General features: G+C 44.1%; 15 protein-coding genes and 2 long non-coding RNA genes across 46 annotated transcripts; 8 read left to right on the plus strand and 9 right to left on the minus strand.

Annotated features, from left to right (window-relative positions):
• The first annotated feature begins 15,387 nt into the window (after positions 1-15,387).
• On the plus strand, positions 15,388-48,372 carry LOC129868927 (leucine-rich repeat transmembrane protein FLRT1-like). Of its 2 annotated transcripts, none has more exons than XM_055943272.1 (3): positions 15,388-16,072; positions 36,204-37,024; positions 42,474-48,372. In XM_055943272.1, the coding sequence occupies exon 3, from the start codon at positions 42,721-42,723 to the stop codon at positions 44,800-44,802; it is 2,082 nt and encodes a 693-aa protein (XP_055799247.1). In that variant the 5' UTR covers positions 15,388-16,072; positions 36,204-37,024; positions 42,474-42,720; the 3' UTR covers positions 44,803-48,372. The 2 variants fall into 2 exon arrangements, with proteins under 2 accessions (XP_055799247.1, XP_055799248.1); XM_055943273.1 differs by lacking the exon at positions 15,388-16,072 and adding an exon at positions 32,458-33,975.
• Positions 48,373-62,162: 13,790 nt separating this feature from the next.
• LOC129868928 (stress-induced-phosphoprotein 1-like) lies at positions 62,163-78,917 on the plus strand. Its single transcript, XM_055943274.1, has 14 exons — positions 62,163-62,436; positions 63,422-63,631; positions 63,730-63,871; positions 63,990-64,131; positions 64,368-64,533; positions 64,866-64,992; positions 65,599-65,701; positions 65,993-66,113; positions 66,222-66,318; positions 71,154-71,278; positions 71,436-71,472; positions 73,431-73,534; positions 77,823-77,998; positions 78,148-78,917. Exons 1-14 carry the CDS (start codon positions 62,428-62,430, stop codon positions 78,218-78,220), a joined length of 1,632 nt encoding a protein of 543 aa, XP_055799249.1. The 5' UTR covers positions 62,163-62,427; the 3' UTR covers positions 78,221-78,917.
• A 3,373-nt stretch (positions 78,918-82,290) lies between these two features.
• On the plus strand, positions 82,291-99,786 carry LOC129868929 (fermitin family homolog 3-like). Its single transcript, XM_055943275.1, has 14 exons — positions 82,291-82,414; positions 82,689-82,922; positions 88,390-88,506; positions 88,640-88,802; positions 88,932-89,034; positions 89,153-89,260; positions 89,363-89,497; positions 89,816-89,865; positions 90,242-90,366; positions 90,592-90,698; positions 90,946-91,161; positions 91,263-91,387; positions 92,729-92,870; positions 99,416-99,786. Exons 1-14 carry the CDS (start codon positions 82,291-82,293, stop codon positions 99,593-99,595), a joined length of 1,929 nt encoding a protein of 642 aa, XP_055799250.1. The 3' UTR covers positions 99,596-99,786.
• A 4,216-nt stretch (positions 99,787-104,002) lies between these two features.
• On the plus strand, positions 104,003-112,950 carry LOC129868930 (histone acetyltransferase KAT5-like). Of its 3 annotated transcripts, none has more exons than XM_055943276.1 (15): positions 104,003-104,041; positions 104,149-104,215; positions 104,608-104,676; positions 104,844-105,106; positions 107,710-107,778; positions 108,160-108,342; positions 108,454-108,534; positions 109,262-109,327; positions 109,584-109,832; positions 109,977-110,066; positions 110,164-110,304; positions 110,455-110,548; positions 111,361-111,520; positions 111,620-111,701; positions 111,806-112,950. In XM_055943276.1, exons 1-15 carry the CDS (start codon positions 104,018-104,020, stop codon positions 111,938-111,940), a joined length of 1,773 nt encoding a protein of 590 aa, XP_055799251.1. In that variant the 5' UTR covers positions 104,003-104,017; the 3' UTR covers positions 111,941-112,950. The 3 variants fall into 3 exon arrangements, with proteins under 3 accessions (XP_055799251.1, XP_055799253.1, XP_055799252.1); XM_055943278.1 differs by having other exon boundaries at positions 104,844-104,980; XM_055943277.1 differs by lacking the exon at positions 109,262-109,327.
• A 4,129-nt stretch (positions 112,951-117,079) lies between these two features.
• LOC129867811 (insulinoma-associated protein 1a-like) lies at positions 117,080-119,019 on the minus strand. Its single transcript, XM_055941310.1, has one exon. The coding sequence runs from the start codon at positions 118,946-118,948 to the stop codon at positions 117,503-117,505; it is 1,446 nt and encodes a 481-aa protein (XP_055797285.1). The 5' UTR covers positions 118,949-119,019; the 3' UTR covers positions 117,080-117,502.
• A 20,243-nt stretch (positions 119,020-139,262) lies between these two features.
• On the plus strand, positions 139,263-181,490 carry LOC129868931 (signal-induced proliferation-associated protein 1-like). 8 transcript variants are annotated; one of them, XM_055943287.1, is made up of 16 exons: positions 139,263-139,638; positions 158,240-159,644; positions 159,761-159,885; positions 160,048-160,236; positions 160,513-160,687; positions 162,529-162,632; positions 163,298-163,455; positions 164,611-165,208; positions 165,323-165,597; positions 167,247-167,630; positions 169,969-170,095; positions 170,226-170,358; positions 171,684-171,782; positions 171,991-172,063; positions 173,181-173,259; positions 178,923-181,490. In XM_055943287.1, the coding sequence occupies exons 2-16, from the start codon at positions 158,504-158,506 to the stop codon at positions 178,932-178,934; spliced, it is 3,672 nt and encodes a 1,223-aa protein (XP_055799262.1). In that variant the 5' UTR covers positions 139,263-139,638; positions 158,240-158,503; the 3' UTR covers positions 178,935-181,490. The 8 variants fall into 8 exon arrangements, with proteins under 8 accessions (XP_055799262.1, XP_055799261.1, XP_055799254.1 ...); XM_055943286.1 differs by lacking the exon at positions 178,923-181,490 and adding an exon at positions 173,478-177,182; XM_055943279.1 differs by having other exon boundaries at positions 139,264-139,638; positions 177,315-181,490.
• Positions 181,491-182,662: 1,172 nt separating this feature from the next.
• LOC129868933 (sodium/potassium/calcium exchanger 3-like) lies at positions 182,663-210,329 on the plus strand. The gene is made up of 17 exons (XM_055943288.1): positions 182,663-183,349; positions 192,771-192,887; positions 202,070-202,146; positions 202,423-202,497; positions 202,712-202,796; positions 203,104-203,207; positions 203,438-203,512; positions 203,663-203,688; positions 203,842-203,895; positions 204,006-204,148; positions 204,360-204,526; positions 204,601-204,838; positions 205,012-205,178; positions 205,695-205,809; positions 205,913-206,025; positions 206,362-206,427; positions 206,915-210,329. Exons 1-17 carry the CDS (start codon positions 183,241-183,243, stop codon positions 207,023-207,025), a joined length of 1,842 nt encoding a protein of 613 aa, XP_055799263.1. The 5' UTR covers positions 182,663-183,240; the 3' UTR covers positions 207,026-210,329.
• LOC129868934 (uncharacterized) lies at positions 206,612-210,845 on the minus strand. Its single transcript, XR_008761837.1, has 2 exons — positions 210,553-210,845; positions 206,612-207,116 (listed from the first exon to the last, which is right to left on the minus strand). It is a non-coding gene; the product is annotated as an uncharacterized LOC129868934 (long non-coding RNA).
• Positions 210,846-222,433: 11,588 nt separating this feature from the next.
• On the plus strand, positions 222,434-227,889 carry LOC129868935 (muscarinic acetylcholine receptor M3-like). The gene has a single exon (XM_055943289.1). The coding sequence runs from the start codon at positions 222,537-222,539 to the stop codon at positions 224,055-224,057; it is 1,521 nt and encodes a 506-aa protein (XP_055799264.1). The 5' UTR covers positions 222,434-222,536; the 3' UTR covers positions 224,058-227,889.
• A 1,571-nt stretch (positions 227,890-229,460) lies between these two features.
• On the minus strand, positions 229,461-239,822 carry LOC129868936 (zinc finger protein ubi-d4-like). Of its 3 annotated transcripts, XM_055943290.1 has the most exons (12): positions 239,767-239,822; positions 237,969-238,129; positions 234,608-234,715; positions 234,289-234,467; positions 234,087-234,179; positions 233,867-233,951; positions 233,566-233,607; positions 231,346-231,483; positions 230,661-230,792; positions 230,329-230,441; positions 230,126-230,207; positions 229,461-229,678 (listed from the first exon to the last, which is right to left on the minus strand). In XM_055943290.1, exons 1-12 carry the CDS (start codon positions 239,796-239,798, stop codon positions 229,596-229,598), a joined length of 1,248 nt encoding a protein of 415 aa, XP_055799265.1. In that variant the 5' UTR covers positions 239,799-239,822; the 3' UTR covers positions 229,461-229,595. The 3 variants fall into 3 exon arrangements, with proteins under 3 accessions (XP_055799265.1, XP_055799266.1, XP_055799267.1); XM_055943291.1 differs by lacking the exon at positions 233,566-233,607; XM_055943292.1 differs by lacking the exons at positions 229,461-229,678; positions 230,126-230,207 and having other exon boundaries at positions 230,395-230,480.
• Positions 239,823-241,504: 1,682 nt separating this feature from the next.
• On the minus strand, positions 241,505-252,447 carry LOC129868937 (cdc42 effector protein 2-like). 2 transcript variants are annotated; one of them, XM_055943294.1, is made up of 3 exons: positions 251,605-252,447; positions 246,777-246,899; positions 241,505-246,638 (listed from the first exon to the last, which is right to left on the minus strand). In XM_055943294.1, exon 3 carries the CDS (start codon positions 246,546-246,548, stop codon positions 245,778-245,780), a length of 771 nt encoding a protein of 256 aa, XP_055799269.1. In that variant the 5' UTR covers positions 246,549-246,638; positions 246,777-246,899; positions 251,605-252,447; the 3' UTR covers positions 241,505-245,777. The 2 variants fall into 2 exon arrangements, with proteins under 2 accessions (XP_055799269.1, XP_055799268.1); XM_055943293.1 differs by having other exon boundaries at positions 241,505-246,899.
• A 6,587-nt stretch (positions 252,448-259,034) lies between these two features.
• On the minus strand, positions 259,035-352,642 carry LOC129868939 (spectrin beta chain, non-erythrocytic 1-like). 5 transcript variants are annotated; one of them, XM_055943296.1, is made up of 39 exons: positions 352,104-352,642; positions 317,979-318,166; positions 284,364-284,515; positions 283,941-284,114; positions 279,274-279,365; positions 278,787-278,867; positions 277,536-277,651; positions 276,729-276,841; positions 276,467-276,654; positions 276,180-276,297; positions 275,661-275,819; positions 274,969-275,271; positions 274,100-274,253; positions 273,504-273,898; positions 273,122-273,385; positions 272,650-272,861; positions 272,189-272,326; positions 271,634-271,853; positions 270,922-271,458; positions 270,540-270,833; positions 270,240-270,386; positions 269,870-270,133; positions 269,511-269,741; positions 269,325-269,414; positions 268,947-269,237; positions 268,691-268,821; positions 268,326-268,530; positions 267,670-268,044; positions 267,107-267,351; positions 266,859-266,997; positions 265,903-265,987; positions 265,572-265,768; positions 265,326-265,438; positions 265,151-265,226; positions 264,680-264,769; positions 263,664-263,839; positions 263,188-263,361; positions 263,049-263,091; positions 259,035-262,957 (listed from the first exon to the last, which is right to left on the minus strand). In XM_055943296.1, the coding sequence occupies exons 2-39, from the start codon at positions 318,133-318,135 to the stop codon at positions 262,739-262,741; spliced, it is 7,158 nt and encodes a 2,385-aa protein (XP_055799271.1). In that variant the 5' UTR covers positions 318,136-318,166; positions 352,104-352,642; the 3' UTR covers positions 259,035-262,738. The 5 variants fall into 5 exon arrangements, with proteins under 5 accessions (XP_055799271.1, XP_055799270.1, XP_055799274.1 ...); XM_055943295.1 differs by having other exon boundaries at positions 263,188-263,382; XM_055943299.1 differs by lacking the exon at positions 264,680-264,769 and having other exon boundaries at positions 263,188-263,382.
• On the plus strand, positions 351,460-371,190 carry LOC129867868 (mucin-2-like). Its single transcript, XM_055941346.1, has 2 exons — positions 351,460-351,517; positions 363,761-371,190. Exons 1-2 carry the CDS (start codon positions 351,460-351,462, stop codon positions 369,988-369,990), a joined length of 6,288 nt encoding a protein of 2,095 aa, XP_055797321.1. The 3' UTR covers positions 369,991-371,190.
• Positions 371,191-376,803: 5,613 nt separating this feature from the next.
• Positions 376,804-410,100, minus strand: LOC129868940 (latent-transforming growth factor beta-binding protein 3-like). Of its 12 annotated transcripts, XM_055943302.1 has the most exons (30): positions 409,924-410,099; positions 409,316-409,618; positions 395,219-395,500; positions 394,792-394,955; positions 394,561-394,666; positions 392,569-392,658; positions 392,225-392,341; positions 391,611-391,772; positions 391,358-391,489; positions 390,833-390,846; positions 390,085-390,154; positions 389,852-389,938; positions 389,577-389,705; positions 388,089-388,220; positions 387,855-387,983; positions 387,604-387,723; positions 386,992-387,114; positions 386,334-386,456; positions 385,659-385,778; positions 383,864-383,992; positions 383,528-383,698; positions 382,900-382,986; positions 382,633-382,761; positions 382,370-382,507; positions 382,106-382,246; positions 381,460-381,588; positions 380,323-380,484; positions 379,697-379,792; positions 379,430-379,561; positions 376,804-377,876 (listed from the first exon to the last, which is right to left on the minus strand). In XM_055943302.1, the coding sequence occupies exons 2-30, from the start codon at positions 409,554-409,556 to the stop codon at positions 377,701-377,703; spliced, it is 3,831 nt and encodes a 1,276-aa protein (XP_055799277.1). In that variant the 5' UTR covers positions 409,557-409,618; positions 409,924-410,099; the 3' UTR covers positions 376,804-377,700. The 12 variants fall into 12 exon arrangements, with proteins under 12 accessions (XP_055799277.1, XP_055799280.1, XP_055799284.1 ...); XM_055943305.1 differs by having other exon boundaries at positions 389,577-389,702; positions 409,316-410,100; XM_055943309.1 differs by having other exon boundaries at positions 379,430-379,558; positions 379,703-379,792; positions 409,316-410,099.
• Positions 410,101-412,151: 2,051 nt separating this feature from the next.
• On the minus strand, positions 412,152-416,797 carry LOC129868942 (zinc finger protein 628-like). Its single transcript, XM_055943313.1, has 2 exons — positions 415,601-416,797; positions 412,152-415,440 (listed from the first exon to the last, which is right to left on the minus strand). Exons 1-2 carry the CDS (start codon positions 416,313-416,315, stop codon positions 414,467-414,469), a joined length of 1,689 nt encoding a protein of 562 aa, XP_055799288.1. The 5' UTR covers positions 416,316-416,797; the 3' UTR covers positions 412,152-414,466.
• Positions 416,798-424,528: 7,731 nt separating this feature from the next.
• On the minus strand, positions 424,529-439,384 carry LOC129868943 (uncharacterized). The gene is made up of 2 exons (XR_008761838.1): positions 435,324-439,384; positions 424,529-426,306 (listed from the first exon to the last, which is right to left on the minus strand). It is a non-coding gene; the product is annotated as an uncharacterized LOC129868943 (long non-coding RNA).
• Positions 439,385-441,353: 1,969 nt separating this feature from the next.
• LOC129868945 (LRRN4 C-terminal-like protein) lies at positions 441,354-452,513 on the minus strand. Of its 2 annotated transcripts, XM_055943319.1 has the most exons (4): positions 451,699-452,513; positions 443,010-447,671; positions 442,365-442,574; positions 441,354-441,772 (listed from the first exon to the last, which is right to left on the minus strand). In XM_055943319.1, exon 2 carries the CDS (start codon positions 447,664-447,666, stop codon positions 446,920-446,922), a length of 747 nt encoding a protein of 248 aa, XP_055799294.1. In that variant the 5' UTR covers positions 447,667-447,671; positions 451,699-452,513; the 3' UTR covers positions 441,354-441,772; positions 442,365-442,574; positions 443,010-446,919. The 2 variants fall into 2 exon arrangements, 1 of the variants encoding a protein (XP_055799294.1); XR_008761839.1 differs by lacking the exon at positions 443,010-447,671 and having other exon boundaries at positions 451,699-451,849.
• Positions 452,514-476,268: the final 23,755 nt, after the last annotated feature.

A 476,268-nucleotide genomic window follows, 5' to 3' on the forward strand; every position in this document is an offset into this window, starting at 1 on the left:
TAGTAAAAAATTAAGAAAAACCCTTGAATGAATAGGTGTGTCCAAACTTTTGACTGGTACTGTATATATATATACACTACCATTCAAAGGTTTGGGGTGTCCTTGTTTTTGAAAGAAAAGCTTTTTTTTTGTCCATTAAAATAACATCAACAATATAGAAATTGTTAATGTTGTAAATGACTATTGTAGCTGGAAATGGCAGCCATTTTCAGCAATGAGAGAGAGAGAGAGAGAGAGAGAGAGAGAGAGAGAGAGAGAGAGAGAGAGAGAGAGAGAGAGAGAGAGAGAGAGAGAGAGAGAGAGAGAGAGAGAGAGAGAGAGAGAGAGAGAGAGAGAGAGAGAGAGAGAGAGAGAACGAACCTTGGGGATATGTTTGTGTTAGGCCATGAGGGCATTCACTGATGTTAATTACACAGACGGTAGAGAGAACAGACTCCAGGTCCCCTTGATGATGAATGCTGTTTGTTTCTCTCTCCGTCTCTCCCTGCTCCACTGGGGTGAGCCTTCCGGTGGTACACAGGTTGGTGCAGGGACCCCTATCACCATGAACACCCAAAAAGTAATCAACACAAGACCAGGCTCCTCCTGCCTTTTACTGCCTTTCAACTCTAAACTACAATGTCTCCCTGCTGCACATACAGTATCCCTCCTGCTACCCTCCCACCGCCCCTCTCCCACCCTAGGAGCAGCCCCATGCTGCAACCCAGCAGTGGTACAACACTCTCCAGGGGCCACCAGGCCTGCTAACAGACTGACAACCCTCCCTCTCCCCATGCTCAGCCCAGGCTCAATCCATGCTGACACCAGAACAGAGAACACCTACTCTACATGTCACGTCCATGTCTGACACAGGATATCTTGGGACCAGTTCTCTCGACCCAGATTAAGCTCACTCTTCGACTAAAAAGTATCCTTCCTGAATGGAGAATCTACCTTATCCTTCTTCCTTAAAGTAAAGGATGGTTATCCCCAGTCTAGCGATACACCATGCATCGCCCACTCAAAAGTCTATTAGACACAAACACTCTGGGAGCCCATGGAAAACACACAACATGAGTACATAACACTCTCGCTTTCCCCCTGGGGACAGAGGCTCTCTGTAGATATGAAGTCCAAACACTAAAAGGCTGGACTGACGACACCACTTAATGCCCAGACAGAGTGCCTCTCTCTCATGCTGTTCGCTCTGGCCTCCGTGGTGGATGGGGGTCCTCTGACTGTCAATATTGAGTGTATGAAGTACTAACTCCCACAGCAAGACTACCATTAACCACAATGCTAATGGCCACAAAGTCATTGATTGTTTCGGAATCACATTGATAGAGCACGACATGTTAATAACTCATCTTTAACTCCATTATTGCTTTCTGTAAAAATACGCAGAGGAAGGTATTTTTAAAGCAGAAAATAATGCCTTGAATATGGCCAAAGCGTTGTTCAGAGTGAAAGGTGTTGCATGTGTTTTAAGTGGAGAGCTGAATAATGACCAGACATTGCGCTCATCCCACGCCCATTATTGATCTGTCTGTAGCTAAACGTGGCGTTTGACGTCATCGAACACAGTGTCTGAAATGTCATTGCATGCCATCCAGCTTGTCACACTGGAGATGTTGTTAACGGGTGATAATGAAACCTAAGAGGAGTGGTGTGAAGTAACTAAGTAAAAATACTTTTAAGTACTGCTTAAGTTGTTTTTTGGTGCCATCTCTACTTTACTAATCATATTTTTGACAACTTTTACTTTTACTCCACTACGTTCCTAAAGAAGATATCTACTTTTTACTCCATACATTTTGAATGCTTAGCAGGTCAGGAAAATTGTTAAATTCACACACTTATCAAGATAGCGCGTGGTCATCGCTACTGTCTCTGATCTGGTGACTCACTAAACACACATACTTTGTTTGTAAATCATGAGTGTTGGAGTATGCCCCTGGCCTCCATAAATAAAAACAGATTTTTTTTAAATCGTCCTGTCTGATTCGCTTAATATAAGGAATTTGAAATGATTCAGAGCATTTACAATTACAATTACTTTGGATACTTAAGTACCATACATTCAAAACCAAATACTGTTTTACTTTTACTCAAGTAGTATTTTACTGAGTAATTTTCTATTGTTTCTTTACTTTTACTCAAGTATGACAATTGTGTACTTTTCCCACCACTGCACAGCAGTCAGCACACAAACACCACGTACTTTCCAGGGACATGAATGAATGAACAGATTTATGGGTCATGTTGAAGTAGATCATTTGGGTTATTTTCCTTTCCACTAAAGCTCGGTGGCCAGCTGTAGGTGTGCGTCCTACGCCACTGATTCCAATTGGTTTCAATAGAAGAGTAAAGTCCCTTAAAATGTCCTGTGGGTTGAAATCTTTCAATAGAACTGAAACATTCAAAGGAAAAGGCCTAAAACATCTGAAACAGATTGTTAGACCTCTTAAAGTATAGTAGTGTGCAGTGTCTAGGGTTGATACTATAATATACACTGAGTGTGAAAAACATTAAGAACACCTTCCTAATATTGAGTTGCAACCCCCCTTTGTCCTCAGAACAGCCTCAATTCGTCGTGGCATGGACTCTACAATGTGTCGAAAGCATTCCACAGGGATGCTGGCCCATGTTGACTTCTGGCACCAGAAAAACCCAGGAGCGTTGCAGTTCTTGACACAAACCTGTGCGCCTGGCACCTACTACCATACCCTGTTCAAAGGTACTTCAATATTTTGTCATGCCCATTCACCCTCTGAATGGCACCCGTACACAAGCCATGTCTCAATTGTCTCAAGGCTTAAAAATCCTTCTTTAACCTGTCACCTCCCCTTCACCTACACTGATTGAAGTGGATTTAACAGGTGACATCAATAAGGGATCATAGCTTTTACCTGGATTCACCGGGTCAGTCTATGTCATGGAAAGAGCAGGTGTTCATAACGTTTTGTACACTCAGTGTATGCTCTCTCCATCTCCCTCTCTCTCCCTCTCCCTCTCCCTCTCTCTCCCTGGGGTGGGGGAGCTATAAATTAAAGTGGGGGAATTACTGCTAACTGTTGGAATAAATTAAATAGCTTTTTCATCTGTAAACACAGTCTGACTGTGTAATTACTGCACACTCCCACTGAGAGACGGAGGAGAGAGAGAGAGGGATGAGGGAATAAATAGGATAGGAGGGAAAGAGAGGGCAGTGGGGGAAGAACACGAAGGGGGAACTGACTCGGGCCTTGTGAGTGGGCATTGGATAGTAGATTTATTCACTAACTTTGTTTATCTTGTTGTTGAGTATAAATGAGAGCTGAGTAATGTTGTTGATTTATTTGCGCATATATCTGAGGCTTCTGTGCAGATGTGTACTCTGCTTTATATGAGTTATGTCAGATGTGAGGTCATAATAAAAGGCACAGATTCATAATGTCAATATTGCACCCATTAACAACAGCTGTGTCCTCACTGTTTATGGAAAAGAGGGCTACTGCCTTGTGTTGGTTTAGCCAGACATTCATGGGATCCAAACAGAGGAAACTGAGCCCCATGTAAAGTAACTATAAGCATCAGCTGTCAGAGCAGCTCACAGATCATTGCACCTGTACATAGCCCATCTGTAAATAGCCCATCCAACTACCTCATCCCCATATTGTATTTTTTTATTTTTTTGCTCCTTTGCACCCCAGTATCCCTACTTGCACATTCATCTTCTGCACATCTATTACTCCAGTGTTTAATTGCTAAATTGTAATTACTTTGCTACTACGGCCTATTTGTTGTCTTACCTCCCTTATTTTACCTCATTTGCACACACTGTATATAGATGTTTTTCTATTGTGTTATCGACTGTACGTTTGTTTATTCCATGTGTAACTCTGTGTTATTGTTTGTGTAGCACTGCTTTGCTTTATCTTGGCCAGGTCGCAGTTCTAAATTATAACTTGTTCTCAACTGGCCTACCTGGTTAAATAAAGGTGAAATAAATGTTTTTTTTTAAAGTGTAACATTTATGATGTGTTTCTTTTTACTGTGATTGGCCAGGCACATTTTTTGGGGGGGTGCAATTGATGGCTTGCAGCCTTTGCTGGCCTGCAGGTAGAATCATAGTTTGATATAATCAGGCAGGAACCAAAGGGCTTGAGCATGCTCAATCAGTAATGAAAGAGAGGATTATTGAGAGCTATGTCATAGGGAAACCATTTTAGGGTCTCTGAAGAACCAACCATGAATGGGATGGTTCTTTAAGGAATCATAAGAAAATCCCAAACTAGAAATGTTTCGGCCGTCCAGGACCGGATTTGAATAGCCCTGCTGTTTAAGCCTTACACGCTGACCACACCACTCGTGTTGCATTGCAAAATAAATGTACACATTCACATTATTCAATCGTTGCAGCCATACTGCGAGCGTCTGTCTGCGTGGCCAGGCGCTAAAATAGCAATTGGTTTTATTTGTGGCGCTCAACGCCGCTGCAAGTCCGGCCTCTCCCATCTCATCATTGGTTTTTAGGAGCATATACCCACGTGGGTGATTGAAAGATGAACTCAGGTCCACACTCCGGTCAGTTGTAGTAATGCTGTAAAGTTGGTTGCCAACCGCCATATAAAGTCCAAAGAAGAAAAAGAAGCCTGAAGGAAGGAGGAGAATTCGGTTTACTGTTTTATCTCTGGATTAATTGTCGGAGTAGAGGACCTTGTGCATTTCAGGTGAAATAACAACCCAGGACAAATTAGCTAGCCAGCTAAATTGCTATAAATGTTTCATGCTTTTTGACCGGAACCCAAATTAATATAATTGGTTCAACCTGTGTGTTTCAACCTGGTGTGGGTGAACAAACAACTTACGTGTGTAGTTTGGTCAGCATGTTACTTGCATGTTTCCCAGGGTGCCTTTCGAGTCTATTTTAGTGTTACCAGTACCACCCATGACCGTGTTTGCTAGTGACAGAGAGATGGTTGTTGCGTTCATTCATTTTTAGTCCAGCAGCCTTCAGAAGTGAGATCCTAAGTGAACACGTTGTCATTAAAATTAAGACAATTAATAATGTGCAGTTTGCGAACGATTCACAACTCTTTTTATTCACCTGAGACTCATGTTTTTGTTTTCAAGTGACTCATTAATTTAAGTCATTTTCGTTTGACATGCTGGTCGCAATGAATAAATGTCACGTTCGTCATAATGATAATGACAGCAAGGCGCAGCGTGAGTAGAGTTCCACATAATTTTAATAAACTGAAAATCACCTAACAAAACAACAATCAACCAAACGAACGTGTCGCTACTGATGTGCACTAAGGCAACTATACATAGACAAGATCCCACAACACAAACAAGGAAAATGGCTACCTAAATATGATCCCCAATCAGAGACAACGATAAACAGCTGTCTCTGATTGGGAACCATATTAGGCCAACATAGACATACAAAAACCCTAGACATACAAAAACCCTAGACATACAAAAACCCTAGACATACAAAAACTAGCATACCCACCCTAGTCACACCCTGACTTGACCAAAATATATAGAAAAACAGAGATATCTAAGGTCAGGGCGTGACAATACAGTAGGATTAACACTCACTCCTCTGGCTCAGCAGCTCCAGACTAACATATATAAGGAAGGAAAAATGGATCATGCAGGCAGCATAGAGAATAAAAAATATATGATCATATACATTAATTGATCGCATGGTGCAAGAATTAATGCAATTCATTGATTATTTAATGTTATCGATGGACAAAGCTTTGTGGAACAAAAACCTATAGGCTGACTCTGTTTAACAAGCTCGAACTCCATAACGAATCATTCGTTTTGCGGGGCTGCTGCAGTTCGCAAACGATATTGTGCTAATCTCCCTCACCGCAGTCAAGCAATTGCATTCTGACAAAAATTGTTCACAATCTAGTCCGGCTGCGGCCGCAAATAGACCTTGTTTCAAAGGTATCAAGAACTAATCTTATTTGTATGCCTAGCAATCACAAAAGTGTATTGTTTGATGCACACTTTTATAAATAATTTGTTATTTTGACTGAACGAGTTGGAAAGATCCAAGTCAGTAAAAATAGTTGAACTTCCCATCACTAAAGACAGCACTATACATATTTAATAAAGCCTTCATTTAAGGGCCTAGTTTTACCTTAATACAGTGGCATGGAACTCAGTTTAACAGGCCACACCAGGCCTGCAAGTCACATTATGCTGGCTTGCAAAGTGATGTCTAATTACTATCCAGCCAGAGTGAGGATATTCAACACTGGGGTTCTTTTACACCACAGTGTTAATTTAACTACTGAATCAATGCTAGAAATGTTTCACTGAAAAATCAACACTAGTTAACACTGGCCAATTTGCTGTGTGCTATGAAAGGGACACATTTGCAGGCTTCCACAAATTTCAAGAACCTTTTAGAAGTCTGAAGAACCGTAGATGCCACGTCAAGAACCCCACACTTAACTCAAAAGTTATTTATCGGGCAAGAGTTCTCCAAGGAACCTTAAGAGTTGAGAAAGAGTCATTTTAAGAACCTTCATTTTTTTCAGTGTACGTGAACAAAAACACAGTGGTATAAACATGGCAAGGATGAGGAAAAATCACCACTGCAGTAAGAACAAGAAGAAAGACAATAAAACTGGACGAGAGCGACAAATACAATTGGTCATGTAAAAAAAAGTTTATAAAATGTAAGAGAGAGATTATCAAGGGGGAAACAGCGAGCAAGAGACCTGTGGGGTGTAGAGGATGGAGGGAGAGAAAGGAAGAGAGAGCAGACATGGTAGAGTTGATTGAGGGGCTGTGCAGTGTGGCACTCAGTAAGTCAGTGCGAGAGCAGCGGTGGCCTTGGGGATCATGGGCTTCTCTGTGTCCCACACATCCTACACCTCCGATTCACATACGCACACACACACACACACACACACACACACACACACACACACACACACACACACACACACACACACACACACACACACACACACACACACACACACACATATAAACCCATACACACAGGCTCATTAGCAGGTGCAAATAGGCCAAGCACTAAAGTAGCCAACAAGGCCCGGAGCCTGCAACCAGTTGTGAGACCTTATTTATAAACCTGGCACACACACATACAGTGGGGAGAAGAAGTATTTGATACACTGCCGATTTTGCAGGTTTTCCTACTTACTAAGCATATAGAGGTCTGTCATTTTTATCATAGGTACACTTCAACTATGAGAGACGGAATCTAAAACAAAAATCCAGAAAATCACATTGTATGATTTTTATGTACTTCATTTGTATTTTATTGCATGACATAAGTATTTGATACATCAAAAAAGCAGAACTTAATATTTGTTACAGAAACCTTTGTTCGCAATTACAGAGATCATACGTTTCCTGTAGTTCTTGACCAGGTTTGCACACACTGCAGCAGGGATTTTGGCCCACTCCTCCATACAGACCTTCTCCAGATCCTTCAGGTTTCGGGGCTGTCGCTGGGCAATACGGACTTTCAGCTCCCTCCAAAGATTTTCTATTGGGTTCAGGTCTGGAGACTGGCTAGGCCACTCCAGGACCTTGAGATGCTTCTTACGGAGCCACTCCTTAGTTGCCCTGGCTGTGTGTTTTGGGTCGTTGTCATGCTGGAAGACCCAGCCACGACCCATCTTCAATGCTCAAGATCTTGCGATACATGGCCCCATCCATCCTCCCCTCAATACGGTGCAGTCGTCCTTCCCCTTTTCAGAAAAGCATCCCCAAAGAATGATGTTTCCACCTCCATGCTTCACGGTTGGGATGGTGTTCTTGGGGTTGTACTCATCCTTCTTCTTCCTCCAAACACAGCAAGTGGAGTTTAGACCAAAAAGCTCTATTTTTGTCTCATCAGACCACATGACCTTCTCCCATTCCTCCTCTGGATCATCCAGATGGTCATTGGCAAACTTCAGACTGGCCTGGACATGCGCTGGCTTGAGCAGGGGGACCTTGCGTGCGCTGCAGGATTTTAATCCATGACGGCGTAGTGTGTTACTAATGGTTTTCTTTGAGACTGGTCCCAGCTCTCTTCAGGTCATTGACCAGGTCCTGCCGTGTAGTTCTGGGCTGATCCCTCACCTTCCTCATGATCATTGATGCCCCACGAGGTGAGATCTTGCATGGAGCCCCAGACCGAGGGTGATTGACCGTCATCTTCAACTTCTTCCATTTTCTAATAATTGGGCCAACAGTTGTTGCCTTCTCACCAAGCTGCTTGCCTATTGTCCTGTAGCCCATCCCAGCCTTGTGCAGGTCTACAAATTTATCCCTGATGTCCCTACACAGCTCTCTGGTCTTGGCCATTGTGGAGAGGTTGGAGTCTGTTTGATTGAGTGTGTGGACAGGTGTCTTTTATTCAGGTAACGAGTTCAAACAGGTGCAGTTAATACAGGTAATGAGTGGAGAACAGGAGGGCTTCTTAAAGAAAAACTAACAGGTCTGTGAGAGCCGGAATTCTTACTGGTTGGTAGGTGATCAAATACTTATGTCAGGCAATAAAATGCAAATGAATTACTTAAAAATCATACAATGTGATTTTCTGGATTTTTGTTTTAGAACCGTCTCTCACAGTTGAAGTGTACCTATGATAAAAATTACTGACCTCTACATGCTTTGTAAGCAGGAAAACCTGCAAAATTGGCAGTGTATCAAATACTTGTTCTCCCCACTGTATATATATATATATATACATCAGGCATATATATATAAATATAGTTGTGAAGTTGTGATAAAACATCAGGGAAAGTCAGCAAGACATGTTGGCACCAACAGCCAAACTATTCAGACAATAGCAATGTAGAAAATATGTATAATATATATATATATATATATGCCTGATGTATATATATATATATATATATATATATATATACATCAGGCATATGTATGTATGTATGTATATATATATATATATATATATATATATATATATATATATATATATATATATATATATATATACACATCAGGCATATGTATGTATGTATATATATATATATATATATATATATATATATATATATATATATATGCCTGATGTATATGTATATATATATATATATATATATATATATATACACACATCAGGCATATATATATATATATATTATACATATTTTCTACATTGCTATTGTCTGAATAGTTTGGCTGTTGGTGCCAACATGTCTTGCTGACTTTCCCTGATGTTTTATCACAACTTCACTCTGTCTCTCTCACAGACTAGCTCTCTTTCCTCCCACTCTACCTTTCATTCCCATCCCCTGTCTCTCGCTTCATCAGGCATACTGTATCCCTTGGAAATGCTCTCCTCTCTCTCTGTCCCTCAATAATTAACACCAAGGTTCTATGCTTGTCTGCTCTCAGCAAAACCCAGGAGGACATGAGAAAGAGAGCGAGGGATGTAGGGATGCTGTACTTTTCACTCCGTCTCCAGGTACATGACCAGTAACCATCAAGGCATTACTGAAACGCGTGATGTTGATAAAGTACATGTTCCATCAATAGAAACGTCAGTTCAAATGCTGATCTTTTCCCCTCTGAACAGAGAATCCTCATACAGTCTCCGTCAGTGAGTTTGCTTGCTTAGATATATGGGCAGAATGGAATGTGCATGGGCTTTTAGTAAGACGTCTAACTAGAAAGCCCGTACTATCTGTAAATGTGACTTAATTACGAAACCTCGGAGGCACAACAAGAGTCTGAGTCACAAATGGAAACAGAAATCTATACAATTGGCCACAGTAACGTCAGGAACTGAAACAGAGCTCGCTTTGAAACATATGGTCACAGTTACTGACAATGACCATCGCAAACATAGACACAAATAAGGTCAACGTACTGTATTCAAAAAGCCTGCAGTGCCAAATCGCCTAGGCACTGCCTCCCAGATATCACTCCTGAAAAAGAGCAGCATGCTCTTGGATGCCTCTTCAAGTAGTTGACTCACTATCTTACTGGCACACTGCAGAGCACCACCACCATGCCAGTGTTCACTATTCCCACCACTGGGTTCCAAAGACAAACTCCCCGCAGCAAAATAAATAGAAATGCATCTGCCATTGCAACAGTATCTCTGCAGTAGCCAAACATGCCAGGATGTAAGGCAAGTCCAATAAACGTAGCTTTCCTTCACCAATTTACCAAATGAGAGTTTCGACATGACGAAGTGGAGAACATACTTTGTCTAGAGGAATTTCTCAATATTTTTTTGGACATGGTTTGTTGCTCTATTGGCAAAACTAAGTTGACAGGCTAAGATAAATATAAGTGAGAAGGTCAATGAGAGGCAGAAGCGAGGGAGGTGGTGGAGGAGGAGGAGAGTGATGGGTTTTGATGAGTAGGAATTAGCAGCGCAGATTTATTACTGGTATAAACGTGTACGCGACCAATAACATTTTATTTTATTGATTAGCACACAGCATGGCACTTAACAGCCCCCCCCCCCCCCACAATGCACACACACACAACACCCCAAAGAGTACTGAGTCAACACTCCGCTATTAATTAATACTTACACAGCGTTGCGTTACACCCATAAATTACACAAAAGAAGTCGCTGCTGCACAGATGCATCACACATGCTCTGTCTCGCTCTCTTTCAAACCTACAAATACTGTAAACCCACACACATAAAACCCACAGGTGCAAATAGAGCGGTTGTTGAAAGCTTGTCTACTCCCAAGATATGTGTTCATTCATTGCTAATGCACATTTATATAGCCAGGCACCTGGGTTTACCATATCAGACACACCATCATCCTTGCACCTCAGGCAAAGCCATGTGTAGAACCTACCAGTACGCATGCTAAAGGAACAGAATAAAATGAAGAGGGGAGAGAGCAGAGCGAGCCACACAGTAACTGTGACATAAATAAAAGTACAGATACACTATATCTGTACACCCTTCAAATTAGTGGATTCAGGTATTTCAGCCACACCCGTTGCTGACCAGGTGCATAAAATCGAGCACACCGCCATGCAATCTCCATAGACAAACATTGGCAGTAGAATGGCCTTATTAAAGAGCTTACTGGCTTTCAACGTGACACCGTCATAGGATGCCACCTTTCCAACAAGTCAGTTGTGCATATTTCTACCCTGCTAGAGCTGCCCCGTTCAAGTGTAAGTGCTGCTATTGTGAAGTGGAAACATCTAGGAGCAACAATGGTTGCAACACTCACTACCGAGTTCCGAATTTCCTTTGGAAGAAATGCCAGCACAAGAACTGTTCGTTGGGAGCTTCATGAAATGGGTTTCCGTGGCTGAGCAGCCACACACAAGCTTAAGATCACCATGCGCAATGCCAAGTGTCGGCTGGAGTGGTGTAAAGCTTGCCACCATCTGGCAGTCCGACGGACGAATCTGGGTTTTGGAGGATGCCAGGAGAACACTACCTGCCCCAATGTATAGTGCCAACTGTAAAGTTTGGTGGAGAAGGAATAGAAGGATTGTTTTTTTCATGGTTTGAGCTCGGCCCCTTAGTTCCAGTGAATGTAAATCTTAACTCTACAGCAATGACATTCTGGACAATTCTGTGCTTCCAACGTTGTTGCAACAGTTTGGGGAAGGCCCTTTCCTGTTTCAGCATGACAATACCCCTGTGTACAAAGCGAGGTCCATACACTAAAGCTCTTGTGGCTGAATGGAAGCAATCCTGTAGCAATGTTCCAGTATCTAGTGGAAAGCCTCCCCCAGAAGAGTGGAGGCTGTTATAGCAGCAAAAGAGGGACCAAGTCCATATTAATACCCATCATTTTGGAATGAGATGTTTGACGAGCAGGTGTCCACATACTTTTGGTCATGTAGTGTAGCACATGCATCATTGACCACACTAGCTTTAATATACACTATTCATGCAGAGTTTGATACTCACTATCATCAGCCCTACTGGCTTTACAGCATGTCCTTTAGAAATGTCATTCAGATGTCCTAACTGTGGTCATTAAAGGTCCCTTGACAGGGAGGAAGGGTGTTACAGTAATCAAGACCCCCTGGTTTACTTCCCAATCTAGCCATCCACATAATTGCTGTACCTTTGCCAGCCAATCAGCGACTAGTTCAACAGCTGTGTATCTGGTGCTCTGATTGGATTCCCAGCCTCTGTAACCCTCCACCCCCCGGTGAACACTTCCTTTAACAAAACCCCAGATGAGATGTAGAGTGGGGTACATGAAAGAGATGGAAATAAAAATGGACTGACATCATCCTTTATCTAGCGTCGTCCTTTTGATGTCATTTTTTTGCATAGCCACCGTGGCCACTATGGACCCTTTGTATGGAAATACACAACATTATGTAACCTAGACACCAGAGAGAAGATAGTGAGATTATATACACAGATTCGTACAAACAAATAACATCCATGGACAATAATACTATCATGATAATTTGTATTTTACTTTGAAGTTATGCTCTAGTATAGTTCAAAAGCCCGTGTGCAGACAAACACGACCCAGTGTATAATAGGCTGAGGTAGACGTTGACCTATTGGAGCTTTGCAGAGATTCAAACCTACATGAGTCCAAAGACTAGGCTTGGGTTTGATGTGTTCTGAATCCTTATTAAAATGATTGGCGGACTACAAGTGTGTTGGTGTGTACGTGCAAGTGAGTTTTCTGTCTGTCTGTGTGTGTGTGTGTGTGTGTGTGTGTCTGTGTGACAGGAATCAAAATAGAGGGGGGGGGGGGGGGGGGGGGATAGAGACAGGGAGGGAGTATCCAAGCACATACACAGTCAGACACACAGATGAAAAAAATTGGGGATGGGGTAGCTATGGAAACGGCGAGGCCTAAAGGATAGCCACTGAAACCAAGTTAATTATGGAGAGGATGGAGATGTATCTGTCTCTGGTGGCACCTCTCTTTCCCCCTTCACTCTGTCACAGCAATACTGACAAGTGGTAAAAAATGGTTTAAATGAATGAAAGGAGCGATGAAGACAGAGACAGAGGGCAAAAGTACAGACTGAGTAAGAGGGAGAGAGGAAGATGATGAAATAAGATGCTGCTATTACCCTGGACATGGAAGGCCATCTCACAGCATGAACTGAGGGTCTGAATGTACTCAACAGTGTGCAGATTTAGCATTTACATGTACTGTTTCAGAAATGAATAAGAAAAGCATAGCTAAACCATGAAACTGTCTTTATTTAAACTTAACTTTACGTAAGACAATTATATTGGGGCTTGTTGTTTGAGCCCTTGTGTCAATTTCTCTCTCCCTCTCTCTGTGTGTGTGTGTGTCTGTCTCTCTCGTTCTTTCTCTCCCTTTTCTACATGCCCATTGAGACTATTACCAAAATGTTCCTGTGATATAATATTTATAAGTCCTAGCCTCCGTTCTTCCATCCATCTTTTCCTCCTCCCTCTGCAGCTGCTGCTACCGCTCTCAGCTTAATTGCTTGCATTGTCAAGTCCACTCTTTAAGTTCTGACATAACAGGAGGGAGAAAAAAATGGTGCCACAGCGAATCTTTTCTTTTCCTCTCTCTTTTCCTCCCCTATGCATTCCCACTGCAGAGAGAAACAAGCAAACAGTGAGAGAAAGAAAGAGGGAGAAGAGACAAATGCATTTATATAATCACTCAGGCAAACAGGCTGATGTATCTGAATGTCTCCCCATTGGACTACATACTAGGCAGGCCTATGACATAGCTAACAGTAAGTGCTTGCAGCATATATACTGTTAATCATTCAAATGCTATGGGAAAATATGGCATGGGTTACATTTGACTTGTAACGTAGATGGACATCAAGTGAAGCATTGTAAATTACGTGTACCCCTCTGGGTTACAACAGCCAACACAAACATATTTTCAAAGCTTTGTAATGGAGGAAAACTTATACAGTGTCCCATTGTGACTCTACTATGCCATAAAGGGTTAAAACCATGTTAAAACCAAGATCCTCATACTTCGTTTCAATTGTATGTAACAACCAGAGCCTTCAATCCTACTAACTGTAATTATATGCATATTAAATCGCTTAAACTGTGTGTGTGTAATATTGAGTGTAATGTGTTAATCTTGTCATGTGTGTTTATCTCTTCTCATTCTGAATATTTCATCTGTAAATTGAATTCTTGCATTTCAATGTTGCATAATAATGGTCAGCGCTGTAATTATTCATGAATATATCTGATGACGTTCTATTACAGGAAATTAGTCATAGACTCCAGCAGTAACAGTATGCAATATGCTCTAAGGATATTTTAGGAACGCTATGTATCTTTTTTCCAGACAAATTGCATCAAAACTGCCCCGTCTCAAGTTGAAAGCAGGAACATGCAGTCACACTGTCTGGGCTGGATGGTCGTCAATAGATACCACAACAACAAAGTCACAATTATGTTGAACCTAGGTACAGATTTTTACACCAGATAATGTGATTTAACTAAATATGTTTGGTATCATTACTGGGAGTACTGACAGGTTCTGTTTGGTGTAGCACAGAGAATTGTCGACCAACCTTATCTTGGTGATACTGTCTTTATCCTAGATTTGTGGAAACAGAAGTCTCATAAAATGTCTGTGTCCAGTTATTCAATCGGATTACCTTTGATTTACAATAGGAAAAAAGTAGTTCAATGGGATTCTGATAGAGGTGACACAAATTCTATAGGATTGCAAGAATCCTATAGGGTCTAATGGGATAGGGAATAGGATTCTGATAGCAGTGCGAATAAAAACATGGCCCACATCTACCGCTGGTAATGTATCAGGTATTGAAGCGTTCACTCAACTGCAAAGAAATTCAATAAAATTGCTGTGTGAGCATGCTGCCACCTGTGGGGTTCACAACATACACTTTACTCGAAAGCTCAGCCCACCTGGTGAGCCAAACAGAGTCTTCGGTGTTCTGAGGTCCAACCCAATCAGGGGACTGCAAAATATGTCCAACCTCTCTATTAACCTCGAAAACACCATTTTCAAGCTCTGACACCGCCATGGTGGTGAATCTATCATCCACATTCATCATCCACAAGGGACCTGTTCTGTTCCAATGCTCTCAAACTGCACCTTTCCTTTCTTCCTTCCTCTCTAGACATGTGAAAGCTAGTTTACAATGTGAAGTTTGTGCTTTATTATCAAAGAAAAATAAGCCATTGTTGTGGTTAGACATAACAAGATATTATGGTGTGCATGTTTTTAGCTTTTATTTTTTATTTTTTTTGTAATTTCCTTCTGAAAATAGCAGATGCAAACTTTACTCAAGTACAAACGCGTGTGGGCCAGAGGTTAGTGCTAGCCTTGCGCTTTATTCATCTGCGTCTATGGAAAAAAAATTAGAGACATGGATATGATTCACAACATTTTGCATGTCTTTTCGAGTGTGTGTGCGATAGAGCGAGGTCACATCTGTTTTCAGGCACAGAACATGGGCTTTGTCAAAAGCACTCTTCACTCTCCCTCGAAGGCATGCTGAGAAGTCACCTCTCTCTTTCGAGTCCCCTTCTCCTCGCGACAGCAGAGCCGCTTTTGCTTTCCTTCAGCACCACTTCCCCTCCTATTCTCTCTCTCTGTCCTCTACATCCCCGAAACGCTTACCAGCAAGCGTCAGCGCAGAGAGATGACGAGCAATTTGGGGAAATAAATCACGTTTCAGTGCAATTTATTCCTTCGAAAAATAGAGGATGATGAGAACATAACATAGGCAGTCAAGAAGGAAAAGGAGGAATCACAAATTATTATAACCTAACGCACAAGTTCGTCAGCGGTCCAGCTGTCGGCATATTTAATTTATTTCGGGTTAATTGCACATTTACTGTAGACTAGCTATGTCGCAGCGTGAGGATATTGAAAAAGGCAGAGGGGGGTAGGCTGCTGAGAGAGAGGGAGATAGCCTTGGCAGCACATTATTATAATGATGCTGAGTGAGTGACTGATCCACGCATTCAAATTGCGCTGGCGACTTTAATTTGGAACTACAATTCAGCAAGGGCGATATTGTATTTTCGTCTGCTTCTGGAAGGCACAGGGAGGAACCTGCAAATTGCCAGAACAATGCTCCAAGTGGCGCCTTTTATCAGGCTCGGAAGAAAGAAAGCGGAGCAAAGGACAGCATAGAGGTAAGGTGAATGTTGATCGTTTTGCCAGGGGAGGATTGTCAGTAGCCTAGCTTGGTACTTAATTGTGGATTAGTTTGGGTGAGGCTTGCGTGCAGATGGTCTAACAAGTCAAAACTACAGTGTTGTCTAAAGTACGCCTACTAAATGCACAAAACTTGTCTGGAAGGTAAACATCCACAAAAAAATAATGTGGAAGGTAAAAAAAATCGATACGGTTGTAAATGTGGTTAGCTTCTCGGTTTTGCATTTCCCCAAAATCAAGCGATTCTTTCATATGAATAGCATACTAAAGGAACATAGCCTACCAGAGGACCAATTGATGGATGCACTTTCAATAGCACATTTAGGCACACTTGAATTGCCTATAGAACGTTGGAATTAGGCTACATTTCGTGCATTTAGCCTATTCAGGTGCTAATGGGAGAGCTAACAGGTTGGGAGAGTGGTTACTTCCCGTGTAAGTTACCTGTGCGTGACACATTCTGCTTGTGTGTTTGTGTTTGCGTGCGTGAGCCAGTGTGCGTGTCGCTATAAATGCAGAACATTAGCAGATAAGACAGTCAACCAGGGTGCTATAGCCTATGGATAAAATGTATTTGGTTGTGGCACTAATTTTCAGTGATACTGCTGTATTGTCTTTTTCTGGCATTCTCCCCTTTATGACAGGTGTGATATCAGGCCCTTTGGGTGGGCAATACTAGGGTGCCAGTAAAGGTTGAAAGGCTCAATGAAGTGGGTCTGCCCACAAAGTACCTTTACAATATCCCACTTATACATGTTCTGGCCAGCAAAACCCCAAATATACCTATAAACAATTACCTGACTAAACCAACTAACTAAAATATCAATGTATAAATTATGACAAATACCAATAAGCTCTTGGCGACTAGGCCTATCCGATGGATTCCCTAGGCTCACTTGCGGTTTAAAGATTACCGTCTCTATATATTTCAGCCTCACACAATATCTCATCTGCTCAGTCAGTCCCACCCCTTAATCAGACATTTGTGCTATTTCCTCGACTTGGCACAACACATTGGGGAGATTGACTGACACTGACTCCACCGGTTTAGCTTTAGAAAACAGGGATACAGCCCAACGAGGAACTCATTCTTTGTGAGATTGCTTTTCCTTGACATTTTTACGTCGCATGTGGCGCGAGCTTAGGCGCTTCTTAGGTTTTCCATCACAACAGAGCAGCTCTAAATGCCTGTAGATGTATTAGAGTTGCAGTGTAATGATTTATCTATCCTTTTAGAGGCTGAGTTCCCCCCTGAGCCCCCTCTCTCTGCTGGACCCATCAGCCTAACCCTCTCCATTTCCCTCTTTCTAATTTGCTCTACCTCCTTTCGTCTTTCCTCTCTCTCTTTACCTCTGTCTTTTTCTCTGTCGATGGGCACATGCATCATTTATGGCTGTTGGAGGATGGTCTTAAAGTCAGAGAAAAATTCCCCAGGTATTGACAATGACTTAAGACAGAAGTATAGCGCCTCATCCATTGAGGGGCAGAACAGCAGGCACCATTATGAGTGATCAATCACACTCTTTTCTTCCTTCCTTACCTAAATGGAGTATACAAGGATCTGGTTGGAGGCACGCAGGAACGAATGAATCATTTGGGAGTGGGTCTTGATTTCTTCATGCAAATACATACCTTGCTTAACTCTCTGGCTCTGAATATGCACTGAGCAAAAATATAAACGCAACTGTGTTGGTCCCATGTATCGTGAGCTGAGATAAAAGATCCAAGACATACGCACAAAAAGCTTATTTCTCTCAAATGTTCACCTTGTGCCACTCTAAAATGTGCAGTTTTGTCACACAACACAATGCCACAGATGTCTCAAGTTTTGAGGGGGTGTGCAATAAGCATGCTGACTGCAGGAATGTCATTCAGAGCGGTTGCCAGAGAATTGAATATTCATTTCTTTACTATAAGCCAACATCGTTGGAGAGAATTTGGCAGTACGTCCAACCAGCCTCACAACTGCAGACCACATGTAACCACGCCAGCCCAGGACCTCCACGTCCGTTTTTTTCACTTGCGGGATGATCTGAGACCAGCTGATGAAACTGTGGGTTTGCACAACCAAAGAATTTCTGCACTAACTGTCAGAAACCGTCCCAGGAAAGCTCATCTGCGTGCTCATCATCCTCACCATGGTCTTGACCTGACTGCAGTTAGGCGTCCATCCGACTTCAGTGGGCAAATGCTCACCTTCGATGACTACTGGCACGCTGGAGAAGTGTGCTCTTCACGGATGAATCCCAGTTTCAACTGTACCTGGGAGATGGCAAACAGCACGTGGGCTAGCGGTTTGCTGATGTCAGCGTTGTGAACAGCGTGCACCATGGTGGCGGTGGGGTTATGATATGGGCAGGTATAAGCTACGGACCACGAACACAATTTAATTTCATCAATGGCCTATTTTGAATGCACATAGATATTGTGACAAGATCCTGAGGCCCATTGTCATGCCATTCATCCGCCACCATCTCCTCATGTTTCAGCATGATAATATACGGCCCCATGCCGCAAGGATCTGTATATAATTTCTGGAATCTGAAAATGTCCCACTTCTTCCATGGCCTGCATACTCACTAGACATGTCACCCATTGAGCATGTTTGGGATGCTCTGGATCGATGTGTACGACAGCGTGTTCCAGTTCCCGCCGATATCCAGCAACTTCTCACAGCCATTGAAGAGGAGTGGGACAACATTCCAAAGGGCACAAACAACAGCCTGACCAACTCAATGTAAAGGAGATGTGTCGCGCTGCATGAGGGAAATGGTGGTCACACCAGATACTGACTGGTTTTCTGATCCACGCCCCTACCTTATTTTAAAAGGTATCTGTGACCAACAGATGCATATCTGTATTCTCAGTCATATAAAATCCATAGATTAGGGTCTAGTGAATGTATTTCAATTGACTGATTTCCTTATGAACTGTAATTTTGATATTGTTGCATGTTGTGTTTTATATTTTTTGTTCAGTGTAAATTCATCCCATTTTTAACTGGGATGTTTTCCTGGTGTCATTTGAGGAAAAACCTTTTTTTAAGAATCCTGGGCTTTTCTATTTATACAGAGAACGAAGCCAAATGTATTCTTGGGCAGTTTATCCTTATTACTCAGTGAAGTCCTTTGAATATGGCATGGGCACATTAACGGAGAGAGGTTGAACATGTACTTCCTCTGCAAACACAGTGATGAAAATGTGTGCATAATGATAGTATATTGTTATTATCTTTACTGAGGGCCTCTGCAAACATGAACGTACAGTATAATCAGCATATGCATTTACCAGCCACCCTAATTACATTACTACTCAATGTTCAGTATTGTTGTCATTAGCATATGCATTTACCAGTCCTATGATATGCTAATTACATTACTACTCAATGTTCAGTATTGTTGTCATTAGCATATGCATTTACCAGTCCTATGATATGCTAATTACATTACTACTCAATGTTCAGTATTGCTGTCATTAGCATATGCATTTACCAGTACTATGATATGCTAATTACTACTCAGTGTAGTGGTTAGAGCGATAGGCCAGTTACCGGAAGGTTGCTGGATCGAATCCCCGAGCTGAAAAGGTCCAAATCTGTCGTTCTGCCCCTGAGCAAAGCAGTTAACCCACTGTTCCCCGGGCGCTGAAGACGTGAAGGTCGATTAAAGCAACCCTCCGCACCTCTCCGATTCAGAGGGGTTGGGTTAAAGGCATTCAGTTGACTAGGTATCCCCCTTTCCCTTTCCTTTTCACTATGGTTAGCATTAGCAATAGGCAGTTGCAACTTTCTGTCAAACAATTCTTTGCCCCCCCCCCCCCCCCCCCCCCTCCAACCGAAGCATCAGGTTGGCGTTTCCACTCACTACCAAGTATTGTATGGTGAGGAGATGAAGCACAGTGGTTGGCAGCGGGAGAAGATGGTGAAAGATGGATTTTGGCCGACATTCTGCACATTTTTTCATTGATGAAAGATTTGATCTCAATACAGTTTTCTGTTTCCAAAACTAGAATCTGTAACAAACAGGGTGGCCTGCAAAGGCATTAGCCTTTGGCAAAGTTTTTTATAAGTGCATTGTTTAAGAGTGCAAGGGTGAATTTAGTTATTGCACACGTGCACTTCACAGAGTAGGTGTTCCCTAACGGAAATATTCAAATAAATGCTAGAATGCACCAATAGGATCTCACTAGTTTGTGCTTGGCTCTGCCCACTATGATTAATTTACTCCCATTGGAAAGGACAGGCTCTGGTGTATCTGCCTTTGAGCAGCCATGTTGCCTATGTCATCAGGAAGGGAAAAATAAGAGGCAAGAGAGAACGAGAGCCTTAGGGTTTGTGTCCTCACATTGACACCCCTCCCTCGATCCCTCTCTTCTCCTCCATCCTCCTCTCTCACTCAGTGACAGCTGGCAGCCAGTAGGGCACAGTGGACATGCCAGCACAAGTGCAGACATTTGCCAACTCACAGAGACATACATATAGAACATGACTAATTCACACTCAGCTCTCTCTCTTTCACTCACTCTCCCTTTTTCTCACACACACATACCGTACACACTCAATGGAGCATACATATACATATTACGTAAAGCCCACAGTCAATACGCTGCACCATATTGAGAAACTGGATTATAGGAACAGGATTCAGTGTACTCTAATTGCTGCTAATAATGCAGTCAGGGTATTAAGACCACACTAGCTGAGCTGAGCGTCCCCTTCCTCCTAAAGCCCTGACAGAGTGTACATTGCTCTCCTGGTCTAGTCCTTTAGAGCATTGACCCCATTTAATTCAACAATTTACACAAGGAACACGTGCTCCGATCACTTTAGCACGCTACCGACCATTCTGCACATCATGTAGTGTCTCGGGTCCTTGAAGTCCAACAGCACAGTTCTTTTTAGGTTATTCCACAGCCATCCTGGTTAATTGGTACAGGAAAGTCCGACTTTTGAAGAATGCACAATAACTTTTGATTAAGTGTCGGATTAAAAAAAGAACCTGCTGTTGGTTGTTTATTTTTAATTGGTGTGTCACACTTACAGTCACAATTCTTCAAACCTCTCCGCTGGTTTTAAGAAGACTTTAGTGAAATAGTGTTGCCAATGAAAATGAGTGGGGTTTTGTTTTCGGTGGATAACAATTACCAAACCATCATTGCTGCTGCGGAGGTGAGAATATATTTCCATAATTAGCCTAAATGCATATCAGTGGTGCATGTTGGCCTGAAATGGTAATTCAGCACTTAAGGCATTTTGACTCTGAAACCCTCAAGTGTTTTGAGACTTGCATACAAATAAGAAGAAATACTTTATAATAGCATACTATTTTAGATGCTCCTGAGTGAAAACAAAAAGTGAGAAGGCATTTCTTGATATAACACAGCAACAAACAGAACCAGTCAAAAGTTTGGACACACCTACTATTTCAAGGGTTTTTCTTTATTTTTACTATTTTCTACATTGTAGAATAATAGTGAAGACATCAGAACTATGAAATAACACATATGGAATCATGTAGTAATAAAAAAAAGTGTTAAACAAATCAAAAGATATTTAGATTTTAGATTCTTCAAAGTAGCCACCCTTTGCCTTGATGACCGCTTTGTACACTCTTGGAATTCTCTCAACCAGCATCATCTGGAATGCTTTTCCAACAGTCTTGAAGGAGTTCCCACATATGCTGAGCACTTGTTGGCTGCTTTTCCTTCACTCTGCGCTTCAACTCATCCAAAACCATCTCATTTGGGTTGAGGTCGGGTGATTGTGGAGGTCAGGTCATCTGATGCAGCACTCCATCACTCTCCTTCTTGGGCAAATAGCCCTTAAACAGCCTGGAGGTGTGTTTTGGGTCATTGTCCTGTTTAAAAACAAATGATAGTCCCACAAAGCGCAAACCAGATGGGATGTATCGCTGCAAAATGCTGTGGTAGCCATGCTGGTTAAGTGTGCCTTGAATTCTAAATAAATCACTAACAGTGTCACCAGCAAAGCACCCCCACACCATAACAACTCCTCCTCCATGCTTTACAGTGGGAACTGCACATGCAGAGATCATCCGTTCACCTACTCTGTGTCTCACAAAGACACAGCGGTTGGAACCAAACATTTTGGACTCATCAGACCAAAGGACAGATTTCCACCTGTCTAATGTCCATTGCTCATGTTTCTTCCCGAAGAAAGTCTCTTCTTTCTTATTGGTGTCCTTTAGTAGTGGTTTCTTTGCAACAATTCGACCATGAAGGCCTGATTCACGCAATCTCCTCTGAACAGTTGATGTTGAGATGTGTCTGTTACTTGAACTCTGTGAAGCATTTATTTGGGCTGCAATTTCTTAGGCTGGTAACTCTAATGAACTTATCCTCTGCAGCAGAGGTAACTCTGGGTCTTCCTTTCCTGTGGCGGTCCTCATGAGAGCCAGTTTCATAATAGCGCTTGATGGTTTTTGCGACTGCAGTTCTTTAAATTTTCCGGATTAACTGACCTTGATGTCTTAAAGTAATGATGGTCTGGCGTTTCTCTTTGATTAGTTGAGCTGTTCTTGCCATAATATGGACTTGGTCTTTTACCAAATAGGTCCTTGTCACAACACAACTGATTGGCTCAAACGCATTAAGAAGGAAAGAAATTCCACAAATTAACTTTTAACAAGGCACACCTGTTAATTGAAATGCATTCCAGGTGACTACCTCATGAAGCTGGTTGAGAGAATGCCAAGAGTGTACAAAGCTGTCTTCAATGCAACGGGTGGCTACTTTGAAGAATATCAAATATATCAAATATATTTTATTTGTTTAACACTTTTTTGGTTACTACATGATTCTAAATGTGTTATATCACAGTTTTGATGTCTTCACTATTATTCTACGGTGTAGAAAATAGTACACATCAAGAAAAACCATTGAATGAGTAGGTGTGTCCACACTTTCGACTGGTACTGTAATACATTCAGAATCAGACCTTTACTAAAAAACTCACACAAAAACCAAGAAGAAAAGCACAATGAGATGTTTTATTAAAGATTAGAAATTACACTGAGCAAAAATATAAACAAAACATCCAACAATTTCTAATATGTTACTGAGTTACAGTTCATATAAGGAAATCAGTCAATTTAAATACTGTACATTCATTAGGTCCTAATCTATGGATTGGGGTGGGGGCGTGGACTGGGGCGTGGATCAGAAAACCGGTCAGTATCTGGCGTGACCAGAGCATCCCAAACATGATCATCGGTGACATGTCTGGTGAGTATGCAGGCTATGGAAGAACTGGGACATTTTCAGCTTCCAGCAATTGTCTACAGATCCTTACAACATGGGGCCGTGCATTATCATGCTGAAACATGAGGTGATGACGGCGAATGAATTGCGCGATGATGGGCCTCAGGATCTCGTCATGGTATCTTTGTGCATTCAAATTGCCATCGATTAAAATGCAATTGTGTTAGTTGTCCGTAGCTTATGCCTGCCCATACCTTTACCCCACCGCCAACATGGGGCACTCTGTTCACAACATTGACATAAGCAAACTGCTAGCCCACATGACCATATCTGCCCAGTACAGATGAAACCGGGATTCATCCGTGAAAAGCACACTTCTCCAGCATTCCAGTGACCGTAGTAGGTGAGAATTTGCCCACTGAAGTTGGTTACGACACCAAACCGCAGTCAGGTCAAGACTGTGGTGAGGACGATGAGCACGCAGATGAGCTTCCCTGAGATGGTTTCTGACAGTTTGTGCAGAAATTCTTTGGTTGTGCACACCCACAGTTTCATAAGCTGTCCGGATGGCTGGTCTCAGATGATCCAGCAGGTGAAGAAGTCAGATGTGGAGGGCCTGGGCTGGCGTGGTTACACTTGGTTGTGAGGCCGGTTGGACGCACTGCCAAATTCTGGAAAACAACTTTGGAGGCGGCTTATGGTAGAGAAATTAACATGACATTTTTTGGCAACAGCTCTGGTGGACAGTCAGCATGCCAATGTTGTTGTATGACAAAACTGCACATTTTAGAGTGGCCTTTTACTGTCTCCAGCACAATCTGCCCCTGTGTAATGATCATGCTGTTTAATCAGCTTCTTGATATGCCACACCTGTCAGGTGGATGGATTATCTTGGCAAAGGAGAAATGCTCACTAACAGGGATGTAAACAAATTTGTGCTCAAACATTTTAAGAAATAAGCTTTTTATATGTATGGAAAATGTCTGGGATCTTTTATTTCAGATCATAAAATATGGTTAAGTTTCTTTGATCAAACCTGCAGACAACTCTGTAAAGGTATCGTCAAGGAAAGGTCTCCACAGACTCTTTCTGGTTCTAATATTGATATTTCATCAACACTTCATGGCAAAGTTTTCATATCAAAATTCTGACAGACTGTTGATTTCAAATTCACAGAGATATGTTCGGGCCCTCTTCCCCAAATGGGACATGACATTTGGGTTGGTTTGATGTTTGTGAGGGGGCTGGAGGTTTAAAAAAAAAAAAACGTTGATCTGATCACTCTGGGCTTTCTGGAGGGCTGGGTTACAGACCTCTCCACCAGATTATGAAAGTACAGATGCCAGCCTTTGCAAACACATGAGATTATGGCTACGCAAATACAGAGCGGGCACAGACAAGATTATAGTACAAGATTAGGACCATGCATGGTCTCACACACACTTTCACTCACACATATAAACACCCCTACACATCTTTACAGTTGTGCCCGGAAACACATCTACGTGAGATTCCACATATAAAACGCACACGTAAACACATGCATTCAATAGCTATGTGTAATCCGGGATTATTACGGGCAGTGCTTGTCCAACACTTCATATTAAAGCCACACACAATGCAGTAGCAGATTAGAGGGAGGCAGAAATAGAAAGAAAATGAAGTAGACGGACAGGATCAAGCTGAAGATGAAAACACAGGGACGAGAGAGTAGATACAGTAATGAATAGAGAGGGAGGAAGACTTGTTGTGAGAGAGAGAGAGAGAGAGAGAGAGAGAGAGAGAGAGAGAGAGAGAGAGAGAGAGAGAGAAGAGAGAGCCACCATTTATTTATATATAAATATATATATATTTTGTATATATATACATATATATTTGATTTTTATTTTTCGATATGTATACTTTGACAATGTAAGTAATAACGAACCTACCATGTCAATAAAGTCAATTGAATTGAATTGAATTGAATTGAATTGAGAGAGAGAGAGAGCAGGATTTGTCAGGGCTTTGTGGAAGTGTGAGACAGTTTGCATGCCTTCCAGTCATCCTATCAGATGGATTTCTTTGTGACCGCTATTTTAATCATCAACATGAATTAATGACAGGCGAGCAGGCATGTTTGCTCTAATTTGGCTTGGTTGGTTTTCTGATGTTGTGAGTTGCATCATGGACTTCTCCCGTGAGGCTTCCAGTTCCTCTACTCCTTGAGGGAACTACAGCTTTTTGGGTTAAACATATAGATCAAATGCTGTGTGTTTACAACTCCGACAGGTCAAAACGTAAAGGATGTGTTCATAAAACTAATTTACTAAGTATTTTTGTTTTCTTTCGAAGGAAATGGTAGATGAATAATTTATTCCTCTGTACCTGGTTATAAAGTGTCTGGGAAAGAAGCATTAATCCAATCACAAAGTAGATTTTTCTGTATTCTCTTAAATCAGGTGAGCAATGTAGCACAATGGTTTCTTGGATTCCGTCAGTTCAGAGCCGCCGGAAAATGTGTGGTGAGACAGAATTTGCCCCAGTACCTTTTCAATCTGGTGTGGCGCACCACTTTCAAAGCAGCAGCACCAAACTCGTTTACCAGACATATTCATTAGTTCATGTCATACAAAAACAGAGAAAAAACGTGTTGCAACGGAAAAGAAAGCAGCCGTTTCTTATTGGGCAAGTTGACAGAGTATCTCCCCCAAACTAGCTGTTATTGGCAGAGAGGTTTCCCACTGGGCACATATGTCAGTTCAAGGTCTAGTTTTGATTTACATTTGGTTGAGTTGTCAACTAACGTGAATTCAAGGTGAAATCAACAAAACATTTCACCATGTCTTTGGATTTAAGTTAAAAGTTGGGTGAAAAAATTATGACATTCCCTTACATTGATGACTTTTTTCAAATGCTATCAGTTTTCCACATTGATTCACACGTCACATGACGTGGAAACAACATTGATTAAACCAGTTTTTGCCCAGTAGGTTGTAACTCTCTTTCTTATTGGTCTATTAACTGTGATGTCACCGGGCAGGCCAAAACTCCATACCACCAAAACAGGCTGAAATGTCAGGCAGTCTTTTCAAACAGCTCTTACACTAAAAGGGCATTATCATCATTTTCATAATTTCACACTATTGTTCTAACCTCATAGTGTGTAAATACTGTATATATAAAACACAGAAAAATCCAGTTTTTGAGTGCACTGGGCCTTTAAAGACATTCTTTGCATATTGCTCAGCTCTGCTATAGTAGTTCACAAAACTACAGAGTATATGTTCTCCATTGAAGTTGTCTTTGGCTTTTTTATATATCTATATCAGATTCAGAATGAATATTAACAAGGTTTGAGGTAGTTTGAAAGGGCTTGATCCACGTTAGGCCAGAAGTGTTTCCAATTCACATGACCCAACAAGAAAAACCTCAGCCCCATAGTCACAACACAGATAAAAAGGGAAGCTATCGATACTAATAATATTTTGTCATAGCATACGAATAGGACCCAGAGTTTTACCTTACCAGGTCACGAGATCAGGAAAAACTCCAGGCCACAAAAAAGACACTTCCAAATTTTGCCACAACACTTTTGAAACTGTGGTGCCACCTCTGTACCGGTTACCCTATATAGCTGGTTATTTCTCTACCATTTTCCAGAGAGACCCGTTCTGAGCCACAGTTTGAGGATTTGACAGGAGACTGAGTGTAGACTAAAGAGATATTCAGAGGTAACTGAGCCCACAGCCAGTCCCAGCTGTTTTATAGCGCCCCTGAGACGTCTGTGTGTGGATTACCTCAAATGATGCCCTTCATCTGAACTCTAAAGAAATTAAACCCATACTTGTGTTTTACTAGCCATATGGGGACATTTTCTCCATCAACCGACCAATCAATCAATCCTTCAATTCAACCCCTCGATCAATCATGTCTTAGTGGATGATGTGCGTTAAGCGGCAGACGAGCCGTCACGGGGATCTTAACGTAATGAGATAAGGCAGAGGACCACACCTAATTGGATTACATTAGCAGACCGCATTCACAACAACAGAGGAAGGCTTGAATTAAATAAGTCCCATTTAAACACACATACGGTTTGTTGTAAAGATGAGACTGGATCAGGTGCAGGTGGATGGCCTTCCAGAAAGCTGCACTGGGAGGTGTGTGTGTGTGTGTGTGTGTGTGTGTGTGTGTGTGTGTGTGTGTGTGTGTGTGTGTGTGTGTGTGTGTGTGTGTGTGTGTGTGTGTGTGTGTGTGTGTGTGTGTGTGTGTGTGTGTGTGTGTGTGTGTGTGTGTGTGTGTGTGTGTGTGTGTGGCGAGTACAAACAGGCCCATGTGCACACAGACCTGTCTCTCCAGCAGCTTGGACAGGTTCATCCCTCTCTCCCTCCCTCCATCCCTAGTTGCCTCCTGCCACTGAGAAGTCCTCTCTGTGCTTCAGGCTCTGTCATCTCCTTTGTGAAATGAACTACGATCATCAGTTGTGCTGGGGTTCAAATAGAGTTTTGTTGAGTCTCCTGGCTGTTTTTTTGTTCTTCTCTCTGTCCTTGTATAGCCAGAGTGCAATTTTAACAAGGCTTCTGAATGAAACGTCTAACCGCTAATTGTTTCTACCTCAGTCTGTTGCGTTTCTACGGTAGTCTGGCTGCTGCCTTTTCTGTTGCTCTCAGGCCGTGAATAGAGTTAATACTCAAACACAAAGGTTCCAGTGTGTAGTCCGGTTCAGGTGACGCATTGGTAAAAACCAAACGTGGATCAAAAGAATATCTATGAGAGTGTATTATACAGGCCTGTCACTGTGCCACTCATCTTGCTGGGGAGGGGAGGGGGCGTTGTCTGAGGAACAGACGTCTTTTCACAGTTCTACTGAAATAGTACAGAAGCATTGTGAGAGTGCCACCTTGAATTCTTGATATGCAATTTTGCAAAGTGTCTGACAACTAGAAGGCTTCAGTGGAGGACACTCATAGGGAACCATATGGGTGTGGATTTGTTCCAGCATACACGCCGTCTGGAAAGAAAGGAGAGAAAAAAGGGAATTTTCGAGAAATACTGGCTTGGCAAACATAGGAAGTTGTCTCAACACGGAAGTGAAGTTATTGCCCTATGTGGCGGTGTTATTAAGGGAGTGGGTTTATGACGAGCAGCTTTTGAAGGGCTAACGGGAGACAATGGAAGCTGCACTCACTTTCAATTGTAAAATAGGCAATATAGCTAATGGAATATTGCCTTGTGGTCAGTTTGGGAAAGGACCCACAAGATGAAGGTTGACACAGAGAGAGAGTGTGTGTGCATCTGTATGGGTGTTGAGGTAGAGCGGGGGATTGGTGGAGTGGACCGCAGAAAGAAAAGCAATTGAGAGAGAAATAGGAAAAGCCAAGGGAACAAGAGAAGAGACCGAGGGAGAGTGACAAATTCAAAATCAAGTGGGAATGTGGAGACTGCGATGTAGAAGAAACAGCATTAGAGATGTTCAGCCAAAGAGAGAGAGGATCAAGACCTCGAGAATTAAATGGGAACTCTGCCAATGTCCCCCTCTTCTCTCTTTACTGCCGTCTCCTTCCATTTGTCTCTCTCTCTGCTGTCTCTTTCTATCCCTCATTCTCTTTCTCCATTAGCATGTGTATGTAGAGTATGGTGGCTCAAGTGGCCCAAAGCCTATGGGATGTGTCAACATGCGAACCCATTAAATCATTAGAGTCTATTTATTATTAACTCAGAAGCACACATAACTGGGGCTGCAACCTTTTAATATTCATGCAGTCTGACTGAACAGAAGTGATACTAACAGGGGGAACTGGGATGAGAGAGAGAGACACACACACACACACACTTGCAGAGCATCCTCCATCGACTCAGCATTCGGAGGTTGGTGGGGTTGATGTGGCTGGTTAGCTCAGACTGGGTGGTTGTTTGTGCCTTTGTTGTCAGAGCTAGCTGCCTGCAGGCTTTCAGAGGTTGGAGGCTAGCACAGTTCATTGGGCTGAGTGGTTAGGACAGGGTGACCCATCATTCAAACTGCGGAGACTTTTTAAATGGAAGTCACAGACCGAGTGCTGCTCACTCAGCTCTCCTCCCTCTCTACCTTGCTGCACCATCAATCAAAGCCGCCATGTCATTTTTCACACCCTCCCAAATGTGGAATTGACCAAAAACAGAGTCTATATTGATCAAACAACCCGGGAACAGAGGTGGCGACTATGGTTTAGTGGATGACACCCTGTTGCCCTCCTGGGGGGTTTAAAGATGTCATTTAAAGGTGTCATCCAAATATGAGTCACAGATGAGATTAGCCTGTGTTCTCTGATCGCCCTCTGTCCCTCTCCCTCTCCCCCTCACCACGTTTTCTCTGTGCATCTACCTTGTCCCCCCTTCCTCCACTTGTGTGTGACTGTGGGACTCCTGCATTATATAATGGAGGGAGAGAGGAGGCATATAGGCAGAGATAGGGGGGAGCAGAGAGGAGGTAGAGGGGGGGGGGGCAGAGAGGAGGGGGAGAGAGGGGGGAGCAGAGAGGAGGGAGAGAGAGGTGGAGCAGAGAGGAGGGAGAGAGAGGGGGAGCAGAGAGGAGGGAGAAAGGTGGAGCAGAGAGGAGGTAGAGAGAGGTGCAGCAGAGAGGAGGGAGAGAGAGAGAGCAGAGAGGAGGGAGAGAGAGGTGGAGCAGAGAGGAGGCAGAGAGGAGGGGGAGAGAGGGGGGAGCAGAGAGGAGGGAGAGAGAGGTGGAGCAGAGAGGAGGGAGAGAGAGGGGGAGCAGAGAGGAGGGAGAGAGGTGGAGCAGAGAGGAGGTAGAGAGAGGTGCAGCAGAGAGGAGGGAGAGAGAGAGAGCAGAGAGGAGGGAGAGAGAGGTGGAGCAGAGAGGAGGTAGAGAGAGGCGGAGCAGAGAGGAGGTAGAGAGAGGGGGAGCAGAGAGGAGAGAGAGAGAGAGAGCAGAGAGAAGGGAGAGAGAGGTGGAGCAGAGAGGAGGTAGAGAGAGGGGGAGCAGAGAGGAGGGGAGAGAGGGGGGAGCAGAGAGGAGGGAGAGAGGTGGAGCAGAGAGGAGGGAGAGAGAGGTGGAGCAGAGAGGAGGGAGAGAGAGGTGGAGCAGAGAGGAGGGAGAGAGGGGGAGCAGAGAGGAGGGAGAGAGAGAGAGCAGTGAGGAGGTAGAGAGAGGGGGAGCAGAGAGGAGGTAGAGAGGGGGGGGAGCAGAGAGGAGGGGGAGAGAGGGGGGAGCAGAGAGGAGGGAGAGAGAGGTGGAGCAGAGAGGAGGGAGAGAGAGGGGGAGCAGAGAGGAGGGAGAGAGGTGGAGCAGAGAGGAGGTAGAGAGAGGTGCAGCAGAGAGGAGGGAGAGAGAGAGAGCAGAGAGGAGGGAGAGAGAGGTGGAGCAGAGAGGAGGTAGAGAGAGGGGGAGCAGAGAGGAGGGAGAGAGGTGGAGCAGAGAGGAGGTAGAGAGAGGGGGAGCAGAGAGGAGAGAGAGAGAGAGAGCAGTGAGGAGGTAGAGAGAGGGGGAGCAGAGAGGAGAGAGAGAGAGAGAGAGAGCAGAGAAGAGGTAGAGAGAGGTGCAGCAGAGAGGAGGGAGAGAGAGGTGGAGCAGAGAGGAGGTAGAGAGAGGGGGAGCAGAGAGGAGGTAGAGAGGTGGAGCAGAGAGGAGGTAGAGAGAGGTGCAGCAGAGAGGAGGTAGAGAGAGGTGCAGCAGAGAGGAGGTAGAGAGAGGTGCAGCAGAGAGGAGGGAGAGAGAGGTGGAGCAGAGAGGAGGTAGAGCGAGGTGCAGCAGAGAGGAGGTAGAGAGAGGTGCAGCAGAGAGGAGGGAGAGAGAGGTGGAGCAGAGAGGAGGTAGAGAGAGGGGCAGCAGAGAGGAGGGAGAGAGAGGTGGAGCAGAGAGGAGGTATAGAGAGGTGCAGCAGAGAGGAGGGAGAGAGAGGGGGAGCAGAGAGGAGGGAGAGAGAGGAGGTAGAGAGAGGAGGTAGAGAGAGAGAGAGAGAGCAGTGAGGTGTCCAGCACTTAAATTGCCTGTTTATTTCCAGTCATTGCATCAATTACACTGATACAGAGAGCAGGAGAGAGAAAGGGCAGAGAGAGTGTGTGTGTGTGTGAGTGTGTCATGGACATGTTTGTATCTGAGTGTGTTATCCAGAAAGAACACAAGGAGATTGAGGATAGAGAAGAGGGATGTGGTCCATATTTGTTTTGTTACGGGGGAGACATGAAGAGGATATTATACCATGTGCAAGAGGGGGTATAGAGGGATGATGTGGTTAGGTGGTCAGTGCACTGATGCACACAGTGTGTGTGTGTGTGTGTGTGTGGAAGGGGTGCCAGTATGTGGATCGGCAGCAGAATCTTTCCTCTCGGGGGAGAAAGGGGCGTGTCTGTGCCTGTGACAGGCTCCAGTGATTAGTGGAGCTCAGCAGACAGAATTGATCAAACTCAGCTGAGGGCACAAACAATTTCTGCCTGCAACTCTGCCATCTGTCTCCCACTACACATCATAAGATAGGGACAAATGGGGATTGTGCACTTTCCAGCCATATGCATTCTTACAGCTTTACATGTATGACTGGTAATGTCCTTTTTCTCATGTACTTAGCAACATATCTGTTTATGTAAGAACATGTTGATGATAATTGTTGTTGCTATAGTGTTATTACAGTGGTACTACACAGGTAGAAAAACAACTGCATGTAAAGTGAATGGTGAATCTTTTAAGTCATATTCTGTGACAGGAAGAGCTGAACCCGTCATCTAGGGATTGTTAATGAATACTCTTGAATTAGTTTGCTGAGTGCAGGACCGAGTTTGGGAAGCCCTGAACTAGTGAATAGCCAATCCTGTAAAATGGAGGTAAAATGCTAATTTGATTAGAATAAGAGTAGCTGCTGCTTCTGCAAAAGCTAATGGATCCAAATGAGCAAATAAAAACAAGTAGCCGTGGCAACTTGATCACATGCTTGGAGCGAAGCTATCACACACTGATCCTTATAAGAGGGGGGTGGTCTCTTCAACCACAAATCTTACTGGTACGCTCACCCCTGTGTGCACCCTATATTAGCGTGTGGCACATGGACAGTGTGTGTGTGTGTGTGTGTGTGTGTGTGTGTGTGTGTGTGTGTGTGTGTGTGTGTGTGTGTGTGTGTGTGTGTGTGTGTGTGTGTGTGTGTGTGTGTGTGTGTGTGTGTGTGTGTGTGACCTGTCCTCGTCCCCCAGGGACGGCTCACACAGCCCTTTTATGACCAGTGAAATAATGAAGCATCTGATCATGAATCTGAGAATGTTATTCCTTAGAGCTCCATCACAAGGATGAACGTTTAAAAATCTCTCCCTCCATCACCCCCTCCGATTCTCTACCCTCCTATCTATGTCACCGTTCTCATTTCCTACCTTCCTCTCTCATATTCTTTAAAACATGGCCTGTCTGTCCTCCTTGATCCTACACACCCACATCATTCTCTGTCCCTCTTTTTTACCCCCCCCCCCCATTATATTGTCTCTCTTCTCTTGACATTAGTCTCACTTGCTACTCTATTTGGCTCAGTTCGCACCAATATTTGTATTTCCGATGAAGAACGCGTTCCTGCCGCTATCTCATCACTTAATATTTCCCCCTCCTTTTTTGTTTTTTCACATTTCCCCTGCAACCACTTTCTTCTTCACCCTCTCTCCTCCGCCTGAATAAGGCAAGTCCAATCTCATCTAGTTAAGCATTTAGAGAGACGGCTGATCGCAGAATAGAGAACTGTCTGAAGGGCTCAAAATGGCACCGGCACAAAAGGGTAGATGAAACAGAAAGGCCAGACTGCAGACAGAGCAGAGGGATGGAAGGAGAGATTTATGGAGAGAAATCCACAAATGAGGAGAAAGGGAGTCACAGAGAATGATTTTGAATGAGATTAGAGGGAGGCAGAGCTGGGGAGAGACAGAGAGAATGAGAGAGAATGAGAGAGACCGAGAGAATGAGGGACAGCGAGAATGAGAGAGACAGCGAGAATGAGAGAGACAGAGAGAATGAGAGAGACAGAGAGAATGAGAGAGACAGAGAGAATGAGAGAGACAGAGAGAATGAGAGAGACAGAGAGAATGAGAGAGACAGAGAGAGTATGAGAGAGAATGAGAGACCGAGAGAATGAGAGACCGAGAGAATGAGAGAATGAGAGAGAGAGAGAGAGAGAGAGAATGAGAGAGACCGAGAGAATGAGAGAGACCGAGAGATTGAGAGAATGAGAGAGACAGAGCGAATGAGAGAGACAGAGAGAATGAGAGAGACAGAGAGAATGAGAGAGACAGAGAGAATGAGAGAGACAGAGAGAATGAGAGAGACAGAGAGAATGAGAGAGACAGAGAGAGTATGAGAGAGAATGAGAGACCGAGAGAATGAGAGACCGAGAGAATGAGAGAAAGAGAGAGAGAGAGAGAATGAGAGAGACCGAGAGAATGAGAGAGACCGAGAGATTGAGAGAATGAGAGAGACCGAGAGAATGAGAGAGGGTAAATTGAGCATCACATGCTGCATATGGGTCTCTTAATTAACTGTGCTAAAAGCTTTCTTATTAGGACTGATGCTCTACAGTGGAGGGAGGAAGAGAAAACACTCTCTTTCAGCTGCCCGCCGAGCCCAGCCTCAGAGACACAGAGACAGGGAATAAGGAGGAGTTTACTGTAAATGTTGTCCTAGGTGTGAAAGAAGAAAAGTTTGGGGCCATCTGATAATGTGAGTTAATCTCACATACTTTCTCTCTTCACTCTGTATTTATAATTGTTGTTATTCCCCCACTCCGCTGCGCTCTCTCTCTCTTCCCTCTCTCTCTCTCTCTCTCTCGCCACTGCCAGTGAATAGATGTTATGTGCAGCACAGTGTTAAAAGTCCAGTCACATCGCACCGTGTCTGTGCGAGAGAGTATGTGTGTGTCCAATCATTTCAGGTTACTGCGTCTCCGCCGTCTCCAGTGACTGATTCACGTTAAATCAGAGTGACTAACAAACGGACACACACTGTATTGTATTCTACGTTTATGTACTCGACACATCTTTGACAAAACAGTATTTTCCTTTCTCTAATACCTTTGGGAACAATAAAAGACAAAATGGAAAGAGTGGAAGAGGAAGGCCGGCAGAAGGGAAAAGGGCTGTGATGCTTCAATGCAATTTTAATAATAGAATAAGCTAATAAACACAGAGCAATACAACCGGCTCATCTTCACATTTGACTGCTGACTGGGGACTGTTGGCAGTCTCTTGGTGGCTGTTCTGCATCCAGTACCCACACATCATACCCATAATTCATATGCTGACAGATGGCCTAATTCAGCCGATCACAACATTATCACATTCATGCATTCACAAATCACATGAAGCTGCAGAAGACCCACGTGGGACAAAAGATGCAAGCGTACACCGTATCTGATCACACATTCCGAGCACACACACACACACACAATCACACACACACACACGCTCAACAAATACAAAAGCAATAATCCTCAAAATCACATTCATAATACCCTTACACACACACACACACACACACACACACACACACACACACACACACACACACACACACACACACACACACACACACACACACACACACACACACACACACACACACACACACACACACACACACACACACACACGGCCATACGTGTTGGGGAGGGTTTGTGTTTGAGCATGCTTGGGTTCTCCTTAGGATTGACCAGTGTCCCTTCCCCGTCACTCGTTGAGTTCAGCCTAATTGAACCGTTGCTCAAGGCTGACAGTAATTCCTGCTTCCAACCTATTCTCCAATGAGTTCATGACCCCTCCCCTCCTCTCCTCTCTTCCCTGTCATCTCCCTCTCCCTCTCTCTTCCCACCTCCATCTCCCCATCCCTCACTAAATGATAAATTGAGAGGCAGAGATGAGGTGATGGTGTGTACAGAATAGTTAAAGAGCTAGGAGGGAGGAACACACTGAGCCGCACGCACGCGCACACGCGCACACACACACACACACACACACAGCTATAACCCTACATAAATGTAGTATTATTCACACAGAGATTTCACACACCCATATGTGAATGTTATTCACACTTCAGCAAGGTCTCTCTCATACTTCCCACTGCTTAGGAAGGGTGTTATCACAGCTGTTTTTCTCACACATCACGACAGTCCAATGTGAGACACGGGGTCTACATTTTGCATACATTTGAATGTTAATCCTCCAACGTGCTCATCGTTCCTCACCCAGCATGACCCATAGGTGCGCAGGCTAAATGCTGTTGAACGTATAAAAAGGTGTATGATGTGCATTTACGTTCTACTAAATCCCTGAAGCATAAAGGACATACCTATGTGATGAGATTCTGATTGTTGTTGTATCCCGGCTGTTTCTGCTCTCACATCAATCCTCCAGAGCTCTGTATGTGGTATTATTAGAGGGTGTTATAACGGACACCTGGAGAGTTTACACTGTCAATCACGGTTGGGGTCAATTCCAATTCGAAACACTCAACTCTGGAAGTGAACTTAAAACTTAAATCGTTTTAAATGAATCCTTTTCAGTTTATTGAGAAACCACTGACAATATATGTCTTTTTTCCCCCAATTATTCAATTGGAATTGTAGTTTACTTCTGAATTGACTGACAATTCAAATTGACCCCAACCCTGCTTTAAATACAACTGATAGATACTGTACATATTGATTCATGAATGGATGGATAGATGGTCAAATTATTCCATAGTATTTATTCAGATTGATGCGGCAGCTCGTTCTGCTTTTCATCATTCATTAATCACAGCGACACATCATGTTGTCACGATAAACATTATAACCTGTGACCCTTTCATCAAGTTCAAGTGTTATTTATCATGACTGTACGCCATTGTTACTGTATTTATATGATATGGTTGTGCCACGCCCTCACACATGGCTCTTTCTCTTTCCTTCACAGAGAGTAACTGTGAAAGGCTGAGGCTACAGCGGAGCACCAAGCGACAGGTGTGACTGGAGAGGGATTTCATCCCCTCTGATCAACACAGAGAGGAATCTGTCTCTACTGACGTCAGAACAAAAGATTTTCAAAAGTTTCAAGAACGCTACCCTCAAAGAAGCAAGGCTGGAGTCGGCATGAAGATACCGAGTCTTTGAATGGGACTGAGTATCATGTCTTATGATTGGCCTCAGTTCATTCTTTTCAAACACCAAAGCCTAATAATGGTTGACACGGTTTAATGCTCGCAATGTTGTTTGTTCAAGAACACTTTTCTGTCTCCTAGAAGACTAATATATTTGGTGGGATTCAGTTTTGGTAAAGGAACTGAGGCATAGAATAGAATATAATAGAATAGAATAGAATAGAATAGCAGGATCTTAGGCTAAACCTACTTTTATTCTTTTTAGATCAGTGGAAATATTCAGTCTCCTAAATATATTCCATCCCATTCTGCCCAGCTCTGAGAGGGAAACGGATAAGATGATGTGGACTCCGCTCCGATTGGGATATGGCTTTGAGATCAGACATTCCGGGATTCGAAGCGAGGGCTCTACTGAGATAGAGTGCACTCTGTTACTCCCACAGCCAGCAGCATTTTCTCTGAAGGATTTTTTTCTTGGGAAAATCCAAGCCCACACCAAGGCCTAAGGCAAGTGTACCGTAGGGCTGCCTGGGAGCAGTCTGAATCCTGGAGGTGTGCTGTATCTATTTATCCACTGCACCAGGACCCACAGGCTCCAGGGGAGACAGACTCACAGCTCCAGCTTGGACAAGACAAGGTGAGAGAGCTGTGTTCACATCATCTCCACTAACAATTAGCCACGGATTTAATTAGCACTTTCTCCCTACCACAAATCTGCGTAATTTACAACACAAAGGGCCTTTTTTATTCAAGGTAACACATTTAGATAGCACATCAGCCTGTAATAGGCTAACAGATTGATGAATTGTGTTGTGGTTTCCTGATTGGTGCAATAATAATTAGTGTACGGGACTGGAAGAAATGCTGAAGGTTATTATCCAGCATTTGTTTATTGGGAGGGTTTGTCAGAGAGAGGGTTTGTCAGAGAGAGGGTTTGTCAGAGAGAGGGTTTGTCAGAGAGAGGGTTTGTCAGAGAGAGGATTTCCATGCTTTTTCTCTTTAAGGTATTCATCAGCTGAAGGAGAAACGGACAGTAAGACAGGATTAAAGAAGCACCGCCGTAGACCAGAGAGAGAGACAGAACGAGAGGGAGAGAGAAAAAGAGAGAGAGAGAGGTACGGGAAGAGAGGAGCGAGTAGTGCACTGGTCACACACCAAAGGATGCATAGAAATATGCAGAGAGAGGAAGAGGGACAGATGAAATGGAAGAATCAAAGGAAGACGAGGAGTAGGCGATAAAAAGAGCGACTTACTCATAAAACAGAGAGAATGAAGGATTAAGACATGTTTTGATATAAATACGTAGAAGTGTAGGGAGAGGAAGAGGGAACGGTGGAAATAGCAAGCGTAGGGGAGAGAGGGAAGAGAGGTTGTGAAACAGGGAAGCATGCTGAAACAGAGGGAGAGAGAGCGAGAGAGAGAGTGAGAACCAGGGAGAAATTGTGACTCAATCAGCCACCTCATTGCTCACGCAGGGCACGTGCAGGAGAGGAGTGTGACAAGGAAGGCAGAGGGAGAAAGAGAGGGAGGAAAGGAAAGAGAGAGAGACGGTGTCTTCACTTAGACATGTTACACAAACCTCTCTCTTTATATTGCACATTAGAACATTGGCTTGAATCCTCCCCACACATGCATAAACAACGGCAAATATGTGCATGCAGATGTAGACATACAGTGGAGGCTTGCAGGAGGACTTATAGGAGGACAGGCTCATTGTAATGACTGGAATGGAAATAATGGAATGGAGTAAAACATGTGGTTTCCATGTGTTTGATGTGTTTGATACCGTTCCATTGAGTCCATTCCATCCATTACAATGAGCCCGTCCTGCTATAGTTCCTCCCGCCAGCCTATGACATACACACAGGTCATCTCCTGTGTAATTTGTATGTCTATTTTATCTCTAAATTGGGCAGTGTACTGTATGCCAACAGAGATGGGGAGGGAGGATGAGCAGGAGGGGGGGAGGGGGGGGTGGCTTATAGCCTCAACAGATGATACAAGCTGGTTCTGCCTGGCCTCTGCACGTCCATTTCAACCGCTCCAAACCACCATGCTCAAACTGAGAAGCAGGGTCAGAGTGACGGCAGCATAAAACTATTTCATGTACAGTAATCCATCTAAAAGATATATTCTGCCCCCATCCGACCATTACCCAGTGTTAGCTAACCCCCCCCCGTCCCCATCCTGAAACCTAAATCGTGGATTTGATTTATTAATGGGTATTCTCTGCTTTTAATTTCTACTTTGGTTAAACGTGTTGACAACTCAACTAATAAAAAATGTACTCCCGGAATAGAAGTATGCGAGACGGAAAGAGAGATATAGAGTCAGAGAGAGAGATATAGAGTCAGAGAGATATAGAGTCAGAGAGAGAGATATAGAGTCAGAGAGAGAGATATAGAGTCAGAGAGAGAGATATAGAGTCAGAGAGATATAGAGTCAGAGAGAGAGATATAGAGTCAGAGAGAGAGATATAGAGTCAGAGAGAGAGAGAGAATTTGAGAGTTTTAAATCTAGTCTTTCCTGTAATTGCCAAATAACATAAGTGGATAAAAAAAAGTTAATGCAGAGACATTGAGTTTTCTAAAAACCCTTGTTTGTGCAGTATTGCCTTATAAGCTAGTTGAATCTATAGCAGGTCGTGTGTGTATCCACTACAGTACTTCTAGTCTGGCTGGGAAATGCAATAACAGAGAGAGTGAAGTGCTAACATGGCAAAACGTCCATGATGATGTAGTACCTCTTTCAGATCTAACAGCCAACCTGGACATATCACAGTCAGGAATTCACTGAAATCGTCAACACCAGAAAATCATATGCACCATTTCATATTCATATATTCCTATTTTATATAATCTGATGTATTTGCTATTCGTCTCTGCTCATGTGTCAGTGGCCCTCCACTCCATGCGGCAGCATTTTGCTGCAGGGGGGGCCACGACTCCTCTGTTAATGCTTACAGGATTTACTTTTAATCTGGGGTTCCTGGGGAAGAGACACGGAGCCAAATGAATTCATAGAGCGGCAGCAGCGACAGTAGTAACAGCAGCAGCAGCGTGGGTAGGGAAATGGACTAGCCACAAGATGGATGCTGTCTCAGATCCCAGGTGTAACATGCATAGTAGTGTAGTGCTCACATCAAGGCACTTAACCTCAATGACTCATGGGTAACATTCTAACCTAACATTCACGGCTGTTACTGAAACGTTCACAGAAATCATGTAGTACTGTCACTGGGAGATTTGACTTAAAGTTGAATGTGCGTATCTCATGTTAGGATTTGGCCCTAAGTTGACAGTATTCAGATGAAATGTAAGATATGGTAACAGTACGGTCTGCACGGTACTTTCATTTTAAGCCTCTGCTCTGAATTTATAAATAGAGTGGATTAGATACCTTCATGTCATTATTTATAAATTGATGTGTGCATCTTCCAAGCCATTAATAATGATATATTTTAAATGTATTTAATACAATCATGTGTTTTTGTAGAGCCACGTTCGTTTGTAGACTACAGGACCTTTTGAAGGCAGCTGATTCAGATTTACTAGCAGTAACATCAGTTCAGAGCTAATGACACTGAAGAGGCCTAGGGTCTGTTCCAGACAAGCAATGAAGCTCACCGATTGGACTCTGCTGACTCAAGCACAATCAATGGGGTTCTAATAGTTTCTCTCTCACAGAAAATACTATATACACTGTAAATTACTGCCAAAGACAAGGCCTTGCAGAATGGTTCATTCATCCTATATTGAGATACATACAAACAATAATCTACGGGCATTACATGTTGGAGAGTTGATAGTACAAGGATGACTGAATCGGGCCAAATTGTAGCATAGCAAAAGTATATGGGGAATGTTTTTTTCTTCTCAGCCTCCTCTATTTTGACCATCCTTTGATTGATTTATTTCCTTCATCACCTTGGCCATCTCTTGTTTGCATCACGCCTTCCTCTGCACCAATCCCTAAATTTGAAATTAGATTCAAGGACATGGACATGTAAGATAAGCTTCGTGCCAGTATTATCTCCACTCTGCCATCAACCGAGGGGATTTCCCGATACACTGCCATCGTCTTTGGTTATCATTCCCAGATTTTCCTTATTATGAATATGTGGATGTCAGTGCTGCTAGATATGGTTTCTGTGGGGGATATCATGGTGAAGATAGCAACAGTCAATGCGCTTATTCTAGAACTGCTCTCTCTCTCTCTCTCTCCTATGTCTCTCTTTCTCTCCCTGTCTCCCTCCTCTCTCCCTCCTCTATGTGTCTGTTTCTCTCTCTCTCCTATCTCTCCTTTTTCTGTCTGTCTCTCTCTCCTTCCTCTGTCTCTCTCTCCTTCCTCTGTCTCTCTCTCTATCCCTCCTCTCTGTCTCTCTCGTTCTCTCTTTCCCTCCTCTCTGTCTCTCTCCCTCCTCTCTCTCTCTCTCTCTCTCTCCCTCCTCTGTCTCTCTCGTTCTCTCTCTCCCTCCTCTCTGTCTCTCTTGTTCTCTCTCCCTCCTCTCTGTCTCTCTCGTTCTCTCTGTCTCTCTCGTTCTCTCTGTCTCTCTTGTTCTCTCCCTCCTCTCTGTCTCTCTTTTTCTCTCTCTCCCTCCTCTCTGTCTCTCTCTCTCCCTCCTCTGTCTCTCCCGTTCTCTCTCACCCTCCTCTCTGTCTCTCTCTCCCTCTGTCTCTCTCGATCTCTCTATGTAAATTGATCCGGCTGTCCTCTCCATCTTGCTCCAGTTCCAGTATTGGAAAGTGTGGGGCTGTTTTGTGTACTGTACCCTGCCTTAGGCGACTGCCTGTCTGGCCAGCCCATTTCCACACAAACACCCTCCCCATTCCCTTCACGCAGCCCCACATTGCCTGACGTCTCCCGAATACAGATGACTGTAACTTTGACTGCAGCAACGTGTGGGGACACATGCAGTACGTGTCTTGTACAGCTTGGCTCATGCTCACACACGTCTATAGACATCTGTGACTGTACACTGCCACACAGCTTGTACCCCTACAATTATACACAGACACACACACAGTCTCTCACAACCTTAATGCATCTGTACCCTAGCTGTAAATTAGGTAATTGTCTGTGGATTGGACCAGCCCTGAAAGCATAAGCCAAATGAGTAACCATGGAATGAACAAACTAATGTAGGAAGTGCTTAAGATAGTTTATCTATGTGCCATTCTTTCTGACGCTTGCTTAATCCACCCAATCACAACTCAATATGTTCCCCTAATCCCTCCCACTCTCTCTGCCACATCAATCAATCTTGCCTTTAAAGGGACTGACCCAAATACACTCTGTTTGACAGGCTTATTTGCACAGCTGCTCAGACTCAAAAATATACACAGTGACTCGCTCTACACTGCCACAAACACATACTGTACACTCATGCTTATATACACACACACACACACACACACACACACACACACACACACACACACACACACACACACACACACACACACACACACACACATGGAATAGTTCATGTAAAAACTGTGAGATGTTCTGTTTACACAGACTGCTTGGACAGTGCGCTCTGGGAGAATTCAAACAAATACACTATTGTGTATGTTATAGGGCCAGGAGATGTCCCTGAACATGTGGTCAGACCAGCAATAACAGGCCCTAGTTATTGGATTTAACCAGGCCCGGTTCTTTCAGTAGACAGATCACAAAACTGTATAGATTGTGCTGTAATTTCCCTTTACTGTCTGACTCAATTTCTCAAAATGATTTGATATATTTGATATATTTCATTGTGTCTTTTACTGAAATTGATTTCAAGAAAAATACTCTCCTCCAACTCCTGCTGGAAGCAGATTACAATACTGCCACTTCACCATGACAAGGGGATTGAAGTCGAGATATTAAAAGGGATTAGTATACTGCAGCAGTTCAATTTCCATGTGACCATGAATCATTTGTTGGATATGGTTTAGGCAGAATTAAATAAGGGTACATTGTCAAGCTTGTTATATCCTGGCAATTTGAAGTGATTTTGGAATTTCAATGAAACCTTCTTAGTAATCTGGTCACTTGAGCGGATTGTTAACTAAAACCTGTCTCCTTTTCATTCTTTCTAGGGCTGAAGGAGCCGGCCTGATTTGAGATCATCGTTAGGATTCAAGGAGCTAAGACGTTGACACCGAGAGGAAGGGAAGTTGAGACCGAGAGGAAGGGAAGTTGAGACCGAGAGGAAGGGAAGTTGAGACCAAGAGGAAGGGAAGTTGAGACCGAGAGGAAGGGAAGTTGAGACCGAGAGGAAGGGAAGTTGAGACCGAGAGGAAGGGAAGTTGAGACCGAGAGGAAGGGAAGTTGATTATCAGCACCATGGCGCCGGAGGGAGTGGCCGAGCTGCGTGATTGGCTGTTCCTGCTGATGCTCTGCCTGACTCTGTTGGGCGAGGTGCTGGAGGTTGCTGCAGCCACAGGGTACGATGAGGAGGAAGACTTGGTGTGCCCCTCAGTGTGCCGATGTGACGAGGACTTCATCTACTGCAACGACCGGGGCCTCAGCTCTATCCCCCCTCTGCCCCCCTCTGCCACTGTGCTCTACCTTCAGAACAACCACATAGACAACGCCGGGCTTCCCACCTCCCTGGAGCGGCACCTAACCGTCCGAGTGGTCTACCTGTACGATAACGAGCTGGATGACTTCCCCATGCACCTGCCCCCTTCCCTCCGGGAGCTGCACCTGCAGGACAACAACATCCGTACGCTTCCCCGCGCCACCCTGGCCCGCATGCCACTGCTGGAGAAATTGCACCTGGACGACAACTCTGTCTCCACCGTCAGCATCGAAGACAAGGCCTTCGTTGACAACCCGCGGCTGCGTCTGCTCTTTCTGTCTCGCAACCACCTGTCCAGCATCCCCTCTGGGCTCCCGGCCTCTCTGGAGGAGCTGAGGCTGGACGACAACCGCATCTCCACCATCCCCACCCACGCCTTCCGCGGCCTCTCCTCCCTGCGACGTCTCGTCCTGGACGGAAACCTCCTGGCCAATCAGCGCATCGCAGACGACACCTTCTCCCGCCTCTCCAACCTGACGGAGCTTTCCCTGGTGCGTAACTCCCTCCTGACCCCGCCACTCAACCTGCCCAGCACCCACTTGCAACGTCTCTCCCTGCAGGACAATGCTCTGATCCACATGCCCCGTGGCTCCTTGGACGGCATGAGGAGGCTCCAGAGACTAGACCTGTCTGGCAACAACCTGACCACCCTGCCTCGGGGCCTGTTCAAAGACCTGGACAGCCTGGGACAACTGCTGGTGCGGGGGAATCCCTGGCACTGTGGCTGTAACCTGCGCTGGCTACATGACTGGCTGCACGCTAGGGGTAACTCCATCACGGTGAGGGGCCTTACCTGCCAGGCACCAGAAAAGGTTAGAGACATGACCCTCAAGGACCTGACCAGCCAGATGGAGGAGTGTGAAGTCACAGGGGTAGTGCCTGCCGGGGCCGGGGCTGGAGCCACAGGCAGTGGGACCAGAGACAGAGTGGGTGGAGTAGGAGGAGTTGTCGCTAGCTCCACCACCCTTTCCCCTCCACAGGGCTCTCTTTTCACCCTGCGCTCCAAGCGGCCCGGCCTGGGGCTACCAGACTCTGGTCTAGACTACACCCTGGGTAGCAGTGGAGTGGGTAAGAGCCTGGCTCTGAATGTCAAGCCCCTGGCCCACGACAGCATTCGTGTCACCTGGAGTGTGGCCCAGCCCACCTCCTCCTTCAGACTCAGCTGGCTGCGGCTGGGCACCAGCGCTGCCATGGGCTCCATCACAGAGACCCTGGTGAGAGGAGACCGCAGAGAGTACCTGCTCACCTCCCTGCACCCCCACTCCAGCTACATCATCTGCATGGTGCCCCTGGCGGCCAGCTCCGGGGGTAAAGGAGCCATGGCAGGCGGAGACACTGACTCAGATGAAGCTCCAGTGTGCGCTAAAGCTGAGACGTCAGATCCCAGTCAGCCAGATGTTGGCCAGGAGGATAACCAGGACCCTGAACACATGGCTACTCTGCCTCTGGCTGGGATCATTGGTGGAGCTACTGTCATTGTTTCTCTGGCCCTCATATTCGCCATCTTCTGCTGGTACGGGCATCGGGCCGGACGCCTGTCTTCTCGTGATCAATACAGCCGTGGCAGCTCCAGAAAGAGCAAGCACTACGATGACTACATTGAGTCAGGCACAAAGAAGGACACCACCATCCTGGAGATCCGAGGCCCAGGGTTCCAGATGACGCCCATGGTTACCCACCAGCCGCCCAAGCCCCTCCGGGAGGATTACATCATCCACACTATATTCCCCTCCAATGGCACCGGCCTCTACAAAGGTGCCCACCAAGTGTCCAATGCAGGGTATGGCACCAACCGTGGCTATAGAGAAAGAGGGATCCCAGATATAGACTACTGTTACACGTGATAGACCTGGCCCGTTCCACACTGTTCTAGATGTACTGTATGGATACTGTATTTTGTCCGCATGGGTTCTTCTGAAGAACCACTCTGTGCCTTCCTCTTCTAGTCTCCCATTCCAGCTAAGCCAGCTGTTCACTGCACTGACACTATTTGAATAATTGGCTGGGATGCCTGCAGGAAACAGCTAGCTGGTACACAGCAGCAGGAGCCAACCAACGGCCCATTACAGGTGTTGATACAGACTGCTTCTTCACACCCTTAGTAATGATCAGTGGATGTTTTCCATCACTGCTCCCTCTCTCAGTGAGACAAGTGAGAAGAATGTGCAGTCTGTGTTGAAACGGCAGGATATTTTCACTTACAGTACAGTTCCATTCCAGGGCTTATGTTTGGCAAGCCACATGAGACACCAAGATATAAGGTTAACAAGTCCTGAAAAGAGTCAGAGAGACAAACTTCTTAGATACGCATCACTTGCCCACTGGCCATATTTTGCCCTCTTGTCTCATCTGTTTAAATGCCTCAACTATCCTGATGTGCCCAGTTTGTCCTATCAGTTACCTGAAGACAAGGCTCTGTAAAGCTGTGAATAGTTCTCTTTCAAACAGCCCACATAACCGCTTGTCTTAAAGCAGACTAGTTGTGGCCTGATCCAGTGGTTCCACAGGGTGAGGGTCTTGTCAGGGGTGAGGGTCTTGTCAGGGGTGAGGGTCCTTGATGATATCCTTGATGACTTTCCCAAGGTTCTATAACGGAACAATGCATTGAATTCAATGCAGCCCAGGCTTGTAGACACTTTACTTAGATAGACATCCACTGGACTGTGTTTGGAGAAGTCATTGTTCCCTGCTTGTTTATTTGATCAGTCCCTCACTGCTACCCTTATTTATTGGTTTTGTTTTTTGTGATTTTTTTTGGGGGGGGGGGGGGGTGGTGACTCACACTGGACCATGACTTTTGTGATGGGGAAGTTACTCCTTCTTTCTTTTTTTGAGCAAGAAGAAGATACAAAACACCTCCTGAGGTCCAACTGATGGTTAACATTTTCTTGACTGCACCAGCTTGAATGTTTATGTACACCTCTTTTTAATTAAAATATCTGAAGCAAAAGAGACATTGTCCGATTACAATACAGAAGTTGGTTAATAATAGAGCCCCCCCCCCATTCTCAAATCACTCCTTTGCAACATACGAGTCCAACCTCCATTCTCCCTCTTGTGCCTGTGTACTTATCCAGTTACCTTAGAAGGTGGTGGTAATCGGGTGAGAAGGGGAGCCTCCCTCACTAGATGGCATTCTGTGTTGTTCCCCAGTGGGCTTATTCCCAACGGGGCAGAGGACTTCTGTGGAGCATCCTGTGGACAGACACAGCAGTCATGTAAATGTGAATCGGGAAAATGAGTGTGTAAACAGCGAGATATATCAGGTAGATGATCAAAACCGTAACACTGTGGACCTGCACTGTGGGAGGGGGCGAGGGAGGTGGAGGATCTGAGGTGGGGGTGAGACGACAGTGGGGTGAGTTCTATTTTATTTTGTGTAGGCACTAGTGATAGTCCTCAACTCAGTCCACTTCTCCTTCCAAGTAGCACTACAAATGTAAATGAATCAGCACTTACAGTAACGTAACAGGGAGGGAGAGGGGCAGAGAAATAGACCTTGAGAGACACAGAGGAAAAGCGAGAGACACATTCAAATGCAGAAGACGGCACAGAAATGATGGCTCTGGAACGACGGAGTTCATCCGTGCATAAACCTATTTGTCATACCCTGCTACTCCACATTGCTGTAATATTTTCCATTGCTTGTTTATCACTTTACTGTTTCCAAGGTGGAAACAAATCGTGTTTCCTTGGCTGTTCTGTCTGATAGAATTTCATAGTAGGCTGACTGTCAGACAATATGTCTGAGGAGTGTTCATTTTATTTTAAATACAAAATGTGAAACTGGAACAACCAACACTGTTGGTGGCAGGTTCATATTTTGGAAAATGTTGATAGAAATTATAGCAATTTAATGTTATTAATTTTATGCTGTTAACATGACAATCACTCATTTCCACTTTAAGATACCATCCACACCCATCTCTACAGGAAAAACAAAAATACTGAGCCTACAATTTTTTGTGATAGTGTCCATGTTAAGTGTACACCTGCTTAGAAATCCATTCTTGCAGAGGAGTCACAATTAAAGTTGAATCGATCACATTACAGCAACAATGTCGCCATTTCACCTCATGAGTACAAAGAACTATTTAAATATTGTTTTCCTGATCTGAAAGTAACCACACATTGGGGTATTAGTGAGGGGAAGAATCATATCACAGGTAACCAGCTTACATACAGAAACCAGGCCTGCATGTTTCACTGTTAATTCCCAGTCGCCTCTATTACTCCACCACTCTCCTATAAAACACATTGCATTTCTTTGGTGTGCAAATATTGTTCCTAGTTGAGCTTGCATGCCTAGATGTGTGTGTTTGGGCAAAATTGAGAGAGAGAAAGTACCATTTCCATTTTAGCTGACACTTTTATACATTTTCATATTGGTCCCCTGTGGGAATCAAACCCTCAACCATGGTGTTGCAAGCACCATGCTCTACCAACTGAGCTACACAGAGCCTTAGTAGGTATGCAGATTGTGTGCATCGCCGTAAGAGCAGGCAGCACTTGCGGTCATTTTGTTTAGTTATTTTGACCATCTGCATATTTGACTGCTCCTGCTGACTGGACCAGCAGTTGGTTTGTGTGTGTGTGTACTGTGTGTGTGTGTGTACTGTATGTGTGTGTGTGTGTGTGTGTGTGTGTGTGTGTGTGTGTGTGTGTGTGTGTGTGTGTGTGTGTGTGTGTGTGTGTGTGTGTGTGTGTGTGTGTGTGTGTGTGTGTGTGTGTGTGTGTGTGTGTGTGTGTCAGATCGTGTGTCTCCTGACGAATCAGAGTAGCAGTAGTTCCACCTGCAGCCCATTAACACAGACGTCTCCTCCCCTTGCTCTAGCTTCACAGAAAGACCTTGTTTGCCGAGTCGGTGTTTCTGTCAAAAGAATATACTTCTTCTGTCTGTGCTCAGACCGATGAGAACCGCACAATAACATAGAGCGCAAACGGGGTCAGCTTGGGAGTCGTCACCCAGCACACTTTTTTTTAAGCTTTCCGGGTGAAATGGTGCTCTCATCATTTATCATCATTATCATCCTTTATTGCACATTTAAATCCACATTCAGCGCGCCCTCTTCATGCCCCTTCCCTTCGTGGAGTGCCCATCACCCAACCCACACAGGAGGTGGATGCCTTTGGTATGCTGAGTGGATCCAGGTTTCAGGCGCCAACTAACACATGGGTCTGTGGTTTGATGGTTTAAGAATCAGAGCAAGGAATTATTTGACTGTTATCAGTAGTGTGTGTTCTGTTCTTTCTTTCTTTTGGTCTGCCCTTCCATATTTTTCCTGTGTACTTTTTGTAGGTTGCTGCTGTTGAAACATCCTCCTTTGTTGGACTCTGTGTTATACTGAGGAACAATTAACTATTTTGTATAAAGATGTCTCTTTTCTATGTGAATAAAGGAGATGTGCAAAGCCTTGTGGAGTCCAGAGCCCGGTTTGTGTGTGTGTGTGTGTGTGTACCTGTTCCTCATTAAAGTTGTCTACCTAGCACAGTTGTTCTCAACAGAAGCCAAGCTCTGTTAGCTGTGGTATAGATGTTTTGATTTCCACTGCTTCTGCCCCCTCATATCCCACAGGCAAATACACACACACACACACACACACACACACAGCTGATAGACCCACAACGATTACCATTACTCATGGTCCTCTGTTCTTGATTTCCTCTGTTCAAACACACGCAGCTCCTAGAACAGACGTTAACCTGTTCTCACTGGCCTGTTTATGAGCGTCTTTAAACTACGTCTAAATGCTACTGGACTCCCTAATACTGAAGGGACATTAACACAGCAATTCTGCTGACTATAAGAACGTGAAAAACAAGGGAATTAGTCTGCTGGGACAATAAGCTGCTAAGAACAGTAGGCACCTTCCAAGGAACTAATTTAGCTCAGAAATAAATGTCTCTTTCCTCGGTTCTGTGTTTAACTGTCCGAAGGAGGAAGTAACCATTTTGTATTTTATCATCTCAGGCAGAGATGTACACTAGCATATACTGTATGCATTCCTGTAGATTTAGTCCATTTTGATGAACACACTTGACTGGAAAGGAAGGAAACAGACTTGTAGGCCCGGGGAAACAGTCATTTGTCCACCATCCCCCCCTCCTCTAGAGGACAGACTAAGTGCTCCAGGCCTCTTGTCTTTCATAGGATTACCAGGATACCATATTAAATAGAAACATGTCACAAGGTTGGGGTGAGACGGGCGAGCACAATGTCACTGTATTTCGATCTTTATTGGGAGTGACACAAACAGCCCTCCCCTTTACCTCACCCCCCCATCCCCCCTGTATTGATTAGCTGAGAGTAGAGGTGAGGTCAGCAGGCATGAGTCTGAGTTTCTTTCCCTCGTGTCTCTCACACTCCATTTGTCTCTGTCTCTTTCTATACCCCACCACCCTAATCCACTGCCTCTGCTTCATCCGTCCACCCATCCGTGATTCCCCTCTTTCCCTCTCTCGCTCTGCATGGAACTTCTCTGTCTGTGTTCGTCCTTCATTTGACATACATAAATCAATCAGTCAATCCAATGTCATTCTGCTCAAAGCCCAACGGACTCGACTTCGAGCCCTAGCCCTGGAAAAGTAACGGAGCCCGCCAACTAATTACATTACAAATCATATTACGATAGTCATTGTGGATTGAATTAAGATATATCATTCTGTTTGATTCTTACATACAATGCAGCCAATTAGGTGTAAAGAAGTTCAGGTACAAGTTCTTAACCGCATCAAATGCGATTGTCATAATAAGCATGCAATCAGCTGTGTGTTTGTCTCTATTGTGGGTTAAGGCCACCCGGCACAAGCAGGCAGTCTGCATGGGGACTGACTCATTGGGAAGCAACTGCTGTTGCCTGCTCTGACTGCACACTGATTTAGACAGCTTATTGCTACTGCCTAAGCACACACACCCAAACACACCTTGTTGTACCTAGTTCATGTGTCTTGGGCCCATGTGGATGCTCAACACCACACTGATTTAGTGCCAGCCCCTCTCTCCCCACTCCAGGAACCCCATTTATTACACAAGCCAGTGCCTTAATCCTCGTGCTTTCCTTCACGGGACAGGGCTGTCGGTTGATCGATACAGCCGGAATAAATCAATCGATGCCTCCGCCACACAAACTGACTCCCCCCCCCCCCCCCCCCCCCCACCCCTATCCACAACCTTCCCTGTTATTCTTCCTCTCCCCATCTCCTCAGCTCTCAGGCTGACCTCCCCTCTACCCCTTTGTCATTAGTCTTTAGAGTCCCTCCTCCTACCCTGAAAGTGCCACTCTTTCAAAATCCTCTATTCACCCTCCGTCCTCCTCTCTGTGATTCATGTGTTTGCTTCATGTCATTAGATAGTACCACATCAAATGCCACGTCATTTCACAATTGCTGTTGTGTTTTTCTAACACATACTGTGTCTCTGTCTAAAACGAGGTATACATATCACATATCTTTCCTCCCATACTTACCCCTTCTTAGGGTTTTGCCCTCTTCTCTTCTGGCTCTGCCTCTCTCATTTTTCTCTCATTGCTGTCACCTCTTCTGCAGGCAATCTAGCTGTGCAGTGAGCTGTGAAAGACTCTCCCTCACTCTCCATCACTCACAAACACACGCACATCAATATGCGCACGTGCGAACACATACAGGAATATGTATATATATATATATATACACACTTTTATGCTGACACTCTCACACGCGTACAGTATGCTCTACAAATCCATCGACTATCGCATACAAATAGTGTGATTCAAAGGTGACTGAATAAGGTTTATGGGAAAACATTTTTAAACTAAATGTTACCTCCCTGTAAGTGCAGTTCTGTAGGTTGATTCAGTAGTATTCGGGGCATCGAAGTGATGGGACATATGACATTTTAATGCAGTGAGTCATGGACAAGTCAAGCTTCTTTTTTTTCTTTTTTTTTTTCAATATTCATCTCATGCAGAGCCAAACCCAATACCCTGTCTGTATTCTTCATCTCTGCAGTTCTGTAATTGCCATTGTCATTTATTTTTTCTGACAAGCTATTCAGTGGGTTTTTGAAAGTGCTTGGAATGACACAATACATTTAGGATGGGATCATTTAGACTACTGACGTATAGCAGCAGGAAACAGCCTCGTTCATGGTTTATGTCCCCCTCGCCCCAACTTCGCACAGACACATCTCCTTTGGCCCTCATTAATTAATTCAGCAAGGCAGTGTGTATGCTAAGCTCTTGCTGCCATCTGCTGACCATACAGGGGTAACTGCAACTCAGCAGCAAGGCATCGCAAAGGATCAAATACCCTTGATCAACCTGGTCTCAGACTAGACAAAACATAGTAAATGGAAATCTGATCCACCTTAAATTAGTATGATGTGTTACGTTTGCTATGGTTACATAAGACAGGTTACTTAGGTTGGTTGGGGTGAATAGGTGGGTGTATAACACAAACGTCTAGCAACCCAAAGGTTGCGTGTTGGAATCTCATCATGCACAATTTTAGCATTATAGCTAATTAGAAACTTTGCAACTACTTACTACTTTTTAGATACTTTGCACAATAGCTAGCCTTTCTCCTAACCCTTTAACCTAACCACTAACCCCTGGCCTAACTAATGTTAGCCAGCTATCCACCTAGCTAACATTAACAAAAAAAAATTTGGAAATCATAACACATCAGACGTTTAGCAAATTCATAAAATATTGTATTGATTGCAATTTTTAAAATATAAGAACATATCATACAAAATGGATGGACATCCACAAATCAATAAATACCATACTAATTAAAGTGTCACGTCTGGTCCTGAGTCCAGGTTGCAGCCCAGCAACAGGTGCTGTGCAGGTACACAACAAGTGCAGGTACACTTAAACTGTGAGAGACGGAATCTAAAACAAAAATCAAGAAAATCACATTGTATGATTTTTAAGTAATTCATTTGCATTTTATTGCATGCCATAAGTATTTGATACATCAGAAAAGCAGAACTTAATATTTGTTACAGAAACCTTTGTTTGCAATTACAGAGATCATATGTTTCCTGTAGTTCTTGACCAGGTTTGCACACACTGCAGCAGGGATTTTGGCCAACTCCTCCATACAGACCTTCTCCAGATCCTTCAGGTTTCGGGGCTGTCGCTGGGCAATACGGACTTTCAGCTCCCTCCAAAGATTTTCTATTGGGTTCAGGTCTGGAGACTGGCTAGGCCACTCCAGGACCTTGAGATGCTTCTTACGGAGCCACTCCTTAGTTGCCCTGGCTGTGTGTTTCGGGTCGTTGTCATGCTGGAAGACCCAGCCACGACCCATCTTCAATGCTCAAGATCTCGCGATACATGGCCCCATCCATCCTCCCCTCAATACGGTGCAGTCGTCCTGTCCCTTTTGCAGAAAAGCTCCCCAAAGAATGATGTTTCCACCTCCATGCTTCACCGTTGGGATGGTGTTCTTGGGGTTCTACTCATCCTTCTTCCTCCAAACACAGCGAGTGGAGTTTAGACCAAAAAGCTATATTTTTTGTCTCATCAGACCACATGACCTTCTCCCATTCCTCCTCTGGATCATCCAGATGGTCATTGGCAAGCTTCAGACGGGCCTGGATATGCCCTGGCTTGAGCAGTGGGACCTTGCGTGCGCTGCAGGATTTTAATCCATGACGGCATAGTGTATTACTAATGGTTTTCTCTGAGACTGTGGTCCCAGCTCTCGTCAGGTCCTGCCGTGTAGTTCTGGGCTGATCCCTCACCTTCCTCATGATCATTGATGCCCCACGAGGTGAGATCTTGCATGGAGCCCAAGACCGAGGGTGATTGACCGTCATCTTCAACTTTTTCCATTTTCTAATAATTGCGCCAACAGTTGTTGCCTTCTCACCAAGCTGCTTTCCTATTGTCCTGTAGCCCATCCCAGCCTTGTGCAGGTCTACAATTTTATCCCTGATGTCCCTACACAGCTCTCTGGTCTTGGCCATTGTGGAGAGGTTGGAGTCTGTTTGATTGAGTGTGTGGACAGGTGTCTTTTATACAGGTAACGAGTTCAAACAGATGCAGTTAATACAGGTAATGAGTGGAGAACAGGAGGGCTTCTTAAAGAAAAACTAACAGGTCTGTGAGCCGGAATTCTTACTGGTTGGTAGGTGATCAAATACTTATGTCATGCAATAAAATGCAAATTAATGACTTCAAAATCATACAATGTGATTTTCTGGATTTTTGTTTTAGATTCCGTCTCTCACAGTTGAAGTGTACCTATGATAAAAAATTACAGACCTCTACATGCTTTGTAAGTAGGAAAACCTGCAAAATCGGCAGTGTATCAAATACTTGTTCTCCCCACTGTAAATTACGGCATGATATTATTTGTATGTGACAAATAAAATTAGATTTTGATATGTATTATGATCAGATGATAACCTCCCAAAACATACACATTCAAAACATTTAGTGAAATAAGACATATCAACATGACTTTAAAATGTGCTCATCAACATGTTGTCCCGAAACTCCTGGAGATGAGTCTGATTCAAGCAGAATAGGTTGCTTGTAAGGAGCCACACTGCCGATAGTATTGATTGGCGCGGGTGAAATTAAAGGCCTGTGCTGCCAGTAAGCAGTATGAGAAACGCTGCAGCTCAATCAGGCAGCTCTGGTGCTGCAGTGGTCTCCTATAAGGGTGGGTAATCATGATGTGAATATGGAAGAGGTATCAGGATATGACCATTACAGGGTTGAGTTTAGTGACGGGAAGATCAACTTAATAACCCTTACAAGCTGGCCAGACCCCTCGCGTGCGTGTGCAATCGTGCCCATGTTGATTTTGTCCACCCACACCAGAAGCGATCAGAACACGCAGGTAGAAATATCAAAACCAACTATATGAATTAGGGGACAGGTCAAAAATCATTAAACATTTATTGCAAATTAGCTAGCTTGCTGTTGCTAGCTAATTTGTCCTGGGATATAAACATTGGGTTGTTATTGGACTGGATTGTGGACCTTAGTTAATCTTTCAATCACCCATGTGGGTATATGCTCCTAAAAAACAATGAGGAGATGGGAGAGGCGGGACTTGTAGCGCATCAAGCCTAGCAACCAAGTTCTATTTTAGCGCCTGGCTACGCAGACGCTCGTTTATGCGCGAGAAGTGTGGGTGCAATGATTGAATAACATTTATGTGTACAATTAATTTGCAAAGCAGTGTGGTCAACATGTTACATTAAATGTTGATGTAGGCTACTTGTTTACCTATTATGTCTATGTGACACCAAAATACAAAATCCTTTGTATTGGATTTGTAGTTGAAGTTGATTATACTGTGAGTTCCATGTCACTGTGGATTTCATTTCTAGTGTAAATAGGATATACTGTACACCCATCAGAAATATTGAAGACAGTATGATAATATTAATAGATTTGTAATAATGCTATTCTAAGTATACATTCAGATTAATTAATGAAATTAAACAACTTTAATGTTTTATAACATTAGAATATTTAAAGCAATATTCTAAAATAGTTTCAGTACTACAATATTTTCTCATGTTCATTGCTATTAATGAATGTATTTGGTTACATCAATAGGAAAGGAATCAAATATTAATTTGTCACATCCGCCAAATACAACAAGTGTAGACCTTACCGTGACATGCTTATTTACAAGCCCTTAGCCAACAATGCAGAGTTTGTCAAAAAGTAAAAAAATATTTGTTACTTAAAAAAAAACAATAAAATAATAATGAGGCTATATACAGGGGATAGCAGTACCGAGTCAATGTGCGTGGGTACAGGTTAGTCGTGGTAATATGTACATGTAGGTAGGTAGGAGTAAAACTACTATGCATACATAATAAACAGCTAGCAGCAGCAGCGTAAAAAAGGGGTTCAATGCAAATAGGGTAGCCATTTGATTAACTGTTTAGCTTGGGGGTAGAAGCTGTTAAGGAGCCTTTTGGACAACGACCTGGCGCTCCGGTACCGCTTGCCGTGTGGTAGCAGAAAGAATAGTCTATGACTTGGGTGGCTGAAGAATTTGAACATTTTTAGGGCCGTACTCTGACACCGCCTGGTATAGTGGTTGTGGATGGCAGGAAGCTTACGCACAAGGCAAGCTATGCGTCCTCCGAAGCACAACCCAACCAAGCCGCACTGCTTCTTTAACACAGCGCGCCTCCAACCCGGAAGCCAGCCGCACCAATGTGTCGGAGGAAACACCGTGCACCTGGCCTCCCTTGGTTAGCGCGCACTGCGCCCAGCCCGCCACAGGAGTCGCTGGAGCGCGATGAGACAAGGAAATCCCTACCGGCCAAACCCTCCCTAACCCGGACGACGCTGGCCCAATTGTGCGTCGCCCCACGGACCTCCCAGTCGCGGCCGGCTGCGACAGAGCCTGGGGGCGAACCCAGAGACTCTGGTGGCGCAGTTAGCACTGCGATGCAGTGCCCTAGACCACTGCGCCACCCGGGAGGCCCTGTAGAACTTATTTGAGGATCTGAGAACCCATGCCAAATCAGTCTCGAGGGGGAATAGGCGTTGCCGTGCACTCTTTAAATCAAATAAAATTATATTTGTCACATGCGCCGAATACAACACCGTAAAATGCTTACTTACAAGCCCTTAACCAACAATGCAGTTAAGATTTTTTTAAAATAAATAAAATAAAAAATAAAAGAGCAACAATAATTAGGCTATATACAGGGGGTACCGGTACCGAGTGAATGTGCGGGGGTACAGGTTAGTCGAGGTAATATGTACATGTAGGTAGGGGTAAAGTGACTATGCATAGATTATAAACAGCGAGTAGCAGGAGCATAAAAAGGGGGGTCAATGCAAATAGTCCTGGTAGCCATTTGATTAGCTGTTCAGCAGTCTTATGGCTTGGGGGTAGAAGCTGTTAAGAAGTCTTCTGGACTTAGACTTGGCGCTCTGGTACCGCTTGCCATGCGGTAGCAAAGATAACAGTCTATGACTAGGGTGGTTGGAGACTTTTGATCACGTTGAGGGAGAGGTTGTTGTCCTGGCACCACACTGCCAGGTCTCGGCCCTCCTCCCTATAAGCCCGTCTCATCGTTGTCGGTGATCAGATCGACCACCGTTGTGTCGTCAGAGAACATAATGATGGTGTTGGTGTTCCTTTTGTCCAGGTGGGAAAGGGCAGTTTTGAGAGCAATAGAGATTGCGTCATCTGTGGATCTGTTGGGAGGGTGTGCAAATTGAAGTGGGTCTATGATTTATGTGATGATGGTGTTGATATGAGCCATGACCAGCCTTTCAAAGCTCTTTGTGGCAACAGATGTGAGAGCTACGGGTCGGTAGTCCTTTAGGCAGGTTACCACGACTGTCTTGGTGTGTTTGGAACATCATAGTTTGTTTGTGATGTGGACACCAAGGATCTTGAAGCTCTCGATACGTTCCACTACAGCCCCGTCGATGTGAATGTGGGTGTCTTTGCCCCTCCTTTTCCTGTAATCCACGATCGTTGAGGGAGAGGTTGTTGTCCTGGCACCACACTGCCAGGTCTCTGACCTCCTCCCTATAGGCTGTCTCATCGTTGTCTGTGATCAGGCTTACCAACGTTGTGTCGTCTGCAAACATAATGATGGTGTTGGAGTCATGCTTGGCCACGCAGTCGTGGGTGAACAGGGAATACTAGAGGGGACTAAGCATGCACAGGGTGAAGCGCCCCCGTGTTGAGGATCAGCGTGGCAGATGTGTTGTTGCCTACCCTCACCACCTGGGGACGGCCCGTCAAGAAGTCCAGGATCCAGTTGCAGAGGGAGGTGTTCAGTCCCAGGGTCCTTAACTTAGTGATGAGCTTTGAGGGCACTATTGTGTTGAACTCTGAGCATTCTCACATAGTTGTTCCTTTTGTCCAGGTGGGAAAGGGCAGTGTGGAGTGCAATAGAGATTGCTTCATTGCGAATTGTAATGGGTCTAGGGTTTCTGGGATGATGGTGTTGATGTGAGCCATGACCAGCCTATCAAAGCACTTCATGGCTACAGATGTGTGCTACGGGGCGATAGAAATTTAGCCAGGTTACCTTGTTGTTGGGCACTGGGGCTATGGTGGTCTGCTTGAAACATTAAAAATGTTGAAAATGTCAGTGAAGACACTTCAAATCACATTTTATTGGTCACATACACGTGTTTAGCAGATGTTATTGTGGGTTTAGCGAAATGGTTGTGTTTTCTAGCTCCGACCGTGCAGTAATATCAAACAATTTCACAACATATACCCAATGCACACAAATCTAAGTAAAGTAATAGAATTAAGTATATATAATTATATGGACGAGCAATGTCAGAGCGGCATAGACAGATACAGTAGAATAGAATACATTATATACATATGAGATGAGTAACGCAAAATGTAAACATTATTAAAGTGGCCAGTGATTTCAAGTCTATGTATATAGGCAGCAGCCTCTAATGTGCTAGGGATGGCTATTTAACAATGATGGCCTTGAGATAGAAGCTGTTTTTTAGTCTCTCGGTCCCAGCTTTGATGCACCTGTACTGACCCCGCCTTCTGGATGATAGCGGGGTGAATGGGCAGTGGCTTGAGTGGTTGCTGTCCTTGATCTTTTTGGACTTCCTGTGACATCGGGTGCTGTAGGTGTCCTGAAGGGCAAGTAGTTTGCCCCCGGTGATGCGTTGTGCAGTCCGCACCACCCTCTGGAGAGCCCTGTGGATGCGGGCAGTGCAGTTGTGATACAGCTCGACAGGATGCTCTCAATTGTGCATCTATAAAAGTTTGTGAGGGTTTTAGTTGCCAAGCCACATTTATTCAGCCTCCTGAGGTTGCTGTTGCGCCTTCTTCACCACACACCTGTGTGCGTGGACCATTTCAGTTTGTCAGTGATGTGGACTCCAAGAAACTTTAAGTTGTCCACCTTCTCCACTGCAGTCCCGTCGATGTGGATAGGGGAGTGCTCCAGCAGCTGTTTCCTGAAGTCTATGATCATCTCCTTTGTTTTGTTCATGTTGAGTGAGAGGTTATTTTCCTGGCACCACACTCCCAGAGCCCTCACCTCCTCCCTGTAGGCCGTCTTGTCATTGTTGGTAATCAAGCCTACTACCGTTGTGTCGTCTGCAAACTTGATGATTGATTTGGAGGCCTGAGTGGCCACGTAATCATGGGTGAACAGGGAGTACAGGAGGGGGCTGAGCATGCACCCTTGTGGGGCCCCAGTGTTGAGGATCAGAGAAGTGGAGGTGTTGTTTCCTACCTTCACCACCTGGGTCCAGGACCCAGTTGCACAGGGCAGGGTTCAGACCCAGGGCCTCGAGCTTAATGATGAGTTGAGGGTACTATGGTGTTGAATGCTGAGCTGTAGTCAATGAACAGCATTCTTACATAAGTATTCCTCTTGTCCAGATGGGATAGGGCAGGGTGCAGTGTGATGGCGATTGTATCGTCTGTGGATCTGTTGGGGCAGTAAGCAAATTGAAGTGGGTCTAGGGAGACAGGTAAGGTAGAGGTGATATGATCATTGACTAGTCTCTCAAAGCACATCATGATGACAGAAATGAGTGCTATGGGGCGATAGTCATTTAGTTCAGTTACCTTTGCTTTCTTGGGTATAGGAACAATGGTGGCCATCTTTAAGCATGTGGGGACAGCAGACTGGGATAGGGAGAGATTGAATATGTCCGTAAACACACCAGACATCTGGTCTGTGCATGCTTTGAGGATGCGGCTAGGGATGCCGTCTGGGCCGGCAGCCTTGCGAGGGTTAACACGCTTAAATGTCTTACTCACGTCAGCCATGGAGAAGGAGAACCCACAGTTCTTGGTGGCGGGCCGTGTCGGGGCACCGTGTTATCCACAAAGCGGGCAAAGAAAGCGTTTAGCTTGTCTGGAAGCAAGATGTCGGTGTCCGGGACGTGGCTGGTTTTTCTTTTGTAGTCCATGATTGTCTGTAGACCCTGCCACATATGCCTGAACCGTGTCTGAGCTGTTGAATTGTGACTCCACTTTGTCTCTATACTGACGTCTTGCCTGTTTGGGGGGAATAACTACACTGTTTGTATTCTGCCATGGTTAAATGCGGTGGTTCGTGCTTTCAGTTTGCGCAAATGCTGCTATCTATCCACGGTTTCTGGTTAGGGTAGGTTTTAATAGTCATAGTGGGTACAACATCTCCTATACACTTCCTGATAAACTCAGTCCCCGTATCAGTATATTTGTCAGTATTATTAATCAGAGGCTACCCGGAACATATCCCAGTCCGCGTTATCAAAATAATCTTGAAGTGTGGATTCCGATTGGTCAGACCAGTGTTGAATAGTACCTAGCACGGGTACTTCCTGTTTGACTTTCTGCCTATAGGAAGGGAGGAGCAAAATGGAGTCATGGTCAGATTTCCAGAAAGGAGGGTGGGGGAGGGCTTTTTTGGCATCCCAGAAGTTGGAGTAGCAGTGGTCGAGTGTTTTAGCATTGAGTACTACAGTCAATGTGTTGATAGAACTTCAGCAGCCTTTTTCTCAAATTTGCTTTGTTAAAATCCCCAGCTACAATAAATGGAGCCTCAGGATATGTGGTTTCCAGTTTGCATAAAGTCCAGTGAATTTCTTTGAAACCGTTGTGCTATCGGCTTGAGGAGGGATATACACGGCTGTGACTATAACCGAAGAGAATTCTCTTGGGAGATAATATGGTCAGCATTTGATTGTGTGGTATTCTAGGTCGGGTGAACAAAAGGACTTGAGTTCCTGTATGTTATCGCAATAACACAATGAGTCGTTAACCATGAAACATACACCCCCACCCTTCTTCTCTATTTATTCCTGTTTGCGCAATGAACTGAAAACCCAACTGGCTGGTATGACTCAGACAGTATATCCCAAAAGAGACATGTTTCCATGAAACAGAGACTGAACATTGGTGAGTATTATACTTGGAAGCGGTGGGTAGTGTGCACGCCTCCTAAGTCGGACTAGAAATCCACTCCGAGTACCTCTCCTTCACCGGCGGTGTTTTGAGTAGGCTTCTGGAATCAGTTCAATTACCCTGGGGGTTGCGAACAAAGGATCCGATTCGGGAAAGTCGTATTCCTGGTCGTAATGTTGGTCGTGCTGGTGAGTTACCGCCACTCTGATATCAAATAGTTCTTCCCGGCTGTACATAATAAACACACAAAAATCCTGGGCTAATAATGTAAGAAATACATAAAAAACTAAATACTGCAAAGTTTCCTAAGAGCTATATGCACAACAGCCCTCTCTGTCAGCGCCATTTTCAGTCAACATGTCTCATGTTGACTGTTTCCTTGCCAGTTGGTCAGCGCAAGCTCTAGGTACTCATCCTGGATATCCATCTGGCCCTACAGCCTTGTGAATGTTGACCTGTTTAAAGGTCTTATTCACATCGGTTACAGAGAGTGTGATAATACAGTCGTCCAGATCAGGTGGTGCTCTCATGCATGGTTCAGTGTTGCTTGCCGCGAAGCGAACATAGAAGGCATTTAGCTCATCTGATAGGCTTGTGTTACTGGGCAGCTTGCGACTGGGTTTCCTTTAGTAATCCGTAATAGTTTGCAAGCCCTGCCACATCCAAAGAGCGTCAGAGCCGATGTAGTAGGATTCAATCTTAGTCCTGTATTGACGCTTTGCCTGTTTGATGGTTCGTCAGAGGGCATAGCAGGATTTCTTATAAGCGTCCAGATTAGAGTCCCATTCCTTGAAAGTGTCAGCTCTAGCCTTTAAATCAGTGCAGATGTTGCCTGTAATCCATGGCTTCTGGTTGGAATATGTACTTATGGTCACTGTGGGGACGATGTCATTGATGCACTTATTGAGGAAGCAGGTGACCTTAATAGAAAGTCACCCAGTAAAATATTACTTGAGTAAAAGTATTTGGTTCTAAATATACTTATTATCAAATGTAAAAGTATAAATCACTTATAATTCCTTATATTAAGCAAACCAGATGGCACCATTTTATTGTTTTTAAAATTTACGGATAGCTAGGGGCACACCCAAACATGCAGACATATTTGACAAATTAGGCATTTGTGTTTATTGAGCCCAGCAGATCAGAGGCAGTAGGGATGACCATGTGTTCTCTTGATAAGTGCATGAATTTTACAATTTTCCTGTCCTGCAAAACATTCAAAATGTAACGAGTACTTTGGGTGTCAGGGAAAATGTATGGAGTAAAAAGTACATTATTTTCAAGGAATGTAGTGAAGTAAAATTAAAAGTTGTCAAAAAAATAAATAGTAAAGTACAGATATTCCCAATAAACGACATAAGCAGTACTTGAAATTTACTTTACACCACTGCATATTCCAGTCTGTGCTAGCAAAACAGTCCTGTAGTCTGACCACTTCCGTATTGAGCGAGACACTGGTACTTCCTGCTTTAGTTGTTTTTCCTTGTAAGCAGGAGTCAGGATAGAATTCCGGTCAGATTTTCCAAATGGAGGGCGAGGGGGAGCTTTGTATGCGTCTCTGTGTGTGAAGTAAAGGTGGTCTAGAGTTTTAATTCCTCTGGCTGCACTTGTGACATGCTCGTCTAATTTAGATAAAACGAATTGAAGTTTTCCTGCATCGCATTTATATTCCATTCTTTATTATATACTCAGGGCTTTCTAAGAGGAGATTTGGCTCTAAATTATTTTGTCCATTTGTTACTTTTGTCATATCAGGACAACTGACAACATACCACACTCAACTGATGATTGATAAGAACCACAAGTGTTTAGCAATACGTCTAGATAATTCCATCTAGAAATAATTAGGATATTGACCCGTTTAGGGAACATTAAAAAACAGAAAGCAAAAATGTGCCCTATTTCACCTCCCTCCTATCCGGCACAACTAGTGAAGAGGTTCCAGATCCCTAAATAAAAGATCAATAGAAAACATTTAGTTCACAGTCGTTAATGTTATTTTTCTATTGTTATTATTTATTTGTTAACTTTAGTTTATTTAGTAAATACTTTAACACTTATGCACAATTGGCCCAGCGGGTTTGGCCGGGGTAGGCTGTCATTGTAAATAAAAATTAGTTCTTAACGGACAAGCCTGGTTAAAGAAAATAAAAAACCTACAGAGCCTTCTAGAACTAGGTAACTTGACGCTTGTTTTACTCGTCGTACTCAACGCGAACTAGCCTCTGGTTTGCTGAGATTTCCTCGATTCACTAAACTGAACCAATCATACATCGTAACGCAATATTTCAGAAATATATGGGAAGGCACTGGCGTTACGATGCATACCAGAGTGATCATAGTATTAGTGTATGAGCACAGTTTGGTTCTCAATCTAATCTATAAAAACACTTTTTATATTGATACATGTTCTAATACATAGCCACATACCATATAAATAAGACAAACCAATTAGAGGAAACTGAGACTGTTGGGTAGATTTAGACAAGTAAAAATTTTCTTGCAAAGAATCTGGCAACCTAGATTCATATTCTGCAGGGGGTGGAGCTCATCCTGTCGTCTCACAGTAGTTTCTGGAACCTCATGGTTACAATATGGAGAAAGTGAGTATCAATTGAGTAGCAATTGTCATCAATGTTATGGTCAAACTATTTTCTCTGCGAGATTTACAGTATTGTGGCACCGTTTATAACGGTATTGGTGGTCAATAAGGGGTGTTTGAGTTATTTTAAGATTGACAGAAAGCAGTAGCTAGATATTTTACTATGCGGACTCAAGTGCTATTGTTAGCTAACCGGTAATGTTACTATAATATTAGCTGGCTAACAATTGAGTTCAATTGTATCTATAATCGAATCTAATTTAGACGGCAAATATTTTTGTCCAGAGCGAGTGTCATTTACAGTGAGTATAACCAGCCGATTTGATAGTTAGCTAGCTAACTAACGTTACTGATAGCTATGTATGTACCTAGCTAATATAACGTTAACTAGCTAACATAGGCCTGTTCTGTCGATCCGGTGCAGCCACGATGACTTTATGCTCTGAAATTGCTAACATTACTGCTAGCTAGGTAGCTCGCTAATTCAAGTTTACTAACGTTAACATGACTATCAAGCTAGCTAGGGTACTGGTTAGCAAGCAAGAGGACATGGCTGACAAGTTAGCTAGCTAGCTAACAGTTCGCGTTGGGCAGGACTACAAGACAGTCAGAAATCAAATTTACTAGCTAGGTATCATATAGCAGCAGTTCACCTCAGTAAATCATCTTTCAAATGTGCGTTAACCTACATGGTTTAGCTGAAACATGACTAATATGCATCATGGTAAAGGATAGGTTTCTGCGTTCATCCTCATGGCATATAAGTGTCAGGAACAGGTGACTGGCTTGGGACGGGTTAAACCTTACAGCTAGTTCTTACAGACCTTGTCTGCTTTAGGAATCAGATTGATGTTTACAGATCTCAAATAGGCCAAATCAAGATTGCGTTTTTTCACTAAACTGACAAGGTAAGAAGTACTATACCGGGCAATATGTTTACAGTTTTGCTAAAGTGAATTCATCAAAGTCCCTTTTTCCACTCACAGGTGTCACAGTTGAAAGATCAGGGCAACAAGGCACTGAGTGCAGGGAAAATCGACGAGGCCATACGCTGCTACACCGAAGCATTGGCCCTCGACCCCTCAAACCATGTCCTCTTCAGCAATCGCTCGGCTGCCCACGCCAAGAATGGTAACTACGAGAGGGCTCTGGAGGACGCCTGTCAGACCATCAAGATTAAACCTGACTGGGGAAAGGTGAGACGACATCACAGATGTCCAGAGGGTGTCGTAGATTTGTACTAGCTGTTGTCAAAAGTGATATGCCTCCATTGCCATGACCTTTGTTTGCACAGGGGTACTCAAGGAAAGCAGCAGCCCAGGAGTTCCTTGGAAGGTTTGAGGATGCCAAAGCGACTTACCAAGAGGGATTCAGACAAGAACCCACTAATCAGCAGCTCAAGGAGGGACTGCAGAACATAGAAGCCCGGCTAGCAGGTAAAAACATTTGAACGGCACACTCCCTCACATGATTATAAAGAAAACAATGGGATCTTGTTTGCGCACCATTCTTTATTTGGCCTGTGGTGAATTTCACCTCATCTTGCTTCACCAGAAAAAAAGATGATGAACCCCTTTGCCATGCCCAACATGTTTGCGAAGCTGGAGAGTGACTCTCGAACCCATGCCCTGATGAAAGATCCAGAGTACAGAGCGCTACTGGAGCAGCTCAGGGATAAACCGTCTGAGCTTGGCTCGTGAGTGTTTCCATGGATACCACTGGTCTTGTTGCACTACATCTGTACATTTAGAAATATACTGCATACTTTGATGCAGTCCCCTTCCTAATGCAAAATTTATTCCGCACAAAGATCATCATGCCAGACTGTCTGACTCTAGTAATATGCCCCAGAACACTAAATTAATTTGTGGCTCCTATTACTTTTCTGTGATCTGAATCAAATACTCTTTGCCTCTGTCCCTCTTCCTGTAGGAAGCTCCAGGACCCGAGAGTAATGACCACCCTGTCAGTCCTGCTGGGGTTAGACTTGGCAGGCATGGATGAAGACGACGAGCCCACTCCACCCCCTCCTCCCAAACGCAAAGAGACTCAGCCACCTACTCCCAAGGAGGAAGACTTACCCGAGAACAAGAGACAGGTAAATAGATGGACCAGGGGTATTCAACTCCTACCCTACATGTTCCGGAGCCTGCTGCTTTTCTGGTCTACCAGATAATTAATTCCACACACACCTGGTGTCCCAGGTCTAAAGCAGTCCCTGATTAGAGGGTAACAATTTATTATAAAAAAACAACCTAGTGGAACTGGCTTCGCGGTCCAGAGTTGAGTTTGAGGGCTATAGACCTTCAGTCTGGGGGAAATAGTAATGCATGCATGCATCTCCTCTCTGCACCCAGACTGATTTGCAATATTTATTGCCCTCTCAGCACTTTGTCTTTTACAGCTTAAATGTCCATTCTGCTTTCACAGGCTCTGAAGGAGAAGGACCTGGGGAACGAGGCATACAAGAAGAAAGACTTTGCCACTGCACTGAAACATTATGAAGAAGCCCTCATGCACGACCCAACCAACATGACATATATTTCAAACCAAGCAGGTATAGAATCATCACTACACACAGACAGAGACCATAGTGTGTGAGTGAATTCTAGAATCTTCTACAACTCGCTCTAGCTGCCGCCTTAGGTTAAAATATGGTTTTAGGAGAGGCGTTAATATTTCATGACTTAAACTGTAGTTTTACCATTTTAACTATCCACAGTGATGCATTTCTCTGAAGTCTGTATAGTTTTTTTTTTAAAGTAATTTTATCCATGATAACTAATTGGCTATGGAATTATTTGGCTTAATCAGAATCATGTGACTAACTGAGTGAACATTTCTACCCCTTAATAAAAATGTATATTTCCATACGGTCAAGGGCAGATAAAGCAGCATAACATTTAATAATTTTATGTGGGTCCTCAGCAAGTGATTTTGCAGAATAGTTTTGTCCGGTTTATACGAATTATTGTCAAAAGGCTATACAGTCTACTCAATAACACCAAGTGAGAGCTTTTCCTACCACGGAAATCTCATGGCACCATCATGCAGTCAATGTAATGTAGTATGACTTTGATTTCATGATCTTTAAAATCGGATTGATAATGAGCTAGTTGCATTGGTTTCTAAAGTGTCTCCTCTCTTTCTGTGTCCATCTCAGCTGTGTTCTTTGAGAAGGCAGAGTATGAGAAGTGTAGGGAGCTGTGTGACAAGGCCATCGAGGTGGGCAGAGAGAACCGGGAGGACTACAGACAGATTGCCAAGTGAGTTCCTTCTCAATTCACTGCAAATAATTATACATGCGAGTCACCCTCTAGGGTATAATCTGCTAGGTGTCTGCTGGGGACAAACAATCATGGGATGGGGGAAGATGAGGTCTCCTGAATAAGCAGCCAATTAAGTCGTATTCACCATTGCCAGGTCACATTTGAGTAACTTTGGGCTCTGCTACAAACCAGGGAAATGTACATGTCAGCATGAGTCATCCAGCTTTCTAATTTTAAGTGCATACACTCCATGCTTAATGTCTCTTTATCCCTATCCTCCTCTCTCAGGGCCTTGGCTAGGATTGGCAACTCGTACTTCAAGCAGGAGAAATACAAAGAAGCAGTCCAATTTTACAACAAGAGTCTGACAGAGCATCGCACCCCTGATGTCCTTAAGAAGTGCCAACAGGTACAGAAAGTGTTGCCCGTATTGAATGAGGGCTGACGGGATACATTGTTCTGGGGTAATGACCAATCCGACCAATCGTTGCTCACTATCCCGTCGTTGTGTCTGCAGGCGGAGAAGGTATTGAAGGAGCAGGAGAAGCTGGCCTACATCAACCCAGAGCAGGCCTTGGAAGAGAAGAACAAGGGCAACGAGTCCTTCCAGAAAGGTGTGCGTTTTGAGCTACAGTTGTTGAAAGTGTGTCATTCCTATTGGTGCGCTTAGTGGTACGGTTTCTCTAGTTGTCTGCGTGCCATTTTAGATTATCAACGAGCAGTTGTACAGCGCTGCGAACTCTCACGCATTGGCCGTGACACACGTTTGATCGTTCTCACGCCACCTCTTATGCATGCATTGGAAAGTACTACTTTTTTATTTGTCTCATTAGTCCATTGTGTATAGTGCGTTTAACTTTTCAACTGTGCTCTAAATCGTTGCGTCTGCTCCTGCAATTTAACATCACGAGCGGAACCTCATTGTCCTGTCTTGCCACAGCATTGTGAACCGCGGCACATTGAAGAATATGATTGGTCTAGTTATGTAAGGGATCAATGGGATTGGATGCATGTTTTAAAGAAACGCCCCTCGAGATTAGAGTGGAGTTTAATGGAGAAAATGATAACGTTCTCTGCTGAGTTTATAAAACTGTAAACAGAGCGACACGGGTAGCGCTGTTTTATGTACAATGTTGTCAACAAAATGAGGTTGCTGTAACTCCCGTCCCTATTGCAGAATGCAGCCTTTTAATAGCATGTACTAAAGCCCATTTAATACACATTTACATTAGTCCCCTCGTTTCGAGATTGGCTTTTAGACTGTGACAATGAAAAGGCAGCAGACAGACCTACAGTATGTTTTAGCAGGGAAGTTTGGCAGGGTGATCTGATTTGGAACAATGAAAATAATTTTGTCAAACATTGTGAACCCAAAAGTGTAAGTTTGATTATAGAGGGAGAGGGATAAATGGACAAATAATTTGGTTAGATGTAGGGGAAGATTGGTAATCTTGTCTTCAGGAGATTTTTATCTATACTGAACAAAAACATGAACGCAACAATTTCAGTTAAAGTTCACAAGGAAATCAGTCAATTGAAATAAATCCATTAGGCCCTAATCTATGGATTTCATATGACTGGGCAGGGGCGCAGCCATGGGAGCCAGGCCCAGCCAATCAGAATGACTTCATCCCCACAAAAGGGCTTTTTTTTACAAACGAATACTCCTCCGTTTCATCAGCTGTCTGGGTGGCTAAAATCTAGGGTAATTACTGTTGTCAGCAAGAACACTTATTCCCCACACTTGTCTTATTATTCCACTACCCAATTTTGCCAGTGTATCAGCTCATACACGCATCATATTTTGTCTATGTAGAGTACGATGAGGACAAGGATCTTTAACTTAAAGGCATCAGCCACCTGAATATTGATATTCATATTTTCTCGAATCAAATCAAAGTTGTCACGTGTGCCGAATACAACAGGTGTAGACCTTACAGTGAAATGCTTACTTACAGGCTCTAACCAATAGTGCAAAATAGGTATTAGGTGAACAATGGGTAAGAAGTAAAAAGACAGTGAAAAACAACAGTAGCGAGGCTACATACAGACACCGGTTAGTCGGGCTGATTGAGGTAGTATGGTGGGTGGCGGGACAATGCAGATAGCTCCGTTAGCCAATTTTCGGAGAGCACTGGTTGGTCGGGCCAATTGAGGTAGTATGTACATGAATGTATAGTTAGTGACTATGCATATGATAAACAGAGTAGCAGCAGCGTAAAAGTGTTGGAGGGGGGGGGCACACAATGCAAATAGTCTGGGTAGCCATTTGATTACCCGTTCAGGAGTCTTATGGCTTGGGGGTAAAAACTGTTGAGAAGCCTTTTTGTCCTAGACTTGGCACTCCGGTACCGCTTGCCATGCGGTAGTAGAGAACAGTCTATGACTGGGGTGGCTGGGGTCTTTGACAATTTTTAGGGCCTTCCTCTGACACCGCCTGGTGTAGAGGTCCTGGATGGCAGGCAGCTTAGCCCCAGTGATGTACTGGGCCCTACGCACTACCCTCTGTAGAGCCTTGCGGTCAGAGGCCGAGCAATTGCCATAACAAGCAGTGATGCAACCAATCAGGATGCTCTCAATGTTGCAGCTGTAGAACCTTTTGCGGATCTCAGGACCCATGCCAAATCTTTTGAGTCTTCTGGGGGGGGAATATGCTTTGTCGCACCCTCTTCACAACTGTTTTGGTGTGTTTGGGCCATTCTAGTTTGCTGGTGATATGGACACTAAGGAACTTGAAGCTCTCAACCAAGGTTGGGTTGAGTGATTGAGAAAGGTTGGTCTGATTGAGAAATGTATTCAAACACCCATCACTTCAGAAACAGATCAGGGGTGGCCAAACCTCCTGGAGAGCTAGCAGGATTTTCTTGAAGCCTTAATTTAAGAGTTCAGCCAAATTACTAAATGTTGAAGGCAGTCTATGGACAAGGAGACTGCAATCTATGATTTGGTTACCAACTGCCATCAACCATTAATGATTTTCCTGTGCAGAGCCTCAGTGTAGTGGTATTACATTCCCCAGCAAGAAAACCAAATGTCTCAAACAGAAGAGGGGACTAAATCACAGACCAAAATGAAATAGATTTTAAGTGTAAAGAAAGTTGACTAGCAACAACTGGGAGTGGAAAGACATCCACCATGAGCACCCACTAAATCTGCCCAAGAAGAGGAAAACAAAAGAAAAATCCACACCAAACTTAGACAGGGGAAATGGGAGCAACAGAAGACATCAGATGAAGGATTTGTTTTTCTAGAAATCAAATGGGGAGAGCCAACTAAAGGTGTTAATCCTCCACATCTCTCAAGACTGGAGCACTGGCCAGCCACTCTTAAATATCCTCTGGGCCAGCGCAGGTGAAACACCTTCCCACTAATGAGATGACAAACCAGCACAGGTGTAACACATACTGACTAACGAGGTAACACCAATTGTTGAGCTCCGAGTGCTAATGTCCAACCAAAGCCTGTAAAAGTGGTAACACTGCCGGGACGTGTCACATACAACTTTCCACCTGAGAACGGGGATTAATTCCTGCTTCCAACCTTCCCACTTTTTCTAGCATTTGCCGGTCTACCCCATCTCATTACTATCTGAATAAAGTGTCAAACCACCCCAAAAAATGTTTTTTGAAATGTATCCACCAAAAATCTAAAAGTAACAAGGTTGTCAAATGTCTTTTGTTCATTTATTGTTCAAAGTATCCTGAATACACCTGACCTGTGGTTAAAAATATAAACTCAGCAAAAAAGGAAGCATCCTCTCACTGTCAACTGCGTTTATTTTCAGCAAACTTAACATGTGTAAATATTTGTATGAACATAACAAGATTCAACAACTGAGACATAAACTGAACAAGTTGCACAGGCATGTGACTAACAGAAATGGAATAATGTGTCCCTGAACAAAGGAGGGGTCAAAATCAAAAGTAACAGTCAGTATCTGGTGTGGCCACCAGCTGCATTAACTACTGTAGTACATCTCCTCCTCATAGACTGCACTAGATTTGTCAGTTCTTGCTGTGAGATGTTACCCCACTCTTCCACCAAGGCACCTGCAGATTACTGGATATTTCTGGGGGGAATGGCCCTAGCCCTCACCCTCTGATCCAACAGGTCCCAGGCGTGCTCAATGGGATTGAGATCCGGGCTCTTCGCTGGCCATGGCAGAACACTGACATTCCTGTCTTGCAGGAAATAACGCACAGAACGAGCAGTGTGGCTGGTGGCATTGTCATGCTGGAGAGTCATGTCAGGATGAGCCTGCAGGAAGGGTACCACATGAGGGAGGAGGATGTCTTCCCTGTTACGCACAGCGTTGAGATTGCCTGCAATGACAACAAGCTCAGTCCGATGATGCTGTGACACACCGCCACAGACCATGACGGACCCTCCACCTCCAAATCGATCCCGCTCCAGAGTACAGGCCTCGGTGTAACGCGAATCCGACCATCACCCCTGGTGAGACAAAACCGCGACTCATCAGTGAAGAGCACTTTTTGCCAGTCCTGTCTGGTCCAGCGGTGGGTTTGTGCCCATAGGCGACATTGTTGCCGGTGATGTCTGGTGAGGACCTGCCTTACAACAGGCCTACAGGCCCTCAGTCCAGCCTCTCTCAGCTTATTGCGGACAGTCTGAGCACTGATGGAGGGATGCGTTCCTGGTGTAACTCGGGCAGTTGCTGTTGCCATCCTGTACCTGTCCCGCAGGTGTGATGTTTGGATGTACCGATCCTGTGCAGGTGTTACACGTGGTCTACCACTGCGAGGACAATCAGCTGTCCGTCCTGTCTTCCTGTAGCGCTGTCTTATGCTTCTCACAGTACGGACATGGCAATTTATTGGCCTGGCCACATCTGCAGTCCTCATGCCTCCCTGTAGCATGCCTAAGGCACATTCATGCAGGGACCCTGGGCATCTTTCTTTTGGTGTTTTTCCAGAGTCAGTAGAAAGGCCTCTTCTCTTTAGCGTCCTAAGTTTTCATAACTAGGACCTTAATTGCCTACTGTCTGTAAGCTGTTTGTGTCGTAACAACCGTTCCACAAGTGCATGTTCATTAATTGTTTATGGTTCATTGAACAAGCATGGGAAACAGGGTTTAAACCCTTTACAATGAAGATCTGTGAAGTTATTTGGAATTTTACGAATTCTTTGAAAGACAGGGTCCTGAAAAGGGGACTTTTTTTTTTGTTGCTGAGTTTATATATATATATTAAATTCCACCCTGGTCATGGGCCTAAGCCATGTCAAAATACATAGCATTGCAGGAAATTAACTTTAACACAGTAAAATATTCTGGTCTAGGGGTTGTGCCAGGGGACAATGAAATTCACATAGCAAATCTCACTCCAAACTTTCTTCAAATGTTGGCAGCCCTGAGTTGTGTGTGTATTCCAAAGATACCCTGGTAGTGTGAGGATATCTGACATGCTGTGTTTATCCTCTCTGTTCTACAGGAGACTATCCTTCAGCCATGAGACATTACTCAGAGGCCATCAAAAGGAACCCCAATGACGCCAAGCTCTTCAGCAACAGAGCTGCCTGCTACACGAAGCTGCTGGAGTTCCAACTTGCCCTGAAGGTACAGCACACTTCACTACAGTTGTGCCATGCATGTATGAGCTTCATCTTCGCCATTACTAATTTATAAACACCAGCTTGATTTTCTTGTATATTATATCCACTGTAGTACTTCATCAGTCAAAAAGGACTGACTGATATTTTCTTCTATCTTTTAGGATTGCGAGGACTGTATCAAACTTGACCCTGCCTTCAGTATGTATTGAGCTTTGAAACGGCTTTATATTTGTGTTAAAGATGCGTTATTAAGGTTTTTCCTACTTTCAAGCCAGTAGTTTTGAAAGTAGCACTCAAGACCCAAAAAGGGTCTCTGAAAATTGTGAATTTTGTGTAACACGTCGTGGCTCTCTAGCCCTGCCAGTGTGTGCACAATGAGATGTTTTGGGCCCACCCCACAACCTCATTGGACAATACTCGGCCGACTTTAACCTTGCAACCTCATTGGGCATGATTCCATCAGGTTAGGTTTACGTAGGGTACTAGCCAGCGAACGAGCGAGGTGACTGGGAGTTGTCAATGTGATAATGTAATTTTGTAGGCTACATTGGAAAAGGTATAGGCTACTTCTATGTTTGCATCAAATACCCTACTCTCTGCAAGTCTGGTAGCCTGTATATTATAGAAGCCTTAGGCTACATGATGGACAGCTGGGGCAATCGATAGCTGCAGTGTGTTTTGGACTACCATTGGATAGCCGTTTGGTTTTGATAAACTCACAAAGGACAAATGCAATTATTGATTTGGGTTATTGACATTACAGGAAGGTAGGCCACAATGTTATAATCTATAAAGGGGGGAAACACTTCTATAGCCAATACATCTAAATGGATGGAAGTAAGCAAATTTCTTTGTACCCAAATTCATCAAGACACGTCAGTGATACCATTTAGGAAGCAAGATTGTGACCACAATGCTTCTGATCGGGTTGAAATGATCTTTTAATGTATTTGCGGCTGAAATGCCAACTCATGGGCCTCCCGGGTGGCGCAGTGGTCTAGGGCACTGCATCGCAGTGCTAACTGCGCCACCAGAGTCTCTGGGTTCGCGCCCAGGCTCTGTCGCAGCCGGCCGCGACCGGGAGGTCCGTGGGGCGACGCACAATTGGCATAGCGTCGTCCGGGGTAGGGAGGGTTTGGCCGGTAGGGATATCCTTGTCTCATCGCGCTCCAGCGACTCCTGTGGCGGGCCGGGCGCAGTGCGCGCCAACCAAGGGGGCCAGGTACACGGTGTTTCCTCCGACACGTTGGTGCGGCTGGCTTCCGGGTTGGAGGCGCGCTGTGTTAAGAAGCAGTACGGCTGGTTGGGTTGTGCTTCGGAGGACGCATGGCTTTCGACCTTCGTCTCTCCCGAGCCCATACGGGAGTTGTAGCGATGAGACAAGGTAGTAATTACTAGCGATTGGATACCACGAAAATTGGGGAGAAAATGGGAAGAAAAAAAGAAAAAAAGAAAGAAAAAAGAAAAAATAAGAAATGCCAACTAATCTGTAGCCTACATATTTGCTGGTCCAAAAAGCATATTCTTTTGATGGGGCTACTTTGTTTCCGGATCAATGCATTGAAAGATAAGTGACATTAACTGTCAAGGTCTATTATGTCCAACTGTTAATTTGTGGTGCTTTCAACTTTGGATGCATTCATATAGTTATATAGATTTTTTTTCTCGCTTTCATTTAAAATAGCATGCAAGCAACTCCGTTTTGCAGAGTGCGCAGCAGTAAATTAAGGAACGGACTTAGCTAACGTGCACGAAATCCCGTAAGAATTGAATGTACAATTTTGGGGATTCATAGGCTAGGAGATGACTACAGATGGTTTATAATGCATGTATGGAACATACAGCGTCAAGTCCAAAATGGGGGGGTTTGAAATGTACATAAGTTGATTTCAAACTTCGATAATACCTCTTTTGAAGGAGTATTTTACTCAAACTCTTGTCAGTCCACCATTCTTTTAGTTTGCACATACAGGTCCCATAGCTTTTCTAATAGCAGGCCTGTTTACTTTTTTGCTCTTACTTGATTTTGGGCATCAGGAGACTGAAAGCAATAGGCTGTGTCTTGAGTACTTGAATGCTGACGTGCAGTTGTTTTGAACTGTATCGATCGTGGGCCCTTTAAAAGCATAGACCTCATTTAACGTCTCTCTCCACAGTAAAGGGATACACACGGAAGGCAGCAGCTTTGGAGGCCATGAAAGATTTCACTAAAGCGATGGTTGCCTACGAGAAGGCTCTGGAGCTTGACTCTACCTCCAAGGTACAGTATGGCAGATTTATATTGGTACACTAGCAGGATCTCCTTTACTCTATTTTAACAAACATAACGCAATGGTAAATCTAAGCGCTGGCAGTAGCGTTACAGGTCTGGGGATGTGTCAGAAATATTTTAGTAGTTTTCACAGCCGTTATTATGAGCACAATAGCTGTTGGTGGTGCGAAAGAGCTGGGTTTTGATGAATAAACAAGTTGTAGGTGTGACGAGGGCTTGGCCACTCACTGGCAAATCAAGGTGTTCCATGGCTTAATACTGCATGTGCTTGTCTCAAGTTCTGTAGGTCATTGACGGGCTTTGTGTTGTCATCAATTTAAATTCGACTGGTGGGAACGGAATTTTCTCGTCCTAGTCCACTGTGGACTGATATGACAGTTTATTAAATAGCATAGGCTACAGTAACAAGTGATTTAAAGTAAAAAAAACATCCAGTGTTTGGATCACTACTGGCTGTAAGCGAACGAGTAATGCGCATTTGGAGCAATACTAGTGGCTGTATCCAAGGCTCAGCCAATCGTTCACATAACAACAGAATGCAGAGCAGCACTCGACTGAAGAAAGAAGAGACAACTAGTTACAGCATAAGTGCGCGCTAACTCACTTTTGTACATCACGCTGGTCCGTACAATTGACCTTTATTTTAGCGCCCAAAAAAACGTAATGCTTTCAGATCAACTGTAATATCAATACCATTGTAAAGCACAATTTCTCCCCTTTCCAACAAAATCAATGACGAGACCTTCATGATGCCCATCGCTTTTTCAAAATGGCGTGTGGGGAAGCGAAACTAATGCGTGATAGTGAGAAGGAGAGATGTCCTGTGGGGAAACAGCTTTTTTTCACTAGATCTGTCCAACTTATCACCTTATCGACTCTAAAATGTAAATAAAACACTATAAAGAGTTTATATAATGTGTCGTTCCATACTTATTTTAAGGTTTGTGTCGAATTTGAATCGAGTTTTTAGGGCGGTGCTAAAGTGATCTTCAGAAGTGAACGGCGGCTTTTGAGAGTCATGATAGCTTGCAGTGATGATGCAAAAAATGACTAGGTATCCCCCTTACCCTGTTCCTTTTATGTTTTTAAACGGTGAGAGAAGTGCTACACCTGGTGGAGAGAGGCTGTAAGCAGAATTTGTTGCTTTATGCGTGCTGTATCTTATGCCATGACACGTCACGATGTAACGTACAGCGTCGGAGGGGGCAGTTTTTTTCAACTTTTCTCCAATACTATAGAGCCATTACCATGTCGATCAACCCTTGAATAGAAACCTAGTTCACACCCCAGATTTTTGAAGTCAACACAGTCGCTACAGTCCCATTAGTTGTCTTTGTAGCCTCGTTTGAATGTTGCGGTTGCACACATTTGTACGGAATGGGGTTAGCGTACGTTACGTCATGAGCTGTAACTGAAAAACAACTGGCATTTGAAAAGTGGTGGTGAGGTGAGGGAGAAAGTATGGTGGAACAAGTATTAGCATTGTTAAGTATCTTGCTAGCTGGATTGATTTATCTGTTAGCTGGTCAGAGTAATGTTGAGCAACATTAGCCAATTTAACGGATCAAATAATTGAGTTTATGGTGTGAAATTAGCTTGCTAATAAAGTCAGATGGCTCAGATGAGCTAACGTTAGTAACCTAATTTTAACTAATGTTTTCCCTCAACAGTAACGGGATGATATGACAACAGCCAGTGAAAGTGCAGGGCGCCAAATTCAAAACAACAAATCTCATAATTAAAATTCCTCAGACATGCATGTGTCTTATACCATTTTAAAGGTAATCTTGTTAATCCCACCAAAGTGTCCGATTTCAAATATGCTTTTCAGCGAAAGCACTACAAACGATTATGTTAGGTCACACCAAACCACAATAAGCACAGCCATTTTTCCAGCGAAAGATAGCAGTCACAAAAAGCACAAATAGAGAAAATGAATCACTAACCATTGATGATCTTCATCAGATGACACTCATAGGACTTCATGTTACACAATACATGTATGTTTTGTTTGATAAATCTGAGTTTACATTGGCGCGTTACATTCTCTAGTTCCAAAAACATCTAGTAATAGTGCATAGCCACATCGTTTCAACAGAAATACTCATCATAAATGTAGATGATAATACAAGTTATACACATGGAATTATAGATATACCTCTCCTTAATGCAACCGCTGTGTCAGATTTCAAAAAAACTTTACGGAAAAAGCAAACCATGCAATAATCTGAGACGGAGCTCAGAACAATAGTCAAATTAGCCGCCATGTTGGAGTCAACAGAAACCAGAAATTACGTGATAAATATTCCCTTACCTTTGATGATCTTCATCAGAATGCACTCCCAGGAATCCCAGGCCAACAATAAATGCTTGATTTGTTCGATAATGTCCGTTATATATGTCCAATTAGCTACTTTGTTTAGCGCGTTTGGTAAACAATTCCAAAGTCACAAAGCGCGTTCACTAAAACGTGACGAAACGTCCAAAAGTTCCATGTAACATGTCAAACGATATATTGAATCAATCTTTAGAATATTGTTAAAATAAATCTTGAATAACGTTCCAACCGGAGAATTACATTGACTTCAGATGAGCGATGGAACGGAGCTGCCTCTCGTGTGAGCGCGCATGGTCAAAGAATGTTCACCTCATGGCAGTGGTGACTCATTCCTGTCTCATTCGGCCCCCCTTCACAGTAGGGTCATCAGACTAAGTTCTACAGACTGTTGACATCTAGTGGAAGCCATAGGAAGTGGATACTCATTCATATCTCGCTGTGATTTCAATGGGATCTTGGTTGAAACTCGACCAGCCTCAGAATTTCCACTTCCTGTTTGGATTTTTTTCTCAGGTTTTTGCTTGCCATAGGAGTTCTGTTATACTCACAGACATTATTCAAACAGTTTTAGAAACTTCAGAGTGTTTTCTATCCATTACTAATAATACTATGCATATATTAGTAGCTGGGACCATTTACTTTGGGCACCTTTCATCCAAGCTACTCAATACTGCCCCTGCAGCCATAAGAAGTTAAACAAGTGGATTCAGGGATCAAGTGTAGCTGGAGCTGGGCCTGGCTTAAGCTGGATGCCACTATAGAGGTGGAAGGAACACCACACACTTTCCCTCTTTCTCACTTCTTCAATACAGTGGATAAAAAGGGGTATGCCAGGTGTAGTCTCTGCCTGAAAGAGATCAATTATGCCAGCAAAGGGTATCATGCTCTGCTGGCACATTGTAGAACAGATGTCCACAGGCAGAAAGTGTATCATGTGCAGTGTAGCCCAAAGACATTGTTTTTGTTGTGTTGAACTTGACAGTAACACGTGTGAGTGAGGGGGGGATTATAATTTTAAAAACTCTGTGACCTTTATTTTTGCACACATGTAGCCTTGTGCACTTGATCGACGTCTATTATAGTGGCCACTATAATAGAGCAAAAATGGAATGCCTGTTTGTTTCATTCTATTTCTACTTCAAGATGTTTTTTCCCCAGGTGCAATATTTAGATGTGTGTGGTCACAAGCGTTCTATTATAAAGGGTGTCTTGGCTAACTGCAATATTAGTGTGTTGTTCTTTCTCAAGACTTTAGTGTCATTTGCAGTAAAGTCTAGAGAACAAATAACATCGGGTTGCTTTCTTTACATTTTTTAGCTGCGAGTTAGGTTCACATTAACCACTTTTTATTTTACACACAGACTGATCATGTAGACCATATTCTTTGTTTTTTAATTAGTTAAAACAAGCATTTCCCCCTAGCAGGTTTTTTTTTTTTTACATGTGCAACAAAATAAAGTGTCACCTTTTTGGGGCCTTCAGCAGGTTACATCCCTGTCTATTGTTCCATGTGCATATGGGTACTGTGCGTCGCGGCTGGATAGGCTGCGCTTCTGTTGTCAAAATCCATGCGTTACCTCAAAGACCAGGTTTCGGTTGGTCTTAAAAAAACTGAAATTGGTACTTTAGTGCATGATTTTAAGGACACAACCTAGATATTTCCACCTCAGCGCAAGCGAGCTCATTATAAAACAAGTAAAAACAAATCCTGACACTAGGGTTTGAAATTAGGAGCGCCGGCTTTAACTGGTCGAAAATTGCAAACTAACGTGCGTTTTGACAATTGCGCCGACTTAACGTCAAAAGTAGAGCCCTAGAAATATCTATTAAATATGAATCCATGGCTTTTAGTTCTTCTACCTTTTTTTGTTGTTGTTGGTGTCACTGACAAAGCTGAGGCTAACCGTTGAACTATCTGTCTCTCCCTTCCGGGTGCAGGAGGCCACAGAGGGCATTCAGCGCTGCCTGATGAGCCAGCACGTGAGGAATGACGACAGTCCAGAGGATGTGAAGAGGAGGGCCATGGCTGACCCGGAAGTGCAGCAGATCATGAGTGACCCAGCCATGCGCATGATCCTGGAGCAGATGCAGAAGGATCCACAGGCACTCAGCGAGTAAGCGGGCCAGCTTTGTGCATCATCACACGCACATGTACACACTCACTACACAGTATACAGCACATGCACCACAATCACACACTAATTGGCGAAATTAGTTTGAAAATAATTTAATTGGTTTTCCCTCCCTTATTTCTCCCCCTCAGTCACCTTAAGAATCCAGGCATTGCTCAGAAGATCCAGAAACTGATAGATGTGGGACTTATAGCCATCCGGTGATGAGTAAGGAGAGAACAGGCCCAGACCCATGAAGAACAGCAAGACCACAGTGGATCAAGATTCCATTCCCTCCAGTTATAACAACACTCCCCTCTCCCTTCCACCCTCAAAATTATACTGTACGCCATCTTAACAAAACTTCAACCAACAAAGGATTTAATTTTTACTTTGTCCATCTTACGGCCTTAATGAAATTGTACTTAATCTATTCCTCATCAGAGAACTCTCTGAAATAAAATAATTGAATTAGGAAAAGGTATCAAAGCCCTGTTAAAGTAGCTGAAGACAAGGCTAGAGCTTTGTTTGGTACGATGATACTGCAGCTAATAACAAAAGTACTTCAGCTAATAACAAAACAAGTAATGCTCTATTTTGTGGTCTCTGTTGGGTGTTCGAACAATGTCAAAGTGCAATATGACTGCTTCGTTTTTCACTTCCTTTGCGTATTTAAAACTGCTGGTTCCTGCTTGGATCAGATAGCCAGTCAATATCTATGTAGGGCGCCTGACTATGATGACCCCCCCCCATCTTTCATAACTTGAGGTCAATGTAATTTTGCTACCGGTGTACAGAGACGGGCTTACAATCTCACATTACTGTGCTTTCCAGATCTTTAGAATTAAATGTTGTTCGGTCTTGTAAGTACTGATCTTGGGATCAGGTGTTCAAACTGGATTAAAGGTGATTGAACGTTGAATCTCTTCTCCCTTCATTAAACCCCTTTGACTGACAATACAGAGCTGGGGAAAGTAGCCTCTGTAGTTGGTGTTTTGTATAAAAGCTCTTCTACTTCACATGGTGCACAAAATGGCGGGAGGGTTGTGTTTAAAATATATGTACTGTTCCCTTCCAAGCGTTTTTTTCTTTCATTTCTGCATCTCACCATAGCCATTGGTCTGCTGGAGTTCATGACACTGGATGCCACTAAATTGAACGAGAGTAGAAATATGGGAGATTTGATCATATTTTAGTCCTATGATTACACAACCAGCCCATTCTCAGAAGTGGCACTCTCACACATGATGTTAGTCACACACAAAGCCCAATAAGTACAATGTACAAGTGAAATTAATCCTGTTATGCAAAATGTTTCTCAAAGGCAAAGTCAGCAAAAAAAGAAACTTCCCTTTTTCAGGACCCTGTCTTTCAAAGAATTCGTAAAATTCCAAATAACTTCACAGATCTTCATTGTAAAGGGTTTAAACACTGTTTCCCATGCTTGTTCAATGAACCATAAACAATTAATGAACATGCACCTGTGGAACGGTTGTTAAGACACTAACAGCTTACAGACAGACGGTAGTCAATTAACGTCAGTTATGAAAACTTAGGACTCTAAAGAGGCCTTTCTACTGACTGAAAAACACCAAAAGAAAGATGCCCAGGGTCCCTGCTCATCTGCTTGAATGTGCCTTAGGCATGCTGCAAGGAGGCATGAGGACTGCAGATGTGACCAGGGCAATAATTTGACATATCTGTACTGTGAGACGCCTAAGACAGCACTTCAGGGAGACAGGACGGACAGCTGATCGTCATCGCAGTGGCAGACCACGTGTAACAACACCTGCACAGGATCGGTACATCCGAACATCACACCTGCGGGACAGGTACAGGATGGCAACAATAACTGCCCAAGTTACACCAGGAACACACAATCCCTCCATCAGTGCTCAGACTGTCCGCAATAGGCTGAGAGAGGCTGGACTAAGGGCTTGTATGCCTGTTGTAAGGCAGGTCCTAACCAGACATCACCGGCAACAACGTTGCCTATGGGCACAAACCCACCGTTGCTGGACCAGACAGGACTGGCAAAAAGTGCTCTACTGGTGTGTCGCGGTTTTGTCTCACCAGGGGGTGATGGTCAGATTTGTGTTTATCATCGACGGAATGATACACCGAGGCCTGTACTCTGGAGCACGGTCGATTTGGAGGTGGAGGGTCAGTCATGGTCTGGGGCGGTGTGTCAGCATCATCGGACTGAGCTTGTCATTGCAGGCAATCTCAACTATGTGCGTTACATGACCCTCCAGCATGACCATGCCAACAGCCATACTGCTCGTTCTGTGCGTGATTTCCTGCAAGACAGGAATGTCAGTGTTCTGCCATGGCCAGCGAAGAACCCGGATCTCAATCCCATTGAGCACGTCTGGGACATTGGATCGGAGGGTGAGGGCTAGGGCCATTCCCCCCAGAAATGTCCGGGAACTTGCAGGTGCCTTGGTGGAAGAGTGGGGTAGCATCTCACAGCAAGAACTGACAAATCTGGCGCAGTCCATGAGGAGGAGATGCACTTCAGTACTTAATGCAGATGGTGGCCACACCAGAAACTATTACTTTTGATTTTGACCCCTCACAGGCACATTATTCCATTTCTGTTAGTCACATGTCTATGAAACTTGTTCAGTTTATGTCTCAGTTGTTGAAATCTTGTTATGTTCATACAAATATTTACACATGTTAAGTTTGCTGAAAATAAACGCAGTTGACAGTGAGAGGACGTTTCTTTTTATGCTGAGTTTATTTCTATATTGATCTGTGTCTGTTGTTATGCATCCTTCTGCTTCTATTTTCTTCCTTTCCAAACTGGGAAAACCCTTCAAGCATGTTCCACTTTTGCTAATCAGCATGGTTTTGCATACTGCTTGGTTAAAGAAAAGTTAATGTACTTTCTAAATGTACGAAAAGTATTTCCCTACCTTGCATCTCATGATTAACCTGTAATTGACCACTAGGTCTTCCTCACAAGCCCTCAGGAGTGTCTAAACTCCACCGACCCATTAACAGACTACGTTAGTGATGCACTAGAGCTTTGGTATCATTTTTGCCAGTAGTTTTGTAAGTAGTGCTCGAGTCAAAAACGTGTCCCTGAACATTGTGTACTACGCCATCCATTTTGTATGATATGTTACGTCCTGCATAGAATATGTTACAAATTCCAATTCGTACAATATTTTAAATGTATAAGCGCTTAAGATCCTGGATTGCATGTTTAACTATCCATTATTTTTTTTAAATCAATTTTTATTGTAGAATAATTTTTTTTAGATGGCAACTAATCAAGTTGTTCTTATAACTATCCCAATACCAATATGTGTTTACACATATGGAAAATTATTCTTGCATGTTTGTCAATACAATAGTTGCTCAGCAACAGTATCTGATAACTCCCCCTTTAAAACAAGCACCTACAGCCCTGATGTTATATGAAAGAGGAACAGTCCTCCATCTCTTGACATTTACACAGGATAAGACCGCAGACACTAAGACCGAGAGGGAGATAGACAGGAGGAAGTGACTGAGATATTTCACAAGCTGCAAAGACCACCAAACAGTGATAGAGACTGAGGGCACCTGGTGTTTGACTCTAAAGAACATTTTGTTTGCGACTACAACTAGGTAAGGGAACAGCAATGTCCTCCCAGGGCAGAGACTATAGAGACACTGATAGAGATACTCTATGAAAATGGAGACAGACAGGGTGATGTTGAGGCACAGAACTAGAATTGCCCAAACTGAATAGTGGCTTACTGGGGTAACGTTTTATTATTCCTATGATAATCTAACAGTCCAATTGGTCTTGTCCTAAAAGGAGGGGCAGATATAAAAGCTTGGATAAAGGGTATTGGGGTTATTGAACAGATGACTATGAAAGGGCTCATTAATTTACAGGAAGTAATATGATCTTGGTCTTATTATAATGTGTTGGTGGAGTACAATATTACAATATATTTTAATGTGGGGAATGGCCAAGACTAGGGTCGGCCTAATATTTGACCTGTAGTTTGAGTCAGGGCATTACCATGTTCCCCAGATTTGTCTGTTTATAAATAACCGTACACTATCAGAGTTCAGCATTTTACTTTCCCCCAAAAGTATGAATTTTTGCTTTAATTGAAAAATGTGTTAATGTGTGTTACTATCTTAAATGTGGCCTAACCCGATGGTTGTATTACCACTTTGCAGTACAGCGTCTTCAAACGAGAGTTTATTGTTAAAGCCATGATGCAGCATCACTTATCACAATTAATACCAATAATGAAAGATGAGTGATATATTTTCCCTCTGTAAGTATGGCTGCTTGGGATCTGTCTGTGACAGTGGAGGAGCTTGGCCCAGAGGCCACACCCTTCAAAGTTAGCGTGACCTCAGACCTGCACATTGGTGGTGTCGTACTCAGAATTGTGGAGAAGACACGTGAGTTCCCTACCAACGTACACTTCAACGTCCATCTTGGGACTATATTTAAGATACAGTATATTTTTTGATTGTATATGAGTATCTATTTTGTAACTTCTCAGGGTTGTTGATATCTTAATCGTGGGGTGTAGTAAGTTATTATAGACACGTCTCCACAATATCTGTAAATCAGAACATGAATATTGATTTCAAAACAAGATTCAAAGTATCTACGAGACACACCATAGATGTGTTAATATAAATCACCGACAGACTCCTCTGTCCACCCCAGAGATAAAGAAGGACTGGTCAGACCATGCCCTGTGGTGGGAGCAGAAGCAGCAGTGGCTGCTCCAACTATCCTGGACCCTTGAGAAGTATGAGATCCATGCCGATGCTCGCCTGAGGCTCACCCCCCAGCACAAGCCCCTGAGACTGGGCCTACCCAACGGGACCACTCTGAGGCTTCAGGCCTGCTTCTCTCATCCAGTCTTCCAAACTGTTATTGGGGTCTGTCGTCTGCTGAGTAAGTACATGTATGAGAAGTTCCTACCTAAATAAAAGTAAGAAGTTATTGTTGCAGATATTATTGTAATTGGAACACATAAAAGCGGAGCATTATCTACAGTAACAAACATAACACAACATCAGGTACAATAACTAAATTCCCCTGTTACACTTGGGCGCATCAATTAAGATTACATGGGTGCTATCCTATGGAACCGCTGGTGGAAATTAAGGACAGAAACAACACAATAGAATAGGGGCTACATTAAGTTCTCAGCAGAGAGGTTACGCTCAAAGTAGTCGAGGAATGGCTGCCAGACCTTATAAAACTAACTTTTGAGTGGAGCCACGGGTGAAATATTTTAGCTTTGAGATGGCCCATAACATTCCATAACCCAGTGAGCTTGTGATGGCTGGGTATCGGACTTCCAATTAAAAACAATAAGGCATAAAAATGGTGGTAAAATCAATGATGTATATAAACCCTGGATTGCTGATGCTATGTATTGGCCAATTAGTTACATATAAAACAATAAAACATTCTGGTAAATGTTTTTATACACTGAACACAAATATAAAGGCAACGTGTAACAATTTAAAAGACTTTACTGAGTTACAGTTCATATAAGGAAATCAGTCCATTAAAATAAATTCAATAGGCACTAATCTACTGTGTGGATTTCACATTTCTGGGAATACAGATATGCATCAAATAGTCACAGATACCTTTAAAAAAAATGGCTTCAATGGCTTTGTGAAGTTGCTGGATATTGGTGGGAACAGGAACACGCTGTCATATACATCTATCCAGAGCATCCCATACATGATCAATGGATAACATGTCTGAGAAAGCAGGCCATGAAAAAACTGGGCCGTTTTCATCTTCCAGGAATTGTGCACAGATTCTCATGACATGGGGCTGTGCATTATCATGCTGAAACGTGAGGTGATGGCGGCAGATGAATGACACGACAATGGGCCTCGGGATCTCGTCAAGGTATCTCTGTGCATTCAAATTGCCATTGATAAAATGTAATTGTGTTTGTCTGTAGCTTATGCCTGCCCATATCATAACCCCACCTCCACCATGGGGCACTCTGTTTACAATGTTGACATCAGCAAACCGCACGCCCACATGACACCATCTGTCCGGTACAGTTGAAACCGGGATTCTTACTTGAAGAGCACACTTCTCCACCATGCCAGTGGCCATCGTAGGTGAGCATTTGTTCACTGAAGTTGGTTACATTGCCGAACTTCGGTCAGGTCAAGACCCTGGGTAGGATGACGAGCACGCAGATGAGCATCCCTGAGATGGTTTATGACAGTTTGTGCAGAAATTCTTTGGTTGTGCAAACCCACAGTTTCATCAGCTGTCCGGGTGATTGGTCTCAGACCATCCCACACGTGAAGAAGTCGCATGTGGAGGTGCTGGGCTGGCGTGGTTACACGTGGTCTGCGGTTGTGAGGCCGGTTGGACGTACTGCCAAATTTGCTGTTTAATCAGCTTCTTGATATGCCACTCCTGTCAGATGAATGGCTTGTCTTGGCAAAGGAAAAATACTCATTAACCGGAATGTAAACAAATTTGTTCACAAAATCCAAGCAAAATAGGGTTTTTGAGCATATGGAACATTTCTGATATCTTTTATTTCAGCACATTAAACATGGGACCAACACTTTACATGTTGCGTTTATATTTTTAGCTCACATAATATAATTTGTAAGTTTTTTCATGTATTGTGCCTAGATGGAGGCGCGGTGGCTTCAAACCAGCGCTGTCAGCGCTGTCTGTCAGATATCTAGTGCATATATAAAACATTGGGTAAAATAGACACAATAAAAATGAACATTCTTCCACATGTTTTTTTATTTTATTTAACCAGGTAGGCCAGTTGAGAACAAGTTCTCATTTACAACTGCGACCTGGCCAAGATGAAGCAAAGCAGTGCAATTAAAAACAACAACACAGAGTTTCACATAAACAAACGTACAGTCAATAACACAATGGAAAAATCTATGTACAGTGTGTGCAAATGTAGAAGAGTAGGGAGGTAAGGCAACAAATAGACCATAGAGGCTAAATAATTACAATTTAGTATTAACACTGGAGTGATAGATGTGCAGATGATGATGTGCAAGTAGAGATTCTGGGGTGCAAAAGAGCAAGAGGATAAATAGCAATATGGGGATGAGGTAGTTGGATGGGCTATTTACAGATTGGCTGTGTACAGGTGCAGTGATCGGTAAGCTGCTCTGACAGCTGATGCTTAAAGTTAGAGAGGGAGATATAAGACTCCAGCTTCAGTGATTTTTGCAATTTGTTCCAGTCATTGGCAGCAGAAAACTGTAAGGAAAGGCAGCCAAAGTAAGTGTTGGCTTTGGGGATGACCAGTGAAATATACCTGCTGGAGCGCGTGCTACAGGCTGGTGTTGCTATGGTGACCAGTGAGGTGCGGGGCTTTACCTAGCAAAGACTTATAGATGACCTGGAGCCAGTGGGTTTGTCGACGAATATGTAGTGAGGGCCAGCCAACGAGACCATACAGGTCGCAGTGGTGGGTAGTATATGGTGCTTTGGTGACAAAACGGATGTCACTGTTATAGACTACATCCAGTGTTGGAGGCTATTTTGTAAATGACATCACTGAAGTCAAGGATCGGTAGGATAGTCAGTTTTACGAGGGTATGTTTGGCAGCATGAGTGAAGGAGGCTTTGCTGTGAAATAGGAAGCTCGTTCTAGATTTAATTTTGGATTGGAGATACTTAATGTGAGTCTGGAAGGAGAGTTTACAGTCTTACCAGATACCTAGGTATTTGTAGTTGTCCACATATTCTAAGTCAGAACCGTCCAGAGTAGTGTTGCTAGTGCGGGCAGCAATCGGTTGAAGAGCATGTATTTAGTTTTACTAGCATTTAAAAGCAGTTGGAGGCCACGGAAGGAGTGTTGTATGGCATTGAAGCTTTGTTAACAGTGTCCAAAGAAGGGCCAGATGTATACAGAATGGTGTCGTCTGCGTAGAGTTGGATCAGAGAATCACCAACAGCAAGAGCGACATCATTGATATATACAGAGAAAAGAGTCAGCCTGAGAATTGAACCCTGTGGCACCCCATAGAGACTGCAAGAGGTCCAGACAACAGACCCTCCGATTTGACACACTGAACTCTATCTGAGATGTAGTTGGTGAACCAGGCGAGGCAGTCATTTGAAAAGCCAAGGCTATTGAGTCTGTGATTGAGTCTGTGATAGAATACGGTGATTGACAGAGTCGAAAGCCTTGGCCAGGTCGCTGAAAACGGCTGCACAGTACTGTCTTTTATCGATGGCGGTTACGATATCATTTAGGACCTTGAGCGTGGCTGAGGTGCACCAATGACCAGCTCGGAAACCAGATTGCATAGTGGAGAATGTACGGTGGGATTCGAAATGGTCGGTGATCTGTTTGTTAACTTGGCTTTCGAAGATTTTAGAAAGGCAGGGCAGGATGAATATAGGTCTATAACAGTTTGGGTCTAGAGTGTCTCCCCTTTGAAGAGGGGGATGACCGCGGCAGCTTTCCAATCTTTGGGGATCTCAGACGTTACGAGAGGTTGAACAGGCTAGTAATAACGGTTGCAACAATTTTGGTGGATCATTTTAGAACGAGAGAGTCCAGATTGTCTAGCCCAGCTATAACATACCTCCTCAGTGTAATCCCTCTCTCCTTTTCGGGAGAATGGTTCAAGAAGTTCATTACTTTTTTCAGGAAGTTTCTCTGGAGAGAGAAACAAACCCCGTTGAGTCAGCCAATCAAAATGATAAATGGACAGAAATAGAGGTGGCCTGGGCCTTCCTGATATTCAGAAAAACGATTTGGTATTTAATGCAAGGTACCCTCTTAAATGGGCTTATAACAACGATCCCACTCCTTGGGAGGTCATAAAACAAGAGGTCTTTGACATTAACATATGTTCGTTGTCTCTTCGGGCCCTGTGGTACAATCCAAAATACTGGGAAGGGATAAAGAATCCCATTTTAAAATGTTCCTGTGAGATTGCTTCCAATTTGCACACAACTTTGAGCTTTGTTGGAAGCATTCATCCCAAGCCCCTCTTTGGTAAAATGGGGGTGTATTGAATAATGGAAAACCTTGTGGTAAATAGAGAATGGGAAGCTAAATGTATTTCCATGGTCTCTGATTTGTTTGATGACAACAATATGGGATCATTTGAACAAATCAGAAATGAATAAAATTTTCCCAATAAAGACTTCCTACTCTACTTACAAATAAGGTCACATTTTTCTAAACATGTGGGAAAGAAGATCTCCAAAGTATACTGAATTAGAAAACTGAAATGTTTAAGTACAGTAGACACTTAGCCAGTCAACTTTATAAACTCCTTACTAACTCCAGATCTTGTGTATGCCACGTGTAGAATTGTGCTGGGGCAAGGATTTAGGTGTCCACCTTTCTTCTGAAACATGGGAACGTATCTTGGAAAAAATGATGTTTTGAAAATTGTATCCATTTCAAATGTCTGTATAGAGAGTATATCTGACCACTAGGAAATTGAAACTCAGCAACCTTCTGTGTCTGACAAATGTTGGCACTGTAGTGGGGGCAATGGACAATTTACACACATGGTCTGGAAATGCCCTAAATTAATTCGATATTGGTCCTAAGAATTGAAATAAGTTTTAGTCATTACCGGTATACAGTGCATTTGGAAAGTATTCAGATCCCTTGACTCTTTCCACATTTTGTTACGTTTACAGTTTTATCCCCTTGATGATTACAAAGCGGAAAAAGGTTTTCAGAAATTTTTGCCAATATATTAAAAATAAAAAACAGAAATACCTCATTTACATAAGTATTCAGACCCTTTACTCAGTACTTTGTTGAAGCACCTTTGGCAGCGATTACAGCCTTGAGTCTTATACGGTATGACGCTACAAGCTTGGCACAACGGTATTTGGGGAGTTACTCCCATTCTTCTCTGCAGACTATGGAATAAGGCTGAAACGTAACAAAATGTGGAAAAAGTCAAGGGGTCTGAATATTTTCCAAAATGCACTGTATCTGGAAACAATCTGGCATGTATACTCCTGCTAAAGTGTAGACAATGAAATACTTTAAACTGTAGTAACACATGTCTAATGCAGATAGAGGATGAGTGTATCCTGTCAATTGCAGAATGCCAGGTGATATCAGAAATCTCACCTCCAATGAATGCTTTACATGGTCAAGAGTGGGGCATATCATATTCTGAATAATGTCTTACACCATAGAAAGACTGTATGTCCCTTTACATACGGATCCAGGTTCAAACATTCATCAAGCCAGCTGGTGATTGGGAGAGATGGGAAAGAGGGGAAATCTTTTTTGTAAAGTTGCGATTCTGCAGGTACCTGAAGAAGTGCGTCTGGGCTATACCGTGCTCTCTAACTAGAGGTTCATTGTTGCAGGTGTTAATCAGTATCCCCTCACACTGCTTCTTCTCAGACATGCGTCACCCAGAGGAGCTGTCGTTGTTACGGCCAGTGGAGGAGAAGAAAAAGAAGAAAGACACAGAGGAGGAAGTAGTAGTATATGATCTAACAAGCCTTCGGATCTCATCAGGTAGGTCCAGTGGAATTGGTGGTACACTTCAAATTTCAAAATGGATAGGCAACATTAAGTACAATAGCTTTCACTGTACAGTACATACCAAATATCATGTAACATATCCTAACTGCATGTGTAATAACGACAGGTCCAGCTCACACCCTGTCCAATGGCATGCCTGTGCACTTTGCTGACTCACCCCAGACTGAGGCTGTGTATAAGATGTTGTCTGTCAGCCTACCTGCTCCTGAGACTATCACCAAGACGCCCCGTCCCACCAGCCTTGTGGACAAGGCCCAAGTTCACAGCAGGTGAGTGTCTGTGTGTTCACAACACACATAGATATGTTTAGGTATGCGTATGTTACTCTGTGTATTGTTAGTGAAAAATAACGGAGTGTAATTCAATTAATTATACATGTGTTTTATTGTGGACTTTAGATGGCTGGATTCGTCTCGTTCTCTGCTCCAACAGGGAGTGCAGGAGCATGACAGACTGCTGCTACGCTTCAAATACTACTGCTTCCATGACCTGCATCCCAAGGTAGGCCTGCAACATGTTCTCTGAGGGGCTATCGATTATTTCCTTCTTCTACCTCATGGTGGCCATGAATTGTGCTATGTGTAATCGGTCACTTTATCTACCTTGTCTCCGTCTCCAGTATGATGCAGTCCGTCTGACCCAGATGTATGAGCAGGCTCGCTGGGCCATCTTGTTAGAGGATGTTGGCTGCACAGAGGAAGAGATGATGCTCTTTGCTGCCCTTCAGGTAAACAAACAAGAACTGTCCCCAAAGGTTATTCTCTGTCTATGACACATTGCTTCCCTTCTCTTTCACACTGTTATACGTTTGTGTGTGCGCTATCCTCAGCACCACATTGGTAAGGTGTCTCTGTCAGAGCCCCGGCTGATGAAATCATGTCCTGCCATGGATGACCTTGACTCCGCCCTTCAGTGTTTGGAGGTGAAGATGGATGCAGAGGAGTGCAGTGCTGAAGACATGCTGGTTAGTCCCTCTGATTATCCACCATACTGTAGCAGTCTGTAATGTGCAGATGGATGCAGAGGAGTGCAGTGCTGAAGACATGCTGGTTAGTCCCTCTGATTATCCACCATACTGTAGCAGTCTGTAATGTGCAGATGGATGCAGAGGAGTGCAGTGCTGAAGACATGCTGGTTAGTCCCTCTGATTATCCACCATTCTGTAGCAGTCTGTAATGGTGATCAGGGCTGATTAGTAAGGAAGCAAAAAAAGTGACATGGAAAAAGTTGAATTGCAACCGCACATGACACAAAATAGACACAGGGTTTTATCTCTTCACAGGAAACAATGACGGTAGCACCAGAGCTGCATGACTACTTGAACATCTTCAGGTAAGATGGGTTGACAACATACATCACTGCTGGCTGGCTGAACGCCCTCTGACTCACATCCATCTTTCTGCCGGTGACCACCTTTTCCTGCCATGGATTTTAGATTGGATATCGATCACACAAGATATATGAGACTCTGATAGTCTGGATGAGTGTTTGTAGACACACACACACACACACACACACACACACACACACACACACACACACACACACACCACACACCACACACCACACACCACACACACACACACACACTAACCGCAGCTACGGTTTTATTGACATGCTCACTCACACAGACATACAACTGCGTACCCTTTCCAATGTTGCTGAAAAGTCTTAGCATTCTAGTTTGTTTCATCTCACTCTCTCCTAGACCAAAGAGACTGACACTAAAGGGCTATAAGCAGTTCTGGTTCACGTTCAACAACACATCCATCTCCTACTACAAGAGTAAAGAGGAGAGCCTCAAGGAGCCCATTCAGCAGATGAATCTCAAAGGTCAAATGTACTGACATTCACTGTGGTGAAAATGCCCACCCACATGCACATACTCTACATTCAGCATTTTCACATAGAACCACAACCACACAAGTTGACACGAAGATGTGTAGTACATAGAGCATCAGAAAGGACATTCTAGATATAATGACGTTTCTTCACTGGTGACTTTAACAAGCCAAATGAGTCCAAACTGGTCCCATAAGGAAGTGCTATGCTCCCCAGGCTGTGAGGTGGTCCCAGACGTTAGTGTGGCTGGTCAGAAGTTCTGCATCAGACTGCTGATTCCTGGGGCTCAGGGCATGAATGAGGTCTACCTACGCTGTGAGAATGTAAGGAACTCAACTCTCAGCTCACTCTGTTCGAAGCACTTTTCCTATAAGTAAAAAGCTATTTGAATTTGACCACTGGTTTGTGTACATGTATATAACATGTCGCAAAGAATAGACCCAACTGCTATAAGAACAGTTTCCTCTTCAGTGTCACCCTGACCCTACATATAAATGTACTATATCCCACTTTGCTATGCTATGGTTTCTTTCCATCTTTCCATATGTCCATTCCTCCCCCTTCCACTAGGAGCTGCAGTACAGCAGGTGGATGGCAGCTTGCCGTTTAGCCTCCAAGGGGAAGAGTCTAGCAGACAGCTCCTTCTCTAATGAGGTGCAGAATATCCAGTCCTTCCTGGACATGCAGCGAACCACCCCCGGGGTCAAAGCTGCTCAGACTGATGACATCATCAACACACACGGCCTTGTATCCCCACGCTACCACAAAAAGTACAAGTCCAAACAGGTAAGAGTCATGTGATCTGGGCGGAACTCGAATGTATGGCAAGAGAAGCAAACAATAAGATTCAGTCTCCAGTGATTCTAACCATTCCTCTGTTCTGTCAGCTAACTCCCCGCATCCTGGAAGCCTATCAGAATGTGGCCCAGCTCCCTCTAACAGATGCTCTCCTCAGGTTTCTTCAGATCTGGCAGGCTCTACCTGAGTTCGGGGTGTGTTATTTTGTGGTGAGGTGAGTACATGTCTTTTTGTCAAATAGTCAAATCAAATTGTATTTGTCACATGCGCAGAATACAACAGACCTTACAGTGAAATGCTTACTTACAAGCCTTTAACCAACAATGCTTAAAGAAGTTAAGAAGGCCTCCCGGGTGGCGCAGTGGTCTAGGGCACTGCATCGCAGTGCTAACTGCGCCACCAGAGTCTCTGGGTTCGCGCCCAGGCTCTGTCGCAGCCGGCCGCGACCGGGAGGTCCGTGGGGCGACGCACAATTGGCCTAGCGTCGTCCGGGTTAGGGAGGGTTTGGCCGGTAGGGGTATCCTTGTCTCATCGCGCTCCAGCGACTCCTGTGGCGGGCCGGGCGCAGTGCGCGCTAACCAAGGGGGCCAGGTACACGGTGTTTCCTCCGACACATTGGTGCGGCTGGCTTCCGGGTTGGAGGCGTGCTGTGTTAAGAAGCAGTGTGGCTTGGTTAGGTTGTGCTTCGGAGGACGCATGGCTTTCGACCTTCGTCTCTCCCGAGCCTGTACGGGAGTTGTAGCGATAAGATAGTAATTACTAACGATTGGATACCATGAAAATTGGGGAGAAAATGGGATAAAAAAATAAAATAAAAAAATAAAAAGTTAAGAAAAAAATAAGTGTTTTGTAAAAAATAGATAAGTAGAAAATAGAAAATAAAAGTAACAAATAATTAAACAGCAGCAGTAAAATAACAAGCGAGGCTATATACAGGGGGTACCAGTACAGAGTCAATGTGCAGGGGCACCGGTTAGTCGAGGTAATTGAGGTAATATGTACAGGTAGGTAGAGATAAAGTGACCATGCATAGATAATAAACAGAGAGTAGCAGCAGTGTAAAAGAGGGGCCTTGGTAGCCCTTTGATTAGCTGTTCAGGAGTCTTATGGCTTGGGGGTAGACGCGGTTAAGAAGCCTTTTGGACCTAGACTTGGCGCCCCGGTACCGCTTGCTGTGTGGTAGCAAAGAGAACAGTCCATGACTAGGGTGGCTGGAGTCTTTGACAATTTCTAGGGCTTGATATGACACTGCCTGATATAGAGGTCCTGGATGGCAGGAGGCTTGGTTCCAGTGATGTACTGGGCCGTACGCACTACTCTCTGTAGTGCCTTGCGGTCGGAGGCCGAGCAGTTGCCATACCAGGCAGTGATGCAGCCAGTCAGGATGCTCTCGATGGTGCAGCTGTAGAACCTTTTGAGGATCTGAGGACCCATGCCAAATCTTTTCAGTCTCCTGAGGGGGAATAGTTTACAGATATCTGCCCTGTCAACATAGCACTAAATCTGATCTCACTTGAAATTACCCAAATTCGACACATTTCCTGTATAAACACAGGTTTAAGGGATGCCGTAAAGATGAGGTCCTCGGCGTCACCAACAACCGTCTCATCCGCATTGACCTCGGCACCGGAGATGTGGTGAAGACGTGGAGATACAACATCATGAAGCAGTGGAATGTCAACTGGGATATCCAGCAGGTACACGTCTCATTTTTTTACCTAATTATGTTTCTTCATGTATCTGTTACTTGGTCTATATTATATCAAATATGTAATAATAATAATATTTCATTTGTAAAGTGAATTTTCCAGGCTCAATGCGCATAAGGTATAAAACAAAACACACAAAAATGAATGTGCAGGTAGAACATTCCAGAGCTGAGAGGCCACGTGAAGGCCCTGTCACCCATGCTGCACAGATTTGTGGACTGGTGTGACCAGGGCCTGGTTTCCCTATAGCGATGGAATTTAGGCTTACGAGTATTTTAACAATGCAGCTTTCCTCTAACGGCCAAAGATGTAACACGTGTTACCCAAAACACCATGCAGAGAGGACGGTCAGTCGCTACGTGCATCATTAAGGCATGTGTCGATACTGATAGGATCGAAAGAAAAGCAGTGCTGCTCTCAGATCCGCTTTCTCCATTTAAATCTTACCTTAATATTATTCCACAATACTGACGACGGATCAGCTCCTAGAGAGATATTATCACCTATGGCTGCAAATATTGAGGCGGCTTATTCTAATGCTTACCTTATAATAATGCCCTTAATCAAGATTTGGCACATCATTGCCTACGTTAGGCTACATATCATGAAATATATTGAGGCAAAAAGGGTAGTCCTTATCAAAGAGGTGGGGCTTTAGGAGAGACTGAAAGATAGTGATGGACTCATGGAGTGAGGGAGTTCCAGACCCTAGGACAAACCCTGGAGAAGGCCCTGTCGCCGAAGTTCTGGAGCTTCGACCTGGGAATGACAAGGTGGCCTGTTGTGGTGGAACCGAGTGTGTGTGTGGGTTGGTAGGGGAGATGAAGGTCTGAGAGGATCTTGTAATCAATGCGTTGGGAGACAGGGAACCAGTGAAGTTGACGGGAGAACAGGGGTGATGTGCTGCCAGGACTGTGGGTGAGGAGTCGGGCTGCAGGGTTTTGAAGCATTTGAAGCTTATGGAGGGAGCTTGAGTTGATGCCGGAGAGTAGCGAATTGTAGTAGTCAAGACGGGAGGAGATGAATGCATGTATGAGGGTTTCAGGGGCAGGACGGGAGAGGGAGGACCTGACTTTGGCAATGTTGTGGAGGTGGAAGAATGAGGATTTGACAGTCTCTTATGTGGAGGTCAAAGGAGAGGGTGGATGACGCCAAGGTTGCGTGCGTGGAGGGAGGGAGAGACAATGGTGTCATCAATGATGAGGGTGAGGTTGCCAGCTTTGGTGAAAGTGGATTTGGTGCCTGTGAGGAGTTCCATTTTATCACTGTTGAGCTTGAGGAAGTTTTGTTGCATCTATGTTTTTATTGAAGAGCGGCAGGATTCAATGTGGGTTAGAGGTGGGTTGACAAGGACTCCAGAGTGGCACAGTGATCTAAGGCACTGCATCGCAGTGTTGCGGCGTCACTACAGCCTTGGGTTTGATCCCAGGGAGTGTCACAACCGGCCGTGACCAGGAGTCCCATAGGGTGGCGCACAATTGGACCAGCATCGTTCGGGTTAGGGGAGGGTTTGGCCGAGGGGGCTTTACTTGGCTCATTGCGCTCTAGCGACTCCTTGTGGCGAGCCGGGTGCCGGCAGGCTGACTTCGGTCGTCAGTTGAACAGTGTTTCAACTGGGTTAATCAAGTTAACCCGGGTGGCGCATCTATCTAGTTGCCCTTTTCTTGTGGCAACAGGTCACAAATCTTGCTGCTGTGATGGCACACTGTGGAATTTCACCCAGTAGATATGGGAGTTTATCAAAACTTTGTTTTCGAATTCTTTGTGGATCTGTGTGATCTGAGGGAAATATGTGTCTCTAATATGGTCATACATTGGGCAGGAGGTTAGGAAGTGCAGCTCGGTTTCCACCTCATTTTGTGGGCAGTGTGCACATAGCCTGTCTTCTCTTGAGAGCCATGTCTGCCTACGGCGGCCTTTCTCAATAGCAAGGCTATGCTCACTGAGTCTGTACATAGTCAAAGCTTTCCTTAAGTTTGGGTCAGTCACAGTGGTCAGGTATTCTGCCACTGTGTACTCTCTGTTTAGGGCCAAATAGCATTCTAGTTTGCTCTGTTTTTTTGTTAATTCTTTCCAATGTGTCAAGTAATTATGTTTTTGTTTTCTCATGATTTGGTTGGGTCTAATTGTGCTGTTGTCCTGGGGCTCTGTGGGGTGTGTTTGTGTTTGTGAACAGAGCCCTAGAACCAGCTTGCTTAGGGGACTCTTCTCCAGGTTCATCTCTCTGTAGGTGATGGCTTTGTTATGGAAGGTTTGGGAATCGCTTCCTTTTAGGTGGTTGTAGAATTTAACGGCTCTTTTCTGGATTTTGATAATTAGTGGGTATCGGCCTAATTCTGCTCTGCATGCATTATTTGGTGTTCTACGTTGTACACGGAGGATATTTTTGCAGAATTCTGCATGCAGAGTCTCAATTTGGTGTTTGCCCCATTTTGTGAAATCTTGGTTGGTGAGCGGACCCCAGACCTCACAACCATAAAGGGCAATGGGCTCTATGACTGATTCAAGTATTTTTAGCCAGATCCTAATTGGTATGTTGAAATTTATGTTCCTTTTGATGGCATAGAATGCCCTTCTTGCCTTGTCTCTCAGATCGTTCACAGCTTTGTGGAAGTTACCTGTGGTGCTGATGTTTAGGCCGAGGTATGTATAGTTTTTTGTGTGCTCTAGGGCAACGGTGTCTAGATGGAATTTGTGGTCCTGGCGACTGGACCTTTTTTGGAACACCATTATTTTGGTCTTACTGAGATTTACTGTCAGGGCCCAGGTCTGACAGAATCTGTGCAGAAGATCTAGGTGCTGCTGTAGGCCCTCCTTGGTTGGTGACAGAAGCACCAGATCATCAGCAAACAGTAGACATTTGACTTCGGATTCTAGTAGGGTGACACCGGGTGCTGCAGACTGTTCTAGTGCCCGCGCCAATTCGTTGATATATGTGTTGAAGAGGGTGGGGCTTAAGCTGCATCCCTGTCTCACCCCACGACCCTGTGTGAAGAAATGTGTGTGTTTTTTGCCAATTTTAACCACACACTTGTTGTTTGTGTACATGGATTTTATAATGTCGTATGTTTTACCCCCAACACCACTTTCCATCAATTTGTATAGCAGACCCTCATGCCAAATTGAGTCGAAGGCTTTTTTGAAATCAACAAAGCATGAGAAGACTTTGCCTTTGTTTTGGTTTGTTTGGTTGTCAATTAGGGTGTGTAGGGTGAATACATGGTCTGTTGTACGGTAATTTGGTAAAAAGCCAATTTGACATTTGCTCAGTACATTGTGTTCATTGAGGAAATGTACGAGTCTGCTGTTAATGATAATGCAGAGTATTTTACCAAGGTTACTGTTGACGCATATTCCACGGTAGTTATTGGGGTCAAATTTGTCTCCACTTTTGGGGATTGGGGTGATCAGTCCTTGGTTCCAAATATTGGGGAAGATGCCAGAGCTAAGGACGATGTTAAAGAGTTTTAGTATAGCCAATTGGAATTTGTTGTCTGTATATTTGATCATTTCATTAAGGATACCATCAACACCACAGGCCTTTTTGGGTTGGAGGGTTTTTATTTTGTCCTGTAACTCATTCAAGGTAATTGGAGAATCCAGTGGGTTCTGGTTGTTTTTAATAGTTGATTCTAGTATTTGTATTTGATCATGTATATGTTTTTGCTCTTTATTCTTTGTTATAGAGCCAAAAAGATTGGAGAAGTGGTTTACCCATACATCTCCATTTTGGATAGATAATTCTTCGTGTTGTTGTTTGTTTAGTGTTTTCCAATTTTCCCAGAATTGGTTAGAGTCTATGGATTCTTCAATTACATTGAGCTGATTTCTGACATGCTGTTCCTTCTTTTTCCGTAGTGTATTTCTGTATTGTTTTAGTGATTCACCATAGTGAAGGCGTAGACTCAGGTTTTCCGGGTCTCTATGTTTTTGGTTGGACAGGTTTCTCAATTTATTTCTTAGATTTTTGCATTCTTCATCAAACCATTTGTCATTTTTGTTCATTTTCTTCGGTTTTCTATTTGAGATTTTTAGATTTGATAGGGAAGCTGAGAGGTCAAATATACTGTTAAGATTTTCTACTGCCAAGTTTACACCTTCACTATTGCAGTGGAACGTTTTACCCAGGAAGATGTCTAAAAGGGATTGGACTTGCTGTTGCCTAATTGTTTTTTGGTAGGTTTCCAAACTGCATTCCTTCCATCTATAGCATTTCTTAATGTTACTCAGTTCCTTTGGCTTTGATGCCTCATGATTGAGTATTGCTCTGTTCAAGTAGACTGTAATTTTGCTGTGATCTGATAGGGGTGTCAGTGGGCTGACTGTGAACGCTCTGAGAGACTCTGGGTTGAGGTCAGTGATAAAGTAGTCTACGGTGCTACTGCCAAGAGATGAGTTCCAAACTGTTTCTGGAAGCAACGTCAGCACAAGAACTGTTCGTTGGAAACTTCATGAAATGGTGTTCCATGGCTGAGCAGCCGCACACAAGCCTAAGATCACCATGCGCAATGCCAAGCATCGGCTGGAGTGGTGTGAAGCTCGCCGCCATTGGTCTCTAGAGCAGTGGAAACACGTTCTCTGGAGTGATGAATCACGCTTCACCATCTGGCAGTCCGACGGACAAATCTGGGTTTGGCGGCTGCCAGGAGAACGCTACCTGTCCAAATGAATAGTGCCAACTGTAAAGTTTAGTGGAGGAGGAATAATGGTCTGGGGCTGTTTTTCATGATTCGGGCTAGGCCCCTTAGTTCTAGTGAAGAGACACAATAACACTACAGCATATAATGACATTCTAGATGATTCTGTGCTTCCAACTGTGTGGCAACAGTTTCACGAAGGCCCTTTCCTGTTTCAGCATGACAATACTCCCCTGCAGAAAGCGAGGTCCATACAGAAATGGTTTGTCGAGATCAATGTGGAAGAAATTCACTGGCCTTTACAGAGCCATGACCTCAACCCATCGAACACCTTTGGGTTGAATTGGAACGCCAACTGCGAGCCAGGCCTAATCGGCCAACATCAGTGCCCGATCTCACTAATGCTCCCCACAGCAATGTTCCAACATCTAGTGTAAGGCCTTCCCAGAAGAGTGAAGGCTGTAATAGCAGCAAATGGGGGACCAACTCCATATTTTAATGCCCATGATTTTGGAATGAGATTTTCGATGAGCAGGTGTCCACATACTTTTCGTAATGTAGAGTATTTTTGTGTGTCATCTGCATAAATATTAAAGTTTCATCCAAATCTTCGGATTAGTATACCAAGTGCTAGCATGTATATAGAGAACAAGAGTGGCCCCCAGAACAGAGCCCTGTGGAACCCCTTGAGTGACTGTGACAGGGTTGGATTTATAATTACCAAGAGTCACAAATTCTTGTCTGTCAGTCTCTGTGCCAGAGAATCCAAGCAAGTTCTTAAGTCTGCTGATGAGAATCTCATGATTCGGTGTGTCAAATGCTGCTGTCATGCCCAGAAGTAAAAGGATGCTAGTGTCTCCATCATCAGCTGCCATCAACAAGCTATTTGTTACTTTTACCAGGGCTGTCTTTGTTCTCTGCCATGCACAGAAGCCGGGCTGGAAGGGTTCATGCAGATTGTTGGTTGAAAGGTAGTTATGTAGCTGTATTGAGACCACACGTTCAAGGACCTTTGATTGAAATGGCAAGTTGGAAATTGGTATGTAATTGCTTAGGGTGTTGGGGTCCAGTCCAGGTTTTTTCAATGTTAGTATAATGGAGGCAGTTTTCTGACAAGAATGAGGCTGGATTTTATGATTGCTGTTAGAATAGGGACCAAGGGGCAGATAGTTTAACTCATATTTTGGACAATTTCAGAGACAGATGTTGGGGTTGTCAATTAGAATTTGTTTAAACTGCAGCTGTGAGGCTCAGTATGAAGAAGAGGGGCAGGTACTAATCAAGGTGTAGTTTGTACAGTTAGATGTCCTTGATTTTGTATTGGGGAAATTAAAGAAAACTGTTGCATTGCTCAATGGAGGGGGTAAAGGATCTGGGGTTTTAACTAATTTCTTTACAACAAAAAATCTGGGGTTCCACTCACCATTTGCAATGAGATTGGTATGTTATGACTTGTGTTCAGTGTCTCTGTGTATGCAGTCTGATGATATGCCAGGGCCTGGTCCAACTAATTATGACTTAAATGTTTATCTGAAGACCATTAAAGGGATACTTCAGGATTTTGGCAATGAAGCCCTTTATCTACTTCCCAGAGTCACTCGTGGATACCATTTTTATGCTTCTGCGTGCAGTTTGAAGGAAGTTGCTAACTAGCGTAAGCGCAATTGCAAACTAGCGTTAGAACAATGACTGGATATCTATGTTAACTGCTTGCATGGTAGTAGATACCATATACTCCTAGTAATTTTGCTAACACTAGTTAGCATTGGCTCGGAAAACTACCTCTAACTTCCTTCATACTGGATGCAGAGATAAAATTTTTATCCATGAGTTTATATGACTCTGGTGATGTAGAGAAAGGGCTTCATTGCCAAAATCCTCTATTCTTTATTCCAGGTGGCCATCGAGTTCAATGGCAATGTGAACATTGCCTTCAGCTGTGTGACTGCTACCTGCAAGATTGTGCACGAGTACATTGGGGGCTACATCTTTATGGCCACACGCACCAGAGAACAGACAGAGGTGTTGAACCAGGAGCTCTTTTACAAGCTGACTGGTGGCCATGAAGCCCTCTAAATATCCATGAGATGAACACCTGGATCTCTCTTTATGGTTTCATGATACTGTCATAGACAGCTAGCTGGTCTGACTAGCATGGTCTAGCTGGTTATGTTTGTTGTCCAGCATAGTCTAGCTGGTCTGACCAGCATGGTCTAGCTGGTTATGTTTGTTGTCCAGCATAGTCTAGCTGGTCTGACCAGCATGGTCTAGCTGGTTATGCTTGTTGTCCAGCATGGTCTAGCTGGTCTGACCAGCTTGGTCTAGCTGGTCATGCTTGTTGTCCAGCATAGTCTAGCTGGTCTGACCAGCATGGTCTAGCTGGTTATGCTTGTTGTCCAGCATGGTCTAGCTGGTCTGGTCAGCATGGTCTAGCTGGTTATGCTTGTTGTCCAGCATGGTCTAGCTGGTCTGGCCAGCATGGTCTAGCTGGTTATGCTTGTTGTCCAGCATGGTCTAGCTGGTCTGACCAGCATGGTCTAGCTGGTCTGACTAGCATGGTCTAGCTGGTTATGCTTGTTGTCCAGCATAGTCTAGCTGGTCTGACCAGCATGGTCTAGCTGGTCTGACTAGCATGGTCTAGCTGGTTATGCTTGTTGTCCAGCATAGTCTAGCTGGTCTGACCAGCATGGTCTAGCTGGTTATGCTTGTTATCCAGCATGGTCTAGCTGGTCTGACCAGCATGGTCTAGCTTGTTATCCTGGTTTACCAGCATAGTCTAGCTGATTACCCATATGGAAAATAATCATGAAAATCAAATAAGAATATTGTATGGCAGAAGAAGAGTATTTGTACCAATATCTAATAAGTTATCTAGGATCTGGTAAGATTTTGTATGTTTTTTCCTTTTCCTTACAGTGATGTACTTGTATATGTGTTATATGCCTTATATGACATACACTATTGAATACATGATTGTGGTGAATTTCCAACATAGATATGGTATGATATATTTGAGTAAAATATATTAATTATGACTCATCTATGAATATTATAAGGTGTATGCTCTACAAAATAAATGCTTTCCTTATGGGTTTCACATTGTTTTCTTTACAAGTCAACATATAAGAAAGACTGAAAATTACTATAAGAAAAATAAAATATTTGTATATACATTTTCCAGTATGAGTTTCCATAGTTAAAGCTGGGCAACACCTCCTATCCAGGGTTTTAACCAAGCCCAGCTTAGCTTTGATATTTGTCACTGACTACTACCAATGCGCTATTGTGAGAATGATAGTTGAGAGATCACCACTATCTAAATAGATTCACTGCTGCTATCAAAGTCATTCTTTCCCTTCCTCCTCCTCCTGCTTTCCCCCGTCCCCTTCCTCCTCCCCCTGCTTTCCCGTGTCCCCCTTCCTCCCCCTGCTCCTCTTCTTCTCCCCCTCCTGCTTTCCTCCTTCCTCCACCTGCTCCTCCCCCTCCTACTTTCCCCCATCCCACTTCCTCCTCCACCTGCTCCTCCTCCTCTTCTCCCCCTCCTTCCTCCTCCTCTTCTCCCCATCCTGCTTTCCCCCGTCCCCTTCCTCCACCTGCTCCTCTTCCTCTTCTCCCCCTCCTTCCTCCTCGTCCTCTTCTCCCCATCCTGCTTTCCCCCATCCCCTTCCTCCACCTGCTCCTCCTCCTCTCCTCCCCCTCCTTCCCACTCCTGCTCCTCCTCTTCTCCCCCTCCTTCTCCTTTCCCGCCTTTCTTCCTCCTGCTCCTCCTCGCGGCGGACTCGCCATCTTTCTTGAATTAGTGTGTCGTTGCGTGCGCTAGTGACGTCAGACAGTGGCATGCAAGTACTTTGAATGTCCCATATGTGAGACCTTAGAAGGTTAAATTAAAATGTCTCTTGTATGTTTTTTATAGAATACACTTCAAATGTATGTTATATCTAAATGTTACCCACCCATTTACTGTAATTCAGATATTTCAAAAATCTCCTATGAATATTGTAAGTATATTTGCTGCCATATGTATTTCTTACAAGTTCCAGGTAGAACATATAAAATATTGTTAAATTCTTCTATATCTTTTCCATATGGTTATGCTGGTATGTCATTTATTGTCTTAGGTAATTCCTCTTTTAGATGTCTTCAGCTGTGTGACTGCTACCTGCAAGATTGTGCACGTGTACATTGGGAGCTACATCTTTATGGCCACACACACACCAGAGAGCAGACAGAGGTGTTGAACCAGGAGCTCTTTTACAAGCTGACTGGTGGTCATGAAGCCCTCTAAATATCCATGAGATGAACATCTGGATCTCTCTTCATGGTTTCATGATACTGTCATAGACAGCTAGCTGGTGTGTCAATCTAAGTAACATAGACAGCTAGCTGGTGCGTCAATCTAAGTAACATAATAAAAAAATCCCCATCAAAATCCTTCAGTTTAAGCTACAGATATCAGTTTTGCGTGGGCTGCGTCTCAATCCACCGCGGCCTCCTATGTCAGCCTTCCGCATCTGCGGTGGAAGGTGGCCGTGTGTCACGGGACTCGTCTGAAGGTAAGCCATACAGACAAATGGAGGTAGTTTTGTGTCCCAAAAAATGTGGGTTAAATATGTGTTAAAAAAATATATATACAGTATATATACTTCCTGAGCATTCACAGATGTAGGAAAGACACTTCAAAAACGTATTCCTTATTATAATTTTTTTTACTGTCTATTTTGCCATTTATGTATGTGTTATTCACCATTTATGTATGTGTTTCTATGGGCTATAGTAGCACAGACCAAATTCAATATTTCATCAAATAATTTAGTCATATTATTTTTGGAAACGTACATTTTTGGATACCCCCCCCGCCCCCTCTAGAGCTCTGACTTTTAAAGGTTAAACAATGTGATGCTGGTTTTGCTGGTGGACAGTTTATGCTGGTACACTGCAGAATCACCAGCATACCAGCATCAAAGTGTCTAAAACACAATGAAGGCTGGTCACCAGCAAAACCAGCACATGTTAGTTACCCAGCCTGGCCTCATAGACTAGACGTAACAAAGTAAATGAAAATCCCGAAAATTCAAACGAGTATGATATGTTACGTTTGGTATTGTTACATAAGACAGAAGGTTACTTATGTGAAAGTCTACCAACCCAAAGGTTGCGTGTTTGAATCTCATCCCGGACAACTTTAGCATTTTAGCTAATTAGCAAAAATACTAGCATCACCAGCTTATCCAGCTAGTCGACCAGCCTAACCAGTCTACCACCCAAAGGTTGTGTGTTCAAATATCATCACAGACAACTTTAACATTTGAGCTAATTAGCAACTTTGCAACCATTGTTCCCCCTAAACTGCGTGTATGTCATGACTGCCATGCAAATAAATATCAGCCCGCGCAGAGAATCACAAGAACTTCACTCAGCTTTCTAGAGTTTCCCACTATCAACGTTTCCCTTTACTGTGGCAATTGTGATCGCATCAATATTAGCCACCTTCAATGCAACATACCGAAACTAAACGAACTATGCAATGCCTTAGTATGCACAACTAACTATGCAAGAGATTTTGTTGTAAGCAGAGCTCATTGGAACAGGATTCTATTGCATTGACAGGCACAACTCATGCCTATAGTCTACACGGACTAATGCGCTATAACCAATCAGAGCTGCAGTAGGCTTATATGCAAATAGCCCATTGCCATATATGGATTTGTGCCATTCACTGGACTGTCTTACAGCATGAGCTGTCGCGATTATTACGTGCTTGTTTTGAGATCAACGCGAAATTTGCATGTAGCCACATGCGCACATTTGTTAATATTCTTTGCTAGTTAGTGAATTATTAGCTCAGATACGAACTTCTACAGGTGCACCATTGAGAGCATCCTGTCGGGCTGTATCACTGCCTGGTTTGGCAATTCCACCGTCCACAACCGCAGAGGGTGGTACGGTCTGCCCAACTCATCATCGGGGGCACACTGACTGCCAGGACGTCTACAGCACCTGCTATCACAGGAAGGCCAAGAAGGTCAATCAAGGTCCTCAGCCACCCAAGCCACGGCCTTTTCATCCCGCTTCCATCCAGCAATGTCAGAGTCTGTAATATATATTATTCCGGACTCTGACATCTGACATTGCTCGTTCTGATATTTCTTAATTTTTACTTTTTGAATTATGTGCGTATTGCTAAGAATTATTACTGCACTGTTAGAGATAGAAACGCAAGCATTTCGCTGCACCTGTGATAACATTTGAAAATCTGTGTATGTGACCAATACACTTTGATTTGACTATGCATACTACTCGTTTTAGTTTAAGACTGGGGACATGGTTCTTGTGATTATGTACATGTAGCCAGTACTTTTAGTAGTCTTCCGATGATAGTGAAGTAAACGCCTAGCATCAATGCTGCGTAAACAATTGACTCCCTCGAACATACCCAGAACCATTGAGCAGGCCATTTTCCCATAACTACTTGCGCGCTTCTACATTGTACGTTCGCAGATGACCAAAATGGCGGATTCGTCGGTGGGTACTCGATAGTCCCAAGTCATTATACAACTACAACGTTTATATCCAGATGTGTACGCTCAACTTTCGTGAATATATATTTTCAATATCTTATCTTTCGACAGGTCGGTGTTGTCGAGGGCTGTAGGCTCCCTGTTCTTAGAAAAAATCAGGAAAACGAAGATGAGTGGCGTGAGTATCGTCCTCTTGGCTACCACTAGGGTAGCTGGCGCAAACGTTAATAGCTGCTTAATAAAACAACTGTCATGACTGAATGTTTGAAAACACAAGCGGCTAGTCACGGTAGTGGCACATAGTAAACAAAGGCACTGGTGACGTTTAATGGAGATTTCAATTGTTTACTAATTGTCTATCAGTTACGAAAGCATTAACGTTAGCTAGATACATATTTTGATTCTGTAACTATGCTGAAGTTAGCTCCCTTTAACGTAACGATGTTGTGTTTTGTAGACAAAAACTTTGCTAGCTAGCTTCGTAGCCAATGTATAAATTCAGATAGCGAAGAGACCCACAGATTGGATAGGTTTCTAGATCTGTCATGTCGTGTGATGTTTTTCTTGCAGCCTTGGCTGAAATTCTCAGTGTGAAAGAGATCCCAGGGAGAAAACTCTACTATGTCCACTATATTGACTGTGAGTATCCTATACTTCATCATGTAAATGTGAGTGTAAAACTCCAACATTGCCATCAGTGATATTGACAGAAGACGCAGATATGCGTAAATGTCAAGTTGGCAAACATTTGACTAGAGATCAACTCAGGTGTGTGTATATGTGTTTGTGCCTCTGCTTGTTTAAAGTCAACAAGCGTCTGGATGAGTGGGTTACGCCGGACAGGCTTGACGTGAAGAAGCTCCAGTTCCCTAAGAAGGAAGCTAAAACGCCCACTAAGAACGGGCTTCCGGGGTCGCGGCCCAGCTCCCCGGAGAGCGAAGTGGTAAGAGCGGCCGGAGCTGGCCCCCAACATACCCCCAGCAGGCCCCCACAGCCGCAAGCCCAGCAGAAGTCTATACCCACCAAAACTTCTCTACCAGACTTTCAAGTGTTGCAACAACAAGCTCAGGTTTGGTAGTAGTGTCTTAAGCCCAATCCTGGCAATTGTACCCTGTTGCTTGCCATCTACATTATAACCAATGTTCCTTTCCTGCAGTTGTGGTTAATACTTAATGCTGAGATGTTGGAAAGCTATTTTTGTTAAACAACTATTCTACTATACAACCCAATTGTTATCACCACCATTTGGTCTGCAGTTTTTTGGAGCTATGATATTTTAGTTAAATTAGACCAATGAACATGATGAAATGATAGACCTGGCAATTTGTGCTTCATGAATCATTTCAAAGATCTGTGAAATGCTACTTCCAGTAGCTTAATTCAAGATTTGTATGAAATAACGTTTCTCTGGTCTTGCCTTCTGTTGGCTGATATACAAATGCATTTACATATGTTTTAGCCTAAGGCCAGACAAAATGTTTGGAATCATTGAAAAGTGAAAGACTAAAGTTACATACATGGGATGCTTTAGTGAATTTCAGAATGTCTGGAATAGAAAAGGCAGAAATAAAACAATTCAATAATTTGTAAGTCGCTCTGGATAAGAGCGTCTGCTAAATGACTTAAATGTAAATGTAAATGTAATAAGCTTTCGCAGCCAGTCATCCAAAACATAGTCCTATGCAGTCGTTAAATTCCTATAGAAGGCTGAGGATGTGTGTTCAACAGGCAGACAAGTTTCAAACCATTTAAATGCATTCAAATCATTTTTGTGAAGAACTTTAGTGTTATTGTGGCATGCGGTGGTTACATTCAGATGCGAGTCCCCTTCCCCCTTCCCATATGTTTTAGCCTAAGGCCAGACTGTTTAACGGATTTCCCCCCAGAAAAGTGAGGCGAGCAAGCAAAAAAAACTAAACAAAAAAATAGTTAAGGTGATAAGGAATAACAGTACTTTACCACATTGTGGTAGTCTTAACAAATTCAAGAATAACTAACCATTACATTTTTAATTAAATTAAAATGTTGATGCATAATAATGAGTTCATTATTCATCAATGCATCTCTATAGCCTATAGGTGTTATCAAAATATTCATACAAATATGATTAGGCCTTGTAGAAAGAGGGTCAATAAAGTTAGGTCTGCCAAATGAATGTAGCATTGGAAATATATACAGAAATCCAGCCATAGTGTATAACCTATCATCATTAAAAAAAAAAGTTGTTTATAACATGCACAATTGGAAGCATCAATCTATATAGATCAAGCGTGACTAAATTCGAGCCCAGTAACTTTGCTCACCGCATCCTCCTTCGATTGTCTCGTCTGGCTGCCACGAAAAGCCCCCACCTGCTGATCTGTGTGCGTGCCACTGGCGATGTACTTTACTGGACATGTTAGCTGTTCTCGGCGGCGCATCATCACTTCAAACGCATTCCGTCGTGGTGTTATCGCTTGGCCTACTACTACTGGTAGTACCGGTAAAATGTAAGTTATGAATCGCAAATCACCATACAGCTGACACACTTCGATTTCATCAATCATTTTGACACTCAATTTGGTTGTCCAAAATACTATCAGCTTGCACTGCGTCTTTGCTGATGAATACCCTGATCTCTAGCCAGTCAATTGGTTAAATTATATTGTTTCATCTATTAATCGCTTCCGATAGATCTGAAAAATGATGCAATAACCATTGATTTAATTGACTGTTTGTTTATAATGAGGGATGTCCCACGTTTAACCTGGACACATAAATAGTAGGACTTTGCGATGACTTCTGTCATGAGAGAGAAATTAAACATCTGCACGTCGCCTGCCGGTGCCAGCGTGTGTCTTTCACTATCCAATCTGAGGCTCGAACATGATCTCAGGCTGTTTGGTCTCTTGGGCATCAACTTGGGAAAGCCTCAAGGGAGAACGGACAGTGCATTATAAACAATGAGCCGCATACAGTTGAAGTCGGAAGTTTACATACACTTAGGTTGGAGTCATTAAAACTCGTTTTTTCAACCACTCCACAAATTTCTTGTTAACAAACTATAGTTTTGGCAAGTCGGTTAGGACATCTACTTTGTGCATGACACAAGTAATTTTTCCAACAATTGATTACAGACAGATTATTTCACTTATAATTCACTGTATCACAATTCCAGTGGGTCAGAAGTTTACATACACTAAGTTAACTGTGCCTTTAAACTGCTTGGAAAATTCCAGAAAATGATGTCATGGCTTTAGAAGCTTCTGATAGGCTAATTTACATAATTTTAGTCAATTGGAGGTGTACCTGTGGATGTATTTCAAGGCCCACCTTCAAACTCAGTGCCTCTTTGCTTATTATTTTTTTTATTTTGGGGGGGGTGTGGAGAAAAGTGAGGCGGGGCATCCATTAAACAGTAATTCAACTTTGTCCGGCCTAAGTTTATTATAAAACATAAACAGGTTTCTATTGTCTTGACCTTTTATTAGGTCATTCTATTTTTAAATAATGTCCAGTCTCTGCAAACTGTATGTTTTTGTTTTGATCTACTCAAGTGTATGCTATCTTGACTGGGTTATTGATTAGGCATTTATTACAATGTTCAATGAATAACGTAAGTTGAAGTGATAATACAGCGCATTGTTTGAGTGTGACTGTCAGTTAATCCCCCTTCTTTCTGTTCAAATTCAGAGGAAGAGTCTAGACCTCAACCTTCAAACTGCCACAGCTCCTTCCAGAGGCAAAACTCTCCCCACGCCGGTACAGCATCAATTTACCCATTCTACACAGCCATGATTAAGACCTGTTTGGTCCACAGAGTCAGAATGGGTTCATAGCTACATTTGAATAGTAACGACAACAAACACATTTATGTAAGAACTCCTACAGTTGTATAATTCTAAAATGAAGGAGAAACATCTTAAAGTAGGTGATTTCTAGTGATATTGATAACTGTGTGGGGGGGTTTGTCCCGGACCTAGTATATAACTGTCTGGTCATGTAAAATATAGCTAGAACACCTGTTATGCCTGTGGTGGGGTTGGGATTTGAAATCCCATCAACATAATCTTTAAATATTCATTATTTTCAGTTGCTCCAAAGCTTTTTCTCATGTCTGCCCATGTTTCATCTCTCATACAGAAGAGGAAAGCAGAGTCTGTGTCCCTGGCAACACAAGTGTCCCCGGCAACCCCCGTGCCATCCTTGCCAGGTTCGGTTGAAGCCTCCCAGGCGTCTGTTTACCCTGCTGTAAGGGACACCAACACCTTCAACCTCAAATCCAATGCTCGCGATGACCATGAGCAGCTTACCTCTCTCACCACGGTAAACCAACATTTGATAACTTTGTGTTTCGGTAATGATCAATCGCTAGTCTCCCACTATTACTCTGTTGGTGTTTGATTTCTTAATTCCCCCCTTTTCAAATGATCCCAGAATGGTACTGCCCGTCGCCCCATGCCCAATCAGCCAGGCAGGAAGAGGAAGCAGCCCCCCAACTGCGGGGGAACCGATGAGGTATGGAACACTTTAGGGCTTATGGGCATGGCTTCTTTAACCAAGTCATTATTTGCCCTCATTTCAACTGTAGACCACCGTATCTTCTCCCATCATTCACATTTGTAGAGTAACACACTTTAGCAACATACTGGCATCAACAAGTCATTCTTCTGTTTTTAGAAATTGCGTCAGCATCCTTTTAGCTTGAACACGTCTAAAGGAAAACAGATTTTAATACAGGACAAACTTGTTATGGATGTCACTAATACCCAGTTAGCGATAGGGCCCTTACTATACTAGATTAGCGTTGACTAACAGGATCGTACTTTCCTAGTCCTATACGTTTACCTTTCATGGTTATATGCTTTCTGTTAGACAGTGATCTGAGCAAGTCAATTCAATGTTGGTATCAGCACAAGCACATTTTCAACCATGTTACTTGCAGCATTGTAGCTAGTGATAGTGTGAGAAGGCGAAACTGCATTTTACATAATTGTGTGTGAATTCTGGAATTATTAACCTTTGTGAATTATTGCCTTCCCCTTTCTGTTTTAATGTTAAGATATCCCTCCCAAATTAACAAAGAAATAAAGAACAGGTCAATATAATATATGCAGAAATCTCCCTGGTGACCTTTAACTCCTGAATCTTCCCACATTGATAAAATTAGTATAAACAATAATAATTTTCCTTCCCTCTTAAATCAGTGTCCAAAAGCCCTCGTCCGCTTGTGTTTTTCTGCTAGATAATAAAGGTTTTCCAGTATAACAACAGCCCTCGGTGTGCCAATGTCTATCTGCAGCCAGGAGAGGTCCGTCTCATTTCCTTTTCATTGCCTGTTTGCCTGTCTCTCTTTGTTTATGGAATTATTTTAAAGGTTATGGCCTTCAATCAGACCTTTGGTATTTCATGTGAAAGCTTTGTAAGGAATGCTCCCTATTTTTAATCAGTTATTTCATCTTTATTAGTTGCCTTTTATTTTGACAAGATTCTAAGCGATGTATCAGATAATGGAATAATATCATTCTCTTCCTTTCTGCTGCTCCCTTCCTACCATCTTGCATCAGGACTCGCAGGACAGCTCTGATGGCATCCCCTCCACCCCTCGCATGACTGGCAGTCTGGTGTCAGACCGTAGCCATGACGACATTGTCACGCGTATGAAGAACATTGACTGCATTGAACTGGGCCGCCACAGGCTGAAGCCCTGGTACTTCTCGCCCTACCCACAGGAACTGACCACATTGCCTATTCTCTACCTCTGTGAGTTCTGCTTGAAGTACCTCAAGAGCCTCAAGTGTCTGCAGAGGCATCTGGTGAGACACTAGATTGGAATATCTCAATGAAATGTATGTAACACCAATACAAGAGCCAGAGGGGAGAGGGTTGCTGTGCAGTCGTAGTATTGCTTTTGAGCTGCAGAACATGTCATCACGTATTATTCTCCTCCTCTCATCCAGACCAAGTGTAATCTTCGGCATCCCCCTGGCAATGAGATCTACCGCAAGGGCACCATCTCCTTTTTTGAAATAGATGGCAGAAAAAACAAAGTGAGTAATGTCCATGATCCTCCATGCTGCCTGGTCACACCTCGTCACTGTAATGAGTTTCTCGCTTAACAACTCTTGTTTCTTTCATGTTTGCCAGACATACTCTCAGAACCTGTGTTTACTGGCCAAGTGTTTCCTGGACCACAAGACGCTGTACTATGACACAGACCCCTTCCTCTTCTACGTCATGACAGAGTACGACTCCAAGGGCTTCCACATAGTGGGCTACTTCTCCAAGGTACAGGAAATGCTTCTTATCACCTGGTGCTTGCAGTTAAACCCGTTGCTCATGAAGATAAGCAATAATACTGTGTAATACTTGACATTACAACCAACCCTTTAGACATGTTGAAAATGCAGCAGACTTACTCTCTTTTTCGGTGCGCAGGAGAAAGAGTCGACGGAAGATTACAACGTGGCCTGTATCCTCACCTTACCTCCCTACCAGCGGAGAGGCTACGGCAAATTGCTCATTGAGTTCAGTAAGTGAACCAGTAAAAAGTTATTGACTTTAAAACGTGGATTGTAATTTAGGATTTAGAGCGTTCAAACCCACTGGCTCCAGGTCATCTTTAAGTCTTTTCTAGGTAAAGCCCCGCCTTATCTCAGCTCACTGGTCACCATAGTAACACCCACCCGTAGCACGCGCTCCAGCAGGTATATTGCACTGGTCATCCCCAAAGCCGAAACTTCCTTTGGCCGCCTTTCCTTCCAGTTCTCTGCTGCCAATGACTGGAACGAATTGCAAAAATCTCTGAAGCTGGAGACTTATATCTCCCTCTCTAACTTTAAGCATCCGCTGTCAGAGCAGCTTACCGATCACTGTACCTGTACACAGCCAATCTGTAATGGCACACCCAACTACCACATCCCCATATTATTACACCCTCTTGCTCTTTTGCACCCCAGTATCTCTACTTATACATCATCATCTGCATATCTATCAGTCAACTATTAATGCTAAATTTTAATAATTTTTGCCTCTAGGGCCTATTTATTGCCTACCTCCCTACTCGTCTACATTTGCACACACTGTACATAGATTTTTCTATTTTTCTTTTGTGTTATTGACTGTGCGTTTGTTTGTGTAACTCTGTTGTTTTTGTCGCACTGCTTTGCTTCATCTTGGCCAGGTCGCAGTTGTAAATGAGAACTTGTTCTCAACTGGCCTACCTGGTTAAATAAAGGTGAAATAAATAAAAAAGAAATCTGTACAAACAGTCTATACTGTGTGTGTGTTAAAATATGGCCATTCATTATGCCATAACTGAAGGTGTTGTCTTTTGGTCATCAGGTTATGAGCTGTCTAAGGTAGAGGGGAAGACGGGCACACCAGAGAAGCCTCTGTCTGACCTGGGGCTGCTCTCCTACCGCTCCTACTGGTCCCAGACCATCCTGGAGATACTCATGGACCTCAAGCCAGACAATGGGGAGCGGCCGCAGATCACCATTAAGTACGCCTCTGTCCTGTTGTTCTCCCGGCTTGTTCTCTTTTATAGCTCAAGCTGCTGTTATTTCTGTAACCTAATATCATGCGTCTTGTGTATTTCCAGTGACATCAGCGAGATCACCAGCGTGAAGAAAGAGGATGTCATATCTACACTTCAGTACCTTAACCTAATTAACTACTATAAGGTGAGGGATACTAGTGCAGGGAACAGCACTTCACTTTTTTTTTTAAATGAAAGGGCAATCTTGATCAGCATATTTGAACCTCTTCTCTCCCGGCTGCTTCTCAGGGCCAGTATATCCTGACTCTTTCGGAGGACATAGTGGAGGGGCATGAGAGGGCAATGCAGAAGCGTCACCTGCGCATCGACTCCAAATGCCTTCACTTCACCCCCAAGGACTGGAGCAAGAGGGGCAAGTGGTAGGACCCTATCTGGTTCTCCTGGTCTCTTTCTCTCTTACCGCATACTTTCCTGAAGCACTCCGTGTGAAGAGCACCACACAGGTCTCCTCAGAGAGGATCAAAGATTTACAAATGAACAAGAACTGTGTTTATATTCAGCCTCATTTTTCTGAATCATGTCCATCCTCCTATTGCCCTCACCAGATTCTCTCTGTCACTAGCAACAGTAGATCCATTTGCTTAGTCTCAGTAGTAAGAATGGTCATCTATTAATGTTGGATAGATGACTCCTACCATCTGTTTCTTTGCCTTCCTGGTATTTGTCTTACTCAGCTTTCAACACTCTTGGACTAGTCAGTAATTAGTTAGTTATTTTCACTTACAGAAGCACATAATACTATTATTGTGTTGGATGTGATCTTGAATAATGACTGCACATATCCACAGTCTCATTGATCCAACGCACTATGAGAATTACAGATCTAACCCCTAACTGCTTGTGACCAGTAGTAATTGTATATACTGTGATATATTGTTTTATAAAGGATTTTTTTAAAGGTGTGATGCATTTCTGTATGTTAAATGAGATGTGCGGGGATGCTCAGTACAGAAAATAAGCCATGTTGAACTCTTACAAGAATGTATATTTGGATACCTCTACAGTTGTCTGTCCTTTAAAAAAAAAAAAGGAATGTAAACTAACACGTTTGGCACAATAGCGCACCATTTAAGTTAATGAGACTATTTACTGTACTTTTGTGTCTGTTCATTTGTAACAAGTGATTCATACTTTGTTATTGTGTTCAATGGTTAGACAGCTGTTCTATTTCCCTTCATATTTAAGTGTAAATTCTACATAGTCGTCTTCTCTTTGTAAGTGGTTTAGAGTTAAGGAATGGGTGATTCAAATTGTTGTATTAGATGTTTGGCTCTATATTGAAAAAGACTATAAATCTGACCAACAGATGAGATTTGATATAAGAGCCTTACAGAGAGATGGCTTCACACATCTAATAAACCAGGACACTTTTACTGTGTTTCATGGCTTTAATGAGTTATCAAAGGATAAAATCTGGCTGAGTTGTCATCACTTACATGGAGAAATATGGTTTCCTTTAAGTTTCACCCATGTTATTTCTCTATTTGTGGTCATTCCCCTGAATGTCCTCATTTGACTGAAAAGGAGGTCAAAACAACATGGTTTAGGAACTGAATCAGAAGATCTATTCCTGGGCTGTTTAGACATTCTTAGGCAGCAGACACATACATTTATATGGAAGTAAAATGTATCTAGTGTGCTCTGCTGTCTTTGTGCACAAAGAAAAGAACGCTTAGTCTCTTACCTCTTTCCATACTTATTGTCACTGTAGGTCAATTTGAGGAACTCAATTTCATAGAACTCTCGTCTGTGGTTTACTGGAGCTCTATAGGCAGGTAATGTGAAGGGGAGACTTTATTGACTGCATCTCGTCCTCATATAAGCTCAGCAAAAAAAGAAGCGTCCTCTCACTGTCAACTGCGTTTATTTTCAGCAAACTTCACGTGTAAATATTTGTATAAACATAAGATTCAACAACTGAGACATAAACAGAACAAGTTCCACAGACATGTGACTAACAGAAATGGAATAAAGTGTTCCTGAACAAAGGAGTGGTCAAAAGTAATAGTATCGGGTGTGGCCACCAGCTGCATTAAGTACTGCAGTGCATCTCATGGACTGCACCAGATTTGCCAGTTCTTGCTGTGAGATGTTACCCCACTCTTCCACCAAGGCACCTGCAAGTTCCCGGACATTTCTGGGGGGGAATGGCCCTAGCCCTCACCCTCCGATCCATTAGGTCCCAGACGTGCTCAATGGGATTGAGATCCGGGTTCTTCGCTGGCCATGGCAGAACACTGACATTCCTGTCTTGCAGGAAATCACGCACAGAACGAGCAGTCTGGCTGGTGGCATTGTCATGCTGGAGGGTCATGTAAAGCACAGAGTTGAGATTGCCTGCAATGACAACAAGCTCAGTCCGATGATGCTGTGACACACGGCCCCAGACCATGACGGACCCTCCAAATCGATCCCGCTCCACAGTACAGGTCTCAGTGTAATGCTCATTCCTTCGACGATAAACGCGAATCTGACCATCACCCCTGGTGAGACAAAACCGCAACTCGTCAGTGAAGAGCACTTCTTGCCAGTCCTGTCTGGTCCAGCGACGGTGGGTTTGTGCCCATAGGCGACGTTGTTGCCGGTAATGTCTGGTGAGGACCTGCCTTACAACAGGCCTACAAGCCCTCAGTCCAGCCTCTCTCAGCCTATTGCGGACAGTCTGAGCCCTGATGGAGGGATTGTGCGTTCCTGGTGTAACTCGGGCAGTTGTTGTTGCCATCCTGTACCTGTCCCGCAGGTGTGATGTTCGGATGTACCGATCCTGTGCAGGTGTTACACGTGGTCTGCCACTGCGAGGACGATCAGCTGTCCGTACTTTCTCCCTGTAGTGCTGTCTTAGGCGTCTCACTGTATGGACATTGCAGTTTATTTCCCTGGCCACATCTGCAGTCCTCATGCCTCCTTGCAGCATGCCTAAGGCACATTCACGCAGGGACCCTGGGCATCTTTCTTTTGGTGTTTTTCAGAGTCAGTAGAAAGGCCTCTTTAGTGTCCTACGTTTTCTTAACTGTGAGCTTAATTGCCTACCGTCTGTAAGCTGTTAGTGTCTTAACGACCGTTCCACAGGTGCATGTTCATTAATTGTTTATGGTTCATTGAACAAGCATGGGAAACAGTGTTTAAACACTTTACAATTCTTTATTCTGACATTTCCCATTCTTAAAATAAAGTGGTGATCCTAACTGACCTACAACAGGGAATTTTTACTAGGATTAAATGTCAGGAATTGTGAAAAACTGAGTTTAAATGTATTTGGCTGAGGTGTATGTAAACTTTCAACTTCAACTCTAGGTTATTTACTATAGGTTATTTACATCCATTGAAGTGCTATGATGAGAAATCAAACAGGGGTGGTCGGTCTGAGTAATGAGTTAAGGCTGGAAGACACTCAGCATCCTACCGGATGGTACGCAAGACCCGGAACGCTCAGATGGTCTAAACCCCTTTGAAGATTTTGAGGAAGACTGTGAATGCCTGGCCTCCACTGGAGCTCCCTACTCAGACTCAATGAGTGGCAGCAGTAAGTCAACAAGGCTCATGATAATGATGAAAAAGTCGGAGGGAGAGAGAGAAAGATAGGCAGAGTTCAGAGGAGAAAAATAGAAAATAGGTGAAACAGTGGGACACTCTTGTTGTTGTAAAACATTGGTGAGGGTTTTGCGACTGCCCCCAATGCAAACAGCTACCAACCAGGTCATATCAGGGGTTTTTGAAGTAGAGTCGACCCCAGACAAGCATTTTCAAGCTTTCAGCACACATTCCATTAAATAGATTACCATGGAAGCAGGAACTGGCTTGTTGTGAGCCTACATAACAGATCATGAGTGATTATGATCGTACAGTAGACATGCAAACACAACAGCGTGAGAGGTTTTATGACAGTGTGAATTGTAAATACTGGATTCTGAAGTCATTCTTCCATGTAAAAGTAAAATGTTGTAGGTGAGTATGTAAGCTAAGTGAGTGCTCACAGGGTTATGGGGAGTCTTGACCTTTCCAGTCACTGCCTGTATGTTAGTGATGGTTGACGTTCCATCTTGCACTCCACGCTACACACACACACACCACAGAGAAGAGTACCAGAGTATCATGGAAACATGATCAAACCTGTAATCTCTTATTGTAACAACCTCTAATGCTACTGATGCCATGACCACCAAAAGGGTCATAGTGGGGAACCTTGAGCACTTTCTGATGGCGGCACAATTATATATTGTATTGCTAGACTTAGAGGAACTTCATTTTTCCCAGGGGAACATTACTTCATGCCATTACTACTTTATCTTCACAACAATTACCAGTTTCATTACAAACACTTGTAATTAAGGCATCTGTCAAATATTCATGAATACAAACAAGAAACTAAGCATTTACCTGATTGTCTGGAAAAAAATGAAACCTTCAGCATGGAGGTATGGTACAGAAAGCCACTGGAATACATCAGTGCTTCATCAGGATTTATTTATTCTCAACACTTCTTTGACCATTCTTTCTATTCCATGCATTCAATTCTACTCCACTATGCTCAAGGAGTAGTCTTTGCCTTTGGCAAATGACAGGAGTGGCAAGGAGTAGAATGTTAGCAAAAAAAGACTGGTGTCCAGGCTACTCAAGGAGAGGGGGAGTTCCCTTTTCTGGGGTGTAAAGCAAGCGGCAGCAATTTGTTTTTGTACCACAAGGGCGCGTGATGATACCAGTGTAGCTTACAACAATTGTTTTCAGTTGATATGAGAGGATCTCTTGCGGCCAAAATGGATGAAGGACTCTTCCCTGGCTTTTTATAAGAAGCCATTTCAATTCCAACCATTTACATTTATTTTGGAATAGCGTTAAAAAAGTAGGGCCTACTTATGTGCCAGATTTCCAACATATTTTGAAATGGTAATATGGCTACATTTTCAAATGGATAATAGGCTAATCACTACGGTTTATGAAAACGTGCGTATTTTCGTAAATATAGGCAAAATACTTATTCCTGACTTTTTTTTTTTTACCATAAGAATGCCCCTTCTGTCTGTAGAACGCTGCAACCGGGTTTCAGAACATTTCGTATTATTCTGTTCGTAAATACGAGACACTCCATTTAGTATGATACAGTATCATATACATTTTAGTGTCCAGGATTACGTGTACTATGTTGTTTCTAGTCTATAAGACTAGGCTGAACTAAAGACTAACAGTTATCATATTGCACCTTGCCCCGCTTCCCCTGAACTTGAACCTAATGACCACTGTCAAGGTCGATGCATAAAGTTGGAAATTGATTTGTCGGTTGGGCACATTCTATATCAAATGGGGACATGGCATTGACCATGTTTTTCAATTGTCTATCTATCATATCACAAGTAGACCTGATCCCTCAACTCTACATAAAGGGCATATTTGGGGATTTGGTGTTGGCATGTATGGAAAGTAGATGTTGCAGAAATGGATGTAGCCTAACAAAAAGTAAACACAATAAGATATTTTATATAATAAATACACAATTGCAGAGTAGATGTATACTTTATTATTTTAGGAAGAAGTCGGCATGATAGTATTGTGTTTCAAGGAAAAGTATGACAATTTGGTCAGAGGTCATTTGAGGCAATGCGTAATTGTTTTTTATGTCATTGCTCACATCAACCCAGTCAAAAGCAACATGATTAATACAAATCTGGGCAGATAAATAAATAAACAAATACATTATTAAATGAACAAATCAATAAATATCAAATAAATAATCGATTATAGATAAATATACATTTGTAAAAAATAAAATAAAAAAAGAGAATACATTTACACAAAACTGTACTATTCAGGAGGAACATTTGTCATTTCACATCAAAGAGGTTTGTCCGTTTGCGAGGTGAAACAAATGTTTACAATAACTCTGTCCAAACGGAATGAAGTCATTAATGCCGAAGCAAAAGCCCGAGGTCATTAAATAGTTTGGGACAAAACTATCACCTGTCTGCGCTCCGTTGGGTGATACTTGTTGATGTGTCTGGTGAGGCCAGGAGAGGAGAAGAAATTATCCCTACAAAATCGACACGGAAACACCTCTCCTGTCACCTTTGTGATGCGCTCGGTCCCTGCGTATTTGGCGGAGGGCTGGGGTGATTCCCGGCCGGACTCGAGCGGGCAGCTGTGTTGTTGGTCTGTGACTATGGCCAAAGGAGAGGAAGGAGTCTGATTCTGGGGATGACTAGCTGCTTTCCTGTTGTGCAAGGCCAGGTGTTTCCTCAGGTACGCTTGTTTTCTAAATTTCTTTGAGCACTGTGGGCAGCTGAACATAATTTCTTCATCAGAGCCCGAGTCTGAGGGTGGCGTGGAGGGTGGGAGCGTATATCTGACTGTTGGCGTATGAGGTCGACTCTCCTCTCTTTGTGACGAGACTCTCTCCACTTGGAAACCCTTTGGCTTGTGCCAACGTCGGTGGGAGGCCAGGTTAGCGGGACAACTAAAAACTTTGTCACAGTCGTCGCAGCGATATTCGACTCGGACGATGCGAGAGCACTTGTGGAAAGCCAAAGTTAGAGGGTCCGCGTACCGCTCCTTGCAAAGCTGACAGATGAACTCTCCAAGCGGACTACTGGTGTTGGAGCGCTGCTTCACCTCATCCTCTGCCTCCTCCGTAATGCGCAACCCGAGGACGGGAGATGTGGTTACCTCATGTCGGACGCTGGACCTCTTCTCTTGGTTTGGGGAGCTTGAGGACTTGCGCTTTTTAGAATTAGTATGGGGAGATCTGGCGTTGGAGGAGGCAGGCTGCTTCACTGCTGCATATTTAGCATTCCCGCACATGGTGTCCAGTCTGGTGGTCATCTCCGGAAGAGACGGCGACACTGGGGAGCCATCAATGGCGAAGCTTCCCAAATTTGCCTCTGGAAAGGTATCTGCTGGAGCAGGAGAAAGAGAGCTGAGCATTTGATGAGCGTCGTCCGCTGGTGGGTACTGATATCCCTCGCTGTCAGGTCGGGTCGGGCTCAGCGAGGGCGCGCAGTGAGACTCTGACATTCCACCGAAAATAACCCGGCTCGGAACTCTGATAAAGTTGTGGCACACCGAGGGCTGTGCATGAACCGGGGCATTCTCGACTAGCGGTGAACAGTTGGCGACCAGCGCCAAGTCCTCCTCGCGCATCCTGTATGAAACAGGACCAGCCTTTTTAGAACGTTTTATAAGGAAACCCTTTGGCATGGTGACTGTCAGAAAGCACACACGACGCGTTATCTTCAACCTCAATACGTTTTCACTGTTAAAGTCGAGGCCAGGGATTGTAAAGAGGCGTGCGTAATCGTAATGCGTCCTGTTCTCTCTGCGGTACTTGTCCACACTGGCCCTCTGTCGTTTGTCTCGGTCTTTATAAAGGCCCAAAGCTGTCATTGTGCGTCAGTTAGGACGCAGATGGCAGTAGTCCAGCCGTCAATAGAAAGGCCCGGCAACATGATCCACCGGGAGTCTCTGAGGAGCACAGCGGCAGATGTCAGCCTCCCCCATTGCCTAGGCCCCTGTCTTCCCCCGCCCCACTCCCACCCCGACCACTTGCCCCGTCCTTGACGGTTCCTAGCCATTATGTAGATTACACAGAGCCATACCACACTTATCCAGCCTTTATCTTCCCATGTCCTCTGAGACTCTATTCAACACACACGTGCCACAGCCGTCCGTCCATTCATCGAAACGCACGAATCAAAAGGAGGGGAAAAGTGCCTGCGGGGAGTCAGGTTTGTGTCAGTTTGGGGGCAAAGAAGCAGAGCAGACGAGGCACAGCACCAGTGAATCTAAGCAGATCAGTGTTCAATGCTCTGCTCAAATGCACCTTAGCCTACATTTAGGCGTCCAGGGGCATTCAACTATTTGAACATGTTAATTTCATTTTAAAAAAAAGTGTGATTCAACATTATGAGAAGAAAAAGCACACACAAAATAACTCCATATGATTTGTTCAGTCCCTGGTGTGAAGGGGATCCTAATTATTTTAATAGGCGTCATCAACTCTGCTTCATCGTTGGGGCAAACCAGAACCCAGAACCAATATCCTCACTATCAAACGTCTCGACTCAACAATGGAAACAGTCTGTCGTGTCACTGTCAGCGAAATTAACAATTTCCATCACATGCCCACAATCTGGCGCAAAAGCACATCACATATACAGACCCACCCAACCCCCACCTTTCTAAAACTAAATATTATTAGTGATACATTTGGAATAGCAGCAGGGCTATCTGCATCAGGGTTATATTGTAAAGGCCAACAAAACGGTTGAAATCAATCAACGGTAACGGTCACAGACCAAACATCTTCCTGTAAACTATGGAGAGAGGTAATGTTGGCTCTTAAACAATGCACATCATTTTAAGAAGTCAGTTGCATTGATTAAAGACCATGGTGCTTGCCTACGGAGCTGTGAGGGGAACGGCACCTCAGTACCTTCAGGCTCTGATCAGGCCCTACACCCAAACAAGGGCACTGCGTTCATCCACCTCTGGCCTGCTCGCCTCCCTACCACTGAGGAAGTACAGTTCCCGCTCAGCCCAGTCAAAACTGTTCGCTGCTCTGGCACCCCAATGGTGGAACAAACTCCCTCACGACGCCAGGACAGCGGAGTCAATCACCACCTTCCGGAGACACCTGAAACCCCACCTCTTCAAGGAATACCTAGGATAGGATAAAGCAATCCTTCTGCCCCCCCCCCCCCCTTAAAAGATTTAGATGCACTATTGTAAAGTGGTTGTTCCACTGGATGTCATTAGGTGAATGCACCAATTTGTAAGTCGCTCTGGATAAGAGCGTCTGCTAAATGACTTAAATGTAAATGTAAATGATTAATGTTTTGTAGCTTCTTTTGGGCTTAACACCAACTCTCTTTTGTGTATGCATATTGTCGCAATTCTATAAGTTCCTGAAATAAAAGGCAATAGGATATGTTATTGCAACATCCCCATTTCCTGTTTTGATAGAGATATTAGGCCTGTCAACTCAGGCAAAATAATACATTTTTACCTGTTTTCTTATAGGTCTACTTTTCTTTAGCCTACAACTTGTCACCACTGATTTAAAATAGACATCAGATAATATTGTTATGAAAAATAAGCATGTCCCATGCAGAAACAGACATTGTCTTGTCCTCCGCAGCAAACTAATTTGGAATATGCTCAAGGCGCACACCCACAAACGCACGCACGCACGCACGAACACACACATCCCCCAGCCGTTGTGCGGTGTCGCCCAACCGGTCTGTTGTCTCCGGGGAGCGTTGATTGTTATTGGATTTTTTTTCGTCCTTTGGGGATAGGAGACAAAAAAAAGTTAGAGCGCGAGAAGGATTGCGGTATGGAGGGGCGAGGGGCGTGTATTTGTATATGTGTTGGGGGTCGAAGGGGGACATTCCCAATTCTTTTACTTTCCGCCTTTGTTGGAATTGGAAGTTTGAAGCGTGTGCCTTTGGAGGCACAAGCCACGCGCCCGCCCTGACCTCTGTGACACCCTATTTGCATAAAGCTGGAGAATTGATTTCGGTCCTATTCTTTGACGTGACCTGCCTGACTTACCCCATTACTGGCGGCTCAGACGCACAGTTCAGCAGCGGCATAATTAAACGGAATCACAAATGTGGCGCTTTTAAACTAACGGAATACCTATCTCCACTGAGGCATATGAAGAATAACACGTCTTAAAAAGGCGCCATGGCCACGCACAATATAGCCTATAGACTCGAAAACCTGTTCAAACGAATCCCGTTAATTTAAATTAAATACTTCTGATACAACTAGACAATGTTTTGAACATGTAGCCTAATCAAAAAGAGCAATGCGCTGCATGCCCCCTCAGGTTGTGTTTATGAGCCATATCTTGAGCTACATTAGACATGTGAATTCAGCCCCAGTAGGTAAGGGTTATTAGAATAATATAGAAACTTGTTTGAACATTCAGGCTAATAAGAACACAATCACAACCAGGGAATTAAACGTCTCAGACATGAGTCACAAATAGATGAGAGCAGCACCTTTTGAGAAACAGAAGTTATGAAGATAATGACTAACCACCCCTGGAATGTTAATCGTGGTCAGAACTTGCTCCATATTAGGCTACCGACTAGACCTGTAATAATAATATCGTCATAGCAGGTTGACGTTTATTGTCATGAATCTTGCCATGGGGGCAGATCTGAGCGACTTGATGGGCCAGCTGCAAGTCAAAATAGGCTATTCCGTCAAAATTCATGAAAATAAAATGTACTTTTTAGTCTTACTTTAAGGTTAGGTTTAGGCATTACGGTTAGCAGTGTGGTTAAGGTTAGGGTTAGGTTAAAAAAATCAGATTGTATGCCTTTGTGGCTGTGCCAGCTAGTGACCACAATTCAGAGCTACCTACATGAGTCGTCCCAATAAATGCCAACTAGCATCATGCTCACGCACATCACTGATGATTCGACATAACAATCTTAGCAATTGCATGGAAACGAATTTCGAAGAATATCCTATCCATTGCCTGGGCTGCAGTAGCCTACAAAAGAGGCACGTCACCGTATAGGACTACCCTCCCTTTGTTCAGTGCGCAGCCTGGGGAATTCGGAATTCGGAATGTGTAATCTTGTTGCTACAGGGAAGGATGCAGGAACGCCAGCGATTGGCCCGTATCGCTCGTTCCTCGGCCATGTGCAGTTCGTGCTGTCTTATTTACATACAGCTGTACAGTATTTGCTGAGGACATGAATACACAGCCTCCCAGTCCCCAATAACAATAGAATAAACAAACATGCAGCTACAGCACCATGGTTCTCCAATCCCTTTTCAACCATTCACAGTCAGATTAAATTGGGTAAAGGCGGGGTGTATAGGGTGAGTATTGGTAAAGTGGGACACTTTCTGAAAATTCGTTTTCCGGAACACCTTAAGCAGAAGCATCTCATTGTCTTAACCCCCAACATGATACAATTCTAAATAGCTTAAGAACTCTACTACTCTATACATCAAAATTATAATATTAAACACAGAGGACTCTTCAAACATAAACCGTCCTGAGCCCAAATGTTTTAAATCAATACTGGTAAATTGCGACACCTTGATTGGCAAAGTGAGACAAATCTTTCTCGTAAAGAATAATAAATTAAAGAGTATATGAGTAATTTCAAAATGTTATTCATACAAATGAAATGTATTAAAACATTATTTATGTCACGATCGTGTGGCGGATTAACGGACCAAAATGCAGCAGTTGGAAAATATGCCATCTTCTTTTATATTAACACCAAGATGAACACGACACAAAAACACTTTAACAAAACAACAAAATAACAAAACGACCGTGAAGCTACAAACGTTGTGCACAAACATACAGGCTACTAACGTTCTTACATAGACAATTACCCACAATCAATGAGAGCCTATGGCTACCCTAAATAAGGCTCCCAATCAGAGACAACCGAAATCAGCTGTCTCTAATTGGGAACTCATTCAGGTAACCATAGACTCTCCTAGATAACTAACCAACATAGACAACTCTAGACATATACACTCAACACAAAACCATCTACTACACCCCATAACCCCTTTACCAAATAAACACCCAAAACATAAACATTCCCCATGTCACACCCTGACCTAACTAAAATAATAAAGAAAACAAAGAATAATAAGGCCAGGGCGTGACATAACCCCCCCCTTGAGGCGCGAACTCCGGGCGCACCATACACAGTCTAGGGGAGGGTCTGGGTGGGCTCCCCTCCACGGTGGCGGCTCCGGCTCTGGTCGTAGTCCCCACGTCACCACAGTACCTAACCACCTCCTAGGCCTCCTCCAAACGACCCCCCTCCACATTAACCCCATTGTATTAAGGGGCAGTTCCGGACTAAGGGACAGCTCCGGACTAAGGTCCAGTACCAGGGTAAGGGGCAGTACCAGGATCAGGGGCAGTACCAGGGTAAGGGGCAGTACCAGGGTAAGGGGCAGCACCAGGGTAAGGGGCAGCACCAGGGTAAGGGGCAGCTCCGGACTGAGGGACTGCAGCTCCGGACTGAGGGATGGCCCATGGCTGGCTGACGGATCTGGCTGCTCATGGCTAGCTGACGGATCTGGCTGTTCATGGCTAGCTGACGGATCTGGCTGCTCATGGCTAGCTGACGGATCTGGCTGCTCATGGCTAGCTGACGGATCTGGCTGCTCATGGCTAGCTGACGGATCTGGCTGCTCATGGCTAGCTGACGGATCTGGCTGCTCATGGCTAGCTGACGGATCTGGCTGCTCATGGCTGGCTGACGGATCTGGCTGCTCATGGCTGGCTGACGGATCTGGCTGCTCATGGCTGGCTGACGGATCTGGCTGCTCATGGCTGGCTGACGGATCTGGCTGCTCATGGCTGGCTGACTGATCTGGCTGCTTCTGTCTGGTTGGCGGCTCTGGCAGATCCTGTCTGGTTGGCGGCTCTGGCAGATCCTGTCTGGTTGGCGGCTCTGGCAGATCCTGTCTGGTTGGCGGCTCTGGCAGATCCTGTCTGGTTGGCGGCTCTGGCAGATCCTGTCTGGTTGGCGGCTCTGGCAGATCCTGTCTGACGGACGGCTCTAGCGGCTCCTGTCTGACTGGCGGCTCTAGCGGCTCCTGTCTGGCGGACGGCTCAGTGGGCTCATGGCAGACGGGCGGCTTTGCAGGCTCATGGCAGACGGGCGGCTTTGCAGGCTCATTGCAGACGGATGGCTCAGATGGCGCTGGAGAGACGGATGGCTCAGATGGCGCTGGAGAGACGGATGGCTCAGATGGCGCTGGGGAGACGAGCAGTTCAGTCATCGCTGTGCAGACGGCAGACTCCTGCCGGCTGAGGCGCACTGTAGGCCTGGTGCGTGGTGCCGGGACTGGTGGCACCGGGCTGGGGACACGCATCTCAGGGCTAGTGCGGGGAGCAGGAACAGGGCATACTGGACCCTGGGGACGCACATTAGGCCTAGTGCGTGGGGCCGGAACTGGTGGTACCGGACTGGGGACACGCATCTCAGGGCTAATGCGGGGAGCAGCAACAGGATGCACAGGACTCTGGAGACGCACAAAAGGCTTAGTGCGTGGTGCCGGAATTGGTGATACCGGGCTGGAGACACGCACCATAGGACGAGTGCGTGGAGGAGGAACAGGGCTCTGGAGACACACTGGAAGCCTGTTACGTGGTGTAGGCACTGGTGGCACTGAACTGGGGCGGGGAGGTGGCGCCGGAAATACCGGACCGTGCAGGCGTATTGGCTCCCTTGAGCATTGAGCCTGACCAACCTTACCTGGTTGAATGCTCCCCGTTGCCCGACCAGTGCGGGGAGGTGGAATAACCCGCACCGGGCTATGTAGGCGAACCGGGGACACCATGCGTAAGGCTGGTGCCATGTAAACCGGCCCGAGGAGACGCACTGGTGGCCAGATATGTAGGGCCGGCTTCATGACATCCGGCTCAATACTCAATCTAGCCCTGCCAGTGCGGGGAGGTGGAATAACCCGCACCGGGCTATGCACACGTACAGGAGACACCGTGCGCTCTACTGCGTAACACGGTGTCTGCCCGTACTCTCGCTCTCCACGGTAATTACAGGGAGTAGGCGCAGGTTTCCTACCTGACTTCGCCACTCTCCCTTTAAGCCCCCCCCAAAGAAATTTTTTGGGTTTTCCCACAGGCTTCCTACCGCTTCGTCGTGCTGCCTCCATTCGCCGGTATCCCTCCTCGCACTGCGCCAGAGAATCCCAGGCGGGCTCCGGCACTCTCCCTGGGTTGATCGCCCACCTGTCGATCTCCTCCCACGTAGTGTAACCCAGATCCTTTGTAGGTTCCTTTTCCTGTCTCCGAGCTAGCTCCTCATATCGCCGCCTCTCTGCTTTCGCTGCCTCCAGCTCAGCTTTGGGGCGGTTATATTCTCCTGGTACCTCCCGGTCTAAAATTTCCTCCCATGTCCATGAATCCTTGTATTTCTCCTGTTGCCGCTGGTCATGCCGCTTGGTCCTATGGTGGGTAATTCTGTCACGATCGTGTGGCGGATTAACGGACCAAAATGCAGCAGTTGGAAAATATGCCATCTTCTTTTATTTTAACACGAAGATGAACACGACACAAAAACACTTTAACAAAACAACAAAATAACAAAACGACCGTGAAGCTACAAACGTTGTGCACAAACATACAGGCTACTAACGTTCTTACATAGACAATTACCCACAATCAATGAGAGCCTATGGCTACCCTAAATAAGGCTCCCAATCAGAGACAACCGAAATCAGCTGTCTCTAATTGGGAACTCATTCAGGTAACCATAGACTCTCCTAGATAACTAACCAACATAGACAACTCTAGACATATACACTCAACACAAAACCATCTACTACACCCCATAACCCCTTTACCAAATAAACACCCAAAACCAACAAAACATAAACATTCCCCATGTCACACCCTGACCTAACTAAAATAATAAAGAAAACAAAGAATAATAAGGCCAGGGCGTGACAATTTATGTATTTTTGTGGAACATTAAGAAGGATAATTTATCATTCTTATCATTCATATTCTTATTATTCTTATCATTATCATCATCATACTTGATTATAATTATATGATGCAGCCTATATGTAATTGTATAGCCTATTCATACAATAAAATGAACTTCATCTAGGCCTATCAGCTCAACATTCTCAACATCACACTCTAATGGACATTTTGTAGAACGAAACGAGAAAGACCTTACCTATCAAACATTTCAAAGACTGTTTTATTGTTACTATAGTCAAATACGGCAAAATAAAAAATGTTAGCCATCATATACCTTTATAGTTATGAATATAGCTTGCTAGGATGTTTAATGTTTTTTTTAGCAAGCTAGCTGATTTGCAGATTTGAGGAAAATGAAATTGAACATTTGATCCTATTTAGAAAATAGATTTCTGTTTAGAAAACATGTATTTCATAATCCCCGGAAATATTTTTTCTGCATTAAAATGTCCTAGAGGGGTGTCCCATTTTGACAGTAGGCGATTGGCATACTGGCACACTGTCACAATATCACTATTCTAAAAAGTGAGAGTAGTAAGAAAACCATTTACAGTCATTTTGATTTACAATTACATCCCATTACAACATATGTTGTAATGAGACACTGAAAATAATTTCTTAGTGTTTTATAACCTTAACATTATTTACCACAGAACCCTATGTCAATTTACTTACCATTATGCCTCGAGACACGTGTCATTACACGGGAAGCCACGCCCACAACGATGATGCCATACCGATTTTTTTATCATCACATACTTCCTCACTAACACACAGGCGTTATGTTATAGTACACATTTAAAGATATCAATTACAAAGCTTAAGTGTCCCACTTTGCCAGGAGTTCCACTAACCAAGGCTCACCCTACTCTAAAGCCTCAAATTGCATGATTTAGGAGGAGTAGGTCACATCTATAACACCCAGGCCTTCTCCACCCTGTTGTTTAAATTTTTAATTTTTTAATTTAACTAGGCAAGTCAGTTAAGAACTAATTCTTATTTACAATGACGGCCTACCAAAAGGCAAAAGGCCTCCTGCGGGGATGGGGGCTGGGAGTAAAAATACAAATACATTTAATTTAAAAAATAGGGCAGAACACACATCACGACAAGAGAGACAACACAACACTACATAAAGAGAGACCTAAGATGACAACATAGCATGGCAGCAACACATGAAAACACAGCATGGTAGCAACACAACATGACAACAACATGGTAGCAACACAACATGGCAGCAGCACAACATGGTAGCAGCACAAAACAGGGTACAAACATTGTTGGGCACAGACAACAGCACAACGGGCAAGAAGGTAGAGACAACAATACATCACACAAAGCAGCCACAACTGCCAGTAAAAGTGTCCATGATTGAGTCTTTGATTGAAGAGATTGAGATAAAACTGTCCAGTTTGAGTGTTTGTTGCAGCTCGTTCCAGTCTCTAGCTGCAGCGAACTGAAAAGACGAGTGACCCAGGGATGTGTGTGCTTTGGGGACCTGACTGGCAGAACGGGTGTTGTATGTGGAGGATGAGGGCTGCAGTATATATCTCAGATAGGGGGGAGTGAGGCCTAAGAGGGTTTTATAAATAATCAACAACCAGTGGGTCTTGCGACGGGTTTACAGAGGAGTATAGAGTGCAGTGATGTGTCCTACAAGGAGCATTGGTGGCAAATCTGATGGCCGAATGGTAAAGAACCTCTAGCCGCTCGAGAGCACCCTTACCTGCCGATATATAAATTATGTCTCCGTAGTCTAGCATGGGTAGGATGGTCATCTGAATCAGGGTTAGTTTGGCAGCTGGGGTGAAAGAGGAGCGATTACGATAGAGGAAACCAAGTCTAGATTTAACCTTAGCCTGCAGCTTTGATATGTGCTGAGAGAAGAACAGTGTACCATCTAGCCATAGTCCCAAGTACTTGTATGAGGTGACTACCTCAAGCTCTAAACCCTCAGAGGTTGTAATCACACCAGTTGGGAGAGGGGCATTCTTCTTACCAAACCACATGACCTTTGTTTAGGAGGTGTTCAGAATCATGTTAAGGGCAGAGAAAGCTGGTTGGACACTAAGAAAGCTTTGTTGTAGAGCATTGTTCTGAAATTTTGACTTTGACATGTCTTTGACATGTTTTTGTGTACATTTATTACAAAATACATGTAGGCCTAATCGACTTTCATGTCATTTTCATGTCTTAAAATCATATAGCTAGCTAATAGGCCTTCAGCTCACCTCGCCCAACTTTCAGGGCCTTATTCTAAAATTGATTAAATTCATATTTTTCCTCATCAATCTACACACAATACCCCATAATGACAAAGTGAAAACAAGTTTCTAGAAATGTATGCACATTTTAAAAATTTAAACAGAAATACCTTATTTACATATTTTTCAGACCCTTTGCTATGAGACTCGAAATTGAGCTCTGGTGCATCCTGTTTCCATCCTTGAGAGGTTTCTACAACTTGATTGGAGTCCACCTGTGGTAAATTCAATTGATTGGACATGATTTGGAAAGGCACACACCTGTCTATATAAGGTCCCACAGTTCACAGTGCATGTCAGAGCAAAAACGAAGCCATGAGGTTGAAGGAATTATCCGTAGAGCTCCGAGACAGGATAGTGTCAAGGCACAGATCTGGGGAAGGGTACCAAAACATTTATGCAGCATTGAAGGTCCCCAAGAACACAGTGGCCTCCATCATTCTTAAATGGAAGAAGTTTGGAACCATCAAGACTCTTCCTAGAGCTGGCCCCCTGGCCAAACTGAGCAATTGGGGGAGAAGGGCCTTGGTTCGGGGAGGTGACCAATAACCCAATGATCACTCTGACAGAGCTCCAGAGTTCCTCTGTGGAGATGGGAGAACCTTCCAGAAAGACAACTATCTCTGCAGCACACCGCCAAACAGGCCTTTATGGTAGTGGCCAGACGGAAGCAACTCTTCAGTAAAAGGCACATGTTTGCCAAAAAGCACCTAAAGACTCTCAGAACATGAGAAACAAGATTCTCTGGTCTGATGAGACCAGAGAAGATCCTTGATTAAAACCTAATCCAGAGCGCTCAGGACCTCAGACTAGGACCAAGGTTCACCTTCTAACAGGACAGCCTTAAGCACACAGCCAAGACAACACAGATGTGGCTTCGGGACAGGTCTCTGAATGTCCTTGAGTGGCCCAGCCAGAGCCCGTACTTGAACCCGATTGAACATCTCTGGAGAGACCTGAAAATAGCTGTGCAGCAACGCTCCCCATCCAACCTGACAGAGCTTGAGAGGATCTGTAGAGAAGAATGAAGAATAAATATAGGTGTGCCAAGCATGTAGCGTCATACCCAAGAAGCCTCGAGGCTGTAATCGCTGCCAAAGGTGCTCCAACAAAGTACTGAGTAAAGGGTCTGAATACTTATGTAAATGTGATATTTCAGTTTTACAGTTTTTTATAAATGTACAAAAATGTCTAAAAAACAGTTTTTGCTTCATCATTATGGGATATTGTGTGTAGATTGATGAGGGGGGGAAACTATTTAATCTATTTTATAATAAGGCTGTAACGTAAAAAAAAAAAATGGAAAAAGTCAAGGGGTCTGATTTCTTTCCAAAAGGCACTGTATAATATATGCCTGCCTTTTAAACTAAGCAAATATGGGACATTATAACATCCCATAAAACGAGATCACCTCAGAATGATGTAAAACAAACAACAAAAACAAATCTTACACATTATATTTTTTTGTTTAATAGAAAATCAAATGAAAGTTTATTGACACCTGCCCAGAATACAAGTGTAAAATAGTACAGTGAAACGCATACTGGCAAGCTCTCTCTTTCCCAGCAATCTGTTGAATATCAAGGTAAGAGGAAATTGTATAAAGTTTTTCAAAAACATGTGAAATAAGAAAAACATGAGAATGTAATTTCTATACTGTACATGCAAGGTCAGTACCATAGTTTCAATGTGCAGGGATACTGAAGTATTGACGTAAATAGGCTATGTACATGTAAGCAGGGGTAAAAAAAGTGACTGTTAGCAGTAAGATAAAGTATAATAATAATAACAATAATAATAAATAGTAGCAGCTGATATGGTGAGTGTTTGCATGATGGTGTGTGTATGTGTGTGTGTGTTTGGACGTCAGTATGTGAGTGTGTGTGTGGACGTCAGTATGTGAGTTTGAGTGTGTGTGTGCAAGAGTGTCAGTGTAGGTATGTGTGAATGGGTGGGTGGATACCTGTGAGTATGCAGTCAGTGCAGATAGAGTCAGTGCAGATAGTTTGGGGGTGAGGGTGGGCAGCAATTGATTAGCTATTTAGCGGTCTTCTTTCTTGGGGATAGAAACTGTCTTGGAGCCTGTTAGTCCAAGACCTGATGCTCCGGTCCCGCTTGCAGAAAGAACAGTCCATGGCTGAGGTGGCTAGAGTCTTTGTACATCTTTCTGGCCTTTCTAGAACACCTTCCTTCCACGGAACCTTCTGAGAATATAGCTAATGATGGCTAATAGGCCTAGAGAATTCAGAAAGGTCTCAAAATGGAACTTCACAAATTGACTTTCGCGATTCATTTAAACCAATATATAAATAGCCGCGGAAAGTAGGGGTGCTGAGGGTGGAGCAGCACCTCCTGAAAAATATGAATGACAAAAATATGAATAATAACATAAAAAAAAAAAAAACTCCCACAAAATTACTGGGCCTTTGCTAATCTTGTATTAGCAGACCGATATAGACATCTGTAGGGCGGGCAATTTTAATTTTTCCCACCTCACATTATTTTTTAAGCTATACAGTTTTTGTGTACAATTAGGGTACATTGTTTACAAACAATGGAGTAAAACAATCTTATATTTTTGGTTGTAATGGGGTAAGACAGTTGAACTAAGCTAATGAGGCATTTATACTATTATACACTGCTCAAAAAAATAAAGGGAACACTAAAATAACACATCCTAGATTTGAATGATTGAAATATTCTTGTTAAATACTTTTTTCTTTACATAGTTGAATGTGCTGACAACAAAATCACACAAAATTATCAATGGAAATCAAATTTATCAACCCATGGAGGTCTGGATTTGGAGTCACACTCAAAATTAAAGTGGAAACCACACTACAGGCTGATCCAACTTTGATGTAATGTCCTTAAAACAAGTCAAAATAAGGCTCAGTAGTGTGTGTGGCCTCCACGTGCCTGTATGACCTCCCTACAACGCCTGGGCATGCTCCTGATGAGGTGGCGGATGGTCTCCTGAGGGATCTCCTCCCAGACCTGGACTAAAGCATCCGCCAACTACTGGACAGTCTGTGGTGCAACGTGGCGTTGGTGGATGGAGCGAGACATGATGTCCCAGATGTGCTCAATTGGATTCAGGTCTGGGGAACGGGCGGGCCAGTCCATAGCATCAATGCCTTCCTCTTGCAGGAACTGCTGACACACTCCAGCCACATGAGGTCTAGCATTGTCTTGCATTAGGAGGAACCCAGGGCCAACCGCACCAGCATATGGTCTCACAAGGGGTCTGAGGATCTCATCTCGGTACCTAATGGCAGTCAGGCTACCTCTGGCGAGCACATGGAGGGCTGTGCGGACCCCCAGAAAATGCCACCCCACACCATGACTGACAAACCGGTCATGCTGGAGGATGTTGCAGGCAGCAGAACGTTCTCCACGGCGACTCCAGACTCTGTCACGTCTGTCACATGTGCTCAGTGTGAACCTGCTTACATCTGTGAAGAGCACAGGGCGCCAGTGGCGAATTTGCCAATCTTGGTGTTCTCTGGCAAATGCCAAACGTCCTGCATGGTGTTGGGCTGTAAGCACAACCCACACCTGTGGACGTCGGACCTTCATACCACCCTCATGGAGTCTGTTTCTGACCGTTTGAGCAGACACATGCACATTTGTGGCCTGCTGGAGGTCATTTTGCAGGGCTCTGGCAGTGCTCCTCCTGCTCCTCCTTGCACAAAGGCGGAGGTAGCGGTCCTGCTGCTGGGTTGTTGCCCTCCTACGGCCTCCTCCACGTCTCCTGATGTACTGGCCTGTCTCCTGGTAGCGCCTCCATAATCTGGACACTACGCTGACAGACACAGCAAACCTTCTTGCCACAGCTCGCATTCATGTGCCATCCTGGATGAGCTGCACTACCTGAGCCACTTGTGTGGGTTGTAGACTCCGTCTCATGCTACCACTAGAGTGAAAGCACCGCCAGCATTCAAAAGTGACCAAAACATCAGCCAGGAAGCATAGGAACTGAGAAGTGGTCTGTGGTCACCACCTGCATTACCACTCCTTTATTGGGGGTGTCTTGCTAATTGCCTATAATTTCCACCTGTTGTCTATTCCATTTGCACAACAGCATGTGAAATTTATTGTCAATCATTGTTGCTTCCTAAGTGGACAGTTTGATTTCACAGAAGTGTGATTGACTTGGAGTTACATTGTTTTGTTTAAGTGTTCCCTTTATTTTCTTGAGCAGTGTATAATCAATGGCTATATATCATTAATTTAAAAGTCCAAAATGCATGTACCAACCATAGACTAGCTTTAACTGTGTGTCACGCCCTGACCTTAGAGATCCTTTTTATGTCTCTATTTTGGTTTGGTCAGGGCGTGAGTTGGGGTGGGCATTCTATGTTTTTGTGTTCTATGTTTTCTTTTCTGTGTGTTTGGCCGGGTGGGGTTCTCAATCAGAGGCAGCTGTCTATCGTTGTCTCTGATTGGGAATCATACTTAGGTAGCCTTTTCCCACCTGTGTTTTGTGGGTAGTTGTTTTCTGTTTTGTGTTGCTGCACCTTACAGGACTTCTTCGTTCTTTCTCTTTGTTATTTTGTTTAGTGTTCTGTTTTAATAAATATAACATGAACACTTACCACGCTGCGCATTGGTCCGACTACTCTTCATCCGACGACGAAAATCGTTACACGGTGCTACTGTAACAGATATAACTTTACGTCGTCCCCTCGCCCCGACACGGGCGCGAACCAGGGAACCTCTGCACACATCAACAACGGTCGCCCACGAAGCACGGTCGTTACCCATCGCTCCACAAAGGCCGCGGCCCTTGCAGAGCAAGGGGCAACCCTACTTAAAGTCTCAGAGCAAGTGACGTAACTGATTGAAATGCTACTAGCGCGTACCCGCTAACTAGCTAGCCAGTTCACATCCGTTACACTCACCCCCCTTTCAACCTCCTCCTTTTTCCCAGCAACCAGTGATCCGGGTCAACAGCATCAATGTAACAGATATAACTTTACGTCGTCCCCTCGCCCCGACACGGGCGCGAACCAGGGAACCTCTGCACACATCAACAACGGTCGCCCACGAAGCACGGTCGTTACCCATCACTCCACAAAGGCCGCGGCCCTTGCAGAGCAAGGGGCAACCCTACTTAAAGTCTCAGAGCAAGTGACGTAACTGATTGAAATGCTACTAGCGCGTACCCGCTAACTAGCTAGCCATTTCACATCCGTTACACTACTATTAGGCTACTTACTGTCAGTGTTTTTCATAGCCTATATTTTATAGGAAATAATTCACTAAAATTTTGGTAGTGTAGGCTATTACTTTCCATGGTCACATTTAAAATTATAAGGGATCTATTTTAACAAAACGTATGCAATGGTCAATCTTAGTGCTGGCTGTAGAGCTATATGTTGGGGGATGTGTCAGAAATATTTTTGCTATTTTCACAAACGGAATTATGGGTGCAGTAGCTGGCGGTGGCGCGAAAGGCCTGGGTATTGAGGAGTATACAAGTTTTAGGTGTGTCGAGGCTTGACCCCTCACTGGCCAATCAGAACATGGTCCATGCATGGCTAAATACAGTGGGAAGAACAATGTGGTCAACTCCAAATCAAATGTTAGTCCATTATGGAATAGTTTGTTAAATAGCCTACAGAAAGAACAAGATGTGTGTAGGCATATCCTATCTTTGCTAAATATCTTGGAACATGTTTGCAGTCCACATTGTAAGAAGCCTAATTGCATGGCTTCAATATAGAAATATATTGTTACACAAAGCATTCACACTGATATAGGGACTAGGCTACTTTAAATTGCATTATGTCTGTCATGCCTGAGCCATGGACAAGCCAGAAGTTGTCAATAAGCAAGATTAAATTAATTAAAAAGAGAATTAATAATTTGAATACAATTGTAATTAAAACTAAACAAAAACGTGTTTTAAATAGGCTATGTCTAAATACAGTTACAGGCACCATACTTGCTGCCCGTGGGCATATAATATTAATGTAGACTATGGATGCTTTTACGTACATCCAAAATAACAACGGGAGCACACTGTTTTGTTGCTCCCAAACTCTTTAAATCAAGCTTTGGTGATTAATATTTATTTCAAAGCAGTCTCATGAGCCAAACCCTTTATTGATAGGCTGCTATTTGGCGAATGGATTGGGCAAGACAAAAAACTGCCTTCATTAATCCTTAAGAGTCTATTGACGCATCCGTGCTTCAATCCAAATCACATAATAAAAAAAATCCCCATAAAAGCCGTCAGTTTATACTAGAGATATCAGGTGTTTTGTATGGGCTGCGTCTCAATCCACCTCATCCGTTTATGTCGGCCTTCCGCATCTGCAATGGGAGTCATCTGAAGGTAACCCATACAAACAAATGGAAGTATGGAGGTAGTTTCAGGCTAACAAAAATAATGGGTTAAATATGTGTCCAAAAAAACAAAAATGTTTCCTGAGCTTTCTTATATCTCCTAAATATATGATAGACACATCAAAACCTTATTCCTTACGATACGTTGTTTGACTGTCTTTATTTAGCATTTACAAATGTGTTGTAATTCGATGCGTTTATATGGGCTATAGAAGTAAAGGCCAAATTCAATACCTTTTTTTATACCTAAAGGGGTCCTACAATTCAAAATCAAATAGCTAAGAGTTTTAGAGGTTCATTCAGAAGAGGGTAGGCTATGCAATATTTCTAAATCGGATGGGGTCAGAGGCATGATGTCAAAAATCCCATCTCTAGTTCCATGGCACTGTGCACGAACCTAGGAGTACATCTCTCTATCTATCTCTCCATTCACACGTCTATACAAAATACATGGCTCCTGTCAATTGTATTGTTGCTTGTGTGCGAGGCACATTCTCAAAAAATCTGCCGTTGATATGGCATTATAGAAGGAGTGAATAGTTTGGTGGAGCACGTCTTTGGTAATCGGACGAGGGGCGCTCTTTGAAAACGGGAATGTGTAGGCTACTTGAACAAGCAAAATGAAATATGCAGGTATATGAATTGGGAATCATGAAAAAGCACGAGGGCAAAAACCTCCACAATATTTCACGCCACTGTCAGTAGACCATAAAAAACCTTTATTCATAGGCTATTTGGGTAATCCATGGCCAGGATGAAAATACGCACAATGCAAAGCTGCTAAGCTAGCCTTGATTAAGGGGGAGGTAGGCTTGTTTTTTTAATCAAATCAAATGAAATGGGGGGAAACCATTCCAAAAGGCACAACTCTCATTCCATGGGCACACAGCTGGATAGGCTGCGCTTCCGCTCTCAATATCCATGTCATTATCAACTGCGTTACAGTTAAGACCTGCTTTTGGTGGTTCCTAAAACTTCCCTTTAGCGCAGCATGAAATTATCACTTTTGTGCTTGTTTATATGGACATACCTCAAATATTGCCACCCTTCCCCCTCAGCGGAAGCGAGCTGATATTAGACAGGTAAATTGCTGAACCTGGCGTAAGGGATGGAAAATAGCAGTGCGCCAGTTTATACATGGCGAAATTGCCAGCCGAAAATAGAGCCCACAGTGTTGTTATTACTGTGTAATTATTCTTATAAGTGCTGTATAACAAGTATTGGTTTTACTCACCGAGATTTGGACATGAAGCTAGGCTTAGGGTTAAGGGTTAGGGTTGAATCGGGATGTGGACATGAAGCTAGAGTTAGGATTAGGGTTATTGCTAGGGTTAGGTTTGAACCGGGATGAGGACATGAAGCTAGGGTAAGATTTGAGGTAATGGTTGAGGGGTAGGGTTGAGCCTTTTTTTTTTTTTTAAATAAGAAAAACAGCTAAATTGGATGTTGTAAGTCCACAACAATGCTTAGACCCCATCAGGAGGCCACTTTTGAGGTCTGAGAATATTTTATTTTATGTTTTATGTTTGTGTGTAGTTACCGTTTAATTCAAGTGGCACCTAGCAAGAGGCTGTTGTTTAGCGGTGTTTTTGTAGCGCACATGCTTGATGGTAGAGTTTGCAAAACAAATACCCACTGGATTGATTCAAATACTTATTACATCATTCTGCCAGGTAAGCATAGGCTACTTTGTAGTTAACGCTTAATTGACAAGGTTTTGGGGAAAGACTTTCCACGTTTCATTAGCATCATCGCTAATGCCTACACAAAGTGGTAGACGCTCGCACAAGGGGAATTCTCATTGTCTCTTCAGCAAGTTGCAGGAAATACGAATCACCAATTCATTCTGTTAATCTTTTATGATAAACGTGTACAAACTAATTAATTTTCAATACATTTAGTTGATTCCATACTAAGTTCAGTACATTTTCAATATTCTTGAATTCCGTTTTGATGTCTGGATTCCGTGATTCTGTCCGTGTTCTCCGTATCGCGGATTTTATAGGGCTATACAGATGCAAAGTCTGGGACCTGGTCACAATTGCACACAAGGTTGTCTACGATGCAGTTTACCACTAGATGTCGCTGTATTACTGACTATTGCTGTGAGCTAGTATTGACAATTCACCAGAACACATAACGTGATATATGACAGCGCTAAGGACGTGGAAACCTTGTGTTAACATGTATTCACATGAAATGGGTAACAACAACCTATGCCGTTTACTTCAGTTCCAGAGCTGACTTTGTTTGGGCCTATAAGATCATTTGTATTCAGCATTCGGTGGAGTGTAATTATGTTAGGCCTCTATCAATGCTAAAGCAACCCATCTACCTGTTATTGTTCACAAAACACACTGACCAGGGTGGCGTTGTTGTTGCGTTGTTTGTTGGCAACCTTGTACTTTACATCGTTTTTGGAACAGATTCCTGTTGGAACGTTCCACAAATTATACCCACACCACTGGCCAGGCAGCTAGACTTGGTAAAGCTGATAGATGCAGTAGGTTCTATCTAGCCCCATGGTCTTAGGTTGGATAGTGTGACAGCAGTTGGAATTCCATTCAATCATTTTTTATAATAGAGATATAAAGTGAAGCATTCAGCTTCTCAGCCAGTTCATGGTTCTCTTACAAAATAGGAAGGAGAAGTAGTGCTTAGAATAAATGAACTGTGGCTAGGCTGGTCTTTGACATTGAAAACCACTCATACCAAGGAATAATAGGAACTAGAAAAAAATCTTTGTCTGATCCACAATCACTACTTACAAACTATTTTCTGTTTAACTGATTGGACTTATGTATGGTAACAGTTATTTAAAATATATATTTAATCTACATTATGTAAAATATAGGAATTACTGAGGAAAACGTTTGCATTGCCATGTGTAAAAATGGTAGTATGAACATATCTCAAATGCAAAATAATAATGAATGATGAACATTTTTAACATCAGGTGTCATTTGATGTATCCGCAATGTCATTCTAGTCTTAGGCTATACTCCATGACCTAAACTGCTATCACATGAATCTATTGTCTTGTGTATCCAAAACTATTATCATTGTTTCCTTGTTTTAATCGATTTTAGACTCACTACCCCCAACACATCCTCCTAGCCCCCACCCCCACGCCCAGCTCTGCTGTGGGCTTGACCATAGCTGGTGACCTTTCAGGCCATATGGTCAGGCGGGGAGGTGACTTCATATAGTAATTAGTGGATGGAGTTGGGCCCCAGCTCCAGTGCCACATTAGCTAAAGGGTTGTTTAAAGCTGAACTGGTAAGGCAAGTAGTCAAAACAGGCAGTCTCAGGCGCCTGAGTGTAAAGAAGCACATAACTGAGTATAGAAATCATGTACCAATGCCTACAATATACAACTATTTGTTGTGCTATTACGCACATATGGGATATGCCTATAATGTAATGAATCATGCAGCATACACTTCCATGGTGTTGTACTGTGCTTTCAACATAAGGATGCATTTGAGCGTGATGAGAGGTGGAGAACCTGGGATTAGGTGCCCAGTCTTGTTCTAGATTGAGATCCAAAATACTGTAGTTTGTGACTCTCTGTACCCCCTATTAAGAAAATCCATCTGAAAACCATCTGAAAAAATATATAAATATTACTGTGCTGGCACAACAAAGACAAATTGAAAGGACCACAATCCTTAATGATAATGCTTTAATTTGCCACAGTAAAAGGCTCACAAAGAGCAGCAAAATTCCCCTCTTTCTCATAAACATCTCCAGTGTTTAGTCTGACTGACACCTGTGCTTTTGTAGGGTGTCATAATCACACCACACCATGGCTGGACTTAGGGAGCCAAGGTAATGTCTATGGAAGTGCAGAACGGTTCATAATAATGCCTGGAACGGAGCAAATGGAATGGCATCAAACACATTGGAAACCATTTTGGAATGTTAGGGGGATAGAGAACCTACTGGGCAGCGAGGGGAGGGGAGGGGAGGGGAGGGGGAGGTGAACAGTGATAATGGCCCACTTTTTAAAATTTTATTTAACCTTTATTTAACTAGGCAAGTCAGTTAAAAACGAATTCTTATTTACAATGCCGGCCAATCCCGGACAATGCTGGGACAATTGTGCGCCTCCCTACGGGACTCCCAATCACGGCCGGATCTGATACAGCCTGGATTCAAACCAGGGACTGTAGTGACACCTCTTGCACTGAGATGCAGTGCCTTAGACCGCTGCACCACCCGGGAGCCCTCTGAATGGTTAGAGTCTAGTAAACAATGTACCCTCCTTGTTGGGGAACCATTTAATTGTTTAGTGTGGCCCCCACCTATTGGTCCATGTTTGGGGGGGACACTACACATGCTCCTTTGCCCCCCAACCTTTCCTCCAACCAAACACGTAGAATGGCACGTTGTGGCTGACAGGCTAGATGCACTCATTGGTCGCTTAATCTAGTCACCCTAATCATTCAACCATTAGTCTTGAATACGGATTAGAGAGAGGGAGAGAAAGAGAGCACATCCTGCCTAGTTTGCTGTCTATTGCTGCCTCAGCCTCTCTTTGACAGAGCGAGAAAGAGAGAGAGAGAGGAGGGGGAGGAGAGAGATTGGGGATGTGCCGTGTGTGAGGGGAGGAGAAGGAGGGGTTTGGCTTCAGTGTGATGTGAATGAAATAGAATCAGAGTGAGGGAGGGAGACAGAACAAATCAACCTGCCTCTTTAGACTGAACAACGGAATGGAAGAGCTAAGCTCCTAGGCACACTGACCAGAGAGGAGTTTTATTTTGGGAGAGGGGAAGAAGGGAGCAGACGAGGGAAATCGAAGAGGGAGGAGGAGGAGAAAAAGCCTCAGCGTGGGGATAGATAGATAGCAGAAAAATGCTGTCATGGGGAGAGGGGGGAGGGAGGCTACAGAAAGGAACAGGATGATACCAGGCAGGTTGGAGCGGAGCTGAGATGTGGAGGTAAGCACTGTCTTTCTTTACTCAGAGCCTTCAGAATGCACACATTCCTAATTCCCTATATCCTATGTCTGGTGATGATGAATGTGATTGATTTGGTCAGGACACCCTCTATGTGAGCACGCATATGCTCTTGTTTCCTGTCGATTTCACCAGAGATTCAGATCATTCTGCCGTACAGAAGTGAGAGAGCAAAGGATGTGTCAACACAATGAACGGACGCTTTGTCAGGGGTAGAAAATGATGTCTGAGCGGCATTCTGCTATCTTCACGCTCGTCCCCACCCCCCACCCCCACCCCACCCCTCCGGTGTTCTGGGCTCGTTTAAAAACGGTGTTATGACATTGACATGAAGTCACTGCAGACCTTGCTGTAGGGCGCTCGGGGCTGCAGGACCCAGAGATGTGGGCCAGGTGGAGGAATGGAGGGAGGGAGGAAGAGACAGAGAGCACGCCAAAGACAGGGAGAATGAAAGAGGTGAATAGACAGGAACTATAGTGACACAGAAACAAAAAGGTAAGAGAAATAGGATAGACATATATGTGTACTTTTTTTTTTTTTACAGACTAATGTCTGCAGCCCCTGCCTGTTTTTGTGTGGGGGATGATAAAGAGGACTGAGAGGATACTGCATGTAATGTGCACAGACAATGATGGAATGGAAAATCAGAGCCGGGATCAGGGTGTTGTTTTCAAGGTGGCAAAGAAAAGGAGGGATGCGGGATATCCTTTTTTTTCTTTCATTTTGGCAGTGAGGGGGGTTGTGCTTTTTGGGGGTTGGGGATGCAAGGGATTGAGAGGGCTGGTGTAGAAGAGAAAGGGGGAACAAGGAGGGAGATGAAGAGGAGAGGGACGAGGGACAGCTTACATAAGCTAGTGCACTAAAAGGACTTGCCATTTCATTTCTTTTGCGCCAGATGAATCCTCCTATGTGGTGTTGTCATTAATGGACAATGGTATTCCTTATGATGATGAATGCACCGGGACTTGACATGGTGAAGTCCTTGTTCTCTTTCCTGAAGAGTGTGGTAGGCCGTGTGCTTGTCTAAATTTGATGGTCGTGGTCTTTGTGCGTTCCTGGCCAGATTGGCAGAGGGTGTGACGTTATCGGTCCTAGACTGTTAACCTAGATGGTTGGCCAGATGTGCCCATGGATATGTGTGTGTGTGTATGTATGTATGAAAGTCAATCTTCTGAAATCAAGCTCTATGAGAATGAATATACTGTATATGTGATAGGGGGTAACTGAAGCCAGATGATAACATCAGATTTGTTGGTGCCACCATGACACACAACCACTATCATTGCACACATAGCACATGGGTACAAGAGTCTGGTGACGCTTTGAGGTCACACTGCCAATGATGGGGACAGATGCCGGTTTTATCGAGGGAAACGGACCCTACCACAGTGCTTAAATTCTCATTAAATGCTTCTAAAATATTCAAAATAATTGATCATGTAAAAATAATAACAAAGTAATTACAAAATAGGATTACAAAAGGGCATTCAACTTGGGATCAAATGTATTGTTATTTTGAGTGTTCTTTGAGAAGGTTAGGCCAGATAAAATGTCCACTCTTAACAGACATTCAACTATTTAATGCAGCAATCCCAACCCGACAGTTATTTACTTGTCAGTCAAATGTAGGTTCATGGATATACCTGCCAGTATTTTAGTGTTAAATAGACTCCCATGTACTCAAACTACGAGAAAAAAAGGTATATTGTCTATTATTTGACAACATATCAGGAAAAAGCTTTGCCCTCAGACTTTTATAGTTTGTGGACAGTAGGGAGATAGTTATATTATTGTAGGTATAGAACAATCAGATGTGTATCTGTGACAGAAATATGTCTGTTCTAGTTAAAGTCGTGAAGCACTCAGGCGCTCTCAAAAAGAACACTTTTTCTTAGAACATGTTAAAAATGTGGCGCTTTAAATATGCTGTTTTGACCCAAATGATGGGAACCTGCCGTTGGCGTCAGAGCATGTACGTGTCTATATTTATTCATCTAGCTAGGACTAGTATTGTCACAGTAGGGAGCTATAAAAACCTGTGGGTGTCTGGGACTCTTTTTAAATATGAGAGGCTCTCTGTAAGTCAGCAGGGACCTGTGGCACAAATTCTTCAGCTGAGTGGGAGGAAAGGAGAGGCTGAACAGCTAGTCTCTGTGATCGATCAGGCCCACTTGAATTTCCTGCACAATCAAACTGCTACATCACTGTCCATTCCTACACCAGCCCCTGACCACAGAGGACAGATCTATTAAACAAAATTGTGTTCCATAGTAAGAGGCATCTGATGAATCAAGGGTGTGCGTACAGAACCACTTGACCTCTTAAATGTATAGATGAAATGTAAAGGAACTGTTACATGTTTGTCCTTTGCCAGTTTAATAAGTGGAGATCCTTAAAACATTGAAGGCCAAAATGACTTATATGATGTTGATGGAAATAATAGTGAGAGCAGCGGTAGTACACATTTGCGCCGCAGGATGCTAGCAGAGCCCCGGGGCTGACAGACCCTGCTTGTCTCAGAGGTACTAAAGCTGTGTGTCACCCAGGATTTCAACTCCAGATCACACCGCTGCACTCTTTGCATACCAAATTGTATTTCAATGCCAAAAGCAACTCCTCTCCATTGGACCGCTGCAGCGTATAGCCTCTCAACAGTCAACCAACCGTCTTCACACAGCACAACATAGACAGGCGCCTGTCTGACAACAACCCGAGGCTTGTAAAAATGCTATTCAATCTACGTTGAGCCTACTGTGCTCCACGAGAGATGAAAGTCACCATGGTGCTCCCGCCGTGCCGTGACAAACTGACCTATTTCTACTCTCATCTTTTATGCAAGGACAAATGACAAATCCGAGCGAGAATGACTAAGACTATAGTAAATAGATTTCAGTGGTGTCTTAGGAGAAATAATCAATATGTCCAATCAACATGGATCAATGTTACCGGGCAGATTATACTCTCCTCTAAAACATGAGTCAGCACCACACCATCTCCCTCATTTGGAGCCATTTTGGGTGACTAGGCCCAGTCTCTCTATCTCTCCTTGTGAGCAGTATGTCTGTGTGACTGAGGTAGGCTGGTGGCCCAGCAGTGCCACCCCCTCTGAGCAGAGCATAGGATGGTAGGATGGTGGATGGCAGTGTAAGCCACTGGGTGGATCCACTAATCGGCTTGTGCTCTCTTTTGTCACCTGTCCTCTGTGGCCATGCTCTTAATGGGAGCTCAGCCCTCTCTGGAGTGGAGTCACCCTCAGATTTATGTCCCTGGGCTCTAGCCGGCCTATAGCTCTGCTCTGCTGCACAGGACCTGACTGCACAATGAGCAGAACAGGAGAGGAGAGAAAAAGGAGAAAGAGAAAGTGATGGGAGGGAGGGAATGAAGGAAAGGAGAGAGAGGCAGAGAGGAGGATTGGAAAGAGAGATGGTGAGAAGTAAATCAGGTACTGTGTTTGTGCAACTGGAAGGAACATGTTTCAACCTGTATTGGCTTGTTGTAAAACTTCTCTAAATTAACATGTTTCAACCCATATTGGTTTGTTGTTTAACTTCTCTATATTAAGTCGTAATGCAGGTCGAAACGTGTTCTTTCCAGTCCCACAAATGTTTGTGTTTTATTTATAATTAGGATTGTGATAAAGATTATTTTAAGATGGCATAAGTTGAATGAAAGCATGGCTTCTGTAAATTTGAATAAATTCACACTAGTGGTGGTTGGTCATGTCACATGTTGATCCCTTGATACAGATTTGCATACTGTAAATAACCCAATAGTCAGAAATAGTGTAGGCAGTGTGTGTGGAGTTTACTGTCGTCAGTATTATTAATCAACCAGTTATATCATACATACACTAAAAAACACACACAAACGCCTACTGTCCTCTTTGTTCCGATTCCCATTATAGGAGAAGTGCACTCAGTGACATTCAGTGGTGCTGAAAGAGATCTAACTCAATACACTCCCACAACATCACTACTTCCCCATCCTGAGCAAAGATAGATCAAAAAGGTAGAAAACAACCCTGCACGGAGAATCTGTCAGGGGAAAACACCACAGGAACATTACCACAATATCACATCAATGGGTACATACATACAATATAGTGAAAATCATTACTGCTCTAGCCATGTGGAAAAAGCACTTCATAGTTTTTCTGTACGTCATGCTACAGTCAAGTAGAGGGAAATAGTCATTGTGAAACTGGCTGTGTTTGCATGTTAATGGCATTGGCAGTAAAGAGAGAGAGAGAGAGCGAGAGAGAGAAAGAAACAGAGTTACCAATGAGAAGGGTTAGCTGTGGCACTGGCAGATCTGTTTCACGCCTGTCTGTCCTGCCCTTGTGTGTGCCCCTGAGGCTCGGCTCAGACAGCCACCGCACAGGAAACACACAGACAGGATGTGACCTCACAGACTGAGGTGGGGGGGCCTCATAGCTAGGTCAGAAACACTGAGCATAGTGCACTAGCAAGCTCCGATACTCTCCTTTAGTAATTATCATTACTTATCATCACTTAGTTTCTACACTGATACTCTCCTTTAGTCATTATCATTACTTATCATCACTTAGTTACTACACTGATACTCTCCTTTAGTCCTTATCATTACTTATCATCACTTAGTTACTACACTGATCCTCTCCTTTAGTCATTATCATTACTTATCATCACTTAGTTACTCCACTGATACTCTCCTTTAGTTAGTCATTATCATTACTTATCATCACTTAGTTAATACACTGATACTCTCCTTTAGTCCTTATCATCACTTAGTTACTACACTGATACTCTCCTTTAGTCATTATCATTACTTATCATCACTTAGTTACTACACTGATACTCTCCTTTAGTCCTTATCATTACTTATCATCACTTAGTTACTACACTGATACTCTCCTTTAGTTAGTCATTATCATTACTTATCACCACTTAGTTACTACACTGATCCTCTCCTTTAGTTAGTCATTATCATTACTTATCATCACTTAGTTACTACACTGATACTCTCCTTTAGTTAGTCATTATCATTACTTATCATCACTTAGTTACTACACTGATCCTCTCCTTTAGTCATTATCATTACTTATCATCACTTAGTTACTACACTGATCCTCTCCTTTAGTCATTATCATTACTTATCATCACTTAGTTACTACACTGATACTCTCCTTTAGTTAGTCATTATCATTACTTATCATCACTTAGTTAATACACTGATACTCTCCTTTAGTCCTTATCATTACTTATCATCACTTAGTTACTACACCGATACTCTCCTTTAGTTAGTCATTATCATTACTTATCACCACTTAGTTACTACACTGATCCTCTCCTTTAGTTAGTCATTATCATTACTTTTCATCACTTAGTTACTACACTGATACTCTCCTTTAGTTAGTCATTATCATTACTTATCATCACTTAGTTACTACACTGATCCTCTCCTTTAGTAATTATCATTACTTATCATCACTTAGTTACTACACTGATCCTCTCCTTTAGTCATTATCATTACTTATCATCACTTAGTTACTACACTGATACTCTCCTTTGGTTAGTCATTATCATTACTTATCATCACTTAGTTACTACACTGATATTCTCCTTTAGTTAATCATTATCATTACTTATCATCACTTAGTTACTACACTGATCCTCTCCTTTAGTCATTATCATTACTTATCATCACTTAGTTACTACATTGATACTCATCTTTAGTCATTATCGTTACTTAGCATCACTTAGTTTCTACACTGATCCTCTCCTTTAGTCATTATCATTACTTATCATCACTTATTTACTACACTGATACTCTCCTTTAGTTAGTCATTATCATTACTTAACATCACTTAGTTACTACACTGATCCTCTCCTTTAGTCATTATCATTACATATCATCACTTAGTTACTGCATTGATACTCATCTTTAGTCATTATCATTACTTATCATCACTTAGTTACTACACTGATCCTCTCCTTTAGTTAGTCATTATCATTACTTATCATCACTTAGTTAATACACTGATACTCATCTCCAGTTCCACTCCCAATATTATTCCAAATCCAACCAGACAGTAGCTTCTGTGTCTGTTTACTTTATTATCATACCTTACAAAAGCTCTTGCCATTGATTTCAACTAAATCAATGTGCTTGGGTTACAGTCTCTTTCTCGCTCTCCACTCCCTTTAAGAGGCATTAATGGTTTGGTGACACTCTGATGGTTGAACTATGAAGCATGACACACACAAACAGATGTAGCCTGCACATGGAAAATAGCAAAATTAGCTTGTGTCATCAGGCTCAGTTAGCATATTGGCATGTAGTTCCAGGGCAATGTAAAGAGTACATAGGGGAGACAGAGCCATACGTTGATGTTGAGGCTAGAGAGAGCAGCAGGATGGCTTGTCTGATGCCAGGTATCTACCTATGAGGTGGAAGACAGGCAACCGTAACCACTGTCCTTTCAGTCAGTCACCAGGGTAGCTGTTTAGGCCCCTTGCTTTTCTCAATCTTTACCAATGACATGCCACTGGCATTGAGTGTGTCTATGTATGCAGATGACTCAACACTATACACGTCAGCTACTACAGCGACTGAAATGACTGCAACACTCAACAAAGAGCTGCAGTCAGTTTCGGAAAGGGTGGCAGGGAATAAGTTAGTCCTAAATATTTCCAAAACTAAAAGCATTTGGGACAAATCATTCACTAAACCCTAAACCTCAACTACATCTCGTAATGAATAATGTGGAAAGTGAGCAAGTTGAGGTGACTAAACTGCTCTGAGTAACCCTGGTTTGTTAACTGTCGTGGTCAAACATGTTGATACAACAGTAGCTAAGATGGGGAGAAGTCTGTCCATAATAAAGCCCTGCTCTGCCTGCCTTTTTAACAACACTATCAACAAGGCAGGTCCTACAGGCCCTAGTTTTGTCGCATCTAGACTCCTGTTCAGTAGTGTGGCCAGGTGCCACAAAGAGGGACTTGGGAAAATTACAGTTGGCTCAGAACAGGGCAGCACGGCTGGCCCTTAAATGTACACGGAGAGCTCACATTAATGACATGCATGTCAATATCTCATGGCTCAAAGTGGATGAAAGATTGACTTCATCACTACTTGTTTTTGTAAGAATTGTTGACATGCTGAATGCACCCAGCTGTCTGTTTAAACTACTGGCACACAGCTCGGACACTCATGTATACCCCACAAGACGTACCACCAGAGGTCTCTTCACAGTCCCCAAGTCCAGAACAGACTATGGGAGGCTCACAGTACTGCATAGAACCATGACTACATAGAACTCTATTCCACATCAGGTAACTGATGCAAGCAGTAGAATCAGATTTAAAAAGCAGGTACAAATACACCTTATGGAACAACGGGGACTGTGAAGAGACACACACAAAGGTACAGACACATGCATACGCACACATTGTGATATTGTTGTATGGCGGTATTGTTGTATGGTGAACCTGTGTTGTGGATATGTGGTGGTGTAGAGATGTTACATGATGTACTGTTTTATCTTTAGCTCATTCAGTACAAACATAGTTCACTGTTTTATATGTAATGTGGGTGCTTTGGTGTGTTTGGACCCCAGGAAGAGTAGCTTCTGCCTTGGATCCCTAATGTATACAAATATAATGTCATGCAGAACATTGGTTACAAGAGGACAGACCCTGATGCAGCTGGTGTTGTTTTAGGGACAAAACACAAGTTAAATTATAACCAATCAACATTAGGTCTCATAGGGGTGGTTAGAGTAGAGATTCATAATTAAAGAATTTGGGGTCATACGCAGAGCTTAGCTGGGTAGGTGTGTGTGTGTGTGTGGGGGTGGGTGTGTGTGTGTGAGAGAGAGAGAGAGAGAGAGAGAGAGAGAGAGAGTGTAGGCGGTGCAGCCGTTTCAGGAGGACCAGGCTTAATTTCGAAGCACAATAGCGGGGATAGTGAGGAAGTGAGGGAGGCCAGTGTCTCTTCCTCTCTGAGAGGACAGGGTAGGGGTGACAGTTCAGACTGCTAGAAATGCTATTGGTGGACAGTCTCTCGGCCTCAGAGCCAGCTGCACAGATAGGAGAGGAAGAACAGTGTGCAGTTCAGCTTCACATAATAGCAGCAGTGATGAAGTGAGGGTCAGTTCCCCTCTCAATTTTGTCACACACATACACCCCCACACACACGCCTGCACACACAAGTGCACACCCCCCCACACACGCACAGAGATAGAAAGTCACAGGCAGAATCACACAGTGCAGTTGTAGAGGGACAGCTGTTCTTCCTGCCACTGTGGCGTTTACGCTCTTTCATAGAGTCAGCAAAGGCACACAAAGAACGACACAGACACATTCACTCTGACCAACTCTTGCACGCATGCCATGCACTCCCATATACCCACACAATAAAGTCCTTTGAGCATGCGAATTACCAATACCATAGTGAAAATGTTCCAATGCTTTATCACAGTGATGATTGATGCACGTACTAATGTAAGATGGCATAGAGCGAGAGAGACAAAGATGTATCATCCCCAAGGGCGTAGGAGCCGGGGGGGACAGGGGGGACATGTCTCCCCCACCCCCCACTGTTAGAAGCAGGTAAAACACGCTAGAGAGTCACCACATTTATTGAGTGATTTTTATTTTTAAATGGCCTCCGCTGCTGGAACGTGAGTTTCCCCGCCCCCACTGACTGCTTCATTCTCACTCTTGGTTGTTACAAGCAGTGTGGCAGTGTGTGGTTTCCTTTTCCTTCATCTTGTTCAATTGATGCCATGCACCTGCAAATAAGATTGCTCAGATGTGCGAGTGCCTTTTTGTAAGTGTGTGAGTGATAGAAATAGCACTGTGCAGCACCACCATCATTATTCACTGCACCGGGTAAAGTAACTTATGAAATCTACTTTGAAACAAAAGTATATACCTCACACACATGGTCATGGGCTTAAGAAACGTGTACCATGTTGTAAGGCCTGGGTGTCGGAGTGTGAAGTCAAAGCGCAGGAAACAGCAGGTGCAAATACAAATGTTCTTTAATGAACACGGACAAACTAGGCCACCCTACTAACACACTGGGTGTACTTCTTAACCAACCCCAGACACGGGGGAAACGAACACAGTCCAGTAAACACGTAGCACAAAACCAACACCACTACTTACAAACAAACAATCCCGCACAAAGAACATGTCACCTGTACCATGTCAGATATAGAGTTGAAATGTATTACATTTTGTGTTTGCATCCCAATATTAAACGTTATATACAACAAAATTGTTTGACATAGATACACCAGATTTTCAGTTTTTTACATTTTTTATGATGAGGCAACTAGGTCATTTTACTGCAGGAAAGGGCTACGATTTGTCTGTATCCTTTTCTCAAAAGTGACTACAAATTAGCATTTAACTTCTCTAGGGTAGGGTGCAGTATTCGGAATTTTGGATGAAAAGCATGCCCAAATTAAACTGCCTGCTTCTCGGGCCCAGAACATATGATATGCATATAACTGGTAGATTTGGATAGAAAACACTCTAAAGTTTCCAAAACTGTTAAAATAGTGTCTGTGAGTATAACAGAACTGATTTGGCAGGCGAAAACCTGAGAAAAATCCATTCGGGAAGTAGTTTTTTGGGGGGTTTTGTAGTTTTCTATTCAATGCCATTACAGTATCCATTGACTTAGGACTCAAATTGCAGTTCCTATGCCTTCCACTAGATGCCAACAGTCTTTAGAAATTGTTTCAGGCTTGTATTCTGAAGAATGAGGAAGTAAGAGCAGTCTGAATGAGTGGACCCTAAAGTGTCACAGAGCTTTTTCATGCGCGTGACCGAGAGAGTGCCTTTCTTGTTTACCTTTTATATTGACGACGTTATTGTCCGGTTGAAATATGATCGATTATTTAGGCTAAAAACAACCCGAGGATTGAATATAAACATCGTTTGACATGTTTCTATGAACTTTACGGATACAATTTAGATTTTTTGTCTGCCTGTTTTGACTGCGTTTGAGCCTGTGGATTACTGAAGAAAATGCGCGAACAAAACAGAGGTGTTTGGATATAAAGAGACTTTATCGAACAAAAGGAACATTTATTGAGTAAATTAATGTCTGCTGAGTGCAACCATATGAAGATCATCAAATGTAAGGGATTCATTTTATCTCTATTTATGACTTGTGTAACTCTTCTACTTGGCTGGTTACTGTTTGTAATGATTTGTCTCTTGGGCTATGTTCTCAAATAATCGTAAGGTATGCTTTCGCCGTAAAGCATTTTAAAAATCTGACACCGTGGTTGGATTCACAAGAAGTTAATCTTTAAACCTATGTAAAATATGTTTTGTTTTCTGAATTTTTATAATGAGTATTTCTGTATTTGAATTTGGCGCCCAGCAGTTTCACTGGCTGTTGAAGAGGTGGGACACTAAAACCTTTTTATTTAATTTTTTATTTATATCCTGGAGCCTGCCCCTTTTTAAGCCATGTGTGTGAGGTGTGAACTTATGTTTAGCTAAATGTGTCCCCATGTCAGAGTCGCTCCTACGCCCCTGATCATAACTCTTTTGTTGGTAGTTTCAGTAAAAGAGGAAGTCAGGGTTAGATGCACAGACAATGTTATAGAAAGAGCCATTTCTGAACCAACTTCCTCTTTCTGCCTTTCACTGAAATAGGAGGTAACATCAGATTTAAACATGCTTAGTTCATGACATATTGTACATTTAAATGTTTCAATAAGCATGGTAAAACACAGATGCAATATGTTTTATCAATGATCAGAATAACAGTAAAACTGGCAAATACTTTTGTTTCCACACACACACACACACACACACACACACACACACACACACACACACACACACACACACACACACACACACACACACACACACACACACACACACACACACACACACACACACCACACACGCACACACACACACACACACACAAACGCTTCTTTGGTATCAGAGATTTCCAAAGAGGAAGGGACTCATAAGAACTGAGACTGTTTTACAGTATCGAATCCAAAACTTCAGACTTCAACTGTGAGATGACTAAATTGGAGCTTTCTCACACACTTATTTATAGAAGTCACACAGACACACACGATATGGCAGTACACAATTCCATGTACAGTTCTTTGTGATAACAAAGCTATGGATATGGCTGATGTTTTGGACGGCCCAGGTCCAAGTCCCATGGTCAGAGAGTGGGCTTGGGGGGCTGCCTCATGAATTATTCAACACCGTCTAACTCTAGCCCCCTCTTTTCCCCCTCATTAATAATTGATAGCACGACAGACATATGTTCCATTTCTGAAGGACAGATTTGCGGGAGGACAGCCTCCTCTCAAAATGAACCTGTTTTCAGTTGTCTTCAGCAGATGCTAACATCAGCACAGCCTAAAGGTGGGCTTGACCTCCACAGACCAACAGCAGAAACAGATGCCCAGTACACTTTGTCACAAGGTCCCCCGCTGGAGGACACACAGGCAGAGAGCAGCCAAACACACTCTGCAAGGTGACATTAAAGGCTTAGCAAAATGACATTGGAAATGAGAGGTGACAATCATTTTTTTTTGTGTGTCCAGTGTGACCAATACTTTAAACCCACGAGGGCAGGAAGGTAGAAGGTTGGGAAGTGATAAGAAGCATGTATGGAAGGCAGGGAGGGTCGTGTATTTGCACTCCCACTGACTGCTGTGACTCAGCCTGGAGACGTCCCAGAAGCAGTCAGGGAGACTACCTGTTGTCCTCATTACCATCACGCTATCATCTGTCAATTGCCACTCCTCAGATCAACATCTGACCTCTGGGACGCGATCATGTGATCCTGTACAGGGTGGTCCTAAGAACCTTTCCACTTCCCTCCTTCCCCTCTGCCACCTTGACAGCTAACCTCTACTCTAAGTCAATCTATTGAGTAGAGGAACGATGGGTTTTTGGAGACCAACAACTCAGACAGACATCTGCTAACTCTATGAAATAAATAAAAACCGAGATAGAATGTGGGACAAAAGGAGTGTGCCAGAACCAATCACTTAGCAGTCTCTGGACCTGGCCCAGACCCTACTCAGCGGGCAGAAGCAGAGGGGAAGGATGAAGGGTGATTGGAGGAAGTGTGAGGGAGTAGCAGCATTGGGATTACTTTATTTCCTGAAACCAATTTTGTGTGCAATAACACACCCACTGGCTGTTTTTAGTCTTTGAAACCCGTTTTGTGTTTCCAATGACATGGTAGTTATGCAGTGTGAATCCAAATGTATCAGGCAGAGCTGGGATCAATAACAGGCCCTGGGATTGGCTGCTGGGCACAGTGAGAACACGGTTAATTAGCTCAATTTTCCTAAATCAATCATCCCTAATAGTCGATTTAGGCACTAACGTATCGTAATCACCAATCACTGTGATTTGGAGGTCAGAGGTTGCAGAGCTGGTGGCAGTACTGTGATTTAGAGGTCAGAGGTTGCGTAGCTGGTGGCAGTACTGTGATTTGGAGGACAGAGGTTGCAGAGCTGATGTCAGTACTGTGTTTTGGAGGACAGAGTTGCAGAGCTGGTGGCAGTACTGTGTTTTGGAGGACAGAGGTTGCAGAGCTGGTGGCAGTACTGTGTTTTGGAGGACAGAGGTTGCAGAGCTGGTGGCAGTACTGTGTTTTGGAGGACAGAGGTTGCGTAGCAGTCAGTACCGTGATTTGGAGGACAGAGGTTGTGTAGCAGTCAGTACTGTGATTTGGAGGACAGAGATTGCAGAGCTGGTGGTAGTACTGTGTTTTGGAGGACAGAGGTTGCGTAGCAGTCAGTACCGTGATTTGGAGGACAGAGGTTGCGGAGCAGTCAGTACCGTGATTTGGAGGACAGAGGTTGCGGAGCAATCAGTACTGTGATTTGGAGGACAGAGATTGCAGAGCTGGTGGTAGTACTGTGTTTTGGAGGACAGAGGTTGCGTAGCAGTCAGTACCGTGATTTGGAGGACAGAGGTTGCGGAGCAGTCAGTACCGTGATTTGGAGGACAGAGGTTGCGTAGCAGTCAGTACCGTGATTTGGAGGACAGAGATTGCAGAGCTGGTGGTAGTACTGTGTTTTGGAGGACAGAGGTTGCGTAGCTGGTGGTAGTACTGTGTTTTGGAGGACAGAGGTTGCGTAGCAGTCAGTACCGTGATTTGGAGGACAGAGATTGCAGAGCTGGTGGTAGTACTGTGTTTTGGAGGACAGAGGTTGCGTAGCTGGTGGTAGTACTGTGATTCAGCATAGAATACTAGTATGCAATGAGGAAAATTGTATAACACACAATGTTGCTCTGAGGTCTAGTGACACGTATTCTTGGAATCCTTGTTATCGTATCGCACTTCTCTGCAGTTCTAATGAGGGTTTTTGAAATCATTCCAGAAGTACAGAAATACATACTCTTGATGGCCTTTGGTTTGAGTTATCATAGTAATCTGTCCTGCTCCCAATTTCAAGAGATCATTTTAATCCCACATGTGCGTGGAGAACCATGAGCCAAAAACAGAAACAGATCAGGGGAGCCAGATATTTTCAACGGCAGATTGCGTCGTCAGTAACGTCATATAGCTGTTTAATAACACAGGAACCAGTTTCTATCTTCGATAGTAACATACAATAGAATCTATGAGCCCATCAAGGATCTGTAAACCTAGACGCCTACTGAAACCTTCCATAAGGAACCAGTTTCTATCTTCAACAGAGATAGTAACATACAATAGAATCTATGAGCCCATCAAGGATCTGTAAACCTAGACGCCTACTGAAACCTTCCATAAGGAACCAGTTTCTATCTTCAACAGAGATAGTAACATACAATAGAATCTATGAGCCCATCAAGGATCTGTAAACCTAGACGCCTACTGAAACCTTCCATAAAGAAACAGTTTAGCACCTGATAGGTCTGATATGGCCATGGGGCGGATACCAATCCTGGTCATTGATCACATTGAATGACTGCCTATGGTGAGCTTTTCCCCCAGAGCTGGGCCTGAAGGAAATACATTTCAAGCATGTACCCTACTGTAGGCTACACCAAATACAATATATCATTTAATTTATTCATAAATGCTTTTGTTGTTGCTGTTTTTCCCCCTCAAAACGATTTTCTGATGAGAAAGAGCTTAAAAACGCATCAGATGTAATCTTCATGTGAGATGTAGGTCAGGAGTTGAACAGAGACTTATGGTTAGTAGGCTGAAGGCTGCCTGGTCTCTCTCTGATACAACAGTCCAGTTAGCCATGATGGGAGGGGGAGATATGATGATGACACCCTTCCTCTGAGGGTTAATAAGGTCAGGATGCATGTGACATCACTTCCTGCTGTACAGGACGCAGTCTCGAAAGGGAGGAGGGGTCAGAGATGGTGCAAAAAGAAAAGTGTCCAGGAAACATGGCGGCCCTATGATTCCCTTTTCATAGTAACATCCGGACAGCACACACCCTGGAGCCTTGTCCTGGGTCTAACATGTACCCCAAACAGGATGGGAACCCCACTGCGCTGAACACTCATGCCTCCGAAGCACCTAGGTCAGAGCAGAGCTTGTGAAAGACACTAGAAAACATGAGCCCAACACAGACCTGTGTTCAAATAAATTATTTCAAATACCATTTTAAATACCTGGGTTAAATGAATGGGAGTGTATTTGAGTCTGCTAAAGTACCAAGGGGCTGACAGCACAGTCCTGATAGAATGACTGGTTCAACACAGGTCACACAGAGAGCCAAGATACTCGGGATAGAGGCTGAGATCTGAGATCATTAGCAGCCACTCACAGCTAGCAGTGTTTTATCAGCATGGTTAGACACTGCATCAAACACCAGTGTCCTAGCTTAATGATGTAGTGAGGCAGTGCATGCCTGGTTTGGCTTCCGAGGTACTGAGACTGCTCTGCTCTCTGGTTTCATGAGAGGATGTGTGGACTGTGAAGTGGGCCCGCTGAACTGTCACGATGAACGTTCCCAATCTTCAGAAAGTCCTGGAGAGCCCTTTAATCCCCTGGCTGCATGTTTTGGGTAATCCCTCTTTGCTTAATCTTTTGATAGAAGAGGAAAAATACTGTAATTTGTCGGTTATTGTGATTTACTGTAATATGAACTTTATACGTACAATATAGTGAAGTATGCGTATTGATCTCTTAAAGGGACATTTCACAATTTTTCAACTTCAAATTCATCATCTCCAGCACCACCCCAACATCAACATTTGTGAAATGTGCACGTTTCTAGGTTTTGTAATAAAAGATATAGAGGATCATAAGTGTTGTTGGGGTGGTGCTGGAAATTATGAATATGAAGTAGATTTTTTTTAAATGTCCCTTTAGGCGTTTCAAATGAAAAACATTAACCAAAAACATTAACCAATTTTCTATAAAGTCGCAAAACTTAGGTAAAGGTACAGTGCTCTACCTTTTGTTTGAACGAAAGCCCAAATGCAGATCTAACAATAATATAGGAAGTGACAGATGTGACCGCAGAACTATGTTAGTTCACATGGCCTTTAGGGTGGGGGGACCATTCTCGCTATAACTTTGTTTTTATAACTAATACAATCAACAGAGTCACTCGTTACCCTGTTAGACACAGAAACCACCAGACATGTTGGATAGTAGTCTGTGGAGGATGGAGAAGTGAACCTCTGCAGCTATGCACAGAAGTGACATGAGGAGGAAGTTGTGGTCACCGTAGACCCCTATTGCGTAGTTGAACCAGAAGTCTCACTGGGCAGTTAGAGAACAGCACATATAGTACTGGACTAGTTAAAGCTTCCCTTTATCAGTCTGACTCCTTACTTTAGTATACCGTATGTCCCGCCTAGGGCCCCCAAAAGGCTAGGGTAGGCCCTGATCTTTGTCGACCCACAGAACATGGGAGTAGAAGGATTTGACTGCAGGGCAGGTTCCTCTGCAGGCATTTATATGGTTTTGACTAAACCACTGCATTTCCAGCTTTACTGTAAGCTGGCAATCAATTTATAATGCATGAGACTGAAAACAGAGACTGGATTGATCAAATATTTAGCATGTGTTATTGTGTTGTTAAAAGAGATGAATTAAATGAATGGCCACTTGTTGTGGATGGATGCAGCGTTTGATATTGTTGATTGCGTGCTTACAATCAATCTGTCATTGGTTCACTAAAAGCACCAGGGAACTATCGAGTGGCTCCAGGGGGAACGCATGGCTATACAGTGGATGTACAGCCACTCCATACATGCTCAGTGTGTATTCAAAGAACACACAAATGCTGTAGTCCTTTTTCTAATTTCAGACAAAATACAGTATTTCAAAGAATTCTATCCTAAACTATTTTGCATACCCAGCTATCACCTTCAGAGTACACATTGTTTCATCTTGATTCCCACAAGTCCGGACACTATGCTGAGAAATTCAGAGACCTTGGATGGAAAGTAAGTGGCTGGGCTTGGTACCAGCAGAGAGATGGAAGCTGCTGCCTGTCATCGAACACGTCTCTTAACCTGATTTGCTTCAGTAAAAAAAAAATTTCAAAGAACTGAAGAAATTGATATTATCCAGAAAATATATCAGAGTGAGTTGCTGTGGTTAAGGACATCCAGTACATAGCTTGAGAAATGTCAGAAAGCATGTCCAAACATGTTGTCATGTTTACATGCCACCATGGTCTAAAATATTGTATCTTTGCAACCAGGCACAAGGAGATTGTTCCGTTATGGGGACAGAAGGTAAATTGCAATTCTCCAATATTCAGTCAATATCTGGAGTAACTGTTTACATTCAATTGTGCAGAGGCAGAGAGAGCAAGAGAGAGAGAGAGAGAGAGAGATTACTCCCTCACTCACCAGTCACCTCAACATCTCTGCAGCATTCTGTGCTAACGCGCACCGGGAAACATGCGTGTGAGCTGCGTCGCTGCACCTGCTCTCGAGGCTGCAAATCATCTCGAGACAGGAGATGCATGAGAAATAGCGAGACAGGAAGCTGCCTTTAGAATGAAGAAGAATCTAATATTTGTATTAAAGACCAACTGGTTTCCGATATCGTATGATTGACGTCAATTTTACCAGAGAGAAGGGAACAAAGAAAAGGGATGCCAGGAACCGAGGCAATTCATTTGAAAACAACCTATTTTCGCCTGTGAGTTAACCTGAAACAAATTGTCTGTAATGAGAAAGAATTAGGATGTTTAGAATAAGTGTAGATCATGAAATGCCACCTATGAATAGTGGCCCTCATTTAAGCAATAGACTGGCCTGTCACTTATTGACGGAAGTCTTACTCTATCATTTCCTGTAGGGTACCTTGGTTAATTTCGAGACAGAAAGAATGTAGATATTTACGTACTGGTTATCCTACAATTGTTTTGTTATGTTATTCAATAAAAAAGCCTCCCTCTATGGGACTAAATGGCCCCTGAATATTAGTATGTTAAAATCCACTTTATACGTTTAATTTTGGCATTTTTATTTAATTGACTCTTACAAGCTAAAGTCTAGATGTCATATTTTAATTAAATAAATCAAATATCGGAACAAAATGACATTGGACATCTCACTATTAATATCCTCACTAAATTGAGGTTTTGATGTACAGACCCTCTTTTTATTTTTGCCCTTCTAGGTCCAAATCATCCTAAAGTATCTCAACATTGATTGTGTAACTCAAAGGAGTTGCTTATAGTTGATTTGGACATGATTTTGAAAATGCTAATATAGGTACCATTGCCTTGCATTGACTTGCATTGATTGAGAGAGAGAGAGAGAGAGAGAGAGTTGGTGGGATATGACAATTTATGAGCAAATGTGACCATAAAATAAAATAAACAAGCAAGGCTGTGTTACAGTTGGGATGTCAGATAATGTGTGGGGTTGTGTGGATTTACAAGTCCGGTGGCGTTGAATGTTTCTGCTTTCTCTGGGGATTGTATATGATAGGAGAGGATGAACTTTAATGTCTCAGAGGGGAATATTGTCTTAGACACACAGCAGGCTACTGTATTCAAAATAGACAGTGTATGAGACAGATAGAGGGAGTCTTATTCTGTTGGCAGGCTGGCTAGCATTGTTATGTTTATTACTATTTTATTCTTAACTTGTTTTAGGACAGGAAGGCCACCTCCCCCTTCCTGCAGTGTTCTATTGTGACTGTCCGTAGAGGGGATGTGCTGGGCCACATACGACTGCTTGGCAGCTATTTTTGCAAAGGGAAAAAAATCATAATGCAAGTATTGAGAGGTAAAACAATACAGAACAAAACAATACACGTCAGAGCTGCTTGTTTGCCTATTTCGATTTCTATGCGTCATTGTTGAAAAGAAATGCATTCGAATATCAGGATAATGTTTTGACAAAGTGGCTTAAAAAACACTGGTGTATAGTTTGATTTGCAACCACTGAACAAAACCTCAGTGATTGAATGAAATCTGAGGTGTCAGGAAGGATAATAGCAGTATGGGTGGGAGATGGGTGTCTGAGGTTAATGACCGTCGTTTTGTCTCTGTGCACAGGTGACCAGTGCCTCCCTGTCACCCAAAGAGAATGGATGACAGGGGATAAAGAGCTGGGCTCTTCTCATGGTTAACTCTCCTCTCCTCTGTACATTCTACCAGCAGGACCAAACCAAAACTGGACCCAACCAAAACTGGACCAAACCAAAACTGGGGCACACCAGAATCGTAGTCATCTGCAGAGCTGGAGAACATCCTAAAATAACTTGGAATGGGTGTACGCTTTCCAGACTTAAAACTTATAATTGTATCTGACTGTGGGACATAACTGTCATCTAATAGTCCTCTGCATTTTGTTATTTACTCATCCGGTTTGGGAAAGTGAGGAGAGATAGTTGGAGGATTGGAGTCAGAGTCTGAGGCACCATGCAGTCTGACGACCTCTTCCTCCGCAAGTTCTGCCGGCAAAGGTCGCGACCCCCTCTGGCAACGGTCAACTTTGACTCTAAGCGGGACGGTGGGGTACGGGCGAGGGTGCTGGCAGGGGAGTGGCCCCCGAGGAGGGACGGGGAGGGGGCAGATGGGGAGAGCCTTACTACCCCGAACCGTGTGAGTCTGAACCTGAGGTCAGTGGGCCGAGGACACATCATGCAGAGAAGCAACAGTGACGTGACGCTGGGTGACCTGGACTCTTCTGGTAAGGTGGGAGGGAAGGCCACACGGGTGGTGGGGGAGAAGGCAGGTGCCGGGGCTCAGGGGGACTCAGGGGTGGTACTGCACAGGGAGTATGGCAGCCTCTCCTCACTGGAGAGACAGACAGGTCTGTCAGGAACACAGGAGCTCAGTGCAGATGACCAGGGAGCTCTGAGCCCCAACGCCCTCCGCTTCAAAGACCCCTTCCTGCTGCTGGGTCTGCATGCAACACCCCCAGAACCAGACGGCTTCTTCAGGGCTCTTTCCGCCCCCACAGGAGAAACCCCAAAACCAGCCAAGCCCCCCAAGCCTGAGGGGCTGAGCAAGAAGGCCAAGCCTTCACCCCCACAGATCCCCCAACCAGGTCCTTATGACAACCTGGGAGGCGGAGCCTGGGTCAGGAACTTTGCTCACTATGATGTTCAGAGCATTCTGTTTGACCTCTTGGAAGCAGCCAGCAATCGAGACAGCATCGGCCGCAAAAAGAACATCACCTCAGGGGCGTCGGCCGCCTCAACGATGCGCCCCCTCACCCAGGCCACACCCTCCTCCCCCTCGCAGGGTGGGGGTAGTGGTGGTGGGGCTGTGGAGGACCCTGACCAGTGTCTGCTGGACGAGGGAGATGGGAACGACAACGAGCTGCTGCTCAGCTGCCCCCACTTCCGTAACGAGATGGGGGGTGAGGAGCGGGCGGGCCTGGGGCATACGCAGGGAAGAGGGTGCCTGTGGCTGAGCCTGAGGAACCCCAACGATGCAGTGTCAGTACTGGAGGAACCCAGAGAGAGCCACGTCCAACAGCAGGGCAAGAGCAACTACTTCATAGAACATGCAGACCTGGGAGCCCACTACTACCGCAAATACTTCTACATGAAAGGTGAGTGCTGCATCGGTGTGTGTGAAAGATCATGTTTGCTTTACCTCAATAAAGGATTGAGGCTGTTTGTGTTCGTCAACAACGGTGTTAAAGGGATATTTCTTTCCACTCCTCAGATCATCAGAACTTCTTTGGTATAGATGACCGACTGGGTCCAGTGGCCATCAGCTTCCGTAGAGAGGAGAAGGAGGGGTCCAGTGGAGCTCAGTATAACTACAGAATCATCTTCAGAACCACTGAGGTCAGTCTACACTACACATTCAAGGTCAATGAGTATACAGTATTGACAGACTTCTAGATCCTTTTCTGAATACATACCGCCATTCACACATACCCATACTTACTATTATCGCACACATTTGTCCATCTACTCACACCCCTCGGGACTGTCCCTGCCTCCCAGCTGAAGACTCTGCGAGGCTCCATCCTGGAGGAGTCCGTGCCGTCAGCGGCCCGCCACACCACCCCGCGCGGCCTGTCTCCTAAGAGGCTCCTGGAGTTCATCATCCCTGAGCTCAACCTCCACTGCCTGCGTCTGGCCTCCACCTCGCCCAAGGTCCGAGACACCCTGCTCAAGCTGGACGAACAGGGGGTGAGTAGGACCCACCCTGGGTTGACCCCTCTCAGTGTCCTGCGCAGGTCCAATAAGATTTCAGATCCATCAGGATACTCTTTTAGATGGTTCACGTTAACCTCTTATGGAGCAGTCTACAGAGAAATGTGTCTGATCTGTCCATTCTGATACTATCACTTGAACTTGAACAGGCATTCAGAGAGGTACAGTGCATCTATTCTAAAAGTTTTTGGCTGCCATGGTTACTAGCAAAAACACAATAGTTGATGAAAATCTCTCTCTCTCTCTTTCCAGCTGAACTTCCAGAGGAAGGTGGGGGTGATGTACTGCCGTGCAGGCCAGAGCTCTGAGGAGGACATGTACAACAACGAGAGCTCCGGGCCGGCTTTCGAGGAGTTCCTGGACCTGCTGGGGGAGCGAGTGAAGCTGAAAGGCTGGGAGAAGTACCGCGCTCAGCTGGACACCAAGAGTGAGCAGTGCACATATATACTATCTACACGTTATCTACAGGCAGGATATATACTGAACAAAAATATAAATGCAACATGTAAAGTGTTGGTCCCAATATCCCCCAAATTGTTCATACGCACAAAAAACGTATTTCTCTCAAATGTTGTGTACAAATTTTTTTACATCCCTGTTAGTGAGCATTTCTCCTTTGCCAAGATAATCCATCCACCTGACGGTGTGGCATATCAAGAAGCTGATTAAACAGCATGATCATTACCCAGGTGCACCTTGTGTTGGGACAATATAAGGCAACTCTAAAATGTGCAGTTTTGTCACACAACACAATGTCACAGATGTCTCAAGTTTTGAGGGAGTGTGCAATTGGCATGCTGACTGCAGGAATGTCCACCAGAGTTGTTGCCAGAGAATGTCATGTTAATTTCTCTACCATAAGCCGCCTTCAACGTAGTTTTATAGAATTTGGCAGTATGTCCAACCGGCCTCACAACCGCAGACCACGTGTAACCACACCAGCCCCAGGACTTCCACATCTGTCTTTTTCACCTGCGGGATGGTCTGAGACCAGCCACCTGGACACCCGATGAAACTGTGGGTTTGCACAAGCAAATAATTTCTGCACAAACTACCAGAAACTGTCTCAGGGAAGCTCATCTGCGTGCTTGTCGTTCTCCCCAGGGTCTTGACCTGGCTGCAGTTCGGCTTCTTAACCGACTTCAGTGAGCAAATGCTCACCTTCGATGGCCACTGGCACTCTGGAGAAGTGTGCTATTTACAGATGAATCCTGGTTTCAACTGTTCCGGGCAGATGGCAGACAGCGTAGCGTGTATGGCGTTGTGTGGGCAAACGGTTTGCTGATGTCAACGTTGTGAACAGAGTGCCCCATGGTGGCGGTGGGGTTATGGTATGGGCAGGCATAAGCGACGGACAACGAACACAATTGCATTTCATCGATAGCAATTTGAATGCACAGCGATACCGTGACGAGATCCAGAGGCCCATTGTCGTGTCATTCATCCTCCGTCATCACCTCATGTTTCAGCATGATATTGCACAACCCCCCCATGTCACAAGGACCTGTACACAATTCCTAGAAGTTGAAAATGTCCCAGTTCTTCCAAATCAAATCAAATGTTATTCCATGACCTGCATACTCACCAGGCATGTCACCCATTGATCGTGTTTGGAATGCTCTGGATCGACGTGTACGACAGCGTTTTCCAGTTCCCACCAATATCCAGCAATTTCGCTCAGCCATTGAAGAGGAGTGGGACAACATTCCACAGGCCATAATCAACATCCTGATCAACTCTCTGCGAAGGAGATGTGTCACGCAAATGGTGGACACACTAGATACTGACTGGTTTTCTGATTCATGTCCCTACCTTTTTTTAAGGTGTCTGTGACCAACAGTTGCATATCTGTATTCCCAGTCGTGAATTCCATAGATTAGGGCCTCATTTATTTATTTAAATTGACTGATTTCCTTATGTGAACTGTAACTCAGTAAAATCGTTGAAATTGTTGCATGTTGCATTACATTCTTTGTTCATTGTATATATTGAGTCACAGGGCATCAGGGGTTAGTAAGCACATAAGATTAACACTATCTAACACTGTGTAATTGTAGCAGTATTGGGAGAAGCTGTATAGTCACTGTGTGTGTCCTCTATCTTAATACTGTCTATCACTGTGTAATCTCAGCACCTAAAGTCAGACTGATAGTGTAAACACAGACTAAAAAAACGATCTGGAGACTGTCTCTCACTCTGTTAGCTACGAGGCTGATAGCGGCGTGTGTAAACCTTTCTGTGCGCGTGCGCGCGTGTGTGTGCATACAGCGGACTCCACGGGGATCCAGTCCCTCTACACGCGCTACCAGGACTATGAGGTGATGTTCCATGTGTCCACCATGCTGCCCTACACGGCCAACAACACACAACAGGTAACAAACAACACACAACACATACACACTACACACTGCTTTACAGGACACTAAGGAAACCCAGTCAGACAACTTGAAGCCCTTGTAATGATAATGTGATAACATGGTTGTAATGTGATAACATGGTTGTAATGTGATACCATGGTTGTTTAGAAAGTCCTTTTTCATCGTAAATGATCAGAAACGGAGTTTCTTAGGCATAGTTAGGTATTTTTTGGGCAAATATTGAAGAGAATAAGCAGCATCCCTCGTGAAAATGTATGAAAAATAATCTTCTTGATTCTGTGTTTATGTTAACATTATTCTTTGGTTTTAAAACCTACACATTTCCCCATATTCAAATGAAGGCCTCCCCGGTTGAGGAATGTCGCACAACAAGCACGGCAGGCAAATGACTTGTTCCTCTGCGTCTCTATGTCCAACTCACACTCTAAAAGCATGCTGTGTCTGCCCATACACTATAGATAGTGAGCTACTGCCACTCTGTCTGTTTGGCTGTCAGTCAGGCTGGGGAGACGCTCACATCTGTCAGCTCTTCTGGTGGAGTAGCTAACTGCACATGATCATTAGTGGATCAAATAACCAAAATGTATTAACAGCTCTCTTGACTACCTCTAACCCCCCCCCCCCCCCCCCCCCCTCTCTCTCTCTCTCTGGTACTGTAGTTGCTGAGGAAGAGGCACATTGGGAATGACATAGTGACCATAGTGTTCCAGGAGCCAGGGGCTTTGCCCTTTACTCCTAAGGCCATTCGCTCCCATTTCCAACATGTCTTCATCATCATCCAGGTGGAAAAGTCCTGCTCTGACCACACCTACTACAGGTGAGATAAGAGCCTTCTCTCCTGCTGTACCGCTGTCCCTGGCTGCTCCACAACTGTCTCTGTTTGTCTCCTGCTGTACCGCTGTCCCTGGCTGCTCCACAACTGTCTCTGTTTGTCTCGAGCTGTACCGCTGTCCCTGGCTGCTCCACAACTGTCTCTGTTTGTCTCGAGCTGTACCGCTGTCCCTGGCTGCTCCACAACTGTCTCTGTTTGTCTCGAGCTGTACCGCTGTCCCTGGCTGCTCCACAACTGTCTCTGTTTGTCTCGAGCTGTACCGCTGTCCCTGGCTGCTCCACAACTGTCTCTGTTCGTCTCGAGCTGTACCGCTGTCCCTGGCTGCTCCACAACTGTCTCTGTTTGTCTCGAGCTGTACCGCTGTCCCTGGCTGCTCCACAACTGTCTCTGTTTGTCTCGAGCTGTACCGCTGTCCCTGGCTGCTCCACAACTGTCTCTGTTTGTCTCGAGCTGTACCGCTGTCCCTGGCTGCTCCACAACTGTCTCTGTTTGTCTCGAGCTGTACCGCTGTCCCTGGCTGCTCCACAACTGTCTCTGTTTGTCTCGAGCTGTACCGCTGTCCCTGGCTGCTCCACAACTGTCTCTGTTTGTCTCGAGCTGTACCGCTGTCCCTGGCTGCTCCACAACTGTCTCTGTTCGTCTCGAGCTGTACCGCTGTCCCTGGCTGCTCCACAACTGTCTCTGTTTGTCTCGAGCTGTACCGCTGTCCCTGGCTGCTCCACAACTGTCTCTGTTTGTCTCGAGCTGTACCGCTGTCCCTGGCTGCTCCACAACTGTCTCTGTTTGTCTCGAGCTGTACCGCTGTCCCTGGCTGCTCCACAACTATCTCTGTTTGTCTCCTGCTGTACCGCTGTCCCTGGCTGCTCCACAACTGTCTCTGTTTGTCTCGAGCTGTACCGCTGTCCCTGGCTGCTCCACAACTGTCTCTGTTTGTCTCGAGCTGTACCACTATCCCTGGCTGCTCCACAACTGTCTCTGTATGTTTATCTGCTTTCAGCATTATCAATCAGAAATGACAGGTGTAACAACATGTTTACTGTTGTCACATTGTATTTACAAGGGTATCAAAACTAGGACTGTGCTGCACGACTATGATTATGGGGTTGGATGTGTGATTTTTTTACCCTCTCTCTCCCCCAGGGTGGCGGTAACACGCTCCAAAGACATCCCGTTATTCGGGCCTCTGTTCCCTAAGGGTGCTCGATTCCCCCGTTCCCCTGCCTTCAGAGACTTCCTGCTGGCCAAGGCGGTGAACGCTGAGAACGCTGCCGAGAAGGCGGAGAAGTTCCGCTCCATGGCCACGCGTACACGACAGGAGTACCTGAAGGACCTGGCAGAGAACTACGTGACCACCACGCCAATCGACTCCTCCACCAAGTTCCCCCTGCTGTCCCTGGGGGGCAAACGCAAAGACAAACTGAAGGGGGCCAAGGGGGCAGAGCTGCACAGTGCTGGGGCGCTAGTCTGGGCTGTGAGGGCCACCAGTGGGAATGAGGAGGAGACAGGAGGACAAAAGCTGCCCTGTCTACTGGGGGTTTCAGCTGAATCAGTGGTGCTGATCGAGAGATACACACGGAGGGTGGTGTTCAACTGCTGCTGCCGCGACGTGATTGGCTGGAAGGCGTTGACAGACAGCAGGGCCTGCCTGGATATCTTCTATGAGAGGGGGGAGGCAGTGTCAATCAGTGTGATGGACAGCCAGGCAGAGGAGATACGGGAGATGGTGCAGAGACTAGAGGTGAGTGGGAAGGCTTTCAAACACCACTGCTCAATATTGTGTTATCGCATCATGGTTTCTCTTCCGATGTTACATAACTGTATTCAACTCACTGTGTCCTGTTGTTGTCTTCAGCTGGTGACGCGGGGCTGCGAGGCGCGGGAGGTGACCCCGCTGCGTGATGGGGTGGGCCAGCCAGGTTTCCTGATGAGCGAGGAGGGCTTTGTGACGGACCTGCAGCGGTTTGGCTATGCGGAGAGTGGGGGTCTGCAGCTGGGGGCGCGGGTGGTGAGGCTGTGTGGTCACGCCCTGGTGCACCTGGGGCCGGAGGAGAGGGCCAGACTGCTCCGCACTGCCCACAAGATCCACATCACCGTCATCCCTCCAGACGAGAACGGCAAGCCCCGCAGGTCAGAGAGGGGGGTGAGGGGGAGTGAGAGATGGATGGGGATAGAGGACAGTGGGGAGGGGAGGGGAGGGTAACATGGCAAGGATTAGGGGAGAGGCAGATATGGAGAGAGGGATGGGGGTCAGGGTTGTAAAGAGTTTTAGTAGTGTGGTAGGTGAAGAGTAATGTTGATGAGGGGATGAGGGGTTAAAGGAGGAGGAGGAGGGAGGGCTGAGGGGAACAGATTCATTCAGGAGGCCAGGGAGGCACCATGCCAGGGTTACAGCTGTTGTTTATGGCGTGCTGTAGTCAGTATCCCACCAACTGGCTAACCACCAATCAATGGCTCTAATGGCCTCTAATGATAGTGGGCCAGGTAGTGGCCGTTAGCTGAACCCTCTACATCCTTTTAATGTCAGCCAGATCGCCAGTGTTCCAGTGTTACTGCAGCCTGGTGAAGGAGGAACTGCTCAGATAGAGGAAAGGGAACACTTAACAGGATATTAGCTTCACAACTTTGCTCACCACATACCTGTCAAACTGGCTAGTGGAAATATCTAGAGAGATAGTGGATGCTGCTTTGACAGTCCTGTTCTACATCAGCCCCAAAAAGTGTGGCGGCTGTTACAATGTTGTCACATCTTGTGATAGGGAATGACACTTCTTGGATTTCAAAGAGATTCCATGTTTCTTCATAAGTTTAAAAAAAAAATTATCCTCCTCATCCGTCTGGCTCGGAGGTACTGCTCTAGAATACTCCCACTAAGCACGACCGACGCAGACGTGTTTTTACATTTGTTTTACTTTTTTTGGTGTGGTCCGGACCGGCATTGATTTCAACATCCACAGACTACAGTATAGCACAGTAGAGTATAGTACAATATAACTTAACTGTACTCTACTGAATTAAACTCTACTCTGCTATACTCTACTGAGTTAAACTCTACTGTCCTGTACCATACCGTGCCGTACTCTACTCTACTGTACTCTACTTTGCTCTACAGCAGTGCTTCCCAAACTGTGGGAAACACTGTCATTCAGCAGACGCTCTTATCTTTTGACTTACAGTTAGAGTTACAGTTACAGTTTGACTTACAGTTAGTGCATTCTACTAAGGTATATAAATAACAACATATCACAGTCATAACAAGAAAAAAACATTTCTGTAACCGTTACTGAGAATGATATTTTAGTTGAAGTGGTCTGTTGGTTTATTATATGCAGTAGGTTGGACTACTTTAAACATCATCTTTGCCAGATTTAAAGTTTTTGAAAAAGCTAACATAAGTGCATGTGACAGAAAAAAAAGTATATTCTTGTGATATAACGCTTACTTCCTTTAGAATGTATGTGCAGTTGAAATTTGGCCAATCATATTTTCAACATTTGTAAATTACGCGTTTTCTACGTTCATCCAGAACAGAAAATGAACCTGATTTCAACGTCTGGGAAAAGTTGTATTTTCAACGTCCGGAAAATATGTATTTTCACCTTTCATTCAGCACCTAAAATGAACCTAACTTCAACGTCTGGCAAAGACGTCTTTTCAATGTAATTTTGCTTACTGGATTGTATCATTCCTGAACAAACTGAATGCTTAAAAAGAGAAGTATGACTGTTTCCTCAGTAATAACATGTTGTCGGTGTATATTCTGTCTCTGATGGCTCCAGGAGTTTCTCAGAGTTGTACCAGAAAGCCATCCAGGATGCAGAGCGTAAGCCTGGGGAGGGCCAGTCTGGAGAGGCCTGGGTACTGGACGAGAGGGAGGAGGAGGAGGAGATGGAGGAAGAGGAGCGTGAACAGGGAGAGGGAAAGGAGGCGGAGACTATGGAGGGACCAGCTGAGGGAGGAGAGGCTGAGGACAGGCCGTCAGAGATGGGACAGGGTGAGGAGGACAAGGGGGGCCAGGGCTCCCTTTTCTCCACACCCAGCCTGCCTATTTTACGGGCCACCTCCCTGCATGACCACCCACCCAACCAGACCATGGAGGGGATCAGCCACTCCCAGCTAACACGCAGCTACTCCTTAGAGTACTCCCGGGACATATGTGGCGGGTACGTGACCTCCACCCTCAGTCTCATCATGGTCCTATTTTGGCTAGGCTACTTTGAAACAAGGTAAGACATGCTTCATAAAATGACATAAAACGTCCAGGTTTAAAACAATTACGTTTATGGTTAAATAGTTTCAAAATGCTGACCCCTCCGCTCAGGTTATCTCTGCTTTACTCAGAGGATTTTCTGACATCCGGGTGCTCGACATTAACGCGTGTCCTCTCATAAAAAAAATTGTTGGACTGAGTGTTCAAAACATTAGGAACACCAATCTTCCCATGACACAGACTGACCAGGTGAATCCAGGTGAAAGCAATGATCCCTTATTGATGTCAACTGTTAAATCCACTTCAATCAGTGTAGATGAAGGGGAGGAGACAGGTTGAAGAAAGATTTTTAAGCCTTGAGACAATTGAGACATGGATTGTGTATGTGTGCCATTCAGAGGGTGAATGGGCAAGACAAAAGATTTAAGTGCCTTTGAACGGGGTATGGTAGTAGGTGCCAGGCGCACCAGTTTGAGTGTGTCAAGAACTGCAACACTGCAACACAGCCAACTTGACAACTGTGGGAAGCATTGGAGTCAACATGGGCCAGCAGCATCCCTGTGGAACGCTTTCTACACCTTGTAGTCCATTCCCCGAAAATTTGAGGCTGTTCTGAGAGCAAAAGGGCGTGCAACTAAATATTAGGAAGGTGTTCCTAATGTTTATATACTCAGTGTAGATATAAGTTGTCCGAATGAACTAGTAAAAAAAATACATAAAAATCACAATATCAAACAATTACTTCGATCAGAGAGACCAATAATATTCAAATCTATTTTTCATGTACATAAATAACAAAGCCTACAGGTCAAAGTGTAGGTGATATGCATATTGGCTACAGCCTCATGTCCTAATTCCATAAATATGGGCTAAACACCAGTCATGTTTGACAAATATAATGAAGGATAATTAACATGAACCTTTAAGGGCTTGATTCTGTACTTGAGGCATGGTTTGTTCAGATCAAACGGTCCGGAGAGTAAAGGACAGTGCCTGTTGCGCACCGCACATCACCCACCTTGAATCTGAGCGGAGGGGTCAGCATTTTGAAACTATTTAACCATAAACGTAATTGTTTTAAACCTGGACGTTTTATGTCATTTTATGAAGCATGTCTTACCATGTTTCAAAGTAGCCTAGCCAAAATAGGACCATAGAAACTTTGAGGGAATTGTTTTATAAACACTTAATATGACATTGAAACCATCATTTTTGTCATGTTCTATTGGTTTTCAAATCCACATTATTTTATTGTCAGGCAGCCAAAGGCATTATCCTAGTCGTATTAGTAACTCATGTTAGTTGATGCATCTTTAGATCGCCCCTCTTACTTTCTAACAGATATTTTCATCTCTGTCATATAGAACCACTTGTGCATGTGGTGTGCTGTTGAGAAAGGTGTTTTACATTTTGGAACATTCGCACGTAGCCTACAGCCATGTGTGCATTGTTGAGCTTATAATATGAAGAAATAAAATAGAAACTTTATCGAAATGTTAAGATTAATGGTCTGGTCTGTTGCATCAGCCTCTTTGCTTTTTAAAATGTTTTATAAATATTTATACACATTTTTTGGGGCTGTATAAATTCGGGGTCTCTCGCCCCAGAACTGTCCCAGAGTTTTGAACTTTCAACATATTGTTTGTCGTCTCAGGGACAATGGGACGACATAAATTTAGAGCCGTGGAGGGAATTTATTTTATGAAGACATAAAAAGTATTTGGTTGTAAATGTAATGTTTCAATATTTTATAGGCTACCAAGGGTGGTCAACCATCCTCCAGGAGAGTGTTGTATTTTGAAACAGACTTGAATATGCAAAGAGTGTAGCCTTCATTTTTGTCTGATTCTCTATTGTAAAAAAATATAGGAATGCATTTTATTTTGTAAAGGGGTTCCTTGCATCATACAATTATGTAAAAATGGTGTTAAAGACCTTTTTTGGGGGGGCGGGGGGGGGGGGGGACAAATGACTTCAGCTTTTGGACAAGTAAAAAATCTGTTCTACTTGTCACAAGGATAAGTTGCAAAAAAAGTTACTGTCAAGCCCTGCATCCTAGTCATCCTGCGTTAAGACATAAGGGTTTTACGAGGTATTATTTTGTGCGTGTGTATTTGTGGTTTCACAGTAAGCAGAAGCAGACTGCTAAACTCAAATCTTAGCCCAAATTTGAGCTATCCTGAAGATGACTAGATGAACTAGTTTGCCCTCCAGATTGGATTGGAAAGTCATTAGTATAAACATCGGATTTATAATGTATGTCTCAATCTCCCCGTGTCTCTCTGTGACAGGCATGTGTATGACAACGTCGGTGTGAAGATGGAACGTCACATCTATGACAACCCAGAGGAGCTGAGAGATGCCACGCCTGACCTCATCCTGGCTGTTAGATCCAAGGTGCCCCTGGATGAGGAACAGGTACAGAGACACACATGGACAAAAATCTGGCGAGTGATCTGATGAAGGTTCCCTATTCGATAAACCTCTAACCCTCGTCTCTCTGTCTCTCTCTTTCACTCTCTCTCCATCTCTCTCTCTCTCTCTCTAGTTTGTAGGGGCTGAGTTGGGTGAGGAGAGGACGTTAGCGAGTGACCCCTTCCTATCCTCCACCCGGTTGTCGTGTCTGGACAGAACAGAGAGAAACTCCCGAGCTCTGAGCCTACACAACTCCATCACCAAGAGTGGGTATTCCGTCACACCGCTCACTCTATCCTCCATAACAATCCCATTTCTCTCAAATGTCCTCGCACACTTCTATACCATCAACACATCCTCAAATATCAACTTCTCCTAGATAGACTTCCTCTTTCTAGATGAGGTTGGGGATGTGTTATGAATCCCACTTCCTATGTATTTCTCCTGTATAAAACGGCATGCATGGACGATAGCGAAGAGGGATCTCCTCAATGATCTTGATGAATCAAATCAAATCAAGTTTATTTTATATAGCCCTTCGTACATCAGCTAATATCTCGAAGTGCTGTACAGAAACCCAGCCTAAAACCCCAAACAGCAAGCAATGCAGGTGTAGAAGCACGATAACACTCATAATCGATAACACTCATAATCGATAACAAACAGACCGTTGTTCCTCTGCCACAGCAGCCAACAGCTTGAGAGGGAGAGCAGTCAAACAAAAGAAAGAAGCTGTAAAGAGTGAGAGATGAGTAGCTGTGATAAGAGGAGGAGTGTGAAGGCACGGCTAGGAGGCTGATCGAACGGACAGGCAGCTGTCTGAAACAAAAGTCCTCTGTGCAGACCCTGTACCCTGTACCAGCTGATAAGGCCAGGCGGAATGGTGCTGAAATTGAACAATTACAACTGTTAAAAAATGCTCTCCGCTTTAATTGAGCCTCAAATCCGTTTTTTAGCCTCCAGACCCTTTCTCCCCTAAACCCCTCTCCTCATTATCCTCCTTTAGCCCTGCCTTCCATCCCCTTTGTCCCTCTTCTTTCATCTTGGCTGCCCCCTATCCCCCTAACCCAATATGCCCCCCGCCCCTTTACCACCCCCTACCAGCTCTAGTCTAAAGGAGGGACAGATGGAGGGTGGGAGGGGTGGGCTTTAGGCTGCCTCAAATCAGGGATCCCTTTTGGACCATCTGCTCTCTCTCTCTCTCTGCCGTGAGGCTATGCAACTCATATTTCTATAAGAGCACACACACTCATCCTCTCAGCAAATACTTAGTTTTTTCCGGAGGAGATTGTCTCTGTTTCCCTCCGCACACTCCAGAAGCCAGTCACACACAGAGATGGAGAGAACCCACTTCTCCCTCTAGCGCTGCAGCTAGTCGGCCAGTGCCACCGAGGCGGCAAAGCATCATGATACCACCCCCTGGTGGTGGCTCTTTGTCATTGTTAAACCAGAGAATTTGCCTGCTCATAAATCCCACAATTCTATTGTGTTGTCATACTGTATTGTCCTACATACACTCATGGTCTGCTGCTCCCCTCAGAGATATGCTTTTGTGAAGAAAGCACATTGAAACTCTTGTTTTCTCTTTCAGTCCTGTCCGAGAACACAGATTCCTCAGAGGAGGAGTGGCAGTCTATAGCTGATCTAGCCACCGCCTGTCGCAGCATCCTAGAGGCCTTGTCGCAGGAAGGTAAGAAAACATCTGCATGGGATTACAACAGATTATTTTTTACTTTTTTACTAAATACATCTACTTCTGTTATATTTGACACATTATCACTGGAAATGGCAAACGTGTCAGTGTTGAAAATAAAACACTGTACATATTCTATTCAGTCTATATGACTGTGTGGTTGAGCTCAGTGACTAACACGGTTGAGTGATGTGTCATGTTTCAGATCGTAAAGCAGGAGATGGGACCCAAGGAGCAGACTCCCTGACAGATGGCAAGCTAAAGGACATGAAGGACAGGTGGGTTTGAGTCTCCAGCTATACACACACACACACACACACACACACGCACGCACGCACGCACGCACACACACACACTGAGAGTGGGTCACTGTAGACCTCTGCATATTTCTCTCTGTATGTGAACTCCAAATGGTGTCTGACTCATTGTGTGGTTCTGTGGCTGTGGGAGTTTCTGATTCAGAGATGGACTGTTGAACAGTTCTCATAGTTCAGTCTCTGTTGCTCATCATGATACTGGCTCATTGGCATGTTGCCTGTCCTTATCTCTCTCCTCATCGTCTTTCACGCTTTTTTCTCTTTCTTGAAGAACTGACTAACACTCGTTCTCTGTTCTGTCATGTATTTCCTTTCTGATTTAGTCAGTGCATCAGCCTCCCTCCTTGATTCAGTGTGGTGGCGTTTCTCTGGCAGCCCATTCCCTCCTTATTGTCTCTCCCATTCTGACTCCATGTCTCTCTTGCTCACATACATACATGTATTTACTCACTGTCTTCTCATACACACACCAAACCAAAATAAAGGGTCCCTACTGGTAACAGATACAGACACTACCTAAATACAGGTAACTGCCAAAATCAAAATAATGGAAACACCTGAGTAAATGAGGGATACAAAGTATTTTGAAAGCAGGTGCTTCCACACAGGTGTGGTTTTAGAGTTAATTAAGCAATAAACATCCCATCATGCTTAGGGTCATGTATACAAATGAACAGTTGCCCATTATTTTGGCTACCATGGCAAGAAGAGATCTCAGTGACATTAAAAGAGGGGACTCACAGGGGCATGTGGGGTTTAAAGTGTGTGTGTGTGTGTGTCTCAGTCACCAGATCTCAACCACTAATGGGAGATTCTGGAGTAGATCTTGAGACTGCGTTATCCACCGCCATCAACAAAACACCAAATTAGGGGAATTTCTTGTGGAAGAATGGTGTCACATCCTCCAATAGATTTCCAGACACTTTAGAATATATTCCAAGGCGCATTGAAGCTCTTCTGGCAGCTCAGGGTAGCCCAACGCCCTATTAAGACACTTTATGTTGGTGTTTCCTGTATTTTGGCAGTTACCTATCTGTGCATTATGCTGAGTGTGTGTCTCTCTCCCATGTCCCTGTAGTGACTCCCCGGGCCACCTGGAGGAGAAGGTTTCCCAGCTGGAGGACATGCTGAAGAGGCTGCAGGACGACCTGCAAAAGGTACTCCCCATTCAGATGGCCAACCACAGCCCCTCCCCAGACCTCCCTCACAGCATCCTGCCCACACAGTGACCCCCACCCAGACACCCCCCCCCCCCCCCCTCCCTCCCCCAACCCCCTGACTCCTACTGCAAACACACAAACACACAGAGGGAAGGTAGAGGTAGGGCGGGCAGCAGGCGGGACAAGCAAAAGAAACCTGTCTTGTCATTGGGCAGGGTGAACAGAGGAGATGAGAAGATTGGCTCGAGTGACTTTGGGCAACCATGCTCACTCTCTCAACACTAAGCGACCAAATGGCAGTAGAGGCAAGTAAAGCATGATATTTTTCCTCTGTTGTTGTGTTACGACAACAGAACAATAACAATTGGAAATAGAACTACTAAAAAACAGGCCCCGAGTTCATTAACCCAATAACCCAAATCCACCTCTGGGGTCCTTCATGGATGTGAAAAATTGGAAGTGAAGTTCCTCCTCGCAACCCTGAAAGTTTGACAGGCTGTCAGTCATCCCTGTGTGCAGCCTCTGGGTCTCTTAGCACATTTTCCTCACCCCATTTACCGGCTCTTCTCTGGGAAACACGGGGACTTGGGGATGTCTTTTGAAGTCCTCACAACTGCTGAATGACTAGTTACTCTTGCAATGTAAAAGGAAGAAGCACGTTGGAGAAAGGGAGAGAGAGAAAGAGAGAAAGAAGGGGAGAGAGAGAGAGAGTTTGGAAGCCTACCGAGCGTCCTTAAACACATTCTCAATTGGGTGAAACATGATTCCCGTGTTACAGTAACGAGAGTGTTTAATCTCGAAGGTCAAATGAAACCCTATGGTATGCAATGTGCTATATCCCCTCCAACCAAGTCCTTTTCTACACTCATATATCCAAGAGACGCCACACTGCCAGAGTTTAAAGCTGGCATCCGACTAAGTGAATGACATTCCAAGGATTTTTAGTGCAAATGCTATTCGCTCAACTTGGTTCTTGAAACATGTGAGACATAAAGCACACAAAAGAATCAAACTCAAAAGAATCAAACTCAAAAGAATCAAACTCTGCAGACTTTCTGGTCACAAACCCTGTGGCTATAACACCAACATAACCAAAGTCTTACCCTCTGTTTTTGTCTGTAGCTCCCTACGCTTCCTCGGAAAACTCACCATTAACACAGTATTATCATCAATTTAAACAACACAGAGACATTGACAGTCAGGGACAATGAACCAAGGAGGACGACCTAACAGGGAACTGCCACATCAGATGACCCCTTTCCACTTTTCTCTGTTGTTTACCCTCTGCCCTGGGAGAGTGAGTGAGCATGGTTGGTTCTGGGCTGTCCCAGTCCCATAGTATGGCCAGTAGAAATAGGAGTCACCGAAGACTGTGGGAGGAGCTGGTTGGGTTCCATTCAGAAGTGTGCTGTGTCACCTAGACTACTTTTGGTTAGTCTTTGGTTTCTGGCCATGACTGCCAGGAAGGGGGGGGTTTACAGCTGAGCTAGTACAGTTTGAGCAATCATCTGATGTGGCGATGAGAATGTGTTCCTTTGCTTTCTGTGTGAGTTACATCTCATCAGTTTATTTTCCAATTATAAAGCTGAGTACTGTTTTTTTTCAGGTTAATTGATTTGCTTTAGGGCACAGTTGCACTATGGCCCACTAGGGAGTTGAACCAGCAAGGCCATACAGTACTGCTGCTACCAAAGAGAATTCCTATTGACCCAGATTGATGATAATAACTAACTGGTTTCAACTATCATTCATTGTTATTGTCAATGTGTTGTGAGTCCCACGACTCCCACGACTCACAACACAGCAGACAGACAGACAGCATTGGAGTCAGTCAGGATAGAACCCACTCTCTGTATAGACAATCAAATAAATCAACACCATTACACAAGGCAATGGTGTGTGGAGGCAATATTACATTGCATTCCTTCCATTTTTTTTTTTTTTTTGAGATTGAGTTTGAATAAATCCAATCACCAAGCTAATTGGCCAAGCTAAGTATAGCTCGCTCGCTCATGGCACGCTGTACTTATCGAAGATTACGTTACAATGAGCTTACATTTCATACCATTGCTCAAACCCCTTATCCACTGCGGCGAATCCCTTACAGAAAAACCACATGATTTCACAAAATCACGTGATTGGAACATTTCACATGTGATCACATTTTCACATGTGTAGTTTCATGTTATCACATGTCGCTTTACATGTTGTCACATTAACTTCACATAAGAGCACGTGGTCACATGAGAACATGTGATTTTGTAACACTTCACGTGAAATTCATGTGTTTTTCCCGTAAAGGGATCTGGCATATTACTCTGCACTCAGTGTTGCCAACTTTCTGCAATGAAGCAATCTTTCTTTATTGATCAATGACTTTGTTCTGCAAGTGAACAGAAGATGTGGCAATGCACATGACTTTTGGAGGGTTACAAAAAGTCAGTTAAAGGTAGTGTGAAAGGAATACAGTTGGCAAAACTGGTTGTAGTGGTAGTTGCCCCTGTCTGTTTGTCTACCCTGAGTCTCTGGTTTCCTGTCTCTGTTGCTACCGTGTATGACATAGCAAACAGGAAGCATTTACTATGGCAAATCACTGCTCTGAAAGTTGCAATAGCTGATTTCAAACTCAGTTCCAAGTAGTAAGGGATTAGGGTGACCCCTGCTGTTTGCTCGATTAGGAATGCAAGTCATTTTGGAGTTTGACTCTTTAGAGAAATTTCACTTGTATAACGATCAGCTACATAAAAAATGTTATGGCAATTCCTCTGCTCTCGTTTAAAGGTCCAATGTAGCTGTTTTTGTTTCAATATCAAATCCTTTCGGGGCAACAATTATGTACCTTACTGTGATTGATTTCAATTAAAAGGGTCAAAAAGGGGCCTCCCGAGTGGCGCAGTGGTCTAAGGCTCTGCAGTGCTAGCTGTGCCACTATAGATTCTGGTTCGAGTCCAGGCTCTGTCGCAGCCGGCCACGACTGGGAGACCCATGGGGCGGTGCACAATTGGCCCAGAGTTGTCCGGGTTAGAGGAGGGTTTGGCCAGCAGGGATGCTCCTGTCCCATCGCGCCCGAGCAACTCCTGTGGCAGGACAGACGCAATGCACACTGACACGGTCACCAGGTGTACAGTGCTTCCTCTGACACATTGGTGTGGCTGGCTGGCTTCTGGGCTAAGTGGGCATTGTGTCAAGAAGAAGCAGCTGGGATGTGTTTTGGAGGACGCACAGCTCTCGACCTTCGCCTCTCCCAAGTCCGTACGGGAGTTGCAACGACGGGACAGGACTGTAACTACCAATTGGATACCATGAAAAAGGGGTAAAATAATAAAATAAAAAATAATGGTCATAAAGAAATAAAAATTGCTTCTTGGCAAAGAACAATTCCTCAAGCAAGAATTTTGCTATGACTGTCTGGGCGTGGTCTGGGAGTGGGGAGAACTAAAAACTAGCTGTTATTGGCAGAGAGGTTTGGAACTCTCTTTCTTATTGGTCTATTAACTGTGATGTCACCGGGCAGGCCAAAACTCCATCCCACCAAAACAGGCTGAAATTTTAGGCAGTCTTTTCAAACAGCTCTTACACTAAAAGGGCATTATCATCATTTTCACAGTATTATTCCAACCTCATAGTGTGGAAATATATATAAAACACAGGAAAGTCTAGTTGTTGTCTTTAATAAGAGATTAATTTATTCATTGGTGTATGGTTTCAAACAAGTGGTTGCCATAGTAAATCTGTCTGAGCATTTCCTCCATACTCCACCTCTCCCCATGGAGTGCTTTTATGGAAGGTAATTGGTTTGTATTTGCGTGTGTGTGCGTGCAAGCACCTGGTATGTGTGTGTGCTTCTCCAGTACCCAATCTTGCACTGCCTCCACTACTATAAGGCTTGTATGTTTGTGAACCCCTCTGTCTGTGTGTGCCTGCAGTCTTGTCCACTCAATGCAGCCACCCCTCACCCACCTCCACCCATACCCAGCCCCCTCTCACCCCTCCATCCATCCCAGCCATGGTGGTCTGACAGACGGGTGTTGTTGTGTGCCGCTCCCTGGCAGGAGAAGGAGGACAAGGCGGTGCTGCAGGCCGAGGTGCAGAGCCTCAGGCAGAATAACCAGCGGCTGCAGGAGGAATCCCAGAGCACCGTGTCCCGCCTCATCAAAGTCACCGAACTGCTGTGCAATGTCAACAAGCCCTGTTAGCTCCACCACAGTACACACTGTGTACACACACACACAGATCACACACACAGATCCCACACAAACAAACACACACAGATGATCGCACACAAAAAAACACACACACACCCACACACACAGGCGATCACACACAGATCATAAACACACGGCGCATTCAATATTGTAAAAAACCACACCAGCACAGTACATCAACCTGCTCTACACCACGTATATAGACACATGCATAATACTCCGCATTCTGTAGGATGACATTTTACCTCTGGGCAAGCCCATGAGGGCAGAAGCAACTCAAAAAAACAACATTTCTCACCATCTGATAGTCCTCTCAATAGATTGACTAATGGTTGTGCTTGAGTGTGTTTTGTACCTTGAGTGTGCGCAAGTGAGTGTGTGTGTGTGTGTGTGTGTGCCGTCACTATGGTTCTTTTATCTTGCTTCACATACTTGACAAGTTGGGCAGAATAGCAATTGCTTAAAACAACCCAGTTGATTTAGATGAAGAGGCACGTGTGCAGCTTGGTGCCTGTTCGTTTCAATAGACACGAAGCGTGTGTGTATGTCTCATGATGTACGTATGTAAACAGTAGTCTCCCCCCCCTCTCTGCTCAACCCACGCCATGGTATGCAGCGTCTCGGACCGAGAACAGTTCAGCTGGGCACCCTTAGATTGGAGGGCCTTGGAGCTACATATTACACAGGAAAAAGGGAAAACGACAATTGCATGCCTGCAGGCAGCCTGCTGGAAAAGATGGAATGATGCATACTGACCCTGCCTCTCTCTGCCAAAATTCTCACGAAATGGTTAATTCATTGTGTAGAGACACCATTCTCTCCTCTCCATACCTACTCAGCTTAATTTCAAGGGTTGTGGACTTGAGTATTCCACGTCTGCTTCCAGTGAATGAGACACAATTTATTTATAAGGGAATTGACTCACCGAATTAATTCTGATTGAGTTGAAACAGATATTCAAGTGGATAATACCTCTGCTGAGGATGAAACAATGGGAGAGATCCTCATTATCCCTGAAAGACTGGCTGTAGAAGCTATGCTGTAGAAAGTGCACCTCCTGCTGGACTGAACCATGCATTGCCATAAGGCAGGTCTCCTTTTAGATTTAATGTGAATGGGATTTAATGTGAACTGGACAGGATTCCTTTAGTGAACACAGCCTTCTGTGTTCCAATATATTTTGTGTTTGATGGCCACAATGACAATTCAATGTATTTGAAATGAATTCAGAATGGAGTGGTTGCCTGTGGGTGAGGGATTCCCCCATTTCACCCTAATGTTGTTGTCTGTGTACCTACTGTATGTGTGTTTCTGCGTTGTTCTTGCACTTTTAGCATCACCTATATCGGCATGGGACAGGGCACATATTTAACCTCCTGCCCAGGTTCATGCCTTGCTTGAAACATTTAAGTGGATTTGATCTCACCACTTCACCTCACCCCACCTCACCTTCAGGTCCACTGCTGATGACGCCAATAACAATGTGAGATCAGAGGAGAATGGGATTATTCCTCCTCCAAGACTGTTCTGCCAAAAGATGCCAAGGCAGCTCTCCTACACCCAACTCAAACCACTGGACCCAGCAGTGTTGTACAGCTCTGTAAGGGATGCCAAACAATTGTCACTCAAAGCTCTTGTTTGTTGTATATACTATTTTACTTCCTCTTGTAATTTTATTTTAGAGTCACTGTGATTACCCGGTACCAGCAGATAATGATATATTCAAATTAAATTATAAATCTAAACTTTATCTATATGTGAAGACAACATGTACAGCTGAACTGCTCAGTGCTACTTAGTACATTTGGTTGTGTATGCTCTCAATTGTAGGATGGTTTAATATGGAGACTAGTGTACATGTGCCCAAACAGGCTGTTTGAGCCAGGCTGTTTAAAATGGTGATGCCTTGTTGTTGGAAATGATTAGCAGAGTGGAGAAGTGTAAGAATATCTGCTGTTTTACTGTGTTCTTCTGTATAGTTCTGTAGATTGTAGGAGGTTGATGAAGCATGATAATGCACCAGGTAACTTCCTAGCTCCCCTCTCTGTGTGTGTATGTATGTAAAAGAAAATGTAATAACTTATTAATCTTGCAAATGTGGAATTCCCTGTTAGATGTGTTAATACAAGGGGAGGGAGGCAGCAATTAGATGTGCTATAAAGTTAAAATGGTATGATAGGGGTTGGTTTTAAGGAAGAATCTGTTTTTATATATACATTCAAATACAAGAAGGCAAGAGGTCAAATATTTCTGCAATGTTCTAGTATTTCTTGGGGAAATGATAATGGCTATCGTTATCATTCTAGTATTGAGCTATTCATTCAGAGCTCTTACGTTCACGTTCAATAAGGTCTCTAATGCCACTAGGTACGCCTTAAAGAGTGACTCTTGGGACTCTCCAGAGAGGACAGGACAGACAACATGGTCAGACTGGTTCATGTGAAGGCTTCTTTCTCAGACATTGTGCCTACCTGAAATTGTAATGTACGGTAACTCAGCTTGGTGTCTTCATTTCAGTTCTTCATGGTCATTGTTTGCAGACAGTGTCAGGTTGTCCGTGTATCCTGCAGGATAGACAGGTGCGTCTGCCACCTCCCAGAGGATCTGTGGCCATTAAATCAAAAAGATGGGTTTAGGGACGCCAGGAAAGTGTTATAAAGGTTATATGAAGACGATATGAAGTTTGTGTTTGCTTTTGTTAGGTTAAAGGAAATGATCCGTATAGCGCTGGTTTAAGAGCAGTATCTCCAACCTTATTGAATCACAATCATTCCATGCATAAAAACATAATTTTCTACAATCATTTGAACCCCCATTTATGTATCACAAAAAGTATCCCTGAGTGACCCCTAACAACACCTTGTATGCCTGAGTGACCCCTAACAACACCTTGTATGCCTGAGTGACCCCTAACAACACCTTGTATGCCTGAGTGACCCCTAACAACACCTTGTATGCCTGAGTGACCCCTAACAACACCTTGTATGCCTGAGTGACCCCTAACAACACCTTGTATGCCTGAGTGACCCCTAACAACACCTTGTATGCCTGAGTGACCCCTAACAACACCTTGTATGTCTGAGTGACCCCTAACAACACCTTGTATGTCTGAGTGACCCCTAACAACACCTTGTATCCCTGAGTGACTCCTAACAACACCTTGTATGCCTGAGTGACCCCTAACAACACCTTGTATGCCTGAGTGACCCCTAACAACACCTTGTATGCCTGAGTGACACCTAACAACACCTTGTATGTCTGAGTGACCCCTAACAACACCGTGTATGCCTGAGTGACCCCTAACAACACCTTGTATGCCTGAGTGACCCCTAACAACACCTTGTATGCCTGAGTGACCCCTAACAACACATTGCAGATGGTAACAATGCAGTAGTCCTTTCACTCACCTGCTCTAGGCTACATCAGCTGGCAAACGATCTCCACCCAGCCAATAGTAAACCTGTGAGAATGATCCCTGGTAGAGACATTGTGGTTGTTGCCTCCTCCCATCCATGCTGTAGGAGAGGAAACCAATGACCAGTTGTTTTTCTTTTATCCTCTTATTTGTTTGCCTTATATGTCATTGCATCATCCTTACAGGAAACCAATGCTCTCCGTACAGTGTGTGCCCTACTTCCACCTTGTCATCTCTGTGCTGCTGTTGTAGAAGGGGATGTATTCATGTGGCCATACAGTAAGGATGATAGAATACAGTACATTAGTACCAGTGGAACCACACATAACATCACATCCCCAGTGTAGGTTTTATGGGAGGTCTGGCCACACATCGCTCATGTCACAACGGTAGCACGCATTATGCACTCTGCTCAGCCAGTGAAAGAGCTGACGTTACCATAGCCAGGCAGTGGAACACTGAGGGAATGTACTGTAACAAAACATCGTTTCAGTATGATGCCCCCTTCAAACCTGTCATTTCATCCATGAGAAAAGTAAAGTGACTAAATGTTGTTCATGTCGTGTGAACTGGAGGGCTCATGGCAATAAAGAATCCTCTGTACCTTTCGAAGTGGTTGGTGTGTCAATGCTATGATTGTCAATGTCTCTTTCTTTGTGAGGCCTGAGAAATGGCAGTGTTGGGAAGCTCATATCCCTTTATCGAATGTCCAACTGAGGATTGTTCTATTTGATGCGATTTAGACTAATAAAAAGCCACCTGTTGATAATAATGTGACAACAACATGATAACTCCTGATTAGTCCTGACCCCTTACTGCAGTGTCTAACGGAGGCTGTTAGAATTTCTAACAGAGGCTGTAACCGTCGGGTTACTCAAATACAACACAACCCCGACTGCAGTCATACAATAACTGGACCGTTCACAGTTGAATAGCCCACATTACATTTGCATGTGATCAGCATCATTCATGCAACTGGTCCATTCAGAAGTAGATATAGGACTTGCTATACGTGACTGTAGAGACTAGGCATGGAGAGCATTACCATCGGTCTGAGCAGTTTTACTGCATGTGAAACGCAAGTCACAAAGTGTGTAATGACAACATGACTAAATAAAGAAAGGGAAGTGTTTATTTAATGGAACTCCTCTGGAATTTACTATATAGCGCATGCACACTCCTCGTGCATATGCATACACATACACACGCAGTAAACACTACAGAACACTGAGCCCTGTGTTGGACTATGTTAAATGTCTTCCTGAGTGCATGCAGTATACAGAAAGGCAAATACATGTTTCAAGTCTCGTTCCACATGGTCCATAACAAGTCAAGACAACATAACACAAACACTTCCCTGAACTGTGTCCTCTGGAAAGCTTTCCTAAACACCAGCCGCGGTGAAGCTCTTTATCTTCCCTGGCCTGACACCTGGAGAAGGGCTGATGACAACAATACCGTGGCTTATGTCTTTATTTGGGGTTGGAGCAGCGGGCAGAATCTTCACTAGGGGCCAGAGCAAAACGTGTGCCAGACATACCATAGCTCAAGGACTTGATGCAGGTTGTACTCGTCGATGTTCTGTAAACATAGACAGCATGCACTGGTGTCTGTCTCTGTATGCTCGCGTGTGTGTTGAGAGGGGGAAGAAACGGCTTCTCTCCTGTTCAGATATAATGTCTGTGATTTTTTTTTTACCCGTCCAATTTTACACTTCGCCAACCACATCACTTTTGTTGTTTGACTACAGTAGTACATTAGTAGGCCTATTAGTGTCTATTATAAATCCAGAGGTGATGAAGAATTTCTTCCACTATATTCAGATGTCAAATTGTCACACTTGGTTGCTTGAGGAAATAGACTATCTTTGAAAATCGGCTGAGCACTGTTTTCTATGTTGTTTTGTTGCTCTATGTATTGCATGTCGCCGCCTAGTGGTTCCCACTTTTAACGGAGCGCACAACACGACGACGGACACGACTTCAGAGCCAGTCGTTTGCCACCGCCTCAACTCTTTGGTTTAAACCTGCTTCTGCTGTCACCGACCTTTCAATCTATCTACCGATGTGAATGCTGTAAGTGCTGTCGTTACTTCTACACCCACCCACCCACTCCTCATTTGTAACCTTGTGTGATCTCAAGGCATGGATGTCACGGTGCGCCTTGGCATAATACAATATTGTAATCCGAATTGAGCACAGTCTGTGAGGATTTAGCCCTGGTTTACACAATCAGCTAACTTGACATTCAAGTTGTTGTAGGGGAAAGTGTAGCCTAGTGCAAGCTGCTTGTAGCGAAAGTGGAAACCGACCTGATCGCAAACAGATATGTTTTGACCGGTGAGGGACCGACTCCGGAATGAAGACGGCAGTACAGACTGGGAGACCGCGGCCGTTCCAGCGGTTCTGCTGCTGTGGAGTTGGGTTTCTCGCGGTCATTTGGCTCTCACAGTTCGCGCACGTGATAGGTGAGTTGTTCACAAGGATTAATGATGGGGGCAATTTTGCAGAATGTCAATTTATTAATATTCCTTGTGTGTTTGGGGTGTTTTTAGTATCATATATTTTAAACTAATCGTTTTAGAATTTTAGCACATTTTCATGTCATATATTTAATTATAATAGACTACCTAAGGGGGGAAAAGCATATGTCAATCAGCTCATTCTGTGTCACATTCTTCATTCATTAAATACTCAATTAAATACTGCCCTCACTAAATATGCCTGATTACCTAATTTCCTGGAGGAGATCATTATGTAACCATATTGATAAAAGGCTGTATGGGATGAAAGAGAGAAATTTGTAACCAACAGATCTGAGGATCCCCTCCCCTGTCCCCTCCCCCAATAGTATGCACCTTGAGTGTGACACCTGCTTCACATTGGGAGCGTACTTTCAGCATCACCTCTCTGATTCAGAGGGGTTGGGTTAATTGCGGAAGACAACATTTCAGTTGAATGCATTCAGTTGTACAACTGACTAGGCATCTCCCTGCACCAACCTGGCATACTCTCAGCCAGTAACCTGCACAGAACCCCAGAGAATCACCCGAGGGAACTCAGAAAATACGGCTCCATCAAGCACTGCATTAAGTAACACTGAAGACAGATGATTGAAATTGCACTGCAGTCAGAAAAGGGACACGCACGTAAACTGTGTGCAAAAGGATGCCTGTATGAACAAAAGAGGACATTGTGATGCAGTTATTCATATCCTTTTGTATGAACATCATATGGTCAATATTTACCCTATATGGGGCCTTATTCTCTACAGAGCTGGGTCTACAGTTTCATCTTGAAAGATGGATTCACATATTCAGCTAGGAAGCAACAGATGATTAGGCTAAAACATTCAATCATGAGGTGTGTGTGCATGCGTGTGTACGTGTGTGAGATTGTGTGGGCCAGTCCCGTGATTTTGAGGTTGAGAGAGTATGAGTTAAAGTAATGATTTTCATAGCTATGTCCCACGCTCCACGCTCTTCTCAATTTACATCGATAACATAGCTCAAGCAGTACGAAGCTCTCTCATCCAGTTATATGCAGATGATACAGTCTTATACTCAGCTGTCCCCTCCCTGGATTTTGTGTTAAATGCTCTACAACAAAGCTTTCTTAGTGTCCAACAAGCTTTCTCTACCCTTAACCTTGTTCTGAACACTTCCAAAACAAAGGTCATGTGGTTTGGTAAGAAAAATGCCCTCTCCCCACTGGTGTGATTACAACCTCTGAGGATTTAGAGCTTGAGGTAGTCACCTCATACAAGTACTTGGGACTATGGCTAGATGGTACACTGTCCTTCTCTCAGCACATATCAAAGTTGCAGGCTAAGGTTAAATCTGGACTTGGTTTCCTCTATCGTAATCGCTCCTCTTTCACCCCAGCTGCCAAACTAACCCTGATTCAGATGACCATCCTACCCATGCTAGACTACGGAGACGTAATTTATAGATCGGCAGGTAAGGGTGCTCTCGAGCGGCTAGATGTTCTTTACCATTCGGCCGTCAGATTTGCCACCAATGCTCGTTATAGGACACATCACTGCACTCTATACTCGTCTGTAAACTGGTCATCTCTGTAAACCCGTCGCAAGACTCACTGGTTGTTGATTATTTATAAAACCCTCTTAGCCCTCACTCCCTCCTATCTGAGATATCTACTGCACACCTCATCCTCCACATAAAACACCTGTTCTGCCAGTCACATTCTGTTAAAGGTCCCCAAAGCACACACATCCCTGGGTTGCTTGTCTTTTCAGTTCGCTGTAGCTAGCAACTGGAACGAGCTGCAACAAACACTCAAACTGGACCGTTTTATCTCCATCTCTTCATTCAGACTCAATCATGGACACTCTTACGGACAGTTGTGGCTTCTTTGCGTGATGTATTGTTGTATCTACCTTCTTGCCCGTTGTGCTGTTGTCTGTGTCCAATAATGTTTGTACCATGTTTTGTGTTGCTACCATGTTGTTGTCATGTTGTGTTGCTACCATGTTGTTGTCATGTTGTGTTGCTACCATGTTGTTGTCATGTTGTGTTGCTACCATGCTGTGTTTTCATGTGTTGCTGCCTTGCTATGTGGTTGTCTTAGGTCTCTCTTACTGTAGTGTTGTGGTGTCTCTCTTGTCGTGATGTGTGTTTTGTCCTATATATATATATATATATTTTTTTTTTAGGCCTTTTGCCTTTTGGTAGGCCGTCATTGTAAATAAGAATTTGTTCTTAACTGACTTGCCTAGTTAAATAAAAAATGACACCAAGGTTCTGACAACCAGTGTTCTGATACTGTTAATATTCTGCTTTAATAGCTGTCATATCTGTTTAAGTATTCTTCAGTTTTCCCCACTATTTATACCTTCACTATCTTATAACTGCCATCATGTTATTTACCCCATAGCTTCATAAATAAGTCTAATCTGGGGAAATACAAAGAGTAATTACTTAATGTATCTTTCTAATGGCAACATATTTGTATTACTCTATAAATGCATTAATTTGGCATATTCATCATACAGTATCATTCTAGTGGTAGGGCATTGGAAAATATTCAAATGCCCCAGGGCAGTGATTGGGGATATTGCCCTGTGAAGGGTGCTGTCTTTCGGATAGGACAATAAATGGGGGTCCTGACCCTCTGTGGTCACTGAAGATCCCATGGTACTTATAGTAAGAGTAGGGGTGTTAACCCCGTGTCCTGGACTTCATACCAATCTGGCCCTCATACCACTATGGCCCTCATACCAATCTGGCCCTCATACCACCATGGCCCTCATACCAATCTGGTCCTCATACCACCATGGCCTTCATACCAATCTAGGCCTCATACCACCATGGCCTTCATACCACCATGGCCCTCATACCAATCTGGCCTTCATACCACCATGGCCTTCATACCACCATGGCCCTCATACCAATCTAGCCCTCATACCACCATGGCCCTCATACCAATCTGGCCCTCATACCAATCTAGTCCTCATACCACCATGGCCCTCATACCACCATGGCCCTCATACCACCATGGCCTTCATACCAATCTAGGCCTCATACCACCATGGCCCTCATACCACCATGGCCCTCATACCAATCTGGCCCTCATACCACCATGGCCCTCACACCACCATGGCCTTCATACCAATCTGGCCCTCATACCACCATGGCCTTCATACCAATCTGGCCCTCATACCACCATGGCCTTCATACCAATCTGGCCTTCATACAATCTGGACTTCATACCACCATGGCCCTCATACCAATCTGGCCCTCATACCACCATGGCCTTCATACCAATCTGGCCTTCATACAATCTGGACTTCATACCAATCTGGCCCTCATACCACCATGGCCTTCATACCACCATGGCCCTCATACCACCATGGCCTTCATACCACCATGGCCCTCATACCACCATGGCCCTCACACCAATCTGGCCCTCACACCACCATGGCCTTCATACCAATCTGGCCCTCATACCAACATGGCCTTCATACCAATCTGGCCCTCATACCAATCTGGCCCTCATACCACCATGGCCCTCACACCAATCTGGCCCTCATACCACCATGGCCCTCACACCAATCTGGCCCTCATACCACCATGGCCTTCATACCAATCTGGCCCTCATACCACCATGGCCTTCAAACCAATCTGGCCCTCATACCAATCTTTCCCTCATACCAATCTGGCCCTCATTCCACCATGGCCTTCATACCAATCTGGCCCTCATACCACCATGGCTTTCATACCAATCTGGCCCTCATACCACCATGGCCCTCACACCAATCTGGCCCTCATACCACCATGGCCCTCACACCAATCTGGCCCTCATACCACCATGGCCCTCATACCAATCTGGCCCTCACACCACCATGGCCTTCATACCAATCTGGCCCTCACACCCCCATGGCCTTCATACCAATCTGGCCCTCATACCACCATGGCCCTCATACCAATCTGGCCCTCATACCCCCATGGCCTTCATACCAATCTGGCCCTCATACCAATCTGGCCCTCACACCCCCATGGCCTTCATACCAATCTGGCCCTCATTCCACCATGGCCCTCATACCAATCTGGCCCTCATACCACCATGGCCTTCATACCAATCTGGCCCTCATACCACCATGGCCCTCATACCAATCTGGCCCTCATACCACCATGGCCTTCATACCAATCTGGCCCTCATACCACCATGGCCTTCATACCACCATGGCCCTCATACCACCATGGCCCTCACACCAATCTGGCCCTCACACCCCCATGGCCTTCATACCAATCTGGCCCTCACACCACCATGGCCTTCATACCAATCTGGCCCTCATACCACCATGGCCTTCATACCAATCTGGCCCTCATACCACCATGGCCCTCACACCAATCTGGCCCTCATACCAATCTGGCCCTCATACCACCATGGCCCTCACACCAATCTGGCCCTCATACCACCATGGCCTTCATACCAATCTGGCCCTCATACCACCATGGCCTTCATACCAATCTGGCCCTCATACCACCATGGCCCTCACACCAATCTGGCCCTCATACCACCATGGCCTTCATACCAATCTGGCCCTCATACCACCATGGCCTTCATACCAATCTGGCCCTCATACCACCATGGCTTTCATACCAATCTGGCCCTCATATCAATCTGGCCCTCATACCACCATGGCCCTCATACCAATCTGGCCTTCATACCAATCTGGCCCTCATACCACCATGGCCTTCATACCAATCTGGCCCTCATACCACCATGGCCCTCACACCAATCTGGCCCTCATACCACCATGGCCTTCATACCAATCTGGCCCTCATACCACCATGGCCTTCATACCAATCTGGCCCTCATACCACCATGGCCTTCATACCAATCTGGCCCTCATACCACCATGGCCTTCATACCAATCTGGCCCTCATACCACCATGGCCCTCATACCAATCTGGCCCTCATACCAATCTGGCCCTCATACCACCATGGCCTTCATACCAATCTGGCCCTCATTCCACCATGGCCCTCATACCAATCTGGCCCTCACACCACCATGGCCTTCATACCAATCTGGCCCTCATACCACCATGGCCCTCACACCAATATGGCCCTCATACCACCATGGCCCTCATACCAATCTGGGCCTCATACCACCATGGCCACAATCATCCCAAGCTTCCAATTGGCTCATTCATTCCCCCTCCTCTCCCCTGTAACTATTCCCCAGGTCGTTGCTGTAAATAACAATGTGTTTTCAGTCAACTTACCTGGTAAAATAAGGGTAAAATAAAAAATCCTAGTCACTATAGGGTGGCAGGTAGCCTAGCGATTAAGAGCTTTGGGCCAGTAACTGAAAGGTTGCAGGTTCAAATCCCTGAGCTGGCAAGGTGGAAAAATCTGCCCCATCAACAACTGGATGCTGTGGATGTTGATTAAAGCAGCCCCCTGCACCTCTCTGATTTAGAGGGGTTGGGTTAAATTCAGAAGACACATTTTGGTTGAATGCATTCAGTTGTGGAACTGACTAGGTTTTCCCTTCCCAGTTGTTTTTGAAGGCTGTTTAATTTATTGCTGATTCCAGTCTAGTTCGAGGCGGACCATAGCACCAATGCCTACAATGCAGCAGACCGCTCATCCCAAGGAGTGAGGGAAGGATGTACCCATATCTGAACCCCACATCTTTGATTCTTCCCTCCTCAAAAGGACATGACCTGACATGACGAAGTGTCTCAAAGAGACTCGACTTAGATCAGAGTGTGATCTCAGTCTGGGTTAAAACCCTGTGTTCTGTGATGTGTGGTCTCAGTCTGGGTTAAAACCCTGTGTTCTCTGATGTGTGTTCTCAGTCTGGGTTAAAGCCCTGTGTTCTGTGATGTGTGTTCTCAGTCTGGGTTAAAGCCCTGTGTTCTGTGATGTGTGGTCTCAGTTTGGGTTAAAGCCCTGTGTTCTGTGATGTGTGGTCTCAGTCTGGGTTAAAGCCCTGTGTTCTGTTGTCTCAGGCTGGGTTTGGGTTAAAGCCCTGTGTCCTGTGATGTGTAGTCTCAGTCTGGGTTAAAGCCCTGTGTTCTGTTGTCTCAGGCTGGGTATGGGTTAAAGCCCCGTGTTCTGTGATGTGTGGTTTCAGTTTGGGTTAAAGCCCTGTGTTCTGTTGTGTCAGTCTGAGTTTGGGTTAAAGCCCCGTGTTCTGTGATATGTAGTCTCAGTCTGGGATTGGGTTAAAGCCCCGTGTTCTGTGATGTGTGGTCTCAGTTTGTGTTAAAGCCCTGTGTTCTGTGATGTGTAGTCTCAGTCTAGGATTGTGTTAAAGCCCCGTGTTCTGTGATGTGTGGTCTCAGTTTGTGTTAAAGCCCTGTGTTCTGTGATGTGTAGTCTCAGTCTAGGATTGTGTTAAAGCCCTGTGTTCTGTGATGTGTAGTCTCAGTCTAGGATTGTGTTAAAGCCCTGTGTTCTGTGATGTGTGGTCTCAGTCTGGGTTAAAGCCCTGTGTTCTGTGATGTGTTGTCTCCGTCTAGGATTGGGTTAAAGCCCTGTGTTTTGTTGTCTCAGGCTGGGTATGGGTTAAAGCCCTGTGTTTTGTGGTCTCAGTCTGGGTCTGGGTTAAAGCCCTGTGTTCTGTGATATGTGGTCGTGCTGTGAGAATGTAATAATGATGGCGGTAGCGGCGCCATCTGTGACGGGCCCATTTTTAGAATTTCACATTACCCAGGCTCCTCTTGACGCCTCCACATGAAAGCTGCCACACCCCCATGCTCAGGCCTAGAGCAAAGCGCCTGTGAAACACGTTGATTGGACTGTAATGTAAAACAAAGCGGACAGTGATCATGAAACAGACTGGACACAGAGAGAGAACAAGCAGTCTCATAACAACCGAGGGTAATGGCCCCCATTGGCTGGCTCTGCTCTGCTCTGCTCTGGACAGATATATCTCAGTGGTTGGTAGTGGTTACCTCTATGTGTTTCCATAGGAGACAATCACTTAGATATACACTATATATATATTTTTTAAAGGTGGACACCCTTTCAAATGAGTGGATTTGGCTATTTCAGCCATAGCCATTGCTGACAGGTGTATAAAATCTAGCACACAGCTCCATAGACAAACATTGGCAGTAGAATGGCCTGTTCCCGAACAGCTCAGTGACTTTCAACGTGGCACCGTTATAAACTCAGCAAAAAAAGAAACGTCCCTTTTTCAGGACCCTGTCTTTCAAAGATAATTCATAAAAATCCAAATAACTTCACAGATCTTCATTGTAAAGAGTTTTAACACTGTTTCCCATGTTTGTTCAATGAACCATAAATAATGAATGCACATGCACCTGTGGAACGGTCGTTAAGACACTAACGGCTTACAGACGGTAGGGAATTAAGGTCACAGTTATGAAAACTTAGGACACTGAAGAGGCCTTTCTACTGACTCTGAAAAACACCAAAAGAAAGATGCCCAGAGTCCCTGCTCATCTGTGTGAACGTGCCTTTGGCATGCTGCAAGGAGGCATGAGGACTGCAGATGTGGCCAGGGAAATAAATTGCAATGTCCGTACTGCGAGACGCCTAAGACAGCGCTTCAGGGAGACAGGACGGACAGCTGATCGTCATCGCAGTGGCAGACCACGTGTAACAACACCTGCACAGGATTGGTACATCCGAACATCACACCTGCGGGACAGGTACAGGATGGCAACAACAACTGCCCGAGTTACACCAGGAACACACAATCCCTCCATCAGTGCTCAGACTGTCCGCAATAAGCTGAGAGAGGCTGGACTGAGGGCTTGTATGCCTGTTGTAAGGCAGGTCCTAACCAGACATCACCGGCAACAACGTCGCCTATGGGCGCAAACCCACCATCGCTTGACCAGACGGACTGGCAAAAAGTGCTCTTCTCTGACGAGTCGTGGTTTTGTCTCATCAGAGGTGATGGTCGGATTCGCGTTTATCGTCGAAGGAATGAGCATTACACCGAGGCCTGTACTCTGGAGCGGGAGCGATTTGGATGTAGAGGGTCCGTCATGGTCTGGGGCGTTGTGTCACAGCATTATCGGACTGAGTTTGTTGTCATTGCAGGCAATTTCAACGCTGTGCGTTACAGGGAAGACATCCTCCTCCCTCATGTGGTACCCTTCCTGCAGGCTCATCCTGACATGACCCTCCAGCATGACAATGCCACCAGCCATACTGCTCGTACTGTGAGTGATTTCCTGCAAGACAGGAATGTCAGTGTTCTGCCATGGCCAGCGAAGAGCCCGGATCTCAATCCCATTGATTACGTCTGGGACCTGTTGGATCGGAGGGTGAGGGCTAGGGCTATTCCCCCCAGAAATGTTCGGGAACTTGCAGGTGCCTTGGTGGAAGAGTGGGATAATATCTCACAGCAAGAACTGGCAAATCTGGTGCAGTCCATGAGGAGGAGATGTACTGCAGTACTTAATGCAGCAGATGACCAAACCAGATACTGACTGTTACTTTTGATTTTGACCCCCCATTTGTTCAGGGACACATTATTCCATTTCTGTTAGTCATATGTCTGTGGAACTTGTTCAGTTTATGTCTCAGTTGTTGAATCTTGTTATGTTCATACAAATATTTACACATGTTAAGTTTGCTGAAAATAAACGCAGTTGACAGTGAGAGGACGTTTCTTTTTTTGCTGAGTTTAGGATGCCACCTTTCCAACAAGTCAGTTCGTCAAATTTCTGCCCTGCTAGAGCTTCCCCGGTCAACTGTAAGTGCTGTTATTGGTGTTCAACCCCATCGAACACCTTTTGGATGAATTGGAATGCCAACTGCGAACTAGGCCTAATCGCCCAACATCAGTGCCCAACCTCTCTAGCTCTTGTGGCTGAATGGAAGCAAGTCCCCGCAGCAATGTTCCAACATCTAGTGGAAAGCCTTCCAGAAGATTGGAGGCTGTTACATCAGCAAAGGGGGAACCAACTCCATTTTAATGCCCATGATTTTGGAATGAGATGTTTGACGAGCAGGTGTCCACATAAAGTTAAATAAAGGTTCAATCAAATAGATCATGTAGTGTAGCAGTGGAGGTCCCCACTGTTGATGCTGTCCTTCCTTATATAGTGGTGCAAAGCTGAAGCCCAAATAAAGAGATTGGCTATCAGCAGAGGGATATAGAACAGGGATTTACACCGTGAAGAGATTAGAGATGAATGGTTTATGAGCGTTCGCTCATAAAAGATTACATGATCTCCTCTGCTGACCCGCTCCGGTTTCTTTCTCCAGCCTCCATAATAAGGTGTCCAAATTTCTCTTCATCTTCTGTCGGATCTGCGTTAGAGCACAAGCCTTTGAATGTTGTGTCCAATAGTGTCTTTTGACCAGTCTTTTGAGGAGCCTCAGTGCAATACAATACTCAAATTGCAAGCCAAATGTCTTATATTTCAACAGAGCCGGAGTCATCCGGGTCTCATTCTGGAGAGGATGGCGTTCCAGTCCGTTCCAGACGCAGGCTGATGCAGGAAGAGTGGACAGAAGACAACCAGACCCTGGACCTTTCTAGACCAGGTGAGTCAGCCTCCCAGCCCCAAATCTTTCTCACTTCCACCTTGCCGCTGATGCTAACTGATCTCCCTGCTAGCCAAAAGTTTATGTTCCCAACCATGTCCTCTGGCACACAGATTTAGCTTTCCTCAGAGAATTACAACTGATGCGGACCACCTTCAAACTCAATAGTCTCTCTGTACTAATTTTACATTTTAGTCATTTAGCAGATGCTCTTATACTGAGCAACTTAATAGTGTTCCACTATGCGTTAAATTATTAATGAGATTCCATAGGAGCCCTACAATTCCTGAAGACACACGTGATGCACAAACTGTCTCTTGACTAAAGATTTATTTTCCAAACTTTGTGGGACACTTGAGGGGGCTCCAAGTGTGTCTTAGCTGCGTAGATGTGACTGAGTGTGTGTTTATGTGGGTTTGGGGTAGGCAGTTGAGTCTGTGTGTGTGCTGGTGAACCCTGGCTCTCCTTCTCCCCTGCGGGTTAACTGAAAAGGTCATGTGGGCCGAGACTGCAGTGCAGTGGTTGTCAGGAATCTCTGCTCTGTAAACTGTGTCTCAAACTTGGCTGCCGGGCCAGAGGAAAGGTTCTGTCTGGAGAGGTTAGAGCAGCATGCCAGACTTGTGCAATGGAAGAATCAAGGCAATAGATAAACAGTTAGTAAACACAGTGGAGGACATGGGGGGGAGAAGACAGCTAGGGAGGAGAGCTCTGCAGCAGGACAACAGGACGGAGCAACACACAGTGCTTTGACTTCAATCTGCAGCATGAGAAATAATGAACTGCATTGGATACCACTATCTCCCTGAGGACACCTGCCAGGCTGCCCCAATCATTATATTTTTTACGCTTGGCAGAGGAGAGCCATTAATGCAGGATGTGTACCTACTACACCAGTATATCAAGCACCATATGTGTTGTCTTTCTGTTACAAACAGACCTCGGTATCTTTGACAACGACACATCTCCCATATAGATGGGGTGATAAAGTCAGGGACGCAGCTTTAGTTTTAGAAGTGGGCGGGACATAATTATTATTATTCTACTTTTTTTGTCAGATCAACACTCCGAACAGCCTACCAAACCGCTCGGAGTCTTCCGCATGGTCCTAAAGCACACCATTGACTTGTTTGTATTACATTCCAATCATAAAACTGGGGGGGGGGGACAAAAATGCATTTTCAGAATGTGGGCGGGGCATGTGGGGGGACATGAAAGTTGCACCCCTGTATAAAGTAAATACAGGTTGTAAAACAGGAGGCTGATGGATCTGCCCTTAAGAAAAAAGATTGCAGTCAGAGTGCAACATAACTGCAGTACACTGCAGTATAACTGCATTTAGAGTGCAGTATAACTGCATTATGCTGCAAATACTGTGTCCAAAATAACTGTTTTTCCCCTACAGTAGTTTCAGTTCAATTGCAGTCACTGTGCAGTATACCACAGTCGACTGCAGTTACTGCACTTTTACAACTTTTTCAAAACTCATTTTTTTGTAAGGGTGTGGGCAAGTATGAGATAAACTGATGGGCTGCACTAGGCTACTCCTTTATAATACATGCTCAGGGCAGGCTACTCCTCTTTATCTGCAGGTCAGCCCCTGTTTACTGTAACTGGTAATAATTACATAATCCATAGTGGGATCAAACGGCCAGCTCGGAACTCAAGGAATATTATCTTTGGGATAGCGTAAGGGAGGTCTCGCTCTCCATCCCCCTGCTTAACAAGACGGAGACGGCAACGTCTGCCTTCAGTCGTCAACCCTTTGAGGCCAGCGTTGCTAAGCAACTGAATGCTAAATGTTGAAACCCAGAAAATTCTGTCTTTCAAGCATTCAACGTGACGAGACAGAATTAACAACCACAACGAGCTAAAAATAAACCAGCAGGAGAAGATAAGCTAATGCGTTTTTATAAGTGTCAATAACGATCGCTCATGTGTTTTTTTTATGCATACGTTTGTTGGTTTTGGCAAACAACAGAGCCAGACGTTTGAGGATGATTTTTCCACAGATATATTTTAGTGGTTGACTGAAAAAGAGAATCTGGCACGAAGAGAATCTGAGTTTTGTCAGGGGAGTAATTTATTATGGCTGTCAAATAAAGCAAATGGCTATTAATGCAACCATTAAACATGGGAGTAGTTTTCTTTTTGTCTGAAGTCTTTGGGAATTGGGGGAAATATTCTTAGCTTTCCATCACTCCCTCCCGTCTCTCTAGAACCCTTGTCCTCTCTGCGTTCACATTGGTTCCTGATGGTAATTTAAAGATCAGAGGTTAAGGATGGAGGTCAGACTTCACTCACAGACAGCTCTTTGTGTGTTTGAACATAAAACAAGTTTTCAGTATATGGCTCACATATACCGTCTAAATTGATATAGAATGGTGCTGCAATGGATATCTGCTGTTTTATGGGTTCCTGACCAATTCTGCTATTTTGATAGCTTTTTTGACCTGATCATAATTTGTTTTGTACATAAAGTTTCAGCCATCTCTTCCTTTGACCAAAAAAAGCTTCTCTACATCAGAACAGCGGTCACTAACCTCCCTTTAAATGAAGATTTCTACTTCAGCGAGTCGACATACTGCTCACCCCGGGCCAGGCCCTGATCCCCGAGCCACGGAAAAGACGCCGACGGCAAGCACCCTGACAAAACTATGTTCGCAAATAAATAATCCACCTCTGCCCTCTGTTCTGTTGGTCGAACGTGAAAATCACTGGAGAACAAACTGGATGAGCTCCGTTCGAGACTATCCTATCAACGGCACCTGAAGAACTGTAATATCCTATGTCATGGCTGAACAAGGACATGGATAATATACATCTAGCTGTTTTTTCTATGCATCGGCAGGATGAACGGCAGCATCAGAAAACTCAAGGAGGGAGGTGTGTGTCTCTTTGTTAAGAACAGCTGGTGAACGATCTCTAATATTAAGGAAGTCTCGAGGTTCTGCTTGTCTGAGTTAAATTGTCTCATGACTATTGTTGACTATACTATTTACCAAGATAATTGTCATCTATTTTTTGTGGCTGTCTATTTCCACCACAAACCAATGTTGGCACTAAGACCGTACAAAACGACCTGTATAGGGCCATAAGCAAATAGGAAATGCTGATCCAGAGGCAGCGCTCCTAGTGGCCGGTGATTTAAATGGAGGGAAACTGAAATGTGTCTTACCTACTTTCTACCAGCATGTCACATGTGCAGCTAGAGGAGCCAAAAATCGAGATCACCTTTACACACAGAAATGCATAGAAAGCTCTCCCTCAACCTCCATTTGGCAAATCTGACCAAAACTATACTCCTGATTCCTGCTTACAAGCAAAAACTCAAACAGGAAGTACCAGTGACATGCTTAATACGGAAGTGGTCCGATGAAGCGGATGCTAAGCGACTGGACTGTTTCGCTAGCACAGACTGGAATATGTTCCAGGATTCATCTGATGACGTTGAGGAGTTTATGGTAGTATGCATTTTGAGAAACACCCATTGTGTATTTATTATTACTTTTATTATAACGTGTTATTACTTTTCAATTATTTCTCTTTTTTCTTTCTGCATTTTTGGGAAAGCCCCGTAAGTAAGCATTTCAATGTTATTTTACACATGTTGTTTACAAAGCATGTGACGAATAACATTATATTTGATTGATTTGATTTCAGGTAGGATATTAGTGGTGGCTAATTGTTTTACTTCAGTAGCGTCCTGTGTTTCCCAGCCCACCAACATGACATTGAGTCTGACTCTTTAAGATGATGGATGGTACCATGTGACGTGTCTGAAGAGGTGGAGTAAATCTCCTGTGAGGGAGTGAAGTTTATCGATTGCACTCCCACTGTAGGTCTTCTGAGGATCTCTCAAATGATTACAGCCGCTGTTTTGTTGGATGAAGGATGGATATTAAGTGTTGGTGGGATTTGTATGGCTGGGTTGGCTTTGTCTATTCAGAACCGGGACAGTATTTTTGCGTTCCAGTTAGACATTTATCTGCTCTGTTGCAGTCTACCATTGAAAACCATTGAAGACTAGACGCAGAAAAGGTGCGCTGTTTGTTTTTGAGCAATATGATTGGCCGTTTATTCAAGCACCACCAAGCTACTTTCGCACAGCACACGCAAGCTGTCCTGAAGAAAAGGAAGCGCAGAGCTTATTTATTTTAGGGATAGTAGTTAAACAAAAGTAAACGTTCAATAGCGAACATACTAGCAATATGCTGGCTAATGTTAATAGTCTGCAAAAAGAAAGCTACAAAAATACACTTTACAGGGCTTGACAAGCACTTTTATTTCTACTTGTCGCCCACAAAAAAATGGTCTGTAACAATTTTGACATCATTGTAAGGAACCACTTTACAACATAAGATATCTTATTATCTCTTTTACGATAGAGAATCAGACAAAAATGAAGGCTACCCTCTTTGCATATTCAAGTCTGTCTCAAAATACAACACTCTCCTGGAGGATGGTTGACCACCCTTGGTAGCCTATAAAATATTACATTACAATAAATGACAACAAACTACTTTGTATATCTTTATACAATAATTCCCTCCAGGGCTCGAAATGAAGGATGTCCCATTCCCTCAACATTTACATGGCCATATTTTGGCTAGGCTACTTTGAAACAAGGCAAGTTAAACCACTGTTCCCCGGGCGCCGAAGACGTGGATGTCGGTTATAGCAGCATAACCTGCATAACCCCAGTGCATTTAAAAACTACACCATGCCCGGACCAGTAGAAGTTTCGTTCGGGCCAGTCAATTTTTGGCCAACTGAGTCCGGTCAGGCAAGTGAGAAAAAAAGTTCATGTTGGACTCAGAGTTTTACCTGACCAGGTAATGAGATCAGGTAAAACTACAGGCCCCAGAAAAGGCACGTACAAATTTTGCCACACCAGTTTCGAACCTGTCTTGTCACCTTTGTGTTTGCTCTTATCTGCCTTTCTAAGAGATGACTAACTATGTCATAAAATCATAGAATGAAAAATAGGTCCATAATGAATTTTCATTACATGGATGAAAGCAAATGTTTGGATTCTTCATAAAAAATGGAAGGTTGCTGCAGTGGTTTATTCTATGTAGTGGTGCTGTTTCTGTTAGTGTGTGAGACTGCTTTTGTTTTCTGTGTTTCACTCAATACCTTAGCTTGACTCCAAGATACCCTGCAGAATCAATAACATATCTTTCTCTCCTTCCCTCTGCCTGCCATTTGGCCACAATTGCAGTCCATTTGAGTCCCCTGCAGCAGAGTGACTCAAATGGATATCTCAACTGTCCACAGCTTTAGTGGTTTCATTTAGTAGGGGTTTCACTTTCAATCAGGACTGATATGGCATTAAACACACACTCAAGCATGCTCATTGGTGTATACACACACACACACACACACACACACACACACACACACACACACACACACACACACACACACACACACACACACACATACACACAGAGTGATTAAATCAAATGTCCATTTTGACCCCTTCTCCAGATTCTTGATGGGATCAGCGGTGAAAGTAAATTAGATCAAGCCTCAGACAGTGTGAATATAAAAGGAAATCTACTGTATAGAGAGAGATCTATAGGAGACCAGGCGATAGATGTAATTACAGCAGGGAGATGTGCCTGGCTGGCTGGGGCAGCCTGTGATGCCAGAGGAGCAACACGTGAATGCTGCTGTAGCCTCCCGCGAGGCTAGAGTGGATGGAGTCACTCAGTCCCCAGGCAGGTTGAGGCTGACGTGAACACTCACTGTCACTGCTAAGGGCACACACTGAATCTGTGATCAGAATGCTGTCAACTTCATGAGAGTTGATTGTGTCCCGTGTCCTGTCCAGAATTGGAAGCCAACCTCCGATATGTAAATCAGCTTACAGCTGGTCTAGTCAATAAGCAAACCCAAGCTGCATGCAGTGACAAAAGCCTGGTATATGGGAACAGAGGAAGGGCATCCTCACAAAGAAAATTCCCGGCCAACACCCTCTTGTATGCTCTCTCTCAGGCTTTCTCTCAAAGAACCTCTCCTGAGCTTTGGCAAGGAAAGATAAATATTTTTAGAAATTTCGCTCCAGAGCTGCTTGTCATTTCTCTTTTTTCATATTTCATAAGCCAAGACCATGGGAAACACACATTCCCCTCCCCCTTTCTCACCATTCACGCAGCCGTCATTGGCTTCCCACTGCCGCCTGTCAACAAACTGCTGCCCCCAGGGAGAGGGTTTCCGTGGCAACTGCTTTCACCGAAGCAACTTGTCAATACGTTCATCTGAGCCATGTGTTTCAGGACTGCATTTACAGTGCCTTCAGAAAGTATTCACACCCCTTGACTTATTCCACATTTAGTTGTGTTATGGCTTGAATTCAACATGGATTAAGTATATATTTTTTCTCACACACCTACACTCAATACCCCATAATGACAAAGTGAAAACATGTTTTTAGAAATGTTTGCAAATTTATTGAAAATGAAATACAAAAATATCTCTTTTCAAAGTATTCACACCCCTGAGTCAATACATGTTACAATCACCTATGGTAGTGGTTACAACTGCTAGTCTTTCTGGGTAAGTACACCTGGATTGTAGAATATTTGCACGCTATTATTTTTTAAATTCTTCAAACTCTCAAGTTTTTTTGCCGTACATTTTTATCTCCCATGGTCTGGTGGAAAGCAGACCTGAACCAGGTTTTTGTCTGTGCTTCTCTAAAAAAGAAAAAAAATCTCCCTAGTCCTTGCCGATGACAAGCATACCAGTAACATGATGCAGCCACAAGCATGCTTGAAAATATGAAGAGTGGTACTCAGTGATGTGTTTTGTTGGATTTGTCCCAAACAACACTTTGTACTCAGGACATAAAGTTAATTTCTTTGACACATTTTTTTGCAGTTTTACTTTAGTGCCTTGTTGCAAACAGGGTGCATGTTTTGGAAAAACGACAATGTTGTTCTCCTTTCACAGCCATTAAACTCTGTAACTGTTTTAAAGTCACCATTGGCCTCATGGGGAAATCTCTGGGTGTTTTCCTTCCTCTCCGGCAGCTGAGTTAGGAAGGACGCCTGTATCTTTGTAGTGACTGGGTGTATTGATACACCATCCAAAGTGTAATTAATAACTTCACCATGCTCAAAGAGATATTCAATGTCTGTTTTGTTTTTGTACCCTTCTACCAATAGGTGCCCTTCTTTGTGAGGCATTGGAAAACCTCCCTGGTCTTTGTGGTTGAATCTGTGCTTGAAAGTCACTGCTTGACTGAGGGACCTTACAATGATCTGTATGTGTGTGGTACAGAGATGAGGTAGTCCTTCAAAAATGATTCTAAACACTATTATTGCACACAGAGTCCATGCAACTTATTATGTAACTTGTTAAGCACATTTCTACTCCTGAACTTATTTAGGCTTGCCGTAACAAAGGGGTTGAATACTTACTGACTTGAGACATTTCAGATTTTCATTTTTTATTAATTTGTAAACATTTCTAAAAACATAATTCCACTTTGACATTATTGGGTATTGGGTGTAGGCCAGGGAAAACAAATCTAAATGTAATCCATTTGAAATTCAGGCTGTAACACAACAAAATGTGGAAAAGTCAAGGGATGTGAATATTTTCCGAATGCACTGTACATAGAAACTGGGGCATTTTGTATTGGGGCTAAATGTCTCGGGGACCTGGGGCAGGTTCCGGATCTGGCCTGCTTTCCAAAGCACAGCTATATGATAACGAAAACAGGAAATAATAGAACTACCACATCTAGAGCACAGATGTCCTGACACTGATAGGATGCAGATGTCTACCCACCTTCTTTAGTGAGATTCTGCCTCACTCTTTCTTATGATAATCTGACGGAAAGTTTACATGCTAAACTGAGATGGTTTAGTGAACAGGTCCTGCAACAGCTGGCCAGAAAAGAAAAGAAACTCCTTTCTCCACAGTTCTCTGAGAGGCGGGAATATTAAACGACCAGAGACAGAGACAGAGACCCTCACCCTCTAAGTCTCAGATTCAGTATGTTGATTACACAGTATAGAAGGGCATGGCCAAGCATACTGTCAACTTCCAGCCATCTAGAGTAGACCATATAGCCCCCTGTCCTCTCCGGTTCACACTACAGATTCAAGGGTCAAAATCGAATATCCTTGATCACATGGGAGGCGTGCTCTCTTAATCCACAGGGAGACGGTTCAGAATGCTGCCGTAGACTTACAGCGCAGTACATGGCATGTAGTGTGCGTACTGTGTTGTGTAGAAAGTGTCATGAAGCCTGTGTTTGGTAGCGTGTGTCATACACCACGTGATATGTAACATGTGCATTATAGAAAGCGCGTGTGGTGTGGAATAAATCGTGCAGCATGTGTTGTGCGGCGTCAGACAGTCTGCATTGTGGGACTGACTGTGTAGGCTACCCAGCGCTGCCTCAGAGCAACAGCGCTATTAATAGGGTTGAGCTCCCCAGTCGTTAAAGTTCATTTTCCCCTGCGTCTGAGTACTGATTTAGCAGCGCTGCCTTGTGCTCTCCAGGCTGCAGCCTCCTCTCCTCTTCTCACCACGCCGGGGGAAACGAGGGGAAGCGGGGCTCTCATTAACACTCTCATTCACACCTGAGGAGCAGGAAGCAGCTGTTCCACACACCTCCTCCTCAGTGCTCTGCTCCTCTCTCTCTACCCGGCCCAGGGGGCCAGAATCTGCTAGCCTGTACAGGTGTGTGGCTGCTTGGAGGAAGCAATTCAATAGGAGATCATAGTTATTAAGCTGTGGAGTGTCAGGCGGAGAAGTGAGATTTATGGGAGTCAAATCGGGGGAAAAAATCTGAAAAACCCTCAAGGTGCCTCCTTCAGTTATATATATATAGCATTCTTTCAGAAGGCCTACTCTGCCATGTCTGTGTTTTGCATCAGTCCTTTAATATACGGAGGATGATGAGATGGAGACAGGAAAGGAATGGTATTCCTCCCAGTGTGAGGAATATAGCGTCTGTTTGTTGCCCAGTGAGAGACTGCTTGTGTCCAAACCATTGTGTCAGTTTGATGTTTGTGCTCTACTTCTCTAGTTTCGATCTTGGGCAGCATTAGTGCCAGACTCTGATTTCCTTCCCTCTCTGCTGTTGTTGAATATCCTTTCCCACCTCACTCTCTCTATGATCTGTGTCTAACTGTGATGTTTTACCTTTCTCTCTCCCTCAGCCATCCATGAGTTTCCAGAAGATATATTTACCAAGGAGGAGCTGAAAAGAGGAGCAGTGTTGTTACATGTGCTGTGTGTGAGTGTCCTGTAACACACCCCGCAGAAAACGATCCTGTTTAACACACCTCACAAAAACAGCCGTGATACCCCTGATTCCGCCGTTTTGCAGCCACATTCTTCGTGCAATACCATCTGTTCAGATGCGATTAGACTTCATAATAGAATTGATCTGCTAATCACACTCTCGTATTAATGTACGCCTGCCTGAATGACACCTGAATTACTTAAACACCTCCTTATCAAATCCTTTACGGACCGTGTCTCTTTTGTCGTCTCTCACTGTACCTCTTAGGCTATCTACATGTTCTACGCTCTTGCTATTGTCTGTGATGACTACTTTGTTCCTTCCCTGGAGAAAATATCAGAGGTGAGAGAACCAACAGCACCAATTCACTTTAATACAGGAAGACGGTGGCACCATATGCTGCTTTTTAACACTCTATTACTATTTTTAGTTGAGTCATTTCAATATAAACGTTGTTTCCTGTTCCTGTATCACGTATTTCTACAAAGATGTAGTGCTTCTTGATCAGGTATTATGATTGTGTGAGAAGGTTCCCTCTTTGCTCTGGCCCTCTCAGAACCTGCAGCTCAGTGAGGATGTGGCAGGGGCAACCTTCATGGCTGCAGGAAGCTCAGCCCCAGAGCTCTTCACCTCTCTCATTGGTCAGTTCTTAATCCCTCTGTATTTCCCTTCTCTTAACAGTAGTGTTAGCAGTGGCCAATAAATTGGGTCAGTGAACGCTATACATATGCCCAACACTGACTGATACATATCTTGCTATGGATCTTGCAATCCATCTCAATGATCATGTTTGCGTATCATGTAATGCCACACATATCCATCAGATGTCAGCAGAGTCAATATGAAAAGTCTTTAAGTCTACATCAAATGTATAGGAACGCAATTGGCACAGCCATTGGTTTCATCCTCTAAAATGGAATTGTCACTACAACTCTCTATCTCGTGCAGGTGTGTTTATCACTAAAGGAGACGTGGGGGTCGGCACCATCGTGGGCTCAGCGGTCTTCAACATCCTGGTCATCATTGGTGTGTGTGGCATCTTTGCGGGCCAGGTATAGACCTCTGACACTACACACCTTTTTGGCCTTAACAGTGTGGCTATGGCTGAAGACCTCATGAATACATGGAAACCTGTTTTCCTACACACGCACTGGCTGAGTGAACATGAGGAGGCAGCTATGTGTTGGTTGTCTATTAGTAGTGTCTCTCTCTTACTCTCTATCTCTCTCTTTGTCTTTCTCTCTCTCCCCCCTCTCTCTCTCTCTCTGTCTCCCCTCTGCAGACGGTGGTTCTGACGTGGTGGTCTCTGTTCAGGGACTCCACCTACTACATCTTCTCTGTGCTGGCTCTCATCCTGGTGAGGCAGACAAGGGAGAGAGGAGGGGAAATGAAGACCATACAATCAAATGCTTTTAAATACAGCCGCTTACTTGTGCTCTACGATTACAGTGCTGAATAAACTGCAAGCCGCTGTGACTAGTTTAACGCGTTAGCGTTCTCTTTGTAGGTTATCTTTGATGCAAAAGTTGTCTGGTGAGTTTTATCACAATTATTTGAATGAACCTACACATCATTTACTTTTGTGACAACAGTCTCAATGTTACTTATGTCAGAATTGTAAAAGTACAGTAAAATAGCAGTTTAGTGGTTTTAGGTGGTAGTTGACCAGTGTATTTCTGATTGTAGGTGGGAGGCCGTGCTTCTAATGACTATGTATGGAGTTTACATTGTTATCATGAAGTGAGTATTCTGCTTAGCCGCCTCTCACAGGAGTCCTCAATCCACAGAGCATGTACAGCAGTGTCTGTTGTGCTTGTGTTCCTCATGTGAAAGCTGTTTTGTGGTTTCAGGTTCAACTCCCAGCTCTTGGGGTGTGTGACTCGTCGTTTTGGTGGTCCGGGTCAGTGTTGCCTGGGTAGTGAGGTACACCGAGACGAGGAGATGGCAGAGGACGGACCCACCTGCAACACCAACATGGTGCTGCTCAGGAAAGGTCTGTCTGGAGCTCATTACAGCTCTCACTGTCTGTCTGTCTGTCTCCCTCCTGTGGCGGTCTGAGTGTTAGAAGCTGTGACCGTTATAGATTTTTTTTTAGCTCATCAAAAGTCTCACAGTTAATTATAACCGCATCATAATGCATTATACCTGCCTGCCGGCTTTAGGTAAAGTGTTACCCCTATTCCTATCACTCTCTCACCCTGCAGGCCAACCCCAGGGTCAGGAGTCTCCTCCGGTGATGATGGTGGACGAGCTCCTCATCCTCAACCCCCACCAGTTGTCCTTCTCCGAGGCTGGCCTGCGCATCATGATTACCCCCCACTTTTCCCCTCGCACCAGGCTCAGAATGGCGGGCCGAGTGCTCATCAGTGAGGTAGTCGACTGAGGCTGGAGGAACATCAGCAACGTTAGCCACTATGAGGCACTCATTTCTTTTCTCCCACACAGAGACAGAGGTTGATCAGGAGTCCTCCCAACAGCCAGCTGGACGGAGAGACCAGCGCAGGGGCAGTGGGCACCCCTCTGAAGGGTTCTGGAGGTCTGGAGAATGGGGGCAGTGTGGAGAGACAGACCCCCGAGGGGGCAGGGCTAGGGGACGCAGGGGACAAGCCAGGGGCGGAGGGTTGTCAGGCTGAGGAAGAGGAGGATGATGATGATGGGCCGTTCAGGCCTCTGCACTGGCCAGGTGAGGATGTTTTTTTTGTTCCCATGTGCCTGACTGAGGTCGGGATTAAAACAAACACACTGTACAAACATCGCACTGCACTTGACCTTTAAAGGCAATTTTCGCTGAAAATGCATTCGAGGGAAACACTGCATGTCAACTCTGGTATATTCTTGTTATTGTGTGTGTGGCAGATGGTTGCTGTGCACGGGTCAAGTGGCTGATCTCGTGGCCCCTGGGCCTGCTGCTGTACTGCACTGTGCCTAACTGTGTGTTCCCCCGCTGGCACCGCTGGTTCATGGTCACCTTCTTAGCCTCCACCCTGTGGATAGCCATCTTCTCCTACCTCATGGTGTGGATGGTAAGGACTAACAGCAGAGCCTTAAGGCCATATCGGAACTTCAAAGCCAGGCTTTCTGCAACGTTGTAATGTCTGTTGCCTTCCAGGAGTTATAGGACGGCATTTAAAGATGCACTATGCAGAAATCGCTCCGCCATTTCCTGGTGGCTAAAATTCTAATATTTAGCCTAATTTCTGTTTATGTGACAAAATAAGCAAGTGTAGTGTAGAGAATCATTGTACCATCTAAACCGCTGTGAAATGTTTTTTACATAACCAAAAATATTGTATTTTCAGCTGTTTGAAGCTGGTGTACAAAACCGAAAGTAAAAGAGGCTAAAAATGAAACTTAAGAACGGGAAGCATAGAAATAGCGCACATAGAACATATCTACCACTTCTTAGACTTGCGTTCAATGTGACTGGCAGATCTATAACCCATATTTCTATGTGCATTTGGTCAGTCGCCCAAAAAAGTGACATGTTGCAGCGTTAAGAAGGTGAGTGTGTCTCTGAACTAGCTGTGTGTCCCCACCAGGTCACCATCGTCAGCTACACATTAGACATCCCAGACTACATCATGGGTATCACCTTCCTGGCAGCGGGCACCAGCGTGCCAGACTGCATGGCCAGCCTCATTGTAGCTCGGCAAGGTACCCGTCACCCTCTCTCCTCAGACTCCTGATCAGCCTTTCAACGTCCTGGTGGTGCAGTGTAGACTGTTTCAGTTTGACTTTACTCTCCCTCTCTCCTCAGGTTTAGGGGACATGGCGGTGTCTAACTCCATTGGCAGTAATATCTTTGACATCTTGTTGGGACTGGGTTTCCCCTGGGCTCTGCGCACTCTGGTGGTGGACAACGGATCATCGGTGGGCACTTATTTATTACAACTATGGACATTTAACAACCATCAGTATATTATTAAGGCGACAGGTAGCCTAGCAGGTTAGAGCGTTGGGCCAGTAACTGAAAATCTGTCGATTTTATCCTTGAGCAAGGCACTTAACCCAAAATTGCTCTCAGGGTTGCCGTTGATAATGACAGACCCTGGCCGTGACCTCACTCTCCGAGGGTGTCTCGAGGAGAGTTGGGATATGCCAAAAAAAAAACATTTCCAATTCACACGTGCCTGTTAATACATAATAGCCACGTGAGATGAAATATAAACCCAACATCTGACCCCCTCACCCTCTTCTTCCTCACAGGTCTACATTAACAACAAGGGCCTGGTGTATTCTGTTGTCCTGCTGCTGGCCTCCGTCTTCCTCACAGTAAGTGTGTGTGCGTGCCTGCATGCATGTGTCGTGCCACAATGGATTTCACCATGAGTGACTGTTGCGCTACACATCTGTTTCCGAGCATCATTCAAGCACATAACAGGCCTTGCTGTATACATATTACAATTTTATTGCCGTTTCACTTTTTACAAGTCTTTTGTTACAGACCACAAACACACAGGGAGATTATAGTTTTATTGGTATTGAACTTTTTACAATACATTTGTTATGGACCATAAGCAGGGTGGCAGAAGGCAGGGCAAGTATAGTACAGTCTCTCTGGAGACGGGTGTGGGTTCATCTACTGTTTCGGTTCGAGACACGTTTAATTGTGCGGTTCCACCAACCATCCAGTCATAGCAAAGCTATTCATTTTTACCTCTTGCACCCTCTCGTTCCCTTTCCACTGAACCCCTCTCCATCTGCCCATCCCGTTCTCTCTCCACCTCCCTTTCTGCCCCTTCACCTCCTCTCCCTCCAGGTGATGAGTGTCCATCTGAACCACTGGAAGCTGGACCGCCGGCTAGGCCTGGGGCTGATATTCCTCTATGCCATCTTCCTGCTTTGCTCCATCTTCTTTGGGCAGATGTGAGGCTGACACTGGGGGTCAACGGTCAATCCTGATTCGTTTTCCTGTAAGCTGCCACGTCCAGGAGTCCTCTGTCTCCCAGAGATCCTCTCTCCTAAAACCAAACAACAGTCTCAGCTACATTGTGCTAAAAGTTAACGTGAAGTAGCACAGACAGAATCTACTCGGATGACGTTACACACATAATACCCAAACACTCACTGTAGTCTTTTTCAGTGGTACGACCCTTTCTAATCCAGAGTGCAGTGTTTTAATACCCAACAACACATAATGTTCAGCTGTCACCATGGAGAAATAATACAATAGACTAGTACTCTTGTTTGTTAACCTTAAATTTGGAACACCCGTGTTTGTTTTGAATGTACGCCCTAGCTGATGTTACCTTGTTGTGTGGGGATTCAGTATGTACATTTGTGCAAAAGTGTAGCAGTGCTGGGGTACAGTTGAGCATAGAACAGCCAGTAAGGTACTAGGAACATAGCAATAGGACAAATGGACAGCATAGACTTATAATGGAGAAAATATTAATAAGAGATGCAGATTATTGTGACTATAACTGACCGAGTTCCTCCAAAGAGGATTTATGAATGTTTTTTTTTTTTGCCTCACCGCTTTTAAACAAGTATTGTTACAAACTAAGTAAATAATAGGCTGCCGTGAAATCTATGATTTGTAGCGTTTTTAGAAGTGTTATTGGTATCGTCGCCATGTTTCTATGAGTGTCACAACCTTTGATTAAATGCGTACGGGTCTGTTGTAATAGCTCACTATGTTAAAGTATGATCAATGTTTGTAAAAAAATCTTTCTGTACATTTTTGTTTTTCAGTATTACGGTATAACAATTATTAAGTCAACAAGACCATACCTTTTACTGTTTCTAAATGTTTACTAAATATTTTACATAGTTTTTCAAAGAAATGAACGTCAGACAGAGACTAGATTTGTGATGTTTTTGATATTTGTAAGAACTAGATACCATTCTTCCTATGATATTTGTGAGAATACCGTATATTGTAACTGAAAGACGATGTATATTTTTTGGTCACTTAGTAAAGTGATGCTAAAGAAGATTAACGCGTCAGATCAGCACACTCCACCTAGATCTGATGAAAGGAGAATAAGGTTATATTGAATGTCACTTTCCATTCCACTATTAGGTTATTTAACCCAGATTAGATCCTTTTTCAGCACCTGAACCCCTTGATTTAGTATCGTTATTTATTATTTCCGAGATTTTGCATATTTCCTTTGTCAAGTGTTGGTGATTACAATAAGCATTGGTTTGCTCCTCAAAATAGTATATTCTCAAAACGTGTTATTTATTTTGAAAATGGTTTCTTTCATTACCACAATGGTAACTTCTATTAAATATAATTTAGATTTCAGATCAGATCAGATCAAATGACTCAAACTTTTTGCCAAATGATAAGACTGCAGAAAATACTCTGTGTGTCATAGAACTAATAGTTCTGCTGTTTGCTCTCAGCCACTCATAAGCATTTTGAGCATTTTAAAAGAGGCTCATGCAGAACCAGTCAAGTTCGGACACACCTACTCATCTTTATTTTTGCAATTGTCTACATTGTAGAATAGCAGCGAAGACATCGAAACGATGAAATAACACATATGGAATCGTGTAGTAACCCAAAAAGTGGTAAACAAATCAAAATATATTTATATTTGAGATTCTTCAAAGTCGCCACCCTTTGCCTTGATGACAGCGTTGCACACTCTTGGCATTCACTCAACCAGCTTCATGAGGTAGTCACCTGGAATGCATTTCAATTAACAGATGTGCCTTCTTAAAAGTTAATTTGTGTAATTTCTTTCCTTCTTAATGCGTTTGAGCCAATCAGTTGTGTTGTGACAAGGTAGGGGTGGTGTACAGAAGATAACCTTATTTGGTAAAAGGCCAAGTCCATATTATGGCAAGAACAGCTCAAATAAGCAAGGAGAAACGACAGTTCATCATTACTTTAAGACATGGTCAGTCAATTCTGAACATTTTAAGACATCTCAACATCAACTGTTCAGAGGCGACTGCGTGAATCAGGCCTTCATGGTCAAATTGCTGCAAAGAATCCACTACTAAAGGACACCAATAAGAAGAAGAGACTTGCTTGGACCTAGAAACACGAGCAATGGACATTAGACCGGTGAAAATCTGTCCTTTGGTCTGATGAGTCCCTGTCCTTTGGTCTGATTTTTGGTTCCACCTGCCGTGTTTTGTGAGACTCAGTAGGTGAATGGATGATCTCGGCATGTGTAGTTCCCACCGTGAAGCATGGAGGAGGAGGTGTGATGGTGTGGTGGTGCTTTGATAGTGACACTGTCTTTGATTTATTTAGAATTCAAGGCACACTTAACCAGCATGGCTACCACAGCATTCTGCAGCAATACGCCATCCCGTCTGGTTTGCGCTTAGAGGGACTATAATTTGTTTTTCAACATGACAATGACCCAACACACCTCCAGGCTGTGTAAGGGCTATTTTACCAAGAAGGAGAGTGATGGAGTGCTGCATCAGATGACCTGGCCTCCACAATCACCCGACCTCAACCCAATTAAGATGGTTTGGGATGAGTTGGACCACAGAGTGAAGGAAAAGCAGCCAACAAGTGTTCAGCATATGTGGAAACTCCTTCAAGACTGTTGCATTCCAGGTGAAGCTGGTTGAGAGAATGTCAAGAGTGTGCAAAGCTGTCATCAAAGCAGAGTGGCTACTTTGAAGAATCTCAAATATAAAATATATTTGGATTTGTTTAACACTTTTTTGGTCACTACATGATTCCATATGTGTTATTTCATAGTTTTGATGTCTTCACTATAATTATACAATGTAGAAAATAGTCAAACTAAAGAAAAACCCTTGAATGAGTAGGTGTGTCCAAACTATTGACTGGTACTGTATGTTGAAGAGGAGTCGGCAGACTGTTGAGTGTTGTACACACTGGTTACTGGAGCTGCTACGTATCCCAGGTGTAGTTACCTGTCGTATTTTCACTGTAGGCCTTTAATAAGTACCTACTTAGATAGGAAGACCACCAAGGAGTCCCCACTACCAACCAACCACTCATAAATCCTGACTCTGTTAACAGAGCAGGTCAGAGCACCAAATAGAAACCTGATTTAGTTCTGTCATGAAGCAGCTGTGTTTGAAGTGTGTTCTTCCTCAATGTTTTGTTCTGTTAGGTTGGAGCCATCAGCTATTCTAGCACTGAGATTAGTTTCTTTACAGATGACCTCTGATCATTGAGAACTTTTGTATGTTGTTGAATGCAATAAATACAATTTGTGCAATAACAATCCATGTCTCTCTCCTTAAGTCCTTAAAGTAAGTACAGCTGTAAAGATCTGAGAAATGATAGGTGGATGAGGACAGGGGAAACATTCCCAGTGTTTTTTTCCTCATCAAAGGGATTGTAGTCTCACAGTGGAAATGAAAAAACACTCAAAAGGGAAATGAGAGCCAAGTCTGTCTACGAGGCAACAAAAAAATGGCTCTAGGAGAAGCTACACAGACACTCACTGATCTTGTCCAGAATTGCATAGTTGAACCACCGATCGGTTAAACCTCTCTCATTCTCTCTCTGTCTGCCCCATGGATCTCTCTGTCTCCTTTGCTGACTCCAGACCTGTCGTTTACTCATTAACCCGTGATAAGCTGCAGTAAGCTTTTAAGGCCGCTACATGCTCCACTCCGTTGATCTACATGCGTGCGTGCACATCGGTGGAGTCGTTCTTTGGGGGGGCCAGTGGACTTTTCGTTGCGTTCCACCCGGAGAGGAAGTCCGCCTTCTGTAGTGTATATCCATTCCACCCGGAGAGGAAGTCCGCCTTCTGTAGTGTATATCCACTAGGGGGCTTGGGATCTGAGCCTCTCAAAGCAAGCACCTCCTTCTGATTAGAGTCCAGAGGGAGCCATGCAGACAACAACCCATCTCTGCTTACCATATGCTACACACTGCAATTGACACACACACACAGAGAGAATTTCCCGTCACAGTCCTAATGATGAGCATAGTGGGGACTAAAACCCCCATTTCTTTATCTTAATTTGGATCCACAGATGAGAGGCCATGGGTAGACAAAGGAAATTGAAAATAAGGAATTAATGAAGTTATCCCTTGTATAATAACAATAGATGTTTAACAACATGTCCAGTGTGATATGGCATCATCCAATATGATACAGTGTTCGTGCCTGCTGCTGTCAGTTTTTTGTGGCAATTTCCTAAATTACTGTGTACATTACAAATACTCGACAGTCGACAGAGATGCATTTAATAGAATCATGCAGGGAAAAACAATTTCAATAAGGGGGAATTCCGACCCGAGTTAAGCATGTGTAAATGGAACGTAATTCTCTATGCGCCTTTCTCTCTATGCATATTCTGATCTTGAACTGCTGAGGAATATTTTTGGCCACTGATACCGGAACAATAACGGCCTAGTTAAATACAGTATATTTATTTTAATTTTATTTTTTTTATTATTTTTTTTTATTTCGATTTATCACCCTCAGCTCCACAACTTCCCTCGGCTATGTAACAGCTAGGTAAATGAGTAAGTCATTTGGATAAGGGGATTGTGTTTTATATGTATATTACCTTATGATCCCTGGAGAAAAATGTGAAACCAGTCACATGGCAGCAAACTGAAGCACATCAACATATCACCTTTTCCACAGTGAAGCTTATGAAATGCTGGCCTTGCACATATGAAGACCCAAGCTATAGGCTTCTGTAGCCATGCACAAATGACAGCATAGCGCCAAACTTACAGAGTTGATTTATTATTTCTATAATGTTGTAATTATTTGCCTGGACTTTTCACAGTATTTTTTACAATTTGTATGGTGTTAAATATTAGCCACTATCGATAGCCACCGTCAGTTATAGGGTACTAGGTGGTAACTAGCAATGTCTAATCGCTGACATAAAAAAAGCAATGTTTGGGAAAAAATTGGTATGTGGATGAAGGTCATGCTTAGGTGAATAAACCATAAAGATAAATAAATGGCTACAGTTTACACTTTTTTAGTTATTTCACGACTCAGTTATTTCACGCTCTAGCAAATCCTTTTGGAGGCCGTGCGCCTGCAGGCTGACTCGGTCGTGAGTTTAACGGTGTTTCCTCCGACATGTTGATGCAGCAGCTGGCTTCCGGGTTAAGCGGGCGGGTGTTAAGGAGCGTGGTTTGGTGGGTCATGTTTCGGAGGATGCATGGCTTGACCTTCGCCCCTCCCGAGCCCATTGGGGAGTTGCAGTGATGAGACAAGATCGAAATTGGATATCATGAAAAAGGAGGTAAAGTACCCCAAAATGTATTAACATTTAATAACAGTAACTGAACTAATTAGTCACTCATCCAACATATTACACCTTTACTACAAGGCTATCTAAATGTTTCTCTCTAAACAAGTTGATTATTTATCTTAAGGCGTTCCTACTCGTATATTTAAAAAACAATTATAGATCTAACTTCATTGGAATATATCTACACATTTTTTATTTAAAAAAATCAACTTATCACAAAATTGTTTTGTTTGAATATCTCCAAAAGTTGTGATGACACAGATAACATTTTTTGTTGAGCAAGAGCAGTGGCAGCCAGGGAAATGTTGGGAAAATAATTTGGTGAAATCTTGGGTCTTAATGTGAATTACAGGGGGGGACAGTTACCATCTAGTACCCTACTAACATACATTAATAACTGTCACTTTAGTGTATCATATTTGACTAACATTTTGCAAAATGTGCAATAATTTTGAAAATGTAACCTATCTGAACCATTATGGACCACAGACCATTTGCAGCAGTTTAAACCCAGACCCATAAAGCATCTTAAGTCTTCCCCTTAAGGAATCATTTCCCCTTACCTAAAGGAATTGTTTTAAGGGTCTTTTCACTTTTTCTCAACTTGTTTATATTACTATCTATTACGTCAAGCTAGTTTACAGTGTAGCTATAGCTAACTAGCCAGCTATGGATTGTGCACCTTCCATTGTTTAATTAAGTAGCTACAGTTGAAGTCAGAAGTTCACATACACTTAGGTTGGAGTCATTAAAACTCGTTTTTCAACCACTCCACAAATGTCGTGTTAACAAACTATAGTTTTGGCAAGTCGGTTAGGACATCTACTTTGTGCATGACACAATTTTTCCAACCATTGTTTACAGACAGATTATTTCACTTATAATTCACTGTATCACAGTTCCAGTGGGTCAGGAGTTTACATACACTAAGTTGACAGTGCCGTGAAACAGCTTGGAAATTTCCAGAAAATGATGTCATGGTTTTAGAAGCTTCTGATAGGCTAATTGACATAATTTGAGTCAATTGGAGGTGTATGTGTGGATGTATTTCAAGGCCTACCTTCAAACTCAGTGCCTCTTTGCTTGACATCATGGTAAAATCCAAAGAAATCAACAAAGACCTCAGAAAAAAAATTGTAGACCTCCACAAGTCTGGTTCATCCTTGGGAGCAATTTCCAAATGCCTGAAGGTACCACGTTCATTTGTTCAAACAATAGTACGCAAGTATAAACACCATTGGACCACACAGCTGTTATACTGCTCAGGAGGGAGACGCGTTCTGTCTCCTAGAGATGAACGTACTTTGGTGCGGAAAGTGCAAATCAATCCCAAAACAACAACAAAGGACCTTGTGAAGATGCTGGACGAAACAGGTACAAAGTGTCTATATCCATAGTAAAACGAGTCATGTATCAACATAACCTGAAAGGCCGCTCAGCAAGGAAGAAGCCACAGCTCCAAAACCTCCATAAAAAAGCCCGACTACGGTTTGCAACTGCACATGGGGACAAAGATCATACTTTTTGGAGAAATGTCCTCTGGTCGGATGAAACAAAAATAGAACTGTTTGGCCATAATGACCATCGTAATGTTTGGAGGAAAAAGGGGGAGGCTTGCAAGCCGAAGAACACCATCCCAAACGTGAAGCACGGGGGTGGCAGAATCATGTTGTGGGGGTGCTTTGCTGCAGGAGGGACTGGTGCACTTCACTTCATAGATGGTATCATGAGGAATGAAAATGATGTGGATATATTGAAGCAACATCTCAAGACATCAGTCAGGAAGTTAAAGCTTGGTCACAAATGGGTCTTCCAAATGGACAATGACCCCAAGCATACTTCCAAAGTTGTGGCAAAATGGCTTAAGGACGACAAAGTAAAAGTATTGGAGTGGCCATCACAAAGCCTTGACCTCAATACTATATAAAATTATTTGTGGACACAAGTGAAAAAGCGTGTGTGAGCAAGGAGGCCTAAAAACCTGACTCAGTTACACCAGCTCTGTCAGGAGGAATGGGCCAAAATTCACCCAACTTATTGTGTGAAGCTTGGGGAAGGCTATCTGAAATGTTTGACCCAAGTTAAACAATTTAAAGGCAATGCTACCAAATACTAATTGAGTGTAGGTAAACTTCTGACCAACTGGGAATGTGATGAAAGAAATAAAAGCTGAAATAAATCATTCTCTCTACTATTATTCTGACATTTCACATTCTTAAAGTAAAGTGCTGATCCTAACTGACCTAAGACAGGGAATTTGTACTTGGATTAAATGTCAGGAATTGTGAAAAACTGAGTTTAATGTATTTGCAAAAAATGTGGCAAAGGAATTTACTTTTTGTCCTACATACAGTATTTCCAAGCTTAGTGGTGGCTGCATCATGTTATGGGTATGCTTGTAATCGATAAAGACTGGGAAGTTTTTAAGGATAAAAAATAAACGCAATAGAGCTAAGCACAGGCAAATCCTAGAGAAAAACCTGACTCTATTCACCAGACACTGTGAGATGAATTTACCTTCAGCAGGACAATAACCTGAAACACAAGGCCAAATCTACGCTGGAGTTGCTTACCAAGAAGACAGTGAACATTCCTCAGTGGTCGAGTTACAGTTTTGACTTAATAAATCTACTTGAAAGTCTATGACAAGACCTGAAAATGGATGTCTAGCAATGATCATCAACTGAATTGACAGAGCTTGAAGAATTTTGAAAAGAGAATAACGGACAAATGTTGCACACTCCAGGTGTGGAAAGCACTTAGAGACTTACTCAGAAAGACTAACAGATTTAATCGCTGCCAAAGGTGATTCTACAAATTATTTACTCAGGGGTGTGAATACTTATGTAAATGTTTCTATTTCTGTATTTCATTTTCAATACATTTGCAAACATTTCTAAAAACATGTTTTCCCTTTGTCATTATAGGGTATTGTCTGTGGATGGGTGATCTATCTTGAATTCAGGCTGTAACACAACAAAATGTGGACAAAGTCAAGGGGCATGAATACCTTCTAAAGGCACTGTACTTTCCTAACCCTAAATAATATACAAGATCAGAGTATTTTTAATTCCACCAATTGGTGATGAAAAGGAGAAGAATATATGTGTATTTACATGGCTTCTTTCACTGATCCATAAAAACGCTATTTTTATATATTTTAGTCTGTGGAGAAAATTCTAATTAAAAGGTACACCAAATTAAAAGGAATTGCTTTAGATAAATGTACTGAAACCACTATTGAATGAAAACTCCACGAGAAATGGTTGGCCAGCAAATGGGAGGGTTTTCAGTGGTTGAATTCAATTTATTCAGAGCATGCAAGGGAACCACGCCTGCAAAGCCCGTAACGCACTAGCATAAGGTACACTACATGACCAAAAGTATGTTGACACCTGCTCATGGGCATTAATGTGGAGTTGGTCCTGCCTTTGCTGCTATAACAGCCTCCACTCTTCTGGGAAGGCTTTCCTCTAGATACTGGAACATTGCTGCAGGGACTTGCTTCCATTCAGCCTAGCCCAAACCATGAAAAACAGCCCCAGACCATTATTCCTCCTCCACCAAACTTTACAGTAGACACTATGCATTGGGGCCATTGGGGCCAAACCCAGATTTGTCCATCGGACTGCCAGATGGTGATGAGTGATTCATCACTCCAGACAACGCATTTCAACTGCTCCAGAGTCCAATGGCGGCGAGATTTACACCACCCCAGCCGACGATTGGCACGTTGATTTTAGGATTTTGTGCAGCTGCTCGGCCATGGAAACTAATTTCATGAAGCTTCAGACGAACAGTAATTGTGCTGATGTTGCTTCCAGAGGCAGTTTGGAACTCGGTAGTGAGTGTTGCAATCAAGGACAGAAGCTGTCCCATTCTGTGAACTTGAACCTACCACTTCGCAGCTGAGCCGTTGTTGCTCCTAGACGTTTCCACTTCACAATAGCATGTTGTTCCTAGATGTTTCCACTTCACAATAACAGCAGTTACAGTTGACCGGGGCAGCTCTAGCAGGGCAGACATTTGATGAACTGACTTGTTGGAAAGGTGGCATTCTGTGACAGTGCCATATTGAAAGTCACTGGGCTCTTCAGTAAGGCCATTCTACCGCCAGTCTTTGTCTATGGAGATTGCATGGCTGTGCGCTCGATTTTATACACCTATCAGCAATGGGCGTGGCTGAAATAGCCAAATCCACTAATTTGAAGGAGTGTCCACATACTTTTGTATATATTGTGTAAGTCTGAATAGGAAAAGCTTACATTTCCTAAGTCTGAAGAGAAATGTGAGAATATATTGTGTAAATCTATTGTAGGACAGGCCTACTGTACAACAATACAACCCACTGTTCAATGTTATCAAAGTACAAGACTAAACAATCCCGTGCAGCTACGAAACAGTAGCTTAAAGTGTTGTAAAAGTCATTCCATCTCTGTCATAAGGGCCAGTCCCTGCTGTGGCTCAGTTATATAACATTCAATCCGTGCCCACTGTGCCAGCACTCACAGCTCTCAACAAAATACTGTATAACAACTGTAAGAATATGGTGTTGCAAACCACACTGCAAAAGACAAGGAGAAATAGGTGGTTTGGCAGGTGAACAGGCAGAGAGTGTGTGTGCTTGTGTGTGAGGGAGAACATAACTATGTAGACCTACAGTTTAACCCAAATATACGAAATATTCTAAATATAATGCTCTGTTTGGTCTCATGTTGTGTGTCAGTGTGCAAACCCAATCATGATGTCCTGGGTGATTACTTTGCCCTTCAGCTTTATTAACGCCTTATTACCATCTGTAAACATTGAGAAATGTTTATCTAAATGTGTTCAATTACTGGAGTATAGGACAGGAAATAAGTTGAAGGAAATGATTGGGGAGGTGGTAGCCGAATGTCAGCTGCTTGAGTTTGTACAGTAGTCTGCCTGACACATTATTTACACCAGTTATGGCAGGAGCCCTGGTTTCATTTGTTTCTGTCCTCCTATTGCGTTTTTCTCTTCGAAGAACACACCATGTCGCAACTTATGACCAAGCCATATGAGGAGCAATAATTAATGTGCATAATAAATTAAACTACACGCACGAACAGCGGACACTATAGCACGTTTGAACAAAAGAGACACCAGCGGCGAAGTTTCTCTCATTGGTTGGACCATGAGGAGTAACTCTTTTTCTTACTGTAACTTTCCTTCAGCTACATGGATGGACCATCGCATGAACTTTTCATTGCCACAAGAATGTACCGTTAAGGATGGGGAAACCTGTTGTTTTATTGTGGGCATATGGACAGCATCCAAGACAGGTTGGTAAGTGTTGAAGCATATACTATAAACAGTTGTTTCAAGCAGTGTCGTAAATGTTGTTACTTATCGTGGCAGCAATCGTGACCATAAAAAGTTTATTTACAAGGTGTGCTGTTGCATAAAGGGGTATATTATTAGAGTGTGCAATTGAGCAGCAGCCTACGAAGTACTAGACGTCAGGCGACATCTTTTGGACCTTTTTTTTTTTGCGGACCGGCCTTGATTTCAACTTCCACAGGCGTTGATTTTTGGTGCGGACCGGACCCAGTCTGTTAACGTCTATGATTGGTTCAGATATCAGGTCCGGACCAGCCGATATTTGGCCCAAACATAGGCCGGACCGGACCAAATCTGAACCAATCATAGACATCTATGTTTCACAAGTTTGGACAGCACAGTAGAGTACAGTACACAGTGCAGTAAAGTAGTGTACTGTATTGTACTCTACTTTACTCTAATGTACTATACCCTACGGAACTAAACTGTACTGTACTCTGACTCAAACTATACTGTACTTTACTGTATGTAGTCTAATGTACTCTAATTAATGACATTTTACTGTACCATACTCTACTCTACTGACTGTACTCTACTGAATTAAACTATACTCTACTGCACTGTACTCTACTGAATTAAACTATACTGTACTTTACTGAATTAAACTATACTGTTCTGTTCACTGCTATAATTAAACGGTACTGTACCATACTGTAGTGTACTCTACTGACTGTACTCCACTGAATTAAACTCTACTGTACTGTATCGTACTGTACTGAATAACTCTACTGTATTGTACCACAACTTACCGTATTGTACTGTACTCCTCTGTGTTCTACTGTTATCCAGAGTGACTTAGTCACTGCATTCAATGTAGGTAGATAAACAACAACATATCACTGTCATAGCAAGAAAAAAATATCTGTAACAGTTACCTCAGAATGTTATTGTAGTTGTGGTCTATTGGTTTACTCTGTATGTTGGACTACTTACAAAATCCTCACTGCCAGTGTTATAGCTTTTGAAAAAGCTAACATAAGTCCATGTGATAGATGGGAGCAATAATACATATTTTATTGTAATCTAAAATCAAAATGGTATTGGTCGTGTACACATATTTTGCAGATGTTATCGCAGGTGCAGTGAAATGCTTATGTTTCTAGCTCCAACAGTGCAGTAATACCTAACACTACAAAATAAACACACAAATCCCTGAAATAAAAAGAAAGGAATTAAGAGCAAATAATGTAAGAAATTAAACACGAAAACAAATACTGCAGTATGCTAGGAACAGGGCGACCATGTCTGTTGGCGCCATCTTGTAATCTTCAGTTGGCTCCTCTTTCCTATTAAGAGGCGTGACAAATTATTATTGTGATATAATGCTTTCTTAATTTAGAAGGTATAGCAGTTGAAATTTCGCCATATAATCAATGACTGAACTATACAGTTCCAGTCAAAAGTTGACACACCTACTCATTCCAGGGTTTTTCTTTACCTGTACTATTTTCTACATGATAGAATAATACTGTAGACATCAAAAGTAAGAAATAACACATATGGAATCATGTAGTAACCAAAAAAGTGTAAAACAAATCAAAATATATTTTAGATTCTTCAAAGTAGCCACCCTTTGCCTTGACAGCTTTGCACCCACTTTCCATTCTCTCAAACAGCTTCATGAGGTAGTCACCTGGAATGCATTTCAATTAACAGGTGTGCCTTGTTAAAAGTTAATGTGCGCAATTCCTTTCCTTCTTAATACGTTTGAGCCAATCAGGTGTATTGTGACAAGGTAGGGATGGTATACAGAAGATAGCCCTATTTGATAAAAGACCAAGTCCATGTTATTGCAAGAACAGCTCAAATAAGCAAAGAGAAATGAGTCCATTACTTTAAAACATTGAACGTTTTTCAAATGCAGTCGCAAAAACCATCAAGCGCTATGGCGAAACTGGCTCTCATGAGGACTGCCACAGGAAAGGAAGACCCAGAGTTACCTCTGCTGCAGAAGATAAGGTACCAGCCTCAGAAATTGTAGCCCAAATAAATGCTTCAGAGTTCAAGTAACACACAAACCTCAAAGGTTCAGAGGAGACTGCGTGAATCAGGCCTTCATGATCGAATTGCTGCAAAGAAACCACTACAAAAGGACAACAATAATAAGAAGAGACTTGCTGTGGGCAAGAACCTCGAGCAATGGACATTAGACCAGTGGAAATCTGTCCTTTGGTCTGATGAGTCCAAATGTGCGGCTTTTGGGTCCAACCGCCGTGTCTTTGTGAGACGCAGTGTAGTGCGGATGATCTCTGCATGCGGTTCCCACCGTGATGCATGGAGGAGGAGGTGGGATGGTGTGGGGGTGCTTTGCTGGGGACACTGACTGTGATCTATTTAGAATTCAATGCACACTTAACCAGCATGGCTACCACAGCATTCTGGTTTGCGCTTAGTTGGACTATAATTTGTTTTTCAACAGGACAATGACCCAACAGACCTCCAGGATGTGTAAGGGCTGTTTGACCAAGAACGAGAGTGATGCAGTGCTGCATCAGATGACCTGGCCTCCACAATCACCCGACCTAAACCGAATCGAGATGGTTTGGGATGAGTTGGACCACAGAGTGAAGGAAAAGCAGCCAACAAGTGCTCAGCATATGTGGGAACTCCTTCAAGACTGCTGGAAAAGCATTCCAGGTGAAGCTGGTTGAGAGAATGCCAAGAGTGTACAAAAGCTATCATCATGGCAAAGGGTGGCTAATTTGAAGAATCTCAAATATAAAATATATTTTGATAGGTTTAACACTTTTTTGGTTACTACACGATTCCATGTGTGTTAATTCATAGTTTTGATGTCTTCACTATTATTCTACAATGCAGAAAATAGTAAAAATAATGAGAAACCCTTGAAAGAGTAGGTGTGTCCAAACCTTCGACTGGTACTGTATGTTCAACATCTGGAAAATACGTATTTTCGACGTCCGTATAAGATGTATTTTTCACATCCGGAAAAGACGTCTTCTAACTTTTCATTCAGCACCTGAAATGCACATGATGTTGTCTGGAAAAGACATCTAAAGTTTTTTCAACATCATTTTGCTTACTGGGAGATTTCACACTATCGATTTTACTACGAGAGTTGCAGTAGCCCTACCTACAATCAATGCAACTCAAAGTAGTCAAAACTATGACAACTGCCACCATACCTGCATTATTTACAAAAATTATGTAAACTGATTTTCAATTTCAACACATTTCTCTCCCTTTGAATCTACAATGAACAAAAATATAAACACAACATGTAAAGTGTTGGTCCCATGTTTCATGACCTGAAATAAAACATCCCAGAAATGTTCTATATCAACAAAAAGCTTATTTCTCTCAAATATTGTGCACAAATTTGTTTACATCCCTGTTAGTGAGCATTTCTCATTTTCCAAGATAATCCATCCACCTGACAGGTGTGGCATATCAAGAAGCTGATTAAACAGCATGGTCATTACACAGGTGCACCTTGTGCTGGGGACAATAAAAGGCCACTCTAAAATGTGCAGTTTTGTCACACAACACAATGGCTACAGATGTCTCAAGTTGAGGGAGCATGCAATTGGCATGCTAACTACAGGAATGACCACCAGAGCTGGTACCAGAGAATTGAAGGTTAATTTCTCTACCATAAGCCACCTCGAACGTTGTTTTTGAGAATTTGGCAGTATGTCCAACCGGCCTCACAACTGCAGACCATGTGAATTGGGTCGTGTGTGTGAGTGGTTTGCGGATGTCAAAGTTGTGACCAGAGTGCCCCATGGTGGCGGTAAGGTTATGGTATGGGCAGGCATAAGCTACGGACAACGAACACAATTGTATTTAATCGATGGCCTATTTTGAATGCACAGAGATACCGTAACCAGATCCTGAGGCCCATTGTCGTGTCATTCATCCGCAGTCATCACCTCATGTTTCAGCATGCTAATGCAGAGCCCCATGTCACAAGGATCTGTACACAATTCCTGGAAGCTGAAAATGTCCCAGTTCCTCCATGGCCTGCATACTCACCAGGCATGTCATCCATTGATCATGTTTGGGACACTCTAGATCGAAGTGTACGACAGAGCATTCCAGTTCCCACCAATATCCAGCAACTTCTCACAGCCATCGAAGAGTAGTGGGACAACATTCCACAGGCCATAATCAACAGCCTGGTCAACTCTATGCAAATGAGATGTGTCACACTGCATGAGGGAAATGGTGGTCACACTAGATACTGACTGGTTTTCTCTACCTTTTTGTTTTTAAAGGTATCTGTGAACAACAGATGCATATCTGTATTCCCAGTCATGTGAAATCCATAGATTAGAGCCTAAATTATTTATTTAAATTGACTGATTTCCTAATATAAACTGTAACTTAGTAAAATCTTTGAAATTGTTGCATTTATATTTTTGTTCTGTATATCCTCTTGTTTGCATTCAGCAGTAAACTCATTAAGCACTAAAAGTTATGAAAAATGTATCATAGTTACAGCATGTCACCTAGTCTGTGAGTCAACAGAAAGGCAGGATATCAAACATGGTGGGTAAACTGAACATGGTGGCTAAACTTAATGAGTTTCTCAGAACTGCCTGTACTGGAGATATGACAATGTAATTTACCGGGATGACGTTTTTCTAATTATATCAATGGACCAGTTAAACAAATTCTCTAAATTATTGACAAAATATGTGTATAAAGGTCATGGTTGTTAGCAATGTGCTCCATCTCATGACTGTTCTCTTGTTCTGCAGTTGGCCCTGAGACGGTAACTCCATGCCAGATGTCAACATCAGCGATTCCCTGTTGTGAAGAAGAATGACTTTTGCTCCACCGCTTAACTCTGCGTCGCTCTGTGGAAGATGAACCACTCCTGTGTCTCCCAGACCAGTGACACCACTAATGTGACAGCAGATCCACTGGGGGGCCATGAGATATGGGAGGTGGTGGTGATCGTACTCATCACAGGGCCTCTCTCGCTGGTCACTATCATAGGTAACCTGCTGGTGGTGATCTCCTTCCGGGTTAACAGGCAGCTGCGCACCTTCAGCAATTACTTTCTGCTGAGCCTGGCGGTGGCGGACCTGATCCTGGGGGCAGTCTCTATGAACCTCTATGCTGTTTATATTATCATGGGACGCTGGACTCTGGGCAGCCTGGCCTGTGATGTCTGGCTGGCTGTGGATTATGTGGCCAGCAATGCCTCCGTCATGAACCTGCTGGTCATCAGCTTCGACCGCTTCTACTCCATCACCAGACCTCTCACCTACCGGGCCAAGCGCACCACACGCCGGGCAGCCGCAGCCATCGGCCTGGCCTGGGCCGTGTCCTTCATCCTGTGGGGGCCAGCCATCCTGTTCTGGCCCCATGTAGTGGGCAGGGCCTCACAGGGCGCGGGTGAATGCTCTATCCCGTTCCTGACCGAGCCTGCTCTCACATTCGGCACGGCCATCGCTGCCTTCTACCTTCCTGTCACCATCATGGGAATCCTGTACTGGAAGATCTACTGGGAGATCGAGAAGCGAGCCCAGGGTCTGGAGGGGCTAATGGGGTCTGGGAGCAGTGGAGGGGCCTCCCAGGTGTCTGGGCGAAGGGATGTCTACTCCAGCAGCACCAAGAGCAGTGTGAGCAGCTCCAGAGAGGTGCCTGTGGGCAGGGAGCAGAGCAGTGAGGTGTCCCAGGGCTGCTTCCCTGTGAGAGAGGAGCCTAAACAGAGCAGTGGGAGGAGAATAGCAACACTGTCATTGTCTCCCACCAAGGGGGCCTACAGGGAGGGCTGCAGAGACAGCACCTGTAACGTAGATGAGGAAGAGCCTACCGTCTCCCTTTCCTCCTCAGAGGAAGAACCAGAGCAGACGCAGCAGGGGGTGAGCGCTAAGACAAGCCCTAAAGCCATAATCCCACTCAGAGACGCCCAGGGCAGAGTCACCGTAGGGGCCACCAAACCCCTGACATCCAGGGCAGAGGACAGTACAACAGGTCCACAGGGCAGGCAGCCCCCCCTAAGGGGCTCCACATCAGACTCCAGACGCCACAAGCAGCCCAAAGCCAAGAGGAGGAGGAACACAATTGTCAGGGAGAAGAAGGCAGCCAGGACCCTGTGTGCTATCCTGCTGGCTTTCATCCTGACCTGGACGCCGTACAACATCATGGTGCTGGTGTCCGTCTCCTACTGCGTGCCCGAGAAGCTGTGGCAGCTGGGCTACTGGCTCTGCTACATCAACAGCACCGTCAACCCAGTCTGCTACGCCCTCTGCAACGAGCACTTCAGAGTCACCTTTAAGACGCTGCTGCTCTGCAGGCCGGGACAGAGGAACTGGGGAATGGCTTATAATGCCAACCATGCCTCCTTCAGGACACACAAGACCAGCAGTACTGTCTGATCTTTTTCAAAGCTAGACACTACCCTCTAGCTTAAGAAGAGTCAGACCTGCCCTAGTAAAAGACAATCCATGCAAGGGGATGATTTTTGAAGAAGGCAGAGGAATTGCTTTTTGACTGTTAGATAAAAACAAAGAAACAGACAGGCTAAGTATGATGGGCATTGACATCCATAACAGTCAGTAGCAGAAAACCTACCCAGGGTATTGCCTCAAAGTACAGTCTTTCTTAAGAACATTACATTGCATACATCTATGATAATCATGCAGTCTGTTTTTGCCCATGACTGTCTTCAAACGTTCCTTCCTCACCCTCCCCTTCCGTTCCTCTCCACGGAGCAGTTGGTCTGCCCATTTTGACTTCGGTCCAGAGCCATGAGGAAATGGCTTCTGTTTATGACATGTTTATTGAAACAGGGTTATGATTTGGTCCATATGCCTTCATGTTAAATCATCACCAGGAACTTGCAATACAAAAGGTACAAATATAAGAGACACAAAGATTCCATCACTGATACAATAATGCTTCAGTGATCTTGAACGCACACTGCTGCAATAGAGAAGAGAGGACACGGCACCAAATACAGCCAGTGACAAATATTTTATTTTCCTGGGAAAAAAAGACAAAACCGTCTACCATAAAGGCAATATTCATTCACAACTCAAATAAAGTCCCAAAACTGTTCTACATCAACTGAATCAATATCATTGCTGAATATGACGGCAAAACGAAAACCGTAATGTTCCAACTGGAACCTGCCCCTAAACAAACACCCCAAAAATGTCATGAGAAATACTTGTTTAATGCTTTAGTATTTGTTAGTTGGCTATTGATATAACATGATAGTATAGCTAAATTATATTACACAACTTCCATACACTTTGATCAATTCAAATCTGAGCATACCATTAGCACACATTATCATGCACCTGTTTGACTCTTTTGCCTTTTTACCATGTCTGTCAATGTATCCTGTGTTTTTTACTGTCACTAGTTAAGGTAAAGACATTTTAGCTAATTGTAATTTGTGCAATTTGTATGCCAGACCTGTGGAGAGCATTGTGCCCAGCTTTGGGGGAGAAGCGCATACAGAAAATACAAGTGGAAAAAAACAGGTCTTCCCTTTCCATGAGACAAAGAACTGACATGCAATTGATTCAGAAATGTGCCTTTAAGGTTCACCTTAGAATCCCTTTGTGCCCATGTGCGAATTATATAAATGTAGACCTATATATGACAATGTCAATACATTTATCCTCTAAGGAAAATGCTACAGTATAGCAAATGCAGGTGCACACACCAGTCTGCAGTTTGTGTTAACACACCACTGTCTGACAAGATCCTCTGATGGCTCCCCATCATTCCAATAACATTATCCCCCTGACAGTCCCAGTAGCACTTGTATTGCTCATTACTGCCCTCCTGTGGCTATAACTGAAGGGGAGTGTAAATCATGACAGTCACTTGAGGCCCCAGTGGAGCAGGTTAGAGCAGGGTGGGATGAGACTTCCGAGCCGGTATGGGAAGGGAAACAAAGTCCTGTGCTCGGTAGCTATTTCCCAACACATAACAAGGGGTCGAGTTCAGGACTACTGCAGCTCTCTAGGACCTGTGTTGCCTACCAATGGAATATATAACTATTGTTGGTAAAATGCTGGCTGTAGGTATACAGTCGTGGCCAAAAGTTTTGAGAATGACACAAATATTAATTTTCACAAAGTCTGCTGCCTCAGTTTGTATGATGGCAATTTGCATATACTCCAGAATGTTATGAAGAGTGATCAGATGAATTGCAATTAATTGCAAAGTCCCTCTTTGCCATGCAAATGAACTGAATCCCCAAAAAACATTTCCACTGCATTTCAGCCCTGCCACAAAAGGACCAGCTGACATCATGTCAGTGATTCTCTCGTTAACACAGGTGTGAGTGTTGTCAAGGACAAGGCTGGAGATCACTCTGTCATGCTGATTGAGTTCAAATAACAGACTGGAAGCTTCAAAAGGAGGGTGGTGCTTGGAATCATTGTTCTTCCTCTGTCAAACATGGTTACCTACAAGGAAACACGTGCCGTCATCATTGCTTTGCACAAAAAGGACTTCACAGCCAAGAATATTGCTGCCTGTAAGATTGCACCCAAATCAACCATTTATCAGATCACCAAGAACTTCAAGGCGAGCGGGTCAATTGTTGTGGAGGCTTCAGGGCGCCCAAGATAGTCCAGCAAGCGCCAGGACCATCTCCTAAAGTTGATTCAGCTGCGGGATCGGGGCACCACCAGTACAGAGCTTGGCAGGCAGGTGTGAGTGCATCTGCACGCACAGTGAGGCGAAGACTTTGAGGATGGCCTGGTGTCAAGAAGGGCAGCAAAGAAGCCACTTCTCTCCAGGAAAAACATCAGGGACAGACTGATATTCTGCAAGAGGTACAGGGTTAGAACTGGGGTAAAGTCATTTTCTCTGATGAATCCCCTTTCTGATTGTTTGGGGCATCCGGAAAAAAAGCTTGTCCGGAGAAGGTGAGTGCTACCATCAGTCCTGTGTCATGCCAACAGTAAAGCATCCTGAGATCATTCATGTGTGGGGTTGCTTCTCAGCCAAGGGAGTGAGCTCACTCACAATTTTGCCTAAGAACACAGCCATGAATAAAGAATGGTACCAACACATCCTCCGAGAGCAACTTCTCCCAACCATCCAGGAACAGTTTGGTGACGAACAATGCCTTTTCCAGCATGATGGAGCACCTTGCCATGAGGCAAAAGTGATAACTAAGTGGCTCGGGGAACAAAACATCGAGATTTTGGGTCCATGGCCAGGAAACTCCCCAGACCTTAATCCCACTGAGAACTTGTGGTCAATCCTCAAGAGGCGGGTGGACAAACAAAAACCTACAAATTCTGACAAACTCCAAGCTTTGATTATGCAAGAATGGGCTGCCATCAGTCAGGATGTGGCCCAGAAGTTAATTGACAGCATGCCATGGCGGATTGCAGAGGTCTTGAAAAAAAAAGGGTCAACACTGCAAATATTGACTCTGCATCAACTTCATGTAATTGTCAATAAAAGCCTTTGACACATATGAAATGCTTGTACTTATACTTCAGTATTCTATAGTAACATTTGACAGAAATATCTAAAGACACTGAAGCAGCAAACTTTGTGGAAATTAATATTTGCGTCATTCTCAAAACTTTTGGCTACAACTAGAACACACTCAAATTAACTTCAACCAACCAGCAACCACTGACTCACTTTTCTTCAATGCAGCAATATCAATTCCTTAAGATAGTTACGCCAAGGTCCTGTTCCTCTCTGAGGTATAGAGATGGATGGGTACTAAGTAATGGTAAGGCCCTCTCTATGCTTTCCCAACTCGGTGTTGCCTCCACATCAGGAGCTGGAAGATTATTCATTAATATTGAAGATGGGCACTACACAAAGACTACAGAACCAACCTATTATTGCAGCTTTTAAATCATTTCACACCTTTAATATGCTATACAAATATATAAATATACAAAACCTTAAACATTTTCTTATTATGAACAAGCATTGGCATGCTAATTGATTTCAACTATTTCTCTCGTCTATACGCAAAACAGATATTTTGCAGGATAAAAGTAGGATCATTCGGAGCAGTCGTGTGCATGTGCAGTGCCTTCGGATTCTTCAGACAATTTCACTTTTTACACATTTTGTTACGTTACAGCTTTATTCTAAAATGTATTGTCCCCCCCACCAATCGACAAGCAAATACCCCATAATGACTAAGCAAAAACAGGTTATTAGAAATGTTTGCAAATGTATTAAAAATAAAAAACTGAAATATCACATTTACATAAGTATTCAGACCCTTTACTGAGTACTTTGTTGGCAGCGATTACAGCCTCGAGTCTTCTTGGGTATGACGCTACAAGCTTGGCCCACCTGTATTTGGGTAGTTTCTCCCATTCTTCTCTGCAGATCCTCTCAGCCCTATCAGGTTGGATAGGGAGCGTCGCTACACAGCTATTTACAGGTCTATCCAGATATGTTAGATCGGGTTCAAGTCCAGGCTCTGGCTGAGCCATTCAAGGACATTCAGAGACTTGTCCTGTTGCAAGGTGAACCTTCGCCCCAATCTGAGTTCCTGAGTGCGCTGGAACAGTTTTTCATCAAGGATCTTTGCTCTGTTCATCTTTACCTCGATTCTAACTAGTCTCAGAGTCTCTGCCGCTGAAAAACTTCCCCACAGCATGATGCTCCTACCACCATGCTTCACCATTGGAACGTTATTGGCCAGGTGATGAGCGTTGCCTGGTTTCTTCCAGACGTGATGCTTGGTATTCAGGCCAAAGAGTTCAATCTTGGTTTCATCAGACCAGAAAATCTTGTTTCTCATGGTCTGAGTCCTTTTAGGTGCCTTTTGGCAAACTCCAAGCAGGCTGTCATGTGCCTTTTACTGAGGAGTGGCTTCCGTCTGGCCACTCTACCATAAAGACCTTGTTGGTGGAGTGCTGCAGAGATGGCTGTCCTTCTGGAAGCTTCTCCCATCTCCACAGAGGCGCTCTGTCGGAGTGACCATCGGGTTCCTGGTCACCTCCCTGACCAATACCCTTCTCCCCCAATTTCTCAGTATTGCCGAGCGGCCAGCTCAAGTCTTCGTGGTTCCAAATTTCTTCCATTTAAGAATTATGAAGGCCACTGTGTTCTTGGCGACCTTCAATGCTGGAGAAATGTTTTGGTACCCTTCCCCAGATCTGTGCCTCGACACAATCCTGTCTCAAAGCTCTATGGACAATTCCTTCGACCTCATGGCTTGGTGTTTGCTCTGACATGCACTATCAACTGTGGGACCTTATATAGACAGGTCTGTGCCTTTCCAAATCATGTCCAATCAATTGAATTTTACCACAGGTGGACTCCAATCAAGTTGTAGAAACATCTCAAGGATGATCAATGGAAACAGGATGCACCTGAGCTCAATTTCAAGTCTCATAGCAAAGGGTCCGAATACTTATGTAAATACGGTATTTCAGTTGTTTTTTTTAACAAAATTTGCAAAAATGTCTAAAAACCTTTTGCATTGTCATTATGGGGTATTGTGTGTAGATTGATGAGGAAAATCTATTTTTAAAATCTATTTTAGAATAAATCTGTAACGTAACAAAATGTGGAAAAAGTGAAGGGGTCTGAATACTTTCCGAATGCACTGTATGTGAGATTGTGTGTACTTTGGCTGGTAAAAGCTGTTTGTGGTTTAAGCCACTTTTAAGGAAACATACTTGATGTATTGTCAAGTTCAGGATATTACACGTTGAGTTTGATATATTGACAAATAGTTGAAAACAAAAGCCTACATGGGTCACTTGAGCTTGGAGCAGTCATAGAACAACCAAACCTAAGCATGTTTCAGCGGGAGGGGGGGGGGGGGGGGGGGGGGGGGGGGGGCTGGTAAGGTACGCTTCCCTTTTCACAAGTCATCTGTCCCACCCCCTCCGCTCTACTGACCAGAGAGAGAACCTCACTGTGGAGGGAGGGTTGTATGTGAGGATGGGGGTCCATCACGACGGAGGGACATTACGGGTCTGGTATATTGACGCCTTGTCTTTCAATAGGTCCAGACACAGATGGCAGCTCCAGCTCCCTGTTAGAGGACACAAGGAAACAGAGGTGAATGACTCACAGACTTTTAGTCCTATAAATATCCTCTTTCTTCCATGGACCCACCTCATGTCATTAGCCCAGTTGAAGTCAGTGGGTCTCAAGGTAGAGGCTATGATCTAACACTTTGCACTGATGAAGCATTTCAACGCTAGCTAAGAGCTGAAAGAGGTGATTCATCAGTAAAACACCTGGCCATGCTATCGTTGTCTGGCTACGCTGCCTGAGAGCTCTACTTGGACACTCGGCTCTGCCAAATTTACTGAGATAAATCTGTCTCCCTACGGAGAGGAAACCCACAACACTCGTTACCAAAAAAGCCGTTGACTCAAATCTCCCTCATTAGACAGGCAAATGGGGCAGTGGCTGTGAAAAAGCCCATTTCAGCCAACATTGTGGAACAGACATGTTGCTCACATCCTGCTCTTACCTTCTGGAGGTTCAGCCATAGGGGGGCTGAGACAGTACATGTGATAGCCTCTATCACAGTCATCACAGAACAGAAGCTGGTCCTGGACAAAAGACCACAGGCTCATTATACAATGCACTTTTCAGTGCACCACTTCATTTTAAATATACAGTGCACTTCCTTTATCCAACAGTAATAAGCATGACGCCTGCAGGTGAACTCACGTCGTTCTCTGAGGTGCCACAGATGTTGCAGCACTTGCACTCGATGCACTGCCAGCGGTAGGTCTTCACTGCAGCCATCATCACGGGGGTGAACTGCAGGCAGGACGGGTGGCCTGGGTTGGACACAGAGAATGGGTCTCACAGGACAAACCCTGTCTGCCACTGTCATTACTGCTGGTCTTTGTAACTATGCCATCATGCGTCTGACTCTGAACACACTCAATACGGATCCTAAAGTAAAGTCTATCACTCACACGCGCCCATACAAAATCGTCTCAAATACCGAGGTTATCCTGGTCTCTCAGTGTAAAGGCCAGGGGTGGAGCAGTTACCTGAACGTCCACAGTCTGAGCAGGACTGCAGCTCCTCTGACTGGCCCGTCTTCTGGTTGAGGGCAGAGTCTCCCAGGCAGAAGTCACAGTAGTTATTGGGTATCGCCAAACCATCTGGACCTTTCTTGGGTGCTGTGAGGGAGAGACACAGAATAAAACAACGTATAAGAATGCATTCAAAGGTTATTGATTAACAAGGATCCAGTGTCATTGGCCGTGGCCGAATAACCTATACTTGCGTTCTAAAAAGAAGGCATTTTCGGTACGCGAAAAAATACAATTTGATAGTATGTGAAATTTGGAAAATATTGTATGCTTTAAATGCCAGGATGTCATTAATACTAACTTCGGCTTTTCATCTAGTAAAATTCGCTGCACACTTTTGAGGAAGAGGATCGTCTTTCTAGACTCGCGTGTGTTTGACTACAGCTGATAATGAGATACTGTACCCAAATGAACGAATGGCGGGAATCAACACAATTGCGTATTAGATGATGTATTCTCAGGATTGGAAAGCCTAGGATGTTGATATTTGTTGCTTACTGCATTATGTTGTACTAAACAGTATGTAGTACGATTATACACAGTATTTATTTTTAGTAAATAGTAGGCAAGACAGATTTCGGACACAGCCAACCAATGACCTATAAATGACCCCACTGGTCACCAATGACTGGTCACTTACTCTTAGGCTCCTCAGGCTGGGGCGGAGTGGGGGTGTGGACCTCAGGCACCTCCTTGTCCTCTCCCTCCTCCTCAGCCAGGTGGGAGTGGGTGTAGTGGTAACTCAGGCCCGGACGGTTCTTGTAACGCTTCCCACAGACTGCCAGAGAAACCCCCAAACACAACACGTGTGAAAACAAAAACATACGTAAACAATTAAGTAGCCTTCATACGAGGTCAGAGTACATTGTTTCCTAATCGCTCGGATCTGACCTTGCCGTGACATTTGCTGATGCTGAAAAATCATATCCATGCACCACCCCTGTCCTCTGCAATGGCCTGCTGTTTTGCCTATCCTCCCACTTAGTCAAACAGTTTCAGCACGTCCATAACTCTGCTACCCTCCAGTCTGCACTGGCTCATCTTGGAAGAGTGATATTACGTTTCAATTTGCACTCAATAGCTGGAGGCGAGAGACCATCTGTGGCCCTGAATGACAATTGTGCAATTCAATTTCAACTGGAGCAGAGAAGGCGAGATACGTTTGTGGGAATGAATCTTTTCAGCAGACAAAACCATTGGAGAGATCTCAATCTAGCTTCTAGAATTTAGCCTGATGGAGTCTGTTTTAATGAATGGGCCAAACATCTTAGATTAGTACTAATAACTTGAATGAAGATTACTCTTCCTGTGCCAGACTAGAACTCTGGTGCTTTGGGAATGGCATGAGGAGTCTAGACTAGACTAATACCCAGGGTTATAAATAGATGGATTTGTTGTGGGATTGTCTGAGTCGTGGAAACAAAGATGTCAGTGTTTTGCCCCAGCCTCAGGTCTAGCATAAGATGTACCAGCAGACCAAACATTTCCTCCCTCCCTTCCTCTCGCTCTCCCTCCCACACTCTCTTAATCCCTCCACTCACTCAATCACCCTCACATTTCTTCATCTGATTTCTAGAGGGGCAAGATTACTGACTAGGTCAGCTCCCAGCCCCCTGTCCCTTTCCCAGCCTGCCAGTCAAAGGCCATGGTGCAGAACCCAGGTTAGTATTCTTCTGGATGGACAAGGCTCTAAACATTCCTCCCCCCCACAGGCATTGCATAGGCACTCACACCAGGACCCACACAGCCCCAAGCTGGTGGTTCAAAACAAACGCAGAGGCACCATTTCACTCTAAAGAAACGGGTGAGGAGGACGAGACAGGACAGAACGTAGATGAGTTAAGAAAAAAGAAATGGAATTAAGAAATGCAAATGAGGGTGCGGCCCTCCTTAATTTTTTAAAGAAATGCAAATGAGAAATACTAAATTAAGAGACACAAAGCCAGATTATGACAAACATATAGCCAACAGTTGATTGGTTGTAGTGTGTGTAATAATAAGTGTGCCACACAGAGCCAAGACAGTCCTGAAGACAAACTACTGTTGGAGTACCCTAAATGTCATTTAGGATAAAATAACACAAATTTACACTGCTACTTAAACTGTGGTGGAAACCAAGCACAGAAAAGGCATCTCCACACTACACATTTACAATCCACTCTCAAGCATATCAAGTTAACTTTGACTTCAAGTCAATTGAACCTTAAATGAGAGACATTTAGTGGATGAGGGGAGGCAGCGACATTTAGCCTAGTCCACAGGTAAAACTAATCTCTAAGTGTTCTACATTTAGCATAGTCCACGGGTAAAACTAATCTCTAAGTGTTCTACATTTAGCCTAGTCCATGGGTAAAACTAACCTCAAAGTGTTCTACATTTAGCCTAGTCTATGGGTAAAAATAATCTCAAAGTGTTCTACATTTAGCCTAGTCCATGGGTAAAACTAACCTCAATATGTTCTACATTTAGCCTAGTCTATGGGTAAAACTAACCTCAAAGTGTTCTACATTTAGCCTAGTCTATGGGTAAAGCTAACCTCAAAGTGTTCTACATTTAGCCTAGTCTATGGGTAAAACTAACCTCAAAGTGTTCTACATTTAGCCTAGTCTATGGGTAAAACTAATCTCAGTGTTCTACATTTAGCCTAGTCTATGGGTAAAACTAACCTCAAAGTGTTCTACATTTAGCCTAGTCTATGGGTAAAACTAATCTCAAAGTGTTCTACATTTAGCCTAGTCTATGGGCTCAACTAATCTCAGTGTTCTACATTTAGCCAACACACACAGAGAGAGAAAAAACAAACAGGCATTAAGCAGACTGGACTGGAGGCAGAGGAAAAAGGAATGCGAGAGAAATATACCTCTTTCAGAAGGTTTTGAAATATGCTTTTGTTTGAAAGTGTCTGAAAGAGAGAAGAGAGAGAGCATAGACAGAAAGACTCAGAAGTACGGTCACAGACAGAGAGATTCAGAAAGGCATCAACAATGCGCCCGAGTGTCTGAGATTCAGCTGCAAGAGATGACAATTTCAGCAGCTAAAAGCAACAGACTTTGACTGCTTCCCAGCAACAGAGTTCCTAAAGAGTAGCCCACCTCTGCAAAAGCCCATCTGTACTCCCACTGTTTCCCTCCCAGGCTCTGCTGCACCCCCCTGGGACTCACTGTCACAGGAGTAGGGCTTGTCCTTGTCCTCCAGCGCAGCCGCCGCAGCGTCCAGCTTCTTCTTGGCACTGCTTACTCCACGACCCTGCGGACAAACACGCTGTCATAACACACCATCCCCAAAATCATAGTTACAGTCATGTTGCCACACTGGACACCATTTCAGATGACATGCCCTTAACATCACTAACAATTATTGGTTTAAAAGAGTTTCGCACACCTTTCCCTTTCCTTTGCCTCTTCTTTTTGGGGTGTCCTCCTCATAGTCCTCATCCTCCAAGTCATCCAGGAAGTCATCTGGCTCCAGGACTCTCTGTGTTGACAGAGGAAAGCATGCAGCTGTAGTAGCTAGTGTCACTGGAGAAGTAGTAAACGAGCTAGGTATCACACACGGTCCATCCAACCACAGCAGGCTACGGTACCTTTCTGACACGTGCTGCAGGGGTGACCGCCCCACCAGTGTAGTCTGTCAGACTGGACTCCTCCTCAGGCCCTCGGAGCTCCGGAGGAACCCGTTTGTCCAGGGGTTCTCCCTTCAGCAGGGCCTCCAGACTGCTGCCATCAGAGGACAGGGAATCCTTCTTTAACCCCAAGTCCAGCTCTACAGACAGGGAGAACCACAAACAACCTTTACAAATGAGTAAAGAACAAACAGGAAAATGATGCACAGAGGGGCACACAAACGTGTCAACACAGCTTTAGTATTATTAAGCAGAGCAGCATGCCATGATAAGGACGTACCTGACTTTAGAGGAGGGAAGACGAGCTGGGGATCCTCTGGGGGGTGGGCTCGTCGTTTCTTCCTCCACCTGCGGGATGGGTAGGTGTACAACTGTCCTGGAGCCACGCCTGAGAGAGGACAGATAGTTGCATGTTAGTGAGCACCCGATGTCCCCACAGTGACAAGACATACATACAGTGCCTTCTGAAAGTATTCAGAACCCTTGATTTCCCCCCACATTTTGTTACGTTACAGCCGTGTTCTAAAATGTATTAAATAAAAAAATCTTTGTCAATCTACAGACAATACACCAAATGACAGAGCTTGAGAGGCTCTGCAGAGAAGAATGGGAGAAACTCCCCAAATACAGGCGTGCCAAGCTTGTAGTGGCATACCCAAGAAGACTCGAGGCTGTAATCGCTGCCAAATGTGCTTCAACAAAGTACTGAGTAAAGGGTTTAAATACTTATATAAAATGTGATTTCTGTTTTAATTTTGAATACATTTGCAAACATTTCTAAAAACCTGTTTTTAAAAAATGGTGTATTGTGTGTAGATTGATGAGGTGGAAAACTATTTAACCCATTTTAGAATGAGGCTGTAACGTAATAAAAAGTGGTAAAAGTCAAGGGGTATGAAAACTTTCCGAATGCACTGTATATAGCCATGTCATCGTTACTCATTGTGTATTTACTACTCGTGTTATTATTTTTCTAGATTTTTCTTTCTGCATTGTTGGGAAGGGCCGTAAGTAAGCATTTCACTCTTACATGCTGACCACACCGCTCGCGTCGCAAAATAAATTTAAACATGCATGTTATTGAATTATTGCACCCACACTGCTCGCGCGCACCAACAAGAGTCTGCGTTGCCAAGCGCTAAAATACAGTGCCTTGCAAAAGTATTCATCCCCCTTGGCATTTTTCCTATTTTGTTGCATTACAACCTGTAATTTAAATGGATTTTTATTTGAATTTCATGTAATGGACATACACAAAATAGTCCAATTTGGTGAAGTAAAAAAAATGACTTGTTTCAAAAAATTCTCAAAGATATATAGCGGAAAAGTGGTGCATGCATATGTATTCACCCCCTTTGCTATGAAGCCCCTAAATAAGATCTGGTGCAACCAATTACCTTCAGAAGTCACATAATTAGTTAAATAAAGTCCACCTGTGTACAATCTAAGTGTCACATGATCTGTTAGATGATCTCTGTATATACACACACACACACATGTTCTGAAAGGCCCCAGAATCTGTCACACCACTAAGCAAGGGGCACCACCAAGCAAGGGGCATCATGAAGACCAAGGAGCTCTCCTAACAGGCCAGGGACAAAGTTGTGGAGAAGTACAGATCAGGGTTGGGTTATAAAACAAATATCAGAAACTTTGAACATCCCACAGAGCACCATTAAATCCATTATTAAAAAATGGAAAGAATATGGCACCGCAACAAGCCTGCCAAAAGAGGGCCGCCCATCAAAACTCACGGACCAGGCAAGGAGGGCCTTAATCAGACAGGCAACAAAAGAGACCAAAGATAACCCTGAAGGAGCTGCAAAGCTCCACAGCGGAGATTGGAGTATCTGTCCATAGGACCACTTTAAGCCGTACACTCCACAGAGCTGGGCTTTACGGAAGAGTGGCCAGAAAAATGCCATTGCTTAAAGAAAGAAATAAGCAAACACGTTTGGTTTCACCAAAAGGTATGTGGGAGACTCCCCAAACATATGGAAGAAGGTACTCTGGTCAGATGAGACTAAAATTGAGCTTTTTGGCCATCAAGGAAAACGCTATGTCTAGCGCAAACCCAGCACCTCTCATCATCCCGAGAACACCATCCCCACAGTGAAGCATGGTGGTGGCAGCATCATGCTGTGGGGATGTTTTTCCATCGGCAGGGACTGAGAAACCGGTCAGAATTGAAAGAATGATGGATGGCGCTAAATACAGGGAAATTCTTGAGGGAAACCTGTTTCAGTCTTCCAGAGATTTGAGACTTGGATGGAGGTTCACCTTCCAGCAGGACAATGACCCTAGGCATACTGCTAAAGCAACACTCGAGTGGTTTAAGGGGAAACATTTTAATGTCTTGGAATGGCCTAGTCAAAACCCAGACTTCAATCCAATTGAGAATCTGTGGTATGACTTAGAGTGCTGTACACCAGCGGAACCCATCCAACTTGAAGGAGCTGGAGCAGTTTTGCCTTGAAGAATGGACAAAAATCCCAGTGGCTACATGTGCCAAGCTTATAGAGACATACCCCAAGAAACGTGCAGCTGTAACTGCTTCAAAAGGTAGCACTACAAAGTATTGACTTCGAGGGGGTGAATAGTTAATAGTTTTTTTTGTCTTATTTGTTGTTTGTTTCACAAAAAAAGATATTCAGCATCTTCAAAGTGGTAGACATGTTGTGTAAATCAAATGATACAAACCCCCAAACAATACATTTTAATTCCAGGTTGTAAGGCAACAAAATAGGAAAAATGCCAAGGGGGTGAATACTTCCGCAAGCCACTGTAGAAGTCAGTTCTATTTGTGACGCTGAACGCCGTGCAAGTCCTGCCTCTCCCATCGCCTTATTGGTACCCACATGCCATCTCCTCATTGGTTATACCCACATGGGTGAATAAAAGATTAACTGAGGTCGGTCGTGGTTATGGTAATACTATTAGATGCCAATCGCCATATAAAGTCCAAAGAAGAAAAGGCCTGGAAGGAGGAGATGACTAGAAACTATTCAGTTGACCGTTTTGTTTTTGGATTAATTGTCGGGAGTAGAGGACCTTGTGCAATTCAGGTAAAATAACTCAAAGTTTATATCCCAGGACAAATTAGCTAGCAACAGCAAGCTAGCTAAATAGGACAAATTAGCTAGCAACTGCAAGCTAGTTAGCTAAATTGCCAGAAATGTTTCATGCTTTTTGACCTGTCCCCAAATACATTTTATTGGTTCAGAGTTTGTTTTGATATTTTAACCCGCGTGTCATGATCGCGTTTGGTGTGGGGGGGACAAAATCAATTTGCGCGGACGGTTTGGGTATGGTGTTAGTCTACAACTGCTGTTTACGAAGCATGTGAAAATAAAACATTTGAAGTGTACCTACAACTAAATACATTCTAGACTTTTATGTGGACCTATCAAAAGGCATTAACTGTGACATATCTAAAAGACTTGTTTTAATGTTTCAGCTTACATAGCTCTCCAGAAGTTCTCCAGAGGGCTTGAACTACAGTGCTCTCTCTTGTTCTCATCTCCAGATCATGAGAAGGTGGTGAATGACATAGCCTACTACTCGAATCTGTGAACTCAGTAGTTCTGAAAGAAAACTCCTACGCGACTTCAGTTAGTGTGTATGCGTACTGTATTTCTAACCTGGTCCCCTGTGTCTCTTCTCCATCCAAATGTAACAGTTGCTCTGCGCCACTCCAGTCTGAGAGTCCAGGAAGGGCATTCGAACACTCCTCTCGGCACATAGCCGGGCGTTGTAGTTATGGCACTGCTCCATGGCATCTCTGTAGTACTGCTCTCCCAGCCTGCACCCACACACAGAGAGGAGCAGCCAGGAACAAGTTAGCACTAGGAAACAGACTGCCTGTGTATACTGTGATAAGAAGTATACATTCATGCATCAGTTCAACAACTGACAGTACCTGGTGCGCTTCTCTACCCTAGAGGTAGGTGTGGTATGTGGTCCTACCACCTCTTTAAGCCAAATCATGCTGTCTGAATTCTAGGCTACCTCTCTACCCTGCCGTAAAATAGGCTTAAAATAATTACAACTTCAAAGCCTTTATCACAGCCTCAGCTAAAAACCTTTTTGTTCCTTTTATGCTGGCACCTCGGAGCAGCAGGCAAGCAAACTATGTAATTGTGTCCCTGGACTTAGTAACTGGTGAGAATGTGTCAGCAGGTGCTCTTTTGTTGGCTTGGCAACGGCGTCTGCCTGGTAGGAAGCATAGCCTCTGCTGGTTCAGATTTTCAACACGATCAGCATGAGTGAAACCCATTTTTTTTTACTTACCTAAATGCTCTGTGGGGTGTCCTGAAAGCTTCGTAGTACTATCATTTTAAATCTATTTATGCAAAGTGATACGAAAGCTTTAGGGAAATATGCATAATAACTGTTCTCGTGTTTAAAACTACATTTGTTTCATGGAAATGTTCTGAAATTTGTTGTATTGTCTTGATGAAACCCACATCTGATTCATATCACCAAACTCCTTCGGCAAAAGTTATTTTTAACACTGCCCCAAAGACATTACTTTTATAGTGACTAATGCATTGTGGTGACACATGGATTTCCTGTTGGAAAGCGCAACAAAACATGCATTCCGTATAAAAGCATGCCAGGACAACATCTGCAGACAGTGTCCGCTGATAAATTCAGAACACATATTGTACAAGACCTGGACTAATTTCTAACTAGTAGGCCTAACCTTACATACTACAACAACAGCCTCTATGCACTCTAACTAAGAAGCTAAACGTAACAACCAAATTGCTAACGGGATATCCGCAACTCCCTATCCGTAATCCGACTAATTCCAAGGGGAGTTTGAAAACACCCACCGTGAGAGTAAACCGGGACAGTGACGTGCTAGCTATCTAGTTTACAATCAGTTTAGCTAGCAACATTAGATCGCTACCACAATGACTGCAATTCTTCATGTACATTTGTTAACTTGTGCCCGACGTTTGGTTACATAATGAGACTTGGTTCCTTTCAATGTATTCACTAACCACAACTATTGACAAAACGTTAGCTAGGTGACCTGCTGAGTGTTGACTGTGCTGACACAGATGGCTGGCTAGCTGGGGTTTATTCATTACGGATAACGTTCGCCGTTTAAGAACGAAACGGGGAGGGACCTACCTATATTTCTCCAATATAAACTCTCTTTTGCGTTTTCCGTTTGGAGTAAACGGTTTCTGTTGCAACAGACAAAACATTTTGCAAGATAATCAGCGTATTACACCACAGGCTAGCCATTTCCTACAGTCCGCAAAGCTCAACTACTTAGTTTGATAACTGAGTTACTCGATTCCTTTAACGAACATGTTCGGCAATTTACCATAACATATACATGTTTCTGCTACCACCGACCTTTATTATATTTAAACGTAAAACACATTCGCGTACTTTAACTAGGTGGAAAGAAACAGTACTTACAGTTTAACAACATTCTCAACAACAGCCGCCATCTTGGTTTGCTTTGTCGTGGATAGTTTGCGCCTGCGCGGGGGGGGGGGTTACAATAGCCAGCTATGGGTTTTAGGCACTTTGCAATTTCAGGCAACATGATTAAATCATGTCTTGTGTAATGTAATGTAGACTTTAGTGTTACTATTATAACTGATTCATGTACTACTTCTAGTGATATACTAAAATGTCCAGCAGATGGAGATGTAACCAAGTGGAAGGAAAGGATCATTCTGGCCAAAGATTTCAGGTAGCTCTTCTGACATGTAAACTGTCAAACTCACTGAATGCTAACCAATTTCAGACCTGTCGGTGCACCTATATTGCATCTTTCATGTTAAAACCTTTCCTCTATTCATGACAACCTCATCCCGCTATACCACCCCAGCGGAGGTCCAAACTCAGGCCAGGGAGAAAGAGGCTGACATGGGCACTCAGCAGGCCTTTCCATCATCCTTATCACCTCAACACATCTGTGTATACCATTTTTATTTATTTATCCGTTATTTTACCAGGTAAGTTGACTGAGAACACGTTCTCATTTGCAGCAACGACCTGGGGAATAGTTACAGGGGAGAGGAGCGGGGATGAATGAGCCAATTGTAAACTGCATACCATGCTTCTAGACCTAGACACACAGCTGTTGTTTCTAGCCAATGAGGGAGACGGTGGAAAAACAACACTTGTTTGATTGTGAAACTTACCAGGGGTCTCCTTCGAATGCCACTGGTGTTTTTGTTTTGCAGTTACATAATTTATCCAGGCCAGTGGGGACACATTTCACTTATACTGTAGCGTGAGGTTTTGAGTATGATTAATTTACAAAGGAATAGATTGTGCAGTTCAAGAATCAACACAAGTATATTGTGGAGGTCACCTTGGAAATCTCCTGGCATGTCTTTGCTGGTGCACCAATCGCTGTGTTTCGCTTTCTCTGTAGAGAAACAAATGAGCTTGTGTAGAAGATCTGGATCGGTGCATATAGGGACATCCAGGCATTCCCAAAATGGCACAAAAGCGTCTTGTTTGCACCACTCCATCAAACCCAACTCCTGTCATGGTTATAATTTACAAAACTATTACAGTATAACGAAGGTCAAATAACATGTGACCCCTGCACTAGAATATTAATATTTATTTTTAAATGTAACCTTTATTTAACTAGGCAAGTCAGTTAAGAACAAATTCTTATTTACAATGACGGCCTACACGGGCCAAACCTGGACCGGCCAAACCTGCGCCGCCCTATGGAACTCCCAATCATGGGCGGTTGTGATATATCCTGGAATCTAACCAGGGTGTCTGTAGTGACGTCTCAAGCACTGAGATGCAGTGCCTTAGACCGCTGCGCCACTCGGGAGCCCAATATCTTTCCATCTCTGAAGTTCCTTGAAGATTCAAGCACAAAGGGGCAGAGAAAAAAATCAAGATGAAAACAAATGTACAACAAGCTTTTTAAAAACACAGTTGAAACAGTGTTGTTTTTAACTTGTTTGCTGCAACTATTTGCTCTGATCAGAAATACACCATGAGAGAAAAGGTTACAAATAAATATCTTTGGTCTCTCCGTCTCCTCATCTGCCCCGGCGGTTTCACCCCCGTCTCCTCGGAGAACCTCCCCCTGCAGGGCCCATCTCACTGGTGTTCCCAGAGCTATTGAATAACTGGATGGGCCATGGCAAACAACAGAAAAGACAAAACATGGACGTCGTTTTTCTTCTCACCATAATATTGCATTTATTCATTTACAGCTTGTAATCAATTTTGTGACGCCAGTAAATAATTTGTCCCAGCACGTAAAATACACCAATTGATAGCAGCATAAGTCATCATCAAACACATCATTATTGTGGAAAAATGGAAGATCAGCTAAGGTTATGATGTAAGACATCTACAAAACTTTGATAAGTTTGGTGCCTATAGTTCCCTGTGTGTAGCCTCATATCTGGTGATTCCGATATGTGTTTGGTTCTGTATGCTGCAATCCCTTTCTAAAACAACCAACAGCTACTTGGAGGTCAGGACAAGTAGATAGATACAATGTGAAACATGTCAAAATAACTTGAGTTCAATTATCGTAGGAGGCATAGCATATTTCACAGCTTTAAAAAAGGAAGACCAAAGTATGTTCACATAGTCGTATACTGTACATAACGACTTTAACTAGATTGTAAAAGCCAGTGAAGGTTATTAGTGTCAAAATTTGTCCATCAACAGTCTTTCACGATGCAGGAGAGGCTGGTGTACTGTACTGAGGAGTTGGCTGCATGTCTGTCAGCAGAGCTCCAGGGTAAACAGACACAGTCTTACGTAACACCATCCTGGCCTGGCCACGGTCAGCAGGACAGCTCCAGTATCTGGACCAGGCTCGGGCTACGGACAGACTGTGCTGCAGTACAACTTATCACATCCTCTCTCTCTCTCTGAGTTGAAGCATATGTCTACTAATACAGTCCTCTTCCCAAAATGTCAGCTATGGAGTCCAAGTGCTTTTCCAGCTGATTTAGAAATCACATAAACGATGCACAGGGTGGATTTTATGGAATGAGAACATTATATGTTGATAGATATGGCCTGATGAGTTGATATCCAAAAGTAAACATAGAAATTAGAGCAGTTTAAAAGCTATAATTCATGGAACAATGCTGGAACTATGCTGTTACAATGCTTGCCAACAGGTTTATTGTAAATGTTAACATTTTATTGTGCAGGAAAGGGTTTATAGTGCTTTAGTGAGTTTGTCAAAGTATCAAGAAATGTAATCTGAGACTATAATGATATTGTTAAGCGTTATGCACAAATGTAGTCTGTTTTCCTACAATATGGTATAATGTGTTAACGGGGAATCAAACGGTTTGTGCCATTGGTCCATCCTCAAGGTAAACCTAACCATCATTGGTCCACCGTTATCAAAGAACCAATGTATGTTCTATATTATATGTCATCCAAAATATTTTCTACAATGTCAAAGTGAATCCGTGCACCTCTGGGTGCAAATAATCATGCATTTATTGTTGAGTTTGTGAAGAATCAATAACCTGTTATCATTTTCTAGTTGATTGCTACATTCTAATTAATATAATATTGAAAAAAAATATACAGTACCAATCAAAAGTTGACACACCTACTTATTCAAGGGTTTTCCTTTATTTTTTTACTATTTTCTACATTGTAGAATAATAGTGAAGAATTCAAAAATATGAAATAACACATGGAATCATGTATTAACCAAAAAAAGTGTTAAAACAAATCAAAATATATTTTATATTTGAGATTCTTCAAATAGCCACCCTTTGCCTTGACGACAGCTTTGCACACTCTTGGCATTCTCTCAACCAGCTTCACCTGGAATGCTTTTCCAACAGTCTTGAAGGAGTTCCCACATTTGCTGAGCACTTGTTGGCTGCTTTTTCTTCACTCTGCGGTCCAACTCATCCCAAACCATCTCAATTGGGTTGAGGTCGGGTGATTGTGGAAGCCAGGTCATCTGATGCAGCACTCCACCACTCTCCTTCTTGGTCAAATAGCCCTTACACAGCCTGGAAGTGTGTTGTTGTCATTGTCCTGTTGAAAAACAAATGATAGTCTCACTAAACGCAAACCAGATGGGATGGCGTATTGCTGCAGAATGCTGTGGTAGCCAATGCTGTGGTAGCCATTAAGTGTGCCTAAATAAATCACAGACACTGTCACCAGCAAAGCACCCCCACACCTCCTCCATGCTTTACGGTGGGAACCACACATGCGGAGATCATCCGTTCACCTACTCTGCGTCTCACAAAGACACGACGGTTGGAACCAAAAATCTCACATTTAGACTCATCAGACCAAAAGACCAGTTCCACCGGTCTAATGTCCATTGCTCATGCTTCTTGATCCAAGCAAGTCTCTTCTTATTGGTGTCCTTTAGTAGTGGTTTCTTTGCAGCAATTCAACCATGAACGCCTGATTCATGCAGTCTCCTCTGAACAGTTGATGTTGAGATGTGTCTGTTACTTGAAGTCTCTGAAGCATTTATTTGGGCTGCAATCTGTGGCGGTCCTCATGAGATCCAGTTTCATCGTGGCGCATGGTGGTTTTTGCGACTGCACTTGAAGAAACTTTCTAAATTCTTTTAATCTTCCAGATTGACTGACCTTCATGTCTTAAAGTAAAGTAATGATGGACTGTCATTTCTCTTTGCTCATTTGAGCTGTTCTTGCCATAATATGGACTTGGTCTTTTACCAAATAGGGCTATCTTCTGTATACCACCCCTACCGTGTCACAACACAACTGATTGGCTCAAACTCATTAAGGAAAGAAATTCCACAAATGAACTTAACAAGGCACACCTGTTAATTGAAATGCATTCCAGGTGACTACCTCATGAAGCTGGTTGAGAGAATGCCAAGAGTGTGCAAAGCTGTCAACAAGGCAAAGGGTGGCTACTTTGAAGAATCTCAAATATATTTTTGTTACACTACATGATTCCATGTGTTATTTCATAGTTTTGATGTCTTCACTATTATTCCACAATGTATAAAATAGTCAAAATAAAGAAAAACCCTTGAATGAGTAGGTGTGTCCAAACTTTTGATTGGTACTGTATACCCCATGGAGCAAAGTGTGATCTGGCAACTCTACCCTGTACTGTATTCATTTGTAATTTACACAAATATCAGACTTAAAATGTATCAACCCCTACAAGAATGTCCATGAATTATGATCCACATAATAATGCACATTTCCTGTTGCTGCAGTATTATTTTCCTGCTATAGCAAACTGGCTCAAATAAAAACCCTCTCTCTGTATCTTGTAACAAGAATTCCAAATAACATTGGTAAAAGTCTGATTCAGAACTTCTCTGTGTTGGTACAGAGATAGTTTGAGCAACACAAAGACTTGGAGGCTACAGCGGTGAGATAATCTCCAAATGTGTCCAAAATCTCAATTACCAGAGCATGAGGGCCAGTTTGAGCAGCTCTCTGTAGATCTGCTGAAATGTCAAAAGATATGGAACTGAGCTCTCCAAAACTCATTGTCTCTCCTGATACAAAAGTTACAGCTTTCACATTCTTGCATTAAAAATAACAAAAGCTCGAAAATGACACATCTGACTCAGGGATGTGACCTCCTCCACCACTCTGGATCTTTGTCCTTGCAGACATTTAAAACAAATATATGTAACCTTTATTTAACTAGGCAAGTCTGTTAAGAATAAATTATTATTTACAATGACGGCCTACCCCGGCCAAACCCGGGCGACACTGGGCCAATTGTGTGCCGCCCTATGGTACTCCCAATCACAGCCAGTTGTGATACAGCCTGAAATCGAACCAGGGTCTGTAGTGATGCCTCTTGCACTGAGATGCAGTGACTCATACCGCTGCGCCACCCGGCAGACACCCTCCCGGTTGTACAGTTCCTCTTTCCATAAGCGTGTCTTTGATAATGTATATCCAACCATGAATAGAATGTCAGTTCCAGAACAGCTTTGTAAGCTGGATAAATCTGTATGACACAGACACCAAACTGTGATCTCAGGAGCACGGACAGTAGTCTACAGCTCAGGTGCAGTAAAAAAATTCAAACTGTGACCTTCAGGTTTTACAATACCATTTCACTCCCACTGACAAATATGATCCCAGTCAGATACATGCTGACCTCAGTTCCTGACCAGCAGTATATTCTTTCACCGGTTTCTTCATATCCTCTTTGGAGGACGGGGAGAGGAGATTTAACAGTGTCAGCTTTTGGCTCATGGCCACTTCATTTCGTACTTACTATATTAAGTAATTTGCATGGAAAAGTGTAGAAAGATATTCAATATCAATTAAAACACTAACAGCACCTGAAGTTAAGTTCCAGGGGGAAAAAGCACTTCATATGAGCGTACTACTGTACAAATCCAGCCTTGTAATCCAGCAAGGCTTGGTTGAGGTCAGAACCTCCTCTTATACACCAAGGAGGTCAGTCAGAGGACAGAGGGCTTCTCATGGTCAGGTGTAGAGCTCCTGCCGCCCTCCCTGCAGACAGGTTCCGTTGAGGCCACTGAGGCGCTGGCTATCCATAATCTGCAGCACGTCGTCCAGGATGGAGGGGCCCAGGTCCAGGTGCAGGGAGAGCAGGGAGCCTGCGTGGGACAGGTAGGGGCGCTCCTGGCCCCCATCATCCAGATAAGGGTCCTGGATACACACATCCTCGCCTGATGACAACCTGGGGGAGGGCGGGCTGAACTGGGACGTCTTGCTGGGAGCCTGTGCTGAGGGAGAAGACGAGTCCAGGCCTGGGTGATGGGGCGTCAGGATCTCGTCATCCAGGTGCAGTCGGGGAGGCTTGGGTGGAGGGGGCGCGTTCTGAGGCGGATGGGGGCGGGCGGAGGAGGGTGCAGAGGTGACTGGTAGGGTGATGGCCTGCACCCCTTCGATGACGGGCAGCGAGAGGGCGTTCTTCAGCAGGGGGGAGCTCTCTGAGGAGGGTGTGTGTCCGCTGTCGCTGGCAGTACGGCTGAACTGGAAGGGCTCTGCGTACATGGAGGAGCGCTGAGACAGGTTGTGGCCCTGCTGCCCAGGGAGAAGGTGGAACTTCCCCTGCAGGAAGGACAGGTCCCCGAACAGGTCGTCATCCCCCCCGCCGCTACCGATATGGATGGTGTGGCGGAAGTCCCCCAGTGGAGGACTGATCATGTCAGAGGAAAGGATGTCCCGCAGCTTCTCCTTCTTCCCCTTCCTGCTCCGCCGCTTCAGATAGATGGGCGCCTTGGTGGACATGTCCGGAGCCCTCCCTGGGCAGCAGAGACTCAGCTCCTGCAACAATGTGAGGGGAGGTGGTGGGGAGAGGAGGACGGGCAGGGCTCCTCTCTGAATCAGACACAGGGAATCAAGAATCAATCAAGAATCAAGCTGGCTGGCTGAGCTAAACTATTAATGGTCAAATCAGGTCTGGTGATTAGGGAGGACTGCTACTTCTGCAGTCAGCTTTAAAATGATGAATAGTACCAAACAAAGTCCAGATCACTCTCTTGGAATAGAGCTTCAGTGAGCAGGATGTAGGGTTGACACTTAGGCTGCGGAGGAGATTTCTTGGTGAGGTAAAAGGATTATGTCCACAGTTTTAATCAACTGCAGAAAGAAGCAGAAGAAACCATTAGAATAGAAAACTATTACAAAACCTGTGTTATAAAATGTATGATTTATAAACATGCAGGAATAATCCTCCGCCATCAGAAAACTTAATTTCATATGTTCTGAAACATAATCTATAGGGAAAATAAACACTCAAGCGTTGATACAGGAGCGGGAAACCTCTAGCATGAAACAACCGTGACATGTAAAAACCCAGGGACCCCTTAAGCCTAATTTGATTAGCATCTTGGAAAAGGTTATTTACACTGACCAAACACACTGAGTTGAATAAGTTGAGATAAAAATAAACCCATAGTTCCGTCGTATCATTTGAGGACAGGACATAAAATAATGACTCGGTCTATTGTTGTTGGCAACGCAGCGCGGGAATAAAGGCTTTTCTAGTTTTGATGAATCCTGGAATGAATTAATCCTGATCCACTGCGGAGGAGTGGTAGGGAGATGTGTGAGGGTGTGAATAAGGGAGGACACTTTTAGTAGCATGTCTAGAGGATGAGAGAGAGGTTAACCTGGTTTAAACCTATTTAGGGAGCTTTAGTGAAGCAGGTGTGTGTGTCAGGCTGGTGTCTGATGGAGGCAGATTAAAGTGCTGCTGCTCAGTGAGGGCCTTGGCCCTGAGGACACAGGAGATAGACAGGGCCAAGGCCAAGCAGAGCAGGAGAATGAGAGAGAGGGCATGACTTGCATGACGCTGACATTAACTCAAGCTTCTTAGGTTTTAGTTATGAGCAGCTATACAGTAGCACCACTGCGTGCACAGGAGGAGCCTGAGCATCAGTCACTCACAGAGGATTTCCTTTAAAGTTTGCTGTCAGCTACTGTGCATAGATCACTCTGCAACAAAAACAAAACAACGCCTCCCCTCTGCCAGCGTACGGAACACAATAACTGACCTCAACGTGCATACAAAGTATACAATGGTAGAGTAATACTGAATTGAAGCCACAAAAGGCACCAGCGGGACAATATAATGTCACATGACGTCAGGGTTGCAGAGCGAGAGGAGCTGGTCCAACCAACTTGATCGGGGCTCTGCTGGGCATGAACAGAGTGCATTCTGGGTGGTGACAGATGCCTCTCACAATAGCACAGACACACATTGTTAACTAACACAGAGAGAGAGAGAGACAGAGAAGAGGAAAGGAAGGAGAGAGGAGGGGAGAGAGAAAGAAAGAGGGGAAAGGAGTGCCAACTGAATGACTGGTGTGTGGAGATAATGACTGACAGAGAGAAAGAGTGGGAGAGAGCAGTGCCTCATCTCCTAGATGCGCTCTGCTCTATTTGGCCACAGTGAGGAAGCCTCTCTCAGGGGCACCATTGTGGACCCAGACTGTGTACGTGAATACTATACAACGGTCTAAAGCACACGATCAATCTAGTTAATTAAAATGAGAAGGGTAAACGAAGCATCAGGACGATTAGAATTTAATAATGTAGTAGGATACTATCTAATCACTTAAAAGGTTTAGACAAAACATTGTAATGAGATTCTAGCCTTGTCTTAGATCCTCTGTTGTGTTTGTATGGAACAGCTATACATATGCCTACCAGACTAATGAAATGCCTTTGGCTCCATAAAATCCATTTGTCAGAGTTAACAGATCACCATTATCGGAGGTCAATGGTATTTAACCCTGGTCACAGCAGGTTATAATGACTTACACATACTGCATTTAAACGTAATGTACATTTAACATGCTCAAAAACACATTCGCTCTTCCCCTTTCATATAGGCCTATTCACTCAAACACACAGCACATTCACAGAGAGAGAGAGAGCTCTTGCACATTGTAAGCAGTTTCCAAGGCCTGTCCTTCCCCAAACTGGAGTGTTAAAGATATTTTAAAGAATGCTTTGCCTACATAACAAAGGGACAAGATCTTGGTAGAGCCCTGGGTTTAAAGATACTGGTCACATGATATTAATTAGGTCATTTTGCTCCGGTTCTGCTGAACTGCAACCGTCTGGGGGGCAGGCTGACCATTATAAAGCCCAACCACAGATACAGCAACTGGCACAGCTAAGGTCAAAGTTAAGGGACAGCTTCCCTGAGCCATTACTTCACACACAATGGCCATCTGAGTTGTGAGAGACGCCACTTATCAAGTTGATAGGAGCCAAGGTTGTGGAGACAATCTTGTGACATGTCTTGGATATCTAAAAAAAAAAGCAGCCAGAGTTGCTTTTTGGGGGGGGGTCATTGTACAACATGGGTGTCAAACTCATTCTACAGAGGGCCTAGTGACTGTTTCTCTTTTCAATTAAGACCTAGACAACCAGGTGAGGGGAGTTCCTTACTAATTACTGACCTTAATTCAATCAAGTACAAGGGAGGAGCGAGAACCGGCAGACACTCGGCGCTCCGTGGAATGAGTTTGACACGTGTTATACAATATGTTGACACATAAATCTTTGTTTCCTGACATTTTATCATGCATTGTATTTTCCTCAAGTTCAGTTCCAGTTGAGAAACGTAATAATCACTTTCAAGCGGGTTCAACTATACACAGGAAATATAAACACAGGAATCTGAAGGGTCTGTTTTGACACGCCCCTTTCATATTGTCCAAAAGTGGAGCTTCTTGAGTCTCAACTTGTTTCCTCAACACACAAGATGTGAGCTTAATCCATAAAATGACCAGGCTTTATCAGACAGTTTTAACTGCCACAGCTGAGATTGCACAACACTTGGTGAAGCCCTTGAAAAGCTTGTTCATTTGTTAGATAATGCATGGAACATACTGTCACAACGTTTTTGGCCCAGGCTGCCATTGCGAGTTCACACAAAGAGCACTGTCAGAGGTCTAAGAAGGACATTGTTCACCCAGCACATACTGTTAACTGCAACCAAGCGCTTTTTGGAACAATGCTCACAGTGTCACCATTCAAACTGTTCTGTCACAGGAGGCCAGTGAAAGACAACAGGCCTCAACAGCTGAAGGGATAACTTAATTCTGCGTTTAAAATAATGGTACTGCTGCAGGGCGGGAGAATTGTGGTATGCTTGAAAGGAGTCAGGTGTTATGTCTTGATCACACCGAAAGTGTCATCTGGATATGTGCGCAACAAAAGTTAAACATTCACCTTCTGCTACCATTTCTGTCAAGCCGTCTACACCTACAATTTGATGCAGACGCTCGATGTATGCACCACACAGAACGCACCGCAACGCAATGCTGCAGGGCAAACGCAGCGTTCTATTAGAAATGAATTTACTTCTGGTGTACAAAAACGTAGTCACTGCCGGTGTGATGTAGGCGTTAGTGAAAAACATCTGCTTTCACGAGCCTTTCAAGGAAAGTGGAGCTGAAGGATTTTTGGATGGTAAAATTTTTAGATTCCTTTCTCATGATACAAACAGAACCCTGCCGACAATTACTTTAAAAATCCTCACCTATTAAGGAGAAATTAGGGAATACTCCTCTAGCGCTCGAAAGTAGTGTGAGTTTTGGTAAACAATAGAGAAGCAGAATTTGCATAAACATATACAACTAATTGATTTGAGGATCGTAGCACATTACCCAAAATCCACCTCTGTCCCAGGAAGAGAGAGCAAAGGGAACAGGATCGATATTCTCAATGTTTCATCGCCCCAACACATGAATCATTTCCTATATTGTTAGAAATGTCCACTAATCTAGATAGAATAGAGATATGCTGCAGTATGACAAAACACACTCCCAGAAGGGTTGACTAATGGGCTAACAGAAATGTGGAATCCTCATAATAAGATACACGAGTCCCATTTGGTCAGATTCAACATTGTCATGAAAAATGAAAGCAGGCCACTTAGTTTATTAGAAAGTAGGCCACTTTAAATGGCCCCGTGTGGCTCAGTTGGTAGAGCATGGCGCTTGCAACGCCAGGGTTGTGGGTTCGATTCCCACGGGGGGGCCGGTACAAAAAAAGTATGAATGTATCTACTTGTAAGTCGCTCTGGATAAGAGCGTCTGCTAAATGACTTAAATGTAAATGTAAATGCGCGTTTGAGTCAGGAAAGTTTCCTCTCATGACCTCAACAAACCAATGTTGCATAAAATTACATTTTAAAGGGTACTTTACCGGTTGTCCATGCAGTTGGTCCTCTTGGCGGTAGGAATATGAGACAATATATCCACAGGAAAGTATAATTACATACAATTTTAAAAGCACTCTTAGTGCATTTAGATTTCTATCACCCGAGGCAGAACCAAGTAAACATGTACACGAGCATGTATTTTTATCTTGTGCGCATGGTGTAGGTGATACAAATCGGAATGTACTACCAGTGCTTTGAAAAGTTGATGTAGCCTAGTTATACTTACCTGTTGATATATTGTATCACATTCATACCGCCAAAAAGGGAACACCGCATTGACAACCGGTAAAATATGTTGAAATATAATTGTATTCAACATTATGGCATGTAGATGAAACTTATCTGATTAATTTTAATAATTTTAATAATAATTTAATAATCTAATTTTTGCCCGACATAGAATCTATGCAGTTCAACGTCTGGTTTCCAGGCAAGATGACATAACCGTCACCCGACAGTCTTTCCGCAGTACACCTCCTATTCACCTTCTTCTATGATAATTTAGGCTACCTTTTATATAATTTATACTGGATACATGTCGGTTTATCATAGGCGCTCTGCGCAACATTCAAGAAGGTAGAATAGATCCAAAGACCCGCTTACCTCCCAGCTTCCCGATATCCTTTATGACAGCCCTGACTTTCACCAAAAATATCTCATCTGCCCAGAGCAGGGGTCGGCTATTCAAGGTTGCGTAAATAGCCTAAAAAAATCCCACTGCTTGGCGATGCGTAGGTGCCTGCATCACAAAACGTAACCACTTCACTTGATCGCGTGTTCCATAGGCTGCTATAGCGATGATGTGCAGCAGATATGGTAGAATCCGAGAGATGCGCTACACTCCTTGTCGTTCTCGTCCTCATACCGGAAACTCCGGCACTGGATTTCGCGTATTACAATTTTGAGGTATAGCTAGCCCAAAGGCGGGCAGATGGCGATATTGATCTGATATTGATGGTTTCATCTTACCGTCCAAACACATTGTATGCAGCAAGCAATACACTCCTAACCCCCGTGGACCGGTTCGTACATAAACAACTGTCCATTCAGGCTGCAAGGCCTCGATTTCCTCAATAACTACATTTAACAGCGAGAATGCGGAAAAAAACTGAAAATGTGTACTTCCTGTATGAAACACAATTTCCCACCACCAATAACAGCTTATTCTACTAACTGGTGTTGTGCACTGCATGCAGCCAGGGGTAAACAAGACTGCTGCAACCTGATTGGCTGAAGGCTATACCCAACATCTGGGGCTAGAATTCCTAGGTATTAGCTACTTTAGCATGGTGGTTTAAAATGGTGTTTCGTTAAAAAAGTATGCATATTTTCCCTGTTTTTTTCTGCCTTCTAACCATTAAATCTAGGTAAGGATTAAAATGATACCTATGCAGCCTGAATGGAGAATGTTTTAGGTATGAACCGGTCCACGGGTTAACGAGTGTATTGCCAGCTGCATACAATGCGTTGGGACGGTAAAATGGAAACGACTGAATATCGCTATCTGCTGGCCTTTGGGTTAAGGGATGGCGCAGGGCCCACCATGCGCATATCACCTTACCAAACGGCCGATGATTAGAAAAGCGAAAACTCTCAGAGAACAATCCACGAAAGAGCTGTACTCCAGACAGGGTTTATACTTCTCTGTTGGAATATATGGCTACTTTGTTGCTGCAAATTCAAACACATCACATGTGCTTCCGTCACCGTTCACATGTACAAGCACAGCAGCGTGCACACTGACTAGCGGTTACACCCTGTTATTATCTATGGAACATCCCACCCCTTTCTGGCAGAGGGGACTTGGCTTTGGAGAGCTATTAATTAACACATATTTGTCCCCAGGGCCGTTTCTAGCTTTTTCTGGGACCGGTCCCTAAGAGAGATTTGGTTGGGGGGCCCCCTCACCTCGTGGGCCAAACATTTTAGTGGCAACCCTCTTGGCTGTGGAGAGAAAAATGTGCAGCTTAAAGTTAGTGATGCTAGAGGTTTTGTATAATTTCAGTCATTAGTTCTGAAAGTAGTGCTCAAGAGCCAAACAGGTCCCTGAAAATTGTGCACAATTGTGTTGGCCTACTACGTCATCCATTTCGTATGATATGTTGCGGATTCCAATTTGTACAATATTTTATGAATTTGTAAGTGCTTAAGATCACGGACTGCATCTTTAATGTCCTGCAATTCTACACACTTGCCATGGGCCATACAGAAAATGTTGAGTTTTATAGCAATTTTTCTGGAATTCCACCAATTTTTCCATGGGCCAGAGAGATTTTTGCAGTTTTAAACCTAATTTCCTGCAATTGTACACATTTTGCCATAACTTATGCCATGTTAATATGATATCTGAGTGGGAGTGAATAACACAATCAACCGGCACTCTCTAGAGATCAGGGCCCCTGGGCACGTGCCTTGTGTGCCCGGTTAGTAATGCGGCCATGAATACTACAAGGTTTACATTGCTAGGTAAGTTAGTCTAGCCAGCTATCTATAAAATGTTAACTGACATGGGCTAATCGAGTGACTGTCAGTGACTGACATAACAAGAAGATAACTGCTGATGGACTACCACATTTCAAAATTGTGTATTCTACTACCCTAACAATAACAGTAAGTTGAGACCCCGACTGACTTACATTTTTGGGGTGTTGGGGGCCCCCTAGCAGCCGCAGGGCCCTAAGCAGCTGCTTATGTCGCTTATGCCTAGAAACGGCACTGCCTGTGCCAATCACACATGAAACCATAAAAGACTGCCATGCAACCCCCACAAAAGGCATCAGTCTATACTATGTCATTCTAAAATCTGATGTGGTCAGCAGCTAAGATGTTCCTAGGAAAGCCCGGCCTCGAGCCATCCCGTTCTGAGCCAATGACCAATCATTTTGACATTCTAACAGTCTAATAGCCAACATTTCATAATAATTTGGTTGTGTTTATGAAGGTCATGGGTAACATTAGAATACATTTTTTTTTGTATTATCTTACTAGTCGTAGTAGACAGGGGTATATAGTGCTGTGTGCTCATCACTTGTGGGGGCACATGGAATAGCAGTTATTCTTGTATAAAGTTATATTTTGAAATCATCTCTTGAATTTTGAGAGTTAGGTCTGTTTGGCAAAATGGAAGTGTTTTGGAAACCTCAGAATCTGCTGATACTACTTAAAAATCTAAACGTCTTACCTGCATGTGACCGTAGGAAGATTTGAAAAAGTCACTTTTTGGTGATCTGTTTCCCCTTCCTCTGTGTCAATTCCAAGCTGCCCTGGCCCATCTCTTCATACAGTTGAAGTCAGACGTTTACATACACCTTAGCCAAATACATTTAAACTCAGTTTTTCACAATTCCTGACATTTAATCCTAGCAAAATTCCCTGTCTTATGTCAGTTAGGATCACCACTTTATTTTAAGAATGTGAAATGTCAGAATAATAGTAGAGAGAATTATTTATTTTTTTCATCACATTCCCAGTGGGTCAGAAGTTTACATACACTCAATTAGTATTTGGTAGCATTGCCTTTAAATTGTTTAACTTGGGTCAAACATTTCGGGTTGCCTTCCACAAGCTTCAGACAATAAGTTGGGTGAATTTTGACCCATTCCTCCTGACAGAGCTGGTGTAACTGAGTCAGGTTTGTAATGGCCTCCTTGCTCGCACACGCTTTTTCAGTTCTGCCCACACATTTTCTATAGGATTGAGGTCAGGGCTTTGTGATGGCCACTTCAATACCTTGACTTTGTTGTCCTTAAGCCATTTTGCCACAACTTTAGAAGTATGCTTGAGGTCATTGTCCATTTGGAAGACCCATTTTTAGACCAAGCTTTAACTTCCTGACTGATGTCTTGAGATGTTGCTTCAATATATCCACATCATTTTCATTCCTCATAATGTCATCTATTTTGTGAAGTGCACCAGTCCCTCCTGCAGCAAAGCACTCCCACAACATGATGCTGCCACCCCGTGCTTCACAGTTGGGATGGTGTTCTTCAGCTTGCAAGCCGCCCCCTTTTTCCTCCGAACATATTGATGGTCATTGTGGCCAAACAGTTTTATTTTTGTTTCATCTGACCAGAGGACATTTCTCCAAAAACTGACTTGCCAAAACTATAGTTTGTTCACAAGAAATTTGCGGAGTAGTAAACAAGTTTTAATTAATGACTCCAACCTAAGTGTATGTAAACTTCCGACTTCAACTGTATATGATTTCACAATTAATATTGTCACCCAGCAGACAATTGTCAATTTAATCTAGTCTGTAGACTAACTCTATAATTATATGTGTGAAATTTGTTTCAATAGAGTTTAGCATGCAGTTGCAATTTGATGGGCCATCATCAGCTGTACAGTGAATGAGGGGCAGAGGGTGGAATGACATGTCCTTTTCAAACTGCTTATAATTCAAATTCTGTTTATGATATTGAAATTCTAACAACATATCCCACTGGGCACAGATGAAATGACATGGAAACAATGTTTGTGCCCAGCAAGATGTGTGTTAAATAGACTTATTTAGGGAAAGTAAAGGACAGAGGGGGGGGGGGGGGGGGGGGCATGACTTTAATAATTGGCAGAGATAATGCAATTCCAATACACTCAAAATGTCTGGATTGGTGCTTCTATTATTAACACAAGGTAATATTTAGTCCCACAGGCCTACAATAATTACATTTCTTTGATTATAAAGCAGCTGATTATGCCAACATCTAGGCTCCCACCGGAGTAAATTAACTACCTGCTCCCTTTGAATCTCGACCCGATGTAGGCCTACAGTATGCAACCCAACGATTGGTTATGGTCATGTGAATACATCGATACAGCCAATTATAAACTTCTTTAAAACGTCTCACCCGGGAGTAGGTGCTATCAGCATGTGACGGGTAAACAAAACATTGTCCGTGATATGAGAAAAGAAAAGTGATCAATACTCTGTACTATTCTAGAAGGGACAGCAAACGTGGTGAACATAAGAGGTGCATAGTGCAATTACACTCATTCATTTTTTATTATTTAACCTTTATTTAACTAGGCAAGTCGGTTAAGAACAAATTCTTGTTTACAATGACGGCCTACCCCGGCCAAACCCGGCCGACACTGGGCCAATTGTGCGCCGCCCTATGGGACTCCCAGTCACAACCGGATGTGATACATCCTGGATTCTAAACAGGGACTGTAGCGACTCCTCTTGCGCTGAGATGCAGTAACTTAGACCGCTGCGCCACTCGGGAGCCCTGAATGACATCTGAACTTCTACCAAAGCATGTGCAGGCCATTTTTGAAAGATTTCATAATGTGTAAAAACAAAGCTGTCCATACAATATGAGGGTAGCCTACACATGGTTTAGTTAAAGAGTCTGAGAAGAGGCCTACTAACAAGGCTGTAGAGAGAGAGGGAACAGCTCTTTTCCGGATAAGGGCAGACTACCTATTGTATTTTCCCCTTCCTCCTTTCCATACAGCTCTAAATACAGCCCAGATGTTAGGAATGTTCACCAATCTGTGTTCAAGAGGTAGCCTGAGCTTCAGTCCTCTCAGGATCTATCTTTTCAGTCCCTTTCCCACCATGTCCTTCAGTTTGTTAAGCCGAAAAAAGACAAGTGCACTTTCAGCTCCCCTGTCTTCAGACTGTGCTCAGGCCCCCAACCCAGTCCTTGCCTTTCTGTCATGCATAATGCACGAGGGCTTAAGAAAAAGAGTCTTGCAACACATGCCCACAGCTTTTTGCTTCCTAGAGATAAAGTATAAGTGATTAAGGAACCAATTCAACCCAAGTTATTCACTAGGTTTCTGGTAAATCAAATAACATTTTATATCACTGCAAGAATGCATAAATCTATTTATACTCAAGAAAACAATGTTTTCAGTATGAGATGATAATAAAAAATGTAAAAACGAACTGCTTAAATCACATATGCTTTGTCAAAGCACTCAAGGAACATTATGTATGATTCACTTAATGAACTTGGCTACCAGTTTGATTGGAATAGGATCCTGAGTTCAATACTAGGCCAGAGTGGACGCATTCCCATCGTCAACATTTCACGAAGGTATGAAAAACAAGAGTTAGACAACTTACTCAACTTATTCATTTTTTTAGCTCCGTTAGACAAAATGTCTCATGTTTTCTTTTGTAATCAGGTTCAAGTTTTTAAATGTTGATATTAGGCTGATCAGTAGGCTAACATGCCAAAGACAATTTTCTTGGGAGCGCTGAATGCTTCGAAAGCACTGTGACCTCCTTGTCTTTTCTCTAGGAGCTTTAACGGTCGCTGGGTAACAGGCTATTGATAGGTTAATAAAGTGGGGAGCTAAATGAAGGGGGGCTGTGCTCTTTTAAATGTCCCTCAATATATTGTAGCTAGTTTCCAAGGCACTTGATTATTTGAGGTCGTTATGGCCATTGACACGTATTTAACAGAAAGAATGAAGATGGAAAAGCGACCGTTACTATTTAGATTAGCTTATATCATGCCCGTAAACTCTTACAACACACCATGTACACGCCGTTAAGCCTCCTCTTTGCATTAGAGTTATGAAGCAGAGAATGAGGAGGTCTTCATTTGCTTACTCAAAATAGAAATCGTCCAATTAATGAACACTGGTCTATTGGTAGAGTTAAAGAAGATATCAACTGAGCAAGCTGACATCTTATACAGACCCCTACTACTACTGTAACTATGATCAACCAAACTCAGCTCCTGCTCTTCCCCACAAACACCTGCAGTAGGACGTTTCTATTGGAGGTTTTTGTGGAGAAGACCGCGAAGAGCAACAGTTCAGCTGATAAAGACCTCTAACCTGGGACTCTGACGTACATTGAAAATGATCTGAGTGCTCCAGACACCACTACAAGAGTACACGGAGCAGGGTATGTGCAGCCAAGTTAAAGAAAATCAAGAGTAATAACAACTTTTTTTTTTTTTTACAGAGCTGTTTGTTCCAGTCCAGCCAACGTAAAACAGGATATATCCCAAATCCATTTCCTCCCTCTGCTGTCTGCGTCATACGCTTAAAGGATATGACTATTTTCCAGGTCTGCACCTTAAAAGCACACGGACAACTTTGGCTTTACCAAAGTCCAATCAGAAGAAATACATGGTGAGCTAAAAAAGTATTGGGACAGTGACCCATTTTTTTTTTATACAGTAGATTTGGCTTTCTACTCCAGTACTTTGGATTTGAAATGATACAATGACCAGGAGGTTAAAGTGTAGAATGTCAGATTTAATTTGAGGTGAACTGTTTACAAATTACCACACTTTTTGTACATAGACTCCCTCATTTTAGGGGACCAAAAGTATTGGAACAAATTCAGTTATATGTGTATTAAAGTACTAAAAAGTTAAGAATTTGGTCCCATATTCAAAGCAAACAATGACTACATCAAGCTTGTGACTTGATGCATTTGCTGTTTGTTTTGGTTGTGTTTCAGATAATTCTGTGGCCAAAAGAAATTAAAGGTAAATAATGTAGTGTCATTTTGTAGCGACTTCTATTGTAAATAAGAATATCATGTTTCTAAACACTTCTACATTAATGTGGATGCTGCCATCAATATGGATAACCCTGAACGAAATCGTGAATAATGATGAGTGATAAAGTTAGATGCACAAATATCATACCCCCACCAAAAATGCTAACCTCCCGTTGTGTATTGAGAGGTTAGCATGTCTTGTGGGTATGATATTTGTGCTGAATTACAGAGCCACAACAACAAAAAAATAGGTCACTGTCCCAATACTTTGAGCTTGTATATAGCACAGAATGCACACCCAATCAAAAATAACTGTTATTTCGGTTACAGAAGTTGTCAGCCTCACCTGGGCACTATGCACCTCCACACAGACCCTGTCCACCCCTTTCCACACAGGCTGGTCACGGAAGAGCTCAGGGACTAGAACTCCACGAACACAATTGTATAGAATACATTCGCTTTTTACACGTGGATAACTTTAGAGAAATCTACTACCATCAAAACACAGTGATGATCACCGACAACAAAATGACAGAAATAAGAAATAACACCACAGCTGTACTTCGTTGTTTTCTTTTAAACCATGTTTTATTATTCCTAATATGAAGATACAAGTCAACAAACATTATTTTCAATCTGTAATGAAAATGCTCCACTGCACACTGACATCTTGTGGAAGGGTCTGGTATTACAGACACATACCTGAAAAATGGACAGCAGTTCTAGTTAAAGTAATAAGTAACAGGCGTAACAGTAGTAGTAATAACAGTAGCAATAATAATAAATCATAGCAGTGGTATTAACTCGGAATTAGTTAAGTCACAGAAGAAGGAACTTAGATTCTTCAAAGAAATTCGAAATGAGAGTGGGTGAACAGGCTTATCAAACGCTGCAGAACAGATCAGACCACTGGATGAGAAAATACAAGAACCCCGCGAGACAGCACATCTGCTGTCTAACTCTAGAAAAAGGAAGCTCAAATTTGCCATCAGTCCTCTGGTTAATTTATACTGCATTTCTTTTCCTCTTCAAATAAGAGACCACGATAACTTTTTAGTTGTTCCACTTTAACTTTTAAAACCCCCCCAAAACCCTCTCTCAACACCCTCAATAATACAATCCTTTTCTGGTCAAAGCTCACCAGTAACACACGGAGACTGAACAACAACCCAAGTCTGGAACCAAATCACAACCAGCTCCACATATTTCTGCTTGGCTGGAAGGCCAGAGTCATTCTACCTTTGTATATCAGAGTGTGTGTGTGTGAGAGCGAGACAGACAGAGAGAGGAGAGAAAGGTAGTGTGTATGTTTGTAAAGTATGTGAAATAGTGGCTCCAAGTAACATGTCCTTTTGCATCACATGACCAATTTGGCCAACTCACCTTCTGAGCCATAAACATTCATAAGAAGTTATACTAGAACATACAGCGCTAGACTCATCTTCAGAGACCTCAAATGGGCCTGGGGAACCTGCTCGTGTCTTCAACTGGGTCACTGTGGGAGCAGTGAGCCCAATAGAGGGCTACACAAGCTACTTGTTGAAGTGCTGTGGCGATCCAGCACTGGCTGCCCTGGTAGTAGTTTGTCACAGTGAATATTGACAGAGCAAGGCTCACTCCGTTCTACTCTGAGCGTCGCTGACCTTTTTCATTTGTTGCCTCATTGAACAGGTCAGAGGGCTTTGACCTGTGATTAAGGAGCCAGAGTTTCAGCTCAGTACATTCGGCTGAGACCAATAGCTCAGGCTCACAGCTGGGATACAAATCAAGGCAGACAAAGCAGTCAACTGCATATTCTACAGCCTCAGGTATTATGGGTCAACTCTTGCTTATTTACCCCAAATCACACCAACTGTATTGGACTGAAAGGCCAATAGTTCAATAGTCTTGCCTGTTGGAAAGCTGCACATTTCTGACACTTAGCCAGCCACGTGTTCTTTCCATCTCTGGTTTAGGGTGAGCCATCGGTCATACAATAACCTAACAGGGCTTTGATACGCCACACCCTCACCCCAGATAAGCCGATCATTGAGTAACAGACCATTGCCCGCAAGAATTGAGGCTCCAGGATTCTGCCATGTTTAGAGCCGTCTTATACAGGAACAACTTCCACTCGTCTCAGACAAGGAAATAAAATCACTCACTGTGCCAGGACTCCCTATCTACGTATCAAAGTCATCTTTGCTGTCATTTAATATCATTTAACCATTTTCTTTTTGCCCATTTGTGAATTCTTTCCAAACTGCTAATGATACACCTGTGCATTCCTGTGTAATACTCCACCCTCCACAGCATGGGCTTCATGGTATCATGCCATACAACGCTTACGGGGAAATCTCATGTACCTAGAAAATCTAACTAGGTGAGAATTGGAGACAACAATGAGACACATACAGGTACAATCCTACATGAGGTCATGCCACACACGGAGGAGCTCAAAGCTCTCCGGCAAAACACCTCAAGTCTATTCTCTCTATCGTTTACCATCAAGTGAGGAAAGCGATCCATGGTTACGCCTCTTCCAATCCAACCGAGCTTTGCCTGCATTTCCTTCAATCGCTGTTGCGGCTGGGCCTGTCTCCATGTGCCCTACGGTACCTGGGTACAGAATCCATAGACGTACGCCGCGTCAACGCCAAGGGGCACATTCGGAGATTTGTTACGTGAGCGAAAAAGCTCCCTTTGTGATTAAGCGCTATTCAAGGAACGACTGGGCTAATAAAGGGTTCTTAAGTCTGTGGGCTGCAGTAAGGCTCAGTACTCGTCCTCTCCCTCGTCCAGCACATCACCTTCTGATCCTCTACTCTCATCATCCCCCCTCAGTGCCCCGACCCTAACCCATCTGTAATGACCCCCCCCCCCACCTACTAGCCCACCCCATGCCACATGGATGTGCTTCTGCTTACAATCCTCTCTAGTGTTGGGCACTGGCAGTGTTAACGTGCCCCTCTGCCATCACATACCAAAACAACGGACAGGAGGTGGTGAGGGAAGAGTGAAACGGAAGTCTTGAAACCATCTAGGAGGAACGTTTAATTCATTCATTAGCATATTGTCATCTACATTTTAAGAATACTTCTAGAAAGCCATCCCAACAATTTATTTAAGTGTGTGTTTATCTGTGTGTGTGTTTACCTGTGTGTGAAGTCAGAAAAGCAGCATCCAACTGGACACGTCTGATTTAGAACAGAAACGTGCAAAACCCACAGCACCACAACTCTCACTAGAAAACTAAACCTCTCTGCTTCAAAAAGAAACAAGGAAACTCACAATCAAAGGAGAAATAATCCCGCAGAAGAACAAAATCAAACAGGTACAATTCCAAGTTAAAATAAAACCACTTTAAATATTTCTATCATTCTGCACTGGTGAAAATCACTTAACTGCACACTGCTAAAATGTACTGAGCTTTCGTAAAAAGAAAAAACCCACCTCAAACTGAAGACGATACAAACAGAAAGGAGACCAACGTGGTCCCGTGAATTAAACCAAATTGTTGTTTCGCAACACGACTCAATACATCCACTGACATACTCTTTAAATAACTTCCTTTTTATCCCCCTCAAGCTTGCAACAGCAAAAAGATAAATAATCATTATAATAACAACAATAATTATTGGTAACGTTAATAACGCCAACGTCCCAAAAATGATGTGGTCCTTCCCAAGGAGGGGGGGAGAGAGAGACTGGGAGAGGGGACGTGAGGGGACAGCACCCTCTACCGTGGTCCATGGGCTCGCTTTTATTGGTAAAACAGCATTAGAGCATATTACCCATCTAAAAACTGGTCGAGGAAGAACTAATTTTAAAACAGAATCCAATGTGGGTGAATGAAAGAGAATTGACTCTTAGGGGCCTCATAGCCTCTTGGCTCTGCCAATGCTAACCACCGCTGCCTCTCATCTCCCCACAAACACCTTGGTTCCCCCCAGCGATGAGGTCAAAGAGTTCTTATTAGTGTGACTGATCAACAAACCCAGCTTCTTGTCTGAAAATGCCATTGACGCTATAGACAATGGCTTACATTGGTAGGATGAATCTAATGTGAGAAAGGGAAAGAGCGATGAGGGAAAGAGAAGACAAATGGAAAAAGAGAGTGAGAAAGAGCAAGCTCTGTGTGTGCCACATAGTTGTTGACAAACTCCTTAGGACCAAGGCTGAGAGCGATGCGTTTATGCCACAAGACTGTTTTCCTTTCTGCCCGTTTCAGTTTGGTGGAATTTCGACAAATATCATTTCCCTTGATGTTGTTCTTCTCCAGGCGTTTTATTTCTTCTTGCCAAAGAAGCTGAACCTCTTTTCGCGGTCCTTCTCCTTGCCCTCCTTGTTGCGCATGGTGACCCCTGCAGCCTCCGCTGAGCTAGGGGAGATGGGGGGCATAGTCATGGCTCGGCTCAGGACCCTGGGGCCTCCGGGGGAGCGGTCTCCTGACCCCCCTGCTGGGATGGAGCTAATAATGGAGTGGATCCACGAGGCCATCTCCGGCTGGGACAGACAAACGCAGGGTTAGTCCTCAGGAGGAGGAAAACACCAGAGGAGCATCAGAATCTTGTTTGGGTTGAAATGTGACACTCACCTCATCTTTAGCTTGGAACAGGAACTCCTTACCATCCCCTAGCCTGCACAAGAGAAAAGCCGGGTCAGTATAGATGCACATCACAATTTAATTTACAAGACTATTCTCTATTCAGACCGTCGTGTTTCCTCTCTCTCACCGTAGCTTGAAGACGTGTTTCCTCTTCTTGTAGTCGTGCGCCACCTCACACACAGCCTCTCCCAGGCTGATGGGGACTTCTCCGTGGTAGGGGATCCCGTTGGAGGCGCTCTTCTGGTCCTTGTAGAAGCCAAGGCTGCCCTTACGCAGAACGCAGTACACATTCTGCCAGGACCTATGGGAAGAGAGAGAGAAGCTGTTGGCGGAAGGCATGCAGGCATGCGCCTGAAAAGGTTAGGGACATCAAAGAGTTCATGGCGACACACAAAAGGCTATTTTCTAAATCAAAAGAATAGACACTCCAAAAATCCTACATCTAACTTATGTTGGTGTTGTTTTTGCTTGTATTAATCCCAAACTTCAACAGACGGAGTCTATATAACCTAGGGCTCTCCATTTACCCTTCAGGGTACACCCACGCTCACTCCAAGACGCCCCTCCATGCCCCCTTGCCCAACTCCCGTCGCGGTATCTCACCTGCTAGCTGCCCTCTTGGCGTGGGTCTCCATCTCCTGCTTGCGGTAGAGCAGGCCTTCCATGGCGTCTGTGCCAGCGTCATCTCCCTTGCTGGGTAGCGTGGCAGACGGGTCCAGGCGTGAAGACGCCAGCCCGCTGTCTCTCCCCGGACCATTCACAGAGTCGGACTCAGAACCCTGTCATCCAAGACACACGGCAGTCAGGACACATGGCCACAACAATTCCTAGAAGCCATGCGGCGCAATACCAGTCATTGAGTGTCTGTCGGAACTTGACAAAACGAGACCACAGCTAAATGTCCATATCCACATGCACTAGACGGTAGCTTTGAAAAGGATGGACAAAAAACAAATACAGGACTTCACAGACACACGTTAACAGACGACAGACACATGGAGAACAGCTTCAACCCCACAGGAGGGTCATCGTCTGAATGTCACTCACAGCCTTACTGGAACATGGCAAACGCAGCAGAAAGCCTTCTCATACTGTTGCTAAGATACATGCTTGCTTTTTATAGAGGGGGTGTGGCATTGTTCTCTTTGTTTCCTGGCAAAACATCAAATTCAATTTGAAAGGAAATCAACATTTCCTCTCGTAAAAAATAAACTTTCCCTACTAACACCCCATTCAAAACAACCCCACCAAGCTAGGTACATCCCACCCAGGGACCTGCCAGCTAGGGACAACCCTCATCACCTCATACTAACAATAGCTTGGAACTGAAACTACCCTTACAAACACTCATGTGCTGGTCATTTTGAAGATGGGTACAAATGGAACAGCACCCAAGAAAGGTTTGAGAGCCTCTGATGACACCAAATGATACCATGAATCTGTGTGAGGCATGACTGCCTCAACAGCTATATATCTTCAAAATCAAATAAAGCAATGGCAGTGACAGAGGACGATGGCGCCCTCTAGTAGGTCATGCTGAGGTACTGCAGGAGCTGAGCGCAGGCGGTGATGGGGGGGTGGGATGAGGAAGCTAGGCTAGGGCTAGGATAGGTACTCACGCGCAGCGGATGCTTTGGCTTAGACACGGGTTTAGAGACAGGTTCACACTTCTCTTTCTTTTCCACTGACACTGATGATACTGATAACGACTGCAGGTAAAGACGCAACAAGTCATTGTTAAGAAGTCCTTGTGCTAGGAGATAGCATGCTACCCTGTGCTAACGCGTTTGAAACAGACCCTGACGCACGCACGACAAAGGGACACAATCACATCATAAACGGGGAAACGGACTCACGTTGAACATATACAGGCTTGGTTTCAGTCATGTCAAAGACGTAACATTCTCTCACACGTAGAACATTTAAAATCTTTCATTCAAATCTCCTCAAACATATGAACAGGACAACACGAAGAGGAACAAGACATAAAACATGAAAAAATTATTTCAGTCAGTAGTTTAATTTGAGTGTATTAAACAGGAAGTAAGAACCTTTGATTAGATACAGTATGTCTCAATGTCCTCTCTCACCTGGGAGGTATCCTGGTAGCTGTGGACTCCATTCACTGATACTGACTGGTTCAGTGTGGTCTGGTCTAAGCTGGTCCTGGGTTACACAGAAGGGGAAATGAGCTTTAGAACGAGGGAGGGATGTGGGGGGGAGGCTTCAAATTTCTCTGGTTACTAGGAGTCCCTCCAGTCTTACCTGGCATCATGTGTTTCGGCCTCAGACGGGGCCACCTCTTCTGTCGGGGGTGGTGTGGGGGTTCGCCTCGCCCTCTCCTCCTCCTCCCTCCTCTGGATCTCCTGCTCCTCCAGCTGAAATGGAAGCCCAGGTTAGTGGCTGTTCAGGAGACGTTACCCTACCTTCCTAACAACGCCAAGTACATGCATTCTCCCAACTCCTGCCAACCCACCATCTTCCCATTTGCAACCCCCCCGTCCTCCTCACCGTGGTGAGTTTCTCCAGCAGGGTGAAGCGCTCCTCCCAGCCGGCGGCCAGCTTCTCGAAGGCCTCGTGGCGCTTGATCAGGCTCTCCACCTCGTCCACGTTAGAGCCCAACTCGGCCCCCCGCACCAAGGGCTCCTGGCCTGCCAGCCATGTCTCTGCCACGCACGCATCCCGGCCAAACTGCAGCACCTCCAGAACTGAGACAGAAACCAGAAAATAAATGAGTAACCATGAAAAGATCACGAGCAAACACCCTAACTAACACACGTGTTAAAACAGACAAACGCAAAATAAATAAATACATTTTAAAAACACCCTGAAGTCCACATACCTATCAGAAGGTGGTCCATCTTGTCCTGCCACTTGTTGCTGATCTCGTCTCTCTTGCCCTGGAGCTGGTCCAGTTTCTCCAGGATCTATGGGATAGCCAACAGGCATGTCAGTAACATTACATGAACAAGCTGCAATACACACTCTGGGACAACGCCGACACGACGGTGGTAGGCCTGGTCAGTGTGGGGCCGGAACGACCGCTCCCTCAACGTCAGTAAGACGTTACAACTTCAAAATGGTCCGCGCGCAGTTGTGAAGAAACCTCAGGAGTTTGAACAGGTTTGGCATGGGCCCTCAAATCCTCAAAAAGTTCTACAGCTGTACCATTGAGAGCATCTTGACTGGCTGCATCACTGCTTGGTATGGCAATATCACCGCCCTCGATTACATGGTGCTACAGAGGGTGGTGCGAACAGTCCAGTACATCAGTGGGGCTGAGCTCCCGGCCATCCAGGACCTCTATATCAGGCGGTGTGAAAGGAAGGTCCGGAAAAAGACTCCAACCACCCAAGCCATAGACTGTTCTCTCGGCTTCCGCTTGGCAAGCGGTACCCTTTTTGCACCAACTCTTTACTCGTCACATACGCTGCTGCTACGGTTTATTATCTATCCTGTTGCCTAGTCGTCACTTTACCCCTCCCTATATGTACATATCTACCCCAATTACCTCGTACCCCTGCACATCGACTCCTACTGGTACCAAGAGTATATAGCCATGTTATCATTACTTACTGTGTATTTATTCCTTGTGTTATTATTTTTCTTTGTGCATCATTGGGAAGGGTACGTAAGTAAGCATTTTACCGTTAGTCTACACCTGTCGTTTACGTAACATGTGGCATTTTTTTATTTATTTGATTTGCATAAACACACCTTTTACATTTGCTTTTGTCCTAATCCCTAAATCCAAATGTGGGTGTCCAGTATGTGACGCAACGGTGACATGGCCCATACCTCATCAGCTGCATAGTGGTTGTTGTTGATGAGAGAGTGTCCCATCTCATTGCAGGTGGTGAAGCTGTCTGCCCGGGTCTCGATCTCAGACTTGATGTCCTGATGGTTGGCTATGACCAACCCTGCAGAGGACACGTCCCTGACAGAGAGAGAGGATGGGGGGGGGACAACGACAGAAATTCAGCGTAAAACCTTAATAAAAACATTGAGAACAACGATGACAGAACAGAGGCAAGGTCAGGTCTCACCTGGGGCTGTCGTGGGCGTCGATCTGCAGGTTGACCCCGTCCATCCACAGCATGAGGTCACGCACCATGTTGACGAAACGGAACTTCTCCACGGTGTCCAGCAGGACGTGTCGGCGAGCCTGGCCGGCTCCCAGCAGACCCTCCCAGGCCTCAGTGACAGAGCGCTCACTCCGGTGGATCTCCTCGGCCTTCTCCCCGGCGTAGGCCTTCTGCAGCCGCGCCGCGTCGTCCTGCACCTGGTTCACCTGGGGTTGGAGGAGGCAGCCGGCTCAGAAGGGATCCTGAAAACCATGAACCTGCCACCTCATGTGCTCTGACACATTTCTGATAGCCCCCAGTACCAGTCTGAAAAGCAGCCCTCACAATGCACTAAATCTAATATTCCACTGTGGGATGGTGTGCAAAAGTGTGTGTAATGACATTATTTCTCCCACTGGTGTTCCTGTAAGTATCCCTGTACACTGGTGGTATGGTGCCGAGTTCATCCAATTGAATTCAATATCTTTATTGTCCCGAAGGGAAATTCATTGTGCAGCCAGGAGTTTAAAAGAGCAGTGGCCTACCTGTCCACTGAGGGCCTGGATGTCGTGCTCGTAGGCGGTGTGCTGTCGGTGGAGGTGCTGGACGGTGTTGAGGTCACGGCCCAGGTCAGAGGGCAGCGCCTCCTTCTTCTCCCGGACCCTCCCCAGCGCCTCGCGGGCGTCCTGGTGGAAGCGGTGCAGCTCGTAGGAGGCAGACAGCATCTGGGTGCGCGTGTCGATCAGCTCCAGCAGGTCGGCCCACGCCTCGTTCAGACCGTCCTTCCACTCCGCCACGCTGGCGTTCTCAGGGTGACCCGACTCGATGAGGTCATCGGCCAGCCCGTTAACGCCGTCCACGCGCTCCTGGCCGATGGTGCTGGTGTCCCGAGCAAACTCGCGGAACTTGTCCCGCAGCATCTGAGAGGAGAAGAGGTTAAAATATGGATAACAATCCCAGGTTATCGTCATACTTCTTAAAAAGGTAGCTGACAGGAAGAAAAAAAAGTTGTCGGTGAGCAATTAGTGCCTGTGTGTTGTGGTGTGTGTGTGTGTGTGTGTGTGTGTGTGTTGTGTGTGTGTGTTGTGTTACTAAGTGTGTGTGTGTGTGTGTGTGTGTGTGTGTTGTGTTACTAAGTGTGTGTGTGTGTTGTGTTAGTACGTAATTGAACGTATGAGGAAGTGAAAGGAAAGCCACTCACGGTGACATGTTCGTAGTCCTGTCCCAGCTCATGGGATCCGGCCACCACCTCCCTCTCAGCGATCCACTGCTCCAGGTCGTCCACCTCTCTCTTCAGCTGGGTCAGCCTCAGCCTCTCCTGCAGACGCCCACGCCGCTCCTCAGCCAGGTCCTTCAGCCCTGCGTACAGCTTGTCCACCTGGGCTTGCCGTAGGTTGATACGCTCGCTAACAGCAGGGAATATATATGTGAGTGAGTGAGTCTGGCCAGTTGTAATGACAGACATTGTGGCTGTAGTTAAATCCTATAGTGAAGTGGCATTAGTTTAATGTATTTAGCTTTTAACTGCCCCCCACCCACCCCCTCGTTAACCCCTGTGCCCTTCACCTCTCTGGGTGTTCGCTGGTCATCATGGTGCGGCTGCTGTTGGCCAGCTGGTGGATGGGCTGGGCGTAGTCCTCCAGGGTCTGCTCTAATGTCTGGTGCTTCTTCACCATCACCAGAGCACTCTGCTCATCCTGGGTCACACACACGTTACAGAGATGGAGTTAGGGCCATTAAGCCAGGGACACAGCACTAGAGGACGCACAATAGACGCCATTAGGACAGATGAAGCTCAACTTCCACCTGTCTCTCCTCTCACCTTGGCCTTCTCCTCTGACATCATGTGTAGCTCCTGCTCTCCCATCCAGGCCTCGGCCTCGGCAGCGTCGGTGTAGAACTGCTGGGCGCGGTTGGCCTCCACCAGCCGGGCGTGGCGCTCGTCCGTCTCAGCGATGAGCTGGGCCCAGGAGTCTCGGAGCTCCGCCAGACGGCCCTCCAGAACAGACTGCCTCTCCCCGTCCATCTCCTCCTGCCCTGGGGACATCCCCCTGCGGTGGGTCTGGATGTCATCAATACGGGGCTGGTGGCCCTGGATCTCCTTCTGCAAAGTCTGGAAAACAAAACAAAAAAGGTGTTGCATTATTTTTCCCTCCTACTGTCCAGACTCTTCCCTAAAATTACTCTCTCGTCTGTGTACCTGGTTCTTCTTGATGAGCAGCTGCACACTGGACAGGTCCTTCCCATGGTCGGTGGATGTGGCCAGGGGCATCCTCTCCTTCACCCATAGCTAATTGACCGACAGACAGGAGGAAGTGCATTAAAAGACGACGATGATGATTCTGTACAACATCTCTGTATTTAGAGTCAGGTGGGTCCCACTCACAATCTCATCCTCCAGGTCTCTGTTGAACTGGTGGCCCTCCTTGGAAGCCAGCAGTTGCTGCCGCCTCTGGTTGAGGGGGTCCTGGAGCTGGGAGAAGCTGTCAGTGACACGTCTCTGCTGGCAGTCCACCTCCACCACGGCCCCACCAGCATCTTCCTGGGACAGCGCCAGCGCCTGGGACTGCAGCGACTGCACCTCCTTCTCACGCACCTCCATCTGGTGCTCCAGCATCTACACACACACACACACGGGGATGTTTGTTATTACGCTTTCATTTCGATACGGACACTTCTCCACGCAAATGGTCACAAAGGAGTATGACAACTGAGAACTGTCTTCGGCGGTGTAATGTCACCCACCTGGTGCTTCTTGAGCAGGATGTTGACGGAGGTCAGGTCCTTGCCGAAGTCGTCGCTCTGAAGCTGCCCTGACAGGTTCTTCAGCCACACGTCCAGAGCAGAGCAGCTCTGGGTGAAGAGCTCCGCCCTGTTGGCATCGAAGAGGCACTGAGCCTTGGTGCGTGTAGTGTTCTCTAGCTCTTCCCATTGGCTCTGCAGGCCCTCCAGAGTTTGCTGGACTACAGGCTGTAGCTCTGGCTTCTCTGTCACCAGGGCCTGGCCCTCCTAACAGGGGAAAGGGGTCAGAAAAAGCATAAATACTGGCACCCACATCTTTCGGACTGCTTTTTCCACTTATTATTTTCGTCGTATAATAGTTTTATGATCCTACCTTATCGATCTTATCCAGCCAGTCTTTGTTGGAGGCCAGCTCAGCCATGAAGGCCTGGTGTTTCTGCCACTTGCTGTGGAGGTTCCTGGCCTCGTCGTACGACATGTCCTGAGCAGTCAGCATCTTCTCATTGATCCACAGAGTCAGCTGCAGAGAGAGAGAGGAGAATGATATTACTCAATGCATGTGCCTCAGGATAACTGCTTTGACTGCGGTTTTATATATTTTTTTACTACAAGACAAAGTGTCAATAAAATGTATCACACCACCATTATTATTGTAACAGTTGGCGATTCGTACCTCTTGTCCGTCCTGCAGGAAATGCTGAAGTTCACGGTTGTCCTTCAGTTTAGACAGGAGTTCATTTGCAGCTTCCCTATTCTTCTGATGTCTCTGCTGGATGGAGTCGGCCTTCTCCTGGATCTTGTCAGAGTTGGCGTTAAGGTCGTTGACCAGGCGGCGTCCGGCCTCTACCACGCCCGTGATCTTCTCCTCGCTGGCCTCCATGGTGGTCAGGAAGTCCTCGTGCTTCTTGATGGCCTCCTCTGCCCCCTGCAGGCTGGAGGGCATCTCAGTGTGGGACAGCACATACTCCTACAGAAGGAGAGAGAACTATTAGTAACATCATCGAGATAGACAATAGATGTGTTTGATTCTTCTCCACTGGTGTCTTGGTCCTCACCTGGCTGTTGAGGAAACCCTCAGCCTGCTTGACGTCCCTCAGGAAGCTCTGGAAGTCGAAGGCTTGGGCCAGAAGGCTGTGGCGGTTCTCCCACATCCGGCGCAGCTCGTGCCAGCCGGTGTCCAGTGCCTGCAGCCTCTGGGCCAGGAACATGTACTGGGCGTCAGTCTGGCCCTGGGTCACCTCGTCACCCACCGCCCGCATCTTCTCATAGTCCTCCTTGTAGTTGTCCACCTCGTTCTTGATGCTCTCGTGCTGGGAGAGCAGGCCCTCAGCCTCTGGCAGCGAGGTGGGGATGTCCTCGGACGCCACGGCGGTCTGCGTGCGGGACAGCCAGGACTGGAAGTCATCCAGGTCCCGGAGGAAGCCCTGCAGCTTGCTGGCCTCGCCCAGAGACTCCTCACGCCGCTTCATGGTGGCGTTGAGCTCCTGCCACACCTCCTGGATCTCCCCCAGGTGGGCATGGATCTCCTCTGCCTGGTCCGGGTGCTCCTCAGCCAGCTTCTCTGCCTCCTTCTTCAGGTCGTCCAACTTACCCTGAAAAGATATAGAAAATAAACAAATGGTGTCACCAACATCATATGGCATAAAATGATACAAAAATATTGACGTGAACCAGTTAATGACTCAACTGATCGCTATAAAACATTATCTGATGCTGTGGTTTAACTTTGTCCACCTCCATAACCTTTGACCCGTCTCCCTGCCGTACCTGAATGGCCTCCAGGTCTCTCTCCATGCCTGTGAGTTTGCGCTGCAGGGCCATGACACCAGCCAGGTCGTTGCCCAGGCTCTCGGTGGACTCGATCACCTTGGTCTTCTCTCTCATCCAGCTCTGGATCTCGTTACACTCCAGGTGGTAGTTCTGGATGTTGAGGGCTGACTCCAGGGCATGTTTCCTCTGGTCCGCCAGACGCTGGAACTCCTTCCACCTGGGGACCAGAGCAAGGGGAAGTCTCAATGACCTGTTTCCAGTGCTCACTTCATACAATGTATTGGCATCAGAGGGTATTATGTGTTTTTCATGTGAGTGTATCAGACATGGGTTCAAATACTAATTCAAATATCTTGAAGTATTCAGATATATTTTATTTGAAAAGAAATAGAGTCAAAAACACTCCCATGCATTTAACCCAGGTATTTGAAAATACTCTCAAATACAATTTGGTAGACTATTTGGTTCTTACAAATAACCATTCAAATAAAAGTACTTGTTTTGGGCTGTGTATTTGGATGTCTGAGAGGCATCATGTTGAGTACTACTAACCTGTTGTTGAGCTGGTCTTGCGTCTGGTGGATCTGGTCTTTGCTGCGGTTGTCTGATCCCAGCAGCTGTTGGGCCACCTGGTTGACATCAGAGATACGAGTCCCCAGGTTGTTCATCTCAGGCTCCAGGGTCTCGAACCTGCAGCCACACACAGGGACGTACATTCAACACTCTGTCCCCACTCATATTTCCATTGCTTTGTCTCTACAATGGAGATTAGAAGGGAAATATCATCATAGGAAGAGCAAACGTTCTTCTGCCATTCCACAAAAAAAAGACCAGAATTTACATCTGTACTGTAAAAAGGAGAGATTCAGTTTGACATCCACTCCACTTAACGAAGCACAATGATCAGAGTACACAGATCAATACCAAATTAAAAGGCTATTTAAATCACTGCCTAAAGACCACCTCTTCCTTCCTAACCCATTGTTGGAACACTCCTCCCTTCCCCAGCTCACCTCTGCTGCACCACCTCCAGGTCTTCCAGTTTGGTGGGGATCTGCATGCCGTCCAGCCACTGTTCCTTCTCCCCCACCCACAGCTGGCAGGCGCCCGCCTCGCTGTACATGCGGTAGAGGGCCAGCGCCCCCTCCAGGGCCTGACGCCGCGACGCAGACAGGGCCTCCAGCTCGTGGTAACGCTGCTCGATGGCAGGCAGACGGCCCTCTACCTACACACAGCCAGACGGCAACAACCACTCAGTCAGAGGACGCCCCTCCAAGCAGAGTCAATAACAAGTCAAGGAATACAAAATGGGAGCGATAAATAAAATATGTCTCACTTAAAATCGGAGACATGGAGAGTCTTTATGTAATATGTATGGACCAGTGTTTGTGTGTGTCAGAGAGAGAGAGCGCAATAGAGGGAGAAACAGCACGGTGCACTAGCCTAATGAGTGTTGGTTGATATGCTGTTCCAGAGGTAACTGACCTGAGGGGAGTTTGCATGGACCGGGGGCAGGCTGAGGGCCTGCTCGTGCAGGGAGTCGATGAGGGTCCGGTGGCTCTGGATCTCCTCCTCCACCTCCCTCTGCTTGCGGGCTAGGGTCTGGGTGGAGAACTCGTCGTGGCCCACCTCCTGGCTGGACACCTGGCGCAGCGTCTCCAGGATCCAGGCCTCCATGTCGTTGGCGTCCGTCTGGAACTGGTGCAGGGCCACCGCCTCCTTCAGCTGCTGCTCCCTCAGCTGGGACGTCTGGGGACGGAGGGGGAGAGAAGGAATCAGCATATAAAACAAGAGGAACCACTTCTAAAATCGATCAATTCATTCGCTCTCTCCAGACCGGTCTACCTCCTTCCCCCTGCCTGCTCACCTCCTCCAGGTGTGCCCACTGAGCGCGGACGTCCCCGATCCTCTCAGTGCACTCTGGGGCTCCAATGTGTCCCTCCTCCACCAGGGTCTGTCCGGCGGCGATGCTGTTGCCCAGAGGGCCGTAGCGGGCTGCCATCTCGTCCCTGAAGGCCTCGTGCTTGCTGAGGAGGTGCAGGGCGGAGGCGAGGTCGCGGCCACAGTCTCCTCCTGACAGGATCTGCTCCTGCTCTCTGATCCAGGCCGCCTCCTCTCCCAGCTCCCACAGGAACTGCCAGAGGCGCCGTGACTCCTCGAGGCGCACCCTCCGCTCCCCAGCCAGCTGGCCCAGCTCCTCATAGGCCCGGCCCAGCAGAGACACCTTCTCTCCCACCAGCGCCGGCTCACACGGTTTGTAGACTGAGAGAGATAAGGAGAATTAGCTAAATGGTTATTGGTGAAGAGGCATCCAAATAAATGTATAAATTCCTTGCTCCTCAAAAGTTACGTGATGCATGAAAGCTGCAGAGTGCATAGTCGTTGAACGCAATCGTTACCATAATCGCACGCCTACAGTAACTGACTGTCGAGTGTATATTAGTGAGGGGTCTGTAGTCTCACCCTGTTGGTCCGAGGTGAAGCGCTGAGCGGCTCCCTGGACCCCGCGGACCCCCTCTGCCTGGGCTGAGATGTCTGCCTCCACCAGGTTGTGAGTCTGCAGCAGGTCCTCCACATCATGCAGATGCTTCCCACTGTCCTGGGACTGCAGACGACCCTGAGAGGGCACAGAGCAGGAAGAGGTTAGAAACACATTCACTCACCATGTCTGGATTGCAAGTAGTTAATAAATGCCGCTAATGAGATGCTAATGGCAGGGAGCATTAGTAAAAGACATAGCTGCAGCAGTCACTAAGAGATATAGATTAAGTCAAGGCGTCAAAAACGTAAATGAGGGGTCAGCTTTTGTGCCGACTGATAAGTGAGACTTTATCTTTAGAAAACAGAGCGCTCATTTGGGTTTGATGAGGTAAGGCTCTCTGAATCCCAATACCATCTCTCTGAGGCGCAGTGACTGCTAGTAGATACCCATAGACTTCGTCATTGCGCTAACGCCAGTTAGCATTGGCTCGCGAAATTACCTCTAACTTCCTTCATAATGGACACAGAGACAAACATGGTATCCACGAGTTCGTCTGACTCTGGGGAAGTAGATAAAGGGCCTTATTGCCCAAATTCCCAAAGTATCCCCTTTAAGGTAGGCAGGGGAAAGGGAATCAGCTGAGGCCAAGAATATACTGTCCGACTCTCCTAGTCAGGACCACCTCAGTCAACCTCTGTAACCCATCACACCCAGGAGTAGCCGCCATTTTGAAAGGAGTCATTTTGAGTTTGGACTGGCATGCAGGGTTGATAGTGTGAGATGTACAGCATGACCAAGTGTGCATTTTCTACACCGGGAGAATATCGGGTGTGTTGCTATGTTCCAATACCTTCATCTCTCCCATCCAGTCCATGATGGATCTCATCTCCTGCAGCAGTCTCTGCAGGTCTCGGTGTGCGTTGAGTCTCTCCCTGCGAGCGGCTAACAGCTCCTTCAGGTACTCCCACAGCCGCAGCACGTTGTCCCTCCTCGCCAGCACACGGCGCACGTCGTGGTAGTTCTCCGCCTCCAGCTCCCTGGCCACCGCCTCCACGGCCGCCACGCGCTCCCCATACGCCCCGATGTCCGTCTCGATGGCCTCGTGTTTACGGGTCGCGGCGTCCACCGCTCCCAGGTCCACGCCAAAGTTGTCCTGAGGGACAAGAGGACAGATTGAGGTTAGAAGAGGTGAACGTGTGCATTGGTCATGAAATGATCTGTGATCGAAATGGTCAGCGTGTTCAAATGCATACAACGGTAGCCTGTTTAATAACCTCATGACAGTGATAAAGCTACTGAATAAGCGTAGATAATCCCCCCCCCCTGCCTCACTAAGATAATTAGAGTGGTTTGTCTGCAGGACAGCAGGACGCTAAGCCTGTCCACTCCATCAAAATAAAGTCATCACAACCATCACCTACGATTACTGTTATCTCTGGGCTGTGGACAACTGACAGACAGACAATATAACCGCCATCCTTTGTCACCTGCCTTCCCAGTTTGAACACATTGCCAATTCAAGGTCAGGGGTGTGTGTGTCACCTGAGAGACGAGCCGCTGGTTCTCGCTCAGCCAGGTCTCCCTCATGGCGGCCTTGCGGTCGAAACGAGCGGCGAGCATCTCCAGCTTCTCCTGGCGAATCAGCTCGTTCCTCAGCGCCAGCTCCCGCTCGTGCTCCGCCTTCTCCAGGCGCTCCCACGCCTGCAGAGCCAATCAGAACACAGCAAGTCGGAGGTGTCTCTTAAACCAGGGGTGTTATTCATGATCCTAGACGGCTGTAGGGTCAACTGGTGTTTATTAAACGTTCTACTCTAGTCATGCATTTAAACAGGGAGTAACTGCACCTTGATACAAGGCATCAGTGTCACCAGAGGGTGTATTCATTAGGAACCAAACAGAACCACAAATGGAAGCAAATGGAACAAACGGGGAGGGGCCTAACAATTTGATCTGTAGAAACTTCTTGCCATTGGACTAAAGGTGTGTGGGGGCGTGTCTGTCCCCAGGTGCCGTGTGCCCCCCCCATCGCCCTGTGGGTGGACAATAGAGTGACAGTGATACCTTGTTTATGTCAGAGATGAGCTTGCCCTCTCTGGGCATGTACACCTTCTGGTTGTTGGCTCTCATCTTGCTCTGGATGGTGAACAGCAGTACTTCCAGGTTGCCTTTCTCTGTGAACCTGAGGAACACCAACACAGCCAGGTCAGACACCGAACCTACCATGGAATACGTGCAGTTATGATTCCAACCTGCTGGAAAATGTATATCTGTTCACTTGAGATTTATGTTCTAATCTAGAACATCATCCCAGTTGTTAAATTCCCCCCAGCGGTGTATCCCCGTCTTACTTAGGGGGTTTCTCCACGGTGCGGTAGGTGTTGAAGGCTTGCAGCTGGTTCTGCACGGCGCTCAGGGAGTTGGCCAGCTGACGGTCGTTCAGGGTCAGAATGGTCTGCTCGATCCACTGCAGCAGCTCTGACGCCAGGCTCTCATAGTTCCCAACCAGCTGGTCAGCCTCAATGGCATAGTCCAGCACCTGGGAGGGAGAGAAGGGGTAAGATGGGCCCCAAGAACAGTAATAGGCCCACACACACAGCCATTGTACCCCACCTTGCCAACCCTCTTGCCCTCCACAGCCAGGGCCTTCATCTTGGAGAAGTAGTGGTAGTAGGTGGCCACGTAGGTGATGATGGACTTCTCATCCGGCTGGTCAACGTTGACATCTGGAAAGAGAGACAGCCAATACTTCAGCACTGAAGTACATTTACACTTGATCCTTTCACTGTGCTCCACATTTCCTCTCACACACTTCTGCATGCACATACACAGACACACACGCCCCCCCACACACAGACACACACGCCCCCCCACACACAGACACACACACCCCCCCCCAGACAGACACGCCCACACACAGACAGACACGCCCACACACAGACAGACACGCCCACACACAGACAGACACGCCCACACACAGACAGACACGCCCACACACAGACAGACACGCCCACACACAGACAGACACGCCCACACACAGACAGACACGCCCACACACAGACAGACACGCCCACACAAACTCCCATCTCAACCCAGTCAATTAAAACTTAAAACACACGGCGGTCTTCTCTAAATCTGCCCTGATTGATGGCCCTGGAGCGTTGCCAACCCCTCACCATGTATGGACTTCCTCTGTGATGTCAGAGGGCATCATTAAGCCCTGCCCCGTGTCCAGCCAGACCACACGGCACCTATTCTCACTTAAGCTTTAATTCATTCCAGTAATCCTCCCTCCCCACACACAACGTCCAGCTATCCCGGTACAGGACAGGAGCACAGTCTTGGTGGCCATTAGCCATTGGGGGAAGGCAGAGGGCACACACAACTCAACCCATGTCTCAGAGCTCTGACCGTACTCACCTTCTGGGTCCAGGAGTTTGGTGAGGCCCAGCTTATTCTCTGCTATGTTGAAGGCATTCTGGAGGTTGTAGTGGGCGTTGGACCGCTTCAGGCTGTCAAACTCAATCACGTCCGGTCTGGAAGGGAACACAGGTGTCGCTTTTAATGAAAGGAATCGCATATTTTCTGAACCAAAATATAAAACCCACTTGGTCTCATGTCATTTTAGATAATTTGGCAGTACGTCCAACCGGCCTCACTACCACGTGTAACCGCACCAGCCCAGGACCGCCACTTCTGGCTTCTTCACCTGGCGGGATCGCCGGGGGGGGGACGGGGGTGGGGGGTGCTGAGTAATATTTCTGTCTGTAATAAAGCCCTTTTGTGGGGAAAAACTCAATCTGATTGGCTGGGCCTGGCTCTGCAGTGGGTAGGCCTGGCTGCCAAGTCAGTGGGCTTATGCCCTCCAACACTGCGCCTCTGCCCAGTCATATGAAATCCATAGATTAGGGCCTAATGAATGTATTTCAATTGACTGATAGATAGCATCTTCATCAACACGTCACCATGATTCTGTGAGTTCTACGGTAAGTGTGGACCATGTCAACGTCGACATTGTTTCTTCAGAGCAGTTCTAATCATCCCTTCCACTCCCTCAGCTCCACTTTGAATAGGATCAGATATGAAAAAAGGGCAGTGACAGAATTGACATGATTGCCTTGTAGCACATTCAGAAAATATTTCAAATCTGCTCGTACTTTGAGCCTCAGGTGAGAAATAAAGAGTCAATGATGAGAATAATACATTGTCTTCCATTTGTTATAGAGTTGTAGTCATGTTAAGGCCAGACGCTCTAGAGGCCTGTCTCCCACTGTAACGCATTAGGAGCCACCAGCAGTGGGCAGCGTTGAGTCACCCAGGCATTGCCTTGCATGCTAAACCAGTGGGTTTTTATTTCTGTTATCTAGGTCAACTTATTCCAATTTATTTGTATCCACTTATCCAAACTGTAGTGGGTTTGAAAAGAGGGTCAAACCCAAATAGAGAACGGGGACACAGTCACCCCAGGGAGGTTGTGTGCCATAACAGGTAGCCTCTTTCTCAAACGCACTGCAAGTAAAACAGGTTACGGTATTAGACAGACTGATTATATCACAACACACACAAAGCGTGTCAGGTGATGGACAATGTCAGCGCCTACTGTTGAAATGAGTGACTGAAGCATTTCATACAGTGCGACAGGCCACATTGACAAAGGGGAAGGGCGTTGACCTGTGTTTGTGCACGATGGCGTTGAAAGCCAGGCCGTCTCTCCAGCTGGTGGTGAAGTTGTGAACGTTGACGTTGGGGTACCTGCAGGGACATGGTCACAGCTCATTAATCATCGACACAGTACCGAGGCTATTTTGATGTTGACAAACCGAGAGCATGGGACGATAAGGTTCCATATGCAAAAATATGATTCTGAGATAACTGGCTTTAAAATCGCCGAACCCTAATTGGTTTGAATGGTGTCAGAAATGTTTCTTGTATTCTTTTGAACTGAACATGAATTGTGGTAGTTCGAGTACTATATAAAGTGGACAACACTGAACAAAACAAGGCTATGTCAATATCTACATTTTGAACCTTATAGTCCCAACCTCTCGAAACACAACATTCTTCAAATCTCTAATCATTTCACTTCTATCATACATTCACATCGCTTGCACATCCTTGAACATGTCTCGCTCCCCCCTCTCACTCTCCCCCTTCTCACCCAGCGGTCTTCATCTGGCACCAGAGAAGCAGGGCCTCTTTGGCAGACTTCTTCTCCTTGTTATCCCCAGTCTCCACACTGATGTCCTGGATCTGTTAGCAGAGCAGAGTACCCTCTTAGACACACTGCCTACTGAACACTTCAGCCAGCTCTCTCTCTCTCTCTGGGTAATTCAAACTTCACTGAAATCAGTCTTACATGCAGCTTTGTATTAGGTTTGATGAGAAATCACAATCCAATCAGTCTAACAAGAGAGCAGAGATTAGGGCCGATTCATTAGAGGTTTTTTTTGTAATTATGTCTTTCTTTTTTTTAAAGGAGAGGAAAAAAATTGAGCGCTGAAATATCATTCGAATATTTACATAATCTGAAACTACAGTCGTCCCAGAATACCACAGAATGGTGGTTTAGTTACGTTTCTTAGGGTCCCCATTAACTCCACATAAATTGTACAAATACATGACAAAGTATGGAACAGTAAGAACGAATCCATTAAATTAAACAGAGTAATAAAGGAAAGACACCAAGAGACAACAAAAATACGATTTACACATTATTCATATACAGTTGAAGTCGGAAGTTTACATACACCTTAGTCAAATACATTTAAACTCCGTTTTCCCAATTCCTGACATTTAATCCTAGTAAAAATTCCCTGTTTAGGTCAGTTAGGATCACCACTTTATTTTAAGAATGTTTAATGTCAGAATGATTTATTTCAGCTTTTATTTCCTTCATTACATTCCCAGTGGGTCAGAAGTTTACATACACTCAATTAGTATTTGGTAGCATTGCCTTTAAATTGTTTAACTTGGGTCAAATGTTTAAGGTAGCCTTCCACAAGCTTCCCACAACAAGTTGGGTGAATTTTGGCCCATTCCTCCTGACAGAGCTGGTGTAACTGAGTCAGGTTTGTAGGCCTCCTTGCTCGCACACACTTTTTCAGTTCTGCCCACACATTTTCTATAGGATTGAGGTCAGGGCTTTGTGATGTCCACTCCAATACCTTGACTTTGTTGTTCTTAAGCCATTTTGCCACAACTTTGGAAGTATGCTTGGGGTCATTGTCCACTTGGAAGACCCATTTGCGACCAAGCTTTAACTTCCTGACTGATGTCTTGAGATGTTGCTTCAATATATCCACATCATTTTCATTCCTCATAATGCCATCTATTTTGTCAAGTGCACCAGTCCCTCCTGCAGCAAAGCACCCCCACAACATGAAGCTGCCGCCCCCATGCTTCACTGTTGGGATGTGGTTCTTCGGCTTGCAAGCCTCCCCCTTTTTCCTTTAAACATAACGATGGTCATTATGGCCAAACAGTTCTATTTTTGTTTCATCTGACCAGAGGACATTTCTCCAGTAAGTACGATCTTTGTCCCCATGTGCAGTTGCAAACCGTAGCCTGGCTTTTTTTAATGGCGGTTTTGGAGCAGTGGCTTCTTCCTTGCTGAGCGGCCTTTCAGGTTGTCGATATAGGACTTGTTTTACTGTGGATATAGATACTTTTGTACCCTTTTCCTCCAGCATCTTCACAAGGTCCTTTGCTGTTGTTCTAGGATTGACTTTCACTTTTCGCACCAAAGTACGTTCATCTCTAGGAGACAGAACGCGTCTCCTTCCTGAGTGGTATGAAGGCTGCATGGTCCCATGGTGTTTATACTTGCGTACTATTGTTTGTACAGCTGAACGTGGTACCTTCAGGCATTTGGAAATTGCTCCCAAGGATGAACCAGACTTGTAAGGATGAACCTGACTTGTGGAGGTCTAGGCTAATTTCTTTTGATTTCCCTATGATGTCAAGGAAAGAGGCACTGAGTTTGAAGGTAGGCCTTGAAATACATCCACAGTTACACCTCCATTTGACTCAAATTATGTCAATTAGCCTATCAGAAGCTTCTAAAGCCATGACATCATTTTCTGGAATTTTCCAAGCTGTTTAAAGACAGTGTATGTAAACTTCTGACCCACTGGAATTGTGATACAGTGAATTACAAGTGAAATAATCTGTCTGTAAACAATTGTTGGAAAAATGAATTGTGTTATGCACAAAGTAGATGTCCTAACCAACTTGCCAAAACTATAGTTTGTTAACAAGAAATTTGTGGAAAAACTAATGACTCCAACCTGAGCGTATGTAAACTTCCGACTTCAACTGTATACATATTCATATTTTCAGTACAGTTAAATTAGATCTTTAGATAGAGGAGAGACGCTGTGTTCAGCAGTTGTTTTAAGTTAAACTTGCTTTTTGCCTGAGTAACCTTTGGTGGCAGAGCATTCCATAACAGGTGGGGTTAAGGAATAAAACAGGACTGGGCAGAGATGGGTGACCCAGGTGGGGTAGAGGAATAGGACAGGACTGGGCAGGGTGACCCAGGCGGGGGTAGAGGAATAGGACAGGACTGGGCGGGGATGGGTGACCCAGGCGGGGTAGAGGAATAGGACTGGGCGGGGATGGGTGACCCAGGCGGGGTAGAGGAATAGGACTGGGCGGGGATGGGTGACCCAGGCGGGGTAGAGGAATAGGACAGGACTGGGCGGGGATGGGTGACCCAGGCGGGGTAGAGGAATAGGACAGGACTGGGCGGGGGTGAGGAATAGGACAGGACTGGGCGGGGGTGAGGAATAGGACAGGACTGGGCGGGGGTGAGGAATAGGACAGGACTGGGCGGGGGTGAGGAATAGGACAGGACTGGGCGGGGGTGAGGAATAGGACAGGACTGGGCGGGGGTGAGGAATAGGACAGGACTGGGCGGGGGTGAGGAATAGGACAGGACTGGGCGGGGGTGAGGAATAGGACAGGACTGGGCGGGGGTGAGGAATAGGACAGGACTGGGCAGGGTGGGGGTGAGGAATAGGACAGGACTGGGCAGGGTGGGGGTGAGGAATAGGACAGGACTGGGCAGGGTGGGGGTGAGGAATAGGACAGGACTGGGCAGGGTGGGGGTGAGGAATAGGACAGGACTGGGCAGGGTGGGGGTGAGGAATAGGACAGGACTGGGCAGGGTGGGGGTGAGGAATAGGACAGGACTGGGCAGGGTGGGGGTGAGGAATAGGACAGGACTGGGCAGGGTGGGGGTGAGGAATAGGACAGGACTGGGCAGGGTGGGGGTGAGGAATAGGACAGGACTGGGCAGGGTGGGGGTGAGGAATAGGACAGGACTGGGCAGGGTGGGGGTGAGGAATAGGACAGGACTGGGCAGGGTGGGGGTGAGGAATAGGACAGGACTGGGCAGGGTGGGGGTGAGGAATAGGACAGGACTGGGCAGGGTGGGGGTGAGGAATAGGACAGGACTGGGCAGGGTGGGGGTGAGGAATAGGACAGGACTGGGCAGGGTGGGGGTGAGGAATAGGACAGGACTGGGCAGAGTGGGGGTGAGGAATAGGACAGGACTGGGCAGGGTGGGGGTGAGGAATAGGACAGGACTGGGCAGGGTGGGGGTGAGGAATAGGACAGGACTGGGCAGGGTGGGGGTGAGGAATAGGACAGGACTGGGCAGGGTGGGGGTGAGGAATAGGACAGGACTGGGCAGGGTGGGGGTGAGGAATAGGACAGGACTGGGCAGGGTGGGGGTGAGGAATAGGACAGGACTGGGCAGGGTGGGGGTGAGGAATAGGACAGGACTGGGCAGGGTGGGGGTGAGGAATAGGACAGGACTGGGCAGGGTGGGGGTGAGGAATAGGACAGGACTGGGCAGGGTGGGGGTGAGGAATAGGACAGGACTGGGCAGGGTGGGGGTGAGGAATAGGACAGGACTGGGCAGGGTGGGGGTGAGGAATAGGACAGGACTGGGCAGGGTGGGGGTGAGGAATAGGACAGGACTGGGCAGGGTGGGGGTGAGGAATAGGACAGGACTGGGCAGGGTGGGGGTGAGGAATAGGACAGGACTGGGCAGGGTGGGGGTGAGGAATAGGACAGGACTGGGCAGGGTGGGGGTGAGGAATAGGACAGGACTGGGCAGGGTGGGGGTGAGGAATAGGACAGGACTGGGCAGGGTGGGGGTGAGGAATAGGACAGGACTGGGCAGGGTGGGGGTGAGGAATAGGACAGGACTGGGCAGGGTGGGGGTGAGGAATAGGACAGGACTGGGCAGGGTGGGGGTGAGGAATAGGACAGGACTGGGCAGGGTGGGGGTGAGGAATAGGACAGGACTGGGCAGGGTGGGGGTGAGGAATAGGACAGGACTGGGCAGGGTGGGGGTGAGGAATAGGACAGGACTGGGCAGGGTGGGGGTGAGGAATAGGACAGGACTGGGCAGGGTGGGGGTGAGGAATAGGACAGGACTGGGCAGGGTGGGGGTGAGGAATAGGACAGGACTGGGCAGGGTGGGGGTGAGGAATAGGACAGGACTGGGCAGGGTGGGGGTGAGGAATAGGACAGGACTGGGCAGGGTGGGGGTGAGGAATAGGACAGGACAGGGCAGGGTGGGGGTGAGGAATAGGACAGGACTGGGCAGGGTGACCCAGGTGGGGGTGAGGAATAGGACAGGACTGGGCAGGGTGACCCAGGTGGGGGTGAGGAACATGATAGGGCTAGGAAGAGTGGTGGAGGTGAGGAACAGGGCAGTACTGGCCGGGGGGTAATATTCACATGCACCCTCTACTCTCTAGAAAGGCATATAGAAAGGCATTGTATAGAACATTACAAGGATTCACACGGTACCTGGAAGCGAAGGATGATGGTCCAGATGAGACCCAGGGTGAGGCGGTGGTTCCCATCCACGATGTCGTGGGAGCCCATGTTCTCCAGGTGGACCTTCTGCTCCTTGAGGAACTGCAGGGCCTTGTCCACGTTCTCCAGGCAGTGGATACGCATACGCCCCTTGGTGGGCTTCGGCTGGAGAGAGACGGGAGAGAGTCAGATTGTGTGAGAGAGTGCTGGAAAGAGACATGGATAACAGAGAGGGAGAGGAAGGGCGTACAGGAATGAAGACAGATTTCATGTTCAGCACGGTGGAAGGCTCAAAGGAGGAAAAGAATGAAGGTATGAGAGAGGGGTTTGTTCAGGACCAACAAGGTGAGTGATGGGTCAGGGTTAAGGTCAGGGTCGGGAGTCAGGAGGACAGAGGGAGTGTGAGTTACTGACCAGCTGTTCTCCTGACAGCACCTCCAGCAGGCGGATGAGCATGCGTCCATCTCTCAGGTCAGTGTACAGGTCCCCGATGCGGCACGTCACACGGCCCAGGTGAGAGTTCACCCACTTAGTGAAGGTTTTCTTCTGCACCGCTTCGCGCTCATCTGGAGAGGAGAGCAGAGGGGAAAGGTGGGTTACAGCGAGGGTAAACCAATCGTAAGCCAGCTGATAGTGACTGGGAAGCAAGTGGGAAGTCATTCATTGCTTCGTAATAACCTACGTCCAATACGGTCAGCCAAATACATAGAGGGGATGCAATTCTTCGCAAGACAAACACTGATGGAGCCGTATAAGACCATTCAAAAGCCTGAATCACCCCTCAGACTGAGACTGATGACAGGGTCAGTAACTCATGGGGACCTGAGCTCCGGTGCGCAGCACTTCATTTCACAGATAAGCTATGCCATTAGGTCATTGGGATCGTTGAGTTGACAGCTTTAGCAGACGGTTCTTTAGGCCCCTAACTGAACCGACGTGTCTGGGCTGCTGACGCCGCCTCCGCCAGTCGCCTGGGAGAGTCTGGATGGGAGACCGGCCTGGGAAAGCCACGCTAACGGCTCACAATGATGCTAAACAAACACACGCCCTGGGTGAAGGAGGGTCAAGGAAGACAAGATGAAATGCGTTGCGTTTTAAAAAAGGAGAACACGTCACTATAACGTTTCGGGAAGATAAAGGGGGACACCATGAAGCAGTGGCAGAGATATGGAGCAGGAGGAGTAAGACGCTGAACCTGCCTCCAAACAAGGTGACCTCAATTCTAGGTCACATGGTCTGTGTGAGCTAGATCTAGTCTAGGGCAGAAAATATCATTACAGTCTAGTAGCTATGGCACCCCACACACGTAATAAACAAGGCAACGCCCACCCCCCTTGGGTCAACAGATATTGCGTGTGACTAACACATTTCAGGCAATTACTATAGCTCCCGCCTAGGGCCGATCATTGCAAAAAAATGCCGGATCTCTATGGAAAGATGCATAATTCAAGTTTCGTCAAAATTGGGCCAGCTGTGTCTGAGATATCGCGGGTGACCTTAGGTAAGAAACGCACAGACGGAAACAGATCCACAATCCCTTTTAAAGGGATTAAAATAAACTATAAAATGTAGATACAACGGAATAAAATCAGATGAACTATCCTGCGGCTGCGAGGTAAAAAAAAGCAGATGATTTCTGAAGCTGTGTGAAATTGGCTGTAGTCATTAAGGTAAAGATTAAAGCCTCTTCAAATCCTAACAGAAAAAAAGTAATGGCTTCACAATCTTAAAATTCGCCATGCATACAAACCAAAGCCACGCTGCTGCGTTTCATGTTGTTACGGAAAGCGTCACACTATCTCCAAGACCCAGTGAAATGGATCTCCATGTGAGAGAATTTGTGTGAGATACAGAAGGGAAAGCGCCGGGTGAGATGTCCCACGTGTGATATAAGCAACACTCCTCATGCTATTGGACTATATTCCTCGTGACCTAGGCTCAGGTTGTCTGGCAGAAAATCTCTCCTCAAGGCAAAGTTACGTCACATTGTGACTAGGGGCTAAATGACTAGGAAGCCAGTTCTCCATCTGGCCAGGACGCTACCCTGCTGTCTCACACCGCACCCACCCCTGGAGCAGGAGGTCCATTAGGCTGAGCCGGGCACCACCTGGGTCCAGGCTAACAGCTCCCTACACTGGGGCGAGGGACAGAGATAGGCACCACCTGGGTCCAGGCTAACAGCTCCCTACACTGGGGCGAGGGACAGAGATAGGCACCACCTGGGTCCAGGCTAACAGCTCCCTACACTGGGGCGAGGGACAGAGATAGGCACCACCTGGGTCCAGGCTAACAGCTCCCTACACTGGGGCGAGGGACAGAGATAGGCACCACCTGGGTCCAGGCTAACAGCTCCCTACACTGGGGCGAGGGACAGAGATAGGCACCACCTGGGTCCAGGCTAACAGCTCCCTACACTGGGGCGAGGGACAGAGATAGGCAGCACCACGTCGCCTGGCCGGTGGCCTGCTGGTGTCCTGCCCGATGACGGGCACAGTGACCGGGCCGGGGAGCAGCTGGCTGCTTGGCAGAGCGATGGTAATCCTGAGCTGATTTATGGCAGTACTTGAAGGATTAGGTGGCCACTTTACAAGGTTTAAGGAAGCCCCCCTATCCCTGCTGAGGATCCTTTCAATCAAACGCTAATGGATTTTTTCAGGAGAGAAGGGTGGCGGCGGGAGGGAGGGACATTGACAGGGAGGCAGAGAGGGCCAGCAGCAGGTCACTCCGAGATGACAGCCTGCAGACTTGCCAGCTCCCTTTGGGTAACACTAGGATGGAGTGAGGCATGGGTGTACCCTTTTAGGGAAGGAGGCGAGTTTTCAACTTGAAACACTCTACATGTATTCATCAAATACCATCTCAGAGAGTCTGACTGTGGCAGCCGTTTTATTTATGTAGGGTATAAGAGGAGGTTGGCATAATGAGTTAGGCCTGGCTAACTCTATAAACATGACTCTACACTCTTACAAACTTCATAAAGACCACACGTCAAATATTACAAACTTATCTTTTAAACCATTTCATAGTAGATATATATTTAATATGCCCAAAGGCTCTACTGTAGAGTATAATGTAAGCTCCTCGCCAGTCTAAGCAGCAGCCTATTGTTGGATGAAATTGTTGGGTTCTACAGTAAGCAGGATTACTTCTAATGAGACGGACGGAGGTTTGCTCTCATCAGACCAGATACAGGAAAGCCCAAGCGATAATGGCGGACCATTAAATCTAACTGAACCCCTATTTAATGAGCACGTCCCGTGACGACGTGCTAAACGTCTTATCTGAGGGGGAGAGCTTAGTAAGAAACCTGTTCAGCGAGTTGCTGCCCTGAAGTCACGCATGACAAAACACAACTACAGCGTTGACTGTCACATGTCAACTTGAACCCAGGACACCAAATAAAAATGGACCCATTCTGGAATATATCTATTTTTCTTTCAATACAAAGTAATAAGCAAAAATCCCCAGTGTGACCACACTGCCCTTCTGGTTGTTGACGAGGAAATCTGCTCCAGCTCACCCCAATTAAATTCCGCTAAACCCCTCTGAGCTTGACCTGTGACCCCTGTGAAGCAGCTCTGACCTCCCCTGTACCCCTCTACTACACCTGACAAGGACTGAAATGTTACTTCTCCCTCTAGAAACATGGCTAGGGGGTACAGGCGCTGCAGTATGTCACTGTTTGACGGGCTGGGATTATAATGGGATGTTTGACGTCCATAAATTGTTAAACACGAGATAAAGTGAGCAATTAACAATTAATGGAATTCCATGGCTGTGAATCTGGCTGCTCATGCAACAGAACACTTGCTCAAGTTATCTGGGACTCGGGAAGAGATCTTCGGGAGGCTCGAGTGTGTGTGCGTGCGCTTGCGTGTGTGTGACAGGAACCAGTGGTTGTTATCTAGTACAAAAAGTAGAGGATAACCTCCCCCTCCTGGACTGAGTCTGTGCCTGGATCCTGGCAAACTTGACAGCTTCAGGGTCCCGGGCCAAGCCTGGCTGGAGTGGAACAGACAGACAGTGGCCTTCACTTCACCTCAGTACATGATCATCGGCTGTTCCAAGTGCCATTCCTATAAATCCCCATGATGCGTGTTGATAGAACAAACAATCCACAGCTCAGAAGGTGAAAACTTGAAATGGTGGAAATGAATGTACTCTGCAGAGAGATCTAAACAAGGTCACTGTGAAATACAACTGTCAGGTGGGGGCCGAAAACACTCAGAGTCGGAGCACAGAGCGAGAGAAGGGCCACGTGTGCAATGCAGTGCCAGTGGTGACCTGTTTCATCAGGATAGGGCTGCTTTGCAATGCAAAACTGGGCACAGTACTATACACATACTCAAAGGGAACAATCAGTTCAAATAAATGGCCCCCATAGGCTAATCACCTCCAAACAAAGTGAGGAAGAGCCTTTCTTCACATTTCTATTTTGTTGGTATGTCACCCCCTTTTTCTCCCCAATTTCCATCTTGTTGAAATCAGACTGCAGGCGCCCGGCCAGCCACAAGGAGTCGCTAGAGCGCGATGAGCCAAGTAAAGCCCCCCCAGCCAAACCCTCCCCTAACGACACTGGGCAAATTGTGCGCCATCCTATGGGATTCCCAGTCACGGCCGTATGTGACACAGCCTGGGATCGAACCTGGGTCTGTAGTGATGCCTCAAGCACTGCGATGTAGTGCCTTAGACCACTTTCAGAATTGAATTATTCACAGGAGTGTTCCTGTAGAATGGCCATCATAAATGAATATGTTCCATGGTCTGGGTGGATAATATATTACTGTCTAACTGTGATACTGATACATAAGTCATATCCAAAGAGCTAAAACATACTAAAAGTGCTGCCCAGAGGTGTGCTGCAGTAGAGTGAGTGGTAACTGAATGTTATAAAGTGTTATAGAAAGAAGGAAATTAAAAACATGAATCATTCCAGCCAACAGCATTACAGCCTCTCTCAGGGGGATGGGTCAGAAACAACAACTGTCTGAATAACAAAACACAGAGGATGGCCACTCCATCTGGACTCAGTGCACTGCTGGCCAGTTAAGGGGGGCAATGTAAATAGTCAGGTGGCCATTTGATTAATTGTTCCGCAGTCTTATGACTTGGGGGTAGAAGCTGTTAAGGAGCCTTTTGGTCCTAGACTTGGCACTCTGGTACCACTTGCTGTGTGGTAGCAGAGAAAACAGTCTATGACTTGGGTGACTGCAGTCTCCCGTATTTATGCTGCAGTAGTTTATGTGTCGGGGGGGCTAGGGTCAGTCTGTTGTATTTGTCCTGTCTTATCCGGTGTCCTGTGTGAATTTAAGTATGCTCTCTCTAATTCTCTTTTTTTTTTTTTTCTCTCGGAGGACCTGATCCCTAGGACCATGCCTCAGGACTACCTGGCCTGATGACTCCTTGTTGTCCCCAGTCCACCTGGTCGTGCTGCTGCTCCAGTTTCAACTGTTCTGCCTATGGAACCCTGACCTGTTCACCGGACGTGCTACCTGTCCCAAACCTGCTGTTTTCAACTCTCTAGAGACAGCAGGAGCGGTAGAGATACTCTGAATGATGAAAAGCCAACTGACATTTACTCCTGAGGTGCTGACCTGTTTCACCCTCTACAACCACTGTGATTATTATTTGACCCTGCTGGTCATCTATGAACATTTGAACAACTTGGCCACGTTCTGTTATAGTCTCTACCCGGCACAGCCAGAAGAGGACTGGCCACTCCTCATAGCCTGGTTCCTCTCTAGGTTTCTTCCTAGGTTCTGGCCTTTCTAGGGAGTTTTTCCTAGCCACCGTGCTTCTACACCTGCATTGCTTGCTGTTTGGGGTTTTAGGCTGGGTTTCTGTACAGCACTTTGTGACATCAGCTGATGTAAGAAGGGCTTTATAAATACATTTGATTGATTCTGACACCGCCTAGTATATAGGTCCTGGATGGCAGGAAGCTTGGCCGCTGTGATGTGCTGGGCCGTACGCACTACCCTCTGTAGCGCCTTACGGTCAGATGCTGAGCAGTTGCCATACCAGACGGTGATGCAACCGGCCAGGATGCTCTCGATGGTGCAGCTGTAGAACTTTTTGAGGATCTGGGGACCCATGCCAAATCTTTTCAGTCACCCGAGGGGGAAAATTGCAGTGATTTTTGCGATAACATTGATGATTTGACTGTTTTATGCAGTGATTGGTCAAATTTGCAAGCTCTTGCATAATATGCGGGGAATTACAAAATAAAAATGCCATCGCAGAATCCTAGACGGACTGAGTAGGTTCTTGTCAAGGCTCTATACTCTATACGAGACCGTTGCTGTTGTGAAAGGAAGTTGCACCTTTTCCTGCGTTACAGACTTTGCAATAAACAAGCTGAAGGGACAACAACAGAAATACTGTTTCATCATCACCATCTACCAACAAACACAGTGTTCCTCCAAGGAGCTCATGACTGTGGAAAGAAGATGGCAGTGGCAGCCACACCCTTCAGCTAGATTGCAGAGACAGATAGCCAGTAACAAATTAGTGTCTCGTGAGCACATCCCCCTAAAAACTAAAACAATTGGTGGTAAAAGCATCTCTATAGTTGAATGACTATTCGGCCAGAAAAACAATGACAAGGATGAGTAACAGGAGTGTGATACGTTTGGGATTGAATCTGGATAAAAGCCATTATAAATGCTAGTCATCACGTCCACTACCTCCTCATCTCCCGGGGCACCAGAAGCAAAGACACAGGAATGACAGAATATGAGACATGTCCACAGCTACACATCAGTCTAAAAACCCTCCGGCTGCTATAACTCGCTCTAATTCAGGTGTGAATAATGACAGTTCGAGGTGACATTTTCCAGCCGCAAAAGCATTTTCTTTCCTCTCCTTTTTCTGGACCCTTGAGAAGCCCCTGGCTTAGGTGAATGAGTGTTGGGTTTCATAGGTTTGTGTAACAATGGAGGTATAACTTACTCTCCTGCTCGGTCTCCCCCCCGTCTTCTGCGTGTCTGAAGGCTTGACAAAGATTGAGAGGAGAAGGACCGTGGGCTCCCGAGTGGCGCAGCGGTCTAAGGCACTGCATGTCACTGCTAGAGGCTTCACTACAGACCCTGGTTCGATTCTAGGCAGTATCACAAACGGCCGTGATTGGGAGTCCCACAGGGCGGCACAATTGGCCCAGCGTCGTCCGGATTAGGGTTTGGCCGGGGTAGGCCGTCATTGTAAATAAGAATTTGTTCTTAACTGACTTGCCTAGTTAAATGAAGGTTAAATAAAAAATAAAAGATAGGCTTGGCTGTGTGTTTGTCAGTCAGACAGTCAGTAGAAGCCCATTAAACACACGGATCAAATATCTGCGGCTTAAGGACGGTTATGGCCTGGACTTGACACACAAACAAGCATTTGTGAGTGCACTTACACACGTATGCATATACGCACAAACACAGGAAAATAGTCAAATTCCCGCACTTATCAACTGAACATCCCTGGTCATCCTTACTGCCTCTGATCTGGCAGACTCACTAAACACACATGCTTCATTTGAAAATGATGTCCGAATCTGGAAAGTCACATATTAACATTAGAACAGAAAGACTTATCTCCCGACACTATTCCCGACTCAGAAACAGATGGTTCAGTAGATACTAGCTGTACTGGGAGACTTGGAGTCAGGAATAGAGAACTCTTCCTCAAGGCCCAGCCACAAGGTTCTTAACCCTCACCGTTGTCATGGACACACACACTTCCTAATGACTCAAGGTAAACACTGATAGGATAGAAATATATGGCATTACACCACAATAATGGCTTCCACAGTTCAGAAATGTCAGAAAATATAATTTCCTCCTCATAGGACACCACAGCCTCACTGACAGTGCTTTTTTGTCATGGGTCTTTGTGAGAACATCTGCCATGTCACATACCCCCCACCTCCTCTGGGGATCATACCTGCCCTGGCGCTCCCAAAAAACAAACCAGTAATAATAGCCGCTTCACTCTCGCTGCTGCTTCTCTCTCACACAACAAGAGCCAGACAATAGAGTGTGGTTTTCCCTCATAGCTGAGCGTGCGGTTACCTTTCCAGAGGTAAGCCGGGGCGCTGCAGAGGGAGCCTGGTCAATGAGCCACCTGAGGTGGATTACACTGCTGGGAGGGAGGGTGAAGGGGGGGCACATTCCTCCTGATGCTGGTCATGTTGTGACAGCACCCAGCCCTGCGGAGGAGGTGGTAACAGGGTGCAAACAGAAACCAGGCTCAACCCTTCCCTGTCCCACTTCTCCTAATAGCAGCCCCAGTCAGGAGGATACAGACATCTCTGCTGTGTTTGCTCATCATACACAAACACTTAATCAGCTGTGTAAAATGCTTTAATTTAAAAGCATAGTGTATTAGAACAAACTGTACCACTGTCCTGTCTTAATGACTCAAAATCATCTGCATTAAAGTGTGTTTAAAGTGTGTATGGGTATTCACACGCACTATAAAGTGTGTATGGGTATTCACACGCACTATAAAGTGTGTATGGGTATTCACACGCACTATAAAGTGTGTATGGGTATTCACACGCACTATAAAGTGTGTATGGGTATTCACACGCACTATAAAGTGTGTATGGGTATTCACACGCACTATAAAGTGTGTATGGGTATTCACACGCACTATAAAGTGTGTATGGGTATTCACACGCACTATAAAGTGTGTATGGGTATTCACACGCACTATAAAGTGTGTATGGGTATTCACACGCACTATAAAGTGTGTATGGGTATTCACACGCACTATAAAGTGTGTATGGGTATTCACACGCACTATAAAGTGTGTATGGGTATTCACACGCACTATAAAGTGTGTATGGGTATTCACACGCACTATAAAGTGTATATGGGTATTCACACGCACTATAAAGTGTGTATGGGTATTCACACGCACTATAAAGTGTGTATGGGTATTCACACGCACTATAAAGTGTGTATGGGTATTCACACGCACTATAAAGTGTGTATGGGTATTCACACGCACTATAAAGTGTGTATGGGTATTCACACGCACTATAAAGTGTGTATGGGTATTCACACGCACTATAAAGTGTGTATGGGTATTCACACGCACTATAAAGTGTGTATGGGTATTCACACGCACTATAAAGTGTGTATGGGTATTCACACGCACTATAAAGTGTGTATGGGTATTAGCACGCACTATAAAGTGTGTATGGGTATTAACACGCACTATAAAGTGTGTATGGGTATTCACACGCACTATAAAGTGTGTATGGGTATTCACACGCACTATAAAGTGTGTATGGGTATTAGCACGCACTATAAAGTGTGTATGGGTATTAACACGCACTATAAAGTGTGTATGGGTATTAACATGCAATATAAAGTGTGTATGGTATTCACATGCAATATAAAGTGTGTATGTAAACTGAATGTACAAAACGTTAAGAACACCTTCATATTGAGTTGCGCGTACACAGATTTGCAGATGTTATCGCAGGTCCAGCGAAAATGTTGTGTTTCTAGCACAAACAGTGCAGTAATACTTGGTCTGTGGTTGTGAGGCCGGTTGGACGTACTGCCAAATTCTCTAAAACGATGTTGGAGGCGGCTTACGGTAGAGAAATGAACATTCAACTCTGGCAACAGCTCTAGTGGACATTCCTGCAGTCAGCATGCCAATTGCACGCTCCCTCAAAACTTGAGACATCTGTGGCATTGTATTGTGACAAAACTGTACATTTTAGAGTGGCCTTTTATTGTCCACAGCACAAGGTGCACATGTGTAATGATCATGCTGTTTAATCAGCTTCTTGATATGCCACACCTGTCAGGTGGATGGATTATCTTGGCAAATAAATACATTTGTGCACAAAATGAGAGAAATAATGTTTTTGTGCATATGGAACATTTCTGGGCTCTTTTATTTCAGCTCATGAAACATGGGACCAACACTTTAAATGTTGCGTTTATTTTTGTTCAGTGTATTTACACTGAGTATGCAAAACTTAACACCTGCTCAATCCATGAAAGACTGACCAGGTTAAAGCTATGATCCCTTATTGATGAAACTTGTTAAACCCACTTCAAATCAGTGTAGATGAAGGGGAGGCGACAGGTTGAAGAAGGATTTTTAAGCCTTGAGACAATTGAGACGTGGATTGTGTATGTATGTGAGGGTGAATGGGCAAGACAAAATATTTAAGTGCCTTTGAACGGGGTATGGTAGTAGGTGCCAGGCACCGATTTGTTGTCAAGAAATGCAACATTGCTGGGTTTTTCACGCTCAACAGTTTCCTGTGTGTATCAAGAATGGCCCACCACCCAAAGAATATCCAGACAATTTGACACAACTGTGGGAAGCATTGGAGTCAACATGGGCCGGCATCCCTGTGGAATGCTTTAGACACCTTGTGGAGCCCATGCCCTGACAAATTGAGTCTGTTCTGAGGCGAAAAATGGGGGGAGGGGTGCAACTCAATATTGAGAAGGTGTTCCTAATGTTTAGTATACTCAGTGTACTGCAAAGTTGTCTCGGAGCTAGAAACAGTGCTACCTTGTTTATCAGCGCCATCTTGTCATACAAAAACAAAATTCTTGGGTCCGACCTGCTACCCTCCAATTTAACCCCAACAACATCTGATGGCATCTGTGCTGAAACACTGATAAGAACGGTGATCTGAAGGTAATCCATGCAGAAATGCAGCCAGTGTTAATCTTGTGTCTGTGAGGCCCATGCAGGCTTAGCCTGGGCTTGAGCCTTCAGTTCAGATGGGCAGATAGTGAACCAGATAGTGAACCAGATGGGCAGGTAGCTACAGTAGACTGCATTGTAACATGTAGCCTACATAACATAGTTTGACTTCCTTGAGTATGCCATGACATCTCACTACTGTATGTCATTACTGTCAGAGCAATGGTGGAAGGGGGAAATAATGACAAGCCTTGACAAGGACAGTGGACGGTTATAGAAGAGGGCAACAGGTCCTTTGGTGGCTTGTTGAGGAAGTGGGTCCACTTGAAAACATGATGCTTGACTGCACTGATACGGTATATAATTTCAGGGAAAATTTCCCTGCCCCCTGTTTCCTTGGCACGGAACATGAAGCGGTCTCTCTTTAGGAACGCCTTCATGGCAAATTACATGCTGGGTCTGGATGCTTGACAGCAGCTCTACTAACTAACTGATCTTTAGCATCTTCATCAAGGGCATACACTTCAGGGTCTGCTATTATCATGACTATCTAAGATGGTGTCATTTCAAAAATGTCTTCACACCATATTGACAGCAAACTTGAGGCACTGTATACACAACACGCTCTCTGTGTTAGTACTGGCACAGGGCTAAAGGACTGTTCTGATGATTACGTCACGTCTACCAGAGACAGAGAGATGATTGATGCGTTTATTTCCCTTGTGCCTCTAATTGAACATGTCCACCTTTGCCCCGTCATACAGTATCCTCCTGTATTCTACAGTCTGCTCCATGTCATGGCATATCAGTTCTAGACTCTCCAGTCTGTCAGTCATGCAGTGGCAGGTTCAGTAGAACATATAGTGGTACAGTCCTGTGCCAGCTATCTCTGCTGACTGATGTGTTGCTCCTGACCTGGCACCTCTCACCACTTCATGGCTCCCACAAGGCTAACTTGAGGACAGGACACAGAATGAGCTTTGGCCAGAGGGAGATGTAGGATTACTAATTTCGTCAGAACTGAACACATCCTGTGTGTATGCGTTTCCTGGGTACTGTTTTTCTCCTACCACAGTGCGATCTGCAGATGAATTGGTTCACAACATTCCCCACCGCACATAATCAAGGGTTTATGAACAAGCATCTGGCCAGGCTACCTGGTGTTGACCGTCTGCTAATCATTACTCGAGTCCTCTTCTCCTCCTTTCATCTCCCGCTCCTGTCATCTCTTCCCCTCTCCAGTGTTTCAGCTGCAGTCATTTAGCTGTGGCGATGCTCCACGGCAAATTCATTGTCGCCATGCAAAAAAATATATTTCTAACAAGGCGCAATTTGAAAACGCTGGAACAGTCCACATTTACTTTTCCTCCGCAAACAAAACAAGTACTGACTAGAAAACAAATCTGAGAACCCCATAGAATAATAATTTTATCTATTTACCTTAGGGCTGTCCCTGACTAAAAACAAATCTTGGTCGACCAAGAGTCATCCTGTTCTTTCGACCAATTGATAGTTTGAAATGTTTCAACTTATTTTTCCATATTTAGACAGACACACCCTATGTGTTTCAATAAAATGAACAAAATATGCATTGAGCTTGTCTGATGCTTTAAGCACACTGTTTAATTAAATAATTAAGACAAAAATTACTCAAGAAAGAGACTGACGGCCACACTATCTTAAAAAAAATGACAGCAAGTGCCTGTGTGGCTGGCGCACGTTGTCTCCCTCTCCTCCCTACTGCAGTGAAAAGACACCACAACACGTGTTGATTGTGCTGTCCATGCTGAAGCTGCAACATCATTACAGTCATTTAGTTTCTTACTTGTTTCTGACTGAAAAGTTCTGTTACCAAAATCCCTCATTTGTTTAGGAAGAACATTCCCTATTCCCTCAACCCTTGTTCTCTTTACGTGAAACATGTAAGCGTCGCATGCATGTGACCAATAGGGCCTGACCTATTGACTATCATAATCACATCATTAAATTGGTTATAACATACTCCGAAAACAGTAACACTTGACAGCAAAATGTGAAAAAGAAACACGAAGCAGGTGAATGTTTACTGGTTGCTCAGGAGGTAAAGGGGAAGTCAGATCTGTGGAAGACATTTGACTTAGTTGTGGAAACTACTGCAGATATATACTGTAGGAGCAAGCATTTCCTGAGTATTATGTGTGCCAAACAGTTGCTGTTAGATTACAAAACTATATAATTTTAATGACCATTTGGAAGAGTGTAAACCATCCCACAACTGTCCCAGACTATGTTTGGAATATTTATTTCTTGCACAGAATAGGTCATCTTTTGTACTATGGGGGATAGTAGATTGACATAGGCTAGTGCTTTTGCTGTTCATTAGGCCTACTCATCTTGTTGGCTGATGAAAAGTAAACGTGGACAGCTCTTCCAATATCTTCAATATGCACCTTGGAATTGGATCAGGACGCACACAGTTGCGTCCCCGATGTATCCTTCTTCACTTGTAGCCTGTGAGAAAGACCCAATCCTTTTTAGGGTGCATTACGTTCACACAAATGGGATGCCGCCGTGAAATTCTAGGCATTATCAAGTGCTTGTCAAATTGTGAATTGCGAGACTGATAAAGTGTTAACATCCTGCGCAAAAAAACTAAGCAGAGCTTTTTCAAATCATCATTAGGGGTCGCATCATGCAGCCTTACAATGTATTCAAAATCCAAACATAGCCCAACTTTTGTAGAACAACTAAAGTTACATTAATAACTCCAAATTAAGCATAAAAAACGTACTTCTTTGTTAACCGAACACCACAAGAATAGCCGCACGTGCGCACTCCCTCAAATCGTTTGTTCAATTGTATTCTTCATACTATAAAATAATAATAAACTCTAAGCAAATCTTATCTGCTAAATGAACTAGTGTAGCCCACAGCCATTTGGTATTGCCAGATCAAGACAACTCAAAGTATGCTATTCTGTTCTTCTGAAATAAACTACATTGTCTTCATATCATGTTTCTTTAGACCTGTCTAAAATAAATAATGGATTCATTGTGAAGGTGTAGGCTTTACTACATGGATTTATTAGACTTTTTAACATGGAGATGTTCCAAAAGTCAGCATCAGTGGCTTGTAGGCTGTGTGGAAGCCAGGAGACGCTAAATGTGTTTGTCAATTAACGGTCAATTACCGGCTGACATAATTTCATGACCGCCACAGCACTACCCCTGACCCTGTGAAGTCTGCCCTCCCTCGTATCACTACCACTGGGCTGCCTGCTTGAGTAACCAGCACCAGCGCCTCCAGTCACCTCGTCCTGAGAAAGAATGAGGAAACTACCAGCATCAGTCAGTCAGTCTGCCTTTACGGCCTTTTGTTACACACTCACCACTGATACAGGATTATTATGGGGATCCTGCCCAAGGCCCAAGGGCACTACAAAGGCCCTCACTACCTGACAGCCCTCTCTGAGCCAGACTTATAAATTCAGCTCTAGTACCTAGAGAGAAAGAATCTGTCTATTATTTATGTAGACAGATACGACCACAACATAATGTTACACTGAAGCAATCAGTTTGCTAGAGGCTTTATTCTGGTGGAATTTATTTGAATTTCAATTCTGTTTATTGTAATGATGTTCGGTGTGGTGACATTTACTTTCGGATGTGTTTGCTTGTTATTCTGTATTCATGTAGATGTTCAACTGGGAATAAAAATGTACCTTTACTTGTAATCTGCTCTGGATAACAGTGTAATGTAAACAGAGCATAAACGTGATGAATACCTACTGTAGGAAGAGTTTTTATTGGGCCAGGAGTGTGAATGTGTGAGAGGAGTAAGCACTGTGACAATTGGCCTACCAGTATGTTGGTTTGTTTATCAGTGTGTGCGCCTGCGCGTGAGTAATACCCTCATCAGAAGGGCACTATTAGTGCAGTCAGACGCTGCTCCTTCAGCTCTGTAAATGAACGCTAAACTGGGCTTAAGGATCCATTTCTAAGCCAGCACACTCAAGCAGCTTCAATACAGCCTGTGATTAGAGTCTAGAGCCAGGGTAATCATTAGCACTGGCCCAGCCACCCACCCACCCACACGCAGGAAATAAGACTATAAAATAAGGGATAATGAAGAGGCTGCGCGTTCTATGGGAAATAAGGAATGACGTGGAAGGTGTGTTCCAAGACACGCTAGCGGAGTTGAACTGACCTTCCACGGAGTTGCATTATTTTCCAGAGAATGCAATAAGCCACAAGTTGACTATCCATTTTATACCATGGCCATAACTTAAACACATAGCCGCTAGAAATGTGTTCAACGTCCACTGAAGTAGCTAGCAAGTTTACTAGATAGTGACAGTAGTTGCCTTGGTAACCAACCAGACTTGCTAGTTTAGCTAACTAAACCATCAGTCCTAGCTTGCTTTTATGAAAATCGAATTCAACAATGCCAATAATTTTTCAATTCGACTTTTGCTTTCAAAAGCAGCTCAAACATAGAACATGTAAGAATTAACTATAGCTACTGAATTCTATCGTGCTGATATGCTGTGCATGCTCTCGAATGTCCTTCAAGCCAATCAGACTCTAGTATTCAACAGTGCCATGGTATAAGTAAAGGATAAACGCCGATGTTCTGTAGATTACCTTGGAAATAATGACCTACGTTTACCTTTGATGTAAAATGACATTATGCTTATCCTTGTAATTCCGATCATAACGATTTTATTAACATTATTATTCTCTTAGCCAAATAATATATTCACAAATGTAAATGGGGTGGAAAAATTCATTATTTTCTCATTTCTTTCATTGAACTGTTACAATTTTATAAATCTCTCAAACTTGTGAGACTTAAAAAGTTGTAAAAGTCATGTCTCTGAATGTCTGTTAATGGCTGATTGCCTTATCACATTAATGATGTCCTGAATTATTCTTATTTTTTGTATTAAACACATTTTCTTTGTGGGGAGGGGGGGGGGGGTCACCTGGTGTTCTATATGATTTTGTTCATTGTATTCACAGGAATGTCCCTGTATTGATGTGTAATATTGTTATTATTGTTGCAATAAAAAAAATGGAAATAATCAACGCCGCAGCCTAGGTAATGTACAGAACGGAGGCGTTTATCCTGCTTATACCACAGTTGCCAAAGAAAACAATACTAAAGAACACATTTCATAGAAGAAATAAATTAAACATTTGTGATATTTTCATTTTTGTAAGAGAATCCACACTCTCATCTTTTGATTCCTAGAGAATATATGGAGGTTCTATATTGGCAACGTTATTGTCCCTTGCTTGCTAGTTAGCCAACTAGCTACGGCTAACACGGTCATGGTCTCTGCAGCCAAAATCACAGCAAAGTCGATACATTTGCATTTGTTCAGCCTGTGTTCTATTGACATTCATTTGGATAAATCCATAGCAATGAGTTGATGATGCCCAATTTTGCCTGGAATAGCTAGAAAAGCTTTGCCTTCTCGTCAGGACACTCGATACTGTTCATTACAAGGAGATCACATTGCATATCAAACGCTAGGCTAGAAGCTAGCTAAATAGTATGTTGCTAGCAAACCTGCCAGTATGGCAACCAAATTTAAAAATACCAGTTGCTTAAAACAGCTGGTCAAACTAGAAACATGTTGGAAGGATTTGACAGCATTGCGCCACTTGCGTCATGACTGCAGCATAGATACCGGAGAAATTAAAGTCAATCCCTCACGCTATTAGGTCATCAGACGCTCCCCCCAAAAATGTGTCTAGCCACGTTTTTTTCTCCTTGGACATGCGTTTACAATGTAACCAATTTCGGGTTGTGTGGTTGTTGGCATAGCTTTAAGTACTTTGTAGTAAGTACCGTCTGCATGTGCAGGCGCATATTGCAAGGTGTCCCAATATATTTTCCAACTGTCCCGTTATCTGTTTTTATTGTCCATCAGAAAAGAGTATTCAACAATGCTGTGGTATAAAAGGAAATAATGTACGTTCTAGAATGCCCTCCAAGCCAATTAGAAACAAGTATTCAACAAACAAACAGTATCAATGATTTTATACTACTACAACTGCTCAGATAAAGATTTTGTTTAACAAGTAATATTTGTATTTCTCAAAAAGAGAGGGGTAAAAATTATTGCCACCCGTTTTCAATACCTCACCTTGCAAGGATAACGGCACCTGAGCCTTTTTTTTATAATATTTTATGGAGACTGGAAAACACAGGGGTTAAAGCAACAATAAAAAAAATCTCATGACAGAAACTTATGGCGATCTCAGATTGATTGTCTAAGGCCAAGTTAACCTCCCCGTTCAAGTAAGAAAGTCATGACTATAATGATTTTAGGAAAAGAGAATAACCAAACGAATCTGACCAACTCCAGTCCCCTTGGTTAGGGGGTCCGGGGTCCTCCTTGGGAAAACGTTTATGTAAAGGACTGAGAAACTCACTTCTGGTGACTTTAAAAAAAGGACATTCTACACACAAATTATTAAAAATAAAATTATATTGACACCATCTAAAATATAATTTCCAGCTCCAGAAATGGGCCCAATAACATATTGGTCAAATTATGTAAAAAAAATGTTTTTTTTAAGTACATATTGGACCAGCCTTATGCATAGTCTATATTATCAGATGTGCTATTAGCAAGAAGCATTCTCACCCGTAGCTCAACTAATGTAGCGAAGTGGCTATAAAATGTACATAGTCTGAAGCATGGAGTTTTTAACTCGCATAGAACACAAGCCGACTAGCTAAATAGGTAAACTATTCATTTATGGATGTCTGATTTTGTTTTAATAACAACATTGGATGGCAAAAATATTAGCACTGGAAAGTTACATCCTGAGTGATAAAGTAGAGGCTTTTAATTATTCTGCCAGCAGCTACAGTACGCTACACACCTCTGTCTGAATCGGGCGCTATGGTGGTGCTCATTATAGACTATTTCATTTCCTTCATCGGAACATCGGGGTGTCATCAACAATCATGCGTGTCAGTTCAGTGCGCACAGCGTAACAGAAAACAACATACAGGGTATTTGAGTATACAAAACATTATGAACACCGGCTATTTCCAGGAGATGGATTAAATAAGGATTTGTAAGCCTTGAGACATGGATTGTGTATTTGTGCCATTCAGAGAGTGAATGGGCAAGACAAAGGATTTAAGCGCCTTTGAACGGGTTATGGTAGTAGGTGCCAGACGCACCGGTATGTGTCAAGATCTGCAACGCTCCTGGGTTTTTTCACACTCAAGTTTCCCTGTGTGTATCAAGAATGGTCCACCACCCAAAGGACATCCAAACAACTTGACAACTGTGGGAAGCTTGAGACACCTTGTAGAGTTTATGCCTGACGAATTCAGGCTGGTCCGAGGGCAAAACATGTTTTCATCGTCACAGGTAGATGCAGTGAAATGTGTTGTTTTACAGGGTCAGCCATAATAGTACGGTGCCCCTGGAGCAAATGAGGGTTAAGTGCCTTGCTCAAGGGCCCATTGACAGAGCCTTATCCACTCAGGTATTCAAACCTGCAACCTTTCAGTTACTGACCCAACGCTCTAACCACTAGGCTACCCTGCCGCCCTATTAGGAAGGTGTTCTTAATGTTTTGTACAGTGTTACGGAGGACTTTAAACCCTGAGAAAACATGGTTGAATCGAATTGGAGGGTCCTTGACTTAGAGCATTCTTCCATACAGAATCTTTTCAGATTCTTGATATTCTACATCTGCGCATATTAGGGGTATGCGCTACCTGAACATACTCATTTTCGTAACTGTATCCGTAGACTGACAGTTGATAGTCAGATTGGATCGGGAAAAAGGAAGCGTTTTAATATGCCTAAATAGGCTAGATGTTGGCAAAATACTGCACGTTTATAGACCATAAAAGCTGCAGATTAGGAGCAGCACGCAAAGTGTGTGTGAGACTGTCATCAATTTGCAGTGGGTAGAGAAGTCTGCTGTCACTGAGTCAGAATGCCCATCAGCATTTCATATTTTTTCCCTACACTAACCCTGCGTGTTTGATGCTAAGCACATTGATACAGTTGGAGTCATTAAAACTTGTTTTTCAACCACTCCACAAATTTCTTGTTAACAAACTAGTTTTGGCAAGTCGGTTAGAACATCTACTTTGTGCATGACACAAGTCATTTTTCCAACAATTGTTTACAGACAGATTATTTCACTTATAATTCACTGTATCACAATTACAGTGGGTCAGAAGTTTACATACTTGAAGTTGACTGTGCCTTTAAACAGCTTGGACAATTTCAGAAAATTAAGTCATGGCTTTAGAAGCTTCAGATAGGCTAATTGACATAAGTTGAGTCAATTGGGGGTGTACCTGTGGATGTATTTCAAGGCCTACCTTCATGGGAAAATCAAAAGAAATCAACTTAGACCTCAAAGGAATTGTAGACCTCCACAAGTCTGGTTCATCCTTGGGAGCAATTTCCAAACGCCTGAATGTACCACGTTCATCTGTACAAACAATAGTACGCAAGTATAAACACCATTGGACCACACAGCAGTCATACCGCTCAGGAAGGAGACGCGTTCTGTCTCCTAGAGATGAACGTACTTTGGTGCGAAGAGTGCAAATCAATCCCAAAACAACAGCAAAGGACCTTGTGAAGATGATGTTGGAGGAAACCGGTACAAACATATATTTTCCACAGTAAAATGAGTCCTATATCAACATAACCTGAAAGGCAGCTCAGCAAGGAAGAAGCCACTTCCATAAAAAAGCCAGAATGCGGTTTGCAACTGCACATGGGGACAAAGATTGTACTTTTTGGAGAAATGTCCTCTGGTCTGATGAAACAAAAATAGAACTGTTTGGCCATAATGACCATCGTTATGTTCGGAGGAAAAAGGGGGACGCTTGCAAGGCGAAGAACACAATACCAACCGTGAAGCACGGGGGTGGCAGCATCATGTTGTGGGGGTGCTTTGCTGCAGGAGGGACTGGTGCACTTCACAAGAGAGATGGCATCATGAGGAAGGAACATTATGTGGATATATTGAAGCAACATCTCAAGACATCAGTCAGGAAGTTAAAGCTTGGTCACAAATGGGTCTTCCAAATGGACAATGACCACAAGCATACTTCCAAAGTTGTGGCAAAATGGGCTTAAGGACAACAAAGTCAAGGTATTGGAGTGGCCATTACAAAGCCCTGATCTCAATCATATAGAAAATTTGTGGGCAGAACTGAAAAAGCACGTGCGAGCAAGGGGGCCTACAAACCTGTCTCAGTTACACACTTCTGACTTCAACTGTACCTTGTAGCAAACGTCCTCAGCATTTGATTTATCATAGTAGCAGGCTAACTGGAGCCAGCAGCAATCTAAAACAACCCAACCGAAACATGCAAGCATAAGTGATCGGGCGAATGAAGCAAAGCGAGTGAAAGGAGAAATACGGCTTCGCTCTATCCAATCAGAGCCGCAGAGTCAACGTACCCTACAGCCCAAGACAAACTAGTTGAGTTACTTAGACCACATAGCACCTCACACTTGATTGAAAGATGCGCGCTGGCACCGGGAAAAAAATATCATTATATCAAACAAAAAATTACTCTGACCATAATCGTATCAGGACAATTGCCCATATCTGTTACGATACTTGTTTTGTCCGACTACTTGGCACACCCCTAGCGCATATACAGTAGACTGCCCTCTTCAGTTCAAACCACAGATTTTCAATGGGGTTCAAGTCCGGAGACTGAGATGGCCATGGCAAAATGTTGATTTTGTGGTCAATTAACAATTTCTTTGTGGATTTTGATGTGTGCTTGGGGTTATTGTTTTGCTGGAAGATCTACTTGCAGCCCAGGTTCAGCCTCCTAACAGAGGCAATCAGGTTTCTGACTAAAATGTCCTGGTTCTGGGAAAGTTCATGATGCCGTTGACCTTGACAAGGGCCCCAGGACCAGTGGAAGCAAAATAGTTCCATAACATCAAAGATCCACCACCATATTTTACAGTAGGTATGGGGTTCTTTTCTGCTTATGCATCCTTATGTCGATGCCAAACCCACCACTGGGGTGCGAGGCCAAATAGCTTTATATTTTTTGCTCATCTTTGTCAAGGAGGACAATCATTTTGGATGTGAATGTATATAAAAATGTGTCATGCATGATGTCACCAACACACAAGTGTCTTGTATCCCCCTCACTTCCTTATCTAACAGATGTAACCTTCATATTGTCCATTTTAATTCCGACACCTATAATAATGCATTTTTTCATATTGTCCATTTTAATTCCGACACCTATAATAATGCATTTTTTTTTTTTTTTAAGGCTGTGAAGTGGAAACGCATTTGAAAATGCAAAGTTAGGTTTGTTTCGCATAGCCAGTTTAGGCTAAAATTGGAATTGCGTTAACATTAAAAAAAAAAAAAAAACTGTACAATGTTTTCTCTGCCCCGTGGCAAAATGTGTAAAATTGCAGGAAATTAGCAAAATGTTGTCTCTGCTGCCAAGAGGGCCACTAAGACCAGCCACTACCATGCAACCCCCTTTAAATGTATGTTTTATTAGCTGCCTCATCACAGCAGTTGCACGTTCAATAATAGGCTTGCTATTGTTGAATGTTTTCATTAAGCTCTTAATTAAATATGTCTGTTCGCTGTATGCATGCATGCTTTCTGTTGGTCACGTCATTTTACTGTTTGTTGACCGGTTAATGTGACTTGGTTAGTCGGCAGCAAAAATGACCGAAATTTGCATCTCTAATCCATAAAGACGCCAGAGCAAAAGCAGGTCAGACCACAAACAGCTTCAGAAGGAAACACGCAGCTGCCACACAGGCAACATCAAAACAGAGTCTCTGAGCAAGACTGGTTGTAACAAATTCAAAAGCAAAATCGGATTGGTACAGGGGATCAATTCTACTGAGCGTGTTTCTTCGGCAACCATTTATAGTAGGCCGTCAGTACAATGCTACATCTTTGTTAGCCACAGCTCACCTGTCCTCTGTGCCAAGGACAGCACAGCAAGATGGCTGACTGCACAGCCACAGTGTGTGCTGCTGTCATATTTATCCTACAAGCGCCAGGGCAAGGATTCCCCCTGACATGACTGCTCTTGTCATGTCTGCAGAAGGCCAGCGTGCTGAAGGACAAAACGCAGAAGGACACAAAACCACACATGCAAACTTCCTTTGCTCTACAATAACATAACCGCCCAAGCAGCTTTAGACTTCAGAGAACAGGGCTGATGTGACCCAACCCTCAGTGCTGCTCAACCACAGACTAGCCACGTGTGACGCCGGTTATTCTGTATTCTTTACAGCTTGTGGGCACAGGCATAAAAACAAATGGAGTGTGTCGCCTGGTCTGGTGCCAGCTCGGTCCATGTAAACCTCAATAAATACACTGAAAGGGAAACAGAAAAGGGCAATTTACAGGAAGTGCTACGTTTTGACTTCTAGAGAACACCTCTATCAGTGGGTAACCGGTAACGTATGGATGGGTCTCTAAGCCTGTCTCCCGCTGACTGTGGAAGGTGGAGGTATGGACCATACCCAGGCCTCTCCCGCTCTCTGTGCAGCTGCTGCGGGGAGAAGATGAGGACGGCCAAGGCCAGTCCCCTGGGATGGAGACAGAGCAGACACCCCTCAGTCATAACATCTGGACACAGAATGGGCGTCAACAGGCAGCAGCTAATAGCCTTCAAGACCCCAAAGCTGGAGTCTTCTGCTACTTTCCCAAGTAGGAAACTGTAAATAAAAACTGTGTCAACAAAAGCGTCCTTGTTAAGGTATCATTTGTGTGTGTAGGATAAATCCCAACCATGGAAATGTGAATCTAAGCCGGAAGCCTCTAGGACTAGGTTTAGTAAATCGAGAGATAGGCCTACTATAGAGCCTTCTACTACACCTGTAATGTGACCGAGAAATGAGAAATATAATCTCCTCGTGCCTATTCACTTCTTAAATAAAAGTAAAGGAGCAAAATGCTGAGGAAATGGAGCCCAAGCGTGTCAATGACCTGGGGAAGGAAGACTGGACCAGGTCTTCTATTCCCTCAACACTTACACCTACTCCACAGGGCTCAAACGCTCCAAATGGGAACAATCACTATTGGGTGACAACAACGTGACCTGCGTCTAAATTAGAATAACACCACTACAGTGCAACAGGCTGCCTGTGAACAAAGTAAACCACAATAATGGCTTCTCTCTGCCCTACCAACTAGGGATGTGACAAATCGCCAATTTTGTAAAAAGGTTTAATAGCAGTAAGGCCAAATTCAATGGTTTCAAATTATTTTTTAAATATATTTTTGTAATACTTCAAGGGGTCTTAAAATTCAAAATCAAATTGCAAAATGATCCTTGGCATGACCTTAACCCCCCCCCCCCCCTAGGAACTAGCATACCGCCGTTATCCTATTTCGCAATCAAGACCTCACATTTTGTCAGACTAAGTCACTGTGACAGTGCAAGATCATTATATCAAATCAATTCCACAGGGTGTGGAATGACCCTTATCACCTGTCTAACTGACATTCTCTGATTCCCCTTATCTGGTCAACAGCTGGGCAGATCATGATGTTCAGCCTAATCAAATGGTTTAAGGATGGTATACACGTCCAATGAAATGCATATTCGCTGGTTCCTTCAACAATAAGAAATAAAAGATGAGAATACAAAACCAAGTGAACGGCTCAGTAGAACAGAATAAACATTGTATCATAAGTATAATACAGGAAGGCACAAATTATAGTCCAATATTTACAGGTGTTTTTTGGGGAAGGTGGATTTGGGGGGCAAGTGTTTAAATTGTGCACTCAATTGTATTTAGCACTCATAATAAGAGTCTGGTAGCAGGAGTTTTTGTGTGCGTAGCATGAATGAATGAGTGTGTGTGTTAAGGTGTGGAGAATCAGAGCAGGTGGTCAGTCCAGTTCAAGTGTTCAGCAGTCTGATGGCTTGTAGATAGAAACTGTCTCTGAGCCTGTTGGTATCAGACCTCACGCTCCGATAACGTCTGCCTGATGTGTGGCCCGTGTGTGTTTAAAATCAGGTAGGCCTGATCCAGCCTATAGACAAAGATGGCACAATGAGACAGACGTTTTACCGGATGTGTAAATGTGAAGCATTCGCTTGGCGTTTCAACTCACTACCAAATGGGGTGGGAGAAGATGAAACGAGATGGATTTTGGCCGGCATTCTGGACATTTTCTCATCGATGAAACGTTTGATGTCAATACAGTTTTCTGTTGCCAAAACTAAAATCTGTTATGAACTTTACCCATCACAAAAGGTTTTTAAAAGCAAGTTGTTTAGAAGGAGTGTAAAGGCAAATTGAGTTATTGCACATGCGCACCTCAGAGGTGGTGCCCCCTAACGGAAATATGCAGATCTGTCACGCCCCCCTCAAAACAACAGATGTGTCTTGGTGTCTAAAATGGTTGAGTGTACATGTTATTTTTCTTCTGGTTGAATAGAGGCACACTACTAATGACTACTGAGCAGTCCCTCCTAAAGCACACATCAGTATTTACTCAGAAGTGCAGGCAGAGGTGACTGGCACCAGGGACAGTGACCCTTTGGACCCGGACACACTATCTAACCAAATTCACCATGCCTATCAACATGGCAACATGTGATAGGCAGTGATGATGGACTGTATCCTTTAGCCTGTGTGTTTGCATTGAAACAATTAGATGCCCAGACTGGCATCTCCAGTTGAACAGGCCTTAAGGCTGACTTACTGCTGGTTACAGTACAGCTTTTAACTGGATGATGTTGTTTGCCAAGTAAAGAAGACGTGTTTGCCATGTAAATTATGATGAACACATAGTTCACCAGATTTGTGCTGTACTGTGGTGAGAAACAGCTGCAAATAAGGCCCTATAAAATCAGTTTATTTTTTACCTGATTCCGTTTGAGTTTCTTCCCAAATTCCGTTTTTTGCCTTCTATATAGAAAAACAACAGCATTTGAGGTTCTAAGTCCACAACTTTTGAGATCTGGGAGAAAAAAATAACTAAAAGAAGTGTAGATACCCTTTAATGCAAGTGCGCACCAGCAAGAGACGGTTGTTTGGTTAGCGATGTTTATGTAGCGCTCATGTTATTGCAGTTTGCAAGAATACATAGCCACTGGATTCATGCAAATAATCATGACATCATTCTGCTAGGTAGGCATAGGCTACTTTGTAGTTAACGTTTAATTAAAAAGGTTTTTGGAAAAATCTTTAGATCTCTATCACAAGAAGGTTATCATTAGCATCATCGCTAACGGCTACACAAAGTGTAGACACACACACACTAACCTAGCGTTTCAGGCGTAAAATAAACACCTGAAACTAGATCGTCTACATACTGGTCTTGACGAGAAGATTATTATAATAATTTGTTGGAACTGTCGAGCGAGGTTCCTCTCTGCGCTGTTCAATCAATGTGAATGTGGAGGAGGAGTTAAGATGGAGTGACGCCTTCTTAACGTCCAAAATAGGAAGTCGAGTCACAGGCTCTCTTACCATTTCTCTGGAAAATCGGAACATCTGGTTGTTGGGGACTGGGCAGTGGCTACACACGCCCAGGTAGGGGCATTTTCTGTACCGTTTCAGAAAGCTGCAGGAAAATACCAATCAGAGATGCATTTTGTTCACATCTTATGAGTGACTTGGATAAAGGAATTAATTTTCCAATAAGGTCAATACATAGTTGATTTCCTATCATTTTTTTATATTGTTGAACTCCGTTTTAATGTCAGGATTCCGTATACGAAGCTGATTTTATGGCACCCTAAACAATCACACAGCAACAGTACCTTCAACCTGACAACGTCACACATTCACACAGTGTTGGTGGTGTATTCTTTACCATGTTGAGTATGTTATGACAATGGGAAAACAAGTGTGAGTCAAGACATGTAACTGATCTCCATACAGTAATTGGAGGCTCCGTTAGTAATTTAAAATAAAGAGACTCGTGTGTTTATAACAGTGCATTCGGAACGTATTCAGACCCCTCAACTTTATCCACATTCTTTTACATTCCAGCCTTATTCTAAAATGGATTAAATCGATTCCCCCCCTCATTAATCTACACACAATACCTGTTAATGATGAAGCAAAAACAGTTGACATTTTTGCTAATAATATAAAATAAAAAAAAACAGAAATATCACATTTAGATAAGCATTTAGACCCTTTACTCTGTACATTGTTGTAGCACCTTTGGCAGCTATTACAGCCTCGAGTCTTCTTGGGTATGACGCTACGAGCTTCGCCCACCTGTATTTGGGGAGTTTCTCTGCAGATCCTCTCAAGCTCTGTCAGGTCGCATGGGGAGTGTTGCTGCACAGCTATTTTCAGGTCTCTCCAGAGATGTTCGATCGGGTTCAAGTCCGGGCTCTGCCTGGGTCACTCAAGGATATTCAGAGACTTGTCCCGAAGCCACTCATGCATCGTCTTGGCTGTGTGCTTAGGGTCGTTGTCCTTTTGGAAGGTGAAACTTCACCCCAGTCTGAGGTCCTGAGCAGGTTTTCATCAAGGATCTCTGTATTTTGCTCTGTTCATCTTTGCCTCAATCCTGACTAGTCTCTCCCAGTCCCTGCCGCTGAAAAACATCCCCACAACATGATGCTGCCACCACCATGCTTCACCATAGTGATGGTGCCAGGTTTTCTCCAGACGTGATACTTGGCATTCAGGCCAAAGAGTTCAATCTTTGTTTTATCAGACCAGAGAATCTTGTTTCTCATGATCTGAGAGTCTAAGTGCCTTTTGGCAAACCCCAAGCGGGCTATCATGTGCCTTTTACTGAAGAGTGGCTTCTGTCTGGCAACTACTATAAATGCCTGATTGGTGGAGTGCTGCAGAGATGGTTGTCCTTCTGGAAGGTTCTCCCATCTCCACAGAGGAACTCTGGAGCTCTGTCAGTGACCATTGAACTCTTGGCCACCTCCCTCACAAAGGGCCTTCTCCCCAGATTTTTCAGTTTGGCCAGGCAGCCAGCCCTAGGAAGAGTCTTGGTGGTTTCAAACTTCTTCCATTTAAGAATGATGGAGGCCACTGTGTTCTTGGGGACCTTCAATGCTGCAGACATTTTTGGGTACCCTTCCCCAGATCTGTGCCTCGACACAATCCTGTCTCGGAGCTCTACGGACAATTCCTTCAACCTCATGGCTTTGTTTTTGCTCTGACATACACTGTCAACTGTGGGACCTTATATAGACAGGTCTGTGCTTTTCCAAATCATGTCCAATCAATTGAATTTACCACAGGTGGACTCCAAGTTGTAGAAACATCTCAAGGATGATCAATGGAAACAGGATGCACCTGAGCTCAATTTCGAGTCTCATAGCAAAGGGTATGAATACTTATGTGAATAAGGTTTCTGTTACTTATGTTTAATACATTTGTAAAAAAAGATATATATTTTTCAATTTGTCATTATGGGGTATTGTGTGTGAGGAAAATGTTTTGTTTAATCAATTTTAGAAAAAGGCTGTAACGTAACAATATGTGGAAAAAGTCGAGGGGTCTGAATACTTTCCGAAGGCACCGTACGTGCCCTGCTATATTGGCTAATGACGACGGTGGCACAAAGAAGTCTCAAATGACTGGCTCACCAGGAGAAGACCATCACTGGTTCGAACATTCCTGTCCTGTGTGACCTTCGGCCTACTGATTGATCACCATGTTCAAACGCAAACACACCGCCTGAGGGACGGTGACGCAACAAGAATGAGGAAACATTCCGTTTCTTTAGCATACCAACATATCACTTCAGTGACGCCTTTATTAACACGATAACTATGTGTACCGATATCAATCAAATATATCGCTATGTCTTATCACACTGCTGCGGTCCCAGCAGACAGGCCAGTTTTCCTGTCCCCAGTCAGGGAGGAACAGAGGGAGGAGGAAGAAGCATAAGCCTCAAGTGCAGTCAGACCGGAATTACTAGTGTGGTGCCTAAGTGTGTCTACAGGGGGTGGGGTGGCGGCGATGCCATGGACAGAGACAGGACTGGTGAGGTGGGATCGGGAGGCAGAATGGGAAGGATCGGGACAATGCAGAAAACCCATTCATACATCTTGTCAGAAAGACAGTGGGGCTGATCTTCCTTGCTATAGGCCTAGACTGCAGGCTGCTCTGTTAAGAGATTAAATGTTTTGTCAACAGTTGACTTAAATGCTGTCACCTCATAACTTTGGGTATTTGAGTGAAGTGAATGCGAGCGGTATGCGAGTGATGTGTACATCTTGTCTGGCATCAGCAGACTGAGCTCCTGTTTGGAGATGAGATGATTGACAAAAAGGTCAGAGTCGGAGGCAAATTTCAGACTTTACACAAGCCGCCTGAAAGAGGGTCGGATCCTGCTAAGCGCAGAGCTACCACTCCTTAACACTGAACTTCACACTGATTGGTGGGATTTAGGATCCCTCTTTTCAAGTGAAGGGACATGTAAGATAGTATACCCCCACCGTGCACTACATAACTCTTATCTCCACCGAAGTCATTGTGTAGACCCTGTACCTAAAGCTTAGCTTGGATACACCAGCACACCTACCAGCAGATGGACTGAGTGTCACAGACACACACATAAATAAAACTTTCTTTGAACACGAGAAGCTAACAGATAAACAGGTTTATCATGGAGAAAGATCCTACTGACTGGTAAAGGGGGGGGGACCTCAGACTGAACAGTGGAAGGAGGTCAAGGAGGTTATGAAACCCTGGGGGATTTCAAGTCAAATAAAACAAAACCCTGCGCGTCTGCCTTAGTGACACTGGACAGATTGCCCAATCCGGGAGGTGAAATATCATCAGAGCACACAAAGAATTTCAAACATGTAGGGTGTGTGGACTTGCACCACAAGTCAACTCCTTGAAAATGCTCCATCCCAGATGGCGTTTCTTAAAATCTTTAAGACGGCGAGGAGGCAGAGAGAAAAAAACGATGAAACACAATGCTCTTTAGTGATAACTTCCTTGACTGACTGCATCGCACTTCTGCTAATCTAACCCTGCCTAATGGTCCCATGCTAGGGAGGTGTGCAACCAGGCACACCTGGTCACACACACACACACACACACACACCAGATAGACAAAATAAACAAACCAAATACCGAGTAACACATACCCACACTGCTCCTTACTGCTAGTCTGCTACAGCACCTCAACCTTATAACTATTGAAAAGGGGGATCACCAGATGTACGTAAGGGGAGGCCCCATGGAATGGATCGTTGCTGGGTAAACACTTCAAACCTTTACCCTGAACAAGCTATTGGGTTGTATTCGTCTGACTGTGTTTCTTACTATGGCAACGGTGACTTCCGTGCCCAGGACCACGCATGGCTTAGGCCACTGACGGAGGCCTGTAATTGGATATGGAGGGCCAGGTGGCCTGGTGATCAGTTGGAGCTGATCTGTCGGGCCAGCCAGTGTCTCTAACCCCCCCGAACAGGCCAGACCTGGGACAGGAGCCTGGAGCTACACAGCCCCCTGCGCTATACTCTGAAACACAGGCCACACAAAACAGAGACACGGTGTGGGGCCAGAGCTGACCACGCACACCAGGAATAAACGGGGGGGGGGGGGGGGGAATGTTTGGGGGAGTCATATCTTAATCTCTCTGAACAGGGGACTTCTGGATGGACTTTCTGCACTCTAACCCAACAACATATATTACATCAGGAGCCAAAAAGCTCTACAGATTATCCATTTCTTTTTCCAGCAGGTTTAGGAGCCACCAGAATAAGTGTTAATCCAGCCTGCCCCAGGCAGGGGCCAGACTATTAGTAAGCTCTTACCTTGCAGCTGTTTGAATCTCCCCTCCAGGATGTTGGAGTACTGCACCTGGTTAACAAACGCCGCCGGGGAGAGACAGGGCTCCCTGTTTCGCTGGTGGTCCAGCTCCATGTTGGAGCGCTCTCTCCCTCTCTCACAGCCTAAATCAACCTCAGGTATGGAGCTCTGCAGCGTGGCTGGGCCAGTGGGCTCTCCAGCATAGCACAGGGCCAGCAGGGCTGTCCACAGGACAGGAGCTAGCTATCTACCTGTAGATTCTACTAAAGAAGCTACAGGCTTTAGTTGAAGAAAGTTCAGTTCCGATCCAAAACGTGCTTTTTATGGATCTTTTTCCCTCGTAAAATCCCAGTCTTTCGCCTCTAGCAGAGATTATGAGCAGAGCACGCCATGCTATCCTCCACTTCAAAAAAATATATCCTCCTTTCACTTCTTCACAGAGGTGCAGGAGTTTTTCCAAACAAAACTCAGAACAGAATGTTCTCTTCTCTCACCTCTTCTGGAATCTGTGCCACACACCTTTTCTCTGAGCAAAGTAGAAACTTTTAGAGCAGTAGAAGTTCTCTTCACATTCACAGTCAAATGAACACTGGCTCTTCCCTCCAAAACGTTGAGCGCGCATTCAGCCTCATACACACACACACACTACACACACCTTGTTTGAGCACAACAGGAGAACCGGCTGTGGTCGGATGGCTGTGTAAACAAAGCCTGCTGCTCACGGAAAGCTGGGTCATTTGCATAAGGTGTGTTTTAGGGAGGAGCCTGAGAAAAGAGCGGGTGGATGGGCTGGATCAGTGGAGGGGGGTGGGGGGGGGGGGGGGGGCGGCTGGAGGAGTGGTGAGGTGGACTTAACCATTCAGCAAGGTACAGTAGGGAGAGGCAGAAGATGGATCATTCCAATCCTTTACAATGCCACAGTGGCAGTGTAGGAGGTGTGGTCAGCCAGTGTCTAGTCTTGTTGTTCTCCCATCCTCTGTCTCAGTCTTACATGATCTCTCTCTTCTCTTTCCGCCCCACGGGACTAAAATAAGGCGTTAAGACAGGAAGGAAGTAGTTGAGAAACTGGCAGCAGCAGCAGCAACACGCTCTTTCCTGCGTGAGCAGCGGAGTGTGATGAGTGAATGTGTGTGTGTGTGTGTGTGTGTGTGTGTGTGTGTGTGTGTGTGTGTGTGTGCGTGCTCAATCACTGTACACTGAGGCCCACCTAATCAAAAACGCCTAAGCATCGATTTCCCGCATGTCTTCATACACACAAACACAACGATTTAACGCTACTAAAATAGAAATGTCAATGCATTCCTCAGAAATAAGTCGACTTAACAGCCGTCTGCATTGCTCTCAGTGCTGTGCTCAACACTTAGCTGCAGCAGCAGAAAGTCCTCCAGTGACCTGGATATGAAACACCACAGCCGCGTTGTTCACTAGAAACAAATTAAATGAGCTTTCTTACAGGAAATGTTGGGGGTGAACCCTTCTCTTTTTCACACAAGTCAGGTCAGAGCCAGTGGCTGTGCTAAATCATACAGGAGCCCCTAGGATACAAGTTTGAACTTTTGTATTAGTCATATACATGTACAGGATACACGTGGCATACACCGTCTAACTAAATGCTTACTTGCGGGTTCCTTCTCGACAACGCAACAATAAGAAATGATAACAGATAAGAATATGAACGTAAAGTCAACGGCTCAGTAGAACAGAATAAACCATTGTATCTTAAAGTATAATACAGGAAGGTCGAATTTATAGTTCAATATTTACAAGTGTTTTGGGAAAGGGGTGGGATCGGGGGTTCAAGTGTTTATAACTGTGCGGTATTTAGCAATCAGAATCAGAGTCCGGTCGCAGCGGTTGTGATGTGTGTGTAGCATGAATGTGTGCGTGCTAAGGTGTGGGGGGTAAGGTAAGGGTACATACAGCCTGCCCTGTCCATGGGGCACGTGTTCAGATCTGTTGTTTTGCAGGGGTGTTTGGGGTACTTTGGTTGTACAGTACAGGAGCCCTGCGGCCTGCTGGCATTAGAAGATCTAGGGGGCCAGGGTTTTCAGAGTGACCAGCACTTTATAGAAGGAAGAGGGTTAATGAGGCCCAGAGAACAGACGCAGGCCTCTCACTGGGGGGGTGAGGGGTTCTGTCGCCAGGGGCGATGAGAGGAGAGCAGAGCTCGGTGGTGCGCTCACTGCTGTCCTGACCAAATACCAAACATCCCTGTTAACATGCAGGTCTCTGTGTGTGTGTGTGTGTGTGTAACTGTGCTCACGCCTCGGGATAAAGAAGCTTCCTTCCTCTAGAAAACAGCTCGTCCGCTTGCTGTACAGGGAGGGCTGGATAAACAACCCTTTTCTGCAACTTGTGAAAACAAAAAAAGAGGGGAGAGTATACAAGGAAGCATTTGGCTTCTGTATGAAGCACGGTGCAATTACAGATAATGGCCCGGTCTACGGACATAAGCAAGACAGTGGAGCAGAGAGGATGGGCGAGAGGAGAGGGGGAGTGAACCATGTGAGGAGGGGGGGGGGGGGGGGGGGGCGAGAGGAGAGGGGGAGTGAACCATGTGAGGGGGGGGAAGAGAGGAGCGATCCACTGGCGGGGCTGAAAGTAAACATCTCTACATCCTGCAACTCCTCCGCAAAGACCCAGGCAAGGAGAGGCGCCCGGGAACATTCCCCACATGCAGCTCAGCACACTCCTGCCCCTGCAAAAGGCACACAGAGGTCATACTAAAACCCCAGAATGGAGGACAGAGGAGGATGTAGAGTATCACTCAGACAGGCCTGTACACTGATGGTGCTAGAGGGTCTATTTAGTTCGTCTTCTGCACATTCCTCTGTGAGGATATGTGTGTGTGTGTGTGGGGGGGGGGGGGGCAAGAGATAGAGAAAGAACAACCAGATGCCTCTCTCCGCAGGCCAGAGCGAGGCACGGTGTTAGAGTTGAGGCTGTCATGGTGCTTTCCCAACGACACTTAACCCCACACCGGTGGGCCGGCAGTGTTTGATGCTAATGTGGCTCCAGTGTTGTGTTTCCATCAGGAGTGTGACACTAAAGACTTGAGGCGAGCAGAATCAACAACCTCCGTATCATTCAGGACTGTTGCTTTGTGAGAAGGTGATCTAGTTCAGTCAGCCATTGTTCTGTCAATACCAGCTGAAAAGTACTTAAGGCCTTGGCTTGGCTTCAGAGCAGGGTCCGCCAGGGCCATGGCCCGGTGAGACACGGGTGCCGGCCGCGTCTCACTGGGTTAAATCGGCAGTGGAAATGCGGCATCAGTTTTCTGGCTCCGCACGGAGGGCCTCATTACATGCACTTTCACCCCCTCTTTGTTCCCTTCTCCCCGTCCCTCTGACGGCTCACTCATCCCGTGTCTGTCACTGGGTCGTAACCATGGTTCCTACCTGCCATGTTACCTTCCAGGCATTTCACACTCCAGACAGGTGTGTGAAGACGTCGCGGGACGCCAGAGCTTACTAGGCCACACACACACACACACACACAGTTGGATGAGTCACACCAACACACAAGCAGGAAGTATTCAAATGAACGGCTGAGGGAAGGATGCACTCCTAGGCCATGGCAGGAATCAGACAGGTAACCAGAGTGCTGCTGAAGGAAGTCACAGTGCTGTTGTGCTCTGGTAGCCCGTAGATACAGACTACGCATGACATATAGGACTCTAATCCTCAGACTACGGAGGCCTGGACGTGACAGTTCGAGCTAGCTGTGCATAGATGAGTCTATACAAATGAGGGAGAAACCCATGCAAATGATCCTGAGCACAGGGGATGTTCGCACCTCCTTCGCTGTGTAGGGGGGAGCAGAGGATGAGTCAACAGATAGGAACACAGAGGGGAATCCCATGAATGGAGTGAGAGAATGAAAGAACAGAACACAAGTGTAGAAGGAGAGAGACAGAGAGCGAGATCGAGAGAGCGAGCGAGCAGGAGAGAGAACTGCTGCAGCATGTCAAAGAATGTGCACATCAAGCTCCTACTTGTCAAAAGGAGATGGTATCAGTGGCATTCCCAGGAGATGAGTAAAGAGCACGCACACACACACACACACCTTGTCAAATACTATATGAAAAGACACACACACCTCCACTAACCACACACACATCCACTACTCAGATCACACTAGTTTGTTAGTCAGTTCAGTGTGACCTACTGTAGATGACAAACAGCCAACAGTCTGAATGAGTCTGTTACAACAAGGAGAAGGGTTGCTTTTCAATGTGTGATGAGGCTAAACTTTAAACAGCGCTTTCTCTTCAGCACTATACTATCACATACCACAGCTGGAAGTCGTGGTGTCAGTTTCTCCCTCCAGCGTTGAGGGGTGGGTTGTGTGTATGTGTGACCACAGAGATATTTTGTCTGTTTAAAATGGTAGAGTGAGAACAGAGGTGCCCGATGCTGCTGCCTCTGGCTGCAGAGCTGCCTGGTGCTTCCCTCTGCTGGGCCTCCACATTACTGCAACCAGCGTGGCTGGTCATGTTCCACAACAGGACGGTGGACTGGGAACACACACTCGTCATACACCCCGACATTCACACACACACGCAGAAGCCGGCGCTAACACCTGGGGCCTCGTCCTACCTGCCAGGGCTTTGATGCGCGAGCGCTCAAAGAGGCGCGCCGAGCTGTTCTCATTGTCCCAGTCGGTCTCTGCGGCCAGGTCCCAGCGGTTGTTGATGTCATTGTACTGCTGCTGGATCTCCTGGCTGTCGAAGTCGGTGGGAGAGATGGTGCTCATGGTGACCGGGGCTGGGGGGAAACCATCCAACCTGCAGGGGAACAGAAGGGGGGGGGGGGTCAGCTGAGGTGCCTTGAAACAGCGTGGAGTTACTTTCCCACCCCAACAAGTGTTTTTTGTTTTTGTATTTTAGATCTGCCCGTCCCTCGTAGACTTTGGAGAACCCTTAATTCTACCTCTGACACCTCCCGCAGTAAGCTGCAGTCTGATAGTCTCACACTTTCATTTGCCACATTTTCTAGCGTGATATGACAAGGCCGATGCAAATATCAGCTGGGACAGATAGTGAAAATGAAGCCAAGCAGAGACGGAGAAAGGTGAGGGACGGCTTGGTACAAACTGCACCTGTTGTAGTTCAACTGCCAATGCAACTGGCCGTTTACTTAAGATACATATTTTAAAATGCCATTGTTCTCATATACCAGAGAAACTGATTGTATTATCTCGACTTGGCAAGAGGAGCAGCTTCATGAGAAAGTCCTATGGTTTCGTATGCGCATAAAAACTTAAGACACCCACACACGTACCCAAATGCATAGCGTGAGGAGCATATACTAAACCGTGATGTCTCTCATTGTGAAATCCGTCTGAAGGACGCAGGCAAAACTGCTTTATTAAAGGACGCACACGCCTCACAAACACACACCAATTTCTGATGCCACCCTGGCCTGGTGCCAAGGGTCAATGTCACCTAGAACTGGGACAGTAAACCGAAAATTACCGGCTCCGCCTTCTGCTTACCGAAGCATTTTGCGTACGTAGGTGATTTTTCTACACAGCGTTCCTGTAGATTGTTCTAAAATCATTATTTTGGTCAACAGTAATAGCCTATGCATTATGTCGATTAATGCTATGAAAGTATCTGCCTGTCCCCTTTTGGCTGTTGGCTGCTGCGTGAACGAGCCACTATCACGCCCTCTCTCCCACTGTGACGTGGAAGAGGGAGAGATGCATTCTGAGAAGCACAAGCATATGACCGTTGCTTAAAAATGCTATTTCGGGACAAATACAGTTTTCAAAGCAAATAACGTTACTATTCTAGTTACAGAGGGGAAGGAAGCAGCGTTCTCTGAGTAGATCATTTATTTCTCACTTCTTAGAGGTCAAGGCCGTAGTATGGTTTTGATGGGCAGCATTTACAAATCTAGCTAGGTCTTTTCAGTTCCCATTTCCTCAGGTGGTGTATAATATAGCCTATAGGACAATATGCACAAAGATGTGGTGAAATTCTCCGACGAGCCAAAAATAAATCGGATAATTCTGGATCCTATTTTGACATGTCACACATCGAAAATATCAATCATGCATTCTCTGAATATGTTAGATGAAATAGCTTACTTCTAAATCATAGGCTACCATCTCAGTTGTCTTACTTGACACTGCAGAAAATTCTAGAGCCCTACCATGAATGTAAAGTAACTGCTCATAAAGAATATAAATAGTTGTATTTATTGTCTGAGCAAAATAGTTATCACAATATAAAACTTTGTCCATATCGCCCCAGCTCAAGCACCTCCAAACAAAACATAATCTTAATTTATTTCAGATTTATTGTTACAGGAAAAAAAAGAGCTACATTTGTGTAATATGGATTTTTGTCAGGTGACAGTGCTGTGCGGTAGACATGTCCAATATGCCTCTGCAGAACATACATCCCTGACCATCACCAACAGCTTCAGAATCCAAGTGGGAAAAACTGCCCATGCCTTCGAGTGGCGCAGCGGTATAAGGCGCTGCATCGCAGTGCTATAGGAGTCACCACAGATCCGGGTTCGATCCTGGGCTGTGTCGCAGCCGGTCGAAACCGGGAGACCCATGGGGCAGCGCACAACTGGCCCAGCATCGTCCGGGTTAGGGGAGGGTTTGGCAGGACGGGATGTCCTTGTTCCGTTGCGCTCTAGCGACTCCTGTGGCGAGCCGGGCGCATGCACGCTGACACGGTCGCCAGTTGGATAGGGTTTCCTATCCTCCGATACATTGGTGCGGCTGCTTCCGGGTTAAGCGAGCACTGTGTCAAGAAGCAGTGCGGCTTGGCAGGGTTGTGTTTCGGTGGACCGTCTCGACCGTCGCCTCTCCGGAGTCCGTACAGGAGTTGCAGCGATGGCACAAGACTAACTACCAATTGGATATCATGAAATTGGGGAGAAAAATGGGTAAAAAGTACAACAACAAAAAGGGATCTGAAATCCAGGCATCAAATACTGTGTTTGATACAGCGGGATTGGTGGGTAAGTAAGTTGCTTTGCACCAGCCGTGGGTTGTGCGAGCTGGAACAGCTCATAGGAGCAAGAGTCTATCTCCTGTTTTTGTAGCGTGAGGCAGCTTGATGTACAAGTACACCCCCTGGACAGGACGCTAGTCTATCACAGTGCCTTACCCCAAATCTGTGTCAAGCGGAGACTGCACTAGACTAACTCGTCCATGTACTGGCCAGAAGTAGATGTCTGTGTAATGACTGAACTCAGGAGCCAGGAGAGGACAGAGATGTGCAACGGCCATGCTCCTTCTCAGAACCTCTCCTTCCTTTCCCTGTGTTCTGACTAAGCTGTGGCACAGTAAGAGTTAAAGCCCCACCATGGAGGGGAAAGGGAGATACCTAGTCAGTTGCACATCTGAATGCATTCAACTGAAATGTGTCTTCCGCATTTAACCCAACCCCTCTGAATCAGAGGTGCGGGGGGGGGCTGCCATAATCGACATCAACGTATTTGGTGCCCATTGAACAGTGGGTTAACTGTGTGTGTGTGTGTGTGTGTGTGTGGGGGGGGGGGTTCAGGTTTCTCCCTGGCTAAAGTGACTACCATCCTCTATCTTCTCTGACAGCTATACGACCTCCCCTCTATTCAGATTGAAACCCACAGACAGTTAACTAAAAAGGCCCATTAGCTGACATGGCCTGTTTGTTTATGAGGACAGATAACAGATCGGATCTGTCTGTTTATCAAGGCCTTGTTTGTTTGTTCTGTTGTGTCTGGCTTTGTGTCTGTCGTAAGGCTCTTAGTGGGATCTATGAGTGGGGGTTGAGTAGTGGGGCTGTTGTGGTAAAGGCCGTCCACATGCTTCGGTTCAGCTCGGCGAAGCAAGCGAGTGTACTCGCATACTCTCTTAAAAAGACCTTGAAAAACCAAGACAAAAGCACCAATAGCCCCGTTTGTCCATCTTGAGACGCCGTAAATAACTCAAGACGTCGGTCACAAATCTTTACGTTTTTTTGCAGAGGAGATCTTAGTTGCACAACTTCACATCTTAACTAAGATGTTTGGTGCATTATTTCACAAGTGAAAAATGTGCGCAAAAAACGTGCGATCTACCGTTAGATGACAACAAACACGTCATTGAAGAATCCCTACTGTTGACCAATCACCGACAAAAGGGCGTAGACTTCGGTTTCCCGAAAGGCCAAAAGTTGGGGGAAAAAACACCTTGCCGAAGGCCAAAATGAACAAAAACGTCACAAAATCTATTCATAATATTAGCACAAACTGTTCCGAACTGTTTCAAATGGGAAGCATGTGGACGCCTTAAGGCTTGGGGTCTTTATGTCGGAGCGACAGCGAGGCTGCTCCCCTGTCCTCAAATCAGGCTGACCGGCAGGCCTTCTGCTCCAGGCTCCATCTCTCCCTGCAGGAGGCTGTCTTAATCCAGAAGGCTGGGGCAGAGCATGCTGCCTCTCTCCCTCCACCAGGATAGACAGCTCCTGCTGTTCCATGCTCTGCTATAGGAGACCACTTATCCGCTGAGCTAGTGTCAGCACTACTCTACCACATGAACTGGGAAATAGGGAAGAGTAGACCTGCTAGAGGAGAGTTGACCTGCTACGAAAGCCATTTTCAAATAGTGGTAAATATGCATGCAGGCAAGTATACACACACTGACTCCCCCCCTAATTTAGACATATCAATTAGGCCTAGCTAAATCCATACTCCAAGAATTAACCCTTTAATACACAGACGGATCCGTGTCTGAGCGACTGAGAAAACTGGGAAAAACAGAGGAACTTAAGCCTCACATATATTCAGCAGATCCAGCAGAATGTGATGTCTTGCAGTATTGAGCATTCACAGTCTCACATGGAGTATTCAGTCTCTTCTCCCGAGTCTGTCTTCCCTCAGCTATATATAAAAAGGTTTTCCTCTAATAAGCAGGAAGCATCATGGTAAGAAATGTGGACATATTCCAATGAAAGAACATTTGTCAAATAAACAGACATTAGATAGAGGCCAGGAATGATGGAGAGAACGGAAAGAGTTCATATAAGGGGACACCTTGTGGAGGATGGGGTGTTAAAACAAGAGATCGTATATGTGAGACAGGGCAGGATGTCTGTAGGGGCTCAGAGACCACTCCTATGGCACATTTCCATTACAGATTTACCCTAGTGTTTTACCCAAAAGGGTGAGACTTGTCTGTTTCCATCTATGCGGTCCGGCACCCGTGTCTCACTGGTCCATGGCTCCAGCGGACCTGCTTTTACCTGGGGCCAAAGCCAGGCCACTGGTACTTTAACAACGTCTTACAAAGCAACAGTCTTGACGAAGCAGAGGTGTGTTGATTTTGCTCTCCCGAGTTCTTATAACTCAGAGACACCGGTAGGATTGTCAAACTGTACTTAGCACGTCTGAACAGTGTCGGCAGTCAATCCCTTTTGTGTTCACACAGCTAAGACCTTGATGTCGTCAGCTACTCAGCAATGTTAAAATACTCCAAACCAGAAGGTGGCAGTAGCATTAGTGGTTGCTAAGTGGTCTAGATTCCAATGTTGGGCTAGCTAGCTGCGCTAATGTTGCTATTTTGTAGAAATCCCTTGTTGATACTAGCCAGATGGCCACAGCTAGATAACTACCTAGCAAGAGAACAAAGAAACAATGTAATTCTCTCTCCATCATCCAATACTGACAGTACCAGCACACAGCCAAATGTTTAGCTAGCTAGCTAAAATTAGCATATTCTCTAGTTAGCTAGCTAGCTATGTTGCGCTAAGGACACTGCACTAATTCGGCAGCAGTTTCATGGAATCTAATCTATTGTGTTGCACGGTATATCGAAACTTATCTACTTTTTCGATACAGAAAAAAAAAAGTTAGGTACTTCTGTCAAATGTGTCTCACATGATTGAGAGGATCCAAGTCTGCCCATCGGGGTCATCACTAGTTACCACAGCCACAAAGTCATAATTATGCTAAACCCCACCTATTTCTACAATAGTGTTGTGTGCATTGCATTTGTGCAATTAGCCATCTACCACCCCATAGCCTAAATTGCATATGAAGTGTGACTGGCAGTGGCTGGAAGTCTATGGGTATCTGCCAGCATGATAGTAGATAGCACAATGACTGGAAGTCTATGGGTAACGCTATTTATAAAACGCAACATGCAACAATTTCGAAGATTTTACTGAGTTAGGTCATAGTAGGAAATCAGTCAATTGAAATAAATGAATTATGCCCTAATCTATGGATTTCACATGACTGGGCAAGGGCCCACCCACTGGGGAGCCAGGCCCACCCACTCAGAATGAGTTTTTCCCCACAAAAGGGCTTTATTACAGGCAGAAATACTCCTCAGCACCCCTCCCCCACAGACGATCTCACAGGTGAAGAAGCCGGATGTGGAGGTCCTGGGCTGGTATGGTTACACATGGTCTGCGGTTGTGAGGACGGTTGGATGTACTGCAAAATTCTCTAAAAACGACAGAGGTGACTTATGGTAAAGAAATTAACATTCAATTCTCTGGCAACGGCTCTGTTGGACATTCCTGCAGTCAGCATGCCAATTGCACGCTACCACAAAACATGAGACATCTTTGGCATTGGGTTGTGTGACAAAACTGCATATTTCAGAGTGGCCTTTTATTGACCCCAGGACAAGGTGCACCTGTGTAATGACCATGCTGTTTAATCAACTTCTTGATATGCCACACCTGTCAGGTGGATGGATAATCTTGGTAAATGAGAAATGCTCACTAACAGGGACACATGCACACCATTTGAGAGAAATAAGCTTTGTATGCGCACGGGAAATGTCTGGGATCTTCTACAAGTACAAATGGCAGGTTCGTCGCAACCGGGTCGGCACGCAGCAGGTACCCGCTTTTGTTCTAGGAATAAAAGGAACGGCCTCCCACTGTGATAAATACCTATCGGCAGTCTATCGGCAGTGAGATTCTCAGTGGGTTTCATGTCACACGCCTAATGGATACACAACGACACTAGAGCTTATATGAAAACACTGGCAACACACTGATGTGGGGGTAAGTCTCCATGGAAATGCGGCACTAGTGAGGTGAAGGAGGAAGAAATGGTGTCATACAGGGCCAGCCAATACAGTCCATCCAGTACGGTTATGCCTTCATGGGACTCTGAGCTAGCTACCTGGTGATGTAATATGTTCGATGAACATGGACCAGGGTAGTGAGTCTTTGTGACAGAGATTGAGGGGACTGAATAAAGCGGTCTCTAATAACATCTCACAGGACCATCTATTCCACTGCCTAAACGCACCTCATCAAGGGCCTCACGGTGAAATCACATTTCAAAATCAAATTCAGGAAATCAATGAGTCAGCCTACAAGGGGACGGAACACACACAGACGCCTTGCTACAGCACATAATGTAACACAGGTGCGTGCGTTGCTCCGCTCCTCACACATGTAAATATCAAAACAACGAGAAGAAGAAGCAGGGTAAATCCCATTAGTCAGATTAGGAAGTGGCTCAGAATAGAAACTCAGTCATTATCCTTGGATTAAAGCAAGACAGGAGGAACAGTTGGCAACGCCTCCCTCCAGTCCACCCCCGCGACCAGCCGACCCCGTTACCTCCCCACAGACAGACAGGCAGCCATGATGGGCCCTCTGGGGATGACTGACTGACTGACTGACCAGGCCCCCGCTAGAGCCTGGAAGAGCTTCGGTCCTTGGTACCTGGAGCCAACGCAACAAGGAGGACGACATCACGTTCCCCGGACGAACGGGCGGCCATGGCGACCACCACTTCCTGTACTTGGAGCAGGGGTATGACGGGAATGGTGATGGGTGGGTGGGGTATAGAGGGGAATAGGGGGAAGGATATGGTACTAGGGGAGTAAGGGGGTGTATCCCTGCTATGGCTAGGAGGAGCTGGGGCTCAGTGTCTGGACTAATCACTCCTGATTGGATCAGACACACAATCCCCTGACCCACTATGACACAGACCCTCACACTTCCACTGCCTCCAATACAGGGCACAGGGTACAACACACATGCTACGATACACCCAGCCTATGACGTAGCCTACGACACACAGCCTCCGTCTGACACAACCTAGCCAATAGACACAGCTTGGAACCTAGCCAATAGACACAGCTTGGAACCTAGCCAATAGACACAGCTTGGAACCTAGCCAATAGACACAGCTTGGAACCTAGCCAATATTATGAATTACAATATTCCCCTGGTCACTGATAAAGGTGATGAATTGGAGGGGACATAAATCAATAGGGCTTAGAGCTGAAGAGGGAGGGCCAGACACAGGACCCAGGAGGAGTGTGTCTGCCTGCAGGGGATGAGATGACAGGGCTTTGTTAGGACTGTCTGCTCCATACACACAAGCCAAAAATAGGGAGCCTACAGCTTTCTCACACATGCAGTCTTTTAATACACTAACTACATACCAACAAATAACCCCCTTTATGCACATATTCATTCCCGTCACACACACCCACCAACCCCATCTAAGCAAATTAACCCCTTACACTCGTGGAAACTGGCCTACATGGATAGGGCTAAATTGAAATATTTCTTAATGAAGAAATGTGTAATGCATAATTAGTGGACCCCAGGAAGAGTTAAAGGGAATTAAAAGGGAACAGTTGAGATTATGGGAAAATTATTCAACTAATAAAAGGTGAGGACAACAGTTCACCTGACAAGACTGAATGCAAACATTACAATCTTGATTTTATGAGCAGTTTACATTTACTGTACTTTGTCGCATTTGTTGTTAACAAAATCTGAAAATATTCTAGATACATTCAGTAACATAAGAATATTCTTGGACAAACGTGGGTTGGTGCAACATAAGACAAAAAAAATGACAAGGGTTTGAGTGTGAGGTCTAACTGGTGTTTCCAAGTGGCCACACACCTCTCCAAAGTGTGCACAGTTCCTAAGTCATTTCAATGCACTTTTATGACTCAAAGAAGAGTCTTCAACTACAAGTAGCTTCCTGAGCTCTCCTAGCTGTGCTGTTGAGGAACTAGTGCAAGCACACTTGTGGTTGTTTGGAACACAGCCCTGAATCCCTGCCTTTACACAATTACTGTTGACGTTTACGCAATCTAAAAATGGTCTATTATAAATCGCAATCTGGAGCAGGTGGGAATAATTTGAAAGCTTGTTCTATTGCCAACACGACTAGCTAAATTATAAAATACCATTCTTACAGTGTTAGGCTTTCACAAGGCAATTGAGAAAAGCATGAGTCATGAGTGCATTCAGATGTGTGGCCCATGGCAAATTTTCTTCACAATACAACAAACGGTCTCATTCTGGTCAGGACATCCCAGGGTATGACGCCATGTCATCTTGTAACTGTACGTCAAACATAGTGATCATAAACGGTGACACTATCTTACATATGAAAATGTGAAGTGCTCATTTAGACTCACAGGTGTTTGACTTCCTCTATATGCCGTCAAGGCAGTATTTATTATAATCCTCAACGCCTCATCTTTCAAAATACATTGAGTCCTCGTAATTTATAGCTTCCCCCACCCCCCTCACTCAGATGACAAAAGAAATGTGCCAAATTAGCAGGAGGGATGGGGGCAACATTTTGTCACATGGTGCTCAAGTTCAGAACCGCTGTCAGTCAAAACCCATACAGCACTGTGAAGTGGAGACCCTGAGCTCTTGACGTCACGTATAGCACGTTACTGTACAGCCACTGCGTCCCAATTAAAGCGCTTATCAGTGTCCAAATCTGCCATTGTCAACCCGTATATAAGGGTACAAGTGTAAAGCGCTACCACCTCCCTAATCACCCTTAATGTATGTTGTACAGCTCTAATGTATAGAGAATTTGAGTGACTCTCCTCCCTGCAGTGCAGCCGACCCTGTAATAACCAGATCAGCTTTATTGCCCCCCTCCTCTGGTCCCCCTCCCCCCGTCATCGTGCGCCTGCCTCGTGTTGACAGCCGTTATGGTGGAAGAGCATGTTGACGTCTGCCGAGCTGTTGCAGTGGACTTACGGGGCAAACCTATGACCCTCAACCCAAAATGGATGATGTACTAAAATGTGCCACGGTTGTCCTGGATAAAAATCGCCTTGTGCCCCTTTAACAGAGACAGAGGGACAACAAAAAACACAGAGTGTGGCGGTCATAAACCAACAAGACGCCACAGCTAGAATGGGCTGCTAAAATGGTGGTGTGCGTAGACACTGAACACTGTGGACCTCTTCCTATACACGCCATTCATCACCATGAAAAACTGTCAACCGGGCTTTTGTCTCAAGAGCGTGCGTGTGTGAGAGAGAGAGTGAGGGATCACAACAGATCAGTGTGTCTTCAGGTCACTACAGATTAGCATGACATCTTGGTTACTTTTGGGGGACATTAGCTTTCTTATCTTGAGATGGAAAAAAACTGACTGAAATATGCAGGGGTCGCATTAGCTTTCAGAAATCAGCATTTGCAAAACGCAGACAATCAAAATCTGCATTTTAAACCACTTCACCTGTGTTTTGTATTGAAAGTCAGTGGGGGGTTTTCTTCAAGCGATAGGAGGCGTGGAACTATAGTTTCTCTTCACACAAAATACATTCGGCAGAAACAACAGGCAGGAGGGCAACGCTATTCGGCTAGCAACCACACAAGTAAATTAGCTTAAAAATAACTATTTTTCACAAAAACGATACATGGCCATCACATTTTGAATATGTATCATTAAAAAATATATATGTAGCCAGCTACATTGCCTAATGTTCCCAAACTTCTCATACTGCTCTGCTGCCAGCAAGAAACCCCCAGATTAAAACCCTGCTTCAACAGTTAGGAGAGGATACTATTTTGCAATGCTATGATGATGCAAAGGGAAAGTGACAGAACACCTGTTATCTTAAATTAGCTATTAGCTAGATCTAGGACAGGCTATTCTTTCCAGAATTGGAGGAAGGTAGAGCTAGGACGATAAACCGAAGATTATCGACACCGACCATACTGGTCACTTAAAGCAGGCATTTTGCTGATAACAACACATGCGCCACGCTGATCCTCAACACGGGGGACCCTCAGGGGTGCGTGCTCAGTCCACTCCTGTACTCCCTGTTCACTCATGACTGCGCGGCCAGGCACTACTCCAAAACAATCATTGCGTTTTCTGATGAAACCACAGTGGTAGGCCGGATCACCGACAACGATGAGACAGCCTATAGGGAGGAGATCAGATACCTGACCGTGTGGTGCAAGGACAACAACTTTCCTCAACGTGATCAAGACAAAGGAGATTATTGTAGACTACAGGAAAAGGAGGACCGAGCACACCCCCATTCTCATCGACAGGGCTGTAGTGGAGCAGGTTGAGAGCTCCAAGTTCCTTAGCGTCCATGTAACCAACAAACTAAATTGGTCCAAGCACACCAAGACAGTCGTGAAGAGGGCACGACAAAACCTATTCCTTCTCAGGAGTGAAAAGATTTGGCATGGGTCCAGATCCTCAAAAGGTTTTACAGCTGCACCATCGAAAGCATCCTGCCTGGTATGGCAACTGCTCTGCCTCCGACCGCAAGGCACTACAGAGGGTAGTGCGTATGGCTCAGTACATCACTGGGGCCAAGCTTCCTGCCACCCAGGACCTCTAAACCAGGCGGTGTCAGAGGAAGGCCCTAAGAATTGTCAAAGACTCCAGCCACCCTAGTAATAGACTGTTCTCTCTGCTACCGCACGACAAGCGGTACCAGAGTGCCAAGTCTAGGACAAAAAGGCTTCTTAACAGCTTCTATCCCCAAGCCATAAGACTCTTGAACAGTTAATCAAATGGCTACCCGGACTATTTGCATTGTCCCCACCCAACCCCCCATTTTTACGCAGCTGCTACTCTGTTTATTATCCATGCATAGTCCCTTTACCTCTACCTACATGAACATATTACCTCGACACCGATGCCCCCCCCCCCCCCCCACCACACATTGACTCTGTACCGGTACCGCCTGTATATAGCCCCACTACTGTTATTTACTGCTGCTCTTTAATTATTTGTTATTCTTGTCTCTTACTTTTCTTTGGGTATTTTCTTTAAACTGCATTGTTGGTTAAGGGCTTGTAAGTAAGCATTTCACTGTAAGGTCTACACCTATTGTATTCAGGACGTGACAAATTTTTATTTAATATCGTTCATTACAATAAGTAGCCTATTCAAGAGAAATGTGATGTTTGAAATTAAATACGTTTTCTAATGGCTGATTGTTAATGAGACAATTGATGGCTACAACCATCAAATTAGTAGTAGTAGTAAAAAAAAAAACTGGTCCACATTAATGCTATAAACGTATGGTTGTATTTATCATTATCGCATCAATTCAGGCAATTTATCGCGATATTTGTCCATATGGCACAGCTCTAGAAGGAAGACTAGTGTTGGTGGCTATTGTGGCACGGAGAGGGCATCACCTTCAAGGGAACGATGGGAGCGTGGAAGAACGAGGGAAAGCAGGACAGAGCAAGCAGCATCACAGGCAGCATCACCACCCCTCTTTCCTCGCTCTCCATTCTCTCCATCCCTCCCTGACCTGCTTTCCTCTCCGCTAGCTGGTCTGTTTTTCACTGCACCAGTTAATCAGGGAGACATGGAGCCCAGCACAGTCGCCAGGAGGGAATTACCCCAGCGCGCAACATGCCAGATGAGCACACGCGCCACACTACGCCCGGGGGATGGGGCCACACTTCACTCCCTCACCCAGACAGACAGACGGGCTGTAAGCCTGGCCATGCATCCGATCCCCCCAACACCACAACAATACTTAAGCTTGCTTTGTCAGACAGAGAATACAGTCTTATAGGAACCACACACACACCGCTCATCAAATCATTTAGTTCTGCCAGTCACAGAGCTGAACTGTGGAAAATAAGGATGGAGGCTGCATGACCGCCCAGACAAACCCCCCACAGCACTGGATGATATTTCTCTATAGCTATATGCCAGGTGTATTCCACTCTGACCCTACGAGGACCGGAGCCTGCTAGTTTTCTTTTCTACCTGATCATTAATTGCACCTACCTGGTGTCCCAGGTCTAAATCAGTCCCTGATTAGAGGAGCACAATGAAAGAATGCAGTGAAACTGGCTTCTAGGTCCAGAGTTGAGTTGTAGGCCTATATGCTAATAATCAGGAATTCTAAATCACTGCAGCAAGACCCCTCTACCCACAGCCTCTCCTCTCCTGGGGGGGTAACCCCTATCTGGCTCCATGTCCAACTGTCAGTCAAGCTCAGATGGGGTAGGACAGGAGTAGGGGCGAGATCCCCAAAAAGCCCAGCACAAAGCCCATCTCGCCAGTGACCATACACAATGGCGGAGTCAGCAGAGCAAGGGGCCAGCAGCTCACGCCTTTCCTGTTTGCAGAAATGAGGTGGCCAGAGACACACATGTATCAGAGGGCCACTCAGAGGCGCTGATCCAGCCCTGAATGCTTTTCTGAATAGAACAGCGGCGGCCCATTGTGAGCCTGTAGCGTCGCATTCATCAAACGCTCCAACGCCCCCCCCCCCCCCCCCCCCCCCCCCCAGAATGCTCGCAAACACAGAGTCCTCCAGAGAGAGAACGCCCTCTCCATGACACACTCTCCTATTTCTCTCTCCATCACTTCCACACCTCTACCACCCCCACATCTCTCCAAGAAACGTCTGTTTCGTTTTCCCCATCAGTGGCCATTCAAACCCACTCTCATTAGCCAGATTGATTCACTCATACAACGACACTCATCATGCCATTGCTGCGCTCACCCACGTCATGCATTCACCCGCGGAACACACGTACCAGGCGCTCAAGGCTTTTATCCATATAAAAACACCTACACAAACCTCTACAGGAACAATCTACTACATGCTTAATCGAGTGGAACACTCACACAGAGACATAGCTTCACACTCACATACACACTAAAGACAGTTTCTTATAGGCATACATGTAATGTAATGTGACACACCAGAGACTTTAGGCCTATTTTCTCATTTGTGGCGAGCTCAAATTCAGTTGTGTTTAAAACTGAACACCTTTTTAGCAAAAATGTGACCCGACAGGTTGGATTCTGTCTTACGTAGCAAAATTTGAATGTTTAAAAAAAATAAAAAAAATTAACATTGGATAAAAGTAGAGACTCAGAGCTAGAAAATGGTATATCATGCACTAGAGTCAAGGAACAATGGGAAAGTAATTCTGCTTTGAAAGTTGATAAACTTGTAGCTTCCCTTTTGAAAAAATGACCCTTGAATGTTTTGGTACCTAATGAAGAGCTCTTCTTAGTCTACACCCATTCAGCATGGCTCACACGCTCTTAAGCTTTAGCCCCACCCATCTCTTTAAGGATTCACATGTGAGGCTATGTACTAAACAACCAAAGATTTCAAGACTAAAGGCTGGCGTATACTACGGTTGTGATCGTAAATTTAATCTGGAGTGATAAGAGCCTGCTCTCGGGCGTTCGTAAACTCAGAACATTGTCAGATTGTCTTTTCGGAAATTGATGGTGTTTCGCTCTCGGAGCGTTCACAGCGCACACTGGATGCTCTGGCGACTGCAACTGTGCTGCTGGCAATGATTTAATTAAGCTTTTTTTGTATATTCTTTTGTATATTCAGCCGGTGTTGAGTGTTTGTAAATTTGTCAATTATTCTGCGCTCTGGCACACTCAGACGAGAGTGCTCTGAAATCGGCATAGATAGACGTAGCTGGTATATTCGCTCTGGCTATCGACAGTTGTCGCAGTGACATCATTAACATTCTATTGAAATGGATACTTGCATAGTGGAGTCTTTTGTTAAGACATGTAGGTAGCTAGCTAGCTAATCAATGAACCATAATCCCAACTCATAGCGTTACTACCCTGCATGAATCTGCAGGTAGCTAACCAACCAGTTTAAATGTTAGCTAGCTAACATTAGGCTATAACTAGCAATGCAAATGGCTCTGATATACGAATAATATTACTACACTGATCATACACGTTACGTCAGCTAGATAGCTAGCTACCTAACGTTAGCTGGCTCGCTAACAGTACACTAACTTGAAATGAAAACAACTTTGACTAAATTAGAAACATAGATCTGAAAATGTAGCTAGCTAGACTCTTACCCATATACATGGATGGACGCTTCTCCCCCTCTGTCACGGATGCCATGGTTGCCCTTCGTTTGAAGATGTAATATGCATGTTTAATACAAAATCCTTGTGTGGTCTCTTTTCGACTCAGTCTGCATATTTGCTATCAAAACGCAAGAATTTGTGTGAAGTAGTGACGCACGCCTAGTTTCCTGGGACGAGTCACAAATGTGAAAAGACCAAGACGGCTACAGCCACAGAACATCAACGTATTAAAATGCCCAGAGAAGGGAGACCGTCGCAAATCGATATTGTACAGGATGGGCCTGGCTATACATAGACAAATCGCACAATCAATTTCTCCACATGGGACAAGCAATAAGAACACTATACTAAAGCTAGGTTTCATTACTCAACACTGGGTAACAGAAATGGCATGACTGTGCAATAGGCTAATTATGGCGTGACTGGCCAGGAATAAGGGCAAGATCTGTGTGTTATCTCCATCTAGGCTACATTCTAACACAAGAGTCAAGTTTAGTATGAATCTATGAGCGCAGAAACTCTCATCCTCTCCATTCTCCTCCCTTTTATTGTGCTCAGTTTGAATTGGTAATTTAGCCAAACTGGCAGAAGTGAGCCATCCAATGTACTCCATTGCACTCATGACCTGTAGCACAAACGCCACCCACAGGTCCTCGGTCATGAGGCGTAGGAGAAAGGTCAGGGTCGGTGCTCTCCTTGGGTAACTGAGACCTTCAGACTAATCACGGAAAACCTCACAGATCCCAACATAGGGTTCTTTCAGCAGATTTCCTTACAGTCAATCATTCCCAGCCTAAACTCTGAACCTTAAACCCTTCTCCATTTAAGGTAATGGGTGGACGCCCGATCAGTTCAACAGATTGTTGCTTCTTTACTTGAGATGGCTCAAAAAGGAGCTCTGGCAGACTTGTGTGAAGCCCATTCTCTAAGCTGCAGTAAACCTGGGGGAAGGGGGGGGGATTTAGGAAGAATTCCAAAAGCCCAGCATGGACTCCACAGGGAAAAATTAGGAACACATGTTCAAATGTTGGACTCACAAGGCCAGAGGCGGCGTGAGGGCAAACGGATGTGTCCACAACTTGCAAAACATCCCCCACACCCTCTATCCTGGGCGGCAAAACTCCTGCCTGCCTTGGATAACTGGACGGATGATGTGGGGGACAAACTTATCACCAGATCCAAAACAGAGCAAATTGCCAGGGGACTGCATTTCCCAATACAAGAGAAACATTGCAAAACAACAACGTAATACGATCTAATTTAGGGCAACATCTATGAATTGCTTAAACCTAACAATTCCATCTCTAAATAGTGAGTTAATATAATAACAGCCAATTCCTGCTCTCTCCCCTAAGGCAGCAGACTTCAATATAAGTTGTGTTTCAGCACTACTAATTAAAGAAAGGAGGATCTCACTCACAGCCTATGAGATCAAACATACAGTCTATTTGGGTAGTATTCAGACCCCTTGACTTTTTCCACATTTTGTTAGGGATGCACGATATATCGGTGAACATAACGGAATCGTCCGATATTAGCTAAAAATGCCAACATCGGTATCGGCCCGATGTCTAGTTTAACGCCGATGTGAAAAACCGAACGTAGGTACATGACGTAATGACGCCACGTAAAACTTTGCGTTACACGTGCAACACAGCATTCCTAACTTAGTCCACAATGTCTGCTGTGTGGATTGAGCAGTCAAAGTCGAGCAGTCATTCGAAAGAGTAAGAAAATTTCAGCGAGACAACTCAAAGGCGAAATCCATTAACGCCAAGATAATGGAATTCATTGCCCTTGACAATCAACCGTTCTCTGTCGTGGGTGATGTTGGCTTTCGCGACTTGTCGAGCACCGGTACACATTAACGTTACCAAGTGCGCTATTGTTCAGATGTTGCCCTACCGGAGTTATAGAGTAATAGGGCCACTTCACGACATACTATAGAACGCAGCTTGGGTCTTTGCGTGGCAAAAGAGACACATCAAATAACACAGTTCTATTATAGAATGTTGTGTGTTCTGAATTTGCACGTCCAAGCCAAGCGCCACCACTGCTATCAGTAGCACTGTTAAAGCTGTACAAAAAAAGTCTGCAAACAAGCAAACACCGGCCACGAACAATGTATTTACAATACCGTGTTGGTAATAAAGCACTATTTTTTCGACCGCAGCTTCTGGGAGAAGTAGCTAGCACCAATACAACCAGCCTGAAAACAATGACCAGTAAAACCTGCAGTCATTTTCATTATTCTTAGCAATGATTTAGGAATCCTTGTGAGTAAGTATTAACTAGGTAGCCACTTGTTGTTCGCCTACTGAAATTGAACTTCAGTTCATGAAAATAAATAGCTAGCCAGCTACTTAACCCTGTCGCCCAAAGCTAACGTTATAAGCAGCCAGCTAGCTTCATCTGGCTAGTGAGGCTTGACCGGACCGGGTTATGTTGTGAAGGAATTTGTGGCTTGCCTTCAAAATAAAAGTACCTATTTGAAAGTGATGCAGAAGGTTACAATTGGTGGAATCATGCCATATTTAGACTAGATAAATTATTTTGCTCTGTTCATCTTTGCCTTGATCCTGACTAGACTCCCAGTCCCTGCCGCTGAAAAACATCCCGACAGCATGATGCTGCCACCAACATACTTCACCGTAGGGATGTTGCCAGCTTTCCTCCAGATGTAACACTTGGCATTCAGGCCAAAGAGTTAAATCTTGGTTTCATCAGAACAGTTGTCCTTCTGGAAGGTTCTCCAATATCCACAGAGGAACTCTGGAGCTATGTCAGATTGACCATTAGGTTCTTGGTCACCTCCCTGACTAAGGCCCTTCTTCCCCGATTGTTCAGTTTGGCCGGGTGCCCAGCTCTAGGAAGTGTCTTGGTGGTTCCAAAATTCTTCCGTTGAAGAATGGAGGAAACTGTTCTTGAGGACCTTCAATGCTGCATAAATGTTTTGGTACCCTTGTTTAACACTTTTTTCGTTACAACATGTTTCCATGTGTTATGTCACACTTTTGATGTCTTCACTATTATTCTACAATGTAGAAAATTGGAGTTTGTTAGGTGAGTTTACAGCCAACTAGCTATGTTACATGCTGATATTGTCTTTGGTATTGTGTGTAGCTACGTTTGCTAGCTAGCCAGCCAGCCCGCCCATAGAGAGAGCATTGCGAATTTTGTATTAGACTTGAGCTGCAACAGACTTTCCCAAAAATATTGTTCTCACATATTAATGTTATCTAAACACTGTATATTAAGGGAATGAGTGGTTTTGGGTGGATTTTTCCTTCAGGTTCAAGGTCCGAATATGCAGAGATAGAACATGGCATTAAAAAGGGAATTATGTTCCATTTATACACGCTTAACTTGGGTCGGAATTCCCCCAAGTGATTAAAATGTGAAATTCTGTTAGCAAATCTAACAGAATTTCTGCTATAGAATTGGCTGTAGTTCAATAACGAAAAGCATTGTTTTCCATTAGCGCTAGCAGTTGGCTAATCAGCCGGTTAGGGACTCATTTTAGCCGCCTACTTGTTACACTTAATATTAACTAGGTTACTTTTAAATTTAAAAGTGTCAATTCGCTAGTCCGTCGAGCCCTCTTCCGTTAGAATGAACGATATGCATCTTCTAGAGATCTATTGAGAGCAGAGGCGCCTGTCAACCACAAAGCGAGCCCGCATCCCGGTACAATGTGTGCGCTGTGGTTGGTTGCAATCAAATTTCTTTACATGGTGGAGGGAGAGAGAGCATGATGCTTGTGAATTTGCACGTCCCATGTAATGTATGTCCATGGTATCGTATGTCGGGGTTTGCCAGACAGTGGCGCTAAAGTGAGTGACTCCTCTCATCAGTCAATGTAGACTACTGAAATCGGTGAGAGACATTCATTTGGCTACCTAATTTGCATAGGTTACAGGTAGGCCTAGGCAGATAACATTCCATGAAGTTTGTGAATCACCACTACAGAAACAATAGGTAGTGGAGAGCCTCATTCTGGTCCAAATATGATAATTAGGGCCTTCACGAAATCCAGACATTAAAACCGAATTCAACAATATTCAAAAATGTATTGACCTTACTGACCTTATTAACTACACGTTTATAAAATGTTTTATTCATGTAATGAATTTGCTCAAGTTTATCATAAGACATGAACTCAATGAATCAGTGATTCGTAGTTTGTGCAACTTTCTGAAGAAGCAACGAGAATGCCCCCGTCTGCGTGTGTGGTGCGCGCGTCTTCCACTTTGTGAAGCCGTTAGCGACGATGCTAATGAAAACAGTCTTCTGGTAGATGGATAGCCTTTCCCAAAAACCTTCTCAATTAAATACCAACCACAAAGTAGCCTATGCTTACCTGGCAGAATGATATCATGATTATTTTCATCAATCCAGTGGGTATATGTTTTGCAAACTACAATGACAAGTGCGCTACAAATAAACTGCTAAACTACTGTCTCTTGCTAGGTGCACACTTGAATTTAATGGTAATTACACCCCAAAATGAATTTTTCCCCCAGACGTCATGTGGTCTCCTAACATGGCTTAAGCATTGGTGTGGACTTAGAAAAACAACAAGATTGGATGTTTTATTTTAAAAATTGATTGAATTTGGGAAAGAACAAAACGAAATCAGGCAAAAATTATTACGGGTTTTATAGGGCCCTCCCTAACAATACTTTTTCATTAATTGGGGCTATGTAAAATCAGAAAGATAATGATATAACCCTTACAATGTTTCAATATAACGTTTAATTTCTTTTCCATGATAATGTGGGTTATTTTACTTAATTTTTCTGTTTTAATCAAATAAAAAATGTGAACATCAGCGGCAATTCATATTATGTAGTAAAACTGTAAATTTGACATTAATCTCAAAAGAAGACAGGTTAAATGTAAAAAGGTCCCATATCCACAAAGTGTCTCAGGAGTGCTGATCTAGGATCAGTTTAATATTTTAGATCATAATGAATACGATTATATGGACAGATGTGGACCTGATCCTAGTCCAGCACTCCTAAGCTGAGATGCTTTATGGATCGGGCCCAGATAATATAGGCCAAGACGATATCCAAAAGAACAATACACTGAATTCATAAATGTTCAGTCATTTAAAAAATTGTAAAGGCATGTCTTTCTAGACAATACAACACATTTTTCCAACCTGGGAGGTAAAGAAAATAATTATAATCATTTCACTGTGTATTTCAGATGGAATCAAGTCATTAGAATGTTCCAGAGGCCACCAAAATAGAGTGCATTTTCTGTTTGGCTAGCTACTCTAGGTACTTGTGGAAAACACTGAAAAATAGATTTATTTCAAATTTAAAGGTGTCATGTCATAGCTGACACCCCGGAGCAGATGGTTAAGAGTTTTTGGAAAACGTGGCCACATCAACTGAGGGAGATTTTACCTAAATTCAGTTACCAAGCTTTACATCGGTTTATTTAAAATGTTCAGTGTAAATTGTTACAGGGCTCTACGCTTACCTTTTTTTTAATATATATATAAGGAACACGTGCGCCTAAGTTGAAAAATGTTGGCGCACACAAAATAACAAGAAAAGAGGTATTAATGCTAGAATCTTTAAAATGGTCGCACTGTAGAGCCCCGAGTTAAAAGTAGTCATTGTGCATAGTTCTATGGTTTGTTACACTTTGAAATCAAGTTTTTTTAAATACATTTTAAGTGAAAAACCTGAGTCCGTTAACGTGGAATTGCCCAGAGGACAATTTATTGAAGCACTATAAAACAGCCCAGAAATTCAAATACTCCATACAAAACCCAGACAATGAGGAAATCACTCTGTCCTCAAGTATCTTAAGCATGCAGGTAGACCATGGCATTCATTTTAGTCCATCTCAACGTTTCAATTAGCTGTGTGGGCTAATGACAACACATTGGAACTTTCATATTCAACCTTGTAAAAAAACATTTTTTTTTAAAGTGAATATTGACATGTCATAACATGAATCTTCATTGGGCAGATCAAATGATTCCTGCTGAAGAGGCTGAGAGCAATACTGAAATGTGAAGGAGGTGCTCGAGTTGTACAACCACCAAACAAATAATAGGCAGAAACAGAAAGGTAAAAAACTGAAGGCTATTTGCCTTTTATCTCAATGGCAGAATAATGTTTAAATGAGTTGCTGCATCAGGACCTGCACATCTGATAAGAACAATAACACTGTTAGTGATAATGGCATGACTTAGCTTAACTGACATGGATGACTGCAGCACAATGATCCTGTGAGTGGCCGGAGTTGAAACAAGCTTGTATGGGAGGGATTCTGAGCATCAGCACTATGGGCGGCCCCACAGTCGCATTCCCCAGCCTCCATAACTTGAACTCTCCAATCATCCATCCATTCCTCATCCACCTAGGGTAGACAACTGAGGACACTGGCTAACCCGTCCAATAGTCTATCCATAGATTTGAAGTAGTCTATACTAGAGGTCGACCGATTATGACTTTTCAACGCCGATTTTTTATTTTTATTTATTTAACCTTTATTTAACCAGGTAGGCAAATTGAGAACACGTTCTCATTTACAATTGCGACCTGGCCAAGATAAAGCAAAGCAGTTCGACACATACAACAACACATAGTTACACATGGAGTAAAAACAAACATATAGTCAATAATACAGTGAAAAAATAAAAAAATAAGTCTATATACAATGTGAGCAAGTGAGGTGAGATAAGGGAGGTGAAGGCAAACAGATATATGTATAAATAAATAAAAATATAAAAAGGCCATGGAGGCGAAGTGAGTACAACACAGCAAGTAAAATAAAAACTAAAAAAAACACTGGAATGGTTGGTTTGCATTGGAAGAAAGTGCAAAGTAGAGACAGAAATAATGGGGTGCAAAGGAGCAAAATAAATAAATTAATAAATACAGTAGGTAAAGAGGTAGTTGTTTGGGCTAAATTGTAGATGGGTTATGTACAGGTGCAGTAATCTATGAGCTGCTCTGACAGCTGGTGCTTAAAGCTAGTGAGGGAGATAAGTGTTTCCAGTTTCAGAGATTTTTGTAGTTCGTTCCAGTCATTGGCAGCAGAGAACTGGAAGGAGAGGCGTCCAAAGGAAGAATTGGTTTTGGGGGTGACTAGAGAGATATACCTGCTGGAGCGCGTGCTACGGGTAGGTGCTGCTATGGTGACCAGCGAGCTGAGATAAGGGGGGACTTTACCTAGCAGGGTCTTGTAGATGACCTGGAACCAATGGGTTTGGCGACGAGTATGAAGCGAGGGCCAGCCAACGAGAGTGTACAGGTCGCAGTGGTGGGTAGTATATGGGGCTTTGGTGACAAAACGGATGGCACTGTGATAGACTGCATCCAATTTATTGAGTAGGGTTTTGGAGGCTATTTTGTAAATGACATCACCAAAGTCGAGGATTGGTAGGATGGTCAGTTTTACAAGGGTATGTTTGGCAGCATGAGTAAAGGATGCTTTGTTGCGGAATAGGAAGCCAATTCTAGATTTGACTTTGGATTGGAGATGTTTGATGTGGGTCTGGAAGGAGAGTTTACAGTCTAACCAGACACCTAGGTATTTGTAGTTGTCCACATATTCTAAGTCAGAGCCGTCCAAAGTAGTGATGTTGGACAGGCGGGCAGGAGCAGGCAGCGATCGGTTGAAGAGCATGCATTTGGTTTTACTTGTATTTAAGAGCAGTTGGAGGCCACGGAAGGAGAGTTGTATGGCATTGAAGCTCGCCTGGAGGGTTGTTAACACAGTGTCAAAAGAAGGGCCAGAAGTATACAGAATAGTGTCGTCTGCGTAGAGGTGGATCAGAGAATCACCAGCAGCAAGAGCTACATCATTGATGTAAACAGAGAAGAGAGTCGGTCCAAGAATTGAACCCTGTGGCACCCCCATAGAGACTGCCAGAGGCCCGGACAACAGACCCTCCGATTTGACACACTGAACTCTATCAGAGAAGTAGTTGGTGAACCAGGCGAGGCAATCATTAGAGAAACCAAGGCTGTCGAGTCTGCCAATGAGGATGTGGTGATTGACAGAGTCAAAAGCCTTGGCCAGGTCAATGAATACGGCTGCACAGTATTGTTTCCTATCGATGGCGGTTACGATATCGTTTATGACCTTGAGCGTGGCTGAGGTGCACCCATGACCAGCTCTGAAACCAGATTGCATAGCGGAGAAGGTGTGGTGTGATTCGAAATGGTCGGTAATCTGTTTGTTGACTTGGCTTTCGAAGACCTTAGAAAGGCAGGGTAGGATAGATATAGGTCTGTAGCAGTTAGGGTCAAGGGTGTCCCCCCCTTTGAAGAGGGGGATAACCGCAGCTGCTTTCCAATCTTTGGGGATCTCAGACGACACGAAAGAGAGGTTGAAGAGGCTAGTAATAGGGGTGGCAACAATTTCAGCAGATAGTTTTAGAAAGAAAGGGTCCAGATTATCTAGCCCGGCTGATTTGTAAGGGTCCAGATTTTGCAGCTCATTAAGAACATCAGCTGACTGTATTTGGGAGAAAGAGAAATGGGGAAGGCTTGGGCGAGTAGCAGAGGGGAGGGCAGTGCTGTTGTCCCGGGTAGGGGTAGCCAGGTGGAAAGCATGGCCAGCCGTAGAAAAATGCTTATTGAAATTCTCAATTATAGTGGATTTGTCGGTGGTGACAGTGTTTCCTATCTTCAGGGCGGTTGGAAGCTGGGAGGGGGTGTTCTTATTCTCCATGGACTTTACGGTGTCCCAGAACTTTTTTGAATTTGTGATTGCAGGAAGCAAATTTCTGCTTGAAAAAGCTAGCCTTGGCTGTTCTAACTGCCTGTGTATATTGGTTTCTGGCTTCCCTGAAAAGTTGCATATCACGGGGGCTGTTCGATGCTAATGCAGAACGCCATAGGATGTTTTTCTGTTGGTTAAGGGCAGTCAGGTCAGGAGAGAACCAAGGGCTATATCTGTTCCTGGTTCTAAATTTCTTGAATGGGGCATGCTTATTCAAGATGGTGAGGAAGGCATTTTTAAAAAATGACCAGGCATCCTCTACTGACGGGATGAGATCAATATCCTTCCAGGATACCCCGGCCAGGTCAATTAGGAAGGCCTGCTCGCTGAAGTGTTTCAGGGAGCGTTTGACAGTGATGAGTGGAGGTCGTTTGACCGCTGACCCATTACGGATGCAGGCAATGAGGCAGTGATCGCTGAGATCTTGGTTAAAAACAGCAGAGGTGTATTTGGAGGGCAAGTTTGTTAGGATGATATCTATGAGGGTACCCGTGTTTACGGAATTGGGGTGGTACCTGGTAGGTTCATTAATAATTTGTGTGAGATTGAGGGCATCAAGCTTAGATTGTAGGGTGGCTGGGGTGTTGAGCATGTTCAAATTTAGGTCGCCTAGCAGCACGAGCTCTGAAGATAGATGGGGGGCAATCAGTTCACATATAGTGTCCAGAGCACAGCTGGGGGCAGAGGGTGGTCTATAGCAGGCGGCAACGGTGAGAGACTTGTTTTTAGAGAGGTGGATTTTTAAAAGTAGAAGTTCAAATTGTTTGGGAACAGACCTGGATAGTATAACAGAACTCTGCAGGCAGTCTTTGCAGTAGATTGCAACACCGCCCCCTTTGGCCGTTCTATCTTGTCTGAAAATATTGTAATTGGGGATAAAAATGTCTGAATTTTTGGTGGTCTGATACCGATTATTGGGAGGACCAAAAAAAAGCCGATACAAATATATAAAATCGGTAATAATGACAATTACAACAATACTGAATTAACACTTATTTTAACTTAATATAATACATCAATAAAATCTATTTAGTCTCAAATAAAACATGAAACATGTTACATTTGGTTTAAATATTGCAATTCCCCACGAATGCGCTTTTGTTAAATCATCACCCATTTGGCAAAGTAGGCTGTGATTCGATGATAAATTAACAGGCACTGCATTGATTATATGCAATGCAGGACAAGCTAGTTAAACTAGTAATATCAACCATGTGTAGTTAACTAGTGATTATGTTAAGATTGATTGTTTTTTATAAGATAAGTTTAATGCTAGCTAGCAACTTACCTTGGCTCCTTGCTGCACTCGCGTAACAGGTGGTCAGCCTGCCACGCAGTCTCAGTCTCTTGCAATGTAATCGGCCATGCCGATTAATAGGTCGACCTTTAGTCAATACCCCTCTCAATGGCATATACTGTACATGTAAAGGATAAACAGGTTCCCAACAGCATGACTAATAGCCTACGTCCAAGACGGTAATACATTCAAACATGCAAATAAAATAAATATTGGCAATTAGGCTGATGCACCATGCAAAAGTTGAAATTTCACAAATCCTGTTGATTAACACGCCAGTACACCAATGGCTGGACTACATCCATCTAGAGCTCGCAATACAGAACTCATAAAAATGTTAGTGGAAAATAGTGGGTCTGTCTAGGCTGGGGGAGCCCAAGGGTGGGTATGGTTTTGAAAGATATAAGACAGCTTTGCGATAGGATCGTTTTGTCATTGGCCCATAAAGGTTCTCCATAAGTAGTCATTCAGTCATAATCAGTGGCGATTTTAGCATGTAAATCTTGGTGTGGCAAACGTAACAATTTCTTTAGATGCATGCCAGCAAAGCCACTACACAACACTAAACAATACATGAATTGAACTATAATGGTGGCTAACGGTGCCCACATAAAGCTGTCCCCAACAGCAGAGCTTTGTTTTCAACACCATGAAGTGAATCCTTACCACTGCTACACCTGGCTATCAGTGGAGCCTTGTCTGGCAGTGAAACAGTTCATTCAGTCTCATTTACTGCCTTTTAAAAAACCATAGCTGATACGGCTGACTTGCTTAAACAAATATGGCTTCTACTGACTCCTTGTGGATTTGTGTAACTCGATAAAAACCGCATCCTTCAATAATAACGAACGCTGACATGAGAAGTACAAACTACGACATAAGGGAACGATGAGGGGATCTGAGGCAAGCCGTAATTTCGATTAAGACATCAATGAGCGAGCTAGGACGGACGTAGTCAATATAACTATTTGTTCAGCACTTTGAAATGTACAGCGACAGAATTCAGAACATTTGCGGATTCTTACAGTATTCTCCCTGTACACCAAGCTAGAAACGTATGATAAATAACTTGGGCATAGAGACAATGAAAGCTTTTACAATATTCAATGATTACATTAATCCAAGACTGCCTATATGCTACAGAATAGTAGGCAAAATTAAGAGGTGCAAATAGACCATATTGGAATGGGCTACTAACAGCTTACTACACAACATACACATAGTATTACTTAGCTACAGTATACATAGATCCCTGGCATATTACATCACTTATACAGCAGCATACAAGACATAGGCCTATTTTAGCACTGTTATACTTGAACAGCAAGGTGGCACGGTGGTTCTTCTTGTGTGCAAACTGTCATCAAAGTCTAGCACTCTATGGATTTATGGTGCTCAAGACAACTGGGAAAAAAACGAGGTCGAATCATGACGTCAGCAATCTTCCAAATCGGAAAGTCAGAGCTCTAGAAAGAGGCCAGAGTTCCCGACTTGGAATTCCAAGTTGGATGACCGTTCAAAATGTATTTTCCCAGTTGTTTTGAACCCAGCAGAAGTCATGCTGGATTGACAGCATTGCCAATGTATTCTACACTTTCTGGCCCATGGTGTGCGAGTGTGAATGTTTATCCTTTTAATCTTTTCTCAATAGGGGGTGCTGTTTTCACTTTGTAAAAATTTGTTCCCAAATTAAACTGCCTCGTACTCAATTCTTGCTCGTACAATATGCATATTATTATTACTATTGGATAGAAAACACTCTCTAGTTTCTAAAACCATTTGAATTATATCTGAGTAAACAGAACTCAAGTTGGAGCAAGTCAGGAAGTGAGAAATCTGAAATCAGACAATCTGTTCCAGGGTCAGTTTATTAATTTGCATGTATTCTATTGGTCGACATGCACTGCATACGCCTTACCCTAGATGTCAGCAAGCAGTGAGAATTGGAATGGAGTTGCTAGGCAGATCTGAGGCCATATAAATGGTCTTGGAACGCGGGGTGCACTCTTTCAACGTTCGCCATGATGCGAGACAGACCTCAGGATGGCGTTCTGGAAAGCTCTCGTTATAGGCCTTAGATATATCCGGCTCTGATTTTATTCGATATAGGTGTTAAAGACATCATAATGTAGTTATTTTAAACCGAGTTATATTGGTTTATATCAGTATATTACGATTTTCGGATATTTCTTTGTGCTGCGTTATAGTGAGTTGGGCACGTCTGGGCCACATAGCTCATGTTTGCTGCTAATTCCTAAGTTGAATACGGCAATCTACAACCGAGCAACGATGATTCTGGACAAAGGACAACTTGCCCAAGATTCTGATGGAAGCTCATCAAAAATTAAGAACTATTTATAAAGTTAATTCGTTGTTCTGTTAAAAAATGTTGACCTATTATTCCGCCATTAATTTCGGTGCGGTCTCGCTTTAACGCACGCTGTATGTCGTAGTAACGTTAATTTTAAAAATCTAACACAGTGGTTGCATTAAGAACTAATGTATCTTTCATTTGCTGTCCAACCTGTATTTCAGTCAAGTTTATGATTAGTTATTGATTAGATTAGGTGCCTCTCCCAAGATTTCTCCCGACATTTTGTTTGCAGCTTGGCTACTATTCTCATTGTATAACCACGATTTGTTCCGCTAAATATGCACATTTTCGAACAAACTCTATATGTATTGTGTAATATGATGTTATAGGACTGTCATCTGAAGAAGTTTGAGAAGGTTAGTGAAAAAATGAATATCTTTTGCTGGTTTATTCGTTATCGCAATTGTTGGCTTGAATCAATGCTGTTGTGTGGTTGGCTATTGTAGAAAGCTAATATAATGCTATATTGTGTTTTCGCTGTAAAACACTTAAAAAATCTAAAATATTGTCTGGATTCACAAGATCTTTGTCTTTCATTTGCTGTACACTGTATTTTTCATAAATGTTTTATGATGAGTATTTAGGTAATTCACGTTGCTCTCTGTAGTTATTCTAGTTGCTTTGGTGAGAGTTGTGATGGTGGATGCAATGTAAAACTATGATTTATACCTGAAGTATGCACATTTTTCAAACAAAACATATGCTATACAATAAATATGTTATCAGACTGTCATCTGATGAAGTTGTTTCTTGGTTAGTGACTATTTATATCTTTAGTTGGTCGAATTTGTGATAGCTACCTATGCAGTAAAAAAATGGTGGGGGAAAAAGTTGTGTCTTTTGCTATCGTGGTTAGCTAATAGAAATACATATTGTGTCTTCCCTGTAAAACATTTTAAACATCAGAAATGATGGCTGGATTCACAAGATGTGTATCTTTCATCTGGTGTCTTGGACTTGTGATTTCATGATATTTATATGCTAGTATTTACTTGTGGCGCTATGCTAGGCTATGCTAGTCAGCTTTTTTACTGATGAGGGTGCTCCCGGATCCGGGATCGTGACCAAGTAGAAGTTAAGCTTGGAAAATAGACCCTTTCAGACAGACATTTTAAATCCTTAAACCCAGACTTGGACCAAACACCCTCCCCACCAAATAGCAGGCAGGGGAAGCAAAATAGTGATTGCAGTTAACCACTGATTCCTTCCAAACCACTCATGGGTGAATTCGCGATTTACGACTTATTGTTTAATGTTTATGTCCAATGGCCAATGCGCACCGATACATTTAATCTATAATTTCCTCTTAAAATGTTCACTCCAGAGTGGTGCAGCGGTCTAAGGCACTGCATCTCAGTCCAAGTGGTGTCACTACAGTCCCTGGTTCGAATCCAGGCTGGATCACATCCGGCCGTGATCAAGAGTCCCATGGGGTGGAGCGTATGGGTTTGGCCGGGGTAGGCTGTCATTGTAAATGAGAATTTGTTCTTAACTGACTTGCCTAGTTAAATGAAAATTAATTAATATAAAGGACTGAAAAGGATTTGCCAGTAGATTGTCAACGTTATTCATGATGATGACTGCTTGTCTAGCTAGCTAAGATTTTGAAAGTATGATGTTGACATGATCAATATAATCAAAGCTACAGTAGGTAAGGTGATTTGACAACATTTTTATCTGTGGCCAATGACCATGAGCCTTCTTGAATGGGCACTTCTAATATAAATCTAATGGCAGCAACCAACGGGGCTTGAACTGCCTAGCTCTCCCTGAAGATTATGCAGTGACGTAGTGTCCCCATGAGTGACAGAACACTGAGCCAATCACAGCGCAACTAGAGAAAACTACCAAAGCCTACGCTCTGTGCTTTCGCTGGCTGCCCCTCCACCACAGAAAGTACCGAGCTAAGCTGAAACGTCTGCATTTTGCAGCGGCCTTACTCAAGAGACCATGTATTAACTGAAGGATTTTTATTTCATTACATTTTTTGCAAACTGATATGTAACACCAATTAATGCCAAAATGGCATACAAAAATAGGCCAATTATAAAATATATATAGAACCAGTCAAAGTTCCGACACATACTCATTGTTTTTTTTTTTACTACTTTCCACATTGTAGAATAGTGAAGACATCAAAATTATGAAATAACACATATGGAATCATGTAGTAGCCATCAATGATGTTGCTCTTGCTGTGGGCGATTCCCTGATCCACCTCTACGCAGACGACACCATTCTGTATACTTCCGGCCATTCCCTGGACACTGTGCTATCTAACCTCCAAATGAGCTTCAATGCCAGACAACACTCCTTCCGTGGCCTCCAACTGCTCTTAAATGCTAGTAAAACCAAATGCATGCTTTTCAACCGTTCGCTGCCTGCACCCGCACGCCCGACTAGCATCACCACCCTGGACGGTTCCGACCTAGAATATGTGGACATCTATAAGTACCTAGGTGTCTGGCTAGACTGCAAACTCTCCTTCCAGACTCATATCAAACATCTCCAATCCAAAATCAAATCTAGAGTCGGCTTTCTATTCCGGAACAAAGCCTCCTTCACTCACGCCGCCAAACTTACCCTAGTAAAACTGACTATCCTACCGATCCTCGACTTCGGCGATGTCATTTACAAAATAGCTTCCAATACTCTACTTAGCAAACTGGATGCAGTTATCACAGTGCCATCCGTTTTGTTACTAAAGCACCTTATACGACCCACCACTGCGACCTGTATGCCCTAGTCGGCTGGCCCTCGCTACATGTTCGTCGTCAGACCCACTGGCTCCAGGTCATCTACAAGGCTATGCTAGGTAAAGTGCCGCCTTATCTCAGTTCACTGGTCACGATGGCTACACCCACCCGTAGCACGCGCTCCAGCAGGTGTATCACTGATCATCCCTAAAGCCAAAACCTCATTTGGACGCCTTTCCTTCCAGTTCTCTGCTGCCTGCGACTGGAACGAATTGCAAAAATCTCGGAAGTTGGAGACTTTTATCTCCCTCAACAACTTCAAAAATCTGCTATCCGAGCAGCTAACCGATCGCTGCAGCTGTACATAGTCCATCTGTAAACTACCCACCCAATTTACCTACCTCACCGCCATACTGCTTTTATTTATTTACTTTTCTGCTCTTTTGCACACCAGTATCTCTTCTTGCACATGATCATCTGATGATTTATCACTCCAGTGTTAATCTGCTAAATTGTAATTATTCGATTTATTGCCTACCTCATGCCTTTTGCACACATTGTATATAGATTCTCTTTTTCCTACCATGTTATTGACTTGTTTATTGTTTACTCCATGTGTAACTCTGTGTTGTTGTCTGTTCACACTGCTATGCTTTATCTTGGCCAGGTCGCAGTTGCAAATGAGAACTTGTTCTCAACTAGCCTACCTGGTTAAATAAAGGTGAAATAAAATAAAAAAAATAAGTCTTAAACAAATTAAAATACATTGTATATTTGAGATTCTTCAAAACTAGCCAAGCTTTGCCTTGATGACAGCTTTGCACACTCTTGGCGTTCTCTCAACCAGCTTCATGAGGTAGTCACCTGGAATGCATTTCAATTAACAGGTGTGCCTTGTTAAAAGTTTATTTGTGGAATTTCTTTCCTTCTTAATGTATGTGAGCCAATCAGTTGTGGTGTGACAAGGTAGGGATGGGTATACAGATGACAGCCCTATCTGGTAAAAGACCAAGTCCATATTATGGCAAGAACAGCTCAGATAAGCAAAGAGAAATGACAGTCCATCATTTCTTTAAGACAGGAAGGTCAGTGAATTCAGAAAATGTCAAGAACTTTGAAAGTGTCTTCAAGTGCAGTTGCAAAAACCATCAAGTGCTATGATGAAACTGGCTCTCATGAGGACCGCCACAGGAAAGGAAGACCCAGAGTTACCTTTGCTGCAGAGTATAAGTTCATTGGAGTTACCAGCCTCATAAATTGCAGCCCAAATAAATGCTTCACAGAGCTCAAGTAACAGACATCTCAACATCAACTGTTCAGAGGAGACTGCGTAAATCAGGCCTTCATGGTCGCATTGCTGCAAAGAAACCACTACTAAAGGACACCAATAACAAGAAGAGACTTGCTTGTGCCAAGAAACAAGATCAATGGACATTAGACAGGTGGAAATCTGTCCTTTAGCCTGATTAATCCAAATTAGATTTTTCGTTCCAACCACTGTGTCTTTGTGAGAGGCAGAGAAGGTGAACGGATGATCTCTGCATGTATAGTTCCCACCGTGAAGCATGGAGGAGGAGGTGTGATGGTGCTTTGCTGGTGACACCGTTTGAAATGTATTTAGAATTCAAGGCACACAACCAGCATGACTACCACAGCATTCTGCAGCGATACGCCAACCCATCTGGTTTGAGCTTAGTGGGACTATCATTTGTTTTTCAACAGGACAATGACCCAACACACCTCCAGGCTGTGAAAGGGTTATTTGACCAAGGAGGAGATTTATGGAGTGCTGCATCAGATGACTTGGCCTCCACAATCACTCAACCTCAACCCAATTGAGATGGTTTGGGATGAGTTGTACCGCAGAGTGAAGGAAAAGCAGCCAACAAGTGCTCAGCATGAGCGAACTCTCAAGACTGTTGGAAAAGCATTCCAGGTGAAGCTGGTTGACAGAATGCCAAGAGAGTGCAAAGCTGTCATTAAGGCAAAGGGTGGCTACTTTGAAGAATCTCAAATATATTTTGATTTGTTTAACACTTTTTTGGTTACTACATGATTCCATATGTGTTATTTCATCGTTTTGATGTCGTCACTATTATTCTACAATGTAGAAAATAGTAAAAAATAAAGAAAAACCCTTGAATGAGTAGGTGTGTCCAAACGTTTGACTGGTACTTATACTGTATATACACACAACTATTCAAAAGTTTGCAGTCACTTAGAAATGTCCTTGTTTTTGAAAGAAAAACACAATTTTTGTCCATTAAAATATCAAATTGATCAGAAGTACAGTGTAGACATTGTTAATGTTGTAAATGACTATTGTAGCTGGAAATGGCTGACTTTTAATGGAATATCTACATAAGCGTACAGAGGCCCATTATCAGCAATCATCACTAATGTATTCCAATGGCACGTTGTGTTAGCTAATCCAAGTTTATAATTTTAAAAGGTTAATTGATCATTAGAAAACACTTTATCAATTATGTTAGCACAGCTGAAAACTGTTGTACTGATTAAAGAAGCAAGAAAACTGGCCTTCTTTAGACTAGTTGAGTATCTGTAGCATCAGCATTTGTAGGTTCGATTACAGGCTCAAAAAAAGGCCAGAAACACCAGTCTCAACATCAACAGTGAAGAGGCAACTCCAGGATGCTGGCCTTCTAGGCAGAGTTGCAAAGAAAATTATATATCTCAGATAAATAAATAAAAATAAAAGATTAAGATGGGCAAAAGAACACAGACATTGGACAGAGGAACCCTGTCTAGAAGGCCAGCATCCCGGAGTCGCCTCCTCACTGTTGACTTTGAGACTGGTGTTTTGCGGGTACTATTTAGTGACGCTGCCAGTTGAGGACTTGAGGCACCTGTTTCTCAAACTAGACACTAATGTACTTGTCCTCTTGCTCAGTTGTGCACCGGGGCTTCCCACTCCCCTTTCTATTCTGGTTAGAGACAGTTTGCGCTGTTCTATGAATGATGTAGTACACAGCGTTGTACCAGATCTTCAGTTTCTTGGCAATTTCTCACATGGAATAGCCTTCATTTCTCAGAACAAGAATAGACGGACGAGTTTCAGAAGAAAGTTCTTTGTTTCTGGACATTTTGAACCTGTAATCGAACCTACAAATGCTGATGCTCCAGATACTCAACTAGTCTAAAGAAGGCCAGTTTTATTGCTTCTTTAATCAGAACAGTTTTCAGCTGTGCTAACAATTGCAAAAGGGTTTTCTAATGATCAATTAGCCTTTTAAAATGATAAACTTGGATTAGCTAACACAGCGTGCCACTGGAACACAGGAGTGATGGTTGCTGATAATGGGCCTCTGTACGCCTATGTAGATATTCCATTTTAAAAAATCAGCCGTTTCCAGCTAGAATAGTCATTTACAACATTAACAATATCTAAACTGTATTTCTGATCAATTGTATGTTATGTTAATGGACAAAAATTGGCTTTTTCTTCAAAAACAAGGACATTTCTAAGTGACCCCAAACTTTTGAACAAGACATATATATACACTAAACGGGTAGGGCTCAAAACCTGCTCTGAGTGACAGGTCTCCACTGGTCATAATCATACCTCAAATGGTGACTAAACCGTAGCTGACAAAACACAGGTTTAGTTTCCTACTAAATCATATACAATGTGGTGTTTTCATCTAAGTTATCTAAACGGATCCTACTCGTACAGGCCACACAGGCTCTGTCCATGAAGAAAGAGAAAAAAAAACACTTGAAGGAGGTGGACATCAATAAACCACTTAGCTAGCTATGCATTACAGATATGATCTTAACAAACAGGCCAGCCATCTTAAATTATAACGGTTGTAGTTTATATCCACAAGCAATTAACACTGCAATGGTGAGCAAGCAGCAGATGATGCTGGCTACCTCCGTGTCCCCAGAGAAGAAGAATCGTGTTGTTTCCTTGGTCTCATCGTGAGACAGCGCAACAGCCAGGTTTACCCATAGCTACGATGACATATCAAAACTCCTATGAAGCTCGCCCAGCTGAACATTTTTCAAAGCTGTGCAAACAAACATTTGATGAAGATGCTTAATATAATTTGAGTCGGGTATGCATACACAATTTATTGAGGGCGAGATACCTTGCCCAATGCTAATGTCATGTTCAGTGGGACGTCGGGTATAGTCACACAGCGCCTGGTTGGACAATATGGTCAGGTTGGATGGCTGGCGGACTCGACAGAGAAGATGAGGGGCGCTATCAAGCTAGTAGCTAACTGGCGAACATCGACTCAAACAAAGGCAACACAGCATGGCGAGGTAGCCAATAGAATATACATTAAATAGCCAAGTTGAGAGCAAATGCTTTATTAATGTATGACTCGTATTTTTAGACAATGATCGATTTTAAAATGACAAAGGGTACCCCAATAACATCTTTACCTGAATATTAGGATTAGCCCACGTTTGTTAGCTAGCTGGTTCTGGTTGGCGGAGGTGATGCTGTGTTGGAGAGAGAAAAAAAAGCACGCTTACCCGTTCTCGTGGTTTATCTTCGTTGGTGGTTGGCTCTCGATATTTTTACCGCGTCACTGATCAAATATAAAACGAACATAAAGAGTATCTGGTTACTGGCATTAGTGACTTAATTCAATGCTAATGTTTAAAATTCCAGTTGGCAGCGTATTTCTGTTAAATCCGCATCCTTGAATCAGATCTTTTCACGCTGCTTGTGCAGCACGGCGTGATAGGAAACATAAGCAGTCCTCTACATTTGACAGAATAAATGCAAAGCAATGGTGGTAGGCTACTCGCAAGGATATACGAAATCGTTTATAAGTTAGCATCTGAGAGATGTCCGCAGTTTCCTAGATAACCTCCAACCGTCGTCCCCTAATTCCGTTCGTTCAACAGGGAGATAGAAAGAATGAATGATACGGGGGCGGGGGGGGGGACTGAGTACGCTCAGTCAATCACATTCATACCGCGGAGACACGCAAAGCCTCCAGAGTGGTGCTGTCCCTGGTTCATAATTCCAGCCTGATTCCAACCCAACAATTTCCGTTTATTAGTCGAAATATTCATACACGGTATCCTTTCTGCAAATGTGAACAGAGAAACGTTTTTTTTTTTATGGGGGCGGATGAATATTGTACATTGTGCGTAATGAGTCAGGTAGGCCTATACCAGTGACTAAATTGATCAAATTACTAATGTGAATCACGTGTTGGAACTATCCCAAAACGTGTCATTCTGACGCGTCTACATCGATATGATCCTCCAGGCAAATCGATTTTTTTATTCTTTTTTTTAAATCGGACCATAGGCTATTTATCTATCCTTCCATCCTCCATAGAAATAGCAACTGATCAATATAGTGTGATTATAGCGGCACACTCCCCAATAGTGTGTGAATGTACAGTAGCCTAAACACAAACCTGTTGCATTTCAGTAAAACACTCATGCTGCAATGCATATCTTTTTTTCCAGTTGAGTTTATTTGCACAGGGAAACAATCACACAGAAAACAAGTCTCAGTCACACAGGAGCCTGTATGCAGGATGAGGCGGGATAGTCGCCTTATTTAACTCAGAACACGAGCATCCACCTTTATGATACAGTCTTAAGATGACTGCAGACAGAGAGGGGCAGAACTTGCTCCATTTATACAGTGAAAGATATAAGAAATGTTACGCCTATGTTTTTGACAAACAGACTAGGAACACATTATAATGACTCCAGTAGGAAGCAGAGCACACCTACATTACAGATGAGTGTGTGTGTGTGTGTGTGTGTGTGTGTGTGTGTGTGTGTGTGTGTGTGTGTGTGTGTGTGTGTGTGTGTGTGTGTGTGTGTCAGTGTAGCCAAAATGGTCTAAACAAAACAATGATCAAACTCTTCTCTATTGTTCTTGTGTGTTGCTATGTTGGTCACTGTGCCCCCCATGCACTCTATATGTCTGCGTGTCCTGTCCCACCTTTATCTGTTCTATGAGCCATATAGTGCAGTGATTAGGAGATGAGAGATGGCTCAAACGGTTGTCTGTTGGTGTGTGTGTCGCTCGACAGGGGGCTGGAATCTGACACGGCGTGGTGAAGAATCAAATCTACCAGTCGGTCCAGGGGAAGTCCTCAGGACGAGACATTTACCATCTGGACTCTCCCTTCACATTAACGGTTCTGACACCGAGTCAGAGCGAGTGACCCAGTCCACTCATCTATCTGAAGCGGGAATAAGTGTGTGTGGGTGTGTGTCGCAAATGATGTTTAACAAACTGTCTGTATCTCTGCCTTGGGAACTTGGGAATGGCCCACCAACCCACTTTGGACACCCATGCTGTTCTACCTCCAAACTTTCTTTGTCTCCCTCTTCATCTCTCTTTCACTCTGTGCTTCTCGCTCTCTATATGTGGTATAGACTGAAACAAACCAGAGCATTTTACCAGTGTTCAATAGAGCATCCCATCCCCCCAGAGCCCCTCCATTCCATTCCCGCTCCTGTCCCGCCCCTACCTGGTCCCCTCTTTTAAACAGACGGCACATCCAAATTCCACCGTGACAAAGGGAAAGAGCTGAGTGCATGATATCAGGGTGCTACTGGCAGCCAGACTCTGGCCAGCACAGTGCTTACACAGGGGTGCTTTCTGCAGATTGCAGCAGTTTGAGCTAAACCCCCCTCTGTCCACTCACTATGGACAGGACCTAGAGGGGGAGCGGGAGGAGGGCATCACAAGTTTGAGGGATGGTGTGAGGTCGGGGTAGTTCAAATCAGTCATTATTTGTTTGTCACTTTGACGGTTGGTTTTACACACCATTTTCATGTTGTTGTCAATGATCACAGCGCATGGTTTGCTCTCATAATGAGTGTGTCTGTCTTTGTGAGTATGTGTGTTTGCAGTTGATAATCCCATCCTCAGCCAGGGCATGTGATAAATGTGACTCCATTACGGGGCCCACCACCCTGCTACCATTGCTGTGGGCCAGACTGCTGTAGCTAACCCCAGGGGAGAGGGGAAAGGGGAGGAGATGGATGTATATAGAGAGTGAGACACCGAAGGTGAGAGTTAGGGAGGGAGGGAGGCAGGGAGTATACCCCAGAGAGGATGGAGATCAAACAGAACAGGCCTCTGCAGCCTGTGGCAGAAAGCACACGGCCCTCTACCACAATTTACAACATCAGTCTCACCTCGTCTTCCTTAGTGCTGGCCTTTTCTCTCAGCTCTTACCTCCGATGCGTGATTCACTCCAGAAGAATGAGCTTCCTCAACTGAGTGCTCTCACAGAATGGGATTTCATGGTTGAAATGCTATGGTTGATTGCTCCTGGCCGGAACCACAGAATTCAAATATATTATTATTGTTCAACAATAATTCATGTAGAAATTATGAAATTATAGCATTAAGCAATAACGCCCGAGGGGGTGTGGTATATGGCCAATATACCACGGCTAAAGGCTTTTCTAACACACGACTCAACGCGGAGTGCCTGGATACAGCTCTTAGCTGTGGTATGTTGGCCATATACCACAAACCCCTGAGGTGCCTTATTGCTATTATAAACGGGTTACCAATGTAATTAGAGCAGTAAAAATACATGTTATATGGTCTGATATACCACAGCTGTCAGCCAATCAGCATTCAGGGCTCGAACCACCCAGTTTATAATGCTATATAATGGGTCCCATGTGGCTTAGTTGGTTGAGCATGGAGCTTGCAATGCCAGGGTTATGGGTTCAATTCCCACGGGGGACCAGTACTGAATTGTAAGTTGCTCTGGATCAGAGTGTCTGCTAAATTACAAGAATGTAGTAATCTGTGTCATTATATAGCTACTAAGAAAACATTTTGACATTGTGTTAGCCTAGCACAAGATTGTGGATGGAGGTCTTGAATGTCCCCTAATCAAAGCATGCATGTTTGTTCAGGTTACAGGGAATTACATCAGTGGTTCCCAAACCGGGGTCCTACTGCAGGGTGTCCGTGGCTAGCAACAACAGATTAAACACATTTGGCCAAGGGATCTGTGGAACAAGTTTAGAGGATGCAATACAGTACAATGTAATGTAATATTACTCATCTCCAGTATAGGCTACCCTCGATGCACAACAGGGCCTGGGAGGCTCACAAGGATCCACAGAACTCCATCAATGATCCAATTTTCAACTCAACTTGTATTCCCTAAAAATGTTGTTTTGAACGTAAATGCACTGTAATTTAAGCTTTAAACCTGGAAATGTGTCTCTCTGCCCCATGGGAATATGTGTAGAATTGCAGGAAATTACCTTGACAACTGCCAAATTGAGGGGGGGGCCTTTAAAATGTTATTTCCCAGGGCCCAAGACTTGGTTAGTCCAGCCATGCGGTGCAGCAGTCGTAGTAAAACTCCTTGTATGCTATTTTTTTTGGACTCTAAAGTTGGAGTTGTGTTATACCAGTTGAGGTTTACATTTTAAAGCAGTCCAGCACTGCTGGTATAGATAGAGCTAAGTGACTCACTGGTATCTGTCACCCCCACCTCCCCATGCCTCTGAAACTTTCAAAGTCGCAGTCTCCAGAAAGCCGTCACCAGTATAGCGGGTTACTTTCTGGTCGATACGACCTACTAAAAGATATTTATATTCCTCCCACTGCTTTTTGGAGTCATCTCCCTGGGACAACCAGCCTATTTCTGGTGTCTTTCTTGCTCATTCTCCCTCTCGCCCTCCCCTCTCCACATCTCCCTGCCTCCCCAAACTAGTTCCTGAAGGTCACCCTGCTGTTCTAGTTTGAACTTTGAGAATAATTAGACAGAATGAAACCAGGACAGTGAGGAGGAGAGCTGGTGCCACGGCAACGTAACTCAGTGAGATCAGGGGACGAGTGCCGCAGGTCTGTTACGTATCGTCGTCCCTAAGGAAGGAAGTCATACTGTAGCTCACTGGGCGACGACACTTATATACATCACACATCTGCTTCATGATTGGCAAATGCTCAGTCAGTTGCTGTCACTTCCTCACCATCCTACCCTAGTTGCTAGTGAGGCAGAAGAGGGAGGGTTTGTGTGGGGACAGAGAAGTGGATAAATGGAGGCGGTTGCTAAATATACAAGACTAACAGCATAGAGACATACATGGACAGTGTATGGGAAGATTTTTCCTTATGACCCCTCCCCTGCATAGACTGCAGCTAGGTCACCTCCAATGAGGCATGAGCAGTGTGAGCAGGATTCAGCTGCTTGTTTGCCATCTTTAATGATCTCCTGTGGATATGTCGCAGATACTTACTACATACAGTACACAAAAATTGTAACAAACTGTATTTTGTCCTCATTCACTTCACTTCATTTAATTCCTTAATTGCCAACATGGCTCGATAGACGCAATCATGTAACCAGTCAGGTGTGTGCGTACAGCTGACAAGTGAACAGGACAGAACAGACCTTTACTGTCAGTTTACCTTTTGAGGCCAGTGTCACTCTCATCCTGATTTATGACAGAACTAGCTACATTAGTCTGAATCCTAGTTCCCTGTGCGATGAAACAATTACACCTGAGCAAGAACTAAAATCACTAAGCAAGCTTTCCAACAAACAATGCATGGTCTCATTCAAGTCCATTACTGGTAGCCATCACATGGTTATCCTGACTGCTCTCCTTTTGGGCTCAGCAGTGAAAAGCAGAGCCGGAGAGAGATCCAGTTTGAGTGTGAGGATGTAGCAGAGATCTCGCCTGGATATGACCTGATTTGAGACCATTGTTACACTTGTGGGTGGAGGGAGGGAATGATGAAATGAGGTCACAGGAGAATCAGCCCATCGTAGAATAGAACCTGATAAACTAAAACCGTCCATTCGTCTCCACGCTCCCTCCGCAAGCTCTTGTTTCCAGGACAACTCCCACAATGAACATCTGATGCGTTGTTATGGCAAGATGTGTTCTTGAGTTATAATAGAGCATAACAGGTTGTCGTTACAGCACAGCCTTCCTATTTCATCTTCCTCTCTGAAGTTCACCGTCCCAACCATTCATCACTATTCACTGCACCTCTGTGTTGTTTCCTTAGAACCTTAGTATGTTCCTCTGTAATACAATGCTTAAATGTATAACATCGTCTTCACAATGAAAGCCAGGAACCGGGACTTCTGTCACATAGTATTATTGTGTTTATGAATGGTCGTATCGGCTTGTTTTGTTTATGTAAGTGGTCTTGCTGAGAGTTTTGGGTACTGGCCTTAGGACATGCACTGAGCATGTAATGCTAGATAGTGGGTTAGGATACTCCACAGTGTACTGTATAGAGAAGATGTGTGTGAACAGCAGTAGGTGTGCTAGTAAGTGTAGGTGTTCTCTTGTATAACAGACAGTGTATTTGTGTAGGAGTGGTGGGTGTAGGTGAGTATTAATGTACTGTAAGTGTGCCCCCGTGTAAAGAGTTTATGTGTTAATTCTGTGAAAATCACAGTACTGCCCCTCATATATATCCCCTCCATCCCTCTCTACCTTGACCCTGGGCCCTGTGGACTGGGATCTGCTACCTCCTCCTCGTTAGCACACCTCACTAATTATACCCTAATGAGGTGTCGGGCCTGTGGGGCCTTAATCACTTCAATATTTAAAGAAAGAAGTCTATATGGCTTATTTCTTTATCTGGTCTGTGAGATTAACATTGGGTTGGAAAACAGGAAGTGAGACAGTATGGTGGAAAACCCATCGCCTCTGGCCTAGTTACCACACGGATAGGAACAGTCTTCCTCACTCATTATGAGCCAAAATCATTTTCATCCCTACAGTTTGACTGAGAGAACCAGTCAAACATGAATCCTGTTGCTATGCAACTACAGTATCACTCTCAATTTTTTATCAGATTACCAGTACAACATGGAGCTCATAGCAAATCAAATAAGAAGCTAATCCGTTCAAGTCAACATGCATGTGATGTAAGAGCTAGGTAATATAAAGCACTGCTGCTCGTCGTTTTGAGTGGCACATAGAAAAAGGTTATGCTTTTGAGTAACCAATTACTACCACAATATTGTTGTAAGTATTTAGCTAGTAAAGGGGTGATGTTAGCGGATTCTAAACCTGATCCCCCAAAATAGTCTTGCCATTCATTGACTCCCATTGACTCCGCCCAGCCAAGCACTGACCTATGATCCCCTCCATCCTCACCCTCTTCACCTACACTGGAGTGATCTATTACAGGAGGCCACTGTAATAGCTGCTGGACACTTCTACCTTATCTGACCTCCAGGGCCAGGCGATTAGAGATAATCTCAAATTTGCAGACCTTTAGACTGAGCTGGAGGGAGATTTGAGAGTGGCTAGGCGATCCTGGAACTAGAATAGTACTGAATCAATGGTGGCTGTGGCTGTCTAGTAACAGGTACAAATAACTGTAAAGATAACAGTCTTCTTTTTTTTAGCCCTGAATGACCCAACTTTTTTATGGCTCCCCCCTCACCACTACCACCTTCACATCTCTCATAAAAAGAGGTTACAGTTGCTAACATCATACCATACCTATAAATAACATCTCTCAGTTAATTATAAATGTACAGATATGTATACCTGATTAAGTATTCCCTGTTAAAATACTTTATGAAGCGCTCTGCATTTTCAAGCAAGGGTTCCCCCTAGTGGATAAACAATAGAACATCTCAAAGCCGCAGCAGCTACAAACGCGACATGAAAACATACATACCTACAATTGGGAGATCTTATGTGATTCTGTTGAAAACACTAGTCGTAAACAAACTGAATCTATATGTTGCCCTGATCAAGTGTTTCCATAACATCTAGAACAGAGGGAAAAACACACCAGCTGTTGTTGAAGTAAAATAATCGACAGCAAACATTTCTCATCCCATCCCTCAACATAACTCACCACAAGCAAACAAAACCTGAAATGTTGCTGTTAAAGATGTGTGCGTAGTAAATGCGTACAAAAAATGTGGGTGTTTCTCTGCCAGGGTAGAAAGTGTGATGGAGAGTATATGACTGGTTGGGATGCAAAGCAGGTAAGGCATCGGAGGGTAAGAATGAGTAACTGTACCATGTGTCCCACACTCACTGTGAGACCATCCTATGGTCCAGGAGTATCAGTGCCCTTCCACGCATCCTATCTCAGGTAAATATGGCATCCCTATCTTAGAGAAAATGATTGTTTACAGTGTTGTTGTTTTTTTTGTATTGCTTAGGTTCAATTACAACATAATGTCTGATGTAAGATGTTGTAAAGTGTATTTGTCACTGATGCTATTAACCAATTTGGTTGACAACAAAAATGTTTTGTTTAAAATATATGTAGAAATTGATTGGCATGCGTAAAGTATGGTGCATAGAGTCCAGGGTACGTAAAGTAAAGCGAAACAACAGAAAGTAAAAGTCACAATATGTAATGGACAGAAGTGATATCGGAGACATTTGGTTGGTGGAGAAAGAGGAATAAAACACGCAGACTAATAATTGAAGGAGCTTTTTGAGTCAACATTACTGATAGAAGTCATGCCGCCTTATTGATGCTGGTTTTGCATGACTTCCTCATTTGCAAGATGTACCACTCATTGTGGACATCTACATGACTACTGTATCTCTCAGGCAAATGAAGGGCAAATGAAGGGCAAATGAAGGGCTAAAGATGTGTTAGTTGTCCTCTGTATAGTTAATAACGAATCTCTTTCAGACTCTGTTGAACTTACTGCTTGACAACTTGTGTTTTGAATTTTCACTACTTAGCTGAGAATTGTTCACACCATGTTGTTCTGTCTGGTTTGCCAAAGTTAACAGTCAGCTGCTGCTGAAAGTATTAACATAATTCTCCTTTTTGGCATGTGAGGATGTTCTCCTGGATGCATTTGATCTCAGATTTGATACGCTTATGAAAGCTTTGGTACTCTGTACAGCTATACAGAGTACAACTCAGACAGCATGGCAAGTCGATTTCAAGTAGGGAAAGGGAAAGTGGGACACCTCGTCAATTGTACAACTGAATGCATTCAACTGAAATCTGCTGCAATTTACTTGTATACCTGTATGTACAGTATGTATTAGGAGTGAATGCACTGTCCCATGTACTGTATGAACACACACTTGTGTACCCTCCAGGATCATACATGAGGGAATGTCCTGGTCACACCATGGCAGAGAAAACCCTCTCTCTTCTCATTATCATTACAGGCAAGTATAGCTCTTTCCATAAAAACGGAACACAATATGGGCAACAATGGATTTACTTTTCAGATACAATGGATGTTTTAGATGTTTGTCAGTATGCAAGACAAATTGTTTTTCCAATAATATAATGCCCACTAAATTCATTTGCTTTACAAATAGCCATGATCAACATGAATTGCTTAGGTAACACTTTGTTTGGATAGTCTGTAGAGCATCTACAGATGGGCTATCTACAGACTATCAGTAACATTTCAACTACTTATCTACTAACCCTAGCCCTAACCTTAACATTAACCTGTATCCTAACCCTAAACTTAACCCTTACCCTAACCCTTACCTTAACCCTTATTGTAAACCGAACCCCAAACTTAACCTTAGCAAGCAGTTGCTTATCAACAGATAGCTTGTTGATAGTATGTGTCACGTTCGTTCTCCTCATCTGAGGATGAGCATGGATCGGACCAAAACGCAGAGTGATATGAATACATCTTCTTTTATTAGAGACGAAGATGAAACGAACACTATACAAAAACAATAAACCACGAACGTGACGCTACAAACAAAAGTGCACACACAGCTACTAACGTTAGACATAGACAATTACCCACAATCACCTAAAGCCCATGGCTGCCTTAAATATGGCTCCCAATCAGAGACAACAATAAACAGCTGTCTCTGATTGAGAACCAAACCAGGCAACCATAGACTTTCCTAAACCTCTCTACTGAACACAACCCCATACACTATACAACACCCCCCTAAACAATACACACACCCTAAACTAGACAAAAACACACAAACATCCCATGTCACACCCTGACCTAACTAAACTAATAAAGAAAATCAATATAACAGAGGCCAGGGTGTGACAGTATGTCCATCTGTAGAGCATTTACATATGGACTATCTGGACTATCCAAATAAAGTGTGACCTCAATGATGAGTAATACAATCAGCCCACCTCTGTCTTCTTTCAGGAATTGTTCACAACACTATGTCACCATTGCCAGGCAATGCTATCAGGTATGCAAATCCTATGCTTTACAGTATCTTTGGTTTCTATGTTTCATTGCTTTGTTTACTCCATGTCAATAACTACTTTGTTTAAAAGGTAAAGTTACACTTATAAAAGAGGATAATTACACCATTACATTTATCTCAATGGTTTGTCTTCAGGGTGAATGGAAGAGCACATGACCCCTATGTTGACATCAGTGGCACTACCCATCCCACTACTGGTCCAGGAGATCCTGAATCTACAGTTTCCTCCAAAATATTAGCTACCACCACATCCATGGACCTGTCTGTATACACCACTGAAACAGCCTTTACAAAGTCACAACAGGGAGAGTCAACCCCCCCTTCAACAGCATTAGGAGCTCCCTCACCTGGGGATGAAATCATGACGGAAACTTCACATGTCCCGGCAACCACTTTTACACAAGCACCTTCCACAAAAGAACCCCCTGCAAGCACGTCTCAAAATGACCTTGCGACGACAATGCCTGCCCAATTTGAAACAGCAAATGTAAAGGCCATAGAAACTACAAACAAATTGGAAGAAACTTCATATGAGACAAAAACAACAGAGAGAACAGCCGTAAATTCATTCAAAACCTCAGCAACAGGCATCTTGAAAACATTGACCACAGTTAATAAAGAAAGAGTAACTGCAACTGCAGAATCATCTGGAAATTCAGAGGTTAAAACATCTGAAATGTCTCCAAGTGCATTTGAACCAGTCCGTGTTGCCGCTCCTGTGAGATCCTCAATTTCAAAAGACATGATAACTACACCCATAACCTCTTCTTTAATAACAACACCTAAAATGAAATCTGCAATCAAATCAGAAATAGCACCAACATCTGTATATGCCTCAAACTCATCTGGAATGTTAAAAACAACTACATTACAAACCATAGCAACAACTAGGACATTAGGGGGGGAAACGTTTGAGCTGTTAGCCACCTCCCCTGGAAAACCATCTGAAAGAACATTAGAGACGTCAACTATAATGCCCATGTCGACATCTGCTTCTTCGGCGCCAGGCAGCGTTTCTGAGGCATTGTCTGCAATTACATCACAAAGGATAACTTTTGCCACAGTTACATTCCTACCTATTGTATCAGTTCCTACACCTGATAGCCCATTGGAAACTAAAGCTACAGCTCCGACAGAACGTACAGATGAAAACAATCCTAAAACCACAGCTGCGACTCCGTATGAAACAACTGATATAAACACACCTGAAGCATCATCCACAACCTCATCAACTACACCTAAAACATCATCCACTTATGCAACATTCCCATCAACTGCACCTGAAACATCTGTGAAAGTCATTAAAGAACCCTTTACAACAGATGCAGCCAAGGCCACTAGCTCATCAGAAAAACTGTCAACAGTCTACTTTCAAGCATATCAAACCACAACTACAACTGATACATCAACTATAACTTCTACAACAAGTGACTCTTCAACTATTACTGTATCTGCAAAACTGTTAACAGTTACAGCAGAAAGGATAACTACATTCCCCCCATCAACTGAACCTAAACCAACATCTATGGCCACATACACAACAAACCCACACACCGAAACTGAAACATCATCCACAACTACAACATCCATATCAACCAAACCTGAAACATCATCCACAGCCACATACACACCATCCCCATCAACCAAACCTGAAACATCATCCACAGCCACATACACACCATCCCCATCAACTGAACCTGAAACATCATCCACAGCCACATACACACCATCCCCATCAACCAAACCTGAAACATCATCCACAGCCACATACACACCATCCCCATCAACCAAACCTGAAACATCATCCACAGCCACATACACACCATCCCCATCAACTGAACCTGAAACATCATCCACAGCCACATACACACCATCCCCATCAACCAAACCTGAAACATCATCCACAGCCACATACACACCACCCCCATCAACTGAACCTGAAACATCATCCACAGCCACATACACACCATCCCCATCAACCAAACCTGTAACATCATCCACAGCCACATACACACCATCCCCATCAACTGAACCTGAAACATCATCCACAGCCACATACACACCATCCCCATCAACATCATACACAACTACAACATTCCCATCGACCGAAACGGAATTATCATCCACAACTACATCATCCCTATCAACCGTACCTAAAACATCATCCACAACTACAACATTTCCATCAATTGAAACATCATCCACAACAACAACATCCATATCAATCAAACCTGAAACATCATCCACAGCCACATACACAACATTCCCATCAACCGAACCTGAAACATCATCCATATCTACAACATCCCTATCAACTGAAACTGAAACATCATCCATAACTACAACATCCATAACAATCAAACCTGAAACATCATCCACAGCTACATACACAACATCCCCATCAACCGAACCTGAAACATCATCCACAACTACAACATTTCCATCAACTGATACTGAAACATCATCCACAATTACAACATCCATATCAACCAAACCTGAAACATCATCCACAGCCACATACACACCATCCCCATCCCCATCAACTGAACCTGAAACATCATACACAACTACAACATTCCCATCGACCGAAACGGAATCATCATCCACAACTACATCATCCCTATCAACTGTACCTCAAACATCATCCACAACTACAACATTTCCATCAACTGATACTGAAACATCATCAACAACATCCATATCAATCAAACCTGAAACCTCATCCACAGCCACATACACAACATTTCCATCAATTGAAACATCATCCACAACTACAACATCCATATCAATCAAACCTGAAACATCATCCACAGCCACAGCCACATACACAACATCCCCATCAACCGAACCTGAAACATCATCCACAACTACAACATTTCCATCAACTGATACTGAAACATCATCCACAACTACAACATCCATATCAACCAAACCTGAAACATCATCCACAGCCACATACACACCATCCCCATCAACTGAACCTGAAACATCATCCACAACTACAACATTCCCATCAACCGAAACGGAATCATCATCCACAACTACATCATCCCTATCAACCGTACCTCAAACATCATCCACAACTACAACATTTCCATCAATTGAAACATCATCCACAACTACAACATCCATATCAATCAAACCTGAAACATCATCCACAGCCACATACACAACATTCCCATCAACCGAACCTGAAACATCATCCATATCTACAACATCCCTATCAACAACTACAACATTCCCATCAACTGAAACATCATCAATAACTACAACATCCATATCAACCAAACCTGAAACATCATCCACAGCTACATACACAACATTCCCATCAACCGAACCTGAAACATCATCCATATCTACAACATCCCTATCAACAACTACAACATTCCCATCAACTGAAACTGAAACATCATCCATAACTACAACATCCATAACAACCAAACCTGAAACATCATCCACAGCTACATACACAACATCCCCATCAACCGAACCTGAAACATCATCCACAACTACAACATTTCCATCAACTGATACTGAAACATCATCCACAATTACAACATCCATATCAACCAAACCTGAAACATCATCCACAGCCACATACACACCATCCCCATCCCCATCAACTGAACCTGAAACATCATACACAACTACAACATCCCTATCAACCGTACCTCAAACATCATCCACAACTACAACATTTCCATCAACTGATACTGAAACATCATCAACAACATCCATATCAATCAAACCTGAAACCTCATCCACAGCCACATACACAACATTTCCATCAATTGAAACATCATCCACAACTACAACATCCATATCAATCAAACCTGAAACATCATCCACAGCCACAGCCACATACACACCATCCCCATCAACTGAACCTGAAACATCATCCACAACTACAACATTCCCATCAACCGAAACGGAATCATCATCCACAACTACATCATCCCTATCAACCGTACCTCAAACATCATCCACAACTACAACATTTCCATCAATTGAAACATCATCCACAACTACAACATCCATATCAATCAAACCTGAAACATCATCCACAGCCACATACACAACATTCCCATCAACCGAACCTGAAACATCATCCATATCTACAACATTCCCATCAACTGAAACATCATCAATAACTACAACATCCCCATCAACCGAACATGAAACATCATCCACAACTACAACATTTCCATCAACTGATACTGAAACATCATCCACAACTACAACATCCATATCAACCAAACCTGAAACATCATCCACAGCCACATACACAACATTCCCATCGACCAAAACTGAAACATCATCCACAACTACAACATTTCCATCAATTGAAACATCATCCACAACTACATCATCCATACCAATCAAACCTGAAACATCATCCACAGCCACATACACAACATTCCCATCAACCGAACCTGAAACATCATCCACAACTACAACATTTCCATCAACTGATACTGAAACATCATCCACAACTACAACATCCATATCAACCAAACCTGAAACATCATCCACAGCCACATACACAACATTCCCATCGACCAAAACTGAAACATCATCCACAACTACAACATTTCCATCAATTGAAACATCATCCACAACTACATCATCCATATCAATCAAACCTGAAACATCATCCACAGCCACATACACAACATTCCCATTAACCGAACCTGAAACATCATCCATATCTACAACATCCCTATCAACAACTACAACATTCCCATCAACTGAAACATCATCCATAACTACAACATCCATATCAACCAAACCTGAAACATCATCCACAGCTACATACACAATATCCCCATCAACCGAACCTGAAACATCATCCACAACTACAACATTTCCATCAACTGATACTGAAACATCATCCACAACTACAACATCCATATCAACCAAACCTGAAACATCAGCCACATACACACCATCCCCATCAACTGAACCTGAAACATCATACACAACTACAACATTCCCATCGACCGAAACGGAATCATCATCCACAACTACATCATCCCTATCAACCGTACCTCAAACATCATCCACAACTACAACATTTCCATCAATTGACACATCATCCACAACTACAACATCCATATCAATCAAACCTGAAACATCATCCACAGCTACATACACAACATCCCCATCAACCGAACCTGAAACATCATCCACAACTACAACATTTCCATCAACTGATACTGAAACATCATCCACAACTACAACATCCATATCAACCAAACCTGAAACATCATCCACAGCCACATACACAACATTCCCATCGACCAAAACTGAAACATCATCCACACCTACAACATTCCCATCAACCGCAATGGCAACATCCACATCTACCAAACCTGAAATATCATCCACAGCCACATACACAACATCCCCATCAACTGTACCTAAAACATCATCCACAATTACAACATCCATATCAAACAAACATGAAACATCACCCACCGCCACATACACAACATTCCCATCAACTAAAACTGAAACATCATCCACAGATATAACATCCATATCAAGCAAACCTGAATCATCATCCACAGCCACAACATTCCCATTGACCGAAATGGAAACATCCTCCAAAACTACAACATTCCCATCAACTGAAACTGAAACATCATCCATAGCCAGAAACTCATCATCTCCACCAACTGAACCAGAAACCTCATCCACAACTACAACAACTCCATCAACCAAACTAGAAACATCATACACAGCCACATGCATTACTGACCCATCAACCGAAACTGAAAAATCATCCATAACATCCCCATCAACCAAAATTGAAACATCATCCACAACTACAACAACCCTATCAACCGAAACTGAAACATCAAACATATCTACAACAACCTTATCAACTGAACCTGATACATCATCCACAACTACAACATCCATATCAACTGAACCTGGAACATCATACACAGCCACATACACAACATCCTCATCAACCAAACCTGAAACATCCTCCACAACTACAACATTCCCATCGACCGAAACAGAAACATCCTCCAAAACTACAACATTCCCATCAACTGAAACTGAAACATCATCCATAGCCAGAAACACATCATCTCCGCCAACTGAACCAGAAACATCATCCACAACTACAACATTCCCACCAACCGAACCAGAAACATCATACACAACCACACACATTACTTACCCATCAACCGAAACTGAAACATTATCCACATCCACAACATCCCCATCAACCGAAATTGAAACATCATCCACAACTACAACAACCCCATCAACTGAACCTGAAATATCGTACATAACCAAATACATGACATCCCTATCAACCGAACCTGAAACATCATCCACAACTACAACATTCCTTTCAGCCAAACCTGAAACATCATACACAGCCACATACACAACATTCCCATTGACCGAAAATGAAACCTCATCCACAACTACAACATCTAAATCAACCCAAACTGAAACATCATCCACAGATACAATATCCACATCAACCAAACCTGAAACATCATCCACAACTACAACATTCCCAACAACCATAGCTGCAACATCATCCACAACTACATCCCCATTAACCAAACCTGAAACATCATCCACAGTCAGAAACACATCATCCCCACCAACCGAACCAGAAACATTATACACAACCACACACATTACTTACCCATCAAACAAAACTGAAACATCATCCACATCTACAACATCCCCATCAACGGAAATTGAAACATCATCCACATCCACAACAACCGCATCAACCGAACCTGAAACATCATACACAACCACATCCACAACAACCCCATCAACCAAAACTGAATCATCATCCACAACATCCCCATCCCCCGAAATTGAAACATCATCCACAACAACGGCATCAACCAAACCTGAAACATCATACACAACCACATACTTGACATCCCCATCAACCGAAACTGAAACATCATCCACATCCACAACATTCCCATCAGCTGAAACATCATCCACAATTACAACATCCAGATCAACCAAACCTGAAACATCATCCACAGCCACATACACAACATTCCCATTAACCGAAACTGAAACATCATCCACATCCACAACATTCCCATCGACCGAAACATCATTCACAACTACAACATCCCTATCAACCAAACCTGAAACATCATCCACATCCACAACAACCCCATCAACCGAACCTGAAACATCATCCACATCCACAACAACCCCATCAACCGAACCTGAATCATCATCCACATCCACAACAACCCCATCAACCGAACCTGAATCATCATACACAACCACCTACATGATATCCCCATCAATCGAAACGGAAACATACTCCATAACTACAACATCTGCAATATCAAAACGTGAAACATCAGTGAACGTCACATCTGAAACATTTACAACAGATGGAACGACAACCACTATCTCAGTAGAAAAACGCTCAACAGCCTCCCTTCAAACATTTAAAGCTACAACTGAGACATCAACAACTACACTTGAAACTCCAGTTTCTACACCAAGTGACTCTTCAGCTATCACTGTACCTGCAACACTGTCTACAGTTACATCAGGAAGGATACCTACAGCCCCACCAACAGAATCACCATTAGAAACATCCAAAGCTACATTTGAGACATCAATATCAACCATTCCAGTAACTACAGAGATAACCCCCACCGGAATATCAGCTACAACAGAAAGTCGAATAGCAACAACCTCACCTGGAAATGTATTGACAACTACAATCACATCCTCAATATCTGCTTCAACTACTGAGGGAAAAACAGAAAACCCATCTTCCATCACTCCGGAACCTCCAGCTACAAACACACGTGTTACATCAGCATTTACAGCCTCTTCAGAGAGGATGAGTATACCAACATCGAGTACCCTCCCAGAAATCACAACTCAGAATTTGACATCAACTTTAACATCTACCTTTTCTGCAACGACTACTTCAAATCACAGCATAACTCGGATGACAACAACAACAAAAACGACAAAAGCCACTGCAGGTTCAGTCGTAACTGAACCTGGCAGTGTGACGGACAAAGTTGACTCAACCAAACCTGAATCTTCAACGACCACACCTGTGCCAATCCCACCTCCACCCTCATCAACTAATGACATCTTTGTGGCCATTACTTTGGTTATCCTATTATTGATTTTGGTTGCTATAACTTTAGTTATTTTTTTCTTTGATCAAAATCCTTGCAGAGGGAGCTATAATTTATAATATCTTGGACACAAAATGTATTTTTGACTGAAAGGACCTCACGTAGTAGACAAGTGCAACCTCAAGAAAGGGAGAGTAAGAAATCTATCCCATGTTGATGTCACCTGAAAAGATTTAGTGCCTTTGAAGGGGGTATGGTAGTAGGTGCCAGGCACATCGGTTTGAGTGTGTCAAGAACTGCAACGCTGTTGGGTTTTTCACACTCAACAGTTTCCCGTGTGAATCAAGAATGGTCCACCACCCATAGGACATCCAGCCAACTTGACAACTGTGAGAAAGAATTGGAGTCCACATAGGCCAGCAGCATCCCTGTGGAATGCTTTTTGACACCTTGTAGTCCATGCCCTGATGAATTGAGGCTATTCCGAGGGCAAAAGGGAGTGCAACTCAATATTAGGAAGGTGTTCCTAATGTTTTGTACACTGTGTATACACTCTTAGAAAGAAGGGTTCCAATAGGAAAACCCTTTTTGGTTCCAGATATAACCCTTTTGGGTTCAATGTAGAACCTTCTGCACCAAAAAGGGTTCTTCAAAGAGTTCTCCTATGGGGACAGGCGAAGAACCCTTATAGGTTCTAGATAACTTCCAACTTACCGTAACTTTGTTGTTAAAGTATTATAAAAACATGAGGTACCAAACCCGCTCACAGGATTGGTTAACTCTTGAGGTTCCTCGGGTCTCCACTGAATTAGGTAGATCCGCTTTTAGTTTTAAAGTACCTCATTGTTGTAACCAACTGCAAAACACACTGCAATTGGATGCTCTGACGTTTTTAGTTTTTATTTCACCTTTATTTAACCAAGTAGGCCAGTTGAGAACAAGTTCTCATTTACAACAGCGACCTGGCCAAGATAAAGCAAAGCAGTGTGACAAAAACAACAACACAGAGTTACACATGGGATAAACAAACGTACAGTTAATAACACAATATAAAATCTGTATACAGTGTATGCAAATGAAGTAAGGAGGTAAGGCAATACATAGGCCATAGTGGCAAAGTAATTACAATTTAGCAATTGACACTGGAGTGATAGATGTGCAGATGCTGTCGCTTGGGGAATTAAAAATATTGATTGGGGAACTATTTGCTGAGGAAAGTGGCTGTTTTTCTTGATTGTTTGTTGTGCTGTATTTTTGTTCTTGTACTTTGAATTGTATATGCAGCGCTCCCTTGCGAAGGAAACCCTGGTCTCAATGGTGACTCCCTGTTTAAATAAAGATTCAATAAAATAGCAATTTATTTTCTAAGATTGTAGATCTTGGGCATGGTGCCACTACGAATAACCAAGAGAACCTTGCTTTTATTATTGTATTATGTAACGATTGTAAATAGACTGACATATTGTTTAATTTGGTCAAACTTTATTTGGATAGTCCGGATAGTACATCTGTAAATTCTTTACAGATGTTCATACTATCAACCAGCTATCTGTTGATAAGCAACTGCTTGCTAAGGTTATGGTTAGGTTTAGAGTGTAAGGGTTAAGGTTAGGGTTAGTGTTAAGTTTGGGGTTATGATAAAGGCTAAGGTTAGGGTTAGTAGATAGTTAGTTGAAATGTTTTTGATAGTCTCAAATCAAATCTTATTGGTGCGTACACAGATTTGCAGAAGTTATCGCAGGTGCAGCGAAAGGTGTGCTGAAATGTGTGCTGAATGGCACACATAAGTGTGCCATTCAGAGGGTGAATGGGCAAGACCAAACATTTAAGTGCCTTTGAACGAGGTATAGTAGTAGGTGCCAGGCACTGATTTGAGTGTGTCAAGAACTGCAACGCTGTTGGCCTTTTCACGCTCAACAGTTTCCCGTGTGTATCAAGAATGCTCCACCACCCATAGGACATCCAGCCAACTTGACACAACTGTGGGAAACATTGGAGTCAAAATGGGCCAGCATCTCTGTGGAATGCTTTCAACACCTTGTAGGTGGGCTCGGGTAGCTGAAGTCCTTGATGATCTTCTTGGCCTTCCTGTAACACCGGGTGCTGTAGATGCACTGGAGGGCAGACAGTGTGCCCCCAGTGATGGTTTTGGCTGACCACACCCCCCCTCTGGAGAGCCCTGCACTTGCGGACGGTGCAATTGCCGCACCAGGCGGTGATACAGGTTATTTTCCTGGTACTACTCCACCAGGAGTCTCATCTCCTCTCTGTAGGCTGTTTCATCATTGTTGGTAATCATGCCTACCACTTTTTGGTAATCAGCAAACTTGATGATGAGTTGGAGAGGTGCATGGCCAAACAGTCATGCTTCAATGTTGACGCCTCGAAGCGAGTGTAGAAGTTATTTAGCTCGTCTGGCAGGCTTGTGTCACTGGGCACCTCCCGGGTGTGCTTCCCTTTGTAGTCCGTAATAGTTTGCAACTACCCTACCATATTCGACGAGCATCGAAGCCGGTGTAGTACGATTCAATCTTAGTCCTGTATTGACACTTTGCCTGTTTGATGGTTTGTCGGAGGGCATAACAGGATTTCTTATAAGCGTCCGGGTTAGAGTCCCGCTCCTTGAAAGCGGCAGCTCTACCCTTCAGCTCAGTGCGGATGTTGCCTATGGGGCCCCGTGTTGAGGATCAGTGTGGCTTAGGTATTGTTGCCTACCTTCACCACTTGGGGTCAGCCAGTCAGTAAGTATGTAAAGTATCTGCAGGTGGACTATCCAAATCTAGTGTTACCTTTAAATTTATTTAGAGTAAAATATATTTGAATCTGAAGACAAAGTGTGCTGAATTCTACTCTATATCATTCTCTATATCAGATGGAAGGAATGGCTCTGGAGGGGGTGGCTGCCGTTTTACGTGCTCCTAACGAACTGTGCTATTTGTTCGTTTTTGTTCTTATTTTGTACATACCACCAGAAACCGATGCTGGCACTAAGATGGCACTCAACGTTGCTCCTAGTGGCCCGGGGACTTTAATGCAGGGAAACTTAAATCCATTTTATCTCATTTCTGTCAACATGTTAAATGTGCAACCAGAGGGAAAAAAACTCTAGACCACCTTTACTCCACACACAGAGACGCGTACAAAGCTCCCCCTCAACCTCCATTTGGCAAATCTGATCATAACTCTATCCTCCTGATTCCTGCTTACAAACAAAAACTAAAGCAGGAAGTACCAGTGACTCGCTCAATAAGGAAATTGTCAGAGGACGCAGATGCTAAGCTACAGGACTGTTTTGCTAATACAGACTGGAATATGCTCTGGGATTCTTCCGATGACATTGTAGAGTACACAACATCAGTCATCAATAAGCTTCGATAAGCTTCATCAATAAGTGCATCGATGACGTCTTCCCCACAGTGACCGTACATACATACCCCAACCAGAAGCCATGGATTACAGGCAACATCCGCACTGAGCTAAAGGGTAAAGCTGACGCTTTCAAGGAGTGGGACTCTAACCCGGACGCTTATAAGAAATCCCGCTATGCCCTCCAACGAACCATCAAACAGGCAAAGCATCAATACAGGACTAAGATTGAATCGTACTACACCGGCTCTGATGCTCGTCGGATGTGGCAGCGCTTGCAAACTATTACGGATTACAAAGGGAAGCACAGCCGCGAGGTGCCCAGTGACACGAGCCTACCAGACGAGCTGAATAACTTATATGCTCGCTTCGAGGCATCAACATTGAAGCATGCATGAGAGAATCAGCTGTGCCAGACGACTCTGTGATCATGCTCTCCGTAGCCGATGTGAGTAAGACCTTTAAACAGGTCAACATTCACAAGGCCGCAGGGCCAGACGGAATAGCAGGACGTGTATGAGCATGTGCTGACCAACTGGCAAGTGTCTTCACTGACATTTTCAACCTGTCCCTGACCGAGTCTGTAATATATGTAACATGTTTCAAGCAGACTACCATAGTCTCTGTGCCCAAGAACACCAAGGTAACCTGCCTAAATAACTACCGACCCATAGCACTCAAATCTGTAGCCATGAAGTGCTTTGCAAGGCTGGTCATGGCTCACATCAACACCATTTTTCCCAGAAACCCTAGACCCACTCCAATTTGCAAAACACCCCAACACATCCACAGATTGCACTCCACACTGCCCATTCCCACCTTGACAAAAGGAAAACTTACGTGAGAATGCTATTCACTGACTACAGCTCAGCTATCAGCACCATAGTGCCCTCAAAGCTCATCACTAAGCTAAGGACCCTGGGACTAAAAACCTTCCTCTGCAACTGGATCCTGAACTTCCTGATGGGCCGCCCCCAGGTGGTAAGGGTAGGTAACAACACATCTGCCATGCTGATCTTCAACACAGGGGCCCCTCAGGGGTGCGTGCACAGTCCCCTCATGTACCCCCTGTTCACCCATGACTGCATGGCCAAGCACGACTCCAACACCATCATTAAGTTTGCTGACGACGATGTGACAGCCTATAAGGAGGAGGTCAGAGACCTGGCAGTGTGGTGCCAGAATAACAACCTCTCCCTCAACGTGATCAAGACAGAGGAGATGATTGTGGACTACAGAAAAAGGAGGACCAAGCACGATCCCATTCTCATTGACAGGGCTGTGGTGGAGCAGGTTGAGAGCTTCAAGTTCCTTTGTGTCCTCATCACCAACAAACTATCATGGTCCAAGCACACCGAGACAGTCGTGAAAAAAAGTTATACAGCTGCACCAACGAGAGCATCCTGACTGGTTGCATCACTACCTGGTATGGAAACTGCTCCACCTCCGACCGCAAGGCACTACAGAGGGTAGTGCGTATGGCCCAGTACATCACTGGGGCCAAGCTTCCCGCCACCCAGGACCTCTATACCAGGCGGTCAGAGGCAGGCCCTAAAAATTGTCAAAGACCCTAGCCACCCCAGTCATAGACTGTCTGCTACTCTCTGCTACCACACGGCAAGCGGTACCGGAGTGCCAAGTCTAGAACAAAAAGGCTTCTTAACAGATTCTATCCCCAAGCCATAAGACTCTTGAACAGTTAATCAAATGGCTACCCAGACTATTTGCATTGTCCCCACCCCACCCCCCATTTTTACGCAGCTGCTACTCTGTTTATTATCCATGCATAGTCACTTTACCTCTACCTACATGTACATATTACCTCAGTTACCTCGACTAACCGGTGCGCCTGCACATTGACTCTGTACCGGAACTCCCTGTATATACCCTCGCTACTGTTATTTTATTGTTGGTCCTTAATTTTTTGTTGTATATATATTTTCTTTCTTCTTAAAACTGCATTGTTGGTTAAGGGTTTGTAACTAAGCATTTCACTGTAAGATCTACAGTACACTTGTTGTATTCAGCACATGTGACAAATACAATTTGATTTGATTTGATATTCTAAATGATGAAAGTTTGGTAGAAATTGCTCTAGTATAATGAGATACTACAACATAAGTTAATTTGTTAAAAGAAAATGTAGCCCTTTTTCTCCCCAATTTTGTGATACGCAATTAGTAGTTAGTCTTGTCCCATCGCTGCAACTACCATATTGGGGGAGGCGAAGGTCGAGAGCCATGTGTCCTCCGAAACATGACCCTACCAAGCCGCACTGCTTCTTGTCACACTGCTCGCTTAACCCTGATGCCAGCCGCACCTATGTGTTGGAGGAAACACAGTACAACTGGTGACCAAAGTCAGCTTGCAGGCGCCCGGCCCACCACAAGGAGTTGCTTGAGCGCAATGGGACAATGATATCCCGACCGGCAAAACCCTCCAGTAACCCCGACGACGCTGGGTCAATTGTACGCCGCCTCATGGATCTCCCGGTCGCGGCTGGCGGTGACACAGCCAGGGATCGAACCCGTTTCTGTAGTGACGCCTCAAGCACTGCGATGCAATGCCTTAGACCGCTGCACCACTCGGGAGGCCCATCGTAAGTACATTAACATTCTGATGTATATGGATGGTGTTGATAATGGGCATACAGAATAAATATCTACAAACTATAGACAGGGAGAGCAGGGACCCTGAGCATTAGGAACACCTGCTCTTTCCATGACATAGACTGACCAGGTGAATCCAGGTGAACGTTATGATCCCTTAATGATGTCACTTGTTAAATCCACCTCAGTCAGTGTAGATGAAGGGGAGGAGACAGGTTAAAGAAGGATTTTTACGCTTTTAGACATGGTTTGTGTATTTGTGCCATTCAGAGTGTGAATGGACAAGACAACAAATTTAAGTGCCTTTGAACGGGCTATGGTAGTAGGTGCCAGGCGCACCGGTTTGTGTCAAGAACTGCACCGCTGCTGGATTTTTCACACTCAGTTTCCCGTGTGTATCAAGAATGGTCCACCACCCAAAGGACATCCAACCAACTTGACACAACTGTGGGAAGCACTGAAGTCAACATGTAGAGTCCATGCCCCATTGGGCATGTTGATGTTTGGTGTACTTAGGGTCTACAGTATGTGGATCACAATAGAGTTCTCTCAGCCATTCGCTCTGAAGTACTTTGAAGTCTTATTTCTTCTCCATCGACCATGGCAGGCAGAAGAAACCCCATTTCTCCACCCGTTGAATACATCTTTGTCAGATATTCCTTCTTTAATGTCATACTTTGTATCAGTTTCATAGCCATAGATTAGAATTTCACACCAATCAATGACAATGAATATTAAAACAAACTGTATATTGATTATAATGTATTTGTTTGGCAGAGGCTCATCATCTCACTGAGTAGATGTAACGTGATTAATTTATGAAGCTATCTGTTCTATAGTGCATGAGCCTGTATTGATTTTCCTCTCATGGACAGAACAGGATATGGACGGGAAAAAATGTCTAATCCCAAAGAAAGAACGAATCCGCTTTATAAAGAATACACTCACAAACACACATTTGGCGGTTGACTTCTGATGTTTAATTTCTTTCTCTCAAAGCCACTTTGGTTCCTTACAATGCATTGGCAAAGAAACTCTGTCATTTTGTTAAGAGAAGTCATTCCATTTGCTTTGGGGTTGATTTTCCATCGTACTTCGGAGGATTTCCTCTGGATGCACGACTTAGGTCTGAATATTACCTTTTACCTATAGTCTAGCTTCATTTGCACTCAGTATCCACATGTCAACAATCTACAAGGCACTTACTTAAATGGTTTCCAATGAAGTACAATTTATTTCCAAAACATCCCGTAAAACAAATGATTACAGGAGCTTGACTAGCAACGATCCAACAGGCAACAAAGTCGTCTCCACTTCACATACTTTACAAAACTGGACAATGAAGAGTCTAATATCCCAAGCTGTACAATAAGGGTCTTCTACTCATACAGGAGTTTAGACACACAGGAAGGGAGTGGGTTTGACAGGAACTTCCTCATCAAACAGCCTGCAGGAGGGCTTAAGATTCATGGATGTATGAGATCAATGCAACAAGGAAACAAGGAAACAACTCAACAAATAAACAAAAACACAAGTTTAACAGTCAAAGGACACAAACAGTTAAAAAAATAATAATTACAAAAATACATAAAAAAGAAACCAATGTGTTACCTTTTTCTATTTTTTTTCCCAAAGCATTATCTTAATTAGGTATAAGGAAAATAATTGCTAAGAACCAAACTGGAAGCCTATGCTGCATCTAAGTTCAGTGAAGGAGGAGCCAGCAACAACACATTTTCTACATTTCAAACGTTTCAAAGCCCTTTGAAGGCACCACAACATACTGAATATTGAACTTATAAGACAGAGGGGTTGCTTGTGTGTATTTGTGTATGTTTGACAGAGATAAAGCTGTTATAGAGCCCTGGTACGGGTATGTTGGGCCTTCGTGCCTGGTACACATATGTTGGGCCTTCGTGCAGGGACAAAGCCATTTTTGCAGTAGCACTTGAACGAGCCTATGGTGTTGACGCACCGGGCATTCTTGCATGGATTAACTCGGACCCCTGGTTCAGCACACTCATCAATATCTGAAAAGACAGAGAGGGAGAGAGAAAGAGGAAGGTGGTTTGAAACAAAACAGAGAGCTTGCCATCTGCCTGCATATCTATTTACATATAAACAATGTTCCCTCCCCAAAAAATTCGGAACAGGGCAAATGTTAGGTCTGCTGCGTGCAAACTTGAACTTGTGAAAGTTCTGTGCAACGTTTGGCGCACGTTTACTGTGAACACTAAGGCTGTACCTGCTTTACGTTACAGTTATAACAGTGGCCAAGTAGGCTACTGTGACTACTTGATCATAATGTAGGCCATTCAGAGAGGCCTACCATAAAAAACAACGGAGAAAATGCATCCCATAACATTTTAACTAGCTGTTTCAAATAGCTGTTCTATCTTTCAGCCTATAGTAGCAGCCAATGTGTGGTGTTCAATGTAGGCCTACATTCTATGAGACTGTTTGAAAAAAATATGCATGGCTTGACATGAACCTGTTTTCCACTAGGCCTTCAGACAAGGAGGTGACTGAAAACGTGTTGTTTAATGCAAGAAACCACTTTACAAAATAAAGTTTATTATTATTCCCATACCATTCGAGAATCAGACAAATTATCCTACCCTCTGCCTATTGGCTACTTAGCTTATTCAAGCCAGTCTCAAAATACAACACTGCCCCTTTTAAGAGAGAAAAAATGCTCTTTACCTGACTCGTTTTTCAAAGATGGCTAGAAATGCACACATTTTGTGCTCTCGTACAAAGCAACCACTCCCCCATTACTGATTATCTATAACAGGGCTAATAACTTACTAACTAGCAAAGAATATGAACAAATGTGTACACGTGGCTACATGCAGTTCTCGACTTTGATCTCAAAACAAGTGTATCTACTCGTGACCACTCATGCTGTAAACACAGTCCAGTTCAAAGTGAATGGCACAGATCCATATGTGGCAATTGTCTATTTGCATATAGGGATACTGCAGTTCTGATTGGTCTGTAGAGTACAGGCTGAGTTGTGCCTGTCAATGCAATAGAATCCTACTCTGGTGCGTACTGCCTACAAGAAAATCTCTTGCATAGTTAGTTTTGCATACTAAGTCTTGCATAGTTTGTTTTGTTTCGGTATGTTGCATTGAATGTGGCTAATATTGTCAATTCCCACAGTAGAGGGAATCGTTTATAGTGCTTACTAAAGGGGAAAACTAGAAAGTTGAGTAAAGTTCAGTCTCATGCTTCTCTGCACTGACTGATATTTCTTCTGCGCTGCAGTCCTGGGCGCTGGCGCCCGCGCACAAACGCACGCAGTTTAGAGGGAACATTGCATATAAAATCAACAACCAGATGTTCTTTTCAATGCTAAATAAAATTGCAGGCATGTCTGTTAAAACACTTGAACAAAGGACAACAGCTACAAATTATACAGAGACACTTCTGTTCGGCAGAATTGATGAGCATCCAAATTGGCATCCACCTAAAGATTGAGACGACTGAACTGAAGCTAAAATCCAAGCATTCGCCTTCACGCTATAATCCAACACAAAGTTAAAGGGAAGCAGACAGAACAGGTGGATTGTCAACATACCTGTACAGCGGGTGCGGGAGTGGTCCAGTCTAAAACCTGTGTTACACTCACACATAGTGCCCAGGTAGGAACGCACACAGCGACCATTGGCACAACTACACTCATCTGAGTCCTCTTCTGAGCTGTCCCCTTCTGAGCCAAAACAGAAAGAGAGAGAATGAAAGATACAGAGAAAATATTATTCAAGTGGTGTAACAGTAGAGTGTGTGCTCTGAGGTAAATTTCAAGAGAAATTCAGAGTGTAATCAAATATATTACAGGCCTTACCAATACCTGGGTTGTAGTTGGCGAAAGCTGCCAGGAAATCTCCCTCACCATCAGACTCTGTCTCCAAGTGCATCTCACACAGCCGGTTAAAGATCCCTGAATGAGAGGAAGAATTACGTTTTCTTAAAGGCCCAGTGCAGTCAAAATTCAGTTTTTCTGTGTTTTATATCATATTGTACAACAGCTGATGAAACTAACACTGGAAACGTATGAAAATTATGTATGTTATTTCCTGATAGTTGCTGGTTGAAAGTACAATCTACACAGGACCTTCTAATCAGCATGTTTGCATGGGCGGTAGTTTCAGCTTTCCATGGTAACATCCCCATGCGGTAAATTGGTTAATAGACCAATAACAAAGAGAGTTCCAAACATCTCTGTCAATAACAAATAGTTTTCAATTTGCCTATCCCAACTCAGACCATTCCCAAACAGCCCTTTTTGTGGAAATCTGTTACAGTAATGTGCTTAATTGTTACCCAGAAATGATTTGATATTGATATTAAAACAGATGCATTTGCCCTTTAATTTATTAGTATCAGACTATTTATGCTGATATGGGCAAAGCCGAAACTGGAGTGACCAGCAGACCAAAAACCAGTGAAAGAAATGGTGCTGGTGCCCACCGGAGTTTCTCTGGGGACAGGTCCTACACTCAGGGCCCCAGCCACGGCCATAGTGACAGCAGCACTCAGAGTAGGTGACAACCAAACCGTTCCTGGGTTGGCTGCAGATCAGGTCCTCATCCACCTGCAGGAAACACACGTCCTTATGGGCCGCTGTGCGGTCTGAGGTAAGGAAGGAGGGAGGGAGGGGGGAGGGGAGAGGGGAGAGCGAGAGAAAGAGAGAGAAAAAACAAAGAAAGAGCGGAATCTTAAGTACTATTTAATCAAATAAAGAAGCCAATCTTTTCTCCTGCATTATACAAGCAGGCCAGATCCTGAAGCTTCTCATGACTTCTATGATTAAGCAAGTCATTGCTCAGTATGTTAACAGCCAGCAGGTAGATATGAATAAGTGATGAGGCCTAGCTTGAGGTGGTAGGGCTCAGAGCTACACCAGACCTCTGCTCGGCACATTCATTTACGGTCACACGTCACACACGAGGATGGAGCCATAAAGATCAGCTAGATACAATGACGTAAAAGCTGTATTGTCAACTCGAACTTGTGGGAGTTTACAGCAAAATGATTGAAAGAAAGTAACACAATCACAAGAGTAATGTCACAACAACGTCTCCAACCTGTTACAACATCACATGTATCACAATAGTAAACGGTTTGGTTAAAAGGAGAAACATTGCTTTGGAGAAAGGAAGGTGCAGAAAATGCCACAAGCCATCTCATTTGCCTCCCTTTCATGTTTACTCCCTCACTGCTTCTCAGACACACAAGCAAGTGCACACAATGAAGGATGAAGCGATGAAGTGTTTTCCTGTGACTATGCAAGCTTAGTGGGACAACCACGGAAACGGAGAAATGTACAACAGAGATCACACTGCATCTATAGAACTGAGATCACGTTGACTAACTCAAGTCTCGTGATCTCCCTCACTAAACTGAGAGTGTGTTTCTATAGAAACAAGCAAGAGGGGGAGTGGTGAGCCTGTGCATAGGGTCATTATTGGGGAGAGGGGGCTCAAAGGGGGAGGAGTTAAAAAAGAGTAGCAGGAGTGGCAGGTGTACAGGTAAGCCAAAACTCAGGTGAGCTAAGCACTGATTGGTCAGGCTCAGGTGAGCTGAGCGCCGATTGGTTATACCCACCGTCATAGACACACTGTTTGAGCGCTGCGCTGAAGGTGAGGGGCTGGGAACATATACAGTGAAAGGAGCCGGGCGTGTTCACACACCTCCCATTCTTACAGTACGAGGGGTCCTGGCACTCATTGATATCTGCAAGGGCACCACAGACACCACAGACACGGTTACACAACCTACGGACGGACGGACACCAGCCTGGGGCCAGCTCACAGCTTAAAGTGACGTTGAACAGGCCTGCAGGCAGATCGCTACGTTACACTGCTTCCTGAGAGCATGCAGAGTATTTGGGTGTCTATAGGTACAACAGTGAACACTGATCCTTCCAGTGAACACGGGCCAGGAAGTGGCTATAGGACCAGGGTTGTGTTTGAGTTTATCTCTGGTGTATGTGACAGACATGAGGTTATGTAAATGTCAGAGCGGGTGAGGCTGAAGGGGCAGGTCTGGCTGATTAGTAGTGTTAGACTGGAACTAACATTAAAAAACATTCTCTCATTCAACCTTCAGACACACCACCGAGAACCAACCCACTGTGAACTAGGCTATCCAGCCTCTCTCACACCACCCCCATCTCGCAATCATCCATCCCGAGATTCCTGAGCCCACCTCCTGCCCTGCTAAGGACAGCAGTACCCTCTCCTCCACTCACCAGCCTGCTCCTCTGGGGTCACACAGCTGTTGCGGTCCGTGGCCAGGATCCAGGGGGGAGAGCAGATGCAGTAGTAGGACCCAGGGGTGTCCACACAGTGGCCATTCTTACAGTTCAATGAGTCCTGGCACTCATCCACACCTGCAACAACACAAACACACTGCTGCCTTATCACCAGTCCTCTTCTATGGCCTGTCCTGCACCTCCCTGTGTGTGTGGATGCGGGTACAGTATGTACAGTAGAGGGCTCTAGCCAGATCTCACCTGCCACAGTGGGGATGACACACTTCTTATTGGAGGCTTCATAGATCCAGGGGGACTTACAGGTGCAGTAGTAGGAGCCTCTGGTGTTCTTACACTGACCGTTGGTACACAGAGACTCGTCGTGGCACTCATTCACATCTGAGGAGGAGACACATTACCATAGAGGATCTGTGACTAAATGGGATATCTGATGTGTATTAATATGTAACAATACAGAGGTGTGTTTTGGTGCAGGCCTGCGAGGGGTGGGTCCCTGTGGTTACCGATGCACTCCAGTAGGTTGCTGTCGTAGTAGAAGCCCTGTTGGCAGTAACATTCATAGCCAGGCTGTGTGTTCATACAGCGGCCCTCCTTACAGATCTCATTGGAGAACAGCACACACTCATCGATATCTGTACACAGAGGGACAGGAACACAGATCTCAACACAAACAAACTCCCCCGGAGAACAAATACTGTCATATAAAGGAATGCTGTAAATCAGACAACAGCAAACTTACAGTGTTGGGTTGAGGTTGTGTAGCTACTCACCTCTATGGACAGACAGGCCGTACTCAGTCACTCCCTCCTCATGGTAGAAACCTCGGCCCACTGGACACAGGGAGTGGAACTCAGCTGCTTGAGGGAAAAACAGGAAGTCAATTAAACAATGTACCTATCACACTTGACCTATTCACTTAATTTGCCTGCTTTAAGGTGATCAATGAATGACATTGAACAGCTCAAATAAGTGAACTGACCCCCCAGCCCACTTGATGGTTTGTTAAACTAGTGTGAATGTTGTTGGGCCAGGGGTTAAAGCCTAAGGAAAATCAGATGACTGAAACTTCACGCGATCTCAGATCGATTGTCTGGGGGCCAAGTTAACCTCCCCTTTCATGAATGACTTTTCCAGCAGCTACAGTAGGCCTCACACCGCTGTCTGAATTGAGCGCCGCTGTGGTGCTCATTATAGACTATTTCATTCCCTTCATCGGAACATCGGAGTGTCATCAACAATCATGTATGTCAGTTCAGTGCACACAGCTAACAAAGAAAAGAAAATATTTGAGAATATATTTATTTGGGAATATATTTTGTAGATAAGACCTGATTCTGTCTGTATTAGACTATGTCATCTCAGCTCCTTTAACCCCTGTGTTGGGCCTGAGGTACGTACATGAGTGGTAGACAGGGCAGGGGTAGATCTCACAGTGGTCTCCCCAGCCCACGCCGATGGAGCAGCAGCACTCCTGCTTGGTAACGTTGGTGGCCAGGACACTGTCACAGAACACTGTGTCATCCAGGTTCAGGTAACACTCCTTCTTATCTTCCACGGCCACCTCAATCTCTGGAGGGGAAGGGGGCAGAGAGGAAATAGATTGGAGTGTTTGACTGTGTGTGTGTGTGTGTGTGTGTGTGTGTGTGTGTGTGTGTGTGTGTGTGTGTGTGTGTGTGTGTGTGTGTAGAATATAGCTAAAGAGAGAGAGGGGTGAGAAGATATCAGTAATCTTACCCTCACAGCTGTGCTTGTCCTCAGACAGGATGAAGCCGTCTTTGCACACACACACATAGGAGCCCTGTCTGTTCTCACACACACCATGCGGCTGACACAGACCCCTGTCTGTCGCACACTCATCTATGTCTGGGTGGGAGAGAGAGAGGGAGAATGTGTTACAAACATCTGTTACAATCCTCATGAGTTTGACTTATGACAGTTTCCACTGGTTACAAAGCTCAACTGCCAGAATGGTTAACACTAATGATTTACAGTACCATTCAAAGGTTTGGACACACCTACTCATTCAAGTTTTTTTTAAATTTATTAAAATGTTTACTTTCTACATTGTAGAATAATAGTGAAGACATCAAAACTATGAAATAACACATATGGAATCATGCGGTAACCAAAAAAGTGTTAAACAAATCAAAATATATTTTATATTTGATATATTTCAAAGTAGCCACCCTTTGCCTTGATGACAGCTTTGCACACTCTTGGTATTCTGTCAACCAGCTTCATAAGGTAGTCACCTGGAATGTAATTCAATTAACAGGTGTGCCTTCTTAAAAGTTAATTTGTGGAATTTCTTTCCTTCTTAATGCATTTGAGCCAATCGGTTGTGTTGTGACACATTAGGGGTGGTATAGAGAAGATAGCCCTATTTGGTAAAAGACCAAGTCTCTACTATGGCAAGAACAGCTCAAATAAGCAATAAGAAATGACAGTCCATCATTAAATTGAGACATGAAGGTCAGTCAATGCGGAAAATTTCAGGAACTTTTAAAGTTTCTTCACGTGCAAGAACCATCAAGTGCTATGATGAAACTGGCTCAAAAGACCCAGAGTCACCTCTGCTGCAGAGGGTAAGTTCATTAGAGTTAACTGCACCTCAGATTGCAGCCCAAATAAATGCTTCACAAAGTTCAATAACAGGCATCTCAACATCAACTGTTCAGAGGAGACTGCGTGAATCAGGCCTTAATGGTTGAATTGCTACAAATAAACCACTACTAAAGGACCCCAATAATAATAAGAGACTTGCTTGGGCCAAGAAATACGAGCTACATTGGACCGGTGGAAATCTGTCCTTTGGTCTGATGAGTCCAAATTTGAGATTTTTGGTTCCAACCGCATTGTGAGACACAGAGTAGGTGAATGGATGTGTGGTTCCCACCGTGAAGCATGGAGGAGGAGGTGTGATGGTGTGGGGGTGCTTTGCTGGTGACACTGTCAGTGATTTATTTAGAATTCAAGGCACAGCATTCTGCAGTGATGCACCATCCCATCTGGTTTGCGCTTAGTGGGACTATCATTTGTTTCCAACAGGACAATCACCCAACACACATCTAGGATTGTGTAAAAGCTATTTGACCAAGAAGGAGATTGATGGAGTTCTGCATCAGATGACCTGGCCTCCACAATCACCTGACCTCAACCCAATTGAGATGGTTTGGGATGAGTTAGACCGCAGAGGGAAGTAAAAGCAGCCAACAAGTGCTCAGCATATGTATGAACTCCTTCAAGACTGTATGGAAAAGCATTCCAGGTGAAACTGGTTGAGAGAATGCCAAGACTGTGCAAAGCTGTCATCAAGGCAAAAGGTGGCTACTTTGAAGAATCTAAAATCTATTTTGATTTGATTAACACTTTTTAATTTACCACATGATTCCATATGTGTTATTTCATAGTTTTGACATCATTATTATTCTACAATGTAGAAAATAATTTTAAAAAAAGAAAACCCTTGAATGAGTCCAGACTTTTGGCTGCTACTTTATCTCCCTGAAACTAATGGAGATGGACTGACCTTGGCACCTCCGACCTCCGACCAGCATGTAACCCTTCTGACATTCACAGCGGTAGGATCCCATGCTGTTGATACAGCGCCCCCTCTGGCAGTTAGAGGGACGCTCACATTCATTTATATCTGAGGGAGGAAAAGACGACAATCAAACAGCGGCCATGTGTTTGATCACCAGCTCTATACAGTGGACCATAGGCAGCATACCCAATAGGCAAAGCTCCCCTTAAAGTAAATTGAATTAAATTAGCCAAAAATATATAATTACTCCTGTCCATACAGAAATCAATAAAACCATTCAAAATACTACACCAGAGAGTATGATTTAGCCAAAGAAGATTTGTTTCTTTAAAATGTTTTAAATCACAAGGGCATAGCCTATAGTCAAAAAGCCCGCAATTTGGGACGGTTATACGATTGAGTTATATTAATAACCTAACCTTACCTTATGACTACCCAATCTATGTACTTATCACACTAGGAATATCTTGCTTTCGTCTGCAAATGTGATGATAGATGCATGCAATGCATTATCATCAAGGAAAAGGTTCATGGTACACAAATAGCTTCAGCAAATGGGAAACTCACGCAGTGAGCATATTACTTATACTTCACTGGTAGTGTAATACTGTTGTTAACGTTTCCATGACGCTGTAGTGAGTAGTAACAAGTAGCTCCTGCCTTCACAATGGCTGCCCTCCTGAGTACGCTGGTATCCTGGGTAGCACTGGCACTGGAAGGAGCCTTCCGTGTTGACACAGCGCCCGTTGGCACACAGCCTGTCATCCTCACACTCGTCAATGTCTGGAGGGGAGAGAGGAGGAGACACATGCAGCCTGTCAATAGAACCCACATACCCATTCAGATAATAAGATCATGTTACTGGTCAATTGCACACAAGGTCCAACTGAAATTTGACTTCCGCTTTTAACCCGACCCATCCGAAAGACACATGCAATCACATGCAGTACATACACAGGTTTGGGAGAGATGCAGGGGATCCCGAGGAGCTGTTGGAGTTAAGTGCCTTGTTCAATGGCACAACGGCAGGAAATTGCATCTAGGATTTGATACCAGCAACCCTACGGTTGCGAGCTCACTTCCCGACAGATTTTTCCCGCCATTCACAGATATCGAACTGGCAACCGTCTGGTTGCTGGCCAGCTGGCAACCGTCTGGTTGCTGGCTCGCCTCTCTAACCGCTAGGCTACCTAGTTCTCTTTTTTCAATATTGTGCAGAAATACTGGTAACCACTACAGCACTGCAAGTCTGCAAGCATAAAATAGTGTCTGTGCAGCATTAAGAGATATTATATTTAACATTAATCGGTGCACTGACCTCTGCAGCCTTTGCTGTCTGCTGCTGGGAGGAAGCCCTCGTTACAGAGGCAGCGGTAGGTTCCTGGGAGGTTCTCACAGCGCCCGTTGGGACACACACCGCGCTTCTGGCACTCATTGACATCTAGTGGAGAGGTGGAGGGGTTGCAGGGGTGGAAACAATCAGTCATACAGAGGAATACCAGCTCTGGACTGGCCCAGTGCCTGTTGTCATCCTGCCTGCTGGCCCTGTGTGTCTGGGACAGACTCCCTATGGCTGATTTATTGACTATGACTGATCAAATCCATTCTCTACATCACACACAGCTCTGAATAGTGAATGCCTTCAATGTCATGGTTCAGACAAAACTAACTGGGGAAGATCAACATATTGAATGTACAGATTCAATATTCTAATTGTTGATTTGACTTGCTTTCCCTGTTTCCATTAGACTATCCTCTTTAGTAAAGCCAACTATGGTGGATTGGCCACTAGGGGGCAACACATCAGCAAACATAATGGCGCAAGTTAGAAAAGGTATAACAACAGTGAGATAGACAGTTCTAGGTAATGAAAAGAGTTGATTGGTGTGCGTTCTCTTCAGTATGCATACGTGGAGTTACTGGGTCTCACCGTAGCAGACCCCACCCTGGGCCTGGTGCCCAGGTAAGCAGGGAACACACTCGTAGGAGCCTGGTGTGTTCTCACACTGGTCATTGGGACAACTGTTGGGGTCCAGACACTCATTTATATCTGAGGCATTAGAAGACATGAGACAAACACAGACACCCATAAACATTATTAAACCAATGCGGACACACATACATACACGTACACACACTGCACACACAAAGAAATATGAGGGCAGCAGATGCCGCTCTTACCTTCACATGCTGGCTGGCGTTGTGACTTGCTCCTGAACCCTTTGTGACACTCACACTTGTAGGACCCTGGCAGATTAACACACTGACCCCCCTGCCCACAGATGTCCGGCTTGGAGCACTCATTCACATCTAAAGATAAGATCAAAACACACTCATGCAAAATCCCAAGTGACAACGTGATGACTAAAATATAACATTTGAACAATTGAACCCACACCACACCACACCACTCACCTATACACCTGAGCTTCCCATGGTACACCAGGAGCTTGTAGCCATGGAGACAGCGGCAGCGGTAGGAGCCTTCTGTGTTGATGCAGATTCCTCTGCTGTGGCCACATGGCTCAGCGTCACATTCATCATCATCTGGCAGAGAGGGATAACTTAGAAGTTTAGGGAATTCAGAGATTACAACCCCATTAGAGAATTAACACCCAAGTTCAATTGTGACTCGTTTCTTAAAACTAGGCATATGTCACACATCACTACTTCACAAGAGAGGCATTTGAACGTAAACATTTATTTTTAATCAAAATGTGTTTATTGGCAGAAATGCCTTCTGGAACATGTGAACTTTCATGTGCCTTAATAACAAACTTGTATGCCATCTGTAAATATGAATAAAATTGTTAAATTACAAGCCTAGTTGGTTTAGCCACGGAAAAAGGCTGGAACCTGATTGACTGAGATAATGGATGGGCTGGACATGCCGAGAGATGAGTTTGGATTGGTCTACCATGTAGGACGCTTCTGTCTATAACAAAGGGCTGCTCAGTATGTAGGTAATCCTTTCTAACCCTGTTTTATTTTAAAGATAACGAATTACTGCAAAACTGTGGAAATCAGCGGAATGCCCGGTGGAAGCAGAGTATGATAGCTAAGGAGATGGAGAAAATTCTGGCGTTTGATTGCAAATATGCAGAGGGAGTCGAAAAGAGAACACACAGAAGGCTGTTGTATAAAACACCTGTCTCCGGATTACATCTTCAAACTAAGGGCAACCATGACATCCGTGACAGAGAGGGAGAAGTGTCCATTCATGTATACAGGTAAGATAGTCTAGCTAGCTAAATCTTTAGATATTATACGTCTCCAATTTTGTCAGGAAGTCATTTTCATTTCAAGTTAAAACCTTTACTTAATATCCATCCCGGATCCGGGATCCTCCTCATCGAAAAAGCTGACTAGCATAGCCTAGCCTAACGGGACAGGGATATCATATAATATAATTTTCATGAAATCACAAGTCCAATACAGCAAATGAAAGATAAACATCTTGTGAATCCAGCCATCATTTACGATTTTTAAAATGTTTTACAGCGAAAACACAATATGTATTTCTATTAGCTAACCACAATAGCCAAACACACAACTGCATATTTTCACCATGTTTACTACATGATTCCATATGTGTTATTTCATTGTTCTGATGTCTTCACTATTATTCTACAATGTAGAACATTTTTCAAAATTAAGAAAAACCCTGGAGTGTGTAGGTGTGTCCAAACTTTTGACTGGTACTGTACTTTCCCATTGTTCCTCAACTGTAGTGTATGAGTCTCTACCTTTATCCAAAGTAAAAAACACAATTTTGCTACATAAGACCGAATCGAGCCCATCGGTCACAATTGAACTATTTGGATACAGGCTCTGGTCAAAATCTTTACCCAGTAAATCCCTCCCATCCCTTTGGCCATTCCCCTGTCCTGTCCCTTGACTTACCCACACAGGCGTTCCTCTGAGGGTGGAGCCGGTAGCCAGCATAACACTCACATTTGTAGCCAGTGTGCACGTTGACACACTCCCCATGGCCACAGAGGTTCCTGTTCAGCCTGCACTCATCTGTCTCTGCTGTGGGGAGGGGGCACACAGTAATCTACCTAAGACAGTTGATCTCTGTACTGTACATCCCATCATGGAGACAACAACATTGCAGCTGTAGGCTGAGAGTTAATAGGCTGATAATAGTTTTGATTGGACTGTGTAGTGGAACTCACGTGAGACCTGCGTCTGTGCCACCTCCAAGGGGTCACTGCCTGGGTTCAACCTGATGATGGGCGGAGGGGTGGGCTTGGTGATGATCACTTTGGGACCAACCAGAGAAACAGACAGACCCAAATCAAGGCCCCATGTCTCCCTGGATATTAACAGGTTTCCCTAACAAAAAGGTCTCTCTTGACCTTAGTAGGACTTCCTGAATGAATAAAGAATAAAGGAATGAGAGGCGTACCAGGTACACGGGGGCCATGGGTGCTGATGGGAGACAGCTGCATGGGTGTGGTTGTCTCTGGAGGCTCCTCCTACAGGACAGGGCAAAGAGACACAGTGGTGTAAAGTACTTGAGTAAAAATACTTTAAAGTATTACTTAAATAGTTTTTGGGGGGTATCTGTACTTTACTTCACTATTTATATTTTTTACTACTTTTACTTTTACTTGACTATATTCCTTATGAAAATATTGTACTTTTTACTCCATACATTTTCCTTGACACCCAAAAGTACTCGCTACATTTTGAATGCTTAGCAGGACAGGAAAACAGTCAAATTCACACAGTTGTCAAACGAACATCCCTGGTCATCCCTACTGCCTCTGATCAAGCGGACTCACTAAACACACATGCTTCATTTGTAAAATGATGTCTGAATGTTGGAGTGCTGGTGGATTCCGTAAATTAAAAAAACAAGAAAATGGTTCCGTCTGGTTATCTTAATATAAGGAATTTTTTATTATTTAAACTTTTACTTTTTATACTTAGGTATATTTTAAATCAAATACTTTTAGACTTTTACTCAAAGAGAATTTTACTGTGTGACTTTTACTTGAGTCATTTTCAATTAAGGTATCTTTTATTTTTACTCAAAAATGAGAGTTTGTTATTTTTTCCACCACTGTAGAGACACAGGCCTGTCTAAGAGGAGCTGCAAACACACAGTCTCTCACACAATGAATGGTGCCTAAAGAAAAACAGTTTCTTACCGGGTGCTTGACTTCTGAAAAAGAGAACACACAGAGAAAAACAGGTCAAAATGCTGAATAATTATTTAAAGATGATGAATTTAGTCACTTTACCCCTATATGTACATATTACCTCAATTCCCTCGAGTAACGTGTACCGCAGCACATTGATTTGGTACCGGTACCCGCTGTATATACTGCAGAGCCTCGTTTCTGTTATTGTGTCACTTTTTTTACTATAGTAAATATTTTCTTAAAATTGCATTGTGGGTTAAGGGCTTGTAAGTAAGCATTTCACGGTAAGGTCTACACCTGTTGTATTCGGCACATGTGACAAATAACATTTGATTCGATTTTTAAGCAATCTAAAGTCCCAGTAATTTGGAGGCATCCCCAATAGCCCGACTGCACTCTCAAAAAATCTTAGCAATAGCATCGTTCTAAGCGACGAAGTGAATCCAGAATGAAGTACATCTGTTGGCAGGCGGACAAAGGTAATCATGTCCACCCTTCATCTACTTTCTGGGGGAAGCCACAGTGACTCACGGTCTTTCTTCTTGTCAGGCTTGAGGGGGACCTGTTCCAGGCTGGAGTGGATCTGAGGTGGGAACGCCACCGTCTCCCGGACACTATGGAGGAAGTAGCCCTTTCCTGCTGGACAAATCTTACTGAAGGAGGCTAACGGACCAGGGAGAGAGGAATGGAGGTGGAAAAACAAGAGGGGATGAGATGATACAGCATCTGACCTGCCAAATATTAGAAACCGAGCCCCACTCTCCTACTCTAGCATCCCACTGACCCGTGCCGTCTTGGGGACACCTCTCACAGTTGGAGCCCCAGGCCTTGCCCACGGTGCAGCAGCACATCTCCTGGGACAGGGACGTGGGTAGGGCGTGCTCACAGCGACCCGCCTCTGTTGCTATGAGGAAGCACTGGCCCTGCTCCACCGGAGATGGAGACTCTGACAGCCAGGATCAATCAGAAGAGAGCAAAACACAACAGAGGTTGGAGTTAGGACATTAGGCTTACAGAAGAGGTCACAAAGGGTAGTGCTGTTTCTTGAAGGGAAAATCATATGACATTTCGGTTATTTCAGATGTGGCATTTTATATAATGGACATAAGGGATGTGTGAAAATACTGGACTAACTATTGGGACAGAAAAGGCTAGCTTTGGTGACAGCTTTGTGGATGTAAAACATATTCAGCTCGTCTACCTATCAGGCGCTGAGGTCACATCTTGACCTCTCCACTGCCAACAAAGGAAAAACCCACAACAATTCATCTTCACATACATGTGAGGAGAGGATGTATAGTGTATAGTGCTGCTGCTACTGAAAGCGATATGGCTGTGCTGAGTGAATGCAGAGTTGTGTGGAGAGCAGGTCGGCCTGGAGGAGGTTCTGAGTCTCACCCACACATCTGGTCCTGTCCAGGGTGAAGCCAGGCTTACAGGCACACAGGAAACTACCCTGGGTGTTCAGGCATTCTCCGTTCTGACACACCCCATGCATGGTGCACTCGTTGATGTCTTAAGGGTGAGAGACAAAGAAAGAGTGGGGGACAGAGAGAACGTGAGGAGTGGCTTTTTTCTCCTCACATCAGTGAAGCAAATGGGCAAAGATTTACACTCATACCGGGCATACCAAATGCGTACCAAACAAAATGTGGTGAAACTTGTGTAAATTATCTATTGTTTGATACATCCTCCTGATGTGCGTTGAATCAGTCAGGGGAGAGGCAGTATGTTCATGCTACCTTGACAGTGGGTACTGTTGAGTCTCTTATAGCCCTGAGGGCAGGTGGAACCATAGTCTTCTATGATGGTCTGCAGCTTCACCCCAGGATCTGAGGGTAAGGCAGAGAAGGGAGGGGGGGGGGGGGGGTGAAAAGGGGAGCGAATTGAAGAATGAGAGAGGAAGGGGAGACTACACACAGCTCATCAACAAAAATAAAATAATGTCTCATAAAATGTCTGAGAATCTGAGAAGAAAGACAGGCCTAAACTAAACCATTAAGTAATGGATCAGGCCTACGTCAGAATGATCCTATTCTGTTTCTAATAGCAGTAGCGTCTGTGGTCATTGCTTCCAGTTAGTCATACACTAGTGAAAGGGAATACCTAGTCAGTTGCACAACTGAATGCATTCAACCAAAAATGTGTGTTCTGCATTAACTCAACTCCTCTGAATCAGAGAGGTGCGGGGGCCTGCCTTAATCCAAATCCAAGTCGTCGGCAACCAGGGGGCAGTTGTTGTTGGGGGTTATCTGCCTTGCTCAAGGGCAGAATATCAGATTTTTTTCCACTTTACCATCTCAAGGATTCAAACCAGCGACCCTTCGGCTACTGGCCCAATGCTCTTAACTGCTAGGCTACCTGCTGCCCTGGACTCAATAGCTAATTTAGCTGTTCCTTGTTCATTCTGAACACACTGTCAGTATAGGCAGCGTGACAGTAAATGTGTGGGATTCCACGGGACAGAGATATGTGTATAGATGAGACACGTTGGATCAGAGCCTGGTTTTGAGAGATTACAGGTATCCAAGCATGAGTATGACCCAAGGAGTACTAAGAGAGGGGAAATAAAAGAGCGGTGAGCGACCAAGTGAAACTCCTCTTCATCTGGGAGAAAGAGAGATTCAACAGAAGGAATCAAATGATGATAGAACAAATAGTGGCCTCTGAGTGATTTTTCCTCCAGGCAGAAAAATTGAAAGAATGCTTTTGTGGGAAACTGTGGGAGCATCGCGTTCCAGAATACCTTTCAAAAATAGATGGAAGAAAAGTACAACTTTAAAAAAAGTTCATGCTTCCCAAGAAAAGCCCAGAATCATATTTTCCACTTGTTGCTTTTGTCTGTTCATTCGCAGATGACATGTCTCATGAAAACAATACAACGTTCCTTCAACGTTACTAGAAAAGAGACGAGAAGCATGCCAGACAGGGATCCTGCTGCCCCACGTTTAAAGATGAACCATAACTATCCTTTTCTTACAAAGGTTTCTTTGTCTGACTCACAACTGAGGAATGGAGTAATAGAAAATGGAAAAAGGTAAAAAAGATTTTCATGGGGCGCAGCTTGAAATTCAATTTTCGGCAATTCGATGACAGTATTCCACTGGCCTGGCACAGGGGAAGACACGTAACTGCAGAGTTCTTTTCTCTCTCACACTCACTTGCACACATACACACACGCACACAGACACACACACAAACTCACACATATACACACACATGCGTACACACTTACACAAACATAGACATACACAAATTGCTTGCGTTAATGCAGGCTCATTATTTCATAAGCTGGGAATGAATTATTGGCGTGGACGCTTGGGGTTTTTGGCTCCATAAACAAATGACTTAATGCGTATAACAGCAGAGATCGAGATCAGATGGACATCTGCCAAGGAGTTAGATTATAAACAATGGAAGCTCAGTTGTCACACCTGGCAGATAGTAATCACTATACATGACAGATAATCACTCTACATGACAGATAATAATCACTATACATGACAGATAATAATCACTATACATGACAGATAATAATCACTCTACATGACAGATAATCACTCTACATGACAGATAATAATCACTATACATGACAGATATGCAGTTAGAGATGTAGGATAGAAGATCACAAATGAAGAAATGGCAGATCACCAGTAGTCTAGAAAGGACACACACACACACACACTTACACTTAAGCAAGTCAAGAATTCCATTCTGAGGCATTTGTTACTCACATGGTAGCTTGGGACATTTATAACATTTGTTTTGTCCCCAAGAGTTCCCGACACTTCCACAGCAGTCCTCCTGATTGGTCAGTACAGGGAGAGGGGTACTGCTACACTGAAGCACATGGCGTGAGAGAGAGAAGGAAAGAGGGAAATGCACACAATGGCGTTTGAAAAACCATAATACACTTATTGTATGTAAAGTGACAATCACTATGTTGATATGGTGGTGTAACTCACAGCTTGTTTGGGCGTGGTCTCCTGGAAGCACCGCCCCCTGGGTTTGTGAGTCTGAGGGGTCAAGCGTGTCACGGTTTTATGAGGTGGCTTTGAATCCGATTGGTCGAGAGGATGGATGACAACGGATGTGTCGTGTGCATGGTGGACACGGACATTGAACTGCACTGAAAAGAGAGAACGATAGAGTGAGAGGGAGGGAGAGAGAGAGAGAGAGAAAGAGAAAGAGTGCCGCGAGCGAGTGAGAGAGTAGCAGAGAGAAGGGAGACGCCAAGAAAGACAGGGAGAGACAAACACATGGGAGATTACATGAATATGATTCCAGTTCTTTACCATGACACCCAAAACAAACTGCTATATGGGCACAGGCATTGATATATACAGCAATATGACTGTGGTTTCAGTGCCCACAGTTTGCCATGATGGGTACCTTCTGATGAGTGGTGGCCTGCCCCCTGTGCCAGGGGAAGGGTGAACACAGAGTGGGTCTGTGTCAGCTGTGGTCGCCCCATGGCCGCCTGCTCGCCCTGGCTCTGGCCGTCTGGCAGCACTGACAGCGTGTAGACGGGTTGCTTGTTGCCCCGCGCCGCCTGGGCCTCAGGCATCTGCCGGAGCGGGAACTGGCACAGGCGACCAGTAAAACCTGGCGGGCACAGGCAGTGGGTCCGCGAGCTGCACACCCCTCCATTCATGCAGGTCAGTGGACATACAACTAAAGAGACAGGGAGAGAGAAAGAGGCGTAAAACACATCACCAAGACATGAGGAGAGGAAAAACCTGTACACACGGTGAACATCATCAACATAATGTAATGTTGTGCTTTTTTTCATTTGGAACATTATTTTAAACAGAGAACAGTTGGGACTTTTATAAGAGCAGTACCATAGTTCCTGTAGAAAATAAACATGTCATCCCCCACAAATGATGGAGCGCCCCCTTTGGACAATCAGTGCAATTTTGTAAATGCAGATCTCTATGGCAAGACGCATCATTCACCCAAGTTTCGTAAAAATCGGACCAGTGAGGGTGGCGCACAATTGTCCCAGCGTCGTCCGGGTTCGGGAAGGGTTTGGCCGGGCCGGCTTTACTTGGCTCATAGCGCTCTAGCGACTCCTGGTGGTGGGCCGGGCGCCTGTCAGTTGGACAGTGTTTCCTCCAACACGTCGGTGCGGCTGGCTTCCGGGTTAAGTGGCCGGGTGTTAAGAAGCACGGTTTGGCGTGCCATGTTTCGAAGGACGCATGACTCAACCTTTGCCTATCCCAAGCCCATTGGGGAATCTCGGCGATGACACGAGATCGTAATTGTATATCACGGAATTGGGGAGAAAAAGAGGATAAAAAATAATAAATAGCACCAGTGGTGTCAGAGATATTACGTATAATTAATGTATGTACAGTTGATTACTATAGCAATCAGTGTAATTTTCCAAATTAACGATTTTTATGGAAAGACGCATCAAGACGCACAATTCACACATCATTTTTGTCAAAATCAGACCAGTGGTGTCTGAGATATTGCATGGATTAGCTAGACTCACATCCCTGAGCATGTGTGCCAAATCTCAGGACTCTGAGTAAAACAAATCAAGAGATATAAACATGTGCCCATTATAATGTCAATGTGTGGTCGATATGAATGTTCTTGCATATGTTGAGTCTCGACAGTGCTTTCAACATGTGTACCAAATTTAGATTTATATGCATTATGTGCCAGACCACACCCACGTGAATGTTTATTGGTCAATACCGGCCATATTGTTTTAGGTACTACTCTGGAAAAGATTGCTTTGAGAGAGCTTTGTCCATAGATGCCACGTATCAGGTTCCGTACAGATTGGTCATTCGATGCCAGAAGAGTAGCATTTAAAGTTTTTTTCACAATATTCAAAATGGCGGAAAACCATCATGGCAGACCTTATGGGTCCCTGAGGCAAATGGGTTCCTTGTGAGGAGAGGGACCTGCAGTATGTACTGAATTTCATGACTTTAGGTCAAACGGGGTGAGAGGCGTGACCTTTCAAAGTGTGCATTTTAAACCTCTTAATATAGCGCCACCATCTGGCCAATCAGTGTATTTTTGTAAATGCCAGACATGTATGGCAAGACACATCATTCACCCAAGTTTCGTCAAAATCAGGCCAGTGTTGTCTGAGATATCACACGTGACTACCGTATGAATTTCCTAACGTACGGAGTCAGATCCAGAGCAGGCCAGAGCAGAACACTGATACAAATGATGGCTTTTTACTGGGATTTGGAAAATATTTTAAACCACAAGAGCTCTGCTTAAAGAAAGAGCTTCATGCCATATATACCGCTCTGTAGGTTTCCCTTTGTGTTTACTTTTATAGTAGCCACTTTTCTCCCTAAAAAGGAGAATCAGATGAAACAATGGGAGCCAAGATCTGGGAGCTAGGAGTACATACCAGACTGAGATGTTCAGCATAAAGAATGCAATCAAAACTTAATTCAAGATATGCTGTGCTAAAATATGCTGCAATACATGCCGTAATAACACACATAGTTCAATAGACATACAACAAAGTGCGCAATAAAATGTTGAAACGTATTAATCAATGACTAATATGTTGTGTACTTTCTCTGTCCCATAATGGGGCCATGAAATGAAGCAGAAGTTGAAGCTCAGTGGTTTGGATGTCTTGCCCTGCAGTCTAGCATAGCAGTATCACGGCAGTGGGAGTCCCACGGCAGGAAGAGAGAGAGCGAGATAGAGAGAGAGAGACGACTCGGCACGTCTGACTGACACGGAGACCCACCCAGTGGTTGAGAAGAGGCCTCTTCGTGTTACCCGCCCCGCGGAGCAGAGCTCCGCACACTGAAGCAATTAGGCCTGGACTGCCTCGGAGTCTAGGCCGCTGTGTAATGACGGGACTAGATCACCTCAAACACAGCGGGGACATCTTTAAACCAATGAGAGTCAAGGAAAAGAGCAACTGGAGAAATCACAGCCATAATGAAATGACACGAGGCTGTGCAGCTTATGTTTAAATGTGTAGTGGGATAGGCTGGGCTGTTCTGACGCAGCCTGCACTGCCTGCACCATAATTAAACTTGACAGTGGTCTTTAACCATACACCCAAAACAGGCAGCTACACGCAGCAGCAGGTTAATGGGGAGGCTCACAGATAGCAGGGGAAAACCTGTATAGCAAATCCAGCTGGAGAAGGACTTCCCTTCCCCGTGCACAGCTCTCCAGACATCTATTGTGTCTGATGACTTTTTGTCTCAGTAGAGAAAGCTGGAAAGACGGAGAGAGAAAGCGGAGAAAGCTGTTGGGAATGGAGAATTGGGATGAGAACACAGAGAAAGAGACGGAGAAAGAAAGACAGGGGCGTAGCCTCCTTCCAACCCCGATTATACAACTTCAACCCACAGAGACCATAGAGACAACATAGGAAAAGTCTGGAAAAGGCTTGGGGAGAGGGCCCGTCTGGCAGAGAAGCAGTCTCAGAGAGAGCAGAGCAGACCCTCTGACGGGGAACTGGAGCTCACTGCATTCACACACACACAAACTCCATGGCCAACAACAGGATGGGGTTCTATGAAGAAGAAAATAACACAGCCCTTAGGTACAGTTAGTCAAAATGATACCTTTGTCAACGTGAACATGTTGCACACATGCCTTGAAGCAGACTGTACATAAACTGTGGATAAAATAAAATCTGGTGAATGCGCCTTTCTTTTGATGTTTCGAATTAACCCCAGCATGGGGCTTCACAACAGAGACTACAGCACATAGCTGTCTGCCATTTCTAGCACACCTCTTGCTGTGTGCTTGTATTTACAACGTTCATCCCTTCCCCACAGATTAGCTAGTTGGGTGGAGTACTGGTGCTTAGCATGACAGGCTAAACACATATCTTATGAGGTAGAGAGGGTGGACCTCCAAGTCCACTAATCAGACTACACCACACTGACTGGACCAGGCGGCCAGTTCTCAGACTGCTTCTCTGACAGTCAATAGGAGGGATTTAAACTCGACTCTCCTCCACATCTGCTTCCTCTATCTAAACCCAGGACAGGGCAGTTTGAGAGACCTGGGTGTAATGCACATGGACTAATGCTTTCTGCAGACTGTGCTTGAGTGAGTGAGATGATCGTGGGACTGTTATGATCCAGTCATGATAATATGTGTTCTACTGCATCCTTGAATTATGAAACCCAACTGGGCACAAAAAGTCTGCCGATGGGAAATTCTCCCACTCTGTTGAGTCGGTAGCAGGCCGTCAGAATGGCCTAGAATAGATCATCTGAAACACTAAAGCCACCCAGCTATAGAATCACTCCAACAAACGCTTGGTGCAATCTAGGCTATATTATACAGTGCTATATATTATAAAGCACTTGTATGAAACCCATGATCCCAATATGGATATCAATTCTCAGTCACCACCATTAATACTGATGCCCAAAATGTAATTATGCTCACATCTCACTTTCACATTATACAATTTTATTGGCATGTCTCAAGAAATAGATTTTATACTCAAAATTGGGTCACATGTGTTCCAAACCGTAGTCAAAGGGGAAATATTTTTCCTATCCAGCATGTGCTGGAACCGAAAGAGAGAAAAGAGAGGGGGAGAGAGGGAGGAAGAAAGGAACAAATGTTGGCTTTAAAGCTCTTCTCGACATAGTGATTTATGTGAGGAGTGAGAGCTCGTTCCTCATAATGCCATGATTTAGACCAGTGGTATTCAAAATCGGGGTAATTGCGGTGGGGTCTCCAAAATTGTTTTTTATATACTGTGTACTCGGAAAGTATTCAGAGATGTTTCTACAACTTGGGTCCACCTGTGGTAAATTAAATTGATTGGACATGATTTGGAAAGGTACACACCAGCTTATATAAGGTCCCACAGTTGAAATTGCATGTCAGAGGCAAAACCAGGAATTGTCCGTAGAGCTCCGAGACAGGATTGTGTTGAGGCACAGATCTGGGGAAGGGTACCAAAACATTTCTGCAGCATTGAAGATCCTCAAGAACATAGTGGCCTCCATCATTAAATGGAAGAAGTTTGGAATCACCAAGACTCTTCCTAGAGCTGGCCGCCTGGCCAAAGTGAGCAATCGGAGAAGGGCCTTGGTCAGGGAGGTGACCAAGAACCCAATGGTCACTCTGACAGAGATCCAGAGTTCCTCTGTGGAGATGGGAGAACCTTACAGAAGGACAACCATCTCTGCAGCCCTCCACCAATCAGGCCTTTATGGTAGAGGGGCCAGACAGAAGCCACTCCTCAGTAAAAGGCACATGATAGCCTGCTTGGCACCTAAAAGACTCTCAGACCATGAGAAACAGCGACGCTCCCCATCCAACCTGACAGCTTGAGAGGATCTGCAGAGAAGAATCGGAGAAACTCCCCAAATACAGGTGTGCCAAGCTTATAGCGTCATACCCAAGAAAACTTGAGGCTATAATCGCTGGCAAAGGTGCTTTAACAAAGTGCTGAGTAAAGGGTCTGAATACTTATGTAAATGTGATATTTCAGTTTATTTTATACATTTTCAAACATCTCTAAAAAACAGTTTTTGCTTTGTCATTATGGGGTATTGTGTGTAGATTGATGAGGGGGAAAAAACTATTTAATCAATTTAATCCATAAGGCTGGAACGTAATAAAATTTTGAAAAAGTCAAGGGGTCTGCATACTTTCCGAATGCACTAAATATATATATATGTATTTGTTGATGTAAAAATCGAAATTTACCAATGTTACGGTTTTGTCATTAGATTTGGGGTGGGGTGAGGTCCCAAGAAATTATTGGGGAAGAAATGGTGTCCCCAGAAATTCTGGCAGAAAAAAATGGGGTCTCCACTGAAAAAGTTGATTTTGACTGAAACCGACAGTGTGTAGGAGATAGACAGGCCAATGGAGGCACAACAAAAACAGAGAGAGAGAAAGATGGATAGGGAGAGAAAGAGAGAGTGGGGGGGGTGAGAGAGCACGAGAGAGAAGAGGAGAGGTAGAGAGGAGTGGAGAGAGGGGGAGAGTGTGTAATAAAGAGAAGTAGAATAGAGAAGGTGCAATGGAGAAGGTGCAATGGAAAAAGCATCAGAGGGATCCAAATTAATCTGTTATTTTTTCTTCAGATTCAGAGGGACTTTTTTTTCAGAAATACATACCTGTCATTCTTCAACTGTAGCGTGGGCAAGCTGAGACAACTATACACACACATGTGCTTTACACACACTGACACATTACCACAGATTTGGCACAAAAACACAGAGCTATACATACCATGCTGTACATATACAGAAAGTCTGACACACCAACACACACACTTTGGAATGTTTAATTATGTTATTATTTCAGACCAACTACTGGCTGCTAGGTTTATTACAACCACCCATGTTTGAGAGCGACAGGGTAGAAGAGTTTAATCCAAGGATAATATTTCAACAATAGGCCTTACTAACTCAAGACTTGAGCAATGATCTGACCTATGTCCAATGCCAAACCTAGACTCACATTTCTACACTCCAGGTTAAACAAGGACCATTCTATTTCATTTTCAGTAATCCAAAGCCCCAGGAGCAACAATAGGTTCAACTAAGTCCCCGTTCAAATCAAACCTAGCTGAAGAGATGACACCTCACAGCTCTCTACTATCACTGCATCACAGTTCATACAGCACATCTAAAACCAGCAAGACTCATACTTCCCCCAGACCTCAACAGTAACTTTAGTGGGGGGAATCTCCTGCCTGTCTGTGCACTGTGGGCAGAGGGAGGTGGGGGAGGGTGTGTGTGTTTCAGGGGCGCCCTCTGCGTGCCCCTGGGGTTTTGCTCTGACTGTGGCCACCCACCCACTTCTGTCTGTCTAGAGATGATTCAGCAGCAGCCTGGTTACCTCCCCCTACAGCCTCCCATCCAACCACAGCCGCTCCCTCCCAACTCAAATATTCCCCGCTCAAAATGATCAAATTATAGTTTAATGCTCCAGTTCAACAGCTAGTCTACGTACGGCGAGCTGTTCGTCTGATATCTTACATTTCTTAGAAGATCATTCTGAATATGCCAGTGGGTCAGTGACGGCCTGCCAGCTTCTCATGGCTTAACAAATATTTAAAGTGATCATGAGATTATGATTGTATGCCTTAAAAAGTATGGCGTTATAGAGGAGGGAGTATTTGCCAAACCATCAGAAAATGATATTAAGTACATTTTTTCCTTCAGGTATTACTATTACAGTATTAGGCTAGTATTACAGTATTAAGCTAGTATTACAGTATTAAGCTAGTATTACAGTATTAAGCTAGTATTACAGTATTAAGCTAGTATTACAGTATTAAGCTAGTATTACAGTATTATACTGCTGTTACAGTAAGCCGGTAAGCTACACAACCCACGTCAAATCAATCCATTTTCATCTCTTCATTCCCACAAAAAAATACCATCAAAAGGACAATGACAAAAACAACATCACACCACAATAACAATCACCACCACTACCACTACCACCACTATTAAAAGGGCATGATTACAATAATGGGAGGCACAGCGTCTTATGACGCTCTTGCCTTCACGGTCAGTAGAAAAAGCAAGAAACCACATCCCCAAATATGCCTGCTTTAAACTGGCGCTGTGAGACCGCATACCACATACACAGAGTGGACTATCGACTGGGCCAGACTTCTGTAGCCATGCCCATAGCCCAGAGTAAATGACATAATCACTGGCTTTTTAAAAACACAGGCCTGAGAAAGTCTCCTCTGCTTCCTCCTGCCGACTGGCAGGCCGCCTGGGAGTAAGGGCCTCTGCATACTGAACGGACTCTAGATACTCATATTGTACCCCTGCATCCCCTCAACCCCCTGCATCCACCCCAGATCGCTTGGCAAGGAGGGATGCAGCCCTCCAAACAGTGCCTGTTCCAACGCTCAACACACATAGAACATTTGCAGTCACTAAATGATTGCTGTCTTTAACAGTCGACTGGCACAAAATGATCTAGCAGAAATCTTGCCTGAATAAGACGCTGGGGTTTGATCAACTTTCATTTTAGTCCACTTCATTAACCCCACCCCCTTTTTTTGTAAAGCAAAATTATCTAGAACGCTTATTTTGATGTAAAAATAAACAATATCTACGCAGATCACTTCTAACGTGACATATCATTAGCATTAATCTGGTGTGAGACTACGATATTGCACTGTCTGTCTGATTATGTATAATTGCCCAAACCCATCACTCCAATCCCTGCTCAATGGGCATATTATGACATGTCATGGAGGTATGTAAGGTTGTTTCTAAGGCCAGAGGTAGGCATGAACCCAGTGTAACCTGGCACCCCCCTGCACCAGAGCTATTTAACGTCTGTGGACAGAGAGAGAGGGAGACAGAATGTTGGCACCAGCTTTGGGTAAGTGATGTCATGTAATCACTGGTCTAATCTGTTCTGTAGTATATCAGCAGGCCAGGTAGAGGGAGGAACGCTGACAGTACACCCAGCAGAGCTGATGTGAGCTATCTGCCCAGGCCCGGTGACGATGCGATGGCACACCCCTCAGGGGAGGTATGGGTCTGTAGTGGCTCAGGGCGTCTCAGGGCCTTCTCCCCCTTCTCCTGGCAGCAGCACTGTTATTCTGTATTTACCTTGGCTAATGGCTGTGTGGCTCCAGAGATCTGGTCGGGGGGTGCAGTTACACAGTCTCACAGTGCTCACATTCCACTAGCCAGCTTTAAATAACTGCTCCCTTTCTCCCCCACCCTAAGCAAATGGGAGGAAAGCGTGTTAAACATGGCAGGCCAGGCTAGCTCCTCCTATATTAGCCTCAAATGTGAGACGGCCTTCTTCCTGACACACACACTGTGTTCCCTCATCACTTTCAAAAATGACCTCTAATTGGTGTTTTGTTTTTGGAGCTTCAGCTGCCAAAAACAACGTGCCTCACACTGTTTTTCCTTCTTCTCAACCTGCACCGAAGTGTTGACTTAAATAGAGCCAGTGACAGGACAGGAATAGCCCTCAGAGGAGGAACCTGATTCCATTAAAAATCCCAGTTAAGATCCCCAAATAAACTGGACTGTCGATCTACATTGCCTGTGACCTTAACTAACCTGAGATATTTGCCCTCCATACGAGAGCAGCCTAAACCATGCACGCAGAAACATTACAACACAGCCTTGAGGGAAGGCTGATGACATGGCACCAAACACACACACATACACACACAAAGTGTGAATCCCCCTCTCTGTGGCCTTGGGAGAGACTGACAGAGAGTGTGTGTGAGTAAAGCTCTGCTTAGACTCACCTCTGGGCAAAGCCAAGCCTGCGGCACACTGTGGAGTGGTGCAGGTTTCTGGGTTGCCCATGTTTACTACAGCACCCATAACTTGGCATCAGAGGAGGAAGCGAGTGAGTGTGGGGAAGGACTCTTAGAGGGAAACTAAAGTGTGTCTAAACAGGAACAACAAGCCCTGGCAGCTCCAGTTCGTCTTGTTTTGCTGACTTCTCTTTTACCTTTCATTCTCCTCTGACCCGTACCTCTGACCCGTACCGAGGGAAACCCCAAATAAATCACTGCAATAATGATTGGGTTTGAATGACTCATTCAACTCATATGTTGTGCATGATCGCATTGGTCATTTCACATTCTCACATGACCTCCGTCCTGAGTCACGGAGAGATAGACATGAGCCAGATGTACTGCAGTAGGATGGAGGGAGAAGGCCATCAGGAACTGAACACAGGGGGAACACATAGGACATTCTAGAGAGACAGAAGTCAGCTCAGCCTCAACAGTAAGGATGGGAATGTTGCTGAGGTTAGAGGGTCCACCACTTCCCTGCATATCAAAGTTGGAGGAAACCTGAGTCCCAGATACAGATAGAGATACAGAGTGATTGGGCTGAATGAGACAGCAGGTTTAGTTTAGGACACAGACAGATACAGAGTGAGAGTGACTGAGAAGCAGAAGCAGGTCCAGAAGAGTTGGAGAGCAGCTGCTGCCGGTCTGCTGAGGTTGATGGGTGGAAAGCCTGCGCGGTAACAACCTTTGAGGAGAAGAAAGGCTGCGTCCTACGTCCCTCACCCAAACAGAGCTGTGTGCTGTCAAACTGGGGGAACAGGCTCAGAACTACCGTGGGTAAATACTGCAGGGACGGTGGGGGTGGGAGGAATGTCTATCAAGATTCCCATTCCCAGTCTCTTAAGTCATACATCCAGAGTGCTGCTTCAGTCTGACCTGCACAACCCAGCTCAACCTCTGACTGTGTTGAGACATTTCAAATTAAAAATTAGAATATTTTTAACCGTTATTTAACTAGGCAAGTACATTAACAACAAATTCTTATTTACAATGGCGGCCTACACCAGCCAAACCCGGACAGCACTGGGCCAATTGTGCGCCACCCTATGGGACTCCCAATCACAGCCAGTTGTGATACAGCCTGGATTTGAATCCGGGTGTTTGTAGTGACACCTCAAGCATTGAGATGCAGTGCCTTAGACCACTGCGCTACTCGGGAGCCCAACACAGAACAATGCCTGCCTGATCCAAAGACCAACTGCCGACTGACTCTTTTCATCTGTGGAACCTTCCGGAAACTAAACATATAACAGTATCTCAACATACAGCACATGCCATCTCTGATATGAATATAGTATTTATCTTTCATATGTAATTTGAGTATGACAAGAGATAATGCTAGGAAATACAAGCTTAAATTTATTTAGCTAGGTTTATTTGGCAACTCTGCCATTCTAGTTTATTTTCACATACTACAGCTTGTAAATCCAGAGGCCATCATCCAGTGCAGACGGGAGTCTGTGTAACCTAGCTGTCTCTCAGCTGATTTATCCCTGGAACAGTAAGTGTAGCAGTAACAGCAAAAGTAGCAGTAACAGTAGCAGTAGCTAATCCCTCTCTAGCCCTGCAGGATTCCCCACGCTGTCTGTCAGAGGGCTGGGGGGGGTAGCCAGTCCTGCTTTACCAGGGATAGATACATAGAATCCACAGAACAGAATGAAGACGTCCTGGTGATTCTATTTCTAAGCATAAATCCTCCCCTTAAGGAGGAATGTCCAGTCTCACCTCAGATCACCTGGTGACGAGAGGAGAAGTGACCAAACCACTGGACTTCCTGAACATGACATCTTAGTCATACACTTCAGACAGTAGCGTAACAGAAGTATTAAGAGAATGAGCACAGAATGAGGATGGAAAAGGGTCGCTTGTTTATATAATAAACCACTGTTGCGGTTGACTGGACTGTGTCAATTCTCATTTAGCAGAGATTACAAAACATGTAATCCTGCTTCAAAATATCTGTTTATGTTACCATGTCAGAATCTGTTCAATACTATTCCAAATCTTCAACTGAACAAAAAAATCCAGGATGGAAATGTACCTACTGTAATATATAGCAATAGCTATGTAATAGCTGTGAGGCCAACCTGGCAAACCCGCTGAGGCCCAGTAGATTTCCCTGAAACTCACCAAGCCTTATTTATTAATTTTCTCAAAATATCCTACAACAGCTTTAACAACATTGCTCTTGTGAAGAGTTTAAGAAAGGCAAGCTTGAATCATTAGGCAGAAAATGACGGCATTTGGAAGTGAACTGCTTCACGGCAAGGTTCTGGCATGTCTGCTCAGTCTAGGCCTCAGCCTTGCTGTGGTGCTGACGTCACCGCCACTCATATATGGAAAAGTGTTAATATTGCTGTCGTTGACCGCGGCCATTTTAACATGCTAGAGAGAAAATTCCACATGTCCATAGAGTACACTGTCCACACACACTTCTGGTTTGCCAAAAGCTGACACTGGCTCAAGTTGCACTCTGTAGCCCCTGCCAGACAAACCCAAACAACTGCACTGAAGCCTGGTTAAATGCAGCTTACAGTACGTACAATACCAGACACAGGGCCGTTTGTACGCTAGTTTGATTCTCCAGACCAAATGTTCAGATTACACAAAATGAACAATCCTGTGTTGCACTGTAATTACAGCTGGAGTATGTAAGGAGGGACATTTTGATGGTTTTGTGATCAAAGGGTGAGCAAGTTCATTCACAGTGCAGAGGAAGAGAGTTTCTTATGACAAAAACGCATTAGGTCATTTATGAATATGCTGTAGTTCTGTAATGAAGGGCTGGTGGGAGAAAAAGCATAGGGACTTCACATTTCACAAGAAGTTCCAAAACAAAATCTGTACGACAACCTTACGACAGTAAATTGGCATTACAGTAATTAGGTGTTCAATAAAAATCTAAACATTCTGAAAATATGTGTAAATGTATAGGACATGTGTGGGCCTAAGTGAATGTGAATGTTGCTCGAACTCCCTTGACCACAGAGCCTCACAGCCGACACTTTAAGGACGGCCTCTGCATGCATTTCCATAAATGTAGCTCTCACAGTGACTGAATCAGTTCCCTCGTTTATTACTGCAGTTTATTTTTGGGTTCCTGTTCGCATTCTAAAGCAAATCTTAGTCTGCCTTAATAAGGGGCTGAGGGGAAATCAAATCACACTAAAATAACCCTGGGCGCCACACAGATCAACATAGAAGTGGACATCCCCTCATCTCAACTAAGGAAAAAACGGAGCAAATAACTACAGAGCTCTCTCAAAACAGGCAATATTTTTTATACATCTATTTTTTTTTTTTACCAGTATTGTGTTTCAAAAGCACACTTGATAGTTTACATTTTAATGATCTACTGTGATGGATCACAGGATAGCAGCAGTTGTCAGCCTCATTAAATACACTGAGTGTACAAAACAAAGAGGAACACCTTCCTAATATTGAGTTGCACCCCTGTTCCCCTCAGAACAGCCTCAATTATTCGGGGCATGGACTCTACAAGGTGTCGAAGCGTTCCACAGGGATGATGGCACCATGTTGACTCCAATGATCCCCACAGTTGTGTCAAGTTGACTGGATGTCCTTTGGGTGGTGGACCATTCTTGATACACACAGGCAATTGTCGAGCGTGAAAAACCCAGCAGCATTGCGGTTCTTGACACACTCAAACCGGTGCGCATGGCACCTACTACTATACCCCGTTCAAAGGCAGGATCAAACAGGGAAATGGTTCCAATTGTTGTTCAATCATTCATTTTCCCACAGGGGATTTTAGAAACATTTAAAATAAGGGCTGTGTTTCATGTAGGCTTACCCTGGCATGACGTTTTGACAACCGTGTAACTCTCTCTAGGACAAGGTGACTCTTATCAATATATTTGCCTGTATTTACCCCCAGCAAATGAAATGCTAATTAGCTGCTAATGTGGCTATGATAAAGAACTACAAAGGCCATGATGATATGGACGTGACTGCCAAATCAAGGCAAAGGTAAGAATCTCTGAATGAACTATCTAATGTTAGCTAAATGTATTAATTAATAAAATGGCTTTCTTTAAATGTACCTGTTAGCAAAGGTGCCAGGTAGAGCTGACGTGCAGGAGCTTGCAGGGATTTGTAGTCTTGCATGATGTCTACTTTGATGCTAATTAGCATGTTCGAATCTGAGAGTAAATAGAGCCAAATATATTGATAAAAGTCACCTTGTCCGAGAGCATTACATGGTTATCAAAACGTCACGCCAGGGTAAGCCTACACGAAACACAGCGCTTATTTTGACTGTTTTTAAAATCCCCTATGGGAAAAATGAATGATGGAAAAACGATTGGAACCATTTCCCTGTTGGACCGCTAGGTTTTATGGGTATTATGAAACCTCCACTGTGGGGCTCTATTGTCTCAAAGCTTAAAACATATTATTTAACCTGTCTCCTCCCATTCATCTACGCTGATTGAAGTGTATTTAACAGCTGACATCAATAAGGGCTCATAGCTTTAACCTGGTCAGTCTATGTCACAGAAAGAGCAGATGTTCCTAATTTTTTGTACACTCAGTGTATTTATTGTGTCTGACAACTGCTGCTAGCCTGTGATCCATCACAGTAGATAATTCAAATGTAAACTGGCAAGGGTACTTTTAAAACACAATACTGGTAAAATTGTTAGCATTGTGAGAGTGTGTTGACTGAACGGTTGCTGGTCGCAGCTTTATACTGGGCAGTGTGAGAGGGAACAGTAAACTCTAGCAGATAAAACTCAACTTTCATTTTATGTGATGTTGGAACTCCAGTCCGCCCACACTAGTCGTAAATCGTGGAGTTGAGTTTAGTTGGCTAAGTAAACTCCGGTGTAGGCTCCGGAATGTAAACGGTATAGGCCCAGGAGCCGTGGTTTACCACATTTTATCTGACACTGTTCAGAACGACTAAACTCATGCCAGCCAGACAATGTGGACAAGAGATTAGAGAAGGGGGGAAATCTGAAATATGCCAATGAGCCATTGAGCAATGCAATGGTAATTTGGATTCTGATGATTAAGGACTATGGGTCCATGTGTATTTTCTTCCCTACAAGGACTGATATTGTTCATGGATTAGAATTTTAAAAGCAGCATAATTAGGTCAGGGTAAACAGCATCATCTTTATTTCTGTAAAGAAAATAAAAGCCTTATTGTTTATCATCGCATCATCACTCACCCACTCTGAATCCAGGCCCTGTGAGAGTATCCGCTGACTGTCCGTTCTCGCCTATCAGTGTGGTATTGTTGCCCTGCTCACAAGTGTCCTGGCACTGGCCTTTTAAACAAATCCTCTTGCAGATGAGAGGGGCGATGACCACTTTGAAGCGCTCCCGGGTGGATGCGCGCTCTGCGCACCAGGCCAGCCTCTGGACACCCAGCCAGATTACGAGCAGATGGGAAATGATCAGAGAAGGCATCCTGGCATCCTTCACCGCCGTGCGCAAAGAGAAGGGGGCATTCACGGTGGCAAAACGTAATGCTGTTAAAGACGGTTCAGAACAAAACACCAAGGGACTCTTTATTCCTTTCACGCAAACCCTGACAACAGCCGACTAACTCCCGGAGGTATTCCAAAATGTTGATTATAAAGGTGCCTCATACAACGAAAAAAGTGCTGAGAAAACTTCAGTGGTGTACTGCTTCCTTCCTGCCCTTTAAAACAGTCAATTTCAGTCTCCCCGCATATAAAAAGGATTAATTCCGAACAGTAAAATGTATGGCATTTTTATTTTAACTAAAATACAGGACCCAAAAGTTACCGAGAGAACTTTCTCATTTCCCTACCCGCTTTCTCGCTCTCCTTTCTCCCTGCTGTTGCTTGGATGGTTACTGTGTGCGTATCTGGGTTTGGGAAAGAAGGGAGGAGAGAGGGAGAGGAGGCCAAGCCAATCCTCTCCAGAAAGAGCTGGCAGCAGGCCAGGCAGCGCAGGAGCTAAGCTGAAAGTGGTTTCGTTGTTGGTTATTTCTCCTAACACCCCCTAACCAAGGAACGATAATGGCACAGCTGTGCGACACGCTCTGGAAAACACCTCCAAATCAAGTGTGAATGCCAACTGTGCGAAACAGCTCTCCAGTCAGAGGAATGTAGAGCATCATATGGCTTACAGTTACAGTTGTGGGAGGAAAAGAGGTGCCTGTTGACAAAACTCAATTTACAAAAAACAATCCTTAGCTCTCCTAATTTAAGCCTATCTCAAATCTAGACTATTAAATAAATGACCAATATTGGTATAGATGTGACACCACACAACGACTGGGTGAGAAAGTAACAGCACCAAATCCAGCTATCCAATCAAAGTATATCGCTTGTTACTGTATTCAGTAGTGAAATATAAAGACAGTGTGACATAACAGAGCATTACCACATTCTCCCCTTCACTTACAGACCACACACCCACACCATTAGCTGACCTTCACAATCAGTCAAAGGTGTACAGTTGGGGTCAGGAATGTCATCCGGTGAGTTCATGTGATGGGCCAGAAAGAGAAAGTGAGAGTTGCAGAGAGGGTTGAGTCACTTCCTCTACAAAAAGTATGAATATTTACTTTCAGTCGCTAAGGAAATGACTGCATGGGCCTGGAGAGTTCACAGGCTGCACTTACATTTCTTTGCCTGTGCTTCTCTCCCTCACAGTGACATCCACTGCCAAGACAGACACTTGCACAAAACACACTCACATGCAAACTCACAATCGAATAAAACAACCACTCACAGAAGCGTACAAAAATAGAAGCCAGTCGAGCTGTAGCACACCTACTCAAGCACATTCACTCACACCGCAAACACACAAACTAGACAAAGACAGCTGTTGTCCACTGCCTCCCTCCCCAACTAAACTAATACCCAACTCAGAGCCCAGTCCTGCTTTTTACATTAGAACAGGAGAGGTACTTACAGACTAGACTGATGAGAAATGGAGAGTCAGGAATACAATAACACAATCAGGATACTGCCACCTGCACGTAGAGCGGACAGAAGACTATCAAAGGTCTGATTTCTGACTGCCACTCATGACAAGACTGAGGGAGTCACAGCTATAGAAAGAAGGGGGGGGGTATGTCATTGCCTAATGTCTTTAGCCCCATGGAGGACAAAGGAATTCCAGATATTATAAATTTCCCCCTTTGTAAACTCATTGGTAATTTATTACTTACAGACCAAGTAGTAAGGCAATTGTGACTGTCATTACAACCCATATTCATCGCGTAAGATAGCAGTGAATGCCAGAACACCACCAGACTGGGTCAGTGGTACCAGTGGGACAGACTGTAAGACCACAGGGCTGTGGCAAGGTGGAGGCTGTGGGCTTACAGACATCACTGAGGTCAGCACTGGCATTTCAGTGGGACTGGGTAAACAAGGAGGGACTGCTGAGCCTAAGTCTGAGGAGGCATGGAAGTGTTTGGCTGTGATTTTCTATTTATCTAACCTTTTATATGCTACTGGTTTTCCATGGGCCGGATTATGTTAAATATGGTGCTTCTCCAGTCATATCCTGTGACCCAGTCTACTAGCATGTCATCAACGTTTATGACGAGGGCCCTTCGGAAAAAGCAGGGAGTGTGTGGCTGTTTTTTGTGTGCATGAGACCGTCAATATAATCAATCCATAGGGGAGACGGGGGGGGGCTGTGTGTGTGTGTCATTGTAAGTAGTCTGTGGGTGAGGGTGTGTCAGCCTGGTCATATCCGTCAGGGAGGGGAGTAGGGTCACCACTTTAGTTGCATGTGTGGAAAACGAGAGTGGATCAGAAATACAGGGCCGCCCGCCACCACAACACCAGTCTGACCACACCAGAGAGACCACAGGACGCTGTGTTCAAGTCTGCCTCTGTTAACCAGGAACATCTTACATTTAATGTGCCCGAGCTCCACTGTTGACTTGAAATTGTTCCACCACTAATCCTCATAAACATTGTGGAAAACAGAGTATATTGCAAGCTCAAGCCCTCACAGCAAGATCAATAAATATTATCTTATTGATTACATACAATAACTAAAAAGGTGACAATATCAACAAAGGCCCTTTAATAGGTAACATTACGACAAAGTAACTTTATGCATCAGATGGGTCAAAATACATTTTCAACACAGGAGGACAAGTAATAACAAAATCATGTTCTTTAACATTTCATACCAAATTCTTAGCAGGAAGAAAAATATAACAATTTGTTCAATATTGACGTGCAAAAATAACCACTGAATGCGGTACATGACCCTGTTACCTTGGGTCCAGAGAACCCACTATGCATATTGGATGTAACCCCAGCATTTTAAAGAATATTTTCAATATTGTCAACGGTAATGTACATTTTCCATAATTGCAGATGGACCAAGTCTGGTTCACAAGGATCATACACTGGGAAAGAGATTGACAGCTTTAAAAGGCAGAAACTAGAAGTGTGCTCTGATCAGACAGACACCCCTTCAGATAAAGATGGTTCCCCTTTTCTATCTGAATGGGCCAATCAATACCAGAAAGAATTGGGAACAATTGCAAGTGATTACATATTTACATTACATAGTGGCATTAATAGTTAAAGGAACATTCAGCAATATGACATGACTATAATCAGCAACTTCTGACAAAGAGAGTAGGACACAGCTATCACTTTGCATGAAGGAAGGATTTCCCAACTGGTACATATATGCAGTTGTTTATCAGTATGTGTGGGGTAGGTGCTAGTAAGGCCTTCCACTCTCTCTGAAGTTGCAGTTGTTTATGGTAACGTCACAATGATGAATCTCAGTTTAACGTCACCATGGCGGTGGCACTAATAGTAGTTAACTGTTCATTTGGACATGTTTTTTTATTTATTTAACTAGGCAAGTCTGTTAAGAACAAATGCTTATTTACAATGACGGCCAACCGGGGAACAGCGGGCAGAATGACAGATTTTTACTTTGTCAGCTCAGGGATTTGATCCAGCAACCTTTCGGTTACTGGCCCAACGCTCTAAACACTAGGCCACCTGCATACAACTCCATTCCGTCTCAAAATACATACGACGAGCCCCTTAAAGGATTTGTATTTCCAGCAGCCACATGGCTGTTATACACTAAAGCTGTGTTCGAAAACCAATACTAACATACTGTACACTACAAGTTCATTTTAGTATACTGTAACCGAACGGTATCCATTCAGTTGAGCGTACTAGTGCTTCTCCTGTCTACCAGACATTGCTGCTTGCTAGCATAACAAATTGCTAACTTGACATTTTAAGACTTCATTAACAATGTCCATTGAGAACGCACAATTACTGCCACTTAGCTATGCTATGAATGACACGAATAATCAAGTCAATAAACATTGGGTAGTTAGTTAGATAACATATAGTTAATATACTGGCAAGTTCTATGTATTATTACCAACTAACTTTAGGTAGGTAGCTAACATAGTGGAACATTCAAGCAACTGCAGTAATGCTATGCGGTTTGTAAGGCTAGCGTAGCTAACAAATTGTCAGCCAATATAACATGTAACGTAACTTATTTGAAAAGTCATTACCACATTACATTGGTCAACATTTGTCATAATTAGTTAAAGCAATGAATTTGGATCCGCTCTCGTTGGACTTGGCTGCATATTTGCCCCCATTTTCTTCAAATCTGGGGCGGCAGGTAGCCTAGTGGTTAGCGCGTTGGACTAGTAACCAAAAGGTTGCAAGATCGAAGCACCTGAAGAAAGCAATTAACAAACTGTTCCTAGGCCGTCATTGAAAATAAGAATGTGTTCCTAACTGAATTGCATAGTTAAATAAAGGTGAAAATGTTGTGAAGCCACACCCATTTTCTGAAAAATTGCATTATGGGCCCTATAAGCATGGAAATAGTGTCCACAGCTTGTATACTTCATATTTTGGCAGATGTAGTACGACATTCGGGAACTTTAGGTATACTAATTATATCCATACTATGAACAATAAGCATAATACATACTCAATTTATGTCACAAATAGTATGTTTAGCATGAGTATTCGAACACAGTTTAGGTAGGTTGTTGGGAGTTGTATAGGAAGGTCATTAGCAACGAGAGAAAGGGGGACATGATAGATAGGTACATTTCATATTGTATAAAATACTTTCACATTTCTAAGATTATAAAGCACTAAAAGGATAGATGTGTCAGAGGGTCAGACAGGCAAATGAAGTGTCTCTGAAAATAATAGGCTACCCTGGTCACTGGACAACACTAAGGATGTAGATAGATAGCCTGTTTCTCAGGAAAGGAATGGAGGCTTTCTCACACAGTACAGTAATGGAATAGGAAGACTCTTTCAACGTCTTGTTCTAATGCTGTAGGCAGTAGACAGAAGGATGAGCCCATCCTACACACAGTCCACATCATCCCCTTCGGCTCCCCACTCATCAAACCTCATCTGAGGGGAGGGGGCAGCAGGGTGGAGGCTGTTGATGTTGTCCAGGGCTTCTGGGTCCGGGTCGTCTCCCACGCCTGCCTCCATGTGGCCAGACTCTTCACGGTGAGTGCGGACATGCTTGCGCAACGCCGCCGGCTCCTTGAAGGTGCGGTTGCAGAAGGGGCAGCTGCAGGGTTTCTCTCCGGTGTGGATGCGCTGGTGGTGCTTCAGGTGCTGCAGTCGGCTCAGACGCTTGCCACAGATGGCACACACGTAGGGCTTGTCACCAGTGTGGGTGCGCTGGTGCTTGCGCAGGCCGTCTAGGTGGCGGAAGATTTTAGGGCAATCAGAGCAGGAGTAGGGCTTCTCGCCGGTGTGAATCCGAAGGTGGGTTTTCAGGGCCCCGGACTCCCGGAAGCGGCGGCCACACACCCCACATGGGTAGGGCTTCTCTCCCGTGTGGATGCGGATGTGCTTCTTCAGGCTGGAGATGAGGCGGAAGGTCTTCCCACACTCCAGACAATGGTGGGGGCGATCTGCATCTGGGTCTCCTGGAGAGGTGGATGGTCCTGCTGTCCCTCCTGCCCTACCTGGGGACATGCTGTCACTTCCTACTGCTCCAGGGGACCTCAACACCGCTTTCTGTCCTGCCAGTCCCCCCTGAGCCGGACCAAAGGTAGCAGCACGTGGCCGCATGGGTTTTGGTTGGCGGAGAGAGTAGCTGCTGGAGCGTGATGACCCCTCCTGCTCCACCACATGGATGTATCCCTGATCACCCACATTCGGGGCAGTCTGGTCACCACCACCAGCACCCCCGGCGCTCCTCAGCCCTGCCCCTCTACTGCAGGTCTGCCCTGGACCTGAACTTGGACCAGGCCCTTGCTCTTCTTTGATCTCAAACCTTGGTCCTACTGCTTGGGTCCCCTGCTGCTGCCGCCTCTCATCTGTTTAGTACAAAATAACAGAAAGGGATGTCAGAAGCACATAGACACTGCATGTTTCCATTCATTCCAAATGAGCTACAACAAATTGGTAATGATATTCTCCCTCTTTATATTAACATATAAACATTTGAATGCCTTATGACCAATAGGAATAATTTACCTGGCCGGCTGGGGTCAGAGCAGATGTTAGGTGTGTTGGCAGCATAGGAGTCCATAGAATGGTTGGTCACAGAGCCGTCTGATTGGATTGAGAGCTGACACATTTTATAGTCATCCCTGGAGTCATAAGCATGCAGAGACTCACTGAGAGAGCCACTCATCTCTAGGTCAACCCCGGAAACACACCGGCCGTCCGCACCGTTCACATTACGATTGCTCTGGCGGTCCCTGTCCATAGATGTGTTCATAGAGCCAATAGATGTGAGAGACGGGGCGAAAACCGACTGACCCATGGTCTGTGCACCAGGGAAAGGAATTTGCAACTGGTCGATTAACTTTTGGGCGCTGCTAAGACATTCCTGTAACGTCCTCAATTCCACTTTGAGTCTTTCGTTCTCCTGCTCCTTGTTAACCAGCTCTTGTTGGGTCTCGTTGAGTACAAGTACTACCTCGCCCAAGAGGGTATCCACAGCAGCGGTTAACGTGGTTTGAAAGGTCGGGGCTAGACGTGTCTTCAGTGAGGATACAGTCATGTTGCCCTGGCATGCTTGGTGCCCATACTCAGCCTTCCCTACTTTACGATCATAACAAGGAGTAGTCCCAGATCTGTTTGGGGCGTTGATTATACTTTGTTTACGATTAGGACCACCGGTTGTGCTATTGACACTCAACGGAGAATCCACGCCGCTATTACAATTTCCTCGCCTGGATGCCATAGTTACTACGGTGACCAGCTAGCGCCGCCTGAGAATAACGCAACTTCAGTAGCTAGCAAATTCTTTGAACTAGCTATTAGTTAGTCAAACGTGAAAGAGAAGTAGCGAGCCTTTAGCAATCCTACCTACTTGTTACTATCATAGTGATAACAATGCGTCAACTTAGTTATTGACAAGTTAGCTAGCTAGCTAGCTCACTGACGTTAGTTAAGGCGGAAAAATGAACTAACGTTAGCTGGCTAGCCACGTTAGCAGGCAAGCTAACGTCAATTGTATCCGTAATGCTAGCTAGAAAGCAAAATATACTGACAGTGATGGATAAAAATGTTCTGGAAAATTCAGCAACATAAGTTTGTTATTACTATAACGTTATATTAAAATCGTGTCTGAAGTAAACTTGCACTGTTATATAAAAGATAGTTATCCTCGTCGCAATGCCTAGAGCGGCTCGACGTCCATCTTCTAGGTAGTGTAGGGGCGTTTCACCGTCGCACATGAATGACGTACCACTGTTCTGGGGTGTAGTCATTATGCCGATTCTGTTGCAAAACGTTTCGTCTGTTGCAAAACGTTTTGAACAGAAACCGTTTACTCCAAACGGAAAACGCAAACGAGAGTTTCTATTAGACAAATATAAGGTAGGTCCCATAGAAATAAGAATACTATAAATACGAATATTCATATTTCTATAGTAGGTCCCTCCCCGTTTCGTCCCGTTTATCCCGTTTGGTTATTAAACGGTAAATCGTTTCCGTAATGAATACACCCCTGCATTTCTCGCTGATATGAAAGTCAGTTCCAAATGTTTCGAACATTGTATCGCACCCAAGGCGTATTTTCGTTTAGACGGAGCACTTGTCGGGGAGCAGGCATCAGACAGCTTCGTGAATAGACGTTATAATATGTATTTTTTATTTCTATGAAGCCTTTATTTCAGCAGGAAGTCATGCTGAGACCACGGTCTCTTTCGCAGTTGAGACCTGCATGAACACATCAATAAACAACAATTACACTATTTATTATTTTTAACCTTTATTTAACAATGCAGTTAAGAACAAATTATTATTTACAATGACAGCCTACCCCGTCCAAACCCTAACCCAGACATTGCTGGGCCAATTGTGCACCGTCCTATTGGACTCGCCAATCACAGCCAGTTGTGATACAGCCTGGAATCGAACCAGGTTCTGTAGTGACACCTCTAGCACTGAGATGCAGTGCCTTAGACTGCTACGCCACTCAGGAGCCCATACTATACATAGGCTATCTATACTGAGCAAAAATATAAACGCAACATGTAAAGTGTTGAACCCATGTTTCATGAGCTGAAATATAAGATCACAGAAATGTTCCATATGCACAAAAAGCTTGTCCCTGTCAGTGAAAATTTTTCCTTTGCCAAGATAATCCATCCACCTGACAGGTGTGGCATATCAAGAAGCTAATTAAACAGCATGATCATTACACAGGTGCACCTTGTGATGGGGACAATAAAAGGCCACTCTAAAATGTGTAGTTTTGTCACACAACCAAATGCCACAAATGTCTCAAGTTTTGAGGGAGTGTGCAATTGCCATGCTGACTGCAGGAATGTCCACCAGAGCTGTTGCCAGAGCATTTAATTTTCATTTCTCTACCATAAGTCACCTCCAACTGTAATATGTGAGCAGAGCTGGAGTGAAGTGTGCCCAATTTGACTGGAGCACAGAATAAGATTCCCAAAGGCTGGAGCGTTGGCCTTCTCACCCGCTCTAATTATTAGCTCCAGTAGTGCTCACTTCACTAGCTCAGGGCATGCCTGGCCCAGCATGCATTTGTAGTCATCTTGTGTGCTGCTATAGCCCCTTGCTTTAGCTACTGTCATGGAGTTCACTAAATATTTTCATAAAGAAACTGATAAAACACACAGGTGCAAAATCAAGGTGCCTGACAAAGATGAGGACCAAGAGCAAGAGAGGGAGTGTGGTGATGTAGTGTCCACAACTAAAGAATCATTGTGGAATCTGAAAAGACATATCCCGAAAGCATGACGGTGTACTTACTATGTGCACATCCTAAAAGAAAGGACTGAGATGGGTAAATAACTAAGTGTGTCGTTGTAGCAAACTATTTAAAAACTAAAAATCAGATCTCTTAAACATTTTGTTCATTTTTGTTCTATTATCTATACAATATGCAATAATTGATTTTGGCCCAATAAGCCTGTCATATTCCCATGTATGTTCAAGGAGCTTTCTGTTTTAAATTTGGGTTATTTTGCCTAAAAACCTTTAGGCCTACCTATAGAAAAGTAAAAAACAACTGCATCTCTGCCCAGCCTGGCAAGAGGCCAAAAGGGTGTTAAGCATCCCCAGTGGCTCTGCAAGTGAGAAGAGGATATTCTCCGCTGCTGGCCTGCTCTCCAGGCACCATCGCATGAGCCTGAAGCCACAGACTGGCCAAACTACTGTTTCTAAAAATGTATTCAAAGGCACTAATAAGACATGTTTTATTTAATTTGTATTTAATTCTAAGTAAGTCACAGCCTAAATTTATTTTTTATTTATTTACCGTTATTTGACCAGGTAAGTTGACTGAGAACACGTTCTCATTTGCAGCAACAACCTGGGGAATAGTTACAGGGGAGAGGAGGGGGATGAATGAGCCAATTGTAAACTGGGGATTATTAGGTGACCATGATGGTTTGAGGGCCAGATTGGGAATTTAGCCAGGACACCGGGGTTAACACCCCTACTCTTACGATAAGTGCCATGGGATCTTTAATGCCTCAGAGAGTCAGGACACCCGTTTAACGTCCCATCCGAAAGACGGCACCCTACACAGGGCAGTGTCCCCAATCACTGCCCTGGGGCATTGGGATATTTTTTAGACCAGAGGAAAGAGTGCCTCCTACTGGCCCTCCAACACCACTTCCAGCAGCATCTGGTCTCCCATCCAGGGACTGACCAGGACCAACCCTGCTTAGCTTCAGAAGCAAGCCAGTAGTGGTATGCAGGGTGGTATGCTGCTGGCAATATATATGCACAATTTCAAATAAAATAAAATATATCTTTATTCAAATACTTTTCATTGAAATCCATATGGTTTGGTTTCAATGCTTCAAAACCAAATGGTAGGTCAAGGTAGTCACTAAAATAGATGAGTGTTGGTTTAAATTGGGATTTTAATGAATGGAGCAAATTTGGATCAGCAGTTTTTTTTCCTGTGAGCCCAAGCGGTTTTAGCGGAGCTGTTGGAAAGGACATGGAGCACTCCATGAACGAAGAGCTGGATTTCCTACCATGCAACTCCGCTCACATGCTCGGCCTCCAACATCATTTTAGAGAATTTGGCAGTACTTCCAAGTGGCCTCACAACCGCAGACCACGTGTAATGGGGCTGAGGAGTATTTATGTCTGTAATAACACCCTTTTGCGGTGAAAAACTCATTCTGATTGGCTGGGCCTGGCTCCCCAGCGGGGGTGCCAATGCCCTCTCAGACTCACCCATAGCTGCGCCCCTGCCTAGTCATGTGAAATAAATAGATTAGGGCCTAATGAATTTATTTCTACTGACTGATTTGCTTATATGAATTGTAACTCAGTAAAATCGTAGAAATTGTTGCATTTGTATTTTTGTTCGGTGTATAATATACACATCAATTGCACAAAACACGAAAAGCAAAACACAATCATAGGAAACAAACAAATCTTCAGTAAAAAAGGCCCTTCAACATCCACCTGCAGTGCCCTACAGGCACCAACTCCACCAGCATTAAAGCAGCAATTAGCATTAGAAACAATAAGAAAGTCCATCCCCGCCCCTGTTTCTGTAAAACGCTGAGGATTGTGGCTGGAGAAATGCAACCACTCTCAAATTCATAGACAGAGCTATGGATGCAAGGACTGACCATCCATGATATCAAAATTATAGTTTAAACCATGTTTTGAGGCAATATATTGTTTGTTTACATTTACTTTGTTGACAAGCATTGGAGAAAAAAAGACTTTATATTTTGGGTTTTGATAGGGTACTACAGTTGAACTAAGCTCATTGGGGCATTTATAAGTTATATTCTTAAAGGATCAATGGGTAGGCCTATATATAATTAATTTACAAGTCCAAAAATGGATGTAGCAACTCCAGATTGCCCCTTTAAGGAGTTTTGGAGATTATTCCATGAGGCGCAAAACAACTAAAAGCAGATTTACCTAACTCAGTGAAAACACTGGTTGAATCATTGTTGTTTCCAAGTCCTTTCAATGAAATGACATTGAACCAACGTGGAATTGATGTTGAATTGTACACACTGTGTTGTGTCTTTTAAATAATTTTCAAACCAGCTACACATAGCCTGGTTCAGACCAATTAGTCAAAGCCTCTGAATAATTACTGAGTGATCCACAGTATCGAAGGCTTTAGACAGGTCAATAAAAATGTCCAGACAGTGTTTCTTCTTATCCAATCATTTAAGAACATAATTTCAAGACATGGAATATGAGGGTATACTGAGATATCGATGGGTTGGACAATACTTTTCTCATCAATAATTTTGAAAAAATGTATACTTAAAAACTGGAAATCAACCAATCCTCTATCGTTAACACAATGGAAAGGTCAAATGCTTTATTGTCTAAATGTTGAAAGTGCGTGGGTGACTGAGAAACAAAATGGTGCAGTTTGAGGCCATGTGACGGAGAGTAATATGGGTGCTGGAGATGGGGGTGTGAGCAGGTGAGTCTGGACTGGGGTGATGTTGTGGATGTTTGTTTGTGTCTGTATGTTGTCGTTTGTATGTGTATGTTTTGTATTGTAAAAAAAAAATCATAAATAAAATCTTAAATTAAGAAAAAAGGATTGGGAAAATCAATGAAAACCAAAGAAGTAGCAGAGATGATGCTATGACCTGGTCTGAAACCTGACTAGTGTACATTTAGAATACATTTCCTAGTTAAAAAGGATCTAAGTTGAGTATTTTAGGATTCTAGATTTTTTTATTTAGTTAGGTCTCACGGCTCACCACCTTTGTGAAGAGTGAGTATATAGGCTACTTTCCAGACCCTGAGGATGGTACCAGAATCAATTGTAAGGTTAAACATATGTGTGAAAGATCCTGCGATCAGAGGAGCAGAAAGCTACAGTAAGAAAGGATCAAGCAACTCAGCCCCAGTGGATTTTTTTTACATCAATCTTGCGCAAGGCGTCTAGAACATCACAAATATAAAGTTGTTGAAATGAAAATAAAGATTCAATAGAAGTTGACAGAACTCCAATCGAGCTAACTAGAGGCTGGGAGAGGGGCAGTCAGTCGACCGGCTGACCAGGGTAAATTAAACTACCATTTCTTTCAAAAAGCCCGTTGAGATAAAATGCTGATTAAAAGCAACACTTACCTAATTTTTCTCAGTAATGATGCCAGAGTATGACACAACTTGCTTAGGCAGGGAAGGAGAGGAATTTCCACACTTCAGTGCATTAACTTTTTTCAAAACTTTAGACTTATCACCAGCAGAGTCTGAGATAGAAGTGAGAAAGTAGCTTGATGTAGCTTTCTTGATTTAAGTGCATCTATTTCTCAATTGCATTAAAAACTGCTAATCAGCTACAGAGTCCGTTTTTCCAGCCTTGACCCAGGCCTGATTTCTCATCATAACAGGATCTCAAAGTTCTAGAGAGAACAAAGGATTTGTTTTTAAGGGAGGTGTTTGTCTGAGAGAGAGAAATAGATTAGACCAAATCTAGAGCTGATTCAGAGTCAGGCATTCAGCTGATGGAGGAAGGGTCAAAGTAATACATATCATGAAGAAAAGCTTGTAGGGAAAAAAAAAAAAAAATTATACAAGGATCAATGCTAATCTGTTTGGTATCTCTAATATATTCAATAGGACAGTGATTACTTAGATCATTAGCAAAGACACCACTGGACAAGTACTTGTGGGGGCTCTTTGTCAGAATTATGTCAGTCAGTGAGGAGTTTGCTGGATTTTTAACATTAATCAGTGTGGGTTTTGCAATCAGTTTTGTATTTGTATTTATTATAGATCCCCGTTACTCTTCCTGGGGTCCAGAAAAATTAAGGCAGCTTATCCAATTTTAAAACATTACAATACATTCACAGATTTCACAACACACTGTGTGCCCTCAGGCCCCTACTCCACCACTACCACATATCTACAGTACTAAATCCATGTGTATGTATAGTGCGTATGTGTGTGTATGCATGTGTCTGTGCCAATGTTTGTGTTGCTTCACAGTCCCCCGCTGTTCCATAAGATGTTTTTTTATTTGTTTTTTTTATCCAAGTTTACTGCTTGTGTCAGTTACTTGATGTGGAATAGAGTTCCATGTAGTCATGGCTCTCTGTAGTACTGTGTGCCTCCAATAGTCTGTTCTGGACTTGGGGACTGTGGAGAGACCTCTTGTGGCATGTCTTGTGGGATATGCATGGGTGTCCGAGCTGTGTGCCAGTAGTTGAGACAGACAGCTCGGTGCATTCAATATGTCAGTACCTCTCATAAATAAAAGTAGTGATGAAGTCAATCTCTCCAATTTCAGCCAGGAGAGACTGACATGCATATTATTAATATTAGCTCTCTGTGTACATCCAAGGGCCAGTCTTGCTGCCCGGTTCTGAGCCAATTGCAATTTTCCTAAGTACTTTTTCGTGGCACCTGACCACACAACTGAACAGTAGTCAAGGTGTGACAAAACTAGGGCCTGTAGGACCTGCCTTGTTGATTGTGTTGTTAAGAAGGCAGAGCATCACTTTATTATAAACAGACTTCTCCCCATCTTAGCTACTACTGCATCAATATGTTTTGACCATGACAGTTTACAATCTAGTGTTACTCCAAGCAGTTTAGTCATCTCAATTTCCACATTATTTAATTATTATTATTTAAAATTTAGTTGAGGTTTAGGGTTTAGTGAGTGTTTTGTTCCAAATACAATGCTTTTAGTTTTAGAAATATTTAGGGCTAACTTATTCCTTGCCACCCACTCTGAAACTAACTGCAGCTCTTTGTTGAGTGTTGCAGTCATTTCAGTCACTGTAGTAGCTGACGTGTATAGTGTTGAGTCATCCGCATACATAGACACTCTGGCTTTACTCAAAGTCAGTGGCATGCACCCCACAATCATTTTATCATAAATTTCTCTCAGCCAATCATCAGTCATTTGTGTAAGTGCTGTGCTTGTTGAGTGTCCTTCCCTATAAGCATGCTGAAATTCTGTTGTCAATTTGTTTAATGTAAAATAGCATTGTATCTGGTCAAACACCATTTTCCCCCCAGAAGTTTACTAAGGGTTGGTAACAGGCTGATTGGTCGGCTATTTGAGCCAGTAAAGGGGTCTTTACTATTTATTATTGGGTAGCGGAATGACTTTAGCTTCCCTCCAGGCCTGAGGGCACACGCTCTCTAGTAGGCTTAAATTGAAGATGTGGCAAATAGGAGTGGCAACAGACTTAGTTGAGCCTGGTTAAAGTCAAGACAAATATTATTAAAATGGTCTGATGCCGGGGTAAGCCACTCTAAGTTAAAATCCCCTAAAATGACTAATTCAGATGACAGAAATGGTTTTGCATACTTACAAATAGTACAAGCATCATCCGGCAGTGCAACAGATAATGTATTTTGGCTTATGGCCACATCTATAACCAAAACCTCACATTTTGGGGGATAGCGATAGTTAAACATGATGCCACAAGAGTTGATTTCACATATGTAGCCACCCCTCCCCCCTTTCAGTCACACCTGAGATGTTGTAATCAGCAATGTCAATGTCCTTATTCGGGATCGAGCCATTTCCCCAAGTCACGCGTCCAGATATCAAGAACCCACTGGTTGAATCAACGTTGTTTCCATGTCATTTCAATGACATTACACTGAACCAACGTGGACATTGAATTAACATCTGTGCCTAGTGGGAAGGTCCTACTATTTCAGATCCACACATCAAAGTTGTAGGGCGGCTAGGGCCTAAAAGCAGGTAGGAGGCAGGGGCTGGGCTAGGAACATAAAAGAGATCTCAGAAATCTCTTTATGTTCCTAGGGGCTGAGTAGGGATGGAAATGGCACTGTGCTGACCCAGTAAATGCTTTTTTTCTCTGGTGTTTCTCAACAGAAACATAGTTAGGAATAAAGTAGGTAGGCCAGGCTTAGACGTGTGTGGCCTGATGTCAAAGATGGTCAGATTAATATAGAGTTTGTAAGCCGAACAAAAAGCACATTCAATTACACTTTGTAATCAATTTTAATGTTAAAATACAATACAATTAAAAGGTTAATTTATGAACAAAAGAGAAAGACTCATGTTGTTAACACAAAAACACACACTGGTTAATCCATTATTTTTTATCAACAGTGTTGTGGACTCACAGTAGGCCTATGCTATGGGTGAAACCTTAATGGGGATTTTTTATTATTGACACCCTCAGTAGCATTTTTGAAGGACTAATTTTTGACTGGGATGGTGTTTAAACTTGAGTCATGCCTGATTCAATCTGAAAATCATACACTATGTGACCAAAAGTCATTCCAAAATCATGGGCATTAATATAGAGTTGGTCCCCCATTTACTGTTACAACAGCCTCCACTCTTCTGGGAAGGCTTTCCACTAGATGTTGTAACATTGCTGCGGGGACTTGCTTCAATTCAGCCCCAAGAGCATTAGTGAGGTCGGGCATTAGGCCTGGCTTGCAGTCGGCATTCCAATTCATCCCAAAGGTGGTCGATGGGGTTGAGGTCAGGGCTCTGTGCAGGCCAGTCTAAGTTCTTCCACACCGATCTCGACAAACTATTTCTGTATGGACCTCGCTTTGTGCACAGGGGCAGTGTCATGCTGAAACAGGAAAGGGCCTTTCAAACTGTTGCCACAATGTTGGAAGCACAGAATCGTCGAGAATGTCATTGTATGCTGTAGCGTTAAGATTTCCCTTCACTGGAACTAAAAGGGCCTAGCCCGAACCATGAAAAACAGCCCCAGACCATTATTCCTCCTCCACCAAACTTTACAGTTGGCACTATGCATTCGAGCAGGTAGCATTCTCCTGGCATCCGCCAAACCCAGATTTGTCCGTCGGACTGCCAGATGGTGAAGTGTGATTCATCGCTCCAGAGAACGCATTTCCACTGCTCCAGAATCCAATGGTGGCAAGCTTTACACCACTCCAGCCGATGCTTGGCAATCTTAGGCTTGTGTGAGGCTGCTCGGCATTGGAAAACCCTTTCATGAAGCTCCCGACGAACAGTTATTGTGCTGACGTTGCTTCCAGAGGCAGTTTGGAACTCAGTAGTGAATGCTGCAACCGAGAACAGGCGATTGTTACACGCTACGCGCTTCAACACTCGGCGGTCCCGTTCTGTGAGCTTGTGTGGCTTACCATTTCTCATTGTTGCTCCTAGACGTTTCCACTTCACAGCACTTACAGTTGAACGGGACAGCTCTAGCTTGGCAGAAATTTTACCAACTTACTTGTTGGAAAGTTGGCATCCTATGACGGTGCCACGTTGAAAGTCACTGAACAGTTCTGACAATTTTTTGTCTGTGGAGATTGCATGGCTGTGTCCTCGACTTTATACACCTGTCAGCAACAGGTGTGGCTGAAATAGCCGAATCCACTCATTAGAAGGGGTGTCTACATACTTTTGCATATATAGTGTACTCCCAGATAAGAGATGAAAGTTGAGGATCCTGTCAGGCTAGAGGAAACAGAGGAACAACCCCCATTATGGCTGCCGGTGTCTTGTTAGGTGGTAAAACTGTCTCTGGATCCACCTCCTTCTCTAACCTACCAGCTCATTGAACCTCCAGGGCTGAAAACAGGGTCCAGTCTCCAGTAGTCAAGGAATTCCTATACACCCAGAGACACACCTAGACGCTCATCTAATGTTAAATGTCCCAGTGCTTGAAGGAAAGAGAGGATGTCCAAGGTGGTCCATTTGTACTTCCTAATGGGAATCACCTCCTCCAGAGATATCATTCTGGTCCTCACAGCAGTGTGCTTACCTGCTAAGTGAGATAAATCATTATTAAAGGGTCAATCTGCAGTTCAAACAACAACAAAGCAGCCACCCCACCACAGTTTTAGTTAGCAGCTGAGGAATGGGGTTGGGCCACATGTTTTTAGGCATTACAGTGTTTGTTTAGCATTACATTGTTTATAAACAATGTAGTAAAGATGTTGAGCAAAACTCATGTGGCATTTAGAAGTTATATTGTTCAAGAAAAGGAATTATGCGAGAAATGGCGGTGAAAACGATTTTACATTAGGGTTAAGTGCCTTGCTAAACGAAAGATTGTTCACCTTATCTGCTCAGGAATTCGAACTAGCAACCTTTCGCTTACTAGCCCAGCGCTCTAACTGCTAGGCTATCTGCTGCCCATTCAGGCTATATCCGCACTAGGTGGTGGGCCGAAGTTGATCGATCCCAAACGAAAGATTAGCAGATTTTTTAAAATATGACAGTAAAACATTCTTATGATGACTATAACATTTCTTGGCACTATAAATCCTTCCACATTTCAAAAATATATTTCAACACTGTCTGCTCAGGCAAATTTTATGAACTGCTAAATTTGTAACAAGTAACAATTCCCATACATACCCCCCGTGATGAAAGCAGCCAATGGCCTGTTTCTATCTAAGACGTAAACACAGCCTCACGTGGAAACTCGAGCTGCTGTCTGTGTGTGATGAAGATTTAAATAAGATAGGTATCTGTTTTCGCGTGCACTTGAAATATGCAGCGTGCAATGCGAATTGTCTTGATTGTATGAAGAGGCCACTTAGCCAATGTATTGAGAGCTAGCCAATGTTACAGTTTAACTAACCCAGCTAGCTACTGTAAAATGTTGATTTGCCTTCTCAGGAACCTAGTGTTTCATTAAATCAAATCAAATTTTATTTGTCACATGCGACGAATAGCACAGGTATAGATAGGCCTTACTGTGAAATGCTTACTTACAAGCCCTTCACCAACAATGCAGTTCAAGAGAGTTAAGAAAATATTTACCAAATAAACGAAAGTAAAAAATAATGAAAAGTAACACAATAAATAACAATAACGAGGCTATATACAGGGGGTACAGGTACCGAGTCAACAGGTTAGTCAAGCTCTCTCTCGGTCAGTAAATTACAATTTTGCATAATTTTTTTGGCATGGTTATATGTCTCATTTCAAGTAACTAGCTGCAGGCCTAAAGGAACAGTGGAGTCAAAAACATGATTTTTCTTTGTTTTATATACACTCAGTGGTCATTTTATTAGGTACACCACACCACTCACAAAAATGGTTCACTCCTACAGACAGTGAGTCACGTGGCCGTGGCTTGCTATATAAAGCAGGCAGACAGGCATTCAGTTACTGTTCGATAGAATGTGGGAATGGGCAAAACGAGTGATCGACTTTGAGCAGGGTATGATCGTCGGTGCCAGGTGCTCCGGTTCCAGTATCTCAGAAACGTCAGAGAATGGTACGACAAACAAAAAACATCCAGTCAGCGGCAGTCCTGTGGCCGACAACAGATCATTGATGAGAGGTCGAAGGAGAATGGCAAGAATAGTCAAGCTAACAGGTGGGCCACAAACAGGCAAATAATGGTGCAGTACAACAGTTTTGTGCAGAACCGCATCTCGAAATGCACAACTCATCGGTCCTTGTCGGATGGGCTATTGCAACAGACGAACACACCGGGATCCTACCAGCTAAAAACAAGAAGAAGTGCCTCCAGTGGGCACGTGATCACCAACACTGGAAAATTGAGGAGTAGAAAAACATTGCCTGGTTCAACAAATGCTGGTTCCTGTTGCATTATGCTGATGGCAGAGTATTGCATGGTTTGTAATGCTTGTTAGTTTCAACAAAGGAACTATCAGCCATACTTTTGTTTGTGTTGATTTGAATAACTAATGCTATAGGTTCGAAATTTATGAAAATGAACCATGCGTCAATATTGCAATGTTGCTCAACCTCAATATGTTGCATTACAATATTCATTGGACTAAAATGGATCACATTATAGCTATATTAAACATCATTTTCAAATTTTCAGAAACTATTCACACACCTTTTCCCACATTTTATTGTGTTACAGCCCAAATTTAAAATGGATTCAATTGAGATTTTGTGTCACTGATCTACACACAATACCCCATAATGTCAAAGTGGAATAATTTTGTTAATTAATAAAAAATGAAAAGCTGAAATGTCTTCAGTCAATAAGAATTCAACCATTCTGTTATAGCAAGCCTAAATAAGTTCAGGAGTAAAAATGTGCTTAACAAGTCACATAATAAATTGCATGGACTCACTCTGTGTGCGATAATCATGTTTAACATTATTTTTAAATGACTACCCCCTCTCTGTACCTGACACATATAATTATCTGTAAGGTCCCTCAGTCAAGCAGTGAATTTCAAGCACAGATTCAACAAGAAAGACCAGGGAGGTTTTCCAATGGTTTGCAAAGAAGGGAACCTATTGGTAGATGGGTAAAAAAAAACAGACATTGAATATCTCTTTGAGCATGGTTATTAATTAACACTTTGGATGGTGTATCAATACACCCAGTCACTACAAAGCTACAGGCGCCCTCTCTAACTCAGTTGCCGGAGAGGAAAGAAACCGCTCAGGGATTTTACCATGTGGCCAATGGTGATTTTAAAATAGTTATAGAGTTTAATGGCTGTGATAGGAAATAACTGACGATGGATCAACAACATTGTACCTAATCCACAATACAGTGCACTGGGAAAGTTTTCAGACCCCTTGACTTTTCCCACAATTTATTAGGTTACAGCCTTATTCTAAAATTGATGAAATATATATTTTTCTCATCAACCTACACAAAATACCCCATAATGACAAAGCGAAAACAGGTTTTTACACATTTTTGCTAATTTCTTAAAAACAGAACTGAAATATTACATTTACACAAGTATTCAGACCATTTACTCAGTACTTTGTTGAAGCACCTTTGGCAGCGATTACAGCCTCGAGTCTTGGGTATGACACTACAAGCTTGGCACACCTGTATTTGGGGAGTTTCTCCCATTCTTCTATGCAAATCCACTCAAGCTCTGTTAGGTTGGATGGGGAGCGTCGCTGCACAGCTATTTTTAGATCTCTCCAGAGATGTTCGATCAGGTTCAAGTCCTGGCTTGACGTTGGAGGTGGCTTATGGTAGAGAAACAGGGCTTAAATTGAACACCCTCCAAATGCAGGTAGATTTAGGTACTGGTGGGTAAGAATGTCTATTTCACCAGCCATGTTGGCAGGTGGTCAATTGCAGGGCTCTACAGTGCATTACATTTACAAATAAAAATAGTCAAGTCAAATATGAGCATATGCGAGTTGCGATTTATTGTAGAACAATGCTGCAGTAGCTCTTTTCAAAGTATGTCTGCTGTTTTGTTTCATAGCTTCTAATCGCACAAAGAAATATGAATCCCATATCCCACATCATGCAGCTACACTGCCTGGCATGAGAGCTGTGCGCTCTGAGTGAAATGCTGATAGATTCCTTTTTGGAGGTGCTACGCACAGGCATAAAAGTTGTTGGTCTTATTTACTCAAAAGTGTACAAAGTGAGGAGTTGTCCTAGTGTTTCTTGGCTATTTACATGGTTTTGTTCACAAGCTCAGCGGTTTTTCAACATTAGTTTGAGTCTGCTGCTTCAGCTGATAGCGAAGAGATCCCAAATCTCACACATACACATGACAGACTTGAGTGGCCTCATTACCACAGTAACCTCCCATCCTTAAAGGGCAGCTGAACATGGTCTCAGCTGATATTTTGGTCACAAAATATTCAATGAAATTGAGCAATAGACCATATTAGTAATACATTTATTGTTTTAGAAACATTACAAAGCATGGTCATCCATTTGTTTTTTTATGTAATTATAACAAAATATATTTTCTGGCCAAAAAATCAGTGGCTGGTAGATTGTTTCATCTACCTGCCACAGTGGCTGGTGGAACATAAAGTAAATTTTAGTCCTTGTAAAGAAAGTAACATTCCATTCTCTGGCAACAGCTCTGGTGGACATTCTTGCAGTCAGCATGCCAACTGGGGCATTGTGTTGTGACACAAAATGGCACATTTTAGAGTGGCCATTTATTTTCCCCAGCATATCGTGGGCGACAGGAAAAGCGGGGCCGAGCACGCCACCATTCACATTGACAGCGCTGTCATGGAGCGGGTCGAGAGCTTGAAGTTCCTTGGCTTTCCACATCACTAACAAACTATCATGGCGTAAACACACCAAGACAATCGTGAAGAGAGACTGAAAAGAGAGACTGAAAGATTTGGCATGGGTCCTCAGATCCTCAAAAAGTTCTACAGCTGCACCATCGAGAGCATCCTGACTGGTTGCATCCCCGCTTGGTATGGCAACTGCTCAGTATCCAACCGCAAGGCGCTACAGAGGGTAGTGTGCAGGGGCGCAACTTTCACTAGGGACGGGGGCATGCCCCCCATTCTGAAATTGCATATTTGTCGCCCCCAGTTTTATCATTGCACTGTGATGTACAACACGGCACCGGTGTGCTTTAGGACCATGTGGACGCTTCAGAGCTGGTAGGCTGTTTTCCGGTTCCAGCCGGCAGAATTTAGGACCACATGGACACCATAGAGCGTGCGGCCTGGCTGTGTGAAGGCAAAGCTTCTGAAAGGCTGGTGTATAGGACCAGCACAGGAGAGATGAACCGAGGCAGCTGTTGTCTGTGTTGCGCTTTTTTCTCTGAGTTGTAAAAGCAAGCAGAGCAGAAACTGGCTAGTCTTTTGTTGACTGATCTAGCTGGCAAGGAAACTGCTGACAGAAAGTATTTATTCCCAGTGCTGAGCTAGTAGTGTAACTGACATGCAACGTTAGCTAATGTTTCATCCCCTTTTGACTGAAGTGAATGAACTAGCAACTAGTTAGCTAGCTAGTAGCTACCACAGCCAGTTCAGCTCTAGCTATCTGTCAGGTAGCAGTATCTAACAGCTGTTAAGTGTATGGAAATGCCTTTGTTTTGTCCCGTTTCAACATGAGTAAATTTGATGATGTACCATTAGCTAGAGCTAGCCAAAAGTTTGCTAACGTTAGCTAGATCCCTAACTTTAGCTATTATTTTTGCCTCAACCACAATAGACCTGAACCAAACCATGAAACCAAGACTGATATTCTTAAGTTTTTTAAGCACAATGTGAGATTTTATTAGTCAGTATAGCGATGTAATGTTATTGATCTGTCAGTTTCCCTAGCTAATTGGTAGCCTAGTGGTTAGAGCGTTGGGCCAGTAACTGAAAGGTTGCTGGATTGAATTCCCAAGCTGACAAGGTAAAAATCTGTTGTACTGAGCAAGGCAGTTAAAACACTGTTCCCTGGGTGCCAAAGATGTGGATGTTGATTATGGCAGCCCCCCGCACCTCTCTGAGGTTGGGTTAAATACAGAAGACACATTTCAGTTGAATGCATTCAGTTGTACAACTGATTAGGTATCCTACTTTTCACACTGAACTGGTATAAACAGCTCTACAGCCTTCACTGTCATGGTGCAATGCCAGTGCTCATCATGTCTTAGCAGGATCAGAGGATCAGATGACAGCTGTTCCTGCAGGGAAGACCAGTCTATGGAGCTCAGGTGTATTTTTCAGTATATTATAACAATCAGTGAATTCATACAAAGTTCCATCTTGAGTTAATGGGTAGGCTACAGTCTGGGATCTGGGAATAATGGTAATTTCAATGAATGAACCATTATATTATCGATGAATAGAATCAATGTATAAATGTACACCAAGGTAATTCTTTGTAATGCCTCATCTGAGCAGGATCAGATGGTGACAGGGGTCTCTTCAGGGTCAAGCAGCCAGGGAAGACCAGTCTGTGACAAGGTTCTATTCAGGGTCAGGCAGCCAGGGAAGACCAGTCTGTGACAAGGTTCTATTCAGGGTCAGGCAGCCAGGAAAGACCAGCCTGTGACAGGGTTCTCTTCAGGGTCAGGCAGCCAGGGAAGACAGTCTGTGACAGGGTTCTCTTCAGGTTCAGGCAGCCAGGGAAGACAGTCTGTGACAGGGGTCTCTTCAGGGTCAGGCAGCCAGGGAAGACAGTCTGTGACAGGGGTCTCTTCAGGGTCAGGCAGCCAGGGAAGACAGTCTGTGACAGCGGTCTCTTCAGGGTCAGGCAGCCAGGGAAGACAGTCTGTGACAGGGGTCTCTTCAGGGTCAGGCAGCCAGGGAGACCAGTCTGCGACGGCATAGAAGTGACATTTTGCTGATACAGCCTTTTACTCTCTATGTGCAGCAAACACTGGACCAGCAAGAAGCTTTAAAGATTGAAACAATTTTTAAGCCAGTCTGACAAACCTCTAAAGGTGATTTCCAAACTGTATCAAGGGTTGACAAATGATTTTCTCTGACACAAAACATGTACAACAAAACCGTAAGGAAGACGTGGGAGACGCTATTGATGATGATGAATGGATGGCTACAGGTATGTCCAGTCACGTTCATATCATCTCAGACATAAATTACAGCAGTTTAAGACCATCCATAGAACGTACTATATGCCAGCGAAACTGAATATCATGCACTCAGAAATGGTATTATTCTGCTGCAGGTGTAAAACACAAAAGGGAACATATTTGCATATGTCATGGTCTTGTGAAGGCTGGCTGAATTTTGGCAGAGTATGTTATTTTATCTCAGCATCTCTACAGATTTTCCCTTCTCCCTGTTTTTGTTTACTTGGAAATGTGGTTACTGGAGACTTATCAGAAGAAACTGTGTAACCAAGCATTTATAGTGACTAAGAAATGGAGTGCCATTAACTGGAAGGTTGGTTATCCTCCCGCAATGACTGGAAGAAATGTCAAGTTATGCATCACTCGATTTATTACAAGATTAAGGGTATAATGTGCAACTTTCAAAAGGTACGGATGCCATATACGACAAAAGCAGTCTGTATTGAAAACATGCCCACGTCAGGGGAGATACCTATTAGGCAATCCCTAGCTGCTGGGCTGCTCAGTCCTGGCCCCGGGGGTCTGCCGTACTGTTGGTTGTCACTCCGGCCTTGGCCTAAACCCCATGAAACCAATAATGAATGTTTCACGAAGATCCTAAAGCTGAGTGGGGTGTGTTGGGTTGGGGTGCTGCAGGGCCGTGGACAGGACAGGGGCAGGACAGGGTGACCCAACTATATTGTTTGCAAGTAAAAAGAGCTCTACAGTACTATTAGGCCTATGATATGAATTATAGTGAACAAAAATATAGTTCAGTCTTATCAATCACTTACACATATTTATGGTGCTTCTACACCTGCATTGCTTGCTGTTTTTTTTTTTTTTGGCTGGGTTTCTGTACAGGACTTCGAGATATTAGCTGATGTACGAAGGGCTATGTTAAATAAACTTGATTTGAAACTTGATTTGATAATAAGGATTTTTTAGCTTGATGACTGTGGGCATTTTTACTTACTTTTTGTTGTTCTAAATAGACGGCTGGAAGGGTTATATTAGATTGTGTAGAAATGCAGGAAGTTAGCTTTAGATGCCCCCAAAAATGGGAGGACCCCCCGCCAAGTTATGTCCCCCCCTAGTTCTAAAACCAAAGTTGCACCCCAGGTAGTGCGTCAAGCCCAGTACATGACTGGGGCCAAAGCTTTCTACCATCCAGGACCTCTATAACAGGCGGTGTCAGGGGAAGGCCCTAAAAATGGACTCCAGTTACCCTAGTCATAGACTGTTCTCTCTGCTATCACATAGCAAGACGTACCGGAGCGCCACGTCTAGGTCCAAAGGGCTTTTTAACAGCTTCTACCCCCAAGCCATTAGGACTGCTAAACAGTTAATCAAATGTCTACCCGGACTATTTGCATTGACCCCCTTTTTTATGCTGCTACTACTCGCTGTTTATTATTTATGCATAGTCACTTTACGCCTACCGACATGTTACCTCAATTAACTTGTACCCCCGCACATTGACTCGATACCGGTACCTCCTATATATAGCCTCGTTATTATTTTATTGTTTTACTTTAGTTTATTTTATGAGCAAATATTTACTTACTTAAAAAAAAAATTCTGCATTGTTGGTTAAGGACTTGTAAGTAAGCATTTCACGATAAGGACTACACCTGTTGTATTCGGGGCACATAACAAATCAAATTTGATTTGAAGGTGCACCTGTGTAATGATCATGCTGTTTAAATCAGCTTCTTGGATTATCTTGGAAAAATGAGAAATGCTTAATAACAGGGATGTAAACAAATTTATGCACACAATTTGAGAGAAATAAGCTTTTTGTGCAAATGAAAATTTCTTGGACCTTTGTTTTCAGCTCATGAAACTAACACTTTACATGTTGCGTTTATAGTTTTGTCCAGTATATACACATACAATTCCGATTTTTCAGGGTGCTCCCTCGGCTAGACTTAGTCCCCCAATAAATTAGTCTGGCTGACACCAGCTCTCAAGTCCTGGAAAAGGACTGGAAAAGCTGTTTTGTTTTGCTCGCACAAAGCACCGTAAATAAAGAGGCTGTTCCCTCAGCAAGGTAGGTCCTGTGTTTCTGAACCCAGAAGAGCTGACTGGCTGGCTTGATGAAACAGAAATGCTGGGACGGTCCTATGTAAAACAATAGATCAGGATTTGTTCAATTCGAAACGGGGCTATCCAACCAGCGTAGGGTGTTGTCTTGAAGTCTAACTAGCGCAAAACTTTGGACATCGTTTGCGCTTAACATGAATAGGACGGATAAATCATTACACACATTTTAAAATGTTAATACAACCCTTCTACATTTAAACGAGTGACATATTAGACAAATGCAACCTGTAAAACATAATGATCTAATGGCTTGCAAGTATCAACTAATGTCAGCTAGCATAGCTAACTAGCAATTTTCATCCCAAAACTAGCCCGCTAATAACATTTGCTTGCTATCAACCCGAAATCGGCTACCTAATCAAATGTATGGTTTAGTTATACATTTACCAATTAGCTAATTATAGGCTGAACATTTCCTTACTCAACTTACCAACATTACGACCAGAAATACGACTTTCCCGAAGCTTATCCTCTGTTTGGACCACCACCCAGGACAATGGATCAGATCCCAGTAGGCGACCCAAAACAACGGCGCCGCAGAAGGGGCAGACGGAGCGGTCTTCTGGTCAGGCTCCGTAGACGAGCACATCGCTCACCGCTCCCGAGTATACTACTAGCCAATGTCCAGTCTCTTGACAACAAGGTAGATGAAATTTGAGCAATGGATGCCTTCCAGAGACATCAGAGATTGTAAAAAAATGTGTTTCACGGAAACATGGCTCACTCGGGATACGAGCCGGTACAGCCACCCGGTTTCTTCACGCATCGCGCAGACAGAAACAAACACCTCTCTGGTAAGAAGAAGGGTGGTGGTGTATGACTTATGATTAACGAGTTGTGGTAGGATCATAACAACATACAGGAACTCAAGTCCTTTTGTTTACCTGACCTAGAATTCCTTACAATCAAATGCCGACCGTATTATCTACCAAGAGAATTCTCTTCGATTATAATCACAGCCGTGTATATCCCCCCCAAGCAGACACCTTGACGGCCCTGAAATAACTTCATTGGACTATGTAAACTGGAAAACACATATCCTGAGGCTGCATTTATTGTAGCTGGGGATTTTAACAATATCAGCATATTGAATGCGCGTCCCGGGCTTGCAAAATTCTGGATCATTGCTACTCTAATTTCCGCGACGCATACAAAGCCCTCCCTTGCCCTCCTTTCGACAAATCTGACCACGACTCCATTTTGTTGCTCCCAGCCTATAGACAGAAACTTTAACAGGAAATGTTCCGGATAGCATCGGACAACAACATTGATGTATACGCTGATTCGGTGAGCGAGTTTATTAGCAAGTGCATTGGTGTTGTTGTACCCACGGTGACTATTAAAACCTTTCCTAACTAGAAACCGCAGATTGATGGCAGCATTCAGCGTGAACCACTGCTTTTAATCATGGCAAGGTGACCGGAAACATGACCGAATACAAACAGTGTAGCTATTCCCTCTGCAAGGCAATCAAACAAGCTAAGCATCAGTATAGAGACAAAGTAGTCGCAATTCAACGGCTCAGACACGAGACGTATGTGGCAGGGTTTAAAATCAATCACGGATTACAAAAAGAAAACCACCCCCATCGCAGACACTGATGTCTTGCACCCAGACAAACTAAACTTCTTTGCTCGCTTTGAGGACAATACAATGCCACTGACACTTGCCGCTACCAAAGACTGTGGGCTCGCAGCCAATGTGAGTAAAACATTTAAACGTTTTAACCCTCACAAGGCTGCCGGCCCAGACGGCATCCCTAGCTGCGTCCTCAGAGCATGCGCAGACCAGCTGGCTGGTGTGTTTACGGACATATTCAATCAATCCCTATCCCAGTCTACTGTTCCCACATGCTTCAAGAGGGCCACCACTGTTCCTGTTCCCAAGAAAGCTAAGGTAACTGAGCTAAATGACTATCGCCCCATAGCACTCACTTCCATCATCATGAAGTGCTTTGAGAGACTAGTCAAGGATCATATCACCTCCACCCTACAACCTAGACCCGCTCCAATTTGCTTACCGCCCCAATAGGTCCACAAACAACGCAATCACACTGCACACTGCCCTAACCCATCTGGACAAGAGGAATACCTATGTAAGAATGCTGTTCATCGATTACAGCTCAGCATTTAACACCAGAGTACCCTCCAAACTCGCCATTAAGCTCGAGACCCTGGGTCTCGACCCCGCCCTGTGCAATTGGGTCCTGGACTTTCTGACGGGCCGCCCCCAGGTGGTGAGGGTAGGAAACATCTCCACCCCGCTGATCCTCAACACTGGGGTCCCACAAGGGTGCATTCTAAGCCCTCTCCTGTACTCCATGTTCACCCATTACTGCGTGGCCATGCATGCCTCCAACTCAATCACCAAGTTTGCAGACAACACTACAGTGGTAGGCTTGATTAACAACAACGACGAGACAGCCTACAGGGAGGAGGTGAGGGCCCTCGGAGTGTGGTGTCAGGAAAATAATCTCACACTCAATGTCAACAAAACAAAAGAGATGATCGTGGACTTCAGGTAACAGCAGAGGGAGCACCCCCCTATCCACATCTACAGGACAGTAGTGGAGAAGGTAGGAAAGTTAAGGTGCCCGGCGTACACATCACGGACAAACTGAAATGGTCCACCCACAGAGACAGCGTGGTGAAGAAGGCGCAACAGAGCCTCTTCAACCTCAAGAGGCTGAAGAAATTTGGCTTGTCACCAAAAACACTCAAACTTTTACAGATGCACAATCGAGAGCATCCTGTCGGGCTGTATCACCGCCTGGTATGGCAACTACTCCTCCCACAACCGTAAGGCTCTCCAGAGGGTAGTGAGGTCTGCACAACGCATCACCGGGGGCAAACTACCTGCCCTCCAGGACACCTACACCACCCGATGTCACAGGAAGACCAAGATCATCAAGGACAACAACCACCCGAGCCACTGCCTGTTCACCCCGCTACCATCCAGAAGGCGAGGTCAGTACTAGTGCATCAAAGCTGGGACCGAGAGACTGAAAAACAACTTCTATCTCAAGGCCATCAAACTGTTAAACATCCATCACTAACATTGAGTGGCTGCTGCCAACATACAGACTCAATCTCTAGCCCCTTTAATAATTGGATGTAGTAAATGTATCACTAGTCACTTTAAACAGTGCCATTTTATATAATGTTTACATACCATACATTACTCATCTCATATCTATATACTGTACTCTATACCATCTACTGCATCTTGCCTTTGCCGTTCGGCCATCGCACATCCACATATTTATATGTACATATTCTTAATCATTCCTTTACACTTGTGTGTATAAGGTAGTTGTTGTGACATTGTTAGATTACTTGTTAAATATTACGGGACGGTCGGAACTAGAAGCACAAGCATTTCGCTACACTCGCATTAACATCTACTAACCATGTGTATGTGACCAATAAAATTTGATTGATTCAGCTTTGCATTCTGGTTACTACTGTACTATCCATGTTTACTTCTGGCAAGTTTCTTCTTCTTTAAAGTTTTATGACAGACAACACCTATTGGTGTATTGCCGCCACCGACTGTACGGGGTCTTCTTTTTTTAATATTATTGCGGTCCGCAAACAAATGCTGTAGATGCATGCCGCCACCAGGGTTTCTAAATGTAACCCGTTCGTTACTAGTTACCTGTACAAAATTGTAATCAGTAATGTAACATTTGGATTACCCAAACTTAGTAACGTAATCTGATTACCTTGTGACTTTTAGATTACTTTCCCTTTTAAGAGGCATTACACCATGCCCAAACCGTGCGCCATCATGCGCAAATTGATTGTTCCCCCACACCAAACACGATCACGACAAGCAGGTTGAAATATCCAAAACAAACTCTGAACCAATTATATTAATTTGGGGACAGGTCGAAAAGCATGAAACATTTATGACAATTTAGCTAGCTAGCCTGCAGTTTCTAGCTAATTTGTCCTGGGATATAAACATTGAGTTGTTATTTTACCTGAAATGCACAAGGTCCTCTACTCCAACAACTAATCCACACATAAAAACGGTCAACCGAATCATGTCTAGTCATCTCTCCTCCTTCCAGGCTTCTTCTTTGGACTTTATATGGCGATTGGCAACTAACTTTCATAATAAGGTGTATTACCACAACCGACCTCAGTTAATCTTTCAATCACCCACATGGGTATAGCCAATGAGGAGATGGCACGTGGATATATGCTTCTAAAAGCCAATGAGGAGATGGGAGAGGCAGGACTTGCATCTCATTCTGCGTCACAAATAGAAGCAACTTCTATTTTAGCGCATAGCAACGCAGACGCTCGTTGGCGTGCACGAGCAGTGTGGGTGCAATGATTGAATAACATGTATGTGTACATTTATTTTGCAATGCTCGCGCACGCCACGCGTCCGGTTTGGGCAGCGTGTCAGAAGACAAAAATGTTCGTTACCAATTGAACAACATCTATTACAGGATAAAGTTTACATAGCTGGCCATATTGATGTTACATTTTACTTTATGTGTTGGTTGTGTAGGCTTCTTCCAACCCATCGCTTTCTACTACATATAATATGATTAAATTATCTTTACATTAATATATCTAATTTATAAATACAAAAATGGATGGAGCAACTGCAGATTGCCACTTTAAATCTCTCAAAAGTGTGGGAGTTTGAGCATGTCCATTAGGCCTACGGAATTTTTTTGGTTATCAGAATGAATTAGATTGCGCAATAAAAGCCCCACTTTTATTCCACAGGCTGGGATCCGCACTATACAGCTGTTGCAAGAGCGCATTTTTCACTGGCTGTCCACTAGTTTCAAAAACAAGCATTGATAGGCAGCTTAAACTTCTTGAATTTAACCATCGAGTTCAAATACACATTTCGAGTTCTGAACAGCCATCCACAACAACCCGTAAGGCGCAAATAGCTAAATGAGAGAGCAGCAGTGTGAGTCACACCAATGCGCTATGTACATATCAATAAGTGATATCCGTATCTCCGGGACTACACTGCTCTCATCCTTACATCCAAGCGTTTATTGAAATTGGATAATCTTTGGACGCCGACAGCAGTCGCACCATTGGAAGACGTAGCTTGGTCTGTAGCCTACAAAACCCTCTTCCTGCTCTTTTCCCGCGATCCATCAAACACATTTGGTGTGTCATCTGACTTGGGGTCAGACACGATCACGTGGAACAAACTTACATTTGCGCCTTTTCTCAATGTTGATTTGAATGTCATAAAAAAACAGAAGTGTCAAATATGTTTTTTCGCAAACATCCTTTCTGAATTTAAAAGTAATCCTCGAAGTAATCTAGTTTTTCAAAAGTATCTGTAATCAGTTCACAATATTTTTGTTAGTAACGTAACGGATTACATTTACCAGTTTTTGTAATCCCTTACATGTAATCCGTTACTCCCCAACCCTGGCCGCCAGCTACTGTTTTGGCTGTATACCAGCCCAAATAATTAAATCCAATGTACTCCTTTTTTCAGATTCAACTGCCAACGCCCATCCCTACAGGCTCTGGGACCTGAGAAAGAAGAGCATCTTCAGACAGTATTCTTTGCCATGTTTCGGAAGTGAAGTCCTGACAACCCAAAAAGCTTTGAGCAGCAGATACTATTATGTCCCGTTTGTTAGACTTTTTGTTCCTTTGTGCAGTACAATTAATCACATGCGCAATAAACACCATAACACCCACCTTCTTCACAATCAGCGTATTAGTTTCCCTCAACTGTTGAACAACACTGAATGTCCACGGTCTGCGGAGCATCCACAGCCACATCTTCAGCTCCACTCACTCCAACTATTTCACGTGCCTCTGTGTAGAAGACCTGCTGTATAGCCCTGACCTTTGCCACTTCATACTCCTTTACCCAAACCGGACACTCTGGGGAATTGGAAACGTGGTTGCCATCACATTACAACATCGTACACCCTCAAACTTTACCCAGTACCTATATATTTTAGCCAACAATCTGGTTGCCTCTGCCAAGGCTGAAACTTGGCCGCAAGTGGATCTTCCAGCAAGATAATAACCTCAAGCACACATCAAAATCCACAAATAATTGGATTTGAACTCACCTCCAGTTGTACAGGGAAGAAGTGGGCAGTGGAGTGGTGGTGCCAGCCAGTGACACTCCAAGGCTCCTACCGAGTCCATGTTGGATATCAGGGTAGGTTCCAGCAATAACTACACCAGTGAAGCCAAGAATTTCAGAGACGAGAACAAGGACTACTTCAACTCGCCTGAGGGTGCAGTCAGCTGGCAGTGGAACCTTTTCCGATAATCATCGTCACACTTTAACACCATCTTGCTGTAGCCCTAATTGTTTCAGAAACTAGCATGTCAACTTTTTGTAGCCTATATTGATTATCTATTGAATTCCATCTCATGCATTATTTTATTGTTACTTATCCATTATCATTAAAATAAAAAAGTATAGCGTAATGAGTCAGAACTGTAGGTTAATCGATTTAATAATGTATGCACAATGAATACATACAAACATAATTCACCATTTCAATATCTCTGCTCTCTCAATTCTCACTCGCTATTTAAATCTTGAAAAAGATACTTTAGCAGCAGTTGCTGGATGTCCACTTTTGGCCATCAATTGAAGTCTTGGTAGCATCCCAGAAACTGCAGATGGATCAGACTCTGTGGCTGTGGGTGCTGGTTCTCGTAGGTAAGCAAGAACTTTGGCATATACCTCCTTCTTTGCCTGATTATTCCCACTGGGATGGAATCTCCTTCTGGAGGACTGGGGTGTCTCTCCATCTGGACTTGACCCACTTTGTGCTTGGTCCATTGGGGCTTGGACTGATGGTTGCACTGAGGGGGGGTGTCTTCTGGGCTCATTGTACATTTTATCATGTACCTGAAAAGCAAAACAAATGATGTTTGTGTCAAATACTTTTTTTTCTAAAGGCATCTTATAACAGTAGTTTAATCACATGATCTAAATCCGTGTTTATCAATACATTCTTAGAGGACTTCAAGGGTTGGATTTAAATAAGTTGTGGTGTGAAACTGCCATTTCCGTTTGCGATATTATAACAAAGATGTTACTTTAAACAAAGAAACCTTGTTTTTCCCCACCTGGACATCATTGTACATCATTGCACACTGATAGAACAGCAGAGTAAGTACTATAATTTTTTTTTTACCACAACGCCGGGTGGTTCTCTCCTCTGTTTGATGAACATAACAATAAGAAATGCACCTGAAGCGACCAGTGATGCTGTTTCACCTTTTGCAGATCTCAGCTTTAATGAAATCATAACTCAAAGCCTCCATTTTAGCTTGTCAATCTTATTGTAAAGCGACGTAAATGATATGTAAATAAATGCACCACAAGGTGGAAGCAGAGGATAAGGAATGACTGACTGTTCAGCTGCTTGGTTATTTGGTCCCTTTGGAATGGATTGAGACTGGTGTAAACCTTGGGATTTTTGACAAGGAACACTTACTGGTCTTGTAGTTGGAGATGGTGTGGCCATATTGTCCTAGCTTTACCATGGTCTAAAAGTGTCCCCCAGGAAGTCCAGATGGGTGAAGTGTACCCGTCGTAGAGTGTAAGCAGCCTCAGCCTCCGCGTCTGACCGTCGAAAGACCTCCATCTACTTGACTTGCCTGCTGTAGATGAATCATGACGCAAAATTTGTCCTTTACATCTGCAGCTGTGGCGAAGGAGAAGAAAAAATATATAATTATAATATTTTATGTACACACACACACACACACTAGTTGGAGAGGCTGGATCAGCAACCAAATTAACATACATAGGGGGTTGGCTTGGTTAGATTCATCTGACTATTATTTAACAAGTGTCAGCAAATTTTCAAGCTTATTGGTCTTTACAGCTGCCCAAATTATGTAGCTGTTGGAGGATGTCACATTTTTTTGTACTACTTTTCCCCACTTTAAACTGAGTTGGAGTGTGTATCTTTATTTGTCTGTTAAACAAACTCTAGGAGGCAGGGCACAGCCTGGTTGCAAAAAAACAGTGTTCATATGTTACTGTATGGCCGCATGTTAACACATCTCAACATCTGGATATGGCTAACCAGGCCATGGTATGGGGTAAACAGTTGCTAGCACAGCTAGTTACATACCTTCATAAGAAGCCTGTTTTGTGCCGTTTTGGTTCCTCTGATGAATTTAAATTAAACGCAAAATGGGAGATGGGAGAAGCAGGACTTTCAGCGCGATCTGCGTCAGAAATAGAAAGGAGTTCTATTTTACATGCTGACCAGACCGAACACGTTGCGTGTGCGAGTGTCGCAAAATACATTTTGAAATCCATGTTATTCAATTATTGCACCCACACTGCTCGCGTGCGATGCCAAGGGCTAAAATAGAACTCCTTTCTATTTCTGACGCAGATCGCGTTGAAAGTCCTGCCTCTCCCATCTCCTCATTGGTTTATAGAAGCAGGTACCGAAGTGCCATCTCCTCATTGGTTATACCCACGTGGGTGATTGAAAGACGAACTGTTTTGCCGGTAGTCTGGTAATACTATGAAAGTTTAGATGCGATCACCATATAAGTTCAACGATGAAAAAGCCTGGAAGGAGGAGAGATGACTAGAAACGATTCAGTTGGCCGTTTTATGTGTGGATTAATTTGTCGGAGTAGAGGACCTTGTGCAGTTCAAGTAAAATAACAACTCAATGTTTATATCCCAGGACAAATTAGCTAGCAACAGCAAGCTAGCTAAATAGGATAAATTAGCTAGCAATTGCAAGCTAACTAGCTAAATTTCCATACATGTTTAATGCTTTTCGACCTGTCCCCAAATTTGTTTTGATATTTTAACCTGTGTGTTTGGTGTAGTGGGACAAAATAAATGTATGCACGATAGCGCACGATGGCGCACGCGCGCAGACGGTTTGGGTTCCGTGTTAGCCCTTGGCATTGCAGACACTCGTTAGCGGGCGCGAGCAGTGTGTGTGCAATAATTGAAAAAGATGGATTTCAACATTTATTTTGCGACGCTCGTGCACGCGACGTGTCCAGTCTGGTCAGCATGTGACCGCTGCGGAACTCGGGAGCCCGAGTGTAGGGAGTTAGATTTATCATTGTTGGAAGAGAGTAAGATTTATCATTGTTCTTCTACTTTTCCTGGCTGTCAAAGTACCCAGATGTTGTGACCAGTTTTGAATATGAATTTAGAAACTGAATTTAGAAACTGAATTTGAAAACTAAATTTGAAAACTGTATCTGAATGGATCTGAGAAATTATGAAACTTTGGTCAACTTGAAATAATGGTTTGTAAACTTGATACACAGAAAATGACTGTGATATCTACCATATTGAAACTGAATATATAAATATTGAATTAGAATATTGAATTAAATTGAAATATAATTTTTAATCTGAATGCAATATTTATTCAATTCAGTTTCAAATCATGAAATAGAAGTTCAATTTAGGAATTTAATGATTACATTTGTGCATTACAAATTCAAAAGTATTCAATTCAAATTCAATATCCTAATCCCCAAGGACGTCGGAGTAGAAAAATCGGTTAACCACCTAACTGAGGATCTTAATTTAACTTTGCGTAATACCCTAGATGCAGTCGATCCCCTAAGAACAAAAAATATTTGTCACAAGACATTTGCTTCCCGGTATACAGAAAATACCGAGCCCTGAAGCAAGCTTCCAGAAAATTGGAAAGGAAATGGCACGCCACCAAACTGGAAGTCTTCCGACTAGCTTGTAAGACAGTACTGTGCAATATCGAAGAGCCCTCACTGCTGCACGATCATCCTATGTTTCCAACCTAATGGAGGAGAATAAGAACAATCCTAAATACATTTTTGATACTGTCGCAAAGCTAACTAAAAAGCAGCATTCAACAAAAGAGGATAGCTTTCACTTCAGCAGTGATAAATTCATTAACTTCTTCGATGAAAAGATCACGATCATTACGGACTTCACTTTGGATCTGTGTATTTCTCCAAAGCTCAGTTGTCCTGAGACTGCACAGAACTCCCAGGACCTGGATCAATGGAGACACTCAAGTTTTTTAAATCCTGTATCTCTTGACATATTCATGAAAATAGTCATGGCCTCTAAACCGTCAAACCGTCATACTGGACCCTATTCAAACTAAACTACTGAAAGAGCTACTTCCTGTGCTTGGCCCCCCTATGTTGTACCAAACTCACTAAAAGTGTCAGTAATAAAGCCTTTCTTGAAAAAGCCAAACCTTGACCTGGAAAATGTAAAACGCTATCGGCCTATTCGAATCTCCTATTTCTCTCAAAATGTTTTGAACAAGCTGTTGTGCAGCAACTCACTGCCTTCCTGAAGACAAATAATATATATACGAAATGCTTCAGTCTGGTTTTAGACCCCATCATAGCACTGAGACAGCACTCGTGAAGGTGGTAAATTACCTTTTAATGGCGCCAGACCAAGGCTCTGCATCTGTCCTCGTGCTCCAAGACCTTAATGCTGCTTTTGACACCATCGATCACCACATTCTTTTGGAGAGATTAGAAACCTTAAGTGATCTACACGGACATGTTCTTGCCTCTGTCTGAAAGATATCAGTTTGTCTCTGTGGATGGTTTGCCCCCTGACAAATCAATGGTAAGTTTCAGCGTTCCTCAAGGTTCCGTTTTTGGACCACTATTGTTTTCACTATATATTCTACCTCTTGGTGAGTTCATTCAGAAACACAATGTCAACTTTCACTGCTATGCAGACGACACACAGCTGTACATTTCGATGAAACATGGTGAAACCTCAAAATTGTTCTGCCCTGGAAGCCTGTGTTTCAGACATAAGGAAGTGGATGGCGGCAAATGTTTTGCGTTTAAACTCGGACAAAACAGAGATGCTAGTTCTAGGTCCCAAGAAACAAAGAGATCTGCTGTTGGATCTGACAATTAATCTTGATGATTGTACAGTTGTCTCAACTGACATTTACTCTTGAGGTACTGACCTGTTGCACCCGCTACAACCACTGTGATTATTATTTGACCCTGCTGGTCATCTATGAACGTTTGAACATCTTGAAGAACAATCTGGCCTTAAATGGCCATGTACTCTTATAATCTCCACCAGGCACAGCCAGAAGAGGACTGGCCACCCATAGCCTGGTTCCTCTCTAGATTTTTTGCTAGGTTTCTGCCTTTCTAGGGAGTTTTTCCGAGCCACCGTGCTTCTACATCTGCATTGCTTGCTGTTTGGGGTTTCAGGCTGGGTTTCTGTACAGCACTTTGTGACATCAGCTGATGTAAAAAGGGCTTTATAAATACATATGATTCATTGACTGATTTATTGAGTGTCCACATACTTTTGATCATGTAGTGTATTTCCTGAGCTTTCTTATATCTCCTAGATAGACACTTCAAAACTGTATTCTTTATAAGATATTTTTTTATTGTCTTTTTAACATTCATGAATGTGTTATTCAATGCCTTTCTATGGGCTTGAGTAGTAAAGGCTGAATTCATATTATTATAATCCCCTGAATTTATAAGCCCCAATGACTGTTCCAATGACTACCTAAAGGAGTCCTAAAATTCAAGGTGATGTTGCTCTCCAAATGGATAACTTGAAATAACATGATGTAGGTAGTTAAATAATTGAAAGAAAAACATGTTTATTTATGAGCCTAAGTATTTGTGAAATAGGCCTCATGTGAAATCATTGTCAAAAGCGCGAGAGGTACTGTTGCATGTAGGTCTAGATTATTTATGGATTGATCATATAGAAATATCAAAACAGTCTTTTAACAACTCCAAAGCAATTGCATGTGGCACAGGAGGAACCACTGACTCACTGCATTGTTCTATTATCAAGACATCTGCTGGTAACTTTTAACTGGTTAGGAGAGCTCATGAGGTCTCCTAAATATCTGTCAACTTGGTGTGAAACTTATGACTAAAGAGCCTTCCTGCATAGCTTTTATTTTTAACCATAAGAGTAGGAATAAAATGTCTCTATTCTCAGCCCTAGATAGCCACCCCTGAGTCAACCTCTACCATAGCCCACCCTCAGTCCTCTCATAGTGTTTCCTCTGTGGCCTGGGTGATCCTGGCATCTGCTTTTCTCCGAGCCCTGTGCCTCCATAGCAGGACAGCCAGTGAGAGGAGCAACAGGAGCCCCAGGGCCCCTCCGATCAGCCCAGCTTTGAGGGCCACACTGCTGTCCCCAGGGGGCTCGTACATCGTACAGGACCCCTCCTGACGCTCACTGACTCCAACATAATTCACCGCCACCACACACACCTCTGCCCCCTGCCCCATCCCCCTCACAGTACCACTCCTCTGGTCTACACCAAACACCAATGGCTCCAGCGTACCCACCACCACCTTATAATGGGTCACGAAAGACAATGGTGCACACCACTGAACCACAACTCCTGAACCGTCCATAGACAGTCTCTTCAGGTAGGGAGCCTCTGGGGCCACATGGGGCCCACTCACCCCCGGACACAGGCAGCCGCTGGATGCTGCTAGCTGGGAACAGGGAGGCTGTTGCTCTCGACAGGGGTCATAGTCACAGGGTTGAGGATTGGTGCCCTGTGAGGGGGCAGGTGGGGGGTGACTGGGTGGATCCGTAAATGTATCGTAGTAGTCGTCTGAGTGGAGCTGCAATAGGTCGTACGTGTCTCCGTTTGGCCTCAGAGGCAGGGTGGCTGTGTGGTTGGTCCATGAGACGTCAGAAGGTGCGGCAAAGGAGGAGGAGCCATTAAGAAGGGCCAGTAAGAGGATTATCAGTGGAGGTGGACAATCCTTATTGGTGGACATGGTATCTGAAGATGATAGAAAATAACACTCCATTAGAGAGGGTTTGACAAAGGATCTGCTTATGAAAGATATTCGGATGGAGACATACATCTGTATGTATATCTGTACAGTACCAGTCAAAAGTTTGGACACACCTACTCATTCAAAGGTTTTTCTTTATTTGTACTGTTTTCTACATTGCAGAATAATAATGAAGACATCAAAACTATGAAATAACACATATGGAATCATGTAGTTACCAAAAAAGTGTCAAACATAGCCACTCTTTGCCTTGATAACAGCTTTGCACACTCTTGCCATTCTCTCAACCAGCTTCACATGGAATGCTTTTCCAACAGTATTGAAGGAGTTCCCACATACAGTTGAAGTCGGAAGTTTACATACACCTTAGCCAAATACATTTAAAATCAGTTTTTCACAATTCCTGACATTTAATCCTAGTAGAAATCCCCTGTCTTAAGTCAGTTAGGATCACCACTTTATTTTAAGAATGTGAAATGTCAGAATAATAGTAGAGAATGATTTGTTTCAGGTTTAATTTCTTTCATCACATTCCCAGTGGGTCAGAAGTGTACATACACTCAATTAGTATTTGGTAGCATTGCCTCTAAAATGGCTAACTTGTGTCAAACGTTTCTGGTAGCCATCCACAAGCTTCCCACAACAAGTTGAGGTAATTTTGGCCCATTCCTCCTGACAGAGCTGGTGTAACTGAGTCAGGTTTGTAGGCCTCCTTGCTCACACACGCTTTTTCAGTTCTGCACACACATTTTCTATAGGATGAGGTCAGGGCCTTGTGATGGCCACTCCAATACCTTGACTTTTTTGTCCTTAAGCCATTTTCTACAACTTTGGAAGCATGCTTGGGGTCATTGTCCATTTGGAACACCCATTTGCGACCAAGCTTTAACTTCCTGATTGATGTCTTGAGATGTTGCTTCAATATATCCACATAATTTTCCTCCCTCATGATACCATCTATTTTGTGAAGTGCACCAGTCCCTCCTGCAGCAAAGCACCCCCATAACATGATGCTGCCACCCCCGTGCTTCACGGTTGGGATGGTGTTCTTTGGCCTGCAAGCCTCCCCGCTTTTCCTCCAAACATAATGATGGTCATTATGGCCAAACAGTTCTATTTTTGTTTCATCAGACCAGAGGACATTTTACCAAAAAGTACGATCTTTGTCCCCATGTCTAGTTGCAAACCGCATTCTGGCTTTTTTATGGAAGTGGCTTCTTCCTTGCTGAGCGGCCTTTCAGGTTATATCGATATAGGACTCATTTTACTGTGGATATAGATATTTTTGTACCGGTTTCCTCCAACATCATCTTCACAAGGTCCTTTGCTGTTGTTTTTGGGATTGATTTGCACCAAAGTACGTTCATCTCTAGGAGACAGAACGCGTCTCCTTCCTGAGCAGTATGACGGCTGCGTGGTCCCATGGTGTTTATACTTGCGTACTATTGTTTGTACAGATGAACGTGGTACCTTCAGGCATTTGGAAATTGCTCCCAAGGATGAACCAGACTTGTGGAAAGACAATTTCTACAATTGTTTTTATAAGGTCTTGTCTTATTTATTTTTATTTTCCCATGATGTCAAGCAAAGAGGGACTGTGTTTGAAGGTAGGCCTTGAAATACATCCACAAGTACACCTCCAATTGACTCAAATGATGAAGAAAATCTATCAGAAAAGCCATGACATCCTTTTTGGGAATTTTCCAAGCTGTTTAAAGTTACAGTCAACTTAGTGTATGTAAACTTCCGAACCAGTGGAATTGTGATACAGTGAATTTTAAGTGAAATAATCTGTCTGTAAAATTGTTGGAAAAATTACTTGTGTCATGCACAAAGTAGATGTCCTAACCGACTTGTTAACAAACTTATATTATCAACTGTATACTGAGCACTTGTTGGCTGCTTTTCCTTCACTCTGTGGTCCAACTCATCCCAAACCATCTCAATTGGGTTGAGGTCGGGTGATTGTGGAGGCCACCTTGTCTGTTGCAACACTCCATCACTCTCCTTCTTGGTCAAATAGCCCTTACACATTCTGGAGGTGTGTTAGGTCATTGTCCTGTTGAAAAACAAACGATAGTCCCACTAAGAGCAAACCAGATGAGATGGCGTATCGCTGCAGAATGCTGTGCTAGCCATGCTGGTTGAGTGTACCTTGAAATCTAAATAAATGACATACAGTGTCACCAGCAAAGCACCCTCACACCTCCTCCTCCATGCTTTTCGGTGGGAAGCACACATGCGGAAATCATCTGTTCACCTACTCTGCGTCTCACAAAGACACGGTGGTTGGAACCAAAAATCTCAAAATTGGCGTCATCAGACCAAAGGACAGATTTCCACCAGTCTAATATCCATTGCTCGTGTTTCTTGGCCTAAGCAAGTCTCTTCTTCTTATTGGTGTCCTTTAGCAGTGGTTTCTTTGCAGCAATTCGACCATGAAGGCCTGATTCACGCAGTCTCCTCTGAACAGTTGATGTTGAGAGGTTTCTGTTACTTGAATTCTGTGAAACATTTATTTGTGCTGCAATTTCTGAGGCTGGTACTCCAATGCACTTATCCTCTGCAGCAGAGGTAACGCTGGGTCTTCCTTTCCTGTGGCGATCCTCATGAGAGACAGTTTCATCATAGCGCTTGATGGTTTTTGCGACTGCACTTGAAGAAACTTTCAAAGTTCTTGATATTTTCCGGATTGACTGACTTTCATGTCTTGTTAAAATGTACTTTTAACAAGTTGTTAAAAGTAAAATGTACTTTTAACAAGGCATACCTGTTAATTGAAATACATTCCAGGTGACTACCTCATGAAGCTGGTTGAGAGCTGTCATCAAGGCAAAAGGTGGCTACTTTGAAGAATCTAAAATCTAAAATATATTTTGATTTGTTTAACACTTTTTTGGTAACTACATGATTCCATATGTGTTACTTCATAGTTTTGATGCCTTCACTATTATTCTACAATGTAGAAAATCGTAAAAATAAAGAAAAACCCATGAATGAGTAGGTGTGTCCAGACTTTTGACTGGTTCTGTATATATTCCAAATGTGTTGTTATTCTTACATTTGTGAAGAATGCTTGATTTCACGTGCTGTATGGGATATCGCACATGAGAATTTATTTCCCTCAACCCTTTTTATAAATCAGACCAGCGTAGATTGACACAGGGCGGTTGGTAGCCTAGCAGTTAAGAGAGTTGGGCAAGTAACCAAAAGGTAGCTGGTTCGAATCCCTGAGCCGGCAAGTTGCAAAATCTGTCTGTGCCCTTGAGCTAGGCACTTAACCCTAATTCCTCTGGATACGATTGTCTGCTAAAACATGAATGTGGAAGTGGTTACTGGCACCACCATCATTTGGGATTTAAAACACCAATATGCTAATCTGAAACCCAAAGCTTTGTAATGTAAAAAAAAAAAACAGACCCAATCCCACAATGAATCCCCTGCCTCCATGAATGGAAAACAAGGTAGAAATGTAACATCAAGTTTTATGTTATTCATGATACTTGAGTTTAATTTTCATCACACAGTATGACCATACTGTACAAAAGTTCTTCACACACAGCTGCCCTTTTATGTTGAACATTTTGGGAACATTGAAGCACTGAGGAATAAATCTGCACAGTGGGTTCGAGCCAGGCTTTACACACCCAGCACACAGAACAGCCCTGTCAGCTGCTCCCACTTACAGCAGAGCTGCCAGTGCAATCTCCCCATGATTCTATACAAATATATCTACCTGACAGATTCCCTAAATTAACAAGTATGGATGAATAAACATACTAATCTAACAGCAAGCCGCACACACCAAACAACCATAGGTAAGGTTCCGTAGAACCACACTAACAGGGAGCATGAGACAACCCAACCCAACTGTATGCCAGTAGTCACAGAGTTAGATGTGTGTCAATAGACTTCAACACATTGTAGAAATGCTTTCTTTAGTAATTCACATAGAATAAGGACAAGACAATCATTTTAGATTGATTCATATTCATAAAAATATCAGTTTACCTGATTTTTCGATAGTCCTTTATTGCTTTCGAAATCTTGCCACCAATGTTTCTTCTCTCTCTTTCTGTTCAGTGACTCTCTCCCCTTCTCTCTGGCCCTCGTTTTATACATTCTTCCTAACTCCCCAACAATCACCTCCTTCTTTTCTCCCTCCCCCATCCACCCTTCTCTGCTTTCTCTACCACCCCCCCGTTTGCTCTATCACTATCCCTCTCTTCCCGCTGCACCTCTCTCTCTGTTCCATGGGGGTTTGGCAATGTGTGTGTGTGTGCCTCTCACTTGCTGCCCCTGTATGTGAGGTAACTACCACATTAACTCCTATTACATTCCATTGGCATGTGCAGTTTTTTTTCAGAGCAGGCCCTGTTCATTAATAAGGCTCTTTCTGCCTGTCAGGGCTGGAGCACAGTGAATGGTTGGGGGTGATTCTGTCTGCTGCCCAGGCTGATTCACACACATCTCTCACCCTCAGACACGCGTCAGTGCCACCGAACCCTTTCCCTCAATGGTTCACCTCTCCTTCTCCCCCTTTACTGGCTGTATGACTGTCCCAAACACTGGCTGGTTAAGAATGTTCTACATGCACATGCTGTCATCAAACATGGAGGAGGCAAGTGTTCAGGGTTTGAACGAGGTCAGATCACCAAATAACTTGACTGGACTTGCCGACCTGCCGCTCTGAAATCAAAGCTCAACAGAATAGAATACTTCATTATTTCCACTGAAGAGAGGCTGAGCTTAAATGTCAAAACAAAGCAACACTTTGAAACAGTTGCACAAGCTGGACCAAGAGAAGGATTAAGGTAGAATATCCAATCAGGTTGAGTGTATTGTTTTCTTCTATATTTTGGCATTGTTCTATAAAAAAACACAAAACCAAAATGTTAACTAATGCCCCTATACACGCTTACAAGTAAAGGTGTCTAGAAGAACTGGGTGTCTAGAAGACACTGGGCCTATTGGCACCGCCCTATGGGACTCCCGATCACGGCCGGTTGTGATACAGCCGAGATCAAACCTGGGTCTGTAGTGACGCCATTACAATGAGCCCCTCCTCCTACAGTTCCTCCCACAAACCTTCACTGATGTGTCCTATGTATAAACACTAAAGAAAAAAAAATCTGCAGTGTACAAACGTTTACTCTAATGGCTGGCCAAAAATAATTACATGAAAGCCACGTCTCCCATAAGCCACACCTCCAATCTTCTGATAGGCTGTCACCTCTGCAATATATTATCAAAATAGGCCTAAGAGGCCTCCCGGGTGGCGCAGTGGTCTAGGGCACTGCATCGCAGTGCTAGCTGTGCAACCAGAGTCTCTGGGTTCGCGCCCAGGCTCTGTCGCAGCCGGCTGCGACCGGGAGGTCCGTGGGGCGACGCACAATTGGGCTAGCGTAGTCCGGGTTAGGGAGGGTTTGGCCGGAAAGGATATCCTTGTCTCATCGCGCTCCAGCGACTCCTGTGGCGGGCCGGGCGCAGTGCGCGCTAACCGAGGGGGCCAGGTGCACGGTGTTTCCTCCGACACATTGGTGCGGCTGGCTTCCGGGTTGGAGGCGCTGTGTTAAGAAGCAGTGCGGCTTGGTTGGGTTGTGCTTCGGAGGACGCGTGGCTTTCGACCTTCGTCTCTCCCGAGCCTGTACGGGAGTTGTAGCGATGAGACAAGATAGTAATTACTAGCGATTGGATACGACGAAAATTGGGGAGAAAAGGGGATAAAATGTATTTAAAAAAATAATAATAATAAAAAAATAGGCCTAAGAGGTCTAAGGCACTGCATCACAGTGCTAGAGGCGTCACTACAGACCCAGGTTTGAGCGTACAAAACATTAAGAACACCGGCTCTTTCCATGACATAGGTTGGGGTCCAAACACTTAAAAGACACACCCTTGTCCACTTACCCTCGCCTTATGCCCTTGGGGGAATCCCCGTCGCCATCTTGGTGGGCGGTCCAAATGATTAGCCAAGCAAGGGAAGTTTGCAACATAAGCCCGTTAGCCCTCGTTTTTAGTCGGCTTTGCGAGTGTACAATGATGTTCACTCCGGGCCTGAAACACCCCATAATTCAATTCACTACGATTGTACATCCGCTAAGAAAAGCCTGCGAAAACTTAAAAACAACATCAATGGAGAAGTCAACATACAAGTGTAAGTAAAATCGAATGCAAATAAGTTAGAAATTGTGCTACTAATGCACATGACGGCACAAATACATCTCGTAACAAGTAAATATGTTTCTGTTTGGTTATCTTTTGGAAATTGTAGAAATAAAAAATGTTTCTTCTTCAGAACTTCCAGCTATGCAGGCTAACGTTAGTTAGCTAATTAATTTGCTAGCTATCATACAGTAGGAGTATATTAATAATTCTATAATTATAAGTAGACACACTCATAATTGACTGAAGCGAATATAAAGCACCCACAAGCTACCGGTGGCTGAAACACAATCATCGCGGGATGAACGAGTGACGAATTTCCAGAATTTCCAGAATTTCCAGGGGGACAAATTGTCTGTTTCTAACATTTATGGTTGAGATTTAATTAATATGAATATAAAAGTCATAAAAACATTATGACTTTCATTAACACACGACGCAGGAGTCACGCAGACGTTAGTAAGGCTTTGGCATCATGTCATGTCAATCAGACACGTAACGCAGGAGTCACGCAGACGTTAGTAAGGCGTTGGCATCATGTCAGTCAGACACGTAACGCAGGAGTCACGCAGACGTTAGTAAGGCGTTGGCATCGTGTCATGTCAGTCAGACACGTAACGAAGGAGTCACGCAGACGTTAGTAAGGCGTTGGTATCATGTCAGTCAGACACGTAACGCAGGAGTCACGCAGACGTTAGTAAGGCGTTGGCATCATGTCAGTCAGACACGTAACGCAGGAGTCACGCAGACGTTAGTAAGGCGTTGGCATCATGTCATGTCAGTCAGACACGTAACGCAGGAGTCACGCAGACGTTAGTAAGGCGTTGGCATCATGTCAGTCAGACACGTAACGCAGGAGTCACGCAGACATTAGTAAGGCTTTGGCATCATGCCAGTCAGACACGTAACGCAGGAGTCACGCAGACGTTAGTAAGGCTTTGGCATCATGTCAGTCAGACACGTAACGCAGGAGTCACGCAGACGTTAGTAAGGCGTTGGCATCGTGTCAGTCAGACACGTAACGCAGGAGTCACGCAGACGTTAGTAAGGCTTTGGCATCATGTCATGTCAGTCAGACACGTAACGCAGGAGTCACGCAGACATTAGTAAGGCTTTGGCATCATGTCATGTCAGTCAGACACGTAACGCAGGAGTCACGCAGACATTAGTAAGGCGTTGGCATCATGTCAGTCAGACACGTAACGCAGGAGTCACGCAGACGTTAGTAAGGCGTTGGTATCGTGTCAGTCAGACACGTAACGCAGGAGTCACGCAGACATTAGTAAGGCGTTGGCATCGTGTCAGTCAGACACGTAATGCAGGAGTCACGCAGACATTAGTAAGGCGTCGGTATCATGTCATGTCAGTCAGACACGTAACGCAGGAGTCACGCAGACGTTAGTAAGGCGTTGGCATCATGTCAGTCAGACACGTAACGCAGGAGTCACGCAGACATTAGTAAGGCGTCGGTATCATGTCATGTCAGTCAGACACGTAACGCAGGAGTCACGCAGACGTTAGTAAGGCGTTGGCATCATGTCAGTCAGACACGTAACGAAGGAGTCACGCAGACGTTAGTAAGGCGTTGGCATCATGTCAGTCAGACACGTAACGCAGGAGTCACGCGAACGTTAGTAAGGCGTTGGCATCGTGTCAGTCAGACACGTAACGTAGGAGTCACGCAGACATTAGTAAGGCTTTGGCATCATGTCATGTCAGTCAGACACGTAACGCAGGAGTCACGCAGACATTAGTAAGGCTTTGGCATCATGTCATGTCAGTCAGACACGTAACGCAGGAGTCACGCAGACGTTAGTAAGGCGTTGGCATCATGTCATGTCAGTCAGACACGTAACGCAGGAGTCACGCAGACGTTAGTAAGGCGTTGGTATCATGTCATGTCAGTCAGACACGTAACGCAGGAGTCACGCAGACGTTAGTAAGGCGTTGGCATCATGTCAGTCAGACTCGTAACGCAGGAGTCACGCGAACGTTAGTAAGGCGTTGGCATCGTGTCAGTCAGACACGTAACGCAGGAGTCACGCAGACATTAGTAAGGCTTTGGCATCATGTCATGTCAGTCAGGCACGTAACGCAGGAGTCACGCAGACGTTAGTAAGGCGTTGGCATCATGTCATGTCAGTCAGACACGTAACGCAGGAGTCACGCAGACGTTAGTAAGGCGTTGGTATCATGTCATGTCAGTCAGACACGTAATGCAGGAGTCACGCAGACGTTAGTAAGGCGTTGGTATCATGTCATGTCAGTTAGACACGTAATGCAGGAGTCACGCAGACGTTAGTAAGGCGTTGGTATCATGTCATGTCAGTCAGACACGTAACGCAGGAGTCACGCAGACGTTAGTAAGGCGTTGGTATCATGTCATGTCAGTTAGACACGTAACGCAGGAGTCACGCAGACGTTAGTAAGGCGTTGGTATCATGTCATGTCAGTCAGACACGTAACGCAGGAGTCACGCAGACGTTAGTAAGGCGTTGGTATCATGTCATGTCAGTTAGACACGTAACGCAGGAGTCACGCAGACGTTAGTAAGGCGTTGGCATCATGTCATGTCAGTCAGACACGTAATGCAGGAGTCACGCAGACATTAGTAAGGCGTCGGTATCATGTCATGTCAAGTGGTACGGTTGCCTAGGCTTATATATGTCTCTTATCACCCCCCAGACCTTTCTGCCTTGCCCCTTGCCCTGCATGTTCTCGTCAGACGTCATGCTACGTCATCAGAAGTGTCCACTTAATTTGAGGGCCGAGGGGATAGGGTGTGTCTTTTAAGTGTTTGAACCGCAGCCATAGACTGACCCAGTGAATCCAGGTGAAGCTAGGATCCCTTATTGATGTCACTTACACAAACTTTATATGTCTGAACTCAGAATCAAATATGCTTCCTAAAATAACATGTGGTAGAACGTTTATTTTGATTGGCCATTTTGTGTATATATCAGAGTGCCTGATTTCAGATGTGTGCATGTAAACAGTATTGTTAGGGAAGTTGTTCTTGCAAAGCATGTAAATGTTTTAATCAAACTATTATATTAATCTGAGTACCCAGACTAATGTAGATGAAGGGGATGCGGCAGGTTAAAGAAGGATTTTTAATCCTTGAGATGCCAGGCGCACTGGTCTGTGTCAAGAACTGCAATGCTTCTGGGTTTTTCATGCTCAACAGTTTCCCTTGTATATCAAGAATGGTCCACCACCCAAATGACATCCAGCCAACTTGACACAACTGGAGATTACATACAGTCAACATTGGCCAGCATCCCTTTGGAATGTTTTTGAGTAGAGTCCGTGACCTGACAAATTGAGGCTGTCCTGAGGGCAAAAGGGGTGGGGAATTGAATATTAGGAAGAAGTTCCTTATGTTGGATTTATTCAGTGTAATATTAACATTGTTGATACAAATAGTAAATCGTAACTTTTCAAACTTTGGAAGTTGCATAGGCCCTTAGGGAATGTAGGGGCTGAGCTTGCAGAGCCAAATGACAGTGTTTTTGTAAGAATTGCGATGTGAAAATACATAACTGGTGAAAATGAAATTTCTGTGAGACTATGAAGGATTAAGGGCTTTAGAATGGTTACATATCATCTCAGTTCTCCCATGCCCTCTTCCTCTGTTCTTTGGTGCCTGCAATGAGAGACACTGTTCTAGAGACACTGTTCTAGTCAGCAACTGTAAACAAAAACATCAGTTACAGTGCCTTCAGAAAGTGTTCATACCCCTTGATTTATTACACATTTTATTGTGTTACAGCCTGAATTCAAAATGGATTAAATCGATTTTTTTCTCTCACACAATACCCCATAATGACAAAGTGAAAACACGTTTTTAGAAATTTCTGCATATTTATTGAAAATTATATACAGTAATACCCAATTTACATAAATATTCACACCCTGGAGTCAATACTATGTAGAAGCAACTTTGGCAGCGATTAAAGCTGTGAGTCTTTCTGGGTAAGTCTCTAAGAGCTTTCCACACCTGGATTGTGCCATTATTATTATTTTCAGAATTCTTCAAGCTCTGTCAAATTGGTTGTTGATCATTGCTAAACAACCATTTTCAGATCTTGTCATAGATTGTCAAGTAGATTTAAGTCAAAACCGTAACTTGGTCATTCAGAAACATTCACTGTCTTCTTTGTAAACAGCTCCAGTGTAGATTTGGCCATGTGTTTTAGGCTATTGTCCTGCTGAAAGGTGAATTCATCTCAGTGTCTGGTGGAAAGCACACTGAACCAGGTTTTCCTCTAGGATTTTGCCTCTGCTTAACTCTATTCAGTTTCTTTTTTATCCTGAAAAACTCCCCAGTCCTTAATGATTAGATGCATACTGCTAAGATAATGCAGACACAATTATGCTTGAAAATATGGAGAGTGGATCTCAGTAATACTGTGTGTTGGATTGTATTTGCACCAAACAAAGCACACAGTATTCAGGACATAAAGTAAATTTCTTTGCCGCATTTTTTGCAGTATTACTTTAGTGCCTTCATGCAAACAGGATGCCTGTTTTGGAATATTTTTATTCTGTACAGGCTTCCCTCTTTTCACTCTGTAATTTAGGTTAGTATTGTGGAGTAACTACAATGTTGTTGATCCATCCTCAGTTTTCTCCTGTCTCAGCCATTAAACTGTAACTGTTTTAATGTCACCATTGGCCTCATGGTGAAATCTCTGAGCGGTTTCCTTCCTCTCCAGCAACTGAGTTAGGAAGGACGCATGTATCTTTGTAGTGACTGGGTGTATTGACCTACCATCCAAAGTGTAATTTACCCATCTACCCTTCTGTGCGAGGCATTGGAAAACCTGAATATGTGTTTGAATTTCACTACTCGACTGAGCTCAATTACAGAGCAATCAATCAAATGTAATTATAAAGCCCTTTTTACATCAGCAGATGTCACAAAGTTCTATACAGAAAGATAATTGTATGTGTGGGGTATAGAGATGAGGTATTCATTCAGAATCATGTTAACCACTATTATTTCACACAAAGTCGATGCAACTTAATACAGTTGAAGTCGGAAGTTTACATACTTAGGTTGGAGTCATTAAAACTCGTTTTTCAACCACTCCACAAATTTCTTGTCAACAAACGATAGTTTTGGCAAGTCGGTTAGGACATCTACTATGTGCATGACACAAGTAATTTTTCCAACAATTGTTTACAGACAGATTATTTCACTTAAAATTCACTGTATCACAATTCCAGTGGGTCAGAAGTTTACATACACTAAGTTACTGTGCCTTTAAACAGCTTGGAAAATTCCCATAAAGGATGTCATGGCTTTAGAAGCTTCTGATAGGCTAATTGACATCATTTTAATCAATTGGAGGTGTACCTGGGGATGTATTTCAAGGCCTACCTTCAAACGCAGTCCCTCTTTGCTTGACATCATGGGAAAATCAAAAGAAATAAGCCAAGACCTTTGAAAAAAAATTGTAGACCTCCACAAGTCTGGTTCATCCTTGGGAGCAATTTCCAAACACCTGAAAGTACCATGTTCATCTGTACAAACAATTGTACGCAAGTATAAACACCATGGGACCATGCAGCCGGCATACCGCTCAGGAAGGAGACGCGTTCTGTCTCCTAGAGATGAATGTACTTTGGTGCTAAAAGTGCAAATCAATCCCAGAACAACAGCAAAGGACCTTGTGAAGATGCTGGAGGAAACAGGTACAAAAGTATTTATTTTCACAGTAAATCGAGTCCTATATTGACATAACCTGAAGTCCGCTCAGCAAGGAAGAAGCCACTGCTCCAAATCCGCCATAAAAAAAGGCAGATTACGGTTTGCAACTGCACATGGGGACAAAGGTTGTACTTTTTGGAGAAATGTCCTCTGTTCTGATGAAACAAAAATAGAACTGTTTGGCCAGAATGACCATCGTTATGCTTGGAGGAAAAAGGGGGACGCTTGCAAGACGAAGAACACCATCCCAACAGTGAAGCACGGGGGTGGCAGAATCATGTTGTGGGGGTGCTTTGCTGCAGGAGGGACTGGTGCACTTCACAAAATAGATGGCATCATGAGGATGAAAATTATGTAAATTATATTGAAGCAACATCTCAAGACATCAGTCAGGAAGTTAAAGCTTGGTCGCAAATGGGTCTTCCAAATGGACAATGACCCCAAGCATACTTCCAAAATTGTGGAAAAATGGCTTAAGGACAACAAAGTCAAGGTATTGGAGTGGCCATGACAAGGCCCTGTCCTCAATCCTATAGAAAAAGTGTCTGTGATTAAGGAGGCCTACAAACCTGACTCAGTTACACCAGCTCTGTCAGGAGGAATGGGCCAAAATTCACCCAACTTGTTGTGGAAGGCTACCCGAAATATTTGACCCAAGTTAAACAATTTAAAAGCAATGCTACCAAATACTAATTGAGTGTATGTACACTTCTGACCCACTGGGAATGTGATGAAAGAAATAAAAGCTGAAATAAGTAATTCACTCTACTATTATTCTGACATTTCACATTCTTAAAATAAGACAGGGAATTTTTACTAGGATTAAATGTCAGGAATTGTGAAAAACTGAGTTTAAAGGTATTTGGATAAAGTGTATGTAAACTTCCGACTTCAACTGTATGTGACTTGTTAAGCACATTTTTACTCCTGAACTTATTTAGGCTTGCTATAACAAAGGGGTTGAATACTCAAGAGATTTCATCTTTATTTTGTAATTACTTTGTCAAAATTTTTAAAAACATAATTCTACTTTAACATTATAGGGTATTGTGAGTAGGCCAGTGACAAAAAAAATCAAAACTTAATCAATTTTTAATTCAGGCTTTAACACAACAAATGTGTAAAAAGTAAAGATGTGTGAATTCTTTCTAAAGGCTCTGGAAATGTGTATTCCAAAGGTCAACCTCAATAAACCGTATTAGCACGTCATTATGCTCTGAGCTCAGCACACCAGTGTTCAACATGAATAGGCCTACACTTTCTGAAGGGTTGTGAGGTGGACTTTTTTTCTGGAGCTTACTTTGGCATGTTAGCAGTCATGTCAAGACTGTCAGTGCCAGCTTCCACCTCTCCCTGCCTCAGTTTTATAACACTATGCTCTTTGCTCTCATCCTTCCTTCCTCTCTCTGCTCATCTGCTCCCAGGGCCGGTTTCAGGGATAAGCGGTCACTTAGGGGCCTCAGGCCCCGATCCTCTTTTTCTTTTAGGAACTCTGTCAGGGTTTCAGCTTACTGAATATACAAGCTGCACGTTGGAAATGTTGTGCATCAGCAGTTTTTATCTTATGTCACTAACAGTCACTCTATTAGCCATGTCAGCTAACAATGTTTTGATTTGCCAGTTAGCCTAGCCAGCCTTCTAAATGTGAAGTAATCATGGTTAAATACTGACTGGGCATGCAGGTCACATGCCCAGGGGCTCTGACCTCCAGGGGGGGCCCATTGATTTTGTTAGTCACTTTAACTCAGATATCCTTAACATGACATAAGTCATGGCAAATGGGTAGAATTGCAGGAAATTAGCTGTAAAACTGAAATTTTCTCTCTCTGCCCCATGAGAAAATTTGTAGAATTACAGTACCTGAAATGTTTTATAAAATTTTTAAATTCTCTCTACTAACCGTAGGAAAATGTGTAGAACTGCAGAAAACATGCTTTAAAACGGCAACATTTTCTTTATACCCCATGGCAAAATGTGTAGAATTGCAGGAAATTAACTTTAAAACTTCAAATGTTCTCTCTGCTGTCAAAGACACTAAATGTTTTGCCCGAAAGGCTAAGGTCGGCCCTTTCTGCTCCACATCCCCTTCCTCTCTGCACTCCTTCCTTTCTCCATCTCTATTAGTCCCTCCCTCCTCTCTCCACATCTGTTTACAGTTACATTGTGTGGTAATAAGGGCCGGGACCAGCTGTCGGGAAAACCAGCCCATATTTCCTATATTGCATTTCTGAGAGGTTGCTAGGAACATAGCAGCGCCCTAATCTACACACTTTCCCCTGTCAAAGTCCTCTCAATTCTATCATCACTTGTCTCAGTGTGTGTTCAGTAGGGCTATTTTCTTTAGCGAGAAATGGGTAACCACCAGGTTACTAGTGAACAGTGTTGAGGAGTAGTGAACTACATGTAGTTCAACTAGTAATGTAACTACATTTTGCAGTAACTTGGTGGTAGTTGAATTCAATTCAAATCGAGGTAGTGTTTTCAGTAGTTAGTTACTTTGTTGCCATGCAGCTGTGTAGCTAACTACTGGAACTACACACTACTCTTTTTGCAAAACGAAAAGAAACTATGGGTGAAGTAGGCAATAATTCCCTTTCTTTTTTGGCATCAGACCCACCTTATTCTTGTTTTTGTATACTTCTTGTTTTTGTGTTTAATAGGCTCAATTACACATGCTGTTAACATCTGACCCCAAAGTGATCTGTCCTTGCAATTTGCATTTTCTCACATTTCAGATATACATATGATATTTTTTCACAAAGTAGTTTGGATGTAGTGATCTACTTTTTCAGCTAAAGTGTAGCTTAACTTCTTCCAGTGTGAAACAATCAGCAGCCTGGTAAACTGTATATTTCAGAGTAGCTTCACCAACATTGCTAGTTAATACTGCAGATTGATGTGAGTAGCTTGACAGGAAGAGGAAATGCTCAACAGGGTGGGATACACAAGCTGTCATAGAAACACACTCCTCTCCATAAACATAGGCCAGACATTGCTTCATCACATACACAGTGCTTTATATAGGGTTTAATTTGCTTTAGAATTACACTCAATCTGAATGCGAACAGTAAGAACAGCTGAGACAGTAGACACTCCCAGATGTGAGTAATGCAACCAGTCAATTTTAAGTCTGAAGGATTAGTCAAGACTGGGGTAGAGTTTTGATCAGGTGTTTCTCTGTCAGAGTAATTTGCACACTGTTCATTGTTCAGTTAGTGTTAGTTCACAGAGTTAGACAGGAGAGGTGGACTGTTATTGTAGCTGCTGACCAGTTTATTGATTGCAGTGGATCAACAGGGATGCATGTTGACAGGCTCCAGCCTCCAGTCTTACCTAGTTCAGTCAAGTTGAATGACTCCAATGAGCCCCACACACACTGACTCCCTGACTCACTGCTCTGACACCCTGGAAAACGTCAGAACATTCAGCTGAAGTCCACTCCTTACAGCAACAGTGATTCAGCTACACTTAAAGGTCCAATGCAGCTGTTTTATCTCAACATCAAATAATTGATTGGGTAACAATGAAGTATGTTATCGTGAGTTTTCAATGAATGGTAAAAAAAACAAAAAAAAAACATATTTCTCAAGCTAGGAGTGTCTGGGAGTTGTCTGGGTGGAAAGGAAATTCACGTTTTTGACTGCACTGGGTCTTAAAAACAAATTCCAGAGCTCATTCCTGGTGTGTGCCGGTGCAGGCCACAAAAACCACAGCTACCATTTGGAATGGATTGACATCAGACTGAGACTGTGTGATCAGTCACTGAGAGAGGGACAGGGACAAGAGGTCAGCAGCTTCTTACTGAGTGTTGATCTGCATGTTTGTCTATCTGCACTTGCAGTGTGTAACATTTCTTTATGCAGTTCAGTATACGACCTCCTGGTGTCTCTTTAGTCACCAGTTAGGGGTGATGAGAGAATAACAAGAAAAAAACCTATGGCTAATTAGATATTAGCTCAACTAATTATGAACACTACAAATGCACACATCAAAGCCGTACAGAGGGAGGAAAAAGGACTTAGGGGGAATGAAAGCTTTTGAACACCGGGGCTCTGTGATGTATCGTTTTCAGAGGCATTCCATAATGCAAATATTATGGAATGCCTTACGATTTTGAATAACCACACACATGACATCACAGCCATAAAGTGACGGACTTTGGCTCTATGTTACATAAAGCCCCACATGGCTCGGCGATGTCACCTGCAGCTTTCAACATGCAGAACAATGTCATGACAGGTATTGTGATTGCAGAAACATGCTCCTACAAGGCAATGAGAAGTCATGGAGCAAATATACCATTTGTGCCGTAAAAAAAGAGTAATAAACCGAATTAAAATGAAATTGGATTCATGCTCACCGGGAAAGCGTCACGCTCTGCACACATCAGTGAGGGAGAGTTAGTGTCGTATCTGACACCTGCTTTTCTATCCACCTGTTCAGCATAGACCGTAGCCCCAATTTGAAGGCGTTGGCCCCACGGCTTCTTACTCACTAGTCACCATGGAAACGCCAGCTAATGGGCTGAGGAAGTTCCGCATCTTTGGCAGACGTTCAAATCAACTCATCAATACACAAGACTGGAAACTTCAATTGATAATATTATTTCTGTCAGATATCAAATAATCTCCGCTATTTGGTAGATGTGTGCTTCACTGCTGCTTATGGAATGAATAGGATAAAAGTAGTGGTACACAGCTTTCAGAGAACATTCTTTAACCTTCCCACCCCTGTCCCTGGCCCCTGAGAGTCGGAGCCCCGTAATGACATGGTCACATGGTTTCTGGGAGGGCTTTTCAGTGTAACTCTACCCTCAGAGCTCTGTACAGCTGAGCAGAGCAGGTTTAGACTGGATCCCCGGGTGGGCCACTCAGGGGCACACAGCTGGCCCTCCCAGAGACATGTCACTCAGCAGACTGAGTGCCTCCACATAGGAAATCCTGGCATGGATGGAGGGGAAGGGATAGGGAAAGGGGATACCTAGTCAGTTGCACGACTTAATGCATTCAACCAAAATTCTGCATTTAACCCAACCCCTCTGAATCAATGTTGTGGAAAACTGATCCTCAGGCATTCTATCCTGCTCTGACTTCCTGTGCGGTTTAGGGCTGTTTATCTCTTTTGTCTCTCTTCTAACGCGAACCACTTCCATAGTGCTGTCTCATGGTGAGTAGCCAAGTGACCTCACCAATTCCAAGAGGAAACAGTCACTCTAACAACAACATTTGAAATGTTTAAAATGTTTACTAAGAATAAATGAACAATTCAAATGTACTAATTTCTCATAAAGAACATAATTTACTGCATTGTAAACCCCAGGTCACGATCATAAATAATTAGTATTTTGTTCAAACAAATCAGAGATATAGCAATAGTATGTGTTTCACTAGTTAGTATAGGAAAGACCTTCAGTATCCTTTATGAGCGTTACTGACTCATGGATGTACCAGCGTTCTCATGATTATCCTACCACTAGATGTCATCATGTTCTGCATAAAGAACATATTTGTACATTCAACATACCGGTTAATCCTCTCTCCTTAGATCCTATCGATTGGTGTGTTTATTAAAAAGAGGAGTTAAATGGGAGAAAAGCAAACAAAAGGCCTAAAATAATTTCCTTTTTACTGCTAATATGAGGAGCTTGGTTACCATGGCAACCAGCGGCACAGCACAGTTATGCGGAGGAGAGCTAAGGAGGCTGATTTTGAGTACTGCCAGGAAGAGAGCAGTATAAAGCACTATTGTCCACACTCTCACACTATGTCAACTAACATATCCTCTATCTACCCCCTCTCGCTCAGCTCTCTCTCTTTCTCGCTCAGCTCTCTCTCTCTCTCACTCACCTCTCTCGCTCGCTCAGCTCTCTCTCTCGCTCGCTCAGCTCTCTCTCGCTCAGCTCTCTCTCTCTCGCTCGCTCAGCTCTCTCGCTCAGTTCTCTCTCTCTCGCTCAGCTCTCTCTCTCTCTCAGCTCTCTCTCTCTCGCTCAGCTCTCTCTCAGCTCTCTCTCTCTCGCTCGCTCAGCTCTCTCTCTTAGCTCTCTCCCCACGGTGACGCTATAAATGAGCCCATCCTGTCTGTTAGATGCCTTTCCTTATGGATCCATCACATGCCTGGGAGCATGCCACATGCCAATATAGAGGCACGTTGTTAATGCCCTTGTCAATAGCAACCTAAACCACTCTTCTCCAGAGAGGGATAGTCAGCCTCCCCAGCTGATCACTACAGTGACCTGAAGAGGGGTAGGGGGTGAAGTTAGGAAGGGGTTGGACTGGAGCACAGCCCTGGCAGATACCTCGGCGTGTTCTGGGCTCCAACACACTGTCTGGTTTGAAAATAAAGCCCCTCTGAGTGAAGCCAGGGCTGTTGTGATGCCCTCTGTCTGATAGGGGCGGCAGATAGCCTAGTGGTTAAAGCGTTGGGCCAGTAACTGAAAGGTGACAAGGTAAAAATCTGTGTTTCTGCCCCTGAACAAGGCAGTTAACCCAATATTCCCCGGTAGGCCGTCATTGTAAATAAGAATTTGTTCTTAACTGTCACGAACCGGCTCGAAGTCCGTAACAAAAAGGGAGACAACGTGGAGATAAGGAATAACAAAAATATATTTATTAACTGAAGTAACGTAAATACAATTAACAATGGTGTGTGTAGTCAGTAGTGTTAATGAGTGGTTGCGTGCATAAATGTGATAATGAGGGGTGTTGAAAGGTGCCAAAGCAGGCAGGCAAACAAACAAACAAACAAACAAACAAACAAACAAACAAACAAACAAACAAACAAACAAACAAACAAACAAACAAACAAACAAACAAACAAACAAACAAACAAACAAACAAACAAACCGGGCCACAACCAAAATCTAACAGTGTGTCTGCATGGAGAGAGTCTCCTCAATGAATGGGAAAGAGGTGTATTTATCCCTGGACACACCCGGGCCCAGGTGTGTCCCATGTCGCTGACGACCCTCCCAGCTCCGCCCACCGACATCCTGTTAAGGAAAACAAGAGCAAAGAGAGAGAATTCGGCAGACAGAGTGGGAGGGTCGTCACAACTGACTTGGCTGGTCAAATAAAATAAAATATATATGGTGGAATCTGAAGGTTGACTTGGTTGCAGCAGTGAGGTCAATAATCAGGCTGACAGGAAGAGAATGGGCCATACAAGAAGCATTTTCAATACAAAACAAAGCATTGTTTCATAGAAAAGAGAGAAAAAAAGCACCCTCTGACCCTATTCCCATACAGTCTTGGGTAATTTAGTGATTCTGATGCCTCATTACATCCCTGTGACCTCACCTGGTTTAGCTGATCAATAACATAGTCAACCTTTTACTGTAGTCTTCAGTGTAATGTGGAACTGTGCAAGTGCTTGTGGCTTTTACCGGTTACAATGCTCATCAACCTCATGCCCAGTTAACCGTTGAATAATTAACCACCATTTTGTCACGCAAGAGGTTTGGCAGCCAAGAGCCGGGTGGCCCAGAGGAAGGCGTCACGGCAACATTTTATTCTGAGAAGTGTTGGCTAACTGCACTGCCCTAGATCCACAGCTGAACACAGCGAGACAGGCCCAGGAGGCTGTGCTGCGCTGCAATAAGGCAGCCACAGTTTACTCCCAGGGTTAGGGAGCAGTGAAACAGGTATTAGTGGGCCCCGGCACGGTCCAAGTCATGTCAAAGAGTTTTCAACAGTAAATATTAAACTGTGAATATTTAGCATGTAATTCTCCTGACTCTTGTTATTGTCTAAAACCTAATTAAGTGATAATGCCAGAGCAAACCCTGCCAATATCCTCCAAGCATCGGCTTTGAGGGCATTATCACTTTTATACAATGGGTTACCAGCATATTCAAATAATGATTGAGGTATTTTCATTAAAAAAAATGTTGGATGAATTTATTCATTTATTTCATCCTTCCACGAGATATAGGCCCGACACAAATCTAGGGTTGCTACCCAAGTCGGCTGGTCGTTTGTTCGGTTGCCAGAGACGCGATCCTGTCGTTCAGTCTTTTCGTTCATTCTAAATGTTCTATTGCCATACTTGCTGGCAATGTTCTTATCCGTTGCTTGCTAGCTAGCCAACTACGGCCAACTTAAAGATTTCACCTGGCATAGAAAATGTGCTCTCTCGTCAGGATACTGTTGTTCAGAGAAGCTAGCCAACAACACAGCTAACACAACCGCTTTAAACTGAAGCTAGAAAGACTGACATCTGCAATATTGTTTCAATATTGAAATTGGATCTCCAGCTGTACCATAGTAATGAACGTGTAGGGGTCGGGGGTCGGGAGGAGACAGACAGGCAGGCAGCTTTTCTCAGCCAGTCGAAATCATGAATCAGCATCCTTTTTATGGACATATACAAAGAAATGTCAATAGAAAACAGGTAAAACGAAGCGAAATGCAGACAGCAAGGTTTATACAAATCTCCGCTGTTGAAAACCAAATGCTAGTCTCAAAGAAATAGGAGATAATGTCTCGATGCTTTTTACAGCGGAGATCAAGTTCATTAATGTTCTGGCTGGGCTGATGAGACAGTGGATTGCGCAGTGAGATGGAACAGAGTAAATAGGCATTTCGACGTTGTGGCTTTAGCCGGTGGTAACTTGTGGAATAGACAACGCCTTGAATGCGGTTTTAACCAATCGGCGTCCAGGATTGGACTCACCCGTTGTATAACTTCTTATAAATCATATGCCGGATGCATTTTCCGATTGGAACAAAATGAAAGGAAGAGATAGAACTGTGTCAGATGGGTCTTTGAAATATAATGGAATGAGACGACAGCTGCTTTTGTCTGAACAGAGATGCCAGTCGGAGAGGTAGAAAATCATGACATATGGAGAAATGTGGGTGACACTTGTCAGAATGATTGAAAATCACAAGAAACCCCATTTGATTTGGTCATAACATTAGTGTGGCAGGGAAAATGGTCCCAATGGTTGATGAAAATGTCAAGCAGAGTAACCATCCAGAAATCATGGATTGCAGTCGATCGTCCTACAAGCCCTTTTGTTCCCCAGGTACAAGAACGATTAAGCAATACAGACATGGCAGTGAAATGTCACTGTAAGACCCCTGCTGGTTCCTGTGAATCAAATCATTGTCCAAATGGCTACCAGCATGAGCTGTGTTGTCTGTCAGGGGTACCGCTACCTGGCTGACCCAGAGTGAGGTATCATTGTCAATAACAGCCTCTCTGTAAATATATACAGTAAACCCCTGGTTGTTTATTTTGTTATTCAGACACTGTTCTGCAATCGTCAACTAGCGATCATTGCCACGTTTGCACACGTTACTGAAATCATATAGTCACACTGTATGGGTTGGTGAGTGTACAAAGGCTCATTGCATGGTGTGACGTGAGTGTCGTGATTTGGGTACTGTACTGGGACTCAGTGATGAGGATGATAAATGACTTGGAATAGGTGTTGTACAGCAGGGAGAGACAGTGCTGGCGTGTGCAGTAGCTCAGGTTGCTGCTGAAACTGAGACACGACACAGACAGTGGTGGGTACAGACTACAGACAGCGCTGAGAGGGGAGGTAGTGTGAGTGCATGTGGACGGATGCGGGGGTGGGTTGTACTCTAGGTCAGACTTGGAACCGTGTCCGAGGCAACCCTGTTCCAGGCTTAATCACCACTCAGCCGCAGGGCTGCCTCCCTCCCCCAGGTGCTCTGGCCTTATGGTCCACTAGTCTAGAACACAGATGAGCCTAAATGATATACACAAGACCACACTGGCCTTTTCCCTGAGCATGTCTGGGTCTCTTAAAAGAGAGAAGAGAAAAGTCATAACATATATACATGAGTGAAGTATTTAGTGAAAACATAATTGAGGCATTGTGTTATATTTTGTATTATGCACAATATAATTGTGAAAACATTTGTTTTTGAGCAAATTCAAGGTCATCGTGTAGACTGCAGTGAAAAATAATGAAGATGTTTGGGTTTTGATATCAACATGCATTAATTTCTGGCCAAGAGGAACATTCCATTTGCATAGCAGCAATGCAGTGCACAACTTGCCTTGGAGTTTCAGTGCAAGTGGACTTTTTATTAATTAAGTATATTATATTGGGAATGAATTGCTACAAGTTCCATTTGTGTGTTTATCCAAGAGCAGTACGTGTAAATGCACTCAAAGTCCATAACTACTTCTCAAGGTTAGAATCGAATGAGGAAAAAATCCTGTGGTTTGTCTCATGGGCCTGGAATAACATCCAAACTAGCCCACACTCTTATGTATAAAAATGATTATAGGTAACAACTTCTATATGAATTATTTTTGTAGTGTTTGTAAATTGTCATTTAAACTGCCTTGTCCAGAAATTCTCTTTCTCATGAAGACCTTAGTGAAATACATACAGCCAAGACTACAATATTTTCAAGGAACATTTTTGCCTCAATCCATTTATTTCACATCAAGTGTACGTGTGGTTAATCATGAGTCTGCAGCCTGGTCTCTGCTGTAAAATAAAGCCTGAACAGTATGTACCCCTGAGATATGCGTTCACAGAGCGACTACGTTTTCACAGAGTTCTCCCAGTGTTCTCTCTCCTTTGTGCCCAGGCAGGGTGGCTTCTTCTCATGCCAGGAGTCAGTAGATATGAGATTAATCAGAAGCTTCCTTTGAGGTGACAGAGAGGAGTCTCGTAGGTTAAAACAAAAAAAGCAAAGCCACTGAGGGAAACAGAACAGCCCTGTGTGTGTGTGTGTTGGTTTGCTTAGCCAATAGCCACAGGGGTCCACTCCTCTCACAGCAGCATCTCCGCCTGGCCCAGTGTCACACTATACGCCAGTGGAGGCTGGTGGGAGGAACTATAGGAGGACATGCTTATTGTAATGGCTTGAATGGAATAACTGGAACAGCATGGAAACCACGTTTGACTTAGTTCCATTTATTCCACTCAAGCCATACAATGAGCCTGTCCTCCTACAGCTCCACCCACCAGCTTCCTCTGCTATACACCCTCTGGGGGTTCTCTGATACATTAGCATGGTGACCTCAGAGGACAGCAACATCATACCCCAGCCCCCACTATACCCCTGAGGGGGAGGGGGGGGAACAGTCCTCTGGACACTTGTCACAAAAACAGGAACAAAACCACTCTAATATGAGAAAAACAGAAATCTGACAGAGCAGAGTAGTAGGGATTGGAGTGCTGCAGAAGATTTGTGCATGGCTAAAACCCATTTCAGGAGTATTCAGGCTATAAGGGCACAAGGCGAGACCCAAATGCAGACCCAGGAGGCAGACGGTTGAGCTCCGATATTTATTATAACAAAAAGGGTAGGCAAAAGGCAGGTCGGGGACAGGCGAGAGTTCATAAACCAGGTCAGAGTCCAAACAGTAGCAGGCTCCAGGTCAGGACAGGCGAGAGTTCATAAACCAGGTCAGAGTCCAAACAGTAGCAGGCTCCAGGTCAGGACAGGCAGGGGTTCAGTGATCAGGTCCGAGTCCAAACAGTACCAGGGGATAGGCAGGCTCGAGGTCAGAACAGGCAGAGAGGTCCGGCAGGCGGATTCGGCATCAGGACAGGCAAGGGTCAAAACCAGGAGGGCTAGGGGAAAACAGAGTGGGAAAAATAGGAGCTAGGAGAAACGCTAATTAACTTGGCAAAACAAGATGAACTGGCACAAAGAGACAGGAAACACAGGGATAAATACACCGGGGACTAATGGGGAAAACAGGTGACATCTGGAGGTGGGTGGAGACAATCAGAAAGACAGGTGGAACAGATCAGGGCGTGACACAGGCTAAGATATTGAGATAAATATTTCCCCACATGTATAAAACGGCATGGTAAAATGAGGAAACTGTGATAAATTAAACACGGTTTCCAATAATATATAATAGTTGGAGGATGTGGCGGGAATACAGACAAGAAAATCCACTGAAATACTCTGTTTATATCCAACTAGATGTGGTAAGGAACTCCGTACTTGTTTTGGGTCTGTTGAGTTACATGGTTGGGGTTCATTATTTTGGAGCACTTTATCACAAATGATATAGCTGCATCAAACAAAGACACACAGCTGGATTCAAATAAACACAGTCTTTGTTCAGATTAAATGAAATTGGTCAGATAATTAAATTATTCATAATGGGGTGTATTCCAAGTAAGTGTGTGTGTAAATTGGCTTGTGTGTGTCATGGAATCTGTGTAAAAGACCGTGCCCTTTGATTTGGTGCCAGAAAAAAAGCATTCAGCTCAACATTGAAATGGCCTTGGAGTCAATCACCATCAGGAGGAGTGTACTGATGTGTTAAGAGTATTAATGTGACAGTAGAGGGGTGGGCCCTTCACCATCACGTTACTACAGCTATCAACACACACCTCCAGGATCAATGATTTATTCCCATTTCCTCCACACCTCCCAGTCAGCTGGCTGATGCTATGCTACTACTAGCTACAGTATGTGATACACTCCCCTATCAGTTATAGACAAAGGAAGGAGAACTGTCAGCTTTCAAGTCAAGATTCCACCAGGAGCCCCGGCCAACCTCCTTTACTTAATCCAACACAAGCAATATTTTGACTGACAATGTCACCACAGTGTTGTGCACACATATACATCCAGCAGCCTGAAGAATCTGGGTAATTTGTCTCCTGGAGACATACATGGTGTAAAAAAAGAACACGTGCTTAATATTGAGTTGCTTAAAAATCCTTCTTTAACCTGTCTGCTCCCTTTCATCTACACTGATTGAAGTGGATTGAACAAGTGACGTCAATAAGGGATCATAGCTTTCACTTTGTCAGCCTATGTCATGGAAAGAGCAGGTGTACTTAACGTTTTGCAGGTATGAAAGCTGTGCTGTAAAAACGTATACACTTCCCTCCATCTCCTCTTAAAGGGAGTGAACATGCTGACAGTGGTGTTGAAATACTGCAAGAGAGGTAAACAAAAAGCAGAGGGATAGATGGGAATAACTGGCAGTGTAATTTCCAACTCCGAGGCACTCCACTTCTCGTTGCGTTTTGTTCCCTTAACGTCGAATTAGCATTTGGGGCACAGCAGCACTCATTAACAAACCAAAGCTACAGACCGAAGGATGTGTCTAGCCGGGCTCGAGATGCTGCTGCATTGACTGACTAATAAGAAGCTCAAGACAAGGTGACTCTAATTAGACTGTGATTACTAGATCTAATATCTCACTTTGGAGATTTATATGTTGAAATCACATACACCCCATTTACCTTTCTATGTAACTCTAAAGTATATAGCAGCCTTTCTGATCCTGCCTGTTGTACCTGCAGACACAAAGTAGGGAAGGCAGTACTGAGTCAGAACACACATCTCCCAACAGCCGCTCCCTGCTCCACTCCTCCTTCCCGCTCTCCATGACACCGTGGCAACAGCTCATCACGGTCGAACTCTTTTGACCTTTTCACAATCAGTTGTTTTAAGAACACCGAGTATACAGGGATAATGAAGTGAGACAGATAACAGCTGTATTGGATTAGAGACCCTGGATGGCTTGGCATACAGGAGGGTCATTTTCACTGGGCTGGATGGACAAACCCAGGAACTACTGACAAAGACAAAGGAGAACAAGACTGAAAGATTTTCCCTAAAATGCTGTCATTTCATTGTTTTTTAATTTATGGAAAATATGTTTACATTAGCATATCATTAATATTGTATTTAACTTTGCTTATTCTCCTTGGAGAAGGATAAATAGCCCCGAAACAATTATATTAATCTCAGCTTAATTCTTATCACTGCAAAAAACATCTTCTCCGCTCGCAGCCACTCATAATCAATTAAGGCATTACCATATCCAGGTCCGCAGAGAATACAAAAGTATAATGCTCAAGCCTGCCTGGCCACCTCTCTGTCACCTTGGCCCATTTTAACACCATGCGGGGCAGGGGGGGGGGGGGGGGAAGCAAAGTAACAGCCACACACAACCAGGATGAGCAAACATGAATGCATACAACATTACCGTCGGATGACACCCCCACATGCTGCTGTTGCAAAAGTGAAGTAGGCCTACTGGAGCAGCCCTCAAGGAAACACTCTGAACAGAACAAATTGGAGACATAGCTGGTCTTACAGATACAGTTCAACTAATACAAACAATGGGTTTCCTCTCTCCTCTTGGTTGACATTATGAATACATTTTCCCATTCATGAAGGTCACATCTCATCACACTGTACAACAGTAAAACAAGGCCAAAACATGTTACTGTACAGCTGCTATGTGATGGGTTAGGATTTTTATTGCTCATCTCAAATATAATGAAAGGATCAAACTAATTTCACAGTCAAGTGAGAGAGTCAAGTGAGTCTTCTCTCTCAGGGACCTCTGTGCCCCTCATATTAGTGACAGATGAACATTGCCGTTAAGGGTAGGTCATTCAAGCGTAGTGTAATAGAGCACATAATTCCTGAGTAAAGACGACAGGCAATGGCCCTATCGACATCTCTCAGTGAACAACTGCCGGCGCTTCAGCTCGAAGAGTCCCATATGAGTATTCAGAGTGCAGCTGTCGATAAGCGGAAACAACATCTATCAGGAAGGCCAATCCCTCCAGTCCCCCATCACTTTCCCTCAGACCTCCTTCCCCTGTCATCTCTCCTCGTCCCCGGCAGCACCTTCCCCTGGTCCCCCAGGGCTCCCAGTCGCCTGCCCTTGAACTGGATGTTGTGTTAAAACAGCCGAGCACACTACTGGCTTGGAGGTTCAGGAGATGGAGACATGAGTGAACAGGACGAGGGTATGTGGTGGAGATGGAGCACATCCACTAGAGGCTGCTGCTTAGATGCACAGCCCGAGACACCACTGGATCTTACAGCACTGACATGTTCTCAGTCAAACATTCCTACATGAACAATGTACACGCTCCATCATAAACAAAAAACACCCACTCACCTGAAATTACATTTCATTGCCTTCATTTTCTTGCTCCAGCTTGTAGCCGATTTGTTTGTGTCGGACACCATATGCTGCCACTGAGGTTTTAAATGGGCCAGACGCAGGTGGCCAGGTTGTGGGTGACCTTACCGTCTGTCTGTGTGCCAGGTGAGAGGAGCCAGTGGAAGAGGACAACGGTGTGCCCTGAAGCACTGGGCACAGGAGTCAGCTCAGTGTAGATTACAATACGAGTTATGATTAGGATTGAGACTAGAGATCGACCGATTAATTAGTGCCAATTTCAAGTTTTCATAACAATCGGAAATCGTTTTTTTACACATTTATTTAACTAGGCAAGTCAGTTAAGAACACATTCTTATTTTCAATGACGGCCTAGGAACGGTGGGTTAACTGCCTTGTTCAGGGGCAGAACGACAGAGTTTTACCTTGTCAGCTCAGGGATTCAATCTTGCAACCTTACGGTTAACTAGTCCAACGCTCTAACCACCTGCCTCACAAGGAGCCCGCCTGTTACGCGAATGCAGTAAGAAGCCAAGGTAAGTTGCTAGCTAGCATTAAACTTATCTTATAAAAAACAATCAATCAATCATAATCACTAGTTATAACTACACATGGTTGATGATATTACTAGTTTATCTAGCGTGTCCTGCGTTGCATATAATCGATGCAGTGCGCATTCGTGAAAAAGGACTGTCGTTGCTCCAACATGTACCTAACCATAAACATCAATGCCTTTCTTAAAATCAATACACAGAAGTATATATTTTTAAACCTGCATATTTAGCTAAAAGAAATTCAGGTTCGCAGGCCATATTATTCACGTGAAATTGTGTCACTTCTCTTGCGTTCATTGCACGCAGTCAGGGTATATGCAACAGTTTGGGCTGCCTGGCTCATTGCGAACTAATTTGCCAGAATTTTACGTAATTATGACATAACATTGAAGGTTGTGCAATGTAACAGGAATATTTAGACTTATGGATGCCACCCGTTAGATAAAATACGTAACGATTCTGTATTTCACTGAAAGAATAAACATTATGTTTTCGAAGTGATAGTTTCCGGATTCGACCATATTAATGACCTAAGGCTTGTATTTCTGTGTGTTATGTTATAATTAAGTCTATGATTTGATAGAGCAGTCTGACTGAGCGACGGTAGGCACCAGCAGGCTCGTAAGCATTCGTTCAAACAGCACTTTCGTGCGTTTTGCCAGCAGCTCTTCGCAATCCTTCAAGCATTGCGCTGTTTATGACTTCAAGCCTATCAACTCCGAGATTAGGCTGGCGTAACCGATGTGAAACGGCTAGCAAGTTAGCGGGGTGCGCACTAATAGCGTTTCAAACGTCACTCGCTCTGAGACTTGGAGTAGTTGTTCCCCTTGCTCTGCATGGGTAACGCTGCTTCGAGGGTGGCTGTTGTCGATGTGTTCCTGGTTCGAGCCCAGGTAGCGGCGAGGAGAGGGATGGAAGCTATACCGTTACACTGGCAATACTAAAGTGCCTATAAGAACATCCAATAGTCAAAGGTTATTGAAATACAAATGGTATAGAGAGAAATAGTCCTATAATTCCAATAACTACAACATAACTACAACCTAAAACTTGGGAATATTGAAGACTCATGTTAAAAGGAACCACCAGCTTTCATATGTTCTTATGTTCTGAGCAAGGAACTTAAATGTTAGCTTTCTTACATGGCACATATTGCACTTTTACTTTCTTCTCCAACACTTTGTTTTTGCCTTATTTTAACCAAATTGAACATGTTTCCTTATTTATTTGAGGCTAAATTGATTTTATTGATGTGTT

The sequence above is a fragment of the Salvelinus fontinalis genome, chromosome 13, assembly GCF_029448725.1.
Source record: "Salvelinus fontinalis isolate EN_2023a chromosome 13, ASM2944872v1, whole genome shotgun sequence".
Taxonomy (NCBI): Eukaryota; Metazoa; Chordata; class Actinopteri; order Salmoniformes; family Salmonidae; genus Salvelinus; species Salvelinus fontinalis.

What these genes read in the sequence shown, in the direction of transcription:
- LOC129868927 (XM_055943272.1), top strand. Translation starts at nt 42,721, where the DNA reads ATGGCGCCGGAGGGAGTGGCCGAGCTGCGTGATTGGCTGTTCCTGCTG.
- LOC129868928 (XM_055943274.1), top strand. An exon ending in TCCTTAAGAAGTGCCAACAG is followed by an intron (nt 66,114 to 66,221) that starts GTACAGAAAGTG and finishes TTGTGTCTGCAG; the next exon opens with GCGGAGAAGGTATTGAAGGA. An exon ending in CAACGAGTCCTTCCAGAAAG is followed by an intron (nt 66,319 to 71,153) that starts GTGTGCGTTTTG and finishes TCTGTTCTACAG; the next exon opens with GAGACTATCCTTCAGCCATG.
- LOC129868929 (XM_055943275.1), top strand. Translation starts at nt 82,291, where the DNA reads ATGGCTGCTTGGGATCTGTCTGTGACAGTGGAGGAGCTTGGCCCAGAG. An exon ending in TCAGCAGATGAATCTCAAAG is followed by an intron (nt 90,367 to 90,591) that starts GTCAAATGTACT and finishes TATGCTCCCCAG; the next exon opens with GCTGTGAGGTGGTCCCAGAC. An exon ending in AAAAGTACAAGTCCAAACAG is followed by an intron (nt 91,162 to 91,262) that starts GTAAGAGTCATG and finishes CTGTTCTGTCAG; the next exon opens with CTAACTCCCCGCATCCTGGA.
- LOC129868930 (XM_055943276.1), top strand. Translation starts at nt 104,018, where the DNA reads ATGACCAAAATGGCGGATTCGTCG. An exon ending in CCAAAATGGCGGATTCGTCG is followed by an intron (nt 104,042 to 104,148) that starts GTGGGTACTCGA and finishes ATCTTTCGACAG; the next exon opens with GTCGGTGTTGTCGAGGGCTG. An exon ending in TAGATGGCAGAAAAAACAAA is followed by an intron (nt 110,067 to 110,163) that starts GTGAGTAATGTC and finishes CATGTTTGCCAG; the next exon opens with ACATACTCTCAGAACCTGTG.
- LOC129867811 (XM_055941310.1), bottom strand. Translation starts at nt 118,948, where the DNA reads ATGACAGCTTTGGGCCTTTATAAAGACCGAGACAAACGACAGAGGGCC.
- LOC129868931 (XM_055943279.1), top strand. Translation starts at nt 158,504, where the DNA reads ATGCAGTCTGACGACCTCTTCCTCCGCAAGTTCTGCCGGCAAAGGTCG. An exon ending in GAGAACGGCAAGCCCCGCAG is followed by an intron (nt 165,598 to 167,246) that starts GTCAGAGAGGGG and finishes TGATGGCTCCAG; the next exon opens with GAGTTTCTCAGAGTTGTACC. An exon ending in AGAGGCCTTGTCGCAGGAAG is followed by an intron (nt 171,783 to 171,990) that starts GTAAGAAAACAT and finishes GTCATGTTTCAG; the next exon opens with ATCGTAAAGCAGGAGATGGG.
- LOC129868933 (XM_055943288.1), top strand. Translation starts at nt 183,241, where the DNA reads ATGAAGACGGCAGTACAGACTGGGAGACCGCGGCCGTTCCAGCGGTTC. An exon ending in ACAGTTCGCGCACGTGATAG is followed by an intron (nt 183,350 to 192,770) that starts GTGAGTTGTTCA and finishes ATATTTCAACAG; the next exon opens with AGCCGGAGTCATCCGGGTCT. An exon ending in CTGTGCTGGCTCTCATCCTG is followed by an intron (nt 203,513 to 203,662) that starts GTGAGGCAGACA and finishes TTCTCTTTGTAG; the next exon opens with GTTATCTTTGATGCAAAAGT.
- LOC129868935 (XM_055943289.1), top strand. Translation starts at nt 222,537, where the DNA reads ATGAACCACTCCTGTGTCTCCCAGACCAGTGACACCACTAATGTGACA.
- LOC129868936 (XM_055943290.1), bottom strand. Translation starts at nt 239,798, where the DNA reads ATGGCGGCTGTTGTTGAGAATGTTGTTAAACT. An exon ending in CTGCAGCACGTGTCAGAAAG is followed by an intron (nt 234,180 to 234,288) that starts GTACCGTAGCCT and finishes CTGTCAACACAG; the next exon opens with AGAGTCCTGGAGCCAGATGA. An exon ending in CTCAGACTGTGGACGTTCAG is followed by an intron (nt 230,442 to 230,660) that starts GTAACTGCTCCA and finishes TGTCCAACCCAG; the next exon opens with GCCACCCGTCCTGCCTGCAG.
- LOC129868937 (XM_055943294.1), bottom strand. Translation starts at nt 246,548, where the DNA reads ATGTCCACCAAGGCGCCCATCTATCTGAAGCGGCGGAGCAGGAAGGGG.
- LOC129868939 (XM_055943295.1), bottom strand. Translation starts at nt 318,135, where the DNA reads ATGAGCACCATCTCTCCCACCGACTTCGACAGCCAGGAGATCCAGCAG. An exon ending in GCTACCAGGATACCTCCCAG is followed by an intron (nt 264,770 to 265,150) that starts GTGAGAGAGGAC and finishes CTTTACCTGCAG; the next exon opens with TCGTTATCAGTATCATCAGT. An exon ending in AAACACGTCTTCAAGCTACG is followed by an intron (nt 263,092 to 263,187) that starts GTGAGAGAGAGG and finishes TCTCTTGTGCAG; the next exon opens with GCTAGGGGATGGTAAGGAGT.
- LOC129867868 (XM_055941346.1), top strand. Translation starts at nt 351,460, where the DNA reads ATGGTGAGCAAGCAGCAGATGATGCTGGCTACCTCCGTGTCCCCAGAG. An exon ending in GTCCCCAGAGAAGAAGAATC is followed by an intron (nt 351,518 to 363,760) that starts GTGTTGTTTCCT and finishes CATCATCCACAG; the next exon opens with CCACATACACACCATCCCCA.
- LOC129868940 (XM_055943302.1), bottom strand. Translation starts at nt 409,556, where the DNA reads ATGCCTTCTCTGATCATTTCCCATCTGCTCGTAATCTGGCTGGGTGTC. An exon ending in GGCACAGACGCAGGTCTCAC is followed by an intron (nt 389,706 to 389,851) that starts GTGAGTTCCACT and finishes CCCTCCCCACAG; the next exon opens with CAGAGACAGATGAGTGCAGG. An exon ending in CAACTACAACCCAGGTATTG is followed by an intron (nt 379,562 to 379,696) that starts GTAAGGCCTGTA and finishes GTTTTGGCTCAG; the next exon opens with AAGGGGACAGCTCAGAAGAG.
- LOC129868942 (XM_055943313.1), bottom strand. Translation starts at nt 416,315, where the DNA reads ATGGCATCCAGGCGAGGAAATTGTAATAGCGGCGTGGATTCTCCGTTG. An exon ending in CTCTGACCCCAGCCGGCCAG is followed by an intron (nt 415,441 to 415,600) that starts GTAAATTATTCC and finishes TGTACTAAACAG; the next exon opens with ATGAGAGGCGGCAGCAGCAG.
- LOC129868945 (XM_055943319.1), bottom strand. Translation starts at nt 447,666, where the DNA reads ATGTCCACCAATAAGGATTGTCCACCTCCACTGATAATCCTCTTACTG.